The sequence below is a fragment of the Varanus komodoensis genome, unplaced genomic scaffold, assembly GCF_004798865.1.
Source record: "Varanus komodoensis strain SLA01 unplaced genomic scaffold, ASM479886v1 scaffold6_2, whole genome shotgun sequence".
Classification (NCBI taxonomy): Eukaryota; Metazoa; Chordata; class Lepidosauria; order Squamata; family Varanidae; genus Varanus; species Varanus komodoensis.
In genome coordinates, this window is record NW_025336346.1 from 13,923,789 (window position 1) to 14,500,504 (window position 576,716).

Here is a 576,716-nt window from a genome sequence, read left to right on the forward strand (position 1 = left end):
AAACTAACTAATACACAGTACACACTGTACAGAGTTACATTGCTTGCCTTCTTAGTAAAAAGCAAACTTTTAAACAGATTTAAATATCTGGTCTGAGATAGATTTTAGGCAGCTGGTCAACATCTTCTCAAGCACCCCATGGTGGGAATGATTAACCCTAAATAAGTCCCTAACTCCAATTCACAGAAAGATGTTTTTAAAATGCTTCAGAAGTAGCTTTCAGTTTCTCAGTACAACTCTGGGGGAAGTCATGTTTTGTGTAAGAACATTCTCACAGAAGCAGGAAAGGGCCATCTTATTCTGAGTTACAAATACGTTATTGTGAAACCTCTAGGTTTGAATAAAATTAGCCTGAACCAGTAGCATGGCGCTTTTGCTCGATTAGTAACCTAACAAGCCTGTGAGTAACAGGCAATGGGACAGCATATTTTGTACCAGGAGGAGGAGCTCAAACCAGATAGTCTCGTTTCTGGGAACACATGTGAGGAGTTGTTTCTGAAGATTGTCTGTTCTTTTGTGTTACTATTTCAGGGAAACGTTAATTTTGCTGTGGCTTTAACCCTGACCAGCCCTGGTGCCTTATCTAAAAACAAGAGGCCATTCTGAAAATCTGAGCACTGTGCTGGTAAGTATTTTGTCTTGAATTTCTCTAAATTCGAAGCCATTGTGAAGGGTTGAATCCTCCCTGTATCTAATCTGACCCAAGCTTTCTATTCTTTTTACTTTGGCTATCTTTCTCTTTGGTGGCCATTATATGGTGACTGGATTGATCAATGTTGTGTCCATTACGAAAAATGATTTTTCAGTGTTTGCTTAAGGAAAGTTTTGAAGCATTCTGTGTGGGTCTTTAGTGAAAGTAGCTGCAGCACAGTGGTGCTGTTGTTACACTGTATTAGTATGCTGCTCTTTTTCCTCTTGTGAGTAAAGATGGCTTACAAAAGCCCTACAAGGTAGATTGGGCCAAGAGTGCATGAGTGGCCCAAAGTCACCCGATGTATCTCACGGCTGAGTGAGGACTAGAACCTGGATCTCCCAGTCCAACTCTAACCACTACACCACACTGCCTCTTTTACACAGTAATTGTTTTGCTAGCATTTCATAAGCTTTTAAAGTGAGCAGTGATACCTGTGGCATGTCTCTGTGTTACAAATTTAACAAAAACTTCAAACTGTTTTAATGTTGGCTGTCTTCAGTCAACAGACCAAGGGACTTATAGTTCTAAGCAGAGAAAGAGCAGAGATCTTCCATGGCTCTCACAAAGTTAGAATTTCTGGGGGTTTATTATTTATATCCTACCTTTCTCTCATTGTGGAACTCAAGGTGGCTACATACAGTTCCCAGGTGGTCTCCCCTCCAAGCTCAGGCCAACCTCAGATCTGCTTAGCTTCAACATGGGAAATGCCTTACATGCATCAGACCAGAACTCCTCTGAAGTTTTAGGGGATATCCATGACACTTAAACCACCTTAAGACAGTTTTGTTTCCTTAGGTAGATGTACCCCAGATGTACAGTATCCTGTACATTTCAAGGGATGATATCTCTTCTGGGATCTCCTTCAACTGATACCATGCCCCTGATCCTACAACTCTTGGCATCCCCAGAGGACTGGTTTTTTAATCTCTTTTCCATCATTACTTTTATGTATTTGTCTGAACAATCATGTTGAACCATCCCTAGGAATGAAAGCCGAAGCAGATTAAAGCTAGACATGAAAGGGAGTACCAGGGATGGTAGATAATAGGAAAGAACAAAATCTGTGTGAATAGGTCAGACTCTAGTAGCTGCTGGCTCCTGGGGTAGGATCTGGTAGCTTTGGGATACTGGCTAGAAATCAAATATGGCAGGGTTTCACCTGTAATCCAGCCTGCAGCAGCAATTGCCATAGGCTGAGCATCCTGGCAGGGTTGGCTAGTGCCAGCCCTGAGTGCACCTGGTTTCTTGGCTACGGGCTTGTCTGGCAGCATGGTCTTAGAAGCCAGATGCCATTTTGAATTTTTCAGTAATGCCCCACTAAAGCACCTGAAGCAATGTCCCTACAGAGCATTTTGGGAAAATAAAATGGTCAGGACTGCCAAATGAACCACAGTCCTAGGAAGTAGCCAGGAGGAAGTGAACAAGTGGGTGGCTAAGATGATGGAGCTCTGGAGGTTCCCACCACAGGGTTTCCTTTAATCTTGAGCCAGTGCTGAGCAATAAAGGGAAACACTTGGGCCTGGGTTTCCAACCTTTTCCAGTCAGTGGGCATGTCCAGAATTCGGAGAGTTCTGAAAGTACGTCCAGAACTTTGTATGTCCGTCATGGAGAGAGTTGACCATTCACAGAATGACTGCTTGGTGAGCAGAGCCAATCTCAAACCATCTATTTCCTAGTAGGCAAACTGGAGGCTAAAGGAAAAATGACTTACTGAAGAACAAGGACAGGGCAAAAGTGGGATGTGGGCCCCAAACCACAGCAGCATTCCGTTCAACCTACCCAGTTCTTGTTTCTGTTCTGAGAAACAAGCCATGGGGTCAGGAATCCCACATGTGGCTCAAAGATCTTATTAGAAATAAAAACTGAACTAGGAGCCAGGCCTCTCTTTGTAACAATGCCAAGTCTCCACTCCAAAAAAGAAGACTTCTAGAAAAAATCTCTGTAAATTAAAATGGCAAAGGAGCACAAGGTTGTTTCTAACAATATTGCCTTCGTGGCTTCACAGCAAGCCTGTGAGGTGGATCAGCTAGAGAAAGGGTGACTGGTCCATGTACACAGGAATTCAGGGCTGAGTCTTTCCACACCTGTTCTTGTAGTTTAATCATCACACCTCACCCTTTTCTCTCCATGTCTGCTTTTCTTTATGATGGCATCAGTTTCTGTTACATTGCATGTTTTTAAAGAGCTTCTTGGTGGGGTTTTTTTAAGTTTCAATGATCAAGGGTGAGTTTCTGTCTCTTTCAAATTCATCACTTAGAAGCTAGTGACCAACCACATATGCTAGGGAAATAACATTGGCCTATTGGACTACTAGTGCTGCTTATAGGCTTAGAAACGAAGGTGAGGCAGGCTCAGGCAATTATCACAGGTGCAGCAGTTCATACATATATATGCAGATACTCATGCATGCCTCAGTATGAGCACACACAGCTGCCACCTCACCTTTATTCAGGCCTTTGCAGTTGTGTTCAGCTTGGGTATGAACATGTTCCTCTCATTCTTAGGACCATTTGGGAAGTGCATGCATAGGGCATACTGTGTAATGTCTGTGATAGTTACAAGGAAGCCTGTCCCAACCTGGAGCCAGCCAGATATTCTGGACTACTATTCCCATTGTTCCCAGACAGCGTAGCCAATGGGCAGCACTGGAGGGTTATGATGGTGGCTGTAGCCCAACATATCTGGAAGGCACCCAGTGGGAGATGGCTGTGGCAAAGATCATCTCAAGGGAATGTGCTGTGGAGGGAGGGTCTTAGTTTTAGGGGAGTCAAAGATCACCTCCAAAGGTCTCACTAAATGTCCAGCAGACACAGGATCTCATTTCCATAAAACAAGTGCTGCTCTTTCAGTTTTTGGTGCTCCATTCTGAATGGATCTTGAAGACTATGAGAACTATCAGCAGGTGATAGTATTTCCTCTTGGGCACGGTGTTTCCATGGGTGGTGTCTGTGGTGTATGTACATGATACTGATCAGTTGAATCCATTTCAGTCTAGCTTCTGACCTGGTTTTCCCAGTTAACCTGTCTTGACTGCTCTGTTCATGCTCATTTTAGGAGGACAGAGAGTATGTGTGCTTGTGTTGATTCTCCTGGAGCCCTCATCGGCTCCGCATACTGGCACCATGGAATCTTGGAGATTATCCAAGTAGCTGCATTCTGGCGGTATCTTTCTGGAAGAACCTTTCCCGAAGATGATATTGAGGAGCTGTTGGTTTTCCCCATGTGATATGTGTCTATGTGAAAGCAGTGAGTGAGGTCATCTGCATATTTGGCATCATAGGTCATAAGCATGCTGATGACACCCAGCTCTACTTCCTTTTTAACCTGGTGCTGATAGGTAGAAATGCTAGAAGAGAGCTGATGATCTGATAAGACTGAGTTGTCTGTATGTGCCTTGTGAGAAGGATCATAGTTCAGTAGTAGAGTACATGGAAAAGGTCCCAGGTTCAGTCCCTGGCACTTCTCATTGGGATGAAGGAGAAGGTGGAGTAGAAAGCAACCTAGAGAAGCAACCCAGAGAAAGCCACAGTGAGTCAGCAAAAAGTTTTGGGCTTGTTGAACAAATAGGCTCAATATAAAGCAGCCTTCTGACTAATATGGTAGTTTTTGTCCTGTTTCAGACTGTGGTGCACTTCCTCTTAAAGTTCAGACTTGCGATTAGGAAGACTGTTATGGAGGTGGTGGCTGTAGCCAGAGTACCACTCCTGATGCCAAAGCTACCAACACGACTGCCATATTTTAAATAGTGTAAACCAGGCCAGGGGTGGGCAAATATTTTGGCCTACAACCTCCATAATCCCTGCCAAAACAGTCAACAGTTAAGAGTCATGGCAGTTCCCAGTCAACTCATGTTGTGGGCTGCAAGTTGTTCACCCTTCATTTAAAGGAAGGGAAAAAGAGAACATCTGTCTAACCACTGAAGCAATTTCAGCCCCTCATTGAGGGCAAATCCTAGGAAGGAAGATAGCACTGGTTGCACATGGGGTTGTCTTTGAAAGCTTTTTGGACCGGCGCAGAACACAGCAACAGGAATACTGATGGATCTCACCAGCATTGAAACGGCTTCATTGACTTCCTATGTATATATGGGCACTACTCAAAAAACCTTTAAAGACAATTCGGCTTGTGACTGGAATACCTTTGGGAACCGCACTTAGGTGTTAAGCTCTGCTTCAGAAGCCCTTGTCTGAGTACCTCTCCTTTGCATGGATAGGCAGGTGGCAGATTGCTTACGGCCATTTCCGTGGACTTTGAGATACTCCATGCTGGCGTGGTGTCTACTTTGATTAGTTTCAGATGCCAGGCTAAGATTTCTTTTATTTGCCTAGCTTTCAATTAACCTTAGAGCTGTTGACAGGGGGGAAATCAATGTATTCAAGACATGATGCCGGAGGGAAGCTTCGCAAATATCCTGGACTGCCAAGATGACAGACAAGTGGGTCCTGGTTCAAATCAAGCCTGAGCTTTCCCTACAAGCAAAAATGACAAAACTGGGGTTGACATGCTTATGCAAGGCAAGACTCCCTGGAGAAGACCGCCATGCTAGGGAAAGCTGAAGGCAGAGGAAGAGTGCCAAATATGCGATGGATTGACTGCATGAAGGAAGCCACAGCCTTGAGGTTGGGAGAGCTGGATGGGGCTATTCTGGACAGCTTTTGTGGACATTTTGGAGGCTTTCGTTCATAGGGTCACCATAGTTTGAAGTCAACTGGATGGCACTTTACAAGAACAACAGCATTCATATTTTAATGCTTTCTCTTTGTTTACTTCTGGTTTGCTGCTGTTCTGTTTTGATTTCAAAATGGGACAATTGATTAATTGATCAAACTGGAAATGGCTCTCTCCTGCTTCACTAGCCCCATTACACTTTGCATTGGGGCAACACCTGTAATTTCTACACCTCTCAAGTTCCCCATTTGCTATGGAGGTGGTGCTAGACAAGCACTGTTGCAATATGAAGGGAGTGAAACTGGAACTCCCTTCTCTCCATGAGTGTGTTTATTTGATGGGGCATGTTGGCCCTGCATCTTCTGCTCCTGGCATGTGGACTCGCATGTGACCGCCAACTACTCATCCACTTCCACACGTGGCACTTGAGGACAAAACGGTTATGTAAGGTGTAGAATCGGGGCTGATGAACTTGTGATGATCAGCGCTCTGGACTGGGGAACTCTCTAGTCTTTCTTTTGCATGGTTAAAAGCAAGCTCGCCAGCGTGTGTGGAGGTGATGTTCCGTCTCCCATTCATTGATTGGAAGGTTAGGATGGTAAGGTTTGGCTGATATCTATATGTGATCTAATGTTTAATTACCTGGAGAACTGGGAATTAGGAAGGACCAATAATAAATGTGGAAAGTTACTCCCAATCACCAAAAGAAGCCCCGAGTTTTCTCCAATAGCCATGGTAGGCCAGTCCTGTCACAGGTGCAGGGGCTAAAGCCAGGTAGCACCTGGTTATTTTTCTTTACTTCTTTGCAGTTCTTTCCTCCATGTTTCAACCCATTGGATGGGTTTTTTTTGTGCACTGCAAGCCCCAAGAGACATGCAGTCTGATCTTTCAAAGGGAAATTGAATCAGAGGGTCTAACTTTAATGAATCCAATAAAGACCCCCTGGGACTTTGATTTTTGGAAACAAGAGACAATAGTACCGAAGAAAGAAAGTCCTTTCTTCCTTCAAAACTCTGCACACTGTTTTATGAATCAGCTGAGAAGTCCTAGGGGTTCTTCAGAGTCCTTGTCCTCTCGTGGTTTGTGTCCTGCCCTGCCCCTTCACTGCTGATGTGGAAAGAACCGTGGCGGCCACCCACTGTCCTGAGGCCATCAGACCTCCAAGCCTTGAAGGGGATAAAAGTGCTGTGCCAAGATAGGGGTGAAGAATTGGCTCCCCAGCTTCTTTTCCTCCTCCTCCCGGGTGCTTTCTGTTGATGGTTGGAAACCTAGGTGAAATGCAGGGTGCGAGGTGCACGGATGGCAGAAATCGCCACCGCGGTGCCTCACTCCTGCCACGGGTTGCTTGTAAGCCTCTGAACTTGGGCTTCTGTGACTCAGCTGGAGTAGCAGTTGGATTGCTCCCTTAGCTGGCTTCATAAAAATATAGCCCAGTGATGCATTTTGCCATTCTTCTCACAACACAACACAGCTGCTTTTGCTTTTTGTTTTACAGACACAGCAATGAAAAACTCAAATTCTTCCACTTCACTTTCTGCAACAGGAGAGAAAGGTAATGAAGTGAGTTAAGGGTGTGAAACAAACATGGATCAAACCACTGTTTCCCTGATTTAATTCCTATTCTCCACCAAGCATTATGTGCCTGGCTGTGCTAAGGTGACATTTTTAAGTAGTAGATGTCCATTTTGCGTGCATCTGTCCTGTCCTGTCCTGTCCTGTCCTGTCCTGTCCTGTCCTGTCCTGTCCTGCCTGCCTGCCTGCCTGCCTGCCTGCCTGCCTGCCTGCCTGCCTGCCTTTCTTTCTTTCTTTCTTTCTTTCTTTCTTTCTTTCTTTCTTTCTTGTATTCTGCTAATGATCTGCCTGGGAGATGAAAACTTAAAAATCACACCATGTCCATTCCTGGCTTGTCATCTCTTTTCTACAAGGACTTTCAGATATGAAGCAAGAATATCATATCCCACATGCCCATGTTAATTTTTGATGCAGCCTGATGGTCCCGGTTTCTCCACAATCACAGATGCAGTCCCTGAATCAGTGCTGGACCTTACCATACGCCTTCCCCTTCCTTTTCCATCCTTCATTCAGAGGTAGGCCTAGACCCAGGCTCAGTCTTCCTGGAGAGGAAGGGTCCTTGGAGCATGACTAAATCTGGACGTGAGGCTCTGTGTCCCAAATGCCCTGATTCTCTTCCTCCATTTCTCTATCCTGAAATAAACTTGAGACAGATATCGTTATGTCTGGAGCAAGAATGTTGAGAAGGATTGTGATATTGGTTCCAAAACAAGGGCAGGGCCCACAGGGTGAAGCATGGCATCTTGCCAGGTGAAATCTGTGCTGACCTGTTGGGAAAGTTGGTTACTACCAAGTACTTCAGGAATGCTTAGGAACATATCATCTAGCCTCATGGATGGAATTTAGTAGGTAGTCCAGATTATATTGTTTTCTGCTTGCAAGTCTCCCATGTTCTCCTGATGCTGGTTCCATCTTCTTTCTTCCTACAAAGAACCTGTTAGGGGAGAAGATGAGGTAGCTGCACTATATCTTGTGTTTCTCTACCCCTGGGAACTGGAGGTACCCCTCTGGCAAGGCCCAAGGATAACCCATTGGCTAAATTGATGTTTTCCAGTTTCAGAACATTCCTTAGATGAAGGAGTGCCTCTTACTTATTTCAAGTTTAATTTCTTGTAGTCCATGAAAAGGATGCTAACCATGTGCCTCCCCACCCAAGATGGCATATACCAGGCATACGGAAAGATGGTAAGCATTTAAGTCACTGCAAATGCAATCATAAAACCTGCTCAGTATGCTCCAGGGCTCAACCCCGGTTCCTGGCTTGGATCCAAATTAGGTTATCCTTGGAATGAACCCATCAACATTTAACTCCAGTCCTCCTGAGCTCAGAGGATCTGCCCTAAGTATGAATAAACCTGGCTCCAGCCCATCGGTTTGAAATGCCAAGGACCATTCCTAGACACTAATACTGCAGTCATACACAAGGGCATGAATAGAGTTCCTTTCCCCAACACTAGTTAAATTCCCCATCTTGAATGTCCAAATTTAAGCCATCAATAAATGTATTTGGCTCTACTTAACAGTTAATCTCTATGCTTATCATGCGGCATCTCGCCTGTCCTTGAAAGAAACATGGCATGCTCCAAATTTTGAATAATGGATGTGGCTAAGCATGCTGCTGACTCAGGTTCTTGACTACTCCGATCTAAAGGCGCATGATGATTTGTCAAGCGTGCATGTCTTATTTATGCTGAGTGCAGCCACTAAAGGTACTGACTGCTCTCTGAAGTATTCCCTGAATTATCTCTTGTGCAGACGCACTCCAAATCAGAATGTGTTTACTGGCATCAGAAAATGTAGAAATTCAACCTTTGAGTGTAATTCTGGGATATTTCTTTTCTTTCTCATTTCAGATGAATTCTTCCATTTTGTCATTCTTTGTTTTTCCATTGGAATCTTATTAGTTTCCTATTACAAATATAACAGTAAGTCAACACTGATGGATTGATTTCATTGGAGATAACATGTTACATAATATTACACAATTTAATATATAAATATGTATCTTTTTAGATTGGACTGTTTCCCTTGGTATTGGCTTGATGACCTTTGCTGCTTTAGAAACAACTGGAATATATTTTGGTTTAGGTAATCATTTTTTGTGTGTACCATATTAGAGAGCAAAATAAGCCACTTCACAGTTAAATCTAGGACCTCATATTTCTATAGTTCAATCCTATATATATATCTATTCCAAATTAAATTGCATTGGGGTTGTGAGTTTTACTCCCAGGAAAATGTATATATGAGTGATGTGTTAAAATATAAAGAAGCAGTAAGAATTTGATGACTACAGATTGAATGTACTTGGGAGATATGACCACACCTGCCCACCTCTTTCTTTCTTATATGGCTGTGTACATAACTATGTCTGTTGTTTTCTAATAGTGCGTCGTATTCAAAGGATCCTGGAAAGTTTTATTCCCATGCTTCAGAGAGCCAGAATACCTGGTAATACTTAACTCTTATTGTGTCTGTATAAGCCCTGCGAAATATTTGAACACAGATTCAATAGTTGTATATTTACAATTAACTTCAGAACAACTCTTTTAGCCTGAGCCCTAAAGAACAGGTGGGGCTGGTGGCATGTCTCAGATCTGCAGGTCATGGGGGCAAATTCAGGATCCCACCATAGCTGGTGTAAATGTGGTAGAGCAGGCTAAAGGGGCAGGACAAGCAGGCATGGCTGGGAAGAAATGGTCAGTGGAGGATTTCTCCAAGCCTGTTTTCCCAAATTAACTATAGTAGGAGTGTGTGTTACTACATTAAAAGGTTGCCGTGTCTGCAATGTCACTGTGGCAGATTGTTGGTAATTCTAGTCCACAGTTCCCAGAGATTTAGACTGCCTGCATGCCGCATCCAGATTCTGTAAGCCGTGTCTGATTGCTGTGATCCGAGGTTGCCTGCAGAATACGGGAACCCAGACTTATGGGTTGTGTAAGAGATAGGTGGTTGTTAATTCTAGGTTGTTTCACCCTTTCATGCATACAACCTCCAATGGTACCAATCAGAGGTTGTTCACAGAAAACAGAAGTACCTCGCTTCCGGTGCATGTCTCAGCAAATTGTGGATTAATTAGTTATCACTGTGTCCGTCTCTTTACTATCTCTCCCCATTTTAAAAGTGTTTTGAATTTTTGAAACCCCAGTTTCAAAATCAGTAGATTTTCTGAGTTAAGAAAGCAATTGTGAAGAAGTGGTGTAAAGCATGAAGGCTGGGATGGGGAACGCTGCATGGCGTAGGCTGCGCACCTGTAAAGTCCTGTAAATGAGGCGGGGCAACAGCCTCACCTGGAAGCACTTTTGCTGTAGTCTGGTACATGCACAAAGATACACAACCAGACCGCTGATGTGCCACAGGGGATTTTTAAGGATACCGAAGACTGGGCTTTCGACCCTACAGGTTCACAGTTTGTGCTGTTTTTAAATTCAAAATCGCACCCCTTCTACCTTGATCAGTGTTTCTAGCCTAAGGTGATGACAGGGAGTGAGTGCAGGAGGCCTCCTGACAGACGCACTAGAGGGCCACTACTCCCCGGCCTCCACTCACAGAAGTACAGAGACAACAGTGAAAGTGTGAGGTGAAGTGCTGTGCTGTGGACACCAGAAGCGTGTGGCAGAGACAGCAGGTGTGGAGTTGCGGTTCGCATCAGACCAGGGGGTGCAGGGAAGTCGAAGCCGACCTCTTCACTCGGCCATGAACCTCCCTGGTGACCTCAGGCTGGTCGCTGGCTGTCCCCTGTCCCCACATCAGTGTTGACTGGGAATGAACTGGGGAGCCCCTCTAAACGTTCTCTGGATCTCGCAGAAAAATTGGTAAATGTAGGAAAGGATTATACATAGCCATCATGATTGTGATTGCTAGATGAGCATGAAAGCCTTGCTGTATACTTTTTTTAAAAATTCCTGCAGCTGGACATCTAACTGCTCATTTCTGTTGTATTCCCATGAACACAGATTAACCTGCTTTAGCAGGTGTTTGAAAACCTTGCTGTCCTGAGCAGAGGTTCCTCCTTCAAACAAGAACCAACCGCAGACCATTTTCATTGCCACTTTCTTTATTGCTCCCAAGTAAAAATCACCCAGAATGGATCTCTGGGCATGGACAGAGTGGTTTGAAGAGCCCAGTTTAGTACTTCCAGGAACTCTGCTTGCGGGCAGGCCTGGGCCCCTTGGAGGGGCCTTCTGAAAGCGAGCACCCCTCCACTCTGCAGGCTGCCCATTGATGCCCTGCTCATGGGGTTGTACCAGTGGGGGCCTGGCCTGTGTCTGAGAATTCTTCATCCTCAGAGACTCTGCCACTGGCTGAGCCTGTTGCCCGTTCCCAGGAACTGCCGGGTTCTGCAGAGCACCTGGCCTTGAGATAATCACGTCCTCCGGCTGCATCTGAATCTTGACCTAGCTGCTCCTCCACAACCTCACTGAAATATGTTTCATCTTCCGGTTCTGAATCACCACCTGGAATGCAGCCAGATGCCCAAGACTGCCATCCTTCTTACTCCCAACACTTGCTAACAATTTCTCTCTCTCGTCTTCACTGTCCAGGTTTCAGAAAGGTTGAATAAACGGAGTTTTACACAAGACCTGAAAAAGTCCTGCTGGTGTACTGGAGTAATACTGAGCAGATGTTTCAAGGACTAGCACAGCTAACATAGAACAATTTTGTAAGAGAGTAAGGCTTCAGTCTGAAGATCTTGCTAGTGGAAATCCGCTAGCATAATGGTATAACCTCCCTCTTTCCCCTTGCAGCCCCGTGTGCTGCTGGAAAACTGGCTCCTGATGATTTCTCATCCCCCAGGAGCAGATTTTGAGTGTGCATGGGAGGTGGGGTGGGGAGAAGAAAATTCCATTGAAATTTCCATTGAGCACTGTACCTGTGGTCACCTGGGTCTGTACAGCAAAACCAACACCCTCTTTCTGTACAAGCCCAGTTAACTTTTTACACCATGCATTGCCTTCACAAACAGGGCATCAGATTTTAGTGTTTTTAATATTGCCTGCAGCTAGACTTTCCAAGCCCTTGGTTGCCTAGGGGAAAGTCTTGTCTTGGGCAGTGTGGCCACCAGATGGAGGCTGCTTTGAAGCATTCATGCGGCAGCTCTCGTTGCGCTAGTGGAGCAGTGCCTCCGTGGGGCTGGCCCACTTTCCCCAGGCCAGTGCCGTTCTCATTTGTGGCCAGTGCAACGCCTGAATTCCCAGCTAGCATGCAGGTAATGGCTTTTAACAGACCTGCTTTGCAGACTTGTCTGAATGTATATCTGTTTTAAACTGCATTAAGGCTATATTAATAAATGTGACTATGTGTACTATTTATGTTAATGTTGCAAATAGGGGTTGTATGTGTAGACCATGCATTTTCTGTTTCTAAGTGATCCCATCTCTTCAAGTATTTTATAATGTTTTCAAGAACCCAAAGCTTGGTTCAGAACAGAAGAGTGTAGGAGACACAGAATGTCATTTTATCCCGTTTGAATTTGTGTGAACCACTTTGCGCTTTTACTGGCCAATAAGCACCATTAAACACACTGAGTAAAATGGCTGCGTTGTGCTTTGCTGCAGGACATTTCATCTGTGTCAGAGAACAGAGTTGAGTTGTGTTGCATGGGGAAATGTTTTCTTGCTTGCTTTCTTAGGTTGGGAAACGGAAAGTTCTCTGGCTCTCCTTTCCGTCAGAAAAAAATTACTTTTAAAGCAGCGGCGGACAACTTGTTGCCCTCCGGCTTTTTATCCCTTCTGTTATCTCTCAGCTGAATGGGAGCTGTGGGCTAACACATCTGGAGGACCACATGCCACCCACAACTGTCAATAAAGAAATATCCAGTCACTCAAAAGAAAAAAAAACCAGACCCATGGTGGGGTGACCAATCGGCAGGCCTCCTGATCCAGTAACAGCAGGTATGGCTACTGGTGAAAACCACTGATTAATAATAGTAGCAGCATATGAGTTGTGCTTAGAAGCCTTCCCACTCCTGCATATGCTCAGACAAAACATGCTGAAGCTAAGTAGGTCTGGCCCTAGATAGGAGACCATCTGGAAACAATATGCAAGCTTCTCTGAGCCCTTGCGACACAGCGCAGGATAGAAATGCAATGAATAAATAATACTCACATCTTCCCTTCCACTCTCTCACCCACTGTACAATTTCTCTACACACTTGAGCTCACTCAGTCAACCTGCTCCCAGCATAAGTGGTGAAAAGGCTAATAATAGACCGTAACATTCAGAAAAGCTTAAGGTGCTCTGGATGTTGCAACTGGTCCCTTGAAATGGGGCAGGACCAGACAGGGGCAGCCCTTCATCCAGCACACAGGCCTGTTTGCTTCTTCCAGTGTTTACACCGAAAGTGGGTGTGGTCTAGCATTTAAGAGATGCTCAGGGTAACTGCAGGTGGGAAAAGAATGCTATGCCAGAAAATATGGGCTGAAACAGCTGTAGCACAGCTGGAGAGCCAAGCCATAGGAGAAATAAGAAACAGGAATGCTGGCCTGGGATTTGGGAGATCCAGGTTCAAGTCCCCACTCAGCCATGTTCTTCATTGGGTGTCTTTGGGCCAGTCAGAGACTGTCAGCCTAAGATACAGAGTAGCTGTTACTGTGACAGTAAAATGGAGAGGAAGAGAACCTTGCAAGCTGCCTTGGGTTCCTTGCAAATTGAAGAAAGTCAGGTTATATCACCCACCCACCTTCTTAGATGAAACTTCTTGGATAAATCAGTGTTATGCCTTCTGCTACTGGCATCAGAGCATGCAGCTTTCTATTTATCCTTTCCTGCCAATATGAAAATTTTGCTAGCAAAATGACCAAACATTACTTTTCTCCCAAAACTTTTATTAGAACTCTTCCATTAAAACTCTCTGCATATAGTTTTAAGCATGTGTTTGAAAGTTACCGTACTCCTTTAGAAAACAACAAGAAACCCAAACACTGCTCTCCAGCGTGGCACAGTAGGGATACAATGCCAGCTACTCTGCGTTTCTCGATTTGGACACCGCCATCTTCACAGCCTGGATTATGCCTTCCTTATCAATGCCAAACATCCTAAGCAGCTCAGCTGGCTTTCCGCTCCTTGGTATGTGGGACACAGCCAGGCGGGCAACTGTGATTCCCGGCTCTCCCACCACAGCAGCAGAGACAGCTTCTCCAATGCCACCTAAGAAGATAGAAAATGAAGGATAAGTCAAGAATAATGGGCTTTGTTTCTTGGCAAGCCGATTAATGCAGCTATTTAAAAAGAAAAACAATTGGACAGTTTAGAGGGATCGGGAAGGTTGAAGAGTCGCTTGTTCTGTGAGAGGCTTTCCACTAACAAGTTTTCTTTTTAAGACCAAGATTAATGCTTTGGAAATCCAATTTCCAGAGATGATCTCCAAGTCCATACAGCAGGACAACAGGACACGGAGGAGCTGAGCACAACGAGGCAACGTTCTGACTCCAGTGGGCAGAGAATTGCATTGCTCTCCAGCCCTTCCTATGCGGAGCCACGTGGATATTTATGAAATGGCACCACTTGTTCCAGACCTTGCAAGTGATTTACTTCCAGTAAAAATATGCTGATAGCCCTAAACAAGCTCAACACAGAAGTGCTCAAGCATTGCCAGAAGCACCCAACCAGCCCATGCTGTGATACTCATTGGAGGAGCCTCTCCCAAGCTGCCTGGGTGTTTTACAAGATGTATAGTGAGGTGAAGAGCAGGGACTGGAAAATGGTCAGCGGCAATGCATTTGTTTCCTTAATATGTGTCTGTTTCATATCATGATAGGTTGGAGTGCTGGGCTGAAAGCAACAGAATGATATTCAACAGGGACAAAGCTCTGTGCCTAGGAAAAGGGAACAAATGCAGAGTTACAAATCAGGAGATCCTTGGCTCAACAGTACTAAAAGTGAGAAGGATCTTGAAATTGCAGTAGATGACAAACTGAATATGTCAACAATTTGATACACCTGCAAACAAAGCAAAGACTACTTTGGGCTGCATTAATGGAAGCATAGCTTCCAAATCAGGTGAGGTAGTAGTTAGGCCCCACCATGAGCACTGCATCTAGGTCTGGCCACCACACTTCCAGAAGGAGGCAGACAAGCTGGAGGGGCTCAGAGGAGAGCGACAAGGATGACTGGGGTCTGGAAGCAAAGCCCTATGAGGAGAGCTTGACAGAACTGGGCATCTTGAGTCTGCGGAAGAGAAAACTGAGGGAAGAGCTGATAGCTCTCCACAAGTACTTGAAAGGCCATCACACAGAGGAGGGCCAGGATCTCTCCTAATCATGGCAGAACACTGGACATGGATTAATGGGCTCAAGTTAAAGGAAGCTAAATTCTGCTTAAGTTACCTTCATAATAATGGTCTTCCACAGTGATAATTCTGCCTTTGGTTGCTCTTGCATTTTCAAGTATAGTTTTCTTATCCAGAGGTTTGATAGTAAATGGATCTATCACTCTGATGGAAATTTTCTCTGCAAAAGAACAGCAGAAATGATGATGATATAGAACACACAATTCATTAAAGTGCAAGACTGAAGAAACACACATACACATAGCAGGGGATCTTACCCCCATGCAAGCTAAAGTCCATTCACATATATTGCTCTCTGCACATGTCCCAGGTCTGCTCTGGAGTATCCCCAAACCCTATCAAATAGGTTGCAGGGCTGTAAAGTCCATTCCACCAGCAATTCCCTCTACTGGGGGAACAGTGCAATTGCAGAAGCCTCGCTGATTAAAACATGCCCATGGGCTGCCTGGAAACTGCCAATACCTTGCTCCGAGAATGGGTAGAACTAGAGTTAATGCTACACCATCCATGCCTTCATCACTCCATACAGCAGCGATGAGAAATATACGGTCCTCCAGATGGCGTTGGATTGCAACTCCCATCAGTCCTAGGAGCATAGCTGATGGTTAGGGATGATGGGAGCCGAGCCTAGCACTATCTGAAGGACCGTGTTTCCCATCCTTGCCCTTGTTAAGTTTGCCTCAACTCCCATTTCCCTTTTACCAGCCCACATCACCACCACAATGCAAAATATTTTATTAACTCAGTTCAGCACTTAAAACTGAGAGGATTACATTATTAAGGGAATAATATGGTGCCCCTGCTGGTGCATCTACTTTTGCTACATTTCTCCCTTCATCAGCGCTTCTTGTTTGAGATTTTGGCAACTGCGTGCAAATTTGCCCAAGTGCAGTCTCGCCCTGTCCATTTCCACCGACGTCTCCTATTCCACCTTGCTGCTCCCTTTGACATCTGAAACATGCAAATAAATTGTCCCTCCAAGACGACCCAAAGCAGGCAGCATCCAGTGTGCTAGCGTGCACTTGGGAAAGACTGTAAAAATATTCTTAAAAAATTCTGCAGACATTTTGCACATTTCTGAGGCTGCAGGGAAAAAATAGTGACGAACAAGAAGGGGTAGTGGTCACAGCAGGGAGGGGGAGCAGGGTGGGTCTTCTGTGAAGGATGCTGGGATATCAGCTAGAGAATGAGTGGGAAGGAAACAGAAGATGCCATGACAAGCCCCATGATTATTCTACAAACCATCTGTGTAGGTTTCTTGCAGAATGGTTTAACATATGCAAATATGGCCACTGTGTTGTGGCTCTGGGTTGGGGAAACCTAGATTTATTTATTTCAAACCCAACAAGAGCAATAGATTCTGGGTTTTACATGCTTGCTGGGGTGGGGTAAGTGATGGGCTATTTTGACTCAACAGAGTTGTTAATTTGTAAAGGCCTGAAGTTTATCACAACCCATCAGAGCAGAAACAAAAGCACTGCCAACGTGGCCTATTTATGTAAGCCTCTGGCAATCCCGAGGGACCAAATGTTCAGCTGGATAAATTTTACCTTATTTTGCTTAGAATGGTGAGATGCTAGAGGAACGATTTCCCCCTATCAGAATGCATCTCAGTCTCACCACTGTTGTCCTATAATAATTTGAGGGCATGTGTGAAAGTGACCCATCCAGATCCAATGAAGAATTTAACCTTAAGAAGCTACGTAGCTTATGGAATATCTAAAGATCAGGATATCACAAGGTCATCACTAAGCTTCATCTTCTCAAAGCAGAGCTCTCCACTAAATTAGCCAATGCAATAATTGCATTACCTTCTTAGTACTACATTATGCAGTCTGCTCTAATTAGGATACTGCCTTGTGAGCTTTTCAATATGTGACTTCCTTATTCCATCCAAGGTAATTTTCCGCTCTGCTGGAAAATGTACGTGCATTTGGATGCAGACATGCTGAGGTTCATAGTGAAATAAGCACCAAAGCAGCAGCTAATGAGTTGTGATTATAAACTACTGCCAGATAAGTTTTATGTCACTGAAAGCAATGCATAGTTGATCCTATCCATATGTTTCATGAAGCCTAACATTCTGTCCTTCATGAGACAAATTATTATTATTTTCCTTATGCAGATGGTATACCAAAATTCATGCTGATTTGAACAAGGCTATTCAGCAGGGCTCTCTGCAGATGCAACATTTCAGATAACCCAACTATGGTTAGGACAGCCTTCCCAAACCCGGTGGCTTCCAGATCTTTTAAACTACAAGGATTCCTGACTATTGGGCACAGTGGCTGTGGATGATGGGAGTTGAAGCCTAAGACATCTAGAGGACAGCAGGCTGGGAAAGTCTGGGTCAGGATATCAGCAGTTTGCTTTGGAATCATTACCTGTCCCTTCCCCCTTTGGATATACTGTGTATATCATACATGAGCAGCGTTAAGATGGCACTGATGCTACTAAGCAACAGAGAGATGATGCTTGGTTTGCAAAGCCCACTGAAAAGGAAATCTAGTTAACACTAACAATTGTTAGTGCTGGAATACAAACATGAGATTATGCCAGTATCAAGGCAAATCATGAAAAAATGAGAGAAGTTCATGAGGAGGCAGGATAAAGAAGTCTGTATTATCCTCCCAGGCTATTACAGAGCAATCCTGTGGAAGATGGGGAAACATACTTTCCCAAAGCCCTGGAAGCTTTTGCTGGTAGGGTGGAAGATGAGGGTGGTAGCTTTTATTTGGTGGGATTTGGCTGTTTTCTTTCTCATTTTAGCATTGCCTCACACCTGATTCCAAGGGGAAAGAAACTAACTATGCAAGTTCTACTTCTGGGGTCGTGCTGGGGACATGGGAAGGCTTTGGAATCCTGTAGATCCACAGTATCTCTTGGCATGCCTGTCAAAGGCCTCTCTGATGTGGAATTTTGCCAAAGAAACCTCATCACCAGGTTGCAAGGCTGGGGGTTCCTCTCCAGGAGGACCTCCCTCTTCCTCTCCCTAAAGGAAATCCAAAAATCCTCCCAGGGACCAAACAATTGCAGGACACAAGCCTGAAAGTGTGACAGCACCACCAGGACTAAAATGCTAATGGGGGATCTTTCCCCAAGCAAACAGGACGAAGTGTACCACAGCTTTCTTCAACTTGCTGTCTTCGAGACTGCAACCCCCATAATTCCCACCCAACCAGAATAATGGTCCTCATGTTCTTCCCTTCGAGATGCCTGGAGGACGCGCCCCTAGGCAGCTCAGTACAGTCACCTTTCTTCAGTTGCTCAGCTGCAGCCAGCGCCTCGTGCAGGGTCACTCCTGCTCCAATAACTGTAACCTGGTCATCCTTGCTCTTGAACACCACCTGATAATGACATTAAACCAAATCAGAGCTAGCCCTGTGTAATACACACGTTAGAGCTGTTGAAAGCTGGCTGAAGTCACAATAGTTCCAAGTATTTTGGTTCCTTTCAAGGTGGTACTACTTACTTTGGCTTGTCCAACATGGAAGTCCTCATTGCTGCCATAAATCACTGTATTTTCTGGGCGGCTGGTCCTTATGAAACAGATGCCCTGTTTAAAAATGAGAAGGATAGGTTTAAGGCAATTTTAGCCCATAGACCTAAACTTAGAAAACAATCAGAACAAATGTTTCTAATCAAATTTCAAACACAAAAATAGTCTATGTGACCTGCTTCTTAACTGTAAAACTCAATTACTTTGATTCCTATCAATTACTTTGATAGGAATTCAGCAAAATGTCGTGATCTAGCCTTTAGGAGACTGTGCCATTTTACAATCCAGGTACTCCTCTGGCAGATTCCACTGTTCACAGTGAAGTTGCAGAAGTAAAGAACCGTCACTTCACACCAACTTCAAGCTATAGTTCAAGATCCTGGTTTGTCCCAAGCACAGTAAAGTGTAATTTCCACATTTGAATATAGCAGGAAACTACAGTTATTTGGAGGTCTCTGTGGGTAACTGCACCATACCAAAATGTGAGGAGAAAAAACAAGTTGGTCACATGACACATTTAAGAAGAGTTGCAGACCTTGGTATTTGCAGCCAATTCGACTGCCTTTTCGGTGGCTACAGCATCACTGGGGTAAAATACAGTTGCATTAGGAATGGCACGGAACATGCACAAATCTTCCAGACCCATCTGCGAAGGCCCATCTTCACCTAGAAATACATGGTTGGAGAACAATGTCAGTAAAAAATTGAATAGTGTGTCCTACACATACTTCTTTAAGCAAAAGTCATTGCAGGTAAATGTAAGGCACTCACAAAACATGGAAGACTACCTACCCTCTTCTCAAACTCGGAACCCTCTAATTAGCAAAGAAAGAAGATAGAAGGAAACTAAAAAGAAAGAAAACTAAGGTTATAAAGAAAAATCAGGGGCAATGTAGCGGCAAATAGTAACAAAAACAACACAGAAGCAAATGGAGGAGGCAAAGGAACTAGGAATACATGCACACATACATTCAGGACAAAAGAAAATAGGAACACAATTTTATGTGATGTAGCTAAAAGGAAAAGAAAAATGCAAAGGGTAACATTAGGGGTTCCCCATCATAAGCATAGCACAAAAGCATTCTGTATTTAACCATAATGCCTCCTTCTCAGCTATAGGGCACAGGGAACAGCAACCCAAGTGAAACACCGGTATAGTATTTATGCCCTACCTTGCAACCAAGATTGGCTTTCAAAGAAAGCTACAATTAAAATCCACAGAAAGTTGAAAAATAGTAAGGATATGTTGGTGTGTGGCATCGTCTAGCTTCCAGGACTCTCTTCTGGAAGCTGTTAGGAAGAGCTGCAGATGCACCTGTGTGCTGCTGGTGGGAATAAGCATAACTTGTGTTGACGTGTTTTTTTGGTTTTGTCATTTAGCTGCTTCCACCTACCGCATTTCTATATCACCCAGTAGATGAAGCTCTCTGCTTGAACAGAGTCAACTGCTTGAACATGGCTATGCTAGTGCGCTAGTGCACCCTGCTGCAGGTGGAACTGGCTAAATGCACTGTGGGTCCACAAGGCTGTTTTGCACATGACAGCAACAAATCATGGTTTAATCTGTCATTTCACAAATGCAACACTGGGCTGATTGGAGGTTGCTCTGCAGCATCCAAAGCTGGGCACTATAGGTTAGGCATAGATTGGACAACCCTTGCTTAACCTAACAATTGTTTAATTCACAATTAACCTATAGGGCCTGGGTTTGGACAACACAGGGCAACCTCCAAGTGGCCCAATCAGAAGTTGCATATGTGAAATGGCATTGCTGTACCCAGGATGTACCATAGCAAATCATGAGTTGATTAACCCACAAGTTGCCCCCATTAGCTGTGAACTGGGTCTCTGTGGTTTACTGTGATATGTAAACCAGGAAATCTGCCTTGTCTGAACAGAGACAAGCTAGCGTTTTATGGTTCATACCTCATGATAAACAAAGTGCGGACAGGAAGTCCATGGATTGTTTATCCTCTCTTGCTTAGCAAGCCGGAGAGACTGAGCATCTTGCACCAGCGTGCTGGTTTGCTCTGAAGAAGCATTCGTGGAACGAATGCAGCAAAACCTGATTCAGAAATGAAGCACAAGGAGCTCAAAAGGGGTTGACAAAATGCAGAACTGCTTCCTCTTCCACTGTATTTGCTAGAGAAGAGGTAAGGCAGGGGTGGGGAATGTGTGGCCTTCAGTTGTTGCTGGACTGCAGTTCTCATCATTCCTTACAGCTGATGGGAGTTGCAGTCCGACAGTATCTGGAGGACCACACATTGCCAACACCCATTGTAAACACTGCTGCAGAAAGGGTACAAAAGCAGAAGGGAATATCATCCTTCAAAGGTGTCAGACCTTAATTGACTATATTTCTAATCTCCCAGTGTTCTCTCAGCAGGTTACAAACAGTTAAGAGACTAAAGTGTCATAGCCTGAAGTTTAAAATATACATTACAAAACCAATATTTAAAAGAATAAGTTGCAATACAAGACAGCACAGGATTTGATAAAACAATTTAAAAATCTAAAACTAGGTCTCTAAAATGCCCAGTATCGAAAGATAACAACTAGGGGAACCTCTCTGGGGAGTTTACAACTAAGAAGACCCTCTCCCTTGTAGTCACCTGTCCTGCTTTCTTTGGTGGAAGCAGCCAAAGAAGGTCTTCTGAAGATGATCTAAGGGTCTGAGAAGGTCCATATGGAAGAAGCTGTTCCTGTAGACACTCTAGTCTTAGGTAGCTTAGGATTTCACATAGACTTTGTGCAGAGTCAGACTAATTGTCTATTTAATTGTGTCAAAAAACCCTATCGAGTTTTAAGAACAGGAAAGGTAGAAGTTTCTATGAGCCTGGGAACATCAATCCTGTCTTTTGAAAAACTGGACTGAAGCCTTTTGCATACAAACACCAGCAATAGGTAGTCTTCTGTCTTTATCATGATGACTACAAGATTTCTATTGAAAGGAACAATAGTTTATATTTAAAAAGTAGTGACAGAATGGGCTCCCCCTGTGCACATAAATATGCAGCACCTACGTTTAAAATAGGGCTTCACTGAAAGTTATTACAGTGGAAGCAGTGAGCGGAAATTATGCTTTTCTTTGAAGGAGAGCACAACTGGCAAGCAGCATTAGGAACGATCTACAGCTGATGACTAGAGCAAACAACACTGAAATACCACAGCAATGAAAGGCAAGCAAACAAAGCTCAAGATGAACATTTTTGACCGAGTGCCAGGCTGTCCAGGCTTCGCTGTCTACATTTCCAATTCAAACATGGTGTGCAGCAGAAAGTCAATAAGGAAACTCCCACTGAGCTCCACCAAGCCTCATGTCAAGAGGAGTTTTACAGTAAATAGCTTTCCATTAGAATCAATTCAATGTGATTTATGATTGTGCTACTACCTTCACCACCTATGAACTACACAGGATCAGTGTTGCCTCCAAAGATACAGAGATGGGGCAAGACTAATTTATGCAGACGTCTGCCAGAGAAAAGCCTATTGTTATCTGCACAGCCATACAAGCTTTTTTTAAAAGCCCAATTTGCTGTTTTGCTTTTGTTCGGTATAGCCAGAGTACCCTGCACATTAATACAATGGCAGTGTTAAGGTCATTTGAAACTAAAGGAGAATACACAGCAATTTCTAGTGCATGCTGGAACACACTCTGATGCATCTAAAATTCTCTTTATTTGTCTAATATATACATGAACTGCCTACGCTAGGCAGACCTACAAAGCTGTTGTTTGAAAAGTGCACTTCAGCCAGAAAACTAGCAAGACACCCATTTCCGTGAGCCTGGGACCTCAACACGGAGCAGCAGGGGCAGCTGCCGTGAGCACACCATCCCTGCTGCAGGCTGTGTGGGCAGCGAAGGAAGCCCTTAAGGACGGAAGGGGAATGCCAAGCGTGGGGGTTGACTTCAAGCTGCACAGGCCTCAGAGCAGCACACAACTGAATGCAGGGGAGGCTGAGACTCAGCGGCTTCCACTTCTGCCTTTCAAGGGCTGGCTGGCAGACGTTGTCAGCTTGAAGAGGAAGGCAGTGCCGTGGGTGGTGTTTCTCCAGTGCCCCCATTAATGGGCCACCAGTCTGTGCTTTTTTATGTTTCAAACTCATACTGTACTTCTTGCTCATCAATTGATAATTAAAGCAATTTCGATCCTGAATAACAGTTTCACACTTCTTCATTTCTCAAGTAAGTTTTTGATCCAAGTGACAGAACACTTTCCCTTGGCAACCATCCTGGTGCCTTGCCAGGAGAACGGCATAGGTTTTCAAGCTGAGAATTGATTGTGAAACGGCATGTTTCTTTTTTCCAATACAACAGTCAGTATTTTCAACTTGTTTACATCTCACAATTCTTAGCTATTTATCATTACGCCTTTTTGGTTGTTCAAACTTCATAAAAAGACATCTTGTTTCACTTTGAAGGAGGTAGGTTAGCTGTTTCTCCATAGCCATCCTGACAATTCAACCATTCTCAAAATCTGTAGCAACACTAATAAGTTGCAAGAGTTGGCCACCACACATTAATGGTGCACAAGAGTCCCACTTTACACATGTACGCGCGCGCACACACACACACACACAGAGTGGCTGGATTCATGCACACAATCCTATGATTTGTCATAGGGTTTGGTAGCCACCTGGGGTTACCAAATCATGCAAATCAGAATGACATCACAACCTCTGCGATAACCCAAACAGCTGCAGCACTGCTTGGTAAAAATGGAAAAAACCCGTTTCCGCTCTTGCCAAGAAGCTGTCTTGTCCTGGGGCAGTCGCACATGCCAGGGCAGCAGGGCTGATCGTAAGCATAGCCAGCTTGGTGACAAACAAGCCCGTGGCACTAGCAGTGGCGCCAGCTAACCTGAGCTCATGCAGGAACCAGCAGAGGGGGCTCATCTCCTCTGCTGGCCCTGGCAGCAGCCAGTCATGTTTCACTGTGCCACCTGCTGGCCCGTGCTTGTGCGGTGGTAGGAACACACCCGAGACACACTTTATACAGGGGTATGGACCAGCTTTTTATGTCCTTCCATGCCTATATTATGTCCACGAGAGGCAAATAACCAGAGCAACCTCCTATGCGGCAAAAGACAACCACTCTCACACCATACTCTCTTTAGCAGGTTACCTCTGCTCCCCACAGATGGAGCATTCTCAGTGCAGCTGGCACCATCTTGGTGCTTTGGCTTTGGGCTTTTCCTGCAGGTCCTTTCAAGGAAAGACTGGACAACCACATCTTGGGGATTATGGAGCGGAGCCGGCTGGAGCCAGGGGTCACGTTAGATGGCCCGGGAGGCCCATAGCTTTGTTGCTATGTTTCTATGTCTCCCAAAGCTGTCACAACTCCCTAATATCTAGTGTTTAATGACACCACAAAACTATATTGTCAGACTGCAGGAAAAATAGCCTCTAATACTATTTCAAGAAGGTATCTGGCCTTGGGGCAAAAAAAATCCCTGTAGGACAAGGCCATCAGTGGCTACTAATAGTGATGTCCAGTAGTATCAGAAGCAACAGACCTCCCAGTTAGTTACTGGGAGATACAAGAAAGGGGGTGCGGATGCACTCATGTCCAGCTTGTGGGATTTCTCCACAGACATCCGGTTGGCCATTGTGTGAACAGGATGTTGGGCTAATCCAGCTTGGATTTTAAGTTCGTGTATTTGGATTGTATTGCAAAATCTGTTTTGCAATAATCAATAACACATATTCCTGGATTTCTCTGCAGTGAAATAATACCAACATGTTTAACAATTATTAGCAATGAAAGAATACAGCAAATATTATTGTACCACACAATAAAAAGCCAAGGGAGTAAAATTTGTTTAAGGCCCTACATGAAAAATGAGGAAACCGAGGAGAGATTTGACAATTTGTCTTAAATTCATATAGAAACAAATATGAGTCATTCATCTTCATTGTGCAGATTGGAGGGATAGATACACTCATTTTTAACCTCTGGGAGAAGGCAAGCTGGTGAAAGAAATTATACTTACCAATGGATACACCACAGTGAGATCCACAGAGATTTATGTTGCTCTCAGAAATGGCCGCCATACGGATCTGATCATATGCCCTCGTGTAAAATGTGGCAAAGGTGCTAGCAAAGACAATGTTTCTGTCACGGGTGGCACAACCAACAGCAACACTCACCTGTGGTGAGAACAAGAGAAGGAGAAAGGAAATGAACTAATTCTAGCACTATGCATACCATATTCTAAGGTATGTACATGCTTTAAATAAATCAATAAAGTCATTTATATCCTGCCCCTCTCTCATGAACTGGTCCCTTCCCTCTTGTTCCAAGACTCAAGACAATCCTTTGAAGCGCAGTTCTTCACTGAAATCCAACAAAATAACAGAACAGTTTGAACTCTAAATAGCCTTCTACCAAAGCTGAGGGGAAATGTCTGCCTGAGCAATATAAGCTGGATCCTCTGTCCCTCCCTTTCAGAAAAGCTTCTGACTCTAGCCTCAAGGTGGCTCTCGCTGCTGGAGGGCAAGACTGTGAGGATGGCCAAGCCCTCCAACTGGGCCAATCGTTCCTCCCAGTGCCTCCTTTACTGGGTCACAGCTGGCATCTTGTGCATGCTCTACCTCCCTCCCCTCGAGAAATCTTTCACCCCTTCCAAAGTAGGCCGATTATCACGCTGTGCCAGAGAACCTTCACAAGGCGACCTCGAACCAGTGACTCCTGCTCTCCTCCTCACTCCTCCACCTCCTCCTCAGAATCAGACGGATCCATCTGAACAGCTTCCACATAGCCTGAAGTGCCAGATCCTGCCTAGTCTTAGAAGTGAAGCCGAGTCGGGCTGATCGGAATCTGGATGGGAGGCTTGAGTCCTGCACAGAGCAGGCGGTTGGACCCGATGGCCTTCTGGGCCCCTTCTATGAACAGCCTGCCCGGAGCGAGAGATTGGCCCACTCTCTATCCCCTCCTCCAAGAGGCTTCCCTAATTTGTCTTTGCAACCACCCTGTGAGGTATATTAGGCTGAGAGGATGATGGAATCCAAGGTCAGCCAAGCACAACAACTCACTCTGGGGCTGAACGGGGCTACAGGAATAGCTGTATCAATAAAACGAACAGCAGGGGTGGCCAAACCAAGGCTCATGAGCCACATGTGGCTCTTCAAGTTTACTTTGCAGCTCACAAAAGAACCTGATGCACCTTCTAATCTGAGCACCCAAGCCAGCGCATGAAAAGAGAGGCTGAAAAAGCCCGACATAACTTCTCTTCTGAGCAGCTGAGCCAGTGCGAGCAACCGAGGGGTCGGTCTCCTGCTGTGATTGTGGTGTTTCTGTCATGTGACTTCAATGCTGAGCCTCAAACAACAGTCCAGTCAACACCTAAGAGAGCTAATTCACACAGCCTTGTCGATGTATCAACTGGACTCACAGCCGAGACAGAGATTCACAAGACCTCTGCTACCAGCAGCTAACCCGATAACTGCAGCAATGACTCTTTGGTATGTATGTATGTATGTATGTATGCATGTACTGTATGTATAAACATATTCATTCATTCATTCATTCATTCATTCATTTTTCTTCATGTCATGTGGCTCTCAAACATTTGACATATCTGAGCAAGTTGAGCCACCCCTGATTTATGGCTTCACTGGAGTTGCCTTGCTGAACATGAGTTATCTCTGGCTTTGAACGAATTCATTAATCTGCCGGCTGTGGGTGCTTCACAACATTCTTTCTCCCTAAAATCCCTGTGCATGTGATCTCTGCTCAAAAGGATCCACACCATAAGAAACTGTAACACAACCTGAGCAAGCTGCCTTAACCAACTCTTGTACTGTGCAAGACGCTCAAGCAATCAATATTTTTCTTCCAATGAGCTGCTTCTCAGCACACCAGATACCTGACAATCCTCTCCTCTGTTAAGACATATCAGCTGATGAAAGGGTTCCTCGCAGAGGAAAATGCCATGATTGGTTTGCCTGGATCAGCAAATACGCTTCTTTTTGTACACACCACTTACCATGTTTTGTTCAGCAATGTAGCATTCGATGAAACGGCTGGGGTGCTCCTTCTTAAACAACTCAGAGAAAGTAGAATTTTTGGTATCGCCGTCCAAAGCCACCACACGGTCAGAGGCGTGGCCCAGTTTTGCGACAGCCAGACCGTATGCTTTGCGGGTAGCAAACTGTGAGGAGGAAAGCAATATGGCAGCATTTCATTACATTCAAATATTGCATAAATCTGTAATCTCTGGAATAAAACCTTCAAATAAATGTAACACAAAAATCCAAATGGGCAATATCACACTGAAAAAACTAAACAACTGTTTTACCCTTCTCCTTCTTTTAAAAAACATAGAAACAGCCATGTCTACTACAGTTTCTGCTACTGGGTGTTTAATGGTCAACAGTCAAACATATTGCACCCTGATCATAAACATTAGAATGGATAGCTCTGCCTGCAGCTTCCGTGAAACGTCCTTGTCATGCCATTTAACGCCTGCTGAAGCTGTGCTGGTACCATTGTCTGCCTGCCTGTAGTTGTCAGAGCAGAAAAACTTGGGAGCAGGCCATTGGGAAAACGCTGCCAGAAGAAACCAGATCCTCCTTATAAAGGCTCACTAAAGCCTTATGGTTAACTAGACATGGTTAACCATAAGAAGAAACACACACCACCTCCTTAGCGGAAGCCATCCATGCAGGAACTCTTGGCTTTATTCAGGTCAGACTCAATTTCCCTTGCCACGCTAGTTTTTAGATTCAGGCTGCTCAAGCTGGTGGTCAGAGACTACCTTTGTTCTCCGGTGCCTGGCAGCTGTAGCTTGCTCTGTGTCCTGTTGCTGTAGGTGAAGGAAACTGGACAGAAGCCATATGCCTGTGCAGGCACTCATTTGCAACACATGCAGTGCGAAACTGGGGGTGGGACATGGCTGGGCAGGCATGCTCTGCCCCCAGGGGTCCATTTGTCTCCGGCTATGTCACAGACCTCTGCACATTGCGCAAGCAGCTCTGTATAAGGGCTTGCAAGCGTGCTCTGCTCACCGAATGCACTTCACCCCCTATGGAGAAATCTTGCTCAACCTGCAAGTGTGGCTACGGGTGCTTCAGGGTGGGGCACATACTCACATACATCCCATTCCAGGTTTAGCCCTGTGCATATTGCAAGCAAGCAGCTGCATAAGGCTCTTATTACTTTACCTCCAGAGTGGGCAAAATAGGACAGGACGCTGCTCTCTGACTCTTTCTAAAAGGATTTTTAAAAAAATGTAAGTCTAGAAATGGCAAGTTAGTATACAGATGTTATTGGGACAAGCTCCACTTTTCACTGTAATCAGCCCATGAAAAAGTAATGTTCTTGGCATGACATTTTGTCTGTAATTCTCACCATCTTCCTCTGATCTTCAGGGATGATTTGGATGATCAAAGCTAATGTTCATGTCAGAAGCTCTTCAAATAATACCTGAAGATTTCACCTGTAGACACCCTAAGTTTGCATTGTGTGTGAGATCTACAGATCCCAATTTTGGTTGTTACCTTAGAAGTGTCTTGTTCTCCCTCCAGAATTCTAGCTCTGTCTTTTTAGACACAGTGCTAATTTGGAGGAGGAAAAGTTGCTTTCAGACTCATGTGTACAAAAACAAATTTTAGCCCCATGCTTTAGAATAGCATCTAGCTATTATTGTCTTCCCCAATCTGGTGCCCTCTGGGTGTGCTAGGCTACACACATCTGGAAATGATGGGAATTACAATCCCATACATCTGGAGGGTGCCAAGTTGGAAGTGGGGGGGGGGGGGCTCTTTGCAGGATCCTAGAGGGGAAATCATTCAGATTTATAAATTGGCTCCATAAAACACGATGTCTTCAGAAAGAAACTGCCCAGAGAGCTTCAGCTGTTGGGAAATACAGAAATTAAACAAGCAAGAGTTTTGGCTCTATTGTGTCCCCAGTATGGAACTGAATCAGTAATGTTTGAGCAAAGTATCACTGCTGGGAATCCCACAGTACCTTCTCTCCTATCTTGTAGCTTGGTGGAGACGGCATCTTAATATTTTTGATATTAACAGCTGGGGCGTCTTCTTGTGGAAGAGCTGGAGAAAGCTTTTTCTTGTTCTGGATTTTCTCATCAATCTCCTGAATTACTTGCTCAGCCATGTTTTTGGGAAGAGGCTTTCCATGCCAGCTTTCCTTGTCCTCAATACCTGTGGAATATTATGCACATAATTTAAAAAGTACAAGAGCAAACCACAACCCACTCTGCAAAATTGCTGAAAACAGCAACTTCTGAGTTAATGCAGTAACACAATTATCTTGCTTTATAAACACGTTGCTCTACCTATCAGCTTTAGGACAGCAGAGCCTCCATTCCCTGCCTCGTCCCTGTCATTCCATTCTTTGACTTGCTGGAAAACCACCCTGGGAATTCTACCTGAATCCTCCTACAGCCCAATTCCATTCGCCTCCCAGTTGGGCTCCAACTCCATTATCCAAAGCTGAGTCAGTGAGCGCCATCTTAGACTAGGACTAGGGGCACCATCCTCGCCCTCACTCAGCCATGAAGCTCACTGGCCGATCGTTCAGCCAGACCTAACCAACGGGGAAGCTGTAAGAATAACACTGGGAAGCAGGGCAGGGAGAACCCATGCCCAGAGCTCCTTGGAGGAAGGGCAAGATAAAAATGCAGCAAAATTAATTTTCTAAACAAAAATCAACCCATCAAAGCCTTGGTCTTGTTCTTTCTCCATCTTTTCACTACCTAATTTTTAGTGACATGTCTTGGTGCTTGCCCTGCTAGAACCCAATAAAATCACAATATGTGCACTCATCTGCGTCCATTCACTGCCAGTGATGTTCTCCCTCCTTGGCCTCTCGGTACTCTTTTATAGCAAGGGGCGGCAACACGTGGTCCCAGCAGCTCTTCAGTGCAGTTTACAGACTGTGAGCCTTTGCACCATGTGCTATCATATTTATTCAATACCACTACCAGCCTTGAACCCTTGGAACAGGGTGGGCTATGTGCCTAAATAGATGAATAAATCAAGCCAGCAAATCAATAACCTTGACTGTAATAATGACATGCTAGGTATTCTATAATTAAGCACCTGAATAAGCAGGCACTCTGTGCAAGCACGAAACGTCTCTCTGCTTCAGGAAAGAGCATCAGACAGACTGAGCTCTCACAGTAACAGGATCTAAATACGGGATTCTTTCCGCCATACAGAAGTCTCACAGAGTGGCAGCATTTGTTCCTGAAAAATGACAAATATCCTAAGTTTATTTAGCTATTTTTGAAAAGGCTTAAGCCAGCTGATGGATGCACAAGGTTTAAAATGTAACATAATGGGGAGACAAAAAAATATGTGGAAAATGCATGGCAGCACAAACCACGGAGATCTGACAATCATTGTGTTTTCTACTGTGCCTGTACCTGAGCAGAAAGGAACGCGTATCTTGGGGCACACGCCTGTCCTTTGCCGAATCCTTAGCAGGTACAAATTGCCAAGAAGGCAAGGCTAGTATAAAGATCTCTTTTGTGTGGCTAATCAAGCCTCCGATATGCCCAGCCTGCTGTGACAGTGCAGTTTGTAGTGGAGAGCAGAGAAGATGGGCTTTTCTCATCTACAATGTGCTGAAACATGGCAGGTTATGTAATGTGGGTCAGACAGAAAGAGCACAAATGATGTTTTGAAGGCTTACTCAACTTCACTTAATATATATATCTGACAGCATGAAATACACTCAGCAGTGAGCAAGCAATTCAAATTTAGTGGTGGCTGAACCTATTTTTAAAAATGTTTAAGTAATCTTTAGAGAGCAGCACATTCAAATAGGATTGTAATACTGCGCATCCCACTTTTCCTTACTAAGTTTGTAAGTGGATTGTAACCATTCCCTGGTGCACTGGAATGTTTACATGGGCACGCTTGTTTATGATAGCCCATTCTTTTTCCTGCTTTAGAATTTATTCTAAATTCTAACCTATTTTATTTAGCTTTGTAAACATTCACAGTAAAAATTCATTTCATTTTTGTAGCATGTTTTATTCTATACTAAAGCCTTTTTGTCCAATGAGCTTTACAACAAACCGTAAGTATGGGGCGGGGGGAGGTCTACTTCTGCTTAATATTCTATTTCTAAACTTGCTTGCACTTTACATTGTCTGCAGGGAAGGCTATCATTGAAGCACTGAGGCGCCTGTGTTAAGAATATAGCAGAGGCCCGTGCTATACATACAATGCGGGCTCACTGCAAAAGGACAAGGTGCAGCTTTCAGCCCCACTGCAAGGCATCAAGCGACCTGCAAGGTGCCAACCAACCTGCCATTACAGACAGCTGCTGCAATGCAGAATTGAAAACCTTCAGCATCAGTAAGAATATAGAACTAATACCAAAGAGATTATTAATTATGTTACTATTAAATGTTCATATTAAAGCCTTTTTAGGAGAAGAACCCAATTCCTACTAATGGAACTGCTTTAATGACTTCTTAATAGCTGGCATAGCATTAAATGAAATCCTATACCACATAAGCAAACTTCCACACTACAGAATTTTTCCCTTGTATCTTCCCTAAATCTGCTCCAGGGAGTTTCCTCAACCCATGAAAAGATTTTTGAGGATGCACAGGGGGGATTGCCCACCCCCTGTTCCAATTCTGGCAGAGGGATGGGCTATTTGGATATAATCTTAGGTGTTTAAAAGACAAAATATAGATAAGAAAATCCCTGCTTTAAATCTCACATTTATCTTGAAGTTATTTGATGGCCTTGGGCATACCACTGTCTCAGCCCCAGGCCCCGATCTGTATTAATCCTGATCTACCTCGCAGAGCTGTTATAAGGATGATAAGAAAACGTATGCAAAGTATCTTGAACACAAAAATAAAGTTGGTGGATTGCTTAATATTGCAATTATCTTCCAATTAAAGTAGCTAAAGCTTTGATTAACAAAAGCAGTGAGGAGTTTGTCATTTGGCATCACCTGTTATTCCTCTGCCTTTGAAAGTCTTGGCAATAATTGCGGTTGGCTGGTGTTTAGCCTGGCTGAAGGCTTTGCACAGTTCCTCCACGCTGTGCCCATCCACAATGATAGCATGCCAGCTGGAAAGGCAAACAAACAGATTACCTTTAACAGGATTTACAGTAGGAAGGCCTCCAGTCTGAATTCCTAGCAATATAAGCACTGGAGAAGAATGTATAGTATATTAAGTGCAGAGCAATAATTGGGCATAGTTTTTCTTTGTAAGTGCTTCATTCTTACTGTGAGATATTCAGAATGGCCAGGAATCAAACAGTGACTTTAGGGACATCAAAGGATGTGGGTGTTTTCAACTGGATGTTTCTTTTCAACGCCTTTTTCTCTGAACAGCAAACCCATAGGGCTATACCGCAATCTGCTTTCAAATGCCTCCTTCCTTTCAGAGGTGGCTTGCCATTTGACATGCAGAGCTGCTGAGCTGTGAAGCACCAGCTCCATATTCTAATCATAGAGCTGGTCCCATCCCAGCTACAAACAAGCAATCAGAAAATGATTTAGGCTGACTGAAAATAAATGCTGTGATTGAATTAATCTGTTCTAGGGAAACTTGCATCACAAAGAGACATAGCAACAGATTGTAGGTTTAGCATTAAGTAACACATGATGGACAGCAAAATCTGATTACTTATCTATTCAGTTGAACCTCTTCAAAAAGAATAACGAAAGAGCCAGCAGCTAACAACTAGACACGAATGTCCCACTGGCCAAAAGGCAAACTCGCTTTAATGCTCAGGGCCAATTCAGTAGAAAAGAAGCTTTCATGGAAAGAGCTCTAGGGGCGTGTGGGTCTGAGGATTAGATTTGGCAGAGCTAAAGCCAACAGGGTGGGGCCAAAAAACTAGCATATTTTAGCTCAAAGCGATGCCTGCCAGTGACAAAGCCTCAGGAAGGGCATTTCATCCTTTTAGAATGGGGAACAGCTGCACACAGCTCAGACATCAAATGACTGGTGAGGAAAATAAAATAAAATAAAATAAAATAAAATAAAATAAAATAAAATAAAAGGGGTACCGCCTGGGAAAGACAGCAGCCATTCAGGAAACTGCAGAGCAAAAATGCAGATTTGGCCTCTGGGGCAGATATTAATCTCCCATGTTCTTAAGTATTTCTGAGCACTATTTCTGAGCTTTCCAGCAATCCTATGCAAATTTAGAAATAAGAAAGGCCTATAATTCTCTGTATGTCCCAGCCAGCATACCTAGCTAGGTCATACTATCAATTGCATTATCATATTATATTTAGTTATATGATATATATGTGTGTGTGTGTGTTTATACACGTATTATCCTCTGAAACTCAAGGCATCTTACAACATTTGAACAATTACAACATGAATAGAAATACACAAAAATTAACAATTCATGTAAAACAACTACAATATTAAAATGTTATAATGGCCACAACTAAAACAGCAATAAAAGCTATATAAACAACAGAGCCAGTTCAACACAATCTTACAGTTGTAGGCCTTTGTTTTGTCAAGACTTGCATATGACTGCACACATAGCCACTTTCCTAAAATAAGCATCATATAAGGAATAAAATATTTATTGTCTAGGGACAATAACTTCCTTGAGTACTTGATAACAATAGATCCTTCCTGGAATCTAGTTATGCTAGTCTAGATGTCATATTTCAGTGCATGTAAATAAATTATCTTGAAGGTACACAAATACCATAAATTTCAAGAGTGAGAAAGTTACTATTCAACATATATTTTACAAATACTGTAAACATTCAGAAGGAGGAGAGGACTGCAAACAAGAAGACCATTAAAAACAAAATGGATAAAATCCTTTCCTGGCCATCCTGTGCTCTTTGAATATAGAACAAGATTGGCCTCTGGAAATGCTTTACCCCTAAAGGTGGTCTAAAAATCATAGTCATAGAATGGCAGAGTTGAAAGAGGCCAGTTGGGCCATCAGATCCAGCAGCCTGCGCATTGCAGGGCTCCACGTGAAAGCATTCTTAACAGATGGCTGTCCTCCTGCATCATGGATGCCTCCAGAGTGGGAGAGCCCACGACCTCCCTAGGCCACTGGTCCTGTTGCCATACTGCTCTATCAGTCAGGAACTTTTCCCCAATGTCCAGGTCATACCTGGCTTCCTGTGCCTTGTGCCAATTATTCCAAGTCTTGCACTGTATCTGGGATACCAAGAAGAGACCCTGGCCCTTGTCTGGGTGACAGCCTTCCAAATACTTGTGGAGTGCTATCATATCCGCCCTCAGACTTCTCTTGTCAAGGCTAAACAAGCCCACTTCTTTCAGTCTCTCCTCAAAGGGCTTTGTTTCCATTACCCTTATCTTTGTTGTCCTCCTCTGAACCTGTTCTAGTTTTGTCTGTATCTTTCTGTGGTGCCCAGAACTGGATACAGTACTCATCCAAGATTAGGCCTAACCAGTATTTTGTGTGATTTGAAAGTGATGCTTCTATTAATGCAGGTCAAATAGCATTTTCCCTTTTTGTCACATACAAGCATATTCAGCTTTTGGTCTACAGCAGTTTCAAGAACCTTCTTGCTTGTATCTTCCATCTTGTAAGTATATATTGTAAGTATACAATATGATAGTGGAACCAGCGGCCTAGAGAGGTGGTGAACTCTCCCGCACTAGAGGCATTCAAAAAGAAACTGGGCAGCCATCTGAGTGGGATGGTATAAATTGGTGTCCTGAAATAGCAGAGGGTTAGGCCCAATGGCCTTCTAGGTTCCTTCCAGCTCTGCTATACTATGATTCTGTGATTTGGTTTCCTTTTCCTGGATGCAGAACTTGGCATTTGTCCCTGTTAAATTTCATTTGGTTGCTTTCAGCATGGCAAGCTATTGTTCATTTGAGTCTTTCTTCCAGTGTATTAGCTGAACTTCTAAATTAATTAATCAGCTTAATAACCTGCATTAAGCTCTGCTTTGCTCTGTTCTATTCATTATAGAAACATAGAAACAGAGCAAGTCTGAAGGGGCCTCCCGGGCCATCTAGTCTGACCTCCGGCACTAGCCGGCTCCACTATACCTTTAAACTAATAATACTCAGCATTTACTGATCATCCAAACTCAATTCAAAAACCACACACAACACTAAGGTTACCTGGCATCAATGAGCACCCGGTGACAGTCACTCCAGGATGCCCCATGGGCACAGTGACCAAGCTGTCCCTGGAAGCAGCACAGGGCTCCATTGAGCTGTCTATCTTACAGTCATACATGGAGCAAAGAATGGCAGAGAAGACCAGTTCTGCTGTGCAGGACCCTGGCGTAACAGCTGGAGGACCGGGAAGGAGGGAGGGGAACAACCTATTCTGTTCCTCAGACAGCCCACACCTCGTATCTCATTCACAGGGTGGGCTGTTGGGTTGTGTGAGGTCACCCAGTATCTCATATAATCTCATACGTACCCAAAGGCTTCACAGCGTTTTTGGTAGATTTCAACATGATGTTGCAGAGGAGCAGGGTCACTTTGTCCCAGTCGGTTAATATCAAGGATGGCAACCAAATTATCCAGTCTGTAGAAACCAGCAAAGGACATGGCCTCCCAAACAGAGCCTTCGGAGAGTTCTCCATCCCCAAGGACACAATACACTCGGTAGCTGTACACCAAACAACAAAAAGATGGTGCTAAAAGATTAGCATCCTGTGTTACTGAAAGAGGAAAAATACCAGAACATGCGACAGAGGGCTTGTGCACAAAGGCTGCAAACGGCATTTTCCCACACAGGCCACCAATTCTTGCTTCTTCTCCAAGCCTCACATGTGCTTTATCTGCCCTAAGCAATCTTTAAAACACACCATGCGCCTTTTACCATTCATGCTGCACCTTTATCATACAGCCACACTAGATGCGATAGCAGCAACTCCACTTCTGTAAATACTGACCTGCCCCATCACGAATACGTCTGTTTAGTAACTTGTTCAGGAATGCCTGAATAGGAATGTTTCCACCATCACAACCACAATCTCTCTCTCTCTGTCTGTGCATGTGTGTGCACAAATATAATGTAGGCCTTGAAATATTTCAGATCATTTTTGTCTGCGTTCAGGCAGCACAGGTCCTTAAAAGTGAACACTAATCTTGATTTCAAAGAGGAACTCAGAAAACTGTTTTTGAGGGGCAAATATATCACGTCGTTCTATGCCATCAAGTCATCTTTAATCTATGGCAACGCTATGAATGAAAGCCCTCCAAAATATCCTGTCCATGACAGCCCCATCCAGCTCTTCTAAGTTCAACACTGTGGCCTCCTTTATGGATTCAACCCATCTCATCTTTGGTGTTTCTGCCTTTGACTCTGCCTATCATGATGGCCTTCTCCAGTGAGTCTTACCGTCTCATGATGTATCCAAAGAATGACAGCCTCTGTTTTAAAATTTAACAAAGAAAACAAAATTTCCAGAAACAAGAAAGTGTAAACAGTTTTCATCTCTTTCAAGTGGTGTGCAAGTGTACGAATGAAGGGTGTGGGTGCCTGTGTGAATGGAGTGAGCCCTGGCAAGTTCCCTAGATGGCAATCTGACCCTCAAGCAAAAAAGGATTTCTATAGCCCTGTTCAAACGTCAGGCCCACACTGCCAACTCAGGTGTCCTGGGCTATCTTTCCAAAACATCTTGGGAAAATTTCCTATAAGCAAGTCGTTCTTCAGATCGGACATGATGAATCTACAACATCCATTGCCATAAGATGTTGTAATAGCTATTAGCCTTTAAAAGGGTATTAGTCAAATTCAAGGAGAATAAAAACTATCAGTAACTATGAGTCATGATGCCATGTTATTACCTCCAGTATCAGAGGCCATGTGTCCATGAATACCAGCAGCTGGGAACGTAAGTGAGAGTGTGTTACTGCCTCATGGCCTGCTCGTAGGGTGTCTGTGGGCATCTGGTTCACCATTGTGGGAAAAGTAATGCTGGACTAGATATGGTTTTGGTTTGATCCAGAAGGACTCTCTGCTCTTCTTCTGCCACTGGAAATAGGGTTCTATCCAGCAAGTTCCACAGCACCATTGCAGAACTAGATGAAGGATTTTATGGGAATTCAGTCTGAATTAGTTTTGTATATAAATGTGTTATGATGGACATTTGCTGCTGAGCTTCACACAACTTGTGAAGTCTGCATGTCAACAGCCAAATATTACTCATCTCTTTTCTACAGACTATGAAGCACCAAATTCAAGCTCTCTTAGGGGAGTTCGCCAAGTCACCAGCTTTCCTCCCCAGATGCTGCCTAGGGTTGTTAAGAGGTCTCACACTGTGTGCCTATGAGCACTAGAAGGCATCTGAATAGCTCTTAGGAGCAGCAAGAATAACCAGAAATATATTTTTATTCCCTATTTAAAGTAACAACAACTTCTCACCTTTAAGCAAGTCAAATAGGGAGGATGTCAAATAATCAAGGAAAATCTATGACCTTGAGAAAGAAGGTGCTCTAACAATGAACCTTACTGTAAAGCTGAAATGAACATGCCTGTTTAAACACAGCTCACTGTGACTCAGCAAGATCATTGAGAAAGCTCCAGTCTTACTTAATCAGCGTTGCAAACTTCCTCATTTCAGCGCCACCCGTTGCTTCAGTATTTCCACATGTAAGCAGGACACGGTATTTTCATTTCAGAGAAATGACACATTTAATTTAATTCATTCATTCAGAGACAGGCCTTTCCACTATGAATATTGCGAGCCCAAGTATCTCGGGGCAATTACAAAATGGATGTGTCACACAAAATTCATGTGACAAGCCTTGAATTTTTTGTTTTGATTTTATTGTGATCAACTGCTCTGGGACAAGGTTAAATGTTAGGATAGGAAAGGTTCAAGGCAAGGTAACACCCCAGCTCCTGAACAGAAGCTCCCCCTGGTTCTATCTATCTATCTATCTATCTATCTATCTATCTATCTATTTATTTATTTAGGGAACTTCTATGCCGCCCCATTCACAGAAGCCTCGGGGCGGTGCACAATCAAAGCTTCCTTCTATTTCTCTTATGCAGTCTCCAAACCAGTATCTATTGCCCCATTGCTTTGCAGCAGCTACTATATGTAAAAATGGAAATTAGAATAAATATAACTTCAGGTGTGACATCTAGTTAGGCCATCAGTTGTGACCTATCGTAGTCAAAGAGATTCCAGTCAACCTTCCAAGACATTCAGTGTTCAACTGACTGGTTATCTTAACAGATGAAAAATGCTTTGAATGCCCATGGCTAATCATGCAATACAGGGTTTTTTTTTAAGTTGGCTTATTTTCTAATAAGCACTTAATTGCAGGTGGCAAGTAGCAAATGAGGCATTTCCATCCTTTTCTCCAAAAGAAAATAGGACATCACTTTTGCAACATGTGCAGGCATTGAAGTGTTGCTGGACTTATTGATTATTCCTATGCAAATGCACGTTGATATAAACTGATCAAAACCAATACAGTCGATCAGCAAACCTGTCTTTCACTGAGACAGCAGCCCTACTTTCTGCGAGGATGGTAAACTATTTCTCTAATGTTGATTTTCATATTTTAGGTTGCCTTCTAATGTAACAAATGGCTTTGTGTAGTGGAATGAGTCATCCAGAAGGTTCTGTTCCTATTAGAACCTGATATAACATGTTAGTTTTGTCTCTGTCTGTGGCACAAAGTGCTGGTTAGCATCAGGACTAACACGAGTAGCAGGACACTGACAGCCTCTGCAATCCAGTCAGAGTCCCCTGTTCTCTCTGAGCTTCAGAGCAATGCTCAGCTTCACTGCAAGGAAATGAATTTTCCCTGTAACAATATAATTGCCTGGTCTTGCAGTGAGCAATTAAAACTCATTATCTTTACAAAAGACCTGCTCTTGGTGAGGATAAATTGCTAGCACTGGTGCATTGATGTAGATCAACGCAGCTTCCTGAATGCTGGGGACTCTCCTTGGCAGATTGGCTATGGGAACACGAATGACAAGTGCCTAACACTTCAAAATGTATCATCCAACATGGTCTAGGATAGTGAAAGGTTGTCACTGCTAGTTTTGGTGAGCAGGGAAAAGAGCTGCCAGCTTTTCTGGCATACTCCTATGCCAGACAAGTTGAGGTTTATGGATGTAGCGTTGGAAAGAATCCCTAGCTGAGCTTTAGCCCAACACACTGCTGTTTCAGGTCCAGGAAGCTGATGAAATTTTAAAAAGCTGCCAACCTCGATGGAGTTTATTACCTTCTCTCAGTTTTAAGATTTTATGAATCCAAGCCAACTCCCAGTGGGTCCCCCTCCCCCACCTTATGTAGGTTTAACACATCACCTACTTTTCTCAAAACATTCATGGAGGGCTGCATTATTTCTGGGCAGATTTATTTGCCAAAACAGCATTATTGAATCATAGAACAGTAGAGTTGGAAGGTGCCATGAAGGCCAACCCCCTGCTGTTGCAGGACACCAATTACATAAATTATACACACTGATGGGCAAGAGAAACCCCTGAAGAGATACTGAACAGGTTATGCCATCATACTAATATTATTTGCATTACAGCACATATCTGCAATCTTTATTACTCACTTAGCAAAATAACAACGGCATAAAATCCTGGCTCCTCTGAAGCATTCCATGCAAAGAGCCAGTATGTCACAATGGCAGAGAGAGAGTTTTCTACAAATGCCACCTGCCAGGCTGCATTAATATCAGTTAGTCATTGCACACAGAAATGCTTTCAAGCAACTGAACTGCGCAATTTAAAATTATATTTACTCGGCAACTTGGATTTTCATGCACTAATACTGTCATGCAAAATGCATCAGCTTCCCCAACAGGACATCCCTTTGGATGTCGATTTTTCTCTCATACCACATGAAGATTTTCATGCCAGCTGCAACAGGACTGCCGTTTAGATGCTGGGTTTATGGCCATATACCATTCCCCCTTGAGCAACAACAAGATATTCCTGCATTATATTCTCCGCCACCCACTTTTCCTCTACAGTGCTATGTTGCCATAACAACCTTTGAACAAAAGCTGCCTAATGCAAACTAAAGGCAACAAACCGTTTGCGTGCGAGTCCACTTCCTCTGTCATTAATACTAATATCATTGCTACAGAAGAATGGAAGTGCATGCTTGCACACCGTGGGCGGGAAGCAGGGAGGAGTATTGGTGTGGAAGATCACATTAAGCTTAGTAAAGCTGACATATGTTTGAACGAGTTTGGGTATGTACACAGCTCTGCAGCTTGTCCCTTCATAGACGGAGTAAATGTAGCAGGGGGAAATTTTTTGTAATGAACTCTTTAATTATTATCGCCATTATGATTCCTGTTGCTGTTATCACATTGTGTTTATATCCCATGTTTTTCCTCTTGTGAGGACCCCAAGCCTGCTTCCATTTTAGCCTTACCACAAGGCTGCCAGCGAGTGGCTGGCCCAAAGCCACACCGTGAGCTGGCTGAGTGGGGGTTAGAACCAGGATCTCCAGAGTCCCCAGAATCCCCCAACTCTCGAACCACCACATCCCTCTGGCTCTCTGAAACTATGATTGACAGCTTCAAAACAAGCAAGGATAGGAAGCTGTCCTCAATTGTTTCAGGGTTGCTAGGCAGCGTTCTTTTCATGGTGTCTGTGCATCACACGCAAGGTCTCCATGCCTGTACAAAGCCTTGCTTGGGAAACTTCTATAGCTGAGGAATTCTTGGCAGGAACCCATCTCACTATCTTCGCATCCATGTGCCGCAGAGGCTCACACCTGTTCCCTCAGTGCCTTCTCACCTGCCACTGGGACTGCCTCATGGGGACTCCTCTCATCCATTTGCACTGTGTTTTTAATCAAAAGCCTATATATATATATATATATATATATATATATATATATATATATATATTTGCAAATATATATATTTGCTATTTCTTTCTTGCAGGTGTTTTTAGTTTTCCTGTATGACTGAAAGGAAATCTGCCTTCATCTGTTTGGGATAGTGTTACTTTGCAGATGTCGAGTGCATTGCCAAGTGTTCATCAAACAAGCTTGTCAGGACATGGGTGATTGTCTGAGGGTGGATTTGTTGGAGGAGATTCTTGTGGCAGTGGAGGCACCAAGACGGTTCATCGAGGACCATCCTTCTCCCTCAGGTTTTCCTGACTCTCTTATTGCACATTCCTCAAGGACTGCATAACTTGCTTCTTCTCATGATTACCTGATGGCCTCTTTCTGCTCTGCAAGCTGTGCAGAGAATTGTCACTAGGCTGGGTTATGGTAGGAAGTGGGAGTTTTTCTTGCTGTCTGCAGCTAAAACCAGGTTCAGCCCTGCGGTGTCCAATCCAGGAGATGTTTCAGTTCCAGCTCTCCCTTTCCAAGCATAATTATAGGCCCTCATCCCTTGGAGCATAACTGGCAGCAATCGCTGCTCTTCATCTCCCAGAGGAAGGCTTCTCCATTTCCTCTCTTCACCTTTTCTAAGGAGACAGAGTACTTCCAGAACAGCCTCTAAGCACCACAGTGGAGCTTGACGGTCACCTTGCACAAAGTGACACTGAAGCCAGCTGAGCACTGGCTACAGTTGGCCTCCACGTATTATCCTGGAAGGCAGCCCTTGTGGAAGTTACATCTGCTCATCACCCCCATGAACCTCAAATACTTTCTCTGCACAGGATGTTCCATAAAGACAAGGTGGTGTTTTGACCTTAACTCTCCTCCTTGAAATGATCTCTGACTTCCTTATCAACAAGAATCTCATCTTACCTACTTTCTTTTCATCTCTCCCACCTTTGCTAGAATGAACTTTGCATGCCCATGACTGAGATGGATGCTTGCATTTTACAAACCTTGAACCGAACCCCTCCATAGAGTGTCGAGGCTTCTCTTATGCAACAGAGGAAAGACTAAAGGACTTCCTGTTTCTTCCCAGTGCCTGGCAGCCTGCGTGGTTCTAACTATTTGCCTGGCATAGCCATGGCCAGGTGACAACTCTCAGAAGTGCCAAGAGTGTGCTTCATCTGCAAGGTCACAACTTCGATTGCATTTGAAGCAAGTGTGCAACTACCACAGTTACTTGATCAAGAATTTGTATTTTTATATTTAATGGTAATTTATTATGTACTATTGTATTTCAATGTATTTTATCATGTTGTAAGCCGCCCCGAGGTTTCAGCAAGGGGCGGCATAGAAATGTTGTAATAATAATAATAATAATAATAATAATAATAATAATAATAATAATAATAATTTATATGGCATTATAAGCTGGACCATTAAAAAGACCTGTAATTTCAGCAAAGTAGTGTTATCCTTGATAGTTCAGTGCTAAGTCAGCTTGCTAGCCACCCACACGTGATGTACAGAGACCATAAAAGTGGAGGACATTTTGCATAGCTGTACTAGTAGTTCTTAAGTGGTCATCAGCACATTCCCTTGACCCATCCACCATCCTGCTTTGGTGTTCTGGTTGACTTTGTTCTTATTCCTAGAAGCAGATGGCAGCATTAATTTTGCTCATTAAACTGCTGTTGATACTGAATTTTTTCTTGCTTCAATAGGTGGTCTCAAGAAAACTGGGGGAACAGGTGGAAACTGCTAAGGACACGTGTGCCAGAACAGGTGCAGAGCCCATGTCTGACTGCTTGTCGAACTGCAGTTACAGGTAAGTAAGCAGCCTGTCTTTTTCTGATTTGAATGAATCAGACAGCTATAATCAACAGAAGTCTATCTAGTCGATTAGTTCCCTTGTATGAAAGGAGAAGAAAAAAGGCTACACATACATTCAAAAGGCTTGTTCATACCTCAGCTTCTTGAGAACATTGCCCACTGTTTTCAATTTCCAAAGCAACATTTGAGAAGCTCATCATGCAAAGAAACAACATTCTTGATCAGGTGGCACTTAGGTTTTGCATCTTTATTGTCTTTTCTTAATGCTATTTAGGAGGATGTTCAGGAAAATTACCTTGCTCTGTCAAAGTACTTCCCAGTGTAGGCCATGCCACACGCAGCACCCAGTCCCTGACCAAGTGATCCAGTAGCTACATCTGTGAATGCTTGTTTCTAAAAACAAGAAGTAAACAATATGTAAAGTGGCGGAGGGACAAACAGACAGCGAATGACTATATCACAAACAGGAAAGCACCAATCCTTTGCACACCAGCCTGACCAAAATATGTACAGCTGTTGAATGGCACCTGTTACTTTGATCATTTTCTAGATTCCACTGAATTAAATGTATCTCTAAGTACTGTACAGTCATGATCTCCTGTAGATTGTAGGCACAATGTTTTGAGGTAACACAAAAATGGTTGCACCTGATGAACTTCAAAAGACAAAGCAGATCTAAGACTAGACCAGTCATCTTCAGCCTGGTGACCTCCAGATGTTTTGACCTTTGAAGCCCATCAGCCCCAGCCAGCCTGGACAGTGGTAAGATACTGGAAAATGTTGTCCAAAACATCTGGAGGGTTCCAGGGTTGAAGGCTGAACTAGGCAACTGTCTCTGTGTTTGTCCTCACCAAATTCCACTGCCACTTTCTATTTCTTTCTCACTCACTCCCAGAAATTCTGTGATTTTATGAAGAGAACGATAGTGAGTGTTCCTAGGGGTGAGTAATGCAACAAACCATCCATTTCCTGAACTACAGGAGACACATTGAAGCTCCAGAAAAGTAAGTCTGTTTTACTAAAATGGCATGCAACAAACTAAAGTGGAAGCAATCAACTGTGGCCCTCCAGAATTTGGCCTACAACTCCCATCAGCCCTAGCCAGCAAGAGTGAGAGATGATAAGAGCTGCAATCCAACACTTTTTGTGAGCTGTCCATTCCCCATCCTTCCCTTACATCTCCTCTAGCAAATGTACTCAAACAGGAAACAATTGTCTGTTTGCTGTTTCAGTACATTTGAGGTCCTTCTGCTTCATTTCTGCAGCAAACAGCTGCTGCATCTACACTGTGAATTCTTCCTTTGCAAAAGCCAGCAGGCTGGTGCACATTGCTCAGTCCCTCTTGCTTGGTTCCTCTTGCATGCAGGAGCAATCAAACAAACCACGGACCAAAATGTTCAGATGGCCACATACTGCTAAAGGAATGCCCAAGTCAACTAAAGGTGTGGAATCCCATTCTCAACCGGGCATATGTACACACGCTTCGTAGCTTATACAAAGAAACTCTGTTTGCTGAAACTCACTGGCACAGGGTGGCCTTCCAAAATAGAATCTATTTTTCTCAAGTTTAACAGTTCTGATTCATGGATAAAGCCCGCTTCAGCCCAGACTGCATACAAGATGGGTGCTGCGTGTCCCTAGAAAAAAGGAGAGAAGTGAAACATTTAGGACATCTTAAGAAAAGGAGCCACGTGACATGCAAAGGTATAAAAATGTGTTGTCACGTTACACTGAATAATTGAGAACAACCTGCTAGGATCAGTGTCCTCACACCTAGTGCCCCCAAGCAAGGCTGATTACAAAGCGTTCTAGGAGTTGCAGTCCAAGTACTGGAAGGATCCGGGACTGAGAAGGCTGCGCTCTACGTACTAAGCAGAAAAGAGACCAACCCTGCTGAGGGCTCATACTGGACGAAGAGGAGACAGGATGTACGAAGTTTGAATGAATATAGTCAACTAGCAGCCAAAGGAAGAGCAAGTGGCTTGACAGAAAATTGGACTAGCTGTTCCAAAGCAAGGAATAGCAGACATTTTAAAAACAGGACTAGAAAGTAACAAGAAGGAGGGCAAGAGCAGACCTTAGTAAAGGAATCAATATCCATAATTGCAAAATAAAAGTTCCTTGAGCTCAAAAGCAAGAGGCTCCATATTCTTTCTTCCTGCCCTTGTATTGCTCCACATACCATGAGAAGAAGCAAATCGTCAAAGCAAGACACCATGTATTTATACGAACACAGGATTTCATGGATCCTGCAAAATGCAGTGGGACCTACTAGCTCAGACATTCGCTCTCACTATGTGTAGAGATGGGAATGAGGAAAAAATAAACAGTTGATTGAAATTCATGGAACAATTAACTTGCATATTGACTGGAGCAGGAATGACTTTCCCTGCATTTGAGGCAAACTCTGAACCAGCCAAATATATTAACACTCACCTGATGATATTTTTTCGCTATTGCTAAGCTCCATAAGAGACCTAACTGACTATTAATCAGAACTAGCCTTTGAGAAATCACCTTGGAGACCTGCATGAAAAGATTTAGCTCTTACCTTGGAGAGAACAAAACGGTCGTTGTTGGGATTTCTGGGATCCTGTGGTTTGTACCTCATGGTATGAAAAAACAGCACAGACATGATTTCTGCAGCACTGCAACATGATGTCGGGTGGCTGCAAGTCAAAGCACATGGAATGTTACAATCATGGTCCCTTGTCAGGTCACATTCCTATCAGTGAAATACCAGCATGCCTCTCTTCCTGCTTTCTGCAGGAAAATGTGCCATTAGAAGCAAGCCTGAGAACCCCTAAAAACTACTATTATCCTGGTGCCAATTAGCTATATTCAGCTCAGAGCTCATGCTATTTCTGTCAAATGATATTAACCTGTAGGTTTTCATGACAGAACAATTTGAGCACCCTTTTGTGAAGGAACAACATCAGAATTGGCTGCTGTTGTACTAATGGAGCTGACTGAATGAGCAATTGAAGCTGTTTGCTATTCACTTATATTATTAGAGAAGAGCATCATCTCCTGCAGAGGACAGAGGCAGATTTCTTCACTTGATGAAAACACTTAGGTTATGCCCTTGAGGCTTTTAAGCTTCCAAACTCAGAGGTTTACAAGCACCCCATGGTGGATGTCTTCTCATCCACAAGCCAAAAGTGTTTGCTCCCTTCTCCTGTCATATGGACCAATGTGATCTTTAAGGTCCATTAAGAATACCCTTTTAGCGTGTGCATGTATACCAGGTACCTGGAGCAGAGGCTCACAAATATGCCAGTCAGGTTTTTGGTCGCTGGAGCAGGGCGGTTGCATTCTTCCCCTGCTACCATCTTTTACCTGGTGACATTTTCTATATCCTTTCCTTTGCTGCCAACCTTGAACTTCAACATGGAAAGCTAAAAAGGTAAATTCTCTTAGGATTCCATAGTATCTAACACTCCTATACAAATATTATGCACAGTTATCTACTTTGCACAAAGGGCAATGCTACTATCATCCTGCTCCTTAGAAAGGGAGAAAGCAGGCTCTGCACTCCAGTGTAATGTATGATGCTTCCAAAGACTGTATGAAAATACAGCCTGGATTGAAACATACAATTGCTCACAGACTGTGGGCTGGGTCAGTGTTTGTTCTACTGAGTGGATTTAAGAATAGTCCATTTCACTGAGCATATAGCATTGTGGTATCTTTCAACAAAACATCCTCAATGGGGTGACTCACTATTAAGTATGTTTAGAATTGTACTAGTAGAGTAACATTGTTCAAGCATGTTTCCTTAGATTGCAACACAAGATCATACACAGTTTCAAATAGTTACTGGTCAAAACCATCAATAACTCATTGTGATGCTACTTCAGAACAAATGCATTTCACCTGGGAATAGCAATCAACATACTATGGTATAGCTGATTTACCATGCTCAGAGAGTAAAATCCACTTCTTTGGAGATCACACAGCATTTTGCCATTTCCTACATTTTCCATGCATGTTAGCATCTTAGCACATTTAATTCAAAGATGGGATATAAATGTTGTGGGACACCGACAGAAGTTGAGTCTGCACCCTGTGTTTATGATCGTTTCAATTAAAAATGGCTCCCTATTACATATTTTCTTGGAAACAGCAGTTTTATTATCCATTTCTTAAACACATGCAAATAGTTTTAAAATGTGGAATGAAGGTTAGTGTCCATCCCTTGGTAAGTACTTTGCACACTAGAATTCAAACAATTAGCTTTAAGTCACAACTCAAGCATGTATTAGTAAATATTTACACATGACAGTTAATCAATAAACTTTACATGCTTGCTCAAGACGTTCATTCCTTAAATCTTAGAAACTTTATACTTAACCATTTCTCTAAAGAACTGGTGCTCTGGGGGAAAAGTTTTAATAAACCTATTGGTAAACATGTGGAAATAAAAATAAATTAAAGACAGAATAAGCTAACATTTTAAAAAGAAAACAGTTATTTAGGACATTTTACAGCACATGATCTCTCAGATTCAGCTTTGTGGCACCTTCAACACATTTGTAATAGCATAAGCTTTGGTGGACTAGACTCCACTTCATCAGGGCAACTAAAATGGCAATGCCCTCTGGACATCCTTAGACTGATATACAGAATGTTGTTTTGACCATGACAGAAGACTTCTCTGATTTTGCTAATGTTCCTCAAACACCACATGCTTGAACTGGATTAAAAACTGCATCGATGAACAAGAGAAAAATTAAAAATTACAGTGCTTACTTTAAATGTGCTTACACAGTCTTGTTACAACCAAGCAAGTCTCATTAAATTCAATGCAATGGGCTTCCATTAATTTTAATGAGACTTGTGCAAAAGCCCTAAGTAAGCATTTCAAAATGAACTGAGATATTGCAATAGCATGTCTTACCAGAGAACATCAATTACATGTTTGATGTCAACCATAACTGGAATCCAAGAAAAGCCATGCTCAAAAACGTCAAACTCAACACATTACCATTTTTTTCTTTTAAAACTGCAATATATATTTTCTTTTCTATAAATTTGCAAGAGGCATTTCTAATAACTAAAAAATCAAACTGAATAGTGATAATGCTTTATTTCTCTAAGGAATGCCAACATTATGAATTTTATTCAAACACAAATTATAAATCTGGAGCTTACTTCTAAACTCTAGATCTTCTTGCAGCTTACCTTACAAAAAAGTATTCCTCCAAAACTACAGTAGTCAGTTATTCTTTTCCCCCTTTGAAAAAATAAAATCTCTCTTCTACCAATGGTCAGATTCTATTACTTCTGGTCTAGTCAAACTGTTTGCATTAAACACAAAAGCTCTTTTTACTCACCCAAAACAAACAGAACTGCCGTACAAAAATGCTTGCTCAGCATGCACAGCTGACTAAGCAAAAATATACCAGGTGCAGGGGACTGTTATGCAAAGGCAAAAATGGCCAGAAGGAATGGGAAACTGCTCCCTGACAGTATACACTGCCTCTGTTTGCAAGGTCAGTCCATGGTGGACTGTATGACTGTGCAAACAGACCCACTGGTTATGTGCTATATGCCAGAAGCAATTTTGAATATTCAAGCCATGATCACAGCTTGTCATATGATCTGAACTCAGCAGGGGTGGGTTGTACAAGGGTTAAACAACCCACCCAACACACGGGCTGAGTTCACACATCGTAAGAAGCAACCTTGCATGTTTGCCATGGTGTGCATATTTTTACCTCCACGTGCCTGATTGGGGTTCAGGCTCAATGGGGGACCTGGGGGAATTAGTTCTATGACACAGCCCCCAGATGGCACCTCCTGCTCACGCACATGAGGGGCTTCTCTCAGGCACATGCAGGAGAGGAAGGGGAATCAGCTGAGCAGCACCGTCCTTCCCCAGCACCAGCCGGCTGATGCCCTGCTCCTGCTCCAGGCAAGATCTTCAGGGGAGGAGGCAAGCAAATTAGGGATGCGTCTGACAGCTGCCCTAAAGAGCAGCTCTTAGAAGTGCCCTCTGGCGCTGCAAAATGGGTATCTGGTCCTGGCCTTAGTACCAGGAGGTGCAGACAACACAACAAAGCACTGTGGTACTAAAAAACCATTGACAGACAATCATTTCTGTTTGCAGTTTCTAAAAACCAAGCATATTACACTGAAATACTATGATTGGGTTTGGGGGACACGGCAGAGCAATAATGGTAAAAAGCCACATTGATCATTGTGGTGTGTGAACTATTTTAGGGCAGACTTATGCAAGAATGGTGCAACCCTTGCACAATCCATCCTTTGGAGTTTGGATGAAATGACAAGCTGTAGTTGTGGCTTGATGTTTTGCATGATGCTTATGGGTCCTGCAGCTCATTCTTGTTTAAATAAGCCACTGTGATCTGCACAATCATTCGAACCAAATCAGTGCTTGTTGGTATATGAGCTACAGCACATACAAGCATCCATTGTGACTATTAAAGCTGCAACCACAGCTTGCTGTGTTTTCCAAACCCAGCTGGGGTGCCTTGTTCAAAGGTCAAATAACCCATGGCCAAGTGAGTATTAGTATTAAACCAAGGACTAACCTCTCTATCCCTACATGCGGAGATGGGGGGACCATGTGCGTAGGCAGGAGTGTGCGCACTTGTATGTGCATGCATGGGAGAGTAAGTAAGAGAGGCTGTGTACTACTTTGTGAGAGAGGATTGCGAATGTATAGAAGTATCAGCCCTGGCTATACCCATCTCTGGCCTGCAGCCTTAAGAGCAAAAATGAGCAGACCTTAGCATTCCCTATCATTGCTCCTTGTCATTGTTACAATATTGTCCAACAGTAATCCTGTACTTTGAGGTAGATCATGCATATATGGCATACTTGCATTGTCTCCACTTCTTAATTACACAGACAATCACTTCAAACCTTCGTCACTTCCTCCAGAAAGACTCCTACTTTAGCAAATAAAACGGGAACCACCCTGATGTTGTAAATGTTTCCCTATTGCAGTAATACTTTGAAATTATGAAAGGCAGCTTCCTTCAAAGGAATCAAAAGGTTTTCTTTGTGGTTAGGTGTTTTATGCTAATAATTTCCTCTTGTTTGCTCTTTTCTATCATTCCAAGTTTGGGTTGATAAATAAGAACTGCATTAAAGAGTTGAGGCAATATATAATGCAATCTCATTTAAATCAACACAAGACGTAAGAATATAGAAGAATTATGGCTAAAGCCAAGCCACACTGTTTTGCCTCAACCAGAGGCACACCTAAAGGACAACTGGACAGCCTGAATGACCTCTCCTCTCATTAACACCCCCTTCACCTTCAGTTCTTTGAAGGATGGGCTACATTCCTTGCATGGAAGACTAAACTTGGATCCAGATAAAACTGAGATTATGGCAAGAGGTTGGACTGCAGTTTCTAGAGAGGGGCATGGCTTTGAGAAAGCAAGTTTATAGTTTGGATGCACCCAACCTTGTATCCAGATATGCTGCTGGATTTTCAGTTGATAATGACAACCAGTTGTGCTTCGTATAATGCAACAAATACAAGTTCTCCTGTCTGGGAGGACTGGGTTGTGCTGCCGTCCCTCTCTGTCCTCATAAAGTCAAGGATCAACAACCATGACATCCTTCCAGATGTGCCCTGGAGTCCTCCAGATGTGCTGGACTGGGATTCTTATCATCCCCAGCAAGCACAAGGCATGCTCTTGAGGATTATGACAACAGTAATCGAACAAAATAGGCCTGACCTTGAATACCATTCTATTGGGCTTAAAAGCGAGATACTTGTTTTTTAAATTTTTGCTGCTTAGTTGTTTAGTACATCTGTTATAAAATTTAAATCCTTGTTAAAATTTACTATTATATCATGACCCACTAAGTAAGAGCTGATTCATGGGCAGGGACAATGGATCTAGTGTCAGCCAGCATTTTCATTTTGCTCTTGTGTCTTTGTGGTGTGCCAATCGAAGTGCAGATCACTGCAACTATGGTTTGTCCATGTAGACATTTCATCCAATAGCAGTTAACACAACCGAAGGGCGTAGTTCTTGCACAGCAGCAGGTCAATTGAACAAAACCAACCAACCCAACACAAAAGCCCGGCTTAGCATGAACACAGCAGTGCACAATGCCTGACCCTGCCCACTGCAAGCTGACTTTGCATTCCAGCTTGGCCTGTCTCTCTCCAGCCAGAGATATCCTGGTTTGCACATTACACCGTCTGTCCCTGGGTTGTTCAGCCATGCCCATTTGCGGGGAGGGTAACTGGGCAGTGTGCATTAGCACACTTTCTTGTTCTCAATAATCCATTTTAAAAAGAAACTCCAGATTTATGAGAACCAGGATATAGTGTGTAAACCCATTTTAAAGCATGGTTTCTGATTCTGATTTGCTGGTCCATCCCAAATCACGGCTTCTCAGTTTAGATATTACACCAAACCATGGTTTTCCTTAACCATGGTTCAGCATGACATGAGCTTAGTTGCATATTTGAGATGAGTAAAGGAATGCATACAGAATCATTCCTTTCCCTTCACTTCCTTTGTCAAACATAAATTGTGACCAAAGATCAGAGCAAGAGTGTACAGCATGTGGGCCCTACAGTTCCCATCAACCCTAAACAGTATAGCAAATGGTGATGGTTGTATATAAAACTTATGGATAGCCACAAGCTGACCATGTCCTGGTCAGGGTATTTGCAGCTGAGATACCTCAAAATAGCAAGTGTGACTGAGGGGCTTTAACATACCACAGAAAAGCTCTTCAATAACAAAGCAAAATATTCCTCTAATATGCTGACTTCAGTGACACCATTACAGTCAAAGAGTTTTGGAAGCTGTGGACAACATTCCAAAAGAAGCCTTTCGGGCAAAACTAGTTCTAAATGGATAGAGGACAAAAGTCAATGTTTATCAATGCAAGATTTATTTCAATTTAGTATGCAAACAAAGGTTTCCCTTTTTCATGAATATACTAAAAAGTGCTTTTCTTTAGTATAACTAAAACTAGGCTAATTCTGGCATAAACTTAGTCCAGAAAGCTGAACACAGTATCTATATGAGAAGACAGGCATTTGGCAAATAATACAGTTTTAGTTAGCCTGAAATTCTGCAGAGTTAGTTGTGACTGACAGGCACAAAATAAAAAAGAATTCTTTGTTCTAAAGCATGAATTCTTTCCCCTTTCTATTTGTACATCAACTTGGCAAGTCCAGCTTCTCTTCCTATCATATCATAATCTGCATAAAGAAGTTATATCAAATTTTGCTTGTTAAAATAAAGTGTCCATACAGTATGACCATGATTTCTGAATCTCTCTCATTACAGCTAACACCTAGATAAATGATGCAAAGTGTCATAAAACATTGCTGCCCATAATGTCAGAGCAACTCTTAAATCAAAGAACAGGAAGAGAACATCAGCATAAACAAGTATTTCCCTCCAATGCACACACACATACTCCAATATCTATTCTACCTGTGTTCTATAGATGGAACACAACGCCTGGATAACAGCACATCTGTTTACACCATGGTTTACTGAATATTTTAAGCCCACTGTTGAGACCCACTGCTCAGAAAAGAAGATTCCTTTCAAAATATCGCTGCTCATTGACAATGCATCTGGTCACCCAAGAGCTCTGATGTGCAACGAGATTGATGTGGTTTTCATGCCTGCTAACACAACATTCATTCTGCAGCCCATGGATGAAGGAGTAATTTCAACTTTCAAGTCTTATTATTTAAGACTTACATTTTGTAAGGCTATAACTGCCATAGATAGAGAGTCTTCTGATACATCTGGACAAAGTAAATTGAAAACCTTCTGGAAAGGATTCGCCATTCTAGATGCCATTAAGAACATTTGTGATTCATGGGGTCAAAATATCAACATTAACCAGAGTTTGGAAGGCATTAATTCCAACCCTCATGGATGTCTTTGAGGAGTTCAACACTTCAGTGGAGGAAGTAACTGCGGATGTGGTGGAAGCAGCACAGGAACTAGAATTATGAGCCTGAAGATGTGGCTGAATTGCTGCAATCTCATGATAAAACGTTAATGGATGAGCAAAGAAAGCGGTTTTTTGAGAAGAAATCTATTCCTGAAGACTGTTGAATCTGTTGACTGTTGAGAATATTACATAAATTTAGTTGATAAAGCAGCAGCAGGATTTAAGAGGATTGGCTGAAATTCTGAAAGAAGTTCTACTGTGGGTAAAATGCTATCAACAGCGTAGCATGCTACAGAGAACTCTTTAGTGAAAGGAGGAGTCAATCAATGCAGCAAACTTTGTTGTTGTCTTATTTTAAGAGATTCCCTGGCCACCCTGGCCTTCAGCAACCACCACCATGATCAACCAGCAGCCTTCAGACATTAAGACAAGGTCTTCCACCAGAAAAAAAAAAAGATTGCAACTCACTGGAAGGCTGATGATGATTGCATTTTTAGAGGTAGAATATTTTTAATTAGTTATACACATTTTGGACATAATTCTATTGCACACTTAATAGACTACAGTATAACTTTTAAGTGCACTGGGAAACTGAAATTCTCTGTTATGCCTGTACAGAAAAAAAGGTTTGTTCCCTTCTGTGGAAGCTTAACCATTCCTAGGTCACAAAAAAATGAACATAAATCTCTTATTCAATTTGCCTGTGCAAGCATCTCGGAGTAAAAGAATTACTGTGGGTTAAATACCATATCTGCACACTTACTCCACATGTAGCTTACTAAACTTAATTGTGAAGACTGCACCTTCTGTTTAAAGACAACAGTCCTCCGCTCAGTTGAACCAGCAGGCTCCTATTCACGCTGCAACCTGACACGAGCAGTTTCATCGGGACATTTCCAAACCTGGCCTGTACATTGCAGGTGTTATGAAACGTAATCCATATCTAGGGCTTGCTTCAAAGTAACACTTCAAAACCTAATCTAAGCCCTAAAGGCAGCCTTGCATCCATTTTGCAATTCAAAATCACCCTATTTCAGCTCTATTCTCCATTTTGCCTTTAAAACGCAGATGATGGTCGTGGTGGCAGATACGGCTAATTCGCAAAAGATCACCAGACCTCGCTAGAAAAGTTGTAACAGGTCTAAGCTGGAAAATCGGAGATTGCTCCTCGAGACACGCCCCGCTAAACTGGAATACAATGTGTCTAAGTAACAGCGCTGAGGCATTCAGCTAGAAAGCAGACGCATGGCTCAAAGATCAGACAGATTTGCTGCAGAAATTTCTAGCCGGCCCCACGACGGGCTTACACGCGGAGCTCCATCAGGGACATAGGAGCTCAGGAAGAAAAGGCAACGGGTGGGAAGGCCTCCCTCCTCCAGCCCAAGGAACGGAATACATCACCGCGCTGCCTCAGCGTGAAGTCCTTAGTGGAGGACTACCTGGGAGGTGTGAACAAACCGGGGGAGAAATGCAGACGAGGAACCCCCTCTGCTCATGAACACAGCAAGCGGGGGGCTGTTTTTGTAGCTTTGATCTGCGGGGGACAATGCCAGGCTCATAAAATGCCATGGATCCGGCTGAGGGAGATCCAAGCGCCCACGCGAGTGGCTGGATCTCTCTCGGGTGGGGTGGGGGGCACATCGGCGTCGGGCCCACCCAGTAATGGGTGGCCACCTGAAGGATGGTAAGGATGGTGTAGAGAGAAACGGAGGCTTGGGTGTGAGTATTCCCCCGCCATCCGTCCGTCCGTCCGTCCGTCCATCCATCCATCCTCAAATTAATGTGACCCACCGCTCCGCTCTGCAACATTTCTGCAAAGGCAAATAGCTACTCCAGAACGTGCGCCCGGGTGGGTGCGCGGGATAGGAAAATGCTTCCGAGCATGTGCAAAGTGCTTCCCCTTCCTCCCACGTGAAGGTAGTAAAAGCCCTCGTTTCTGGGATGCCAGGCCTTCCAGAGGAGAGGTGCAGCCCCGGCACCTCCCGGGTGGGGAATTCATCGCCAGCTGAACCGCCCTCCCTCGCCCACGGTTTGGCTCACCCGGAGCCGGCCGCAGTGGTGGCCCTGATGGAGCTGATGCGGAGCCGATTAGCCGTGTCCTTCAGGGCCTGCAGCGTCTGCTGGTCGGGCTTGTGATAATCCTCCATGGCGAAAGGGGAATGTGGCCGGCAGCAGCTTCAGGTTACAAGAGGCGGCGGGCGGTGAGGCGGCGGCGGCGGCAGCAACTGGCGCTGGGCAGGCCCGGGCTTGGCAAATGAGGAAGGAAAGGCGGGGCCGTGCGGCCAAGTTTCCCGGCCGAGGAGGGGCCAAACGCCGCGGCAGCCTCTGCAGGCGAGGGAGGCGAGGCGAGGGCGGCCGGGCCGGGCTGGGCTGCTCGGGCGGGAAGCTCCGGCCGCGCCCCAACCTCTGAACCTGGGCGCTGCCGGGAGGCGAAGTCTTCCCGACCCAGCGGCGACCACGGCCGGCTAGTTCACAACTCGCCTGGAAGCCGCATCCCTCTGCTCCCTCCGTCCCTCCCTAACCGGGGAGCGGAGCTGCGTTTCTCAAGCCAGGTGTGAACGAAAAGGCGCGAGCAAGCAAATGCATCAAAACCCATGATGAAGTGCATCAAAACTCCAGCGCAGCCGTCTCCTATCTGGCCCCCCCCGCAGATGTTTTGGACTTCAACTCCCATCAGCACCAGCCAGCACGGCTAGTGTTCGGGAATTATGGGAGTTGTAGTTCCGCTTCATATCGGGAAGCGATTTCCAGTGCCCCCAAGCTACCCATAAAAATCAGAGCAGAAAGGAAAGGACTGAATGTAGCTGAAATCAGGCACAGGTCCGCCCCAGACCAAAATGCAGAATGGAGCAACCCCCCCCCGCCCCCCACTCCAAGGAGGTCTGATCGTGTCCGCTTGGCATTGAACGCGGACTTTGCAGGGCCGGGAAGGAAGTGCGCGTGCGCGTGGGCTGGAACCCCAAAAAGAAACACCCTGTGCTACCATATCTTTATTGCCATTTTTATTTTCATAACGCTGGAATTTAAATATTTTAAAATATGATCAAAGGTAGATCTGCAAAGGAAAGAGCTGAATAAACTCCAGTAGTCGCCTTACGTTTCTCTTTCCAACTTTGGCCATTGTTATGTGCTGTGAAGGCATCTCTGAATTATCGCAACCGTATGAATGAAAGCCCTCCAAAAGGTCCCATCCATGGCAGCCCCGCTCAGCTCTTGCAAGTTCAAGCTTCATGGAAACAATCCAGCTCACAGTTGATCTTGTTCTTCCTTTCGCCTTCCCTAGAATTATGATCTCCCCCACCAGAAGATTATAAGTGGAGATGTGTGAACCCACAGCCTCTCCCCTTCACTCAAAACTGTCTTCACTGCCAGGAGAGAAATGGACAACATGCACAAACCTTGCTCCTGCTAAAGTGTGCAAATAAATCAGGAACATATAGTTCACAAAATAATTTTATCAACTCAGAAGCATGGGTGCATTAACAATAGAAAATCATTTTGACTACAGTTTTAATGCAGTCCTATTTTTCCTTGCATGCACTATAATGGATCACCTGCCATTTTTGCACCACTAGTTTTTATGTGCACCTTCATCTCCATTCACACAGGCTCAGATACAAGTAGTTGGCTGCTTGCTTGGCATGGAAACCTGAGAGATATGTTGCCCTAATACTTGGTCTAATTGGTGACGATTTTATGAAGTTTAGTGTGGCACCCCGTCTCCACCACGCATCTTCAACTGCTGGAAACAGATAAGGAGGGCAAAGGAATCATGCCACAAGGGCAGGAATTTCTAACCATGCTTCTGACCAAGATTTTGCAATCAGTCTCACTGGATTGAACAGCTCACAACTAGGTGCATTAATTGCTTAAGTGGTGATAAGCCTGATGGAGATTCTCATCTCTGGGTGCAGCTTTACAGGATGAGCCCTTTCATGGTGATTGGTCCTGAGCTGGATGAGAGAAAAATCTGCCCTTCCGGTTTGTCTGTGTATGCTCCTGGAGTTGGCTCTAGGTTTTTTGGAACCCCCCCCCCCAAAAAACAACAACAACAACCCCTGATACGTATGCTGCGGGTTTGTTTACAAGGAGAGTTCACTGAGCATTGTTAACTTACGGTGCTAACTTGTTCTCAGTAACAGCAGTCAATCAGCAAGGCACCCAACAGCTTGAAGAGACAAACAGTGAGGCCTGGTGGTCTTAAAAAGGGGTCTGAACAAGGGCCAGGCTAATTGCCCACTTTATATACCCTCTGTTGTTTACGGAAAAAACATACATTGTTTACACAGTGCCTAGCTCCGCGATTTGGCAGAATAGTCTGTCACAGCATTCTCTTCATACGCTAGTATTGGAAGTGCTAGCAACCGATCAAATGGTTGGCAAGGTTAACGAGCAAAGCTGTGCTGTGGCTGATGGGAGTTAAGAGTAGCCTGTGCCACAATCAAGTTAATTAGATGCAAGTTGGTTAGCAGGCCTGATAAACATGTGCCTGCTCATTATTTTCCACTTGATGCTATTTTATTTATTTATTTAAATTTTTTATATGCCGTTACATGCCTCGGCATCTCAGGGCGGCTTACAAATGTAGAATTAAAAACAATAAAAAATTCAATAAGATTATATAAAAACAACAAAGCGACTGTTAACAAGAAATTAATTTTTAAAATAGCTGTTAAATAAAAAGGTTATGTGTCCATCCATTGTCCATCTTCCTTCCCAAGACAACTGCCAGATTTGGCTAAGCAAGATGGAAGCCACTGAGGCATATAAGCCTTCTTTTCTGAAGGCTGACATTCAGCCTGGCCTAAATATTTGTCCTTCTGTAGCTTTCTTTAAAAATACTAAGAACCATAGACTTCAGGTCTTCATTACTCTGGTGACCCCCACTGTCTCCCTGCCTCTGAGACCCTCACGTAATTGTTGGAATCACATTCCTGGCCTTCCCTAAAACTCACAGCATCATAAGCTTCCGGTTCTCAGCAAGGCCCACTGCTGTCTGGCCTCCCAAAGGCTCAGTGGGAAACTGTCCACTCTGGATTTGCATAACGCTTCAAGTGTTTGGGAAATGCTAACCACGCACCCTGGTCCAGCCTCCCCTGTGCTTGACAGAGGAGCCTCTTCCTCTTTCCCCATTTTCCTGCAATATCATCACCAAACCATTCAGCACTGACAGCGATGGGACTTTAAAAAATGAAAGCAGGTTCACAAAGTGGCAGCAGGTCACAAAGCTGCAATTTGACTTGCACACTGCAGGCAGATGTCCAGGCCAAATGGCAGCTTTGTAGCCCACTACTTATTTCCCCAACATTTCTTTAAAGGGGGCAGTGTGGAAGCACTCTTTGCAGCAGAATCTGGCTGGGAGAGGCATTTGCATGGAAAAGTCCTCACTTTCCCAAGTAACACAAAGACACAAGCCCTTCTCCCAGTCCCTCAAGAACCTGCAAAAAGAGTGTTTTGGGCACACTTCCTCATCTTCTCCTTTCCGGTTAGGAACATGCAGTTTGGGGGGGGGGGGGGGAGTCAGGAGCCCCAGCAGGTCCCTCAGCTGTGCGACGTACCGTAAGCAGATAGCACCTCAGGAAGTGACAGAAAACCCAGTGGGGGGCACAGGTCCTGTGGTGAACACAAGGCTCTGAAGTGCCCCCCACTGCTCGCAGCAGAGAGGCACTGTTACACCCGGGGTGGCAGAGCAATCGCACAGAAACCAGGGCTGCATTACAAAAAGGCAGGTGGCACACCTGCAACCGTTGCTCTTGAGTGGTCATCTTTTAGCAATAGCAGCACAATGCCTTGCGCAGAGACCATTCAGAAGTGTTTGAGTGGGATAAAATGGTTTACTCCCCACAGGTCCAAAATGGGCCACTGACCAATATCTTTTTTCGGAATGGTGAAATAGTATGAATAGAAAACACGCTTAGCTACAGATTGGTGTACCGGCAAGATCAAACCCCTTGCTAGTAAATTGGCAACTTCCTCCATTAGGGTTGGAGAGCGAGGAGTAATGTAAACCATTCCGAAAGGAGGAAGGTTTCAAATTCAATTTTGTATCCATGCTGTAGTATGGAAAGAACCCAGCAGTCAGATGTGATGGATTCCCAGGTGGAAAGATGGTGACTTAGGCGGCCCCTGCATGGGTGTTGTGAGCTTGCTGCTCCCTCCCCAGCAAGACAGACACTCCAGCACTTATTGTAAGCATCTTTATTCTACACAGAAGTCTGTAAGCATACACAAGTCTCTGAGCATACACAAAGTGAAATGTTGAGCCCTCTCTGCCCCCCCCCCCTTTACCAATGCTTTGCTTATGAACCCTTCTGGGCCTGTCTCGGGAAGGGGGGGGCACTGTGGAAACAGGCGCACCTGCATTCTTCCCTCTGAGCCCCCAGTTAGGCCACCCTGTGGCTGCGATGACAGACCTTTGGGTCCATCTCCTCCAGAGGCTGGAGTTCTCCATCCAAGAGACTGCCCATCTCCAAATCTCCTCCTCAGAACATTGTTGCTGTTCTTCATTCCTGCAGGTGGTGGACTGGGCCCCATGACTGGCCTTGAAATAATCTCATCTTGAACAGGCACAGATGGGTACTGAGAAACTGGGACTGCAGATGAAGCAAATATTCCATTATCAGAGTTCGAGCGCTCAGCCCTGTCTAGGGCACCCAACTCCCCATCAGGCTCAGACTCGGAGCTATCAGTCCCACCAAAACGGCTGAGCATCTTCTTGCGTATGCCTGGGAATCTCACCAGAATGTGCGCACATGACTGTGGGGGTGGATGTTAGTTAAGGGGCTGGTTTGCGTCTTTTGTCTGAAATGGGCCATTTCCTGCCTTGTGGGGGTTGGGCACTGTCCCAACAGCATGGTCAGTTTGGGGGATCCACCTTCTGGTTGTCCCAAAACAGGATCAGGAAAGCCACCTTAACCAGAGTTTTTGCAAGCTTAACCCCCATCCCTGTCCAAAAATCAAGCCACAGCCAGTACTAATCAACTTGCTGCAGCAATGTCAGGAGACAAGGCAAGCCAATCTCAGCTGTCCCCATTTGGGAAGGAAGGTTACCGCCAGTCCCTTGACTTGAGCAGCAAGCCTTTCTCCTACTCTTGCCAAAGGACTGGTTGGTGCTTTGTCTTGGCCACGGTTTGTTTGTTGAATGGGTCTAGGCAACATAATAAAGAGCACTGGTGAGTTTATTGAACCTACTACAGGCCATAGACAGCACACCAAATTTACCATGGCTGATAAATCACACAGCACATCAACAACCCTCCCCTGGGAAATTTGACCCATGCATTGCAGGTAAAATTTCCTGCACCAGACAGACTGCTAGGCATAGCAAGGGCTGCGTCCCTCATCCCCACCCCACTGGTCCTCCTCCAGTATCCCAGGGGACAATGCTGAGGCACCAAGCACTGGGGGAAGCAAGATGACCGCCGCCACAAGTTGGGAGTTTTGACCACTGTCATCTGTGCAGCTCTCATGGGTTTCTCCCAGGCTCCTGCCAATGCTGGAGGAAGAGTGGGATTGTTCATGGGCAGGACCCAGCCACTTGGTCGCACTTCCTTGCAAGGAAGTGAGACTGACCGGTTGCTGCTTCTGCTGCGCACCTGTGCCCAGGGCTGTTCCCCACGGGTGCATGAGGGCAGGGTTGTTCAAGAACCATCCCACTCTCCCTCCATCAACAGGAACCTGGGGGAACAGGCAACCCGGCCCTTTGTCTGTTCCCATTGTCATCACACTGGCAATGAACTCTCTTAGTTTTTGGCTTGACCATAGCTTAGCATGTTTTCTAGGTTTGGACAACCTGTCAAGCCATGGTGGGTTAATTGAACCCACCAACAAGCCATGGCTAACTTGTTCAGACAACACATTAACCCTTAGAAGCCATGGAGGGTTCTTGTATCATGTGAACAAAGACTGTGGCTTCCTTGATATGTGACAAGCCCACTATCCTGTGTCCATTGGTTCCTGCGCCTCTGCTGACATTATTTAAAGTCATGGAATCTCATAGGCCGCCAAGCAGCCTCATCCATCCTTTTCTACAAAACATTTACCTGGTTGCTTAAGTCTCCAGTTTTCCTGATGTGGCTGCCTGCATGCAGCTTTTCTCAAGGTGCCTTCCCTCCGCTGTTTCTCTGCGCATGAGCGGTCTTCAGAACAACCCATCCTAATCCCAGGAAAGATACCTTACAGGATCTATCCTATCTTCTTGAGGGCTCTTATTTATAAACTGTATCCACCATTCTTGTCTGCTTTTCTCTGGTAAGATCTTTCTTTTTACCAGAATTTGGGAGGAAGCCCAGCCAATTAGCAGAATCACATCCTGATTATCCAGGCTCCTCTTCTGGGGTCCTCTTTGTTTCCTCTTCAAGCCTCTTGTGATTGTAGAATCCTTACAGGAGATTTGGGCAGCACACAAGGAATTCTGGAGTTTCATTCCAGTTGTGTGCAGCAAATACTTGGAGGAAGGAAAGACGAAGAAGCCAGAGTGGCCTCCTTGGCCATTTTGCACAAGGACTGGCTGCTCTGCTTTGCTGGCAACTGGAGACAAACTGCTGCAAATTTTGTCTCCCCTGCTCTGATGTCCTTTTCTGTGCCTCCTCCCTCTCCTCTCTCAAAAGGATTTGCTTAGTCTGTCTATGGCCTTGTTGTAGCCACTTTGTCGCTACTGTATAAAGTGTTCAGGTGGGTGTTGACTTCCACTAAACTACACTAGATAAATAACAATGTTTAGTTTCTTATTAAGTTCCAGTAAGTGCTACTGGAAGTATAGTCAAATAATAAAACCAGCACACATAAGATGCCTAGCTTGTCTCTCCTTCAACTTCCAACTCAGCCTTATCAACTCTGGGGACTGCAATGGTCAAAACTAGTCGCACAGCACCACTGACTAATCCAGCCGATCAAAGAAGTCCAATCAAATCAAATTCTACTAAAAATACAGTTCTTCCCAACAAGAAATTTAGTCTGCTGATCAATCAAAACAACTGCTCCGTATTTCACCTCAGTGCTCCCCTGGAACCAAAGTACAGGACTCACACCTTCTGTGTCTATTCACAGCCTTGCCTTCACATCCCCAGCATTTGAATCCTGGGTATGTCTCTGGTATTCATTTGCTGATTTAATTTCATCTGGAAGTTCATACAGTGTGTGATTCCAACAAGTTAAAAGTAACTGTTCCCTATATATTTGATTCCTTTGTATTTATTAAAACAACCTTCTTTTGGAACTGACTTGTCTGTGTGCTTACCTACATAGTTGTGCCACAATGAAGGTGGAAAGATCATTTAGATATGTGTAGTTCTGACACTAAATACCCTTACACAAGTGTTCAGCGTAGACACTCATTGACAAGGTTGACCATGTGAGGTGGCTGGTTAGAATAAACAGCCTAGAAAAATTAGTGTCGCTTCCACTATTGACAAGCCTATGAAGCCACTTATGTTCCCATGTGGGGCAGGGAACACCCCATAAACAGCAAGTGTTTCGAATTGCAATAAAATAACTCCTCTTCCTTTTTAAGATTAGAGCAGAGTTCACACCAAGTATTTTTGTTTTGGCTCTTACACTTCCCATGTATTGCACTCTCCAATATTCCACAGCTCCAAGAAGGAACACACTTATTTATATGTTACCAGTAGCTCTAGTGCGATTTTAGAGCTCCATACACCAGGACTGTTTCCAGACAGTTTTTATGGAATCACTATGATGCATTCACTATGGAGGTCTATACATCATCTCCCATTTGTAACCCTCCTGTGTTTTCCCAGTGTTGCCACTTTTTATCTTACTGAATAGTGTCCAAAGTTGGGGAAAACAGAACAGTAACTCAATCTCCACAGCTGTAGATGTCCCCGTTTTTTTAAGGTGTGGTATTGACATGGGCACTGGCCACAGAACCTGGCATCCTGCCATGCAGCATCCTCAATCCTTCCTGCAGAACACTTGGTCCAAATTGCCTGAGGGCATAATCCTACAGGGATGCTCATAACCCTTGGAATGTGGAGGATTCCAAGCAACCTCTCTAGGACAGCAGGCCAGAAGGATGGCTCATCCACTCACTCCTCCCACCCTGCACCTCACCTGGTCTCCTCTCCTATCTTTCTCTAGATTGCCTTCTAAAGTGTTTCTCTAGGGTTGCTCTTACAACTCCATAGAGAGCTCATGTGGTTCTTTCTGTGCTGACTCCAGGGAGGGTGTGGAATTTCATTTCCAAGCTCTGAGCTGCTTTCCAAACTCAGAGCTGATCTCCAAACAATCCTGTTCTTTTAGAGACCACCTAAGCCAGCAGTCCTCAAACTTTTTCAATAGGGGGGCAGTTGAAAGGCTGTGGTGACTGTTGCGGGCTGGTGAGGTGGGGTGCCTGGGGGCGCAGGCCGGTGAGATGCTGTCCGGCGTGTGCGAGGCGGCATCAGGCACACGCAAGGCATTGGGTGTGTGGGGCGGCGCCTCACTCGCTTGGAGATCTCCCAGCGAGTCCAAAACCATCTCTGAACAAGCCAGCCACCACCTCCCCGCCTTGTTGCGAGGCAGTGGCGAGCGCACGCGTACGGTTGGCAGGCAGTGGCGGTGACTTGGAGACCATCTCCGAGTGAGCAAGCCATCGCCTCCCTGCCTGTGCAGCAAGCATGCGCGTGGGCCGTAGTTTGAGGACCCATGACCTAAGCATTGCTGTGTACAAGTTCCAGTTGGATTATGCTCCTTATTAGCTTGGCCTTGAATATCAAGTATCTTTTGGAAGGCACAGAAGCACATTTAAGATGTCTGGGCTGATTAGGTAAATTTTTCACAAGGGGTCCAGTAATATTTCCTCTGTCTTCATATAGGATTTGGGGATCAGGCTAGATGGCCCAGGAGGCCCCTTCTGACCCACTCTGTTTCTATGATTCATATTCATAATGCATTTGTGAACATGATGGGTTACACTGAACACAAAGGACAGGGTTGTGTGTTAAAATGTTCTGTTCAGTTTCTGAACTGCAACATGAGTTTATCGAGCTATCTTTTAAATTTTCAACCTCTCTTCTAGCTAGGATCCCTTTCAGAGTATTGACTACCACCAAGAAAAGTAAGGCAAATATTTGTCTTTCAAGTTTTATTACAAAAATATATCTGCAAACATACAAAATTTTCAATGAAAAATGCTCATTCTTAAACATTTATGCAATAACTTAATATTTGCCAACATAATAAGATGGCACAAATTACATACCCATATTCTGAAATGTTAATGATGCTTTATGGTGACAGTTAAAATGTTGCTCAAAAACTACTGGGCATAATCCCATCCAACACAGGTGCGCATCAACTTAGTGAGGAATCCAACATGCAAAATACAGCCCTATCCCCAGCACTCCCACCTATACAGGGGCATTGGAGCACATATACCTTGCACTAGGCAGTTAAGGAGAACAGAAGAATGTGGGAGGCATGCATAAAAATCCAATTCCTCTCCTAATGGCCGCTTCAGCTTTCCATGTGCCAACAGAAATAGGAAAGCACATCTCTACCGAGCTTATGGAAAATTTTCAGGGTAGGTCCTGCACCTGTCAGACAGGATCATGTCCACAGTTTTCCCAAATGTTGCTACTTAAAATCCCAAAGATCTGAAGCACCTCAATTTCTCAATATGAATGTGAGTGCAAATTAAAACAGTAAACCCAAACATTTGAGTATAGTGTGCATTTTTAACAAAGAACCACCATGTGTCCACAATGTTAAACTGGTACAAAAACAAACCACAAGGGGAAGATTATTGCAATTTTTTCCCACATAAAGTGAAGATATTGCATCTTAACATTTTTGCAAAGATGTCAAAAACTGAGGTGAAATATATATTGCACACATTCCTCTTTTTAAGATATGCTTAAGCAACTCAAGTAGCCAACAAAAGGTGGCACTCTGTGTGTGTGTGTGTGTGTGTGTGCGCGCGTCAGTGAAAACTATTTAATTTATGTAAGGTGTGTTACAAATATATACTTTCAGGCACATCTTTAAAATAATAGCATTGTTAATGTAACAGTAACTATAACTTTTACCTATAAAACAGCAATCAATTCTTGAATAAGCTGTATGTCTTAAAGCCACTTTTGAATAGACAAATATTAAGCATTGTTTAAAAGCATCATACAGGAAACAAAAAAAATACATGCTTAGTGAATATTCATTTGAGAATACAATCTAAAACATGGTCTACTTTCAGGAAAGAGAGAACACCTTGCCAAAATAAATGCTCAAATTAATGGCTGCATTGGTCGGTTAGCTATGCATTTGTCACTGCTGCATGCAGGTAACAAGAAACAAATGTTATAAATCCAAACTTGGAATTTTAAAAAATGTTAAAGTATTCAGACTATAGCTGTCGACTGATTTTCACATTTTGTAAACATCTGTTATTTAATTTTGCAACATTTGTTTTTCAAAGCAATTCTTTAAAAGTTTTTCATTGTTTTTATCATCACATCACAACAAGTAATAAGAGCACTAGTGTGGTATATGCTGAATGTTGCAAACAGTGCTTAGTACTGTGTAGTAGAATCCCATTCTCCCAGCCTGAGCCTGCTACATACGCAAATGTAACGTTGATGTGTGTAAGAGTCAAGATTAATGCAAACCCACTGTCAAAAAGTAGAAAAAAAAACTTTCATTACAACTTCTAGCTAAAGACATTCGCCTTAGAAACAGAGAATTATTTTTGATGTTGAACATACTTCTAGCAATTGAGAATTTGAATCTGCCAGCTACCAACTGAGATTTCCAGAAAATTACAATGCAAAGTGGTAAATGGGAGTACAAAGTCTATTGTAATAAATCGTTCTTGAAAATGTCATTGTTGTTCAACACAATATTCCCTTCTTGTTAACACTTGAAGACACAGGATCTTAATGGTACATTCAAAATCAGGGAACCCTTTTTATTTGTTTTATTTCTTTGGATATGCTCACTTTAAAGGTTGTGATATAGTTCAGCTCATTATCACTATGCCTAACATGCATTATCAGCCCCACTCTCATGTTTATGGTTAACTTTCTTCTTTCCATGCACAGTAATTAATGACTGCTCTTCTTGGTTTTCTATAAACATAGCATTATATAAATTTGGTCTATGTAATATAGCCACTTAAAATAGAATTTAAGAGTACTACACTGGTTGGGTTTCTTTCCTCCCCAAAAAAATTTATCAGAAATCTATTTAGATAAGGAAGCTTTTTAGTACACATAGATGGATGTGCTATTAATGGTCCAGCACACAAGCAGAGCTCATATGTTTCTTACAAAAATCTAAAAAGCCTGAAAAGATGCATTCGAGTTCCACAATTAAAGCCAATACATTAGTCAAATGTGCATGTCACTACTCCCATATTTCCCTGAATTCTGCACACTTATCCAATATCAAATACAAGGTTTGTAACTAGAAACACTGAATTCAAAGGTTGAAAAGTTTCTCTTAGAAGGCAGAGTTTGCTAAACATAAAAAAAATCCAAAAAAAAAATTCACTCAAACCGAAGTATATAGTTGAATGATTAAAAAAAATCAACACACTGTTTATATCAAAAACACTGGTTAGTAATGAAGTCATAATAATGAAAGCTTGGTTGATGAATCCGAACTAGTACCTGGAACTTATGCTGTCATCATTCTCACATTAAATGTTAAAGAGTTAACAGGTACATTCTACTCCAGGTTCTTTTCCATTGCAAATCCTACTGAAAGAATGGGGCTTGTACAAGAGCCCAGCTGTGCTTTTTTTTTTTTTTTTTTACAAACTCTACCCATTTCCAAGGATTGCACAGGAAACTTATGGTAATATGCATTGCCAGCACAATGCTCTTCCTACATTACAATGATGCTTTGACAAATAGGCAGTGCATGTTGACTGGTTAAACTGACTACAAACCACTTTTCACAATATAAAACAATGGCATTGTATCTTAAAAAAACAAACCCCCTATCCTTTAGACATTACTATTGCTTAAATAAATTGAGATTTATGTTACACTAGAGTATTGCTAGCTACTATCACATGCCATAATGAAATAAATACAAGTCACAGAGAGATCACTAGCAGCCTATCAAACAAATAAGAGATCAGAGTCTGACTTCCTTTGGGAGTAAGTCTGATCTTCGTATATAATAAAATCTTAACCCATATATAAGATAGGCCCACAAAAACCTGCAAATTAAAAACAATATGGGGAGGTCTGTCTGCATTTATTACTGATGTGCCAAGACTGTAAATAAGGTTACACACACTTCTCTGGAAGCAGTCCATCCTTTTCCTGGGAAAATATCTTCCCAAATTTGCATTTAACCTGGACAGAACAATACAGTAGCCACAATGATATTCTATTCATCGTGTTTAAAAACAATTTGTTTAAAAATAATAGCTTTAACAAACCAACCAACAAAATACATTAAAGTTATTGTTAACTACATTTAAGATATTGTTAACTCCTGTTTACAAGGTATTTGATAACCAGGTTGGATTCCACCTTAGTAAAACCAAATACATAGATCAGCCCTGCACAATATTGGCTTCAATAGGTTGGTCAATGCTGTACTAAGGCCATCCAGCTGGAAGGCTAGCAGCATGTCTATCTATTTCCTTCCAAAACCCTAAAAATATCCTCTGGATATTCCATGTCTGCTTAAATTAGAGGCTGCTTTCAACATTCTTTTCGCTTTTATTCTGCTGCCAAACACACAGCTTAGACCACATCTGCCCCACTTATTAATGTACACATATGGGGGTGGGAGAGAATCAGGCCAAACTTTTTTGTATTATTCAAAACTGCTAAAAAAATAATGTGCTGTTTAACATGAAGACCATTTTCCCCATACAGAAGTAAAAGCCTGCTGGTGATTGGTCACAGTGAAACCTAGATCACTTCTGAGAGCAATGTCTCCTAGGAGGCTACAAATTAAGACTTCAAGAACTAAAACTATTTTTTAAAATACTACAGTTTTAAAGAAGAGGCATAATTGTTTCTGAAGCAGATAGGTGGTCAGTGGAATTGAATTCACTTCAGTTATAGTTTGATGCTGTCGGTATTCTTGGTCAGGACTTGTACATAAACTTCATGAAGAGTATTGAGAAATTTTGCATCATTCTGAAAGGGGAAAAAACATAATCAAACAAATGACACAAACCATCTTTACCTACTTTCCTACTTATTTTTCCTAACTAGACAATCAAGAAATAAGAAGCATAAGTTAAATGAAGAACCCAGTTTCCAAGAAATACTGACTTCAGGAGCATGTGCGGAAGTCAGGGGAAGAGGAAAATGAAGGAAAGGACAAAGAAGCAAAAATACCTGCCACGGTTGCTGTGGAACCATTAGGACGTTGGGAAAATGAGCAGGTCCCCACTAGGCAGAATGGCCTCCAAATGCAGCAGTGGTGCCTTACTACATTTTGAGGCAAATCTAGTTTGTCATGTTTTGTGGACCCAGCCATGCTAACAAACCATGATTCATTAACTACAAATAACCCAGAAAGAGAATGCATGGTTTGTTGCTGGGTTGTTAATCATTGTGTATTTACAGTGCCTTACAGATGCTCCTCTTTCACTTTTCCACATTTACAACCTGGAAGTGATATGCGTTAAACTGACATTGTTATCTCTTGATGTACACAAGATACTCAATACTGTGAATGTGCAAACTATTTTTATTACAGCACAATACTTTGAAGCACCTTTGGCAGAAATTACAGCTGAGAGTCTTCTTGAGGAAGTTTCTGTCAATTTTGTGCATCTGGATCCTGCAGGATATTTGTCCATTCTTCCTGGCAAAACTGCTCTAGCTCTGCCAGGCTGGATGAAGATCATCAGCGACCATTAACTTTCAAGTGCTGACACAGATTCTCAGTCAAATTGAGACCTCAGCTTTGACTGGCCAACTCACACTGTTTTTCAACAAGTCCAGTCTGTTTAGGCTGACTGTTCTGCCAGAGGTGAACCTCTGCCCCAGGTCCCCTGGGTTTGTTTCAGCAATGTCTTGCTTCTTTGCCACTCCTCAAAAAATATCAGCTCTGGGGAATATCCAGGTTATAGCTGTCCCATGGATGGTTTCTCCCATGTCAGCTGCAGATCTCTTCAACAATTTCAGAGTTACCATTGGCCTGCTGGCTGCTTTTCTCACGAATGCCATCTTATCAGATTACTGAGTTTCAGTGGATGGCCCTCTCTTGGCAAAGTCACAGACTAGCAATATTCTTTCCGTTTTGTAATAACAGATATAATAGCGATTTGAAGAATGTTCATAAGACAGCCAGTGTGGTATAGTGGTGAAGAGCATGGGACTGGGACTGAGATGACCTGGGTTCTAGTCCCCACTCAGCCATGGAGCCAACTGGGTGACTTTGGGCCAGTCACAGACTCTCAGCCCAACCTACCTCACAGGGTTGTTGTTGTGGGGATGAGATGGAGGAGAATGATGTAAGCTGCCTTGAGCCCTTTGTAGGAAAAAGGCAGGATATAAATCCAAAAATAAATAAATAAATAAATTTTGGATTCTGACTGCTGCTTCTGCATAACTTTACCCTGGACTGGCTTTGTGATGTTGGTTATTTAGATATGGTCCCCAACAAACTCTGGGGCCTTCCAGAAAGAGCTGTATTATATGGCACTGGAACTGCACACAGGTGGACTCCATGAAACTACATACAGTATGTGGCTTCTGGAGGCACTAAGTTGCACCAGAGCTTATTTAGGCACGATTTTGCAAAGGGGATATATTTAAGTGCCAGTTTCTTTTTGTTTAACCTTTGTGCCACAATAAGTTGTTGTGCAAATCAAGTAGTAATAATGTCAATTAGCTCCATTTTAATTCCTGGAAAATTTAATTCCACGTTTCTGGAAAAATCAAAGAGAAGCTGATGCAAAGATATGTACAAATGAATCCAGAAACGTGGTTGTTTGCTAGGCTGTAGAGGTGGCAGGCAAAAATGGTTTAAAAAAACCAGCTCTAACTGTCAGTGATACAAGACTACAAAGGCATATGGGATACAAGGAGTGAGCAAGTGAAGGAACAAAGAATCAAATAAGTCAGTGAAACAAGCCATAGTTTAATTGCCTGCTAGACAAACCTTGATTTGGGCAAAAAGAAGTGATGCAACAGAAAGCCAGCCCCTTCAAGACTCTGTATACATAGACAGATATGTGAAGCTTGGCTCATTTCACTGATCTATTCAGTCTCTGTGTTCTGACTTGTAATTTGCACTGGATTAGGCACAGCTTTTTCTCTAAACTCTGACCTATCCCACTGAGTTCCAACTCAGCTGAGTTGGTACCATATTTTCTCAAATTCTCCCCGTTTCTATCAGAGTAACTTTCAAGTTTCTGCCATATCTGATAAGTTGCACTACCTCTCAAATTAAACTTCTATAACATTCTCTATTAATGTTGCTGATTTTCCTTTAGAGCAAGATACTATTATGTTATAGGCACCTCATTTCTATACTAATATATTCATTGAAATTAAGCAATCAGAAAACAGGTGAAGAAGCTATTTTGACTGTTCATGGGCCTTGTGTGGGCAAATAGGCATTTTTTGCCAACAACCTTTACATTTTGGATCCCTATATCAGAGCATTCTTTTTGAAATTTGAGTTTTGATAGAAGACGATTTGGTATTGATCACATGCCAGATAGTACATAAGGGAACAGGATACAGGCTACAGATCAGAATGTGTTGGTTTAAGGTAATACCTATTGCATTCTCAAGACCATTGCTAAGAAGCTGAAAGTATGGTATAACTTCAATCACAAAGTAAAATTGCTGACAACTCAGTTCTGTTCAAGGGGTGAGATGGGGTGCTGTCCCTCCACAGTCAGCAAGTTTCTTTGTTCTACTTGTAGTTCTGGCAGGAAAAAGAAACAGCGAGTTGTACAGAAAAAAGCCAACAAAGAAACAAAACAGGCCACTTAGCTGACTATATGATCTAGCAGGGACCCATTTTAGTCCTAACAATTCTGCTACCAGGGAACTTATTTCTGTGGCCTGTTATTTTAAGATCTGTACTAGGTATCAGTATAGAAAGAAAGAGAGTGCACTGTTGTAGCACAAAGGTCTGTGACCCTGGCCTGGTGATGACAAAAAGGACAGAACAATCCTCTTAAAGCAAACCTGTCCTAGGTTTAAGATTCTCTTAGTGATTCATTAGTGTAATTGACACATGTGCAAAGCATGTTCTTAAGTTTTTTTAAATCAGTCAGCTTGCTTTCAATTGCCAAATATGAAAAAGTAACAAGATTGAGCTGTATTGCCAACTATTTCATAACAGAATAAACTTGAAATGAAAAGACATTTGAAACATTTTTGGAACATAGTGCTGAGGCAAAGTGTGATGTGGTAGTCTGAATGTTAGACTGAGAACCTGGGAGATCCAGGTTCTAGGCCCACTCAGTCATGAAGTTCATGGGTGACTTTGGGCCAGTTACCTCCTCTCAGCCTAAACTACCTCACAGGGTTGTTGTAAGGATAGAATGCAGCTATGTAAGCCACTCTGAGTACCTACAAGAGGAAAAAGGCAGAATATAAATAATATTTCTTATGAACTGCCACCCTGACTTTTCCTACCCTTAACATACATGTTAAATTCACTCTGAAGAGAGCAAGGCAGGCACAGAAATGCGGGGCAGCTCTTAAGAACCTGGACAGTATTTCATTCTTCTTCTGCATGTAAGTGGTTCAGAGCATACACAATCCAACACTTTCTAGATACTACAATCTCAGCACAGTAGGGCTGCTACAAGGTTTTCTGTCATGAGAGGTGGGGGAGAACGCACACACCTGCCACTGTTGTGTCCACCATGTCTCCATAACATTCATGCATTCATCTCCAGCCACCAGCCATTCATCATGCAGGCAATATCCAGGAAAACCCATCCAACAATGTGTGGCTCTGTGGAAAGACCCCTCCCCACTCCACCAAGCCAGGCCCTTCTCCCCAACCAGCCCTCTACAGAGCATGCGGGCCAGTGTTTTGGGCTGACACTCCTCTTCAGGAAGTCACCTGCCTACTGACTCACTGAGAGAATCTGCCAAGAAAGTCAGGCGGCAGATTGCTCAGATCAAGGCAGGTTGCTCGCTCGGAGCAAATCCATGGAGCAGAAGCAAAATCTCAAATTGAGCCAGAAGGCAGTGGGTGGCTGGCATTTGCTCACTGGGAGAGCAGGGCCAGTGGGCCTCTCCAGAAAGTGCACTGTAGTGTCATCAGGCGGAGAGCAGGTCTGGAGATCCCCAGTAGGTCTCTCCTGTGCTGGGAAGTGCCACAACAGGACACTGGCCAGTGTGGCTTTCTGTAGCACTCACCTGCTCGGAAGGATCTGTGTGAGCACCCTCCTGGGGGATGCATGAAGTGTACAATTTACTGCTCCTCCTACTCGGCTGCTTCAAGTGGGGATTCCTGCCTCATGGGGAGAACAGCCTTGCAACAGTGAGGTCTGAGACAGTGAGCTCTGTTGGCTTGGGCTAACATTCACAAGTTTGCCCAGCGGCTTTGGATATCAACTTTTCTATTTCAGGCAATATCATATAAGAAGTAGTCTAAGAACTCCTGAACTGTTTTGGAAATGCATACTTGTAGCATATATCCTAAATACTGGGCAACCTCACAAGATCAACTAAACGAGACCATCTGTTGTGTATCAGAACAGGCAACACATGAGCAGAATAACTCATCTGACAAAAATGCTCCCTCCAAGCTTAATACCAATGCTTCAGAGGACCTTTCCAAATGGCTGTATTTTCAGCCAGGAACGACTGTCATCAGTCAACTACCTATGAGACTGAATCATTATCAGATAATTTCTGTCACTGACTTTATTGTGAGATATTGGATCTCTATTACGGGATGGCTAAATCCCAAGTCAGGCTATTTGCAGTATAGTTCCTGATACAGGGTTAGGTGGCATTTCAGTTAGCACTTCTGTTGAGGCAAAAATGAATATATTCCTATTTAGGAACACTAAATGAGAATAAGGGTACTGTAAAGAAGTTTCATGAATTCTTTATACCTGTCTTTGTTGCATGAAATATAGAGCAGGTAAGAATCAGCAGGACTTCTGCAAAGGTATGTCCCGTCTCACTAACTTTTTAAATTTCTTGGAGAATGTCAGCAAGCATAGGGATATGGGGTGATTTATTAGGTACTGTATAGTTGGACTTTCAAACAGCTTTTGACAAGTCCCTCAGCCAAAGGCTCTGAACACACTTAGCAGTCTTGGAATAAGAAGGGATATTTCCTTATGGATTAGTAATTGGCTAAAGAACAGAAAGTCACAGACCAAGAATAAATGAAAACTTTTGCAATGCAGGGATGTAAACAGCATGGACTGCAAGCGGCCAGTGTCTTTTAACTTGTTCATAAATAATATGGAGTTGGGTGGCCAAGTTTGAAGATAACAGTAAATTGTTTAAGATAAGTAAAACAAAAAGGGATAGCAACAAACTCCAAAAGCATCTGCCCAAAAGAAATGGGAGAAATGGACATTAAACTTGAAAGTGTGTGTTAATGTAAATAGATGCAAAATGATGCAAAGTGAAGAAAACAATCCTAGCTACTCATGAGGTGATGGGATCTGAGCTAGGAGAGAATGACCAGGAAAGGAATATTGTGCATTGTGATGGATAACTGAATGGAATAAGGACCCAGTGTTTGATTGCTGTGGGAGTGTTTGGCCATTGGGAGGCAACCTCCACCTTGGAGAGTATAATCAAACAATCAAAAACAAAACTGCCAATATCACAGTGCCTCAATATAAATCTGTGGTCTGACCAAACAATGAATACTGTGTATTGATCAAAAAAGGATCTAGCAGAACTGGAAGAAAGTGAAAACAAAATTACATGGTAAAGGTGCATAAAATTATTCATGGTACAGAGAAAGAGGTTGGGACATTTTTCTCCCTCTCTCATAATACCAGAACTTGTGCCATTCAATGAAGTTGAATGGTGGGTGAGTCAAGGCAGAGAAGTGCTTCTCCACACAGTTCATTGTTAGAGAATAGAATTTAGTACCACAAAATGTCATGGATGGGTTTAAAAGGGGACTGGACCCATTCATGAAAGCTAAGACCACTCATAGCTATTCAGCTGGATGGCTATATGATGCCTCCAGTATTAGAGGCAGTAAACTTCTTGGGGAACATGAGTGGGAGGGTACAACAGTCCTCTGGTCCTGCTTGTAGGATCCCCATAAACATCTGGTTGGTCACAAAAGGAACAGAGATTTGGAGCTGATAGCCTCAGGCCTGGTCCAGCAGAGCACTTCTTATGCTCATTTGTTCATGCTATGAAAATATTACTGTTTAAAATATTAATATTTCTCCAGCTGATGCTTTTTTACCTCTAAAAGGTTTTGCTAGTAATATATGCATTAATCTCTCGTGCCTCATAATCAACCCTCTTCATGATACCTGATACTATTCATCAATGCTACAAGTAGCTTTTAATGTTCTATTCCAAACCAAGAGCCCATATCATAACTGTACCTTTATTAGATGTATTAAGGTTTCTTGAAGCTGAGATCTACTGAGAACTGTAGGAGGTAAAGTTTGCACTTCCACTGCTCCAAGTGTGAGAGGAGAAGATGAACCCACTTTGTTTTCCATTTCAGAGGATTTCATGGCTGACTGCTGGAACACACTAGGTGACAAAAGCACGGACGGTGTCATTGTGGTTGTCGCTGTCGCAAACTGTGGGGAAGCAACCTACAAAAAGAAAATCAACCATTTAGATAGTGACGGGGGGGGGGGGGCTAAAGCAATAGCAAGACAGAGTAGGGCTTCTGAAATTGCTTCAGCAGTGGAGACGCTTTCCTTCTGAAATTGCTTCAGCAGTGGAGACGCAATGCAGCACACAGCCTTTCCTTTTGGATGAATTAAGGTCACAAAGGAGGAACCAGTGGTATAGCGCCGTCTTACACCAGCTTTAACTGAGGGAATAGGGGACATACTATCACAGAAAAAAAGTTGTTTCACCAGCCCCTCTTACATGGGCAGCTGGTTTGCCACTGTGTGTATGAAGCGCTGGTCTAGATGGACTTTTGATCTGATAAAACATATAGCCTGCTACTTCTAATATTGATGGCAATTAGTGGTGCCTCCTAGACTTCCTCACCTATAAAAAAAGGTATGTGAACTTAGTCTTATAAAGAAATGAGAGGTTAATAAAATGTGCTCTGGAAAATAGGAAGTAAAAAGAATGTATTGGTAGGCATCAGTCAAATGCAGTACTATCTTACAGAGCTGCATCTCAAAGGATTGGCAACTGAACAATATTCTCACTTGAGCAAGACTTGGCAAACTTCAGAATCAGCACACCAGGAGAAGGGTATCACCATTCTAGCAACATAGATTATTATAAAAATATAACTTCCTGGGATCCATGTAACACTGATAAACCAAATTTTGCTTTGAATGGATTTAGTGAAGTTCACAAAGAAAGCCAAGCCCAAACACAATTCTTGTTCAGCAGATCAAGAGAGGGGAAAAGCTGTGGGCTACACTCCAGCTTTTAAGTGAATATAGTGGTAAAAGGACTTGGCTGGTGTGGGGATGAGAGTGCTGGACTGAGGACCTAGGCAATCTGGGTTCTAGTCCCCACATGGCCATGACACTCACTGAGTGACCTTGGGCCAGTCTCTTACTCTCAGCCTAACCTACCTCACAGGTTTGTTATTGTGAGAATGTTTTATTGTTAAGCTTCCCAGAGAGCCCCTAGGCTGTGAGGCAGCATATAAACGCAATTAATGAATTAATAATAATAATAATAGTAATAAAATTCAGTGGAGCTATGTAAGCCACCTTGGGTTCCTCACAAGAGGAAAACAAGGCAGGCTATAAATGCAATGCAATAATAATGCTTGTTTTTATGAACTTTTGTAAACCACCCAGACAGCTTTGCTATTAGGAGGCACAGAAATTAAAACTACTATGACTACTACGACTACTACTACTAATATCACCCTTGCCTTCGGCAATGCTTTGGAATTTGGAAATGTTTCAAGCTCCTTGCTTTGCTGTGTAACCTACAAAGGAAAAATAGAAATAAAGTGAGTAACAGAGGTCAACTCCTTAATCCCACATGGAGCATTGCTCTTTACATTTTTTTCTGCTAAATTTATATGGATGGTATGGGTTCATGCGCTAAGTAAGATACCTACAGTAACCTGCTATATACACTTCATCTGCTATATATAGTTTCCTAAGTAAAATCGTCAGTTAAGTGGTAAAGACTACTTTGGTTTCATCTGCACTACTTCCACTTGTCTAATATTTAGCTCTTTAAAAATCCTTTCTTTGGCCTTAAAATGATTTAAATATATAATCTTGGTGTATATTTATTAATATGAGTTGCTCTGGCTAGCCTATCTGCGTGATTAATGCTAGAAGTGGCAAAATCTTCTTATGGCTTACTAATTTGTTTCCCTTATATTGGTGGAAGCTGCTTTGAGCATGGTTTTACCATGGAAAAGTAGGAAACAAACTGATCTATTTCCCACCACTGGGTTATATAGCACAGCAAAGGCATGCTGTGCAAGTGCTTGCCTGCAAATTTGTGTGTGACCCTAAGACTAAGAAAACATCCATCTTAGACAAGTCACCAGAATAAAGGTAAGGCTAGGTCTCTCAGACTGAACTCTCTCTTTCCAATGGAACTACACTGGCTTTGTTACATTTTGTTATGGCCAATTATAAAATTTTATAACATGATGTACCATGTATTTCTGATTTTATTTTTATAAGCACTTCAAATGTCCTGCCACTTCTAGCTATAGAACTGCCAGTCCAGAATGGCATTATGATGACAAAAATGGAACTTATGGCTGCTTAGTATCCTCTGTGAGGCCAGCTTCCAAATTATCCATTTATCCAGTGTCAAAACAGAAATTGTCAAGTGCTAAGTGTGTTAGCACTTTAAGGCTCAGGGGAGATCTAATTGAGATAATACATCATTCTCTGCTTTTAGTAAAAACCTACAACAGCTTTCACAAGCAAACCATACAGTTTAAAGAGAGTTTTACATTTGTTAAAAAAACTGAAAAATAGAAACCTACAAATTACCTGAACAGGTGGAATCATTTTACCAGTTACTGTTGGCTGCTTGATATGGGATTCCTTGAAACAATCTGGTGTTGCCAGCTGGCTAATGGAAGGGGTAGAGTTTGGTGCTACTGGGGTCTTACTAAGTGGCTGCTGCATTTGGTCATGTTGTGGGGTCAACCTGAGTTTTTGAAAAAGATCCATATTTGGAAGTGGTGTGTTTGAAGCATCTCCTGTATTTGCTGCCGCCAAGGAAGTTAAGAACTGGTTTTGACCAGGAGTTATAGTTTGTGGACCATGGTTCATGTCAGTTGATGGCTGATTCACAAGTGGAGTTACTTGCTTGGCAGTTTGATGCATAACTTGCTTTATATTATTGTTTGTATTCAAACTCTGAAGCATTTGCACACAGGGAGCTTCTGTTGCCAAGGCTGAATTAAGTACAGGACTTAACGGCACAGTATAGTTTGAAACTTTATTTTGTTCAGGCTGTGAAACCAAAGGAGAAGCAATAAGTAAGGGTGGCACACAGTCCTGTGGCAGTAAGGTACCAGAATTACTTCTCAAGTTTGGAGTATCCAATTTTCCCAGAGACTGATGGATCACTGTTGATTGCTCTAATGAAAAGGGTAAGAGTAAACTGTGTTCTCTGCATGCAATATCAATTTTCTCTGTTGTCTCTGGGCTGGAATAGGGAACTGTAGTGTGTTCCTTTGGTACTGAAGTTCCAAATAATTCTTCCACTGTGAGATGTTTAGGTATGGATTGACATGGCTAAAAAAGAAAAGAAAAGACAGATGAGAAACTCTATTTAAAAAGTTAAATTCCCACAATTTTCTTGTATATCTTCTCTACAAACAAATGTTAAGAGCACAGCTAAAAAATAAAAAGCTTTGGCATCATCCAAAGAGTGCATACTGCAGCCAAGAAATTAAAAGTCACTTGCTCCTTGGGAGAAAAGCTATGGCAAATCTAAACAGCATACTAAAAAGCAGAGACATCACCCTGCTGACAAAAGTGCGTACAGTCAAGGCTATGGCTTTCCCAGTTGCAATGTATGGCTGTGAAAGTTGGACCATAAGGAAGGCTGAGCGCCGAAGAATTGAGGCCTTTGAATTGTGGTGCTGGAGGAGACTCCTGCGAGTCCCTTGGACTGCAAGGAAATCAAACAGTCAGTCTTAGAGGAGATCAACCCTGACTGCTCTTTAGAAGGCCAGATACTGAAGATGAAACTCAACTTTGGCCACCTAATGAGAAGGAAGGACTCCCTGGAGAAGAGCCTAATGCTGGGAACGATTGATGGCAAAAGAAGAAGGGGACAACAGAGGATGAGGTGAACAGATGGAGTCACTGAAGCAGTCGGTGTGAGCTTAAGTGGACTCTGGGGGATGGTGGAGGACAGGAAGGCCTACAGGAGTGTTGTCCATGGGGTCACGGAGGGTTGGACATGACTTCACAACTAGCAACAACAGAGTGCATTCTGTATAAAGGACTGTAGCATTTGCCTTTATTATTACTGTACTCATGCAGGGCACAGGTCTTATGCACCGTGATGTAAGTGTGCTAACAATCAGTTTTGAATTCCAGCCGTAACATATTGTATCTCTATTTCTGATGTTTAAAACTGCAAGCTATGCTTATGGGCAAATATGTTTAAGGTGAAGGGTTAAGAAAATGATTTGAGGCACTGGCCCACTTGTCTCAAATGGCCATTTATTTTTAGTCCTTATTTCATTTTATACCAATATTATCCTACCATGAGATAGTCCAAATGATTAAGTAAAATTTCAGGTTAGCATTGCAAAAAGATCTTGAACTACTTTCTATTTAATATAGCTTCCTGTATTCAAGTGTTTATCTGCTCTAGATGTCCACAACATTGCAACTAATGGCCTGGGCAACTGGATATGTTCACCATCCTGGGAGAGCATTACAGAAATTAATATACAGAAACGCCACAGGGCTCCAGATGTTACCTCTGATCTTGTTCCTCCACATATAGCAGTTCTGTACAACAATGGTTTGTTCTAGGGGTTGTTCAACTTCTAATGGGTGAATTTTACTGTGGGTTGCTGAGGACAGCTGTGAAGCCACTTTGCAAAAGTAGCAAACTCCCCTGTCACTCATTTTCATGACTGTGCCAGTTACTTCCCTTCTTCAGAAGGGCACTCAATCATTCCTGGACTATTTCTGACACCTCAAAAGAGTACAATTGAAGTCTCTTTTAAAAAATGGCCACTGAAAACTGCCACTTTATTTATGTATGTACTTATTTTGGTTAGCCCTTCACAGGTGTGTAAGGGCTACCCAATATAAGGCAGGACTGTGTATAACCTATTTTGCATGCAGTTGTCAAGAGCCAGGTGCTCAGCTTTCAGTGGAAAAGCACTGATAAGGGCAAATGAGAAGGGGGGGGTGCATCACTCCTTCAACAAAGTAGTTCTCTCGACTGTGCTGAACTGACAGATCTCAGTGCCCTCCACATTTTCAACATTTCCCCAAATGTCCAACTACTCCAAACACTTTCTGCAGGTGCACATATTTCCTATCCTTCCCAGCCCTTAAACTTCTTCAGTTTGCACCTTCACTTACTTCTCACTCATTAAAGTTCCATATATTTCTGCGAGGAGGAAAGGGTTAGAGCTCTTGGTTAACCACAGTAACTGCTCTGAAAAAGAACTGCATAAAAGAGTTATTATCTCCCTTTTCTAGATTATTTGGAGACTAGGGGAAGTGTTGAAAGGGTGATGATTCACCAATATGAATTGAGAGGATTTCACTGGGAAGTAGGTGATATTTCCACTTTCCCTGAATTTACTGATATTTTTCAACTGAGAACTAGGTAAATGACAGCTGGACAACTGCATACAAATTAGCCTATATACAGTCTTGCTTTTGACAACTGAAACAGACAAAAGAATTAACCATTCAAGACTGTACATAGTGGATAGCCAGAAGTACACCCCTATGTACTTGCAAAGGATCAAAAACAACAATTTTTTAAAGCAAGGCTGATTTTTTAATAACCCCAACTGTACTCTAGAAAAAATGATGGTAAATGAAAATAATGGCAAGTGGAGCATGCATGCAGAAAAGATGGTGGGTTCAGCTGGAGAAGTGAGGAGGAGGGAGGGCAACAAACCATGGTGATACCAAAAGTATTTTTGATGCACTGTGAGTTGCTCCATGCACCATGACTTATTTGCAGGGTGGCTTAGCATCACATGTGAACCACAGAGTCAATCTCCAGTTTATGACTAATGACTGGGACTGTGTTTCCCAATCCCCATTTGGAGCCTAGAAAACCAATCAGAAATTTTCTGATTAAAAGCTTAAATTTTAAAATTAAAGCATCCAACGCCCCCCTTGTCGAGCAGTTAGAAAAAATCAAGCGCTTCAGAAAGGTGAAATGACCCTAGTCACATTTCTAGGGGATTCTTTAAGATCAACATGTGCACCACTCTTTTTTTCCCACTAGGTGGTACCACTACCAGGCACAAGTTATCACAGTACTCAAGATCTACTAATCATTATTTCCTGCTCCCCACTTTTTAATTCACCATTTATTTCTTGAATCTCTGCCTCATTCCTTGGCCAAAGCCCAGCTTCATTAGCTAATAGACCATATAATGTTAATAGACCATATAATGTCTAGTGTATTTCTCAGTATTGTCCTTTACACAGTTTCACATAAAACCAGGTTCCAAGCCTTCAAGAACACTGCTGCCCAGGTGATGGCCCAAAGATGTGCCCAGGGCCCTACCATTACCAGAGGAGCAATGAGCAGCAGGGACAGAATCACCTGTGCTACACTGTTTGTGTTTAAACATACAGCAGAGCAATGGAAGCTGCATACTTGTCTCTCCCACTCATTTGCCCGGTTCTAATATACTCCTGAAGAGAAAGGTTCCAGGAGAGACCATTTCCAAATGGACTTAGTTTCTTTTTTCAGAGCACAAAGCAGCAGAGCAAACAGGCAAGCCTGTATCTGAGATAGCACAATCTCAACAGAGATATGAAATGCATGTATTGTGCAGGTGTAATCAGTTCATGGTATAATGCACAGCTGATCCACACATATGGAATGGAAACAGAAAAACAACATATCAAAACCATAGTGCTTCAGCTTTTATAGGACATACATGATCTTGCATTTGTAACACCGATGATCCATGCTCTGAAGTCTCTGCATTTTCAGTCTTTGTAGGATTTGCAGTTTGCGGTGTCCCACAGATTAAGTCACTCTTCTGATTCTAGAAAATAAAATGCATTACTGTAATCCCAATTCAGACTTGATGATTCATTTAACACTTTCTCAAACCATTAGAAGCTTCCCAGCAAGCTCTTTGCCTTGTTCTCATCACACCAAGGTTTTTTTTTCAGTGCCATCAATAAAAGTCATGCTATCACATTGTATAAGCATTTGATAATTCTGCTCATGTGATGAGATGTGAAAATACCAGGATGAAGGCCTAACTTGATGAAAAGCTGTATAAGGAACATGGCTAAGATCATTCTGCTTAAAGCTAAATATTTCTCCCAATAAACAGTATGTGACTCATGCCATTTGTGTTACCCTAATGAACGGATAGAACTTCTGTCCAGTGACATGCCAAGGTGTGCATAGCATTTATAAAAATAGTCTGTGCTTAGTGTGTTTCCAGGCATTAGGCAAATGTTAATACAGCACTAAAATAAAATGATGATTCAGCTTCATGGTTCAAGAGACCTGCCATTTTTAATCCATTGAGTGTGACATTTCTGATTCAATCATTAAACACAGCAGAATTTCATAAGATTTGCTACTGTTGGAAAAAATATCATTCTACATAGCTCCTTAAGTAAAGATATCCCAAATATGAGCATCAAAAACTCAAAATCAATGCAAGGAAACTGACCCAACTACAACAACTGTAGAATTCATCAGTAGATGGGAAGTTACCATATTGCTCATATTTTATGCATTTCCAAAATACATTCATTTGTTTTATTTTCAAGTATAGATTTAAAATGCATTGCATCTGGACAGCCACACACATTCACTCTTAAGTCCCCCCCTCCCCCACATGTTGTTTCCAGGGCTTCCAATGTAGTTAACTGCTGGCTTTAACAATTCTGTTATGTACAAATGTGTTCCTAAATTACCATGATTTTGTGTAATGCCAGGCTATCATAGTATTAATGTTTTTAAGGAAGGAAAAGCATTAGTTATTTAAAAAACCTCCTCCCACTATTAAGAAAAATATATCAAAATCCATTCATTTTCACATTATGAACTGGATACAGAGAGTCCTTTAAGAATTAAGCTGATTTATAATTTGAGTTTAAATTACTCAGGACTTTCCCAATCTTTTTTCTCATTCCCACTCTGTCCCTTCTTATGCTGACTCTGACAATCTCATCTTAGTTACAGAGCCAGATTATTTTATGATCCATCTGGAATATACAAGAAAAGGGTCTTATTTCTTAAATATTAAAATGCAAATCCACATACAATTAAATGAAGTGGCCCTGCATAATTTGCAGAGAAATTAATAAGAGAATCACCATGATGCAAAAGCAGGAAGCACCTACATAACACTATACAAGCACAGCAATCGAGATCAGAAACAGTTTATTTCTAAAACTTCCCTCTCAAACTCGCCCATTAGTTGATAAACATTACTTCCATTATCTTTCCAGTTCTATACATTTAGAAACTGAGTATCATCTCTGATGATCAAAGAGGATAGCTATGGTTTAGGGAACATTTTAAGAGCCAGAGGAGTTCTACAACGTATGGGAGACAATGTGGCGTCTGAGCCGCTGCCTCCCACATACTGCAGAGGCAGTATAAATGCAAGCCACCCTGAGCTTACAGAGTAATGTATACATTTTAATCAGTTGATTTAACTCAGCCTGTCCAGACTATTTATATTAGCCCCCTGACTGAAGAAACAAGAGGGCAGGCAGATTTAGACAGAAACCTGGCTTATGAGGACTTTACAAGACAGACAAGCAGGCATATTTTTCCAGAGTGGGTCATATTTTAAGGCTGTCAAATAATTCCCAGGCAACTCCTGTACCTTTAGCAAGCAGGCATGTTCCTATTATGGAGGGGCAGCAATAATGCACTTTTTACTCAACAGATCAAGAAATGCCATGAGCAGAGTGGTAGGTGGCAAAGGAGGTATGAGGGAAAATCATAAAAAATACCATGAATGGGAGCCTCTACTGGAACTATGACATTCCTAAGAATGGAAGAAGCCATGCCATTCAACTACCGTTTCCTCCACACCTCCCCACAACTTATTATTTCTCTTCATAAACAGTGCTTAATTACCAGTTTTACAGTATTAAACTGTAACAAAATTCATGCCAAAAGGAGCTTTTAAATGGGCAATTCCACATCATCTAAATGAAGAACTTTCTTTAAACCTCATACTGATGGAATAACAGTTTTGTAGTAGGGCTACTAGAGAATAAAATGTCCACAATATTAACTTGCATCAGACTGAAGAACTGTTCAATAACCAGGAATGCTATACGCCTCCTGTTTATGCAAAATGGAATACTACATTTCCCTATTCCATTCTTACGGAGTCAAGATATGTTGTCCTAAAATCTGTGTGAGAACTGCTGATACAAACAAAGCCAGTAGACCTAGCAAGCCAACAAAGTCTTCTAGGAGGTTTGGGAGCACAGATGCTGCACAAGCAGCTGCTCCAAAAATAGATGTGAGCAGATGTTTAAATTCCAGAAACTGACAATAGGACCTGTTTGCTTTGCCAAATTCTTCTTGCAGATTATGAAAACCTTTGAATTCACCTTCCCAAACCACAAGTTATTCAAAATTTGTAACCTGAAAAGCTGTCCAGAACTTCCACTTTCCACATATTCTCAAATATGAGTTCTCATATGCACATGGATCAACTCTGGTACTGATAATGAAGCCCTTCAAGGTTGACTTGGGAAGTCCTAATAATAAGCAGTTAAAAAACAGATTGCAGATAGATGTATCCTATTTACCACCTGTGGATTATGCTTCCAATCACATCTATTTTTGCCCTAGAAGTTTTAAGGGAAGGGAAGATCACCTACCTAAGCATGACTTAATACCATGCAGTCTATCACGGTTCATTTGCACCTTTGTTAGGAAGCTTTTTGGCACCATAATTCCTAGATAAGTCTCAGACATAGTTAAATGCTACTTACAAAACATTCCCCAGGGAGATTTAGGTTTGGGTTTGCTAGAATAATTTGATAAATGGTTAAGTTTTAAGCTCTATCAGGGCAGAAAGCATTTTGGTTAGATCCAAGATAAAAACATGCACACCATCCATGTATAAGCCCAATCTGGGATTCATCACATCAGAATGTAAGCATTTTAGTACATCAGAATTTTGAAACACACAAGTCAGGAGCTCCACAGATAGGGGGAAGCAGGCATCCTATTATGTACTTCTCTATAATGAGAAAGCACTATTTCTTTTGACTTCAAAGCTAGATGTGACCTAAAAGAATACATATCCAACTAATGAACATACGGGGAAGACCAAAAGCTTTGAGTGCAATCCCCACAAATATGTTGAATGCCTGTTCAGCAGCACATGAAAGGGCTGCTGGTTCCATCATTTCTTTGCAAAGAACAACTGCTTTAAAAGTCATACATTATCTGAGCCTTGGTACTTGTGGGGAAAAAACTGCTTGTATACCCAAGCAAATATGAATGGTTACAGCCATTAGGAAAGGTTACTATCAACATTTGGAATCCACATTTATCAAAGACTTGGGCATGACAGTACATGACAGTGGACCTTCCATGGCTTCATGGAGTACCAGAGTAGAAGCTGGTTGAAAAGCACCTGTTTCTAATGCCTCATTGTTCAGGGGCATGCAAATCAATATGTGACTGATACCAATCAGCTGGGAAAACATACAGTACCAACAAGTTGCCTTCCCCATGACTTTTACTGCCATTCTATTTCCTTAAATCCTCCTTATTTTTTAAAGGAGATTCTTCCTACCTCCTCAATACCACTAGTCCAGCCTTCCCTGACCTAATGCTCTCCAGACGTTTAGGATGATAATCACTAGCAATCCTGACCATTGGTTAAACTGGATGGAGTTCAAAGGGCACCAATTTGAGGAAAGTGGCTAGTTCCAACCTCAATCCAGCTGAATTAGTTTATTTAGGAAATCTACCTTTGGTGGGAAAAGGGAAACCAGATAGGCAGGATCAAGCAGGCAAAGGCTTGACTCCAGCATTGTCCACTTATGCAATGGGACTTCAAAGCAGATGTGGAGGCCATGTGGGAGCAGAGGCGATCTGTTCTGCCAGTGGCTTCCATTCCAAAGAATAACAACACTGGATCCACGTGAAGGACCCACGTTAGCAGTAGCCACATTTCTTAAGGATGGGGCATCCCACCATCATTAGCTTATGCTTTGGGTGGGGGAATGGGGAGGGGGCAGAACAGCTTGAACACTTAGGCTGTAACAGATTTTTTGCCATGTAGAATTTTAAAAGTTGCAGGAAAAATTTAGTAACTCGACAGACTAAGGAAGCAGGCAGGGGACAAAGGATGGCATTCAATGTGAATAAATGCAAGACCTTTCATTTGGGGCATAGGAATGGGTGTCATAAGTATAGGTTAGGGGACAAGTGGCTGAAGAACAGCACTTGTGAAAGGGATCTCAGAATACTGGTCGACTGCAAGCTAAACATGAGTCAGCAGTGTGATGTGGCAGTCAGGAGGGCGAACACCATCCTTGGATGCATAGCCGGAAGCATGGCTTCTAGATCGAGAGAGCTATTACTACCACTCTGGACAACGCTGGTGCACCCGCAACTGGAGTATTGTGTTCAGTTCTGGGCTCCACATTGCAGGAAGGATATAGCCAGTTTAGAATTGGTGCATCATAGGGCCAGAAGGATGGTGACCAGATTGCAGGGAAAGCCATATGAAGCGAGACTGAGGGAGATGGGTCTTTTCAGCCTGAAGAGGAGGAGACTCTGAGGGGATCTGTTGGCAACATATAGGGACATGAGGGGCAGCTCTTTTCCCCTGCAAAGGAGGGCAGGACATGTTCCAATGGAGCGAAGCTCAAGAAACCAAGGTTCAATTTGAATGCCAGGAAGTAATTCCTGACAGTTAGGACCTTGAGGGTATGGAATGGGATTTCGCATGAGGTGGTTGAAGCCCCTTCGGTGAGGGTGTTCAAGGATAAGCTGGACATGCACATGGTAGGCATGTCATGAGCAGAGCTGACTGAAGCCAGGGATCAGACTAGATGGCCTAGGAGACCCTTTCTGACTTGCTCTGTTTCTTCGTAACTTTACATTATATAGCCATATTATCAAAGAAGAAAAGATATTTAAAGTGAGGGCATTTAAACCATTCAAACATAAATACAAACTATGCCTCCATTTCACACAACAGCAAAGTGGCAATACTCACTATACCTATAGGGAGAAAAGTAAGATTGTCAGTCAATAGTATTAGAGCTAAAGCAGACTGCAGCCCATCTCAACATTTACAAGCCATGGAGCATTTTTTCTTTGTTTTAGTTGCAGCAAGTTATTCTGGGTTGGCTGAACATCAGTGCTTAAAATTGCTGTTCCAGGATAGTTGAAAGCCTTTTGCCTCATGATTCAACATCCCCTCAAGCATTTTAAGATTGCATGATGATGATTCACTGCTCATTCTATTTCGCTCAGTGAGTCTGAGTTAGCAGAAAGCAAACAGACTGCATTGTAGTGTAAGTTTGTAAAAAGGTTTCTAGAGAATGTGAAATTATGCTGTGGTGACTAGGGAATATGGAAATTTCAAGAATTTGAAAGTTGCCCACTTTTCCTGGGCTATGTGATCAAATTTATGAACAAGAGAAATAAACTTTGAGTAACAGTGTTATCACACATGAAATGTATCTAGTGACCTTATGGTACTTCAAGAATGATAGCACTTGATGTGAAAATTAATATGCCCCCCCAGCCTAGTTACACACAGTTGCACAGAACATTATACAGCTGGAAATCTGGGTATCATTTATTCACCGAGGAACAGGAAGAAAGCCTCATCTGGCAGTGCTTACTGTTAGAAAAGGAAGCCCATATGCTGACAAGAGAAGGAATGCATCAGACAAGAAATCATTGAGGCTAACCATGCAATACAGTTCTAAATAAACTAAACATTTGCAAGTCAGTTTGCTCCCATTAAAATACCTAGAAAAATATGCAGCGTCAGCCCAGTATTAGCTTTATAACATACATACCTTTCTTACCCGTTCATATTCAACTTTGGCCTTGCTAAGCATCTCCAGGATATCAGTGCAACCATTAATCTTGCTGATACTTCTTCTGTCCTGTAACTGGGATCTCTGTGTTTCTTCTTGTACCACTCTATTATAGAGCAGAAGGGGAAAAAACTGCAAGGTCAGAAAGTATTACCTGGTGCAACAAAATACAAGATCCAACATGAAAAATCTTGTGGCATCTTAAAGACTAACACTTTTTATTATGGCATATGATTTCATTAATTATACGACGTGGAACATTTTCTATTTCTTAAGTTCATTAGTGACAACGAATGGATGCCAAATACAAAGACAGTATGCAGCAGGCTTGGCAGTTTCACAAGTGTAATTAATATCTTTTAGGTGATTTATTCCTAACAGCTATATAAGAGGAGACACATATCATTGAAATAAGTCTAAGTTGCAGTACAAGAGAGAACTAATACATAGTGACAGGGCAACTGAGAGGGTCTAAATCAACTTTAGCACAGGAGAGCTGAACTTTGTTGAAATGCATGAGCAGTTGCCAGCATATCATGTACAATTCCTTGGGTTGCTCAAATCCCCAACACAATGCCCCCCAGATCTGTTGGTCCACAACACCCAGCATCTGCAGGCAGCATGGCTGGGAGCTGTAGTCTTATATATCTGAAGTGCAATAGAATGGGGAAGATAATTAGCATCCACTGTCAGCAGCCTTTTCCTCCTTACATTCAAATTTTAAGTGCTTCATCTGCTATTGTCTTTTACTTTTTATAAGTTTTGCAAGAAAAAATCTGTATAATGTAACACTTAAATCACATTAAGTATGCTTCAATGCTTTCATCAAATATTTCAGGTTAAATACTTGAGATGCACTGGGAGACAACATCAGCTTTTTAAGCTGTATTTACTAAACAAGAATAAAGTAAGCATACTAAATTAGATCACTCCCTAGGACATCATAAAAATTTCCAAAGCACAGTGTAAATCTGATGCAAATTACCCTTATTTGAATAAGAACATTTTCCAGAATAATTTCTTCTTATTCCAGGTTTTCCAGAAAATGGCTCAGTGGGCCATAGGCACACATCTCCTGGGGTCATGCCTAGGGATGCTAGCAACCATGGCTTCACTCAGACAAGATGGGCATAATATGTCAGAATATGTCCAAGTCTGCCATCTATGTAGCTTTATTACAAGGGTGCAACATCACAGGGGGTACCAGTGGCTACTCTTCACTCAAGACAGGGCAAGCAGAACATGTCCTACTCTGACTGCTAAAGTAACTTTACTTGAAGACCTCACTGTAAAACTAAAGACTATTCCAAACCATGTAAGGTCAGGTCTTTTCACTAATAGCCAAAATAATTTTAAAATCTCATTGCTTTAAAATGTCTATTTACTCCAAACAAGTTAGTTCAAAGCTACTTGAAATAACACATATTAACAGTCAATAATACAGATAAGCTTGGGATGCAGTCTGTTAAAGCAGAATTCTGCCTTAAGAACAGGAAATGTCATATCAGAAGCATCAAGCTATATAAGAGATAGCTGATGGGAAAGCCAAAAGGTGGTATCATACCAATCACACAAGATGTCAATCATTCTATAGCTTCACTTTATAAATAATGCCAGTATGAATTAGCTCCTAACAGAGCTTGTATTGCTAGCTACACAACTTCATTAATATTTTCTCAGTCTAGAATGAAAATCTCACAGAAACTAGAAGCCACAAAAAACATTAAATTCCACAGGATGGTGGTGAGGTGGGCCATTTTTAGAGGCACAGAAGTTTAGCTGATTCACCTGTTTAAGGCCAAACCTGAGTGTGTCTCATTCTCACAACTACACTAGACATAACAAGGGCTACAAAGCATACTCTGCAATAAAGGTGCCAAATTCTGTATCAAGAATTACAAACATGTTCAAGGACTTAATTTTCTTAAACTGAGTAACTCAGATGTTACTTCGATTCTGTGTCACTGAAACAGTGCAGGCATAATTGTCTTAAAATCTTAACTATGGTTAAGGGACTGGCAACCAGTCATGGGCTCATGTACTAGTTGTCACTAACTCATCCTCTCTCCAGCATACATACTAGGCGTGCCACCACTCTGTATATCAAAAGCTGTAAACATCAAAAGGAACACACTCTGCCACAGAATCACTGTGGTGACAACATCAACACCAAAAATAATGGAATACTAGGAACATTATTACACTATTATTATATTTATACCCTAATTTGTCACTAAGAAAATAGTAACCAAATTGCTCCATCCCAGTGAATGAAAGGCTTGGTGCAATCCTGAGATGGGAAAAAATAATGGAGGCGTCTAAAGAAAAAAATATTACAGGAATGGGTGGCTTCAGTTACCCCCACATGGACTGGATAAATGCATGTTTTGTCAAGACAAAGAGATAAGAAATAAACAATTCTGTTTCCAAGGTTGCTTTAGAACCATTAGCTCTTCATCACATTAGAAGCCCCATTAGCACAAGGGTAGGTTCAGATACAGTAGTGACCACAGAGCTATCAAATTTAATTCAAATGTAAGTGGAAATTTGTCAAGGAAGTCCCACAAGAAAAATGTTCTTCAGAAAATTGAAGTCCTTCCCAAACAAGAATAAAAAGTAATAAAATTTGCAAGTCTGTGAAAACTGTTCACATGGATACAAAAAACCATTTTGAGGAGCATATCTGTAATAATATTTATTTATTTATTTATTTATTTATTTATTAAAACATTTTTATGCCGCCCCATTCGCCGAAGCCTCGGGGCGGCTTACAACAATGTTGTATTATATTAATATCAATATAATATTAATATTAATATTATACATTAATGTTAATATATTAATATTATAATATAATATTAATATTATAATATTAATATTATGATATTAATATTAATAATATTAATATTAAGGCCCTTACATCTGAAGCCAGAAAAAACTTAGGGAAGAACTGCACTACATGATGATAAGAAAGTTAAGGAGAACTAAAGGAGAAAGATGAGACTGCAGAAAGCTTAATGAATTCTTTTCGTATGTCTTCATTGCAGAAGATGTAGGACAGATATCCATGGCCAAACTGGCATTTTTGGGAAGGGAGTTTGAGGAACTAAGGAAAAGAGTGGTGACAAGAGATGAAGTTTTAATCCATACTGGCAAATTGAAGTTAACTATCATCAAGTCCAGATAGGATGCATCTAAGAGTATCTAAAGAACTCCAATGTGAAGGTGCTGCTCTTTTAACAAAATATGTTACAGCTAGACAGATGTTTTTATCCTTGCCTCTTTGCACTAGAACTTCTTCACAGAGCACATACTTGGACCCAATATAGAATTTGCACCACAAGGATTACAATTTGCACCACAATGGCCACCAGCCTGCACAGCATTATAAGATTAAACAATTTCATGGCAAGAAAGGGATATCAAATCCCTAGTATTACTATTACATTTACAGCCCACCTAACTGATTGGGACTCTAGGTAGAGCACATTAAATTTAATGTAATTAAAACATTCAAACGTTTACAAAAGCTAAAATAATTAAATTTGATTGTATATTAGACTACTACCTAGACTAAAAACATCTCTAAAATAAGCAGTAAAACTAATGCAATGCAAACTCACAGGCCATTCCCTAATGCCCACTGGAATAAAAAGGCTTAAGCTTGCTTACAGGACCCTAACAGGGCAGGTACCAACTGGCACATGAGATCACATGTCAGTCCTTGTCAGCTGCACTGGCTGCCAGTCAAAGTCCCAATTCAAAGTGCTTGTTCTAACATTTAAAGCTATTAATGGCTTGAGGACAGGTTATCTGAAGGAACACCTTATCTCATATGTTCCTGCCTGGCCCTTAAGATTGTTTGTCGAGGTCCTTCTCATGGAACATCCCACCCCAAGAAGGGGGGGGTGGCAATCAGGAGAGGGGCCTTCTCAGTAGTGGCAGCCCATCTCTGGAACATGCTCCTCAGAAAGGTGCAACTGGCATATCCCTGACATTTTTTAGGTGCCAAGCAAAGCCCTTTTTGTTATTGAACCTTTTAAATACTATTTGTAATTTGCTGACTGTTGATTGTTATATTGTTGCTTTATAGTATTTTAGGTGCATATTGTTTGCACTATTTTTGAGTATTTTAAGAATTTAAAATTTGTAAACTGCCCAGAGAGCCCTGTGGACTATGGGGTGGTATATAAATGTTAAAAATGAATGAATGAGTGAATGAATGAATGAATGAATGTAGTTTCCCTAGGAAGGGTATCTCAAAGTCCTGGGGAAGCCACTCCTGCATCCCCATCAATCGTGCCTGTGACAGTGGTGGGACTAACAGAAGGGCCTCCCCAGAAGATCCTAGAGCCCATGCAGCCTTCATTTTAATCATGAGAGCTATATATTGCCTTCACTATCCGAGGCAGTATGCGTCTGCATACCAGTTACTCGTAATGCGGAACAGTAGGGTGCATGGGTATTCACATCCTTCTTGTGGGATATTCATAAACATCTATACATATCCAACTAAGAAGCAAGCTCTGTTGAGTTTAAAGAAACTTTCTTCCAGGCAATAGGGTACAGCCTGTACACTTTTGCCCCAAACACCAAGTTCAAAGGTCTGCTAAAAGAAATAGTGTTATCAAGTATTTTTCACAAGAAAGGTGTGTGAGAAAAGGCATGGTTTTGCCATGAGATTCTATAAAACCGAGTTACAAGAAACATAAACTTGTGATAGAACTGGTACTTACTTAGCCATGAGTTTTGCTATTCGCTGACAGTCATTCTTGTCATAGAACCAGATACTGTAAATTGACACTTGAAAATATTAAAAAAGGAACTGGTTAATACAAGACTGTATTACTGTCAACAATTGAATTGATTACCAATGGAAACCTCAGGGAACAGGGTACAGATATTATAGATTCACTACTTTAAGTCACTTCTGTAAGAATGAGTAATAGAACCAGGTAACAGTTAGCACTGATGCAGAAGGAGCAATAATAAAACAGATGTTGGGTTATGGAATTGTAGTTGCTAAGTCAACAGTTGAATATGTACAAACTATATTTAAAATAAATGTTCAAACAAAGCTTTAGTCTTAAACCACAAAAAGGTTGTTTGTTCAAAATTCCAAATCAAAGAGAATCATTTTAGGCAAAGCAGATAAATAGCACTTAAATTATGAGAGACACATGAAAGCAGTGCCAAAACATACACTTCATTCTAGTTATGCATCCATGATAACTATGAACCACTTTATTGCTTAGGAGTTAGTTAACCATTTATAAGATTATAGTGTTAAAATGATATCTCAGTGAGTGAACATTTAAAGTGTATACTTTTCAACCTGGAGGGGAAAAAAAGAGAAAGTCTAAAGAAACCGTAAGTTTGACAGGTTTTTCCTTCTGGAATCTACACTGTAGTCTCTTATTCTGACAACTAGAGTTGTTGCTTTGTCATCTTAACTATAAACATCTACTACTTGTCAGGTGCTAAAAAGACCTTGCATCAAGGAGATTAGGGAATCAGAGGAGAAATAAATTGGAGAAAGGGGGACAAAGAAGGCAGTGGGCTAAAATCAACTGACCAGAGGAAAGGATGAGTGAAGCAAGCAAAGGGGGTGACAGGACAAGGACAAAAGGATTAAGAAAAATACCACCAGGGATCAGCAGAAGCTGTCATGCTGCTGGTACAGGGACAAATTAAAGAGGCATAGTTGATCAAAAAGCTGAAAAGGAAAGGGCTTCGTATAGTATGCTGGCTGGACTAGGAATACCAAGGAATCTCACTCTATACTATAGTATATTATATTGTAAATGCCACAGAAGTGGACGTTGCCAGGTACTTTCTTTCTTGTTCCTAGGTTCAGACTTAGAAAACCCTCTGCTCCTGCAAGCACTACTGGCATTGTTCTACAGTTCATCCATGCTAGTATTAGCATTCAAAGCCTAAATGGCTTCCAACCAGGTGATCTGAAGGAATGCTTCATCCCATATATAATTACCTGGAACCTAAGGACATCTCTGGGGGTCCTTCTCCAGGAGCCCCCACCAAAGGACCTTTTCAGCTATGGCACCCCAGATATGGAATTAGCATCCCAAAGAACTGAGTCTGGTGCCTGCTCTGTAGTCTTTACAGAGCCAGGTAAAACTCTTTTTATTTTTCCAGTATTTTAACAGTTAACTTTTTAACTTTAGTTTTAATATTCCATTTTATTCCTTACCACTGCAATACCTCTGTGCTGACTTGGTTGTAATTCTGTGATTTTGTCTTATGTTTGTTTTTTTCTTGTTTGTGTGTTTAACTTTTGTTAACTGCCCAGAGAACCTTGGCTTTGGGCAGTATAAAATGAAATGAATGAATAAACAAATAAATAGGCTAGCGCAATGTAATTTACATTGGCAGCAGTTGAGAGAACATTGCCCTATGCTTTGTGAAATATTGCAGGTTACAGTGTGTTGCCACTATAATTACAAATATACATAAATATTAGCCTGTTAGAAAATGGGATACCCTCAAGCATTTCCTTGCCTAATTTAAAAAACCTGCAAGAACTAGAAATTGTTCTGCACCTAAATGTTAACTAAAATGGCCAATAGTGGCATACTATATAATGATCACTCCTGACAATTGAAGGCACTTTACCAAAGAGGAATGCTGGAGAAATGCGATACAAATAGTCATTATTCTACTGGATAGAAAAGTCTTCGTTTTATTCTGGTGTTGCTAGCTCAGTGAAAGAAAACTTTTGTCTAAAGCGCATATCAAAGCCAAGTACTAATGGATTTGTCCTAAGCAAAGCTGGCTATTGAAGGCAGAACAGAGATAACTACTTTGCTACAGAATACACAAGAAGTGGCTTCTGTTAACACATCATCTCCATGCACTACACTATACTACATGTTTGGCTGCCCTCAACTTAAACTCCATTATAAAACTCCTAAATGCAATTTTACCATTTCTCTCTACAGAAATAGCATCAAGCAGTCTCACATCTTATCTTGGTTGACAACACTGAGTTAAAGCAGTTACTAAAGATCCATTTCCCTTCCACAATCAAACACATGCCATTCTGACAAGACTGCTGATAGCCACAGGTGGCTTTTCTTCAATTTGCTGAACAAACTTTAATATTTTTGCTAAAGAAATGGGATGATTGCTTGACTACAAAGATGTTTATTTAGGATGTAATCTGCGGTTACAGCAAAGGTAACAACACTTCAGATACATCTTGCAGGACTCAACCTTTGTGGCATTTCAAGTGGGAAAATAAGCAAACAGACTCAAAAGAAAAAGAAGAAAAACCAGGAAAAGTGCAAGCATTTTCCCCATTTTAGAGTTCAGAGTTGTGAACCACATCCATCCTGCAACACCATGGAAATTAGTTCTCTACATCAAGACAGAGATATCAGGTATAAAGGGAAAGTTGTGAGTGAAACTGATTTAGAAGCATACCTCTTAAAGACCTTTAGAGGTAAGTTCTATACTATTTGATTTCTTTTAATGTGAATCTCAGATGTTGTTTAGATTACATTTGCATGTATAAATTTATTATAATAGCTTAACACAGAATCGAAATGCTTAGATTTTAAGTCCTTTATGGAGTGGGTAAGAATTGTACAGGACACTAGAAATATTTCTACCTGCAGTCATTCCTTTTTTATTGAGATGTCTTATATTGCTTCCCATTATGTAGTCTGGTAACTACAGAATTACCACCTTAATTAGTATAATTATCAAAGAAAACGTTCATTTTTTAAAAATTCGGGTAACAAAAACTTGCACTACATTCTGAATAAAAAGACAGGAATTACATACCAGCCTTTTCCTGCCCTTTTGAAGTTAAGTTAGGCTGCAATCATATACTCACCAACCTGAAAATAAGTCCCATTAACTCAATGGGGCATACTGTAATTGCTTTCTAACTACAGATTAAGAGGTACCTGGCTGACATACTAGGTTTGTGTTTTTTTTAAGATGTAAAGAATGATTGACTGTTGTTTTCAAGCAAAGCACCAATTTTGCTAAAACAAGTAAACTAACTAAAAATCAAACTGTCTTTCTCAGATAAAAATGCCAAGATAAGGGTCTGATCAAGCCTTTCATGCCTATGTTGGCAGAAACCCCAAATATATCTGCACTCATTCACAGGATCGCTGCATGTTTGAAATTAACTGCCAAGCATTTGCAAACATTACTTCTGAGGGTAAAAAAATTGTTGTTTGAATCTGGTCTTTCTTCAGTGTCACACTCAAGTTTTAAATGAAAGGAAACAGACCTGTGCTGATCCAACAGTGCAATCCTTTGTGATAGTAGGGTTATTGAAATTTGATCACATTGCATGTATCGTTCTATAATTTGCTATTATCCCTTCCCTAGCTTTAATATATTTTTACTGAAAGTCAGGATGCTGAAACAATTAAAGTAAAAACTAAATAAATCTTATTTATAGAGGTTTACTCAAAAGCAAATCCCACTGTGTTTATTACCTGGTAAGTATGCAGAAGATTGGAGCAAATGTTATGTGAGTTTTCTATAAATGTGAAGGTTTTGCTGAAGAATATTTCTTCTCATTTCTAGATATGACTAACTTAACCCTTGATGGCTATATTACATTATCTCTAAACTAAGAAGCTTCAGACTTTTATCCTGGAACTCTAGGTCAGCCTGCATTTTTTATTTTGTTAGATAATTAAAACAAAAACAAAACAAGGTAACAGCAACCAATTAAAAATGAAAGTCAGTTTTTAGAAGTACTTGTGCTAAAGAAGCAGGCCAATTCTTCAAACTCAATCAGCATCATGACTTCTTTGATATTTTGACAATTATTTTGACTGGCATGCCCTGGTCAATTATTTGTAAAAGATATAGAGCACACACTGCAGGCTCTCTCCTGACTGAATGCCTTCTCACCTCACTAGCATCTCATTCCAACACACCAGGTGAGAACCACTGTACCCTGTTTGTTAGTCAATCAACTAGGATTATGGAAACAAATGTTCAGAGCAGCAAAGATACCAGGAAGATGTTCAAGCAGAACAGCAACTAGACCATATTAGATGGAATCCACATTGTTTAACAGCATAAGCATGAACAGAACATAGCTTGAAGAATGGCATCTTCTGAACTGAAACTGATGGAGAGCAGAAGCTATGCCACACTTGCACTGCTTAAATAACCAGGTTCAAAAAGTTTTTTCTAAACAATATATTCAAGTGCAATACTTACAATTGGCATTTCGGTATAGTAGAAAGGGTTCATGCAGTTGAAATTCTAAGTCCTTGTTTACAGGCTCAACCAAGTTGTGCATGTTCAATCGATTCACAATTGTAAAGCCATAGTAAGGTGAGGCAGACCTATTGTTTCAAGGGAAAAACCAAGAGAACTAAGGACACCCATATTATGGATAACAATCTACCTTAAAGAAAAATCAATAGCAAACTCATAACAATCACATGCTACAGTTAGAATGTCATGCACTGCCTGAAATTCAAACATAACAGATTGGATCCAGAGGTGTGAAGTGGAAGAAAATCACATGGTAGTCTGTAAACTCTTGGTCAAGGGCTTGGGAAAGGGGCTTTGCAATGTTTTCCGCCAGCAATCATTTTCTAGATTTTGTGCAAATACTGTGCAACATCTTATACAAAGAGAAACACTTCTTTGGGTATGATTCTTATACAAGGATCATTTGCAAACTCAGAAAATTACCTTCTGCATGCAAGAAGCCTTCCACTTGCAGAAGGCACCTCTGATCCAACCCATGATATATCGTATTGTACCTCTGCATCTAAATACCAAAACACAGCAATTATTTGTCTATTTTTAAAAATGTACTACAGTTTAGTCACCCCTGATGAATGCCAGTATATTCAAAGAGTATGTTAGGAATGCAATGGACAAATCACTCAAGCTATAGTCCAATATGCTTTGAAGCATGCTATCCTATTAAGGTAACGTAAAGTTAGCAGAGCTTAAGTGACAACAGTACACTGCATCATGGGTCGAAAAAAATAAGAGGTCACTTCAATACATTGCTTCATCTTTTTGCATATGTTATAACAGATGGACTAACAGCCTGAGCTAGTATGTCAAAAATAATTAAAAATTCAACTTAAGTCATGATTAAAGCAGTAAATACTATGCATAGACAACCCAAAGGCACTGCAACAGTGTAAATAAGGAGAGAGAGATTTTGGTTTTTATTTTCTCTAGAAGTAAAAAATGGTTGTAAAAAAAGCTTATGGTTTATTGATACTTATTGCTGAAAAGATACTAGATGGTTTACAACAGCTGTGCATTTAAAATGCTGCTAACACTGAAGTGAAACTAAAAATGGACAGGTTATAGTTGACTCCAACAACTGTATAAATTTATGTAGTCCCATGGAACTCAGACTTAAAGAATATGCTTGGAAAGCTACACAAAATCAGAACAGACCATGATTCACCCATTTAGTTTTCTACTGACATTCCAGTGAATCAGAAAAGGGGTGTCACATGCTATACTTCCCAAGAAATAGCCACCTTGGAAAGATGATGGTCTTCAAAAGTGGCAAAGAAATTGATCAAATAAAGTATGCAAAGTATCCCAGAGTTCTCTATAGACATCTCACAAGTACATTAAGGGCACAGTCCTATTAATTGCACACATGATGCTTGCAAGCCCTTGAACTTGGAGATTTAGTACCATCCAGGGCACACTGAATGCAACAGATGTGATTGAGAGGGGGACAGAAGGAGGCTGGAGCACCAACAGCTGCTGCTACACTTGGTATTCTCCCCTTCTTGTTTACAGAACATCCCTTTTAAACTCTCTCCTGGGTTTATTTTCTGATGTTGGAGAGGTAGCTGGCATGGTTCTCTCTGCAGTAGCTGCAAGATGGAGAAAGATTGGAACAAAGATTCCCAGCTCCAAGGTTGGAACTCTGTCTCCAAGTTTAGACCTGGTACTCCAACTCATCCTAAAGTAGTATTTAAGGGCTTGTCCTCTAAAATACAAAGAGGTTCAGAACTGGAAAAAAGAACTGAAACTCTAAAAAATCAGGCTGAGTGATTAAAAAGCATGGTATTAAATGATAACCTTTCCCACTTTCTTTGCCAAGTGGGAAAGATTAGACCCAGCTATAAGAATTTAAACTAGAGATTTAACTTCTTCCATGATAGGACCATTTACTAACTACTTCTCCACATGTGATAACACCTCATGACTACAAATAAATCCACTATGTTACATAAAACTATAAATTTCAACTGCTTTATCAGCAATATGACAAATCCACCTCATAAACATTTCCCAGTAAGTTAAAGATGTTCTCCTAGAAGTCTTCTTTCAAGATTTAGTATCTCTATTATTTAACACCTGCATAATTTAAAATAGTCAATTTAATCTCAAATTCTAGTCTCTCTAAAGTATTCCATAAAAATATGGCAATTGAGTTCCAGGAGGCTCATCAGCAAGTAGTCTAGCTGCTTCTATCACAATATGCCTACTGAAAAGCACTGCCCTGGCTACTCTTTAGGGGGAAAGGGAGAGAAGATGGCAGGAAACATAACTGATTCCATTTCATCTGGCATGTAATATTTCAGATGGAGCACCTTAGGCCCAACTGCGGATGTGAACCATAAAGTGTCAACTCACAAAGACAGTAGCTGAACAATTTAAATCAAATTAAGAATCTTAAGAATTAATCTCCAAGATTACTACAACTTTGATTTTAAAATATGGTTGAAAGTGGGACTTTCTCTGTATCATCAGAAATGCATAATGATTCTGAAAACAGGATATATTTTGTCACCTTCTAAAGGATGGTTTTATTATTATCTGTAGCACAAAAATGGCATGTTATAGGAAATCTTAAGAGAGATTTGTCCTAAATCTAGACAATGGGGAAGACAAACAGTAGAAAGAGAAGGGAGAGGAAAGGACAATGAGAAAAGGGAATAATATAAGTAATTGCAATTACACATATGAAAGCTGTATTTAAGAAAGACCAAGGCCTTAAGGAAAAGGCTACAATGAAAACACTGGATCTGCAGGAATTTGTAGGAAGAAAGAACTCTAGGCATAGCTAAAATGTTTAGGCAGATGGAGGAGCAGAAGTCACAGGCAGGTATATGATGGACAATAAGAACAGAAAGAGCAGGGGTAGCACAGAGAGCCAAAGTTAAGGAGGATGAGGCAAGTTTAGTAAGAAGGATGTTTGGAAAACAATGAAGAAACATTTAGACTGTATGATACTAGGTGCCCCATCTCAAGAAGGATACTGTATTTTGAAAAAGGTGCAGAAGTCATTGAAGGACTGGAGCATCTTCCTTTTAAAGAAAGACTAAATATTTGGAGGATTGTTTAGTTTATCAAAAAGCGGGGATATGGCAACAAATTTAAAAATTCATTACATCCATGGTTGTTAGTACAAAACTAACTGTACCTAGAATTCAAAATTGCTATTAAGCCTTTTTCTGTAAAGTTTATCTCTCTCAAATGAAGCACCAAATTTGGTTTCTTAGAAACATGTAAGTAAAATTACTATATAGTACCATGGTTTAGAAAACAAAACATGCACCTTAAACTATGTTTTATTCATGCAGTGGATGAGCTGCCATGCTTAATAATATAGTACAAAGAATGCCCACAAATAAGGTTAATTCAAACTTACCTTTTATAGACAAATAAGGTACCTTCTACATCAGTCTTCTCCTATTCAGACAACAGGAAATTAAAGCAATAAATTAACTTATGCATTAGAGCTTTTGCAGAATTAAGTTTCACATTTTAAATTTATTTAAAGCAATTTTATGCCGCCCCCTTCTCAAAAAGCCTCGGGGCGGCTTACAAAGCGACAGATGTAAAAAAATCCTTAAAATCCGGATGAATGAAATTCTAGCTACAATACAGTTAATGAGTTCTATTTACTTGAATGGTAAAAGACAGAACTGCTCTGGCTTGGTCCAAAGACTCAAGTGTTGATAAGGAAGTGCTTGTGTTGAACATATTAGCATCTACACTAGAATGTCTACAGGCATAATATTAACCCAGTGGTCTAGAAAAATGCACAGATACTAATGTTCATAATTAGATATTCGAGAGCATGGATTTAGAAGTCACCTGCTCTGTAACAGTTACGTTGAAGCCAATATAACATTTTAGTGTCTTGCTAACATCTTCTTCAGATATATTGGGAAGAGATAGAGTGACTTTTTCTATATTAACTACATTCTGCAATTGGTAATTAGGATAAATACACAAAACCTGCTTTTTTCTAGGTCAAAATACTGCAAAGCTGCCAACTTTAATTTATTTTAAACCTGGTTACAGACTTCCCTACCAACAAGAATTTTGAATCCAAGCTGTGAACACACACAGAGGGATGGAGGGAGGGAGATAAGCAAGTGTATGCATCTGTTTTAAGAAAACAGTTGAGTGACCACAATGCATCTCCCAGATTCAAAAGAATTTAAAAAATGTAAACTACAGATCTGAAAGCCTATGAAAATGTTTGTAGACTGCCTTTTCTGCTTGCAATAAACGTCCAAAATAGCTTATACTAAGCATACAACCAAGCCAAACAAAATCAAATCATAATATATCACTGGAAAGAAATTAATACAAAACAGTTGAAGGAGCAAGGAGCAAGTAATATCCTACAGAGATTCCTTATAATAAAAAGGATTCCACTGTAAAGCAACAGTACAGAAGGGACACAGTTGGAGGCATCAAGGGGGAGAGAGTTCCAAAGCCTGGAAATGACAGCAGAAAAGGTCCTAACCCACACAGGTCCCTCCTAGTTTCTGACAACAAGGGCATTCAGAATAGAGCCTCCACTAATGATCTGAGAGTATGGATACATTTATAGGGAGAAGTAAGTTCTGCAAAAATCCTGGTTCCAGCAAGTCCACTTAGAAAGGGAACCATACCATATACTATCGCACTCAGTATGTTTACAATGCCACAGTCCTGAAACTTGCTGTGCAGGCCCTTAGCAAACACAATTGTATTATCCTTTGATACATTTCCTCTTGCATGCTAATTTTATTCCTGCATTAATGTAGCTTGTTGAGAGCAGCAGTATTGATAGTGGGGAGTGAGGGGGGAACAGCTGGAATTGGGTCTTCCTGCTGCAAATGTTTGTGCAAATACCTGCATGGGCAGATGGTGAGAACAGCAGCAGAATTATCTGCACAGTCATTTTGCCTATAACAGCAGTAGACAAGTTGGTGTCTTCCAGATGTTATGAAGAACAAAATTCATTATTACTGACCATTGGCCATGCTGTTTTGAGCTAATGAAGCAGGCACATTTACCTATTGAAATAGATGATGGATCAACAAATGATTTCATTTATTTTATTTCTATATCACATTTTCTCCCGCAAGGAAGCCAGGCAGCTTACACAATCCTTCTCTCCATCTTATCTCACAACAACTTTGTGAGGTAGGTTAGGCTGAGAGTCAATGACTTGCCCAAAGTCACCTAATAAGCTTCATGGCCAAGTGAAACTCAGGTCTCTCAAGTTCAAGTCTAATGTTTTAATTACCAAGCCACACTGGTTTAAGGCAGAACTTTCCCCAAATTGTATCCAAGAAACATGTTAATTTGGCTAAGCTGGAACCCAAGTTGCTTAGCAAACTTTATGGATAAGAAAAATCAAAATGTGGGTCTTCCTAATCCTACAAGAGCTGATGCATATGAATGCCCTTCTAATTACACAAGTTAAAGATCTGGTGGAAAACCATAAAGTTAGACCAGATTTATTAGAAGGATGAGTATTATGTACAAATCAGAAGACTATGGAATATGGAGCCTATTTGGTTCAGAAGAAGTTCACATCCACCTTTCATAATTCTGTCGATATAATTGTAAGCCTGATAGCTTGGGGGTGTGGCTCCACCAACACACTTGCCACTATCCTTTGATTCCATACTTGCAGCAACTAATGCAGATTTGAAATCCTGCCAAAAAAATTCATTTCTGATGGGGAAAAGAGGAGAATGGGGGCAAAGAAAGCAAGATTCATTAATGTGCAAAGCTCCCCTTCTAAGTTGCAAGAAAGATTAAAAGCAGTGTATTTTAAGCAAATTTACATGAAACAGAAACATGTCATAGTAACTTTAGCAATATTATCTGTGTATGTCACCATCTTTTTTTATTTTAAATGAAGTTTACTTTAGGCATGTGCCTATTTAAGCTATTTCAGTGTGTATAACCTGTGAACTGGCCAACTACAGCCACTTCTGGCTTTAGGGAGCAAAAAAATAAAAAAACACTAATGAAGGAGACAAATAAAAAGTTCATTATTAGTTACCAGCCAATTTTAGAATTACTGCTATTATGGCGAGTTTCAACATGCTACAGCTTAAAACTCAACTGCGCCGAATATAAGCCCATAATATCTTGGGAGAAACAGGGAGCACAAACAGGCTTCGAATAACTGCCTCTTGGAAAGCCAAGGAAGGTGGGCGTGTTTCTGAGCTGGGGAGCCAAATGGGCTGAAGCCACTCGCGTCTCCCCGAGGAGCTCTTCTGAGCAAGCGACCAAGCCTGTAAGCCTGGTGGGGGGTGGGGAAGAAAGGGATGAGTGCCCCATCCTGCCCCGGGTGGGTGGGCGGGCGGGCGGGAGGAGGCGCTCCGGGAGGGGTCCGTGGGGCGCCCCTTCCCCACGAGGCCGGAGGCACTGCGTGACTGACTCTGAGAGAAGTCCTCGGCCAGGGGGTGGGCGCGGGGACGGCAGTGCGAGGACGGGGAGAAGGCGGGGGGCACAGGATAGCGCCGAGAACGGCCCGCCTCCATACGGACAGGTCCCCGTCTCGCCGGCCACTTACCCACTCGTTGGCCTTTGGGTTGAAGCGGTACAGGGCCACTTGGCCGGTCACGTCGGCGATGCTGGTGATGTAGGGGTCGTGCTGCTTTAAGGCCGCCAGACTCATCTCCTGCCCCACTTTACTCAGAGACTCCATCTTGGATTTGGGATCTCGGCGGCAGCCGCGAAGGGAAGGAAGGAAAGAGGCAAACAGCACCAAGTCCGTTGTGCAACGTTCCCCCTCCACCGGCCGGAAACGCTACCTCACGTCCTTGGTTCCCACCTGGCTGCGCGGGATTTCGGGGGTCCGAAAGGTCGCTCGTGCCCGCCTGGTATCTTCTGAACGCTTGTTGCTTGCTCGCTTTGATCTTCTAGAGTCTTCGAGCCGAGCCGGTCTTCCCAAAGCTGAAGCTTTGGTGGAACCATTCTAGACCCCAGAGGCTTCTCCCCCAAGCTCGGCAACTGTCCCGCTTCGAAATAAGATAATGTGCTCGATCCTTTACGCTGCGGATTTCACCATTTCTTCTCTACAACTACGAGTGCAAAACCAAGTTTTATTTTTAAACAGCTTCACGGTTCTGTTTGCGTGTGTTTTAAGATAGCCACTTGCCTTTTTTACACTGGGCACTGTTTCCGTGTTTTGCCAACTATACTGGCATCGAAGCGAAGCTGGTGAAATCAAGAGAAAGGGCTACAAGCAACGAGGCACTGTAAAGAAGTAGGGGCTTTACGTGTCATTCAGTAGTTTACAACTACGCACAATTAAGAGTGGGTGTTATGCTGTAAGCATTGACACAGTATTTAAAAGCTGGTGATTAAACCTTCAATATGAAAATATTTCAGGAGTCCACAGGTGCATTATGTACATTGTACATAATGTACTTTGCAGCACCTGAAAAGTAAGAGTTTTCAGATATTTCCTCTGATTAGCATTTCTCCTGTCAATCAAGAGGCTCAAAGCTGCATTTGTTAGCTTTATAACAACTCTGTAAAGTAGGCTAGGCTGATAAGATTGCCAGCACTTGAAATCAAAGGCTGATTAGGCTGGGGAAAGGCTTCTGATTTCAGAGAGATAGCAAGAATAGGTGTAGAGTGGAGCACCTAACAAAATTTAAGGTGGTTCTAGAAAAGGCTTTTATGGCATCATCACCCTATCTTTTTTCAAACTTTTACCAGAATGGGGTCACCCAGGCAACATTGTCTTCAGCTTGTAACTCTCCCATGTTTTCCTACGGTTTCTGTCTTAATAGAAATCTGCATTTTTGCTGAAGAAAAGGGGCTGGATAACGTGTATCCTGGCCTCTTCAGTCTACTCTCCTCCTCACTCACTGGAATGCCACCTTTTCCTCCTCTCCACCATGCTGGCTGCTAGCAGGAGAGTGTCTGTAGCTCCCCTAAAATTGTGTCTTCCTCACCACTGGGAATGCTGGCTAGGGCTGGTGGGAGTTGTAGGGCAACTCAGGAGGTGCAGAAGTTGCCTAATCCTGGCCTATAGGATTGCAGCCTTAATGAGCTCTATAGCTAAGCAGAGATCTGAACTTGTGATTCACATCCAAACCTACCACTCCAGTCAGTATACAGAACCTGTTATCCCTTGTGGGTAAATCTTAACAAGTCCAAATAAATTTATGAGTTGTGAAATACAGAGCCATTGCTCTGAAAGGGTCTGAATAGTCACAGAATGCCACACCGCTTGTGCAGCACAGATGTGCAACTCTACACAACTGTGCAGTGGTTGTTCATCTATTTTCCATACCCTCCTCACATGGTGTAGCATGTGGGAGTAAGACTGGGTACATCCAGGTTCAAGTTCCCCCTCAACCATGAGGCTGATGAAGGATAAAGTCATCCGTGGGGAGTAGTAGGGATATGTGGAGTCTGAGCCCTGAGGGCTTGTGACCTCAGTGCTGGGACTCTAAAGGCTAAACCCTCAACTTGTCCCCTCACAGCCAGTATAGAAAGAACCATATCAGCTGCCTCTTGAAGCTCACAAATTGGCCTTAAAGAGAAGGCATGCTTGGCAGGGGGACAGGAAGTAAGGAGAGAAGAAGAGACGGTTGGGGCCAATGGTATATCCCCAACCACACCTTTCTCCTCTGCACTGCTTCATCCATATGGCTGAAAACAGCCATGGCAATGAAATGCACCACTGCCACACCTCATTTGTGCATTAGATGCATATAGGCTGAATTTGGAGTCTTGCGTGGAGGGTAAGGGTGCATTGCATTTCATCCTGTGTGACTTTGGGAACCATTCCCAAGACCTGAAGGAGGTCCATGTTGGATCAGCCCAGGGGTCCATCCTGCCTAGCATTCTGTTCACACCATGGCCAGCCAGCTGCCCACAGGATTCCTGAAGCAGAAAATGAGTGCAGAAGCTCCTTCCCCCAAAGCTCACCAGCAACTGCTGTACACAGGCATACCCGCTCTGATATCAGAGCTAGTCCATAGCCACTGATAGTCTTTTCCAATCTGCTTTTTAAGTCATCCAAGTTGGAGGTCATTGCTACATCTCATGGAAGTGAATTCCATAGTTTGCCAATGTGGTATCTGAAGAAGTACTTTTGTTTATCTTTCCTGCATTTCCCACCAATCAGCTTCATCAAATGAAGGTTCACAGCTCAATTTACCTCACAGGATTGTTGTGAGGACAGAAGGGAAAAGGAAGAGGGATGAGTGTGCTGCCTTGGGCCACTTGGGTATAAATGTAAGAATAAATAATCAAGTAAAAACAGGCACAACAGTGGGAAAGGCCAACCCCACTTATGGATACCATGGAAAGTAGATGCTGTGAGCTGACTTGCTTCAGTGGAAGCTCAGAATATCTATCTCTGAACAGAACTTGGACCTTTCAGAATAATAAGGGAAATATATATTGTGGCTTAAAGCATCAGGTGTAGTTATTTCAGTCTTCACTATTTTAAGACTGAGAAAATTAAAACTGTTCAATATTTCAAGAAGGAGAAATTGCCTTTCGAAGACTGCTGCACTCGGTAGTTTGGGTTGTCATCATGACTACACCAAAAGGGCAACTCAGCATTTGTTTATTGTCAGATCCAGAAAAGGTCTCTCTGAAGCAAATCATGTGCTTAGCAAATGCATGGAGGTTTCAGGGAAGGCAGCTTTCTGCAGCATCACATCTTCTCAAGGACATAAGTCCCTCTTGAACTGAAAGTGATTATAAATCTGCTTCATATATCAAGTGGCAGTCTCTTTTATTAGATTTTTTTCTTTCTTTGAATTCAAGAAGAGGGTTTGTTCTCATGTGTTCATATTTTTATATATGGTGACAAAAAATAAAGCAGCTAACTTTATATGTCAAAGGAGATCTTCTAACCCAGAGCCCCCAACTTGATGTCCTTCATACATCTTGGACTACAACTCCTAGCATTTCCTACTCAGCATGGGGGCAGTGTGCCTTCACCCAGCCTATGCAGGATCATGTCTCCAAGCTAGGAGAAAATAGCAGCAGAGCAAACTACAAAGAGCTTAGCAATGCCACTGGCCGCTTCCTCAGCATCCGACATCAAGTTCCACCAGTTGCAGAAAGACATGTTGACATCACCCTCACCCCAGCCAGCCAGCCATGGATGTTACACAGCAATATGGGCATACCCTGATACTGCTCTAGTCCAACACACACACATGCATACACACAGATAAGGTAAAGATACCACAATTGCTGAAGGCATGATAGCCTCTCTGGTGCAGGTAATAAGAGCACCCTGAGAACAGAATAAGAGCATTGATAAAACTGAACAGTTGCGGGGATCCCCGAGCAAATATTTCAGAAAAGAGTAAGGGGGCTAGAAAATACCCAAGCACAAATATCCCCAAGGGAGTGCAGCATCTAAACTGATCAGAGAGGATACTATTACACTTTCCCACATGAACCAGATAGTCACTTGTAGTGCCTAACTCATCCCATCCCATCCAGCCACACCATTTTCCATGCTTGCTTAGTAGATCCAGCTGATTCTTGTTCCTGCAAGTCTCCTTGGCTGTATCTCTACTCCAAACCATCCATCGTCTGATTGCACTGTTTGTCACACCAGCACTAACTGTGGGGCTGGCGAGCTGCTAAGAGCCTGGCCCCTGCCTTCAGTGGAGCTCAACTGGCCATAGGCAGGAGTGCTTGCAATTCCCAAGGCCTTCTACTACTCTGTGTAGTCTTCTGACTGTCACAGAACATGATGCTAAGCAACAAAGCACCCACAGGAAGAATGTACATGATGTACATGCAGTGCAAAATGCTGTGCAATGCAGCCTCTGGAAAAATTCTCACCGGCTCCTATGCTTGCATTCCAGCTGGAATACTGGAGCTGAGGTTTGGGTGGTGTGGGACACCCATGAACGTTCTGAGAAGACAACCACTAACCACCTGCTCTTCCTGTATTTGTTCTGCATCTAAATTGTTTGTGTAGAGTTTCTCCTCCTTGATCCAAGTAGTGTTCCAACTACTTATTCACCATAGTGAATGTTCACCATTGGCCAGGGCGACTTAATTTATACTGTTAATTTATATTATTTTAAGGAAGTTTATGTTTGTGAGCTGCCCCAAGGCTTTGGCAAATGGGGCAGCATAGAAATTTCCTAAATAAATAAAATAGTTCAGACTGATAAAGCCACACATGTGTTTTATGGTTCCTGTGGCAGGAGCCCAAGCACTGTTGGTGTGCCATTCTTGACTGCAGAGATGCTCTGTGCTGGCTGTGTGGACAGACCAGGTGGAGGGTGATATGGTTGACCTCAGTGGCCACTCAGACCGTACCAACTCCATCTTATCCAGGTGCAAGAGAAATGGGCCTCCCTCTTGTGATTTGCTGCAGGCCTCTGCTAAAGCCGAAACCCAGTTCATCTGGATGCTGGCATTGCAGTACAGATGCCCTGGCTGAGATTATCCCAGGCCCAAGCGCCTCCCCTTACCTACCTTTGGAATAGTAATTGACCAAGTGAATAAACAATGAGGAATGTTCTAGAATCCACTGCAGAGCTGAAGGTGAGTCATTACCAGGCAGTCAGCAGACATGAAACAAGAGACTCATGTGAATCCAGGCAAGGGAGGAGAGACTGAAGGAGATAAACTCCACTGGAAAGGAAGTGAAGGTCTTTCCCTCTCCTACTGGTACTAAGAGAAGAGAGCTTGATGCAGGCCACCTGGTTGTAGGTTTCCCCAAGCTGTATTAGCTAGACTGTATTTTCTATTTGGTTTCTCATTTGCCTCTGAACTACTGCTTCACATGGCATATTGCTTTGTGCTCTGAATCTGACCAACCCCTTTCCTATTCTGCATTTTTTCCTAAATCCCAAATAAATCTTTTACTATTTTGCACAAAAATGCAGGTGGCTTGCTTTGAGGGTAAAGCAGGGATGCTCACCAAGGAGAGAGCAACATTATTGGTCATGCTAATGCTAATTTAGCAACCAGTTTGCATGCAGCGTGCTGTGCAAAACCTGTAACATAGTTGTGCTCCTCTAAGGACTCAGGGAGGCTGCAAAGCAGCTCCACAGGGATCCTTGGCAAGTCGTACCCATCCATCACCTTGGAGGCTGAGGAGACAGGCTTTATTTCACTCCCAGTGGTGCTAATGAGGTCCATTTCTAGCATCTCTCCACCAGGCCTTGTGCCTACAGCAAGGATGCCCATGGGTGCCAGGTCACCACAGAGGGAGCAGTGAGTTTTGTGCTCATTGATTCTAATGCAAAATATGCCAACAATTTGGCTGGACTAACTTCATGCAATCTGTAGAGGCGGGACCAATGTCTAAGGCAGCTTAGCCAACCAACTTAAGTTCCACTGCTCCCTGAAATGTGTCCATTGCCAGCCGTTTTCAAGCAATCTGCTCACTGAGTTCCATCGCAGGTTGGTTATGCCAGCATAATGTGGTGTCAGCACATCCATGACAATGCACTAACTTTGGGACTCTTCCTTTCCTCATTTATCGCAAAAGCTTGTCTCCCACCTATTTCTCTCTGGCAGGGAATTCAAAGTTGTGAATAAAGTCAACAATATTTAGAAGAATCTTAAAACCCAAATAAACAGGCCTCAATAATACATTTAATAAAACAGCAGATTGACTGCAAGGCACCACAAGGCATCTTAAAGCTTTTACCCATATGTCTTCTTAGCCACATTTTTACATACTGCCTCAAACAGTCAGGACCTGACAAATTTCTGTTGGGAGAGCAATTCATAAGAGGTGAACAGGTAACATTTGCCTTGCTTCACTTTGGTTTTTGGTGAGGGGAAATGAGGTAAAAGTTTAATGTGACAAACAGGAAACAGTAGGGTAAGGAAGGGGCTTCTGAGAGCTGCTCTGGATGTGTGGTGAGAGCAGGACATGAGAGGGAAGGAGATGACAGAACAGAACCATCCAGGGTTTGTGATTGTCTGTCTGGACAAGCATCATAAGCTACTATTAATCATGCCAACCATCTGCAACATGTGAACTTGCCCATAGTGAAAAACATCTGGAAGGCACCAAATTTGGAAAGGCTGCTCTGGAATAACTAACTTATTTAAGTGTACTGTTTCAGGACCTAATATAAGCTGTCCTTTCCCCCCTACTCTACCTACAAGTTTTACACACATCCAGGCCTCCCAGGAAGAGACAAGTGTAGGGGGAACCCATGTGAATCAATACGCTATTTGTTCTTTCTTACAAAGTGGGTGAAATCCTTTAGGAAATTATGCAGAGTAGGAAGCATTAAAGGAACTATGAATAATTGAAACGGTGTAATTTAATAAAGTACAAGTATAGCAGCGTAAAAGAACCATTTCTTCTGGTGTGTTCCTCTACAGTTGTGGATTTAACTAACTCTCACCAGTTAAGGTTCAGCTAACAGATGTGAAATGGCCATGCAGAAAGGAAAAGACTCTAAATGATGGGGCTGATCCGCTAAGAACCAGCACCGAGGACAGCCAATTCCCCTTCTGTCACGAGACTGTTCCCACTATGGCCATAGGAAAGGTTGAAATAGGGCACAGGCAGCCCTCTCGACATGGCGCAAAAACATTAGAAGGATTAATAATGTATGGATTATCTCCTCGAAACAATGATCTGGTACAGACAGGTAATCCAATCTCCTGTATCCTTCTGACATGTATCCTTCTGACATGCCATTTCGTCAGGGGATTGTGCTAGGGTGGCAACTTTCTGGGAAGGCGGTGTCAGCCAGGCAGCAGGAGACGTACAAATTGCAGGAATTTGCTTCATGAATATGATCTCTTCTGCGTGAGGACGGTAAGTGGTTTACATAGCAGAGGTAAAGCGGGAGCTTTTGTCATCCATAAATAGGCTCTTCACCTGATGTAAGCATTTTTATTCTTTCTGAAGCTAGCACAATGAGATATTCCAACACTGATGCAAATTACCAAGCAGAGGTGCAATTTGCTTTTATGCTGTTTCTTTTTTTGCACAGATGTTGAGAAGACTACTAATTTCTCTAATAAGGGTTACGCACATCCATGCAAACCATTAAGGGATGAAAGTCACTTAACAATGCAATGGGAGCATTTTGTTCCTTCATAATATACAGCTTTTCTTTTCCTAGATGGTAAGACTGTGTGCAGTGTTCACTCACAGTGTTCAAATACTATAAGGTACCTTGGGAGTCATCCCACTGATATTAATAAGACTATTCTGATCCTATAGTAAGTGTCATAAGTGTGCCAGTGTGGTATAGTGGTTAAGAGCTGGGACTGGGATTCCGGCAATCTGGGTTCTAGTCCCTGCTCAGCCATGGAGCTCACTAGGAGACTTTGGGCCACTCTCAGCCCAACCTATCTCACAGGCTTGTTGTTATAAGGATAAGATTGAGAGAAAGGAGAGAATTATGCAAGCCTCCTTGAGTTTCTTCAAAGGAAAAAAGCAGGGTATAAATATGATAAAAGCAAGCAGTGCTACCAAGATAACATGAATGGCATACACAGCCAAAATCCTTAGTTTATTGAAGACACTGAGGTCAGACAAATCCAGAGCAAGGAAATACACATAAAACATTAGTTTTGTTGAGGACATTGATTCTTGAACATTTTCAGTGTCGGGATTTGCCCCTCAGGTTTCATAACCATTAGACCTATGCATTCTTATTGAAAAGCATGTTTCTTAGAAATCAGCATCAGACAAAATTGGAAACATCCAAACTCACATTAGTGAAAAGGAAAGACAAAGTCCCCAAGGTGACTAGAGGGCGAAAGGGAGTTCACAGGAGGTTAGTGGTGATGAGTCCCTTTCTCGGCTCCAAAAGTTTGGGGACGAGGAGTTTAACAGCAGCTGCGCACCAAGTGCCCTTGCCACAGCACCAGAGTGACATGAAGCTTGTAGTGCTACTTCCCCAACAAGTTGTTCAATGAGCTCCCAGCCTGCATGGTACAAGAAAGGAAGAGGTATATTTTACCCTTTATCTATGCCATATCTGAGTGTTCAGGATGTGACATGCCATAAACTGGCCAGCTAGCCCCAAACATGAACGACATGGAGCCAGATGTGAGCTGCGAGGTGTTTCTGGGCCCCTGTCTCAAGTCTCTCAGATGCACGGTATGGGAATGGTGGATGTCTGGGACACTGTCGCCCCCTGGTCCCACTTGTTAAGGGGAGTTCTCTTATTTCACTGTCAGGACTTCTTAACCATTAACATTCTGTTCCTATGGGATAGTTTTGCTCACACACAGCCTTCATCAGAGCAGTTCTCTTCCACAAGTTGCAATAGGGTATTCTTTTGTTCCATGTGCCCAGAGACCCCCCTAAGTATACAAAATTCACTACCCTGCCTATGCTTGGATCCATTTCTCTTCCATACTTGTCATGGGACAACAAATTTGCTAATACAAAAGAACACATCTCTATCCCAGACATGAAAGAATATTTAACCACTCTGAATTGGAATCATAAAAACTGTATACGTCTTATATTTGTGATCGATTTGAAAGTTGAACACAGTGTAGATCAGTGTCTGGATTGTGTGTGTGCAAACAGACATACACTATCATTTCACAGGAGGAAGTCTATCAATTTAAAATTGGAAAAATCATAGATAATTTAATAATGTAACATAGCTGGAGTTGTAGAAAAGACAGGGAAACTTTCAGTCATAGTGGAATAAACATCTTACTCTTAGACGTACATTGTAAACTTCTCAGAGCAGACAAAAATAACTCCTACCATATGGTCTTAATGCTTTGTTAGAATAAAACCAGTGAGATTATACAGGAACAACACACTGTGTTAGGTCACTGGCAACTGAACCAATAAGAATTTGCCCAACAGACTGTAATAATTAAAAATAATTATTTAAAGACTGAGTGCCAGTTCACAGGACAGACTGTGGACAAGTTTTTCAAAGCCCTTGTGATAGGATAGCCAGTACTTGCTTTTAGATTCATGAACATAATACGATCTCAGTTTAATTGTGTGATTTAGAATCTTGGAGAGGTAAGGCTGCCATAGGTGCAGTTCTTTGAGCATATATAAATAATATGCAAATGGAAGAAAAGCCTTAGGAAAAGTCTGGGCTGTCTGTCTGGCACAGTGCTTCACACAGCTGAAGGACTCCACAGCCTCACTGCTCTGCTGACAGCCCAGCAGCAACTCATCTGAGCTGAAAGTGGTCCACAGGCAGAAGTCTATCCCTCTAGAATCTGCCAAGTATTGCTTGTCTCAGCCTGCAACACTTAATGGACTTACCTCTCAGGTTTTGCAGGTCATGAACGGCAGTACTTGCCCTAAAAAGGCACTGGGGCAGATATATCTAGCGCTTAACAATACTTAGTGTTTGCATATTATATTCAAGTGTTTGTGGTGTTTATCTATCTGCAATCCTATGCAAAGGTAAGTTAGTGCTGTCAGTCCCCATACTGCAGATGGGGTGGGGACTAAGGCTGAGAAAGAATGAGAAAGAATGCATAAGGCCACTCCGGCTGGGCTCTTATGCAAATTTAGGCAGGAAAAAAATCTTACAATTCCCAGTATCCCCCAGTCTGTCTTAAAACGCATAGGACTACACCCTTAGTGAAGCATTTCACTACAGTATTCTTTTCCACTGCAAATCTAGTTCCTGTTTCCTCAGCCTGAACATGCATTTGGTTACGAGGAGCACTTTCAAGTAACTTTAAGGGCTTATCCCCATGAGACAGTAGAAGTTCATGCCTATTGTCATTTCAGTGGTATAGCTGATATGCACAATGAAGAATATAGTCTTAGTTAAAACAAACTGTGTTTGGAACAATTCGTTCAGCTGCTTTGTGCCAACATTCTTAACTACTGATGTGTTGCATTCAAGGGCTGAGAATTAACTGAGCACCATGTTCTTAAATAAGACCCATTTCCCCGACTTCATGTCTCCCCCTCAATCCTTGGCTCAGGCAAACATCAACTGTCTTCAGGGCCAGTCCGTCAGGAAATAATTTCAATGTACCCTCCTATCAGGTGCGGAGCCAAGTCTTTTTAAAGGATTCATGACCAGGCTGCAAAAGCAGGAAGGCTGGACTATGCAGTAATGAACTGCACACTCAAGAGGATCTGCCGATAATAGCCTGGGAATTCCTATGAACAAAGTCCTCTGTCATGGGTGCACATGGATTCAGACAAGGCTGACCCAAGGTATTTAGATGCCTGATGCAAACAGCAAACTGTGCCCTTCACATCAAGGCATGTAAGACCCAAGAATAGGCAGGTTATTTGGCACATGAGCCAGAAAAGCCACAAGCACCTCCCCTCTTGCCTGGCAGTAAAAATAAAATTGTGGCAAAGTAAATAATAACCATTTGCTGCCATTTCCTGATACCCCAAACCCAAACCCTTTAAAAACCATACAGATCAAAGTCTACTCACATCACCCTACCAAAGGTACATGTGTGGTGACAGCTGGTATCTCCACCAAAGAGCACCTAACAACTGGAGCAAGTGGAAACAAATAAGATCATATTTATGCTTACATATGATAAGAAAATGTGACTTGCTTTCATTTAGTTTTCAAGAAGAATAAAAATGACTGAAAGCACATAATCTGTCCATTTTGAGGAAAATCAACAGATGTCAAGGGGGATCTAAGAGACCTGTACATTTTTTCTGGACCACCGAAGATCAAACATTTTGTGGCCAGTGCATTTAACATATTGTGGACTTACAAGCCCTACCTATCAAAAGCAGAGGAGCATTACAACACAGTGTCATTTCATGCTACATCCCAGTAGACTAGGACATTTTTGAAAAACAATGTTGATATTTTCAAGAACAAGTCCAAGCATTAGTGACTGTTTTTTGTTTGTTTGTTTGTTTAATAGCCTGCCTTTCTGCCAAGAAATGGCATTCAAAGTGGCAGTTGGCCAAACTAGGTGAGAAGTTGGTTCTAATTAGTCTTTTGAAACATGCTGAGCTAAGATTCAGGACTATAAAATTTTAAAAGCATTTTCTTTATCATATGTTGGGACAAATAAATGTGGGTGGTATAAATAAATGGTTTAAAACAAAACATTATTAATGATCAGGACCTAGCTCTCTCTCTCTCTCTCTCTCAATATGTGTGTGTGTGTAATGTTTCTTCTGACAAAAGCCATTGTACTTAATATATAAAGTACAGTATATAAAGAGTTCTGAAGAATTTTAGCACTTTAGTTAATCTAAACCTCTCCTTGTAGCGGTTTAGTTAATCTTTCTATAGAAACAGAGTGAGTCAGAAGGGATCTCCCAGGCCATCTAGTCTGACCCCTAGCTCCAGCCCGCTCCGTTCACAACATGCCCACCATGTGCATGTCCAGCCTATCTTTGAACACCCTCACTGATGGGCCTCAACCACCTCCCGCGGAAGCCCATTCCACACCCTCGGGGTCCTAACTGTCAGGAAGTGCTTCCTGGCATCTAAATGGAACCTTGGAACCTATAGATCTTGCTCAGCCTTTTTTTTTACCCTCTCCTTGACAAACTGGCTACCTTTGTTTTTTAAACTATTCAGCAGCTTTTGCTTAATCACTGCACAAGTGCAGCATACCCTTCATGGATCCTTGGTTGTTTGCGAGCCAGGGAAAATTATGAAAGGGAAGTATTGTTATTTTTAATAATGAATCAAAGGCATGTTACTTAAAGCCCAGCATAAAAGAATGGGGGATTGCAGTCTATGTAACATTCAAAATTTTATCCCTGTGTTTACAGAACAATGGGCTACCTTGTGTACTGATGTCTTTACACTGTGAGACATAGCTCACACCGAAGGATGTGAGGATTTTTCTAGTATTGAGAAGGAATGCAAAGATGTTTTGCTCTACAGATGCTCTACAGATGTTTTGGCATGCAACTAGCCAGCATAGCTAATGCAAAGGATCTTGGGTTCTGTAGCTCAAAACATTTTGGGGACCACCAGGTGTGATCTCCTGTGTATAGCAAAGGAAGGAAGGAAGGAAGGAAAACAAATGAACAATGAGAATATTAGACAAGGGAAAAAAGAGTTCTACTAGGCCAGCATGCAGCAGACTAATGTTCTTTAGATGATTAATGTTCTTCAGTTTCCATCACCCCAGTCTATATGACCAATGTCAGGAATGTTGGAAGCTGTAGTCCAAATCCTTTAGTGGTACCAGTGGGCACCCATGTATGCATGACCTGGATATCATGAGTACTTGATACAGCACCAGCATTGACTCAAGGACCAGGAAGAGGGATGGCTGTGGTCTATAGAAATATGATCTCCTTCTCTAGGCTTCCTGTTCACTCAAGTGCATGCCTTGACTGCTTGGACCTTGTGTTGGGGGCTCAAGCCAGACTAGAGATTCTGCTGGTGTATCACCCATCCTGTTGCCCATGAGATTCCCTGTCTGAGCCAGTGGAGGTGGTCTCAGACCTGCTGTTGAGGACCAGGATGATGGTTCTGGGGGATCTTAACTTCTGTGCTGAGACTGCTTTATCCAGGGCAGCTCAGGGCTTCTTGGCTGCCATGACAACCATGGAGCTGTCTCAACATGTGATTGACTCAACACCTGTAAAAGGACATACTCTTGACTTGGTTTTCTTGACTGGGCAGAAAGCTGGTGATCTGGAAATGGCAGGGAGATTAACATCAACTCCCTTGTCAAGGTCAGATTCAATTGAGGTTTAGACTTTTGGTGCCCTTTCCCCTTTGCAAGAGTGGGGGGACCTTTTAAAATGGTCCACTCCGAGTACTTAATGTATCCTGATAGTCTCCACAGGCTCTGGGGGAGTTTCTGGCTGGTATGGCAGGCACTTCTGTCAAAGCACAGAATGCAGAGATGGAATGCAGAGATGGCTTGGGCATTGACACAAGTGCACTCGAGCGTCCTCTACCCTTCCTTGATACACATCTGTGTTGAGGGCAATGAAGCAATTGGGGAGCACAGGCGGAGGAAAACTCATGCTGAGTCTGACTGAAAATGGGTTGCAGCTCATTATTGAGCCGACTCTGTGGTGGTGAGGGTGGCAAAGAGGCAGTTCTTTCCCACCAGCATTGTGTCTTCTCAGTGTCATCCAGCAGAGCTTTTCTAAGTGGTTAGTGACCTACTATATTCTAGGCCAGAAAAAGAAGTTGCGGAGCCCTCGTTAGCTCGCTGTGATGAATTTTCATAGCAATTTGAAGATACAGTTGCTCAGATTCAACATGGACACCACAATTAATGCAGTTCTACCAATAGACAATGTGATGATAGTGGGCGGGTCTCAAATAAATGTAATAAATAAATGAATTCAGTAAATAAATAGATAAATAAATACAGATGCATCCAGAGCACTGTCTGGTCCAGTTTTATTGGATGAGCGTATTGAGTCCTGAGGATGTGGACAAGGTACTTGGTCAAGTCCAGCCCATCATCTGGGTGCTCAACCGTTGCCTATCATGGCTTATTACAAGAACTAAGGAAGGAATTTTTATTGGGTCCAGGAGGTTGTAAATGCCTCTTTGAGGGAGGGAGTGGTGCCAGCTTCTTTAAAAGAGGCTGTAATTATGCCACTCCTGAAAAAGCCTAACCTGGACCAGAAGATGTTAACAACTTTAGGTCAGTGGCCAACATCCCCTTCCTGGGGAAGGTGCTTGAGCAGAAAGTGGATGAACAGCTTGAGGCACTCTTGAATGAAACTCATTATCTAGAGCCATTCCAATCATGAACCATTCCAGCCTCATTTTTGGTCACCCTGTGGAATGACTTCTGCCTGCAGAATGTCAGGGAGAGTGTGACCTTGTTGATTCTTCTGGACCTCTCAATGGCTTTTGATACCATTGACCACGGTATCCTTCTGGATAGGCTGGCTGGGCTAGGAGTAGGAGATACTGCATTGTAGTTGTTGTTCTACTTGACTAGCCAATTCCAGAAGGTGGTGCTTGGAGATTATTGTTCTGCACTGTGGCAGTTATGCCATGCGGTACCACAGGACTCTATTTTATCCCTTGTGCTATTCAACATCTACATGAAATTGCTGGGGGATGTTATCCAGAGGAATGGGCTAGATGAGGGCCAAGAAAATGAGACTAAATCCAGACAAGATGGAGGGGCTGTTAGTGGGTGATTCATCTGTCCAGTTGGGAGATATTCAACCAGTTTTGGATGGGGTTGCCCTCCTTCTAAAGGGAAAGGCTCATAGTTTGGGGCTGCTTCCAGATCCAGAACTGTTACTTGAAGCAAAAGTGGACTCAGTGGCCTAGAGCACCTTTTATCAGCTTAAGCTGATCTACCAACTACGACCCTACCTGGACAGAGAGAGCCTAACTAGAGTAATACATGCTTGGGTAGCCTCTCATTTGAATTACTACAATGTGCTGTATGTTGGGCTGCCTTTTAAAATGGTCCAGAAACTTCAGCTGATCCAAAACAGGGCACCAAGATTGTTAACGGGGACTGCCTATGAGAAGAAATTACGCCAGTCCTCTTCCAGCTGCGCTGCCTGCCGGCTAAAATCAGCCCGATTCAAAGTGCTAGTATTGACATTCAAAGCTCTAAATGGTTTGGGGCCAGGATATCTGAAGGAATGCCTTGTCTCATATGTGCCTACCCTAAGCTCATATTTTGGGGTCCTTCTCTAGGAGCCCTCTCCAAAGGAAATAAGGAGGGTGACTACCAGGAGAAGTGTTTTTTCAGTGTGGCACCCAGGCTATGGAATGAGCTCCTCAAAAAGGTGTGCCTGGCACCCTCTCTGTATTCTTTTCAGTGCCAGGTGAAAACCTTTTGTATTTTCCCAGTATTTTAAGAGTTAACTTTTAATGTTTAGTTTTAATATCACATTTTATCCTGTACCACTGCTCTACCTCTGTGGTATTATTGTCTTATATTAACTTGTTGCTCTTTTGTTGTTTTTAACTTTGGTTAACTGCCCAGAGCCTCACCTATTGGGCGTTATAAAAATGAAATCAGTCAATAAATCCTAGAGTCAGGGAATGCCACCTGGCCTCTTTTGAGAAGATTTCCTCGGCTGGTGCCAGTGGGGCATTATGACAGACACACTGATTCCTACTTTCTTTCTTCCCTCACAGCACCCATGCAGGGCCTTGATGAAGGCCTAGTCCTGCAACACCTCCACCAGGCTGGTTGTGGCATGTATTTTATCCATGTGTCTGCCTGACTGCCATACCAGGAAGGGTGGTGGCAGCGGGAGGGTCTACTCTATGCACCACACATGGGCCAAGTAAAACCTACCCCCCAGCCAGCCATCCTTGGAGAAGGATAGATCTTTCCCTGGTGCACTTCTGGTGTTAGTGCTGGCTGGTTGTTGTAGGGCGACAGGGGTTGCTTAAGAGCAGTGGCAGGTGGAGGAGTTGGACTGGTTGGATGGGCTCCTCTTTGTGTAAAAGCGCTTTCCCCAACCTGGACTACAACTGAACCATCATAAGCCTGCTTGTGTTGGGTCCTTGAGTTATTTACTCTCTCTCCCTCTCACCCCACTCACCCACCCACACACACAGACACATACGTAAGCAACCCAGCATAAGATGTGTATGGTGTGGTGGATATTTTGAATAAGGAAAGCTTCGTTCTCCTGTCAGAAAGGCTGACGTCACTGGAACTGTGTGGGTGTAAGTGAGAAGGACTTGTAGTTATTATATAATTGTTTCTTTCTCAAATGTATTCAGTTTCTCATCCTGACAACAGTGCTGGGGATTACATCAAGATGGTAATGAGGCCTTCCTCCCAGGTTTTGTTCTCACAGCTTAACAGCATTAATAACATTTGCAGCATGTTTTGCAGGGGGACGTTGAACAGGAGCAGTGTATTTGGTCTAGGGCAGAAGGCTGCTGTGTATCTGTCATTTTCTAAAAATATTTTGGAGGCAAATCACCCAAACCCAGTCCCGTTCATCCTTCATTTTCTCCAGAGTACAGTTAATTGTTAATTTAAAAGGGGAGAGAACCACCTGGTTTAATAATTTTTTTGCCTCTTGAGGCTGAAAGAAACAGCTCTGTGCTCACTATTTCTACATTCAGCAGTTAAATTGCTCTAGCTGTGTGTGTAACTTTCGGTTCATTTTAAAGCATGTTTGTGTTTGGTCCCAGCACTGCATTTTTCAGTATATTAATTTCTTACTGATTCAACATCATTAGCAATGTGGCATGGTTAAAAGATGCATTGCCTTAATAAGCGCTGCACTGTAATTGCTTCGAGGTTTCCCTTGCAATGCATTTCAATATACTATGAGAAAGAATTCAGCTAGGCTTTCTTTGTCACTATAATTAGGAGCTAACAATTCTTGGGCAAGTTGGTATTGAATTAGATAATGGAAAAACTAAACTTTGTAGTCAAGCAGACATATACTCACACAGATACTATCAGAAAGAAGAGCATTCTTCAGTTTTCTGGAAAAATACTTTAAACTTACTTTTTATTTTAAATTTCAAATCTAAATCAAAGCCCAAACTACAACTGCAGAAGGGAAAAGTAAAATCAAATCTTGAAGGTTTATTATACAAGATTTAAGTAATTTATTACAATGAACACAGATGTACTATGGAGCCATATAAATTATTATATGATAATAATCATATTATGATTAAATGGTATTTTGATTATTATATCAGGCATTGGCACTGAGTTTTTAATTGTTGTAGTGTTTATTAAATTGTTTTTAAAATTGTTATGTAAAGCATCATGAGATTTTTAAATGAATGACAGTATAGAAAATTTTTAAATAAATAAATAAAAGATTAAAATCCACCTACTTAAAAATCAAAAATTTCATCAAGTCTCCTACCAAATTGCCTTATCACAGGTGGCCAATTATTCTTCCAATATTTTAGTATTAGATTTTCAACAGCTAAAAGGGCTTAAATCTATTTCTGAAAATTTCTGTTGACCTTGCATTGAGTTCCAAGAGGTTAAGAACAGAGGTATCCGTAAATATTTTTTTAAAAGTTTCCATCATAAAACTGTCTGAATAATTACCTCCTTCCAAAAAGAAGCAGCCATTGGACTTTGCCAAGATGTGAGTAAGAGAAGCGTTAGCTATATTGCACCTCCAATGGTTGGCCACTTTAATTAAGCCATTATTGAAAAGAGATTGTGGCATCCAATATACTCGAAGCATCAATTTTTGCTAAATTAAATGTATCTAGACCTGTTACCCCTTCTGAAATAGATGCCAACAAAGCACTCCACTGATTGGGCAAAATTGTGTATTGCAATTCATTGTTTTATTTTTGCTTATGATCCTGTGTATCATATTTGTTCCCTGACATTAGATAATGCTAAACATTAATTGTGGACCAGTGCAGTTGTTCAACTTCAGACCATATTGCCAATAACAAAGGGGATGTGAAAGCATCAGGACCCAAACTAAGTTTTTTTTAAAGTTTTGGTTTTAAAACATTTGCATGTCTTGCTATTTAACCATAGCTGACAAATCATATTTAGATGCAAAACACAGAATGGCAGGAAGTTATCTCTGGGACCTACAAACTGATCCAAAATAAAAATCAGCCTGTCCAAGTTTGCCTAAGAAAAATGGTTTTGTTTTGTTGCCCATTTTAAAGTTCAGATTTCCCCACACAGTTAATTTTACATGTGAAAATAAATTGAAGTGCAACTGACGTAAAACCCTAAACAATTCCAGTTATTGTAGTTATTCCGCATAGGGGAGTTGCTCCAACCCAGACTTCCCTTTTTCTGAAGGAAGCCTTCTTCCCTCTAATGATCTACTTGCTATGTTGGTTAACCATGCCAGTGACCTTTTGGACTTCATGTTTCCTAACATGTGGTATGAATACTATGTGACCTTCTACTATTGTGGTTTTGGATAATCTCTAAACATTTTGAAGGAATTTCACCTTCTTTACTCCCACTTACATGTTACTTTTTACCAGTTCCCATATTTTAAAGACATTTCCTCTTGTAAGTCAAAAGTGATTTAGTAATCTTTTACCTAAATATATATTCAGCCTGTTGGCACTATGACCACTGTTTTAGCTGGTTCAACAACGTCTACATCCTGTGCTGTGTCGTGGGCAATTTCAACTAGAATTAAATCCAGGATTGCCTCCCCTCTGCTTGGTTCTATGACCAACTTTCCAGGACACAGTAATTTAGGATCTCAAGAAATGTAACTTCTTTGTCAGAACTGAAATGTACATTTGTCTAGTCAACGTGGGAGTAGTTGAAGTTGCTTGAGGCCTCCCTGATTTCATTCTCTATTGCAAGATCACCCTGCACATTCTGGCCTGAGGGATGATAGCATATTTCAAGGATTAAATTAGTACTGGAGCCGGGCATAGTCACCCATGGTACTTCTGATGAGGAGTATGAACCTTTTAGACTATAATGTCTGTTGGAATCTATGCCCTCTTCAAAATACAGAGCAACACTTCTCCAGTACACCCCTCCCTGTCCATCTTCATCCCATGGGGATGATTAAGGCCAAATTGGATGCTTCCGAGCTCCTATTAGTTTTCCCCCATGGTGCAGTTTAAAAGCTGCTCTGCCAACTTTTTATGAATTATCAGCCTGGCTTCATTTTAATTTAAGGGTAGCCTGTCACTCCTGTACAGGGCCAGCTTTTCCCCAGATGTTCCAGTGTTAAACAAATCTGAACACTTCCTCACTATGCCACCGTCTCACCCACACATGTTGAGTCCTCAGCTGTGCCTGTCTAGCTGGCTCTGTGGGTCAAATGGGCAGCATTCCAAAGAAAGCCCTTGTGGTGGACCTGGATTTCATCCTTCTGTATAAGAACCTGAATTTGGCATCTAGGACTGCACAACTACATGTTGCCACCTCACTGGTACTAGCATGGCCACCCCCACTGACTCTATCCCAGCACAGTCTGCAAGACTATCTAGATGGCCTGTGATAAGGCACATCACATAATTGCCTTCCTGATAAGGCAATTTTCCACATGGTCTACATGCCAAACTCAATTAGTGATCCAGTTTCCCACTATCATAAGCTCCTGTCCTCTGGAAGCACATCTTTGGCTCAAGAGGACAATTGCTTGCCTTCCAAGGAATGAGTCCTTCCTAAGGGATCATTTCCCTCTTCCTTTCCTAAGGCCCCCTTCCCATGACAGCTGCCCCCCATGAATTGGGACCCTGCTATCTGGACCATTAGGGTCTCATCAGCCAACCTGTCTGCCTCTCTTTGCTTTTCCAGGCCAGCAGTCTCGGCTTCAAGGAAATGAACTCATTCTCTGAGAGCCAGGAATTCACTACACCGAGCACACAACCACAATTTCTGTCCAGCTGGCAGTCAGTTGTGTGTGTGCCATTCAGTGCAATAAATGGGATAGCCCCCTGCCTTACCTCCGCACACTCCTGCTGACTTTCTACCTTCATAGCACAGTTGAATTGGTATTATTGGGTTTGTTAACCTGAAAAATAGGGGAGTGCCATTGTCGTCATCTATTTACTGGGAGACATCATTATTTATTTATAATTTACATTTAACATAAGAAGGGAGCACAAACTTCTTGCACAGTTGTCAGTTAACCAGCGTGCTAGAGGGTATCGTGGCTCCAACTGACATCAGTTCAGACTTTGACCAGTCAATAGAATATTTATTTATTAAAAGATTTTGTATCCCGTCCTATTATACAAGATCTCAGGACGGCTTACAATATTTAAAAAACAATTAAAACAACAATTTCAATAAATAATAGAACAGAACAATAAATCACAAAACAAACAGAGCGACTGAACTTAGCTGTTAAATTTTAAAATACTGTTTAAATAAAAAGGTTTTATTTAAGAATAGCCAGACAGATATACAAAAGAATTAATCATCTGCATCAAAATTAGAACAGGTGATTAGAGGCCCGAGATAAGCAACAAAAGGTTATCGGCATAAATAATTTGAAATTCTATACAAATCTGTGAATATTAACATTAACCAAGACATTCAATACACGTGTGGAGTTGAAGAAGTCAGGATCACACCTGATTGTCTGGAAAGTGTGTGAGAGTGTGATTCAGCCCCCTTTATGGCACTTGTTTGCTACATTTCTGGAAAGGCCTGTGTGTTTGTCCTTCAAAGAGCAGAAGTAAAGACGAGGTGGCTAACAGTTCTTCACTATCAGTCCTCTTAGAATCTTTGTCCTATCTTCAGTTTCCAAAGGATTCAGCATGGTTTAGAGTGTCTACCTGGACTGAGAAAATCCAGCTTTGAAACCTGTTAGGTGACCTTGGCCAATCAATATATGTCAACACAACCTACCTCAGAGGATTATGGTAAGGATAAAATGTATGAGAATTATTATGAGGACACAATGGTTGCCTTAAGCTCCTCAAAGAAAACATAGGATAAAACTGTGATATCGAGATAGATTTATACCCAAGCTCTGTCATCTTCATGTTATCTTGATTACACCTAGGCCCTCCGGATGGCAGAAGCTTGTATCTCAGTGGCAGAAAATATGCTCCAGATTGCATTTCTGCAGTCACCATAGCAGGCAATGGCCCTAGAAAGCTAATACCAGTCAGTGCAGACAGACATTCCTGGGGTGGGTTAGTGGGGAGATTCTCAAATAACAAAACGTGTTGTCATCAAAGCCATGCTTATTTTTGGCCCTGAAGGGCTATTGATAAGTTAGTGGCTTCAGATAATAACTTGTATGGAAGTAGACAGTTTAGCAATCACAGATGAGGGGCAAATGGCAACACAGTATTCCCACTGCTGTAGAAATATCTGCTGTTATTCACAGTGACTTTAATTACAGAGCATGAATTTTAATCTGGTGGTCATTTATATAGAAGAGCCCACACAATGTAGAAGATAGAAAAAGCTATTTGTGCACATGAGTGCACCTGAACACAAGTTTTTGATAGTCACCTGGAGGACTGGCATGGAAAAGCAGGTAAAATCAGGCACAAATGCTCTTTGAGTACAGATTAAGCCAAAGAAAGAAACATGTGAACACTTTACTGGATTCCACAATATTATGAACTGAGATCTTTTTAATGTGAGAATCCTGTGGACAGGCAAAATGTTTGAAAGCCTTTTAAAATTGCATACTGAAATCTTCATGTGGCCAAAACCTGCATTGTTTATCTCTCTCCAGAGATCAAGCTGTAAACCAAGCCATTTTTCAAGTTAAAGAAGCTATTGTTACAGCTTGCTGGTTGGGGGGGCAGGGACGGGTCTTCTTTTTTGTTGTCTGTAAAGCAGAGCTCTGAAATTAGTATCTTAATAGAGAGAAACTGCTTATAGATAGGGTTTCTGCCATTCTGCTGTTGCTCTTGGCTATTGGTGTGGCCCACATTTGCTCTTGGAGCAGCTGCTGTAGCAATCTGTTTAAATAAGGATGCTCCCGGATTAGGCATTTATTGTGCAATTGCCCTGCCTTGTTCATGGAATGTTGTGGGGGGGGGGGGCAGACAATTACAGGTGCTTTGAGGCAAGGATTCTGTGGCATTATCATCCTGTCTCATTCACGAAGGTTAGGAGTAGCGGGAGGTGACTCTCTCGTCTTCCTTCTTTCTCCTGAATTCAGAAAATTTGCGAAGGTGAAAAAACGAAAGAGCTGCACAATCCCTTCTCATTGCTGCCACTAGGAGGCCTGCATCTGGAAGCCCCTGACCTCTTCAGCCGAAAACCTCTCTTGCATTTTCCAGCTGCTTCTTTCATATTTTTCCTTATGAGAAAAAGGAGGAAAAGATGGACTAGCTCCTTCCAGAGTGCTCCTGTGCCTCACAGCCACTGCCTAGAGAGCCATGGGCCTTTTGAAGCCCCGGCTCCAGTGCCAAAAAGTCCTCCTGTGCATTGGAGAGCCCTTCCCATCCTCCCAGCCAGCACAGAGCATCATGCCAAATACCTCTCTGAGACTGCAAGGACTTCAGAGAAGGGGGCTGGGGGAGGGGGCGGAGGGAGATCATTCTAGGGTTATAGGAAGGGAAGGAGAATGGTGCTGCTTTGATGTGAGGTATCCTGCTGGCACCTCCTCCTCCCCCCCTCTCCCAAAGGAGCATTGCAGTGAGACTGCTGAAATTGGCCATCTAGCTACTTGGCTGTAAGGGAGGGGCTCTGTGCTCCTCCCATGCTGATTAAGCTGTCCATAATCCTACAAGTTCAGAGGGTTGGGCAGCAGGCTGATTTACATCCTTCACATCTTTTAGTTGGTGGTGATACAGCCCTCCATCTGCAAACCCCACAATTCTGAGCAAACAAAGCAAGCATTTCTTTCTCTCCCCTTGGCTGGAATTCTTTTTCCTCTGAATTTGTTTTGGTTAACTTGATGCATGCTTTGATGTGTTTCAACAGAATAAATCAGACTTCTATATAAGTATTCCCCACCCTGCTCTCCGGAGCTGGTTTCCATGGTTTCCATGTGCTGGATGTCTTTGTCACTTGTCTCTACCTTTGTGGACCCCTTTCACTCATTTTGATTCCTGATGGTTTAAAGAACTCCTATAATCTGTGGATCTCCTCCAACATTTCGCAAATGAAAAAATAGGGACATTTGTATATTTGTAAAAGCCCACCACCTACGAGCTCTGTTGCAAATTGCTCTTCTCCATCTGCTGTTTGTTGTATTCATTTATTCTGAAATAGCTCATCTTACCTGGGTTTCTGAAGCAGTTATGTGTTGTTAGTTTTGCTTTGTTTTAATCTTAAAAAGAATGTTTTCCTCCAGAACATATATAGGTTAGGTTGACTAGTTGCCACCCAAACCCTTTTGGTGGCATTTATTGTCTGGATAGGAAGTGAGAGCTTCTTCTACATAAAAAGTTGTTATGCGCTTGCCATTCCCTTCATTGTTATTTACAAGTTCTTTAGACAATGTCACAATTCTCAGATCTTGAAATCAGTACTTTTGGTGAGATTGTTTAAAGCAGGTAAAATGGGGCATTTAATTATGAAGGTGAAAGAAATTGTGATTTACTCTTCAATATTTGTGCTAATCTGCTATATGTATCTGGTGAACCCTCAGTTCCTACACATATCACAATTTCTTGCTGGAAGTGAGTGTCTATCATGATATATAAAGTATGGCATGAATGTTTATTTGTTTCCTGGCAAACAGATCATCCGCCAGATGTTTCATCTGAATATCTATGGCAAGAAAAACACTGCATATGATAATTCATGATGTAGAAGTCTGCTCCTACCCTGTTAATATATAAGGCAATCTACATCTCTGCTCAACTGGGTTTCCCATTTCAGTTAATCTCTTTCTCTCCCAGCTCATTTTTTTCTGCACTACAGTCTAGTCTCACCTTTCAGATAGAAAAGAATCCAAAAATCATAAGGTATAGTAACAATTATTTTCATCTAGCTGTTGATGGTAATGCATATCTGAATACTACATAGCCTCTGTTCATCTTCTTCTCCTTCATCTCTTCTTCGGTGTTTTGCAACAATAACAACAGCTCTTACAAAAACAATGTCAGTGTGCTATGCTATTGTGAATGTGAACTCCTAAAAGCTCATATACTGACAGAGAGAGACAGAGCTGCTTATGGTTCTTTTTTCACTCATTATGCATCCATTTGCCATCTGTTTCATTAGCAACAACGGTGTACAAAATCACTGCATCTCTCAAGTATCAGAATGTTGCATGAAAGAAACAGGGTGACTATGCCTGGAAATTAATTGACCTGCACCTTTGGAAAACAAAATGTAACTTCCTGGAAGCTGGAATACAAGGGCAGAGGGTGATTTTATCTCATCAGAAGGTGCACTTAACCTTCAGTGGGCAGAATGAAATGCAACTCCATCCTCAGACGAGGCAGACAGACCCTCCCCGCCTCCCCAGCAATCTCAGAATTAACAAAGAACTGGAACTCTTCTGTTAGACAATGCCAGCCTTAAGCAGTGCTCTGCGGTGTGGGAGGTGTTACTCCAGCACTCCCTTCTCCAACCTGGTGCCCTCCAAATATTTTGCATTACAACTCCCATCAGCCCCAACTGGCATACACCATATTAAGGGATTATGGAAGTTGTAGTCTACAACAACCAGAAGGCACCTGGTTAGGCAAGTGGGCTCTAACATCCCAGCATTACAGTCCAGAAACCAGATCCGTTATTCCTTCCACACGCTGCAAAATATCTTCCTGGCTACCTCTTAGCAAAAAAGAATGCTTTGTTGCCAGCCACTTCTAGCATTCTCTAACACAGTGAACATGAATGCCAGGCTGCCATTGCTTTCTCAAGCCAAAATAAATAAATGAATATCTAAATTTTCAGCTCAAAGGACTGGCTATTGCAATCGGTAAGAGCAAGGGCCTGAAAGACTGCATGGGATCCATACAGGGATCATGCAGATTTACTCGTTCATTGCCCCAACAGTACTTCCCCAACAAACGCTGGGGAAATCGAAAAGCCACATCAAGCTTCTGGGAAACTGCCATTCCTCTTATAGGCTGAGCATCCAAAGGGTTGCCAGTGCTGCATGGAAGGTAAAGCTGCATTGCTCACTAGCAGGCAAGTTGTCTGTTTCCAGACTCATTTCCAGACCCAGCACTGATTCCTGTACTGGTGTAAGCCCTGTTGCATCCCATTTCTTTCCCCACGAGGCCTGGGTCTTAGCCTCCAGAGTCTCAGGTCTCAGGACCTTGAAGCTAGGGCTCCATGTAGCTCTGTGGTCACCCATGTAATGTTGGAAGGCCATCGGATTGTAGTCCAAACAGTGCTAGGGATTTGGTTGCTTTTCAATGCTCATAATAACATGATATTCCAAAGATGAACTCTCAAACTTGTAACTTTAGAATAGCAAGAAACTAAAAGCAGAGCACTTTATTTTATTTCTGCAATTCTAATATTCACACTAAAAAGAAGAATTTTACAAGTTTAATTTTAAGACATTAAGACATTCATGATATTCTCAGGCTGGTCTTCACACTAAAAAAGTGGGAGAGCTCCTTGAAGTTACTCTTGTACCCGAAAATGTAGAACAGGCTGGACTTGCACGTTACATTAAACCCCCTGGGCATTTTGATTGTACATGTGGTGAATATTTCCCTGTGTCTGACAGGCCAGCACGTACAACAAGAGTTTTGTGTTTCCCCCTTCCTTCTCTGCTCCTTCCTCCCAGGGGATACTGTAGAACAGAGTTGTCCCCTGAGCCAAGGCAGGGAACTGTCCACATCACATTGTAGTACATGGCTAACTATTTTTTCAGGATTTTTTTTTTTAAGATGGATGCATGTGGAAAGCACCATTGGGGGATGGTCATATAGTCCTGGGCTGACTTTCCTCTGTGTGGATAACACAGAGGCACTTATTTTAGAAATGGTCAAGCCATGGCCAGTGCTAAATGGCTCGCCATGGCTCAAAGGTATCCCTGTGCTCCTGTAATGTCCCTTGACATAAGCAAGAGGAGGAGGAAGAGGAGAACATGGAAGGCACACAAGCCTTGCTGTGCCCAGTCCTCTGCCAGGCACAGAGGAATTTGAACCAGAGCACATGCTTCAAATTCCCAACGAGGTTAAGGTGTTAAGCCATGATGTAAATAATGTAGCAGAGAGTTTCATCTCCTGCCTAGTCACTTCCAGGATATCTCAATGCTGTTCTTAAGTCTAAATGCTGTTTTTACTCATAGTAATATAGCACAGTAACACACCTCTATTGAAAAATTACTGCCCCATTATTTAAAAAGGTTCCCTTTTAAAATAATGCATTCTGACACCATTGAAAAATCAGCCAGTTCACTTTAAGCCAGATCCTCTTTCAGCTCAAGGACCAAAGTCATTTCTGGAAAAACTCTTGTCAGCTGTAATCCAGTGGAGGTGGTAGGGGGTCAAAGGTGAAGGGCATGGGGTCAAATTGCCAACATCCTTTACTTTAAAGCTCTTGCTGCCAGTGTCTAAGCCTTAGTAGAGTCATTTCAGCCATTTTGCATGGAAGGAAAACTGCACAAAAGCTGGGAAACAACTGAACAATGTTGGTTGGGGAAAGGGTGTGGGGCCAGAGAAATGTGTGGCCCCTGGAGACTCAAGGGAGGACAGATTTGGACCTGGGGCCTTTGGTTCTACACCCCTCGTTCTGTGCATTTTACTTGAGAAAGACCATGGAAATGAATGGCAGGAGATACACTGCACTCTCCTACTTCGTCATCTTATGGTTGCATGATAACTGCTAATAACATTCTGTGCATAAAGGTAAACTGGGACACTGGCAGCTTATCCTGAAACTTATTCTCAGAGACATATTCTTCTGAGGGAGCACATGGCAGCAGCACACCTGCGACCAGCAGTGGCAGAAGTGGTATCTTGTTATTCTAAGTCAGCTTTAATTAACAGAGTTAAAAGTAACCGCAGAGCCTTTGAGAGTGGGAACTACAGAGAAGCCTGTAACAGCTTTCCGTTTTTGCATTATGTTTGACATTTTTGAGATCAAGCTTTGTTTCAGATCACTGGGAAATGACAGGAGACTTTCTCAATGATGTTTCACTGGGATATAAAATATAGATGCAAAAGAGAACCTTTGGAATGATCAAAGGGGCATGATTATTCAGGTAGCTTTTATACAGCTGAGAATAAGAAGTCACATTTGCCACAAGCTACCTCTTAGACTCTTTTGACCACTGTGGTAGACCTCTGCCCTCTTTCCCCATGAGCTACAAGGGGGCAGGCCTGGGTTTTAGCCTCCAGAGTCCCAGCTCCAGGACCTTGAAGCTGGGCCTCTGTGTAGTCCTGTGGTCCCCCACAGGACTAGAGCTGGTAAACTGGTGCTGTGTGTGGATGTTTTAATCATGCAACCAAGTCCCAGACAATGTTAGTTATACCCCATTGTACACACACATACACACTTAGTGATTCCTTGAGTATAAGGCGCTTTTGCAAACCAAATGCATACAAGGAATTTGATAATTGCATACATTTCAAGTAAGACCTTCAAAAAAGATGTGAGTATCAGTCATTTATAATCCCAAATCCAAGGAAAGAAACATGCTTTTTGTACATGCAATGATGGGAATCTATGCCATCTCAGTTGTGAGTGTGGATTGTTATGGCCCCATCCATGCATAAGTGGGAGGGATCAGCTGTCCTGGGGGAGTCTCTATGTTTGCAGGACTACCCATTCCCACCCCCCCCCACAAAAAACCCCTCTAGAAAAAAAATCTAAGGAGGAAACCATCAAACATATTGCAGTCCCACGGGACAACTGATAATGCAATCACAGTTAGCCCACAGCACAATATGGAGTATGTGTTTCTGCACATACCATTCTGAGAATACTACGGGTAATGTTCCTGTTACATGCCACCAAGTTCTCTGTGACTTATGGCAACCCTATTAATGAACACCCTCCAAAATGTCCTGTCCTTGATTGCCTTGCTCAGCTCTTGGAAAATCAAGACTGTGGCTTCCTTTATGGAATCCATCCATATTTGGATGGGCTATTTGGAAGAATATTCCTAAATCCAGTAAATACACATATTTTTGCTAACATCATTTGTGGAGTTCATATGACCTGAGAATTGGTACGCAATTCAAAATTCATTAAGAATATGTAAAGGTTAGAGATGTCTTTCTAAAATGACATATAGAATGGAATGTGCTCCCCGGAGAGGTTAACCTGGTGCTGAGCTTATATTCTTTTTGGCGCCAGGTCAAAACCTTTTCATTTAATCATTATTTTAAAAATTAGTATTTTAATGTTTAACAGTCGCTTTTTATTTAATTAATTTTTATTGGTTATATGTTATTTATTATTATTGTTATAGATTTTTTTAATCAATAGTATTTTGATTTTAATGATTGTAAGCCGTCCTGAGATGCTATGCATAAGGGATGGCATATAAAAGCTTTAAATGAATAAATAAAGTTACAGCTAGAGGAACCTAGGAACAGAGTGTTTGGAAGTGTTCTTGCCATGGTATTGGACCTTAATATCATAATCCATGTCCTTTCACATAAAGAAACCACTATGTGTGTGATCTGCACTGGAGGTATGGAGAATTGACTCCTTTCTGTCCGGAATCAACCTCAGAGAATGAATTCTTTGCCATTTTTTCTTGCACATTTATTTATTTCCTTCTGTTCTTCCTTCCTACCTACCTATATCCCTTAGCAGCCAAAAATCCCGGGCAGTTATCTTCTGGTTAAAAGCTACAGGGAAACTGCAATTACTTGAAGTTCCCCATACCATGATCCCAGTCTTTAAGATGACTATAGGTGCTTTTTGCGAAAAGGAAACATATTGGTAATCTCAGTCATGGATGTTCTATGTCACATTTAGTTTGGCCTCAAAGCCAATTTACTTTTGAGAAATTAGTGAGTGACTTTCTAATGAAATATATTCAGGAGTGAGATGCTAATTGGTTTAGATCCAACTTCTTTGTTGTTGTTCATTCTTGAATCTATTCCCTAACCAAACCCAAAGACTTGGATAGATAACAATAGATTTTAAAAGAAAATACACATCTTCCAACAAATCAGTGGCATAAACTCTTAGCCATCTTCCACCATAATTCCAGCAGTATCTGCTAGCACAAATTAATTCATCTTATAAAACTTTCAAACTATGTTCAGATTTTGGATTTTGATGAGTCTCCAAGGGTAAAAATCTTCTCAGTTATGGAGTAGCCTCCAGGAATGTTTCTCTTGTGTTGTCTTGCTATCTGAAGTAGCAAGTATTTAAAAAGTAGTACACTTAAAAGGTAAGCTCTTTTGCTTGAAAATGTAAAATATTCTGTCCTACTGTGAGCTTTCAAAGTTTGGCAGTGAGATGGTGGTGAGATAAAGATTCTTCAAACAGATATTCAAGTTTAACTCAAGGACTGTATTTCATTTTCCCCATTGTCTTGATATTGCACTATTTGGAATAACATACAACACAATCCAATGCATGTTTGTTCATGTATAAGTCCCTCTATGCTCACTTGAGCTTCCTCTTAGTAAATATGTATAGGATTGGAGCCTTAATCTGTCACTGAAGTTAATTAGATTTTCTAAGGTTTGTCATCTGAAACTGTACAGGTGTGAGGTGGGAATGAGGTAGTAGAAGATACCTCATAATAGCTTCATTATAGTAGATTGAGACAGTACAAGAACCACTTCAGGCTGGATCAGGTCTTTGAACGCTCTGCTAAGAAAACCACCTCTGTGTAAGAAAATGAGTACAGCAGAAAGGGAAAGAAACAAAGAGAAAGCAGATTGGGTACTCCCTGATGTGCCTCCTTTCACGTGATGGTTTTCACCAGCATTCAGAAAGGCATCCCTTGCCTGTAATTTGAACTGGTGATGGCCATTCCATCTTCACAGGGTTCACTCATCTCGTTCTGATGCAGGGCTTAGCACAGATCATAATTATCCAGTTAAGAATTAATAGTATCTATCCAGGCTCTATTCTTGAGGCAGAAGACTGGCATCACATGTACTGGGAAGAACACGGCGTTCCTTTCTGTTTCATGATATTTCCTTCTGAATGTGCGCTTTGTTCCCACAAAGTAAAAGGGTAAAGTTTGTCAAGAAGATTTTTGTTAATTCCTTGCGCACACATTCACATATGTTCTTTCTAAAAATGTATCTTTTAATGATTTCATAAAGGTCTTCTTTTGCAATATGTCTTGCACAGTAGTTATGGTAGGGTTGCCCAGCCCAGGTCCTCCTTCAAGAACACCCAATGATGAATCCCTTCACCTCCATCCTCCTGCCCTTGCACCTTTGCCTTCTGCTTTCCTCCCTGCGCCATGGCTTCCTAGTCAGCCCTGCCCGTCCTGCGTGCTCTGCGACAAGCACGGAGCTCCACGGGAGTGAGTCTCCTTTCTGCGTGCCTCAGTGATTCGCTTCAGTGCTCCGGAGTCAGTCTTTGGCTTAAAGCCACCACATCAGGCACCACTGGTGCAACTGGCATGAACAAACCAAGAGGGGCTGATGGCATTAGGAAATGGTCAGAGCAATGATGCAAGGAAGAGCTCTCAGGATGGATCACCCCCACCCCCAATCAGGTTACTGCTCCATTCACATTCCTGAAAAGTAAGTGTCAGGGTTATCGTTCAGCATCCCGCTGAAGCACATGCTGGTGAGCCAGCTGCTGTGCTTCTGCCTGATTTTGCCAGTCGGGCTTCTTGGTATCACAAAACTGGATCCTACTGGCTGTCTGCAGCATTTTTTCACACCCAGTTCTTTGGCTACCCTTCTGGGGATGGGGTCAGTTGCTATTCAGAGGTTGAACACTGCAGTCAGGAAACATCTCTTCAAACCTCAAACCAGACAAGAAGCAAAGCAACCCCATGAACTGCCCAGTAAGTTTCAGCAACAGATACAGAAACATAATAAAGAAATCAAACTGATCAGAGCCAATAAAGAGCAGGCATGGCTGGTGCTGCGTAAGTGAAGAAGCTTTCTGCACCCTGTACCCTTTCCGATGTCTTTCTTTTTAGCATTATCACTGAAACAGGCCAAATTCCAGCACAGCATGCCAGTGAGTTAATATTCAGGTATGTGCTCTTACTGATCAGGTTCAAGGGACTTCACAAAGGAATACGAGCAAAGTGTAATCAGGTCCCATTATAGCACAAGTCATGCATTTGACATCTGTGCCAGGGATTTCTAAGATACTTACTTTGAATAAATAAGAGCAAGATTCTGCCCCTGCTTTCTTGGGAATAAGCATAGGACTGAGCAGCATGCGGGCTTCATGGGCCACTCAAACTGTTGTTTTTCATTAACCAAGGGCTGCTGGTTCACTGCAAAACTCTAAGCTGCTTCTTGCTGGCTTGCAGCAAGAAAACTCCTCTATGGTTGATGAGGAGGCTCTGTTCTTCTTTCTCCAGCAGTGAGAAACAGCAGTGAGATGTTAAGCCTATTGGTGAAGCACTTCTCCCATGGGTGACCCACAGTCAGCAGCACCCATTAAAGGGAATGGAATGGAAAAGGAATGACAGGGGGCACTGACTTTCTTCATTAGTTCCCTGCAATGTTGCCGTGCAGGTCAATTTGCTATACAGATCATTGCTGGCATAGTAAATCAGGAATAATAGCTGTTCTCGCCTGTACTTTTTAATTTTGGTCTGATCTTTCACTGTTGCACTCATCAGGCTGTTACCAGAAATACGAAGCTTGATCATAGCAATCATAGCTTGATTGGGGAGGTGTCAGCAAGGAATGCCTGGGTCCTGTCAGAGGGGCAACAGAGCCAGTAGAGTTACCAGCCGTCCTGTTTCCAGTCAGGATAACACTCATTTATCATCATCCCATCTTGGAAATAAACAAAAACACCATGTCTCAGGATTACTAAATTATAGAGAAGAATTAAAAAGTATACACTGACTCCTTAGAAATCTGTTCCCCAAATCATTCTTGGTTTCTTGGAACCTATTAGATTTAGGTTCCAAGACTATACTATTTAGACTGTACTATTTCCCCTACAGAAATAGTATAGTCTCCCCAAGCTGGTCTCTTCCAGATGTCTGGACTACCACTGGCCATGCTACCTGGGACAACTGTAGTCCTACGTATCTGGAAGACACCAGGTTGGGCAAGATTGTACAATTCTGTTCTGTGAAATAGCTGGCACACTGAGAAATAGCTGGTGGTTATTTTGTTGAGCTTTCAGTGAACAAAACTCTGACTCTTGCACTAAGCTTTTGCCTCACATTCCCTATACATGGTATATTTTTTGTTCATTTATTTTTACTTTGTGTTTTGAAATCAAAGCTAAAACTAAAAGAAAGAAAAAGAACTGTTGCATTTTTTCATATGAAACTTAAGTAGATCTACTTCAATGAATATAGATACTATATACCCCTATACGTGGTATAAGTAGCAAGGCATACTACTATGATGAGAGATAATTATGCATAAACTTCATGGTACCTTATTAGAAAGGAATGCTTGTCTCCAACAATCAGAAGTCTAGAGAGAAATACTGTATTGTGCCACAGGGAAGACAGAAATGAAATTTCAAGAGGAAAAACTGAGAGCTCAGGACAGAAACCACTGCATAGATGTTCAGTGAACTAAAATAACTAAGAAAAGTGATTACGTATTTCCAGGACCAAGAGCTACCCTGCCCCCAAAGCTGTAATAGTGACAGTAGGAAACATATCATCACAGTAATGACAAAAATTTCAGCAAAATGCACTTAAAATATAGATATAGGAATTATGTGCCTATATCTAAGTACATCATTATATGTTTCCCTATCTCAGTGGGAGTGTGATTCCTGAACCATTTTATTTCCTTCTTTATTATGGAATAATCCTGATGCTGTTTTGTAACCATTGTCCTCCATTTACTAAACATTCTCTTTACTAACAGTTAAGAAATAGATCCTTTCCTGAAAGAAGTCTGCGAAGGACAGTTTGCTGGACTACAACTCCCATCATCTCCAACAATCAGCCATACTAGCTGGGGTTGCTGGGGGATGTAGTCCAGGAATATTTTAATAGTCCTTGAAAGCCAAAACAGAACAGATGTTGATTGTACTTCTCAGACAGAATAGTGCCTCTCACAGTATCCAATTTACCTCTCCTAACTTGCCATCTCCATGCGGTCTGTTGCTGATACTCCCCTCCCAGTCCAACTTTTCAGTTATTTTATTATTCTTTGTATTGTCTGATTTTAGCTGCAAATCAAACATTGAGAACTGGTGTTAAGAATGCATTTCCTCAATTAATGAGAATAATATTTTTAAATCCTATGGTAAATTCTTCCTCATTCCACATCAATGAGAAAGATACACAAACTGTGTCTTCCTCATACTTGTCATTATGTCCCTCCTTGCTATTAGCCCATTTTTAACAGCAACTTCATTCAATTAATTATCCAATACAGATCTTTTTCATGCTGAAACTGATTTTTAAAACAGTACTTGACCATTTGACTAAGAATCCTTTTTGAAAAAATTTGCCTTTAGTGGATGAGAAGAAGCAACCCCATGACAAAAAAGGTGCAACATGCAGATTAAATTACCATCTATATCAATATCCAGGCTTTTCATTGCTAGCAGAGAGGCACTTCTAAATAATAAATTCACCACAGCAAACTGGAAGAGCCTCAAGTCATGGTCTGTTTCAGGCCAGTTTTACTCCACATTAATAATAAAGAAACTTACTATACTGCGTTGATAGACCTGCCAACATTTATTCATTAGGATATGCTACCTTGTTTAATTACTGGAAACTATAACCTTATACTGGAATGTACATTTCCTAGTCACTGAGAAATGATGTTATGTGCTTGATCCCAAACCATCATTCCATTGTATTGATTTGACACATCAATGAGATCAGTGATTTTGGAATAATGAAAAGTGGCTGTTGTGAGAGGATTTCCATTACGCTCAAGGGCAACTTGGAGGAATTCGGCATATAGCCAGTGATTTATTTATTTCAGAAATATTAATTTGATACAGGACTGGATATGTTTCAAGCATTTTATAATATCCCATCAGTCATTGCTTTGGGACACTAGAGATGTTCTCAGATAGAGAGGAGGTCATAATGAGCTTTCTTGATAAGCTTACTGAAAAGGAGTATATTGTTGTACTGGATCAGGGTACAGTTGCCAAATGCCTCAAATCTTCAATTACCTTTTGCATTCACCAATTCCATTGGGTTGCAGGACTGCAATTGTCTGTTCAACATTTTTGCTTTCCTTTCCTTGGCTATTGCAAATTTCAGGGCAGCTTGTAAATTCAGGGTCAGTTGATATCTTTTGGAAAAAGCGCTGGAAACAGCACATTTTCATAAGTGAGGATTAAATCAGCTCTATTTAAATCAGCTCCAGTGTCAACCAGGAATTGCCACCCCCCCCCCCATTCTGTCCTACATTCATCAGGAAAGTACAAGACAGTAGATGAAACAACCCTAGGGGTACACAATCCTTCATATTTCTACAGAATATAAGAAAAAACATGTTGCATCAGACCATCTGGTCAATCATTGCATTTACATAGTTACCAATTAGCTGCCCATGGAAAAACCTCGTACAAGCTGGACATGAATATAACAGCATTCTCCTGCCCATGTTCCCCAGCAACAGGTCCCTGATACTGGAGGTAGGTTAGAGCCCTCTGGACTAGTAGCCATTGATAGCCTTCTCCTCCATGAACCTTATTCTTCATCCTTTATTGTTCTAACCTGCTCCCCGCATCCTAATGCTCTTGGTTGTAACCATTTCTGTTCATACAAGTTTCTTCCTAAGAACTAGATGGACAGGTTCGAGCACTAAAAATCAGAAGACATTGTGCAAATATTATTTTATTGTTTAGTAGATTTTTCATGGTAGGTCACATGATGGACAAAGTGGTGGGAAGACACAGGATGGTTATGAATGAAAGACAGTAACGTCTGGCCAACAACCCCACCCCTAGTAAAATGGAGGGGAACAAGGCTGAGCAAAACTGTGGTACAAATAATGTCTGGAAGCATCTTTAATGTGTGTGTGTGTGTGTGTGTGTGTGTGTGTATATATATATATATATATATATATATATATATATATATCAGGTCAATTTGATTTCTTAAAGAAAGTATGCCCATGTACAATGGTTCACCCTACTTTGCTGGGATTTATCATGTTTATCTTTGCATGTGGAATATAGCAGTAGCCGGGCTTATGTGAGATTTGGAACACACCTCATCCAGATGAATTAGGTTTCATTGATGAGGATTAACAAATGGGGTCATCAAATCTTTGATAATACAGGAGGGGTTGTGAGAAATTACCCAGGTGAAGGAATCCTGTTCTATACATTAAAACTTTTTTGGGGGGGGGCAAAATTTAAACCATAGTTTATTATCAATTTACCATAAAGAGCTATACCCTGAGACCAGGCTATCTGAGAAAACACCTTAGAATCAGATAATTGTAGCATTGGAAGGGACTAGAGCAGGGGTGTCCAAACTTTTTGCAAGGAGGGCCAGATTTGGTGAGGTGAAAATGTGTGGGGGCCAACCATTCAGCCTGACATTCTTTGAACCATTAACATTAAATGCAAATGAACTATTTTATGAATGACTAAACAAATAACTTAACTGCACTAACTTGAAGGGTGATACTGAGATCTCGATTGCATTATATAGGCCAGGTCTGGCTCAAAAACAGTGGTTTTGATGCGCAAGATGTCACGCAGGTGAAAGTCACTTAGTCTCGTCCTCATGAGGTTCTTGCTAATGTTCATAACCGAGAATGTCTTCTCACACAAGTATGTCGAACCAAACAAGCTCAGCATTTTCTTAGCAAATGTTCGAATCTCTTGGAACCTGTCTTTATCCAGCTAGCGGTAAAAGTTGACAAGAGGGAGCTGTTGGTGCTGACTGCGACACTTGGCGTCACACTGCAGCTCAATGAGCTCCAGCTGCAGGTGGTCTGGAGTGTCATCAGGGTCCACAGAGAAAGGAGATGAAAAAAGTGTGATCTCCTTTTCAATAGCTGCAAAATCCCGAAAGCGCTGTTGAAACTCCTCAGCCAGAGATGAGATGCCTGCTTCATACCTCCTTATTTGCGCACTCATATTGTTCTGTGGAAAACTGGTCATTATTTCCTGCAGCGATGGGAAATGTGTGGTGTTGGGCTACGTTTGTGACAGGTGCCTTTGGAAAAGTAGCAGCTTGGTCCCAAAGGCTTTGATATGTGAGTACAGTTGGCTTACCACTGCATTTTGCCCCTGAAGGCTCGTGTTCAGCACGTTCAGATGTCGTGTTATGTCAACTAAAAATCCAAAATCAGCCAGCCAAACAGGATCAGATAGCTCTGGCATCGGTTGTCCCCTTTTTTTTGCCAAGAATTGTCCGATTTCCTCCCTAAGAGAGTAGAAGTGCTGCAGTGCAGACCCCGGACTGAGCCATCTTACCTCTTTGTGATACACAACATCTCCATATTCAGCCTGGATGTTGAGTAGAAACTGTTGAAACTGGCGGTGGCACAGGGCTTTGGAGCAAATATAATTAATAGCCTTCATCACCGGTTTCATAACATGATCATATTTCAGATGTTTGGCACAGAGAACTTGTTGGTGAATAATACAGTGGAGTTTTTAGCTTTGCCTCCTTTTTTGCTGACTTTGTTACAGACTAGGGTTGATAATCCACTTCACTCACCAGCCATGGCAGGTGCGCCATCTGTAATAATCCCAGTGACTTTATTCCATGGTAGTTTCATGTCATCTATGGTGGAACAAACAGAAACAAATAAATCTGTTCCTCTTGTTTGATCCTTAAGGCTCTGGAGGTCAAGTAGCTCTTCACTCACGTTCATGTCATTGTCCACTCCTCTCAAAAAAATCAATAACTGAGCAGTGTCAGATGCATCTGTGCTTTCATCGCAAGCTAACGAAAAAAAGTCAAACTCCACTCCTTTTGCCTCTAACTGTCTCTTAATATCAGATGAAACGTCTTCAATTCTCCGTACCACAGTGTTACGAGCCAGGCAAACATTGGCAAACTCTTGCTTCTTCTCAGGACAAATTTTCTCCACCATTTTCATCACGCAGTCTTTAATAAATTCACCCTCAGTAAAAGGTTTGCAGTGCTTGGCAATCAGCGTTGCCACCTCATAGCTCGCCTTTGTGGCATTTTCATTTGACTCACGGGCTCTTGTGAAAAAGCACTACTGTGCCGTTAAAGCAGCTTCCAGTTCCTTCCATTTTTCGCCGCGTTCGTTCCCAGTTAGCTTGTTGCAGTTAGCATGTTTTGTCTGGTAGTGCCTCTGGATATTGAATTCCTTGAAAACAGCCACAGTCTCTTGGCAAATTAGGCAGACACAGTTGTTTCGTATTTCAGTGAAAAAATACTCCAATTTCCACTTGTCCTGGAAGCGGCAGCCCTCGCTGTCAACTTTCCTTTTTTTAGTTACAGTCGCCATTTTAGAAATGGGCACACAAGCCTTGTGTCACAAGGGTCACGTGGCGAGAGTGCTGACTCAGGTCTACTGCCATCTTCTGGTGAAATATAACCACCAGCCCTGAAGGAGCAGGAGGCAGCAGGGGACAGCTGCGGGAACCGCTGTGCGGTGAAGGGAAAAACGCCGGCCGGCGAGGATGAGTGACAGGCTGAGCTGGCGGGGAGAAGAGACTGTGGGCCGCTCGAAATTTGAAAACGGGCCGCAATTGGCCCCTGGGCCGGACTTTGGACATGCCTGGACTAGAGGGTCATTGGGTCCAACCCTCTGCTCCATGCAGGCCTTATCTCAGATTGCTGTCCATTTGCATCTTGAATGCCTCTAGCGTGGGAGAGCCCACAACCTCCATAGGTAGTTGCTTCCATTGTAATACTACTCTAACAGTCAGGAAATTTGTCCCGATATCTGGCCAGAGTCTGGTTTTCTGTAGCTTGAGCCCAATATTCCATGTCCTACGCTCTAGGATGATTGAGAAAAGAGCCTGTCCTTCCTCTTTGCAGCAGCCTTTCCAGTTCTTGTAGAATCCTATCATATCTCCATCAATCTTCTCTTCTCCAGGCTAAACACGCACAGTTCTTTCATTCTCTCCTCATAGAACTTTGTTTCCAGTCCTGGATCATCCATGTTGCCCTCTTCTGAACCCTTGCCAACTTATCTGCATCTTTCTTTGAATGTGATGCTCAGAAATGGACTCAGTACTCTAAATCAGCTAGAGAAAACCTCAGCTGGAGACCAGCAAAAACAGGAAAACCATCTCAGGGAACTTTGAGGCAGAAACAAAAAGTATCATACACGCAATACAGTATTATGTGTATTAGTTTCCAAACACAATACCAAAAAATGAAAATTCTCCAAAACAACCAGAAACTAAGCAACAAAAAATGCCCACAAAAGAGCACAATACCAAAATTGGCACAACATGGCTCCAAGCCAGCTCCCACCAAGCCTTCCCTTCCCTGCTCGCCTCCCAGCAGCACTGGTGTACCCCTGCAAACACAATGCCAAATGAGGAAGAGGTGGTGGAGCACAGTCAGCCCCCCGTGCCAGTCTATGGCGAGTAGGATGCAGCCCCCCATGGACCAGCAGGAAATCTGTGGAAACCATTGCCCTAGATGAGGCCTAACCAGCACTTATTAAGGGGAAATAGTACTTCACATAATTTGAATGTGATACTTCCAAAGAGAATAGACAGTGGTTCTGATACTTCTTCTACCAGTTCCTTTATGACTCCAGGGCCCTGGAGATTTGAACTCATTCAACCCAATTAGATTATCCTTGACTATTTGCCTATTAATCTTGAGCTTCCATCCTGTTCCTTCAGCCTGTACTTGCCTTCATCGGGAAGGTCATAGATCTTCTTTTGGAGAAGACTGAGAAGACCAGGAATTGAGCACTTCTGCTTTTTCTTAGTCATCTCGTATCATTTTGCAATCCACATTGGGTAGTTGAACCCCACTCCCATGTCTTTCCTCTGTCTTTTACTTTGGACATATCTGAAGAAAGCCTTTTTTGTTGCTTTTAGCATCCCTCAATAGCCTCAGTTCATTCCTAGCTTTCCTAAAATACAGGGTACATGTTTGGCTACATTTGGCTTTTGCTTCTTTTAGAATCAAGAATTCAAGTAAGGCATGGTCACTTTCCTCATTTTTATTCTGATATTGTTGTTCTTTTTAAATTGTGGTGTTTAATGTATTTGTTTTATTCTTGTTTCAAGTAAGTTTTATCTATTTTTAAAATACCTGTGATTGTTAGGTGCCATTTCCTTGGTGGAAAAGCAGGGTTCCAATCGAATAAATAAATATATGTGGAGTGGCAGGGAGGACAACCTTGCCCTTTGCCTCTTGGGCCTGGCCTGCCTAAAAATGTAGCAAACTGGACATCCTAAACACCTATATTATATTATAAACTATATTATATAATCAACTATACTCAAGGAGAATTTGACATATTGAACCTGTCTGAAACAGATATGGATTTAATAAATTATAGGACAAGATCTGGGCATAACATTTTTATTGAATTTTGGGGAAACATTGCTGCTGATGCATCATTAATTAATCATTAATCTCTCAGTTGTTCAGTGGATTTAAGTAAGGATTTCACCACTGCTAACATTTTGCACTTGTATGAATTTGAAAGAATTAGATAGAAGCCTATCTTCTACAACAGCTGCTGTTGCTGTAACTAATTGGAACCTGTGATGAGAAAATAACAGATACCTGAAGGAGACCTGAAAATAACAGATACCTGAAGGTACATGACAAGAAATGAAGGTTTTATCTATGACTTGTAAAGAATATGTTATTAATGGAGTAATTGGTAAAGGAATTGACTTCTTTCCTCAAATGGAATGGATGATGTTTTCCATCAGTATGGTAATTTGAAAGGTCAATGCAACTTGATCTAACATTGATAAAAATCAGTGAATTGTTTCCCATTTAATACTTTTCAGAGATTTAAAATGTTTATAAATCTGGTAGTTCTTATAAATATATGACTCAATTTTTTAAATGAAGCAGCTAATCTATAATATTGAAGTGTTTGTCTTCCAGTCTGGATACACACTGTCATCTTTGCAGACTATTGTTTTTATTATTTAGTCATCTTTGAGACTATTGTTTTTATTATTTAGTCATCTTTGAGACTATTGTTTTTATTATTTAGTCATCTTTGCAGACTGTTGTTTAGTTATGCTGATATAATTACCACTTTGGTTAGGATTATCTTCAACATTTCAAAGACAAGAGAAAGATAATGAAAAGCAAACTGCCTTTCTTTCAACTACAACAATTAAATATATGAACTATATAATATATACACTGGAAGATATATATCGCTCAAATCAGCCTTAAGCCTTATGTATATATTTTTGTTCCTCTAAATCAGCCTTGTTCCAATAGTATAATACTTTGACTTCAGAAAAAGGAATTGTTGTGAGGTGTTTTTGTTGCGTTTTGGTTCCAGGTTTAAAACATGCAGTTCCTGCTTAGTTTCCAGTGAATCTGCTGTCACTGCGTAGCTTGTGCGTCTGATATTCTGTTATGAACTGTTGAATAGTCTGGTCTTCCCCACATTCAGCTTGCTACAGGGCCAACTTCTAGCACAGTGCTGCAGCTGTATCTTGAGCTCAGATGTGAGAATTCTCACAAGGTGCAAATTCTCATTAATGAAGCTCACTGGACAGCCCTGGGTGCATCACTAATGTCGGCCTAACCTACTTCACAGGATGGTGGGGAGGCTAAAACACTAGTCTTACTTCCTTGGTGCAAAAGCAGAACAGAAAAATAAAGGTACTGAATGTGCAGGGGTTAGGGTTAACAGCTATGTTCGTTCTTTCCAGTGGGGACAGTTTCTTTGAGCTTTGTTACAGTCAATCAGACCTAAAGAAAGCAAGGCCACCAAACCAAATTGAGACCCACCAACCCAAACATAGCCTACTAATGCCCATGCTGGCTGCGAAGGATGGGAGTTGTGGTCCAGCACATCCAAAGAGCACCAGGTGGCGGCAGCTAATGTACAGCTGCACAAAACTTTAGTATGACCCCCATTTTTGGTGCCTGCTTGAGCATATAAAAACTGAGAGTGTCCCATAAAGTACCGGAAAGACCAGAGTATATGACAGCATTCCAATGAGTCTCAAAAAAAGCAGCAGCCACAAGTCACGGCCACAAAGGATTATCAGGTTGCTGCTAGTCATAGAGCTGAAGAGGCGGTTTGCAATGCAAAACCACTGTGCACTTGTGTGGCCACAGAGAATTTCAGTTGGGGGCGTGGGGCGGGGAGATGGAAGTGCTGCAGGCAACACGTACCATGTACCCCGGCAGAGTTGCTGAGTGGAGAGCTGCCTCTGCTGAAGGTAGCAGCCTGTGCCCCCAGCTGCAATTCTCATTCACTGTCAGGCTGCCCACACTGAACTCTTGGGGGGGGGGGGTCCCCACACACAGAAAGCTAGATGGTAGTGCAGTCCACAAAAAGTTGCATTTGCTGTGAACTTGCTTGCAACTTTACAAATGAGCAGAGGCATTTGTAAAGGTGCATGCAAGTTCACGGCAAATACAGCTGTGCTTCCAGCCTACTCTGGACAGTCAGAGCAGCAACCTCGTGCAAGCTCTTTTTCCCCGCAGGCAACACAACCTCCTGACCCCTTGCCCTTCACTGCATGATGCTCCTCAGCTGTCCTGTCCTGTTGTCCTCCACCCCTTCCCTTTAGTGCGCCTCTTTGCCTCATGTGGCATCACACCCCTTCCCACATCATGCCCCCACCCCTTCCTGTGGCAAACGCTCCCTTTTCCTTGCCACAGTGCCGTGTCCTGCATTTCTTTCCCCTTACTGCTGCTGTGCCATGCCTCTTATGTATGTATGTATGTATGTATGTATGTATGTATGTATGTATTTATTTAAAACTTTTCTAGACCATCCCTTATTGAGGTCTCAGGACGGTTTAACAATAAATCAATGTAAAATAAAACACGGTGTCCTAAAATTCCAACCGACAATAAAACCCCAATTAAAACAATCAGACCTTAAAACATTGGGAAAATAAAAATGGTTTTAGCCTGGTACTAAAAAGAATAAAGTGATGGTGCCAGGCAAACCTCTCTGCAGAGTAAATTCCACAATTGGGGTCCCACTGCAGAGAAGGCCCTTCTCCGGGTAGTCACCCTCCTAATCTCCTTCAGGGAGGGTACCCGGAGAAGGGCCTCTGCCCCAGATCTTAAGGGGCATGCAGGCACATATGGAAGGAGATGCACCCAGGCATCCAGGCCCTTCCCACTGGCACTACAGCCCTCACCCCTTTTCTTACACTTATCAATGAGCTGTACAATCAGATAGCCAGTGTGGCTCTTTGGAGATCACCTGGACAGGTGTAGTCCTTCAGAGCGTAGCTACTCCCGAGTACTCCATTACCCATGCAATGGTTTACTACATGAGGCAGTTTCCCACTGATTCAGCAGCTTCTGAGAACTTTGGGGCAGGAGAAGGAGATACAGTGGTACCTTGGCTCATGAACTTAATCCGTTCCAGGACTCTGGTTGTGACCCAAATTGGTTGTTAGCCAAGTTAAATTTCCCCATAAGGTTCAATGTAAATAAGGTCAATCCATTCTGTAACCATTTTTTAAATCAGAAAAATGTGAAGCAAAGTGACAACAACAAAGATCAAGGCCATCTCCCCCCCCCCCCGCCACACACACACCCCGAGCACACCCTGAGCAGAAGCCTGACAGTGACACACGTGCTGGTAACTTCCCGATTAGATTTCTGTAACACGCTCTACGTGGAGCTACCCTTGAAGACGGTCCGGATACTTCAATTGGTGCAGAATAGAGCTGCCAGGCTGCTGACTGGGACTGGGCGATGTTCTCATATAACCCCAGTTCTCCGTCAGCTCCACTGGCTCCCAATTGAAGTCCGGGCCCAATTCAAGGTGTTGGTTATGACCTATAAAGCCCTAAACGGCTTGGGACCTGGATATCTAAAGAAACGCTTGCGCCCATATATGCCCTCCTGCCCCTTGAGATCAGCAACAGATGCCCTTCTCCGGGAACCCTCTGAGAATGAGATTAGGAGGGTGAGTACCCGGAGGAGGGCTTTCTCTGCGGTGGCGCCCCATCTATGGAATGCGCTCCCCAGAGAGTTCCACCTGGCGCCGTCGTTATTTGTTTTTCGGTGCCAGGCTAAGACCTTTTTATTTAAAACTTATTTTAATTGCTAAATTATTGAATTAATTAGGATTTTAAAATTTTTAGCCGAGAATGCACCGGGGGTTTTTAAACGATTTTTTAAATTGTTATATTATCATTATTTATGTATGTATTTATGTATTCTTTGAGAGCCGTCCTGAGGCTTTGTTGCGATGGGGGCAGCATAGAAATGCTTTAAATAAATAAATAAATAAATAAATAAATAAATAAGTGTGGCCATCTCCCCGCTCCCCCAGCACGATCAAGATTGTGCCTGTTATCCCTGCACTCGCCTGTCATCCCTGCAGCCACCTGTCATCCCAGTGTGCTGGTGGGTGGGGGGGGGGGAGAGACGGGCGTGATCGCGGGCGCACTGGGGGAAGAAAAGACAGGTGCAAATGGCGCGCTGGGGGAGGGAGAGATGGGTGCTATCTTGGCCACCTCTCCCCTACCTTCAGCATGATCATGGCCATCTCCCCACTAGGGGGTGGGGTGGGGAGATGGCCGCGATCGTGCTGGTTGGGGTGGATGGCCAAGATTGCGTCTGTCTTTCCTGCAGGAGCGCACCTCTGATCACGCACGCCTTCCCTGCATGAAAGCAACTGCGATTGTGGCCACCTCTCCACTCGGGGGTGCGGGGGAGATGGCTGAGATCTTGGTCGCCACCCAATGCAGAGTTTGTGACCCACATCAAAATTTTTCAGAAATTTTTGTTCGTGACCCGATTTGTTCGTGAACCAAGGAATTCGTGAGCCGAGCTACCACTGTACTGGATGGAGACAGACAACTCCAAACCCCCAGCTCTTTTCACATCAGTGCCTGGGACCTCAGAGGGACTTCTTCCCGGAGGAAATGATATATGCAGGGTCATTTTCTCACTAGGGATTCTGGGACTGGTAGTTCCAGACCCAGATGAGAAAAGATGCCCTGGATGCCCATCATCCACTTTCTATTTCATGCTCCCAAAATAAGTTGTTGGGAATCGGAGAAGGGGAAGGTGGCAGCAGAGAAGGGAGCAGATGTGAGCACTTTGTAAGTGCCTTGGAGACTTTTGTCAGTATGTAAACTGCATGCTTGCAAGAACCCCACTGCTTTTGCACTGAGCCGTGGGATGCTCACGCATCCCTGCCCTGGATGCTCTGCTAAACCTAATTATCATTTACATTACTGAAGAAGGAGGAAGATTTGTGTGGGGGAGGGACTGATTAGCAGATATGCTATTTACCTGCCATTTAACTAATATCCAAGTGGGAACAGGAACAAATTGTTTAATATGATGTGATGCTACATATATATTATAGCAGACTAGTATGCTCATTTTCTTCCATTGTAAGCTATATCATTCTTCCCAAAATCTCATTATCCACTACATTTGCCAGTAAATATAAACAAGTATCAATCTGGCATTGTGTGTATAATAGAAAATAAATTACTTAGCATTGTATTCCATTAAGGTAATAAAAGTAAAACAATTTTAGCAAAATAATTGGATGCCACAGTCTGCTAAAGCAGATGAAAGTTTTCTTTTTTGTAGGATGAATGACTATTAATTAATGTACAGTATATTTGCCAAGATAATTTAATTAAAGGGTTTCATATGTAGTTTTAACATGATGAATTAAGCTACTAAATTATGACTGAAAATATTTAAAATAATTAAACAATATCAAACAAACAAAAATAGATTGTGTTCCATTCCTGGTTATATTTACCAAACTATATATTTTTGAGCTGCAAAAAGAAAATGTAATCAGTGTTCTAACGAAGCCTTAGAAACATTGGCTTGAATTCTAATTTTTCTTTTATGGATGAAAAGTCCTTCCCTCTTGCAGACCCCCATCTGCTCCTGCTGTTGCCAGGGAGTACTCATGGGAATGGTGTAGGTTATCCTGCAGGACAAGTAAAGAGGATAATTGGTAGAAATCACCCCTCCCAATACATGAGCAGTAGAAGAACTTAGAATCTAAACTATTGTGATTCATTATTATTTGTTAGGTATATTCGTCTAGATAAAACTGGCATTCTACCTTAAATATAGAAAGGAAGAAAGGGTTCATGGTTTAGTAATAGAAACAGAGTGAGCCAGAGGGGGCCTCCCAGGCCATCTAGTTTAACCCCCGGCTCTGGCCGGCTCCACTCACAACATGCCCACCATGTGGACGTCCAGCCTATCCTTGAACACCCTCACTGATGGGGCCTCAACCACCTCCCGGGGAAGCCCATTCCACACCCTCGGGGTGCTGACTGTCAGGTAGTGCTTCCTGGCGTCTAAAGGGACCTTGGTTGCCTGAGCTTTGCTCCGTTGGAACGCATCCTGCTCTCCTTTGCAGGGGAAAATAGGTCTCCACTCACATCTATGTGACACCCCCTCATATACCTATATGTCACCAACTGATCCCCTTGGAGCCTCCTCTTTTCCAGGCTGAAAAGACCCAGCTCCCTCATATGGCTTTCCCTGCAATCTGGCCACCATCCTTGTGGCCCTACACTGCACAAGTTGCAACCTGATAATGGCTAGTGGCTTGGAACTAATATAGGATTAAAGCAGGATGTAGGTGGTAGTGTAGACATGGTTCTGATTACACACAGCTTGGAAAGTGATGGATGAAAGGTCCATATAAGCTTTCATTAGCTTATGTCATTTTCATTGGCAGTTCTAAGCTACTGAACATGTAATTAATACATATAGAAGAGGCTATAGAAACAGAAACCACTTTAATGACTTTTTCTGTGTTTTGCACATAGAGACGCATTGCCTTCAAATTGATGTCAAGGGAAAGAAAAGGCCCTGCCCTCTCCCAGTTGTTGTTCATCAGCAGTGCCGCTAAGGCCATTCTAGAATATGCAAGAGAAATGGTTTCAGATCTGCTTTCCAAAGTGGCAGTGAAAAACTAGCCACAGCAGCAACAAGGTCTAGCAAACCCCTACAAGATACATTGCATGGACCTGGGGTGGACAGAAGGTAGCTCTCCGGATGTTTTGGATTTCAACTCCCAGAAGCTTCTGCAGGCATGGGCAATGTTCATGAAAGCTAGAAGTCCACAACACCTGCAGACCTATTTTCTGCTCACCCCTGGTCTAGCCCAAGGGTGGGCAACTTGGGACCATTCAGGTGTAGCTGATCTGTAGCTTCTCTCATTCTTCCTCATTGGCTATGCTAGCACAGGCTGAGGGAAGTTGTCTGGAGGGCAACCTATTGGAGACTCAAGCATCCCTATGAACAGGAACACTGGTCTCACTACCAGCCTATCCAGCCAAGAGTGGGCGATAGAGGAAGGAGGAGAAGCCAGAAAGCAGTGAAAAAGAGCAGTGCAGGAAAAGGGAGGAGGAAGGATATGGAGCCTTCCTACTCACCCACCTACTCCCCACCCTTGTCAAATTCCCTGCCTGTCAAACTGATGGGCTCTTAGCTAGTGTAATAACAAAGAATATGTGCAATACTAATGAGCAGCCATAGCAAGCTTCCCCCACAGTACTTTATTTTTAAAGTTAGAGGCACCAGGGGAGGTGGGGTTGTTTAATTGTGCCAATAAATTCATAAACTCTGACCATGGATGTGCTGTGATTCCAGATGTAGAGAGCTGGATTGGTGCCATGTGCTGGTGGAGAAGGAAAAGCATTCTGCCCATTATCTGTGTCTCCCAGCCTCCCAAGGAATATTCCTCTTGGTTCCTGGCTGAAGCAGTTTGACACATGGCTTCAGATGACCTAATACAAATGTAAAAGCATCTTCCATGAGCTTGTATGTTCGACTGCTTTTCTGCATTCCAGCCCACATGATGTGAGTGCAAATTGTACACAAGACACTCTAAGCAGGGTTTCCCCCTTACTATGTGTTTGCGTGTTAAAATAGTCTGTAAAAAAAGGGCCATCACATATAAGGCCAAACGAGTCTTTTGCTTTAGTGTTATACAGCAGCTGTAGCTGCAGCCAATATTGTTACATTTATATCCTGCTTAGAATCATAGAATAGTAGAATTGGAAGGGGCCAAGAAAACCACCAGATTCAGTCTCTGTTGAACACAGAACTCCCAGTTAAACCATCCCTTGCAGATGGCTGTCCAGTTCCATCATGGGAGACCTCTGGTGATTGGTTCCATTGTTGTACTGCTCTAACAGGCAAGAAGTTTTTCCTGATGTCCATCAGGAATGGCCTTCCTGTTACTTGAGCCTGTTATTCTGTGTCCTGCACTCAGGGATGATGGAGAATTGCTCCTGACCCTCCTTTGTGTGAAAGACTTTTAAGTCCTTGAAAAGCATTATCTCCTGCCCAATTTTCTCCAGGATATCCAATGCCCAGTTCTTTCAATCTCTCTTCATAAGGTTTTGTTGCTAGTCCCTGATCATGCTTGCCACTCCCCTCTGAATCCCCTCCAGCTTATTTACATCCTGGCCAGTGTGGTGCCTAGAACTGAACACAATACTAGAGATGGGAAACAATAATGCAGAAGGGAAGGGAACCTGTACCTCATATGATTTGGAAACTACACTTCTATTAATGCAGCCACATCACATTGTTGGTTATTTACTATCAGCATGTAATCTACAATTCCAAGCCACTTTTTTTCCATTCACAAAGGGAAATCTAAAGGGTGCTTCCAAGGTTTTCCTCTCCATTTTATCCCTCCAACGCCCCTGTGAAGTAAGTAAACTAAGAGTTTATGACTGGTCCACCCAGGGAACTTCATGCGTGAGTGGGGACTAGAACCTGGTTCTCCCAAGTGGTAGTCCAGCACTCTAACCACCACACAGCACTACTACTGTAAGTTCACAACTGGGGCGAAAGGAACCTAACAGCTCCTCCGTTGTTTATTCCAAGCCTTCGGCAGGCAAGGTAGACTGTCCCTAAACTAGAAGATTCGTTTAGCTGCCGTTGCGAGCGCCCCCCGCCCCCCCCCCCGCGAAGGAAAGGCTCCGGGGCGCCTCTTGCCCCCGGGGGTCCGGGGAGAGTTGCGCGCGCTCCTTTCGAGCACTAAATACGGTAGAGACGTCGGAGGGCGGGGCGTCCAGGCGGACTTGGAAACTGCTGGAGACGTCCAAGTGCAAGGACGGGAGGAAGGGGAAGGGGTTAAGGACTCGGCGCGCTTTCTTCTATTTGTGGAAGCTGGTCTGGAGCTCGCTCTAGGCTGCTTATTGCACGGCTCAGCCGCTCTCCTTCGCTTCGCCCGCCTGGCCGGGGAGCCTCCTCCGCCTCCTCCTCCTCCGCCCTGAGCAGCAGGTGGCGGCGGCGGCGGCAGGCGCGAGAGAGTTAACCCGTGGCGGGCGACGGCTGCGAGGGAGGCAGCCAGGCGGCGGCGGCGGCGGCGCGGCAGCAGCAGCAGCAACGAGGGGAAAGAGGGTGCAGCCGCGGCGATGGCAGCGGGTGGTGGGTTGCTAGGGATGGAGAGCGCCTGTGTCACCCGGATGTGAGTGTCATGTTGGCCCAAACTCGAAGGGATTTGCAAAAGGCGGCGGCGGCGGCGGCGGCAGAGAAGCACCGGCGGCGGCGGCGGCGGTGGTAGTCACAGCGACCCCAAGCCCTTCGCTCTCGCTAGTCAGCACGAGCGCCATGGGGGCAGCCGGATAGCGGGCAGCGCAGGGCAGGGGCGAAGGCAAGGGCCGGGGCGAGAGGGGGCACCGTCGCACACCTGGCTTGGACTGGCGGAGGAAGGCGCGCCTCGGGCCCCTCGCGGAGAGTGACCATGATGCCCCAGCAGCAGCTCCCTGATGGTAAGCGCCCCGGGGCCGGACCGAGCGCTCCCTGCCTCCCCCCACCCCGCCGCCTGCCTCGCATCCATCCCCCGAAGCAGCCACAAGGGCAGCGAGAGCCGCGGGAGGAGGATGCTTGGGATTAAGCAGAGAGGGATTTTGGGGATGTTGGAGGGAGATTAGAGGAAGGGGCCGCGGGCGGGATTAAGGGCTGGGAAGAGGGAGGCCGAGGGATGGAGGGACGGGGTCAACGGGTTACGGCAGGCTCCGCGTCTCGCCCGGGCTGCGCAGCTTCCCCGGCTCCTCCCGCCCCCTTCCCGTGGAAGCGCGTTGCATTGATTTCGCACGTCTGCCTCCTGCCTCGGGGCCGGGCTGAGGCCGGGTGGGAGAGGGGGACGTGGCCGCGGGTGGTCCTGGGGCTGTGGCGGCGCAGGGCAGCGCTGTGCGGCTGGGCACGCGGGCTGAGCGGGGGAGCCGCGGCGAGGTGCGCCCAGGCGAAGGGCTCCTGCGAGGCGATCGCTGCTCGCATCCCGCCGCTGCCAGAGGCAGCCTCCCCGCCTGCCTGCCTGCCTGCCTGCCTCTCCGCGCCACCCCCTTCCCCAAGCGTCGAGGGAGAGACGACACATGGGGCCGCGTGTGTTAATCGCCTTTGCAAACAGGCTCAGGCAGGCGCTGCTGCCGCCGCCGCCCTCCCCCAGCCTCTCTGCCTCGCTCCTTGAGCTGCGCGGAAAAGAGTCATCTCTCCGAAACTGACAGGGGCTTTGATGCTGCGAGTGTGTCAGAGGGCACGAGAAGCCCACGTCGCTTCGCTTTCAGAGGAGCCTTGCGGAGGAGAAGGAAGGAGGAAGAGCATCCCATAAATAGAAAGGAGGAAAGTCGGGGGCGGACGCGGGTGGGAGAGGAAAGGAGAGGAGAGGAAAGAAATGCCGGGCAGTTTGTGGGAATGAGCACTGATGGACGGTTCGTGGAGAATCTCGCTGTGTTTGCCTCTGTATCAGATGGCTACGTGGGGCAGGCGCACTTCTCCTTGGGTAACCTAGCAATGGACCCAGCTGTGGAGGTGTCAAGTGCAATCTGATGGCCACCCACTCATCACTTTGACACCCTCCCGGTTTCCTGAGATTACTGTGCAAGACTCAGTTGTTCCGGACTGCACCTCGGCAACCTCTTCCCAGCTGCAGGCTGAAGGAGCCATCTTAAGCATCTCCCCCCCCCCCCCACACACACATCCCACTCCACCCCATCCATTGCTGTTTTGCACATCTAAATGTATGTACACACTTACACGCATCACTGGAGAAGAAGTAGGAAGAAAGCAGCATCACAAGCAATAAACCAGTTTCTTCCCAGTGTGTTATGCAAAAGTGAATAGGACATGGCAAGCCCCCTTCCCACCCCCGTCATTTGACTGCATCAGTCAAAGGCAAAATGACATTTGTTACAGGAACCTGACTACATCTGTGCTGTGTTAGATCAGATGATAGTATCATCTCCTGCCTGGGCAAAGCTTCCTCTCATTTACTCTGATTTCCTGTGTCCCCCATTTTTTCCACACAGGTCCTTAACTTTAGAGTAGAGCCAGAAGGAGATCTTTTCCGCAGGTGCCTCGGAACCTTCTAATGCAAGGTAGCCCCTACACGGCACTATTGCATCTTTTCCCTTAATATTTTGCTCACCCCAAACAATATGATCAGACTGTAAGCTTTAGGGGACTTTACATGACTTCAGTGTCATTTTTACCATAATTATCATTATATTGTGCTTATTTTTCCTCTTGTGAGGAATCCAAGGCAGCTTACCTAGCCCCATTTTATCCTCACAGCAACAACAGCCCTGTGAAGTAGGTTAGGCTGAGAGTGAGTGGTTAGCCCTGCGTCACTCAGGGAGGTTCATGGCTGAATGGGGTCTAGCGCCCTGATCTCTCTGGTCCCCGGCTCTCAAGTAGTGATACTGTGCTGCATTCTAGGATCAAAAAGCCTCTGTGCACTGAAAAGCATGAGAATTATAAGTGGAAGTATTGCCTTAACACCCATGCCCCAGAAGCAGTCAACACATCGTCTCCTGGTACCCATGCTTTCCACTGGCGTTTTAGCACCAAACAACTTTCTTTTTGTGTTAGAGGAATGCTAATATTCAGTATGCCATATGAACTGAAACTGCCTCTCTGCACAGTTATCTCATGCTATTCTTGTGCAATTTCATTTGGATTACAAACAGTGGCATGCATTAGGAGTGACAGCCTATACATGGGCAGGGTGCAGAGGAGAATGTAAGACTCATCAGGACAAGTGTCTCTTTTATAATGAGGCAATGTACAAGTTAACAATAGAAAGGAAATGAGTGCCGCATTTATGAATATGCTTATATTGGCCTGGGCTCTGCAACAGGTTAGCTTTTTTTGCAATGAATGAATGAATGAAATCTTCAGAATGTACAAGCAGAACAAAGTCTGGCATTCCGCTTCTATTTTTGGTTAAATATGCACAGATTGTACTCTCCAGCATATTATATTAGCTTTGGAGCGGTTAGAATTAAGAATTTGGCATCCCAAAATATATGACTTATTAAGGTCAAGCTTCGCTGACCCCAGATCTAGTGTTACTCCCTTAATTTGTAGAGGAAAAAGGCCGGGGATGTAAGATCTCAGAAGAGCATGGGTGCTTAGAGGCTGAGGAAAGGGAGCATCGTATAGGAGGAGGATGTGTGTATTCACTGAAATTAAACCTTCACTTACATTATTCATTTGGTACACAAGTAAATTTGTAAGCATGTAGGGTGCACTGCTCTATAGATTTAGACGGGAAAAAATCCTTCTGACTGAACATGCATTGGATTGTGCCTTTAAACTGCTTTCTTAAACTGAAGGGTTATTGATTCTAGAATGTCCCTCTTTTGGAAAGAAGATTCACCGAATTACATCTTTTTCACTTTGCTGTAGCTTTACAATAGCTAACATTTCTCCTGCACATTAAGGTGTTGGAAACATCAGCTACATTCATATTTGTAATCTTTACACGGACCCTGTAGGATAGGTCATTTGGATTATTATCCTTATGTTAACCCAGGTTAATGTTTGCATTGTATTGACCTTCACTGTTTCTCCAATGGTTTAAGAAAAAGTGTAGGTATAATCTACTGTTGATGTTCCCATATTGCCCTGAAGGGATGGGATTCAATCTTAGAAGCTAAGAGTGGTTTGCGACATGTCTGGAATGCAGTCTGTTACTCTTATTGCAGACTACAAATGAAGTAAACACACCAGGGAACTCAGGAAAGAGAAAATCGAGGAAGCTATCCACAAATCACAACCAAAGTCATAATATGGATGATATATTGGAAGAATTAATCATATAGAAAATATTTACAAGTTTAGTACATAGGATATATAGAGATAATGGCCTATTTGCTTTCTTTTTCTTTCATGCATGTACAAATGAAACAACAGTGCTTACACCCACAGTAGCACTTCACACACATGAAACATGCAGCAGCAGCACAACTGTGTGTTTTTACACCTCCCCAACATTGCTCCCCCCACCTTAGCCATCTACTATCTTTGGGTGCAACTAGTTTGTTCAGTTTTGTTCTGGTCATTTGGGAGGTGGGGAAGAGGTTCCACCAAGGGAATCCTCAGGTTATCAGACCAAGTCTCTCAATTTGTCCTTAGTTAAATGGCTGATTAAAATGGGAGCTTTAAATCCTCATAAATTTAGGAGCAGCACTGGATCAATGAAGGGCACACCCCAGAGAAAACTGAATTTCAAACATCCAAACCAGCACAGGGAGGTAATTGTATCTGTTTTATATGGGCATGGAAATGGTCCAAGCAGTAGCAGCCCTGTAGTTCAGGTTTTACATTGTTCTAACATTGCTATATTTCACCTGATTATTTTGACATTTGGCAAAATCAGAAACCCTCAAAGTTGATTCTCTGTGCTAAATGCTCTCTGTGAAAGGATACAGTGATTTAATTCTTATTAATTAAATTTAATGACTACATCCTGAGACATTTTAAACACAGAACTCTAGTCATTTCATAGCTTTATGGAATGCACAGTAAGAAATGGAGATCAAGCCTGCTTACCTTTCACCTAACCCTTGCCCATGAACACAAGTGTAAAACAGAATTTCTAATTGTGTAGAACAGCCTTTTTCACACATACTTACACAAGTGTAGAGGTTTTTGCACAGTTTGTTTAAAAATCTGAAATGGTGGGGATCTTGAGCAGAACCAGAGGATATGTCCTATTCCTCTGTGTGTTTAGTATACACACAAATGGGGAAATGAGGTAAAAGGGTGGCTGAGGAAGGAAACTGTAGGAGTCAGTCTACCATTTGTCACAGAGCCAATATGGTGCAGTGGTTTGAGGATGGACTCAGGAGATCCAGATTCTAGTCCTTAAATAATACATACATTAAGTCGGCTTCCAGTGTGACCAATAAATTGCAGAATGGGTTACTCAGAGTAGAGGATGGCTTTAATCTTAAACAAGGAGTCGTCATGGTGGAGGTGCAGGTTTTATTCCTAAATCAGTGTCGACGTTGATTACAACCTGTAGCTTTCTGCCATTTCTGTCATTCCAATGAGGGAAAAACAACAAATAGCCATATTTCAGAAACCATTACAGTGAGGACAAAATAATAATCCATTTCAGGTTAGGTTGGATCCAGACTTAAGACGCAATCCTGTCTGTCTGTTTAAACAGATATGCTGCCAGAAAATACAGAGTGGAAGGACTAAGTCTGAATATTAGTTTACTTATTACATTTTTATACCGCCCAGGAGGGGAATTTGCAACAATTTATATATATAAAACCCACTATCTTTTGGGAAATTGCTTTTAATGATCTTATAAAGAACATTTCCATCAGCCAACGCATATTCATGTTGAAATAAAAATTTTGTCTGCAGAGATATATTCCAGCTTCTATAGTGATTGAAATAATTTTGAATATTAGATATTTCGTAGAATACCTAATTTGGAGCAAGGGAAGACAATGCATTCCTCACTCATCCCCGAAGTGAACTTAAACTACATCATTCCAGATTAGGATAGACACAAGGAAAAGCTTCCTCTGTCAGAGCAATTTGACTGTGGAACCGGTTGCCAAGAGAGCTTGTGGGTTCTCCCACACTAGAGACATTCGTGGCAAAACTGGGCAATAACTGAGTGGGATGGTGTGACTTGGCATCCTGTACTAGCAGGGGTTGGACCTGATGGCCTCCTGGGCCACTTCCTTGACCCCTTACTATTCTCTGAATCTCTGGATACTGAACTGTCAAAGGAAAAAAGTTTCATTAACAAGAAACTAGACTGCTTTGTTATTTCTAAAATTGTTGAGGAACAGCTTGTTTAATATTTCTTTTAAACTGGGGATTCAAAATGCCTTTTTCACAGTGTGTCAGGATGAATGCTGGTGTTCGTAATGCTGATTCCTGAAACTTTTAATCATAGAAGAAAGGAACTGCTGACTTTAAGAAAAGGAAAGGCTTCGAAATAGAACAGAAAGCAGTACCTTGTAAGTAGTTTAAAAGAACGGGATTATTGAAAACTGGTATAAATGCATCTTCTCTGTTTCTCCCCACAGAAGCAAGCTATGCAAATAGCACCAGAATTCCTCTCCCTGCTGACGGACCAGCTCTCCAAGCAAACAGCTCAGCACCATCCAAGCAAACTGTGCTATCTTGGCAAGCTGCCATCGATGCTGCTAGACAAGCCAAGGCTGCCCAAAGCATGAGCACCACCCCAGCCCAGCCTGTAGGATCTCTGTCCCAAAGAAAGCGCCAGCAATATGCCAAGAGCAAAAAGCAGGGTAATACATCCAACAGTCGGCCAGCCCGTGCCCTTTTCTGTTTATCCCTCAATAACCCAATCCGAAGAGCCTGCATTAGTATAGTAGAATGGAAGTATCCTTTGGATGGAAGTTTTCACCATCAGTTCTCTGAATATCCAAAAGTATGTCAAAGATATACATTTAGGCTTCAACTACATGGTATACATAGTTATGTGTTGTTGTTTTCCTCTCCATGTGTGTGTGTGTTTGTGTGTGTGTGTGTGTGAATTAAAGCAAAATCAGACTGGTTAATCTGGGAGTTGTATTGGAGAAACTCTGTCCAGAGTACAACTGCTCAGTCCTAATCTCTTTTGGTCATTTTCCAGGTCAGCAGCAGCCTTTTCAAGCAATTTTATCATTTTTGGGTAGCTTTGGGAAGATACTGGTTATATATCTTCCCCATATATTTCCTGCTTTAGAAAAAAATAGTTTGAGGGGCATGGTTGTGAACTTTGAAATTCCTGAGTTTCAGCATGTACATGCCAGTTTGGGGTTCAGAAACGCAGAGGAAAATGTGCAGAGCTTTCTGTAATGCCTGTTTGAGCAATAGAACAAGACTGGCTTGTGGAAGCACTCTTGTGTCCTGAAATGCTAATATAAGAGATGTTCTTTAATATATGCTGTAGTGCTTTTGTTTTAAGGATTTATTTTACACTTACGTAGCTACTGCTGGCTATAGACACAATTGTTGACAGGTTTTATGCATGTATAGGAACATAAATTTTAAATGTTCAAGCAGATAGTAGATTCCTAATGCACTAAGATGAGCCTGTGTATCTTCACTGTGTCATCACTAATTAAAGTGCCATTCTTATTGTTTGAATTATTATACAGATGACATTTTGGGATTAAAAAGGCTTATAAGAATAAATTATGTCTGCTACTAACATGGTGTGTACAGTTTCATTGGTACTATTAGGGTCTTAGAGTCTAGTGGCCATAGGAGAAGTCTGTGCTCCAATCCACCCTCAAAATGGGATGCACAGTCAGTGGGGATTCCAGCATGGGAGAACCTTGCAGCTGGTGCAAACCACTGCTCCAGTGGCAGCTCTGAGGCTGGAAGAGTGACCTTGGAGCTGGACGTCTGTGGATAGTTCAGGGGATGTGGCCATAGCCTTTCCTCTTCATTAGGTTGCTGAGAGCAGATGTCTAAATCTTTTCTGGGGCGCAAGGAGTACTGTGGTGACCTTTGGCGCCTTCTTCCTTCCTTCTACCCTTCACTGGATGCCCGTAATCCTCCAGAGGGTTATTGACAGCTGTTTTGGAATGCTCTGTTGGTAGATTACTTGTGCTGCTAATTTCTGTGCACTGTGCTAATTACTTGTGCTACGTAATGATGACAAACATTATTCCAATTTGCTAAAGGATTTCTGAGAAATCTGTGCATGAATTTTTCAGTATGTGCAAAATTGATGTACCAACATTGGTTATCTCCAAAGTGTCCCATCATTTGATGGAAGGAGTCCTCCTACATTTGAAGGATAATTTTATTTGGAGGAACAGTCCTCCATAAGACCAGGAATGGGCAACTTGGAGCTTGGCAGATGTGGCTTACAACCCTTATTAGCGTCATAAGAGTTTTAGGCCAAAGCATGTGGAAGGCCAGAAGTTGTTCATGCGTGCACTAGGTGAAGGGAACTGGCATATTAATAAATTTTAGCTTATATTTTACTGTAATAGTGGACAACATTTTTTCTGTTGGGGATTGCATTCTTCAGGAGATTCTATCAGAGGCTGTTGCTGGCAGTGGATGTGGCTCAAACGGGGGGTGGGGCTAGAGTCACAGTGGGCAGGTCTACCTGCTTTTCTCTTCCTGTCTCCCCAGCAGTTGCTGCATTTGATGAAACTGTACTTTCAGACTTTGATATCGTGTGTTTTAAAAATATACACAGTTTTTGATATCTCCAGTGAAAGAATTTCCATAACAAATTTATCTCACCCTCACCCGCTGGAGTACTACTTGGGAAAATCCTTAGTTCTCACAGTTGGCAGTGAAAGGTCTACCAAACCATAATTTATTCCTTTAAAAATGTGGTGATCCTGCCTTTATATAATTTTAAGGCCAAGCTGGATAAGGTTTGAAGCTTTACAAATGCAAATAGCATTAGGTGGAGGACGATAATTATTAGTTGCTCCTAGTATGGAGTAGAATTTAACTCTTTTCCTCCCTTGCTCTAGTGAGTCAGGATTTTCTTCCAAAGATTTTCTTTATGATTCTATCAGTGCAAGAAAAGTTAAAATACTACCCCAAAGCTTTTGTGGTCAATCTTCTCCCATACTGATGATGCTATTTTCATTTTTAAAAGCCATTTTGACAGAAGAAAAGATTTATATTATGTTAAAGTTACTAAATCTCAGCCTTTCACAGAAAAAAAGCTTGTAGATTCTTGTTCTATAGAAGGTAATAAAATATCAGGTTATGGTTTATTATTACAGTGATTTGTACGCATGCAAGAAGTTACATTAGCACTACAGAGGGAACTGATCTTTGAGCATTTCATAAAGGTTGAGATAGTGATTCAGTATTATGCAATTAGATTTATTTTTAAAAAACTTAATGTAAAGCACAGTTTGTGTGACAAAATGTAATGTGTGGATTATTACCAAAAAGAGGACACTGAAGGATGATGGTGCTGGAAAATAATTTGAAGGGGGGATATCATGGATGCTTGCAGTAAATGAGTTGTTAATTCTGTCAGTCAAAAGAATGGCAAGATCATGTCAGTTTTCTCTAATATTAAAATTAGCAGTGAATTAGACTAGGCTTTATATGTATATATTCCAACACTGGATGTTCCTTAACAAGATATTTCAGACCATTTGACATATTTATATTACTGGCTATTTTTGCCAATTGTGTGGCCTTAGCTGTTTATATCCCATTCCCAGAAGATGATTCTAACTCAACAAATCATAATTTGGTAAGTATTTTTTATTTTCATCCTGTACTATTGTTGTTTTTTACAAAAATTGTACATGAAGTCTTAAAAAATCATAGAATGAATTATATGTAGTCTCAGGGAAAAATGGAAGAAATCTTTTAAAAATGTATTTTACTGCTTTGGTTTCCTGTGCAAGTAGTGATCCTCTGATTTCTGATATAATGAGATAGTTTATGATAATGATTAATTTGGGGGGCAATGCCAATGCAGTATAAGGAAGTTAGTAGTTACATTTATATGTTGCTGTTATTAATTGTACTTGCTGTTTGTTGTCATAGTGTTCTTTAATCTTTTGTAGTTAGCTTCACATGAATTGTTATTTCTCTGTTGAGTTCATTTCAATTATTCTAATGCTTTAAAAAGAAAAATTGTATGGTTTATAGCCATAGAGATATACCAGGGAATACTTTATTCTGGGACAAGAATTTACTGGAAAATAATATACGTCATTACCTCACTAATTAGATCATTGAACTTAGGAGGAAGAACATTGTAAAGCTTGGCACTTACGTTTTAAATGGAGTTTACATATTTTTAAGCCACACAGTATAAGGAGAATACTGTTGTTTTAAGGGAGAATTTTTAGGAGTTGGTTCATTGCCACGCTGGTGTGTACTGCAGTACATATATATTTAAAGTTGTGGGCTTGGATCCAGAGCTGTTCTTCTGTTAGAGGACAGTCTATTCTGCACATGGAAGACTGTTTCTGTTCTAGCAGAAGAGGCTGGCATGAAAAAACTGATCCCACAAATCCAGATAAGTTCTTCTGTTGTGCAAGCGCTGTCTGACGATCTTTTAATGATCCAGTAGAGTTTATTTGCTGCAGCCTATAACTTTAGCTGGGAATAATCCCCACTGAACATGTTTGAAAAGCCCTTTAAAAATTGTTCTTTTAGAATGTGGTTTCTGTATTTTTTGGTCAGTTTTATGTTTTTCATTGGTTGAAACTATGATATTAAATAGCTTCTTATGACAAGAACTCTGGCAAAAGACAGAATAATTCAGGTCAGTTTGAAGAACAATCCATGCAGTAGCGTGTCTGAGCCAATGAACAGTCTGGTTCTGCTCTCAGAATTTAGGGCACAAATCTCTGCGTTGCTGTCAATCCACCAGGAGGTCTGTGCTAATAACTAATATTACAAAGCATTACTTGAAGTGGGTAAAGCATCTGTCTGCGTCAGCAGCTGGTAATTTTATAGAATTTTAGCTTGTTTTTATATAGGGTTTTTAAACATCTTTTCGCTCTAATCCAAGGCTGAGTTAAACTATTTAATTATAAAGTATTTAATAACCTTCATTATAAAAACCCCTCAAGTTTTCTTTGAGCAAAAATAAACTATATTTGTCACATATTTATACTGACTCTTCGGATTTGGTAATAGAGCTCTGTTATTCCTCTGCATGTACATTATTCACATATGTAGGCACAGTCATATTTCACACTGTATTCTGGCTCCACATATGTCCACAATGACTGCTTTAAGGGTTACATTTATTTTAAAGGTATTCTGTTGACAAAATTATTCATATGAATGAAGTGCAATTTAAAAACTGAACCAAATGAAGCAGTGTAGATAGCACATATATCATGAAGACCTATTTGCATGCCATCTTGTGGTATTGTGCCATCCATGGGCTATTGCATTTTGTCGTGTTGTGATGTGTGGCATAGTCATGAACCCATTGTTAGTCATGAACAACCCAGCAAAAGGACCCATGGTTTGTTTAAACCATGGATGGTTGCTATGCAAGATGATGATTCTAAACTGTCTTGAGTGCCATTTTTCTTGGTAGAAAGATGGGTTTCAAACCACGTTAAATATCAAACACACAAATGTAGCTCATTCTTGCGTTGTTTCACTCAATTAAAAGAGGCAATGGGTAAGAGTGGTAATCATCCCCTTGCCAGTTTTATAGTGCCACAAAGGCATTTGGAATACAGGATGGGAATGGGTGAAAGAGGAGGGAAGGAACTGAGAAAGTACATCACACTGAGTTCAGTTGTTTGCTGGACAAAATCTGGGTTAATGTTATGTGTGAACCAGATTGTGTATTTTTATTTAATAATTAATGATTACGTGATAAACTTGGGCAGTTTGCCTTTCATGAATGGCCTCTTGCTGCAGGTATCCTATGCTAAAACTGTCAGGACTTTGTAGGCTACAATCCGTTGAACAAGAATTAGTTGAATATTCCTGTACAGCTGTTAAAAAGCAGCAGAATTTTGTGTTAGGTGATTATTCCAGATCATGATTCCATCTTCCAGATCATGGGGTGTGCACTGTAATCACTACTTGCACTGACTGTTAACTTGCATGTGTTTAAGATTGTCAGATTTCATTCAAACACTGTGGTTCTACTTTTAAATCTTCTGAGACCTGAAGGGAGGATTAAGTCACTGCAGTGCTTAGAGCAGCGTTCCCCAGCCCGGTACCCTGAACATGTGTTGGGCTATGTGGCTGGGGCATTATGGCACTCCTAGCCCAGGATATTTGGAAGGCACCAGGTTGGCCAAGGCGGTCCTAAACCATTCGCCTCTCATGCTTCTTCTGTCACTTTGTCTGTCCTTTCTTGCCTTTTATAGCAAGCACAGCACTGATTTTGCTTGTGTGTTTAAAGTAAGGTGAGGGCATGTTCTGGTAAAGGAGGTGTAACAGAATGAAAGGACTGCTGCACTTTGTGTCACTGAATTGTGCTTCCTGAGAGAACCAGAAAATAGTTTAGGGTAACACCCACAGCTTCTGCCCTGAGTGTTCACAGCCGAACAGGGCACTGCTCCCTTCCCCTTCTAAGCTGCTGAACAGAGCCGTTCTCGGGTGCTTTGGACAACATGTGGCGTAGAGAGAACTGGCTGGCTGCTTTGTTGTAGCATAACAGCAACATCAGAGGACTGGTTTAGGGAGCATGCCAGGGCGAGCAGGGAGACCAGGACCACCAGGATGGTGCTGCCCCAACCTCTGTTTCTCTTCCTCTGAAGTGCTTCAGTTAGACAGCTGAAATCTAGCTGCTTTGCAGAGGGGGATGTGGATGGGAATGAAGATCATTTCTGTGTTCCTTCTGCTTCTCATAATCCTTCTGAGTCTGGTGAGTTATGGATATCTCCAGTGAATAGTGCTCTTAGTTAATTTTAAGATATAAGCACAGCTCCTGGATAAAGCTGGGGAGTCCTACATGTACTTAACTTTTAAAGTTTTTTAAAGTGTTCTGAACTCTAGAAGAAGAGGATATATATGTACTATTCATTTATGAGCACCATGTTGTTTGGGAAGAGTATCTTCCATTGTGTTGCCTTGAATTCATTTGATGGGTTGCTACTGGGGTTCTATCGGTCCCAATCACTGCAAGCTTCTATGAAGGCCCTGAAGACTTGTTTTCTTTGGAGTTTTTCTCCTGAGTATGTGTAAGAGGTCTGTTCTGGGCTATAAGATGCTCTTGTGTTTTGGATTTTATTGTCCCCCAGACTAGATGATCTACTGCTGGTGTTGACTGATTTTATTAAATCTGTCTATTTTATCATTTTCGTAGGTTTTTATTATATATAATTTTATTCTCTAAATTGCACTGGGAAGGTGTTTGTCCCTCAAGGAGGCTTGGAAATATATTAGTTAAATAATAATTGATATCTTTAGTTTGCTGTGGTGATTTTTGTTGCCCTCCACTGGACCCAATCTAATTTACTTGCATCTTTCTTGAATCTTGGTGCCCAAAACTGGACACCATATTCCAGGTGAGGTCTGACTAGTGGGGAGTATAGAGGAACTACTGCGTCTCGTGATTTGGAAGTAATACTTCTGTTAATGCATCCCAAAATAGATTTTGCCTGTCTTTGAGGTTGCTTTTGCACCCTTGGAGACACAGCTGGTGGCAGTTCTGTCCATGCTGGCTGTGAGGTGGAGGAGAGTGCACCTACCAGAGTTCCCATTCTGATGTTGGAGCCATTTTCTGACAGTTTTCAGTTGGGACACTGAAAAGTCCCATAGCCATCAAGATGCTGTCTGGTGGGCTTGCTAAACAACTGAACAGAAGATTTTCTCTTTTAAATAGGGGTCTAGGCCCATTGTGCCCTGAACTGAAGGACAAAATGCATCTCCATCCCACTGCATCTACAAAAGCTAACTGGACTGATAATTGAATCTACTTCCATACTGGCAATAGGTGGTATCCCCTAACTCACCTGAGAGCTTTAGGCTAACTTGTGGGGTACAGGGAAGACTACATAGGATATGCAGCTCTCTCCTCCAACAGAGGATCAGTCAGGGGCTGTCCCCTCTATAACACACACTGACTGCCACCTGGGGGACAGCTTTGCTCTGGCTACTGGTACTGAGCTTGATTAGTCTATTGGACTGGAACAAGTTGGTTCAGAATGCATAAAACTTATAAAAAACTACTCTGTTAATGATAACCAAGAAGAATGGCTGGGCAGGACATGTTTGTTCATCTTGTTCCCAGTAAGTGGGAGCATACTTTGAGAATTGGGACAAGTGTCTTCTTGCCTGTACTCCATTGTTTTGTCTTTACCTCTTTACTTCAGATTGGGGTGGAATCAGATGCTGTGAAAATACTCTGGGAAGATAGCGTGAGCATGTTATGACATTGTCATGTCATCATGCATTTTGTATGCTTGATCTTTGGTGGATAATGGTGAAACACACTGACATGGGTTATATCTACACTGTAAATTCACAATTAGCTTTACAGTGTACTCCCGTGCAGTTGTGGTTCAGCGTTCACGACCTCAGTCTTTCGTGGAATTTTTCCTGTGGTGGCTTGCTCATAAGGAGATCATTTTCTCCGAACGAGTCCAAACCGATCTCCTTGTGAACAGCCTTGCTCTCAAGGAGATTGGTTTGGACTCGCTCGGAGAAAACGATCTCTGTGCTTGCCCGCCCCTGCTCGTGCCTTGCCACACGCACTCACCCCCCTGGCCCAGCCCAGCCTGCGCCTCCCACCCACACCACCTTGGCGACTGGCGCCCATCACCGGCACCAAATTTGCGTTTTTTCACAATTCACGGGTGCTCTAGGAATGCATCCCCCACGAATTTCGGGGGACTACTGTATACCATTTTAACTGTCATGCACACACAAAAGTTAAGTGATAATGCCAATAATTAAGGCAGAGCTGTCTGCGCATTATGACTGAAGTAGAAACCATGTTCAGTGCAAACAAAGGTTATGAATGAAACCTGTTTAGATGATCCCTCTGAATTGATTTTTGGAACACAGTAGAATAAAACGTCTCTGTTACTTCACTTTTCTTTGAGCTGCCTGATGAGCAGACCCACTGAAGTAATTCATTATATTCATTAACTTATCTTGATGGCCTGTACTGTTTTAATTTGGTCTTGCTGTTAGTAGAGCTGTTTACTGCTTGAGTAAATGCTATATTCATTAGTATCTTGGTTTTGATTAGATTCTCCTGACACTAAATTCAGAACATTTATATTGGATCCCGTACAGAAGTTTTCTTTTTCTGTTTGTACATCATGTTGTATTCTGGAACAGAGAGTGTGATCTCACCACTTACATGCAGGATTCCTCCTTGCACCCATTCGCTGTGGAGTCCATGTCAGAATCTGATCTTATCTAGATACCGGCTTATCAGTGCAGTTGATGTCTCTTTTGCTTTTGTTTCCCTTGGCTGTCTTCCCAGGTTCTCTTTAGCAGTATTGTTTTAATACATCTCTTCTTATATGTCCATGTTTTTCTCACTCTTGATTAGATGTTATTTCTTTTAGCCTTATCATTCATTGTTGCTGTTGTACTCTGTGGTCTTAGGTTTACTTATTCCCTCTTAAGAGGATAGGTGGCCTGAATTCTGGCTATTGAACAAGGAATTATTATTACTATTATTTTTCATTATATAACCCAGTAATGGCTGGCTACAATAAAAAGGGGTAACATTTTCCAAGGCGGAATTTTCCCTTTTCACACAGACATAAGGATCTGAGCCAGTTTGCATGATCAGCATGGATTAAACAAAGTGCCATGTGCTTAAATATCTGCATGGACTTGACTTGCTGTGTTGTCTGAACCCACCGAGCACAGCTTGCTGGAAAGCGCTCAAATACAATGCTAGAGTTTTGAGTTTGGGCATGGGAAACTGAAGTTCAAATCCCTAGGCATTGATGAAAGTCACAAGGCCTCTCAGTCAAACCTCAATTAAGCTGCTTTGGGAGGTTTTGGGGAGGATAAATTGTTGCTCAGAAAAGTGGTCTAAACAAATCAGGTAGCAGAAGTATCATGAGATTTTTTTCTTCTCTAATTTGGGGTTCTGATGATTCAAAGAAAAACTGATAGTTTTCATAGCTTTAAAAATAAGAGCATAATAGTAAAGGATACATTATAAGATATGGGGCAATCCTTACTGTGCAGTCAGCTTAGGGTATTGTGATAATAATATTTATTTCTCATTACATTTATTGCATTCATTAAAGTGGGTATAGCCTACCCTTTCCTTTAAGATCCCCAGCTGACTGACAAGGTCTCCCTCCTCTCCATTTCTATCTTCACAACAACTCTGTGAGTTAGGGTAGGTGGCGAGTCAGTGACTGGCCCAAAGTCCTCCAGTCTGCTTCATGGATGAGTGAGGTTCAGACAATGGACCTCCAAGTCCCAGTCCAACCACAACACCACGCTAGCACTGCAACCTGTACATTTCAGTTCAGAAGGAAGCCCAGTTCACTTTAATGGTGCCTGTTCCCTGGTAAATGTGTGCAGAATTACAGCCTAAGCTACCAGTCCTTTAATTTACATGCTTAGTTTTGGTGTCACATGATAAACAGTAACTTCTATTTAGAAATATTGGATGTAAGTAATTATTGTTGTAATAATGACTAGCAGTGAAAACTACTTAAACAAGGCATTGTCTTTATTTGGCAAAAGTGAAAGTGAAAGGCAGTATCCAACAGGGCAGCTGTGTTCCTGTTGATTTTATTTTGTAAGTGGAACTACCACTTATGTATCTGACATGCTTAGCATGTTATATAACCAGCCCCAGAGAAACAGCAGTAGATCCATAGATTCATTGAAAAGTAGAGTCATAAAGGGCCAAGGAGGCCAATGGGTCCAGCTCCCTGCTGGTGCAGCATCGCACATTATGCCATGCCACACAGATGACTGTCTTGCTTCACCTTGAACGTTTCTAGTGTGGGAAAGCGCACGACCTCTCTTGGCAACTGTCGCACTGCTCTGACAGTTAGGAGGTTTTTCTTGGTGTCTCACCTGACTCTGTGCTGTAGTTTGAGTGTGTTGTTCCCTGTCCTACATTCAGGGATGAGTGAAAAGAGATCTTTTCCTTCCTCTTTGTGACAGCCTTTGAGGTACTTGTAGAGAGCTATCATATCTCCTCTAAGTTTTCTCTCAATCTCTCCTCATAGGGCTTAGTTTCCAGACCCTGGATCATCTTTGTTGCCCTCCTCTTAACCCTTTCCAGCTTGTCTGCATCTTTCTTAAACTGTGGTGCCCAGAAATGGACACAGTACTCCAGATGAGGCCTAACCAGTGCTGAGTAAAGGGAAACTAATACTTCATGGAGTTTAGAAGCTTTTATAATGGAATTATACTTCCATTAATGCAGCCTAAAATGGCTTTTGTCCTTTTTGTAGCCACATTGCATTGTTGGCTCATATTCAGCTTGTTGTCTACAACAACTCCAAAGTCTTTTTCTCCTTCAGTGCTATTGAGCCAAGTATTCTCCATGTTGTATCAATACTTTTTTCCCCTCTAGGTGGAGAACTCAACATTTGTCGCTGTTGAATTTCATTCTGTTGCCTTCCACCCAGTGTTCTAGCTTGTCTAGGTCACCCTGGATCTTCTTCCAGGATGTTAGCTGTTCCACCCAGTTTAGTGTTGTCTGCAAATTTAATTATTCTTTGTTTCCACATTAGGACAGGTTGGTGCAGCTCCATTATGCAAACTCCAATTTATATCACATTTCCTTAACTGCCAGGATTTTCCAGATTATCTCAGTATTCATCACAACAACTTAGTATGTTAGTCCCTGGGTTACAAATGTTTGGGTTACGAACAACCTGTACTTACAAATGAGCAAACCTGGAAATCTGTCTCATCCTTGCCCTTGAGCAGCAAGTGGGTGGTGAGCGGGAAACGATGAGCGGTGAGGAAAGGAAGCGGAAAGGAGAGCGAAAAAGTGGTGCTGGCAAGCAGCAAAGTCAGAACTAGAAAGCGACTCCAGTGGTAAACCCCCTCTCCAGCAGCATAATTAAACCCGGACTCTCTAGCACCAGCCCCTTCTCCTTCATCATCCAGTTAATTTTAGCCTTAATGCTAGTTCAAGGAGAGTTATTCTTTAAGAATATTTTTACTATTTTTTTCTCTTTCCATTTAAATGGTTTTAAGAACTGTACTGTATACCTACACACATACATTCTCTCTCTCTCTCTCTCTCTCTCTCTCCAGTACTTGTTAACATTATTAAAATGCTGCATTATGTTTAATATGTTTTAGCGTACAGTGCTACCTTGGCTCATGAACGCCTCAGTTCACGACCAAATTGGGTTGCAAACAAAAATTTCATTAAAAAATTGACTCAGGTCACGAACTCTGCATTGGGTGATGACCATGATTGTGGCCATCTCCCCCCCCCCCCACAAGTGGGGAGTTGGCTGCGATCGTGCTGGGGGCGGGGGGGGGGTGGCCAAGATCACGCCCGTCTTTCCTGCAGGAGCGCAACCGCAATCTTGGCCATCTCCCCCCCCCAGCACAATCGCGCCCATCTCCCCCCCCAGCACACCCACTTTCGCACCTGTCTCTCCTTCCCAGCGCACCCGCGTTCCTGCCTGTCTCTTCCCCCCAGTGCACCCATGATCACGCCCATCTCTTCGCCTCCCCAGCGTGCCGGGATGACTGGAGCTTGCAGGGATGACAGGTGATCACGGTCGTGCTGGGGGGGCAGGGAGATGACTGCAGTCGTGCTCGGGGTGGGGGGGATTTGGCCGCGATCTTTGTTGTTGTCACTTTGCTTCACATTTTTCTGATTAAAAAAAAATAGTTACAGAAAGGATTAACCTAATTTACATTGAACCTTATGGGGAATTTAACATGGCTCACGACCAATTTGGGTCACGACCAGAGTCCTGGAACAGATTAAGTATTTGAGCCAAGGTATCACTGTATATGGAAGTGTTTCCTAAGTGTTTTACATATATGATCTGACTTGCATACAAATTCAATTTAAGGACATTCTCAGGAATGGAACTTGTCTGTAACCTGGGGACTACTAGTATTACTATTCCTATATTGAGGGAAAGAGCCCTGAGTGCAAGAGAACAGCTTGCTTAGGACCAATCTATTCCTGTCTGGGCTGAGATTTGAGTTGGGCATGTTGAGCGATTTGCTTTCGCTCATAACTTCTTTGCTGTATCAGAACCTGGCACAATTAGAGTATGACTCGACCAGTTCATTTTGCTAATAGATTTTTGCCAATAGAACCTGGCAGGAACACTTGTTTTCTGTCTTATTTTTTGGTGAATAATTTTTAAAATATACCTACATTTTTCCTGCATTAGAAAATGTAGAGCCTTCATTAATTTGCTTTCCTTTTTAATGATGTTGTATTTGAGTTTCTGTACACATGCCACTCAGATTTAGCTGCCTGTTGTAAATATTGTTGTTTTAGTGGTATGCATCTCACAGAAATGTTAAAGCCAAATCTAAAGCCAACCATCTAATCATTGTGCAGAAGGAACAACATTTTGGCAACAATGTCACTCAAAACAGGGAGAAATCCTATTTTTTCAACCAATTTATAGAACTGTGTTATATCTAAACCTGTTTCAAGAGTAAATCAAGAAGAATAAAGTACTTGAAAAACCAATAATTTGGGGAAGATATCAAGAGATGGATTTTTTTCTTTCAAAATAAGCTTCATGGATTTTTTTCTACAAGTCTCTGTAATTTTCCATATTCACCTAGATTTGACATTCTAGTTCTTGCAATGGCGGTAAACCTGTGCCTCAGCTGTACCATTTAGCTTACAGAAATGAGTTTTCATGATAGAAAGTTTTGCCATCCAAAATAATCCTTCCACTTAGAAAGCTAGCTTTAATGGCCTTTTCCTGACATACTAGTTTTTAATGTTTAACATTCTTTTTGTTTGGTTTTGCGGGGGAGAATTTAGTCATGCAAACCACTCCTGTGGAATAATATGGTGCAGTACATTCAAAGGTTTATCACTTCAGTGAAAACAAGACCATATATGCTTATTTTGCTTTCTGTTTTGTGGCAAGTTTGTTCATCTGGCTTATGTCTTTTCCCCTACAAAGCACACAGCAGCTGTTTGATAAGATCTGCTTGATTAATTTTTTAAAAGCAATGCTTAAAAAGCCATTTAACCCTTATAATTTTATTTATTTGTTTGGCGAATCTGTAAATCACCCTTTCATTTATCCATGAACCCAAGATGATATGCAGAACATACACACAAACATGCATGCGTGCACACACTAAATCCAATTAAAAATTGCAATATTAAAAACAGACATCACTGTCAGGAAGAGAGTTACTGACAAGCACTTATAAAGATAGAAGGCCTTTTGTTAAGCTATAAATCAGGAGGTTGTAATAAGAGTAAAACTATGCTCCTGGTTTAGATTGGATTTTCAGAGACTGCAAATAAAAGATCTTTACTCTTCGCAGCATGGTTACGTATCTACACTGTCTTCTGTAGGAAAACCTACAAAATGCTGTCTAAGGCTATCAGAAGGTGCAATGCTGTGTTAGACACAACTGAAGTGTAGACACTTTCCTCAGACACCACCTGCCCTCTGAGCAACCTTTAATAACGGTTGCAGCATTTAGACACATCCTTTAGGTATTTGTATCAGGCAGTTCTACGATCTTGCAGGGAGGACAGATGAAAGTTGCCGTTATTTAGTTGATGCCCTACATACCATCAACACTAAGGTTAAGTAGTATACAAAAAACAGAACAAAATGTGCAGACATACTCTAAAAACTACAGATGGAACAGCAACACTAGCCACACTTCTGCGGCGTTATTACTCATGCCTACCAATCCCAGTGCAGTGGCTTTTTGTTTTCCATGGAGTTCAGTGACTGGTTTTAAACATAGGGCATTGCTGGAGTTGGTGTAGAGCTATGCCAGTTCCAGAGAAGGAATTTTGATCTGAAGAAGTGTAGGGTTTATCATCAGTCCACTTTTACATTCTTTGGTTGCACACCCATTTTGCTGGGTCTCCCTGTTGGCAAAGTTGCGCCAGAAGGGCTGATACATGGAGTTGCATTGGCATATGCTTGGTGATGCATGGATCACTGGCTGGCTCTCCATTGAATAACCTGAGATACACAAGAAAAGCTTTTGCTATAACCTAAGATTCTCCTCCCCTCAGCTGGCATATCTTACGTGGAGAATTGCACCCTTAGATTAGTAACTGAGTTTGTGAAAAATGCTTCTTGCAGAGATTTTAAACAAAGGCATATTCAGTTCTTGAGTTTCTGTGGGGGAAGAAGAGCAAGTAAGTGAGAGAACTGCATGGGTTAAGCAGGAAGCTTAGATGATTTTCTAGAAGTGTGCATGTGTAGCAAAGAAAGTTTTAGAAGATTCCCCATATCAGGTATTACTTCCTGAGATAAGAGGGCAGGAAGGATATATGAGAAGTTTCTGTTAGATTATAATATGTAGCGACACCTTTGCATGTATTAGGATCAAATATCTATGTTTGCAATTGGTTAAAGTGAACTCATGCTTATGATGTTAATAGAAGCATAAATTCTTGGTTCAAGGCTTTGTTCTGAGAATCTGCTCTTTCTCTTAGCCAATTACTCAGTCTGCAGAATGATATAAATCTTGCTGCATACCACAAACAGTTAATCGCTTTATTGACCTCAAAGTCAATGAACCAGAGAATTATATGTAAAATCTCTCACCTGCTTTTGAAGTAAGAAGGAGACTTTTACAATTTCTCCAACAGTTTCCAAGGCTAAAGTTGTAACTTGGGTGAAGGTTCTTTCACAGGTTGTAAAAACCTACACAAAACGATAGACAGGAACACAGGTCAATAATGGCTTAAGTAGGGCATTGGACTCAATGGCCTTATCAGCCCCTTCCAACTCACTGTTCTGTTCTATAGCTAGTTATATACTTAAATAGATGGTAAGCAAAGGTTTTTGATTATGCTCATCCAAGAGTCACCTACAAAGATAATTGCACTGTTTTCTCTTTGTTCAAAAGGTAATGGGATTTATAGAAAGACATGCAATAGAAAGCTTAGGTGATTCTGTAGATCAAATAAGACTTTTAGCTGGTATTTCCAGAATGGCATGTAAGGAAACAGATATCTTTGTTGTTATTTAAAGTTTTAAGTTTCCCCAAGAACACATAGAACCATGGGAAGAATCAGGCAGTAAACCACAGTTTATGGTTATGGAATCCCACTTTGCATGAACACGTAAAAGCAATACAACTTGACCGATATAGCTGTCAGTTGAAGTAGATGAATGCTAACCTGGTATTAGTGCCAGTTTTGCAAGCTTTAGTTCCCAATAGTTCAGAAACTGCAATTGCTGAATATGAAACTAATGTTTTAGAAAAAAAACAGACTTGAAATTACTTTCATGTGCGGTTGCTCTTCTAGGTGCCTTGGAAACCCCAGCCCACCATGTTTTGCACCTTGTTTGATGAAAGGGTGCTTGCTAAAAGCATGCTGTATCACACATGTACACAGTGATTGCACTGGCCTTGCAGTTTGTTTCTAGGTGCAGCTTAAAGGATTGGATAAAATAGAAGAAGTTAACTTGCTTTGAGATATGGTTCCTGCAGCGAGTGCCTTACTGTGTGTGATGCTGAAACAATTGAGGTCCGTAGATGGTAGCTGAATGTTCATATGCCAAGCTGAGTGTGTGTATAGGTGGCTTGATTGTAATAGAAACTAATTATTTTTAAAACAGCTTTCTTTAAAGCTATTGAAGGAATAACTTTAAAGTATTGAAGGAAAACTTATTTTCTCCTAAATGTTGCAATCTACCTTTCTATAGACTCGCTTTAATATTAAGTGTAAGATGCTGGTGGTTCCTCTCAGCCTGTATGGAAATTGTTTGTTCAGATATCCTGTATTTCTGGGAAATCGCTGTGTCTAGAGTGCCAGCGGACCAGGCGTGGGGCCTGGGGGCATGAGGAGAAGGTCTGGCTTGTGTTTTAATAGCAGCTTAATGGTCAGATGGAATCAGTAGGTCAACCTTTTTACAAAATGGAGAAGAAACATTGTCATCTGCTCAATAAGCTGTTGCTTAAAGGTACAGCAGCAGACTCCAGGTTGAAAATTGAGCAGCCTTATCTGTCGCCTTTTACAAGGTTTCTAGCCCCCTTCTTGCCACTCCTATGCCAACACTTTCCGTTATGAGGGAGGAGATACATCATTATATAGTCCTAGCAAAGATCTACATTGCAAACATCATGGATAAGAGGAGACTCAGAGGGGATATGTATGTTGATATATTCGACATAAAGGTATGCAAGGGGTTGTCACACGGAGATGGGTAGAGACCTGTTCTCCCCTGCAGAGGAAGGTAGGACGCGCTCCAACGGAGCAAAGCTCTGGGAGCCAAGGTCCCTTTAGACGCCAAGAAGCACTTCCTGACAGTTAGGGCCCCGAGGGTGTGGAATGGGCTTCCACGAGAGGTCGTTGAGGCCCCATCGGTGCGGGTATTCAAGGATAGGCTGGACGTTCACATGGTGGGCATGTCGTGAGCGGAGCCGGCTGGTGCCGGGGGTCAGACTAGATGGCCTGGGAGACCCCTTCTGACTTGCTCTGTTTCTATGTTTCTAATGTGCTCTATTTGAATTTTTCACTCATGTTGCCATTCCAGTTCTAAATGTAGGGATGCAATTGAATTATGAGGATGATATCTTCCATCAGACAAAAGCATTTCATGATGGTTTGCTGTGATATGTCAGGTGTATTTGAGGCTACACTAGTGTGCCTGGCTCTGCAATAGCTGAAAGACCTATGTAGTGGCTTGCGATAAGAAAGTGTGTGATACCTTGCACATGGGTGGGATATTTTCCCTAACTTTTAGCAATACATAGGCCATTGTATTACATAAAAAGCAAATAGCCAGCTGTGTTTTTGAAAATTGCTTTTATTAATGTGGTTTGGTTGCTTGATAATTATTCTACTTTGACTGAAACCCTGGAAAATTTGGTGTGACAGAAGGTTAGGCTGCCCTTCTCCAATAGTGGAATTCCCTCAAGCAAGATGGCATCTTTTGCCACTTGGCCACTCAGAAAATATAGTCCTTTTACAAAGCTCAGTAGCAAGTTCCCTAGAGCTGCATTATGCTTATTAGGCACCGTGTAGCTGCATCTTGTTCTCTTCCATATTTATGAGGGTGCTTTAAAAATGCAAATTTGTAGGTAATTTCAATTATATTGTGTATTGTTAACTCTCATAGCCATTTAACTGAAGTGTATATAACACAGATCAGAATGGAACTCAAGTTCCAAGTTAGATTACTTTGGTATTGGGAAGCCGCATTATTTAGGAGTTTTATTCACTGATTAATATACTATACTGAATGATTGCAGTTAATTCAGCCTGGCCCCGTGAAGAAATGCATCCCTTCTGAAGAGTATTACCTTTCCACAATGATTTGGAGTTTGGTTTATAGAACATGATTATCTCCAGCTGCAGAAAGCAGCTGGCATTGTAGAAGCTGTGCTTGTGTGCTCCGCACCTCCTCACTGTAGACAAGACACAGACCCAGTTCACACTAAAACACAGTGGACTGCCACCGTGGGTGGTTGCAGGGTGGCTTAGTATGATCTTTCAACCTGGTGTGGTTTTTCTGATTTTTTTTTTCTTTTGCAAAGAAGCCACCTTGGCAATCCATGTTTTGTGGTAGTTATTTAGGGCTTCTTGTTCTCAGGGTGGTAGAGTTGCTTTAGCATGGTTGCTGAAATGGTGAGAGAGCCACCTGGCAAGAATAGGAAAAAAATCTACTGGCCACTTCTTACATAAGATATGTCCTTTTTATTACATCTCCAAATCACAGTATTAAGTTCACTATTTCACTTTATTGCCTCCCTAGGAAATGATGCATTATCCCCACCTTTGGAGAGATTTGTACAAACTTAACTTTTTAAAAAACTTTCAGGGAGTTTGCAGAAAATCGTGCATAAATATTCAGCTTTAGCACAGTAAGTAAAGGAAAAAAATCAGTTTTTTTTTCACTTTTTAGTTTTCTCTGCTGGAGGGACAGTGGTAAGCATTTCAGTATGAAAAAAGAGAGGGGGGAATGTAACCTCCTCCTTCCTGGATCACTGTGGTCCCAAAGTGGGGCAGCCTGACCTTATCCAGAGGTAAATTAATTATACACATGCATAGCATTGCTAGGAAGAGGAATGTCTTAACTGACAGGGGGAAATAAACAGTCACTCTCAAAAGAAGTGAGAGTAAACTGAACTGGCAGTGATAGAGGCAGAGAGCTCTGACAAAGGAGGAGGAGGAGGAGAAGGGCTATAGCAGAACATGCATTCGCTAAGCACACTTTGGCAAGGGAGATCCTGAGAAGTGTTGCGGTTTTTTACCACTTTTGCCAGGCAACAGAAGCACTTTTGAACAAATCACATTAAAGCTGCCCTTCCAGGTTTGAATATCACAACAGGGCACCCTGAAAAACCCAATAAGCCATGGCTTCTTGGGGTCACTTATGTATGGCTAACAAATCAAACCATTGCTCCCACATTCAACAAGACTTTCTGAAACAAATGGAGAGGTGCTTATGTCATGCAAGCCTAATCTGGTTCAAACCTAATGAGAAGTCACCAGGGGTGAATTCCCTGCAGGGTTTCTTGTTGGGGTGGCAGCTGCCATTTTGAATGTAGGGAGTGCATAATATGCAAAGCTGGTGAGGGTAGCTTGTTGGGATGATTGACAAGCCAACCAGAACCCATGGGCTGTGTTAGGGGTTGTGGGTGGTTGTCAGTTGTCCCAATCTCACAGGGTTCACATGTAACTATGGCATGGTTGCTACCTTGAATATTAAAATGGGGGCGTGATGGGGACAGTGATGAAAAACTCATGGGGAAATCCATCTTTGACCGCTTCTCATTATGTACAAATCAGGACAGAGTAATGAGACTGGAGGAAATATAGCAATGGCTACTATAGTGTCTGTATTTTGGGGTTGGTTGCATGAAAACTGCTAGGTTGTTGGGGATAAGTGGGGGAGAGGAGATGCTACGTAAAAGTGGGTGCATTGCCTGCAGCACATCTACTTCCACTTTTACTCAGCAATCTATGACCTTCATAGATTGCTGAGCATGACATCTGGACCCAAACTGTTTGTTTAGGGGCTAAACAAACCAGTGGTTAACCCATGGTTTTTGTTTTGTTTTGTTTTGTTTTGTTTTGTTTGGAGTTCAGACATGAGAGTTGAATGTGGCCTGTTGCGCAAAATTGTAGGAAGCAAGTGCTCTCTCATACTCACGCATAGCAACTCATTAGATTTCTAAGCTGATGGACGTGTGGAGCAGTTCATTCACTCCACAAGCAATATGCTGTTTGATAGCACTTGTAGGTGTGCTGCTGCTTGTGACTTCCCGTAAGCATCTGACTGGCCCTTGTGTGAACAGAAGAACCCTGCTTAGGAGAGCAATCTCCCCAGGCAATCAGAGTATACATGTGGCACTAATGGACTGTGGAGACAGACTAGGGAATGGCAGTGGTCAACTTAACTGATTGTGCCTTAGTTCCTGTTAAGGATGCTGTTCACTCCCTGGGGAGGTCCATTCTTCACTGACTCTAGAGACGCTACAGTTATGGAACCAAGGCACAACAAGCTTAGAAAATCCAGATATATAGCTGCTTCCATTTAAATGTCCAGCTGACTATACTGGGAGCCAAGGATGGGGAGCTCCTTCTGCTGGCAGTGTTGTGACAATCTTGTAGCAGAGCTTTCTCTGTCCCTTCTTCACTTTTAGATGTCATTTAATTCCCTTTAATTACAAGCAGGATTGAGATTCTGTTTCGTCAGTGGAAGTGGATTTGGAATCCGAGTGACCCACGTGCCTATGTTTATCCATTTGGTTTGTTCCTCCAGTAGTTCTAAATATGTTTCGCAGGAAGGACAGATTTATCAAGTTCTTAAGATGTTATGTTAAATTACAAGTTGTAGCTGCAAATGAATCTGAATTTTGGATGCCTAGTATTAGCAGCCAACAGAGGAAAAAAAGCAATTTCTGGATGCTTAAAATATACTCTTGTAAATTTTACATTCAGTATAAAACATTCCACATCTAAATAGATTATGGAGCACTGAACAATAAAAAAATAAAAGAAACGAAAGCGCAATAACAGCACAGTCCTTCACATGTTCACTCATACAAGTTCCTTTAATTCTAGTCAGTCTGAAAGTGCAATTCCATGCAAGTTTAGATGGATAACAGGCCTGCAACTTCCAGCATGTAGGCCTCTTTCTGTCTAAACGTGCGTAAGATTGTGCTCTTATTTTCTAGTAAGTATCTACTAAGTAACTGTAGTGTTAGACAGGAAATGTTCATATTTGCTTCAAGCAGACAAAATTGGCAATCCCTCACTCATAAAAACCATTTTACAGAGTTTTAATAATTGTGTGATTATTCCTGCATAAATGCACATGCAATTAGCAGACATACCTACAAAAAAGGTATACTTTTCCACAATAAGTCACAAAATAGAAATTGCTGTAGTATAAAGGGGGGGAGGTTGAGCTAGATATTTTGGATAGGTTGCTTAAGCACTGGCTTTCCGCTGGTAGAGAGAAGAAAAAACTGTGGAATGCTAATTTATGTGGCCTACTTGTGCACAAATGTAATTCTATTCTTACAACCTTAATATATTTACTTAAATGCTTCATTTTTCTAAATAAATGCTAACAGGAATGATATATAATAAATAATGATACTCCAAAACACTAAAAGGGGACAAAAAGGACAAATTAATGTTGATCATATCTCTTGCATATCAGTACAAGGTGGAGACTTGTTGGAAATGAAAGAAGCTGTTATTCTTGGCACACTTGCCAGGGTCAGGGTTACACCGACTCTTCTAATGAGGTCTGTGATGGCTTGGAAATGAGGAGTGTGGGGATTGAGATGGCAGAGAGGGAGAGGCTATCTCAAGGCCGCTGCCTCCAGGTGCTCAGGCATACCATGGAAACATACAAAATGGAAGTGAAGGGAGGAGTCAAGGGAGGAGGAGGAGGAGGAGCCTGATTCAGTCCCTGGCCCCAGAACACAGTGGCAGGCTATTGGAGGGCCTGCATAGATCTGGGAGGTTGGCCCTTCTCCAGAGAGGCCCATCCAAAGGGGTGGACAACAGGGTTAGTGAAGTTTTCACAAGTAGTTTCTCATTTGGGTCCAACTGTTCACTTTGTTCATGCACAGAGACTTGCCTTATTACATCCCTAGTTTGTTAGCTATGAATTGTAAATAAAGAGCTGTTTTGCAAAGAGACTGTCAGTTGTTTGAAACGAAGAAAGGGAGATCCAGCTTTCAATAGGGCATGACTTCTATTCTCTACATTTTAACAAATTTGTCCCTATTCAGTTTTGTTCTTCCTATCTAAAGAATTACCCATTATTAGTTCTTTATTACACTTTTCAAGAATTAAATAGAGTGCTTCGGATCATCTATCCTAGGCTTTTTATTCTTCCAATATTTTGCAGATATTCCCAGATCGTGCACTAGTACGAATATGATTGCCACCTGCAGGTACAGTTATCATTAGGCAAAGGACAGCATTGTAGTTCATACAGACAGAGTCCCATTTTGATGTACCCTCATAATCATTTCTTTGAATTCAAAAAATTCTGTGGCTTCCAAGAAATAATGCAGCATCTGTTCTCAAGCCAGGTTGGGTTATCTACTTCCTTCCTTCCTAATCAAGAGGCTTAGATGGTGTCTCTTGTTCTCATAATATGAAACAATGGACCAGCTTCTTGTAGGCACAGAAGCTCTTGTGGCTAGGAAAAGCCATTACCCAACCCTGAAATCCTGTGCAGCCAGACTCTTCTACAAGTGGGGGACCGGTCTCGAGGCAAAACTCAGGAGAAAAGGAGACAAACTCTAGAAGCAGTGAAATCCGGAAAAGTTAATAAATGCACAACTTGAATGAAAATACCTGTCAGTACAGATAGATTAAAGTTAAATGGTATCTGTTAGATGCAATATATTTATATACCTGTTGTAACCAACATATTCAAGAAAACTATAAAGTTGAAACTGAAAATATTTGGGAGAAGCTGTGGCTAAGCCATGAGGAGCTGCAAATACTAGTGAACAGTTGTGAAAAAAAAGAGATTATCACTGGAGAGGGTTGAGGCAGAATGATCCTCTCTGAAACACTCCAGCAGAAAAAAAATTGCAGGAGAACTTCTCTAGCCCCTTCAAAACCCTGAAGCTAAAAATGTTTGCTAGGGAGCTACTTAAAATCTCTTTTCTAACCTTTATGCAGCTGTCAAGAAACACAGCTATTAATGTGGTAATAGATAGCCTGTGGGCAGATTAGTCAATAGGAGCAAGTTATGGAATTGATAGATGTCTGATTGGTCTCAGAGAATATGTCGGAGGATGTGAGAGATGCAGAGATTTAAAGCGGGCTGTTGTGGAAGCATTTGTAGAGTTTCTGTTGTAATGCAAGACAAGTGGCAGTTCCTGTAGGTCTCCCTTGAAGTGTACAGCAACAGATTCCATAAGATGTATGCAAATATATGCTTGGAATTAACCCATGTCTTATTTTGCCAATGTGACCTGTGCTTGGCAGAAATCTCTGTGTTTTTGATTGTAACTTCAGGCAAGGAAGTGATGCTGAAGAATTTATCAGCGTCCCTAGCAAGAATCTCAACTCTGATTCAGAACGCCCTCACTTTACCTCTGCCCCAGCAGGAGACAGAGTATTTCTCACACTTCTCTGTATTAATTACGAAAACAACTGTAATACAAGAGGCTTTTTATTTTGGCTAAAAAGATAAACATTCTGCAACAGACAAGGTTGTGGATTTATTATTCTGAACTTTCAGTCTAGCTGCTAGACTCTAGCAGGTGACATAGATTGCTTTTTCATAATTCACAATTGTAAAGGATATATACATTTGCTTGCTTTTTTTTTTTTAATAAAAAGCTCTTTTTTCTCCCTTTCATTTATGGAAGGAAAAGAAGCATACTTAAGTTAACTTAGGATAAAATATGGAAAATGTGGAGAATAAAATAGATTTGAAATGAAATAATGTCCTCCTGCTAATGTAAAACAAAAATGGTGACATAAATGTGTTCATCATGCAAAGCTGAGGAATGCTCAATTTAAAATAAATGTATTTATTAAATTTATATGCTGTCCAACTGGCAAATGCCCTTTGGTAGTTTGCATATATCTATTATCTGTGTTTCTATTAATTTTTTAGCTATTCCTTTTCAGTGTAGGTGGCCCCATTGTTGAGATGTGTAGAAGCTGAGAGGAATTTTTTTCTTCTGTAACTCCTTTTTCGCCAAGTGATTTGTTCCTTATTCAGAAGTTTTGAGAACCTTTAAAAAATAAAATTATCTATTACAGTAGCACAATGTTAAGGAACAAAAAGTGACAACTCACTTTAGTCCCTTTGGTCCCAGGGTATGGGCTGATGGCAGATAAACAAACAAACAGGTTTGGATCTAGGGAATATCTGCATGGGAAACAACATGGAAAATCTTTGCTTGCTAGCTTAAGAACTTGGAAGAAAGTGGAATATATATTTTTGTAATAATGTATAATTCAGAATCAACCCTACATAATGTATTGGAAACAGGAGTTGGTGTGGTCATTATCTATGGTCAATCTTCCCTGTGAGAAAATGTTCAGGGAGTTTTCTTACTAGAATAGGACAACTAGATGCTCCTAGAGATGGTGAGTGGCCCACGGCTTCAGGGGTTCTAAAATATATCCTGCAGGGTAGGTAGAGGAGAATATATGCTCTTTGAGTGTGTCCAGATGACCTTTTGAAAGTTCTTCTGGTTTATATGGTATTTACTTTGCTGGTGAGATCTGAGTGTCCTCCTGCTGTGGAACTGAGGCACTGTGCCAGATCTTGCCTCTGTCATCTTCAAGGACCAAGACAGAAGTTGGTTTTCTGGGAAGGAAGAAGCATGCTCTGGTTTCATATCTGCCTTGAGGAGAATTTCCTCCTCACTGAACAGTTAGTACTCAATGGGCTATATACAATTCCAGATGGGTTCTGCAGTAAGGAGAATGCAGAGGCAGAACTTGCAATTATATGACTTAAAAATATAAGGCAAACAAGAATATTATTTCAGATACACTGCATTTCCTTATTTTTCCTTATATTGCATGTACTTCCACCATCTCTTTGTTTGCAATCTGTAAAGGATAATTCAGGGCAGTACATAGAGCTCTAAAGCTAGTCTTAGAATGGAGGTGATTATAAAAGCCTGACTTCTTAGTTTTGGTCTCCCTTGATAGAGTCAAACTAAAGCTGTTGTGAGCTAGAGTTCCTCCCTTCACACATTCAAAGCCACAGACCTTTCTTTCAAAATCCTTTTTATTGATCAAAGTGTTTTCCAGAAGCACAAATGCCCAGAAGGAATTTCTAAGCATGCACAGAGCAGTTTGTTGAACGTAATCCAGTATTTGCTTCTAGGAACTCTCCTTATAAGTATGTTTGGGCTTCATCCTTTCAGGAGGGGCCTTTTGAAAATGAGCATGTCTCCTCTCTGCTTGTTGATCATCTAACTGGGCCACCTTCCTTGGCTAACAGGCCACGGGGTCTAGAGGTGTACCTGCCTCATCTGTCTTTGCAAGACTCCCCTGTTCCAAGCCCACTCCTGATACCTGTATCTTGGTTATTCTTAGAGCCTACCTGCCCACCTCTGCTTCTCTCATCTCAACATCTGGAATCAGCCCACATTCTGAGCCCTCCTGCTCCTCTTTCTCTCCTCCTCTGGTCTGCCCAGCAGGCTCCCAGTGTAGCTCTTTTTCTTGCTCCCAACAAATTTGATTGTGTTCAGTTCTAAGTTTATGTTAAAAATCAGTTGAAAGTTTATGTTGAAAATTACTTGGAAAATTTTTTATTCCAAGGGAAAAGTAAGCATTGCATGGATGTTCCTTGACTTAAGTGAGTGATGCAGAAGCCGTAAAATCACTTTAAATCATTTTGAAAGGTGTTCTTATTTGAAGAAGTGGAGGCTTTCAACGTGGAAATGCACAGCAAATGAAGCTACTTGTGCCTGAAGAGGCTTTCAGCAATTTAGCAACCTGCCAGCTGAGCAGCAAATTTAAATAGTTAGTGCTTGACAAGAAATTGGTTTTGCAGTCCGATCTGCTCAGGCATGAGAGAGAATTCTGTAAAGGGTGTAAAGAAGAAATGTATTGTCCCTTAAATAGACACTTGAACTGAAGATTGTTTCTGCAGTGAAAACAATAACACCCTAACGATTACTGTTGTGCTTGTGTAGTGTTTTTTGTGCAAAGCTCTCATCTAGTTCCTAAATAGATAATCAGTACTAATTTTGCTGTTATAGTGGACTGCAAATTCATAATGAGTTACATGACAAAACTCTTTAAAATATGGAGCTGAATATTTTAAAAAGTTGACTTAGAAAATACACTGTAAAGAAAATTCTGTTGCTAAGTTAAGGCAGTCACACTGACTTTAAATGTTATTCTGGTCATTGCTTCAAAATATGTAGTGGGACTTCCTAAATGGAACATCAGAACATAACCTATGCATTCCAATGTTCTTATTATTCCATATGGGTCTCTGTGGGTCAGAACCACTGATAATATGAGGCCTGTTCATCCCAGTTGCTCTTACTGTTGCATGAACATGATGGGGAAGTAGAAGTAGGGACCTATCATGCTTGTGGGAATGATCACCGTAGGGCTGCTTCTCCTCCAGCTGTCCCCTCATACTCCAGTTTTCAGGATAGCCTCTGATTCTCTCAGGAGGGTGGCTTTTGAGGATGCAAGCAGCTGCCGAACTGGGGTGTGACTGGAAACCTTCCTGCTGTGGATCTTCCTTCTTTACATATCTTTGGATCCAAGTCAATTACTTTTCAATATACTTTTGAATACAGTAATATTTATTTATCTGAATGGCAGGATAGTATATTTTCCCAGCCAGCGATCTTCCTCCACTCAATTCACATCACTCATATATTGGAGTAGATGTAACATGCCCAGGTGTGAGGGAAGACAGGACAGGAAAAAAAAATATATAGGGACAGGTCTTCCATTTGGCCTACCAGCACTCACACTTACCAGCATACTCAAGGAAGGGCAGGAAAGGTCTCAGTTGGGCCTTCTGCTGTCTAACTATGGCCACTGGACCACAGTGTACAAGATTGTGCCTGAAATCCATGACAACACGATCCATATTTGAGCTCTAAAGTAAAGTCCTGTGCTAAAGCTAGACTGCAATTTTACATGGGACTAAGACTCACCAAACTCCCCTTTTGCTTCTCAGCTGCTCTATCCTTGCTACAAAATGATCAGGATTGACAGTCTGAGTCAGATATTAGAGGAAGTGCTTAGGGAAACATGGCTACTATGCAAGTCCAGGGAAATTCAATAAATTTGTATTGTGGCAGTTCATGATCAATTGCACTTGGGTGGACTTTTCTAACCTTTATAACAACCTTTGCAACCTGGTTTTGGATTCTTCACTAGCTCTGGCATTTTTGGAACCCAGATTTTATACACCCAGATGTATAAAAAGATGAGCTAGAACTTGAAATACTAAGTAAATCAATGTAATAAAATATTAAATAAAATTTTAAGAGAGGTAGTTTAATTTTACTGAGTCTGTGATACCACACTTCTGAACATAACTGTTTGGCAATGAACTACCTAATATTTGTGAAGTCTCTTCCACTTCTGTTCTCTACTTCCAGTATTCAATATCTATTCCCTTGATAATTTTCCTTGGTGATTTCAGTGGAACTCCATTTGATATGTGTGTGCTTTGAATTGCACCCCTGACAGTGAAGTTGCAGACTCTTCATTGGAATCGATATTGGGCATGATAAAGGACTTGATGTAGGGGAAACAGGACTGGATTTCCCAGTGTTTGGGTGGCTTTTAGCTTTGCTTTTAAAGCAGCTGTGGAAGCTCCAAGTTTGATTGGAACGTGGATGCTGATGAAACCTGATTGTGACACTTAATGTGCTTCCACTAAGATTTTTGATACCTTAGTAGGGGAGGCCCCAGTCATTCTAGCAGAAGAGACTTAGAGATCAGCAAATATACTTTTTCAGCATTCTTTATTAAGTAAGGAGTGTGTGTGCATGCACATGCACATTTTGTTTTACACACACACACACACACAGGGAGGGAGGGAGAGAGGGAGGGAGAGAGAGAGAGAGAGAGATGCTTGGACCAATACAACCAGAATGACATTTATGAAACAAAAGTGGGACATCTGTTTTGCTATATTTCCTGACAGTTGCATCCCATTATATAAGAAGCTGAATTTTGTAGGATAGAGTTGAACTGATGTGTCTTGATCTCTGATGTGGAAGCCTTTAGATTTGGGCCTATGAATTCTGCTCAGTCCTGCTTTTCCTGTGCCGCCCTGCCAATCCTAACAAGCTCTTTCTGCCTAATTCTATCTTTCTTAATCAATGTTTATGTCTATACCATTATGGATTGGCTTGTGTTACTGGTGTAATGGCATGTTGCTTTTTTCATAAACTGGAGTGCCTGAAAACAATCTTTTTTTGTTTCAACCTACACTAATATTCAAAATCGCACAGATAGCTTATAATGTCAATAGGAGTGATGATATCAAGTGATAATAATCAAGTTTTATGAGAGCTTGATATTTGCAGCTGCTGCAAGATCCAATGAAAGTTGTGATGGCTTGCAAAGTAGATCAGAGAAATGAATGACGGTCTACCAAGAGCTGTTAGCCATGATTATGTGTTCAGAGGCAATGCACTCTGAATATTAGATGCTGGAAACCTACAATGGGAAAAGGAATATTGCCTTCATACCCTACTTGTGGTTTTCTGAGAGGAATCTGGCCGGCTACCATTGCAGACAATACTGTTTATAACCAAAGCTCTGCCAGATTAGACCAAATGTCCATTTAATCCTGGGGCTGACAGCTTGTAGCCCTCCAGGGGCTTTAGTTTCAAAGTTTCAGCTCACCTGCATAGCCTACAATGTAGGTCAAAACATCGGGAGGGCCAGAAATTCCTCATCATCCTATTTCTTAATTTTCATTGGGAAAAAAGAGGAACACTCAGTATTTCTAATTTTACTGTGAATCTGTATTTCTGTTCTAAAATGCATACACTGTACTAAAGAAGTGGGGAACCTTTCCAATCCAAGGGCCAGATTCCATTTCAGAGAAGCTCTTGGGGGCAGTGCTTCAGTGGTAGGTGGAGACAAAGGCAAAGGAGAAATGGCCAAAGGCAAAAGGGATACAGCCAAAAATATAACTCCTTCCCAACACATTTTAGCTTCAAACTCCTAACAGCCAGTAACTGAGCCTTAGGAGAGGCATTTTAAGCCTTTAGAACATGGGTCCTCAAACTACGGCCTGCCATGCCCATTCAACCGTCCTGCCCCAGAGGTTTTGCACTCGCTGCGCACGCGGGTATGCGGCTTGCTCGCGCGGAGGTTGGTTTGGATTCGCTCGGAGAAACTATCTCCTTGCGAGCAAGCCAGTGCCTCGCCGTGTGGGCGCCCAGCAGCGGCTTGCTTGAGGAGAGATAGGTTTGGACTTGCTCAGAGAAAACGCTCTCTGCTTGAGCAAGCGGCTGCCTTGCCCCATGCTCCCCCCTGCCCCCACCTCACCTCACACCCCCCGCCCCTGCCTTGCCACGTGCATGCGCCCCGGCCCACGCCCACCCCCCGCTGGCACCGCCTTGGCAGCCCGCTCCCACTGCAGGCCCCTTTCAACTGGCCCCCTATTGGAAAAGTTTGGGACCCCTGCTGTAGAACATGGGGGAAAACTGCAAAGGACAGGTAGCTGCCAAATGATCGTGACCACCACAGGGGGCAAGGCCACCTGGTAATCCCAGAGAACTAGACTGGGGACCCAGGAGGCCTGGATTTGGTGTCCAGGTCTGAGGTGCACCACCCTTGGTGTAATACCTTTATGAGGTCAACTAAAATATCATAAAAATGTGGACACTTTCAAGACCTGCAAATCTCTATTAGGCAATGTGTTACAAGAAGTGTGTTGGTGGTCAGGTGGATGGGAAGAAGTTTGAATAGATGCTGTAGCATATTCTTACGTTTATATGGCAAAAGGTATAGCGGAACCTGCCTTGTTCACTCTGAATGAAGACAGTCCTTTGTTTTATATTTTATATTTTTTAACATGAAAGATCTATGGTTGTCTGAAACTTTTTCTAGTCAGTGGTCCTAGGGCACTGAAAACTAAACCAATCACATTGCCTAGCACAGCCCAATTTGAGTGTTTGCAACCAGTCCAACTGGGTGGGAAAGAGTATTTAAACAATGGTCCTAATAGGTAAATGAAGACCCTCTTACTTGTTATGTAACTAAGATTACCACCAGCTAAGAATTGCAAGGTAACTGGTAGGTGGTAAAGTAGTGTATAACAATTTCTTGATCTTATTTCTGCTGCAGAGAGAAATATTTCCTTCTTTAGCTGAGGGTACTCATTATACAAGCTCTTGGAAACATGTTAGGCCTCTTATTAGCAAGCAACCTCCGTACTAGAAAATGGATGTATTTGCATTTTGCTAATGTGTGCGTGCTCTTGTTTCAGTTATTTTCAATTACATGTTCATCATTTTCTTTATGGGCATTTGCAAAATAATGTTGGGCTGAAAAGAAGTCTGCTGAGTCCTCATGTTTCGCCAAGTGCTGATCAAGTCGGAAGAAGCGTTAGGTAAGGGTTCACAGGCTTTTGTTGCCTCCAGCTTTATGCCAGCGCTGTCACGCCAGAGCAAACATTTACTTTCCTTTGACAGCTTGAAAAGGTCGTAGCGTTCTTATTTATACATTCTAAAAACTGAAGTTTCGGTATTGCAAGAAAAAAATAGAAATACTTGTAGATTGACCTTAAAGTGCTGAACCCTTCCTTACCATGGATATATAAGCCTACTGCTCTTCAGTTATGGTTTCTTTTAGGACAAAGAGCTAATCTATGAGACCTTTTGTTCACTGGACTTCAGGGTAAAAGTATCTCAGGCAGCTATGGCAGCCAGAAAAGGATTTAAATAAGATATTACGAGAACATGGGCCAGTCTACAGATGCTGAATTGACAACTGACTATGTGAATTGACTGTACTGAAGAGCATCACCTTTTGGTGGCATGGAAAATAATCAGTGGTTTATTCATCTACACATGCAAAAAGTGAGGGGAAGTACAGATGAATTACCTCTTAGTAAAGCAGTAAAGTAAGTTCAAAATGTGGATGATTGGTGGTATCTGGGTTCATTCATCTGGTCATATTAACTAATTATGCACAGGCAAAATCAATATAGTGCTATGACATGCAATGGGAACAGGATGTGACATCCATGTAAGCATGGTTGGGATACAGGGAGAACCTTAGAGTGAAAGAACCAAGGGGCAGCTTGTAGTAGGAATGCAGCAAGATATTACTGGCCCTTTCCCTCTCAGTTCCTCCTGTCTGAATGGACTGACTTGCATATTATAATGTAGTGAATTCAAAAAGAATTAAGAAATGCCTTGCCTGCTTATATCCCATTGCAAATGATCTCTTTCAGTATTGCTTTATAGGAATGAAGAGAGCTGGTTATCTTAGATGCTTCTCTATGTGAGACCCACTTGTGAGTCTAAAGGGTTAAACAAAAATTAAAGCAATTATAAGGCAATGCTGACTCACTGAACACTCTAGGTCTAACTTCTGAGTAAACTTGTATAGGATTACATCATTAGACTACAAAAGTAATTCTCAATTTTTGAAGTTAATGTTCCTTAGCCGTGAACAGTGACACTGTATCCCTCTCATCCACGAACTCTGATTCTTAAGAGTATCCTACTCTTCTACTACTTCTTAATGTAAGGGCGATATTTATTTCAGCTTAGCACTATTTCTGAGTTTCACAAATGATTACTTTTGATGAGAAATTATCAGCATGATTTCTATTTTGTTTTTGGATGTAGGTGATAGCTGTGTGAACAGTTAGGGATTGCTCGCATCACTGATGCTTACCACAGTAATTAAGCAGGATGCTCCTCCATGAAGCTGAAAAATGTGCCTTCTTAGGCTTCATTATATAGCCTTTTAAAGACAAGGAAGAAGTTTGTGTGCTGCCTTAATTTGCATTACTGTATGACTTTTCCATTTGCCTTCATTCATTTATTTTGCATTCAGTGATATTTAGGTGACATCTAGAGTTTGTAAACAGATATATTCAGTTTCTTTTAATAAATATGTCCTTTTCATTGTTTAAGATTACAAAAAGTAAGGCCTCACTTCTTGCCAGACACTTTGGCTTTAATTAATGTTACAAGTCATTTAGGAAAAAGATATCACAACTAATATTATTTTGTTGGGTATGGGTACTATAGTTGCAAATTATACTTCTGGACAAAGTATTTTCAGAGTGTCACTTTTTACAGATCACAGGAATGGTCCTGAAGTGTTTCCCATATAGTATTTAAACATGTCAGATTTCTACAGACAGATGTATGTTCTGCAGTACCAGTCTATTCTATGCAAAATTATGCAAAATATTGTTTAAATATAATGTTTATATTTATTTTGACCTGCTTTGGGGTCATTTACTCATAGTAGTTATTTTTGACAATAATTGTAATTTCAATTTAAGTCTTCCTAATTTTTCTTATTTTTTGTAGTTTTCTTTTTGGTATTTGTAATTCTTAATGTAAAAAACTTGGAGGTAGCAGTATTACCTTTTAATCTGGTAATTCCAATTCAATATATTCACATTGTGCTGAATATAAACAGCATATACTGTAAACCAGGCATCTAAGGTAGATGCCCCCTTTGAAAACACGTTTTTTTGAAGCAAAAAACGAGTAATTCTTTGATAGGAATAGGAATCATATCAAAGGTATTCAAATACCTCTGAAACTGAATCTTTGCAAGGATTAAGATGGGTGTGTAATTTCAAAACAGTATAAGAGGCTGTTGTGTAATACTCTTAGAGCAGGGTGACGACTTACACTACTCAGACACCAGTCCCTTGGTGGTTTCTCAGCTCATAAGCAATTTCCCCTCCTTCCAGGTTGAAACACCTCTTCTAAGGCTTAGCTACTGGAAGTAAGGGCTCAAAGCTAAACTATGTTGGCATCTCTGTGCTTTGTTACGTCTTGTTTTGCAGTGCTCCCTTTTGCCTTTGGCCCCATGCATCTTTGGCATGCAGTTCCTGAGAGCTTCTCTGAAATGGAATTCATCAAATGTGTTTTCATTTTGTAAACTACCCAGAGAGCTGGTTAGTGGGTGGTATAGAAATGTAATAAACAAAATGAAACTAGCACTAAGAGGTTTTGTCCAGCCTTAGGACATTTGTATGTGCCTCAGTTTAGGAATATAAAAATGGGGCCCAGCAGCTTATGGGAAAATAGCCTTAATTCACTTTGTACATGGTATAGACAGTTCTCTGGGGCATTTCCCCTTCATTAATTTTCTTTCCTTTTCCAGTCTTCTAACAAAATTAACATTGAATCAGAAAGTTGCAAGAAATGAGTATGAAATACTTGAACAAACAAAAAATGAGGCAGTCAATCAAATAATAATGCAAATGGTGATACGAGTTTAACAAGAGCCATGCTGGGTCCAACTAGTCCACTATTCTGTTCCTCCAGTGGACAACAAGCTGCCTGTGGAAAACCTACAAGTAGGCCATGAGTGATCCTGAGCAATACATGGGGCAACAGCCCACGCGTTAGACACAATGTGAGCTGCCCATAACACACGGGAGAGAGCAGGCACATTGCCACATCTGCTTTTAATCAACAACCTATTGCTGGCTCCTTCACAGGTTGCTGAACCTCATGTCCGAACCTGGAATCTCTAACCCCCGCCCCCCTCCATGGTCAATCCCAAAACAACCCATTGGTGTACAACATCATACTAAAAAACCCACAAAAGAGCCAATTGAGGGTCATTAAGTAAAAACATTAGAGGTTCAGGCAGGGAGGCAGTGTGTTCTCTCTTGCTTGGCTACACCCATCCACGGGTTGTTGGTAGGGATGAACCACGTCATATTGTTTCCGCTGCTGTAGGTGACATATAACCATTGATAGAGTTATTCTTCAGTGGAATAATAATTCACTGACAAAAACTTCTCTTTTTGGCCTTTCCTGCTGCTGAACTTTGATGTTCTTTCATAATGGTTGCAGTGATGACAAATGAGGAGCTAGAAGCATGGAGGTAATTAATTAGCCTTCAGGTCCATCCAATACAGTATGTATCCTAATGCAGTGAGACTGATTTTGAAGTGCCACATAGGAAATTCAAAATAAAAGATGATGCTGCACTTCAGTTAGTGTACATCCAGCAGTCAGAAATGCACTGATAGCACTTATGCACAACTTAGATCACACCACCAACCTATCAGCACTTAATTTGCAGTAATCCTTGCTAGCATCTGCGATGGGAAGAAGAGGAGATGCTTAAACACTAAGGATGTGCAAGACAGCTTCTGCTGAATCTGACTGTGTATGGCTTGATAGTCTAGACAGATGATGGGTGCATACAATTGCTATAAACCACTATGCATCTCATGGCAAATACTGTAATATTATTATAAATATTGATGTTATTAAACATAATAGTTTTCATAATCCTGTATTCTATTTACATTTTCATTACTTTAAAAATGATAATGTTTCTGGAACATTATCACATTATACTGAATGTCTAATTTATAAAACTGATGCAGTGAATTGATTGCTTTGTTTGTTTTACTTGTGAATTTTTAAATTCATTTAAATGCACTTGATCATCTTGAGAGTCCTTGGGGTGAGATCGAAACATTGTAATAAAGAAATGAAAAAAATTGTGAAAGGCATTGACTGCAATCTTTGTTTGTGTCCATGTGCTAAGCACTGGTTTCATTTTAGGTTGCTTTTTAATTCTGTTTGCAGTTTCCTTCACCAACAGAGATGGTTACATTTTATTGGTTTCATTTTTGCCTTAAAGGGTAATTGATAAAATGTTATTTTCTTAGAAATACATTGTGGAATGGAGGTGTTAGAGACATAAAAGATTAACAAAATGTTCTTTTATTTTCTTCTGAATAGCTTACCTGAATTTTATGTCCCAATGCCAGATTTTAATAGACCATTAACTTTGCAAACCATATTAAACCTTATTGCAACTACCGTTGTAAAACGACTGAATTGTCTCTAGAAAGTAAAAAACATTCTGGAACATAAAGGCAATACATTAATGATAGATGTGTACCCTGCAATTTTAAATGTCTCAGAAGACTTTATGTATTGGAAATCCAGCATGTTGCAAAGAAAGTCAGTTTCTTTGAGAAAATTAAAACACTGTTCTCACCATGTATGCCAGGTGATGTCTCGCCTGAAGCTAATATCTTAGAAATGCCATAATATCTAATTGGCTGGAATGATTATTAGGAGACAAAGCTGACAGTGACTTGGAGTTTTCATATATATTATCCTGATGGTATTTTTTGCTTTTTTCTGTTTTAATGAAATATTTGAGTCTGATTGAAGACATTCTCCTAATGTTTTGTAACCCATCTTGAATCTTTAAGAAGTAAGACTTATTTAAGAACTCTTTTTGAATGTGGCTTCAAAGGAAGAACTTCTGCAAAATACTGTACCAAAATAAATAGTACTATATGCCAGTTAGACTGGAACCTATGTACCCCAATTTATCAAGTTTATGTTGGAGATAGAGAAGAGGAAGTGGAATACCTGTACATATGCAGTAGTAACAGCCTTGAGTTGAAATTATTGGTATAGTATTGTACAAGGAATTAGAGAAACAACAGGTTATGTTGTCCTATTGCCCATTCCATTTATTTGATTAAAGACAGATAAGGGAAAAAAAACACTGAGGTGGTTAGATGCGTGGTAACTGATGCATGTATAGTATTGGCAAAAGGCTGGGTGTCTGCCCTTCTACCATTTCTCAGTGAATGGAGATGAAAATACGGAATGATGTGATGACTGATAAAAATGCTGTTTATAAACACTGGTAGAAGGAGTGATGCAGCCGAGAGGTTTGGGTTTTATTGATTTAATTCTGAAAAATGCATAGGCCTTTTGGCTTAGCATCAATAAACCTTTTGACAACATTGCCTTAAGAATTGCTGTTTTACTTTGAAGTTCTGGTTTGTAAACTGGAATATATAAATGCTGATGCAGCTGGTGTATCACTGGGGAAAATAAGGCATAAAGAAGTGGTGGGTTTTGTGAAGATACAGATGATATATAGATATGGTAATATTGTGAAATTTATCTAGGGAATCAAGCATTTGTTAGTTGAAAAATGCTCATTTTATTGTGAGAGTCTGCTCAGATCAGAAGGATTTGACTACAAATAATAAGCAAATATGTATTTTGTTATTAAGCTAATGCTTCATGTTACTTTTCTTATGGCCTTATAAGGGGGAAAGTGAGATGAATGTATAAATTCAAATACAGAAGTGAACAAATTACCAAATATACATTCATGCTGGTGGAGCTGGACCGGGGCTTTCATACAGGGCTTCTATGCTACAATTGTCCTGCCTTGTTCACAAAATTTTAAAGGAGTTCTTGATAATGACATCTACTTATCATCCTCCTATGTTCTTTCACCACTACTTCTGTGTCCTTTGACTGGTAGCACCGGAAGCCATCCATAGTAAGGCATTATGCAAGTACCTTAACATTCTATATGTTAATGGCAAGCTACGATCCTGCATGCAGAAGATCATAGTTCCAATCCACAGCATTTCTAGGTAGGGCTAGGAGAGAAATCTTGGGTAAACATCTGAGTGCCTGAAACATTGAAAATGTTCTGATGGACTATAAGCAAATTTCCTATGTTCTACCCAGCCCAAATACAGGAGTTTTCAAAAGCTATGCAGCCCTGCTTCCTCTTGCCATTTTGCATATTTCCAAATTAGGTGCTACACAGTAATCCTATTGATTTGTCTTCCCTAGGAAGGTTATTGGAAGCTATTGTAATTGCTCCTAATACTCATAGTTTTAGCTGGATCTTGAAAACGTACCATTGTATACAAATGTGAACTCCATCCCCCTATATCTAACATGTGCAAAATAAACAAAAGCTGGAGGAAGAAACTGGAGATTTGCTATAGAGCAGCTCACAGGCATACAGTCATATTCTTTTCTTTGAATGACATGCAAATCATAACATGAAACTCCTTCAGTTTGCAAAACAGGTTGTCTTGAGATTACTCTTTGAGCAAAACTGATCTATAGCCCGATTGGATTGGTGGAACTATTTGCTGATTTTTTAAAATTTTTGGCTATAATTGTATCAGGAAATTTCCCTTGAGATTCGCAAAACAAGTAGAAAACTATGAAACTGTTTCCTTTGTATTACTTTTATGCAAAGGCCAACACTTTGGATTGGATTGGTTTACACAGATGGTTCACTGGGCAAGACTCTTCTCTGAGATCCTTCAGAGCCAAAGCCTGTCAGTGTCGACAGGACTGAAACGGAGGGACTAATGGGACTAATGGACCTTTTCAGGCTTACTGTGAATGGATGCTTCAGGTGCCCTGATTGAAAGGGTCTGGCTTGATTAGTCATGATGTAGTTATTCAAATCCTGCATTAGTACAGGGACTTTTGCCAGCAAGGGCTGTGCACATCTGCTCTTTTGTTGACTAAGAAGGTATATCTGGCCATTAAGGTTATTCTGCTCATGGTTAAATGGAGAGCAGAACAAGCTTTTCAGTGCTGAATGGCTGAAGCAAAAGGTAATGAAGCCTTTCATAAGAGGCTACTGCTTGGCTAATGCAGCAGAAGAGGATGGAGTTGTTCTTGGGAAAGTGCAAACCTTTTTTATTCTTGAGAGCTGAAGTCAGTTTTTTTCTTTGAAAGGTAGGGGAAACGTCTGTTGGTGCCAGTGTGGCCTCATGTAAAACAGGAAGGAGCGCCCTTGTATAGAGAGAATATGATATATAGGGAGGGAAATTCAATAGGTGTAGCTCGACTACAAGAAACACCCACTAAAATTCCCTTTTCATACAAAATTCAGTACCTTGGATTCCAAGATGCATTTAATTCAGTGAGTGGTTTGGTCTTACCCCTTCAGAAAGTGCTGTATCCTGAGAAGCACAGGGGATCAAAGATCTTTGGACAATTAAGTCAGCCTTTTTCTAGGAGCCACTTTGAAGGGAGAGATCAAATATACACCAAATCTATTTTTCCTCAGTGATTCTAATTTTCCCTGCCCCACATCTTCCACATATGCTTGCCTAATACCACTTACCTTCTGGGGCTGAGCCATAGCTTCAAACTCTTGGAACCTGTGCCTCGGGAGGCCCTGTCTCAAATTCAGCATGGAAGCAGAGACCCATGGAATAACATGCAGTCCCACATGCAGGGAAAGGAGACCAGTTTGCTGTTTTCTTCAGCAGACTGGGAGCCAGTCACCAGGCCCAATATTTGAACCCTGGATAAAATTAAATACCATTTTGATTACTTTCTGGGATTGAAGAAACTTGCATTCTGTTCTATCCATCTAAATATGGATTGTATCAATCTTAATTTATATATTAAGACCATATAAATTAAGATTGTTACAATCCATATTTAGATGGATAGGACTATCAACCTTAATTGATTGATGGACAGAATTATCAACCTTAATTTAAATTATTGTCATTATCATAATTAATTAATGCTGTCCAAGCACCTTGTCAAAGTCCTCAAGCTGTACTAGCTGAAACTCATCTGACAAACTGAAGAAGACTGTTCTGTGGAGACTTCACCAAAATCACCTGCTATAAGACTGGAAAATAAGTCCCAGCATATTTATTTATTTATACATGCATATGTCACACACTAATCCAGCTGGATTCTCTAATGGCTTATAGTAAAATACTAAACACAACAATAAAACTAATGAAAATCACAATAAAATAATTAAAAATAAATATCACAATTATACCAAATAAGCAGAACAACAGCTGACAAAAATAAATAGCAATATAAGACTGTCTTTTGAAGTATTCAGAGAAAAGAAAGTTCTTCACCTGGCACTGAAATGAAAACAAGGTTGGCACCAGGCAAATTTCTTCGGGGCAGAAACTTTCTATAGTTGAGAAGCAGCCACCAAGAAAGCCTTTTTTCTATTCACCATCCCCTTTATCTCCTTAAGGGACCTCTCTTTTAGAAGAAACTCCTGCCCAGATCTTGATGGGTAGGTAGGTATATATAGAAGTAGAAAGTCCTTTAGTTAGCCAGATCCTAAGCCTTTTAGGGTTTTATATGTCAAAACAAGTATTTTAAACTTAACCCGAGCTACAGCTGGCAGCCAGTACAACTTATACAAACCCATGTTAAATGGGCCCACATGTTAACCCCTGCCACCAACCACTCAGCCTGATTTTGGACCAGTTGAATTCGCTGGACCATCTTCAAAGAATGCCTCATCTAAAACATATTACAGTAATCTAATCTGGATGTTATGAAGAGACTTTATATTGGCAGCGCCTTGTAAACACATTACAATGAATTTCTGATGGAGCCATGGCATCTTTAAAACCAGCATGAAGTAAGCCTCAGATAATCTTGAAAAGAGCCACAGTGCTCTGTAGAGGATTCTGTACATGCAGAAAGACTGTGTTCTTGTTTTGCTGCTTCATTGGCCCTGAATATACCCGAACTTAGGTCTTCACTGATGTTTGATTCTATCCACTAGGAGTTTTTCTCCCTCTGAGTTCAGTATCCTATTTTACTTCAGAACTCTCATGTCTGGGGTATTATAGAGAAGGCTGCTTAGGATTAATTGGGCCAACTGCCTGGCTCATTTCAGCATTCAATGTATTTTAGAGAAGCACCAGCCATAGCAGTTAGAAATCTCCCTAGAGTTCTCTGTAAACCATGCAAACCCATTAGCCTCAGGGTGTAGACAATAGATCCTCCACCCTTAGGAGGTAGAAAACAGTCTACCCTCAGCAGAAGGTGATTTGACCATGACAAAGGGACTGCTCCAGAACTCTCCAGGATCACTGTCTTGTGACTGACTATAAAAGTCAGCTCTGTTGTGCACTCTGCCACATTTGTCATGAGTCCATGAAATCCTGACCAACATTCTCGTTACCCTGCTAGCTCTCCTCGCAATGCTGTTATCTCCTTCTTCTTGTCACTTACACTGATTGTACCCTCAGGTTCCTGTGCTTGGCTCCATATCCTCTTTCCCAGGCATGTGGGTCTTAAGAAGGTGACCAATCAGCTGTTGAAATCTTTAAGCTACCAATTGGCCAAGGTATTAGAAGGGTGGCCTCCCAAAGTGGCTCAACTCCCCACCTCAAGTCTTTCCCTGCAACCAAGCCCGGTAGGATCACATTATCACAGGAGAGGATTTCTCCTTTTGCCGGCTGTATGATAGCAGGAGCAACAGGTCACGTTACAGGACAAGGTCATGTAGAAGGTAAGAGTTCGCTCATGAACTCTGCAAAGTGTCCCAGTTTTCTTGTCTATAGCTTCATAGACCCATTGAATAGTAGAGTTAAAAGGGGCCAGAGGACCATTGGGTCCAAACCCTTGCTCAGTGCAGGACTCCCAATTAAACCAGCCCTCTCAGATGGCTGTCCAGTTGAATCTTGAATGTCTCTAGAGTGGGAGAAACCAAAATCTCCCAGGTAATTAGTTTCATTGTCATGTTGTTCTAATAGTCAAGAAATGTTTCCTGATATCTAGCTGGATCGTGGGTTCCTGCAACTTGAGCCTGTTCTTCCATGTCCTGCACTCTGGGAGGACCAAGAAGAGATCCTGTCCTTCCTCTTTGTGACAGCCTTTCAAGTACTTGTAGAGTGCTATCATATCTTTCCTAGCCTTCTCTTCTTGAGGCTAACATGTGCAGTTCTTTCAATTTCTCCTCACAGAGCTTTGTTTCCAGTCCATGGATCATCCTTGTTGCCTTCCTCTCAACCTATTCCAGCTTGCCTGCATTTTTCTTGAAATGTGGTGCCCAGAACTGAACACAGTACTCCAGATGAGGCCTAACTAATGTTGAGTAAAGTGGAACTATGACTTCATGGAATTTGGAAGTTATACTTCTATTAATGCAGCCTAAAATGGCATTTGCTCTTTTTTTGCAGCCACATCACATTGTTGGCTCATATTTAGCTTGTGATCAATTCCAAGACCCCTCTTACTTGCAGTACCTTTGGGCCAAATATTTTCCATCTTGTAACAATATCTGGTTTCTTTATCCTAGGTGCAGAACTTGACATTTGTCCTTATTGAATATCATTCTGTTATTTTCAGGCCAGAGCTTCAGCCTATCAAGATCACTTTGGCTATTCCACCCCAGTTTTGTGTCATCTACAGATTTGATAATTGTTCTCTGCACTTCCTTATCCAAGTCATTAATAAAAATGTTGAAGAGCTCTGGGCCTAGGACTGAAACCTGCCGCACCCCGCTAGTTACCTTTCTCCAGTTTGAGACAGTGCCACCAATGAGCACTCTTTGTGTCTGATTTAAACAGCCAATTTTGGATCCACTGTCTAGTCCTCTGTTTGCTAGTTTGCTTATCAGGATTTTGTGGGGCACTATGTCAGAAGCTTTGCTAAAGTTTAGGTAGATTATGTCTTTCTGCTGTCCATTTGGGAGGTTACCCAGTCAAAATTATATTAAATTAGTCTGACAAGATTAATTCTTGATAAATCCATGTTGGCTTTTATTAATCACTGCATTTACTTTGAGGTGCTTGCAGTCTCATTTTTAAATAATTTTCTCCAGAATTTTTCTAGGGATTGGTGTCAGACTAACTGGTCTGTAGTTCCCAGGTTCATTTTTCTCCCTTTTTTTGAAGATGAGGACAACATTAGCCCATCTCCAGTTGTCCAGCACTTCTCCTGTTTTCCATGATTTATGAAGATAGTTGTTCTGAAAGTTTCTCTGCTATCTCTTTTATGACTCTGGGATGGAGTTCACTGGGCCCTGGATATATGAATGTGTTTACTCCATTTAGGTACTCCTTGACCATTTCTTTGTTGATCTTGGGCTACCATCCCTCACTCTCAACTTACATTTCCTCTTTCTTCATCTAGTGGGAGAAGACTGAGGCAAAGTGGGACTTGAGCACCCCTACCTTTTCCTTGTTGTCTGTTATCACTTTGCCATTCACTTTAAGTACTTGGACACTTTCTCTTTCATTTTGACAATACTTGTTTTGGACATATCTGAAGAATATTCATTCAACCCAGTTAGATGAACCTCAACCATTTGCCTATCACTCTTAAGCTCCCATCCTTCCCCTTCAGCTTGTACTTCCCCATCAGAAAGCTTGTAGATATTCCTCTGGGAGAAGACTGAGCCAAAATCTATCATTCTGAATTATAGAACTTCCCTATGGTAAAATTATAGTCAATGTCTCCTTTCTTTACCAAGCATTCCAACATTTGAATAACTCTGCTTTAAATATTAATTATTAAAGCATAATAATTATGTAAGTCCCAAAGGGGCTAGTATTAGCAAGTGGTTTCTGATGAAATACATTTGTGTGCGTGAAGGGAAAGAAAAGTAATCTCCCTTTTAAAATAGCAATTTACATAATTTATAGCTACTGGTAACTTGGCATCTCTAATTATTTCTGTAATATTTCTATTTTCATTCCTTATTTCTGTATTACAAAGTAACATCATGTGAATCCCTTAGGCTCAGTTTTTTTAAAAATTCACAGTAGTTAAAGTAATATGCCCTGCATATGAGTCACAAGAAGATGACACAGTTGTAAACTACCGGTGGTACCAAAAAAGTATACACATTTTAAGAAATCTTATCTATTTATTACTTTTTGAAGTTGAATTGAATTATAGTAGCAATGTGTAGTATGACACTTGCTCAAAAGATGGTGGTACTTTGGGAAGAAATTGAAAGAGCATGCTCAGCGATACAAGTGGACATGTTGGTCAGTGTTGCTCAAGCAGTAATTTGTCATAATCTGAAGAGTCTGGACACTGATGGTAACCACTTGGAGCAATTCTTGTAATTGCAGAAGTCAAATGTGACTTGTGTTCATCTTTTGTTATCGGTATATATTGAGTATTACAATTTTAATACAGTTTTTTCCTTTCTTAAAATGTGTATATATTTCTTGGCACCCTCTGTATAATGATAGTTATAGCTGTTAATATTCAGTGTGTTTTACAGAATATTTCTGCCCTTTTATCATTACAGAAATTCTGTAAAGTAATGAGGTTTTGAAAATGGGAGATCAAAGCTGAGAAACAAGTGAACTTAGCCCAACTGGGCCTACATTTGAGTCTGTCAGATCCAAGACCAGCACTCTCCCTTTTGGACTAAATTTCCCTCTATTTGTGACCAACTAATTGAGTATGAATTTTCCCACGTAATGTTTTCTTTTCATACACACAGTTGATTTGATTCAGGAATTGTAAGTGTTGAAAGAACACTGATGAGTACTCAGACTGTAAGCGTGTAGGTGGGGAGTTGCCTTATTTTAATCTTTGTATTCTGACATGTTTCACTCCTCTGATGCATTTGCACATTTTGGGAGGATTACGGAAGGCTTGAACAGATTCATCCCGGCTTTGGAGTATTTATTATATTTACAAATCAACAAGCAGACCATGCTAGAAACAAATAGGCACTCAAGTAGCAACAAACAAATCCTGCATCAAATTTTTATTCATTCTGCAAACCATGTGTACTTTAAACAAACTCAGGTTTTTTGTGTCTTGTTTATACCCCCACCCCAACCCTACCAGAAGGGTGCAACATTCCAAAACACAGGGAAAAGAGACTTGCTTGCCTTTAAGAAATATCTTTTTTATGCTAATAATAATGATAGCAGCTACTTTTAACAGGCTTATCAACATGGGAAGGTAAGGCTAAAATACATGAAAGGTCCAGGGTATAGTAGTGTCAGCCCCTAGCTGTGTTTTAGTTTGGTAGACAATGAACAGAAGAATACTGATAATCTTAAGTGTAAGAAGAAGGCAAAACGTATCCATCTCATTCCCCCAAGTCTCCTTTGCAGGATAAGTTTAAAAAATGAGAATGTTCATCCAGAATTTTTAGTAATGGCCCAGATTTTTTAACTCTCACACTGCCATCTGATGTTAGCATTTTTCCAAGCTTAAAATAATATGTTTATTGGCTCTGCCTGAACAACTCTATTCAATTGGAGTTAAAAACAAAGCAGGTAAATAGCTTTCTTCCTTTGAAAAACATTCTAATGTTATCTAGATAGCTGAGGGCAAACTGATAGGGTGGTGACCAGAACAATGGGATGCAAGGAGGGCAGGAGCCTGGCACAACCATTGATTGTCTGGGTTGTGCTCCTCTCGCCTGGCTAGCCCTGCTCCCCATGCCACCTCTCTCTCTGCTCAGCACTACACTGTTGAGGCCCCTACAGATCCTCCCACTTGGTTCCACATCTTCCCTCCAAAGCACATACCCCTGGGAAGCAAAGCAGGGCTCTGAAGTACCAAAAATAGCAGTATGATGTTGGGGGAGCCCTTGCACTCCCCCAAAGGGGCCTCCCATTTGGGGTCACCACTGCTGGGGCATCACGCTTGGACTGGCAAATAAGGACTTCACAGAGAGCCATGGCTGGTTCAGGTTTCCTATGATTGTGGAAACAGCTTCCCTGCTGGCTATGACAGCAGCTCAGCTGAGTTAGAAGGTGCCAGTCCTGCAAAGATGACTGGAAGAAGAAGTCATTGACTAGCAGGTGGAAAGAGTCCAGCTTCCTTCCCTCCCTGGAAGGTCTCATGATTGCTGGCAAGTTCGTGGAAGTCTTAGCTGGACTCAGTATCAAATATGGTGGTCCTTTGTAGGTGTACAAACCAGATCATTTATCCCTCTAGAAGAGACAATGGGGAATTGGGGAAAGAAGCTTCTTTGATCGAAAAGCAAGATAAAAGGGAAGAATTCAGGCCAAGCTGCAGAGTGTGCGATTTCCAGATACTTCTCTGACATTGAACAAATATGTAATGTGGATATTAGTGTGATTCAAGGCAGTGGGAACCAGAATGAGCTGATTTGTAAGATGTTATTTTGTGTATAATTCTCTTTGAATTTGGCTCTACAAACAGCCATTTCATCACAGGTTTTGCCAAGGATCTGTGAAGTAAAGGAGAGTTAATCATCCAAAGTTAGTTTGGTCATCTGTATGGACTCAATGTGAAAGTGTGGCTCTAAATATATTTCTGTTCTTTTTGTATTGGTTTATTTTTCATTTATTTACTTGGCATTCACTATTTCCATCTGATGTAATCTAAGGCTTGCAGAGGAAGGGTGCAAACAACTCTTCCTTACCACACATTAAAAGAACAACAGTGCAATTAAAAACCCCTCAAAAAAGAAATTTAGGGCCCTTTTTAATGGATTTTCAGTATCTCTTCTATTTATTTGAATGGTATAATAGATAGCAGCTGTTCCACTACAGTTCCACAAAGTAAAATGGGTATGCTATTTTTATTAGCATATTTTGTAGATAGTGTTTCAAGTCAATTAACTGAGGCCCAATTATATAATCATGATTTAATCATAGGCTCGTGTAAATTGAAACATTGTAAAAAATGTCAAAGGGATCCAGCTAAGTGACATTGAAAGGCATAGTTTTGTGTCTGCTCCTTGGGCCTCTCCCAATCGCAGCTGTATAATCTGTGGAAAAGCAGTCAGGTGATATATTAAATACTACATGTCAATATAGTAAATTGGTGGGCGGTTCAGGTTTTTGGGTAAGTGATTTGACCTTGTCCTGGACGGGGTAGCACTCCCTCTAAAGGACAGGTTCCGTAACTAGGGAGTACTCCTTGATCTGGAGCTGTCACTGGAAATCCAGGTGGCAACGGTGGCAAGGAGTGCTTTCCTACAGCTTCGGCTGATCCATCAGCTGCATCCTTACCTGGACGAGCACTGCCTTGCAACAGTGATTCATGCTCTGGTAACACCTCAGAATAGTGTAAGATACAGTACTCACAAATTCGTGTGGAAACTTGTGTATGTATAGCATTTTACAGCAATAACCTTGCTAAAATGCCCAAGTTCTTGTGAGTGTGTGGAATTTAAAGCCTTGCTCATTTTGGATTTGATGCTTCCAGTGTTGGTGAAGCAGCTCCTTGGTCTTATTACTGTTCAATTCATTTGTTTCAGCCAGCTCCATCTGATCTTGCCAAACGGATTCCTTACTCTGCATCCACTGCTGGCACAGTGCACCTTGTTGCCTGCTTGAAGCATGCTACGTTGGATGATTTAGGCTGATGAAATAATAGACGTTCAAGCCTAGCAGATCCTTGAGATGACACTCAGAATCCTTCCACACAGATCCTGCTCATGTACAGCAGGAAGTGGGCTGAATTAAGTTGCACTCATAGCAATGAAGACCCCATGCTGCCTTTCTCAGTGGTGCAGTATGCAATGTTCAACTTATTTAGGAAACAAAACAGTCAGTGACAAGATGTTCAGAGTCTAGGTTCCGTTAGAGCAGCAGGGAAAGCTGTAGATTCATCGGGGATTAAACTTTTGTCCCAGCTAGTGCAAAAATAGGTTCAGCGTGATGGACAGTTCCTTTAAAGTTCAGACTGAAACCTGGAGTGGATACATCTCTCCACTAATATTGGAACCACCAGTCGCTGATGATCCTGGCACTACAAAAGAAAACTTTTTGCAGGGCACAGCTAGATAGGAGTAAGAGAGAACCTGAAGCAACAGCACAGAGTAGGCAGTGGAGTAAAATGTAGCAGCATCTGGGAAAGGCAGGTCAAAAAAATAAAAGTCTGAGGAAAAGTCTCAGGACTGCTAGTTAAGAAGCGAAAGCAGCACTGAGCTATAGGTCCTGGCTCCAGGAGGACTTCTCTACCCTCTTATGCCAAAAGTGTTATAGAAGGGGGAATTCTCGAGCCATATTTTCTGCATTAGTACAGCATTGTGACCTGGTAAACCGAAAGCAGTGGTGAGGATCAGAAGGCAGTGGAATGGGAAGAAATGCTGAAATTCACTTAGTAATTTGAATAAACTGTCCAGTTCTTTGGCAGTAAGCTTCTAGCTGGTGGCTGAGCTTACACATAAGGGCAGAGCCAAAGGGAAGTAATTTGACAGAACTATGTATGATCTGGAGAGCACAATTTCATTGGCATTACCCTCCGTCTTCAAAAGCTGCTAAGACTAAGTATATTTTAGTTAGGTAGTTTCCTTAGGAGTAAACTAAAGAAGTTCAGTTAATGGAGTTGAAGAGCCTTTACTTCAAGTAGATAATCCTAGTATGTAAGCATTTGACAAGTATATATAAATATGCTGCTGTTTTCAAGTCTTTCTTTTCCTCCTCCTATTTATTAAAATCTTGACATTTCAATCTCCCACAAGCTGAAGATCAGGGGAAATTCAGCAGCTTTTTATCATATCCTGTTTGCAAAAATAAAAACAGTTCTTGACAGCTTGCAAAGTTTGGTACAAAATGATCAAAAAGCCTTTGTAGTTGAGATACTATCATAAACAAGAGTTATTTATTCTTCTTCAAAACCTGGTTTCATTTTTTATTTATTGACATCTTTTATTTATTTACTATCTTTGATTTTTTTGTTAGTGAAGCAATAAGAAATTAATTTATTATTAAATTTATTGTGAATTTCAACAATACAAAATCACAAGGGAAAAGAAACAAATTCTCTCAAAAATGGAAATTAATCACTTAAAATAGGCGCATATGAAAATATATAAATATGATTTTATGAAATTACAACAATTATGCAGTTGCTTCAAGAAAGCAGAGCAAATATACATATATTTGTTTATTTGCATTTTGTATCTAAACATCATTCTGAAGGTGTCATTTAAATACTCAATTCATTGTGTGGAGGTGGATGCTCATCTTTCCAATGTTGTAATATCAGTCTTTCAACTGTCTAGACAAAAGGTAAATAATTTAAAAGAATATGTGCAACTGTAAATAGTAATTACCATAATTAAGCTTGCAAAAATAAAAACAGTTCTTGACCGTTTGCAGAGTTTGGTAAAAAATGATGAAAATGTTTTTGTAGTTTGGATGTTATCACAAACCAATTTCATTTACTCTTTTTCAAGATACGATTTTTTAAAAATAGTCTCTATTGGCATTTTAGGGTACAATCCTAAGTTATCTTCCATGTAATTGGAACTGTGTTATTGTGTGTGAGCATGGTGGACTTGGTTTTTAGAAACCATGATAAGAAACAATGGTCTATAGTTTCCTCACTTTACCATAGTTTGCATTTCCCTGGCATGCAGTTACCATGGAGTCTCTTGGTCCCGCTATTCAGAATAGGGTAAAAATTTCATGCATGGTGGCTGATGGGATATATGTCAACAGCAGTAGAACTGAGCAAGGTGGGTGGAAACCATGCTAGCATGGAAACCATCCATCAGGCACATTCAGACCAAAATAATAATATAATAATAATACAAAAAGTTCACTGTGGAAACTATGTAGGGCTGCTTGTTGTGATGTGTGAACCCTGCCAGTGTTTAGATGCAGACAGGGGTACCTTAAAGTTCCAGCTCTGACTTCAGAAACTTCCTCCAAGGCTGCAGCTAAGACGCTAAACACGGAGTGCCCTCCCTCTGCCCTTGCAGCTGATGCAGACAGAACTGCTGTGGCTGCAGCTCTGAAGTTACCAGAGTGACCTCAGAGATACGGTTTTGTGGACAGGGGAGTGCTGGGAATGAGAAAGACAGTTGCACTTGGCACACATTCTCAAGGCCTGCCGATTGTCATTCAGAGAAGAATGGGGGCCTGGGAAGGTGGGCCAATTGCACACACTGAGATGAGAGGAGCAGAGGTGCTTGTCTCAAGGCCAGACTCCCCAGGTGCTCAGGCAGCCTCTGGGAATGACCAAGGTGTTCAGTTATCAGGAGGGGGCTTGGAACAGGGGACTCCACCGTCCTTCAGGTGGACCTCTGTTTGTCCTCTGCCCATCATCTACAGTCCAATGGCCATTCTGAATGGACGAATGCTACCCTGGAACCATATCTTTGCTGTCTCAGCCCAACTACCAGGAGAATGATTGGAATGACTGAAATGGTTTTCTTGTTACCACTGTGGAAATTGCGTATCACAACGTTCGTAATTCTTCTATCCACCAGAACCCTTTCTTTGCCAGTTTTGGCCATCACTCCAAAGCCCTTCCCCACCATGCTGCCCTCCTAGGTTGTGCTGCCCGCAGCAGACTTACTTCAAGAATTGTACTCTGTACGTGCCCTGCGAAAGGAGCAGCTGGAGCAGGCTAAGGATGCATACAAAGGGGTTGCTGCCGCATGCTGCCGCACGGGCATAAATCTGCATGTGGAAGGCTGCATCTGACTGTGGGCAAAGTATTTCCCTTGCCCCCTCTGTCCAGGAAATTGGCAGTATGCCACACTGGTCTGCTTCAAATTGGGGTGCAAATCATCCCAGTGGCATGCAAACTGTACTTGCCCCCTTTGCTGAAAATACACCCAGTATTTCACCACTGCCTCTTGTCCCCACTCCTGGATGGTACCCTCTTTGCTCCGGGGAGGCACCCTACCTCCTATTCTGGTGGTCGGGAGGAGCAGTTTGAAGTGCAAAGCATTCTGAACTGCTGCTTTCATCATGGGATGCTGCAGTATTTAGTAGACTGGAAGGGATATGGCCTGGAAGACAGGTCATTGGAACCCATGCAAAATCTCCATGCTGCTGCTTTGATTAGCTGTTTCCATTCTTGGTTCCCTTGGAAGCCAGGGAGAAAGCAGCCTTTGGCCTGGGGGAGCACTTGTGGGAAGGGGTGTGACGCTAGGAGTGAGAGCAACAGTTGCTCTTGGTGCACATTCCCAAATCCTGCTGATTGGATGGAATTCAGGGGAGGAAGAGGAAGAGGAGGGAGAAGAGCAGGGTGGGCCAATTCTAGACATTGAGATGAGAGAAGCAGAGATGAGCAGACAGCCTCTGAGAATAACCAAGATGTATGGTTTTTGGGAAGGGACTTGGAACAGGGCAGTTTCTCAGAGACAGACAAGGCAGGTATGGCTTTTGACCCCATGATGTGGAATCGGCAAAGGACAGTGGCCCAATTCGAGGACTGATGGGCAGAACGGAGGTGTGCTCATTTCCAAAAGGCCTCTCCCAAAAGGATGGGCCCAAACACACTCGTAAGGAGACTTCTTAGAACTGAATACTAGATTAGGTTCAACAAACTGCTCTTTGCATGCTCAGAGACTCCTTCTGGGAGTTTGTGCTTCTGGAACCTGCTTTGGTCAATAAAGAACATTTTTCAGGAAAGGTCTGTGGTTTTGAATGTGCAAAGGGAGGAAACCTTGCTCATGACAGGGCGGGAAAGAGAGGCACCACCAGCATACACAGTGTCCTAGCAGGTAGCTTGTTTAATAGGTTGTTCTGATATCACTGTACTATTCCTTCTGTCCTCCTATCCACCACTGGTGGGCAATCTAAGTCCCAGTTGCCCTAAGAGATTTTAAGACACTGCAAGTCAGTAGTTTCCAGTGCAAGGTTTAAACTACAGAAGTTCTTATTTTGATAACAATTTCATGTACTTGCCAATTCATGTACTCGTGAATTGGCAGGTACTAATCTGGGTGATTGAACTCTGCATAGATTACATGGATGACTAGATGGTTCTTGGCAAGTAAACTGGACTTGAAAATATAGGTGTGAAGTCATGGTTGTTAATTAGTTTTTATGAATCAATTAAATGCATAAGTATATAAGAGACTTTGCTATAATTACAGTATAAGGAAGACATACTAAAATAGCAAGCCAGGGACATAGATTTTAATTACAGTGGTACCTTGGCTCACGAATTTAATCCGTTCCAGGACTCTGGTTGTGACCCAAATTGGTCATGAGCCAAGTCAGATTTCCTCATAAGGGTCAATGTAAATAAGGTTAATCTGTTCTGCAACTATATTTTTATTCACAAAAATGTGAAGCAAAGTGACAAAGAACAACAAAGATTGCGGCCATCTCCCCCCCCCCCCACACACACACACAACCGCGATCGTGCCCTTGCATGGAAGTGGGTGCACTCACGATCGTCATCTGATGTACAGTTCATGACCTGCAGCAATATTTTTATGAAATTTCTGTTTGCGACCCGATTTGGTTGTTAACTGAGGCGTTCATAAGCCAAGGTACTACTGTATTTGATATCAAATCAAGGGACCATTAGGGAAACCTTAATGCTATTACAGGGCATTTGCCAATAGGGTTCCTTTTTATGTGTAACTTGTTAACAATAACACAACTACTGTGGTTTTCAGCTGCTGTTGTGGACTGATGCCAGTCTTCAATGTGCATTCTACTGGCCCATGACACAGGACTGTGTTCAACTTCCTAATGTTTGCACAATCATCTGGAAGTGCAGAGAGTCTATCCTCTTGGTGCTAACAGGTGTGAACAGATTGTGTTTGGGTTTAAATTCTGGGAAGGAAGGACACTGCAAGTACAACAGACTGTAAATTTGAAAAAGAAATATATATCTCCAGGATGGGGCCAAACTGGTCTACGTGATGCACATTCAAATCTACATGTTTTCTGTCTTGAAATAATGTCAACCCTACAATTTTCCATTTTAAGATGTTGAAAAAAGGTTTTTCTCAGCATAAAACTACCATTGCTACATTTTCCTGTACATGAACATCAACCAGTGACATGCATTTTCAAGAGGAAATGTGCAGCTATTCCTCATTAATTCATAACTGCATTTTCATGTTTCCTGAATTAATTATCATTTATCCAAGTACTGAACAATGCCTGTTCAGGGCACTTGAGGTTGTTTATGAAAGTGCCCAGATATTTATCTTTTTATCAAGAATAATATGAGCTTGCTTAGCGTGATTTGGAAGTGACACTAAATTCTTGCATAACATTACATTCAGGGGCCTGAGGCTCCTCTGCTCTCCCTGTTAGTATCATCACAAGAACAGGATTAGAAATGTATGCTTCCATTTCTGATGGAGGCAGAATTTGTTATTGTTCTGAACCCAAAACATGGTTAATGTCTAATTGTAGTTTATTGAAATAAAGCCAACTTCAGAAATCAGAGTTTAAAGTCATCTCACTTCACCATATTTAGTGACTATACCACAGCTACTGGCCTGGGCAACTTCTTCTTCCTTCTCTTTCTCCTCCTATATTTTTATTTTATACTGATAATTTTAATTTTGTATTTGTAAATCAATGTATTTTTTTGTATTTTTATATTTAATGGTAATTTATTATGTACTATTGTATTTCAATGTATTTTATCATGTTGTAAGCCGCCCCGAGGTTTCGGCAAGGGGCGGCATAGAAATGTTATAATAATAATAATAATAATAACAACAACAACAACAACAACAACAACAACAACAACCACACTTGTCTGGGTTCAGATGTAACACTGGACTGCAGTGTGGTTAGACCACACTCAGCTTAGAAAGGTGAGGGCAAGGAAATCAATGGTAGATGAAACCAGAGCCTGTGGTAGGTGGAACCAACTGAGTCTCTTCCTCTAGCACCATTCCTTGCAAAGACCCCAAGGCTGCGATACTATGTACACTCAGCTGAGAATAAGCCCCACTGATCTTAATGAGGCAATAGTTAAGCATAGGATTGTTCTGCGTGCCGCAATCCTTTGCTTGCTTACCTGAGAGTAGGACCCACTCAACATAATGGGATTACCTATTATCTGAGAGCAGGCATGCAGGGTGAGAGAACTTAAGCAATGCAGTACAATTCCATAATATCTACATGAACAAAAGAATTGTCTTTTACCTTGGTTCCACAGGCTTGCATGTTGCCATACTTAATTCTCCTCTGAGAAAAAGATGTGCTCTCCACTCCCACTTTCAGCTGTCCTGTCCTTAATTTAAGATCGTATTCCCAGGCAAGACGGCTTAGGGACTCTGCGCCCACAGCTGCATGGCTCCTACTCCTCTTACTCAGAACACAGGAAGATGGAAGCATCCATAGTCATCCTCTAGAGTTGCTACCTGCTGACTTCTCAGTCTTTGGGAATGCAGACTGGGAGCTTTTCCTCCTGGTTTTATTCTTTTTCTTGCTTGCCACCTGCAGGAAGGTGAATTTAGCTTGAAGTTATTGGTGACTTACAAATAGTTCTGGCCTTAACAAACCAAAACTAAATTGCTACACAGGCTGAGTAAACAGAACGACAGGAGCATCCAGGAAAACAAATGCAGAAACTCAGCTACACGGAACAAACTAGCAAAGTTCACTCCTCCTCCTCCCCATCTCCTTGCAGGCAGAAATTGCAGCAGGGCTCTTGACTTAGCAAAAAGGAGCTCTCTTTGTACAGGAAGCAAAGATGACAGCAAAAGCAGCAGCAGCAGCCCAGATGGCCACCATGCTCAGCCAGCCAGCCAGCCAGCCAGCCCAGGTCCCACAGTATGCACAGTCGATGGCCAAAGGCTGAAAGGGTCCTGATCGATCAGTGGATTCCATAATAATCCATTAAGTCTGCCAATCTTTCCTTTTCTTCCCTTGAAAGATTCTACCAGTACCTTCCTTTTTTTGTTTGAAGGGAGGCATTTCCTTTACCTTTCATTTAAAAGAAAGAGAAAAGGGGAGGAGCTGTGACTGTATAGGGATAAATTTGTTTGCTGAGTTCTACAAAGACAAGAGTGACCTTGACTAAGGAGGGGACTGCCACCCTCTGAACTGGTGCTGTGGTACAGCTAAGTAATTTTAGCTGGTATGTTAGAACATAGCAACAAAAGTGTGTTTGCCAATTCTAATTAAAAATATACTCGGACCTACAAGAACAGGGATTCAATATCTCTTGGTGGTATAAGGTGCAGATGCAATCAAGATATGCTAAAGATTGTAAAATATGGGGGGTTTATAAAGACCCAACAGCCTTTGATGCTAAAAACAGATGAGAAAATGATCAAAAGAATTTATGAGTTCTTACTTGACAGGAAGATGGAAGGGGAACAGGTTAAGGAAACTATGATAACATGGGCACAAAATTTTGGATATAATATTGAATTAGAAAAGTGACAAAAGCTATGGGAAAGAAACATTAAAGTAACTTTAGCAACTTCGTATAAAGAAAATTTATATAAAATGTTTTATAGATGGTATTTGTCGCCAAGTCGATTAGCTAAGATGTTTCCAAATATGTCAAACGGATGTTGGAAGTGTAAACATGATGTGGGTACTTTTTACCATATGTGGTGGACCTGTGAATGTGTGAAAAAGTATTGGATTAAAATACATAAATGGATTGAGGAAATGCTACAAAAACACTTAGCTTTTAAACCTGAAATTTTCTTGTTAAGCATTATACCGGAAAATATTAGCAAAGAAGAAATGTGTTTGATGCTACATTTAACCACAGTGACGAGGATTGCGCTTGCTCAATACTGGAAGAGTGAGGAACTACCCACTGAGGAACTGATTTTAAAAAAGATTCTGGACTGTGCAGAAATGAACAGATTGACTCTATTACTGAAGGAGAAAGAAGATACTGACTTCTATCAAACTTGGGACGTTTTTTACGATTGGCTGGAGAAACGGGACTTGGCTTAGATTTAAAGATGTTCTTAAATTTTTATAAATTGATCTGAACTTGATTATAGAATGTTAAAAAGATATGTTATAGGGGGCTGACCCGGTATGTCCGATGTATTTGATGATTAATGTTTTCAGTTTTTTTAGTTTAAAAAAATTAATAAAAATCTTTATAAAATATATATATATACTCAGACCAAGAACACTTTTGCAATTTAAATGTGCATCATCATAAGTACAGGAATTCCATGTCCCCATCATCTTTGGCAGTCTGGGTGGTAATTTGAGGAAGAAGGAAGATGGAGTGGGAGGCTGAGGAATTAATGTTAAACCACAATTTCATGTAGTGTTAAACCACAATTTCAAGTTAGATGCAAACACAGCAATTCTCATTCCACACAGATGTGGCTTTGAAGAGATGCAGATAGTCTTTAATGTATGGTGGTACTACATCGGTCTAAGGTTCTAAAATCAGAGACAACCAGGGATGTCTGAAGCATTTGATTAAGGCAACCAGATGTGAATGTCCCTAGCTGAAAGCTTGCTAGCAGGATGGGAACCTTAGTTCTGAAGGCCCTTGTCCTGATACTGCAAGACTCCCATATCACGGTGCTCCCCGTTAACTTGTCTTTTAACCGAGAGAAGGCAAAAGCAAAAGTAGCAGTGGAATTTCAGACTGGTGCTCAGGTCGAGGATAGTCTACAAGTCTCAGCATCAATGACAGGAATGCTGTTCTCAGTGAGAAAATTGGTCCTATACCCTTCAAAGGAATTCAAAGCCTGGACCTAGTTGAGCTTTACTAGCCACAGTGTTAAACGTTTCACCAATGTAAGTTTTCACTGGTAAGGTATTACTGAATTTATCTTGATTATATTGGAGAAAATTATATAGGGCAAATATACTTAATATCTGTTTCTGTAAATCTGCAGTATAGTAGTGCTTCAATTTCAAATTGAAGTACTTCTGGTTAGAAATAGTTTTAATCTCTGTGGCCAAATTACACCCTATCTTATGGTACATTTATGAAATTAGGGGAGTAATATGATTAGAACTTGGTAGAAAAGTCCATTTTTAAATTAATTTCATTTTTACAAATCACTTATGATCAGCTGTTTTGTATCAGATAATGTTTTGGTGAATGAATGTTCTTAGTAAGCATAAGATGCCCACAGATTTTGAGAGGCATCAGTGCTGTGTGCCTGCTAAAAAATTTTTATTATGATAATTATGTATCTTCCTGGGGAAACTGAAGCAGTGATAGGTAGGTACTCAGCTGAACATTTTGCAGAGCAGTTACTTTTGCATGATAGTGTGTGATGCTTGTGACAATGGCACTACACTTAAGATTACATTGGGTGCTCCAGTTTATTAAAATTCTCATCCATTTATGTTCTGCATCAATAGGCATTCAGAGGGAATGCAAGCTTTCCTGTTTTTGGAAAAGATTTTTTAAAAGCATCCTGTTAAAACTAGTTTTTAAAAGCACTGGAGCATTTTGGAGAAAGTCTGATTATATCACACATTCTAAGAAATTTGTTTTGGTTAAATCTTTTAAAGTTCTCTGTTTATTTATAGTGTCAGCTCAGAAAGTACATTCCATGCAAGCCTTCCCCCACTTGTTTATCTGCAGAGCATAATCCACCAAGCATATCTGTCAAAACTTGCTCTTGTGTGAATCCCATTTATATCTATAGGGATTGTTCTTATGTTCTGTGCCAACAGTTGCAAAATATAACAAAGAAACTGGTGGCCCCTTAAAGACCATTTCTTGCAATTTTAATGAACTAGAACTAGAGCTGACTTCATCAGATGCAAGGATGAAGATGCCACAAGAAGGGTATGCTTAGATGGAAAAAGTCCTACAACTCCCAGCATCTCCCAGGCAGCCAAATACAGCCTTTTCATCTTCAACGGGCTGTCTTATCCCCAAATGCTCCCCAGTACCTAACAAATCTGAATTTGTCCTCCCTTTTCTCCATTTCATTCATGCATTGAGACTCCTCAGCTTCACCAGTCTAGCTGTCCTTGCCCACTGAACTGGTAGCATTCCAGGGAATGCCACCTCAGTGGTCCCAGATTTCGGCCTTCTACCTAGCAACCTGCTGCGATCCATTTTCTCACATCTTGCCACTAGAAGGGACCACTATCACTGACTCCATCCCATGACATTGACGCTTCCCTTTCCTTGCTTACCCAGTAGAATAGTTGATTTCAACTTATTAATCATTATTAATTATTGTATTATTAATGCTTTATAAATTATAGTTCATTGCTGTTGTTGGGTTTAATATTATATATTGTCAATGCAATTTTCAAGAGGGGTAATAATTCTACTGAAATATATGTATGCCTAAGGACATAACGATATAAAAAGCCATGCTGTATCAGACAAGATCCATCTGGTCCAGCATTCCATAGACACAGTTGCAAACCAGCTGCCCACAAGATCCCTCAAGACCTCCTCCTGCCCAAGCTCCTCAGCAAATGGTGTATGCAGTCAGGCCACCTCTGGGAAAGGAGGTAGCACACAGCCAACAAGGTTAGTAGTCACTGATAGTCCGCTCCCTTGTTATTCTGTCCAATCCCCTCTTAAAGCCATCCAGATTGGCGATCATCCCTACTTCCCTGAAAGTGAATTCAGTTTCCCTACATGTTGAATGAAGGACTTCCTTTTATCTGCCCTAAACTTCTCACCAATCAGCTGCATGGGATGATCCTGGATTTGATATTATGGGAGAAGGAGAAAAATGTCTCCCTCTCCACTTTCTCTGCACCATGCATTGTTAAGCTCCTCCATCATGTCTCCCTTTACTCGCTTCTCTTGTATTCTAACTAGTTCCAGTTGTAGCTCCTCATATGGGAGTTTTTCTAGCACCCTGAAAACGTTTGCCTTTCTCTGTACCTTTTCCAAATCAATAATGATTTTTTTTTTCAGGTAAGGCAACCAGAACTGAACACAATATTCACAATATTCCATACAATAAACATTTGTATAAGGGGAGTAAGATTTTGGAGGTTCTATTTTCTATTCTGTTCCTAATTGTGCCTAGCATGGAGCTTGCGTTTTTCACTGCAGCTGTGCACTGGGTCAACATTTTCATCGAGCTGTTCACTAGTACCCCAAGATATCCCAGATTATACTTGAAGTTGGGATGTTTTTTGCCCCAGCATGCATTACTTCAAAACTTGCTTACATTGAGCTGCGTTTGTCATTTTGATGCCCATTCTCCCAGCTTGGAAAGAACCCTTTGGAGCTCCTTACAATCCCGTTTGGTTTTAACCATCCTAAATAGTTTAGTGTCATCGGCAAACCTGGCCACTTTGCTGCTTACTCCTAGTTCCAGATCACTTATGAAGAGGTTGAAATGCATTGGTCCCACGAGAGAACCCTGTTACATCTCTCCATTGGGAGAAATTGTCATTTATTCCCACCCTCATTCTTCTGTTCTTTACTTACTTACTGTTCTGTAAGAGGACCGCTCTTTTATTCCATGACTGTTTAGATTGTTTAGAAGCATTTGGTGAAGGACTTTGCCATTTGGAAGTCCAATGTCTACTCAATAGTCCTTTTCTATTACTTATTGACATTCTCAAAGAAATGCCAATGGATTAGTGAGACAGATTTCTCCTTGTGGAAACCATGCTGGGCTTTTTTTCGAGCAAGGCATGTCTCTCTCTGTTCTTACTGATTCTATTTTTAATAATGCATTTATGCAGTTTTCCCAGAACAGATGTTAAGATAACTAGATTGTAATTTCCCAGATCTTCTCTGGATCCCTTTTTAAAAATTGCTGTTACATTGGCCATTCTCCGATCCTCTGGTATGAGGGCTGATTTAGGGATATTTTAAACGTTTTGGTAATAAGCTCAGCAGTTTCATGCATGACTTCTTTGACAACTCTAGGATGGCTATGACATGGACTGGGTAATTTACTGACTTTCAGTTTGTCAGTAAGGATGAGAATTTCATCTTTTGTTTCTGCTATCTGCTTTAATTCCTCATACTCCAGGAACAGGTATATGCTCCACAGACTCTGCTGTGCAGACTGATGAAAACCATTCATTCAGCTTCTCTGAAATCTTCTCATCTCCCCTTAGTATTCCTTAATTCCGTTATTGTCCAATGGTCAAACTGCTTCTTCATCTACTTTCTTTTGACAAATTTAAAGAATTCTTTATTGTTGGCCTTGATGTTGTTAGCAATGCACTCCTCAGACTGTTTCCTTGCTGCTTTGATTGTCTGGTAGCATCTCCTTTGTGCAAGCTTGTGGTCCCTTCTGGTTTTGTTTTGTATTTTTTTTTTCATTTGGGTAACACTTCCATTTTTTTGTTTGAAGGAAACTGTCTTCCTAATGGCTTCCTTGACTCTATATGTTAACCATGTTGGTGATTTCCTGGACTTTGTGCTGTCGTTTCTCACTTGTGGTATGCTTACTATCTCTGCCACTATTAAAGTGTTTTTGTGTAATCTCCAGGGATTTTGAAGTGATTTAAACTTCTTGATTCCCATCTTCAGCTTCTTCTTTACCAGTTTGCTCATTTTTAGAAGTTTCCTCTTTTGAAGTCAAATGCAACTGTGTTCAACTGTGTTCAGCAGTCTCCCACCTAATGATATATTAAATCTGATACTGTCATGTTCACTATTTCCTAATGGCTCAACAACATTTGCATTCGGTACTATGTCATACACAACTCCACCTAGGACCAAATCTAGGATTATCTCCCCTCGGGTTGGTTCCATGACCAACTACTCAAGGCAAAACCATTTATGTTTAGCTAAAATGTAAAAGTCTCAAAGACCATCTTGTATGTGTTAGTATTGAAAGGTGTCCCTTTGGAAACCTTATCAGGCAAACTATTCCTTCATCACTGGCCTGCAAAAACAATAACAAACCAATCTGCTTTGTTGAGCAGGTTTCCCTCTGCGGTGCTGTACCTCTTCTCTCATATGAGTGCTAAATGTAAGCATCATTTAGCTACTCGTGTCACTTCATGACACTCCCTTTAATCACTGCCTTTGATCAACAACAACAACAAAAATACTCTGAAATACAATCTCTATTTTGGAACAAGTCTTGGCTACATTTTTCACTCAGATTCCTGAAATAAAAAGCTGTTGGCAATGTGAAGTGTGGAAAAGCATAAAGTTTTTATGTTGAGAACTTTGTATTGAAGTGGGAAAGTAGGATAAAAATCTTAACAGAAGATAAAAATACAGCCGGTGCCTTCTACATTTCTATGTGGGCTGGAAAGAAAAATTATATTATGAAGAGCTGCAGTGCTGATGGTTGGCCCCTGATAATTTGGTGTGATGTCCTACCGCTGCAGTATTTTCATACCCGTTCTTCAGTGAAATAATTCCAGATGTTGGCTAGACAAAGCTTCCTCCTCCTCTTCCACCACCCCCACCACCATAATCATCAATTATTAGCATCATTATATTTACTATTGGCTAGTCCCTTATCTTTTATTTTCAAATGGACTCAGCAATGCCTGCTGTTACCCCCAGGCAAGGTCCTGCCATGGTGCTTTCCTACATCCTATATCACCCTGAAGGAGAGGGGTCTGTCCCTCAGCAGTGGGGAAGAGGCAGCAAAACCTTTGAATTTACCTAGCCTGTGATTGCTGCAGGTGGAGCCATCACCCTGTCCCTGGGAAGGGCAGGAAGGGGTTATCTGTGCTCTTAGTTGGCTACATCAAAGACTTCTTGACATGAAAGGATGACTTCCCTCTACAGAATGCTTTCTCTAGCCCTGAAGCATAATTACTAGCAGAGGTCAGAACTGGATAATCTGAGTGAAGCTAGGCTCCTGGCATCCCTGGGCATGGTTCCTGCTATGGTACACCTCTGTTGTCCTGTAAGGGAAGAAGGGCCTTCCACTCCTGTGAGCTGCCCCACAGCAGGTGGTAAGAGCAAGCCTATAACTGCCCTCCACCCCTGCCTACTAGCATCACATGGCTGCTTCAGACTGTGCTGAGTACAAACCTATGGAGTGGTTATGGAAGTCTACCATCAGTGACTGAAGAAGTTACTGCAAGCTTCAACCATGTGGTCCTGTTTAAATGAAGCATTTAAAAAACAAAATAACCAGAGATACATACCTCTAGAGCAGTGGTCTTCAAGCTTTTTCAATAGGGGGCCAGTTGAAAGGCTGCGGTGACCTTTGGGGGCCGGTGAGGTGGGGGTGCCTGGGGGTGCGAGCTGGTGAGGTGCCGTCAGGTGTGCGCGAGGTGGCATTGAGCACGTGTGGTGGTGGCTCTCTCACTTGGAGATTTCCCAGCGAGTCCAAAACCATTTCTGAGTGAGCAAGCCACCACCTCCCTGCCGGCGCAGCAAGCGCACGCGTGGGCAGTGAACAGCGATGCGGCCAGGATGGATGGCCAGGATGGATGGCCAGGACGGCCGGATCCATCCGGTGGACTGTCGTTTGAGGACCCGTGCTCTAGGGTCTCTGAGCAGGCATCATGGTCTTAGCACTGAAACACCAGACAGCTTCTGCTGTTGGGTAGTATAAAAATAAAATAAATGAACTGATAAATATGCATCTTCCTTTATTATAATATTAATTTTTGCAACTCTTTCACCTTGAAAGTAATATCTATTTAACACTTAAAAGCGTAAAAGTATATGCAAAGTGCATTTGTTTTCTTTTGGTTTTTTTAAAGGGAAGTCACTGTGACAGATCTCACAATCTGAAGATGATTTACTACATTTTGGTGGCCTTTTTGATTTCTGGAATCTTCTTGTCATCTTTAAAACAGTTTGATGTCTGTACATTTCACACCTAGACGTCTTCATCAGGTGTTGACCTCGGACTCTCAAAGCTGCTTTTCTCCAGCACTACTTGCCTTCAATTGTGTTGCATTTCCTTAAACAGAGGAAAAAGAAATACTGTGTGCATTCAGAAGCTTCATCTTATGAAGGCCTAGTTCTCCCTGTAAGAACAACCATATCATACAATCAGATCTGCTATATGCAGATCTTTAAATGAAATGCCTATGCACAGCACGTTACTTGATATGTACTCTCTCCATCTGTCTCTGTCTCTGTCTCTCTGTGTGAAGGAAACAGATATATTGGTATTGCTTTTCTAGTCAGGTGATCATACTCTGTATAACAAAGTAAACACATGAAGAGAAGCCTGCTAGACCTGCCCTGTCTATATCTATGCTGGTTCTTTATATGATTTTGAACCTGGATTTTCCCTTCAGAAAGTCACCCTCCATACATACAGGGAAATGAAAGCAGTGATGGGGGGCGGGCTAGAGAAACTGCAGGGGAACATGAGAAAGGTTTGTCAAATAGCCTCAATTAGGTGGATAAAGAGAAGCTTTTTGTCCCCTTTTATGTCATACTAGAACGCTCAATCATTTCAAAAATAGTGATGATAGATTCATGCAAAAAAAGATACTGCTTCACAGAAAGTAAAAGTAATTTATGGAATTGTGGCTGAAAGATATTGTAACAGTCTCAAGTTCTGATGGTTTAAAAAGGGTTAAGATGATGGTGTCTAAATAATCGTGGCTGTATTAGACCAAGCTTAAAGGCAGTAAATACCATGCTTTGGGGAACAGGCCTTGGCAATATCTTCCCATCCTGGTTGTTGGCTTCCCAAGAAACCTGGTTGCTAGGGGAACAGGCTGTTGGCCTCAGTGGGTGACTTGGGCTAGGAACTGATTCTCAGCCTAACCTACCTCACAGAGTTGATGGGAGAATAAAATGGAGAGGAAGAGAATTATCTAAGCTGCCATGGTTCCTTGCGGGAGAAAAGGCAGGCTATGAATATAAATAAATAGATATTGTATATCCCGCTTTTTAACCAGCATCCTCAAAGTGGCTCACCGTATTCATCAAATGCAATAGATAGTGCAAGACACATGTGGTAAGAAATTCTGTGATTGAACAAGACTATTAGCTCCACTGGAGCAGCAGCCAGCACAAATCTGCCTTCCCACAGGGCAACGGAGAGCAGGGATCCTCTCCGCGGTGTTGTTGAACTGGAGGGAGCCCAGTGTTCCCCTTGCCTTATCCTGTCTCGCTTGTTCCTTGCCTTAGGGCAAGTCTGGCTCACCCATTCAGTAGGGCTTACTCTCAGGTAAGTGCATGTACTCAGTTACTAAGGAGTGAGCTGCATTGGACCAGCAGGACGTTTTTCCAAATGAGTGTGTCTAAATCGTGCTGCATGCGTCTTCAGCAAGACACCAACATATGGAAAGCTTTATGTGGCTAGTCAGTTCATTAAATGTCTGAATCTCCTTCATTTCAGAGCACTTTATTTATTAGTGTCTTCTCGTGGTTTTCCTTTACTCTATTTCCTATAAATTATCAGAAAAGGTAAAAAAAAAAAAAAAAACCCAGAAACCTCATTCAAGAACGAGATGTTCTCTTTTCTTCCCCTTGCCTTGTTATATTTGCAATGTTATTTTTAACCAAGGAAGGCTTAAAAGCAATAGAGCAGGATACAGGTAAATAATAGCCCTACTTAATTATGCCTCCTCTTTGCCCCACAAAAGGATAGACATAATTAGCAAATGCAGAAAAGAGTATTCAGCCAGCATCCGGTTTTTATGGAAGCACTCTCATAGCAAAGGGTGTGATTTGTAAGTACTGTATGTGAGCACAAAAGTAACAGATACTCCTTTTCTATATTATGTCAATATTTGCGTAGGGGGAAAAGCATGTAGGAAGCTGCCTGCATTCAGGCTGGGAAAGTGTGTTAATTTGTTTTATTGCTCTGCTTTCAGGTGAAGACCTGTTTCCATTAAGAGTGCTAGGAAAGATCTACCATGAATTGTAGCTTTCATGCAAGCACGTTTGACGTGACCAAAAGAGACCCAGCTTCCTTTTTGTTGGATTTAACTATCCTCTGTATGCATGGGTCATGTTTGTTTGCTTGCTTGTTTTACGTTCCTACCAGCATCCATCCCATTTTAATGAGTGGTTGGAAATGATGAAACCTGATTTGTGGAACAGTTTCCTAGCTTGAAATGCAGTTAGAGAGAAAAACGGGGAAATCCTTGGCCAGAAAGTTCTGAAGGAGCTCAAGTACAGAACAGAACTCATGTAATTAGAGCAAAAGTTGGTCCTGGACTAGATGCACTACTTAATCCAGGTTTAAAGAGATGTGTATGATTGAACCTGTAGGTCACCCTGCTGAGCTCTTTTAAAGTTATACCAGATGCATTACATGGCCAATTTCCAGCCCTCCTGAGGTTCGTATATCTTACTGAGGCTGCAGTCCAGCACTCTTACCTCAGCTAGCACCCAGCTCCTCCTTTTGTCCTCAAGACAACCATTAATATTTGCTGAATGGAAGTCTTTTGGTCAGCTGTCTCCTCCTAAGCTTCTCTTTCTCAGCAGCAATCTGGGCTTCTTATGCTGAGTAGATCAGCTGATTCCCTCATAGGCCATGGCTGACCCTAATCGGCTTTGAGTTTAGCTGGCTGGGTTTTTTTCCTACCTAATCAATTACATTCATATAGAAGCAGAAGAAATACATCTCAAAGTCTGCTCGGTCATTTTCTTTAGTTGGATTAAACAATTTATTTCTTTGCAATGGTCATCAGGGACTAGAAGGCATGACTAAGGCCTTCTGAGATCATTCTCTTTTGACTATCCAATAGATCTAACATGGAAGAAATGTAACATGGCTGGAATGATTGGGAAACTAATTCTTGAGTATTTCTTATAAATTTGATATATCCTACCTACCTACCTACCATACCAGATAAGATATTTTATCTAGCACTGGTTTGTCGTTGCTATATGCCATCAGTCATGTCCAGCTTAGGCAACTCTGTAATTAAGTGCCCTCCAAATGTCCTGTTCTTGACACCCTGCTCCGTTTGCACAAATTTGAGGCTACGGCTACTTTTATGGAATCAGTTCATCTCATACTTGGTCTTCCTCCTTTGCTTCAGCCTTTGATTTTCTGTAGCATGATTGTCTTCTCCAATGAGTCTTTGCCTTCTCATGATGTACCTGAAATATGACAGCCTCAGTTTTGTCATTTTTGCTTCCAGGGAAAGTTCTGGCTTGAAGAATAACTTGTTTTGTTTGATCAGCTAGCCTGTGTTCTGGACAAACTGGATTCATATGCACATAATTTCAGGGAGTGGTGCATGTTGGATTTTACATGCTGCAAATCACAACATAGCAACATCAGAAGCTTACCTTGTACTGAATTGTAGTCTTGGTCACCTAGCTCAGTATCGTCAGTGTCACCAGCAGTAGCTCTCCTGCATGAAGATAACATGCAAAGCTACCATGTGTTTTGCCACTGAGCTTCCCTCCTTCTTCTTCCCTCCTTTGCCCTAATTTTACTTAAGAAGAAGGAGCAAAATGCAGTTCTCTTTTATTGTCTGTAATGTCTGTCTCTAATATTATTTGCTTCCATAATGAAAGGCTATTGAGGAGTGCTGCTGATAAAATCAGTGTGAGGCTTCCCTGTAGAGCACCAGTGTGGCTACAGACACCTTCCTTGGCCCTCCCGAGTCTTTTTCCTCCAAAGAGTGGGTGTTAATTATTATGGTTTAATGGGGAGGCCAGCATGCTGCAAAGCAAAGCACCATTCTTCAGTGCCATCTTTCTTTCCAGCAATTCCAGCAGCCTGGAAATGAGGCCTAGTTGCACCTTAACAACAAAAATGGTGCATTGCTGCCGCCCAGTGCCTTGTTCTATGGCATACCAAGGCATCCGGGGGAAAAAAGAAAACCATAGTCTGAGGTTGTGGAGATCCCCTGGGTGGTGGGGGTAGGAGGAAGGCCTTGAGATGAGGAGGCCTTGAGATGAGGAAGCAAGAGTGTGTTTTACTGTGCTATCCATGTATGTGTGCATGTGGATTGTGCATATTTTGCCTGGGTGTTGTGAGAAGGGTGAGGGAGCATTTTTCCTGCATGTGTAGTGTCACCTACTCAAAGCAGCTTTGTCTTCTGTAGAAAGAGCCATTTGTTGTGTTTTTTGAGGGCAAATATGTAATATGGCATTGAGGAGTCAAATCTCACTTGTAACTTGGCCAAAACAATGAGTAATTTATAAAGCTTATAAATTTGCCTTCTGTGGAATGGGCATTAGACCAGAAAACTGTGTGTTTGAAATTGTGGTTTTGTGGTTTAGAACTCAGATTCCACCCCACTTCTTCTTGCATTTAGTTCCTGGGTAAGTGACTTTTCTTTTAGCCTCATTAGTTTGCCTCTTGGAAAATAAGTGGTTTGTGGTTACTCACATCCACCATTCCTGCCATGTTGTAAGTGGGCAAGCTTTCTTCATGGCAAACATTGGGAACAACCAAAACATGCTCTAAAAATTCCAAATATGCCAACTAGACTGAAAAGCTTAGGAAGCCCTGTGATCAGAAGGGTTTCTTCCACTGAAATTTTCTCTGGATTTCTGGTCTCCTTGCTAATCTACTTGCCAAGCTGGTTTTCAGACTTATCCATATCTAATCAGTTACATAGTCATTAATCAAATCACTTTCTCCAATGTATCTTTATTTTACAGATGGTTATTGAATTAATAATTCACTTGTTATGACAAATATATATGTAGACACAAACTGAATGATATAGGACAGGCACACAGATAATGAAACACACCAAAAACTTCACTAAACTGTACCTTTCTTTGATTTGTTGTTGGGTTTTTTATACAAGTTATTAGACGAAGTTCATAGTCTACAGTCTTCAGTGAAGAGTATCCCTGTGAGTTCTTCTTTTATGGGTGACTGGAAATACCACATTGATGACATGGCAACTAGATTAGTAAAGAGACCATAAATCTATTAAACATTTTGAGGGTAATAATAATATCTTTGTTTGCCTATTGTACAGGCAAGTGTGCCTTGGCTATATTGCACATATCACACATGCAATTAGAAATACCTAATATTTTTGTGGTGAAACAAATATAGAAAATAATGGCTAAAGAAATAAACCAGGATACTGTTATCTGTTTCAGTTTTATAAGTGGCTTACCAGTGAGAACTCTACCTGGGAAAGGTGAACCTAGCCATGGAGAACAATCCGATGCACCTGGATAGCTTCATGGCTGGGGGATAGACTAATTAATACAGAAGAGTTGCAAGATGGTAGTATATTTTCAAAAATGTGCCATCAGCCACTGCATGTTTCTTTATCGTGACAGTTCTACGGGCAGTCTTTGGTGCAACTTGAAAGCTGCAAAGCAGCTAATTGAATTGCCTGCTACAACCTCCAACATTCTAATGATTGTGACTAAGTGCAGACTCCATAGCTGCAACACCAGCCAACCTTCTTCTCTCATCTCCTCTTTGTTTAACATCTAACTTGATTAAAAATTCTGGAACAGTCGAAGTTTGTTCATCATAACATTTAGGTTGGCTCAGTACAGTTATTGACCTGCTGTAGTTTTTGGAATCATTTTCTGGTTATTTTATCCTGCTTTTCTATTAGCATGTTCAAGGAGGATCACAAAATGACCATTGCACAGAACTATTGCAACAATTGTAAGAATCGTCATATATAAAAGCATTCTGGATGGAAACTTGGAGAGCTGAATTTGGCCTTAACTTGGCTGCTCTCATTTAAAGGTCTTTGAAGGACTAGGTCTTTTCATTGTTTGGGGTGTGAGACGTGAGGTGAGTAGGTTGTATATGTGAAGATTTCTCGGTGAATATTCTTCTGCAAGAGCTAATTCTAATGTGTAGTTCTTTACTGTGTGCATGTAAAGTGTGAATTTATTTATTTATTTGTCTAAGATATTTGTATGCCATCCTTTGTGAGAGCCTCAGGACAGCTTACACAAATAAATTCCAAAATACATAACAGTATAATATAAATAAATTGACTACCCACTCTGGCTGCAATTAAAATACAGTAATAAAATTCAATAATAAAACTTATTAAAATATTGATTAAATAAAAAGGTCTTAACCTGGTGTCGAAAAACATATGACGACGGCACCAGGCGGACTTCTCTGGGGAGTGCATTCCATAGATGGGGCACCACCGCAGAGAAGGCCTTTCTCTGGGTACTCTGTCTCCTAATATCTTTCCTGGAGGAGGGCTTCTGCTGCCAATCTCAGGGAGCGGGAGGGCAATAGGGAAGAAGGTGTTCCTTTAGGTATCCTGGTTCCACGCGTTTTAGGGCTTTATAGGTAATAACCAGCACCTTGAATTGAGCCTGGACTTGGATGGTAAGCCAATGGAGCTGATAGAGGACTGGGGTTATATGAGAATAGTGCCCAGTCCCCGATAGCATCCTGGCAGCTCTGTTTTGAACCATCTGAAGTATCCGGATTGTCTTCAAGGGCAGCCCCATGTAAAGTGTGTTACAGAAATCCAACCGGGAAGTAACCAATGTGTGTGTTACTGTTGCTAAGCAATCTTCCTCCAGGTAGGGACACAGCTGATGGATTAGCCAAAGCTGAAGGAAAGCGCTCCTCGCCACCACTGTCACTTGAGCTTCCAAGGACAGCTTCGGGTCGAGGAGCATTCCCAAGCTGCGAGCCCTGTCCTTTAGAGGGAGTGCAACCCCATCCAGGGCAGGGCCCAAGTCACCTACCCCGGAACTCGATCCACCCACTAACAGAACCTCCGTCTTATCTGGATTGAGTTTCAGTTGATTGGCCCTCATCCAGTCCATTACCTCGGCCAGGCACCAACCGGTTCAGCACCGTGAATGACAGACAGACCTCCTTAATCTCTTAGAGTCACCCAATGCAGTTCCCAACACATTTCCATTGGGGACTTATGGAGGGGTTGGCATCAAGGGTAGGTTTAGTTGACCCCACCATAGCAGAAGCCCACCAAAAGAGTTCTTGCTACCCCTTTTTACTATTGCAATCCATTTGTTCACTTGCTGCTCACTTTGGCCCAAACTATGGTGGTGGTGGGGTGATAGAGCAGTAAATGCCACTGCCTACTTCTCCACTTGCTCTTTGCCTTGTAAGCCAGCAAGAGCTAACAAAGATGAGAAAGAGGATACAAAGCAATAGAGAATGTAGACCTACTGAGGGAGAAGGCACATTGAGGGTATGTTGTACTGCAACAATCCTAGGACACTGGACACTGATATTTAAACACTTCTGTATCCTAGATTCACTGAAACTGAAACTTTAACAAATACCATGATTCTTCCCTTCGGTTTTTCCCAGCTTCTTTTCATCTCTGCAACAACTCCAAACATGGAATTCATCTCTACTACAATATCACTTATCCCCTTAATTTAAAGCTATAAATAATGGTTTTACCCACCTTACCAAGTAATACATATTAAGTGCATTGTCCTATCTTCTCAAGGACCTTAAAAGCTAAAATTAATCTTAAATTTACTTTCCAAAAGATTCTTAGTTACTTCACCAGTGTGAATAAACCACATTGTGTTCATGGCTTTTTGGTTCCATAATGGTGATTTGTATACCTCTTATATTGTCATTTTTTCTGTAGAGAACCACTTGGCTTAAGCATTTGTCATTCAGCAACACTAAATTCTGTGTGCATTTCCTTCTCATGTAATAACTCAGTCAATGACTTTGGTGTTGTGGCATGCCTGGTGGCTCTATAAACTTTTAAAATTGTGCTGAAGGGTTTCCATGCCCTACTTTCTAAGTCAGCTAGTTGTAGCCTTTCCTTTAATGTTTTGTTAAAATGCTCTATCTCCCCATTTAATTGTGGATAATAGCCTGATGAACATCTAGGTTTGAAACTCCTTTTGGACAGAAAAGTTTCAAACTATACAGAAGTGATTTGGTTGCCATTACTGGAGAACCATTTCATAAGACTTCTTTCTCTACTGAAAACTCAACAGGAGCAGAAGTTGCATTTGACACGAATGCCACTTTGGACCATTAGTAAAATAGCCCATAAAGGGTAATGGCATAACGGCAATCAGCAGGCCACTTGTCAAATGGATCCATGTGTCAGTGACCAGCTTCTTCTAGTTTGAATCAGGCAATGGGACAGACTATAATGCTGGCACATGTGTAGTTGCCATCTTATCACGAAACTGGCAAGTCATAGAAGCAGTCTCATTCAGATTACCTGTTCCAGACTATCAGTATAAAACACACCATCATTTGGTTCCTACTATCCCTTTGTGTATCTTATGTGTATCATGGGCTCATTGTATCAATTAGTTTCTAATTCTAATGGGACAATGAGATGTGAGTACCCGAGATTACTAAATCAACCTATAAATACAGTTCCTCAGAAAACGTAAAGAAAGGCAATGGGGCCAGTTTCCCAACAGTCGTGTGGCTACTTCTCCATGAGGTAATCTTGTAGTTTGTGTTGTACTGGACAGGAGAAGCAAGCAGCTTTAAATTGTTCCTTGAAAACAGCTGTCAAAGTAGAAGTGATGGAAGCAATCCCTGCTGTATCCTCAATTTATTCACTTTCTGAGAATGGCAAACTTAGAATAAACACTCTGCAGTAGTATTCTGAGTGTCAAGTCTGTACTCCCATTTTGTATGTAAAAGCCAGCTGTTCAGCAGACTGCCTGCTAATCCTCATTCTTTCTTTCCCTAAAAATTTAGTTGTAAACTAGGTTGTCAATAGATTGCAATCAGTACACAATGTGAATGCATGACCCTGCAGTCGTAATCCACACACATGCCAGAGTTCCCCTTTCAGCCAAAGAGTATAATCTTTCCGGCCCTTATGATCTCCTGGAAACAAAACAACTGTCTTTTCAATTTTGTCTCCTTGGGATTCAATTTAGATGCTGTAAGTGGCGAGCTAACCAAATATTATATATAAATAGATTTGGGCTGTATGTACTCTGTACCAACAGCTTGGTGTCCTGGGAATCCCTTAATGCAGGTACAGACAAGTTCTTCCTCCTTAAAACTATAACTTCTGATGCAGCAACTTCACTTAAAGATTGTTGAGACTAGATACTCTGCCACACTGTTCTTAGAGAGTGCAACAATGGGACCAATTAGCTAGAGAGGTTGTGGGCTGTCCCATACTAGAGGCATTGAAGATGCAACTGGACAGCTATCTGCGAGGGATGGTTTAACTTGAGAGTCCTGCAAGTCCTGAGCAGGGGCTTGGACCTGATGGCCCTCTGGCCCCTTCCAAGTCTATGATTCTCTGATTCTATAGGTTAGCACAATCTTGTTTGCTTTTGAACTGTCTATATTGAGCCCGCCTTGTAGGGCAGTCAGCATGATGTGCTATATGTTGTTGTTGAGTCACAAAACTGACATGCCATCTATGCGCTGTCTATACATTTTGAGGACCATAAGCACGTCTTTGCACCGTCTTTAAACTTTTACAAAGACCTTGGGACTGTTTGGAAAACTGCATGGACTGCATTGTCTTTTTTTTTCTTTGGGTCCATTAGGTGTGCCTCTGCAGTTTCTGTCTGGCTTTCTGTAAGGATAAATCAGCGCAAGAGGTGTTCCTTGATATAAGATATTATTTCCTTCGCTACCAAATGATCACAAATCATTTCTTCTGTCCTATTCCCAAAATTATAAACAACAACGATTTCCCCTCAAAGCATCAATAGACTGATCTGTAGTTTCTGCTTTTCTCTGTCCCTGCTGACAAAATGTATAGCGATCTGCCACATTTTTTTAACTTTAGGCACAAAAAAAGTTTCTTAAAGCAGGCAAAAGCTGTCTCATATTTATCATTCATAACAGATACATTACAGAAGAATTTCTTACTTTCTGCCTCCAACCAGTGGATGAGTAATACATTGTTCCTTGCCTCAGGAAGTTCCTCATATGAATAACCTGCACATAGGAATTAGACACTCTAGACCAAGAAGTAAATGGAATCACAAGTTCACCTGGGGTTTGGTGAAATGTGTTTTTGGTAGAGTCAAAATCAGAAGACACATCCCATCTTTGTTGCTAAATTGTTGTAAGAATCTCAAGACACCAAATACAGCTATTTACAAGCTTCTCTATTCTATATCATTGCTAAAATGTAAACTCAAACTGCAGGCACACTGATTCTTCCTATCTCTTCCTCCCCCTACCATTTCCTTTTCATACATCTGTTAGAACTCCCAGCCTACATTTTACCTACCACAGAGTGTCTTCTTGTAGGATACTCAGTAATCTGGATCCTGCACTGTGATTTCTGAAATCATGTTTGTGTCCTTTATGAATTTACTATGGAATGCTCATGTATGTGCAGCAAACATGATTGTTACCTAAGTAACAAATACACACACACACACACACACATATATGCATGGAGAAGCATTGCAGGGAAGCTTGGGTGTATCAAACTGTGTAAAAACTGCTGACTAGAGCAAACACACCTGCCTTTGTTGTCTCCTATAAGAAGATCTGAAGCTGACTTTCACAGTGGTACAAAGGATGACAGATTTCAGTAAATAAATTCATCTCCACAATAAATATTTTACCAATTCAGATGAATTTTAGACCTTACCTTTTGGTTTCCTATCCTACCTTACACATGCTAGCAATTGGGATTAACTTGTCTGTCTGATGTATGCCACAGGTAAGGAAATTCATTTAGGCATCTCTTCTTTGAGCCCCGATCTGCCACTTAGGAGGAGCTTATCTTGTTGTACGACTGATCCCCTTTCTTTTCTTTCAATAGAAAAGACTTTTCCTGCAGCACTTTTGCAAAACTGAAAAGAAAGTGGAAGATAGTAGATTTCATATCAAGACTAAAAGAGTTCAGTGTCATTAACAACCTTCAACCCAAGAATAACAGTTGATTGATTAATGAACTATGCTTAATTGATAGGAAGTGCTTTTTTAAGAAGTAAGGATAACAAGGCATGATGTTAAAAGACTAACTTTTTAAAAATGACTTGAAGCTTTTCTGTAGTAATTTTGGAACAAGAAAAGAAAAAAAAGGGTGGGGGGGAGAACAGTGTAGTGCTTCAGATTTTGAACCAACTTCCCATAGAGAGCTATGAGACATGTCCTTACTAGCTTTTGGAAACAAAGTGAACAACTTTGTATTTGTGACCTTCTGTTTATACTGTCCTTCTACTTTTATCTGATTTTGAGTTACTTAATTTTTACTTATTGCAAATTGTCTTGAGTAGTTTTATCTTACCACTGTAAAGTAAATACAATTGGTTTGTTAATTATCTAATTTCTCAAGTTTCACCTTGCTCCCAAAAACACTCACACTGAGATTTTGGTAATAACAGTATTGTAAGTTTTCATTAAAACCTGGTACAAGCAACTATGAATATCGTAGTGCACGACACAGTGACTCATCATGGATAACTAACCTTAGTGGGATGCCATTCATGCAAGCCAGGACCACTTCCCTCAGAGTTGTTTGTTTGTAGGCAGCAAGCCACCCTGAGAACCCCTGCAGATTGTGAACTTAATCTTTGTCTGGCAAAAACAAATGCAGAGAATTGTTAGGGGGTTTCAAAAAGAAAATACTTTTTCAGCAGTTACCAAAGCAAGTGTCTGCAAAAAGGGGTGGGGCCTGATGATTTTTACTTTCCAAATAAAAGGAGGCTTAGGAAAGCAAATGCCTTCCCCAGCATCAGGATTGGAGGACTACCGCTCCAAGTCAGAATCTGCACCATCAGTGGCACCATTGACCTCCTCATCCAATGCTGCTGTTGTCTTGCAGGACCCAGTGTCCCTCTCAGAGGAGATGCTTTTCCAAACAAGTCTTTGTCAGGATCTGAACAATCTGCAGCAGTGAATACAGGACTAGGGCCTTGCTTCACTGGAACTCTCTGGCTCTAACACATACGAGTACCAGCTAGGAGACCTGGGGGAAGAGCTATTCAGGCATACCTAGTTTTATTGTGCTTTGCAGATGTTGTGTTTTTGTTACAAAATGAAGGTTTGTGGTAACCCTGCATCACGCAAGTCTCATGGCAGCATTTTTCCAACAGCAGTTGTTCACTTCATGTCTCTGTGTCACATTTTGGTAATTCTCGTAATATTTCAAACTTTTTCCTCAATAATATATTTGTTATGGAGATCTGTGATCTTTGATGTTACTATCATAATTGTTTTGGGGCACTATGAACTGCACCCATGTAAGAAGGTGAACTAAATTGATAAATGTTGTGTATGCTCTGACTATTCCACCAACTGGCAGTTCCTCTCCCCCGCTTTGGGCGTCCCGATTCCCTGAGATGCAATAATATTGAAATAAGGCCAACTGATAACCCTACAATGGCTTCTAAGTGTTCAAGTGAAAGGAAAAGTCATGTGTCTCTCACTTTAAATCAAAAGCTAGAAATTATTAAGCTTAGTGAGGAAGGTATGTCAAAAGTCAAGATAGGCTGAAAGCTAGCCCTCTTGCACCAAACAGTTAGCCAACTTGTGAATGTGAAGGAAAAGTTCTTGAAGGAAATTAAAAGTGCTAGTCCAATGAATACACAAGTGATAAGAAAGCAAAAAAGCTTTAGTGCTGATATGGAGAAAGTTTGATCTGAATAGAAGATCAAACGGGCCACAGCATTCCCTTAAGCCAAAACCTAATCCAGAGCAAGGCCCTAACTATCTTCAATTCTACAAAGGCTGAGAGAGGGAAGGAAGCTGCAGAAGATAAATTTGAAGCTAGCAGAAGTTCATGAGGCCATCACCATAACATGAAAGTGCAAGGGGAAGCAGCAAGTGCTGATGTCGAAGCTGCAGTCAGTCATCCAGAAGATCTGGATGACTGACTGCAGTCATTGATGGTGGCTACACTAAACAACAGATTTTGAATGTAGCCAAAGCAGATTTATATTGAAAGAAGATGCCATCTAGGACTTACATAGCTAGAGATGAAGAGCCAATGCCTGGCTTCACAGCTTCAAAGGACAGGCTAAGTCTCTTATTAGGTACTAATGCAGCTGGTGACTGTAAGCCAGGGGTCCTCAAACTTTTTCAACAGGGGGCCAGTTGAAAGGTGGCAGCGATGGGTGTAGGCTGGTAAGGAGGGGGTGCCCGCGAGCGAGTCCAAAACCATCTCCAAGTGAGTAAGCTGCTGCCTCACCACCCGTGCGGTGAGGCATGCAGAGGGAGGCACAGGCATGGGGAGTCCAAAACCTCTGAGGCGGGCCAGATAAATGGGGATGGTGGGCTGGATCTGGCCCACAGGCCTTAGTTTGAGGATCCATGCTTTAAGCTGAAGCCATTTACCATTCCAAAAATCCTACGTCCTTTAAGAATTATGCCAAATCTACTCTTCCTGTGCTCTTAAATGGCACAACCAAGCCTGGATGACAGCACATTTGTTTACCACATGGTTTACTGAATATTTTAAGCCCATTATGGGGAGCAGTAATATTCAATTAGTGGGTCCTATCCGTCATGGAAAAAGGCTGCCAGATCAAATTCAACACCCTCCCACTTCTCAGTACCATAAGAAGCATACCCCATCCCTGGCACTGGTGTCAGAGTTTGATATGCTGCTCTCTAAAGGGGCAATAGAGTGAAATCACCATTCCAACCTCACATAAAGTTTCTACTCTCAATATTTCATGGTCCCAAAGTGGGATGGCAGGCCTAGATGGATCCTGGTTCTCAAAGGCATCAATCAGTTTATCATACCAAGGAAGTTTCAGATGGTCATCCCATAGACCATCGTTGAGCTCCCACAAGAAGGGAACTGGTTCACTTTGATCAACCTACTTCCACATCACCACAGACCACAACTATAAGCACCTTTCACACTTCCAAATCAGGGACAAGTTCTTCCAATTCTCAGTTTTCCCATTCAGCCTCTCAACCACCACAGGGCTGACTCCTTAGGAGATACATTCCTCTGCCAATGGTGGGTGTCAAGCCCTGTTTCCTCCCTTGAACAATCAGAAGCCTGGAGCTGTTTCTTATCAAAACTCTCTTTACTGTTTCTACATGTAAATTATCCAGTCAAGTTTCTGAGTATTCACAAAGTAGTTTGTTGAACCTAATCTAGTGATCTCTTCCCAAAACTCTTTTTATGAGCATGGTTGTGTCCCAGTACTCCGGGCACTGTGGAAGTAAGAGCATCTTTTTTCCACATGTTTCTCATACATTTGGGCTTCTCGCCTCTGTTGCCACCTGGCCATGGGAGCTAGTTCTGAGGAGAGGGGCTGATCTCCATCTGAAGATTGCTCAGTCTCAATGGCTCCTTCCTCTTCCTGAATTACCATTCTGTTCTGAAGATCTGTTGGGTTGCCTCCACTTCTGCCCTTGAGCTAATTGCCTCCACTGCCCCCTTCAGTTGTGTCCCATCCTGCAGATTCTCAATCCCACTGTGATATTCACCTTTGGAATCTGAGTTACCAGAAGTGGTGTGGCTGTTTTCCTGCCACACCACTTTTGGTATGAATGAAAAAGGAAGTTAATCTCTGTCTAGAGCACTTGATAAATGAAAAGTAACTTTGAAGCTCTTGAAATACCTTTTCCTTTACAATGAGTGTTTTAATCTACTATTGTTACTTCAGCTGCTGTAGCTCAAGCTTCTCCCTCTCAAATACAAGCTAAATTGCCAGTAGCTTTCCAGCGGATTGGAACCAATATCTACTCATTGATTCAGAAAGACATTTCTGAGGAGCTTTGACAGGCTACCATATAAAATTGTCTGTCACATTCTGGTAATTGTTTGCGGTAGATTCCTTGAGAGCAGCCATAATCTTACAAATCCTGGGGAGTGTATGTACTTTCCATATAAGGAGGCAGTGGTTCATGAGCTTCTCCACATGATCCCAAGTTCCCAAATCTGCCCACAGCCCCACCTAGACAAGCACATGTGTTTGTGTGGGGAGCTGTGGCAGCATACACAACCCCTTTACATCATTATTTATGGAGGCAATTGTAAATATACAATACAGTGATGACGATGACGATGATATAGGCAGAGAATGTAGTTGGAAACTATAGATAATGTATTGCTGTTTTTAGTTTCTCTTATATTCTTGCAGCTGGTTGAAGAGAATATAAAATAAACTGTAGTATGACTAAATATTCCTGTAGGAGGAAATAGGTGTCAGTTACGATTAATGTGAGCAGCATTTATAGCCGTAGAGATGTGACCTCTTGTTACAGTAGATGTGACAGCATGAATTATTTTCAATTACGATGAAGTTAATTCTGTTGCATTAGTTACGACACACCCCACTGGAAGCTTGCTGGTTTTATACAGCAACAATTGTAGGTTTAAAAGAATCAGAACTTGGAATTCAAAAGTCTAGGCCACAAGCAACCTGACTGGATTTCCAGAGGCACACTGAATGGGCAGAACATGTTGTCTGCACAACATGCCAGCCCATCATGGGCTAATTTACCTGCAAGAACCCGTGATGCATTCCAGCTGCCACTGCATATACAAGTCCTGGCAGTGAGCTGCCATGGTTTGTCCTGTTATCCTATCCGTGGCAGCAGGGATTATTTGAGGGCTAAACAAAGGTTGCATAATCCAGAAACTGACTATGGGCTATGGGTTATGGGTTATGCAAGGGTTGTTTAACCCCCAAATAAACCCCATCACTCAGGTTTAGGTTACATATCAAGCCATAACAGCTCCTGGCTAGGTGTTACATATTCATATTGGCCGATCATGCATGCCAAGGATTAATTGATCCACAGTGGGCTGCAGCTTCATGGCTTCTCTTCTCAGACTCTCTTCCAGCACTATGTCTAAAGCAAGATTATGAGCATCTCCTCTTGCACATGCTGTGCGGCTAGAACAAAACAAGTAGATGCAGTGAAGCAACTGCTTTTTACCTGGATGGAGGACTATTCTTTTCAACAATCCCCAGGCATTATTGCATTGCAGTTAAGAGAATGATTGACAGTACTGTAAATTCGTTGATCAAGTTGGCCCTAGAAGAATCTCAGCATGCTAGACTGTTCTTTCTGTTTAACAGCATTTTGGAAGTAACTAACATATTAAAGAGTTTCCCTACATTTACCAGATAGCCTTTTAGAGTTGACTTACATTGCTTCATGAAGAACAAGACTTTACAATTTTATAAATTCAGAAGCTGTATGAACTAGACAGTTTTTGTGCACCGTCTGAATCTTTATAACTGCTATACCCTGACTGCATTTCCATTTTGTTCTATTAGAAAGCCGAGTAAACAAGTGCTTATATAAGGCTGAGCTGTTCTTTTGCAACCTGCCTTTATACTCATGCAGTGATTTATTTGGCATGCAGTGCAACTCTTAAGAAGATCTGTATGTGGATCTTTCCTGTTGTCACAGCTATAGCTATTACAGACTTCTGAATAAAGAAAAATTAAAGACTTGCTTCAGAATCTGTGTTCTCCAGGTTATTCTGAAAATAGGGTTTTTGCTAAGTTTACAGATTCAACAAAGAACATAGATTGGTTGGCATGCATATATTTCATGAGCAGATTATTTTGTATAAACTTGCTTGCGTTCTTTTCATGTATGGCCTAGATTATTCACACATGATCTTAAATTCTGAGGTGCAGAGCAATTCTTAGTGTTTGCAGTCTTCTCCTAGCTTAGCAATTGCCATTCCTCATTTGTTCAGGCCAAACTTAATATAGTTTAATGTTGTACATACTTTTTGAATACTGCAAATATCAGGCTTGGGGAATGTAGTGAGTGAGAAGGGGAAGCTTAGTTGTTCCACAGCCATGAACATGGCAAAAAATGCTCCTCTAAAGCCATTTGATTCAGAACAGCCGTTCCCACATGCAAATAATAGTGTTGTGGGATTTTATTGGGATTATTACATGGGGAGGGGGTGGTGAAGTTCCTCACTAAAACAGCGTTAGTCCTGTTTGCCAGGTTTTAAAAAGATATACATGTCTTTACACTGGACATGCTGTGTCATGTGAAGTTTGATCCTTAGGTGCAGGGATTCCTTCCCAGAGTTATATACCTAATAGCCTAATCCTGTGTATATTTGTGTTATCATATATTGTGTTTTTACCAGTCTACGTTCAACAAGCTATACTAAGAGAGACATATCTCCCAAGAAGCCTGACCTAATGTTTCTTCCTTTTTCTTCTATGTTGTCTTCACATAGTTTTGCATTTATGATACAAATTCAGCTGAGAATCTTCCAAGCTTTGGATAGTTTAGGGTTATGGTGATAAAGTGGTTGTTGTTGCTGCCGCCGCCACTTTAATACTGCTTCAATTTAAATTGCAGGCATACTTTGCTCTTAGGACTGAGAAGATTTATGCAGAGACTTGGCTTGGATGCAAGGAAAACTAGGGATCCAAGCAATCTTGGTTTGTTGTTTATGAGCAATGTGCTTGTCCGTACTGCATGATTACTCTCATTGCTTGAGAGCAGTTAAACAAGTCACAGACCTTCTGTCTGTGTGTGTATATCATTACATGAGAATTAGGAAATCTGGCTTTCCCTTGACTGACAAGCCAGAGTCATAATCCTTAATTTGCTGTTGGCTTACAACCGTGACCTTCTTGATGGAGAAAGGTGCCAGAGTTTCTGATTTGTACATGATGATGAACAAATGATCGACGGAAGGTTCGTGATTTACTTGGCTGCTACAGCTCACCGCAGCAGGAGCGATTACCCTGTCAACATGTATGAAAAAGGCCACAAGCTGCACAAGAGCATGAATTATCCCAGAAGTTCCCACTTCATATGCTACTCTGTAAGGTTGTCCCTCTCGAGGAGATGCTGATTAGAAGAAGGAAAAACTCAATGAGGCATTCTGGAAGGGTCCAAGACAGAGTACTTTATTACTGTATTATTATCATTATTGCAATGCTGTATTTGTGTCTAAGATACTTTAGTGAATATGGAAGTGTTTCTCAAGTGTTTTATATGCATAGAAAGATAAGATATATACATATACTAAAGACAAACATTTGGCTTACTCATGTAATCCGACTTACATACAAATTTAACTTAAGGACATTCTGAGGACCAGAACTCATCCGTAACCCAGGGACGACCTGTGTGGGGGAAGACTTCAGCTCTTTTTGGTGCATGTTGCTCTCCTTGGCAGGAAGTGCAACACTGCTTCTCCTGCCTACTGCCTCTGCTCTGTTCCCACACATTTCCAGGGAGAATACCAGCGCCAGGCTGTTTTTCATTTCAAGAAAATTGCTTTTCTAAATTGCAATCTTGTTAAATTTGAATAACAGCACAGCTTTGTTTAAATTAATCATGGTTGAAGTAAAGGTCTTCAATGCATCACTGGGAAAAGTGCAGATGGGAACATCAGGGTGGTTTACAAGTCTGCCACCCCCACACACACACACATACCACCACCTCCCTTTTTACAGATAAACTTGGCTCTTGAGACCTGAAAAGAGACTTGAAACTTGACTTGAAAATTTCCTGCGGTGACTCGAGACTTGGAGTAAAGAACTTGAACACATCACTGAAAATTAGGCTTACTACCAATGGCTTAGCTGTGTCTTTGGAAGCCTTAAGTATTAGGTTGCTATAAGCTGAACACTCTTTCAGACGAACATACACAGTGAACGTTTTTCTCAGCATTTTCTATTTTCCACATTCACAACGACAGGTTAGACTACTCGTAACACACATACATTCAGTGTATTTTATGCACCAAATGTTACTATACCCTGCTTACTAAGAAGGAGTCAACCATCAATAATGTCCTGTCTTTCAAAGATATCTCTGTCAGTGGCAGTGATACTACTGGCATAGCTCAGAGCATTTCTGAAGATCTCTCCTCAAGGAGGGTAGACCATTTCATTGTGGAGTACTTCCTGTTGCATCATTCAGTGCAAAATAGCTTTTTCCCTAATTTGCCTATTAATTACATAGCCATTTAATTCTAAATAGCTTTTATCACAACATTTACCATTTGGAGGAAGCAGTCCTTAGAATGTCACTACTTTTCACTGCAGGTCCAATTGTTATGCTTCAGTTTCTAGCTTGCAGCCTTCAGTGGAGAATAAAAGATGCCCAAAGCAGAAGCAAACCTTTCACTTTTGCTACAAAAGAGATGCCATCTATTTCTTGCTGTGCTAAGTATTCCATTGGAAAGCAAGAAAAACACAACCTTCTGTATATCTTAATTTTTAAAAAAAGAAGAAAAAAGGGAAAAGCAGGAAGCAAAAAGTAGCTTTAATTAAGACATTTCTTATTCTTTAAATAAGTAAATCCCAGAAAGCACTCAGAGTTATCTGTTAACCGTCTGTGCTGTAGGGAGACACTCTGTACCTCACAGATTGAGCCTTGAAGGTATTTCTCAAAATAAGATTTGTAGTGAGCAAAAACAGAAAGGAAAGCTTCATTTAAAAAAGAACACAGAACCAACACTGACTATAGTCTGAGTTCACTTTAGGTAAATTTTTATTTAATGCTTTTGGCACATGCTTAGAACAATGGTGTGCAGTGAGCAGTCTATATACAATATAAATAATATTATATTTGTTTAAAGTTTAAACATACCTAGCTTGTATGTTAAGATATTAGTATTGCTGAGGGTTGCATTCTAAAATTGCAATTGTTGTAACATTCTTCTGTTGTGATTTTCTAATGCCTTGTTTGTACAAGATGTTCTGTTCTTATAGTCACCAAGAATGCCACTCATGGAACACAGTATCTTACATGGATACATTATAAACATAAATGGTTCCATCTTTCTCTCAAATCTATTAGACCCATGAACTAAGAATTCCTTGTGTTAAATTTTTCATGTACACAGAAAAAAAGGAACACGATGACACACTAGGGTACCGATTGCACAGTGCAATCACTTTTCGAGAATATCAGTTTTCACTTTGATTTGTTTAAAGACCCCTCTGTTTTTCCATTTCCCCACTTGAGAACAGACTCTTGGCAGTTTGTAGCCATTAAGCATGCTCTGATTTCATTTGGCTGCTTCGGGTTTTTCTACTGTAGTCTTTTTTTCCCTAAGAAGTTTCACACACTTGCAAAGTATGGGATTCTCATAGCATACTGATATCCCCCCCCCCCAACACACACACACATTTTGGCAACAGTTGTATTGGATTAGCAGGAGTGCTACTTGTGTGCACACAAATGTATGTATCTACATCTACACACACTGTGGACGAAAAGCAAGAGGTTCAGCCTATGACATTTCTGTAAAAATCTCAACTATGTATAAGATCAGTGTCTATTTGCAATTGTGGTATTTACTGATTATAAGATTTTCCCAGCTTTGCTATGCTAATTAACACCTGCAATGATTTGAAACTGGAATGGACTTAAAAAAATGTGATTGAAGTTATTTTTTGGTGAAACAAACAGTAATAACTGGGCAAGTGAGGTACCAATTATTGACATGATAAATATTGTAATGTATTTCACATTGCACAATTAATTAATGAAAGTAATATTTTAAAAAGGATTCCAAGTGACTGTGTTTGAGATAAATGCTAATAAATCTGTTCTTGAGAAATAATCTGAAAATAAACATGTCACTAGTGTTAATGCTGTCTCTTTCCACTGTCTGCTAAAGCTTGATATTGTATTCTGATGCCAAATCCTATTATTGGAAGTTATAAACTCCTGGGATCTTTAAAAATAGCTTTTGTTAAGCTACCAGCACCTTGCAGAATGGAAACAGTTTTCCATTCCCTTTGCTTTCATATAGGAGTATATTAGACCAAAAGGCAGAGTCATCAAAGCTAATAGCAAAAAAGTGATTTAATATAATGTGTTTTTCTTACCTTAGACTTTCAGAAATGAAAACTAAATACATCATCGACATGGTCTGAGTGTCTTTTTAGTTTTGAAAGTTGCATTATAATGCATGTTGTATTTGAGAAAGGCAGGAAATGTAAAGTTGTTCATGGGTTTCATTTGGAAGCCTGTAGTTCCCTACAGGAAAAGTAGAGCAGGTTAACAAAAAACTGATTAAAAGCACAAAACCTGGTATATATGAAGTTCAGTTTAAAATACGGAGACACTCCTAAAATCCACAAGATTCAAAATGGCAGCTTGTTTAGAAACCACTTGTGATTTTTGCTGTAGATGTGTGCTTTTTTTTAAATGAAAATTCTTCTGAAGTATTTAAGCTTTTAAACTGTTTAGCAGTTTGTGTAGGAAATAGTCTCAGGCTTGATATAGTATAGGGGTGACCAGAACAGAAGAGCCACATATTGTAAATGTCAGCTGTTTGAAAGCTGCAAGCAGGTGCCTGCAGGCAGCGAGTGGCAAGTAGGCGCCTGCAGGTGGCGATGGTGGGCAGTGGCAAGTGGGCTCCTGCAGCAGCAGGTGGCAAGATACAGAATAAAGAACCACATGCAGCTTCTGAGCCTTGGTTTGGCCACCCTGATATATCATACATTTCCCTGAGTATTTTGTCAAGCTAAATGTACTCAGGGTTCTGTCATTTTAAAATGCAGCCTGAATTCAGCATTTACTTTTAACAGCTTTTAAATGTTTGGATTAATTGCAGATAAACATAACAGAACCTCTGATTGAATCTGCTGGACTCTATGTATAACATTAAGATAGGGAAATGAGACAGAATCATCCTGTAGGAGCCTGAAATTGTTCTAGAACAATAGCTCTTATGAACTTCAGTTGGTTAACACATTTCTAGCTCTAAACATAAGTTGATGCATGGTGAGTGAGGTTAGTGACAAAGCACTTTTCAAATCAAAACTCTTGACTTCCCCCTCCCAATGAAACAGAGATGGAGGGCACACCTAGGGAAACACAAAGACCTATGAATAGCTCTAAAAGGGATATGCCCATAATGCCTCACTTTTGAAGAAAGCATCATTGACTTTTTGAAATTAAGATTCTGCTTTAATCTTTATTTTATTAGTGTTATAGACATACGGACTTCCACTTTTGGTAGAAAGATGGGTTAAATGTTAATAAATAATCAAGAAATAAATAAGAACATGCAATGAGTGCTTGAATAGGAAAACAAAAGTAACACGCAAGAACTACCTTAGAGTGGAATTTTTGGGCTTCTTGAAATGAGGGGTTTACTGAGGTTTCACTGCTTTACTGAGATTTTTTCTTCTGTTTTCATTGGAGAAGGAAAAATGCATCCTTTACACAGATTTTTTTCCCAGATGTTTCTCTGCTTTACTTTGAAGGAGTAAGGCTTATTCATTCACAGAGTTTATGACTTGATGGCATGTAACAACAACCTATATATTCTCATAGTAAATCACAGTGCCAGTCTCATATAGCTGTACTTTAGCAGATTTTGCAAATTCTTACATACTTTGTTTAGGTTTGTTGTGATTTAAAGTTTAATACCAGTCCATTCCAATTCTAAAATAAACCCACTGAAAAGACTGGGAAGCACAAGAGCAGCTCTGGAAGAGGATGATGTCATGAAAAGGCCCCACAAACTTCTATGTGCGAGGCACAATAAATGCCTTGTGTAGAAAAACCCTTTAGTGCCAACCAGGTATGATGAAGACTTAACACTGAACCCTGTCATTTTTCATGGCTACACTGGAATTCCTTGGCATGGTTTAGATGCCAAGCAGCTTTTGAATCTTTCAAGCATAGCTTGATTTTATTCACAGTGCCTTTACAAATCTGTAGGCAAATAAAAACTGCAGGACATCCATGGATACCTGCTTGCCCAGCCAATTCTCTAACCTGCAGGGCTTCCCATTCAATCAGCTGAGAGCTCTTTATGCACCAGGCAAAGGTATAAAACGAAAGTACCTTGCTTGTGCGCCCACCAGTGAGAGTTGCTCTCCCAATGCCCAAGCAGCACTTTGGAGTGACTTTTATTGGCCTATTGCCCTTTTAAAAGATTAGTGCAGCAGAAATTGTCATTTTGTTCTTTACCTATCCTCCACATCTTTCACATACTTTTGCATACTTGTACCTGCCCAAAATGTGTAACCACGACTGGCCAATGGCCTCGCCAGTACCTGCTGTCAGAGTGCAGAAGGTAAGATCTACAGACATTGACAGAGGCTGCAAATTGGTTAATTTTTCAAGCACCCAACAGAGCTGCCCATGAGTTATCAATTGAAAAGTGAAGCGGCGAAAAGTGTTTTGCTCTGAAAGGGGGTTGTTAGTATGACTTCTCCCTAGGAGTTTGATCTTCCAGTTTTTAAGTATTGCCCTGACAGTTTTCACTGCTTTCCTTTTTTTTTTTTTCTTTTTCTTTTTTTTTTTTTGCACTTTCCCAAACATTTAGTTTTTCCAGGAAGGGCAGATCTACATTCCACACTCCCCCTCCCCCCTTTCATGAACACTTACTTATGAGTGGTGCCCAATTTTATTTTTTTAAGATTCTTTTATCTTACAAATTTGAGCATTTTTATAAAGGGAAAAACCTGTCCCAAGACCCTGCCCAGATTCACATTTGATAGTGAACATTGCCAGTGGTACCAGTTTCAGCCATGTATTTTACAATATTCCATCCAGATCTTCCCTACAAACAAAAATGAAAACTGAGGTTGTCATATTTTGGACACATCATGGAAAGGTAAAATTCAGTGGAGAAGATAATCGTGCTAGGGAATGAAGGCAGAAGAGAAGAAAGACAAAATATGAGATGGATTGACTCCATAAAAAAGACACAGCCTTGAACTCAGAAGAGCTGCCATGGATAGGACATTTCATAGCGCTTTCATTTGTAGGATCACATTAAATCAGAAACAACTTGACAGCATATAATAACAACATTATGACATAAATAATGGACCCCTTGGTACATTCTAGCAAAGTCACTAAGATTGGGCAGCTTGGAGTTAAACATACTATTCCTCAATAGTGCTTATTTCATCCTTGACATAATTATAATATCTAAAAAAGGGATTTGGAACGTTGCTACCCCTTAAACTTCCCAGAAAATTCATATAAGACTGATGGTTTTGGAAATGGCATGATTCTTGTAAAAAGAAAAAAAAGCATCGTTATCATTTTGTTACATAATGATGGAAGTATTTCACATGGGCTGTTGCCATATAATCATAGTAGGATGGTAGTCATTTATTTATTTGGGGTTCTTGTATGCCGCCCCATTCACATAAGCCTTGTTGTTATTCCAACAACAACAAATAAATAACAATACAATACATAAAAATTAGAGGAGTTGAAACATTTCTGCATACTGTACTGCATACTATAATGCTGTTGCTTCAGAAGATGCTTTGTAAAATTTATACATTCTTATTGCGGCTTAGCTTACAGCCAAAAATCAAAGTGATTAGAATACAAAGTAACAATACACAGTAGCAAACCTATTCACTCTTGTAGCATATGTTTATGAGTATTTTGTAAGACAAAACTAAACATTAGCTCAAATTCAATATACATTGGGGACCTGTACACTCAGTGAAGTATCCGTTGAATTATTTCTCTTGGAAGAGAGTCCAGCATTGTCAGATATTGCTCAGATGCTTGCAGCTAACTGTTTTGATTTTTAAAACAGAGTATTTTTTATTAAACTTAGAAATGCAACCAATCACAGGGATATTTATTTTCTTCTCTGTTTTTTTTTCCCACCAGTTGGCATAAGACAGTTTAAAAGGTGAACTTCTTTCCTTATGTGAATTATTCATCTCATGGAGTTTCCATCTTTGATTCTATGGAGTTGGTTGAACATTTTTTCCCCTGAAGTGGCAATTTAATCCAGGTCTAATATGTTCATGCAGCACAAAAAATTAGAAGGACAGGGTTGTTTTTTAAAAATAGATACAATATACTAATTTAAAGAGTTTTGCAAGTGAGCTGTAATTTATTTCAAAACTACTTTTTTGGTGAAACTTCTTAACACACTTTCAGTGTGTATTTCCTGTAGCAATGGCTTTATATATTTTCTTTGAAGATCCTGAAAATACAAAGATAAATGATGACTAATGTGCACCATCTGCCTGGGGAAATAAAGATTTCTTACCAAGAACTTGCTTTCTGCTAAGCTGATTTGCTTGTAAGAAGGAAGCACCTCTGCTATGAAAATGAGGCGTTAATATCTTCTGGCAATTTTTAAAACTACACTGTAGACAGTGGGGTAAGAACATTTAATCTATAGACTTAGTTCAATAGCATTTCTTCTCTTGGCTTGATACAAAAACTTGGGGGTTTTGTGAGACTCACTTAGCACCTGGGCATGTGCTCTTGATGTGCATACTCCTCATTCATGATGCATACTGACTTTCTGGAACTTTCCAGCTGTCAGTATGCATTGGTTGGTGTAACAATTTTGATGGCACTGGCACTTGATGGCATTTTAACGCTTTTAACAGTCGCTTTTGATTTAATTTGTTTATTTTTATTGGTTACTGTTTTATTTTATTGCATTTGATTGTTTTAGTGTATTCTGATTTTAATATTGTAAGCTGTCCTGAGATGTCTTACATATAGGATGGCATATAAAGTTTTAAATAAATAAATACTGAAGTACGGGGTGTTTGAAGATGTCTTATGATAGGAGTGATTTCACAGAAGTTACCAGCAGTTAGCAAGCTTGCTCAGGATACTGATTCCCTCCCACCCCACACTTTTTATCCCTATGAAAGAATAGGATTAGTTGAAGAATAGGGCTGGAAAGTGGAGAAGGAGGCAAAGATAACAGCTCCTACATAGATAATCATTCGTAATATAGGAGGGTTGCTTTTTGGAAGATTGCTTCCTTTCAGTGTGTCATGCTGATGCTTACTCTAAATTAATCCTTAAGCCTTGGCCCACAGTGGGGCCTGTTGCAGCTTCTCATTACATGAGCACTCAGTGAGGGTGGTTGGTCAGGGTGGTTGACAAATTACCCATAGCCCTTGCCTGTTTTAGGATTGTGGATGGCTTGTCAACCACCTCAACCAACCACCATCACCAGGTTTACAAATAATGGGAAGTTACTGTGTACCCCTGTTATACCCTAAATATTGAGAATGGTGCCCAGCTTCCCCCATTAGGACATTTTCTCATAGTGGCTTCTTGTTATGTGTAAACCAGGGGTAGGGGTGGTTGGTCAGGGTGGTTGACAAATTACCCATAGCCCTTGCCTGTTTTAGGATTGTGGATGGCTTGTCAACCACCTCAACCAACCACCATCACCAGGTTTACAAATAATGGGAAGTTACTGTGTACCCCTGTTATACCCTAAATATTGAGAATGGTGCCCAGCTTCCCCCATTAGGACATTTTCTCATAGTGGCTTCTTGTTATGTGTAAACCAGGGGTAGGGGTGTGTGTGTGTGTGTGTGTGTGTGTGTGTGTGTGTGTTTGCACAGTTTTCTGTTGTAGGTCAAACTTGACATAATGTGGGAGATTCACTATAGCTTGATTTAGAAAGCAACTGGGAGATATCTAGGGTCAGGAACACTGTGATGAATGAATAGCCCATTGCACTCTTCCTCCATTGGGCATTGGTCCTCCCAAGGTGTTGTTTGCCCAGAAGGCAACAAAACATGCTTGCATGTACCCATGTTGCACCTGTATGGTTTCATTCCAGAAATCAGTATGGGGGGGAAAGTGTTTTCTCTCTGTCCCCACCAGCACCATGTCCCTGTCCCAATCAAGGCTTGTCTGCAGTGATCATTTATATGCATTGTTTATTTATTCCCAATCACTACAAATTAAGCACACTCATCTGAGCTTTAGATGCTGGGAGAAAACATACCTTCCCAACAAGCATACAAGAAAGTAATCTTGTACTTTATATGAAGACTTGCACTTTTCACTGTGTGTGCTGTCCATTACCTAGAAAGTTATTTTATGTAAATAACTCATAAATATAATTAAAATGAATACATAACAATGTAATATTCATTGACCACTTACATCATGTTTCACCTAGCTCCTAATATGCCTCTTTAACCCAAAGGCACTGTTGTGAATTTCTCCAAAAGCTGCCCTGGACAGCTACTGAGGTTCTGCAGATTCCATTATTAAGGCTGTAGACAGAGCTACAACCTTGCAGGGAGAGATCTGTCTCTAGGCCTCTCACTCACTAAGCTTCTTCCATCTCCAAGCTGCTTAGAAAACTCCTCAGTAGTTTCCGCTGGTGAGGTTGGCACACTGACCTTGGTAAGGGGAAGAAGAGGAGGGATGAAGATGTAAGCAGGGGAGGGGCGAAACCATGCATCCACTGGATCCCACAGCCTGTGGGCTCCTGTACCCACCCGCAGCAAGCAGAGATGGTCTCAGCAACCAGTCTAAAAATGTAATTCCAGGAGGCATAAAAGTAAAAACAGCTTCTGTTGTTCCTTCTGCCCTGGGAACAACAGCCTGATAGATACTTGGAGAACTGTAGCATCAGTGGTCTTGTCCTCTGGGCATCTTTCTGTAAGGCTGTGCCTTGAGCAGAAAAGGAAGATAATCGTAATGATGTCTGTTTATTGGAAAGAGAAAAATAAAGGGGAAAGATAACACTCTGTCAAGTAAAGAAAAACTTTTCCTACTGGTGAAATTCTTCTTTCCAAGGTTTCCTCAGAAAAGAATGTCTGGCGGGCTTCCATCACAGGCAAAACCCTGTCTGAACCCTCCAGCCTGTTTAGCTGAGGAATCTTCCGTCAAAGGTTAACCTTCAGCCCAGCTCTAGGATCCTTTTCAAGAGCACTTTTTATTTCCTTCCCAAAGCTAAGTCATTTCCAGGCTTGTGGACATGCCATAGAACCCAGGTTTGCCTAAACCTAACTTGCAGCTTAAACTCAAACAGCAAGCACAGAGGCAGCATTCAGGGAGTTCTTGTTGATCACTCACTCTTTTTGTCCATTCAAGGCTATTTCAGGCTGGTTATGCACAGGACCCAGGTTTTCCTAACTATAAACCTACCCTAAATCCCAAATGAAAGTATATTTCCTATACATTCCATCAATATGGATAAAGGCAACATGCAGGGTACTTTGCCCAGTCTATCCTATTTCCATTGCACAGGGATCCAGAACCCCAACACTAACTTGAAGCTTGACCTTATTCCTAACACCTGGGGATAACTCACACATTCAAGGATGCACTGCACAAAGGCAACACCCAGGATGTGCTTGTTGACTGCTCATTATGCTTGCCCAAATGAACACAGCTCCAGGGTTCTCGACAGACCAAGGTTTTCCTTCCTGTCACCATATCCTGAGCCCTAAAACGCCTACATTCATTCAGAAGACATGCACCAAGGCAGCACTCTGACTGTTCTTGTTGATCAGGGTTAAAACTAATTTAATGCACCACCATTTTCTTGGCAAGTTTAAGCCGGCTCCATTCCTGCAAAGAAAACAAGACTTCCCGCCCAATGTACTTTTTCAACCAGATAAAAGCCGTCACAGTCTGGTGATCCCTGATTAGGAGCTGCCAGGGCAGTTTATTTACACAAAAACAAAGAGATACATCTACTAATCCTGATTGACAGCTTGTTAAGAAAAGGTTTTAATGTAGTTGTTGCATTTCCTCTGCCTGGTGCTTTGCTGTAAGAAAGAAACTATTGTAACCTAACCAATTTTCTGTGTGGTGCTGAGTTTATAAATAGATAAATATAGAAATATCAGAATCTGTATGGACAGAGATCATCTTTCCTCATTGTGCAAGTTCCTAGTGCATTCTTTATCTAAACCCTCTCTATTCTTTTCTTTTTCATTTTTATGGGATAAGCCTTTTGGGAGCACATGATCTTCCCAACCCTTCTCCAGCTCTGTACTGACTGCAACTTTATCAAAGCCCTCCCCCTGTATCCCACATTCTTGTAGTCAGACTTTCTCTGGCTACGTCACAGGCAAGTAATTGTTCTGAAGTCTGAATAAACTGTAGCTGTTTGTGCACCTCCAGCATGCCTGTGCTCTCTGTGATTTTACTTGTCACCACTCACTTCATTAGCCCAGTCTAAGTTATTTCTAGGCCCATGAACATACACAAGGGCCCATACTTTCTAAGCAAACCTGAATTGTATATTAACCCTAAAACTAAAATATAATCTTCATACATGCAGAAAATGCAAAGGTAGCACTCAGGGTGTTCACTCTTTTTGCATAATCAAGAGTATTTCCAGGTCCTGGACATGCACTGGAACCCAGGTTATCCCAGCCTTAACTTACCTGAAGCTTAACCCCAGCCCCCAAATCCAGGTTTAATCACTACACATTCAGTTAACATGCATAAAGGAAGCCCTTAGCGTGTTCTTTTGGGTGCTGTATTTCTTTGCTCAGACTAGGCTATTTCCAGGGCAACCTGTCTTTATTCAGGTTTTGTTGCCCTGGTCCCAGTGCTTCTCTCCTGTACAGGTTGTTCTTGTTGACTGGTCACTCTTTCTGCCCAGTTGAGCCCCTTGTCCAGGACCTCAGTTACCTAGGATTTCCCAGTGCTAATCCTAACCTGAATCTCAACCCCAATGCATATGCTGGGATTCAGTTTGCTGTTGTGGAAGCTGAGCCTGCTCATTGACCTTGTGTGTAGGATGGACCTCAGTCTCCGCTTTTCCTTTTTCTTTTAAGGTAGTAATGAAATTTATGCAAATTGGAACAAGTCACAATTTGTGGAAATTACTGTGGTATGCAGATCAGCCAATTCTGCACAAATCATGCCAGTGCCACAAAGTTTTGTGAGTTTAGTTGTGTGAATCCTGATCCAACTGATAAATAAAGTTCTGCACACTCAGGCCGCTGACTTTGTCCATGTTGTATTATTCTATCAGAAGAGGGAATAAAGTGCTTTAATTTAATTGAGTTGGATGTCTCTGTTTCATTACATTTACATAAATGCAACAGTTATGCCAATAATTTTTGAGTTCAGTTAGTAAAAAAGGAAGTGTTTTGAGGGAGGGAAACAGACTAGGAGAATGGTTATTATGGTACTGTACCTTCTGAATCAGCAAGTTCAAAAGTGTAGGCCTACAAATACAAGTCCATACTGCACCAGGTTTATCACAGGGAGTAAAATGATGTCCTCAGGGGAAAAAAATCCTACAGTGAAAAACTAGAATTTCAGGAGAGGAGAAACCAAAATGAGGCATAACTTCTCTCAGTTTTGATCATTTGCTCTTTGTAACATGGCTTGCAGAATGGGACATGTAACTGTATGAAGAACTAATCAGATGAGCAAACTAAACTCTTCCTTTGATTCTCACCACTGCTACAATATATTCTTTTGTATTAGTTCTTGGCTGTTTCCAGTGAAATACTCTGTTTATCTCTATGCTTACTGACCCAAGAACCATGTCTGGCTCAGAATTCTGTGTATGCCTATGTGGACTCATGTACTGCTTCTTCCTCAATTCATTTCAGACTGGTGTGCATAAAAATTTGAGTCCTTTCCTGCTGAAATGCACCTGTAAGCCCTATGGCTGGGAGACGTCTGTGTTTGAACCAGAGTGCTGGAACAGGCAGTTAATTCGTCTTGAGAAAAAGGAATCTTACAGGGGGGCTATAATATTTGTGCTGTTATATCTCTTCACACTTTGTCATGATAGTGCTACAGCACTGATGCGGTGTCATGTTTTGTGACATTATACCCGTAGTGCTGCTCTTAGGCTCATCTTGCCCTTGTATGAAAGAAAAGCAGGTTTTAATCCTGAGCAGTGCCTTTACTATCTGGAGACTGGTGAGCTGGGCAAAGATAAATGCAATTGCAATGTAAAGCACAGGCTCTTTCTTCTGCAGTGTTTAGGATCATGCAGTAATACAGTTGGTATTTACTTATATATCTGTAATTTAGATAAAAAGTTGCTTGTGCTAACAGTGTTATAATGCTACTAAAACGCATATGTTATTTTACCACCTTTCAACTGATTAACTGTTTACTTAATGTATATATGTTGGTGTTGCTGAATCCAGAATAGTGGTTCTCTGGATAATCAGTAATGATCTAAACTTAAATGGATATTTTAAGTGTCTTATTATTGATTGATAGGTACTTTAAGTTGAAGAGACAATCCACAAATGTTTTGAATAAATGCAATATCTGGATCGATTAATGACAGCTTCTTGATTTCTTGTGTGTTTCAGGAAAAAGTAGAATATGCCTTCCTGATCATTTTTACAATTGAAACATTTTTGAAGATTATAGCATATGGATTATTATTACATCCCAATGCATATGTTAGAAATGGATGGAATTTACTGGATTTTGTAATAGTAATTGTAGGGTAAGTTTGATATTAATTTTCCAAGAAATGAACATACTAAACATGTTTCTTTGTCTTATGCGCTTATTACTAAACTAGTGAATCAATGAATTACCAGTTTCAGTGTTGTTAAATACTTGAGTGCTTTCCTCATAGGCAGATCCCCCCATACACACTGTCTGAAAATGTTATTGATACAGTGATCAGATATAGATGATACACTGCAGCTCATTGTGTATTACTTAGCCAGTGATAAACTGCAGTTCCCATGGATTCAACATTAAATATACAATCCCTGCTTGGGTGCTGTTGTGTCATGTGAACCTGGCAAGTGTGAGTTATGAAAGGGTTGTCAACTCTGATATACCCCACACGTCAGGTTGTTTAACTCTTGCCTCACCTACATTTGCTGGCTTCACATGAAATGAGAACCTCTAAATGGTAGTTTCGTATGCAAAAAGGCATTCACACTATGAATGCCTCACCATGCACATATGAACTGCAGCCTCACCATTGGTAACCTACAGTGAATTGTTAAATTGTCCTAATAGCCCCAGTGAATATTTTGCCATTGTTTCCCCACTAGGGCATCAGCTAGAAACATTTATATGAATGTTTTTTAGAGATTTTTTCATGCAGAAAATGGGGTGTATGTAAATTCTCAGGTGCAAACTGCAGCATATTTCTTTATTATATCTTGCCTTTTTTCCTCTCAAAGAACTCAATGTAATTCTCGTATTCTCAATCTTATCTTCAAAACAACAACCTTGTGGGGTAGGTTGGGCTGAGAGTCTGTGACAGACCAAAGTCACCCAGTGAGTTCCATGGCTGACCAGGGGCTGGAACTTGAATCACCTGAGTCCAAGTCCAGTCCTCTTAACCACTGTATCACCCTGGCACTGAGGTTTCTTTCCCCAGAGAAAGGCAAGGGGAACCCCTCATGTGTTAATTTGGGGGGAAATGTGCAAAGTAAAAAGGATGAAATGAGGTGGAAGACCACCATGTAAGCCACCTTGGGTTCTTGTTAAAGGAAAAAGGAAGAATATCAATGTAATAAATATAATCTTGATAGGAAAAAGAAAACAAGCATCCTCAGCATTTTTGGAGACTGTTCAGTTCAACAAGAAATGTAAAGGTGTATATTAGGGATCGAGGATAAACAGCCAATGATTACTGTTGGGAGGGAGTTAGTGTAGAAAGGGTCTCGTAATATTCTACTGCAAATTGATCAGTGGTCCAATGTTTACTAGCAAGGAACTTTTTAAAAAGCAAGTTCAAACATGTGTGATTCTTTTCAATTAACATTTTGCAAAGATTTTAAATTAGGAATATTGTATTGAATTCTGACTTAACAAGCCATATTGTGCTGACTTCTGATTTGAGTCAATATGATTTACTTTTTGTGTTTGGGAACTATCAGGCCATTGGCAACAGGTGAGTAGCAGTCATATATCTTTGTGAATTTCACTGTGGTATAACTCCATGTACGTGGTTCTAGTATTAAGTAACGTACTGGGAGATGGTGATTCCTCTGCATTTGGTATTAGTGTAAAATCTGATGCCTTCTGGTGATAAATTTTACAGTATTATCAGAATGAACAGTGTGAACAACTTTAAACACTCCTTGAAACAGATGAAAGGTTTTTTGCCATTGTATTATTTCCCTTTTATAATGTGATACATAAATACATGTTTCAGATTAACAATTGATGGGGTTTTCTGACTTTAATCTTAAGTGAGGATTTTTTAAAGTTAATTATTTCTTGCCAAAATGGATGATGGAATCTCTTATTTCTTGTTTATCAGATTGTTTAGTGTAATTTTGGAACAATTAACCAAAGAAGCAGAAGGTGGTAGCCATTCGGGTGGTAAACCAGGTGGTTTTGATGTAAAAGCCCTAAGAGCCTTTCGTGTGTTGCGACCTCTCCGGCTTGTATCAGGAGTGCCCAGTAAGTTAATTTCTAATTATTTTATGCAGGGGGAGCAAGTGACAAGTCTGAATGGTGGGTGGAATGCAGGTTAGAAGGTTATGAGAGGCAGAACCAAAGGGTCACAAGAAGCGCACTGGTCTTTGAATCCCAGCAGTCAGCAAACCATACCCCAGAAAGAGAAAACTGAGCCCCAAAACATGCCAAGAAGGTTTGGTAGGGAAGTCCCTCAGCCTCACAAAGTTCCCCTTTGGACCCACAATTTCCTTTTCTAGCAACAGCTCCTATTCCACAGAGAGTCAAGTGACTCTAAAATGATGAGTAGGAGGAGAGAAACTAGACAGCTGTAATAACAATGATAAGGATAATAATCAGCATAAGATGTAATATTCTCAGAGCCACACAGGAAAACCAACTTTGAAACACAGGAACACGTTCTAAGTGCATCCAAAACTTCATGCCTTTATAAAGCTATCACAAAGAATCCAGCAGAACATGCCCATTCAGAAGCAGCACTTTACAAAATTCTAGATTATGCCTGTCTCACAAGAAGACTGGATTGCTTAGTGTAAAGTGTGGGATTCCGTTTGCCTGTGAAAAGGATGATGATTATGTCCCTTGAGAAGCCAGCAGGAACTTTGAAAAGCATATAAGCTGTCCATCACACATACACACAGCCATGCCCTTCAGTCACATCCTGAAGCCCCCACGCACACACCCTAGAGCATACACACTCATGCATAAAGACACACAAACCCCAAAACATAAGCACACCCCAGAGCATGGACACACAGGAAGAAAAGCACCAGTGTGAACAAATGCAAACCTAGAGCATGCACACAGCTCCAGAGCATATACATGTATGCGCACATACAGCCCCCTTCAAAGGTTCGACAGGAACGTTCTAGTAACAGAGCTGGAGCTGCTGGACTTGAGTTCCTGCTCTGTCCTTGTGAAGGCAGACTGCTGCACACACACTGCCTGCAGAACACCTCCCCCCCACCCAGAATGACACTCTCTCTTGCAGATCAAAGAATTCCTTCTGATTGCCAAGCTCAACCTAGCAGTCTGAGCTGAGCCCTTTTTCCTTAAGGCATATTGAGGGGTACTAGCACTGCCTGGTGCTGGGTGCCAGGCAAACTCCAAAGCCTTTCTTCTCCATGGCTTTCTCATCAATACAATGATTAGAGGCTTAATCCAATACATCTGGAAGGTGTCAGGGTAGGGAAAGCCGCCCTAATCTATGAATTAGGTGTCACATGGCATGATACTTTAACAAGGCAGTTGCTTCCGAAAACGTCTTTTGCATGCATAGTCCTGTCTTTACTGTTTAGTAAAACCTCTCAGTTCTGACATCAGAGTATTCTATGCTTTCTTTGCTGTTTGCTCCACATCGTTGGCTGCTACTGCTGGATTGTGTGGAAACATGGATAAGTTGCTCTAGAACCTGGAAAAGGGACAGACAGAGCTAAACACATGGTTGCTGGTTTTGGTGACAGTCATGCACTTAATATGATTTTCTATGGCTCTGTGGTGTCAGTGGAATTATTCCATCAGGAAATCAAATAAGTGAAATATGATCACATCGATCTATGGGTCACTTTAGAGCTGTCCTTATTACTCCCATTAACTTTGATAACAGTTTAGCACAGAGCAGATAATATGGCACTTGTGGATAAAGGGTGCCGTAGAATATCTTTCTGGGTTCCTATATAACTGCCTTACCCTTCCTGCTTTTAATACCCATTCTTTAACAAATAACAAAGTCTCCCTGGATACTTGAATCACTGCAAAGTGAGGGCCTATAGCTAGCTGATCATAAGAGTGCCTTGGGAAAAGCAGAAAAGGAAGGGGGTTGCAGGTTGATACTTTTCTCTGCAGCGTATATGTTTTGTGGTAGTGCCTGGGACAGTCTCTCAAATTCCTGGTTGTAGCCACAGGGCCCAGAAGGTTTCTTACCCCTGATGTTGTGTCACACTTCTGTACCAGTTGCTTTCAAACTTTCTAGCTTCTGGGAACTATATCTATCAATATCTATCTGCCGGGGCCCTGTGCATCTTCCACAACTATTGGCAACATAGCAGATTCCAAGGTGCAAGGGAGGAAATGTGCTTAGTAATCAGGTGATGACGATTGATCCTGATGGCTGGTACAGGCATCCATATTCGTGAAGTGAGGTTGCACCACAGAAGTCACCAAATACTGCCTTGCTTTGTCTCTGTCATGCAAGGAAAGATTGGTATTAGTGGACATTTTGTTGATCATTTGTGCTTTCTGCAAACAAGATATCCAAGCCTCATAAGCTTCTAAGGAGCCCACAGGAATCCTGGGGAAATAGTGTGCAAACCATTGCTCTAAAGAAGGAAAGATGGACTGCTAAAACTGGGAAGGCTAGTAAAGCAAGCAGTTCAGGAAAATGACAAGTGGATTTGCATATAATCCTTTCTGTATCATTGCCATTCATCACTGCCTTTTTTGGATGATGCTTTGGATTGAATGAAGCCTCTCTCCCGCTCATCTCTTGCATTTAACATTTGATCCAGAAGCAAGGTCATAATGCTGTGTTTATTAGACCATAATCTGTTGCCATGGAAATGATGGTAATTGGTACAGATTTAGCAAAATTACTTGAATGGAGGATCAAGCAATTGCTGGAAATAAGCCACGAGTTGGGAGAAAGCCTTTTGGTCAGATGCAAAACTCTCACTGCTGGCAGACAGATACCTCTAATTTTGTGTGTGCACTTCTCTCAAGCCAACCAAGAGCTGGCTGCTTATCTTAAAGATATATTACATGATAACATAATGTTTTAAAAGAGCAGCTTGTTGTATCATTGTGCTCACAAGCACTGTACCTAATGCTCATTCAAACAGTTTTGTATAATGCCAGGGACAAGAACCTCACCAGCATTCAAGTAGTCTAGGGGTGGCAGGCTGAGCGCATGTGTGTGGAGTTCCAAATTTTGCAGGATTGTAATTCCTTCCGGTTATCTAAAATTATATATAAATGCCAGGTGCCAGTCTTCCGCGAATCATTTCTTTTAACTTGGATAGCTGTGTGTGTATTAGTTTTGGGGTCTCTGAAAAAAGGCTTATGTGGTTTCTACATACTCGGGGGCTCTCTAGATACTCAGAAGTATACAAGGTTTCTGACAAGGAAAAGGTAATGGGCATTTCTGCCACTACAAATTATGTAGATGCTCAGTTTGTGTGTAATGACAACCTATGGGTTGTTGGGGCTCTGCAGGAATGCATGTACATTCTTTTCTGTTCACTCACCACTTTGCATCTGGTTTAGAAAACACCTCAAGAAACTTTGCTGTTGAACATATGAACCTGGAACTCTGGATTGTTGAGGGAGGAACAAGCCAGTGTTTTGATCCATGGCTTGCTGCTAGTTCTTAGGGTGTTTCCCCCTCAACAAGCTAGAGTTCCAGGTCACATGCTATGCTGAACAGTCTAGGAACTGGGCACTCCTGGCTTTTATTCTGAACCTAGACATCAAGCAGAGCTAGTGAGTGGGCAGTGCACTTGCTCCTTCCAGCTTGGCCCAGACAGATATTAAAGACACAGTCCTATGCAAGTTTAGACAGAAAACTTTTCTGTTTACACATACATAGAATGTGTCCTAAATTAATTAACCATTAATTACTCATTGTGTGCTAACCAAGCCAAGGACTACTGAAAATATATCTTTGCTAATAAGTCCTCTGAATTATGACTTATTTTATATCACTTAGAAATGCTTTTACTATAAAAAATCTGTAAATAGTGTTATTTATAACATGGTTATAACAGCATTTCTAAATCCCACAAAATGGCTTGCTAATATCCTGTGAGCTTTGGGATGTATGAACTGCTGAGGTGTCAGTTAAGAGAGGGAAAAATACAAGCTTGATGTAGGGAAATGGATGAAATTAACCTGCTCAAGCTTACAAAAACAAGCATTCTGGACAGGTGGTTGCATGTGGGAAGTTGGGGGGAAGGTGTGCCATTAGGTTGAATTTCCTTTCTGCAGTAGTATACAGGAATGTTTCAGAAAAAGAAAGAAGAAAAGATTTGCTATTTCTTATCCTTCAAACACTCACTGTATAGTTATAAAATATTCAGGTCCTGGGCTACCAGATGAGAGTAGTCTTGTGATGCATTCTTAAAGCCTCAGAAACTTCTTAATACCTAGTCTGGTATTGTCTAGTCTGGCAAACCATGATTTTCCAGGGTATTATCTGGATCCTGCATAATAATGGTGCAATATCTGATCCTTTTAACACAGCAAGGAAGGGCTTCAGGGGATTAGGAAACAAAAAGAACTGTCCCTTTTCTTTCCCTCTCTTCAACCCTCACCTGGTCCCACAGCTCTGAACAGGAGTACAAGGTACTATTTCAGGCTGGACCATTGCTCCTGGATACTGAACAAGGCCATTCCTCTTAAGAACTGAGGATACATCTCAGCATTTGCAGGACCACTTGTTAATTTCTTACATAAGAGCAAGCATATTTGGATGGAGTTCTGAATCAGAGCTCTGCATTTTAAGAGCACTAAGCTTTAAGGACTTTCTGAAACAGCTCTTCCCTTTGACAATATTTCCAAAAATGTGTGAGCTGAGACAACCAAGGTTAGATTTTTGCTTTTCCCCCAAGATAATGACCTTCTGTTTGCCCTCATGTATTATCTATTTCTAATTACATGGCTCTAAAATGAAATATATCAGTTTTTCTCTGTGTACATTTTGTTTGTTACAGGTTTACAGGTTGTCCTGAACTCCATTATAAAAGCCATGGTACCCTTGCTCCATATTGCCCTTTTGGTATTGTTTGTAATCATAATCTATGCCATTATAGGATTGGAACTTTTTATTGGAAAAATGCACAAATCATGTTTCTTTGAAGATTCAGGTAAGTGAAGAAACTGTTACTATATAACTGGAACAGAATTGTTGCATCTTAAATCAAGGCTTGAAAAAAAATGGCCATCCCCCTTCCATGCATCAATCCTATTAAAGATCTTGGAAATCTTAGTTAATATTGACTTCTTTTTAAGAATTCAGAATTAATCCAAGGCATTCTTAGTTCTTCAGGATTTAAATGTGTTATTGTATTTTTTAGATGTTTACATTGCGACTGGCTTTAAGTATGGATTTATATAGTAGTTGTAAACTTAAAATAGAAGCATAATATAAAACTTAATATTAACTTTACGAACAGCTCAGACAGCTTCTGCTATTGGGTTGTATAGAAATCTATGAAAATTACATAAAATGAAACAAAAAGTAGTCAAAACTGGATTGCAGATTATACAGAAGGAGAAAAAAATGGTACTCTTGAGTTTTGGTGTAAGATGCAAAATGGAACGTATATGTATCACCATTCATAAGATCTAAGAATTCAAGGGTACCTACTTCATGCTAGGAAGGTAGAAATATGCATCAGTTTCACTGCCACCTTTCTTGTTTCATTTCAGTTATGAACTCAGCCTGATTTCCAATATTACAGGGAAGTTACAACTTTCTTATGCTGACCGCATGTTAATACCCTGATAATTGTTTTACAAAATTGTAGCTAATTAGTCAGGATTTAATCATAGCATAGGCTTTCTACAACTTCCTGTTGCCAAGCATAGGTGGCAATAAACAGATAATTTATAGAAACACGGGTGAACTAGAAATGTTGTAGGGCATCCCAAATCTAAACACTAGTGTGACTCAGCAGATCTAGGCAGCAACTACAGTAAACTAAATTTACACTAACTAGGAAGCTGATAATTTCAAACCTATTCAAAATTCATTCATATTATTCACGTTTCACAGAACAGCTCTTTGAATCATTCTCGTAGGTTCAATAGAAAAGTGAAATCTACTGCCTTAGATGTTGGGTGTCACTAATACATAGTACTGTGATATTGTATAAGAAGATGTGCAATATATTAAACTGTGTTGTATGAGAAGTCTAAGCCGATGCCAGTTGCATGTTAATGGAAAGAGTATTGCACAAACAGGATACCATGCCATGGTACCCTGCGCAGGGTCTTTTCCCAGCTGTTGTATTCTGACTAGAAGGCCCGTTGAGATGAGCCTCCTTTGCAAATACACCATGATAGCTGGAGCTGTTTAGGCAGGAGGAAATGTATAAGCTTGGCAAATTCAAGTCAAAGGAATGAAACCATTTATACACTGGGCACTGTTCTTCATTGAGAGATGCTGGTCAACTTATATTCATTTTGTTAGATTGGACAGGGGCATATTTTATGACCCTTTATCGCACAATGTATTATGATTGTTTATATAATGTTGTTCCATTTCACACTAAGGTTGTGGTACTGTACCAGTTCTGTGTATTGCTTGAATTGGCCCTAAAACTGCTGTTTAAATTGTTCCTATAATTCAATAGATGTTGAACTGTGCATCTACCAGGTTTAGACCCAATAAACAGATACATGTTCAGCAAAGTTGGCAATAATTTCTGGATTTTGCCGAGCTGATACAATTACAGAAATTACAGTAATTGACTGCATTCATGTACAGTTGAGCTAACATTAACATTTGCCCAGGACTGAGGACCCCTTACAAGGCTGATGAAATGTCATGGCTGCTCAAATGCAGGGAAAACAGCCTGTGTGAACTTGTCCTCAAAGTCTTTCTGGGTCAAGCTTTAATGTTCAGTTATTGCACATATATGAGCATTCTGGAAGGTTGTGATCACTAGGATGTCTTTCTTAAAGTGAGTTGTTGAAGATGTCTCACTCTGATATGTCTTCGATCCATTTTTAGAGATCTTAGCGGAAGATGATCCTGCACCTTGTGCATTCTCAGGGAGTGGACGTCAGTGTTTCATGAATGGCACTGAATGTAAGGGTGGTTGGCCTGGACCAAATGGAGGCATAACCAACTTTGATAATTTTGGCTATGCAATGTTAACTGTGTTCCAGTGTATAACCATGGAAGGCTGGACTGATGTGCTCTATTGGGTAAGTAACTAGAAACCCTTTTCATGTATTTGGAAACAGTAAACCATGTGTAAAGGAAAGCTGCTCTGTCTCGATGTATTCTGCCATTCACATAAGCCTCTGTGACTGCTCCACTGAATTGAACACACTTGAGTTGTTTTTCCAGGTACAGGATTTTCCCGGATTCCTCCAATTAACAGGTCACACTGAAATGTGTTCTGTTGTTTATGTTAAAGCAAATTTCACGTGAACAATTTGAATCTTGTGTTTATATGCTTTCAAATAACATGTTGTGCATATATTTCCAGTATTGTGATTTTTATAAAGCCACATTTAGCATTTTTACATTATTCTTTTTATTTGCAGTTCCATATCAGCATGCTGTCAGATGGAGTTCGTTCTTTAGAGTTTGGCAGACATGGAACTTATGAAGTATAATGAAAATACTTATTTCTGGGAAACAAGCCACTCTGCAACCCATGGCTTGTTTTATGGACGTTGTACCTACAAAGCATTGTCTTGTTGTCAAAAACAAGTCACCCAACCCTATCTTAGATACAGGGAAGTGGTGAACAAGTCCCTCAGCATGAAGAGCAAAAACTTCTTGCCAACCTTACCAAACTTGTCACTTTAACCGTGACCTTGTTTATGGTCTTGTGGCATGTTTTCTATTTTACCCCTTTTTATTTTGGAGGTTGTTTTGCACCATCTCTGAAGTGACAGCCACTGATAGTCTTTCAGAGAGCCCAAGTGGCACATTGGAATGACTGCCATTGGTTTGCCATAATTTTTGTGTATATGTCCAAGATTTCTTTAAATGTTTGGGGGATTTTAAAAATTATTTTGGTTAGATTTTCAGAGTTGCAGAGATATACAACTCCAGCTCTCCCAAATGTGTAGACTTGTCTCATTAGTACTCTGGGTGGTGTCAGCGCAAGAACATGCCATTAATGGTTATTGACAGAGCAAGGCTACAGATACCTAATTTGTTGCTGCATTTCTCATTTGATAGTTGAAAGCTGTCAAGTGAGAAATGAAGTTGCAAGAGGAGCTTTGCTGGCAAAAAGCGATTGCATGTGGACCATTCACTTTCCAGTAAGATCCTCTAGGTTGTTTTCTTTGGATCAGACTGTTCCCACTGTCCCCAAGCTTTTCCAACTGTTCTCGAGACTCTGGGCACTAGGGAAAGTGGAAAGGTGCAAGCCACTGAATTTAAGGAAGCACAAAATTTTGACCGCTGTTAAAATTGAGGTCTCTTTTTCAAATGAGGTTTTTTAATAGTGCCATCAGGGGTTTTGACAGGAACATATGCAGATTTGGAGAGGGCTATCACTCTCTAAAGTGATATTCTAAAGATTACAAAAAGTGGAAAGAAATGGTGAAAGGGATAAAAATCTGCAGCATCTTCAAAGGAGGTCATAGCAGATAGAGGAGACATGATGGGTCTTGTCATGGAATCTCTTGGGATCTTTCAAGAGGACAAAGGAAGTGGGTGGCCAACCCACTGTGGATCTAATCATCTATTGGGCACATTGTGAGTTGCTATCTGTACAACCCACACTTCATAGTTTATTCACAGGATGGTTCATGCAAACACAACCATTATAAAGACGTGATAGTTAGCAGTGCAAATTTAAATTATGTCTCCAGTTTTTTTTAATAAAAAAGTTTTAAACCTTAATTTATTTCTACTGCTGAGTTCATACTAAGCATATGAATTTCTAGTGCACATTCATTGCTATTAAAGCACACATTCCTAAGGACATAATCTGTTGAGCAAGTTCCATTGAAAACATTGAGATTAATAAATATGCTTACAGTCAATTGGTACCTTGAAAAGCAGTTTGTGTCTTAATCAAAGTTATGGGGACTAATGATATTATCAGCTCCATTTTGCATCACAATATGTTAGGCTTACAGAACAGATGGGGGAACATATTGCCATGTAAATGTTGGGCTATATGTCCTAAATACTGACCATATTGAGTGTGCCTGATGAGAACTGTAGTCCAGCAACATCTGGAGGACCTCATATTTCCCACACTAATCTTAAGCTAATTTTATTATATAGCCAAGTAATAGGAACTCTGCCAGAGTTTTATGCAGAACATCAATGATATAATTGTATGCATATGTAGAAAGACATAGGTCCCACTGTGTGCAGAGTAACTCTAGGAAACTGGTTGTTCAATTCCTGTATAAAGCATGCATCTGATCCAAAGTTGGACAACTATTATGATAGACAGTGAAGATCCAAAAAGTACCATAGAGTTACCTTTTGTCATTGTGTTAGAGCAGGCACCTATGCCAGTTCAATTACATTGGGTGACAAAGGCAATGTGGGCGAATGCTGTCCTCAAGAAATTAACTTCAGGGCCATTTTAAAAGCCACTGATCACTGCACAACATGGCCTAGGCTGCTTTCAGGGAAACGGTCACAGCACTGAAAACAATGGGCTGATTTATGGAAGCTATATCCATAATGGAGGTAAGGGATTAGGCTGCCAAACATAGTAGCAGTAGCATGGAATTCCACCTTTTGATGGATGACTTGCCAGAGTGACACAGATACAGGAAATTATGGCAGAGCTGTGGATTCAAACTTCAAGTGCTATCTTAGCCATTCTGTACATTCTGTACTATTATATGTAGTAAAGTATAGTGCAGATAGCAAACTCATTCTTTTAATTTGATGCAATGCACATTCAAAAGAGATCCATATTCACCAAATTATTACTTTAATAGGCATCGAGGGGATCTAGAACCCCTTCAGTTTATCTGAGACTGCTGTAATGGTACTGATGCAAAATATATTTACTGCTGTTGGGCACATGCTAATGAATGCACTGCAGTTTTCACTGTGTGGAAAACACACAAATTAAATTGTGGGAAAAACAGTAGTTGAAAAAAGGATGTGTGTGTAGAGGGGTAGGGAATGCCCCTTTAAAAAGGGGCATTTCTCATTCATTTCTTATGGGCAAGTGTGAAGGAAAGTGGAAATTTTTAAAGGGCAGGGGAAATCAACATTTTCTTTTGCTTCTTCACAGAAAATCATGGAGAAGGAGATGGGGAAGGGAACAGAACAGGAGGAGGCTAGGGTGTTGTTTGGAACATTTCCACTGCTGAATTAATCAAACAGAACAATAACTAAAGTAGCTATTTTACTAGTTTTGTTAATATTTTCATTATTAGGTCTCCCATGTATAGACTGACTTCACCATCTGTTCGACTATCTCTGCAAAACATTGCATCTGAGAAGGCAGGCATCATTCTCAGTAGCTCACACTGAGTTACAGGAAACAGTGCAAATGGGCTACAATCTGGGTCACAGAGGAAAGCATACAGAATCCTTAGTTCAGTTTAGAGCTCACCCCATTTACTTGTTGCAATGTATACATATTTAGACTCTTCGGTGGTTTACAAGCAGAGCCAGGAAACAGTTATATGAATTGCTGCACATGTTTTCAAGAGCAGTGGCAACCAGCAACTTTAAAGGTAGACACTTCTGGGGTTTGTGAAGGATAGATTTTCCAGATAGTTATTATGCTACTGGAGGTAGTAGAACAACAATAACAATGCTAAACATTTATGCAGCCCCCCATATGACATTCGCTATCAGCCACGTAAATGGAAATGATACTATTGGTTTTCATATTCAGCCAAAAAACCCCAATAATAATTAATTTCATTTTTGTCCATCCAAAATCCTAAATATGGAAGAAATGTTCAGCCATCCCTTGAGGAGCTACAGAGGACGGTTGGGGGAAGAGGCACAGAGAGGGAGAGCATTGTAGGTACTTTACACTTTGTCTTCAGATATACAGATAGCAATATCAGAGGAAATATAAATATTAAGCCCACAGCTTAGAAGAGAACATTGACACATGCTGATTAAACGTCAGCATTTCTAATGAACAGTGTATAATGCTGAACTCCCCTGGGGAGACATGATTTTAAACTGCTTTACAAGAAAAACTGACCGTAACAGAATAGAACCTAATCTACTCTGACATGAATCCTGGTAACTTAGGTTATCATGCACCTAATAGAGAATGTCAGAGGAGCACGGAACTCTTCTCTTGTAAGAAATCACTATCTCCCTTCTTAAACACAGAAAAAGATACCTTGCTTCTGATGCCTTTTTCCTACAACAAAGAGGCTTTGTACAGTCTGTATTGACTGCATGCCACCTACGTGAACACTGCTTATTTGAAAGAGTCCAGGTATTTTGTGGCCACTCTGCTTTTGACAGGCTTAAACATTTGATTGCTAAAACTTCAGTGGCTGCAGAACCCATTACAGAGACTCTTCGTACACAAGGCCCTGTGGCACAGTGACGGTTGGATGGGCAAGCGACCTAGTATAACCTCCATCAGAGTGGACTGTGTTTCTCAGCTTCTTCCTTACTAATCTCATTCTCACTGTACTTTGATGACAATCAAAAGTGAGGCCTTGTGATGTGAAAAGTGAGAGCTCTGGGTGACTTATCACTGAGCACAGGTTAATGAACATTTCCTATTAATTTCATTGGCCTGTAATAGGTATGCAAGAAAGAGAATATGAAGCAATCTACCAAAGAGGCAGAAAGACTAGTATATTATGGGGTGTTAGGGGAGAGCAAAAGTGAACCGTTAAGTAGAGTTACCATATAGTGCTATGACTGGCATGCTGATCCTTCAGTAGCTTCCAAGAAATGCACTAAGGCTTATTGTGGACCATTATGAATCTTTGTTTATTCAAGCCACTGCAGCTGTTTGCACTTTGAACAAGGCCTGTGTCTCATGCCGAGAGCTCTCAATATAGTTTAATCAATGGTTAGCTGACTCTAATAAATTGCAGGCTCCCAAAGTTCAATAGGTAACTGGGTAATCTGATCGGTGTGTTTGTCTATAATAGTTTGTCACTATGCCTTTATGATATATTTAGAAACAAATCTCACACTTAATTGCTTAAGGCTTTTTATGAATGATTTATAGACCTTAATGTAATAAATGGGTGACAATTAAAATAGTGCCTAAGTACAGCAGATGTCATCACAATACTGGGATAGCATAATTGATTAGGAATATTACAAAAGTCAATCTGATTTCTGGATTCAAAATCTAGCTGGCTGCATGATACTTGATGGAAGACCGTCAGTGTATGATAAGCTCATTATGCTTGCCAGGTGATTAATGGTTTCTGCTTTTACTCTGCAGAATTGCAAGTTTCTATAGACTTGTGCTTCTTCAGATTTGGACTGTAGGGTATATCAGGGAAGTGGTAATTAGATGGCACAGAAAGCTGCCAATTCTCCACCCTTTCCTGGAAATACGTGATGTGACATCACTGAATTGTGGGCTGATCTCCATTACAATGTTGAAGCAATGTTTAAGGGTTAAAAAACCTTTGCCATGTGTCATGGCCCCTATCTTATGTTAAGAACATAGGGCCAGGGCAAGTGTCTGTCTAGTCCAGCATTCTGTTCAGGCAGTGCCCTACCTGTTGCCCACAGGAAACTCACAAGCATGACAGGAGTGCGAGAGCACCTTCCTACCCATGTTCCTCCAGAACTGATACACACAGCCATACTATTGCCTCCAATACTGGGGTTGGCATAAAGCCATCTTGACTAGATACCTCCTCCTGATACCTGAATTTCTCCAGTCCCCTTTTAAATTGGTGCCGTCAGTGCATCTTGTGGGATTCCATAGTACTATGCAAAGAAGGCCTCCTTTTTATCTTTCCTGAATATCTCACCATTCCACTTTATGGAATGACCTTGGGCTGTGGTATTACAAGAGAGGGAGAAAAATGTCTAACTATTCATTTTCTCCACGTTGTGCATATTTTGGTGCACTTTTGTTGTGTTTTCCCTTCCTCACCTTTTTTTCTGTATCAAACAATCCAAGATGTTGCAATGTTTCCTCACAGGGAAGTTATTCCTTCCCTAGCAGCTCTTTTTTGCACGTTTTCCAACATCTGCAATATTCTTTTTAGGTGTGGTGGTAAGAACTGTACATAATATTCTAAGTGTGATCACACCATAGATTTGCCTAAGCGCAACATGAACCTGGATGCTGTATTCTCAATTCCATTCCTAATTATTCCTAGCATGAAATTTTCCTTACTTAAAGAAGCTGAACATTGGGTCAGCAATTTCTTTGAGCCGCTCAGCATATCCTCAAGTTCCCTTTCTTGATCAGTCATTGCTATCTCAAGAGCCATCTTCCTACACTTGAAGCTTGATGTTTTGCCCCAACTTGCCTCTGAACCACATTTGCTATTTTGTCTGTTCATGCATATAGAAAGATGTCTTTAAAGTTACTAAGAATCCCTTTTTTAAAAACCTCTTCTATTTTGGATCCTCCCTACAAGTGCTATTGAAAGAGAGAATGTACAAGTACACATTTCCAAACTGCATGTTTAATTGTAACAGTCCTTTTGCTCTTATATTATCAGCTGCTGGAGTTGTGTGTGAGAGAAACATACACATAATGTGATAGAAGGAGAAACTAGGATGCCAGTAAATCCTGTTTAATGGTGAATAAACTGCGTACTGGAACATACAATCCATTTGTTCCTGCTTTGTTTTTTCCTGCTACAATGGCCACTGCTCCATTTCTGGGCTTACAGAATTTCTCCTCTTACAAGCCAGCATTCTAAGTTTGGAATCCTGGCTCGTAAGTGGAGTGACAAGCCAGGAGCCCTAGTGCAGACAACATACTAAACAAATTATTCCCAGTTTATTAGTTATACTAGGGCTTAGTAGGCAACTTTGAGAGGTCTGGGGACCATTTCCATTACCGGGTCCCTTCAGGATGTACTTTAGAGCCCACTTTCTTCCTCTTGAAGGAACTGAAGCTTGCAAGTTCCTCTTTCCATTTTATCCTCACAACAACTACCCTGTGAGGTAGGTTAGTTTGGGAGCCTGTTACCGATTCAAAGTCACCCAGTGAACTTCATGGCTGAGGTGAGACTAGAACCCAGTTCACCTAATTAAGCACTCTAAACCATTATGCCACAATGGCTGTTCAGTTAGGGGGCAGAAGGAGCTGTGGTGGGCAGCAGTTGGGGCTGCACTTTGCCCACCCCTCACTAAGGAGAGGAGGACAACACAAGTGAACTGCATGCAGGCTTCGAATTCTTTGTTAAAATAGTCATTACTACCTGTCGTCATAAAGAGGAGAGAAAGAGACATAAAATGTGTCAATGCCGTAATTCTTGTATTATCTATTTCCTTCCTCATAGCACTTAATATTGGGTATAGATGGGAAAGCACTCAGTCTGCTTGAATTCTGAAACCCGAAAGGAAGAAGGAAGAAGTTAGGACAGTTCTGCCTAGCTGATTCACTGTTGTTAAGCTATTGGATTCAAAAAGCATTCTCTTTAAAAACAGCTTGATATCTGATCTCTGAAAGGCTGGAGCAAGGCCTTTGAAATCAGCAAGGTTTCAAGAAACTGGCTGTCATCCTCAGGAGAGGGAGAAGAGCTGGTCAGCACACTTTGAAGTCTCCGTTGTAGAGTTAGTTGATCTACTGTGTGGACATCAAAGCCTGCTGAAACAGCTCATGCTGTTTCAGAAAACTGATTTCCAAAACTAGTCTAGATGTCAGTGAAAGTGCCAATGATTCAAATGTCAGTTAAAATATTATGTATGAAAGGTATGTCATTTTCTTCCAATGAAGGGTCATTAAATTAGAATATGATGGAGAAATACCACAATCCTATAGATGTCAAATATAAATGGGGAGAAATGAAATGAAATGAAAATGGGAGAAATGAATGGTCAAGTCTAAAACAAAGCCCCCAAATCAAACTAGTGCATATGGAGCAACTGTGGAAAACACAAATAGATAATGACAAATGCTTGAGAAACTGAAGATGAGATCCTTCCAGAGCAGGGACTATAAATGGAATGAAGTGACAAATAAAGTAATTATATCTGCAATCCTGCAATATTTTAAAAGGGGGAAATTCTTTAATAGTCGCACTACTTTAAATAAATGCTAGAGCTGCATATATAGTAGGAATCCTTCACTGTAGTTTGATAACCTTAATGACCAGTATTGATAACCATAATGACCTAATAGAGGCACAGCAGGGTTCTATACTGTGGAATAAAATAGCTGTAATATGTAGTAAAAGATGATGCTGAGCTTTAAAAATAGACAAAATTGTGTTGCCACCAAGAAAGAGAAGTGTGTAAACTGTGATGTTACAAACATTATCCAGTAGGTGCCCATGTCTGGTTCAGACATGTGTTCCACATCAAGTCCAAATATATTGCCTTCTATCTGGTAAAAGATCAACTATTTCCTGAAACAAAATACTATAGCTTAGCTATTGTGAAAATATCACAGAATTACTCTTAAGAAATGACATATAATATCCTGCTATAAATAACAATTACAAATTTATTGGACAACAAAACTATAATCTGAAAGTCTTGTGGTACACTCAACATTAAACATATTTGTTTCATTTCAGTGTCTTTTATCTTGCTTCATGTGCATGTTTTAGTAGTATATAGTGATACACAGAAAATAGGGCAGCTTAAATAAGCTGTGGACACTTCAGATTTAAATAACAACATTCTGTTAAATATTTTTTTCACCTTGTTGTGTTCTTCCTCCTTTGCAAGAGCTACAGCAGGAAATGTAAGAAAGGCTTAAACTAACATGGAGTTTCTTTCTTGACTCTTGAGTCTTTTAAATTGCACTTGAACATTTTTATATATGAGAAATGTTCACAGAATCCATATACTGTGCTCTAATGCTTTTTTGTGTGTTCAATTGGAGTGCAAATGAAATGTGGCCAGTGCTGAATTCCACTTTCTCTCTCTCTATCTGATCATTACTATGGAGAATGTGGTGAGGGAGACATTTTAATTCCCCTCCCATAATGCTAGCACCCAAAGGGGTCATCCCTTGAAGAAGATTAGTGAGAGATTCAGGACAGCTAAAAGGAAGTACTTCTTCATGTACCACATAGTTAGAGTAGTTGGAATTCACTTACATGCATACATGCAGAAAAATTAGAAAGGGTCCAGAGGAGGGCAACAAAAATGAATCAGGTATGGAAACACTGCCCTATGAGAGACTGAGAGAACTTGGTACATTCAGCCTTGAGAAGAGATGATGCAGTGGAGGTGGGGGTGGGGTTGATATCATTCTATAAGTACCAGACTGTAGGACATGGAATAATCAACAACCCAGATTCAGGCTAGATATCAGGATGTTTCTTCACTGTCAGAGCAATACGACAGTGGAACCAGTTGCCCAGAGAAGTCATGGGCTCTCCCACACTGGAGACATTCTGAGTGGGATGGTGTAAATTCATGTCCTGCAACAGCAGAGGGTTGAAACTGGTGGCGTTCTTGGCCCCTTCCAACTCTACTATTCTGTGATTCTGTGAGATGTAGTGATGGCCAAACCAACTCTAAAAGGGAACTGGACAAACTCATGATGGAGAAGGCTGTAAGTCTGTACTTGGTTTGATGGACGTTCACTAACTCTTGCATGAGAAGCTGTGTGCCTGGGTATAGATGTTGCTGCAGGACATAGGCAGAAGAATACTATTGTACTTGTGTCTTGCTAGAAGGTTTCCCATGGGCAGCTGGTTAACCACTGTGTGCACAGAATGCTGGACTGGATGGACACTTTTTAATGTTCTTATCACTTGCATTACTCTCATTTGTGTGCATTGTTCATGCACCAACTGTTCACATTACAAATGAAAGTAAACTGATTCTATAAGATCATCTTATTTCTTACAGATGAATGATGCTATGGGATTTGAATTGCCATGGGTGTATTTTGTCAGTCTCGTCATCTTTGGGTCATTTTTCGTTCTAAATCTTGTTCTTGGTGTATTGAGCGGGTAAGCATACACCTTTTTCATCCTAGAAGCAGGGTCCAATATTCAGTTGGCATGAACACATAGGTATATTATACAGTGGATATGAAAAGTCTTAGGAATTTTTTTAAGTGAAATGTTGAAACTTATGGAAAACTTCTCTCTCCTAATGTCAGCCTCAGTGTACTATAGCCAAGCTAATTCTCCAAAAAAAAAAAAAAAAACCACCCTTTAATGCATTTTAATATGTAAATGGCATTTAATCAGTGCCTTAAATGCCAGGTCAAAATAAAAAAAAATCTTCTCCCATATGTATGCAGTTCAGAAACAATGTATAGATAAATCAAATCTACATTTTTTAGGAAAACAAATAACATACTAGACCATTTCTTCTTTCGAAAAGTAGCAATTACTTGTTTCATAACACTGCAGTGTTGGTAAGCGTGGTGAACTACAGTATAGGTAAGTTCAGGAACTCTGAAATATTTAAAGCTAGGGATGCTACTGGTACACTGAATACCTATGTGATCTGTCAACTGCAAAAGGACTCTGCTATGTAGTGAATAGTTGATTCATAACGTATTTCCTTACATTTTACAGGTAAATGATGCAATAGGATGTGAATGGCCATGGATCTATTTTGTTAGTCTTATCATTCTTGGCTCATTTTTCGTACTTAACCTGGTTCTTGGTGTACTTAGTGGGTAAGCAGTTAGATTAACCTTGCATATTCTACTGCAGCGTGTAAAATGGCCTATGCGTTTGCTCAAGCTTCACAGTAATGGCTTTTCTGCATGTGCCTTGGATTGGTATGTCGTTTTACTGGTGTTGCTCCTCTGATTGTCTGAACTTTGTGCTTGTATCTGTCTGTAAAATCCTGTGTTTACAGTGCTTGCCAACCCTCAACCTAAATGATTCAATAAAAGAAGTACTTACTTCTTAAAATAACTTCCAGCAAGTAGATAACATCATTTTGCACACAATGAGTGATTGATGACACCTGTGTAAACATAATATATTTTTAAATATTAGTCCAGCCTTTTGTCCATTTTAGAAAGTCTAGCTTTAGCATTGAAAAGCTGACGTAAATGCATCTTTTGTGAAACTTAACAGTAATATATGCCTGTGAGCAGGTGCTTTATGTTTTCCATTTCTATTTACACACATTGTAAATTTCTACAAAACATTTGATGGTTCCTGTATATATAAGTGGAGGCACCCTACCCAAAGACATAGAACATAAACTGTCTGCGTGCAGCTAAAGAATGAAAGCAGCAAGAATTTGTAAGTTCAGGTACTGTACAGCTGCCAAAGAGAAAGCTTGTGAGCCCATCACCATGTATTTCTGAAGCCTTGTTGCCTTTTGTAAGGGTTAGGGTGTCAGGATGGTGTCTCCATAATTACATAAAGGAGGATAATTTTATCTGGACACCGTATGATCAAGTTACTCTTGCATGACTCTCATCTTTTACTTCAAACAAAGCTACCGTGGGCAACAACACAGGGAGAAGAAAGGACCAATCAAACTGCCTAGAAATGATTAATTGGAAAACAAATAGCTGCAGGCAAACATTTGGCTTGAACTGAGTTTGATCACTACTCATATTGCCAATAGCAACATGTGGCCCTACAGATAATGGTGGACTTCATGAGACTCCCTTTGGCTATCCTGAATAGGGCTGTTGAGATTTGCAAAAGCTTGTGGTGTCACTTCCTACCTCCATTGTGTGCGTGGATGGTTTTTGTCTGAATTGTAATGTTACAGCAGAAATGTTTTTAAGAAGAGCTTGGAAAATGTCTCCCTTTAAATACTTTTAAAAAGTCTAAACTGTGGGTTTTTTGAGTTTAACAGTTTTGAATATAGACAGAATATCCCTAGAAATAAATCATTAAAGCAGAAAGGATTTTTCACAAAGCAGATGGTTTATACTAAGACAAGGAATTTATGAGTTCAAATCCAGGCTTCTTCCTGCAAAGACCAGCATGTCACCCATTACAGTACAACAATCTGTCCCCTGCCAGATGTTGATCTCCTGTATCTATCATCCGAACCACAGGCCATGCTAGCTGAAGCAGTTGGAAGTTGGAGACCGACAAAATCTGGGGGGTGATTTTTCCCATCCCTTAGCTAATGACTCTCTCTTTCACAGGGCTACTCACAGAGCACAACCAGAGACCAGAGATAAACTCTGCACTTTATTATTAATTCTGGTGAACTGTATGTGCTAATCATGTAGAAGTCTTTGCATGTCCTAATTCACCTAGGTAAAGCATAGAGGGTTTAACTAGATATTATAAAAATGGTTACAAACAGTATGAAATAAAATAAGCGGTTCCTCTGTGATTCTTGTTATAGTCCTGCTCTGACTGCGGTTTTCAGATATTTTTCTTCTTCTTAAATTGATGTATGCTATTTATTAATTTTGTAATGCAAGCATATTTTACATATTAGGGGAAATAATATTTAGAATAATTAAAGGAGAAAGAGAACAACTTACTGGAAACATTTTGTGAGCAAGACCTACTTAAATTAATAAATGCTGGTCTATCTGCATAGTTTGGGCTCTGCTTGGTCTTGCTAAAAAGCAGCTCTGATTAGTTCTTCCTGAAGTTGGTACTGCTTTGTTTTAGCTTGGAATAACATTAAAATATTTAATAATGATAATTGCTTAGGATGTAGGACAGCCAGTCAAAATGATGCATTTTATTAACACTAAGCGAACATTCACCCTGCACATATCAGGGCTGAAAATACATGCTGGCTCTCACAGTCTGTTGAGTAGCAGGGTCCTGAAGGTCACTTTTACTTGAATGTAAACAAAGCCCTCCACAGGATCAGGAATTCTGTTTTGACAGAGTTCCTAATCCACAGAGGCTTCTGTTCCCATTCAGGCAAAGGGAATGAGTAGAAAGCCCTCTATATTTTGCTGATCAACACAGGCTGAGGAGGATGGGCACTGAAACTTGCCTGAGGCTCTTGCCCCACCACTCTCTTACTGCTCATAGATACCTGGGGTTCTTGTTTTGCCAGTATTTGAAAAGAGTGTATAGAATGGGAATAGTTTCAGTGGAAGGGAATCATTACCATTATACCGTTGGAACTGTCCCACAAACTTTTGGGCTGAATATATTAAAAACCAGAATATGGTATGTTAGGTTACTTTTGGGAAGACTGTAATCGTACGTTCTCTCTCAACTGTAATCATACATACTCTCTCAACTTCATATAGGAAAAGAAATCTCAATCTGCTGGCATAGATGTAGCAACAAACAATGTAGTAATTGTCCAGGCCTGGAGCAATAAGCACAGTTATCTCTGATAAATTAATACAATAGACTTTAAATAGTTTTTGTATCTCTCTATTATTATCATTTATTTCATTTTTATACCACCCAAGGCTTTCTGGGTAGTGAACAAAAGTTTAAAACACACAAAGAAGAAAAAAAAAGACAATAACTGCAACCAAATCAGCACTGAGATATAGCATTGGTACAGGATAAAATGCAATATTTAAACTAAAGTTTAAAAGTTAGCTGTTAAAATACCAGGTGAATTAAAATGTTTCATCTGGCACTGGAAAGAATACAGAGTAGGTGGCAGGTGCATTTCTGTGGGAACCTCATTCCATAGCCAGGGTGCCACAAGTGAAAAGGCCCTTCTCCTGGTAACCACTCCCGGAGAAGGGCACCCTAGGTTGACCTCAGGGTATGGATAGGTACATTTGGGAGAAGTTCCTTTAGATTACCTGGCCCTAAGCCATTTAGGGCTTTGAATGTTAATACTACTACTTTGAATTTGGCCCAGACTTCAACAGGAAGCCAGTGCTGTTGGAAGAGGACTGGCATAATTTCTTCTCATAGGCAGTCCCCATTAACAATCTTGGTGGCCCGTTTTGGATCAGCTGAAGTTCCCGGACCATTTTAAAAGGCAGCCCAATATATAGCACATTGCAGTATTTCAAATAAGAGGTTACCAGAGCATGGATTACTATAGTTAGCTCTCTCTGTCCAGGTACGGTCGTAGTTGGTAGATCAGCTTAAGCTGATATAAGGTGCTGCGTGCCACTGAGTCTACTTGTGCCTCAAGTGACAGCCCTGGATCCAGAAGCAGCCCCAAACTGTGAACTTGGCCCTTTAGGGGGAGGGCAACCCCATCCAGAAAGGATCAAATACCACCCATTTGGGCAGACAAACCCCCCACAAACAACGACTCCATCTTGTCTGGATTGTGTCTGTTGGCCCTCATCCAATCTATTACCATGCTCAGGCTCTGTGTTGTAAAATATGCCTCCCACATGCAAATTTCTTTACATTTAATTGTAAAAATGTTGATATTACCCATTTCTTGGAGGTCCAGAAGACTTTCTTTTTAACTGTAAATTGCTTTAAGAGAGAAAAAGCAGGCTGTTAGGCTGCACTCTTCTGGAAGTTCCTCCTCCCACATTTCCTTGGGATATATGTGTAGGCAGGAGTGCACAGCAACATCTATTTTTAGTGTTGCATATAATACGGTTTCTACTCTCACATGTAATGCCATCCAGGCTGCAGTCACACAGACTCTTACCTGGGTATTGTTCCATTAAAGTCTATGGGGCTGAACTGGAAAAACATACACTGCTATACAGTTTTATAAGCCAGACTCCCACAACGTAATTTTTAAAGCTGTCCAAAATATTTCCTGTGACTTAAAAACATGGCTGTATTTAGTTCTCTGGATTTTAGGAACTAAAATCTGGAATCTGTGCTACAGTTGTTCCTAAAAGACTATTTCCTGTAATGTAGATCTTTGCTCAGTGTGTTTAAATGTGTTTACTGTTCTGATTTCGATACTGCTGTGTTGCCTTTCTCTCATGTGAACTGCATGGCTGACTGAGTAGTTAGAATGATGTACATGGAGATAAGATCTAACTTGGAAGACTTTTTGTTTTACATCTAGCCATTTCTGAAGGTGAGTATGTGGGAATGGAATGTTGAAAACCAAAACAGTATAAGAGGCTATTATTATTATTAGCGATTTTTGAAGAACATGGGGGACCAAGAAAGGGCATATCTTTAGATAGTACTTCAAATTAAGGTGTCTGTTAATATGGCAGATAACACTCCAAGTTTCTGAAGGGCTAAAATGTTAGATGGCTGTTATCTATTTAATTCATTTTGTCAACAGTCATGATTTTCATTCGCCACTATACAAGTGGTTCTTAGTTTTTCAATTTTAATGTGAAAAACTCTAGTTCTGGGTTAGATTTCTATTTGCAGAACTGCAAGTGCTTGGAGATATCCTAATACATAACTTTACGCTGCCCAGAAAACATTTTACTTTTGTTGAAGATGTTTCCCCACATCACATTCCAGATGAAAATCCTGGTGATTCAACTTTTCTCTTTTTTTGAGGGGGTGGGGGCAGTTCCTTCTGTAGCATGCTTGACTTCTATACTGAATTTAATTTAAGGCTGCAGTCTGGAAGTATAGTTCCCCAAGTAAAATTGCATAGGTCAATTGCATAAATAAGAATTGCACAGATAAAAATTTTATGCCTGTAAACCTTATTTTAAGGCATATGTTCCAGTCACAATAATCTGAATAATCTAACTGTGTAGCATACCATTACGTAAAACATGTAATATTACTTGAACATTTTTCTGAATTAGTAATTTGCATAAAATTGCAGACAACTTTGCAGGATAATTTAAATCCTAATCTCATTCACACTTGAAATTAAATTATGTGGCACTATTCTAAGCATAAGGCCATCCAGTGAGTGTACTACAGCTAGGGAGGGATGTGACTTTAGCCATTCCAGCTCAACATCTAGTGAACTGAGCACAGCGCACAGTTACAGCTTGGGAAGGAAAGGGAAAATTTCTCCTCTAGTGGGCTGGGCCTTGCTGAGCACATAAGGAATGCATGAAACAAGCACAGAGCTTTGCAGTATGTACGTTAATTCAATTGGTTATTTAATAATTATTTCTGGTTACAAAGCAAAGTACTAATTGAACAAAATCTTTTATTAGCTGACAAATTTATTTTACCTTTCTAATAAATATCATTCATGTAACTTTTAACTGTAAAAGTGTAAAGAGAATTTTAGTTAAGGGATTCTAAATGAAAGGCAGTTTCAGACCTTGAGTGTCAATATTCGAGCACTCTCCATGGTGTGGAGACAGGTTTTTTCTTTTCACCTATGATAACTTAATTCAATTATTTTACAACAATGGTTTTTAGCTCAAATAACTTCAGAAAGAAAATAGGCATTTTCGTGGCAATTAGTCAGGCAAGCCAAAGATCTCAACTCGGTGTTAAGAATAGTATGCCCCGTCTTAGACAGGGGCAGACTATTTTTTCCTGCTCTGTTCAGCAAGACAATACTTGTACCCCTACATTGACTAAAATTATATCCAGTAACTGTATCCAGTTACATTGACTAAAATTATCCAAATGATTAAGAAGCTTAAAGGTTCTTGAACCAACCCATGCATGAAGTGGACATTTTGTGAAGAAAAGCAAAATACTGAACATATTTTCAGTGCAAACGGTGTGCTTAGAATAATGCAGCAGCAACTGATTCCTAACATTAACACAGAAAACCTGAAGTTGTAACAATAATTTCTTATTTACAAGTGGAACAGCTTTTAATGAGGCATGATAATCTGTTCCTTAAGAATAATCCTAACTACTAGAGGATGTTTTCTTCCCAAGACAGATTTGGCTGAAGGCATTCCTATTTCTTTGGGTATCCATGGGAACAAATAAGATCTTTTCAAACACACTTTAACCAATCTCTGTAAGTTGCATTTACTTTATTGCTTAAGGACAAGATGGGTGTATACATTAACGTGTCCCTACATGCATTCTACTACAGACAAGTGTTGCAGGTTAGAGTAGTATTTTTACTAATTTAGCATATATTTTTCTGATACTTCCTTCAGTCTAGCACAGCAGCCAAGATTCTGTTATGATGGATGCCCATGAAATACTTCCAATTATTATATATGCTTATAAACACATATACCTAAGAACACTTGTCTACATGGCACATGAAGTAGTAATAGGAAAAGGCATTTAAATAATGATGTGCAAAATAGAAGATGGCAATGAACTGTCAGCTGCAGTTTTCCAGCAAAGAAAAATAACATGTCTTGACACTATTCTTTTCTCAGCAGAGTTGAGGATTAATAGGAAGAAAGTGAAATGAGAGGATAAAAGTTTCCCTTTCTCAGATGAAGCAAGAATCAAAAATAAAAGTAACAGCATTCTTTAAAATGAAGAATACTGTTAAATAACCCTGGATGTGGGGATGATCAGACATTTCCAGAAAGTATGTTTTCTCACTGTAACCCAGTGTACTCCTTGATGAGGCGTGTATTCCCTTAATAAAGCAAAATATTTGTTATCTCAACTTGGCCAAGCTATAAGAAAACTATGTTTAGAATTTGTGAAATAATAAATGTAACACATAATTTGTGAGATACGTGGCTGCATAATGGATCAGATTCAAACTGGAATCACAATTCAGTTTATGGCATGATCCAATGTGGCTGCTCATAATGCTCCAATCTCAGAGGATTATGGACATCCTCTCAAGAACTGGAGTGCAGTGGTGAAGACAATCTCTGTGCTTCTCCATCCCTGTAAAACATTTGGAGGGCTTATTTTGGCCTTCTGAGATACACCATATTTAGATAGAGCCTCATTATTTCTTTGCCATCCCCAGGATTGGTTGGTCTTCTGTCCTTGAAGCCACAGTGACCACAGAAAGAACTGTGACACTTTGAGATTAGAAATAGAATTCTGATTTTTCCTTTGGCTATCTAGGTAGCATCTAGTAGATTGTAGCATGCAACTTCCATCTATTAAAGTGTTTTGGATTCTCTTTCCAAAAATGTAACATTCTCTTAGATTGGAAAAGTATTTCAAGGTTTAATAAATATAGGACATATTACAGATTCCCCCATTAGAACCAATTGTAATAATATAAGGATTTAGCAATATATGTCTATACTTTTGATCTTTGTAATAAATCCCTAACTTGGGAAGAAAAATTAATTCAGATAAGGTATCAATTCAATTTATGCCTAATGTGAGAGAAATCCAAAATATGCAATGGAAGATAGGTTCCACCATCATTAAGGCTGTATATTGCTCAGGCCTTTTATTCCAAGCTAAAAGCTTTTAGCTTTTCTCCGAGGAGAAAATTGGAACATTTTTACAGTTTGAATATGACACTGGCCTAAGTTTTCCAGAGATGGAGGGAGCAAGTCGAAACATTTCTTTACTAATACCATGAAGGCATTCTTTCAGAAGCATCCAGGTAAAAGCAAGCTCATACACACTCTGAGTCCTCAGAAAAGTAAAATAACTATCAAATATAATATTTTCAATGTATGGTGCTATAAATCCTGTTAGTTTTAAAAAAATTATTAATTCCATGCGTACCCTGCTCTTCAGCCAGCAAACTGTCAGAGTGTCTTACAGCTAAATAAAAATATTACAGTTCCTGCCCTGAGGCATATAGCCAATTCTTAAGAGTTCTAAGCACATTTTGTCTTTCTGATGATTTCATACAATGGACATATAAAGTATCATAAATAAATGTTTGTTTAAATTTATTCACTGGGTGATCCAGCTGCAAATCTGAGTCAAGATTAGAGCCTGTGCTATCATGAGGCAGAATGACACAGCTGACTCGGGTGGTAAAGGCCAGGGGTGGCAGCAAGCCCTGACCATTTCTCATGCAACCCCTGCGTATATCTGCTTTGAGCTCTCTTATCTGCCCTCAGGTTCAGTGGAGGATATTGTTTCACCACCAGTGTTGAAGTAGTACTCATCTGACAGAGTGGCCGTGAGGAATCATCTTCAGAAAGCAAAATGTACTGGGCCAGCCCTAGCCACAGTCCGGCTCGGAGTTAGGCATAATCAAACCTATGTCTGCACTGGGATTGTAGCCCTTATGTTTTTATGTAAACCCTTATCATATAGCTCAGCTTTGAAATGGGAAAATATATACTCCTTTAAATAAAGACAATAAAACACCCATTGTGTAAACTGGCTTCAAATCTAACAGATCTCAGTACAGTTGAACCTTTTAAGGCTGATAGGGAGATAAAGCATAATGCCAACATAGTTCTGGCAATTGCATCATTACAAGTTATTCTTAAAGGTGCAACACATCAAGAACAAAGCATAATGTGTTAATTGCATCACTGTTGTGGTATGTGCAGACTGTTCACATTTCTGTAAAGTTTCTTTTTATTGTGTCAAGAAGAATACTGGGGCCTAAATTATTTCCTCAGAAAGGCATGCAGCTTCATAAATCAATATTTCTGCTGTGTTTTATCTGAACCCAATAGGGAATTTTCCAAGGAAAGAGAAAAAGCCAAGGCTAGAGGAGATTTTCAGAAGCTGCGTGAAAAACAGCAGCTTGAAGAAGATCTCAAAGGTTATTTGGACTGGATTACACAAGCAGAAGATATTGACCCTGAGAATGAAGAGGAAGGTGATGGCGAAGGCAAACAGAACAGTATGTCAAGTCTTCTTAATTCATTTCTACTGAAAAGAATATAGTGTTCAAGTAGTTTATACTATTGCAGTAACTCTTGCTTACATAATATTAGAATGGATTTAGCTCATTTTATACACCACTTTTCAATGGATTAGAATTCCCAGAATAGGCTACAGATTAAAATACATATGGCTGCAATAACAATTCATTTAACAACATGAAAAAACAAGCTGAAAGCACCTAAATTTCATCTAGATTTGCATGCATAAAACATGCATTACTGTATGTCTAGCATGGTTGGCATAATGAGAGTTTTATAAATATGAATAATATCTATAGGGATGAAAGCAAGCACATTATCTGATAAATTATAATCCAGAATTTCTTCAGTAAAATGAAGTAATATGGATAATTTAACTGTTACTAATGATGTTGTTACTGATTGTCATTTAATTGTCATTCTTGGAGAAAGGTAGGATATAAATTTAATAAATTAAATATTCACTGAATATTAATATTTTTTTAAAAAGCACCTGTTGCTTTCTAGGTGATTGCTTATAGAGGTCACACTCAGTTTTATGTACGTACGCATTTCACTTCTATACTGCCCCACAGTGCCCCCTGGGTGATTTACAACAGTCCATAAATCAGATATTACAATACATACATGTATACAATACAAATATTAAAATACAATAAAATATGTAAAATAGAAATACATTAAAAGTTTTAAACTGTTAAAACCATACAATATATGTGTGTGTGTGTAAGAGAGAGAGAGACAGAGAGAGAGAGAGAAAGAAACTTGGTAGAAAAGATGGGATGGGCAATCTCCTAGGTATTAATCCCCTGCATACCCAGATATGACTTTAAAAACATCAGCATGGAGGGCTTCTTAATCTGGCACCAAAAAGATGACAAATTTGGTACCAGTTGCACCACAGTGGGAAGGGTATTCCATAAGGGGCGGGGGGAGTCACCATAGAAAAAGCCCTCCCTCAAAGTTGGCACTTGGAGGAATGCCCAGAGGTTAAGCATAGTTTCTTGCATAGATTGTGCTTGGGAGAGGTGCTCTGACAGATACTGTGGTCCTAAGCCATGTAAGCCTTTATAGATGAAAACCAGCAGCCTGAATTGGGACCAGCAGCATACAGGCAGCCAATACAAGTGGGCCAGAACTAGTCTGATGTGTTCAGACCTGCTGGTCCCAGTTTATAATCTGGCTGCTGCATTCTGCACCAGCTGTAGCTTCTGAATCATCTTGTTCTAGTGCTTTGTTAGAACAAGTTTTCCTATTATATTAAACACTATTAAATCAGTTTGTTTTAAGAGTTAATATAAATGTAACAATTTCTTTGTAACTTTTTCTGTTCTAAACTACTGTTTCTATCAAGTTTCAGTATTGCATGCTGGATTGGATTGGAGTAAACCCATTAAAATCAATGTGACTGATAGTAGTCATGATTTCAGTGGATCTAGTCGAACTATGCCCAAGTCTCACCCATTATTACAATTTCTTTCCATAAGATCAAGAATTGAAAATCACCTTGAAAAAATTTTTATTGTCGCACTATCCCCTATGTTGTCACTGATTCTGCATTTTAATTTTTGTCGAATAATTTTTAATAGATAGACTTTAAGTCTTTCAGAAATAGTACATTTTAAAAACAGAGGTTGATAAAGTGTTTTTTTTTTACTTTGCCCTCCTAATGGATAAATTTTTAAAACGCAACAATGTTTTAGATAACTATGAAGAATCCTGCACTGAGATTTAATAGTCCAATTCAACAAAACCTATGAAGTTAAATATGAAATACCCACTCCTTAAGAACATACTATACATGATTCAGAGACAAGACAGAAAGTATTTTGAAAATGTTTATAGCAGCTGCTGTGTGTTTGTGTGTGTGTGTGTGTGTGTGTGTGTGTATGAAAGACAAAGAGGGCACCAAAAGGAGACTGGGATTGGAACCATAACGTTATGGGAGGGGAAGATTACCCCTTTCCTCCTGCACTGTTCTTTTTTCTTGATTAAAATTACTACATCTACAGCTGATAATTGTCCCAAAGGTATTAAAAACCAGACTTGTATATGATACCTATGGATCCTTTATTATTGTTCTTTGTGGTCTCTGTGCATCACATATGGGTTGATTTACCGAATAATTCCTCCATATGGCCACATCATTGGGAATCGAGACCCAACAAACTACCGAACCAGAACACAACATGGTGTATGATGTAATCTGTATGGAGGACTCAGTACTGGTGACAATTCCCCTGATCCCAACACTGCAAGACATGATGAAAGAGCCATGGGAGCCACCCAACCAGCCACATCCTACTTTGTGACATCTGGAGGAAATGCATCGGGGCCAAGAACAAGACATTCCGTTCCTGCTGCATCAACCCAACTTCGTAGTGGTTGAAGGAACGCAAAGCCTCCAACAAAGAACGTTCTGCTCCTGTGGATTGCAAAGGACATCGTCTCAACATGATAGCTCACCATTTTTATTCTGCAATGGGACTTGGCCTCTGCATCTCTAATTACAATGCAATGATAGGGAGCTATCAAGTTTTCCGTTGGCAGAAAATGGAATCTCTAACCACCTTTCTTCCTGACCAACAGAGAGAATTGGCTAGAGTTTTCATTAGCAAAGCAATGCAGCTACTGAAACAACAGATAGCAATGGTGAGACATCATGTTGATTGCAACTCCACAGTACTCATAGATGCAGTAGCAGTGTGTAGACACACATGGCTGAGAACAGTGAATCTACCACAGGAGACCCGATCATGCATAGAAAACATGCAGTTCAATGGAACAGGCCTGTTCCACTCGAGGACTGCAAATGGTTAGATGTACTACATAAAACCAGACTGATGGCCCGATGAAAGGGACTGGGATCCAACCAACAGAGACCATGTAAGTGACCATGGAGCTATACCCTACAATACCACCCCTTCCAACCTGGGCAACAGACTTACCTCCCCGGATGCCAGCAATACATACACCATCCTCCAACTTGATCCTGCCTTACCAGTGCTACTCGTTTTCAACAAAATAAGAGAAGGCTAGATGCTAAGAAAAGACAACAATGACAGATGGTGCAAGGATGGGACTGGCTCGCCCTATCATTCCCATTTGATGACTGACTTAGAGACCATCTCCCTATTTGGGAATCCATCACATCTGATTAGTGGATACTGTCCATAATAGAACATGGATATAAAATTGAGTTTGAGAACCTGCCTCTTTTCAGAACAGTCTGCAAAACACCTACTTCCCTGATTCTCAACAGAGGAAGTCCAAGCCTTGTTAGAAAATGGTACAATCCAACCAGTTGGCTGATCAGAGAGACAGCATGGTTTCTACTCTAGATACTTCACTGTTCTGAAAAAGAATGGAGGTCAGTCCCCCATTCTAGACCAATGTGCAGTGGTTCTCTACATTAAAACAACAACAACAACAACAACAACAACAACAACAAAAATTGAATGGTTGCTCTACAAGCCATTTTGCCTCCACTGCAAAAAGTGGACTGGTTTGAGTCTTTGGATTTGAAAGATGCTTATTTCCATAGAAGCATTCATTCGGATTGCAGACACTTCCTCCGATTCAAGACCAGTATCCAACTGTATGAATTTAAGGTACTGCCATTTGGTCTCTTTACGGCACCAAGGGCTTTCACTAAGTGTATGGCATGCACCCACCTAAGACTACAAGGAGTACAAGTCTACTCATACTTAGATGATTGGTTATTAGTCTCCCCATCCAAACAACAACTGCTAAAATCCATTTCAATAACATGCAGTCTATTAGAACAACTTAGACAGTGCATTAACAATGAAAAATCTACACTTATTCCTTCGTAGTCAATCACCTACATCAGGGCATGAATAGACACACTACCAGCTCTCGCTTATCTGTCCACAGAACGTATGCAGAAACTGCTATCATTGGCTTGGTACCTACGGACCAAACTGACAACTACAATATGGAAGATACAACAAATGCTTGGACGTATGGCATCAACTGTGGTTGTAATGCAGTACGCAAGGCTATATATGAGGCCCCTCCAAGTATGGTTTGGGAGCATGCACCATCTTGATTGCGACTCCCTGAGGAAACTCGTGACTCTGTCCTGCTCTGTATGAGAAAGCTTCACCAGGTGGATGAACAATACCAATCCTGACCCAAGGAATGCCGTTCATGCTGCCAGAACCAATGGTGACAACTACAGATGAATCCCCATCTGGTTGGGGAGCTCACTGTGGAGACTGCCAAATACAAGGAACTTGGAACAGATCAGAACACAGGAGACACATAAATTACTTGGAATTCCTTGTGGTGTATGAAGCCCTGCAATTACTTCAGAACCTGCTAACTGGAAAGCACATCCAAGTGGCTACAGACAATACAACAACCATAATTTACATAAACAGGGAGGAATGAGATCTGTTCCACTGGTTCATCTAATAAATCACATTTGGAATTGGTGCATCCGCAAACGCATCTACCTATAAAGTCATACATGTAGCTGGAACCAGCAACACTATAGCAGACACAGCTGAAATTCCCTTTCAATGTAGAAGTGGGAACTGAATGCAAGGGTATGACAAGAGATATTTCTACAGTGGGGCATTGTCAGTGTCCGGGGCGTGGGTGGATGGGTATCAGGTTGGGGCACCAGGACCCAGACAACTGGTACAATATACAGGTCCACTCCAAATTGTAGTCAGGCAGTCCAGAGATCAAGGTCGGTAACAGAAGTGCAAGGTAGGCCAATCTGAATAGAGCAGAGCAGTCAATGCCAGTCAGGAGTTGAAAGCCAGAGAGACAAGCCAAGGAGAAGTAGATGCCTGGGACTGGAGTGGAAGCTGCAGCAGTGGAAGCTGGGGCATGGTCCAGAGGCAGGAGCAAGGCACCAGGCAGAGGTTCCAGAAGACACAGGACGCTCCAGCAACATCAAGACCCCTTGTTGCTGAGGCCATATCTGAAGGGAAGAGCCAGTTCTTATACAGCTCTTCCCTCAGGGCTCCCAGATGGTGCTCGTAACATCCCAGCTGGCTGCAATTGACTGTGGACCCAGTCCTGCAACCACCAGGGCTGCTATTCTGATCTCTGGCCAAAAGAGGGAGGCCTGGGGCTGCCTCAGAACCTCACAGGCATGCCAACTGTCAGCTTCTCAACAGAGCACAACACAGCTTGCAACCACTGGCTTCAGGGCTGGCATGAGACACAACTCCCTCGGGGACATTCTCCTGATCCAGTGGAAAGGAACCCTGTTCTGTACCTTCCCACCATTCCTGCTCATAACAAAGACAATAACAAAAATGAGGGAGGAGAGAATGCCGTGCATCCTGATAACTACCTGGTAGCTGAGGCAACCATGGTTTGCATCCACCCTACAACTGTTGAAGGGGACCCTCGTACACCTACCAGAGATCCAGGATCTGATTTCCCAAGAATGTGGGAAAGTCCTGTATCTGGATGTCTGAACGCTATGACTGACAGACTGGCTGATCTGTTGACAGCCAAAGCGGCCAATTTAGAGCCATAATTACAACTCATCAGGCAAGCAATGTTTTGCCCAAACACTAGACATTTGTATGCTGCCACATGGAATAAATTCAAAAACTATGAAAATGACCATGCCTTTGAAACACTACCCCAATATTCAAAATCTTGGAGTTTCTTCATTCCTTACATCGGAATGGACTGAGACCAAGTTCTAGAAGTTTACCTACTGGCAATATCTCACTACAAAGGACAAATTGAGGGATCCTCAGTGTTTTCTCACCTACTTGCATGAAAGTTCATGAAAGGACTACATAATCTAAACCCTCCAGTCTGATCCTTGGTTCCCACATGGAACCACATCAGTGGTGCTACAAGCTCTAACAAAGTGACCCTTTGAACTGCTCACATCCATGGAAGACATTTTCAGTGGCCATCACATCAGCAAGAAGAACGAGTGAGCTATGTGTACTCAGGATAGATCCACCTTACCTGAACTTCCACAAAGAAAAAGCAGTCCTCTGTCTGCCGCAAGTATCATCTGCCTTCCATTTAAATCAGGATATAATACTTTCGGCCTTTTCCCCATTGTCCTCAACACCAACTGAGAGATCACTACACACTCTAGATGTACGAAGAGCACTCACCTTCTATTGTTCCCACACGGAAGCTATCTGACAAACCAAAAAACTTTTTGTCAAGCACACAGACAATACCAAGGGTGAACCTGTTGGACCACAGCACCTGTCCCACTGAATAGTGGTGACTATCAAGCTAGCACATCAACTGGCTAATCTTAACTTACCCGACCATCCAAAAGCCCTCTCCACCTGAGCAGTCTCCACATCAACAGCCTTACATGCAGGCCTGCAACTACAAGAACTCTGCAAAGCAGCCATGTGGTTGACACCATCCACATTCGTGCACCACTGCAGGCTCTATGTCAAGGCTAGATAAGACTGTTCCCTTGGCCAAGGTGTCCTCTCCACCATCCTCCAACAACATCACCTCCCTGACTCAACAAGCTTGCTAGTCACCACTATGTGTGATGCACAGAGACCACTAAGAAGAAAGTCAGGTTGCTTACCTATAACTGTCATTCTTCAAGTTGGTCATCTGTTCATCAGCCTTGTGTCGGTGTCAGTGGTTTCAGACCAGCTCTTACATGAAAACAAACACCAGCATCCCCACCTTCAACTGAGCTGGACAGCAAAATGTCAATCTCCAGCTGGAGACAAAGGGCAAGAGGCCCACCTATTTATTCTAGGAGGGAGGGGGTGGGGCTCCCACCAAAAACTAGTAGAATCTTCCCAAAAATCATTGCTGTGCAGGCACAGCACCCATATGTAGTCATGGTGTAGCCAATTTATTTATTTTAGGATTGGTGGGGTTTTACTGTTTGTAAACCACCTAGAGAGCCCTCTGGGCTATTGGGATGGTATATAAATGCAATCCATCCATCAGTGTGAATGTACAGATGACCACTCAAACAACAGTTACTGGTAAGTAATCTGACTTTTTTCTGCAAACCTGCTGCCATTTGCTGTATTACTGACAGGTTTGCATGTGTTTAACACAAAGGAGTTGTGCTGGTTAATTTATTAGAGATCAGGAAGAAAAGCATACTTACTGGTTGCTGTGGGTCCAGGTAAGACAGTGAATGTTTTCTGGTTTACTGTGGGATGTTTCAGCCTTAGTCATGAATTCTGAGTGCTGTTGCTTAAATAAATAGAATATAAATAATTAGAAGACCATGCTGAAAGTTATTGACCTGACAGCTAGTTTTGCCTCAGTTAAAAAAATTCTTAACATTGTCATATTGCTTTTTTTTTAAACCGGGGGTGCGGGGGGGAGCTCTTCACTGATTCTTTTTAGCTGCTTGGCAAGTTCTCTGCCTTTCAGTTTTATTCCCAGAGCCAAATCCTAGCTAGAAAACAACCCCCAAAATAACCCATCAGCATTTTGTGGATAATGAACAAAACTGGTCCATCTGGAGAGCTAACCTATAGTATTTATAAAAGGAACACAGCAATTTTAGGCACTTAGCTAATTTTAGAGTCAAGGAAGTCTGGCTCCAAAAGTGTCTGTGGTATTATCATATTCTTTACCCGATCCAAGGTTCCAGTGTCGGTATAGCTTAATGGCTTGTTTAAGCAGCCATTTGTTCCATAACAAGTAACAACCTGCAATAGAAACCCTGGAGTTGAATTTCAGAGTTACGGTGATATTTCTGAGTAGTTTAAAATTTAGTTATTGACAGAAAAGTAACTAAAGCCCATTTATTGGCCTCCATTAAAAAAATAAAGCTTCATTTCTCAAATACAACCTAGAGTGTCTTGTGAAATTGTACAGATACCTCTTTTTTAACATTCTAATGTAGATCCTGCTACTTAAAATGCCACCATGATAGCTACAGATAAGTTACCAAAAAGCAAGCACTTGTAATCTTATGTGTGAAGGACATGCACTTTGTCAACTGATTTCTTCAATGAGTGTAATCGGAGTGACTTTGGAGAGTGCTACAGCAAAGCTTTTTATTGGTGCTGATTGCTATGTTGTTGTTGTTAGTCATGAAGTCGTATCCAACCCATTCCGACCCCATGGACAACATTCTTCCAGGCCTTCCTGTCCTCCACCATCCCCCGGAGTCCACTCAAGCTCACGCCGACTGCTTCAGTGACTCCATCTAGCCACCTCATCCTCTGCCATCCCCTTCTTCTTTTGCCATCTATTGTTCTCAGCATTAGGCTCTTCTCCAGGGAGTCCTTCCTTCTCATTAGGTGGCCAAAGTATTTGAGCTTCATCTTCAGGATCTGACCTTCTAAAGAGCAGTCAGGGTTGATCTCCTCTAAGACTGACAGGTTTGATCTCCTTGCAGTCCAAGGGACTCGCAGGAGTCTCCTCCAGCACCACAATTCGAAGGCCTCAATCCTTTGGCGCTCAGTCTTCCTTACGATCCAACTTTCACAGCCATGCATTGTAACTGGGAAAACGATAGCCTTGACTATACGCACTTTTGTCGGCAGGGTGATGTCTCTGCTTTTTAGTATGCTATGTTGGGTTATTGCCAAATTTAATATAAAAGCTCCTGAAGTTAACTTTGTATTACATGCCAACTTGATAGTCTTCTCAGTATTTGCAACAGACCTACAAAGCCATTGTTAATTCCTAGGGTTCTTGTTCTGGTTTTAGAACTGAAATTGGAAGAGCTAGATATGATCAGGGTCTTTAAGGCCATGGGTTGAGAATCTATGGGTTAACTGGTGCCTGAACGTGAAGGCCAATCTGAGCAAGTGCCAGTTCAGGGAAGCTTACTCTCAGATTTGTGTGTATAGAATTTTAGTTTTAATCTTTCAGCTCAAAGACTGTCCCTATATCCTTTAGAACAGACAACACTGATTTATAGAACTACAAGTAGGGCTGGATTTACAGTAGGTTGCATCCATTGCTGGCTGTTTTCCCATTAAACAGAAACTACTGGAAGCATCAGTTTATACCCCAATGCAGAAGTGTAGGGAGAATGAGAAAAGTCCCATGGTGGATTTAACTCGTATGTGCCAGATGTTTGCCAGCCTGGATAAAACAGGTGCATCGTTGACTAGTTGTCATAAAACACAGATCTCTGATATGTGCATGTGTCATGAGTTGTGTGCTAATATCAGCTTAAAATTTACGTTTGTGGGAGTTGGCACATTCAACCCAGGCAGGCAAAACAGCTGAAGTTGAAAGACAGTCCCAATTTGTGATTCTGTGAATCAGCCCTTCATTTTAACTCCATGTGATACCCTTGTAAAGCTATCTGGATGCTAATTGCTAATCATTGAATAGAAAGCACTGAGTGATCTGTGTAACTGTTACAAATGACTCACCTCAGTTCTCTCAATATCTGTGGTAAATCCTCCCCCAGCTTGGCCAAGAATGCCAAATTACTGTAAGGAATAAATTAATTTAGACAAGACTGTATTTGCTCTGTACTTAAAAAAACAAAAATAAAAACAAAAGAAAAAGCACTGAAGAAAACTAATTTTAAGAATGTAGGAAGCTGCCTTATCAGATCATTGGCACATCTGGTTCAGTATTTTCTACACTGATTGGCAGATGCTCTTCAGGGTTTCACCTAGAAATGCTGGGCCCTGAGCATGCAGCCTTCTACATGTCAAGCCTGTAACTAGCCAGTAGGCAATAGCCCTGCAGGCTGTATTGGTTGCAGAGCTATATATATGTGTGTGTGTGTGTGTTTGTGCATATATGTGCCTTTTTTATATAATGCTGCTTCTGATACACTGGAGAGCCAGTGTGGTGTAGTGGTTAAGAGCTGGGACTGGGACTCAGGATCTGGGTTCTAGTCCCCGCTCAGCCGTGGAGCCAACTGGGTGACTTTGGGCCAGTCACAGACTCTCAGCCCAACCTACCTCACAGGGTTGTTGTGTGGGGATAAGATGAAGGAGGAGAAATGATGTAAGCTGCCTTGAGCCCTTTGTAGGAAAAAAGCAGGATATAAATCGCAATATATAAATAAAAATACTTGTAGGGAGGTAGGAAGCTATGCAGGACACTGGCGGTTCATCCCAAACCCCTGGAAATCCTATTCAACATACATTCCTTTCCCTCACTCTTCCCTCATGTGTACACCATTTAACTTCAGTACTCATATTATGAGTGAAGACATATGGAGCTGTTAAAGGAACCTGCAGGCCCCACCTCTGATCATCCTGCCACCCCAATTTAAAGTAATCAATTTAGGTTGATAAGAAAGCAATTAGAGACGTTCTATAACTTTCTTAACTTTCTTGCACTGAATGTGGATCCTTTATTATTTTTCCGCACTGCTGCTGCTGCCACCTATTGTGTAATTGATGGGTTGCATGTGTTTAACACGAAGGGGTTACGCTGGCTGATTTATTAGAGGACAAGAAGAAAAGCAGATTTAGCTGTTGCCGTGGGTCCAACAAACATGGTAAATGTGTCCTGTTTTGCAGTGGGCTGTTTCAGTCTAAGCCATGAGTTCCGAGTGCTTTTGCTTAATATATACAAATGCATACAAAACTGGTAATAAACATATTCCCTAAAGTGCATGATGGTGATTTGCATGGAAGTGATTTGCGGTTTGAATGCATGCTTCAAAGAGATTGTTGATGCGGTGTTTTAATTCGCTATAATTTCATTTATACAAATGTCCATACGATAGCTTTCAATCAGATTAAAGCATATCATCTAAAAAGGGAAGAAAGCCAGATAGGAGTACTTCACATTGCAACATGATGCAAGCCATAAAGCATTTCGGAAATGCTCATAAAGTAATGGAACATAGGTTGAGAATGGCTTTTTGCAGAATGGTATTTTAGTTCACAATACCATATGATTAAAATGTTCAGATGTAATTATTTTCATTTAACATTCAAAAGGACTGTTTTTATAACATGTGAGAGAGAATATTTTATCCCACCATGTCCATTCTGCATATTTAAGTAATGGGAAACCTGGGCAACACACCAGGGTGATGACAGCTACATCTAATTGAGTGTTCTGTTCCATGCAATTACCAGGCTCTTCCTATCCCCAGTGAAACAAACTATAAAGAGCTTGGCAACAGCTAACAAAATCATTTAATGAAGCAAATGCTGATAAGCCACACAGAGCTGTATATATGGGAGGGGGACGTAGTTCAGCAAAGAGCATAACAAGGAGAGAGAGAGGGACAGAGGGAGAGAGAAGCATGAGGCATGTTCCAGCCTCCTATTACATCCCTTCAGCTCATGCTGTGCTTCCAGGGTTCCCTCCCATAGAAGTGTGTGTGGACAATTAGGAGGGCTGAGTACATCTGCTTGTTCCCATCAAATTTGTTCTTCCAGAAAATAAATGTGTGCCTTTAAATCACAGGATCCTTCACCTAAGTTCTTATGAGCATATGTATTTGGGGTTTTTTGTTTCATATTCCTTTTCATTCCTGAACAGTTTAAGGGCAAAATTCTGTCCTACAGCTCCCAGGGTTCGCCAGCCAGCCAGCAGGACTTTTTTTCTGTCTCTAAATGTACATAGGGTTATACTTTAAACTCTTTTGCTTTTGGCCTGTATGATTTGGACTAGAAAAATTCAAGTCAAGTTTGCTGATATATAATGCTTTCTTTTATAATCTCATATTGGTTTTTATTTTATTTTTTACCAGTTTGAGCTGCTAGCCTTGCCTTTGGGAGGCTGCAAGAAAGGCAGACTTGGTTTTGTAGAAGAAGCCATGTATAGTAGGCTAGGACTGAAAATAAGTTCACCAATGTTTCTGGGAACATAAATGTGGCCCAGAAAGCCATGTACAGTGCAAAGGAGGCAGACTTTCCCTTGACTGTATATTCTACCAGCCAGTGTGCAATTGCTTCCCCAGTTTCAAAATGAGAAGTACTTCTGGTCTCTGAGGCACATCCGTGGAAAAAAACCCCATAGCTGGTGGGGGAGTAGGTTCTGTGGGAATAATGCCAGAATCTAAACAGATAGCCTGATGTATTTCAAGTGACTTAATTCTATTACGTACTCATAAAATACAATTCTGTTTTCCCACATTTTAAAATACCACTTATCAGTTATCTCAGAGCCTTTGCACTTGGTGTTCAGAATGCTGCAAGTTTTCCTTTATTTCTTTTTGGGTCAATATTTTGGAATAGAAATTGCAGGCATCTCCCCAAAACACACAGACACACACACACTTACTCCAAACTGGGCACATAGGGGAGAGGGCTCTAGATCATGCCTCCTACACTTACTGTAGAATAAAAATGAAAGAAACAGGCCTCCTTTGTGGCCCTTACCAGTCAGTTGGAGAAAATCTTGCCAGCAGACTGTCCCCTTGTTTTCTGCAAATAATAGAACTGAAGATACTTGCTACTTGTTTAAGATACAAGCTGAACATTCATGGAAGAGGACCCCAAGACAGGTTTGTGGCTATGACCCTGGAGTCCTACAACTACTTCAGAATAAAGGCAACAACATGAATTAGGAGACTTTTATTAGAACAGTCTTTCTATAAAATGAAGTGACATCTAGTGGTTCTGCCAGTCACCAAAATGTGTGTGTGAAGCATTGACAGTATGAGTTTCCTTGCAAGGACTGTAAGGGCTTTTCTGGATGGGACTCACCCCTGCCCTTAGTAGTACCCTTCAGTAAGACCCAGCCATTGTTGGTAACATACTATCTGGTTCACATGTAATGGATGTGAGGGTCCAATTCTGGCTTTCCTGTTCCGTTTGTTTTAAGAAACAGAGACATGTTCAGATTTATCCAAGGAGAACATGCTTCAGTTCTAGAGAGGGAGATCACACAGCACCTAAAAAATAGCCAAGGGCCAAAAAAAATAGCCTTTCAAGTATTCACTAGCTTTTTAAAGGGCTAGATGGATGCTTATATGGTTAGCTGTTATAAGGGAGAAATGCTCCATCTCTACTGAATCCTTTTTAAAAAAATTAAAAGATGTCTCTACTCATAATACATATTGATGTCTCAGGCATTATGTAGTAGGTGTTTGGTGACACTTTCATGTCACATTTCGCAGAGTACTTAGGATAAGAATAATAAGCTAATTTCCTTGTCAGGAGAAAGGTCATCTTTTGCAGCATCAAAATATTAATGTTTAAGATCATTTGGAAAATTTGATACCCCAACAGCAGAAGTACTATCTTGAAGAAAGAGGACTGAATCCTGTGAAGTAGATGGCTAACATCACAATCCTGCACAAGTTGATTTAGAAATAAGCTCATTGGAGTACAACTGAAAACATAAGGAGATTGCTTGGAAAGGCCTTTAAGTTCATGTGCAACTGATATCACATAAAGATTGAACTGGCCTGCCTGGGATTGATGATTTGGATATGAACTCCTGAAACTATTTCCAGAGCTGGTTTCACAGCTTTCCGAGTCATCTCCCGGTAACTGCCATGTCCCTGAGGCTCCTCAGCCTTCATTCTGCTGCTAGTTGCTATGCACTGATTCTTTTTCAAAAGTAATGCATATATGGGCCTTGCCTTTTCTCAAACAGCAGCAGGAACATGATAAAGGCCACTGGAGCAGCAAGAGCATACAAACGTCTGAACACAGAGCTGGTGCTTGGGCCACACAGAGCATTGAGTTCCACCTCTAAAACTCATTACCTCGGTATAACCTTGTATGACACTCCCACTGATATAATCCTAGCATTGTGTGAGATCCAGACCTGTATAATGCTGTTCATTCCTTCATAAATTATGACACACAGAGACATACCTGTTCAGAATGCTGCCTATTTGCTAACCTCCAGTTCTTGCTTCTGGCCTAGGGCCGAAAAGAAGAAAAGTTCCTTATACCTGCCAAAACGTAATATATGGCTGGTAGATGGCATTTGGCTTGGTTTTGCACAAGCTCTGGGGGCTGAGCTAGGCCGAAAATGTTCAACACTGCTGCTTTTCAAAACATTCACAAGGACAGTGTTTTAGGAAAAAAGACCACAGAGGGAATCACTTAATTCAGTACAATACCAATATAATGAAAGGTGTCAGAATTGTCACCAGTAAAACTTGGTAAGGTATCCAAAGCAGAAATATAACTGGCACTTAGTCCCAGTAATGTAAAAACCAATCTGTTGTTTGTTTGTTGTACTTTAAATGACAGCTAATCTGTGTAGGCTAGTAAGCAAGTACCTTTACATTCTTTGTTCTGTGGCAATCCTTTCACCTTAACTAATATGTAAAGCCATAGAAATGATCCGTTAGCTTCTAACAGCTGTATTTGTTCAATCACCATCAATAGAAATAGTCTTGCTCTTCTAGCCCTGTACAGGCATTCTGTGGATCAGGATTACTTCCACTGACCCCAACCTCCATACACCAGTTGGGCCTGGTTGCCAAAGAAGCCGTATGTGTATAGGTGTATAATCCTTACAACAACTGAGTAAGGGTAATAGTATTATTGTCACCACTGTCAACTGACAAGACCTACTTTATGTTTTCCTATTAGAGACATGCCAGTTGTTCTCATTTGGCTTCAAAATGCCTTAATGGTGCTAGTTGGTAGCTGTTTCATCTTGGTTTGTTGAAAGCCATTTCAGTCAACAGGGGTTTTGGGGGGAGGGGCAGTTTTTCAAAGATAGGTTGCAGTCCTGAACAGAAGAAATTCATTAGAAACAAAGGTTTCTTCTTTGTTAAGCAAAATGCAAATTGTCTTTGTCCATCTATAAATCTACTTATTTCATCTATTCCATAATAGCAAGTATGCAAGCAAGTGAAACTGAATCTGTGAATACTGAAAATGTTGGTGGAGATGGGGAAAGCCCAGCATGCTGTGGAACTTTGTGGTGAGTACATATGAGCATGGTAAGAATGTCAAACCATTTTTCTTCCAGCAATGAATAAGCAAAGGAGCAATTTTCCTGAACTATATGTTTTTGTATGTATATATGTATACCATTTTGCTATTGATATTAATCATGAACGTGTTTTTAGTTGCAAATCGGACCAAGATTTTCTTGGGAAAAAAACCTTGAGTCCTGTGAAATAGGGGTGTTTTTAAAATGTGTGGATTTATTTTACTAAATAGATTTTTGAACCTTATTTAAGCTAGTATTTCTTTCCTGCTTATGTTATAAATGAGATTCTCTAGTCAGTCTTCTGTTTGCAGATATTTTACAGAATAAGTATTTTATCAGCATGAATTGTCATCTCTTGATTTGAACATACTGGTGTTCAGATCTTTGTATGTAATTAAGTATATTAGAACTATGTTCGCTGCACAGTGTTTTGTGAGTACTCACCCCCAGCCTACCTTATTTTATTGTTCTGATGAAAAATTCTTCTGCAAGTACCTTAGAGGAATGGCGGGATACAAATGTTATCTTCTTTTTCTCATTAAATTATGACTAAAATCCGTTTCTGAACTTCTTTGGCATGACTTGTAATATATAGTCAGGTCATCAAATAGCTATAATTTCCTTAGCATGTAAAATATGTATGCTTATACTGATCCAGCCAAAACAGCAAAAATGTGAGATAATTCTGCAGTTTACAATACTGCAGTATCAACATATCAAGCAGGCATTTGAGTTTTAAATCATTTTAAAGCTTTTAATTTCCAATATAGGTGTCAAGTGAGGAGGAGCTGTATAATTGTTATTATTTATTTATCTATTATACTAGTATGCCGCTCCATAGCCCAAGGGCTCTCTGGGTGGCTCACAAAACAAATTTCTGCATTATCTTTTAAAAAATGTGTTTTCCTTTTCTTTTAGTCAAGTTATCTCAAAATCCAAGTTCAGGTCAGTATTCTTTTCTTTCTCTCTCTCTCCTTCTCTCTCTCTCTCCTTCTCTCTCCACAGTACCCCATCCCTTTGCCTCCTAATTTCATGGCTCTATGTTCATCCTGTGGCTGAATATGACTGAATTTTAAAATTGTGTTAGTAAATATACAAGATACATATGCATCATATTCTACTCTTTGCAGTTCAAAACAATTATCCCCCAGTACTTTGTTTTACTTACATAGCTACAAGTATGTGATCAGGTAGCTTTTTAATCTCAAATTTGTTTTTATAAGGGGAAAAATTGTGAGAGCTAAATTACATGGTAGAAATGAACATGTACAAAAGTAACCCAATGTGCCCTGTTTTCCCCCTTGAAAATCATTTTGAGAAGGAGCAATGAGATCTGGAAAAATGACAGGGGATGCGGTTAACCCATTACTTTGCCAGTTCCCAAATAGTCCAAATCCCTAGGAATTAAAAGCTGGATCAGAAGTCAGTATTTAAAGGTCAAGGTTTATATTTGGTCCATCCATTCAGGCTATCCATCAGTTTCTAGACAGTTTGTTATCTGAAGTTCAAGACATTCCCTCCCCACATGGTGAGAATATTAATTTATTGTCAGGGATTCTGGCAGCACCACTTCTTTATAGAATTGTTGGAAAAAGCAGTGACAGATTCAAATATGTTTGAATTTCTAAGAATCTAGGATAAGGATTCTGCAGCCTCCCCACATTTCTCAGGTTGCACAGATTCCACAGACTTGTTTTGGCCAGGTTTTTTCCTTACTCATTCTTCCCTTCCAAATTTTATGAAAGTTTATTCAAAGTTATGTAACAAATATAATTTTAACCCCCAACCAATGGTGTGTGTATTCTCCATAGGCTAAAGCATGAAAATATGCATGGAGGATTTGTGTATGTTGAAAGGATTTTTACAGCATTTTTTCACACTATATATCATGTTGACACTGTTAAATCATACTTGGAACCTACAATTTCCATGCCCAAATTATCACAGATATAAAAGGACTACTTTTAAATAGTTGCTGTTTCTTCCAACTACATAACTCCTTCAAATACACTACAATGACTAAAATGCACAAATATAGGCCTGCTTCAGGTGTAACTGTAACACTAAACTAAATTTTAGTATTGCATGCATGAAATTAGAGCTTATATATGACCCTTCTGGCATGACTATTTCCATTTTTAATTAAGCATTGCTTCTTATTATAATCAAAACTGAAACTGTTTTAATCTTACTATGGTTTAGTAAAAATAACCTGCCATGAGTCTTCTTCCACTCCTTCCAAGAAGATTGGGGCAAAACACTTTCTAACTAAAGTATCTACTATGTTACAGCTGACCAGGTAGGCTGGCTTTGTGATATAAAAGAAGAGCATTGCAGAAATCGTCAACAAAGGGAACAAGCCAAGTTAGAATACTGGCCATTAGGGAAATGAGGCTTAATTATACAAAACTGATTCCAAACTGAATAGCCCTCCTGCCTTCCAAAACAAAACTAGCTGACTCCACCATTATGCTTATGGGCCATTTTTTTTAAACAATCTGATGCTTCTCGGTCAGTCTACCCTCTTAACCTGACATCATATAATTGAACTAAAGATGTTAAGTCCACCCCACATGTGTCAACACAGTGCCCCCATCCCCATGGGTTATTCAATCCATGATTAAGCTGCCATGCTTGCAGGGGTTGTGGCTGCTATTTTGAATATGCAACCTCTAGCCAGGGCTTGTCACCTCATGTGAACCTGGTAAACATGCATCATGCAGATGGTTAAGCAACCGTGGTTATGCAGGGGTTGTTTACTCCTTGATAGGTTGGTGCTTAATAGGTTGCAGTTAATAGGTGGTGCTTAATGCAACACTTAATAGTTGCATCAACTTAATAGGTTGATGCAACACCCCAAGTGGCTCTGTACAATGCAACTCACTGATGATAAATTACAGCATATCATCCAAACTCAGGTTAAGACATAATGATAAACAACAGTTAGTTAAAGACAGAAATTAATGCTTCTGATATTCCAGTGGCTGTAGTGGAAGGGGTTAGGGAAAAGTCTGAGCCTGACTTATATATTGTAAAGCTATAGATTTGTAATATGTTTTCTCAACTTGTATTGGTTTTCATTGCTGAAGTAATATGAGAATTCTTTATGTTGTATGTAGTTAAATTCTACATTGGGTTGATAACTATCATCAGTGAAAAAAGCATTTTATATGACATTCAAATATATTGTTTGGAATAATGTGTCAAAATCACCAAACAACTGTTTTTATGTCTTTTGAAGTATTCCCAGGCAAAATGTTATGATTTATTAATGCCTTCAATAATGTTCATTCTTCCTTTTCCTGAGCCAAAACTTTACAAACACAATAACAAAATCAGCCATATTCCCAATATATCTTGCCTTGTTTCTTGTCTGTGTTCATACTAAATGTTTCTTTTCCAATGTTTCGTATATTTTGGTAAAACTTTCCAAAATATTTCTGTGGGGTTTTTAATCTGCTTCTAATCGATCCATTAGTCTGTACAACCTTTACACTTTTAAACTTCACCTAAATCTCTTAAACTATTGATGCTACTCTCATTGAGCTTTGGATTTGTCCTAGTAGAACTGTAGAAGTATTATTTACAAGACTCAGGATCAAAGACAATGGGTGCTTCTAGACAGAGGATTTCTACCTCTAACCACCAAGAGGCATTGTGCAGCTATGCCATCTTTTATTCCTTAATGTATTGTCTTTGCTGTGAAGAAAAAAACAGGGAAGTAGTGGTGGAAAACACAGAAGAGCTACAAATTGAAACTGATGGCATCTGGACTCACCAATAACATTCCATGAATGAGGCAGTATGATTGCACAATAAAAGCATATTTAGAAGCACCCAGTGACAGTAGAAATGGAGCCAACTGTGGCTAGATATACATAGATGATTAAATATATTGAAAGATCTACAACTAGAGGTTTCAAAAGGCTTAAGAGGAATTCAGTTTTCTTAATATAAAGGAAAACAGGTCCATGTGGGCTTATAGCCTCCATGGTTTTTGCTATACTTTTGAGATCCTCAGTGTCAAACTATTTGATGCCTTTGATAGTCCTGAATTTTTCTAAGTTGTTGTTCTTAAATGTTTATTTCACTCAAATTTCACATTTACATAGTCGATGTGTCTTAATCTTGTGCAAAGAGCTATTCTCACACACAAAATAGATATTTTATGTATGGATAACAACAAAAGTGAACTGGAAAGTTTTCATAATTTTAATGGTAATTTCATATGATAAGGTTGCAGAACATAGTGTTCAGATACTAAGATAATAAATGTTGTGTACATGTGTCCAATAATCTTTGCAATGGGCTTGGAACCATGAAACTAAATTCTGCTATCGTCCTAGAAAAAGAACAGGTACCCCTGACCCTCATTCATTTAATCCTGCTGCCTAACCACTATATTCTGACAGCTCTGGGGTCCCAGCTTGTATCTACTTAGGCTCTAATATTTCATGTGGTTAATTTGTTTCCAGACCTGATCAAAGTCCTGCATTAGGTTACTTGTGTGGGCTGTGTAATGTGTGAAATAAGGACATGCAGAAGATTGCAGTGGCCATTTTATTAGAAAAATAAACATTTTTTCTAGCCATAGAAATAATCCTTCCTTGCTATGCAGAGAAAACACCTAAGAAGCTTTGCGATTCACTGACCTGTTCCTTAGCATGTGGATCCAGTAGGTGCCACTTATATAGTCCATTTCATACAAGGAGCTACGAGTATTCTGGATGGGGGAAGAAAGGCCAGGTGGGCTGTGTTGTTGAGGTTATCCTCATTTATTTCCTACTGCTAGGAGTTGTAGCTGGCCAAAGAAATGGCAGAATAGTATGTTCTGCACCTGTCCTTCTGGGGAAGTTTAAGATGCAAGTATATGTTGGTGAAGACTAAATGTAACAGAACTAAAGCTTAGCACCTTCTCAGCGGCAGAGCTCAAACTGCTGTTCAAGATACAGCTACAGGGATTGGTTCTAGGTCCAAAATAGTTACAGTACATACCTGGCCTACTTGGGTGCACATATACTACATTTCTATACCACCTGTACTATTACAGGTAACTGTAATATTGGTAGTTGGATAATGGATGTCCAGTTTGATTCTCCTTTATCATTCCTCCCCACACATACATTTCAAGGTGAATTTTCCCCGGGTAGTACATTCCTGTCGAGATCCTCAATTCAGGAACAGAAGCATTCTGTTCCTGAAAGTGTCTCTGCCCAATTTGGGGGAGCGGGGTCACTCCACATACTGACTCATCCTGTGCTACTCTCTGTGTAGCATTTTCAAAGGGCTGGATAGGCTGCTGTGGGAAGGGGAAAGTGCTCTTTCCCCAGTCAGGCTGCATGTACCTTAATCAGGATTCAACCTGGGCTGCAGTGGAGAGAATGGCTGTTCCCAGTGCCTAACTCTAACCCTTGCAGGTGAAGTACGTGTTGTATAGTCCCAAATTAATGTATGCATTAGAAGCCTTATGGAGCATATTTTTCTAATACTCTGATCAAGATAGTTACAGGAATAGATAAAACATGTAAGGCCATAATATGAGAAGTTTAGATCCTCATATCACTTCATTTCACCTTTCCTTCCTTCTACAAACCAAGCATAATGCCTCATATGCTTAATCGATGATAGAGATTTCAGCTAAAACTAATTTAAAACTAACCCTGCAGTGCATAATTTAACTTGAGCATACACAGATAGAGAAAGATCTGTTAAATTTTAGCACCTATCTAAAGATCTTTTTGCAGCAGCAAAATGGACACTCACTGAATAATGTGGGAATCTTAAATGTGCAATTGGTGATATTTGTTGTTGGGGAAGGTGCATGAAATCCTCCAAAACTATGATTGGCACTGTAATAATGGATGGGGTCAGCCATTATTTCTTTCGGTGATGTAAAATCCACCCTGGCCACGTGGATTATTGTAAAGTACTCTGTCTTTGAAAATAGCGCATAAACTCCAGTTCATCCAGAACGTACATGCAAGGCTACTTCCTATATCTGAGAGTTCTGAACAAGCCATTCCAATGCTGTATCACCTGCACTGCCTGCCAAATAATTTCTGTGCTCAGAAATTATTTCAGAGTGCTGTTTCTTACTTTCAAGGCCCTAAACAACTTGGGACCAGAGTGTCTTAAGAGCTGCTTGTACCCATACAAATGTGTGTGAGCCTTGGTTCATTAACTTAAACCTTGCTTTATTTTTCCACCATCTGAGTCACGGTGAGTAAACATGAGGGTGGGACATTTTCTGAGGTGGCACCAAGGCAGCGAATTGAATTATTTTTACCATGCAGACATGTCTTCAACATTAATTTTTACAATGTGCTTTTTAAATTTTTAGTCGACGTTGGAGACGGTGGAACCGATTCAATCGAAGAAGATGTAGAGCTGCTGTGAAATCTGTTTCATTTTATTGGTTAGTCATAGTGCTGGTCTTCTTGAACACATTAACTATCTCATCGGAGCATTACAATCAGCCTGATTGGTTGACACAAATACAAGGTAAAATGAAATACTGTTTCTTTTTTCATGCAGCAACCGCTGGAAAACTGTTCATACTGAGCCTTTTCTCTTAATTTTCTACATTTTGTAATAATTCGGTGTTGTGCAAGATATTTATATCATTTGACCAAAAGAAGAAAAAAGCAGCAAAAAAGGAGGAATAGTCAAATTTTAATTCTTCAAATTAGGCTACAGCCAGGGAATAGCCCAGTTAAACAGATTGTAATCTACAGTAGACTTATTCTATGCTGATTTTAAGTGAATGTTACATCCTATTGTAGTGGGTTGTGCGGGCTGTAATTTTACAGTGCATTCCCACATCTTCAGCATGTGTCACCAAGAAGTTTCCAAAATCTGAACTTAGCCAGCAAGTTTGTGAGCTCTGTTCATTTTGTTTTAAATGTTGCACATACAAGCAGCTTGCCAAATACCTCTGCCCTGTTCATGGGCCTGACTCTAATTCACAGTTGACTTTCGGAGCTCTCCACACAGGAACTGTTCTCTTTACTTCCATGGTCAAGGCAAATGTTTCCTCATTCATCTCTAACTTAGGGAATTGACAAGCAGGCTGTGTTCATTTCCAGTTGGGTGCATACATCAAATTTAGCTTTGAATCATGTCCATATTAAAGGTAAATATAGTATGAAATGGAAATGAAAATTCAGTTTGAATTATCTGAATTTCTTCATTTCTGAACTATGTTTCTGTAGGTATAGATTATCGTAATCTTAACTTGGGAAGAATGTAAGGCTTAGAACTAAGTTTGGCCCAGGAGGACAAAATAGAACAAAACTGTCACTTGCTTTCTGCACCATGTATGCAACTATGTCAGAGGCATAAAATCAGTATAATTTTCTGAATATTTTTTCCAGATATTGCAAACAAAGTTCTTCTGGCTTTATTCACCTGTGAAATGTTAGTAAAAATGTACAGTCTGGGCCTGCAGTCTTACTTTGTGTCCCTTTTTAATCGTTTTGACTGCTTCGTGGTCTGTGGCGGCATTGTTGAAACCATCTTGGTGGAGTTGGAAATTATGTCACCCCTTGGAATTTCAGTGTTCCGCTGCGTCCGTCTTCTCCGCATTTTTAAAGTGACCAGGTAAGATGAACTCAAAGATAATGGCTTTTCCTTTTTACTTGCTGCCAAGTTTTACTGACACTTGTATGATCCGCAGCTCTTTTGTAATATTTCATCACGCACTGTTCTTTTACGGTTTTTTTTTTGTTAACACACGCATTTTAATTTATAGGCACTGGACATCCCTGAGCAACTTGGTAGCATCCTTGTTAAACTCAATGAAGTCCATTGCTTCACTGTTGCTTCTGCTTTTCCTCTTCATCATAATCTTCTCATTGCTTGGAATGCAGCTGTTTGGAGGCAAATTTAATTTTGATGAAACTCAAACAAAACGGAGCACCTTCGATAATTTCCCACAAGCTCTTTTAACTGTATTCCAGGTAACTTTCTTTCACCCACTATAAAACATTTTATCTTTGAACAACAAAACTGTCTAAATAATCCTGTCTCCTACAAAAAATAAAAAGAAATCACTATCACAACTACTATTAATTCTGTTTGTGTTAAATAGCATTCTGCTCATTAAAGTCAATATTCTGGTAATTTCTGCATCATTTTGTACCATTTGTTCATATCATGTATTCAATCTATCTATGCAGCATAGCTTTTATGTTAATGCCATTTAATATTAAGTTGTCTTTGTTCATCCAAAATATAGCTTAAAAACATGGAAAGTCATTAAATGTAAAAAATCTTCCTTTACGTTTAACTGTTTTGTACAACTGTTTATACTTCAAGCACTTAAAGCTGTATCTTGGAAAAGTACCTTGATCTTCCACTTTAATCCAAAGGTACAAATTTACATATGCAGCAGGGCTTCCTTTCTCCCTTCTTCCTTTTGTTTGGGCAAAAAGTTGTTGTACCCATTTGCCAACAGAACAGCATCTGTAACCAGATGTTCTCTTCTCTCTGCACTCCAGAAAATCTGCTGTAGAGGGTTGGGGGTGTATGGCAAATTGGGTTAGAGCAGAGTGGGATAAGAAGTGACATTTCCATCATGCAAGAAGAAATCTGCTTGTGGGATGTTGGATCTTGCCTCTTGTTTTGTTTCATCTCTGTAAATGGGATTGTGAATAGTGCTTCATGGCAATCCTTGTAATTCACAAGCAGCATGTGGTATGTTGCAGGAAGAAAGAGGAAGAGACCGCTTGTTTTTCAGGGAAAAGATGAAGGGAGGCCCACTTATTTGTATGAGCTCTTATGTGCAAGTAATTACTGCTAGGGGTGTGAGAGGAATCCTATGAAAGAATAAACAGCCAGTGGATTTTCATGATTCAGCCCCCAGATTCTGGTTTGTTAGCCTTGTAGTGGTGCTGACTTGCTGTACTGTGAGTCATTCTTCTTCAGACTTTTGTGGATCATGATGGTGCATTTTAATAACTAATGAAAATTGCACAAATAAGTATCTGAAAACCGTGGTTCTGCAATGTAGTGTGCATAATTGGCCCATTTGTGCAAATTTCATTAGCGGTTTTAAAAAATGGACAAATCACAGTCTATGTTAGAGAAGCAGATCCATGAAAATCCCTTTGGCTGAGCCTAGTTCCCAGTGCTGGAGCTCAAATAAACAGTCAGTACTTACTGCATCATTACTGTTAGGGGCAGGTTATTGTGATTAAAAGAAAACCTTACAACTTGACACTGTTTGTTCTTAGCTAGTTCTTCAGCTAACCTAAAACTACCAACTACCCCTGCACTGCCTCATGGAGGCTTGGGGCATTACACAACAATCATATAATTTGCACTGCAATTTATCTCTTGCTTGTGCAGCCCATTTATATGCATGTTTACTTAAAAGTAAGATTGAATTCATGGGTCTTGCTTTTAAATTCATGTGAATAGGATTATAGCCCTACATTTCAGCCTAGTATATGCTTACTGAGTCCCACTGAATTCAAGCAGGTGTATTCCCAAATAAACATAAATAGAATTTCAGCCTTAGTTGGAGATGCTACAGAAAGGTATTTTTGTAATGTCTGGTATTAAGCATGAATCTTAACTATAGATACATAAAAGAAGAGACAGATGGCATATAGCTTATCTTTGAATCTGAAATGTGAAAGAAAAACAGCCCCCACCACAGTGCACCAAATTGTTTTATTGGTCAGACATAAATAATATGATTTCCACAATAGAGATTAATTTCCACATTAGAAAAAATAATGTAGGAAATGGCCTTTGGTTTGGGGCTATATATTTGTTGTCTGTTTGCAATTCTTCTTGCACATCCATATGCATTTTTGCAATGCTGAGATCCATTAGAAGTGATTGTGCCATTAGAGTATGGATTCACTTTGGCTTCAGTTCATATCTTATGTCAAAATTCTGCAGTAACAGTTACTGAAAAAACAAATACAGTTGTTCACATTAAATTTCATCCAAACATATTTGCATTTATACTAAACTTCTTTAATATGCTTGAAGCCAAATAAAACCTGTGTTCTAGAACTCAGGTTCTTGAATTCATACTTGTAGGTCACAGTACGTGGCCTGATTTTTGAAATACTGCACTACAATACAGCATTTAATACACAATCACTGTCTTCCAAATTTAAAAGGAAAATTTCAAGCTTACTTGCCAACCAACCCAGTGGCTACACTGGGACATAATCATAAACTATTGTTTCTTGCTATATGAATAAAGCTTGGGCTCATGAGCCCCACTCTACTTCCCTTCACTGAGATGACTGCATGGAAGAAATCTGAAGCTGTAGCTTCCATGTTTAATTAACCACAGTAAAACATTATATCTGATCTGGTCAAACTGTGGTTAGTCTTCATGCCTCAGTTTATAAAGCTGGTTTGTTTCAATAAACCATAGTTAATCAGACATAATATCAAACAAAAGTTAATCAGACATATTACCAAAAGGTGAAGTCACTCATCACTTCCTTGCAGCTGCTCCAGAGGAACAGGATTTCAGTATTATGTTTAGAGTGAAATCTTATTGTGATGTCTGTAAGAGCCTAAACTTAGAGGCTTACAAGGCATCCTGTGCAGAGCAAGATGAGCACAGGGGCTATTAGTGTCTTTCTGTCTTCCCACTATGGATTTTCATTGGATGGGCTTTTTTGCCCACCTAACTAGGGCATCTGGACTGGCTATGTTGTGCTGGGAACTGTAGAACTTTTTCCTGTCTAAACATGCATAAGATTGCATGCCCTAAATTGCTATGTTAGGCTCTATTTATTTGTTAATTAGAGTTATATCCCACTTTTTTTCTTTTTTAAAGAAAAAGTGGCTTACAGCATTCTTCTTCTGCTCTCAATCTTATCCCCACAACAACCCTATTATGTAGCTCGGATTGAGAGAACCTATGGCCCAAAGTCACCCAGTTGGCTCCTGGTTATCCCAGGAGCGGGGGCTAGAACCCAAATCACCTGAGTCCCAGTTCCGCACTCATAACTACTAAATCACGCTGATGCCTTTGGTTGTTCCAAAGAAACTGCGAGACTGGGTGCACAGTTGTTCATGCCTTCAGTTGTATCGATTTGTCACATTCAAAGCAAGGATTAACTTACGTGTTCATTTAAGTAATCCTAAACATTGACAAGTAGATACTAGTATAAATAAAGTATGAACTAAGGAACCATGTTTTTGCTGGCAGCAACATTGGCAGTCACAGAAATGTTTTCCCCCCAGTGACTGCTGATACAGTATTATGGCTGAGAGTGCAAGTTCAGAGCCAGAAAGTCCCTGTTAAAATCATTTCACAACCATATACTTACTTAGTAGCCTTAGGTAATCCATTACTTTAACTTCTATGGCTGATGTAAGGATTATTGAGGTAATGCTCATAAAGATCGTTACAACCTTAAATTGCACTATAAATGTTCATATTAATATGAGATCCCTGAATCACATTTCTACACATTTGCCAGCACAGGGATTGCTGGGACGTGTGTGGCAGATAACATGGAATTTTAGAAAGAGTCCTAATGTGCACATAGGTGACAGAAGTTGTCCAAAATGTTTCTAAGAGTGCAATCCTTTGCATGCTGAGACAGAATAAGGTTGCCAGTTCCCAGCGTGCCCCAGCCACCATTGTAGCAAAAGGTATCCTTATCTCATAAAACCACTCATGCGTTAGAGAATCAAATGAAATAGAATAGGCTGATTTTGTATGAACCAATTGCAGCTACAAAATGGCATTTTAAAGGACTCTTTCCCATGATGTTGTGAACTAACAGATTCTTTTTTAATAGTGTGTGTTTATTCATTCATAAGGGTTCTCTTTTTTTAGATTCTAACAGGTGAAGACTGGAATGCTGTTATGTATGATGGCATTATGGCATATGGTGGCCCGTCTTCATCTGGAATGGTAGTCTGTATATATTTCATTATTCTCTTCATCTGTGGTAACTGTATCCTTTCATTTTAAAGAGTGCACCTATTCTTTAGATCATAAAATTGAGATGTAACTATATGAATATCAAATAGTTAGGTTGGAGCTTCCTATATTCTGATGTTAGGTACCTCTCCCTGCCTTGCATTTTCAGAAAAGGATTCAGAAAGAATTTGGTTGTCTTCCTAGTAATTTCTGATTTGTTGATTCTGTTCTTGGTTAAGAACTCAACATCTATGAAAATAGAGCTGAGAATGAGGGGTAGGGAATGCAAGTGTAACCTGCAACAAGATGTTGCAGTTTGAAGTCCTGTTCTTCATTCCAGCCATTCCATTTCCCATTTCATTCTCCCTCTAGCAATGCTTACTTAGCTTTCTGTAGCTACTGAGCATGTTCAGACTTCATTAGGCTGAGAAATTGGTGGTGTTTGCCCTTGCATGTTTTTCCCCATGGAAGTTTTTCCTCTGCAAACTAAGGCTGCCTCTTGTGAGGCTGAGGGGCTCCTTCCCACGAAGCCAACAAATCAAACAGTTGAAGCTAAAGTCCTTTATTCTATGAAACACTGCAGATACATTAAAGGAAATGATGATGATGATGGCAAAGTTGTCCTCTCTTTCTGAGAGGGATCAGATTACGAAATGCTTTTGACTTGCCTGGGCCACCCCTCCTTGAGCGGACCCAACAAACTTCTCTCCCTCCTTCTTTCTAACTCCCTTTTCTCCAATTGCCCTAGTCTGCGCGTGCATCTGCAAGAGCATGCATCTTCCAAACCCGCTCCTGCGATAACCAATTTCTGTGTTCTCATGACCGTTATCTCCAGGCTACTCAACCGTTTCCTCGGCAACCACCCAGCTGCCCTCCGACCGCAGTTCACTATCAGCTCCTGCTTGAATCCTGCTCCCCCCGTGTCTTTTTCTCTTTGAAAAACTCAGGGAGTGGGGGGCATTTGTACAACTGGCACCAGATACACATCTTCCTGCACTGAATCCTGGTTCCCAAGGGAAGCCTCCTTCTCCCCTACATGCGCCAAAGTCTCCTCTGAGTCGGCGCGCACGACACTACCATTACTCAGCACCTAAGTTCACTATACAATACCATAGTTGTTGATCATAAACAATATCTTGTTAGCAATATGATTTATAATCCTGCTTTTTAGCTAGTGCTGTTAAACCTGATGAAACATCTCCTTTTTTAATCCTTTGCTCAATGAGGAAATGAATGTTGCATTGTCCTTTACCAGCAGTGCTTTGGACTTTTTGCTGGCAAAGATGGAAGGTTATTCACACACTTTTAGATCCCAAAGTTTAGGATACCATAAGGAAGATGAGGATTTTTTGCAAAGTCTAGGATAAACAGCACATCCCTCTGTTTTTATTTCTTACCTCTCTTCTAACTGGGCTGGACATAGAAGACTATGCATTTGGCCCCCTTTATTTCAACAGTTCCTAGACAAAACATATGCTCACTATGTTGCTTAATAGAAAGTGATGGTACTTGTTTCCTGGGAGATGATAAAATCCAGTTGCTGCAAAGTGAGAATCAGGATTAAAGATTTGTTCTAGCAGTAGATCAAAATCCATCAAATAGATCTCACAAAAATTTATAGCACTGTTCCTTCTTCCACTGTAGGAAAAAAGAATGGTGGGAACAATGGTGGGAATTGTTAGAATTCTCTGTAAAATTGCAAAATTGAAAATCTTCTCCAAACTTGATAGACCTGCAGGTGATCAATGGAAATGAATTCCATTCCCAATTACTCGAAATTGTTGGTTGTCAAAAACTTGGGCACTGTAATAAGAAAGACATCCATTATGAAATTGTGTGTATGTCTGCAATTATATTGTTAGCCTACATGATTTTAAATAAAAAGAACATACAAACAGTACCACAAGAGTGACGAGGTGGCCCCTAATTGTGAGAAATTTGTTCTTGTTCGAGTAATTGCATCATTACATGGAGATAGCTACTGATATGGACTAAAATCAGTAATTAATTCTGATTTGAGGGGAATTTTGACATATTGTTAGAGCCTGTTTAAACCTATATTTCTCTCATGTTTTAAATTAAGAACAAAGAGAAGACTCATTTCAGTTGAATATGTTAGAAAGAACTTCCTGGTGGATTGTTGCCCACTGAATATGTATACTTAGCCAACTCATAGGCATTCGAGAACTTGACATGGAGTGTAGTAACTGTAGAACATAAGAACACAAAGAGCCCCCCTTGGGCTGGACCAAATGCCTTCCTAGTTTAGCATTCCCTTTCTGCAGTGCCCAATCAGATGTCTGTGGGACACCTAGAAGCAAGGGATGTGGCAAACATTTCAAAATAACTAAGTAATATAGAAATTTTCTTGCTATTTCATTTGCTGTGATAGAATTATAAATCAACCTGTTTATACCAGATGAGATCTTTGATTTAATTTATCTCAATAGAAAGTGGGTGTGTGTTTTTAAAGCATGCTGTATCAGCTCGTTAACATTCTGAATTGAATTTAAGAGAATGGAATGCATGTGTTTCCCAGCTGGAAAGGAAAAAGGTTGCAATACCTGTGTAATATCCTTAAAAAGATTTGAATTAGATATCTTGTTAAATGTCTTCTTGGCCATTGCGGTTGATAACTTGGCAGATGCTGAAAGTCTGAACACTGCTCAGAAAGAAGAGGCTGAAGAAAAGGAGAGAAAAAAGAGTGCCAGGTACCAAGGAAATGGCAGAATGCCTGCCAGTCTTTGCACCTGTCTTGATTTTTTCTTAAGACTCATTTGAAAAGAAGCTTAAAAATCAGGGACACTATACTCAATGTGGAAAGTTGGTGTGAACTGACAAAGTCTAGTCACTATTACTACAACATTATAAGTTGTAGACATGAGTGAAGATATACTCTAAGTGCTGAAAATTTTTGCTAGGCAGTGTTCAAATCAAAGTCCACATATGAATTTACCATCAAGATTTAGCTTGAGTTATATGAGAGCTTATGCTGTTATTTGAAAGCCTGAGGCTCAAACCGTATATGGAGATGGTCAGACTGTGGGTTTATTCTTTTTGCCCTTGTTGTGTAAGGCAGGGAGCCGTGGATTAGTTTTAAGAACTAAATGTGTGAGGTGTTTAGGACCTGCCTAGTGATTGCTGCCCAGCAGCCACTCAATTTGAATAGGGGAGGGAAAGAGGATTTTGGAGGAGAAACTGTATGATGATAAACTTTGGTTGGTAGTAGGGGAAGTTCATCACTTCCTTCCACCTAAGCACTACTTGTGTTCTACAAACTGGGTGAAAGATCTATCTTCTCTGTACATGACTAGGGGCGGGCTCAGTCAAGTGTATAATTTGAGCCTTAAGGCAGCTTAACCTGTTTTAATGTTCCTTCATGGAAGTTAGTGGGAAAACGTACTCCTTTGTGTGTATAGATAATGTATGTGTCTTTTTTCCTCACCTGTTTTGGTATTATTGACAGCATGATCCTTACCATGTGCATATGCAATAAAACAGGCATGTAATCACATATTATATTGTTTACTTTAGGGTGTGTTGTTTTGTTTTACTACACCACATTCACCACTACGGAAAATATTAAAGCAGTCCTAAGCTTTGCAGTGTTATTTGAAGTAATGCAAAGTTAAAAATAGCTTCATGCAGCCATGTCACTGACATATCATTCTGTGTATTATTAGTATTCCAAGTCTATGTTGCTTTGGTTGTATTTCCAATTGTGATTGGTGGTTGAGTTGTTTTTTCCCCATTTTTTCTTTCTTTTTCTTTTTCGTTTTGGTTTTGGTTTTATTTTGTTTTTGCCTTTGTAGAAAAGAGAGTTTGGATAATAAAAAGGGGGACAAACCAGAAGGGGAACAAAAGAAAGCCAAGGATGCTAAGGTATCATCTTTGCATACTATATGTACTGTAGTTCAGGAATGCACAGACTACCTGTGTCATAATCTGCACTGGTTATTTTCTATAGTTTCTTCCTTGTATAGGAGTCATGTGACTGGACCGAGTCTCTTTACAAGCTGGATGCTTCTGGGATCTTTATTTCAATATTCAGGGCCATGGATCCCCCAAGCAAGGGTAGTTCCTTGCTGAATATGAATATTCTGTGTGTGTGTTTATATGCAGATTAGAGTAACATTCTTAAGCTGGTTAGAAGTTTATGATCTCCTAGATTTTCCTAGGACCTTCCAGATTAAAAGAGTGGACAGTTTCAGGAGTTCTATTTTCTGAAATAATGTATCTGTAAAAAACAATTTGATTAATAGGTATGGGTATCAGAATGATGCTTCTGACATATTTGAATAGCTGAATAGGTGCTATGAGACATTCTAGATCTAGCCATTATATTCTTAGAGTTGTTCAGCCAGAAGTCTTGAATAAAAATGGTGATGTTGAGCATTGACAAGAGTAGGAACAAGGGCTGGATAAAGTACAGGAGCTTGGTTCTTCATTACCAAATTACTTTCCTTCTGATGTGTTCCCTTTACCATTACTATAGGTAACAATTAATGAATATAGAGAAGGGGAAGATGAAGACAAAGATCCCTATCCACCTTGTGATGTCCCAGGTAATAGTTGTGTAGACTAAAAAATACTAGTTCAAACGTACTACAGGTAGAGGTTACTCTGATTTTATTAATGTGAATAAATAGAAACTGTAGATTTTTAGCTTCGGTTTTCATAAAACACATTAGGTAGTGCAATTATTTATTTTATTCATTAAAAGCTTTTCTATCCAGTCCCCTACTGAACGTCTTGGGATGGCTTACAATAAATAGAACAGCCCCACAGCATCCGACTATAAAATGCTAACACCCCAATTAAAATCAATTAAACTTTAAAATAACGGAAAAATAAAAACCTCTCTGGTGACCGTATTCCATAGTTGGGGCTCCTCCACAGAGAAGGCCCTCCTCCAGGTATTCTCCTTCCTAATTTCCTTCAAGGAGGGCTCCTGGAATAGGGCCTATTACAGTAATGGAATCAAATGGCTATTTTAGATTTTTAAAATGCTTTAAATATCTTCAATGACTTTTGAAAGGTGCCTCCAGCTGTTTAGGGGAAATTTGCCCCTGAAACTGTAGCTCTCTGCATCACAGGCCATTTTGTACAGGAGGAACCCCTCTTTTTACTGCCTATTCTGCAGAGAACCTTTTTAGGGACAGGAAGGGGGGCAGGAAGGGGCAGAAAATGTGTGGTGCGTGTATGGTGCATTTATGGCACACCTTCAGTGAGCTGTACTTCAAAATAAGGACTATAGTTGTAGTAGCATTTCTGATACAGTAGTATCTAGAAAAGAATTTACCAGGGAAAGATAAAGTCATTTATTTGCATCCTGTCTGAATTTACCATTGAGAGAAGACACTATTTATTCACATTATGGTTGTGGAGAAACAAACAACTTCCCTTTGGCTGTGTTCACAAGGGAAGATCTGGCCCACAAGACGGTAGGAGGTTTATAGATGAATAGATGAAAGATGAGCAGTTATGCAGAAAAAATGGAGGGAACTGGCAGCCTAGAAAACTTGTTCTTGGCCAGAAGCTGTTGATAAAACTTTACAGTTGATTTCTTGCCTATCCATATAATAATTGAATATTGGTTAACAAGCCGTACTCATAGAAATGCTTACATATTAAGTAGAATTTGTTTTAAATAACTGGGTGTCTATACAGATTTAGATTTGTATGAGATTTCATAAGGTTACTAAACATATTTATTTTCTTCTATAATAAACTAAGTCTCAATTTAAAGTAGGTGAAGAGGAGGAGGAGGAGGAGGAAGAGCCAGAAGTACCTGCTGGCCCTCGACCCCGAAGAATATCTGAACTTAACATGAAGGAGAAGATGACTCCAATTCCTGAAGGAAGTTCCTTCTTTATTTTCAGCAATACAAACCCGTAAATAATATTTTAATGTTTATCACTTCAACTGATTGCGTTAAACAAATAGTAATGCCACTCCAAGGTTTTGCTGTAAATAGTCCTCCTGACTTCAGCTAATGCAAAATTGGACAAAAAATATAAAGTTGCTTTTTTCAACATGCCACTTCTTTGCTCAATGAAGTCCTAGTAGGTTGATAAAACATTTGTGTTGGAGGCCTGCCAGTTCAGATGATACAATGCCTCCATAACATAGCTAAATAGAGACTGTAGTCAAATGTTCTTTAATATTACTCAAGTTATAATAATTGGTTGCTTTTTATAGGATATGTGTATATCATGTCTTGCACAATACATGTAGACTTACATTTTCTTAAGTTACGTATCAGCATATCTAACAAGGCAATCTTGAGGCCACTAGACAGGATTTAGGGGACCATGAGATTTTTTTTCTGGAGTCACACATAGCCCTGAGACTCCTCTCAAACTTCGTGGCTGGGTGCCTGCACTTGGAGCACCTTCCCTTTGCATGCAGTGGGCACTGAAAGACTCATGCCAGCTGCATGTCTGATGTCACAAGAGCAACCTTGGAGTGTAGGTTTAGGGCACAGGGAGGGTAGCTGACCAGCAAGGCCAAGAAGGGAAGTACCTGGCAGCACCTCAGCCTCTTTCCTGCTCTGAAGTGCCTTGGCTAGATGGTTGAAATGCATGTTTGCCTCCTGAGTTCAGAGATTTACAGGCATCCTGGCTGGATTTCACCCTTACATGCTTTCCAGCTAAGCAATTTTTAAAACTTACAATGTTACACATTACGTTGCTTAGCTTATACTTCTGGAGCAATTAACTTGCCAGTTCTAAGCGTGGTGTTCCAATTTTCTCCTTCTGTTCTTCAGGATTCGAGTGGGATGTCATAGGTTAATCAACCACCATATTTTTACCAACCTCATTCTCGTCTTCATCATGCTTAGCAGTGCTTCCCTCGCAGCTGAAGACCCTATTCGCAGCCATTCTTTTCGAAATAATGTAAGGAAAATAGATTTTGCAAATGAATGTGCATGTTAGATCAGCTTCAAATGTGCCCTTCAAAATACATTTTTGATACAGTGAAAGATTTGTACATGAGCATGGTGGACAGAATCCAGTGGAACTGCTGGGTGGCAGAGGCTCATGGCTGATCAGGTGGGCTGCAGGTAAAGTACCATGAGTTGCCGGTTTCTGCCATAAGAGGTAGACCTTCCCGTTCAGTTCTTTTCTGAACACCATGCTATCAGAAACGACAGAGAATCCTGAAGCAACTGGGTTCTGTAGCTCTAGTTAGTCCTTTCATTTTATTCAAGTGGCTTCTCTCTCTCTTTCTGTAATGTTCCCTTTTTCCCCTCCTTGTTTGGTATCATTTGACCTTAACATTTGAAAAACATGTCTTTGTCAGGCAAATGGTACAGCAACCTTCTTTCAGGAAATCCTGGGCTTTTGAGAAACTCTCTACCACAAATTACTATGGTCATTGCCTTTTCTGCTTGAGAAACTCTTGTAAAATAGATTTCTGCCCTCCTTATGAGTAGTTTATGATGCACACGAGGTAAAAATCAACACATTTGGGTCCAGGCGTCTCTCTGGAAATGTGCTGTGGCAGCTTCAGCCTCTGGATCACTGGATACCCCTCCTCAAAGTAAGCTTGGGGTCCACCTGGCCGGCACTGGCAAAGTGCATTGTCATTTCTCACTAATGCCTGATTGAGACTCTATTGTTTGTGTTCTCTGTGTGTCATAACTATGGACTCTTTGCCTATATGGAGCCTCAGTTGGGAACCTTCTCTAGCTGAAGAATTCTTTTGGTAGGAACCCCCCCCCCCATTCCAGTGCACATGTCCATAGAAGCTTCCCCAGTCCCTCATTTCCAACTGCCATTATGCTAGTCTTGTAAAGAAACTTCTCTGTTGATTCACTGAGAGAAGTTAGAACTTCACAATCTCACAGTCCCTCCAAGTGACACTTACTCTGTCTTTTCTGTTCAAATGGACAAAGCAAGTGAGGCACAACTAAGTAATGAGACAATGCTGTGCTCTGTGCACTCCTTGGAGGCAGAGGGGCCTGTGAACATAACCTGCCAAAATGTTTTGAAGGACCTCCCCACACACACTTTGAGGCATCAGGGATCCTGGACCGCTTGCCCCTGTTGCAACCAGACTACATTTTTAATGCCAATTCTGCAACAGCATGTCAGTTTCTTAACCAGGTAGTGAGCAAAATACATCTAGAGAACATGCAAATCTGACTTGAAATGGTGGCAATTGAAAAAATATAATTTTCTTCTATGACTGAGTATGTGTCTGTTGATGCTGCAAGACCTTTCGGTGGCTTGCAGTATTAACCATGGTATTCTTCTGAGATGGGAGACACCATTATATGGTGGATCCAGTCCTTAAAAGGGATAATGCTGGGAGGTTCTTGTTTGACACTCTGGTCACTGGCCTCTGGATTCCATCGTATCCCTCATGCTACTTAACACATATATGTTCCCACTGGGAGACATTGTCCATAGTGACTCCAGTAAACTAAAGATAGCCATTGTTATTTCTCCTTTTCATCTAAATTCAAAGAAGGTGTTCTGGTTCTAAATCAATGCCTGGTGTTGGTAATGGCCTGGATGACAATGCACAAGTTGAAGTTTAGTCCAGACAAGACAGAGTGCCTTTTGGTCAGTCAAATGGCAGATCAGGATATATGGATTTAACTTGCAGTAGATTTGCACCTGTAGACAGCTGCAGTTAGAGTGTATTGTTGAACTTGGCCTAAATATGGATACTCAGGTCTCAACAGTGGCCAGAAAAGTATTTGCATAGCTGAGACTAGGGCCAGCTGTGAACATTCCTAGAGATGTCTGATCTGGCCACAATCTTGCATGCTTTACTGTAATACACTGTATTTGAAACTGCCTTCTGTCTTCAAATGCTGTTTAGAAATGTCTAGTGGCCCAGTATGCTGTGGCCAATTTTGATAGGACCAGTTATAGAGAACACACAACTCCCTTGTTACAGGAGCTTTATTAGTTACTAGTCTGTTTCTGGGCAGAATTCAAAATGCTGGTTATTATCTATAAAGTCTATCTATAAAGACTGCCTTATTCAAGGAGTCCTTTGGCCTATAAATTGATCTTTTGGGTTGGATACTGGGTTTTTAATTTTTTCTTCATATTTTATTTTTATTCTATGATTTTAATGGTTTTGAATAGCATTTTTGTTAGGAAGGATACAAATCACATAAATGAAAATTTAAAAATTGGCACCCAGGAAGAGATTTCTTGTCACATTGACTGCCAGAATTTCTGGCAAATCACCTTTCTCTCTCTATTGAGTGGCCAAATGATTTGGGTGCCCACTGATAGCATGACCACCAAATGTGATTATGCAGGGACACATGATGGCTTACCATCCTTATTAAAGTGACTTTTGGAAAAACAAAATGGTGGCTACCAGCTGATGGGAAGATTTTTGGGCATTGGTGTGAGTTGTGCTTCTCTGCACACACATTGTTGGGATTAGGCTCTCATTTCACCTCTTTTGCCTCCAGTTCAAGCCAAGCTTGAAGCCAGCAGAGTATCTACAGTCAACCTGTATTATCCATTGGCTGTCACTATGGACTTACTCCAGGGGAAACATGGAATCATCCTCAGGAACAGTTGTGAGGCAAGGTGGTTGGGTTAGAGAAGTGGCTTAAACAACCTATTTGGTTGACCTCCTAGACTTTCTTGTACATGATGCTGTTGATTTGTGCTCCAGAGCTAATTCCTTGTTTGGAAGTTCAGATTTTTAGAATCGGCTTGGTTAAGGACACAGCAACCAGCTCCAGGCATGTTTGCTCATCTCCTACTGATATGACTGCGCAGAGACCACAAAGAAGACCACAGATTGCATGCTTGTTCTTTGGGTGGCCATCTATACAGTCTTTCTTGCTGCTGGTGTCTTTCCAGTATTTTATTGGTGATTGTTCAAAGGAAATGATTGGGAAGGCACTCACTCTGCCTTATAGGGCATGGATATTTATGTACCTCACCGTTTTAGAAAGGTGAAACAAAAAGAGCTAAAACTAAGCTTCTTGAATCTGGCTTTGTACAGGTGCAGATCCTAGACATGTGACTGCACAAGGGACATTGAGAAATGTCTGTAACTCTGTGGTAGAACACCTGATTTCCATTCAGAAAGTCCTAGGTTGTAGTCCCTGCATTTCCAGTTACAAGCATCAGGTAGCTGGTGGTATGAAAGACCCAGGAAAGCCACTGCCAGTCGGAGTAGACAGAAGTGGTTTAAATGGATGAATAGGAGGTCAAGTCCTCTTTTCATAGCATCAGCAACTGAAAATTAATTCTTTTTCTTAGGACTTTCTAAGAATTGTGTGTGCACATGTATGTGCGCACTGCAAAGCTGTGGCTTCTCTTTGTGCATGCATCATGGTACAGAGCATAATATGTGGTTATCCCAGAGTGTCTGGGATAAGAAGATTGACAAGCAGAAGGAAATTAGTGACCACAACACTATCAGTGTTTCTCTGCAGGAAGACAGATATGGATTTTTTCTAATATTCAAAGTAAGAAGATTGTACGGCCTTCATGGGAATGGTGACATGAAAGCACATCCCTGCTTGAGTCTAAAGCTTATGAAAAGAGCACATGTTGGTGAATTGGACCTGAACCATAGCTAACAAATATTTCAGCAACAAGGAGCATCTAAATAACTTATTGTATTTATATTCTAACTTAGCAATATTTTCCCTTTCCTTTTATCCTACACATTAACAGGAGAGGAGAAGGAATTGGCTTCTAATCTGGAACTTTTAAAAGTTTTTTCCAATGTAGCAGTCATAATGTCAGAAAATGAAGTGGCCTGAAAAGCAAAAGCTGGCCCAAAACTGGCAGTCCTGAGCCAGATCTGTTCGTCAGAAAGGATGGGATATAAATGTTTTGGATGGATGGATGGATGGATGGATGGATGGATGGATGGATGGACAGACAGAGGTTTGCAATAGGAAACCTAGCATGAAAGTGTTTATCTTAGTGTTTATCTTAGGTCTTTCCTGCTTTAAATGACAGTATGACATAATTAATACAGTGGTCATGTATAAACACTACTGCAACTGTTGTCTTAAATGTTGCATTTTTTTGTGTTCTAATGGGCACTGTTCCTCTTTTTACTTGTATTTACATTCTATAAAAGGTCTAGATTCCATTTATTTTAGGACTACTCATATTTTATTTTCATTATTGTTCCAATTTTATGTTTATGTGTCTGCATATAGATATGGATGCAGGTGCAGGAAGGGATGCAGGTGGCGCAGTGGTTTAAACTGCTGTGCTGCTGAGCTGGTTGATTGAAAGGTCGCCAGTTAGAATCTGCACAACAGGCTCCGTCCCAGCTCCCGCCAACCTTGCAGTTCAAAAGCATGCAAATGCAAGTAGGTGGAAAGGTACCACTTCAGTGGGCAGGTAACAGCACTCCATGCACTTCGGTGTTTAGTCACACCGGCCACATGACCACGGAGACTGTCTGCAGACAAACGCTGGCTCCCTCGGCTAGGAAACAGAGATGAGCACCGCCCCCTAGAGTCAGGCATGACTGGACATAACATCAAGGGGAAACCTTTACCTTTACCTTAACCTTTAACCTTATATTGATATGGAGGCAAACAACTTACACATTAAAAGTTCCTGTTTTGTATTTATAATAGGAATTGTTAACTGATTTCTTGGTAATTCTGCTGTTTGTTTAGTAATTGCACTGAATATAGAGATTCACCTTCACTTTAACAATGCAAACAAATGAGGAAAACCCAGACCTTTTAGGTGCTGCTGTTCTTTACTCTAGGCCTATGCCTGAACTGCCAGTCACCCTAATCAAACATACTTGAAAGAATTGTTCCTATTACACATGCCATGCTTGATCGGTTTACATGCTCAGAAGAATACTACAGAAGTTTCCAAGACAAAGTCAGGAATTGCACATGAGGTGCTGAATAGATGATTGGTTCTCTCTCTTTTGACAGTGTTGATCAGCTGTTTTGGGTAAAAACCTGAATCCCTTCCTTCTCCTCTTATGGGAGGGAGGGGGATCTGAATGCAGGTTACTGATGTTTCAAGGAAGTGAGTTGCACATTTAAAGACCTCATCTTTATGTCTCCTCTAAATCGAGGCCAGTTATAGTAGAATTGTTATTTAACTGTCAAAGAAACATGCTTATCCCAAATAGCTTCTAATAGCTGAAATGAGTCATCTTGATTTTATAACTGTGTCTGGGATATAGATGTCATGGTGTGATTGAGTAATAAGAATGTCTCACATTGCATATCTCAAATGACGTAAACTCCTGTTACTGCAGATTAGGAAATTGCTTGAATGTTTTATCCATCTTACTTGCAATTCTGAGGAAGAGACTTTTAAAGATATAGCATGCTGCCTTCGTGTAGCCTGGTTGAAAGAGTTACCACATCTCCTCATGCACACAAACATAAGCACAGGGTTAAACATAAGGGTTATCTCTAAAGCGTCACTTTGAGATCTAAAGGATCTGATCATGGAGCCAGGTTGACTTAGCAAGGAATTGTCCATAATATAGAGTCAAGTTGCTGTGTATATTTACACTTATTAACAGAACTCCATTGTATCAGGAATACTTGATTTATGGAAGGCAATTGATTTAAAACCTTGCACCCCTTCCATATTTGTGGGAAGGGGAAGGCCAAGAATTGAATGATGGCTTTAGAGCAAGGATAGGACAAAGTTGTGAGTTAGAGTACTTGTGACAGACTTTTCAGTGAAGCAATACTTGCTGTGCAGGCATGGATAGGTTTACTTGTTTTTATACTAGGCATTTCTGTGTATATGAACAAAGTTGTAAATTCTGATACAGCATTTGCAAATGAATGTCTTACTGTGGCACATATTATGCCTTGCAGATACTTGGTTACTTTGACTATGCTTTCACAGCCATCTTTACTGTTGAAATCCTGTTAAAGGTAATTAACTGTTAATTGATCCTTGTTAATTCAAACACAGCTTTAGCAATAATGTTTGTAACTTTTTGTTTACCTTCCAGATCCTAGGGTATGCAGATTATGTCTTCACTAGTATGTTTACATTTGAGATCATTTTGAAGGTAACAGGTTTATAAAGAAGTTTACTTAAAAGGATTTTTTCTGTGTGTCAAGAAAAGGCACTTGAAGTGTTCTCCGCCTTTTCACTCAGCAATCAAATCTAAGCATTTTTGAACCCAAAGGACACTTTTTCATGTTTTTACTCGTTGTTTTTGACCTTTGGCTGCATGTAGAAACTACTTTTTATCATCACATAAGTCTGACAACTGATTTACTCTTTTTTTCTACTTCCGGTTTGTCAGAAGAAGGAAAAGTATTTCACTGCGCATGAACTTTCCTCCTCCCTTTTCTGGCATTTCAAAAAAGAAAGATCTTAAATCTTTTAAAGGAGGAGCATGTAATTTTCCATTCTCTTTCTGAAAATATGTTCATAGAGCTAAAATAGTAGACCACTATTTTCTTGCAAAAGGAATTGCAAGATACCTTGCCCTTTTTAAAACATACTAAGATAATTTATCTTGGGTACACGTTTAAATACATAAAGAGGCATAAACATGCTTGCTTAAATGTATTGCCATGCATGAGTTCAGAACTGGTATTTCAATGTATAGTCTGTGTACTGATTACAAGAGACATCCACCAGGGTGCTCAGAATTCTACTAAATAATTTAGTCTGGTATTCCAGTAGCGTAACTCTTGAGATGCTATTGATGCTGATGTTGGACCAATGAATCACTGGAAAAGAAGCAGGGGCATAGAAACATGTGGACATACATTTTGCTGCCTTCAAGATTGGAAACATCTCATGCAGCCACATCAGTCTCAAGTCAAGTCACTTATTGAGTAGCCCTGAATATAACACTGGACCTTCTGCTATTATAAGAAATCAGTACATAAACTTTGCATTTCCAACTAAGGATAAAGTAGAACAATGAACCTATTTCCTGAGTTATTATGTATTTTTACAGTACATTTTAATAACATTATATAATACTGATTTGGGCTGTTTACAAGATACTCTTGGTTTAATACTGTTTTTGTGTTCTGATGTTACTTATTGCCATTTTTTCAGTAATCACAGTATGCAAATATAATAGATGGATTCAGTTAAATGAACTCTAAAACAGTATGAATTTGAAGAACTTTCCACTTTCTCTGGACATGATACATTTCTAGTTATACCAATGTGGCATTTTTGAACATGCTCACTATTTCAAGAAAAGCTTTATCTCTTGATCCCAATTCTTTTGCTAGTATGTTTCCCCAGGAAAGTGAGGGTCCATTTAGCATGATACTGGGAGGAATTGTGAAATAATGGAATAGACTGAAGTATGAAGCATGTTTGGGGTAACACAACTCTTCCTCAGGTCTGTGTGTTCTACATTGTGCAATGGCCACTTCAGATGGATTGTGGCTTGAAACTAGAACACACGGCAACAGCCAGAACCTGGCTTTTAGCACTTTGTAATCAAGGAAGCACCTGATACAGAACCATGGCTGTGCTTGAGAAGAGTGCCTTCCATTTCTCTTGCTGGTTTTAAGAAACCCAATTTTATTTATTTATATTTACCGATTTACCAATATCTGAAGACCTTAATGCGAGTTAGTGTTGCACCAATCATTTTTTAATTTCTTTTTAATACTGGGGGTCTTTTTTGTGCTTTGATTGCTCTAACAAGATTAACTCACTGTAAACATCTTGTAAGCAGCCTATATACGAAACAAATGGAGGAGAAACAAAAAGTAAATCGAGACACTTCTGTTTTTAGCTGACAGTGTTTGGAGCATTTCTTCATAAAGGGTCTTTCTGCCGGAATTACTTCAACTTGCTGGACTTGTTGGTAGTGGGTGTTTCTCTTGTCTCATTTGGCATTCAGTAAGTACTGTCATACACCTGTAGTTTTTCTTCCTTTTTTCTTCTTTGTGGCAATGCTGATATTTGGAGGCAGTGCTTTATTATGCTTATCTCTCTTGTATACACAAGCAGTGCTCATTTTCCCATTCATTGGGAGACAGACAGAGAATAGCCATAGCTTGTCAGCTTAATGTGCTTTATAACTATAATGGCTCAACAAGTTCTTTCTGTGAGGAAAGAAGAAAGAGAAACTTGCCTTTTTTGGTGCTTAAGAAACTCCAGTGCTTAGGATGACTAGGAAATACTGCTAAAAGGAGTCTTTATATAGTGCAACACCCTCTGGAGAGGTACAACATCCCAGGCCGCCCAGTATCAGACTGTGGACAAGCTTTTTCCTTGCACTTCAGAGTTGTCCTCAAGGGTAGCAATTCACTTTTCCATGCAACAATAAATGACAGCTGGTGACTATTATAAGAGGGCACAGTAAGGGGCATCAAGGGCATGTAGGCTGAATCGTGTTACCTTGCCATAATGACTCCAACCACTGAGAATCAATCTTCCCCAATAGAATCATTGCTCTCTACACTGGCAGTGGAGCTGTACCTTCCCCTCCAGTACTTTAAGGATGGGACAAGGCCAGCCTTTAGGTGATCTCTGCTGTCATCCTGTGCATGCATGGGATATGGTACTGGGTGAAAAAATCAGCAGTTAGAGAACTTTTGGGCTGGCCCAGAGGACATAAAGTTGCTGGGTCACACTTCCCTTAGAGAATGCAAACTTTGAACCTGATTTGCTGCTGCTTTCAAGGTCATTTGTTTTTTATTTAATCTCAGGAGAAGAAAAAAGGGAAAGTTTCACAAAGGGCTAGTAAGAAGGTTATAGGTTACACATGGATTGGTGTGTGTGGTACTTCACAGCCTTAGTTAAGGGAGGAAAGTACTGATTGGAGACTGCCTACTTTCTACTTTTCCACCCCCTGCCATAGGGCATGAGAAGCCCAAAGATCAGTGGAAAGAGAAGCAGGCTACCTTTGAACCTTAGTTTTTAAATGTGGAGTATATTCAGGACTGCCTGGAATAGAAAATAAATCAACATTGTTCACATCACAAGTTGTTCTGCCATCCCTCCAGATAAAAACCGTCATTTTGATTATGCTTCCTTGGTTGCATTGAATTTTCCCTTTTTTGTTCTAATGAATAGTTCTTTGTTACTAGTTTGTTTTTAGGTTAATATTTTAACTATATTTTATTTTAAATAGAAATGATATAAGCTGTAGAAAGAAAAAAAGACAAAGGCATATGTACAGTTCTCACTTGGCTTCAACAAAATTATTTAGCAAGGGATTTTTTAAAAATGCTTTAGGATGCAATCCAGTGGCTGCTTGACAGAGTCCAGCTGGCCAAAGACTGATCAGAAACCCAGCTCCAAGCTTGCACTTTGTACTTGCACTCTGAGGTCAGAGCTGGGACTTCAGGCTTGAAGTACCTTCCCACTGGCTGTGCCTCTGAGGTCAGAAGTGCAGCCTCTGAACTTCAGTTTTGTGGGAAGAGGGAGGAGTATGTGGAGAGGAAAGGCTCTGCCATGATACACTTTATTGTGGTGGTGTCTCGCCCATTCTTCCATGTATGCCAAGCTAAAAGACCGAGACAGCTGAAATCAGCCATCTACACCTTTTGTGAGCCAGGAGAAGCACATGGGTGAGCTTCCCCTCAGCATTCCCCCTGCCTCCATTGGATTCTGTGATCTTCCAAGATCATGGGGATATGAAGAGCCGCATTGGATTGTGCCACTATTTAAAAACAAAACAACAAAACCCTGCTTGGGACATGTTTTTCACTGCAGATATTTAAAACACACCAGAGTTTACTTAGATGTGCTTCAGCTCAAAAATGGCTTCAGTTCAATGCCATTTTTATTTAAAAAAAAGTCTTAATATTTCTCCCTGGCTAAAGTTCTATCCATCTTGACAGTCCTGTTGAATAAGAGCAGGAGAAAAGAAAAAAAACAATTCTGGAAGTAACTTATACCCCAATATTTGTTTAATTCTAGGTGTAAATGTAATTACAGTGGTACCTTGGCTCACAAACTGAATCCGTTCCAGGACTCTGGTCGTGACCCAAATTGGTCATGAGCTAAGTCCAATTTCCCCATAAAGTTCAATGTAAATAAGGTTAATCCGTTCTGTAACTATTTTTTTTTAATCACAAGAATTTGAAGCAAAGTGAAAAAGAACAGCAAAGATCGTGACCATCTCCCCCCCACCCCTAAGCACGAGTGCTGCCCCCCCAGCATGATCACAGCCATCACCCCCTCCACGACCACGATCGCGCCCGTGTTCCCTGCACAAGCGCAACTGTGATCACACCCGTCCAAGGTTGCGATTGCAGTTGCGCTCAGGCAGAGAACACGGGTGCAATTGCGGCCATCTCCCCCCCACCGAGCATGATCGCAGCCATCTCTCCCCGAGTGCGATCATGCCCATCCCCCCCAAGGGCCCAGCCATTCCCCCCCCCCCCGAGCACATTTGTGGCCATCTCCACCCACAAGCACGATCATGGCCATGCCCCTCCCCCAGCACGAGCCCAACCATGATCATGCCTGTGTTCCCTGCAGGAGCACAACTGCCATCGTGGCCATAGATGGACGTGATGGTGGTCGTGCTCAGGCAGGGAACATGGGCGCAATCACGGCCATCTCCCCCCACAAGCACAATCGTGGTTGCACTCATGCAGGGAAGACGGGTGCGATCATCACCTGATGCGGATTTCGCAACCTGAGGCAAAATTTTTCTGAAATTTCTGTTCGAGACCTGATTTGGTAATGAACTGAAGCGTTTGTGAGCTGAGGTACTACTGTATTTTAAAATGGATGAGATATTGTACACAAATGCTATCCAAGCTTACTGTAATAGATAAGTAACACTTAAGAAAGTTATAACCATCTAATTCTTTATTTTTATGATTATTTTCCTTCTAGATCAAGTGCTATATCAGTTGTGAAGATTCTGAGAGTTTTGAGAGTCTTAAGGCCATTAAGGGCTATTAACAGAGCAAAAGGACTTAAGGTTTTTATCTTGATTTTCCTTGCAAATTGTATGTTCTGCTTACAAGAAAGAGTTAAAAGTGAGACTCGAAATGCCCTGTAGAAAAATGAGCAAAATAATCCTATTTATTAGAAAACTGTTCAGCCTTATTTTGAGGTTCATCTCACTTCTAGTAGTTGCTTTTGGTACTTTCTTCCTCTTTTGCCTGGCAGCCATTATACTTCATGAAGATTTCTGAATTCCCTAACCCCTAGGTTTCTTCCTGATTCATACTTCTGAGTCCCAGTGGTGTGCTGCTTAGAGGAACACCTCTCCCCTGGTCTTGGATCTGTCCACTTCCTGTCCCAGCACTTCCTTTTGAACTATCAGGACTTCTATTTTAATTTGTCCCTGCTGCTGCAATGCAATCGAGATGTTCTCTGTTAGCATAGGGAAGAATAATTCTGTCCCATTTGCTCTTGCAGCAGTCCTATACCTATTCTGGGGGATGGGGGGGGGGACAAGCCCACAGAATTCAGTGAGACTCACCTTTGAGTAGACATGTATAGAACAGTAATGTGGGACCAATCCTTCCACCAGCAGTATTATCATTCTGTGTTGCATGTTTCCTATTGTTTACAAAGTTGAACTTTGAAATTAATAAGCAACATTTCATTGCCAAATAAGACCGCTGATGGGTACAATTTTAAAAAACCCCCATAAACTGCAATTAAATGGCTGTTGATTAAGCATGACAATCGAACAGCCATCTTTTAAAATATAAAACTATTTTCAAATAACTAACTTGTCTCTTCTCTTTCCTTCCCTTCCTCCCAGCATGTTGTTCAGTGTGTGTTTGTTGCTATTCGAACTATCGGTAATATCATGATTGTGACAACTCTGCTCCAGTTCATGTTTGCGTGTATTGGTGTCCAACTCTTTAAGGTAAGAAGAAAAAGAACATTTTTTTCCAGATCATAGTAACATCCCAGTCCTGCACAGTGAACTGCATTGGTAAATCATGATTTATGAACTTTCTTTGAGCTCCTACAGACATTCTTGAAAAATTAAGACATATGAATAGTAAATAGTTATGTACCCTAAACTCCAACTGTATGTTCTATTTGATGCATAGGGAAAATTCTATCGATGCACAGATGAAGCAAAACAAAACCCTGTAGAATGTCGGTAAGCATGTTTTCTTTTTCATAGTGCAATAAAAAGAGAGAAAAAAATCTTCATAAGATATTAGACAACTGCCACAGTAAACATTTGCTTTTCCTTCTGTAGGGGAATATTTATTGTCTATAAAGATGGAGATGTGGATAGTCCAATGGTGAGAGAGAGAATATGGCAGAACAGTGATTTCAACTTTGATAATGTACTTACTGCCATGATGGCCCTTTTTACAGTTTCCACGTTTGAAGGCTGGCCTGCGTAAGTAAAGTTGTTTTGGTGATAATTTTGGAGAATAAGCAGGTGTTTTTTCAAAGTATTGAGACTGTACAAAGTATACTGAGATCCTTGAATCTCATCCAGCCTAATGAGGATAAATAACATTTTATGGGCATGCAAAATTCCTCATTTTGGTCTCTGTGCATCGCACAAACGGGATCTGCAAATATGATGTAAATCCTTCACATTTCCAGTGGCTAACACTGCTGACATTGTCATCACACACCATTAAGTTCTGTATTGCCAACAGAACTGATTCTCACATTTACGTAGATAGTTAACTGTTGTTAACTGAGAATTCCTTGGTCTGCATGTAACCGAGAAAGCTTGTTTAATGCACGCTAGAATTTTTGCATCAAAACTGGCCTACATCAGGAAGAATGATGAGGAACAATTGCCTGGACTTCAATTCTATTCTCAACTTTTTTTTTTGAAGCCTTAGATGATTGTCTGAACAACCCCATCCTATCACACTAATAATTTTAACATAGCTACATAGTATTGTTTGTGGTTTCTATAGTTACCCTGGTTCTTTCAGTGTCATCAGAGGGTAGGAAAAAGAATGGGGCAGGGGTTTGGTGTCTTATTAGCTTTCATATACAGGCAGATTGCAAGGAGCCTTTTGAGGATATATGAACCATGTACATTTCACTTGTGGTTTCTGTTCATAAACTACACCATGGGTCCTCAAACTGTGGCCCAGGGGCCAGATCCGGCCTGCCATGCCCATTTATCCAGCCCGCCAGAGGTTTTAGACTCGCCATGCACCTGCACGGCACAGTGCTGGCTTGCTCGCAAGGAGATAGTTTTGGACTCGCTCAGAGAAAACGATCTCTGTGCACGCTTGCCCCTGCTTCACCGCACGTGCGCGCATGTGGCCCCCGCCCACACCGCCTTGGCGGCCCACACCTATCACCAGCACCTTTCAACTGGCCCCCTGTTCAAAAAGTTTGAGGACCCCTGACCTACACTGTTAACAATTACACTGCTGCTTCTTTGAGTGCAATCCTGTGCATGCTCAGTCAGAAAAGTGCTGCAATTCCTCGCATTCTGCAGGCTCCCCTGCTAGCTGCGGAATGTTGGAACTCGTAGGACTTTTTTCGGTGTAAATGTATAAGAGGTTCCAGCCTCACTTCAGTCCTATATCCACTTACATGTGATTATGCTTCATAAAACTCAGTGGGACTTGCTTCTAAGTAGACATGTATAGAATTGTGGTGTTGGAAATGTTTTAGGTAGTGCAACATTCTTTTTTTAAAAATGAAGAAATAAAATCAAACAAGTACATGAAATACATCTTTATATCACTTCACATAGTTTGAACCTAGGATATGGGATTGTGCATAAAATTACCAAGTATACAGGCTTCTTTTCTTCTGAAATGAGGTTTTTTTTTAATATAAAACCTGTGAATGCCCTCTAAATTATTTCTCTAGACACTGGGATCTTCTTTTAAAAATACTTTTAAAGTGAAGTTTTCCTAGAGAGCTAAGTTAAATTTTCCAGTGTTTTTCCAAATTATTAAATCATATTCTTGAAATACAATACACTTCTATAATTTTAGTATACTTACTTTAAAATTGTGTGTCTGTGTGCGCACGCTAGCAAATATGTGAATGCAGGAGTCTTCCTTCTGCCCTATTGCAATTAGAAATACAATTTGCAATTTTCCATACTTTAAAAATCTTCTTTCTTTTAAAATATGCAGACTTCTTTATAAAGCTATAGACTCAAATGGAGAGAACATTGGTCCGATCTACAATTACAGAGTGGAGATCTCTATTTTCTTCATCATCTATATCATCATTATTGCTTTCTTCATGATGAACATATTTGTTGGCTTCGTAATTGTTACATTTCAAGAACAGGGTGAACAGGAATACAAGAACTGTGAGCTTGACAAAAATCAGGTAATAAATATCTCTGTTTTATACAGTAATTTCATAAAACTGAACTATATTGTTTCAGAAGAGGTCACTCTTCCATTGCTGTATTAAGCAAGCTTACTGAAGATGCCACTGCAGAACAATGGTGTGTGTGTACTGGGAAATCTGAATATAAACCTTTAGTTCAGAATGTTCGGCAAGTTCATGTTCATTGTCTTAGTAGACATTTGGTGCAGACAAGAAGTGACTATCTTGATGCTTGGATGTGTTGATTTCCTCCCAGATGGGCAGCTGTTTAAAATAACAAATAAAACTTTTATTAGGAAAAGGAACATGCACACTCACCTTTCAAACTTAATACAGAACTTAAATAAATAAATAAATAAATTTAACAATACATTTGTCAACAAGGAACCTGTTCCTTCTCACCTCCCAAAAAAAGTTCTTCGAAAGGTGAATCTTTGCTTTATAAGTCCTATACCAGCTATAAGTCCAATACCAAAATTAGTAATCAATATGCTATAAGTTTACCTATTGATTGTTATAAAGTGGTCTAGCTTCATTTAACCCCCTTACTCAGATTGAAAGTGAATGAAAATGTGTCTGCCTCTTAGAAAAATCATTACTGATATCTTTGATAATTCCAGAGAAACTCAAAATCCTCAGGTTCTCTAAAAGCACCCTGTCTCTGTATCCTGGCTACCTATCTTAAAAGTATTCGTTAACCTCAAGCTTTTCCCTAAAAACATCTCTTTCAAAGTAAAAACTTACTCCGCTCTCAAAACAAGCACTTCCCAAAATTCGCTCTGGCAGAAACTAATAAACCAATATTTTATCAAGCTAATCTTTGATTCTTTTAGATATCCCATCCTATACTGCTCTTATATTACTTGTGCTGCTTCTGCAGGTATACAAAATCTTATGGAAGGTTCATATAGCTATTTGCCTTAAAATAGTCTCAGTACAATGCCACATAAGCATCAAGCACATGTGTTGCATGAGAGTCATAGCAAAAAAAGAATCTGTAAGTAACCACTTACACAAAGAACACAACAAAGAACACAATCAAAGAACACTTGCAGTAGAGGAAAGTAAGCAGTGGGCACTTTCTCAAGAATCTGTAGTGGGGCCTACCCATGTTATTTAGCAATCATAAATGATCTGTGGGCTGGGGTAAAATCAAAGTGGGAAAGTTTGTGCATCACACCCAATTATTCAATATGGAGGACATTCAAGTTGGCTCGGACGAGCTGCAGACACATCTTTCGAAACTGGATTAATGAGCTGCAAAGTATCCAATGAGGTGCAATATACGCAAGAGTAAAGGATGCAGACTGGAGGGGGACAGACAGTAAAAATTGCTCAGTAGGGCAGGCGTTCTTGGTCAGATCATTAGATGTCCTGCCTTAATAAATGAATTATGGCATTTGACTTCTCTCAAAACACGTTCCCATCCCAAACTGGGGGAAGGGACTGTAGGGATTGCTGAAGTACATGAAAATGTGGCCTAATATTGATTAGGGATCAAACGAAGGGATCAAATGGCACCTCCTTGGCATTTGTTCCCATGTTTTTCTTTTGTGTTTTCAGTGGCTTTAGAATTATTTAACAAATGAAAGTGCTTTTTTTTCTCCATCATGATCACCTTGATTAGACGTGTCCAGAGCTGCCACATCACACTGTTTTTTCTTCCTTTTTTCAATGGTGAATGTTCTGCTTAATCCCCTGCTGGATTACTGTGACTCGTTTTAGCTGGGGCTTCCCTTGAAAATGGTTTAGAAGTTGCAACTGATGCAGAACAGAGGTGCTTGAAGGTTGTCTGAAACTGCAAGACAGGATTATATTTCAGTAAACTGAAAGCTCTGTCTTGAGGACCAGTGGGCTACCAGGCTCAGTTAAAGGTGTTGGTACTCATTTATAAAGCCCCAACTGATTCAGCACCCAAATGCTTGATGGACCACTTACCCTATATCAAAGTATGAGTGTCTAACATATGCAGCAAGGCCTTGAATGTGGTAGCTTCCTATTATGGATCTCCTTGCATCTAGAAAGTTGTTTAGCTCCACATTGTTTGCAATTGACTATTGATTAAGATGTGCTTATTTTTGCAAGCTTTATGAACACTATGGCGTCTGTTAGTTATTTAATGCTGCAGGTTACTGTTGTATTAGTTGTTGAATTGATCTGCTGATTTTTGGGGTTGGTTTTAATATTCAGGTTTGTTTTTTTGTTTTAGTTAAGATTGTTAGCCACTCTGGGCTCCTCCAAAAGGAGTGGTAAAAGCGAGAATGACTACTACATGCATATAAGAATTTGGGGTCAATAAGTTGATGTACATGTTGATATATTAAATATATGCAATTGATAAATATATACTGGTGCTGTCAGTCTGTGAATTATTGAAATGCAAAGCTTGCTTTGAATAAACTGTGGCTCTCACTGCTATGTTTGCTTCTACTTTTCACAGCGCCAGTGTGTGGAATATGCTTTGAAAGCACGACCTTTGCGCAGATACATTCCAAAAAATCCTTACCAGTACAAATTCTGGTATATGGTGAACTCTACTGTCTTTGAATACATCATGTTTGTCCTCATCATGCTAAACACACTTTGCCTGGCTATGCAGGTAGGAATGGAACCAGTTGCCACTTCCTCATGAACAGGATCCGTAAGCAAAGTTAGGGATCTGATGTTAGAGCACTTACTTACTTTATTTATTTATTTAAAACTTTTGTATGCCATCACAACATGCCTTGGCATCTCAGGACGGCTCACAATGCATACAATTAAAAACAATAAAATGATCTTTATAATAACAAATTCAGTAAAGATTACAGAAGGACAAAAAACCAAAAACAAAAAGAGCAACTGTTCAACAATAAAACATTAGTTTTTAAAGTAGCAATTAAATAAAAAGGTTTTAACCTGGCGCTAAAAAGAATATAAAGTCTCCAGGGAGAATGTGCTATAATCTTCATAGATGAAGATGTTTCTTGGGATTTCAGCTTGTCTTGAAGTGAACCTTTATCTGTTTTGAGTTAGGGTTCTATGATATGTGGATATCAAATTAACTTGTCACACTGATGGAACTGCTTCCATTCCATCAGTGGACAGGAAATGGGGAGACTCCCTCTTCCTTTATTGACTCACCTGCATCATCAAAATATGCTCCAGAGTTGAGATGACTCTTTGGAGCCAATGTGGGGGAGAGGTCAGTGGGGCTGCAGGGAGGAAGAGAAGAGCAAATGGAAGTTTCTCATGCCATATTGAATTTTATCCTGGGTTTTTTAATAGTTAATTTGCAAATTAAGGCGAATATCTAGCCCATCTGGAAAGGGAATTATGCATTTCCAAATTGGAAAAAATAACTTTGTATAATTCCTTATAGTTTGTGTGAAGCAATGTGCATGACACTGGGAGAAATGATTTACTGCCCTCTGAACCTTAAATGTGGAAATTTCCCAATTTGCTTTGTTTTCTATTATGTCATCCAGAATGCAGGAAAAAACCCCCGCAGCAAATAGCAATTTAAATAAATCAAGATAACTGTGTGTCAAAGGAAAACTCATGGATTCATGTTTTGGGAAGCAACTGAGGGAATTTTTGTGCTGCCCACAAATACTCTGATATTTTTTTCATCTCTTTCATTTGCAGCACTATGGGCAGTCTAAACTTTTTAATGATGCAATGGATATTCTGAATATGGTTTTTACTGCAGTGTTTACTGTTGAAATGGTTCTGAAGCTCATTGCATTTAAGCCCAAGGTAAGAAATACTGCATGGTTTAGTTAAGGTCAACTTCAGGTCAGTTCGTTTGAAACAATTAATATTTCTGATTAAACGCAGTATGCACCAAACAAAAGTTGGCATGCTTTTCTTGGTAAAGTATTAGAAAAATCTTCACAGGAATGTTAAATCTGATAACGCCATGCATGCCACTTCAGGAAATCAGATGTAGAAGCGTTTTCTAAATTCTTGTTGCTAATTAATAGATGAGGTCAGGAATATATAAAATTTCATGGACTTTTCCCTTCTTAAGTCATCCTTATACCAGAGAACAGCATTTTCTTCTAATGTGTCTGGATAGCACCCTGAACAGTACCAGAAGTATTACCTGATCTCCTTGACACAATTCTAAGCCTAGTTCTAAGCAGCAGATAACACTGTGGTAGCAGTAGCGACCCGTCATGGCCGTGCTTCTTCGGAGGTGTGTTGGAGAAGCATGCCGGGCATGCTGCCATACAAGTGGTTATCATTCGGGCTGGCTGAGCATACAGGTATTTGCAGATGCTCCCTTATGCTTTCCTCAGTGTCATAGCAGGGGAATCATTAGTAGCTGTTTCAAAGAAGCAAACGGGCTCAAACAATAGAGAACATTTTAACTAAATCTAATCTCTTAAGGCAATGCAAGTTTATTTTTAATACAATCCTGTTTTAATTTCAACAGGCTTTGGATGTAAGCAGGTTAACAGCATCATCTCTATCTATCTATCTATTTATCTATCTATCTATCTATCTAGTCACACACACTACTTGCAGCCCTTGTCTTATATGTCTGGCCTTTAGTTGTATTATCCTTTGAACTAATAATAATAACAACAATAATAATAATTCAATTTTGTTGAGAATAATGATGTGCTATACACAACTGCTTTCCCAGCAGAAAAGGCCCACTTAGGATCAGGCTAAATGTGACAGAGGAGTTCAATATCTTTTTCAGAAAAAGCACCCATGGGGGATGCATGATATGGCTTTGGGCTGTGCTGTGTGCGCATGCATGCAAACCCTTTGCTCCTACACAGATTCCCAGGAACTCCCTCTTCTCCACCACGCTGCTGAGCTGCTGTTAATTGACAAGGAGAAAGTGTGTGGTGTCAGTTCTTAGGCCTGGACGTTTTCCCTTTGGAGAGGGGACAGGCTTAAACTGGGTGGGGGTACAAGACTAACAGCTTGGTTGCTTCTGAGTGTGGCCATGAGTCCTGCTTGGGCTACTGTGGCTGCTTTTTTCCCCAAAATGAAATTATGTCAGGGGCTGAGTGAGACAGCTGTAAATGAGGGAACCAAAAGGTAGCAGTGAGGTGCGTGAAGTCAGAGCTGTGTGTGCTACACAGCCTGTCCATGTGCCCTTTATCTAGTCCACAGGATGCTGTCTCAGAGCGAGTGTGCACATAACTTCAACTATCTCAAGTGTGCCATGTTGTCCTTCACTTTGGACATTATAATATCTGGGAATCACCCAGACCAGGAATGCCAACCACCTAAGTCTCATGTCATGTATAATTTGACACTTAGATCCATTCATATTGGTTGTGAAATTTCAGAATGAATCAAACTCAAGTTTTTAAAAATAGCATGCAGCATTACAAAATGAGTTCTTTGGATAGCAGGTACTCAGAGACAGATATATACACTTTTGACAAGATACTCTCCAGGATTCATATAACTATATCTGTGTATATAGATATTTGTATAGTAATATTTACATAATATTCCCTGTTCATATATTATACATATATTGCGCACTCATGGTTTGAAGCAGGAGTGGTTCCATGCAACATGTGTGCATTGAGCATGATCATCTGCAAAAGAACCATTATGTATGAGCATCTTCATTCACATGGAGAAGCCTTTTAGTCAGGATTCCCATGTGCCTGGGCAGCCATATAGGTTGGAACTGCCTTTGCTCAGGAGTTTGCTTGCACAGGAGTGTGAGCATGAGCACTGAAGAGCAGGGTAAGCCTGAGGACATGGGGCGATACCCGGTGCTGCCCATGTGCCGGTGGGATGCATTGCTGGCATGGTGAGAAACTACTGCTTCCTATGCAAATAGGGGAAGCAGAAGTGACTGCCACTGACCTGCCTTTTCCCCAAAACAAGTGTTTTGGCCTGTTCCCAGGATTTCCAAGGAAGCACTGCCTGCCTGTTCTTCCTGCAGTGGGACCTGCTGGTACAACTTACTCAGCAGAGCTGCAACAGCGACACCGTGTACTTCTAATGATAGTGGGACAGGGCCAGAAATCGTTCTTGCTTCAAACCATTTATGCTTTACATGCAAGGAACCGATGAATAGGACTAATATTAGCCAATATCTGCTTTAACAATGCAAACATTTAATCCCATCTAAAACTACTATTCAAACTTCCTAAGTACAATTTCATGAAAGCCAACCACTACATAATTAAATGTGAAATTATTTCCCCCTTGCCATTTTGTATCAGATTTGTGTGCCAAAAAAGAAAAGATATCTAGTAAGTAGCTGGAGTTTGGGTTGTTGCAGTGATGAATTCTGTGAGATGTGTGATGCAAGTTTACCTGCTGTGACTTGTCCATATATTGCATTTCCCTGTTTCCAGAATCATGTTTATTTCTTTTTCTTAGTGTTTTATTTCTGTTTGCTTGCTTTGGCTTTATACATTGCTCAGAACAATATTTGTCCATACTGATAGGAAAGGTTTGTCTCAAGGAATGAATATGTGACATGTCGTTTTAATATTCCAGAAGTCCCATAGTATCTCATAAGAACATGCCCTTCACAAGTGCAATGGTTTCACCTCCAAGTTAGGCACACTCAAGCAGGATCCCATAAGTCCACGTTGTCCAGTGGCACCTGTTCTTCAAGCCTTCTTTGGGAATGTCTGTTTTTTGTCAAAAATTGATTAAAATAATATTGGCAAGAGTAATTTTTCCAATTCCTTTGGGAAAATGTCAGAAAAAGGGAAATGGAAAAAATGAACAAAAACATGTTTCCTAGAATGTTTCTCTTGCTGTGATAAGGTTCAAAATAAAATAGTATACTTTGGAACTTCTGACAAACAGTGGAAGTTCCATAAGTGATATTTGACGCCTTGAAGGGAGAAAAAAAAAAGAACATATCCATGTGAATAGTGGTGGGTAGTGCAATCCAGTGTGGCTGCCCACAACCATCCAAACTCAGAGGATTACAGGCACCTATTGGCAGACAGGAGGTCTGCAGAAGTGAAGGCTGCCTCTGAGCTTCTTCTGATCTTCAAAAGATTAGACAGCCAGTTTCGGCCATCTACATCCTATGCCTGAGTGCATAAGGAGGAAAGGCTGAGGTTCCACCAAGATAGATTGGATTCTGGTGGAGACTTATTCCTGCCCCCTGTGTGCTTACAAACCTCTTGCTCCAAGGTTGGTTTTCCAGACTGGAGTTGCAGGTGTTGCAGAAAGAACCATGCCTGCTACAAGGAAGAATTAATGTGTTCCCACAGCTGGGACTTGCCCTATAAGCATCTGGATTGTGTCTAAGGCTATAGGATTGCACCCTTAGGACATTTTTCAGCACTGTCTGTAAGATGAGAGCAGTTCAAAATAGCTGCAGTATGGCTCATGGGAACTGACTCCAATCCAAGTGAGCCTGAGCCCTGCTGACTTTTTTCCTCCTAGGCTGTGGGTACTGAGATCATGCTTTTTGCCTGGTCATTAGGAACAAAACATCCAAAGCATATTGATGAGAACATCTAACTATAAAAGCCAGACAGACAGTCTCTCTACTTTTTCATCCTTATTTTGGGCTAGGTAATAAAATTATGCCATATCAAAGGTGCTGTAAATCTATTACATGCTATTAACATAATTTGTAAGTTACACTGATGTGCTGGATCTGACGCTGTGGCTCATGGATGCATAGCAGTTTCTACCATGAGCATGTAAGTAAATTATTAGGAAGCAGAATTTTGTAACAAAGGTGCCTAGGAGGAAAGCTGGATACTAGCCAACTGGTGTTAGAAGTGGAGGCAATTCTACACAGTAAATTACAAATGTGCCCTGTGTTTCATCAAGCTGTTACTTGAATTCTCCCACTTATGTGTGTTAAATCCTTGCTGGATTGCACTCAAGTACGCTTAAGTGCTTCCTGATGGCTGTTCCATCACTGATGTTCCATCACTTCCTAAACAGGAGGCAGAAGATCATTTTGTCCAAAGGTACATGGATTTGGTGCTAACATTGCTTTTTGCACCACTGTTGCTGAGCCATCCAGGCTGGTCCTGTTAGTCTCAGTGGACTGGCAGGAATCAGTATGGAGGATTGGTAGGAGGTGATGAAGACCTATTTGGAAGCACCAGTTAGAGTGCTTTTTCCCCCTTTTCCTTCCTGTTTCCAAGACATAAAGGCACACTAATATGACAGAACAGGCAGGGACAGGGGGGCAAAAGACCTGCTGCAAAGCTATTTCTAAAAATATCTCTCAGCAAGCATGCGCAAGCTTGCTTAAAACCGCCACAGGGCCTGAATGTTGCCCATTTGTGTTATGTTTTCTTCGCTGCCTTTCACTATATCTGTTGCAATGTTCTGTTCTGGGCACCATCTATTCTTGTTTCAAATAGTATAAATCAAATTCACTTGCTTCATTTTCAAATATTTCTTGATGAATCTTAATCATAAAATGATGTATCGGAATGGCGCCATCCCAGAGTGACGGCCTGCTGTATTATTTGCATATACTTCAAGACAGCTCTGCTGACTTTGGAGGTTTCAGCATGTTAGTTTGCCAGCTCATAGGAACCAACATTTGCACCTAAATTTTAGGATGCTCCTGAATCTTCTGAATGCAGTCCAAGTCTGCAGGTTTTCACGCAGACCAATAATCCTTCCACAAATGAGAGTGGGGTAGTCATCAGAGTACTGAAGGACATCCGGCACAGAACCCTGGTGGCACTGTAACCTGCGTTCAGTTTGTATTGCAGGACTTTAGGGCAGCCTACCCCAACTCAGTGCCCTCTGTGTGTGTTAAACTGCAACTCTCATCATTTCCAGGCATGGCGAACATTGGTAGTGCTGATGGGATGATGAGGTCTAGTCAAATGCTGTGGAGAGTGGCAGGTTGGCACAGGCTGCCTTAGGGCTTATAATGGCCAGTGCGATAGGTAATGTGGTTTCCAGTGTTTCCCCACTGCAGCAAGGTTGGAATGGAAACACAGTCTAGACAAACTGGTTCACCTCTGTCAGTGCCCCATACCTGTATCCACCTGCTTTGGAGTCCTTTTGACATGTGGTCAAATGATGTCACATAAAAGCCTTTCCTTCAGGAGACAATATTGTTTGGTTTTCCTCATTGCACACAGCTTTTTGTTTGACGTAATTTCTGTTTATGAAAAAACTAAACAGAAGTATGCAAATATTTTTGACATTTCATTTGTAATCACAAACATTTGCACCCTACCTGCTCTGTTCAGGGCTATTTTAGTGATGCCTGGAACTCGTTTGACTCCCTCGTCGTTCTTGGCAGCATAGTAGACATCGTTCTCAGTGAAGCTGATGTGAGTATACCCCAGCCAAACTCCCTCAGACCCACTTTTCTCTTTCTGTCTCCCCACTTATTTCTGTTATCTGGACAAGTCACAGAATTTGGATATGTTTCTAAACTCTGAATGCAGGATGGTCATAGTTCAGTTATATTGATGTGGGGAAACAACTAGTTGATTTTTGATTCCCACTTTCTCAACTTGAGGTGGAAAGATGCAGTGCTGGTGCACCGCAGAAACTTAGAGACTTAGTGTTTCTGTGTTATAACATTGTCCTTTTTCTTCTCTTTCTTTTCTGTTTCTGTTTTCTCGTGCTACTGAATGCTTGTCCTAACAGCACTATTTCACTGATGCATGGAACACTTTTGATGCCTTAATTGTTGTTGGTAGCGTCGTTGATATTGCTATAACAGAAGTTAATGTAAGTAACCATTGTTCCCCCCACTACAAAGTAATTGCTGTCCACCTAGCATCCGTGCAGAAGAGTAGAATAGAATTAAGGAATCATAAATCCCTCTCCAGTTTTACCTTCTGGAAAAATGAATGGTTTTTATACTGTGTTAGAGGTGTGGTTCTGGCATTCATATATTAATATCTGCAGGCGGATTCAGAAAAAATCAAAACAGATAGAATTAATTCAGATAAGGCTATCCTGTTAAAAAGCTGTGTTAAGGAAATGGGACACCATACACAGAGGATTATTTAATTTTCTCTTGCTCAATTTGCGGCTCCTCAAGGGTCCCACCATTGACTTGCATCTGGTGTGGGGCTCAGTATATTTCTTGCTTTTGTTTCCTGCCTACAAGTAAAAATAGATGGCTGATGGGCAGAGAATCACAGGTTTCACAGAACTAGTTGAGTTTAAACTGCTTTCTGTGGGAAATTTCCCTCATGCTCAAGAGTTGACCTTATTGGAGAAACCCAAGGAAATCAGATTCAACAACAGATAATCAGCTCTCCTGTTGGGATATGTAATGTAAAGGAAGTGAAAAACAAGACAAAAGCCAAATTTCATTAATGCTGTACAGATTCATGTCTGCATATTTTTACTGCAGAAAGAAACAACTTTTAAGGAAATAAATATTAAATTCTTCATGTATGACAAAGAACAAAATGTGTTTCACCTTTAGGTAGCCTTCCTCAGTTGTCTAATCATGTCACAAAGGTCCCATATAGCATATAAAAAAATCTGAGTTGGAGCTAAGTTCACTAAATAACATTGTTAAGAATGGATTGAAATCAGCGTTAAGGAGGATTGAGAATTGGGAATAATGTGGAAATGAAAATTGAATCATATATTGCTGATAAGCTCCATTTGGCTTTATGGGACACAGGTTGCACAGGCCTGGCTTAGTTTAAGCAGCAGTATTGGGAGACAGCCATCTCCTTTGCAGAGTTGGCCACATCTTTATTGTAGTTATGGTTTCATGCTGCCATCTTGGCATCCCGTGAGAGTGTGTCCTAGGGACCACAGAATGGTGTAGCTCTGCCTCTCCATCTGTGAAGAGAGATATCAGTGGGTAGAAGTGGAAGCGCCACCATTGCAAGACTTTTGCTTGGGGCCATGAAAACCTCTGCTGCCCTGGACAGTTGCCATTGGCGCTTTGAAGAGGTAAAAGCAAAAAGAGGGCATTCCAATGGCAGAAATGAGAAGCCCTTGGATTCTCCCAACACACACATGTGCATATCAGAACAGGGGGTGACATATGGCAGCTTTGCAGGTGGGATACCTATTTTCTGCTCATCCATTCCCACCTTTTGTTGTGCTGGGTTTGGATTCACCATAATTTCCTCTGTCCTGCCACCTAAGTTTCCTGTATCCCTAATTGCTATGGCCCACCCAGAGTGTTTCAGCTATGCTGGGGTTGATGTGCAGGGCAGGGGGAAGGTTAGAAATGAAAATCCTAACAACAGGAGCAGGTATTACTTTGCTGGGGTTGTCCATCAGCCCTTAGGGTGCTATTTGCTCCCATATATTGAAATACCTTCTTGCTATCTCAGAAGAACTACCGTCCCTATTTCAATAAAAAGTTACATTGATCCCATTGCCTGAAAGTTCCAAGACTGATATTATTCAAGCCTTATAAAATCCAGTCACTTTCCAAACTAGTTTTTTTTTCATAAATCTGGTCATATTCAGAGCATCCTTCCATCTTTCCTGAGGACAGTGCTCAAGTGATTTGTTTAAGTCTCACATGCTACCAATTTTAACATCAAATTGATGTCACACTGTGCAGAATTTGGGTGTACCAATCCCAAAAGTATGTGGTTTAATAGATCCAGAGTGATGCTTGTTTTCATTTTCTTTGCCCTTGCTGGTGATGTTACAAGGACACAGAAGTGGGCATTGTTCAGCAGATATGCAAGAAAATAAGAACTCAAAATACCTTCAGAGGTGAATCATGCATGATGTTTTGCTATGAAACAGTAGATCTCAATGTTGATTCTTACCTCTTGGCATCATGTATGACACACCAGTTCTCTAGAAAACCTGTCTTCTGACTTTCTGAACTGCACTGTTCCCATGAAGGCAAGTGGTTAATATGCTGTATTTTCATAAAGCAAAGAAAAGGAAACATTACAACAAAGGGGTGGAAAGTTCTTGTGTCTGCCCTTATATGTGCATATACTCCCAGGGACTCAAGGATTTTTGGAAGACAAAGCACCAAGAAAGATGGTTGTGTTCTTCTGATTCCCTTTCTATTTGCACAGCTCACACTTAGAAGACAGGATACCCCATCTTCAAAACTCAGACCTTGAACTACAGAAAAATTTGATGTTTATGATTTTTGCATGCCCATTGTTTTTGCTTAGAGATTAAGTTACCTTATAATGCTTTTGCCAAGTCACAGTAATTAACTCTAGCAGATACTTGATTGAGTTTTTAAGCACTTTGTGGTCAATGCTGTGTAGAAAACATTTGTCTGACAGCAATGCCTGTAACAACAGCTTTCTGTTAAACAGAGCTGATAGCTTAACATTTCTGGTAATTTCTTGGCTTGCAATAAATGGATTTTTCAATTGTGAACTAATATCTTGTATAATAACCTGTTTTCAATGTGAATGTCTTTTTAGTTTAAAGATAATGGTGTCTGTTTGTTTATAATCTGAGAAGAATACTGTTCCTGGGGGAAGTTCTTTCAAATTAGAATGTAATATTTACAACCCTTTTGCTACCGCTAAGTTTTTTCCCCTTTCATTTTCTTCCGTAAGCAGTATGTGTGGGTTTACATGTCATAAGAACCAGTCCTTGCAGTAAGCAAACAACTCAGGGAGCAACTGCCAAATGATCAGTCTCATGGTGGATTGTTTTCCCTTTCCTTCATCCTTGGTTCCTGTTGTGGCAGGGAGCAAGTCATTTGCCCCTCCTCACTTAATCAAAAGCCATTTTTGGCTTGTTGTTGCTTCTTTTCCACTTTTTTTCCTTTTGGAAGAACACAAAAGCCTGCTTCTGCCAAGAATCCATGGAATACCTTGCCAAAACCCTTTTTAAAAGGAGCCACAGTTTGACAGCTAGTTGTCAAAACCCTGGTTCCTTTGAAAATGGGATGGCTCACACTTTTCCATGTTCCTGAGTCCCTAGACTCTTGAGAACAAACAGAAAAGTTAGAGCACCCAAATGACAGTGTAATAATAATAGTTAAAAGCTCATGGGGGTTTTGCCATAAATGGAGTGTAAATATATCAGCCCCTTTTCATGAGTAAAGATCACTTGCCATTTGGTTTATCTCAATAGCTGCCCAAGGTTGGTGGAAGAGTATTGGAGCAATGTCAAGGGTGGGTACCTGCCACACTTTGCTAGGAGGTACCTTCCTAGACGTTGCTCAAGCAACGCTGCCCATTTTGCAAAATTAGTTTGCAACCGTAAACAGCCCCTCCAAGGTTCTGGTTGGCTACTCTGAAGGAGCTGTCAGTGGCTGTCGACTGGCTTTTGTATTTATGGAATTTGCAAACTGGATTTTGTCTTCCCTGAAAAAAGTTTAAAAGCATAAAAGAGGTATTTTACAATTAAGCGACAGAGCCAGCCTCCCAAAAGTGCTTGGGTGGCTAGCAGTGGTGATCGTCAGTGAGATGCTGGCAAGAGTGCCTTGCTTGCATTGAAGCCACCCAGCTTTGGGCAACACATTGACTCACTCGCAAGTAAAATAAATCTTAAATAATCACAAGAGCAATCCACCATGAATTCAGATGACTGGGTGTGCACAACAACCAACTATTATCTGCTGTTGCTTGGTTTTCACACCATAGGAACCTACTCTGGGCTTCAACAGTAGCTTTTGTTTCTGGTTGTAAGGACCAACAATTTATTGTAAGGTTTGTAAACTCATGGCGGGTTCTTATGTTATCTGTATTCATCATGGGTCAACTGAGTCCCACAGCATAAACCTGTTTGCGCATGGGGGTCCTGTGACAGCCACAGCGAGATGGAATCATGGCTGTCAGAGATAGGGACCTAATTCCTCCCTGCAGTGTCCCCTGGAGTGTTACTTGGAGGAATGAGGGGAAAGGGGTTGAGATGGAACAAAGCATCCATAGTGAGCCCAATCATCTGTTGGGCTTGGCACTTAACAGCAACCCATCCTGGTGACATAGTATATGCAAAACTGCTCAACAATTAACCATGGCTCACTGGCTATGGGGGTTGTCATGTTGTGCTAACCAGCCCATTTGCACCTTAAATGAAAATACGTGGGGAGCCCAAATTTGGGTTTTGTCTATGCTGGGATTTCAGCCTTTTGGTCCTAGTATAGATACTATTTTCAACAATCATTTTAGTTGCTCATTTGTCATTCCCAAGTATCTTCTCTAGTGAAGGCCTGAAACCCTTGCAGAGTATGCAGTCCTTATGGGAATGGACTTGTACAGATGAACAAACTGGAGTATTGATCAGACCCAGGTCATTTAGTGAATTTAAATTGATCTTTATAACTTATACTCTGTTTCAGACAAGGCACCTGGTCAAACATTGTGGGGTGGGGAGATAAAGCAAACATTCTTTCAAGTGGTTCAGAGTAAAATAAATGGTCTGCCTTTTGCCATTTTTCCCTTGTTCTGAGATATGGTGACTAGCCCAAGGTTGGCCGATAATCTTTACTGCAAGAGAGCAATTTGAATCCAGGGGTTTAGCTTAAAGAGCTGCACTGAATAAGGCTATTTCAACTGTGCCTTTGGTATTTTATTCCTACAAGATATTCAATGCCTTCAACTGCCCTGAAATGTAACAGGAATTGAAATCAGTCCAGTTCTGTTCACACACACTCAAACATGCCTGTGCCTCCACTTGGATTCTCTCAGTTCCCATCCCAGCTGCAACTTAACGTGACTTCTATGGAAGAGCACTGACTTCCGCGCAAAACTTGAGAGATGAATGAGACGCCTGCAAATGTCAGACAGTGTGTGGAAATTTCCGTCTCTGTGCCAAACCCCTACTTCAGGATGATATATTAATTGCTATGTTCATATTAAAGGTCTAAGAGAGATGATTTAATGTCACAGCAACACTTTCAAGCTGAAAGATGGCAACTTGCCCCAGACCACACAGTGAATTTCATTGCTAACAAGAAATTGGACTCTGGGTTTCTCACATATAAGCCCAGTGCTTTTAGGCAGTGTTCCACACAGGACGAAAGCTTAGAGCGTTTGAGAGGTTTTATACTACAAACATTGCATTATGTTAAAGCAGCATGTATATCTGTAACTGGCAACTGCCTATTTTATTTAAATAGCAAGATTTAGTGCTGAATATCATGCATTTCTTTGTCTTAACTGCCTTTCATGTTCATTTTATTTATAGAAATTTTTAAAGGCAAGTGAATATATACGGTATAAGAATTTACAAATTAAAAGGTCTGTTAAAGGCCATAACATATTTTCGCTCACATTTTCTTTAAAGGATATGTCACATCACACACAAAATCCCTGGCTCTAGTCATCTAAAAGGTTTCATCTGATTTTTTTGTTGCAAATGTGAGAGTTATTTGCGAACATTCTGAAGATCAGATGTATAATAACCAATTAGGAGACATATTTCATACTACTTTCCAATTTCTTTTTGATGATATTCTTTGGTGGCATTATATCTATTGTTAGTAATTACAAAATCTTCACTTAATTGGAAAAAAATAGTCAAAGATTTCTGAAATCCCATAACAGAACATGCACTCACCTCAGGCATATAGGAATTAATTATAAGGTTCAGCATTCCACTGCTGAGAAACAGTTTGGATGGCTATTGCAGGTTTTTTCAAGAGCATGCTCACTTTGTGCTTACACTGCTTGACTTTTAAAAAGGCATTAAAGCCATGGTGTTGTGGAAGAGAGAGCAGGTTTTTTTAAAACCTGCTTGGTGGATTGCTAATATTTAAAAAAGAATTGGAAATGTTCAACTATCAAACTTCATCAAACTCTGTTGTCAAGCTTGGGGCAGGATGAAGACTACCCATAGCTTGCAAGAGCAAACAGTTGTTCAGGCAAGCATATATGACCTGAAAGGCTTGATAGGAGTCAGCAATTACCACCCAACCTGTTCTAACCCCTAGCTATAGAGAGACTTCCTGCCCATGTGGCTTATTTCCCTTGTGTTTCTTCATTGGTCAGGACTGGATGATGACATGCAAATCACATTGCTGTCTGCTGTTACTCAAGTCCTCCCAGCTGCCTGCTTTATTTCTAGAAGACGTAAGAACTGTTTGCTTATCAGGAAACACATCTTCAGTGAAGCAGGGCTTCAAGTAAATGAATGTATTTTCCCTAAGAAAATCCATTCATCTTATTCTGACCAGCAAATTTGCAAAACTTTGTGGACAGTCCTCAAAATCTGCTTTTCTGTTTCTAAGAGCGTTCACTCCCTCCTTTCTTCCCTCCCTCTTGTACTCCCCACCTCTGGTTGGTGTGTCTTTGGAGACAGTCAGAAGTGCATCCAATATCCCTCTAACCCTTATGGGCTGCGCATTACAGTGATTTAATTTTAGTTATACTATTTCATATTTCTATACCAATTCTCTGATGCCAAAAATGGTGAACTAGAACAGTTCCTTTTCTTGGCCCAAGCATTTAGAGTGCTTTACAGGCAGGACTAAATCTCATGGGCATTGTTTAGAGGAGGGTGAATTTCGCAGAACAGTAGGAGACACTGTGACATAAGGGGTGTGGGCTTCACTGCAAGGCTTCAAACAAAGACTGGACAGCCCACTATACAGTGTTGCTCTAGCTCCGGATTTCCACTATAAAGTAGGGAAGTTGGTTGAGACCCTACAAGACTCCTCCAACTCTTCTCTTCTATAATTGTACTACAGAATGTACCCTCTGCAATCTGGATGGGAAGGTATTGCCTTGGGCCCAGGGGAAAAACTGGCTTTTTTCCCTACACCTTCAATTTTAAACTAAAGACCTAACCAGCTACATTAGCAATAGGAATTGTTTAAAATGTCCAGTGGCAGCTGCAACAGGTCTGATGAAATGCAACTTATTTAAAACCTTCCCTGGCACAAGTGCAGCTTGACTGGCATGTTTAGGTGTGAGATTAATTGGCATGCATAACCCATGGATACTAAGAACAAAGCAGTTGCTGTGTCAGGATTTTACATTGTTTATGAATCCTATTCACATTCACTTTATCTTTTCATTGCTACAACTGTTCAGAATCCCTTTATTTATATTTGTTACTGTTTTATTATTTTATTACCATTTTTATGTTGTGCTTCTTATTTCTTGCATTTAACCCTGTTGCAGTGCTGTATGTTCAGTGGAAGGATGGGATCTCAGTTCTCTAAAATGAATACATATGTACTAGTATCAATATGTACTAGTCAATTCTTTCTTGTATAATTACCAAGCCTGCACTGATTGGACAGTCTTACTCTTTTCTGATGTGAGATATTAGGGATGACCTACTATTGGGTGAAATTAGATTGAATAGGCAGATTAGTGTGATTCAGTAGGGCTAAGGTGCGATCCAGTGGGCTGCTCATAACCATCCAGACCTGGAGCATCACAGACATCCTATGCAAAGCAGGAGAAACATGGATGCAAATGTTGCATCACCTTAAATGGGAACGGGGCAGTAGGAAACCAAGGAGCTGCCAAGATACATTATTTCTTGGTAGTACTCATCGCCTTTCCTCCTGGCTCCTTACCCCCTAAATCCCTTCTCTGAGATCACTGTTGCGACCTTGGAGATGCAGCCGGGCTGTTCTTTCCATACCAGCTGTGAATGGGGAAGGGAGTTCTGCGTGTGGATCCTCAAGCTGTTTCTTGACTGGGAATCCAAGAAAACCTGTGAGCTTCTAGATGATACACAGGGGGCACAGGACCACTCTGTGAATGCCTTACTCTTGCAAAATTACAGTGCAGATGGTATTTTCCTCATCAAGGAGCCCCATTGTGGAAGAATTGCCTTTTTCATTGCTCAGGTTATATCAGTTCAGTTGCGTTGAACATGTGATTCTTCCCTTGGGCTCCAAGTTGTGCTTCAAGATAGACCATCTATAAATTGGTGTAATCATTCCCTGTAATAGCAAACACAGATATCCATGTATTTATCAGTTTGGAAGGCAACCCTGGACCACTCTGAAGTGGTAGTGGTTCCCACATACACAGCTGACTCGTTGGGACTCTTTGGGACTCAGAAGTATATCGATTTGCAAATTAAAGGGAAAAGACATATTAACAATCCTATAATTATCTGGTAGAAGCCAGGACATTTGCATATCTTACAGAACGATAGCATCAGTTCACGACAGCTGAACCCGTTGAATAGCTTATTCCTGCTGTGTGGCCATAAAAGTTCCACAATCACACTAAATACCAAATGCAGGAACTGTCTTTTCGGGGGGAGGAGACATGTTGCTGCCAATCACAGATGTGCTAAACTCCTGGATTTCTCCCTTGTGTTCTCAGGGCAGCTCTCACCTCAACCCCAAAGGACAAGGAAGCAGGGTAGTAAGGGAACCAGAATTCAGGCAGTGTGTTTGCCAGAAAGTCTGTTTGAAATCAGTTGGCACAGAACCTCAAGCGTTCCCCTTGAACACAGGTGGACTGGAAGGCAATGGTGACAAGAAAATTAGAGCTCCTGACTTTATATAGCGAGTCCACAAGAGGAAAGAATTATGTCAATGCATGCCATGAGATTTTTTAAAAGGCTATTCCTGAAAGACTGTTTCAAGATGCAGGAAAGAAAAATATCTCTTTTCTCTTTCCCACACTCCAGATCTATCACCCCTACTAGATAGCTACAAAATGTCCAGGTTTGCACTTGTGTGCTCTCTCTCTCTCTTTCTCTCTCTCTCTCTCTCTCTCTCTCTCTCACACACACACACACAGGCTTGACAATACAACAAGGCCCCCTCTTCCAAGCTGGATGGGGCCTCTACAGAAAAATCCCTCTTAGAGAATGCTGATACACTACAGTCCTTTTTCTAGCTGAAGTAAAACGCAGACATCACCTTTTAATCTCAGCAAAAGATAATCAAAACTATACCAGTCCTTTATGCCTTTGGCAGTGTGATGCTCTCCTCTGCCTCCACTGGTGGTATAATGTTATAATATGTTATTTGAAATGCATATGCCATTCGAAATCTTTTTGAACAAGTTCCTCCATGTTCTGAAATGTATTTGACCTTTTAGAGGTGCACACCTCTACCCTACTACAGCAGGAAACTCAAGGACACAGCAACATCAGATCAAAGGCCCATCTAGTCCAATGTCCTTTTTCCCACAGTGGCCATCTGGATGCTTCTTAGAAGCGCACAAGCTGGGCATGAGGGCAATAGTCTTCTCCCTCATGTTCTGCCAGCAACTTGTACCCCAAAGCATGTTTGTTCTGATCCTTGAGATACCATCATTACTAGTAGCCATCGGTAGAATATCTTGGAGATGCTTTTTCCTCCACTAGGGCACACATTTCCACCTCTTTCCTGGATCAGGCATCCAGGCTTCCATTCCCTATCCTTCACTGCCTAGAGAATAATCAGCTCTACAGATTCTCAAACCAGGTACTGGAGGTTTTGATGGCATCTCACAAACCTTCCACTTGAGCTTCTTAAGCTGTCAAGCGGAGAAAAAAACAAGCATTTGTAGTACCAGTCCAGCAGGACCCAAAATCATGTAGTGTTCCAACTATACTGGTGTTGCTCTTGCTGTTGAAAAAAAAAGGGGGGGGGGGTTAGTCCTCCCTGCCATTGAAATGCACCTAGCAATAGGCACTTCAATTTTCTCACATCTTGCATAAAACATTTCTCAAAGGTCTTACCAATTTCTATCTGCTGATGGTTCCTCCAATTCCTTCTTGGATCCTGTCTGTAGTGCTGACTCATTTCTTTCTTTTAAACCAAGACGTAGTATTGCTAATCTTCCTTCTTTGTCCCAGTTCCCCATCTACAGGGCACTAACGTTCTGCATTAGTAGGATGTCCTTCTTCAGAAAATCTTCCCATCTCTTTGCCTGTAACTGCTATTCTCTCACAGTCTTGTCATCCTACCGCTTGGCATGTTTCCCCTTAAGGCAAAGAGCCATGCAGCCAGAGCCATAGGATCTTCTGCTATATTACTCATGTGGGTCTCTTTCCCACAGCTCTGTAATGCAGCCCCCTGGGCTCAGTTACCTACATTTATCAGGCATTATTGCATTGACATCAGAGCTCACACTGATACAGCCTTTGCAGGGCACTTGTTTCTTGGATCCTGGCATGACATTTCCCTGCTTACCACATGCACGAGTTGCCTAGAGAAAACTAAGTTGCCGACCTGTGGCTGCGGTTCTTCCATCTGTGGACTCATACAACCTTTTCTGTTACACAATGTCTGGGGGGCACTGTGGTATAGTGGCATAATGTAATTACAGAATCAGTGTTTTATTTTGTGCTTATAGATAATATCACATTTTCCCTGCTCTTAACAGTTGCTGAAAGCGCTGTTAAAAACAAATATGAAACTGTGGAGTCATGACATCATTTAAAAGCCCATAACTCTAAGTAGGAGATAAAGAACACACAATAAATACACCATTTAGAAAACCTCCTAGTCCATCACAGCTGCAGCATCTGCATGTGAACATTTCCACAGTCTCAGTAGGCTTTTGTTTCCCTTTTCTTCCAGTGTAGATTAACCAATTAGGGGGGAATGAAAGGGCTGTGTATGCCCTGCATGTGGACACGCAGCTCTTCTCCTCAGCTCTGTGCAAGTTACTGTAGAGCACAAGTCACTTGCACTGAGAAAGAAGGCTGGACATGCATCTCCCTTCCACCGCTATGATCAGTTGGATTACATTGCAGATAAGAAGTCTTCAGTTTAATGTAATATGAACAAATAGATCATTCAAAGGGAAGAAACTGAAAACACACATGCCTGCCTGCTTTTATAGTAAATGAAAGTACTGCCTCATCACATAATTAAAGCTCTCCAATTTAACTGAAATCCATACCATTGTGTAATGCATTCCTCACTTACTGAACAGTGAACAGTTTCCTCTATAGCCTGTGTGTTTCTCATTTACTGCCATTAGAGAGGCTTGCTTTAGGGATATGTCAGCTATGGGGGTTTGAACTGACCCATAAAAAGGATAAACAATATATAAAAATTTTATTTTTTTCTCACCTTCACTTCAGGTATAGCTCATACACTTGAAAGAGATGGATTTGCACCTTCTTGAGTGTTGACTCTTGCAAATATTATACCCATATCTCCCTCATTTCTTGGAGTTGTTTATCTAGATTCTCAGTTTTCTCATACTTGGCATGGCCTAGACAGACAAAGCCTCTTCATCCTTAAGTAAGGACTGCAACACTCTACCCGTCAACCACTTTTGTGCATTGTGTATTTTTCTGCACCAATTTGCCAAGCGCCACACTCCCATGGCAAACAATTTTGTGGTGATGCCCATGACATGTTACCAAAATTCTAAACATAGCCATAAACACACCAAGATTGCTTACCTCTGCCCTGCAATGCAAGCCTGCCAGTTGTACACCCACTTTGGGTTCTCCAGTGCTTGGACCCAGCCTGGCTTTGACCACCTATATCATCATATTGAGATGCAGCCTATGTCTTTTAAACTTCCAGCTACTGTTTCTCACACACAATCTGCCAAGTAGCCCTCTTGTACTCTGCCTCTCTCTTACTGTGCCCCGTCCTGGGACCATTTATAGCCATTGAATCAGTTCGCACAATCACTGCAACTGGCTTATGGACTTGCTTAAAACTTGGTTGGTTTAACCCTCGTTCACTCTTAGTTTCAGATAACATGCCAATCTGCAGCTGAAATATTCATAATGTCCGCCCTTATTTGCCAACTATACACTGCAGCCCACTATGGCTTAATTGTACTGATTGTACAAACTTGTCCAGTAAGTAACTTTTGCATTTTTTCATCAAATCCTGGGCTGTAATCAGGGTTTAAGTAAAATCATAGTAGACATTCATGGCAATCAGATATTCAGTGTACAAAAGTTGGTTTAGAGCACTGTCCTTTCACCTTCCACATGACCCATTTATGCCCAAATTGTAATATGGGACCCTCTTCTAATGAGTATGTTATATATTATTTTTCCACCTTATATTTACATATATTTGTTTTATTCTGTTTGTCTTTCCCTTTCCTCTCTTTTCTGTTCCTCTTTGTCCAAAAGATAATTTTAGTGGTGCTTATGTTACCAACCATAAATCATGTTGAGACTCAGTTACGGTCACATCCACCAGTTGAAGACTAATGGTTGAATCAGAAGCCTAACACGGTTCTTTGGTTTTAGAACACTTCATATCAATCAGCTCTAATGAATATTCTCTAACTTATTATTGTAGGCATGCAATTTCTTCGGCACAGTTCAACCAAAATCATAAATTGCAATAGTTAAATGTTAAGCAGAAACTTTTGTGTGTTCTCATACCTCCAGTCAGCAGCAAATTGTCAAATGTAGATTCTCCTTATTCCCTCTTTATTGTCAGGTTGCAGTGTTTTTAAAGAACTTTGATTTTAATTTATTATATAATGTTCTTATTTTTTAAGCCACAGTCATCCTTGCTCCTTCTTTATAGTCACTGAATTATTTTTCAAGGTCTTTAATTTGATTTTAATATATAATGTTCTTAATTTTTTAAAGCCAAAGCCAACTGAAACTGTCACAACTGATGAGTCTGGGGTAAGATTAGTAAACTGACCCCAGTGATTGTACCTCTACTTGAGTTTATTCTTTTTACCATGTCTCTTTTCTCCACTGGTTTTTCTGTATTTTTCATAATTGTCCTACTAGAATGATGTATGCAGTGATTTGGTTTTGTTGTCAATGTGCCTATCAAACTCTACTACAGACAAACCCAACATGATCCTATTAACAAACTAGAAAACTTGGAAATGCATGTGATGTGTGAAGCATTTCTACAGGTCCCGTGTGCTAGCATGTAATTTTTCCTGTCATATCATGCTTATGAAAGTGAAAAGGCCCCAGAAATACATTTTTCAAATCTTACCTCTTTCACCTTTGCATTTGTTGTTGTTTTTCTTTTCCTGAAATGTTGCATGTTCTTCGTTGTATTGATCCAATTTCTCCATGGTGTCCTTTTAGAACAATGAGGACAGCGCTAGGATCTCCATCACCTTTTTCCGTCTTTTCCGAGTGATGCGATTGGTGAAGCTCCTCAGCCGGGGTGAAGGGATAAGAACTTTGTTGTGGACATTCATTAAGTCATTTCAGGTAAGCATAATAGTGAACATCCTACATTCTCTTCAGGGTGAAAATGCAATCCAGGATGAATTGTGCCAGCTACAGTAATGAGTAACTAGTTATTTGTGACAGTGTATATCCAGGTGTGTCATCCTGCTTGCACAACTAGGCTATCAACTATGCACCAGGTAGAATTTAGTTAGAGTCCAACTAAAGTTCCACTTGCTCAAATACTAGGATATGAGGTTGGACAATTGGAGTCAAGGGTGGGAGAGGTGCTCTCCTAGCACAGTGCACAAGTGTTTGTGCAACTGAAAAATTAGTGGCATTCCACCAGCATTATTTGAGTTTTCAGATATGTATCTCCATTTGCATCAAATGGTCAGCCATTGGACAGGAATGTACATGTAGAAGCTGCTTATGGATGCAATACTGGTCAGTGTGGCACTTAAACTGTGTGCATTTTCTGCAGTCCTTAATGATTTTCACAACTATCAAGGAGGTCAGACACCTTGGCTCCCATTAGTACAAATGGGAGCTGAGCCTCACTTAGGAGATAGTGGCCAGACTTATGAAATCTTATTCCCAGGGCAAATAATTATGGCTCCCATTCCAACAAGTTAATTCTCCATTCAGATTGTCTACCTTAAAGTATTACTGAGCAGGATGGATGAGAACTTTAAAATTAACAATTTTTAAATGATAGTAGGAGCATTTCAGCCTCTACCATAATAGTCTTAGAAGTATTTATTAGCCTAATTCTGTGTATGTTTACTTTCTCCCAAGTAGGTGTTCAAAAGATTGAAGCCTATGATAATGTATCATCTTCAATTCTAGCTATTTCACTCAAGTTTTTCCATGGTTATGGCTCTGAGGGCCAGACTGCTCATTATACTGCTAATGGCTGCATTGTCCTTTTAGTGCCAGTGTGGTGTAGTGGTTAAGAGCCTGGGACTGGGACTCAGACGATCTGGGTTCGAGTCCCTGCTCAGCCATGGAGCCAACTGGGTGACTTTGGGCCAGTCACAGACTCTCAGCCCAACTATCTCACAGGGTTGTTGTTGTGGGAATAAGATGGAGGAGGGGAATGATGTAAGCTGCCCTGAGCCCTTTGAGGAAAAAGGCAGGATATAAATCGAAAAACAAATAAATATTTTTTTAAATTAATTACATGTGAACAGGGAGGGTCTCTATAACAGAAGTGCAGCACATGGGAAGAGAAGCCAATTTTTTTCCTTTCCAGCATGACTGGAACTAAAATTGTTTGGTGTGACATGTAGTTTTGTTTCTAGTTTATGTCCCCACTTTGTATTCACTGCGACTTCTTGCGACACAGGGAAATTTTAATCTGATGTAACAAGTTGTACACTGCTTCTGGTTCAGCTATCTTTGCTCACTTGATGCTGAAAGGGATAAAGTGGAGACATGCATTGTGATTGCGATCTGGCAGTTCTTATATGAATATGGCCCTAAAGGTTCCCCCTGTGCTGATGCAATCTCAAGTGGTTTTTTCACTGGGGCACCACAGCTCGAAGCTTTTAATAGCTGAAGAAAGTGCTTGATGATTTCTTATTTGCTATTTCCTTCAAGATACAGAATTGAAACTAGTTTGTGCATATGCATTCTTTGCTATATAAGTTCTGAAATATTTAAGAGAGGAAAGCTCAATACTAGCTTGACAGATGCAAGAGATGGCAGTGCTCCAGCATCTTTCATAGTTGCATATAAGTGGGAATCGCCTACCAATTGTTTCTTGTTGTGCTATCTGTCTAGCCAACCTAAATGGTAGCATATTTGACTGCAGATTAAGTCATTCAGATCAGCATGGCTGCTCAAGGGCTGCTAATTACCTTCTTTGTTGTTCAGCAGACTCGTTGGCTGTTAACTGATAGGATAGGTAATGGAAGTATGCCTGACCTTGCTTCTTGCTAAATTGGAAAGGCAGTGGATTGGTTTAAACTATCATGTTCTGCATGCTTGGATTCGAATCCCATCCTTCTCATGCCTCTGAGGTGAAGGATTTATAGCCTAGCAGTCAAGTTCATGCAGAATATCCCAAATTCAGTTCCCAGCATTTACAGGTAACAGCAGCACTGGAGAGACCTGCCCATGAGCCCCTAAAGTAGAGGTGTACAAACTGTGGTCCCTAAGGACTTCATTTTAGCTGGCCAAGGGTGCCTGCCCCCCTTCTACTACTGAACACTCCCCTCCCCAGCAGAAAGCTCTTCACTCCCTCCTCCAGATCCCTGCCAGCTAGGAAAGAGTGATGGATCTCAGGATTGCTCTTGGTGGTTGTGGGGGAGGGCTGTGTGTACAAGTGTGTGTGCAACCACAAGTCAGCATCTCATGTGTGGTGTAGTGGTTAAAAGCACAGGACAGGGACTCAGGAGAGCTGGGTTCTAGTCCCTGCTCTGCCATGGCGCCAGCTGCCTTTAGACCAGTTATAGGCTCTCAGCTCAACCTACCTCACAAGGTTGTTGTTGTGGGGATAATATTGAGAGGAGGAGGAGGAGAAAAGTATAAGCCAATTTGAGTTCCTTGAAAGGAAAAAAGGCTGTATATAAATACAAAATATATAAATAAATAAGATCATGCACACCTGCTCTGCAGCCGCCAGACATCAGAGCAGACAGCACTGGGCTAAAGAGACAGATGGGCTAATTTAGTATAGCACAACTTCTTGTGTTCATAGCATTTAAAATGTCCAGATGCCCACTGCATACCAGTCCAGTCAGTTTCACAGTAGTTTGAAAACTGCAAACAAAATGTATTGGTAAAATGCATGCAGACGTATTTCAAAAAGAGAAATAAGTTATTTAAAATCATTTCCCCTCCTTTTTAGGCTCTGCCATATGTCGCTCTTTTGATAGCAATGCTGTTTTTCATCTATGCGGTTATTGGCATGCAGGTAATTCATAATAATATTTACTTTAAATTAAAGGGATGACCATTGATGATTTTATAATGTATGGCAATAGCCTATCTAAACATGCTATTCAAAGCTTAACTGTCTATATTGTGAACTGTTTTCTATCCTGGTGCCATAAGGGGGCAGGAGAAGCATACAGAGAAGAAGATGGTTGAATCATTGTCCTGCATGCTGCCCATGTATGACTTACCATGATTATTTGAAAATATTATAAATATCTTGTTGATATTCCAGCAGACTGGCAGTAGTGTAGATTATAACTCCAGGGTTTTTTCTTTCAAGCTGGAATAAATTGATGGGTGTTAAAAACAAACAGGTCTGTAAAAAAATGGTAAATGATCAGTAGCTTTAACCATTCATACTTTTACTGTTAGTATACTTGCCCTCATACATCCCTTTGGAACAGAGTATTATTTACCACATTTTACAAATGGAAGGAATCAAGGATCCAAAGAAGAAACATGAATTTTACATATTTGTCTCTTGGGCAGGAATAACTTGTTTTGTGCTGCCAAGTCATCTCTGACTTATGGCAACCCCATGAATGAAAGCTCTCCCAAATGTCTTTTCCTTGACAGCCCCACTCAGCTCTTCTAAGTTCAAGGCTGTGGAAAATTTTATTTTTGTCCAAAAAGAAAGAAAGATAGCTCTTCAGCTGTTCAAACATGTTGGTATTGCACACATGTATGGACATCCCCGTTTGGAATCCCAATGTGGAATCTTAGCCTAACAGGTAGTGACTGCTCCAAAGCTGCCCAGTGAGTCCATGGTGAAGTTGGGCTCTGAATCCAGACCTTCCAGACTTGAGCCCTTTTCTAATGACTGAACCATATTGTCCCTGTCTTGGCTTATCATGGACCTTGAAGTTCTGGGTTAAATCCCACTAAAATTATTTGGAGCTGTTCAAGATCACAGTAGTCTGCATCAAAGGTCAACATGCCTCCATCAAAGATCTTCAGTGAATATGACTATGCCTTAAATCAGGGGTGGGCAACTTCTAAATTTCATAATCAGTAAGTTTTTGGCTAACCATTATTGGGCTTAACCAGCAAGACTCTTCTTATATTCTTCTTATCAGTATTGCTGGAAGGAAAAAACAAAATAATACTGAATAAATATTTCTCCCCTTTGCAGGTATTTGGCAAAGTTGCTCTGAGGGATGGTACTCAAATTAACAGGAATAACAACTTTCAGACTTTTCCCCAAGCAGTGCTGCTCCTCTTCCGGTATTTGTTCTCTTGTTGATACTTGTTATAAAAGACAATAAAGTATAAAACTTGTGGAGGGTTTTCTTTTTTTCCACCCCATTAGTTGATCCTAGAGAAGTTCTACTATCCTACCTTAAATTTTACACTTAGCATGATATAACAAAACTCTATTCCTTCCCGTGTGTAGAGCTGCCTGCAAAAGGGAGGCCCATTCTCCATGACAGAGTCAGGAAGGGAAGGGAGAGAGAAGAAACAGATAGGCCAGGGTACACCACACACTAGCTTCTAGCTGGAGTGTTAGTTGCCAAAGGTGATTGTGCAAGTGAGTTACTGATGCAACAAATACAGCAGATGGAGGTAGAAGAACTGGATGGGTTGACTTACTCATCTCTCCATGCGTCATCTCTCACAACTCACAAACCACTTGGGGGTAAAATGAGTTATGAGTAGACGATGCATTGAATAGCCAGTGTTTATACCACGTAGACCTGACTTTTTATAGTGCAAGTAGTGTGAGCTGGATGATGAGCAGGTGTCGGCTGGATTACCTGATGTATCATGAGTAAGAGCTATCGTGTTCTGGTCTATTCCTAGTGTTTTGTGTAACCCCTACTGGACCTTGTGAGCTAGAATGCCCTGGCATATCTGCACTGTATGTACGCATGACAGGAGTTGTGTGGTTGCTGTCAGTGTATGTTTAATCCCTGTTACACTTGTAGATGAAGGGAACCTGTGTATTTTGCACACACATGACATTGCCTGGAGCCACTGTGACCAAACAGTGCTAACATCAGAAATTGAACTGAAATGATGCTGTCTGGCTTATTTTCTCTTGTTCTGTTCCATGTTAAAGATGTGCAACGGGAGAGGCTTGGCAGGAGATCATGTTGGCTTGTATGCCTGGGAAACGATGTGATCCAGAATCTGATTATAATCCAGGAGAAGAATTCACATGTGGAAGCAATTTTGCCATCATTTATTTCATCAGTTTTTATATGCTGTGTGCGTTTTTGGTGAGTCCAGTAACTGGAACATCTTAAAACATTTTGACTGGACAATATTTAATGGGAGATTACCCTGTGGAATAATTTGATGAGTCCATAAGACAAAGTGTCACTTTGTTAGATACTCTTGTTTTCTGGCATAGAGTTCCACTGAGCAAATTTACAGGAGATTTTTGCTGAAAAATTGCATTGAAAGTTCATATTGTAATTTTATCTGCCATGTGTTGAGACAGTGATAGGCTTGTTTGTGCAATCAAGCAGCCTACTGTGAAGCTACTCCTATGGCTTGTCATGTCATCTGAATCCAGCAAAAGCGGATTGTTGGGTTGCTGGGTGTGATTAACAATCCACCAGAATGTATGGGCTGTTTTAGGGTGCAGGATGATTTGTTAGCTATAACCCATCCTTGACACAACAACAAGAAGCTTGGTTGCAGTTTCAGTATTTAAAATTTGCCTAGCACCTGCCAGCACCTGCCACAACCCACTAAAGCTTAAATAAGCCGCATTGGACTGGGGTGATCCTGTGAAATTGGTCAATATAGAGTTCAGTCTAGCAGAAAAGCTTCTGCATTGGAGTCTCACCTCCTCCTTTCTTTTATCCAAAGGTTTTCTTCATGTAATACTGTGACTAATATTGCAAACATTGTACACTTTGTCTTTCTGCATATTCTTTTTGGAAAGTGGAGTAGAAAAGCTGAACATTAAGAAATTAGACCATTTATTCATTGAACTCAGCCTTCTATGCTTTGTCTGGCAGTTTCTCCCTTGAACCAGCTGGCTGGAGATGGTGGGACTTGTATTCCATCATATCTGCTGAAAACCAGACTGGAGAAGGCTGCCTTATTCAGGGGTGTTTCCTGGTCCAGCCACTTAACATCCTTTAACTGGAAATGGTGGGGCCTGGACCTGAGAACTTCAACATACTTTAGTGTGGAACCCTCCTGTGGTGAGATCAGGAGTGTGCTGCAAGCTCATATATATCTTTACCCTTGTGTTTTCCCTGTCATGTATATATTTCACTCTCTGTGCCCAATTTTTGGAATTAAATATGGTTCTGTCTATTTTGATGTCAACACAAACCATGATTAGCTTTCACCATTTGTAATTGGAGTTTTGAGATAGTTTACAAACTCCAATTAAATTCCAACTTAGGTTAGCATTATCATCAGTTCAGATGCAACACTTCACTACTGTGAGCTCCAAAAAGAGAAGAAAATGTGGCATTTGTATGTGGAAGGAGAGAGAATGTGAATCTGTGGCACACTTCTGATCTCCTAACCTGTAGGGGAAAAGAACAAGCAAGCAAGTGGACAAATGATGATCATTTTGGATAGTAATGATAGGGGTGACATCAGAACCTTAATGCTTATGTCCCTGTCACAGGATGGCCCTGCTGTGCAGCACAGTGAAGGCATCTTCAGGCAGTACCCCATGGGGTAGGCAGGGGTGTAACTGGATAGATGAAGCCAGGAACAGATGTCTGTCTGGTACCATAGGACTCTGTGTAAAGTGTTGGACCTACCCATGATTGTGAGCGACTGGATCAATGTGCCCTTTACTTTAGAGAGCAATATGTCTTGGATTAACACTGATTATGTAGTTTGTGAATCTTCCAGAGATTACAGTTTGATGTATATATTAAAAAAACTTCTCTCACACTCACACATCTATGTATGAATATCCAGAATGTTGTCAATTGTTTGTATTTTGCCTGTTCATATAAGTTATTAAATGATTCCTTCAATTGTTTTGAAGATTATCAACCTTTTTGTGGCTGTCATCATGGACAATTTTGATTATCTAACACGCGATTGGTCTATTCTTGGTCCGCATCATCTGGATGAATTTAAAAGAATATGGTCAGAATACGATCCTGAAGCAAAGTAAGTTAACCTGTCATTGTGCTATAGTCTGCAGTTACCAAAGAAACAAAAGAACAAAAAATAATAACTTAAAGTCAAACAAGACTATACAATGAATGCGAATTCTGTTGTAATTTTCTGTAGGGGCAGAATAAAACACCTGGATGTTGTTACTTTGTTGCGACGCATACAGCCTCCTCTTGGTTTTGGTAAATTATGTCCTCACAGAGTTGCGTGCAAGGTAGGTTTTTCTGCCTTTTGGAGCAGTCAGTATTGTGGCAAAACTTCTGTCTAATATAATTTGCTAGTGAAGTGATTCTTGTGAATTCAAGAAGCCTGATAAACCAATATTACAAGGATTTTCCTTAGAAATAAACATAGAAACAAAATGTCCAGCTTCTGTTATAGATCTCACTTACCAATTTAGAACAATTTTAGAAGAAAGGACAGGTATTTCAAAATAAAGGCATCAAGAGTCAACTATAAACTCTCTAGTCTCAAATATATTTGTTTTGGCAATTTGCTTATCAGTGGGTCTATTTCATTCCCATTTACAGGCCACTGATCTAATGAGAAAAATATGTATGTGAGCCCAACATTTTATTAACACATTTAGAGAAATAGGACTTAAAGTACTTAACTTAGTGTCAAATATTTATCCCCACCCCAAAGAATGCTTAAAATATATAAAGTATCCAAAGCCCGGCAACTATTTTAAGGTGCTAGATTTCTGCAGAGTACAAATCAAATATTGCCTACAGTGCATTTTGATCTAGGCAGAAGATCTCTCTTCTTGAGAAGTAGTCATAGGATGAACTTCTACAGACATAGCCATAGGATAAATTATGGCCAGCTGACGAATAATTTTTCCCATATGTGTTTTATCTGATTCTCTTAATGTATGTGGTCTTGCATTTGTGTCCTTTCATGTGTGTGTTTCCCAAAAGTCTGACAAACATAAACTGAGGTTTCTTTATATCTGTTTATTTCTTAAACATCTGCAGAGGTTGGTAGCGATGAACATGCCTCTAAACAGTGATGGTACAGTTATGTTTAACGCTACCTTATTTGCTTTGGTAAGAACAGCCCTGAAGATTAAAACAGAAGGTAAGAGAATACAATGCATATTTCTTGAGCACTTTCAAGTTCCCTTGTCAAATTGCTACTCTGTATTGAGGATTTGATGTACTTAGGAGTGAAGGCTGTAGACTTTCCAACTATGGAAGTTTGCACACACAGTAAAAATGTTCTGAGTATTCCCAGCTGAGTTAATTGGCCCACATCCCAGACTTATGGGAAAATCATTACTGACAAAAGCATTATAAGTTAAAATGTCTTGAACAATCAAACAAGGTATACAAAATTGTCTTGTTGACTCTTCTCAGATGTAGAAAGACTACATTAGCCCCAAGCCATCCAATAATGCTGGCTGGAGTCATTTGTCATCCATCTTGTCTCAGTCCTGGCCTGCACATTTTCTGTGAAAATAGACACTTTTTTAAAAGGAGTTAGCTCTCTGTCTGTCTTAAACTTTAAGCACAATTCCTTCAATAACTCAGAAACAATGTCTGAAATCTTACCCAAACTATATAATCTCTTGCAGTTGCTACTCAATTATGACCTGATAGCACTATGCATATGAAAATCCCATAAAGTTATGTCCATTCAAAGAGATTACCATGGATATGCCTCATCTCATCTCCCAGCTTAGGCCCACCCCACCATCCAAGTACATTTGATTCGTGTTGTCTGTTGAGTAACCAGGGGTCTTTATTAGCAAATGTCAAGTATTCCCGCAGAAGAATCCAGCCAGTAATTGAATCTGTTTTTCTGGGAGCGAACACAAGAACTATAAAGCCAAACCCTACAGCACAAATGATTATGTTTTTGTCATCAGAGGCTCTCATGGCTTACTATGTGGTTGCCGTGAGGCTTCTTCATATATTCACATTGTTATAAGTTGGGCCCCTCAGCTTTCTGGGAGTGTTTGGATATATGAACATGTTGCTGCAGTGTGTGATTTTCTTGCAATATACATATACACTCTATTTAGGCACAGTCTTGTTTTCAGGCTGGCATGCATGCAAAGAACCATGAGCAAAATCGCACTGACATTATAATAGGCTACTGCCCCCCGCTCCAATTCTGTATCTCCTTGCAGCTGCCAAGACCCTGCCTCTGCATGGTATGCAGTGTAGAAGAGGGCTGCAGCTGGATGACTTTTCCTTCCTCCACCTTTCTTTTCGTATGCAGAGTTGCCTTCTACTCACCCAACTTGTTCAAATGGCACAGTGACCATTTCTGAGTTATTTAATCCAAGAATGGCTCCAAAAGAAGAATTCCCAGGTTGTTCCTTGATGTGCAAACCTGGAAATCCATGCTTTTATGGGTTAAATATCTTGGAATTAATCCAACAACTAGCCATGAGAAGTTGTTGGGGTAATTCTGGTTTGTTCACCTATAAACAATTGGAGTTTCCAGGAATGGATGTCATAAAACCAACTATAGATGAGGCATTACTGGATTGTTCATTCAATTGGAAATAAGAAGTGTGTGGAACATGAGTTATTTATTTTATCATAAATAAATAACCTCGGAATTGCTTCTAAGGTGGACAATGAGTAGCAATGCATGCTTGACATCCAGGGCAATGCATGCTTCTGTACTTATTATATCCTTAAAGCATATTATTGTTAGTGAAATCACATGTATATTCAGAAAACAGTTTTACATTCAACACAAATATTAAATCTGTTTCAACATGCAATATTTCAGCCATATATGGGCCCATCTTATTAGTGGACCACCCCTCACTTGGGATTTTTTTGGGCAGTTGCTTCACCACATACAGGGAAAATGAATGCTGGAAGTTGCACGTAGTGAGATACTGCCAGTTGCATGGTGTGGGGGCTCATTTTCAGAACCTACCTTCTACCTTTCCTGACAAATTGTTCATCATCATGGCTGAACAAAATTTCCACCCCCATAGCATTTGCAAGGAAAAGATCTGAGATTTTTGTTTTGTTTTTGTTTGTTTGTTTGTTTTTGTTTTTTTTTTTGAAAGGGAGGGAATTTCATAAAAGCCCACCCTTGCTTAACTTTCTTGCATACCCTTCCCTTTTTGTTCACAGTTCTCTCTTTTACTTACTTGTAGCTTTGAAACCATCCTTTAAAAACAAAGCAAACCTAGCCATTCAGGGATGATTGAACCGTCAATTTATTGACAACCAACCAGATGTTTGTATGTGACAGCATCACACAGCCAAATAGGGGTGAAGGTACTGGGCAATATCCCATGCTGGCTGCACACAAACTGGGCCCACTAAACAGAGACGTGATGGTTGTTCACGCAACCCAAAATAAGCAGAAATGCTCATTTCTGGGATCAGACAGATCAGCTGAGCTTGCAGGAGATAAATCTGTTGAACTGTCCTGATCTGCTGCTTTTTAGGATTCATTTACACAGTGCTGACTTTCATTTCACTAGTGGTGAGTCCCATTGGTGCAACAGAATTCATGGGAGTGCAGAAAATAATAAAGTTGCCAATGATGTCATGGGGCCAGTCAGATCTGTCTATTTGATACTATCAGGGAGGAAGGGCAGTGCTTCCCTTTCTCCAGTGGGCAAATATTTATATTTTATGTGATTTTTATAAGTAGGGATGTATTCACAGAATTTCTCCCTCAGCTCCAGTAATTATAACAATATGAAAAGGAATGGCCATGTTAACTTCTGTTCTGTTGTTTTCTTGAACTAAACTAAAATCTTACAAATTTATCCCACCCTTCTCCCTCCCTCCTTCTCTACAGGAAACCTAGAGCAAGCCAATGAAGAACTCAGGGCAGTAATAAAGAAAATCTGGAAGAAAACTAGCATGAAGCTCCTTGACCAAGTTGTTCCTCCTGCTGGCGGTTAGTGAGACGATTTTATAAGGTTTATCTATTTTCAGTGTTTATATATTGGTAAGGGTTTGAAATCACTATTAAATATAAAAAGTTTTGGGGAGGCAACAGTCTGAAAAAACATAAACATCATGCCTGTAAAATGTTAATATGTCTGCAGACATTGAACTTTACAGTCTTTACTTTCAATACCAAAATAATAGTTTGCTATACTACTAGGTTTTGATTTTGATTTTACTGTTGTCGATCCTTATAGATACCACTGTCTGCTGGTAATGAAGTTAATCCAAATTGGAGCTTGGTGTTAAATCCATTTGTGTATGTGTGTGTGTTTGTATTTGTATTTTCATATACTGTTTTCCAATATACACACTAAACATAGAAAGATAGCCCAAGCAGAACGTGGTTAATCTAAGACAATCAATTTAGTTAAGGGATTAGTCTACTGTTCTTGGTGCATTAGCTAGAACTACTGAACATGTAAGTTATGACATGTATGAGGACACTTTTTATCTTTTATAGTAAGATCTATGAAACTGTATATATTTAACATATGGACCCACACATGTTTGTCTTCAGGATAAACCAATGATAAACTGTTGATTGTAAGTGATGTTCTGATGTGCTTTGCATGTTTTAAAAGTGCAGGATCTTTTGCATAGTGCAATCCATCTAAGTCCCATCCCAGACATCCAAAAGACCAGTCCACTTCTGTTCATTACCTAGCACCGGTTGTACTTCGCTGTACTTTTATAGTGTAATCACAGCTTTCCGCATGGCCCTGGCTTGGGTTTGGAAGTTAGCGACAAGATCCCATTCCAGATGGTGGAGAAGCCTCTTTCTCCAGAGATGACCTTCTCAGTCTCGGGGGTGTGGTGGCGGGGAGCATCCTGGCCTCCTGAATCTTCAGCATGGCCCAAGAAGAAGCACTGCCTTTGTTGCTGGAAGAGCCACCTGCAACTGGCGGCTCCACTGGGGGATGGGATGCTGCCAAACGTGATTGGGAAAATCCAGCCATCAAGAGAGGCCTGATGCTGCACATTTAAAACTACATCTCTGTGTTCTGTTCTCTTTTTCAGCCTTACACCTGAGTGCTTGCATGGCCTAGATGAATTGCTGTGTTATTGTTGTAACTATGTGCTTGAGCTTTTTCTGCAGCCTTTATTCCTTTCAACTATCAGTCTTTTCAGAATATTCTGAAGCAATTCTGTTTTAGGGTGGTGGCATGGAATTAGGGTTGCCTCTGGCCAACTTGATTCCCCTTGTTCTTATTGAAATACAGACACATGCTTCAGAATAGCAAGCCATGCCTGCCTAAATCAAGCACATGGAAAGCCTTTGCTGAGTATACATTTAGAATTAAATTATAATACTGGTCCTCTTCGGAGTGCAATTTAAAGTTCAGTTTCATTTCATTGCAGCTTACAAAGTAAATATAGATTTTCAGTTGTACTCATCTCCATTTATATAGATATATTTTGACAACAAAGTTCAGTGAACCTCTTCACTGGAAGGAAGGAAAATTCCATTAGAAGCAGAAAAGGGAGCATTTCTGCATGATTCATTTATTGTACAATGCAGAGAATCTTTAGCAAGTGTAGGCAAATTCTTGCAGATTATAGACTAAACTGAAAATGGAATGGTTCATTTCTGAACATAGAGGTCAATATACAGAAAAGCATATCTGCTGATTCCTATGGAAATGTAGTTTCTGTTAAAAACATAAGATATGAAAGCTTTAGTTTAGCAACATCATACTAAAGAAGTCATTGCAGATTGGATTGTTTAATTTTTAATAAAAAACAAAGGTCCAGAATTAGAATAAAAGGCAATATATATAAAGTCCTTGAATTAGCCAAAGTGCAGGTTTTCTACAAGCATTATGTGAAAAAATAGATCAGTCTCCTTAAGTATGTATCAGATCTCTCAAACAGGATTTGACCTAATTTAATTTTATGGCTAAGAAAAAGCCTCACCTATTTCCTAAATTAAGAAATAATGAATGCTAACATGCAAACATAATAAATTATTAGTGTCTGTATATCTATGTCCATAATGCACTAACAATTGGAAAGAACTTTCTGATTTAAAATGGAAATTAAATTTGCAAAAAGTAAAGTGCAATTTAACATGGATTAATGCTGCTAATATTTGATGGCAAGAGGACACAATGGCCACTGCGATTCCCTTTTTTATTCCAAGGTTTGCTCAAAATTTCCCATCCTTAACTGAGTAGAACACACCAAGGCCCATCTGATGCCCTTTGTCTTTTTCCAAACTTGTTTTCCTGAAATTCCTTCCGTTAAATCTCCCTTTAATGTTGATTTCAACTTTGTTTAACTTGTGCTCACTTCTGCGTAGCTGCTTTCTTTCCTTCATATATCTAGTTGTGCCTAAAGTGAGAATATTTTTTTAAATGGGCTGTGCTTGACTGCGAAATACGTTGTGGGCATGCCCCATTTCTCACACAGCTATTTAACTACAGCCAGGAATTTGCAAGCAAAGGTAGCTGGTTTGCAGATGTGGACACTTACTTTTGCACATACATTTCTAGTACCCCCAGAAAACCTTGTACAAGTATGTGATGAGAGGGAAGTTTAAGGCATGCTGTATGTTTGTCTGTTAGTATGGTAGAAAGTGTTTTGTCCAAGTTTGTTTGTTTGTTTGTTTGCCCAAAAACATTTGATATATTATTTCCTTATTACTGATGTTCATATATTTCAGAGGAAATAATAGCAAGGATGGGAAGAGCCTTTGGAAAGGAGCTTGATAATGAGAATCTTACAACAATTTTCTTAATAAAACATGTACTCTTCATCTAAAAACTTCGCCTATTCCCTCCAAGTCTGCATATGTCAGATCTGCATGCACAGAAAATGCTCTTCTTTAAGTTTTGCTGGAGCAAAGTTAAAGCACTGACCATCTTTTCAGAAGCAGGATATGTGGAAGTACTCAGTGTACTGGGTGCATGCAGAGTTGTCACCTTAGACATGACTATGACATGCATACATGTTCCATTGATTGGACTGGAGTTGCACAGACTTTTAGCCTTGTCAGCCACTCCTAGGCATACAAGGATTTCCCTGTAGCTCCACACATGCATCTTTTTGTATGAATGATTTTTCTCTGACACTAGTTCAGAAGAATCCTGTTAACCATTACATAATCGAGCATATACATAAGCTTTCAGCTTAACTGTTGGAGATAAATTCATTCCAATATATTCTCAAGGAAATGAAGAATTAGCTAAGAGAACAATTTCCAAGAAAATAACACATTCGGTGTTTAAAAAGAAAGACAGAAAAAAAGAAAGCTTTGCTTCCAAGGATGTAGTTCAGTGACTATGGCAGTAATAAAACAAAAAAGTGTTTCTGCTTCACAGACTTGATCCTGAGGTGCTGGACCCCTAAGCTTGCATTGTACTCAATGAAGGTTTATGGATCTCAGTACCTTGATAAGGTTTTTGCAACTGGGTGAGAGCAGGCTATATGATGCTATTTAAGAGACAGCATGGAACAGACTGGGCTCCCAACCAAGCTACGTTAAATCTATTCTGTTTATTTTTATTGTTTTGTTTTATGACTTATCCATTCACTTCACTGTTGGTGAGTAAAATAAAATACCAAGTCAAATACAGTCCTTTCTATCTGCACTGTTAAGATTCTAGTTAGGAGTGTGACCCATCTCAGGGTTTATTGTTCCCAACAGTTATTACTTAATGAATTTTTGGAACAGCAGATAAAGTAAAAGGACACAGAAACCTCTCTTACATAAAATACCTCATTGATTATTACAGGTGATTGAAACTGACGTTTTTAAAAGTTATTCCAGCAAGTTATTTATTTATCCCAACTCCTGAAACAAGATCAAACCATGTAAAAGAAATATACTGTTCTGTTGTGTGGCAATATTAACAGAAGAGAACTACTTTGATAAATTGCCAGTAATGATAAACACAGTCCAGGAATCAACTGTGTCCTATCATTTTACTTTTCATGCTCCTAAAGAAACCCAACAGTCTTGATTTGTCAGATAAAGGAGGAAGTAAACATTTGTGAAAAACGTATTTTGCACAATATGCATTTAGTCTTGAAATGATCACTTCTTCAATTGTATGTGCACAATGCATGCTTAATGCCTGGGAACCAGTTACTGGCAAAGCAGCGTATTAAATCCTGACCTATACAACTGTGCCATACCACAAAGGTCTCTTCATGCTGGACCTCAGCTGAAAGGAAACCCATGTAGCTTTTGCCTCAAAGACCTGATTTTTCATGTCTGACATATTATTTAACATACATATAACCTGCTGGATATTTAAGCAGTTTAATAGGTCAGATAGAAATAATTATTTGATATATTTGAATCTGTTGGGTGATATGCTATTTCAAAAGGACCAAATTCAATAAGACAGGAGGTGCTCCTGTTGCAATTCTTATTGTAACAATCCGGCTCAAACAAATCAAAATTGATACTTCAGTTCCATGGACATGCTGACAGTCTAAAAGATAATCTTACCTCTGATAATCTTACCTCTTTGAATGTCTATAAAATAAGGCCTTTCCTTTCTGCTTCTACTGATTAGACTAGCTTGCCTGCTAAAAATTGCTTTATGCTAAGTATAGGTTAGCTTGTTATGAGCAAGAACCCTAGTGCCAATAGCACCCATCACTTTTTTCCTAAACTGGATAAGAGTATATTTTGGCTATTAATGAAATGTGCTGACTTGGGAGAGATCTGTCTGGTCTGTTCATTTAGATGATGAGGTAACCGTGGGGAAGTTCTATGCCACCTTCCTGATACAGGACTACTTTAGGAAATTCAAGAAACGGAAAGAACAAGGACTGGTGGGGAAATATCCTGCAAAGAACACCACAATTGCACTACAGGTGACTTTGTTTTCTAAACTTTAACTAACCATGTTGCAAGTTTGTTGATATGAACAGGAATGACTATGGGTGAAATAAGCAGTGCCGTGAGGACTGTGTTTTGTTGAGAATTTGGGGGTCTTCCAACATTAAAAGGAGGAACCGTATTGTTCTGTATATTACAAGGTAAGTCCAAAAAATGCCTTTCTTGTGAAGCCTTGCTAAGTGATAACAAAATCTGTACAGTTTTCATGTAGAAACTGTTGAGTTTTAAAAGCCACTGGTATTAAAACTCCATGAGCCATCACAACAGCATTCTGAGACTTAAGTCCCCATGCAGGTTCAAATGACATGTGACTTTTGGTTGGTTTAGTTCACAGTAGTGACTCCTCCATATGATCCCTCTCTTCTCCATATACATAAGGATCTCTCAAGCAGGGGGGGTAGATGGATATATTGGAAATGAAATGAAAATGGTTTGAACACACATTCTGTATCCTCAAACATGCCTCTAGATACAATCTCCTGATTCACATATAATGCCAATTCATGGTTTAGGCATCCCATGAACCAGAGGGGCAGCGCATGAGTGAGCAAGTGCAATACCAGGCCTCCCATGCACTCCCAAATTCTGCTTGGATCTGCTTTCTGAATCAACCCAGGAATGGATCCTCTTCCAGGTTCTTTGTTTTAATGTCTGAGCTTGGCATTCTGGGTTGTTGAGGATTAAACAACATAGAAATTTAACCCAACAGCAAACAACAGGTTCAAATTTTGTACTGTTAAATCCTCAAGAACCCAGTATACTTTGGACATCATGACTAACAGTTTAGGAATGAGACATTCCCCCCTTGTTTTAGAAAGCAGATGCAAAATGGAAGTGTGTTCCCACATGGTCTTGAGGTGCACTGGATAACTTTGTGCTAGTTGCTAACTCTCAGCCTAACATACTTCACAAGTTTGCTGTGATAACATGGAAAGGAGCGGCCAGATTAAGTAAGCTGCTTTGGGTTCCTTGCAGAAAAACAGTGAGGGCTGTGTGTGCAAACATTAACCTTGTTAAAGAGCTATGCCTGAATAAGAAGTACCAGTTCCCTGTACAGGGCGTGGGATTGTGCATGTTTCCCTATCACCGGTGCCTCTACACATTTCAATTCTACTGTCGTTGTTTTTCAACCTCCCTGCATTCTCCTGAACATGAGCCAAACCTTCCTTTTGATCAAGAACCCTGATAAAGCTGGATTCCTAAATGGGTAGAGGGTTCTATTCATGTTCAAGTGAGTGAGAGTAGAAGCCCTTCTCAGACCTTCTGGGCAATGCAAGAAGGCTGAGAACAGTGAGAACAGGAATGAAAGTGTGCAGGGCAGAGATGACATGGTAACCCTTCATGATATTTCCTGTTTCGTCATAATGTCTGCACAGGCCAGTTTTTCTTGCTACAAAATATTTCTCAGCTTTTGTCTATCCCTTTTGTGATGCCCCTATTGCTCACGCTCAAAGCAATGTGCTTGGATGGGGTACCAGCTGAACCTTTCCCCACACCCTGTCACTTCTTTTGGAAATCCTTTGCTGAAGGTCCTTAAAACATGTTCAGTGGTCTTAAACCTGGGGATCTTGAAACATAACTCCTTTTTCTAGCTGTGTCCAAGTGGGGACCAACATTATATTGTCAGCTGAACAGTTTGTTTTCTCATATGTCTATGCTATATTATAAATAAATATTTTATAATAGCACCTTGATTTAAGGGCATTCACTATGACAAGGTTTCAGAACTGCTATTTAGTTCAAGCAAGCTTGCATCTTTTCTCCCCCCACCCCACCCTAAGTCCTGCATATTATGACAGAGTTCTTATTAGAATTGCAGGCCAGTGTGGCTGTTACACAGCCATTTTAATGTAAATATCTTGGGTAATATCGATTCATGTGAACATGTGCTAAATTGATTAATTCAGCATTCATCTTGGGATGAACACTGACTGGCTGAATTTTATAATTATGATGTCACACACCCCCCCCCCCAGCTTTATGGCAGATTGCCAAACCATGAACCTTAACCTGGGACTTTTCCAGTAATGGTTTGTATAACAGACAAAGATCTCTGCTGGGTATGTGATTGTTTTCCTCCTCTGTGTGAATGTGCATAACTAATCACTACAATTATAACTGTTGCGATACATTGAAGAGTATTTCTGTGGCAAATTCTACTCAAACAAGGATTGTAGCAAGGGAATGACATTGGTTCCAAGTATTTTGCACAGTACGCAGAGCTTAATTGGCTTTGTTAGGATTAATTCCCATGCCTTCAATTTCCTTAAACTCATTTTTGGAAGAGAAAGTAGCTGCCGTTCTACAAGCAGTCAAGAAATATAGCACATAGTCTCTTTGAACCAGTGATACTTGATCATGAGTATAGACCCAAATGTGTGCCTGGCTTTAGGCTTCTGGAAGCCCTTGTCACTTTACAAATTCAACTACTCAATTACTGCAAGCCACTGCTTTTACAACCTACACTCAACCAGACTCTGCTCTGAATATCTTATTTGATTCAGCTGCTCTAATGTTGGAATTTAAGTCATGGCGGATGCAAGGAATTTTATCCTGGAGGTGCCTAGCAAACATACTAGAGCAGGCCTAAGGTGAGGCCGATGTATAAGAGGCCCTGAACAACCTGAAAGAGCTCTGCTGGATGGCAAGTAGAGGACTGGAGAGAGGCAGTGAGAGGTTGTTCTGTAGCCACCCCTACTGCCTCCAAATATACCTGATTATAGACACTATCAAGGGCTAGATTGCATCTACTAGGAGTTTTCCTCCATTTGTGTGCAAGCCACCTCTCCTGAACTGTTGCATCAATTTCAGCCCCAGCATGTACTACAGAGCTGCACAAGTGCTGCTTCAGAGATGGCACTCAGGAATGAGTGTGCCAGCCATCCGGGCGGGCCTTCCTCTCACGTGAGCAGCAGGATGAGAAGCAGCTGAGTGGCAGCAGTGCCCAGTTGGGGATCTGTGCTGCAGTGGATGCCCCCCGCACTGCACCTCCCTCCCACTCTGGCTTGCCAGAGGGGTGTCCGCAACCCATCTGGGTAGAAGCAAGGGGGAAAGCAGCACTTCCCCCCTTTCTTGCTTGGGGTTGCCAGAGAGGCCTCCCCATCCCAGTGTCCATGAAAAGACACTGCCCACAGCTGGGAGGGGCTTTGCTGCCCACAGCTGGGAGGGGCGTCACTCAGGTGCTCATGGAAGGGGCCACAGCTCCTTGCTGTGTGGATCCCCACTGATTCCCGTTATTCCTGATTGTGGATCAGGTACTGCCCTCCTGCTTGAGTGTCCCATCTGGAGCAGAAGGGGAGAGTGCCTGACCAGCGGCTTGTTTTCTGCTGCACATCAGGACACGAGCCCTGTTTGAGCAGCAGAGACTGCTTGACTGACACAGTGGTCCAGACCTGGTTCGTGATCGCAGCTCTCAAAGTGAGGGGCATCATTCTACCCTGCGGTGTCCCATAGGATAGCGCCTAGAGGACTGAAAGGAAGAAAACAGAGGATAGGAGGCAGGTTACCAGGATGCGCCTGATATTCTTTCAGGCTCATCCATGTGCAAAAACAAAAAACAAAACAAAAGCACAAGGTAGAAATGTGCAGGATTGCTTGTTGTGACGTGTGAATCTGTTGAATATTTAGGTGTCATAGGATTGCACCCCTAAACTGTTAGACCTGCTTTTCCATAGGATGGTGTTAGCGTTAAATGCTCCAACTTTGGGGGAATGTGGGCTAATTGTGTATCTTTCCTGTAGAATTAGCATGTCTCACATGAGCAAGATGCTGTTTGGCTTTGAACAATCATTTGAACATGACCCTGACAGCACAAGAGTTGCTCATGATGGAATGGCTCCATTACTTGGGTCCTAAGATAAATGGATGGATGGATCCTAGAATCTCCTAGAATCTTTGGGTATCTAGTGGTACTGGTACCTACAGAACATGGTCGTGAATTTCAGATTGCACTGAACCACAAATTCTGTTTTACCGTCACAAGTAATTAAGAGGAGCTTGGAGGAAACATTTGTAGAGCCCATAGTCATAGCCAGAGACACAAGGGGCTTTGGTACAAATATTATTGCTATCATATATTAGGCAGATAACTGGCTGAAGTACAGGTTATTCTTGCTCCACATGGTCATTTCTGTTTCTCTTTCCATAAAATTTAAAGCAGGTGCCTTGTTCATTATTTTAGTTTAGGGCTATTTAAAAAACTTCATGTCTCATTATGAACATGTCTTGTTGTTACAGCATTGACAATAGAAGCCTTTTTGTTGGACAGGTGAGAAGAGGCTTTTTCCTGGGCCGTTTTTCTAGAACGTGCTCCCTCAAGAACTAGGATAGCCTGCATTCATTTGTAAAGATGCATCTTTTTATCTGGCTTTTACAGTTATGTAGCTCTTAATTTTGTGCTGGTTTTATTTGTTCAGACAAGCCACTGACACCTCTTATGAGCCTGAGCAAGTACTGGTGGACATGGGCATAATCTCACTTCAGATTAAGAGGAGCATCCTGAGATAAGGGGAAGGGAAGTAGAGGAAACTCTGTGAAAGGGATGACAGATGCTGAAGAACTAGAAGACACTCTACAGTTCTCTGTGGTCTCTGTGCATTCACATGTATGGGCTCTGCACCTGGGCAGGGCCTGTTTGTCAGGAAGATGTTCAAGCTGCTCGTTCTGGCAGGAGCACCTCCCCTCCCTCCCCCTGGTATATCTAGGAAGAACTCCCACCATTTCTCCCAGTTCTCCTCCAGGGTGTCTTGGGGCTTTCCTCTCTCCAGTAACTCTCCACATTGCCTTTTGTTTCCCACTTGGTCTTTACTGCATTCTGCTCCTTAGTTCATTCTCTAGCTCTGTTCTCTTAGTTTTCCTTTAAAAAACCCTCATTCTTTATAAAAATTTTCTTTAACAAAAACCCTCCTGTCATCATTTTTTCGGACTATCCTTTCTCTTACACTGTGTTTTTCTACTTTTCTAATGGCATTCAAGGCGCACCTTTGGGAAGTGCATGTGCTATGAGAGTTGTTTGCCTCGCATGGATGGACTGTCTCTCTGGCTCCTCTGCCTTGGCAGAGAGCACCTTGAAGAAGCCTGCCTGCACTGCCAGGCTTTCACTTGGCAGGCACAGTAAAACTGAGCAAGAAGGCTTCAGGCCGAACTGTGGAGCCGTGGCCTTTTGGCTGTGGACTTGGCCGCACCGGCACTGCCAGAGCACCCATCTACCTTGTGGGCCATTACATCTTCCCACCCTCTGCGGGCTCCATCAACTGCTCCATCCATGCCTTCCACACCTGGGCACCTGGACAAGGCCTGCCAGATGTGGAAGCGGGTAAAAGATGGTGAGGCACAAAAGGCCAAACACCAGAAATGGCCCAGGTGCCATTCTCCCCGGGTGTCATCTGTGTCTATGCCGGCAGCAGTCCCACCTTGGTCCATCCTGGCAATGGAACGGTCAGAGACGCAAGAGGAGATCTGGGACTTGCTGCTCTGCACTCTGGCCCTCCCGTTGTTGGGTCTCTCCATTGCAGCTCCTTGTGCCAGGACCAGCCTGCTCTGATGCGTCCACTGTGGCCAGCCGCTGACCCTTCATCACCCCAGACTGCTGGCTATTTGCCCACTTCCAGCCCTCACCCAAGAGAGCAGTCCAGATCCCCACTGCCAGTCTGGACCAGGAGGCCTACTGGATGCTGCCACCACCACCATTCTACTGTCAATATGAAGAGGAGAGAGGCCCAGCTGACCCCAGGGTCCATCACTGGGAGGACCCAAGTTACCACCCTGAGGAATATAGGATGCCAGTTGCATTGTCCCATTTGCACTCACAATGACAGTCAGAAGAGAACTGGGGAAAATGACGGGAGGTCCTTCTACATATACTAGGGGAGGGAGAAGAGGGGCTTCTGCCAGAATAAGTCTAGCTTGGAAATCTTCCCAAAACTGGTGCAGAGCCCATATATGTGCATGCACTCAAAGCACAGTAGTTGCAGGTAAGCAACTTTACTTTGTGGAAGCAGTGAAACTGAAACTGCTTTCAGGCAGCTGAGGATATGAGTGGAGGGCAACCCATAGAGCAAGAACTACAGGGCACCCAGTTCAACAACAGCCAAGAGGCTGAAGGTCAGTCAAGCAGAGGCAGTGAAACCAAGTCCTACAACGACAAGAGAAGGGTGATAGTTGTGGGAGAGTCTCTCCTGCATCAAATGGAAGTCCATGGATGTCATGAAGATCTATGGAGTTGCAGGGCATGCTGTCTCCTCGACGTACAGATTAGAGATGTGACTGAGGGGCTGGCAGTGCTGAGAAAGCCCACCGATACCTATCCCTTCTCGTCCATGTGGGAACAAACAGTACTTCCAAGTGGCGCTTCGAAGAATTCACATCAGTCTCTGAAGCTTCGCGAAGAAAACTCAAGATCTTTGGACCCAGATAGGCGTTTTCCCCTCCTCTGTCCTTCCAATATTCAGAATAGGAATAGAAGTAGGGAGAAAACTGCAGGTGAATGCCTGGCTACAAAGGTGGTGCCAGCATGAGAGAGTTGGACTCTGGGGCCAAAAGTTACTTGCAAGGGATGGATTGCATCTCACAAGGACAGGCTACAAAGGAAGAGTACAGAGAGGTAGCACGGAATGGTGGGAATGGTGGCAGGAAGGCCAAAGGTGAGACTGAGTTTGGTGAGGTGTGCTAAAGGGAACAAAAAGTGAGAGCCAGTGTGGTGCAGTGGTTCAGAGCCTGGGACTGGGACTCAGATGACCTGGGTTCGAGTCCCCGCTCAGCCATGGAGCCAGCTGGGTGACTTGGGCCAGTCACAGACTCTCAGCCCAGTCTACCTCACAGGGTTGTTCTTGTGGGGATAAGATGGAGGAGGAGAATGATGTAAGCTGTCTTGAGCCCTTTGTAAGAAAAAGGCAGGATATAAATCGAAAATAATTTTTTTAAAAAAAGCTTTCTTCAGATTATATGCGTAGTAAAAGATAGAGGAAAGAGTGGTTCAGCTATTCTGAGGGGATGGCAAAATGACAAGGCAGAACTGCTCAGTTGTTAGATTGGCTCAGCCTTCTCCAAAAGACAGTCTATGAACTCCCTGAAAAAAGTGCCATCCAAGCTGAAGTGGATGGCAATAAAGATAGAGGCACATTGATTCAGTCAACAGGACCCAAAGCAAGGCAGGGTCTAAACACAGTCCGAAGTCCAATAGTGAAATAAGCAAGTCATACTCATGGGAGAGGCCAAGGTCAGGAACCAGGAGTATGCAGTGGAGCAAGGGAAGGATGTGGCCCCAAACAAGCCAGAGCCTAATGGATGGTAACACAGCAGAACGGGTACTTTGGGGCAGGATTCAGGAGCAGCAAGTCACAGCATGGCAGGGAACGGAAGGCAGTAAGATGGCAAGGCAAAGCTGGACCTGCAACACGGAGCAGCACTCAGAAGACCAATGCTACTGTGGCAGCATCTGGAGGGAAGAACTTGCTGTTGCACCGCTCCTTCCCCATAACTCCCAGCTGGTGCTCATTGAGGGAACTGGGACCAACCCTGCAACTACCAGGGTGCTTGTTCTTATTATTGATCACCAGATGGAGCCCTGGAGCTGCCGATATCCTGGCAAGGACAAGGATAATGGGCTAAAGTTACAGGAAGCCACATTCCAGCTGAACATCAGGAAAAACTAGCTGCCTATTAGAGCAATATGCCAATGGAACTATTTACCTAGAAAGCTCTCTTGCACTAGAAGCATTCAAAATGCAGCTGGAGAGCCATGTGTTAGAGATGCTTTATTGGCCCTCTCCAACTTCACTATTCAGTGATTTGTGCTTTGCTAGTAAGCAAATCTATATATTATTAATAACATTTGTATACCACCTAATTCACTGAAAAGCCACTGAGGCAGTATGCAACAATTTTAAACAAAACCTTACCAAATTGGGTGGTTTTCCCATGGTCAAATCAAGCCTTCCATGGCTTAAACTACCCATGTTAGCTTGTTATGAGCCACAGCATGTTTCTGGCAACATTCGCCTAATTACCTGCATAGAGATAGCTCACTATGTCATATGAACCTAGTCAGAATGGTTAGTTGGAGGGTTAAACAATCCTCAAATAACCCTTCAATAGCCCATGAGTTATGTTTAAACTACAGTGGCTTGTTCTGATTGTGTGGTCCTTTCCACTGTGCTATGGCTTTATTGCTTTGTTGTACACCACCTTGATGGCTTTTTGGCAAATTAGGTTGTGTGTATGTGTTAATAATAGCCATCATCATCATCATCATCATCATCATCATCATCATCTATAATATAAATTTATTTACAAGTAGAACACATTCTAAAGTAAGAGATTTCACTTTAGTCTTCTCAGAGGATTTTGTCCAAATGTTCCCTTCTGTGAAAGAGGAAGCATTCTCTGACAGATCTTTTCCATCTGTGGAAGGGGAAAATTTGTTACAATACCATTTGAAAGTTTTGCTTAATCCCCTTGTATAATTGCCCCTACTTACATTCAGTGGTATCTGTGCAATTTCTATGATTTTGTGTGTGGGATTTTCTTCTGAATAATTTTGCAGCATTTGCATAAGTTGGATATGTTGGGCTGTGCGCAGATTTGTTTCAGTATTACACTGATTGCTTCAGTCTGATACTGCGAGTGGCACACCCTTTATCATTACTATGAATCAGCAGTTGCCTATGGCGCTAGGCAAATCAAGTTTTGAGTGGGTCCAGTTGTCTGGTGCTCTTAATGCTACAGGAAGACTCAGCATGGGAAACTCAGTGGAAATCCCCAGAACCATGAGCTTATCTGGCCACTGTGAACCAGGGGACATTTCAAAGGCCTTAGAGAAACACAGGGCACAGCATTCTCAGAAAACCCACAGAATGGTAGAATGAGATAGCCTGGGAGGAAGTGGATTTTCTCAGCCAAGCAGATAGAGAAATTTTGCAAGAGCAAAACTATGGTGGTTTGTGGAGGAGATGAGCTTTTAAATCCCTTTTCCATTCTCTTAACTATAAACACAAGACTTGTAATAAATCTCTCGCGAAAATAGATTCCTTTCAACATGAAGATGATGGCTTGAATCCAGTGGTGGCTTTCTGCCAGGGGAGCAGATTTCCTTTCCCCTTGTAGTCCCTGCACCCCCAAAACTTGAACTGAAGGAACTGAGTAAGTCTCAGTTGTAGAAGGGAGACATTATTCTGTTTGGGAAATGCATAAATATAGTTCTGCAAGAAAGTTATCCCATTACTCTTAGCTAACTAATAGAACAAAGTTTCCTAATCCACAAGAATGACAAGTCTGACTTTGTATATATTAGATGATTTCAATACTTCAATACTTTAATACCTGATTCAAATGTAGTATTTAAACCTTGTTGTGTTCTCACAGATATATCTTTTAAAATTTCTGAAATAATATTTTCTGTTGTTGTAACTTAAGAAAGAAAAACTATGAAGACTATGAATACCAGCAGAAAATCACTTGCATGTTTTTGTTTGTAGTCATAATGCTGAACTCATAACTTTGTTTGCAGTCATAAAACCGAACATTTTCCCCTAAATCTTTCATTGGAATTAAAACGTGATTGTGAAGCCAGGCTTTGAAGTGCATTTGGCACATGCTTAAACCATCTTAATTTGTTATATCTGCATCGAACCAACTATGGCTCAGACAGTCACCTGCCCTTCTGTCAGGTTGCAAGGTGAGAAACAGCACTCATGGTTTATCAGTCTAGTGCCTGGGTGGAGCCATGGATTCACTGCCTGTCTGAGGACTTAACCAGGGTGAGGGAAATAAACCCATAGCTACTCTGAACTATGGAAAAGTATTATGTCTGCACTAAGCCTTTAACAGCATCAAAACTGAAATGGGACTTTGAACATCTGTCTTTTGCAATTTTAAGATAAGGGTTCAAATTGAGATAGGAGAGATAATTAGATAAGATTAGGTAATGTCGCTCCAAAGTACAATAATTTTCATAGTTTTCAGTACTTTATGGTTGATAATATAAAACAATCTAAAATATTTTAGATTTTCCTCCAAATTCTTTTACAACGTTTCTTAAGAATTTGCTACAAAAATATGGTGTAGTGCCAAATCACACCTTAAGACTTCTGTTACGTAAAGGAACAACTTTAGATAAAGCCTTAGTTATTGTTTACCCTAATCAAACATTTAATGGTGACCTTCTCCTTATTATCAACTACTTAATTATAGAATCACAGAATCTTATTTAGAAAGCAACAGCATAATAAAGATTTAGTACTGTGGTAAGAGGGGAGTGGTTAATTCTTTGTCAGTAGTTATGGAAACTTAAATTCATGCCCAGTACTCATAAGGCTATTTGCAAAGTAAATGTGTAGCAGAGCCTAAATGCCTTTAATTATTAATGTCCAATGCGTCGTATAGAGCTTTGCCTGTTCGTTACATTTCCCTTGGAGAAAATACATACGGATTCTCTATACCTGTATGGATATAATGTGTAACGCAATGAGAAAGGGAGAGACTACTGCTTGTAATTTCAAAAGCAAGGCCGTCCTATTCTTTATGAAATGCCCCGAACCCTCAATTAGCAATCATAACCATAATAAACATGCTGTGATGGAAAATTAGAAGAGCTTTTCAGTGGTCACTGGATGCAGATGGGCTCAGTACGTCACTCTGCTTCAACTTCATTGGCCTGCCATGTTCTTCCTGGGCTCACACTGAAGCTCAGCTGGATTTGACAATAGGACACAGAGTCCTCTATACAGAGAGAATGAAGGAAACACGAGCATCCGGGAGTTGCAGTAGGATGGGTTCTATGAAGACAAGTCGTTCCAAGGAGTCCAGACTTGACTACTACGTTTCTTATGTTCACTGCTACAGTGTAGGTGTCCTGCTGTTTTAATTTGTGTTATTGCATGATTTAGTTGTGTGGGTGTCCTTCTAATATTTAGTGTCTTATTTTATTAGATACTGATTAATTGCATAGTTATCAGAATAAATTTGCACTTCATTTCTTTCCTATATATCAGTGCAGATAAGAGATACAAGAAAGGTAGCAACAGTTCACACTTTTATTTATTCATTTTCTCTCATGGTCTGCAGGGTTTTGACATTTTGGGCTGCTTATCTGGGCTTATACTTCTGGGCTGCTTTGTTTCATAAAAACTAGCTTTTTTAAAAAAAAGCTAACCTTGCAGCATTTTTCTAAATATTTATTAACACAAGTATTGTCTGCTTCAAGTGAATACTAACACTTTTGATGGTTTATGAATTTCATGAAACTAGCACTGTCTTTGATTTTAAGATGAGCAGTACTTTCATAAGAGTTCAAATATAAAATCTTCCAGCACAAAAAAGGGGGATTTGGAATTTTTACTCTTTATTTATAGATCAGGGTTCCTTGTAGTAGTTAAAACCAATTTCACTGAAGGCAGCGCAAAAGAACAAATACAGAGTTGTAGGGAAAACTCTTCAATTTATATTTGACTATAAAGTATACAAAAGTGTTTGTATAATGGTTTATACTGCAAGTAAGGAGTGCTTTCTTAAATCTAAATGCTTGTCTCTGAAATGGAGGAGGAAATGTGATAATATTACTTTAACCTAATTCCAAAGTGAGTACGTCTTTTATACATTTATTATTGATTATAATAATATTTGTCTTATTTTTAAAAAATCATTGTCAAGCATATGTGAATACTTAATCAGTGACCTGTCATGTGGTATATTTTACCTATTGAGGTATTCTCAGATTTTTAAAGTAACAGACGTGTGTATCCATTTCTCGCTTTTCTTTTTCAAAGAGAACATTGTTATTTGTGATTTCAAAAGCTGTGTGCATTTGTGGGTATGGATAGATTCATGTGGGTGTATTAATCATTAATTGTACTGTGAAAAATTGTAGGAACCTCGTGCCTCCCAAAGCACAGCTGCCTTGAATTGCCATGTCAGTTAGAAGTTGTAATCTTGTGTGTTAAGGAACAACTTACTGAAGAGACAGCCCTGTTTTGATTAAGTAATAATGACTGCCTAGTTAAGATGAAGTCCTTGAAAGTCAAAGTGCCTCAGTTTTAGGATTATTTGGGTCCAACATCTTACATCTGAATAAAAATGTGTAGGTCTGTATTGTGAGCATGTTAAACTTCCTTGTATATATGCAATGTAACATTTAAGCCCAGGTGGCCCACACCCATTTCCAGTGCAGACATTTATGAGACAGAATACAAAAAGTTTGTCACAAAATGGAAATAAATGATGTTCCAGAGTCAGTTACCTGGTAAGTCTCCATGTAGATAATGGGCTGGATCTAGAATCAAGCTTCTGCCATTGGAAGGACATGCTTGTGGAAGAGGGCTTCTGCATCCTTTCCCCCTGCACAGACCCCCTCACACACCCTTGGAAAGATTTGGTGTGGAGAAGGAAAGGGCACAAGTCCCATTTTTGGCAGGGGTATTCTTTCAATGGCAGAAGGTAGACGCTGGATCCATCCTCAGATATATTGCAAAGTGAATCAAATGTTCCATTAATTATTTATTCTATTCACAAGACAAAATAATTTCCTTCATTTTTCTAAAAGTAAAATCTAAAATGCTAAGTGTATCCTTATTTTGTGTCAAAATATGCTAACATGTTGTGTTAATATGTTATTAATTAGCATGGGAAAACTTACTCATTTGTATTATTTTGGGGTTATTTTCAATGCCACTTCAGTCTTCAAGCTTGTAGTTTTACCTGATGTGAGTTAGATCTGCTCAGCTATTCAGTGGGTGGGTTCCCATGGCATGTCAAGCCTCCGCCCTGCCCCGTGAATAAGCTGATTCACACAGGCAAGAGACAGTACAAGTGAGGTGGCAAAAAGGCCACGGGTGGAGGGGGAGGAGACCACCAAGCGCGGTGGGAGGGCACAGGCTGCTGCAGTGCAGCACAATGCCAGCCAGTCCAAAGGAACCGAGTTCCCTTGCCAGGAGAAGGGCAGGGTTTCGGCCATCCGTGCCCAAAGCCGTAGCAGTGTTTTTAACACCCGTGATGAAATGGTTCTGCCAGGTTCACTGTGTGCGTTTCCAAAAAATAAGCCACCTGAGGGAAGCAGTCTGGCCTTGGACAAGGCACCATCGCTAATTAACCAGGATGTGACACCAGGTTATGCCAGCTCAGTAAGTGTGATGCAGAGCGAACAGACACCCCAAAGGATTCGCACTGGAAACAGTGCAGTCCGGTGGTTCTCCACCCGTGCTGAGTGCTCGGGTCAGTGACTTCGAGTCAGTCCTCACCACATGTGTTTTTAGAGTGCAGTATTCATTTGAGGAGTACAGAATGGCAGAGTCACACATCACAACAGGCAATACTGCACAGTTTCCACTGTGTGAGGGTTTTCACATGAATGTGCCAGAAAGACGATCAGGCTTAGCATGGTAGCTCCCCTCCCATCTGCCATATTCTTGTTGGCTGCGTGCCACAGTGGATTTCCCCACTGTTCCCCTTTCTTACTTTGGCTTGTCAGAGAGGCATTCTCAAGCCAGCACCTGCTTTGCATGTCCAGAAACTAGAGCCTGCCCAGAAATATTATTTTCTGGGTGGCTTACAACAAAAAATGATAAAATACCATCAAAACACAGTACCCCAGAATGACAAATTGCAGCATAAATATATTCAGCAGAGAAGATAATAAAAGCAGATAACCAACAGACACGCAGCACCTAGTTCTGTACCTCTCCTCCTTGCTCTACCTCCAGCTTCACTGGAGTTGGGTTTGACAAGGACTGAATTAGAAAAACAACAACTGTTAAACAGTTTTTAAAAATTAAAAACAATGCAAATCTTTAAAAACATTTTTAAAGTATATATCCTTCCTTTTGCTAGAAATAACATCACTTAAAAATAGTAAAAACAATAAAATCTAATTTGAAAATCAGTATCAAACAGCAATCTTTCTGGATGGCAATTTGCACAAGAGCTTTGAGGCAATGTCCACAGCACTTCAAGCATCAATTACTAATTTGATCCTCATGGGAGGAATTTCTTTTAGGACTGTCAGTTTTGATAGAATTGACTGCCTGCAAGCAGAAGGATCAATTGAGAGTGCTGGTGGAGCTGTGTGTGTGTGTGTGTGTGTGTGTGTATCCATCATGGCTATGAAAAACCATGTGAGCTGGGGCCAAATCTAGGCTCATAAATAGGCTTTTGTTACCCTGAGATTCATTGGGCTCATCCTGTTTCTGCTCAGAGGCGTGTTCTTCATGTAATCTCCATGAACAGAGTGAACATGCAGAAAGGAGTGGGACTGTGCTTATGTGCTCTGGATCCAAAACTGAACATATTGGCCTGATTGTAAGAACAGGTTCTACGTGCATCCAGCTTCAACACCCTTTGCATCTTTGTTTTCCTCTGCAGTTTCTCAAGAAGGTGGCTTCAGTCAGCTTTTGAAAGACATAAGTTTTGGATGTCATTGTTGGATAGGTTTCCCCACAATTACTCTCTGAAATGAGACAGGATGCAAATTTAACTTTTACCCTAACAATCATATGCATCTTTCTGTATTTTTTCTAATATGTGCATGTTTGTGTACAAGCCCATGCACATAATTGCAAGCCATTTTCCTAATGTATTGCATCTTTAACATTGTTTTCAGTTGTATATGAATGTTTGTGTGCATGTCTCTCTAATATGCCCATTTTTGTATATTTTTTACTAGACAACTTCATTGCAAAATTTGGAGAAATTCAATTTTCAAAGCATAACCAAATGCTTATTTATGTATTAGATTGAAAATACAAAGTCAGAGAAGTGTGCCTTAAAATGCAAACCAGACAAATTTCTTCCCCATCCGTGTGTAAGGGCTTTTGAAAGAGCAGAAGATATTGTTAAGTTTTAGAGTAACCAAGAAAAAATGGGTGTGGATCATAGAAGACCTCAAATGACTTAGTAGATAAATATACCTCTGGGCACAATCCTTTGCATGTGAAGATTTAAAAAAAGGGGGGGATTTCCCCCCTAAACGTAGACAAGTTGTTGTTGCTAGTTATGAAGTCGTGTCCAACCCATCGCGATCCCATGGACAACATTCCTCCAGGCCTTCCTGTCCTCCACCATCCCCCGGAGTCCACCTAAGCTCACACCAACTGCTTCAGTGACTCCATCTAGCCATCTCATTCTCTGCCATCCCCTTTTTCTTTTTCCATCTATTGTTCCCAGCGTTAGGCTCTTCTCCAGGGAGTCCTTCCTTCTCATTAGGTGGCCAAAGTATTTGAGCTTCATCTTCAGGATCTGGTCTTCTAAAGAGCAGTCAGGGTTGATCTCCTCTAGGACTGACTGATTTGATCGCCTTGCAGTCCAAGGGACTCGTGAGAGTCTCCTCCAGCACCACAATTCAAAGGCCTCAATCCTTCGGCGCTCAGCCTTCCTTATGGTCCAATTTTCACAGGCATACATTGAAACTGGGAAAACCATAGCCTTGACTATATGCACTTTTGTTGGCAGGATGATGTCTCTGCTTTTTAGTATGCTGTCTAGATTTGCCATAGCTTTCCTCCCAAGGAGCAAGAGTGCACCCTTAATTGATTTAGTGAAGATGTGCTTTCATATTTTGAGTTGGCCATTTGTTAGAAATACCTCAGATTTAGCTTTATCTTCTGGTACAAGAAGATTTGAACTTACTGTTCATGTGAATATAGACTGACTTAGTGACACCTCTGAGGCCATAGGGCATATTAATCCCCTGTGTCTCTAGTTAGGTTTCCCTCCTTGAAATAAAGTGAGCGAGGTCTCCCTGCCATTTCACATGATTTACACAGCATGCCATAGAGAAGTGTTCACTCCTGGTGGCAATGTGAATTGGACATCTGAGAGCCGAATGAACTGCAGTGCGCCAGAGAATGCTGCTCTCTGTGGACAGAAAACAGTTTAGAAACAAATATAGCAGTCAGTTTAGGAAGCTCTTACTACCTGGCCTTAGTTCCCAGAAATATTGTTGTTACATCAGGACATGGCAATGTGCTAATGTCTCCACATGCTAGAATAGTGAGATATTATCAAGTAGAGGCCAGCACTCATATTCAAACTTGGCAAACCTTTCAGCCTTCAACTTTGTTTAATTTTACCATCATATTTGACATGTGGATTCCTATATAGTTAAACCCTTGCATAACGTTCTTGCATTTTCAACCAACTAGAAATCCTGCAGCACTTAACAATAACCTCTGTTTATCTGCTGATCTAATTTCCTTATTGATTTGCTTTGTTACTTCAGGGCTGTATGTTTGTCCTATTGACTTAACTCTGTGTACTGTTAAGCCATTCTGAAGTCCATGTTTGAAATAATTAATCACATATGCCACAGTGAAAACCCAATGGAGATACGTGAGCTCAAGCTAATTGGATTGCACGGCTGAGTTGTAGCTTAAGTTACTAAGGACAGGCTTCACTACTTGTATTTAAACAGCGGTCATATGCGAGGTTGGGTTTTTGTTTGTTTTGTTTATCATCATCCTAAACCATGTAGTTCAGTGACACACAGTCTGCAGAGTAGATTATCTCTGGGTGTGCTGCATCACATTTGAAGCAGCCCTTCAGAAGCAGACCCAGGTCGAATCCTGTCCTTGCCATTGACATGCTGATGTAGTGGGAAGTTGGTGGAGATTACTGTGAGCTGCAACAATGGCAAAAAAACCCTTTCCATTGGGAATGTTTGTTACTTCACTTTCAGATTAAGTTCTAACTATTTCTGTATCAGCTGTGTCTTTATGCTGAACTTACTTCATCAATGTGGTGGTACTGAGAGGTCACACATGAGGGGAAAGCTGCCCACCCTCACTACCCCACCTGAAAGTAATTCTGGCATTGGGAGCTGTCTGTCAGCTAATGAGCCCAGGCCAAAGAGGGAAGTGACAAACTGCCTGGGGCCAGAGAGAAGCAGTGGGGAGGAAAAGGTGTGGAGTCTGATGTGTGAAGCCATACATCAAACAGGCAGGTTTTGTTCTGGTAAGACTGCTGGAGGAGAGGACCAAGTCATGAGAAAAGTGGTGGTCTCTGTGATGAGCTTCCTACCTTTCATTTAATGTCAAGCTGGAAAAATGTGTAGCTCTCCCACACAGCTAACAGCTAGATGATCTCTGAGGGGCATCATCTTAAAGAAAATTTTGTTGCTGCTATTTGCCAGTTAGTATCAGAGATTACATGGAATAAAAAAGATTAAGAAAATTGCCTATTATTGTAGCCACAAGTATGCAGCAGCTCATGACACAGACTACTTAGCAGGTTTCAACTCAAACGATTTAGCGTTTATGTTGAAGGTTCAGAAGAAACTACGTTGAAATATGTTTGAAATACGTTGGTGTTGGTGCTGGCCTGCAGTGATATATTTCACCCTAGCAGAGGTTGTTCCTGCGGTTTTGGTATCCACTGTGCAACGGGGGGCGGGGGGAGCCAACTGCTTCCAGGTTTGCCGTGTGTGCAGATCAGCTGTGTTTTTGCCACATTAGTTCTTGAAGTAAATCCTTTTTAGATGCGCTTTCCTGGTGCATTTGTGAAGAAGTAGAATGGGTAAAGGCTTGTTGAGCAGATTTTGAAGAGATAGGGACCCTCCAGCCTACAGACTGGTTCTGGCCCATAGCACTTCCTCTGCTGGCCTGCCATGTTCGTCTTGAGGCACCTTCTGTTCTTCTTCCAGCTTTTTGCAGGAAGCTTCTCTTTCTTAAATCAGCATGGCTACTGTATGCTAAACTAATCTGCAGACACAAGTCCTACAATAATAAAATGAATCTTTCATTTTGCATTCAACTTGCATACGGACTGGTTTGAAATGTTAAGCAAAGAGGTGCTTAACTTGAGGATTTTCAAAATCCATCATACCCAGTATTTCAAGCATACCTACTAAATAAATAGGATTGGGGAACCAGCTATATTTGTATATCTTGCATAGGGAATGGATTATAGACATTAACATAAAACTGAAGGTGAACTACAGATCAACCACGTACACAAACCTCTTTAGTTTAAATCTAACTAGCACAGAGGTAGGCTACTAGAATGGGTTGGGGGCTGGATGAGCAGATCGTGAGGGTGCAGTCATAGGAGATGCTACAGAACTACTTCTATTATCAGAATTCATAGTATTGAAGTGAACCCTTCCCCCACTGAAAATAATGTAATTACTCAGGGAAAATAAATGAATGTTCAGCCCATAGTCAGATTTTTAGATTTTTAAAAATCAGTTTAGCTCTACAAATCATAAATCTTCAGAATATAAAGGTCTGATTAGGAAGACTCTGTTCTGTGCATATTGGAATGTTGCTAAACCTTTCTTTTTGGTAAAGACAAAAATGAAAACAATGTGTAGGACTATGTAACAGCCTGGCTATCTTGGTACTGTTGTGGTGTCATGGTATGATTGCTCCATATTTAGATCTCCTTTTATTGTGTGACAAGCAGATTCAGCCATCCTCATAAGCTTATTCTAGAGATTTCGTCACACACCTGTAGTACTAACGGAAAGCTCAAATGATTCATTCAGAGATGCAAAAGCTGCAGAAGATTCTGAGGTATCTGTCCAATCACTCACATAAATGATAGTATGAATTTCTAGGTGCTCGTTTTGCAGAGGCTGTGAACCAACTCACATGACAACTAACACAAAGCTGCTATGTTAGAGCAATGAAAGGTTTTCGAGACTGGTACTTGAATTAGGCATAGGGACATATACCTTTGGGATAAAAAGCAAATTGGGTATTTTGTGTAGGAAGTGATATTGTGCAATTAAAAATCTCCTGAGATACCTGTACATTCAAAATCTTTCAAGATTGACCTGATTGGGGCTGCAGTATTCATCACTCCCGATTTTACTACCATTGCTACAGCCTCCGTGGTTGCCCACGTGACAGTCTAGATATAATTAATGATTCCTGGCTATGCCACCTGGCTTTCTGGTGCATTTGCAAACTTTGCAAGCAATTCTCATTCCTTGGGGAGGCTCATCACCAACATTAGGTATAACTTCATCTGGAAGCAGAGCCACATGGGTGGAAATCTTTACAAATACCTGGACCGGCATGGAAACGAGATCAGAGAGCCGCAGCCACACCAGCAAAGGTGCATGTCAACAAATGCAAGCAGGGTGCTGTTGTGAGAACTTCACTCAAACAATGTAGGGAATGTTGGTTCTTAACACCAGTTCCTTAACTGCCAGGAATCTGAAAGAGAGAAGCGATTTCTAATATGTTCTGATTATGTCTTACCTGTTTAGGCTGGACTAAGGACACTTCATGATATTGGACCTGAAATTCGGCGAGCAATATCCTGTGATTTGCAAGAAGATGAACCTGAGCAAAATCATCATGAGGAAGAGGAAGTATATAAAGTAAATGTCCATATGACAGATTGGAAGGCTCCATCTTATGAAGTTTGCAAAATTCACTTAATAAACACTAATCCAGTAAACAAACTAGGTTTAGTTTCAATATTCAGGAAGTTTAGTGAATTTAATTTATTCTGTCAGCTTACTGTAGATTGTGTTTTAAAGGTGAACCAAAAAGTAGGGAAATTATGATTTACCAGAAATGTGAGTTCTTCAAAGTTCTGAGTGTGGCAGTCTTCAACATGTGAGATGCGAGCCACTCTGGTAACCAAGTACAGCCATTGGCAGAAATTATGCTACCAGGGAAAGGACTTCCCTTCACCCCTCAGACCAAGTTGAAAGTCTACAAGCTGAAATCCCACCTTCTCTGATCTGGTGCCCTCCAGATTTGTTAGGCTGCAACTTTTGGCCAGGGGTTTCTAGGAACTGTCATGCAAGACCAGGCACCAGGTTGGGAAAGTCTTCAGTAAGTCCTGTACTAGTGAATAACAACATAACCACTAACGTTGTGAGATTATGTAACAATAAATTAAGAAAAGGACCATCACATGCAATTTAGCAAGTCTTAAGGTCTACTCTAAGGAGAAGAGTATCCCACAGGGCTTGAAGTGGCTGTTTTCTGAACTATGAACAGTTCCAGTTCCTTCCTCATAAAACTCCCAGTAGACTGCTGTACCATGCAGCCTCCAAGTCTAAATTGTCCCTTTTCCTGGAGGTTCCAAAATGTTGCAGTCTTCTGCTGTTGGGATGATTACTGTGGGATGTCCATCCCGCAGTATTCATCAGGAATGCCCCACATGCTGAAGCAATCCCCATCTGGAAGACAATCTCAAGGGAAAATCTCCCAGGGTGTTTGTTGGCCTGAAAGGAGGCTTAGTGGCAGCCAATAGTGCCACATTTATGTCTCATTGGGGCGATTTACGGACAATGAGGGATGAAGGTTGGCCATAATCCCCTGAAGACATCATGAAAGGAGGCCATCTATCCTGAACCCCAGAATGCTTGATTATGCTCAGCCCCAAATTCCAGCTGCAGGGAGGAACCAGCAGCCCAGCTCTTTTCAACTGAATTCCTCCACCTTTACCTGCAGAGGAGGTAGGAAGACCAGATGTGCATGGCTGTATGCCATGTCAACATAACCCCTGGTTCGGAGGCTTCAGCTCTTTGCCAGAGCATGGGAAATACCAGCCAATGGTTGTTAGATGTTAAACACAGCATTGCAGAGGTTTGTTCTGAAAGCAGAGAGATTCCTAGGAGCCTGAGTCATGGTCTCCCCACAACTAAAAACAGACAGTGGGCAAGTCACATGTATTTTCTGAACTGTCCAGAGAGTTTTGGCCTTTGGACAGCATAGAAATTAAATAACTAAACAGGAGATATAGTACCTGTTTCAGCAGGACAGCTTCAATCCATATTTTTATTGTGTCCAAGAAGAACAGTAATGTGCAAGAAAGACCTAGACTAAATTGCCGAATCGAATAGGAGCCATCAAGTAGGGCCACTTTTTGACTTTGATGGATCTTTTCGAGGCAGTTTCACATATACCCAGCCCTTTGGCAGTTCCTATGCTTTATACATATGGGATTCAGCACAGGGTTAGGCCATATGTCTCTGCCGCAGCTTGACTATTTACCAAGCTACTGGTCACTCTGGAAGCCCCTGTCCAGGACATCAGGTGCCACCTGCCTGCATGCTCTCCCCCTTGTACATATTAACACAGAAAGATGTACAGACACCATTTACAATTCACAGAGTACTCAAACACACACATTGGCTGAATTGGGAGTTCATTTACATCCCTCTTGTGATGTGCTAGGCAAGTGGGGTTTGAACCTTCCTGCTCAACCATGATGGGAAAAAGCCTGGGACCTCCCCACTGTTCAGATGAGTTGTGGAGATTCCTCTGTAGCGGTGCACCAAGGCTGAAGACTGAGACCTTTCCAGGACTTAGCTGAACTCTGGATAGGTCTGGATCTTGATCCCTATTGTGGCACCATCAAAGGTAGGGGGGTAGGCTGGAGGTCCCAAAGGGATGAAACTGTCAGGAGATCGCTTCTTGGACCTCATTTCCCTCTGGGCAAAGTGTGTCTCATTCTCTGACTAGGGTGTGGGAGCAGAAGGAATTCTAAAGAGTTCCATTTCATTATTCATGCTGAAAAGCTCAGAGATGAGTTTTTCCACAGGCCTGCTCTCTGCTAACCTGGCAGTCCTAGTCTGGAAGGGAAGGCAGAGCTGGTAACCAGTCAGGGCTGGAAAGGAAGTCCCTCCTCTGCTACTGTCATTTCCTGCTGATGACCCAGCCATTTCAGCAGTGGAAGTCTTTCCACAAAGTAGAAGACTGCCCCTCCCAGGAACCTGCAGAGAGGAAACAATTCATGCTTTTGCACAAGGCCCAATTAAGCAAGCTTCCTCTCCATGTAATGTCTTACATTATCCACGTCTTACCCTGCAGAAAATTAAGCAGCACTTCCAAGGGGGTGTGTACATCATAGCACTATGTGTCAGGGGAAATAATACTTCATAAAGGCAGTGCAGTAAGATTTAAGATGTACATATGCAGACATAGGAATATACAGATTTCATAGGTATACTCTGCATCCAAACGACCCTGTCTAGCCCTTCCTAAATCCCTGGTTCTTTTTTAAGTCTTTTTCTGACAGCTCTTAAAGGCAAGTGTCAGTGACAATGGGATGGACAATACACTTTTCTTCCTTCTCATAAAGAATATCAGAAATGAGTGAGAAAGTTGGGGACACTGGGATCTGTAGCGAAAGGCATTCAAACCCCCAAGGATCTCACGGCAAAGGAGGAAAAAGGTCCCTCCCCCTTCCACAAACAAAGATTGCTCGAGGAAGTAGGCAGCTCCACACCTGCACAAAACTGACTAGAATTTTTTAATTATGAAAAAATGCCATATTTGGAGTATAAACTTTTTTAAAAGGTGACCAGCCAGTGACAGACCCTTCCGTGTGCTTCTTGGGCACTTTGGAGGGGCTGTCATTGGTCATGGCAGAAGTGAGATCACTGAGAGTTATGGGGATGGGGGAGTTGAAGCTTTTTTGAAGTGCCTCACTGTTTTCCTTTGCACACTAGAATCAGTCACTTGAATATGGATAGCATGACAACCCATTGTGGGTAAAATAACCCTTAGAATAGCCCATGGGTTTTAGGGTGGCTCCTTGAAGAAGAACAAGCCACCTTGCAGGAAGTGGTCTGGTTTAGAATGACATGACAACCCGCTTTGGCTAATTGCCACAATGTTGTACAAACCAGGCCGAAGTCGATTAAAAGACTGGGAAAAGCTGTTCAGCTCAGCTCACATCTTTCACCACAGAATGTAAAGCAGATACTTTAGGACACAACTGAATAGTAATAATGGGGGAAGTTGGACTTTGGTGGCAGAACCTTCCCCAGAGATTTCCTTCTGCCATTTGTCATTGCTTCTTTCTTCTTTAGATTGAGCTCCAAGAGATACTGCTCCTATCTCCATCTTAGTCCTGGCTAGACTACAGCATCTGGGTTAGGTGTTAAAGGATCCTAGAGCTGCATGCCATTCACTCTTTTAGTAAGACACCTGGAGCACTTCACTGCCATTCATATAGGCTGAACTGCATGGATGGTCAGCTAAGGCTACACAGTCGGTGGATGCAGTGGAGCACAACTAGCTTGCTTTTGTGATAACAAAATCACATATCTCCAATAAGATCTGCAACAACATCATAGTCATGGCATGGCTTTAAGTCATAGATGTAACAAGTGGATATTATATATGTTTTGCTGCCCACTGTACAGTTCATGAATGTCATAGATACATTTTGGGGTGATTTTAGTTACTATCAATGGCAGGCACAATAGTCTGGGTATCTATGGCACAATGCTTGTTAATAAGTTAATAAAATCATCACTTTTTGGCATAGCTAGCAAGCTATCAAATTGTCACTATGGTATATATAGCTGCCATCACATTGGGCACTCCCCATATCACTACAAAAGACCCTTTAAAAATAGGGCATTATGACTGCTAACAGTCTGACCGAGGACTTTGGATACACCATGTTGAATAGGCACATGTACTGATATAAGTTTGCTTTCAGCAATGCATTGTCTTTCATTGATTGATTATTAACTTCTATGTTTCAGAGAAATGGTGCCCTATTTGGAAACCATGTAAATCATGTTAGCAGTGATACAAGGGATTCATTTCAGCAGATCAATACCACACACCGTCCCCTGCATGTCCAAAGGCCTTCAATTCCATCTGTGGGTGAGACTACTGAGAAAAATATGCATCCTCCAACGGGGAACTCTTTATTCCATAACCATCATAGCCATCATAACTATCATAACCACAACTCAGTAGGGAAGCAAGTTCCAAACTCAACAAATGCTAACCTCAATAATGCTAATATGTCCAAAGTGGCTAATGGAAAGCACACAAGCACCGGAAGTCATGAGCGTATATCTGAAAGTGGGCACCGTTCACATTCCAGGAGTGATCATCATGAGAAACACAGAAGATCTGCCAATAGAAGGTAAATCAAATGCATATTGAGTTCAGTTCATTTTACATGCAGATCAGATTGTAGTTAATGCCAAAGCCTTGTGAATACTTGGCATCTTACTGGGGATATGACAGTTAATGTTTTCAGGCCTTTTACTAATTGGTGACTTCAATTGTGGTTCCTTTGACCTCTCATCTGTGCTTATCTCACTTGCATTGCCTCATTTTCTAGGTGTATTTCAGCATAGCAACATTTGATTGGATCACTTGATCCATCTGGAAGTTTTATTTCAGTGTATGATTTGAATTGGGCATGTCATTCAGCTGTTTATTCTGATTAACTTGCCCATCAGAAAAAGACTATGAGAACCACACAATAAAAGACTGTAAATGTCAAATAAGTTTTGATGAACATACTATATTCAATAGGATTAGATAGATTTAACAGATATAAGCACAGGTAGTGCTTTGTGTTTTCCAGTATTTATGCCAAGAAATAAAAGCAAATCAATGTTTCCTTTTCATTAAATTGACTTATCATTTAGTACTTTTTATAGATAATTTCATTGCACAAGTGCAATAAATAACTTTAATGTTAGTTTATGAATCATAATTACACTTTTCCCCCCTCCACCTTCTTTCCTTCTGCAATAGATCTCGCTATTATGAAACTTACATTAGGTGAGTACCTATTGTTTTAAGTACATATATGGATGTTTTGGAAAATAGCATTAACATATCCAGAGAAAGCTGAGTATTCTTTTAACTCAGGTTAGAAATAAAATAACATAGGCTTGTATTCAGAAGTAGCCACATTGGGAAAAAATTGTATTTATGAATAATAGGAATTTCGGGACAAGAGAGGAGCAGAGGGGAGGGTGGAAAATATGAGCCTTTCGGGACAATTGTTCTAATGGTAATGCCAACGCACAGCCTATGTGCCTCTCGTGTGTAAAGTAGCCTTCACATGAGTTGCCCGCTTGCTCCCAGAGTGGCACAAACACGCAGCCATTTCAAAGCACTGTCCCAGTAAAGTTCAGTGACCAGACTAGAGCACCAAGCAAGGCTGTGTCCAAGGTCACTGCTGCTGAAGGGGGCACACAAAGATGCCCCGCTGCAGCCGAGATTCCAGAGCTGTTGCTGAGCACTGGGAAGGCAGCATGTGGACAGAGAAAAGGAAGGGACATGAAGCAGTCGATCAGAGTGCAGCAGGCTCCGACACAAGAGCTGCCAGGCGGACCAGGATAGCAGGCTGGAGTGTCTGCTGTAGCAGCAGCTGCTCTTGCCACAAAACTTAATGGAAACCATTCAGAAACATGGCAACTTAGTTCAGAGAGGCAAACAAGCCGTGGTGAAGCATGGAAGCTTTACAGTGAGTCATTGTTTCTCTGCGTGGTTCCATAGAGACCATCCATACCACACTTCACCATGAATGCTGCGTTCAGATGTAATGGCAAGTCATACCCCCGCAACTTCCACTGTGGCTTGTTGTTGCATGAGAACCTGCCAAGTGTCGGTTTGCATGATGACAAGCCAGGGTGGTTTCTTGCACAGGATGGTCTTTTGTGTCATCTGAATGCTGTCATGGTATGGTACATTTGGTTTTAGGAAAACTGTGATAAGAAATGTTTCTGTGGTTTCCACACTTACCATGGTTTCCCTGATCATCCAAACCTAGGATCTTGGTTTCCGTAGTCTTACCACACAATTCCCCAGAAAGAGCGACAGCTGCTGCAGTTGCTGCTCCAGGCATCCAAATTAAAATTTCAAGCATGGTGGATTTAGGGATACATGACAAAGGCAGGAGGACTGAGCAAGTTGGGTGGAAGTTATGGTAGTGTGGAAACCACTTGATTGCCTGTCAGGCACACCCAAGTAAAAAACCACACAGGGTTGCTTATAGTAAAGTGGGAATGCAGCCACAGTTGTATTTGTTCTGTGTTTAGAATAGTTTGCTTCCAGTTAAAGGCACGTATAAAGCCACGCTTTTTAAAAGTAGCAGTAGAGACAAACCTGAAGGGAGAGTTCATTATGATAGATATGGTCAAGAATACATGCATGGGTGTAGTGACAAGATCGCAGTGCATAAATATGGAAGTTTAAGAATGTTAATTCTTAATGTTATTATGCACTTGTGGGCAACTTCAAAAATTTGTATCTGTGTTGCTCCTTCAAGAAATGGGATTAAAATATTAACAGCATATAGTAGCATCCTCAAATATCTGTGTCCTGGCTGTAGGTCAGAATCAGGTGAGAGACACCTGCCAACAATATGCCGAGAAGATCATGAAATTCGAGACTATTATAATGATGATTGCTATTTGGATGATCAGGAGTATTTTAGTGGTGATGAGTATTATGAAGAAGACAGTATGCTCTCTGGAAGCAGGTAAGATTACTAGCCTTGTCTCAGGAAACAATTTAGTATGTCTTAGATGTCTGTGCAGTTATTCTCTATGTGTATGTTCAGATCTGGGTTCATGAGCATGGGATTGCATCCGAAATGTGTGATGAAGGGGATTTACTGCACTAAAATGGGAGGGAGGGAGGGAAGAGGAGATGCACATTCAACATAGAGGACTAGATAGAAAAGGTAAATTCAGTTCACTGTTTTGTCACATACCCTTAATCAAGTAGATACAAGATGGACAATACTTGGCTCAACAGCACTCCAAGAAAAAGACCTTGGAGTTGTTGTGGACAACAAGCTAAATATGAGACGGTAATGCAGTGCAGCCACAAAAAGGGCAAACACTATTTTGGGATGCATAAATAGAAGCATCACTTCCAGGACAAGAGAGGTACTCGTTCCCCTTTATTCAGCACTTTTCTGACCTCACCTCGAATACTGTGTTCAGTTCTGGGTACCCAGGTTTTAAAAAGATACAGAAAGACTAGAAAAGGTTTAGAGGAGAGCAGCAAAGATGATCCAGGGTCTGGAAACTAAGCCCTATAATGAGAAGCTGAGATAGCTGGACATGTTTAACCTCGAGAAGAGAAGACTACAAGGGGACATGATCATACTTTAGAAGCACCTCAGAGGTTGTCCCAGAGAGGAAGGAAGAGGCCTCTTCTCACTCATCCCTGAGTGTAGGACATGGAACAGCAAACTTGAACTGCAGCAGACCAGATTCAGGATAGGCACCAGGAAAAACTTCCTCACTGTCAGAGCAACATGACAGTGGAACCAAGTCGTGGGCTCTCCCACCCTAGAGACATTCAAGGTGAAACTGGACGGTCGTCTGTATGGTATGGTGTAAATTGGCATCCTGCACCAGGAGGAGGTCAGACCAATGGCTTCCTTGGCCCCTTCCAGCTACTAGTCCATGAATCTATGGATCTGTAAGTTATCACAAGGTCTGAATGCGCAAGGAAAAAACTTGATTGTTCACGTTACCCCAAAGTGCAATGAAATTTCTTATGTACATTTCCATGGCCATTCTACACAACTGGAAATATTTTCATTCAGATGCAGCTATTTGCTATTAAATGTCCTAAGTGATAATGAGCATGCCAATGCACTGTTTAAAAAAATGAACATTGCATATGACAGATTTAGTGGCCAACTATTTAAATTGCATCCATGTAGATATTACTTAATGCTTTAGGGAAATAGGATATTTAGGACCAAATGAATTTTGCAGTGGACAGCAGTGGTGAAGGCCAGAGGATTATAGAGACAGTGCAAGAGAGAATTTGTGTCAGTGCAGTTCTAATGTTTGCATGTTTTTCAGCATACCCCTGTGACATACTTTTATCTATGTTAATGAGAAAATCATTAACCTAATTAATGTTTAAAACTAGGCATTAAATACAATGCCTAATAAGTGCTGGGTAAGGATTTTGTTGATATCAGCATATCTGTATTACCTAGTCTGTGATTAATAGTGTGTCTTGTGTTATTCTAAATATTGGATTGGCCTGCATGAAGTTGTAGTAATCAGCGAGGAAGCCGTCTGATTAGACCTTGGGAGCCACTCAAGACAAGTTAATGAAAGGTTTGCTAGGGCAGTTTGACTTCATTAACTATCTGTTTCTTTACCTCAGGCATACACACGATTATCACAGCAGATATTACTGTAATGATTTAGATTTTGAACGACCAAAGGGTTATCATCACCCACATGGCTTTTTTGAAGAAGATGAGTCACAGATGTATTATGATTCCAAAAGATCTCCTCGGAGACGGCTGCTACCTCCAACACCTACATGTGAGTACACTAGGAAAGTCTGCTTTATCGAATGGCCACACTTGCTTTTTTATGGAACCCATGGGTGTTCCTTGGCCCATGGGTAGCATCCAACAGTGTCATTCTGCAAACTCAAGTGGAACTAGCGGAGCTCAGCCAAATCATTCTGTTGTGTGAGTAGTTGTACAATTAGTCGCACAAATGCAACTTCAGTTGGATTTTCTCTTGCACATAGTTCAGAGCCTACATTCTGCTGGCACAAGGTCAGTTATGCAATAGAAAGACATGGTTGGATACTGCCAGTGGTACCAGCTTTATTTTGTACACCGTACCCACAAGCAGGTGGTGCGGGGTGCTGTGGTTCTTGCGTCCTGCTGGCCAGCTTGGGAGCAGACCAAGTAAGAAAAGCCTTGGGGGTGCTCCAGCAGGAGCCTTCTTACTTTCTTATGAACTGAACTCCTACACAGAATAACACAAGTGTGATCATGAACAACTAAAGCGATACTGAGCTAACTCCATAATGGGATTTCTTAGCTCCAGATATATTGAAAATGAAGTCTGAAATGCCACTGTTAACTAGTGCATTGCTCCCAGACTTATTTATGGAAGTCTGGAAAATAGAACTTAACTTTTTGACAATATGTAGAAAATTTCCACTCATGGTAAAACCCTTCAAATTTCAAAAGTGATTAAATTAATGATTCAAAGTAAATTTATTACATTTCATGTCTCTCTGGTAATAAATTGTTCATTTTCATTGACTTAAAGTAGCTCAATCTAAGTAGTGGAAATATATCTAAGCAAAATCCTTTGTTTGCTGTTTCACAGTTAACAATAGCAAATAAAAATGAACATTGGATGGGTGGGAAAGCAGCTGGTCAGCACACTTTGGCCAAACCCATGAATGCATGCAGAGCTGTCCAGCAAGACAGGAAATGAAAGGAAACAAGCACCTTATCAGAGAGAACAAGCTTCCCAGCATCAGTAAAGAATTCTGTGCCTGCTCACAGAAGAACAACAACATGCCTTTTGCAGCTGAAACCAACTGCAATGTTTCTGCAGGCATGTAGACTAATCCTACATCTCTGTTTTTAACCTGGATGCCTCATCCATGTGCTAACTGAGCTTAGTTTCTGTGTTCAGTGAATTCCCGTCGCTTATGCACTGCAGGTGAACATTGCCAGTTGGATCTACTTATGAGATAGAGAACAGCAGCATTTTCAGGTCAAAACTAAGTGGATGGTGTTAATTTCAAAAGAAATATTTTTGTCATGCACACAGGCTTTTTCAGTTTGATATTAACTACATTAACAAACAAGTCTATCGTCCAGCAACTCACTTAATTTGTGCCATTCTTGACCCTTTCATCACAGACACACTAACTGCTCGCATGCTTAGTACTTTAGACTAAGTACTAAGCATGTGGTGGTTATCTGTCAAAAGGAAACCAAAATACCTCCCCACTTTTCCCATTTCTCAGGAAATGAAAGTCAAGTGTCAAATGCTTCATGAAAGATTTTGATTTTTATCATTAAAGCCCAGATTGTTTTATAAGCACAAGAGAGTGAGGAATACTTCAGTATAGTTAGGGTGCTGGATTTCTTAGTGTGGATACTAGAAAAGGGTGAGCCATTTAGTGTGCTGGAGGAATCAGTGGTAAAGAGCAAGTAGAGTTTTCCTGTTGTTCCATATCTAGCATTACACATGAGTCAGTTTTATATTGGTTATGTCACCTGTGTTAGGAGGGTGTGAAAGACATTTGCCTGCACTTTTGAGACATAGTTGTACTTTCAGTATATTATTTGCAAAGTGTCTGGAAAAGAGGAGGAAGTTGTCACTATTAATTTAAATGTGTATTATCTCAGGATCCTTGTTTAAGTGAAACAGCCACCAGAACTGTAATCTTTGTCCAGTATTGATTTATCCACTCAGATACTTCAGAGACAGGCCTGTACAGTGCTGCTTTCTAATGGCCCAAATGGCCATTCAGCATTTCTAATGGCCATTCAGCATCCATTTTTTTCTGCCTGGAATATATCCTGTCTCTCACCCTTCCATAAGAATCCCACTGCTAAATCTGTGGGCTCCCTGCCATGGCAGGGCTGCCATCTTGTTCCCTTATCTGCCACTTCACCACTTGCCACTTCAGTATAACTGTTACTGAACAAACCAGTTCTTTAAAAGTTTTGTAAACATGACATGGAATTCATCATAACCCGAACCCTTCATTATCCCTGAGCAAGAAATGCCAAAGAAATGCATTTTTTCCAGCTGTAAACATGTTTGGAATGAAATATTTCTGAGTTAAATATTTAATTGTTCCAGAGAAGTACCTTGTTCTTTAACACTGTGGATCACAATAATGAAGCATGGTAGACTGATTTTATATATTATATATAATACAAGAGAGACAGAGTTTACAACGTGAAATTAAAAGATGTAATATTGCATCCTGATAGCACCCAGACAATTAACAAGCCCAAGGCTTACCAACAGTTCTCACCTAGATAAATGTTGCAATAATGTCATGCTGACATGAAACTATTTGTCATCTTTTCTATAACAGATCAGCAAAACTCTATCTCTAGAAAATATTAACCACAAGCTTTTTATGTTTCAGCAAATCGCCGCTCTTCCTTTAATTTTGAATGCCTCCGCAGACAGAGCAGTCAAGATGAAATACCACTTTCTCCAACCTTTCACCATCACACTGCTTTACCCTTGCACTTAATGCAGCAGCAGGTGAGTGAAACATCACAGACCTCTAGCTTGAGATGCAAGATTTCATACTTCATGTGTAATCCTTTATCACTGCCTCAGAACATGCAAGTATTTAAAAGTCTCAGATGGCTAAAAGATACTGTGAGGCCACCAGCCCATGTTAGATTCTTGAGTTGTCAACCTTCTGGATCCTACCCTAAATTTTGTACTGGAAAATGTAATTGTAGTCTAAGTTTTGAGTTTTCAAAGTGTTGCCATGACACTACAGACGATCACCAGCATGGTGCTCTTGTGTCCCTGGACTGTCAACAAGCACTCCCTCTAATAGCAAACAGGTGATGAGTGGTGACAAATGGAAAGAAGAGGTCGGCCTCGCCATGCTTAGCAAATGCTGAAATTTGCAGAAATATCCCCCCCCCCAAAAAAAAACCCAGCCAGGGGAACAGGCCTGGCTGGAAATTGGCCCAGTTTGGACTAAGTGTGCTGAGCAGTGATGGGGCATTGAGTGCCAGCATAGGTGGCAGGTAGGGAAAGTTCGAAGGGAGACGGGGTGCTGTGCTTCAGCCCCTTAGAGCTTATCCTATCCCGGAAGATGGCATGGCTGGTTGGAACACTGAACAGGAGCAATTTATTAAAGGAGCAATTCTGTCTGTGTTTTGTGGCTTGGCAGGCATTTTTTGTTAATCCTCTGTTTGTTGAAGAAATTAAGTTTTTTTAGGGGCATAGGAGAATTTAGTTGCACTTCTGCAGGTGCATATTAGCATTAATGCCCATCAGCACAACTGAATTTTTACAGATGCCCACTAAAGATTTTTTTTAAATGGCCCACAGGTCTGCAGAATTCAAGTCAGTCTGCTGCAGAACCCACAAGTCAGATTCCTAGACATCCAAGCTCATTTGAATCCGTTGCAATTGTCTCCAACATCCTTAGTCAACTGTAATTAAAATTGTAGGCCTGGATGGGCCTAAATCCTCTGGCTGCATTCAGATGTAATGCCAGCTCTGGGTTTGGTGTTAGAGGAATGAGTGGCAACGCTCCCTCTTCCCCATGCTCTCTTGTGTGCTGGCATCAAGTTCTCAGAAATCTACGATTGATCCTTATATGAGAATATTGTAACCTATATTCTTTCAAACTATAATGTGCCCATGAACACAGATCAAATGTGGGTTTATGATCCTAGCTTGTAAGCAAGCTATGGTTTACTGTGATCATATGTGCTGATAAACTGTAGCTTGCTAAGAAACTGGAAGTCCTTGAGGAAATTGCAGTGTCTGTATTGGTGAGGAGGAGGACATACAAATTAAGGCTCCCTGCTGCTGCTTCATATATTAAGTGAATGCTGCATTATACATGATGCATTCCTGTGATGCAGGCAAGCATGTTGGTTTCTCTTGTAGTTAAGGCATCTGGTCTATGTAGCTAAGCAAACAGAAGTAACTGCTGTAACCCATTACATTTAAACATATAAGAAGAGCCCTGCGGGGTCACACCAAGGGTCCATCTAGTCCAGCATTCTGGTCGCCCAGTGGCCAGCCAGCTGCTTTTGGGAAACCCTCAAAGAAAACCTAAGTGTGACAGCACCCTCCGGGCCATGTTCCCCAGCAACTGGTAGACCTAGCTAGTCCTTCTGCCTTTAGTACTGGAAACCGCATAAAACTATCAGGACTAGTACACTTTGATAGCCCGCTTGATTCTGGACTAATGCTGAACTGTGACCAGTGGCTTAACTCCAAAATTCCCAGAAGCTTTGCAGCTCTCCAGGCAACTCCCAAATATAAAGAGTTTTAAGCCAAAGCATCGTACAGGACACAGAAAAGAAAAGTAAGAAATCAGAGTTCCATCTGGGAATAAATCAAGCAGTGGGGAGCTTTTAATTAGTTTCTCTTCCTCCTTTCCTCTTCTTTAAATGTTAGCCTGATCATCTTACTCAGCTTGAAGGCCAAGTGAACTCGGCTACTTCTCAAGCTGCCTGCATATCAGCTTTTCCTCTCTCCCGCAGATCATGGCTGTTGCAGGTCTGGATGCCACTAAAGCCCACAGGCATTCCCCCAGCCGTTCCACACGTTCCTGGGCCACTCCACCAGCTACCCCACCCAACCGGGATCGTACCCCCTATTATACACCTCTAATCCAGGTAGACCGAGCAGACTCCACGGAGCACATGAATGGCAGCCTGCCTTCTTTGCACAGGAGCTCCTGGTACACCGACGACCCTGACATTGCCTATCGGACATTTACACCAGCTAATTTGACTGTACCAAGTGACTTTAGGCACAAGCATAGCGACAAGCAGAGGAGCGCAGACAGCTTGGTAGAAGCGGTAAGTGTTCTGAGCTTTTGCTTGAGCTCTGTGATGTTAGTGGCATAAATGGGATATGTAAATTAGATCACTTTGGTGGCAGTAATGGAGAACAGGAATGTATCTTGTTTGCCTTCAGCCCCATCTACTAACCTACTTCCTAGCTTAGTCAAAAGATCCTACATACTGGACTGGGAGAAAGAGGTATCTTGGCTGCAAACACAACAGTACAGATCTCCTTAGGACTGGCCATTTTATATGCTAAAAATCATAGTTGCAGAACAATTGAATCTTTAGACAAAAGACTGATGAGCAGCAAAAACAATCTGAAGATCCAAGGTTTTGCAACCTGTAGAAGGAAGGAAAGTATGGATGCTTGGCCACAGCTTGCTTTCCCCTTCTGTTTCTAAATGTCCGATTAATTGTTGTGCAATTCCTCTTTCAGGTACTTATATCTGAAGGATTAGGACGGTATGCAAAGGACCCCAAGTTTGTCTCTGCTACAAAACATGAGATTGCAGATGCCTGTGATATGACTATTGATGAGATGGAAAGTGCTGCAAGTAATCTTCTCAATGGGAACATTAGCAACGGAGCCAATGGTGATATGTTCCCCATTCTGAACAGGCAAGATTATGAACTCCAAGACTTTGGCCCTGGCTATAGTGATGAAGAGCCAGAGACTAGTAAATATGAAGAAGACTTAGCCGATGAAATGATATGCATTACAACCTTATAGTATTTAGTAAGAACACATGTTTGATCTTAAATAAACAAAAGTGCCTCATAGGTCCAAGATGCTAGGCACTCGCTGGAATTAACGAGGAACGAAGCATTGCACGCGCGATGAAGTCACATTGCAAGGAAGCCGTACTTTTCTTTATTATAAGCTCTCTGGTGTGGTGAGTCAGGATCCGAGCGGCAGAAAGTCGATGAGGCCCTTGCTGCAGAATTGTGGGCTCACCCCTGAGTGGAGGTTGCTCTTTAGATTCTAACCAGATTCTAACCAGCCGATTTTCAGACAGCGAAGAAAACCTTGGAAGAGAAGCTGCCTTTGGTGCTGCACTGCTGCCCTTTGGAGCGTAAGGGGTTCTCAGAGGAATATGGTCTGGCACTAAAAACAAGGTCTCCAGGAGAAAAAGAGGGCGATGGCAATCAGAAGGGCCGTCCCCTCCGATCACACAGCGTATCAAATGTTCCCTGCATTCAGCATATCCGGTCAGATATTTGTTTTCAAATTTGCCTCTCTTTTTTGAGCATTTGCCTAATACAGTTTGTCAAACTCTAGCTGCAAGAGATTGTTTTATTGGAATGATGGTGAAAAAACATTTCTCTCATATGTAACACCAGTTTACATAGCAAAATATCATTAAAGATAGTCCGTTTTATGACTATCACATTAAGGGCAAACTAAACTGGAATAAATGCATTTTTACCAATGCACTCGCAACCAGGTTAAAGTAGAGTTAGATAAGATAGTTTATTAAAAATTATATAGCAGAGTTTATTGTAAATAAATTGTAATCTACAATCATTTGTATTTGTAAAGAGATGTTCTATATTTTGTAATTATTGTACCGTAATTGAACTGCAGCAATATTTATGGAGCCTAATTATTGTAATTCTCTACAGAATTCTAGTTAGAAGTATTTTTACTTGGACTGTATAGAGCTATAGGATTAAATATTTAAATAGATCCACCTTTTAATTCTTCATTGTAAAATGCTTTTGAGGTAAAGATTTACGAAATGATGCTACAGAGATTTTATAAGATATTTTGAATCAGTCGGAATCTCACTTTACAACCTAAAACATGGAAGATGACTATTTGCAGTCTTATATTTGGAAAGTTAAGAGATTTGGAATTATCTGTGAGCTTTTTGATTGAAAACAAGCTGTGCATTTATTTTTACTAGAACTCCTGCAATAACAGGTAAATAGAAATAAATAAATAAATAAATCAGGCTGGACCCCTTCCCACCAGGTTTTCCTTTGCCCTTGGGGTTTGTTAACCTCAAATGAAGGGCCCAGTCTTGGCACCCCTGCCCAGGATGCATGGAAGCCTCCCCACTCATCCCATGCCCTTTATCGAAATGGCTGTTTGGGGACACCTAGATTAAGTCCTGAGGAAAAGGTTGGGGCACCATCTGGCTATGGCATAAGCCATTGGCCCTCGCGTCCTGCCCTCCTCACCTTGGCATGCCCCTTTCCCCCTGCCTGAGGTATCTGTGTGTGCCCAAGGTGGCACGGCAGCGGCTCGGCCTTTGGGGGCCCAGTGCCAAGGGCACAGAATGCCGTGCTGGGTCCAACTGGCCCCCAGATGACGGCATGAGGCCCTGGGATTGCACCCTCAGGCTCCCATCCCATGCACATTTCCCCAGGAGTAAGCCCCACTGAATGCAGTGGGATTTAATTCTGTATCCACCTGCAGGTAACTGAGCTGCAACTGAACAGGCATTTTTCTTGGTAGAGGCAGCTCGCAAAGGAGCAGCGTAGCAGCTGAATGGAAACTGTTTCTCAGCTTGGTGGGATGTGTGAAGAAGAAGCAGTCATTTGCAGACCCAGACCGTTCCTAATGTGAGGCGCATGGCATGGTTGCCTCCCATTTGTTGTTCTCTGTGTATTGTTTCCAGGATTTGTTTTTATACAAACAAGGGAGGGCTCAGATACTGTTTGTGATGCAGTAAAATCCTGGGGTTTGATCCAGCACCAGTGTTCCCCAGTGGAATGGGACTTCCATGTTCTCTCCTTCCTTCTGCAGCCTCCATGCATCCTCCAAAACTGCTCTAGAGGAATGAAGATGCTGGAACAAAGGAACGGCTGTGCTGGATCCAAGCCCTGATATTGAGGCTAATGCAATTCTTGAGAGTGACACATGTCAAAAGTCTATTTTATTAACACTGGATAAATTGACTTGCTCTGTCAAGTTACTTTATCAAGGTTTATCTGTATTAACAAAATAGGTAGCACTTCGAGTCACATTTCTAAAACTGTGACACATACAAACTATGTTAATATTACCATTTTGTACACAGTGGCAATTTGCTATGGATACCTTACAGACCTCTTCTTGAATCATTCTTCTTTCACATGCCAGGAGAGAATTTAAGGGTTTGTAAATTATTTCTTGACCTACATCATTTTGTATGAAATGAAATGCAAAATGTTCTTCAGAATAAAAAGGTGTAATTTATTATACTTGGGACTCTTTGTACTAACAGCTTCTAAATCCTAAAGATTGTTTCTTCTTGTATATGGTAAAATACAAAGAAATGTGGATTTGTGCTTTGGAACATTTCCCCTTGACCACCATGGGCATTATCCATGCGGAGGTTCTCTTGCACAAATGCCGTTGAAATCTGCGGGAACCATGTGGTTCGCTTCAGTGGAATTACTTGCCATGTGCTATAGCACAGTCTTCCCTAGCCAGGTGACCTCCATTCCCTTTATACTGGCTGAGAATGAGCAGAGCTGCGGTCCAAGACCTGAGGGCAGCAGGCTGGGAATGGCAGTGCTGCAGGATAAAGAAATAAATGCTTGTTGCTTCTACTTTCACAAATGTAGGCATCCTCTCCTGGGTTGGTTTTCCTTGAAGTTGAGGCCTTTGGCATCGTACAGTGTCACTGTGAAGAATCTAGTGGGTTTGTTGCTGACTGCTCACCAAGGACTCCTCATTAATGACTATTCAATGACTCCTCACCAACCAGAAGAGAAGGAACAACTGGGGTTCCACAGGATTCTGTCCTGGACCCAGTGTTGATCAATATCTTAATATAATGTTTATGCACAAGATGCTCCAAATTGCAGGGGGCGTGGGGGGAACAAACTGGGATGGGTAACTAACACTTGAAGAAATTAAAAGGATTCCAGATGACCTTGACATGATAGAGAACTCAGCCAACACTAAGATGAATTTCAACAGAGAAGTGTAAAGTTTCATCGAGGTAGGAAAAAGTGAGATGCACCGAATATGCGACTTGGCCATGACAAATATGAAAAGGATCTAGAGGTTTTCATCAAGCGCAAGCTAAGCACAAATCAGCTAGGAGGTACAAAGAGCTAAAGGGACTGATGCAGTTGTAGGCCACAATAAACATTGTCCAGATCACAAGATGTAATTCTGCCACTGTATTCTGCTTTGGTTAAAATTTAGTTGATGTATTGTGACCACTCCTGGGCAGTGCACTTTAAGAAGGATGTTGACAAACTCAAATATATACAGAGGGGCCTGAATAGCAAATCCTATGAGAAATGCTTGAAAGAGCTGCGTATGTTTAGCCTATTGAAGAGATGATTAAGAAATTAAATGAAAACTGCTTCAACTATTTGAAGGGCTGTCGCATGGATGACAGAGCAAATCCATTCTCTTTTGCTTCAAATCATATCAAATTGTGGTATCTTCAAATAGTGTTCAACTAAACATGAGAAAGTACTGCTGAACAAGTGTTCCCTGTTGAACTCTGCTTATAGCATCAGGAAGTCTTTTCTAACAAAATTGAGTGGAGACCTCATGTGTCTTCAGCTTCCAGGCTCTGCTCAAGATGGTGAAAGGCATGTAAGGCCAAGGACTGCTCTAGTTCCCCGCACACACGCACGCATGTGTGCACGTGTGTGTGTAGAGTCTACCTATTGAGAATGCTAGTGGAACTCTGATGTCTAGTATCTGCAATATGACTAATTAGCCATATATGCCTGGAAGGTTCTTTGCTGCTCACCCAACTTGCATTGTACCTCAAGAATGTACCTTTATTGGGAGTTTAGATTTTTAAAATACTTTTCTTCTCTGTTTTGAAAAGAAATTAACAGTATAATATACATGCTTAAATGCTGGTGTCATGTACAGGGTTTTTAAGGCACTTTGTAAATAAATTAAAAATGGTATTTCATAAATATGATGATGGTACAACACAGCTATTTTTGCTTGACCTACTACCATCTCTGTTCCCAATTTTTGCATGTTTTGGAGCGCTTGAAAAGTACACCAGTTTCACTACAGACAACAGTGGTACAAAAATATGGACTTATAGTTCATCCTTCCCCTCTCTTCAACACTTCCAACATTTCCTGTGTGGATCTTTGCCTGCGTGGCTAAAGTAAGGAGAGGGTTAGGGTTTTGGTGAGGTTGTGAAATGGGGAATATGGCTAAGGGGTTTTATCAAGGTGCCTGATCACAGGAGCTGGGCAAGTGTGTTTCACTGAATGTGTTACAGCACCTTTTAGATGGCTGTGCTGAGCATGCAAAGATTTAAGACAAGCCCCTCCCATGGAAGGCAGCAGGGCCCTTCCCATGGCCCCACTACCCCTCCTGCTGCCGGTACCACTGAGATTTGGCAGTAAAGCAGGAGGAGAGGAAAAAATCAGCCTGAAATTAGCATGTCATCTATAGGTTGATTTTAAGCAGAATGTGACACTTTTGAGCATCCGTTTTGTAGCTGTTAAGTCTTTTTCTTTTCTCCTGCAGTTGATATGGGAGCAGGAGTGCAACACACAAGAACTAGAGGTTCTCCCCCAGACTTGCTGAAGTCGTTTGCAATCTACGACCTAGCCAGGGATTCTTGGGGTCAGCACATGCAAGCTTGCCCCATCCCTTTAGCACTCCATCCCTCTGGCTTAAGCTTCCAGCAGACTGTTTCGTATGTTCTGTAATTACATCAGCATGCTGCAAATAGGACATTGGTGAAGGATATCAAATGTTGAGATCATTTCAGGTGATTAATAATTGCTCCCAGGCATTGTTAGGCATTCAGGCAAATGAGTGGATTAGAACAGAGAAAACAGTATTTGCCATGACAGTAAAAGCAATCCTAAACGAAACATGGGGGGAATATATCATCCAAGGTTATGCCACTCAGTGCTGTTGGGTTCATAATAATCGATGGATCTGTTACATACTAGAGAATAACGCAGTGAGAATCACCTACAATCATGGAAATGACTCCTGCTTTCTGGTAAGCATGGCATGCAGTAGCATTGATCTTCACACACAGCAGCTTTGAGTCAGATGCTGTATTTTAAAATGGGGCTCCCATCAGTCACATCACAGTGGGACAATAAATCTAACATGATTCTGACAATCTCTGCCACTTAAAAGCCCTAAAGGTAATAATGTGCTACATTGCTGGCCAGGATTCCCTGAACGTGCTACGTGCACACAAAAACTGCCATTCTACAAGCTGAAAGTCTGCATTTTTAAAGAATATACACCTCACATTGATGGATATGAGCTTTTACATTTTATAATGCTGAGTAAATTATGTTATTCTCTATTTCAAGAAAGAACATCTATCACAGAAACGAGTTACCTGATTCCTTAAGGGACAGGGCTCATGCAGTCACATTTTCTCTTCAGTAGCATCCTTATTCCAACCTGCCCTTCTTTTCCCTGATGAGTTCCAACGCGCCACAATTTTACTGCTTTGCAGCAGCACCAGGTAGCAGGACCTGCTCGGGAGCATATGCAGTTGTCCCTCCAGCTAGGATCCCTTCTTTTTTTTCTAGTCAGAATTTTTTTTTATTTGTCCATTTTTCTGGGCTAAGCAGTTTTGCTTTAACAGTTCCAGAAGACTTTTCATGAAATGCTTTATTTACTGAGGTGGCATGTTGAATTGACTGAAAAGTAATTCCTTGTTTTAATATGCAACTAATTCATTAACATGATCTGATAGTAGCATTAGCATGTCACCCTTGGACTGCAAACCAGGCTGCTGGCTCCACTCAGCCCATGTCCTGCTTCAAGCTATTTGCTGTATTGACCATTATCAGGGTGCTATGTAATGACAGAGCAATTCCATTCTTTGCCTTTATGTATCTAGTACCAAAGTTAAGAGGGAGCATTGTTTGGCTCTGGGGATGATTCATATGCACAAACAAGCTTCCAGACCAATTATCTGCATGTTTACTCAGGAGGGCAGATTCAGCCCTCCCTTGAAAGTGTGCACATGAGGGTGTGAACAGGTATGAACAGGCCAACAGATGAGAGGGTCAGACACATTTTCACATCACGTCAGTTCAAAAGCAAACACTTTCCAACAGGGCCAGCTCCACAAAAGCAACTGCAACATCAAGCACTCAGTTCTGCTGAGTGCCTTTAAGTGCCTCCTAAGAACCTAAGAAGAGCCATGCTGGCTGAGACCCAAAGCTTGTCCACTACAGCAGCAGTCCCCAACTTGGGCTCATCCAGAGGGTTTGACCTTCAACCTTCCTCATTCCCAGACAACATGGCCTATGGTCAGGACTACCGCAAACTGTAGTCAAGAAACTTCTTGTGAGTTGTGAAGTCCAGTGTCCAGCAAGTTTCTCCCCCAGGTCTCTGCTGTGGAGGAAGAGGGATGCAGGGATGCTCCATTAGCTCTGCAGAGTCTGGTTCCATAAACTGTTTTCATCACAGCTGGTCATTAAATTCCATAAAAGTAGGAGCGTGTGCTGGAGTTTTTGTCTTGCCTTGCAGCACCTCTTCCTTTTACATTGTGCCTTTCAGAACATGAGCCTGAGCCCAGGGACTGTCTCCTCTTGCTTTTTTACGTCCCTCACCTGGGGAAACTTTTTGGCAGAGGAACAGGATGAAATGGCTTCAAAGAAATAATGAAGACAAGTACAGATACCACATGCATGCATGTATGAACAGGCCATATTTCAGCTGAGTTCAGTAGTCATTCTGAATGCATGCAGAACTGCACTCTGCTGCAGGCAAGACCTCTCCTGGATATGGTATGGTGGAGAATTAAGCAAAACCAAACCAAAGCCACCTCACATATACATGAAGTGGTGAGAGTTTTGCTAGCAGACACTGTGCATGAGCCACAGCTGGTATGCTCAGCTATGTTAATAAGGGCAACCAGTTTCCGGGGGGGGGGGGGGGGGGGGGCAAAGCTCACTCTTGCTTTACATTGACAGGTGTGCGCAACCTGCTGCTGTGTGTACAAACAGGTGAACTGGGTCCCATGTTATGTCTTGGGTTTAGGATTGCATTTTAATAGCGCGCTGTGTCTTTATGCCCCTGGTGAGGCATGGCAGCCGCACTGATTGCCTGCACCTTGCTTCATGCACTGAGTGCTTCCAAGCCCCAGAGGCTCATGTGCTTCTGGAGTGCAGGACACTGGACTGCACCCTAATTTATAAAAATGATCAAGCAGTGATGACAGCAGGCTGCTATTAGAAAGTATCTTAAACTGAAAGCCAGGTAATAAAATGACAAAATGGAATATTTAGTGATGAACAATTAAAACCTTTTAATGGCAACCTTTGTTACAATTAGCAACAAATATGGTTCAGAGATTAAATTTCATTTCATTTCATATACATTTCTTGCAAGATATAACCATTAAAATTCTAGTTGTATGCTAGTTGTCTTCATCAGAGGTTTGGGTTATTCTCGAAAAGGCACAGTTCAGATTTATTGCCACAATGTGAATACTCCATTCCTGCAACAGCCAAGATTCCCGTCCTATAGGAAATCTAGCACTCACTTTTGCCCCCTCCAGTCTTAGCAACAGATGGAATGGGAGTGGACACAGAGGGCAAACATGCCCCGTGGGCGCTAATGAGAATCTCTTGCATTCCTCGCAGACAGGAAATGGGAGTTTTTGCATGAAATAACAGTGAGGCTATCCTTCCAAGCTTGACTAAAATACTGTTCAGGCATGGTGATAACCACTATCAGGAAAGAGTCTGTGATTATCCCTAGCTGTCTCTTCCTTGCCTTTAACTGATTACGCTCCTGAACTGACTTTATTGCCTAGTAAAATTTATCTCAAAGCAGGTTAAGGGCATAGTTTCCCATCATAAATGACCGAGTTACTAAACCTTGTGCGACCTGTTGCACACAGCAATGTACAAACGGACCTGCTAATAGTAGCCTGATTGCAGGATTCAACCAACCCTCAGCTTGTCAGTCATGGCCATGCCCTCCACAGCCTCTGCCAGTTGATCTTCTTCACATCAGGCGGCCATCATGTAACCTGCTATTCCTATTAATCACTCCTCTACTTAAAATCATTTGGTTTGTATGCTACTTTTGTGCATTTTTAAAGATATATTAGCTACTTTCAAGTGCAGAATCATGACATCAAAAAATGTTCAGCTATATTTAGAATTAAAAATATCTGAGATCACTTGCCTAAAATCAGCTGTTTTGTGCATGGGCCAGTGTAAAGACTATTCTCTAATAGCAAGAAAACCATTTTGGTCAATGCCCACACATTTGGTAAATCCAACACATTTAATTGGGACTAAAAACTACAGTAGAGCTTGAGAGAGAATGAATTCTCTTATTCCATGAACTTCAATGGAATTTTGTTTTTCTGGAGTGCACTTTACTATTGGTATTGAACCAATGACCACTATTTACATTTTCTGCACTATACTTGATGTAGATCTGAAGAAACCTCATACAAAATTGCACTTGTGGTAATGTAAGGTCAAAGCATATCAACTACACCTTGACTTGTTTGCATTTGTTTTGCCAGCTATGTAAAGGCCTACTCAAGATTTGAGGTCAAGTCCATCTTAAGATCCTGCTATACACACTAATAAATATCTAGCTGAATCAGCCATGTTGTTACTCGATCATTTCTGGGATAACAGGTTTTCCCTCTTATTACTAGAGGATTCAGCCAACACCTTTTGAACAACTTCCATTACACACCGAATCCTATTTGACAGAAAGTGGATTATAAAGCAATTTCAAGAGATAAACTGAAAGATGTTGCATTTGATACTCATTCTCATGGCAAAGGTAAAGGCAAGATGCTCAGGGCCCTGGCCTGCGGCTGGCAGATACTGTCTAGCTGGCCATAAGCAAAGACAGAGGCTCACTGTGACCTCAGAAAACTCTTCCAAGGTCACAGTGGCAACTCTGCCATTGAAGGGCCTCCCTCAACCCTCTCAGCCAGTCTGGTGGAGGCCCCAGAAATAGAAGACTGTCTTTAGGACAGGTGCTGGGGGCATTCCAGCAGGTGGGGCAAGGTGGCACTCCACCAGCTTCTGTCCAATCCAGCCCCTCTTCCTTAAGAGAAGGGGCAACATGCTTTCGAGGGTGAGGGGAGCATGGAGGCAACCCTGGTCTGCCTGCTTCTCCTGCACTCCACAGGATGACTGTGACCTTCTGAGTAGAGAAGGTGATGGGCATCCACATAGGACTGTACTGCTAGACTTCTATATGCCAGAGAGAAAATTGCAGCTCCCTAGCGCTGTGTTTCCAAAGTTTTCGGTTTATACACAGGGACATTTTTCTCTTGAAGTGATGGCAGCCCCTTGATGATATCAGCAGCCTTCTCTGCAATCATGATGGTTGGGGCATTTAAATTCCCACTGACAATGCTAGGCATGACTGAAGCATCAACAACTCTGAGGTTTTCTGTGCCTATAACTCTTGTCTGGGGATCAACCACAGCATTAGGATCCGAACTCTGCCCCATTTTACAAGTGCACGAAGGATGGTAGGCACTATCAGCCTTCTGTCTCACGAAAGCATCTATTTCTCCATCAGTCTGAACATGTCTTCCTGGCTGAATTTCAGGTCCACGGAATTTATCAAAGGCTTCCTGGGCAAATATCTCTCTAGCTAGCTTCACACACTGACGGAACTCCCACATATCTCTTTCTGTAAACAAAGAAAAGAAAGGAAAAGAAAGGAAAAGAAAGGGCAACAGTTCTCAGCGTAATATCCAAAATTTCTGTTTCTGCAGTTAAGACAAATAAACCAAACTAACCTAGAGTACTAGAGGTTGCGATGGAAAGCAGTATTATCCAGAAAAAGCTATCAACCACTTATTTAAGAATGTGGATTTTGCTCAGAACAACAACACTGGACAATTTTCCAGGAAAAGGAAAAAAGCCCCCACCATCCACCTGCTCTGCTGGGTCAAAGTGGAAGGGCTCTTGGTGGGTCGTCAGTCAAATAATTCCCCTCCCTGGCGCAGGCGAGATGGCTCCATTGGCGTTTCATTCCAATGACTAGATTTATTTTGTGATCGAGTCAGACAACTGAATGTTTTCAAGCTTAACAACAGCCCTGACTTCATGCCATGAAGGCATGAGAGCTTGGTGTGCATATCAGAGATTCTGGACTGGCATAGGCAAGTTTTGCAAGCACCAGTTCAGGAAACTCCAGTTGGCCCAGAAGGCTCTGCAAAGACAGTATTTGCAAAGGACTCGTTAAAGCAACACTTCTGGGCACAGACTGTGACCATTTTGTAATCACTGTGCCTTGGATCTCTTTAGATAAAGGGCAAGCAAGGGAAAGCTGACAGGTTAAATGAGGCCTGCAGGAGTTCCTCCTCTAGTCCATCAGCTTCCATCCACAGGCTTTGATCCTCTTCTAGCATAAAAAGCTCAACCAGCTGAGCACCGGGAAAGGGCCCCTTCATGTATCGCCCAACTTCTCCCTCCTGAGAAGGGGCAGCACCTGGAGAAAAAAACTGCTGAATTAATCTTCCCCACTCACCCCAAAGCTTCTTCTGCAGATGTTTGCCCTGCTTATGTCTGAGGAGGCGGGGGGGGGGGAGGGTCTACCTCTGAGCAGGTCTACCTGAGCATGGTCTACGTCTTTGCATGGTCTACCTCTGAGCAGGGTTCCAGTCAGTAACACCACCACTCCGGTGCTTCCCCCCTTTGCCTTTGGCCTCCACTCAGATGGGATCCAGCCAAGGAGAACTTTCCCAAATGGGAATTTAGCCTTTGAGTGAAAAGGATACTCCCTGCCTGCTTTAGATAACTTGGCTCTACTGGAGTTCCATCCACTTAGTAATGAGAACATTTAATAATTACTGTGAACATTTGTTACACGTTTGATGGAAGTAAGTAGCAAACTCTGCCATAACCTACACCGTTTTGGATGGGTGAATGGAACAGGAACAGGAACAGGTAAGCAACACTGTCCACAGGTAAGTGCAAGAGCATTTAGTTACATATAATGGACTTTATGAAACGGACAAAGAACAAAGCACAGATGGCTTGACAATTACCTGCTGACAAATAGTTGGGCTCGAGGATGGGATGCTCTCTGGGGTCTGTGCTTTTCAGCTTCAGCCAGCCAATGCTGGTGCTTCGCATGGGCCCAATATGCACCTGAAAAACCAAATGTGCTGAAACATGCCATCTCTGTGCTCTTTTTGAACTAACAGAAAGTCTGAATTTGGATTGTCTTGTAAGCTGTTTACACCGTATGGGCTGCTTTGGATAATCACAAAGATCTTCATTTATCTTAAGCCAGACTTCTCCGTTACATGCAAACCAGGGAACTCTCACTTAATGCTGGTCAACAAGCCAGGAAAATAAGGTAGGAGCACCAATGGATTCACAAATAAGTAAAATTTCTTTTACTATAAAATGCAAGGACCCTGATTTAGCAGTGACAGAAGGCTTTTAGCATGGATTACATCATGCATTAATAAGACACAAGAAGAGTCCTGCTGGATCAAACCCGGGGTCCATCTAGTCCAGCATTCTGTTCACACAGTGGCCAACCAGCTGCCCAGGAAATCCACGAAGGACACGGCCACAGCAGCATCCTCCAGCCCATGTTCCCCAGCATACTGCCTCCAGTACTGTAGGGAGCATGATGCAGACAGTAGCACTGATAATCTCCTCCAATAATGCATCTTATTCCCTCTCAAAGCCATCCAAATTGGGAATCACCACCGTATCATTTGACAGTGAATTCCACAGTTTATGCGCTACGTGTGGAGAGCTTCCTTTTCTCTCTCATGAACATCCCACTTTTCAATTTCATGGGATGAGCCTGGGTTCTAGTATTCTGCAAGGGAGAAAAATGTCCTCTTTTCCACTTGCTGGCAAATTTGTACCCCTGCATTTTCCCTTGCTCCCCTTTTCTCTAACTGTAGGAACTTTTTTCTGTTTGTGGAGTTGCTCCCACACTTTGATCGTTTTAGGTCCCAATCCAGGGGCGCTGCTGCAGACGCATTCATCCAACACATGGCGTGAGGCACGGCTTTGCTGCAGCCAGCCTCAAAGGGTGTGTGTTTGCTAGACGGCCATGCTCAACTATCTCGAATAAGCATCGGGGAGAGGGGCCTGGGGCACGGAAAGGAATCAGTGCAGGCCATCAGCCCCCTCCCTCCCCGCCGGCATGTCCTTCTCCTGCTTCTCCAAAGCCCAGCTGCATTCATGGAGAGGCAGCTGACCCAGTTCTTTCGGTGCCGGCTGCAGAGATGGGATGGCAGAGCAGGGGTGTGGCCTTCAGAAGCAGCCCCGAGATCATAGGAGCGAGGAGCTGGGCTCTGAAAAATCCTAACAACCCACCCTCCCAATATTAGTGCGCCTCCTTACTGGGAAGTGTGGTGGCACTATCGCTGTTTACAAAGCCATAATGCAAGAGAAACAGCAGCATCTGATTGAAGCCTCTATGCAATGGTGGTGCTGATGAGATTCAAAGGAGCTTCCAAGGACAGAATCTAATTTTAAATTTCCTTTACATGTAAAGCAGCCTTGCTCCAGCACAGTCTGTGATAGTTTTGCTCGGTGGGCAGGTAAGCTCTGCTGCACATTGACCGGAGTTCTTGTGCCACTTACCTGATACGCTTCACGTTGAGAAGGAACCCGCCCATGGTCAATCACCTGAGAAGGGAGGAAATGGAACTGGATATCTGGGTGGGAAACTCCTGGTTGACTTCTAATGAATCCACCAGTTTCTAGGTGAGCAGTGGCGCCACTACCTGAATAAATTCAGAAAGCATGCCGGAGGAAAGAGCTGGGATCAGAAAAAGCAAATTTCATCACAGGATGCTACCCCATGCTCTGCAAAATAGACTGGCCACCGTTTCGCAAAAGTCAGCTTCTCCTCTGTCTTCTTGCATTCAGCTTTGCACTTGAGGTCCAAAGGGCATAACTTTGCTGGACCACACCAAGTCCGCTTCACTCATCACTATCTGATTTTAAAACTGAGAAAAACTACTGGTGCATCCCCCTTACGGTAAAGTGCTGACACTTAAGGCATTCCATGAGACAAAAATAAAACCAGATATTTGAACAGAGGCAGATATTTTAAGACCAAATGACATGTTCTGTGATTCCTCGGAAAGGAGTGGGCGGCAGCAAACTTCTTGAAGGAAGGTTTCACTGAAAAACAAAGCATGCGCTATTTGCCAGTCATAGATGAAAGCCTTCCTACAAGGTGCGATTCCTTATCTGCTTCAGTGCAAAACCAGCCTGCTCAGGTGCAAGGCTGGCCTACCCTTTGCCTTGTGATGTGGTCCTGACACATCTTTGAACTTCCCTTCCAAGTATTTTGTGCTGTGAATCAAGTTGCAGGGTTCTAAAAAATTTCCATTGCTATTACTTCCTGTTTGGTGCAAGGAGGTTAGCATGAATAAACCGCTCCAGGCTGCTGAGGGAAAGCTCAGGTATCTTTCCAGGTATCTTTTTCCTTGCATGGAAAGGTGCTGTTGTTGGGGGAGAACGTGTGGAAGAGCTGAAGTACGCTGATGCTTACATGTCAGAGAATCAAATCTGGATGGGAGGGATAGAGAGCTGCTGACTGAATGCAACATGTCTGTAAGCAGCTATAACAAGATGCATGCAGAATCAGGGAGAAGTCTTCTGGATACAGTGAAATAAAGCAGGACTCATGTAGATTCTGGATGCACAATGAAATCCTCCCCAAAAAGGTCAGTAAGTCCTTTTGTGTATGATGTACTGCAACAATATGCCTTTTCAGTCTTTGCTATAGTTTATCTTTCCAAGGTATGGAGGAGTGCAGACTTCTAAAAATTCATGGCACATTTCACATTGCCTGGATGCAGTTCCCAGTGTGCACATCACATACTGCGCATTTCCCCAGCATAATAAGAGTGCATGGAAGGTCAGTAAGACTGTGTCAGTTTTCATGCAATGCTTCTGCCTTATGTTTACGATCCCCCTTCCCATCCACCCACTGCATCACAGCCCACCCCATCCAGCAGAGGCATCTAACCCTCTGTGCAGCATCTTCCACAGGATGAAGCAGCTGCAGAAGTCTGTTTCCACCAGCCCTGTTCCTTCCACACTTCAAAACCCGTGTCTGGATCAAATCCATCGGAGGTACCTTAATTCCTGCCAAGATGGGCTTTTTATTTGAAAAGTTGGTATGGTTCCCTGTCAGAAAGAAAGCACAACTAGGCGTGTTTAAATTGTACCTGTAAATTTCCAGAGCCATTCAAGACCAATCTTGATCATCTGAAGGGGCTTTTGTGAGTTGTACAATGTGACAGGCTGAGTGCACTCCTGTTGCACGTACAGTTCTAAGTGATCTTGGAGATTCTGTCCAACTCCTAGGAGAAACGATAAAAAGCCCACCTACTTGTAAGCAAGCAAGCAAGCATGCCCTCATCAGTGCAAGCAGATCTTTATTCGATCCAATCATTGCAAAGCTGAATTACAACTCTGTGTATCATTAGGAGATACGTATTATTCCATACGAACCTGGAAGATGGCAGACAACAGGGATTCCTAATTTTTTGAGATCATCTGAATTTCCAACTCCAGACAACATAAGTAGCTGTGGGGAATTTATGGCACCTCCACTTAAAATAACTTCTTTACTAGCAAAAACCTGAAATAAAAGAAAACTGATTATAAATCCACTTGATTTTAACCAAACGAAAAACAAAAGGACGCTTTCAGGAAAGAGCTGTGCCCTATTTGTGGCAATTTCTGTACTGATTACCTGAGGCTCAGCATTTCTGGATTCTAGACTGCCGGTCTGAGATGACTGCTTAACATCTGCCAGGTCATTAGTCAAAGAGAAATGGGTGACAGCTGTGCAGCTGTGTCCTAAAGACCAGGGTTGATCGGATTTCCTAAAGTTTTCTGCGTCATCCGCATGAACTGATTCAGTCTTGAGCCAAAGGCTTCTATTGGTTCTAAACCACACAGTTCCCAAGAGTATCGATTCTTCTCTACCCACAAGGGGGCTCTTCTCTCCATAAAAGGGTATTCCTCTTGCAAGCAGTCAGTGGTTGTGCGTAGCAAGTTTTTGATTGGTATAGTCCCCGTGAAGGCAAAGAAGAGGTTGTGCTCTCTAGAAGTAACACAGTAACAAAATGGGACAGACCCATGCCCAGGATGGCTAGAAGGGTTGCCCACAGTTTCTGTCGGTTGCTCCACAGCCTCCATTGCCCATTTTCCAAAGAAGAGTTGGCTCCGTCAGGCTCATTCATTGAAAGACTGGCAAAGTGTGCCGAGTTCTACCTATGCCTCTCTTCAAGGCAAAAAAGACACAAAGAATGTCCACCAGCCTAAGTGAACATAAATAATCAAGAAATAATAACAAGAAGAGATTAAAGAACAAGAGAAAGGAAAAAGAAAATGCTTTCACATTGCCTGGATGCAGAAAAGTTCCCTAACGAGGGCACCGCAATGGAGGTCCAAAGAGGACCAAGGGAACCTGTGGGGACACGTGCACTGAGACTGGAGGGGAGGGCTCCGGGCCAAGTTACTCAGCTACAGAAGTCCCTGAAATGAGACTCCAAGTGGGCACAGAGCCTGCACACGTGATGAGCAGAGAGCACAAAGATGACTCTTCAGCCATAAACGATCACTACGCTAAGGAAGAGAATATATATTTAAATCTCAGGTCAGATCCACTTCTGCTGTGTTAATCAGGTAATCTACAAGCATATAAACATAAATTTATATAAAATGTTCTGACTGTACAATAATGGAACTGATTCCCTAGGGAGGTTGTGGGTTTTTCCACACTAGAGGCATTCAAGATGTAGCTGGACAGCTATCTGAGAGATAGTTTAACTTGGAGCACTGTTGGTTGGACCCAATGGCCCTCTGGCCGCATTCAACTCTAGTATTCTAGAATTCTATGTTGTGATGGTAACTACCCTGTTTTAGGTGCCCATTTTAAGGCCTATCGGTTTCTTTCTGTGTGTGTGTGTGTGTGTGTGTGTGTGTGCACGCGCGTGCACGTGCGTAGGTGTATGTACTTGTGTAAATTCATTCCATGGCTGCCTTTTCTTGGAAATTAACTAAAATCCAAGCTCAGAACCTCACCAAAATCCAAGCATAGAAAAATTTTGGAAAAATCAAATGTCTTTTTGGACTTTTGTTTAGGGCCTAGCATTAAATTACCAAGCAACAGTGTTTTAATGCAGTTTATTTTTAGAATGATATTTTTCTAAGTGTTGATGTTTTATATAGCTTTTCCCCTTAATTTATTCTTCCTTTGGGCTGAGGAAGGCTATAAATGTGAACGAGCAAATGAACAGTTTCTGAAGAGGTGTCCTTGTGTAGCTGTCTTTACCGAGTAAGCAGTGCATGATTTTACTTGCTTGGTTTCTAGATAATAAGAATTTCTGAGTACAACTTTTACTGAAACGAATGGGAAGTACTAGGACAGACTTTTCAAAGGCAAATGTTACAACAAGATCATGGCAGCCAAGTCAGTGGGATTATTCTGAGGCAAGTAATCTAAGGAGAGACAAATCAGCTTTGAAGACAGGAAAAATGAGAAGCCTGCAGATCATCAGGATGGCCGAATTAATTGAGTACCTCACCAATACAGCAGCCATGCCTTAAACCTCATTCACATCAACTTCTGCCCAGCATCATTAATGGAAAGACCCTTTTATGTGGCAAGAATACACATTTTGCAGATCAATGGGAGATTATTTGGTTCCATCTTCTGATGACCAACAGCAGCCATTTGGTGATACAAATCTTGTCCATGACAAATGGCATCTTTCAGGTCCCTGACATGAGATACTGCAGCACCATGCTGCATTTCTTTTAGGGCACTGCATGCTGGAGGACGCTCCAAACAACTATCAAGGGGGATAGCACAAAGCTAGACAAAATATTAAAAAGTTAACAGAATGATGGTTATTCATCATTAGTGGGTTTTTTTGTGCTATTAGTGGTTTTTTTAGTGCTATTAATATTTCTTTCCTCCTAAGGAAGAACTGAAGAGCTTTGAGAGATAATTGTGATTTTTATCTCAATCATCATATTAAAATTCAAGGTCTCCCTAAAAAAGTACACAGTTTTTCCCCAAAACATATTCCATTTATAGAACTCATGCTATAAGACATGACAATGGCTTTAAGCATAATTAAGATGGATTAGACAAATTTATGGAAGAAATATCAAGAAACAATAGGATGAATGAAACCATCTTCAGAAGTAAGCAAACTGATTCTGGGAACAAAGAGGAGATGATGGTAATCACCATAAAGCCAGTTTATTTCTAACTTTTTAAATTGCTCAAAGCCTTGCTATCTGAGAGCAAGCAATCTCAGCAAAACATTACAGAACAAAATGGAAAAACACAACATACTGCAATTAAGGGAACAGATTTCCAGCATAAAAAAATCCAGAGAGAATAAAAATAGGTAACTTAAAAACATGCAGCACACAAAGAATATGAAAATGCAGATTATTAAAAGATCTGAGAGAAAGGAGCCAGGCAGGACAATCTGAACAGTCAATGAAATCCTGTTTCTGACTTTACACCATCCATATGAGCAGTTGTCTAAAGGACTGTCACCCAATTATAGCAATTATAACTGATTAATCCTGTAAGTGACAGTACAGACAGTTTCAACTGGTAAAGCAAATTTTTATGAAGAAAAATACTTTTTATCTAATGGAAAACAGAAGTGCAAAACACAGACTGCAGCAGGCATTATTTTAAAGACTATCTCCTCAAGTGAGAAAACAAACAAAATTTAGGAAACAAAGTGTATTTACTCAGAAAAAGCCGTTTTTGTCTAGACTTGTATAGGATTTGTCCCCTAACAAATGCAACATTTATTTCAAAATTAAATAAACCAACCAGCCAACCAACTTTCATTAACTGTGGGTAGCTAGCTGCTATGTCTACATAGACTTTCATGATGGGGGGGGGGGCGGTGTAAGTCTCAAACATGCAAGTCAGGCCCCGTTTTGATTAGGTTCTTGTGCAAAGGGCCCAGTGAATATCGGGCACTATCAGCAGGCGGAGCGCCTCGCACTCCTTCTCCCTGGCAGAACACAGCAGTGCATCTGGATGAACGTATCCCAGGGTTTCCGTATCCATTTCACTTCTCCAAATGCATCTGCTACTAGCAGAACAGCAGCCTGAGATAACTCTGATGTAATAACAATTTATGTTAATGTCAACTGAGTACCTATTTCATTTTCGGGTATTTTTACTCCCTCTGCAGAGTCAATTAAAAGAATCTTACCTTTTTCTTTTCTCCGTTTTTAACATATTCAACACCCACGGCTTTGGTACCTTCAAACAAAACTTTTGTTACAAGTGTACCATCTTCTGCTGACAGGTTTGGACGGGACAATGCCGGGTGAAGGTAGGCACTAGCTGTGCTCCACCTCTGACCTTCAAGATACAAGTTTTCAATTAACAGCAGCAATAATCCAAATGATTATTGGCAGATATCCTGACAGTGCTATATCAAGAACTTTTGATTATGTATTGCTATTATATATTGTCTCTGCATATCTTATATGTCCTATTGCTGTTATATATGCTTCTTAGCAATTATCACCCCAGTAGACAAACTGATAATCTATTGACCTAGACATAGGAACAGTTCTACGCAGTCATACAGATATACTTTCTGCACAATGTATGCAAAACGTTACTGGAGGTGCACGCACAACCTGGTCTTATCACTTCCTCCAGTTCTGCATGCATGTCATAATACCACAATGACAAAGTGTAGGGCTCCCGTTGGCCAGGCCCTCTGTTCCAGGCCAGGCCAGGCCAGGCCAGGCCAGGCCAGGCCAGGCCAGGCCCTCTGTTCCACTCTGACAGCTGTCAGAAAGCAGGCATTGCTGGCCACATATAAAGAAATTCTTTTACTGCAGCTGTAGTTGCAGTCCCATGAACTGTGTGCATAAAGCTTTGTCAAAGAAAAGAAGCACTTGTATTTAAGGATTAAAATGAAGAATTAAGCATAAATTAAAAACCTTAAGCGCTATCAAAGTTTGCTTGTTCGAAACGAAAGTAACTGTCCATCAGCTAGAATTCTCTCTGCCAAAAGGAATGAGTCCAATGAATTGAGGACTAATAATAATAATAATAATAATAATAATAAAAATTACCATCATTGCCATACCACCCATAGGCAAAGTTCTCTGGTGCTTTACAACAATAATCATAGATTTATTCACTCAGGTCACTCAACCAGATTCTAACCATGCCTGATCCTGCTTAGCTTCCAAGATTAGGCAGAATCAGGCACTTCAGGCTATACAGAATGAACTCTGTGAAAAGAATGTTTTTAAAAGAATCCCATGTTGTTTACACAACTTCCCTAGCAACTTCCATCAAAATACCCAAGCACTTAAAATAAAAAAGGAAAAATAAGAAAAAAATCAGTGTTTTAAACTGATTTAAATGTTAATAAAACTGTGGCTGGCTCGTCATCAAAGACTTGTTTACATAAAAATGCCTGCAGCGTGCTGAAAATGAAACCATGTTGATGCCTGTCTGACATCAACAGGCTGGGAGTTCCACAGAAAGGGGGACCTCAGTACACTCAAGGTTCTGCTGTGAGTTGACTCCAAATAGACTGAAGGTCCATGCACAAACAGCATGTCTGCTTCATCTGATGACACCAGAGATGGGGGCAGGTTAGTATGGGAGACACCGCACTCACAAATAACAGCCAGCATAGCTCTGTTAATAGAGGTGCTACATGCTCCTGACAACAGCTGAGCTGCAATCATCTGCAGCCTCCCAACCAGCCTTATAGGCAGCCCCATGTAGAGCGTATGACAACAATCCAATCCTCAGTTCTTGAGGTTACTAAGACCTGTACAATGGTAGCCAAACTATTGCTGTCTAGGAGGCGCAATAGGTGGCACGCCAGTCAAAGCTGACTGAAGACATTCCGAGCTGCCATGGCCACTTGGGCCTCCAGGCGGAAAGAATGGCCCCGGAATAACTCTAGGCTATGCGCTTGATCTCTCAACGGCAGTGCACCCCATCCAAAACAGGAAGTGCTATCCCATGCAGAACAGTCAATGGACTGGACAACCCCTCACGCAGCGCCTCCATGTCGCTGGGATTCAGCCTCAGTTTGTACAGCCTAAGGCACTGATCCAGGAGGTGCACAGCTTCATCTCAATTCAGATGTCACAGGAAAATAGCGTTGTGTGTCATCAATATACTGAGCACAGCTGGGGCTCCAAACTGCCTAACAGATGCTCTGAATAGACATTGAGTAACATTAGAGACAAGGTGGTAAACTGCTGAACCCTGTAGATCATCAAAAAGCCTTTCAACTGGCCCCCTATTCAAAAAGTTTGAGGACCCCTACTGTAGATCCATTGCCAAGCAGACAAGGAAAAGCTGGCCAGTGCTACACTCTGAAATCAACCCTGTAAGAAAGACCAATGCCCAATTAACAGGTTTACACTTGCTCTGATCCTGTTTTGATAGGTTCAGAGCAAACAATGCTAGTTTAGTTCTGCAACAAGGTAAAGGGCATATAGTAATAGATCTAGACAATCAGGGTGCTTCAAGGATGCTTACAACTGCCCTACCATAACTTTTTCAAGTATCTTCTATAAGAAAAGAATATGCACAACTGGGCAGCAGAAGATTCAGAGTGAGTTTCTTTTGGAGTGGTCTTAACCTTTTCCAAAAAAGGAACCACCCCTTGTTAATTACTTCCTGGACACACACAGAAATACCCCACCAGCAACTTCATATTAACCAGAGAGAGATCATGGTGAATGAAAACGAGTGCGTCTTTGTGTCTTCTGGTGGTGGTGGGGAGCATGTGTGTGTGTGCAAGCGGGTGGAGGAGCATGTACTTTCAGTACATCACTGAGATAAATGTATGGCATGCGCAATTGTGTGGCTTCCCCACCCACCATTTTGCATTCCTGAGCATAGAATTTCCTTCTCCGTGCAACGTGGGTTGCTGTTGGAACAGAATGAAACTCTAAAGGAGTGCTTTTGTGCAGCTGATTCAGTAGTTCATTACTATATGCAAAAGGATGGGTTTTGGTATTCACCCTGCTTGTGGGCCATGCCTACCCCTGAGTAATTAAGTCTTTCTTACTTCTGAGTAGACATGTGTAAGCTGGATTTTGCAGCACACTAGTTCAGAGGCTATACTTAGAAAGAAATGCATTCTGATGCTCTCAGCATTTGCTGGTGGGTTCTAAGATTCCTGCTCAAAGGGTATTACCTTCACCATCATCCTTTTGCTGTCTCTGGTGAGCCTTTGGCTCAGTAGATACCACACTTAGTAGGTATCAGCTGCCACTGCTGAGTTGCCTTTTTCAACCAGCATTCCGTAAGTACCCTCAGGTCTCAGAAATTTTACATCTTCCTACTTTGGGATGCTCTTTTCCCTTTTTATGTCAGCCTGTCATGTCTCACTTGGAGAATAAGAAAATCCACAAGTAACGCGCAGCTTGCTTTAATTTCGTGACACCTCTTGAAAGTTTTGTTTAATTCAATTTGTTTGGGTTTGTATATCAGGGAAATATGATTGCATTTGGGCTCTCAAAAGGAAGGGCTAACTCTAATATTAACAATAATTATTCTCTCTGTTCAAGCACCACAATGTGTGCGTATCAACACTCAGAACAAGAATTAAAGAAATATGCCAAAGTCACCGAGTTGAAGTTTCACATTAAAAAAAAAGAGCTCTCATTAGTTCATTTATAAAGGCTAAATTTTCCAGTTGTCCAATCATCTTTAAAAATATTCCAAATTACAATCATTAGTACAAATGTTTTCTTTGATTTTTTTAATTGTTAAACAAATTATTTAGTATTATTAGTATGAAGGAACTGAAAATAAAACTGCCAAGGTCGTACTCCTCTTATACAAATTTTTCATGCGATTGCAGTTAGAATATTGTGCACAATTTTGGCCACTGCACCTAAAAAGGACATTAATGAGTTGGCAAAAGTGCAGAGAAGGACGGGGGGGGGGGACTTCGAGCAACTCCCCTATAAGGAATGGTTACAAGATTTAGAGTTGTTGTGCTTAGAAAAAAAGAAAGTAAGAGGAGACATGACAGAGGTGTTTAAAATTATGCATGGTGTGGAGGAAGTGGAGAGGATGATATTTTTCTTCCTATTCCACGGGACAATGGGTCATCCCATGAAGTCGATTGGTGGTAGATTTAGGAGAGATAAAGTACTTCTTCACAGTGAACTATGAAATTCACTGCGACAGGAAGTAGTGATAGCCACCAATTTCGACAGCTTTAAAGGTGGACTGGACAAATTCAGGGAGGTGAAAGCTATCAATGGCTACCAGCCTTGTTGGCTATGTTCTGCCTCCATTAACAGAGGCAGCATGCCTGTGAACATCAGTTGCTGAGCTTGTACCCATCATGCTTGAGGAATCCTGTGGGCATTTGGTTTGGCATCTTGTGAACAGAGTGCTGGACTGGACGGACCACTTGCTTGGTCCTGCATGACTTTCCTTATGTTCTTATGACTTTTTCCTATGTTGTTTACTTTGGTGGGCAAAGGCATGTGGTTGTGAGATCCATAAGATATCATGACATTTTACTGAGGTTCCTAAATGAAAATGATGTGAAAACCCCTTAACAAGCATTTAACAAGTATTGTCATTATTACCTGCTTCATGGTTAGGAAAAAAAACAGGCTAGGCTTTTTGTACATATACATTTTAGCAATATTATTATGATTTCTGACCTATCACACAGTATCACTTTGGCTTCAGACTTCCAGCAACCAGTCCAAAGTCTATCAGGACCCCCATACCAGCTTGGTACTTTAATACAATGCTGAGCTTGACCCCTGGATGGTTGTCTTCTATGACATGCTTTTTGGGAGAGAGAGTGCTGGAACCTGCAGGCAGAAGCTGCATTCCCCATCTCCCAGAGCTTGCACTAATTTACCCAGTCTTACATGTTCCCATCTGACGGTGTCCCATCTTTTCCCAGAAAGTGCATTAAAGCAAATACAGTAGCCTTCAATAACCTGGAATCCACCAGTTATGTTAGGCTGCGACTCCAGATGGGCTGACCTACAATTGCCCATGCTAGCTGGGGACTGTGGGAGTTGTAGGCTGACATATCTGGAAGGGACCAGATTGGGGAAGAGAGACATACAGTCTGTAAAGCTGCCCACTTATAATACTATTTCTACAGTCATAAATTTGTTGACATAAATATCACACTCAAACATCCTGTTAATAAAGCATTCCCTTCTCTCAAATGAGAAGCACTGCACATTGTCAAAGGCCAAGAGCCTCCAGCATTTCTTTACTTGGGAACACTTTCCACATCATCTTGTCTCTTACACAACTCCAGAGAGCTGTAATAAACGCCAGGGCAGCCAGTATGGTACGTATTCAGTCCACACAGAGCACGCAGGCTAGTCTTGCTGTGGCCCACTATGAGCTGTCTTGAATGACAGCACAGACAACTCTGAAGCATAGACTCTTAGAGCTGCAAAGAACCCTGGGGGCCATCTAGTCCAACTCCCTTCTCAGTATGGGGGGATACAACATAAAATCATAAAAGACTAGAAGAATTAGGCAGATAGTCTTTTGAGTGCTTGTCTATCCTTACCGATCTTGTCTTTTGTCTTTCTGCATGCATAGACAAGAAAGTCCTGCCATTTTCAGCATTCCCCAGCCTGCACGGCTGGCTTGTAGGACTTTCTTCTGTATAAACATGTTCAGGATTGCATCCTTACTAAGAAGTTATTCATAAACTCCAAAGGAATTACAGGATTTCCCAGAATTCTGTTTCAAAATCATTGTGAGACTCTATACAGAATAACAGTTTGGTGATTTACGTATATTCCAAATAAAGTACTTTAAAGCTAACCTTTGTATATGGTCATATCCATCCAGCCAAAGCCTTCTTGTTGAAAACCATTCATATCGTCTGTGAAAGCATACCCAGCTTGCTGAGCTGCATCCAAGAATGCATAATGCAGAGGGTTTTTTGTTTTTCCCCTTGACACGTGAAGTGGGCCGTTTCCACCGCGATACAGGTCAGCACCCAGCTCGTGAGTTTGGGCTTTTTTAAAGTAAGGCAAACAGAATTCATAGCCCCATCCAACAGCCCCTTCTTTACTCCACCTGTTATAATCTTCTGCATGGCCCCGAATGTACACCATGGCATTGAGGGATGAAGAGCCCCCCCCATACTCTACCCCTGGGCCAGTACATGATTCGATTATCCATGTGCTTTTGAGGAGTTGTATGGTAATACCAGTTATACTTCTCATCACACAGGTTGTAAGTTAATGCAGCAGGCATATGAATCTTCCACAGTAATCGTTTGCTGTTTAGAAGAGTATCTTTGGGCCCTGCTTCCAGCAGTTTAACAGTGCTGTGAGCCTCTTCAGTCAGTCGGTTGGCTAACACGCATCCTGCAGATCCAGCTCCAACAATGACGTAACTGAAAGTGTCCATGTGTTTTGAACTAGCTTGAGAAAATGGCTTGGATGTTCCCATGATTCGTCCAGTGAAAGGGTCTGAACCTTTCAGTATACATTTTTTAATTAATACTCCTGTTCTGTGCACTTGATTGGCAAAACCACATTTCTGAACTCCTTTGATTAAATAAGACATATTTTTGTATGTTTGTTTTCTGTTGTAAACAATATAGGATAAAATATTTTGATCTAAAGAAAGGGGAAAAAGTAATCTTTATTAAAATGCATTTTAAGTCTAATGGATGGAGTTAAAGAAATGTATAAAGAAATAATAATTGTAAGCCTTCACTGGGTTGTACTGAAAACATTTTTTTTTTCAAAGCTAACCCACTGAGAAAATTAGCCTTAATTTTCTTGTACCTGCATATTCACACAGGTATTTTAAGTTATGCACACTTAATGTGCAAAAGCAATAGGCAGTGAAGAAGCAGATGAAAGCAAAACACTGTAGTATCAGGAAAAGAGTAACCATATGAACTAGCTCACTGAATGAGCTGTGATTGTCTAGGTTCACCTTGCAACTAATCCAAGAAGCATTGCCTTCACATTTGATAGACTTTCTGATGGCAGCACCTAGCCAAATCTGATTGGTGAAAGAAAAACAAATAAAAGGGAAAGGGGGTGACTGGTTGCATAATAAAGAACGCAGAATCTGAGTTTCTGTTAGAGGGAACCAGCTGTCTAAAACTATCCTTCTACAACTGGATTGCCATCATTTCTTCTTCAAGCAAATCAAGATATTGCAGTACTTTGAGAAGACTTAAGGATTTCAAACTGAAAACTCTCAACACTTTCACAAATATGTAACTCTCTGGTTTCTTAAATAGCTAAACAAAATATTTTTGATTTACAGTTCCTAACTGTAAAGGTCAGAGAGGCCTTCACCTTTGGTACGCCAAGCATTCTATCCCTGCTACCTTGCATCTCTTAGCCAAACCATTTTCAACACTACTTTCTATTCAGAGCTCAAAGTGGAGTGGTGGGATGCAATTCCACTTCATTTCAGGCAGATATTATATACTTACAGATGGAAGATTCTTAGCACTAACAACTGGAAGACACTGCAGCAATTCTATCTTTAATTTGATGGATTTTCTATGGTATGGAAAAAGACAAAAGTGTAAAAACACAGGAAAACTATAACTGGAATGTATATTAAGGATTTAACTGCTAATTTAAAATTGCATTTATTCAAGTGACCTTAATGACAACTGCCTGTGGGAGTAGGTAAATTCAGAGGGTTGCAATATGCCAAAGGTAAAAATAAGAAGGCTGAAAAGCCGCTAAATGACAGGCACCCTTCAAAATGAAGAAAGGTTGAGGCAACATTTATTTTTCATTTTTATACCGCCCAACAGCCAAGGCTCTCTGGGCAGTTTATTAGAATCATAGAAGCATACAGTTGAGTCCAACTGCCTGCTCAATGCAGGACTCATGTCTATCATCCAGATCCCAACCGGGCCTGACGCTGCTTAGCTTTCAAGATGAGGCAGGATCAGGCACTTCAGGCTAAAAGAGTTAAGGGCGCTAATGAAGGACTGCCCTACTGTATAATTTGTGGATTTATCCTATAGTTCAGTAGGGTTGTCCATGCCTTTTTTAAACAAATGAGCAGGATACCTTCCACAGAGCGCAGGAAAGGAGGAGGGGCGAGAAACCAGCCTCCTGCTAGGCACGCTTCCCATGCCAAGAGCGTGGCCTGCTGTGGCCCGCGGTGCCCCGAGACCGCCCGACTGGACTGGCGGAGATTTGCGGGGGGAGGTGGGCTTTCGATGCCCCCTTGCCAGGCAGGCGCCACATTTGCGATGAGCGCTGCCTGCTCCCGCGCAGAACCGCGGCTGGGGCGACGCCAGAGGAACTTTGGCACTGCCCGCTCCCCGCCGCGTCCCCTTGGCTCCGCTCGCTCCGCTCTGCCCCCCCCCCCGCGCTGCCCTTTCGAACCGCGCCTTGCCAACGCTCCCCTGTCTCGCCCACCCCGTCCTGCCTAAATTCGGCTCGTCAGCGCAGGGCACGTCTGCGACCGACGCACCTCCCTCCGCGTGCCTCCTTTCCCCGTCACAAGGCGCACACCCTCTGGATCGCGGGGGCAGCAGCGCTTGCCCGTTCCTCGCCAAAGAAGCCGCCGGCCTTCGGGGCTGTCTCTTTTCGCCTCCGCACCCCCCGCCCACACGCACTTCTCGTCGCGCAGCCGTGGCCCAGCAGCAACTTCCCCGACGGACACCTGCACAGTCCAAAGAGAAGGCGGCCAGGAACTGAAAAGAGGCGGGACCCGAGGGGGCTGGGCTACTCTTAGAACCCTTGTACCCGAAAATGCTTGGACAACATTCCTCCTTCCGCTCTTCCCTCCGGTTTCTGGTTGGGCGTGCGATGTGCGGCGGGTTGAACTAGATGGCCTCTCGGTTCCCTGCCCTCTGTTACGATTGTTTACAGTGCCTCCTGGAATCGTTCTCATCCCCTGGTCTGGGAGGCTTCGTCTTTCTAGACGAAGGAAAGAAGGACACTTTGGGCCGAATGTAAGACATTCTTGTGACCCTGGTGCTCTTAGACCGCACGATTTTCCTGCAGAGCTCATGGCTTTCAGCTATTTTCCTTCTTCCCTCTTCCTCTCCTCCCCATCACGTCCAAACTATCACATACGTAAGTAATTCAATTGCCAGTTCTTAGGAAAGGTTTATTTGATTTAGTAACTATATAAACAAAGCATGATTGAATTGTGACTACTCCCTGGTTGTTTAAAAAGTGTATCAAGCTCTCTCTTTCGTCAGCTGCACATGTTGTGTTTCCTGAAAACTAAACAATAGAATAGTAGTCAAGTTGGAAGGGGTCTATAAAGCCATGGAGTCCAACCCCCTGCTTCATTTCCACATATGGTCACCTACCAGGCTTCAGCCCTGCACCTTTCCAGTTTAGCAAATGTGACTCATCATGATAGCACAGTTCCACCATAAAGATTACTTCGAGCTATTAGGGCCCCGGGCCTTTTCTTTTGTCATGGTAATGCAGCTGCTGTGGACTGTATACAGTTTGCACGGAGGACAGGTAGCAGAGGCAGATGTTTGTCTAACGTTTACATTTTGCCAGGACATAGAGAACCATGGTAACAGCACAGAAAAAAATGAAGGAAAAGAAAACTAGTTAAGTAATACACACCTACAACAGGATGGAAAAGTGTGGCCCTCCAGGCATTAGTTAGACTAAAACTCCCATAATTCCTTGAGCAGTGGCTGTGCTGGCTGGGGCTGGTGGGACTTGCAGGCCAACAGCACTGAAGAGCTGCACATCAGCCCCTGCTGCCCTACAAACAGTGGAAGACATTTGATTCCCCTCTGCTACGGGGTCTTTTTTTAATTTGCAAAAGAAAATACAGCCCTGTGACCTGCTTGACCTGGAGCCATCAAAGGCAGCTTTGCCTGATTAAGCTCATAGGTAAAATGCACAACTCCAAACCTCATAATTTGCATATGAACATGTGTAGAGGAATGGAAAACCTGATACACAACAAAACAATGAATCCCTCAAATTAGGAAGGAAATGCTTTGTAATGGAATGTGAAAACATATACCTCTCATTTCTTGCATTAGTCACTAAGGGGTAGTATACACTATCAAATCTTAGTGTTTTAGGAAATTTTACATATAGCTTCACTCTAGCCTAAGTGCTTACTTTTCACTGAAATCAAAATGACTTAAGTTGTCATGACAAATTTTCACTGCAATTTCAATGGGATTTAGCTTCAACTAATAGACAGTGCTTCTGGCTGAACAACCTCTAGCAGTTACCAATCAAGACATTGGCTGGATTTACACGTTTTGATACTGTGCCACTGTGGTTTTGTATTTTTTTTACTTTGACTTACTGATTAGATGATCAGGTTGAATCTTTCCACCTCTCTCTTCCTCCAGGCCCTCTCTTTGACAGCCGCAATCTTGCCACGGCTGTGAACCACTCCTGCAGTGCAGAGAGGGCTCCTGCCAAAGTGCACCTGAGAGGAGCAGAGAGCTGATGAGGCAGCCTCAGCTCACCTCTTGCTCCAGAGGGGACCACTGGAGCAGGAGGGAGGGTGCCAGATCCATGATTGGGCAAAAGGGAGGAAACCAGCTAAGGAGCATTGAAGAAAGGAGCAGTGCTTTTCAGCTGATTCCCCTGCTCCTGCCTGAGAGAAGCAAGTGTGAGGGGGGAGAATCAGCTGGGCAGGGCTGATCAGCTGATTTCCTTGCTTACCCCTCACACATGTGTCTGACAGAAGCCCCTTACACGTATGGGAGGTGAGCAGCATGGCCCAGCACCTGGTCAGAGAAGATCTTTAGGGCAGGAAGTGAGAGGAATGCAGATGCATCTGAGAGCCATGCAAAATGGCAGCTGTCAGTAGTGCTCTCTGACTAGCTGCTTGGCAGGAGTGGCAATGGCTGCTCTTGCCAGGCAGCTCTCTGGTTCAACCACAGCGAGTTGTGTTTTCTGGGTTGGAGTGTCTCACCAAGCCATCGTGGCTTGGCAAGACCACTGAACAGACCATTGTTTCTTTTCTTGGTTTCTAAAGAGCAGACATTCCATGCTGAAACACCACAGCAGGAATTGGGTGAAATAACAGAACAAACGTAATTAAAAAAACACAGTGGCTTGTTGTGTCATGCAAACCCAGTCACTCTGTAACTAGTCCATCTTTTCCTTTTTTCTGGGAGGCGGTGGGGGTTGGAAATTAACAATAAAAGAAGTGATGGGAAAACATGGGAAGGTTACAAGTGAATAAATTATCACGTGAATCCTTGATAGAATTCTCTGAATGGTGATAACATGGTAAAAGCTAAATCCTTGATGGGCTTTTATCATGCTATCATCTCACTTTATATAAATTTACAGGGGATCCAGATATTGTTGTGTTCCACTCACAGCCCTCCCATGGTTTTTTAAACCACTTCTTCCAGTTGAGAGATGGAAAATCCATTAAGAAAAGATGAAGTAACTAAACAGCGGATATTGGAGAATTGGAAAAAGTGCAGAAAAGGAAACTAAAATGATTAAAGGGCTGGAGCAACTCTTCTATGATGGTTATAATATCTGGGTTTAGCTTAGAAAAAGGAATGTAAGGACAGGACATTTTGGAGGGTCACCATAAGTTAGCTAGAACTTGACAGCACATAACAACAAATGGGAAATGTGATAGAGATGTACAAAATTATGCATGGTGTGGGGAAAATGAACTTGGAGACATTTTTCTCATAACATGGGCTTCTGGACTTCTCCCATGAATTGATTGGTATTCAGGGCATATAAAAGGAAATACCTTTTCACAGTATTCCTATGGAATTCACTTCTATGGGATGGAATGAAGGCCACCAGTATGGATTAGTTCAAAGGGGGATTAGACACATTTATGGGGAGAAGGCTACTAGTCCTAATGGTTCTACACTGTCCTAGTACCAGGAGCAATATGTCCACGTACACCAAGTGCTGGGCATATGGGCTGCCACTACACTCATATCCTATTTGGAGGCTCTCCACAGACAGCTGGTTGGCTGCTGTGTGAACAGAATACTGCACTAGATGTATTCCTGGGCTGACCCTGCACAGTTTTCCTTACATTCTTATTTTTTGATCGTTTCTGATAACACGCATTAGGTACCCTCCATCTGATAGTCCTCCCAAGGTATGAATCCAGTCTAAGTCATACCACAAGTTGGAGTGATGGCCATCTACCAGGGGAGCTTTTCTTTCATTGCAAATAGCTACTGTGGGATCATGACCATGGGGGGCACAAAGGGGCTAAAACCCCGATCCTTCTCATATGCCCCCCCCCAATGTTATAGTCCCAGTTTCACTCATCCCAGCCTTGGTTACTCGTTTTAAATTATCAGGAATGCATGGAGAAAAGGTAGGAACATCAGGTTGAGTCTGGCTCTGATTTTCACAAGGTACACAATTTAATATCTAACACTTATGACATGAAGTAGGGTTAGTGCTGCTTTTCCATAAGCAAAGTCCCACTGACTTTTAATTTCCCAAGTATATTATGCATTAAGTAATAACAGATAAAACTAATTGCATTTGTGATCATGATGTCTATCATTCAGCACATTACTGACTTTATCCTCTAACTAATATAAGACCTGTTATCATTCAGGTATTTGTTCTTTTAACTGAGAGGTTTTCCCATAGGTTAACTGGGATTCCCATTCATGTCAGGCTTAAGCTAACAAAGTTTTCCTGGATTTTATCGACTGGCTCTTGTTCAAACATCATGACATCCAGTTCAATCTTCAGCTAATAATTATAAGGGCAACAAGAATGTATTTACTTAGCAACATAAATTTGATAATATTCTGTTAATCATCAACTCTCTCACTAGTTTTAAAGAACATGTCATCTTTCTATGGAAGGAGGAAAATATTACATTTGAGTTACAAAAATAACTTGTCTGCATGCAAATTTGTGTTGACCTTATTACTGAACAATGTTTCAGGCAATGCAATCCTGAGACTGCTAGATGCTCTGTAAATCACCATAGCATCTACAGCTGCACAGTTGGAAAAAGCACTCCAGCCTTATAGCTGGGTTTAGCTCAGCGTGCCCACCCCCTCCCTTGCAGTCAGCACAGAAACAAGGGCAACCTCAGAGATGGGGTTTAGGGCATGTTTCGGGGGGCAGGGGGGGTGAAGACAGGTGCTGCTAATACATGAAGTATCCTGGCAGTCCCTTGGCCTTCTTTCCTCCCTCTTCAAAGGGTGACACATGACTGGAACTGGCCATTTAAACATTTTGCAGACTGGGAGGAGTATGGAAGCAATCTTTGCCCCTCCCACCCTGCATAGGATGCCTAATAAACTAAAAGTTTGGAAGGTTATGAGCTTCCAGACTGGATTGCGCTGTAAGGCTGGTAGGCTTTGAACACAGACCTGAGGCATTGGTATGAAGAGAGAACATGCTCCCTTAATCTTAAAGCAAGTGCAGGGTCAGGGGCAGCCTCTTCTGAGGAGTCTGCAGCATGTAAATAAATTTCCCCAGCAATACTATATTGTTCTCTGTTGCAATGAAATGCCTTTTGCAGTTGCTTGGACTTCAGTTAGCAATTAAGATCTATTAGATTTACAACAGCCTTGTTCTTGTCTGAAATGAAGCTATTTAGAACTGGTTGGTTGATATGGATCAACAGAGCTGCCTGTATTTTTGGTCTCTCTTTTGGGATGTGACTGTAGTGACTGTCATGAGGAGTATGTTGAATTTCACCCCTAGACAAAATATCTGTAAGCATGGTCCCCAATTATATTCCAAAACTGTTATACCATCAAGTGTACCATCAAGTCTACACATCTACTATTCAGAAATGAAGCCTGGACATATTGTATATTATACAATATGGCACATGAGAAATGAAGGGTTTTTAAAAAAATGAAATGGGCATTTTACAAAAAGAAGTTCTCAACCTGTGGTGAACTTTTTGTATAGTACTAGTACATTTATAAAATAGGCAGAGGAAATAATGCTGTAGCACTTGCAGTTGCACAATGTTTAAGGAATGATATATTTCAGCAAAATTGCGCTGTTGGTCTAATTGCAACAGAAATGACTAAGAAAGCATCTGGTGGAACTGTGACAATAAATCATTTTAGAACAAATTTTGTGTATTGAACATACCTCATCAGCTGCATTGTGCCATTTCATTGCTGCAATATGTACATTTTTATATTTCTCCCAGCCTTCCTTCAGGAAGTGCCATGTTCCATACACAATCCCCTGCTTTATTTTCACAGCAACCATATAAGGTAGATTAGGCTGGGAGAAAGCAGATATTCCAGTTTTGAGATGAGATTTTAATTCATATCATCTCCATCTATAGTTAACATGCTTTCCACTGCAGAAAACTGGCATTATAATAAGCATTTAGTGGTAAGTCTTTAAAGAAATTTTTAAATATGCTTTGAGAGCATTGTAAATAAGGTAAATGTGGCTGCCTGTTGATCACAGGCAGCAGTTTTACTCATTATTATGTCAACTCCCCCTTCCTCAGTGGTATAGACAGATGTTAGACCATGAACTTAAATGTGGTACCCATTTGTGGTATTACCCCAGTTGTGACGCACACAGTTTTTATCTCCACTCTCCACCACTGCTTGTGCATTCCTGATATGTTCAAATAACAAAGCAACTGTGAACCTTGAAAATAGGATGCTCTTAAGAAGCACCTGTGGTATTTTGCTTTAGACTCACATGAATCAGCACCATCAAGAGCAGCGAGATAACTAAAATTGAGTTTCCTTCTCCTGCATTCACCTGCTGCTGCTGTCTGGTGGGACAATTAAGAGACGGCCGTGGACTTTGGTTCCAAAGGCCAGGCCTTCCTGGGACACTGCTCTCCCTCACCTAGAGACCCTGCAATAAAAACCTTTTACATAGGAAAATACTTTTTTGTAATGACCTTCATGACTTTTGAGAACTGCATGAAACTGGGGAGAATGATCAGGCAGCTTCAGATGCTTCCATTGCCGCAGAACGAGGTGACCTCAAGCCACAGAATGGAGATTACAGTGTTCACAGCCTGTTCCAAAATGGCAGTTTTGTCCAAATGCTCTGTGTCCTGGTGTGTGTATGCCCAAAATTCACAACAGAGGAAGATTTTCTTTCACAAGATTTATTCTCTCGAATAACTGGCTGCCAACAAATCTTTCCGGATGGTTCACCCAAGCAGTCCTCAGTTGGCCCTTTTATACATTGATCATTAAAGGGTTACAGGTCACACAGTTAACACTTTCTAATAGGTTACAGAAGTGGAAATTTACAATGGCACGATCTTTCCTGCCAGTGTATCAAAGCAGGAAGATGCTCCAAAGGAGGGGAGGAGAATGGGGAGTTTTTCCAGGAAAGAGAAGGAGGATGGGGTGGGTTGCCCTTTGTTCAAGCTTCTGTTACCTGTCAAAGGTCAGCCAGCTGTCTCTGGAATGGCACCTGGCAAGTGTCAGCTACATTTCGAGGAAGCACACATGCTGACTTCTAGAGAAAAAGGTGCTTTCTCGGATCCAGCGATATGTTAATATTCCCATGATTATCCCCATAATATCCCCAATAATATTCTCTGTGCAGGTTATTTCTATTGAATTGTCCATCAACTTGGCGAGGGGACCCTTGCTTATATCTTTGGGCCCCGGCTCAGCTAAGCCAGCCTAAAAGTTCCTCCGGGCTCGCGGGGACAGCTGCCGAAAGCGAGCGACTGGCGGGGGAGGCTGGCCGCGGGCCACGCGGTGTGGGCGGGGAGAGGCATAAATCGGCGGGGAGGATTTCGCGGGAAATCAAAGGGGAGAAAGGAGCGGCAGCGTTGGCGGCGCCCCGACGAGCGACAGGGGATGAAGGCGGTGACTTGGCTGCTGCTGGCGGCCTCCCTGCGCTGGTGCAGCTCCAGAGAAGACCAGTCGGTAAACCTTCGGCTTTCTTCAGCCTTTCTCCGGCACACTTCGCGCTGCCCCTTCAACAGCGCTCCCTTCCCGCGGCAGGCAGAAATTCAAGCGGCTCTGGAGAAGAGCACCGTTTCGTAGTTCTTCCTTTTCTCACGGGAATGACAGCGAGTTGACATAAGGCACTCGTCCCCATTTGATGTTTTATTTTGTATTTTTTTAATGTTACGTTTCTGCACCAGCTCCTAGTCCAGGCTTTCCGCGCGGTTCACAGAAGGGACGGTGCGAAGGGAAGCCTATGCCGTCCTGGGTTCTAGCGCAAAGTGCAGCGGTGTTAGACAGCGGCCCAGTAAGTCTGGAGCTCCGCATGGCTGGGGGGGCGCCCACCTGCCCCACCCCCCTACTGGCCGGCGACATTGGCTGAAATAAGGGTGCGGTGGCTCTGTCGGCCTTGTCTGCCTCTCTGTGCCTCTGGCTTTTTGCATGCACGCGCTTCAGCTCCGGCTGCCTCCCCCTCCAATGTTTGGCGGGGCTTCTTGCTGAAATCAGAAGCGCTGCTTCCCCTGCCCATGCATCCCTTGTGGCAAATGGAGGTGTCCAAAGAGAGAGTCTTCTTTAGAGGCACACGATGCTGCTGCTGCTGGTCATGGTGATGGTGACACTTTAGAGCATACATAAAGTACATATGCAAATTTGTGGAGGGTTTGCCCTGGGGGTCTTAGCCTCAGATCCTTTTTGGTAAGTAGCATCTGCTTCTAGCAAGATAGCATGGGTTAACATAGAAAGCTGCTTCACATCAAGACTGACCACTTATCCATTTAGTATGGTGATGGCAGCCTGTGGGTCTCCTGGAGTTTCAGACAACAGTTTTTCCCAGTTCTGCTTGTGAACTGCACTTGAATCCTGGCCCAATGGCACAGCACCTGCCTTGTTATACAGGAGGTCCCTTGCTCAAAGCACGTGCCTCCAGGCAGGTCTATGAAACCCTGAGCAGTTGCCACTCATCACTATTGGGATAGATGGATTTTGGGTTTGGACAGCACCATATCCAACACTTAGTGATTCAGTATAAGTTGAGTGTTGGCTGTCACTGAACTGTGGGTAATTGAAATGTGAGTTATTGTGTCTTCTAAACCCAGCAGAGGTAAGAAACCTTGGTGAACAACTTACAGTTCACAACCCAGCAACTAAGCATGGGCTCTCTTCTTGGGTTGTTTATAGTAAACAAGCCATGGCTTATTAGAGCATCTGGGTTCACAAAACACAATAACCAACATTCAAACAACTTACAATTCAAAGACACCCTGTACTCTATCACTACTCAATTCTTGCAAATTATGTTATCTCAGCCCACATCTCAGTCAGTAGAAGGCAGCTTCCGCTGTAGCCTTTTGTGTGCAAAGCAGGAGTGGCACTAAGATGCACTATAATGTTCTGATCTAGGAATTCTGTGATTCTTTTTCAGGTGTCCTAAGTGTAGGCACTTACTTAATACTTATTACTTAAATACATGTATTACTTGCTTAAAGATAACAAAAAGTAAGTGTCATCTTTACAAAGCAAAAAGCCCTATAATTCCCAATACTTTGAGGTGCTGCAAGATCTTATAAAATGGCTTATAGTCTGTAGGTTCACCCACTCCCCACATAACTCCCCCCTTTCTGAACTAGACATTAGCTGAGAGGAGCTGCATATCTAATTTCTTTTTAACTTTTTTATTCTACTGTGATTTAATTGATGTAGTTATGTTTGAATTATGTTAGATGTTGTCTGTATTTTATTATTGGTACCCACTTTAAATCACAGTTCTAAACTGTTTTTCTGTGGAAAGGCAGCATATAGCTTAATTAAATATATGTGTATATGACTGATTAGAAGGCAGTACAATCCTATGGCCCCTAGGCAGACCGGACAACTTACTCTGAGTTTGGAGCTGGGATTCCAACTCAGAGTGTCCTCCCCACACTCTTGCAGTGGACAGAGAATGAGCAACTCAGATATGGATTTTGGGAGATGTGGGGAGGCTGTCTAAGTACTTTGCATGGCAGGAGAAGCGACTCTATGCTTCTGCTAGCACACACAGAATCATAGAATAGTAAAGTTGGAAGGGGCCAGAGGCCATCAGGTCCAACCCCTGCTCAGTGTGGGGTTTCTTTCAGCTGAATCTTGAATGGCTCTAGTGTGGGCGAGCCAACAACCTCCCGAGGTCATTGGTTCCATGGTTGTACTGCTCTAACAGTCAGGAAGTGCTTCCTGATGTTCAGCTGGACCATGGCTTCCTGTAACTTGAGGCCATTATTCTGTGTCCTGCACCCTGTGATGAGTGGAAGAAATCCTGTCCTTCCTTTGTGACAGCCTTTCAAATACTTGTAAAGTGCTATCATATTTCCCATCAGTCTTCTCAAGGCTAAACATGCCCAGTTCTTTCCATTTCTTCTTCATAGGGCTTGGTTTCCAGTCAATCACCCTTGTTGCCTTCCTCTTAACCCTGTCCAGCTTGTCTGCATCTTTCTTCAACTGTGGTGCCTGGAACTGGACACAATACTCCAGATGAGACCTAACCAGTGCTGAGTAAAGGGAAACTAGTACTTCATGAAGTTTAGAAGTGATACTTCTATTAATGCAGCCTAAAATGGCTTTTGCCCTTTTATAACTACATCACATTATTCAGCTTGTGATTTACAACAATGCCAAGATCCTTCTCATTTGCAGTATCACTGAGCCAAATATTGCCCATCTTGCGACCTCCCAGCCATTTGGTTTCTTTTTTCTAGGTCAGAACTTGGCATATGTGCTTACTGGATCTCATTCTGTTGTTTTCAGCCGAGTGCTCCAACCTATCAAGTTCCTCTTGAATCTTGCTTCTGTCTTCCAGGGTATTAGCTACCCCACCCAGTTTTGCATCATCTGCACATCTGATAATCACTCCCTGCACTTCCTCGTCCAAATCATTAAAACGTTGAAGAGCACTGGGCTCAGGACTGAATCCTTTGGAATACAATTTGTTACCTCTCCCAGTTTGAGAGGGTGCCACTGATTAGCAATTTTTGATCATTCCATTGATTAGAGTGTCCTTCATGTGAGCTTTCTTTTTTTCTGGAGGTTTTCCTCACTGCCTCCTTGTATGTTCCATTCCATGAGACGAAGTGGTGATGTGGTGTATAGCAGAATTGTGAAAATACACTTTCTAATGGTACCATCAAGGAAAATAGCTTTCTTTGCTCTAAAAAGAAGTGCTGAAAATGGCTGAAAAATTCAGGAGAGGCCCTGGAATATGACAGCATTGTGTAAAGTCCCCACTTTACACAAACAAACCCCACAGACCTCTGTGATCAAAAGTGTACAATAAATGCTTTGCCCTATAAATGAACCCAACTGAGCAGAAAAAAGAGAAAACTGGATTCAGGGGAGTGTATTTGCATGGGAAGAATTCAGGAGACATGAAGCACCTCTCCATACTGCCTGCTAATATCCTCTTACAGGTTTCCCAGCCCCAACCAAGAAAACTCTGTTCTCCATTATCACTGTACATGAAATGTTGTGACTGTAACTTTGTTTAGAATGCTTATGTCTGCCCAGTGAATTGCTTTTCTGACACAATGGTGATGGCATAAATTAATGTGAAGTTTCTCTACAATGTTTGCCATTTATTAAGTTTCATCAATATGAGGTGTATATACTGAAATCCTTTCATTTAGTGTACTATATATTACTTCTTACTTTCAGAATTTTTGTAATCCACTTCAGCGGTGATGTTTTTTCACTCAAATGAGTACTGGTATATATAATTTTGCTTTTGTAAATAGGAAGAAAAATATTCTGCATGCTTCTCAATATATTCCTTAAACACTGAGATGCACTGTGGTTCCAGTAAGTACCTGGACAGCCAAACATGAGGAGGGAGCTGTGCCAATAATGTGGCTTTCTAAAATTGATGTGTATGGACAAAATGTGTATTTTACTGCCAAAAATTCTTTTTTAGAACTTAATGTTGGTTTTCTTTTTCATTACAGTTTACTTGTCGTGAGGAAAATGGTATGTACAAATAGCATGTGTTAGAAGACCAGTATATTCCCATTATGTGTTTTTAATGTTTATTCATGTCATTCTGCTGTTGATCTTTTATAGGTGTAGCAAGATTTAATCAATATATTAACTGGTTATAGCCACTTTTGATCAAAGGTTGCCAAGGTCAAAGCATATTTCTTTTATTTTTAAGAAGTTGTTGACGGTGTTTCTGCAATAAGGATCAAAAAGTAAAATATTTAAAATGGACATTCTCTTTAATATCAAGTGCTTGCTTTGGGTTATTAAATTATGGCCTAAATCGAATACACTGGACCAGTCTCCATGATCAAAATAAAGCCATCCTTTTTAAAAATTGTGGCATGTGCCTGAAACGTGTGGGTGCATTTCCATAATGAATGCCTGGGTCCAGTTTACCATGCTGTCTGAATCAGGTGACTTGTTGGAGGGAGAAACAACCCTCCAGTAACCTAGAGGTTGATGCAGAATGATTCATTAACTAAGAATTCATTCATTATTTGACCCTAATCTTGTTTCATGTGCTCATTAGGGGAGAAAATCGATGGCTATATTGGCTGGTGATGGTGGGATTTGTAATCTAATACTTCTGGAGGACCCTAGGTTGAAGAAGACTATTCTAATTAAAATCTAAGCATATGACCTCTGTATACTATCTGAACTAAAATAGGCTGGTTGGGATTGCAGGAGAATGTAGGATATTTTTCTTTTGAAATATGCATAGGATTGTACCCTTAAAAGCTTTAGTGAATAAAAATCTTTTTATTTCACATTGGGCCCAAAAGGCTTTCTCTCTGCTGGTTAGCCTTTATTTGGTGGGGGCACTTGGAGTGAGGCTTTTAAAGAAAATCTTAAGGTTGGCAGATGCATGTGGAAGAAGCCGATGTTTCATGTAAGCTGGTCCCAAGCTGTTTGAGACTTCCAAGTTAAAATGTGGCACTTTCATTTTTCAGAAGTCCTATGAATGACCACGTGTATAAGCTATTAGCGTGAAGTCCATTCAGACACTTTGATTTAACCCACAAACAACCCAGTCCCTGGTTCTGGATTTCATGCTAGTAACCTAGAAGTATTCATAGGTTGCTTCTGAAAACTGAAAGTGACTTGGACATCTTGTGCATGTGCCCCTACAATTTCTGCTGTATGCTGCTCTGACATGTGACTAGCCTCAGCGTGTGTAGAATTACAGCCTTACTGAGGAATCAATGGCAGAACAATCAAAATAAAATACTCTTTTTTAAGCAGATTGCTTTGAAATCTCTCTAACCTTTGAAAAAGAATAATGCTTGTATAGGCTGGAATTATGCATATTATTAGGCAATAGAAGACACTATTTCAAACCGATAATCCTTCAGAGTGTTTTAACTTGTGATTTTCCTTCTTTGTGAGGGCCTTCTCCTGAGCTGATGATGAGACACAATTTCACACCGTCAGATCTTTTTGAACTCAATTTCAAGATTGTGGAAGTGCAAGGAGAGTGCAAATTTAATATAAGTTGGATCATTAATGCAGATAGTAAGTATCATAACCAGGGTAGTGGACCCATTATGAAACTTGCATTAAATGTCTGAAGTGCAACAGATGTTCCACTCTGTTCCTCTGTGGACCTTTCTGTTCTAAGGGCTCTGTTTCCATTTTGGGGGAAGAGGGATGTTTGAAGCAAGCATAAATGTCTTCACTATAATGAACTTGCAACAAAAGAGCAGAAACCTTTGTATGCTGAGCATGTGCTCTGGGTAATTTCTTTTTATACGTATTCATATAGGATGTAGAAGAGCACATTTATGCTTTTTCATTTATACCCATGTTCATCTAATTATGCATGTGATTCAGTATGTAGACCTCAGAAAATTATTTCTTAGGAACACCTCATCTGAACAATTTTCACATGTAATCTGAAACAAGACAAAGCAGGATGGACTCACTCTTTTTATGTTTGAATAATATTAATCTAGTATTATTTTAGGTTAATTCCACAGTTTTTAAAATATTCTTACACTCTTCCGAAGTGATGAAAAGTTCAGAGACAATGTCACATATATTCAGTTTCCTTTGGATAATATTTGGATATCTGCACTGGAGACTTAAGGTATCTTTATAATACTTGTTTTATGTACCAATGTGCAAGCAGATCAGCAGTGGAAGCAAATATACTTCCACTATTACATATTTCCAGGCATGAGAACCGTTGCAGGACCAAGAGCTAGTGCACTGGGACTTACGGCTGGACAGGGAGTCTTGATAACATTTTGTAGGAATTAAGCTGTGCTTGGTGAGCAAATGTCCAAACTTTTAAGAATCACACCTGACCTTAATCCTGCTCTGTGGCCTTAAACTCACCAACTGCTGGAATATGCCCCTTGAAAACCTTACCAAATTGGAATTCAGCCCACAGGATAAAAATGGCTTGTTACCTTTGCTATAAGTATACGATCCCCACAAATCTGGTTGGGTCTGTTCCAATGCTCCATCTCTGATTTTAGGTAGCTCCAACTGCAAAATATTGACTGGCTGGCATTCTCTGCCCATTCCAACAGCAATCTCTTGTTTTTCATATACATCTTAGATGATGCTCCTGCTGGACACCATTCACAGCCAGCTTTAAACTTTAATATTTCTTGTAGATTTGTCTTTGTTATAATTCAGTGCCTTCGAACAAATGCTCTTGGAACAAATGATTGAGCAAGAATATTTGTTTCTGGTTTTTGGAGCTCTAATAGTGATTTATATTGAAGAAATAATTTGCAGCATGGTTCTGTCTTGTAGTATCCAGTGCTGCCTTTCTACTTATATATAAATGGCCTCTCACACAATGCCATGCTGCCTTGACAGGCTTTTTAGGTACAGTACGAAGCAGGCACAGTTTACAAGGGTTACCTGTTGCTAGGGGAGTGCAAAAGCCTACATAAGTCTTGTACCTGCATCCATCTTTAGTGTCTGTACTGACCAAGCCCAGTCAAAGACCACAGACCTGCTTACCTGACTTACAGGTCTGTTGGAACAGTTGCTTATGTCAAATATGGCACTAGAAGTATCTTTGATTTTATTTATTATTATTATTATTATTGCAATGCATGGATGAGCCCAAAGCTGCTTAAAATGTGAAAGTATCAGGTATGTGAAATCAATGTTCATTTTAATATTCAAATGACAGAAATGGGGAGTGCAGTGCAGGTGAATAGTCCTTTCATTTTCTGATGTACTATTTTTCTTCTGAGAAGCCCTATATTCAAGGGAGGGAAAAGATATCAGGCTACCTTTTTGCTTTGCTCTTTATTTGGACACACAAAAATACGTGTATTTATGTGTGAAAACACAACATTCATGCAGCTGTTCGTGTTTACTACCACTAGTAACATGCAGATATGTGTCAGGGAACAGAAATTGAGATGAAATTGTTGAGGGAAAAAAGAGATCCCTTTTGTTCATTGTCTGACTGTGAAAGAGACAGGCAACTCCAAGTAATTCTCCAAGTGATTTTTATATTAAAAAGCTTCTTTATTGTAGGTGCACACTAACAATAGAGAGCCCATCTCCCATCGAAACCAGCTGCCACAGCCATCATGCACAGTTCTTTTATGTTTCGCCTTTTGCAATCATTAGATGTAGAAAAACACCATAGAAGAAAAAATTCCATTACTTTTGAACATCATTCTCTTAACTTACACTTCTGGTGTCAAAACAAGTGGCTCCAGGCTTATCTTTGACGTGTTCTGAGGTTCTTAGGAGAGGTTTATTTTATATTTTTGACTCTTGTGTCTCTCTGATAAAACCCTAAATAACTGTGCCTTGTTGTTTGGTCATCAGGAATGAAAAATGTATCTGCTACTGTGCATATGAAGCAGACTTGTTGAAGTTGGAGAAGCACAATTTGCTTGAGTAACTTTTCTAAAGCAATGTTATCTCCTCATTTCCAGGCAGCATCAGATACCTGACTGCCACCAAGATATGTGTGTCTGCTCAAAATACGGCATGTGTGAGATGCGATTATACAGAAAAGTTTCAAAGCCAAACCACACTTGGTGGTCAGAGAGTAAGCATATTTAAAAAGTTATTGTGCTGCTGAGAGATACTGGAAGCAATTTACAAAATCTGAGTAGTTATACAATAGTAAATGCCCAGAAAGTTGGCAAGAGTATCCAGTTGGAATGGTAATGGAACTAATAAGAAATCAAACACTGCAAACTTCTACAGAATTGCATAACTGGAAGAAGACTGAAAGCTAATATAGTATAACTTGGTGGCTAGGATCAGGATCCTTCTATATTTTAACAAATCACCCCATATCACTCAGGATACTACAATCAGAAAGCACCATTCAAGTATATTTGTTTGACATGGAATAGCATTAAGCAGAAATGCTTTTATAGTTGACAGTCCCGTGGCTCTTATTTTACTTGGGGGTTGCCCAGCTTTGCACACTCTTGGATTTATGGCTGTAAGGGAATGTCAGCATCCATCACAAGGGTATCTTGTCAGGGTTTTCTCAGAACCTGGGGTATTTATTTATTTATTTATTCAATTTATATAGTGCCCCACTATCCATAGTCGGTCTGGACAGCTTACATCATGATAAAATCCATAAACAACATAAAAACAATACAATATGTAACACAACAACTCACAATTACAAAAGACCAATAAGAATAAAATCCATAAGTAGACTACCAAAACTGAATAAAACAAAATAGGAATAGCAAAACAATAAATAATATATATATATAATACCTAAAAATAAAACATGAACCAATTAAAATAGTTTATATCAATATCTAGCATTTAAAACATATTGGCAGCAGCATATAGCATACAATTAAAAATATTTTTACAAATAAAAATATTGCCTGTTAAAATAATTATGGAACAGACATATCTTATGTTGGTGCCAAAAGAATAGGTGCCAACTGTGGAGTCAAACTCTACTTGAAAAAGAATTAGGTTTTTAGCAGCTTCTTCCCTTTACAGGAGTGGGGGATCGTTTGGAATGGTCTGCCCTTAGAGACTGCTTGAACCCAAGCTCTTAAGAATGCTTTGGTGGCTCTGATGTGGTGGGCCAGAAATGGGCATCATGAAAGGTGACAAAATCTTGTTCTGTTTTCTGAAAAGTGTATTGATTCTGTTTTCACATGACGGCCAGTTCTGAGTAGTTACTTGGAATGTTAATGATGTCATCAATTTGGCTAAAGCCTTTTTACTTCAAGCATCTTGTCTGAAATTTGGTATTTTACGCCCAAATGGGCATGACATGTGCACATGCTCAGCTTTCTCCCCTGCTTGCTACCAATGCCAATCTTCAGACAGATAAGGCAAATAATCCTGCTTTTAGAGGCAATTTGAGAAGTTGCATACTCTATAGGCCACTGCTAGGCCAAAGAAGGTAGATATGTGTGTGAATCACAATGGATTGGCAAGGATTTTTGATTCCTCATTGTAGCAACAAGAATATGGCTTTTTTTTTTTGCTACTGAAATGAAGAACGTTTGGGTTAACCAGGAGTGGACTTTTGGGTAAAAGGACAATAAAAGCTTAGTTCAGATTGATACTGAAAATAAGATCTTAGGTAGTAAATAACTCAGAGATAACTCACATCGTATATCAGCCAGACATGCTATTTAAGCATGAACAGGATTGCACCCTAATTATTTTCATTTCAAATAATTTATGAAATTAAAGAATATGTATTTTCTCTGTAAAAAATCCAAAAGTGGTTTACTGTGTATTCCCATGATAAAATACACTAAAATCAATAAAGCAGTAGGATAGGCCCCAGCTCTGAAATGCGCTCCCTAGAGAGGTCCGCCTGGCGCCGTCATTACCGTATTTTCGCTCTGTAAGACGCACCTGACCATAAGACGCACCTAGTTTTTAGAGGAGGAAAACAAGAAAAAAATATTCTGAATCAAATGGTTTTCTAAACTATTTAATAAACTATAACAGAATACAGTAATACCGTATTTCAACCTTGTAAAGTGAACAGCAGTCAACAGTGGCATTAAGAACCATCATCACTGTCTTTAACAAAAGAGAGACTTTAAAGTTCGAGTACTCTTCTAGTTTTCGTTGAACCCATAGAACTCATCATCACTAGAGTCAGAATTTATGAAGCTCTGTTGCTCACAATCACTGACATCACTTTCTTAGTCAGTAGTGGAATTATTGAAGGAATCCACAATCTACACCATTTATACAAGAGCTGCTGCAGACAATTCAATAACAAATCTAAAAAAGCCAGTAATGTCCACGCTGCCCTACTAGTAAATAATAGAAAAAAACGTTTGACAAAAAATGAGATATTGTATAGTAAATCAAACATACAGCGGACTAAGTAGCCTTTGAAGAATAAACTTCATACATGAAGGTAATGCTGTTCAAATATCCACTGATCCTAAAAAAAAATGTGTCTGATCAACTAACAGATAACTGATCCATGGAAAGCTTCCTGATAACCACAGGCACATTCCCTATCACTTCCCCATGGGCTTCATTAAAAGACTGGTCGCCATTTGAAAACACACACCGACCTGTGATTAACAGCTCTCACCTGCGCTGGAGGAGGGGGGCGGAGCAGGGCGCGCCGAGCACGTGCCGGCCAGGTGGTGCCACGTGGGGCCGGCAGCATTCCAGAGGTGGTCTTCCAGGCGGTGCAGCAGCGGCGGCAGGTCTTCCCGGGCGGTGGGGGTGAACAGTCCGTCTCTCCGGGCGGCCGGCGGGTTAAAGCCCGTGGCTCCTCCTCTTCCGCACCTCTCCCCGAGTGGCACAGCTCTCACCTGTGCCGGGGGGGGGGCAGAGCAGGGCATGCCGAGCGCGTGTCAGCCAGGTGGTACCATGTGGGGCCGGCAGTGTGCTGGCGGTGGTCTTCCGGGCGGTGCGGCGGCGGCAGGTCTTCCCAGGCGGTGGGGGTGAGCGGTCTGTCTCTCCGTGCGGCTGGCGGGTTAAAGCCCACGGCTCCTCCTCCTCCGCATCTCTCCCCCTGAGCGGCACAGCTCTCACCTGCGCCGGAGGGGGGGGCGGAGCAGGGTGCGCTGAGCGCATGTCAGCCAGGTGGGGCCACGTGGTGCAGGTGGGCTGGCAGCATCCAGGGCGTCGGGTACACACACATTCGCTGTATAAGACACACAGACATTTCCCCTTATTGTCATCTTATAGAGCGAAAAATACGGTATATACTTTTCAGTGCCAGGTGAAGACCTTTTTAATTGACCAATATTTTAAAGCTAATTTTAATTGTATATTTATTTATTTTACTTAATTTAACCACGTCATTTTTATACTCAGTTGTGGTATAGCCAATTTATTTTGTTTAGGATTTATAATATACTGTAAGCTGTTCAGAGACAACAGTGATGGACGGCCTATAAATCTCCTAAATAAATGAAATAAAAATAAATAATATTTAATTGAAAAATCCAGGGGTGGCTGTTAATGCAGGCAGTCAGGAAAAACAAAAGTGCCTTCAGTTGTTGGCAAAAACAGTCCACACTGGAAACCCGCTTGATCTGACCATTCAGTTTAGTGATAAATAAATAAGGTGACATCCCAAACTAAGCTTTCAGTCATCCCAAGTCATAGGCTAACACTGACATTCAGATGACTATCAGGTACCACAACATCATGTCCATTTTAACTCTTCAAGTTTTGACTCATCCTCAGCCTTACTCCTACTGTGCCAATAATCTTACATTCAGAATTCCCAGTACAGGATTTCTGGCACTGTGTCCAGCTCAGAATGTTATTTTGGTATAAGACTCAGTCAGTGGTGGATAACTGAAAAATAAAGTTGTGGGTGCTTTAGTTTTGTTTGTGTTCTGGCATCTTAGTTCTGTGTTTTCACAATAATAGAGAGAAGAGGAATGGGTTTGCACCAGTCCAAGAGGACAATATAACATTCAAAGCTGTTTTAAATTTCAGTGGCAGTTCCACTATGATGATTTCCCTGTACAAGATGACGATACTTACTTCATTGAGGCGTATAACTTGCCACCAGCAAATATAGGGGCCGATCATCCAAAAATATACCAAAAACATACTTCTCCAGGTAATTGAACAGTGTCAGCTTAAGATGTTCACCTGAAAAATGTGTGTGAATTTAGGTTTTGTCCATAAACCAGAAGAACTGATGTGCTTTTTTGTTTACTTGCAAATTAATTAACATCTCACAATGGGAAAATTGCAATGGTAAAAGAGGCCACTTTTTGATTGATTGATTGATTAAAAAATCAAAATACATTTATTTATGTATGAATCTTAAGAAGCAGTGGGTTGGATCCAACAAATATTGGAAGCTCCTCTAAAACAAACCCAGTGTGTGATTCCATCGAGCACAGCTGTATGAATACTGTACAAGTAGACTTTTCAGCAACATGGGACTAGTGCGCTGAAACATTCTGCAGCGCGTACATTTATTTATTTATTAAAACATTTTTATGCCGCCCCATTCGCCGAAGCCTCGGGGCGGCTTACAGCATTAAGTTAAAAAATAATTATAACGTTAAATTAACAATACAAACATAAGTTAAAATGCAAAAATTAACAATATAAAATTAACATCTGGTGAAAAACCCAGGTTTGCAGTTGTGTAATGCTGAAACCTGTAGTGGTTCTCCCACCCAGCACAGGATGATCTAAAGCTTTATAGTTCAGGGGTTCTGATTACTGAGGGCACAATCCATAGGACTTTGCCCTCCAAGTACGTATGTAATAATTAAGTCATATAGGCATTATGTTTCTATCAAAACTCATAGATTTACACTGGAGCTACAAAGTGAGCAGGAGATCCTGTAAGACGCTAACAGATTCTGCAGTAATGAAGTGAAAGAAGCCAAAGATGGGGTTATCGCATATCTGTTTTACAGCTAAACCCATAGTTTTAGGAGCTGACACTTGCATCTGACATTATGAAATATTTGTAAAAACAATACCCTGTACTTAGAATATTCAAATGGTAGAGTTAGAAAGGACCTTGGAATTAATCTAGTCAAGCACCTGTCAAAAAGGAAGAAATCCATTATAACACCACTCCTGATGGGTAGCCACCCAGCATCTACTTAAAAACTCTAATGAAAGAGTCCAGCACCTTCTGAGGCAGTCTGTTCCATTGTCAAACAGCTCTTTACCACGGGAAAGTACTTCTTAAATGCTTCCTAAAACTCTGAATACCCTTTCTTGTAATTTGAGCCCATTGATTCAAGTCTTTAATGTAATATATTGATGAAAAAACAATTTTAAATATAAAATATTTCAATTCAGACTGTGAAGACAATTTACTGAAACATTGCAAAACATGCATAGAAAAAGGTAAGTACACATGATTTTTCATTCTATAGCTTTAGTGATACAGAAGTCCTTCTAACTTAAAAAGTATTTTGGAGTGCTAACATAACGATAACTAGTCATAGAGTGTACCACAGAACACAACATGACAGTGAATCTAAGCGTTGAAGGCAATTAACATCCAAGTCCACTTACCATATTTTTCTGTCTATAAGACTTCCCCATCTATAGGATGCCCCCACTTTTCCTTCCAATCTCCGAGTGAGCAAGCTGCTGCCGTGTACGCATGCACTGCCTTGCCCCCCCCCCTGCGCATGCGCACGATTGCACCAGTTTCCCCCCCCAACACACCTGCAGTTCTCCTCTTGGCCCCCTGTGCATAAGACGCCCCTCCATTTTTAGCTAAACGTTTTTAAGAAAAAGTACTGTCTTATACACGGGAAAAATACGGTATCTCTGTGGATTCCTACATATTCCTCTGTGGATTCCTACATATCTCTGTGGATTCCTACATGATAGGTTTGCCTATCATGTTAAGGTACTCTGCAAATAGCCAAGGGTGGGTGCATTGTTCTCAGAACAAACTGTAATGCATCTGACAGAGGATTAGGCTCACTGTGACTTGCCTGGAGGAGCCCAGTTCCCTCATCCCTCTAGCAGATACCCAGAGGACTTGGCAGCTAAAGCCGCCTGGACTCCTATCACCGCTCTACGTGTGAGCCCTTTTTTATTCACCATGGCTGTTCCCCTGCAGATCACCTTTCTGATCTCTGCAGTGATAGTCAGTGACAGGCCTTCCAAAGTACCCAAGTGGCACATCGGAAGGGCTGTCACTGATTCATAATTTTTGCACAAGAAATTTGCACATGTTTTCATTGTTATGTATTTATTTAGTTGGACTTGTACCAGTGCAAGGGACGCATTTGTGGGGGTTGACCATGGGAAAGGTTGCCTGGGGAAAGCCCCGGGAGGTATCTGCTGTCAAAGCGTAGCAGACAGTAAATCATGGACATTGACCCAGGGAAGCTACATGTTTTATTTCCTTTCTCTTCCTCCTTTGTATTGGCTTTTCTTCCCTTTTTGCATTTAAAAAAAATCACTCCTGGTTTTCTTTCCACTTTCCACCCTCATACCACATTCTGAAATGCTGGGACTGCAGAAGTAAGCTCCCTTGTGCGGATGGGCATTACTGTTACCATTTTTTTAGTCTTGATAGTGGACACATAGTGATTTCTTGCCCCCGTTGTCATTTTTTCCCCAAAAAGATGCCAAAACAGATCAAATCGCCTAAATGTCTTGAGCATTCTACTCAGTCTTGGCACTACCAGCCACATTACTCTTCCGTAAAGTAGCTTCAGGTACCAAGGTAGCTTTCTCTGGCCACACTTTTACTAGTGACATCTGACCTGGATGCCAAATAACTTTTTGGGGACAACCAGCCACAATGACAGCTCCTGGCTTGTCCTATAGGTTGTTGAGCCCATGAGGGATTCTTGTCTCATCCAAAGCTGGAAGACTGATTCCATCATGGATTGAAGGAAGTGGTTAGTAAGCTGCTCATCAAGAGTAAGAAAATGCCATAATCATGCTTACCACGGCCACTGTCAGTGACAGCCATTCCATCAGCGCCCAAGCAGCAAGATCCTTTGCAGGTGTACACCTAAAGCCAAAATGTGAGCCTTACTTGGCCAACCAACTAGAGGTTTTAACCTGGAATTGCTTTATATGTTACAGGAAGCTTGTGGGACCCAAATATAACTGTATGCTACAAGAAGTCAGAAGTAGAAGTCAGCTTTACACCTAGTAATTTTAGTACCACATATACAATCCTCCTTTGTGAATCTGATGAATGCAGTGATCATATTGTGGATACCAGCAAGGTATGTTTTTAATTTAGATGCAAGATGAACAGTGAGTGACAAGCAATATTGGATTAGTGAAAATACCAATTTTTAATAGAGCTATATTCCATTTTTTCACAGATAAGAATATAAATATACATTAATTTTTAAAAGCTGTAAATAATAATGATATAATACATATTCTGGTGCTTTCCTTTAAAATAGAGGAACGATACTAGAGTTTCTGAACGAATACAGCTGACTGGTCAGACCAGAAAGATCTTTAGACAGGTAAGATTTAATCTGACTAAAATGGAAAGATAAATGAATAAACCCTATAGAGTTTTAATAAATATTCAAAATATGCTTCTCCTGGTATCAGTACTTAACAGTGAAGTTGCAAATATGGCTCTCTGGAAATAAGTCTTAATTGAATTCAGTAGTGCTTACTAAAATAAGTGCTTCCTTCATCTAATAAGAGGCCTGTCATATTGGTTTGTGCAAACATCTGCATATTTGTTTGTTTATTCTGGGTGAGACAAAAATATGTTGCTTTGGGAGAAATTTAAACGTCTAATCCTCTTCAATCACTAATTTCTCCAATCCAAATCACCTGCAACTACTCTCTGCCACAAGGAGCTAAAAACCATGATGCTGGAGTTGGTTGCTAGTTCTCAGTCACAAATAAATGTACAATATGAACCCTGCTGGGGCTGCAGGGAAGTATACAGACGGCCCAATTCAAGGTGCTGGTTTTTACTTATAAAGCCTTAACACACCTGATGGAGTACCTTTTCCATTATATTGCTGTCCACATACCAGGTGCTTTCCAAAAAAGGTTGGGAAAATGGTAAGAAGGGAAGGGACCTTTTTGCCATCCAAATGTAGTATGCTTTCCCCTAGAAAAATCTTCCTAGGATTAACATTTCCATCTTCTCAGTGTAATTTGTCATCTTTTCCACTTGACAGTGAATAATAAGGGTTTAACTAGTCCTGACATTTTTATTGCTGATTATTTTGAATTGGTTTTGTGTGTAAATGTTTTTAAAGTTTTAATCTTTTCAAAACTAGCCAGAGAACTTTGGCTGTTGCATAATATGAGAGATTTTTAAAAAGTTTCTGCACTTTTAAAAACTCTATTTATTAAGAATTTCAAAAACAAATTATATCACTTTTCTACATAGCCACCTTCTAGATGCATTTTCCCCCAGTGTCTTCCCATCTTTTTAATGCCATCAGCAAAAAAAATATTATAAAATATAAAAACACAGAAACTTTTTGAAGACCCCTTGTATATACTTATTATCATAATGCTATATTGTTTACAGTGGAGAAATGGTAATAGTGGGGGTGGGGTTTAGCACATACTGACCTTGTTTTAGTCACATTAAATTAAGGTTATTGTTGTGGGTGGTTTCAGGGTGGCATTCAAATGCAGAGTGTTTCCTGTAAGCTGCCTGTTTTTCACAAACAAGCAATGTTTTGTACTAGGGTTGCTTAGGGCAGCCTTTTCTCAGGGCGGTTCATTATGACTTCAAAACCAAGCAGTGTGATTTTATTGTGAGTTGCTGAAAATAGCTAGGGAGTCACCTGCCAAGAGTAGTGGAAAAATCTTCGCTGCTGTTTTGTTAGTGCTACTGTAGCTGTTATCACACCTTAGTGCCTTCCACCTGAGGATGTTTAACTTCTCCCCTTCCAATCCTCTGCAGATGTACAAAAGTGAATGTCTATTACTAGGAATTTTGCACAATTTTACATTTTACTGCTTTATCAAGAAATTTGCATTTTTTAACAATCTACCTCACTTGCCAGTGTTGAAATTTGCCTATGTTTACCAATCTGCCTAATTTGTCAGTCCTGAAATTTGTGTATCTCTACACACTTAGCCCCTGTTCTGCCTTTAAATTTGCATATGTTTAGCATTCCTGCCTACTGATGTTTAACCCGTATTTATATCTGGTATCTAACAACAAAAGACAAGCAAGAAGTGTGGTGGGGAGGCATTCACATATATCAATTGTGGAATGCGCTCTCCAGAGAGGTTCACCTGGCGCTGAAGTTCTCTTTCTGGCACCAGGTCAAAACCATTTTATTTAACTGTTATTTTAAAGATTAGTATTTTAATGCAACCGTCATGGTTTTTTGGCTATATGTTATTTATAGTTTAGATTGTTTTTAATGTATTTGATTTTACTGATTGTGAGCCGTCCCAAGATGCCACACATAAGAGATGGCATATAAAAGTTTTAAATAAATGAATAAATAAATTGTGGAAAACACCGTGGCATGGCTTGCCGTTATGTGTGAACCCAACAAGAAGGGTGAAGCATGGTAAGGATAGTCTGTCTGGAACCATGGCTTGGTTCTATGGTTTCCATGCTTCACTGTGGTTTGTTTGCACATCTGGAACCAGTTTCCATATTTCTGTGCTGTGTTTCCATTAGCACGTCTTGTGGGAAGAGCAGCAACTGCTGCAGCAGATGCTCCAGCCTGCACTCTCCGCTATCCCAGTCTGCTCAGCCTCCTGCAGATGCTTCTTGCCTACCCTAAGGACATGTGCATGATTCCACCTTTGAGCAATTCAAGCTTCTTTTTAAAAAAAAGGCTTTTAAAATGCATCTTTAAAATGCTTGGGGAGCCAGTGTGGCTGTTTGAGTGTTGCAAGCTCTGCATTCCAGTTCCAGTCCCCACTTGGCCATGAAGCTCAGTGGGTGACTTTGGGCCAGCCACCCTCTCTCAGCCTGACTTACCTCACAGGGTTGTTGTTGTGAGGAGGACAAAGGAATGGAGAACTATGGAAACCACCTTGGGTTAGGTGAAAAAAGGCAGGATATAAATGCCATGTAATCATATAATAGTTCTTACTGTTGCCAAAAGTGTCTCAGGAATCAGTGCTATGGACTCCCGAACTGGGAGTTCCCACAGCAAGGTCCTGCAACCTCTGTGCTGGAACTTGGCTGGCCAAACCCTGCTTTAAATTCATACATGGGAAAAGTAATGCTTTTAGAAAAAGTGGGTTGTATCCAAAGATTTCCTTTCTCCATTAATGGACCCAACCCATTGCATTCAGTGGGAGTTATTCCCAGGACTGCACGTAAGAAACTGGGGGAGGAAATAAATGATATAAAGTTCATAGAATAAGAAAGATATTTCTGCAAATAATATTTTTAATGGCATCACATATATTTTATTGTATTCCAGTTAATTCCGTTTTTCCCAAAATGCCAGAATGACTGCCGCAGGTACTCAAGTTTTCAGCTACTGTGTCCTGAAGAGGCTACCAATGGTTAGTTGATACCTTGCTTACTTATGATCCAATACGAGCAAGAGCACGGCATGGAAGCCAGTGGAGTAGAACACTTAGTGTGTGAAACTAGAACTGGGGAAGACCCAAGCTTAAATTCCCACTGAGCTGTGAAGCTCAATGGATGAACTTGGGCAGTCAGGGTCTCTCAATACAAGCTACCCCAACAGGGTTGTTCTGAAAGTAAAAGAAACAGCCTGTGTGGCCATCACATGCATTGCTCTTGCTCCTTGGAAAAGTAGGGAATAAATAAAAACAGGAACGACCCTGGTGCATTAGGCTGAAGATCTGTTTGGTTCAACATTCTGTATTTAGCAGTATATAGTCGCCCTTAGAATGTTCCTAAGTGAGATACAAGCAAGTTCTCTTGTCTCTCTTCAGCATCTGGTAATCAGAGAAATACTGCCACTGAACGAGCAACCTTTATAACCATGCTCCAAACTCCCTTTCATTGTATATCTTCGCAGCAGCCTCTGCTGGCCTGGAGTCCTCTTCTTCCCCACCCTGATGCTTTGGACTAGAACTCCCAGCATTCCTGATTATTTATTTATTTATTTAAAACATTTCTATGCCGCCCCCATCACAACAAAGCCTCGGGGCGGCTCACAAATATTATTGGCTAAGTTGGCTGGGGCTGATAAAAGCTGAAGTCCAAAACATCTGGAGGAGCACCAGGTTGGGGAAGATTGTTGTAGACTCCCTTTCATCCCATATACCTTGTGATTAATGATTCATCTAGGACCTGTTTGTGTTCTACCATCCCTTCATTCATAATAGAAGTCCACCTTCTCAAAGAGTTTGAATAGTTAATTCTCAATCTTTCGTGCATAAAGAAAGGAATGTTTAGCTTTTTTTTTAAATCGTTTTTATAAATGTTTCCTTAGGAAACTGACAATTCCATCTCTTTTTTCAGGGAAAATCACAACAGATCCAGTGGACAGATATGTTTACATATTTGCTGCTTTACTTTGTGTACTATGTGTGATTGCTGCTGTACTGCTTTCCAAAGGGAGGCACGGTAAGAGGAGACCTGGTAACACGCTCTCATTCTGCCAGGAAAGCTGTAAGACTCTTGTAGAACCTCTTCTCTTTGGCCAAGCCACTTCAACACAACTTTCTGTTCCCAACTCTGAAATAATCCCATGCTCAGAGAAAACGCTTATGAAATCACTTGTGGAAAAGAGTGTTGGCTACACAAGTTTGGAAGTTGAGGTACACCTTTAAACAGATCATAGGAGAGACTAATCTGAGTGCACGAGAAAGGTGGAATTTCCTAATTTTGTGGAGTTCTATCATCGTTGCTCCAAAGGGTAGAGCAAAAGCAGATTAAACAGTATGTGTTGGTGTCATCTTCCCTGCCATCACGCCTGTTTAAAATGGCAGAGGGGACTGGAGCTATGGGGAAAGGCAGCTTAGCTTCCCATCTTCTGGTAAATGTTCCACCAGTAAAACTGATAGTACACAATACTCTTCATCCATGATAATCACCATACAGCACTGTGTGTGTATTTGAGTATCTGCTTCAGAATGTATTACCATTAGGAATGTACAACCACTGATGCACATACTGTTAAAACTACAGGATGGGTCAAAAGTACATATACAATACTGAATGGGTCATGTTTAGTCTCTTAGGTGCTCGAAATGTTCTCCGTCAACATTGCAACCTTCCTGGAACGTGTTCCCGATACCGTGACACAAATTCTGGTTAATAGATGGACACAAATGTCAATAAATGCTTACGAGATGAACTCCTTCAGTGCATTCACTGTGTGAGGTTCCCCATTGTGCACAGAGTCAGTACTTACTTTTGGCCCACCCTGTATGTAGGCAGCAGACCAGTAGATTTGTTGAGGTTCAGCAGACAGGTTCAGGTTACAAGTCCTCATTTACAAGTTCTGGGCAGTTCCACAAATGGGTTATATGCAAGTCCAGGCCAAACTGTCAAACCTGTTGCAGACTACAAGCATTAGCGGGCACCCAGTTTGGTAAGGCTGTTTTAGTTCTTAGAAGTACAGAATGTTCCTTCTCCTCTCTGACTGATACTTTGTGTGCCAGTCAGTTCATTTGGATGGTCAGGTGAGTGCTTCCTTTACTCATTCCTTCTTGTCTTTTCTTTTGGCCGGTATTGAGTGGGAAGTCTGAGCTATTCTCTTCTAGATGGAGTGTTGAAAGTGATATAAATTGTGATTTTTCTTAAAAATATTTTCTTCTTCACAGGTACAGCCATCAACTGGTCTATCTTTCATCAAACGGTGCAACACATACCTGTTACAGTCCTTGTTGTATACTCCCACAAAGTGTGTTTTCAGCACACTGTCCTTGTATTTGCTGCATTTCTACACGAATGCTGCCAAAGCAATGTCATAATAGATGCATGGCAGAAACGAAGAATTGCCGAATTAGGCCCGGTACAGTGGCTTGCAAGTCAGAAAGAAATTGCTGATAAAGTAGTTTTTCTCAGCCCAAACCACACAAGTCCTACCTGTGATTCAGCTTGTAAAAGGACTATAGAAAGCAACAAGAACTCTGAATGCTTGTTCACTCTTGCATTTAACCTCTTCTGCAGTGACTGGAAAAATCAGTCTTCTCTCCACAAATACATGGTTGTCTCTTTCAATGAAACAAATCCATTTAAGAGTCTCCCAACTCCCTTGAACATCTGTCCAAAGTATTTTCTAATGAAGGATATTGACTACTTTTGTAGAGATCTCTGTCTTTCACCAAATGCCAGTTGTAGTGAAGTAACAAGGTCAAAGTGTGGCTGGAGATTTAAAATGAAACAAAAATCACAAGTATAGAACTATATATTAGGATAGCAAAAATAGTCAAGCCTAAAATTCAGTCTTTCTTACTAAAGTGAATTTATTCTGCACACTGACAACTTTCAAACACCCCATGCTTAAGGATGACTTACTGCAACTGCTCCATGTATGGACACCTACTTCTACACACGTGTGTGCTGCTTGTGGAGTACATAGAACTGAAAAGAGAGTTCCCTAGTGTGGCACAGGGCCACAGTTTATGTTCTTGCACTGTTTCTCGGATGTGAGGCCTGTACTAATGCAGCAACTTGAGCTGGTTATTAATGCCAACAAAAGAAAAGCATGTTAACCGTCAAACAAAGCAAAATAGCTTTCAGTTGCTTGCAGTTAGATCAGAATCATATGGCAACGTTGGTGGAGCGGCAGGTGGGGAGGAGATGGCAGCTGTATTATATGTGAAAGATCAGGATTTCACTTATTTTCAAGCCTGGCTTTAAGATTTAACTCCAAGACCTGGTACAGAGGTAGTTGAAGCCTAATCCGGAACAGACAAGTGCTCTTATTTGGCAAAGGGTTCCAGGAATACTGGCTGGGCCTATTCTGGATGGGGTAGCAGTCATTTTGAAAAAGGAGGTTCATGGTCTAGTAGTCTGCTTGGGCCTGGTTTGCTCCTCAAATGAATGGGTAGGCATAGGCAGAGTATCTTGCCCGGTGTGTTCTTGCCTGCAATTGCCACCATTCACAAAGAAAGTCTTAACCTGACTTGAAAAAAGGTGTAAATCATGAATATTAGTATCCTATCAACACATTAGACAAACTTCACCTTTTTATTTATTTGTTAGGAAACTAGTCTGCACTTACAGCAGGTACATCCCTCCCTTTCATCAACTCAGACCTCTTGTTATGAACGTGCATGCATGTGTCCTGAGCCAACTAAGGCGCAGAAACCAGCTAGTTGGGCTGCTGTGAGTATTAGTGAGCCACTATTGCTTCTACTGACTGCGCCCTCTGTCTGGGAAGCCAGCAGGTTCTGCCGGGTGAGAAGAGAGAGCTGTTATTGCCCAATTATAGGATAGAACTTTGGTGCGGGTGTTTAGTGGGAATGAAGCTATTCAGTGTCTTTCCCATTAGAAAATAAAAGCATGTTTGGGTAATATGTAGAGGCATAAATATCTCAAATATGTCCATGATGCTTGAACATTGTAATCTCTTCACAATCCCTACAAATTAGTATTCTTTTCGACATTTGCAGTAAAAGCAACTGCCAAAGGAACACGTAATGGATGACTTGATGCTGAGAATTTCTTAATTCAACCCAACAAACTGATCTCAAAGAAGCTCAGATGTCTCAGCAAAGGATTCTGTAAAAAGCTAATTTTGTTTTGCTAATAAACTATATTAATGATTTGTTTTCATGGAAAAATAAGCTTTGCCACATTTTCTTATTTTTCTTGTGACAAGTGCCATCCCATCTTACACTATCCCATCCTGCAAACTTGTCAAGTTTGGATGGTACAGCAATCCCTGCAAGTCGGTTCTGGGGTGTGGGTTTTTCATGGAGCCCACAGTGTGCTTGATCGAGATTACAACAAGTTCTTTGTCCCCCCTTCCCCTCTGTCCCCTATCAGATATCGGGGTTGTGTGCTAAAGAAGACATCTTGCCTCCCTGTCCCTGCTCTGACTGCAACTCCTTTTTGTCCAGTTTCCCTGGACGAGGTGGGAATGCAGAGCCCTACGTTGCTGCGAATGACAGTTCTCCACTGATGCCTAAGTGGCACTTTCCAGTGACTGTCAACGCCTTTGTACCCTTTTTGGAAAAAAAAGAATTTGTGAAGCAGAAGAAATGGTAATCATAATTTTTTTAAAACCCTTTGGTTTTTCACAGGTGTGCACTGCTTGCTGAAATGTGGAGTCTTCCCACATCAATGTCATGTTAACTTTCTGCTCTCAAAGTGCAGTAGGCAACTTCTATGGATAGACTTGATGAACCAAAGCTACATATAGGTCACCTTGTGTACATGTGTCAAATGTCAATTGAAAACAAAGCAGTAAAGGGGAGGCTTTGGCCTGGAATCCAGTGGTGAGTTTATGGCCCCATTTTTGGTGTGGTAAATATTGTCCTGATATTCTCAGTCCCCTCCACTGTATCCATATTTGGCGTACATATTTATTTGTATTTTGCATACATTCTCTAGAAGGGCAGATCTACAGCCTATCTCCTTTCTGCAAACACTTGGTAATGCTCAAAAAGGAAGGTTCCTTTAAAATAAAAAAAACCTATCTGGCAAATTTGAGCATTCTGGGGGCACAGGAAAATGCAACAATGTTTAGGTCTATCTTCACCTGCCCCCCTAAAAATGCTCAAAGGTTTTTTCACTCTTGCTGAGCACCTTGCTCATTGCTTTCCACAGCCCATGATGAGCTCTGTTTCCTGGGTCTCAATGGAAGAGCAACTCAAGAGCAACCTAGAACAAACCAATGTGAACCACTCTGCAAGTAGTGGTCTGAGTCAGCACGGCAACCCTCCATGTCTAATTGCTCATGGTGGGCTGCCATGTCATGTAAGCCCAGTTATTTAACATACGCTCAACAATCACTGGGCTTATTCACAGCTAAGGTTGGCCAGATCAGATCTCTGGTCTCATTTAGGCCACTCCGAAGTATAAAATTGGAGGAAATATTTTAGGAAAATACTAATGCCCTGTTTTTTAAACACTGCAAAAAGAACTATTTTTGTTTATGTTTTATTAAAACACAAAAATTAGGACTTTGAGCTTCTTGTGGATAATCAAGGGAGAGTTATGTTCAGAATTCCATCATACCTAAAATTTCATGTGATCACCACACAAAAGCAGCTCTTTCGCGTAACATACGGACGCCAAAGCGCTGCCATTCCCGCTGATATATCCAGAGCTCCTGTGTTGTATCTAGGCAGGCGAGAACAGCACCACCTTTCCAAGCTATCAAACGAGGATCCATGTCCTAAAACAGGGATTAAAAGAAGAGACAAGACACCTAATGAAATCTGAACATCACAATTCCACTTATTTTTTATATAATTTCTACTTTAAAAATAAGACCAAATTACTGCAAAATATTGTATATGCTTCAAAATACAATAGTATTTTGTATATAGATCCCAAACATCAAAAAAGGGTAAGTATACTGCTATTGTGGTAATCCAATATCTTTTTTCAGAAAGGAAGATACAGCAGGACCCACATATAGGCATGGATTTGTTCCAAGCCCCTCAGTGGATGCCTGAAACCATGGATAATGTGAACACTATATTATATATACTATATACAGTACATTTTTTCAGAATTTCATTTGTTCTTACCTCAGCATGTGATTCTTCTCTTTCCTTATTAAAGCAAGAATTTTCACTTACAGGAAGCACTTTACAACTTCTTTCTTAGCTAAAGTCAAGCACAGTTAACTGCAAATGCAGTAACTGAGCCAGCAGATAAGGGGGGTCCTGCTGTATTCGGTATTAGTTAAAACTCCTTCTCAAAATTTCCAATTCATTCACTTTGCCATGAACTAGAGCAGCATACAAAAAGCCATTTATACTGGCCCAAGTATTTAATTAATTTAGGCACAATCCTGTGGGTGCTTGACACAGTCCAGGCAGCAACAGAAGTCAGAGCCTCAGCTCTAACCAAGGAAACACGCTTGGAGGCAGGAGCTGGGACGCCGAACTCAGAGTGCCTTCTCTCTACCCTTGCAGCCAACATGGAAAGAAGCAGGCCAGCTGCTGCTCAGAAGACCAGTCTTGAAGCTGGACCTCTGCGGGCATTCCGGGAGGAGATGATACATAGTATTCTAACAGTGCCTCTGCCCATCCTCATACTTTGGGCAAAAACCTTGGCTGGCCAAAATTAGATAACTAAGTCTTTTGCAGTGCAGGAGAAGCCCCGAGGCAATCTTCAGCACCTCATTTTTCCCACCCTAGCCAGGAGCCCTGCCATCTTCTGAGGTTGGAGGGTTATAAGTAGCCACTTTAACATATACATATTAATTTTAATATCCAATTATCTCTAGAAACTGGACCTGTCTCTATTGCAGGATTTAGTGCTTTGTGTTTAATGAATGTTACATTTAGCCATTCTGCTATGACCTGAAAGCATATAAAAGTACCTTCGGTCGTGTAATGACTTCCACATTTTCCACAACTCTTCGGAAAGAAGGAGGCATTTTGTTGAGAATTCTGTGCTGAAGAAATTCTTGGGCTTTATGAAACATCAGACCTCCTCCCACAACTAGGATAGAACTATACATTTTCTTTTTGGTATCATCCGATGCTGGAAAAATGCAAAGACAATGTACATAAAATTGTGAAGATCGAATTTAAAAAGTCATATAGAGTTAGTCAATTTAAATTAGTGAATTAAAAAAACCCCATGCCTTAAAACAGCTCACCATTGAATCTTTCATCTTTCAGGAACTCTACTGACGGTGCCATAGTGGAAAGCTATGTTTATGCAGCATCAAAGATAGCACACACTGCTGATGCTGCACACACGTTGGTTCCACAGGTGTCAGTATCAATATCGCTAGTGGCAGTGCACTGCGGATCTATCCCACTGCACCATGAAACTAATAGGAGACGGATCAGAGTCACACGGAGACACCTATTTTATGCAAGCGGAACCTCCTTGCACTAGCCTAAATTTTCACCAAAGCATTAGTATCAATAATTGGATAAGGAACTATAGTTTCCTTACCACAGCAGTCAATGCTATGCAGAATGGCTTTGTCAAGGCCTAAAGCTTTCCCTTCAAATTGAGAGACGGCGGTTTTTCTGGACATGTGAGCTGTGAGTGGCTCTTCAGACTCATTGCCACCGATGATGCAGTCGCCGTGGGAGGTGCCTAACTCCACTTCAGGGGGATAGAGATTTTCAGCAACACTTGCAGACTGGCCACGCAGATCTCCCTCAAATCCACCAGGCTTGGACATGGACTTCCGATCAGCTGTTGCTTTTGCAGACTTCAGAAAGAAAATCACAGTGAATTATCTTTTAAGGAGATACAATTCTATCAAATGCAAAATGTTGTGTAGAACACCTTAAAAAAACAGGATTGAGTGGGCATGCAGCCAAGGTATAGCCACACTCCCCATCTGTAACTACAGGGCTGAACATCACATAGAGCTATAATGCTATTTCTGGCCCTCATTTCCTCTCTTTTTTAAAATAAGTTTTATTATTATTATTTTCTACAAACTAAAAAAAAAAAAAAACTAAAAACATCCCTCTTCAAAGACATCAAACCTACAGGGTCGGCTCCCCATATATATTTTTTATAACAATCCATAGACATATTCGAAATTACACATAGTCCCATTTCTCTAGCCAATAATAAAAAGAGTTCCAAGTTTGATAGAAATATGTATCCTCTTTCTCCTTCAGAGACAAAGTCAGCCTGTCTTTTCCTCTGTTTTCATGTGCTCCAGGCCTGGTCCTTAAGGCAAGAGGGTCAAGGAACAGCACGTTACTCTGATCCCGAGCTTCTCATTTCAGTGACTCAAGCTGCATAGTGGAAACGACATCCCAGACGTAGGGTGCCATTGCAGCCACTGTGTGTGTCCTTCTGACCACATGCATGTGAAGGATCAGGGTGGGAACTGAAAAAACATCAACACTACTTCAGTTGTTTTATTCGGTAATACTTTTATACACTACAGTATTTTTTCACATACAAGCCAACAATAAAAAACAGAATGAAATGAGCATGAAGAAAAAAAGTATTTAAATACTTCTATCGAGCCTCAAGTATACTCAGAATTTGCCTAAAAGACTGTCACAAACAGGAAGGACAAGATCTCTTCTTGTCCATTTCAGAGTGCAGGATGCAGAATAATGAATTAAGTTAAAAGAAACCAGATTTAACCTAGTCACCAGGAAGAATTTCCTCACTGTCAGAGCAGTATGACAACGGAAACTATTACCTGAGGAAGCTGGGGGCTCTCCCTAGCTGGAGACATTCAAAAAGTGCCTGGACAGTCATCTGAGTCCAGTCCTGAGTCTAGTGGTGTAATTAGTGTCCTGCAGTAGCAGGGGATTGGACCCTATGGCCTTCAGGCCCTTTCAAACTCTACTATTCCATGATTCTATACATCCACCCAATCTGATAACCAAAATAAAGCAAGCCATGGACCACACACATGCTCAGGCACTGTCTAGGTGTAATGCTAAGTCAGGGCTTAACAGAATGAGAATGCGCTTCAGAGCGCTGTGAGCTCACATACTACCCTCCTCCTCTCTATTGCAGCTGTGAGGCGATGGGAACCATCTGCTGCCATTTCACGCTATCAGCCGTGTAGAATACTCCAATGTCCTCCACTCTGCTTGCAGGTAAACCTGGGGGCTTAGTAGCATCCAGTGCAGAGCACAAGAGTGGCAACTGTAATCTTTGCTACCGTGGTGCTCTGCACTTCGTATTTCATCCAAGTGACTGTTTTCAGCTGTCTAGATGAAGCTCCAGGAACAGAAGGTGAGGAGGGAGGGGAGCTGCCTGGAAAGAGAACAGGCTGTTGGCCCCAGCCTCCTCCTCTCCCCACTGCTGGCCCCTTCTCCTGCTCTCTGAGGCCAGTTTGCAACCTCGGAGAGGCAGCTTGTGTGGTTCTCCACTGTCTGCAAGGGAAACAGGACAAGAACCCCTCATTTGGAGTCTCAGCTCTGTTACCTGGGAAACTGGAAATTGGAGTTGGGGCACCAAAAATCCTGTGGCTATCTGGACAGTATCAAGAGACCACAGGATTGCATTCTTAGTGCAGTGTCCAAAATTGTAACTAACATTGCAGTTCATTGAAATAAGCCATTTTCATAAACTAGGGCTTGAAATTAGCGTCACGTACAGTTTCTCAGTTCAAATGTAACAACAGCTGGTGGTAGATCAAAAATGGAAGTTAAAACTTCTAAACTAATCACTTCTGCACTGGGGGAGTGTAAAGACCCTAAACTCATTGCATATCTTTTAAACTACGGATTTTCTTTCTTGTTGCAGTGATTCTTCTACCTCTTCTCTGAAAAGAAAGCTTTAATTATATATGATTAAACCTATGCAGAGAAATGGGTCTCATAGGAAAAGAAAAAAGCCACACACACCTGCTCCTGCTTACTTTGTGTTGCTAAGAGATATTGTTCATCATGTGGATCCTCAGGATCTCCTTGTGATCTTTGTTGCAAACATGTCATTTTCTGCCCTACAATTCCAAATGTTGCTGGATAAAACAATGCCATTGGAGCCTAATCAGAAGAGACGGGAAGAGCTTCAAAATATTGCAAATGTCTTTTAACAGTTCCACCCTGCCTGTCTGCACTTGTTTTATAGTGGAACAACCAGTTTAAATAACTGTTATTCTTGTCGGTTTAAAGAATAAATTAAAGAAGTGTTTAGTTTCATGTTTGAGTATTTAAAACGTAATGCCTAGTACACATCACTGCACGTCTTTGGAAGATTAAAACCATAATTGATTAGAAGAGGATAATGTAGACAAGACTGTTGAAAATGAACACCCCACCCTTTGTCACTGAATCTCAGCAGTGTAATTAAGCCTCTATCTAGGTGTATCACCTAGGTATTCCAGGTGATACATGCCTCAAGTGCTCACCTGTAACTTCTCATCTCCTAAGCGCAACTGGTATAACAAAGCTGGAGCATCTGGATGACGGACTTGGAACTCGTGATCTTTCAGTCCAGACAAATCCTAACAGAACACAGACAAAACAGAAGTGCTCTGCACAGCACGGCCTACGCACGTCTGCCTGCTGAGACACGAGGCCCACTTGCAGCCTAAAGAGCCTTTCAAATTTCTCAAAACCAAACTTAGCCATATTCAATGACTTTCCTTTTCTCCAAATACATCTTCACAAAGTTTCGTTCCAAGCAGTAACATAACCTTGAAACCTTTGGTATAGGTGGAGTATAAATGTTTTATTTTATTTATTTTTATATATATATATATATATATATAAATAGCTCATTTGATCTATTTGGCAGCTTATAAATATAACTATAAATCAATCAATCAATAACAGATACAGTTCCCATTACAGACAGCAATGTAACACATGCACTGAGCAACATCCATCACCCTGATCAACAAGGTCTGTGAAAGCGTCATCTGAACCGATCTCATTCAAACTGAGAACAATTTGAATGTATTACACACAACAAATACTTTTTTCTTATTTTATGCCTCCTCTCTGAAGATGATTTTATAAGCCTCTATGATCATTCCTCCTGAGTGGTGTTGTTCAGTCGCAAAGTCATGCCGACTATTCGCGACCCCACGGACATTACTCTAGGTTTTCCTGTCCTCCACCATCACCTGGAGTACAGTAGTCCCCCGAAATTAACGGGGGATGCATTCCTAGAGCACCTGTGAATTGTGAAAAACCGCGAATTTTGAATGTGGTAAAGGTTCATTGCCAGAAGCCTTAGAACAGGGCTCCTCAAACTTTTTGAAAAGGGGGTCAGTTGAAAGGTGCCGGCGATGGGCGCGGGTCACCAAGGCAGAGCGGGTGGAGGGTGCCAAGGTGGTGTGGGCAGGGGGCGTAGGCCAGGTCAGGCTGGAGGGTGGGCACGCACACACGACGAGGCAGGGACAGACGCGTGCAGAGATAGCTATCTCTGAGCGAGTCCAAACCGATCTCCTTGCTCGCAAGTCCAAACCGACTCCTTGGACTCACTTGGAGAAAACGATCTCCTTGCTTGCTCACAAGGAGATCATTTTGAACTCTCTCCCAAAATTGTGGGGGTTTCCGTGAACAATTTTAGCTCGGTTGCAAGGAAAATTCTGTGAAAGACTGAGGCAGTGAATGCTGAACCGGGACTTCACGGGGGTATACTGTACACCCAAGCCCACACCCACCTCTCCAGCGACCCCATCCAGCCACCTCAACCTCTGCCATCCCCTTCTCCTTTTGCCTCCTCCTAAGTACCTCCTGATTATAATGCAAGGTCATCAAGAGAGGGGCCTGGAGCTGTGTAAGGCAGAGTGTTGGATTTGCTACCTGGTTCATAGCTCTTACCTGGTCTAAATGGCAAAATGTTTCTTTTAAGTGGTGGAGGAGAAGACAGTCTGTCCTTTTAGCTAGCTGGCAGTCTCTGTAAGGAAAGCCAGCTCGCTGCATAAGCCAGTAAAAACATCTTGACACATCAGAGCCTCCATATGCAAGGCACAGCCTAAAACAAACATAAAGAAGTAGTGAGGGGGCTGGCATCTGCTCTTGCATCTAGAGATGGAAAATGTAAACAATTCTGATACCATGGTATCCATGATTGCAACTCCAGGCATGCCTTTGGTTCAATACTAAGCCTTGCTATATCAGCATGCATTTTCTCCCATATCATGACTGTTACCTGGTATTCCGATGTGAAACACCATCTTCAACACAGCAGACACTGGTCTTCTGATCCCCCACGTCCACAACACAGGCACTAGCCAAACCACTTCCAAAAGTTGCACAGACAGACTCCTGATGCACCACTATGCCTAGAAACAAACAGGAGAAAGTCTCTCAGGCACGCAACTACACTGCAAGCCATTCTGGCCAAATTTGTCATGCATGCACGACTACTAAATACTTCCCACAACAAACCCTCCTCTATAAAAACAAAGCAAAACAAACACGCCCCCTGAAGATGCATTTCTTAGGGCATCCAAGGCGATGGAGAAAGAAGACGTGCTTATTGCTACCCATTCCTCTTACAGATGATGACAGGATGGTGAAGCCATCACTCTCCATTTAAGACTCTACCTCTGTTTCATGCCTATTCATCTCCCAGCAAAAAGTGGTCACTTGTATAAATAAGCCAACAAATAAGCAGCAAGTTGTACAGTGTTCAATGGGGCTCACTCAAAAGTATGACAGGACAGTGACCTAAAGACCTGTTGCTAGTTCTCACTTTTCCTCTCATAGACAAGGCATACTGGTGCCAGCTTTGTCTGAAAAAGACCACTGCCCCCTGGAGATGCTCAGTGGATCAGTGGGCAGGGCCCACTGCAACAGTCCCACCCACACGGTTGTGGCAGTCATGGCCAGGTAGGCCAGCACCGTGGGGCAGTGTTTCCCATAGCCTGGGTGATCATGAAGGAACCCTGAAATTGTAATACTTATTATTATTATTATTATTATTATTATTATTATTATTATTACATTTCTATGCCGCCCCCTTGCCGAAACCTCGGGGCAGCTGACAACACGATAAAATACATTGAAATACAATAGCACATAATAAATTACCATTAAATACAAAAATACAAAAAATGCATTGATTTACAAATATAAGATTAAAATTATCAGTATAAATTAAGTAAATAAAAATATAGGAGGAGAAAGAGAAGGAAGAAGAAGTTGCCCTGGCCAGATCATACTTCCCACTGTATGGTGCAATTACACTGCGCCCCCCCCCCCCCCCCAAAAAAAATGTCCCTGTGCAAGCAGCCATTGCTCAACAGGCGCTGGCTGGCAGGTACGTGCACAGGAGAGGTCACGGGTCCCTTCAAGGAGCCCCCTACGTCTGTTGTTAGGAGGCCTTCTGAGAATTCACAAAATGTCAACGTTTGACAAATGAAAAGATGCCTATCTCTCACCCCGCGAATGCAGGGGTGGATGTAAGCAAGGGCAAAAAAAGTTCAGGAAAGTTATGCAAATAAAACTCAGAAAGAAAACCATCACATGAAAACCTGTCCCAGCTGACTATAAATGTGGCTGCTGTTTTACCTGAGAAGCCCATCTTCAGTAGGATCATATTTACTATTTCTTTCACATGCTGCTTATTATAGATGTCTGGGATTAGTAAAATGCATCTGTAATACTGAAAAAGAGAAGAAAAATAATCAAGGTTCTTCTTCATGGGGCAGGGTGAGCTATTTAAAGCATTTAGACAACTGGAAGAAACAGAAATATTGCCTAAGAGTTAGCACCAATTTCAACTTTAATGTCTTTTACATTTGGGATGCCACATTTCTCCTGGGTGTTTCACCAATTTCTTCAATGAACACAGCAAGGACAGCTCTCTTATTTTTCCCACCCAAGCCACCTTTCTGCCCATGTTTCTGTATCTACTGATTTTATTATATCCCCTCCAAATCTCATGCCTGTGAATTCATGTTTCTTCCACTTAATGTCCTATAATATGACAACTCCTACTGTCTCGTTTCAGCACTTCCAATTCTATAATATTTTCCTTTCTTTGGACCTCATGCTAAAACCTTCATCCATCTTCTGCCCATTTCTCACTTAGCCAGCTATAATACTAGCCTTCCCACTTGCTCTAGTTTCTTTTAGACCCAGGCAACAGCTTTGACAGGTTGGCCAAACCAGGTAGAGGGTAGCCATTGGGTCAAGACCTTCGGTGAGACAGGGATTTGTCTGTCCCGAGCATGTGAAGACAGACTCCTGCAGATTGAGCGGATGAGACCTACTAGAATAGGACCAATGGGCATGAAGGTGGTTTCTGCAAGCGTTGTGGTACACTAAGAGCACGGCAAGACATGAAGACGCCCTGGTCAACCACTGCACCCAGTCCATCTCTAACCGTCTCGACTCTTGTTCTGCCACTGGAGTAAGATGGATTCTGGGAAGAGAGAGTGAGGCTGACTATGCACACCTCTCCCTCATTTTAATCCAATCCACACGCAAGTCTTGACATCCTCACTCAGCCTCAAAGTCCTGTGGCGATGGGTGAGCGACAAAGCAGCAAGTGTGGATACACTGGGAGCTGTAGCCGCGGACCTGCACACAGGCGGCTCAGGTCTAATGGTCGACCTCTTGCTGACCGAAGCAACAGCTGGATTCGGCGTCTACCTGAGTGATGGAGCAGCCCTCTTTAGGACCACACTGCTCACCTCCGTAGCAAGAGGAAGGGGCTAGAAAAGGTGCCCTAAACATTGTTGCTTCACAGAACCTTGGCCAGCTTACGGCGGCTGGAGGGGATTCCATCTTATGCGGTCGAACAATAAAACTGCAAACAAAACGAAAACGCAAGGTAACACCACTGACTACTGGCACGTGGAATGTACACACGCTTCAAGACAACCCCTCAACAGATCGACCAGAAAGAAGAACAGCCCTGGTCACCAGAGAGCTCGCAAGATTTAACATCGATATAGTGGCCCTGTGTCAAACTCGCCTAGCCAACGAAGGTCAGCTCACAGAAACAGGAGGCGGTTACACATTCTTCTGGTGTGGACGTAGCAGTGAAGAATGTCATGACTCTGGAGTTGGCTTTGCGGTTAAGAATCATCTTGTCCCCATACTTGCCAGTCTTCCCAAGGGTGTGAACGACCGACTCATGACAATGCATCTCCCACTACCAAGAGGAAAGCAAGCCACACTGAACAGCGCCTACACACCCACAATGACGAATCCGAATGAAGTAAAGGACAAGTTTTATAAAGATCTCGATGCCCCACTCTCATCCATGAAGCGCACTGACAGGCTGATTCTACTTGGCGATTTCAATGCAAGGGTAGGATCCGATCACTCTGCCTGGGAGGGCGTCATTGGAAAAAATGGAATTGGCAAATGTAACAGCAATGGGCTACTACTACTGAAGACATGTGCGGCTCATGATCTGATCATCACTAATACCATCTTCCGCCTGCCCACTCGCAAAAAGACGTCCTGGATGCACCCACGCTCCAAGCACTGGCATCTCATTGATTATGTCATTGTGCGGAGGAAAGACAGACAGGATGTAAGGGCTACCAAGGCCATGCCGAATGCTGACTGTTGGACTGAACACAGACTCATCTCCACATCAAGCCTAAGAGATGTCCGCAGGGAAACAAAACTGTGATGAAAAAGATCAATGTCAGTAAATTGAGGAACCCCAACACAACAGCTTCACTAGCAGAAGATCTTGACAACCAACTCTCAGAGATGCAATTAGAGAAAAATGCCGAGAAGGACTGGAAACGCTTCCGGGATATTGTGCACTCTTCTGCACTAAAGGTTCTTGGACCCTCACACAGGAAACAGCAAGACTGGTTTGATGAAAATGATGAAGAGATCAAGGCCTTACTTGCCGAAAAGCACCGCCTTCACCGTGCTCATCAGAACGACCCATTGTCAACAGCAAAGAAAAACGCCTTCAACAACACTCGCAGGACTGTACAGAGCAAGCTTCGCAAGATGCAGGACTCCTGGTTGAGTGCCAAAGCAGATGAAATCCAGAAGTTTGCTGAGAGAAACAATGCCAAACGGTTCTACGAAGCCCTCAGATCCTTTTACGGACCTCAGCCTTCAAGGAGCTCCCCTCTACTGGACTCAGATGGTGCAACTCTCATTACTGAGAAGATTCTGATTCTACAGCGTTGGGCTGAGCACTTCCAATCTGCACTGAACCGCCCATCCTCCATCAATAACGAGGCGATTGACAGAATGCCCCAGGCGGGTATCAACCACAGCCTGGATGCCCCACCATCAAAGCCTGAAACCCTACAGGTCATCAGCCAGCTGTCCAGTGGCAAGGCCCCAGCATCTGACGCGATCCCAGCGGAAGTCTATAAGGAAGGTGGTGCAGCACTTGTCAACAAACTCACTCAGCTGTTCCAGTCCTTCTGGAATCAAGGATCCATTCCTCAGGAACTGAAAGACACGTCCATCGTACACCTCTACAAGAGGAAAGGAAATCGACAAGTCTGTGATAATCATAGAGGAATATCACTGCTCTCCATCGCAGGCAAGATCCTTGCACGTGTGTTGCTGAATCGCCTAACTGACCACCTGGAACAGGGTCTACTACCCGAGACACAGTGCGGCTTCCTCAAAGAGCGTGGCACTGTGGACATGATCTTCGCAGCCCGACAGCTCCAAGAGAAATGTCAAGAGCAGAATCGTGAACTGTACACCATCTTTGTGGACCTCACCAAGCTTTTGACACTGTGAGTCATGAAGGTGTGTGGCGCATCATGTCGAAGTTTGGGTGCCCTGACAGATTCATCCTGATGGTACGTCAGTTCCACGACGGCATGACAGCTTGTGTTTTGGACAACGGAGAAGCTTCAGAGGCCTTTCCCATCACAAATGGCGTCAAGCAAGGGTGCGTGCTGGCACCGACCCTGTTCAGCATAATGTTTTCAGCCATGCTGACAGACGCCTTTCAGAACAATTCCTTGGGAGTCAGTCTGAAATACAGGACCGATGGGAAACTGTTCAACCTGTGAAGACTCCAGACTGTCACCAAGATAAAGGAGACTGTGCTACGAGACCTCCTTTTTGCTGACGACTGTGCCCTGAATGCTGGATCAGAGCAGGAAATGCAAGCCCTCATGGACAAATTTGCAGTAGCATGCAACAACTTCGGCCTCCTCATCAACACAGAGAAAACCAAAGTGATGCATCAGCCAGCTCCGAAAGCCCAATACCAAGAGCCCACCATCACAGTGAAGGGACAAAAGCTGCAAGCAGTGGACCAATTTACATACCTTGGCAGCACCCTTTCCCGCGCAGTGACAATTGACATCGAGGTCAACTGCAGAATCGCCAAGGCAAGCTCTGCATTTGGCAGACTGCAGACCAAAGTGTGGGACCGCCATGGAATAAGCCTTGTTACAAAGCTTAAAGTCTACCAAGCAGTAGTGCTAACTACTCTGATGTATGCCAGTGAGACTTGGACAGTATACAGGAGACATGCTAGGCAACTGAACCACTTCCACATGACTTGCCTCCACAGACTTTTGAGGATCTGGTGGCAGGAAAAGGTGCCAGACACAGAGGTCCTCTCCAGAGCAGGCCTGCCATCAGTTCACACCCTGCTGATGAAAGCCCAGACACACTGGGCAGGCCATCTTGCAAGGATGCCAGACCACCACATCCCCAAACAGCTCTTCTATGGTGAGTTGTTTCAAGGAAAGCGATTGCACGGGGGACAAAAGAAGTGATACAAAGACACGCTGAAAGCCTCTCTCAAGTCCCTGGTTATCAACACCACCTCCTGGGAGACCCTGGCACAAGATCGATCGACATGGCGCACACTGATCCACCAAGGCTGCCAAACTTCTGAAGCCAGGAGGACCACCACAGCACAAGAGAAGCGAGCACTCCGTAAAGCCAGGGTTGCAAACTTTGCAACAGTGGTGCCCACACATGTCTGCCTGACATGTGGCAGAACACTCCATGCCCGTATTGGCCTTATCAGCCACCTGCGGACACACCGTGGACAGTTCACAACCCGTTAGATGTCAAGGTCCTCATAGAAAACGATGGATGAACATCATCATCAGTTTCTTTTAGAAAAAAACTATTAGAGAACATCTCTGCTGAATTCATTTTTTCTCACATTAACTCCTTCCTTTCAATGGCTGTGCTCCCTTCATCACTTGGTGTTAAGAATTTCCACCCTGAAGTCCCTTGATTATAATCATTCTACAGAGTACATGGCACCAATCTCAGGTGTACCACAAAGTGTACACTAGACTGGGAATTCTAGCCATGCTGGAGCAACCTATTTTTGTACACCCAGGACATGCACATTTCATATTTCCACATTATATTTTAAGTGTACAGCTGGAAAACATAGGCCTCCGGAGCTCCCATAGAGGAACTTCAGATCAGAGGACTCCATGCTGGAGGAAGGGAGCCAATTTCACCAGTTCCTCTTTCTCCTGTAGCCCCTTGAAAAGCTGCTGTGGAAAGCTGAGAACCCTCTGGAATAATGTGAGAGGCAGAACAGGAGAGGGGGCTGCAGGGAGAACCTGTGTGCAAGAAATTCTTTGCCTTCGCTCCAGCAGAAGCCCCTCCTGTATCTCAACCCTATCCATCAATCCTTTCCACAAATCACTTTTGTCAGCAGAAAAGCATCTCTGGGTGCAACCCAAAATGCACAAAGTGCCCTTCTCTGTGCCCCAGTTCCTTCTTCATACCCCCTTTTGCACATGCTCATCTGCTCCTTCCATGTGGCTCACTGTGCTGGCTCAGACTTTTCTATTTGTCCGAGTACAACTAAATTTGTTCTCAAAACTCATGGCTTTGGATATGCCTTTTCTGAACCAACTCTTACGGCTTCCATCGTTTTGTAGCACCCTTCTCAGTCGGGTGCAGACCATCTAGCCCAGGGCCATGCCACAGCTGTGCTTTGCATTGTGCTTCACATTCTAAGGCTGCCATCCTGATCACACTCACTAACCAAAAGAGACCTTCAACAGGTGCTCAGAATCATCCACAAAAGCCACACAGAGCAACCTTGGCTGGGAGAGAAGCCTGCAGCTATAGAGGCTCTGCTGTACACTGACTCTGTATTCCTTTAAAGCATGTAAAAAGGAACAGGACGTTAGACAATCACAGGAGATGTAATTGGGAGCCAGATGGCAAGCTGCTTTAACGGTCAAACTCTTTGGTAGAAACAGGGATGGGAAGTTAGTTGTCACTCTCAGCTGCTGCTGGTATCAGTCGTGGCTCACCTTCAAATCTTTCAGAGGTATTTCTAAATACTTCTGTATTGCGTATGACCATATAACTTCAAGATCAGCCAGGACTGCAGTAAGGGAGCCACCGGGCCCCGCATGGAGGTTCAACTGTCCTCGTCGCATAGGCCAATGGACATTGTAACAGTCCAAAGGATTAACATATAATGCCTGAAACAAACAAACAAACAAACAAAATCGACATCTTATTCGCACATGCAGATTTTTTGCTGCCAGATGGTTTTATTCTGCATTACATTACTTTTACCCCACACTGCTGGTTTTATCCTGATCTTATTATGTATTATTTCATTATAATTATTTTATTGTCTTTTATATTTTAATTACCTATACGTCGCCCAGAGAAGGTTGATCTTTGGAAAATGTCAAAAGGCCATGAACGGATGGTGGGCAGGGAGCCTGGTTTGCAGCACCGCACAGCTCCCTTGTTATCCCATCCCTCCTCCGCAGTCTCTTTTCTTGTGCCACCCTGCATGGATATACGCCAAGGGCAACACGCAGCCCCGAAGCCAAACTTTCCCCACTTCAGCCATAAAGCACCACTACAAAAATGTAAGTATGGCTTTTATTTGGAGTCAGAAGGGAAGCTGAAACGTAAAGATCTTAAACGAACAACAACCTGTCCAGTGACTTAGGGTGCCATCCCATGTATGTTTACGTGGAACAAATTCCTACTGCTTCCAGCATTCCCAGATAGCATGGCTGGCTGAGGAATTCTGGGAGTTACTAGAGTTTTCCCTGTACTTCAGAGGACTGTACTGACAATGTACCACATGGGAATTCGTAAAACTAAGAAATATCCAGAAAGTTAACTGAAAGCCAGCAGTGGCTGTACTGTGTTACGATTGCCCTATTAGTTGGGAGAATAGCTGCAAAATGATTAGCACAGTTTTAAAAGCCAAGTTAAACGTACAATACAGTTAGGCTTTTAGCATTTACGGGAACAATACAATGCTCGTGATTTTAAAAAAGGCTGTCAAAGACTGCTGCCCTGACTGTTTCTACCGGGGAAGCCACATGGCAGCAGCGCTGAATGGACAAGGCAGATGACCTCTGGCTCAGTTTTTTACACTCCTGCCACTGGATAAGCAGTATGAGAACTGGAGGAGGGGGAAACTTGACAGTCCGAGCTCTTACCAAAGTAACACTCCTTTAAAAAATAGTGAAATGAGAACTGATCATTTGAGAACTGATTGTAGAAGAGCATAAAGGTCAATATTTGGTAGGTCACATATGAAAAACCATTTATGTATTTATTCAATTGGTACCCACCTTGCCTCCAAACAAAATGGTGCTCAAGGCAGCTAAAAATGATTGTTTTATGACTGAAATAAAACCATCATAAAATCAATCGTGTTAAGAACACAATAAAAACACAACAACAAGAGAAAGGAAAATGGCACCCAGTCCAACAGAAATCCCTTCACTAACAATTTACATGCCAGAGGCCTACTTGAATGAAAACATATTTGTGTGCTGGTGAAAGGTCACTAGACAGGGAACTGACCTAGCCTTCTTCCACAGGGAGTTTTTACAGCCTGGAAGCAGCCACAGAGAAGACCCTGTAGCTGCAACTGAGGATTTCCCTTCCCTCATCTGCATTCATCCCTACTGGATTCCTTCAGCTCAGGCTTTCAATAGCTACTTCCTGGTGAGCTGTAACCTCCTCTGGGTGAGCAGGCAGGGCATCCTTTATAAACTGCAGGAAGGTTGCTCCTTTCTTTCTTTAACCTTCAGGTCAACCATGTGCCACAGGCAACTCATCCACCCACACATGAGCTCCTAAGAAACCTTCCTGTTGAGTTCATTTGTCTGACTGCTTTATACAAAACTACTGCATACAGGCCAACCCCCCTTTTAAAAATGCCTGCCCTTGTGCAGTCCATAAGTCCAAGTGAATGCTGGAAGGAAAATAGTACTTTAGTGACATGAGAAGGGAGTTCCTACCTCTTCTCCAATGACATATTCTGGGTGATGGGAAGTGTTTGTCCATTTTATCCCAGAGCTGTGATCTAAAATAGCAGGTCGCATCTGTCTATTGTAAGACCGGGCCTGAAATGTAAATTCAGAACATGAAACAGAAAAAATATTCTCCTGCTTAAGCTAATCTTCAAAGTCCATTTTAAAAATGCACATTTTTTCTTCACATACAGTTTCGAGAAATGTGTGTTGCTAAATGTTCAAATTTTATCCTAAAGAATAATAATGCTAATTTGAACTACTGTAGGAAGGAATAAAAATTCCAGATGTACGTTAGTTGTTGCATCAGAATTAACAGAAGGTGGTAGCATATTAAAAGATTCATATCAATGGTCCACTTCCAAATCTTTCAGTATTATATCCTGTCATATGCCCTCCTGCCATTTACTTAAGCCAAAATAACATACATGCAAGAGAATGAATAGCCACACACATGCTTAGTAAGGACACACTCCGATGGACTACACCTTCACTGTTCAGAAGGCCTCTCCACACAGAGGCTTCCGAGATTCTCATGCTCCAAGGGGCTAAAGCTGGCAGGGTAGGAAGAGCAGCAGCGGCAATCTTTTCTCCCTACCTCCTCCTCACTGAGCTTTCCGTTAGACCAGCTTTTTATCCCAACTGGCAATGGCATTTTGGAGGGGAGCAAAAGTGGCTGGGGGAGGACCAGGAAAAATTGCATCCTGGACTCTCCAGTCTCCTCCCTGCCCCATCCACTGGAATACTCACCCTCCTTCCACCTCTCCAAGGTTGATTTTCTGACCTTGAAGAGGCAGCCACCACGGGTCTCTTCATTATTTATTTATTTTATTTATATTGCGATTTATATCCTGCCTTTTTCCTACAAAGGGCTCAAGGCAGCTTACATCATCTGTCCTCCTCCATCTTATCCCCACAACAACAACCCTGTGAGGTAGGTTGGGCTGAGAGTCTGTGACTGGCCCAAAGTCACCCAGTTGGCCCCATGGCTGAGCGAGGACTAGAACCCAGGTCGTCTGAGTCCCAGTCCCAGGCTCTTAACCACTACACCATGTGAGGGAATGATTTCCAATTCTCCTTTCTGAGGGTGGAGTGCTGCCACTGACCCTGAAAAAGGTTTTCCGGCCAATCGTATGGTCTCTGGGACAGTCATCTTGGTTCCATAGGATCGTTTTTCCAAAAAAGGAACATTCAAACATCATCAGTGAAGCCCTTCATTCTCCCTGAAACATTCTTAACAGACTTGAAAGTTGTAATACTTCAAAGGTTTCAAAAGGAAGCTCCAAAGTGAAATCGCTATGCTGAAATTCATGTACAACTTGGCAGCAGCATCTTCCGCTCACAAGAGGCTGGGAGCAGCCTCAGTATAGGAAATAAGTAAGTCAGTAAATGGGCACACCATTCTTCTGCATTGCTGGCCCTTCTAGCCTCACTTCATAACAGTCTTCCTTAGCTTGGCTCCTTCCGGGAGTGTTGGCCACCCTGACTGAGAACGATGGCAGTTGTAGTCCAACCCATCAAAGAGTGCCAAATTAGGAAAACTTGCTTTAAAACATGCCCCACACTTTTATTCTTACCCGTCTCTGTGTGTGCACATATCTGTCAGTTGAGGAAAGTGCCATGCATTTAATTAATAGCCCATGAAGACTTACGCCACAGTATTTAACGAAACTAGGGAAGCTGCATCGACAGCAGACCATCTGTCATCTAGCTAAGTACTGTCTGTTTAGACAGGTAGCAGCTCACCAGGGACTCAGGCAGAGTTCCTTCCCATCACCTGCTGACTTGACCCTTTCCCTGGAGATAGCATGGATCGCGCTTGTGATTTTTAAAAGCCAAATAATGCTCTACAAAACGAGCTACTGTCCCTCTCTCTCTGTTCAGCCCATGGTCAAGTAAAAGGTGGTGTGTTTAGAGCCGCTCCAGGTAAAACTTGGTTCTAGATCTGGAGCCCCCTAATTCTTCTGAGATGCCCCCGCAAGGGGCAATAATGTACACCAGCTCTTGAGCTGCCACCCTTTCTTTCCCTTCCACTGATTTCAATGTGAGGGGATATGAAAAGAAGGAATACTCCCTCACCACCTCTGTCCTGCCTGGCAAAAACATGGCATGGCTCCTTCCCCGTGGACTCCACCAACCTCCCCATAAGATTACTTTGCCCACTTATGGGTCTTTAATAAAACAGCCCCCAAAACATAGTTTCTATTACCTGATCAGGTGACACTGGTATACGTCTGGCACCATTTGACATCTTTTTGGACCATATGGCTTGGTCAACCATTTTAAGACCATTTTGTCTTTGTTCAGTACTTTCAGGTTTCTAAATAAAAGCAAGCAATGGATTAGCTTTCTTCTAAAAACCATCACAGTTCTTTTAAATTGATATTACTGAAGCCAGGTGCATACACACAAATGCAGTACTTACATTTACTCTGCAAAAAGCAACACTACATAAGGATCGGAAAATATTCACAAACTATCACCTTGCAAGAGTGACCTTTCTTTAATTACCCCTGCTGTTTCTGAACAAGGAGGTAAATTTGAGTCTGGGCTGCAACACTGTCAATAGGTAAGATTTAATGTTTCTCTAGACAAAACAAATACATCCCTACCCACAAAGTAAGAGATGACAAAAGATTATGTGTTCTTCTCCCTGACATGCTAACTTTCCATGTGAGGGGTTTTTATTTTAACACAATTCAGCTAACACACTTCACTACCTGAATACCATTCTATATATGTGAAAAAACAAGCATGTACATGTGTAGGAAACCCATTATTTTCATGGCTAAACAGAAAGTTTGGCATGTATCCTATAAGTTCCTGACCAATCACGAAGATCCGCAGTTGGCGGCTACCAGGGAAAGAGTCTTCTCTGTAGCAGCCCCGCTTTTATGGAATATCCTTCCCAAGGAGATCTGCTTGGCATCTTCACTGTATACATTTAGATGGCAAGTTAAAATTTTTCACTTTAAGCAGGCATTTAATCTTGATTATGTTCTTTGATTATTACTTTTACTGCTGGGTCCTCACAATTTTTAATTATTTTAATGTTTAGCACTGCATTATTTTCATATTGTTATTGTATTCTACTTCTTCTTGTTCTATTGTTGCTGTTAATTTTTAAACTGCTCCAAGGCATTTGCCAGTTGGATGGTATATAAATCTAACAAGTGTATACAGAAAATTTGCACAGTACATGAAGTTTTCTGGCACAGAAGTAACATCTATATAGAAAAATAGCCTTGTGTAATATGATCCTCCGAGACAAGCGCAAAATATATCTCTTCAGGGCACTTTTATTAATGCACTTCACAAAGTCTAGTGCACTTGTGTTAATGCCACAGCTTGTGTCAATCCCCTCTGTAGCTGCTTCAGATGATGCAAGATAAGTGCATGTTACCGTGAAGCTTGATGTTATTGTACAATCCACGCACACCCTAGGAGACGCATAAAGCACAGCGCATTTTTCATGCACCCAAACAAGCATGAAAAAATGCACTTTAAACAGGCAACTACTGAATTAATTGAATACAATACTCAATGTGCAAGACTTACATTGAGTCCTTCTCGCAGAAGCCAATTGTCTTTGTAGGTGGGTTGTCCTTGCTGCTTGTGTCTTCTTGCAATGATATGAGGAATGCTAATAGGCAGTGTGTCTGTAGCTCTTCCAATCCTTAAGGTCATAGAACCTGGATGGATCACCACAATGAAGTTGCTCTGTATTTGCTAAAAGTAGTAAAAAATAACAATACTTACACCAAAATTTGAGTTCTAAAAGAGCAGTCTATACCATGTTTGAAAACCTATTTCCCTTTATAGCATTATGTAATAATACCATTATCTAAGATATAGAGTTTTACTTGTCCATTCCCCATGGGGTTGTGCCACCTTTCCTACCTTTTCTGTTCCCATTGGATAGAGGGCTATGCATCTGTACTATCTGATTTTCGGACATCAAATATTTGAATAAGTGCATCAGAGCATCTCATGTTCTCTCAAGTTTCCCCTCAAAAAGGCTACAGCCCTGAAACAGCACTCTCCAGATCAGATCCTGAACTTTGTTAAGATATACCAATGAAACCACAGGCTAGGAGCTTAGATCCTGACTAAAGTGCCAAAAATGTCAATCTGCCATTTTGAACTGATCTGTAAAACAGAATTTGAGATGGAGGAAAAGCAGCTTATGTATGGATTTGAGGAAGGCTGCTTATCACTGCCACTTCTCTTTTGAAGGAAAAACACACACACCAATAGGTCTGGCTCATGGGACCGAATCCCCACCACTGTGCTACTCAGGGGAAAGGTGCAAATGAGCAAGCGAGAGGCAGTGGTGGCGGCACCTGGCATGACCAACACCCAGTGAAAGAGAGGAGTTGAGTGAACAGGCAGAGGGGGCCACCGGGCACACTCCCTCTTCCTCTGCACAGCACCATGAGCCCGATCCAGCCTGCCAGTGCCCAGAGACAGTGAGCAACAGAGAGGGAGGAGAAGCCACTGGGAACCCTCGTCTCCGTGCTTCCCCACTCGATCCAGAAGCCTGTCGCCCAGGGATGAAAAGGTGAGGATGAGGAAGCAACAACTGCTCTTGCAGCTCACCTGCCCCCAGCTCCGCCTGCTTGCACATCCAGTCTCTTTGGGTAATGCCTTGGGAAGGATTGGGCTTTGCAGCAGGCCAGCCCCACTATTAGGCAGACTGATGGTCACCTCAGGTGGGAAATGTTAGGAGTGGGAGCAAAGGCAAGGTGTTGGAGGACAGAACTACATACCCTGCCCTTTGCCCCTGTGCTGCGGGACCCTGCTGTGTTTGTACTGCTGAACTAAGATTCCCAAGTCTACACAACCTGTATCCTTGGAATGGACAAAGGGATCCCATCTTGTCCTTTGCCTTGGGCAACAAGATGTCTCAGGGCCTCAGCTCACATTATACTCTTTGTCTACTCAGCTACCATTTCTCTGTGATGTGGAGGGTTGGGCTAACTGACCTCAACTGGTACCACCATGCCACTCAGAAGTGGCGCTCAATTATCCATTAGAACCAACAGGCACAGCAAAACTCCCAAGGGCCTACAGAAAAAGATTTGGGGCCTACAGAAAGATTCCTTTCAAAGAAAGCAAATTATTTTCTGATTTAGTAGTTAGCACATTCAGATGTGTTATGTCCTAAGCAAATGTAGGAGCAACTGCTCAAGAGGGCAGAATATGCTTATGTGCAGAGATATAAACATGGGGGAGTACCAGGGAACTCGGGACTATTGTTATGGGGTTCCTTGTGGGTATTTTGGAAGCCAGAATCTTCCCAGGGCTATGACCCAGTAGCTAAACACAACACATATTTCCAAATTATAGCTCTGTAATTATGGGCCTTATACAATGCAAGTGTTGATGTATATATTTGCCTTGGGAGTCCACAATTCTGTAGGAATGCCTAGGGTCTCCTACGATTTTATTGTGGCCCTGCTGACAAGGAGGATATGTGGAAGCAGGCAAGGGGACTGGTCTTTCAATGATCAACCCTGAATGCTGCATAGTCCAGAAAGAGGGCAGGCGAGTGGAATCGCAGAGACACTTGTCTGTGCTTCTTCTCTCAGCAATGTCATGTGCCCAAAAATCCTTCCTGAGATGCCCGAGGAGGCTAGCAAGGGAAAAGAGGAGGAACTAGCAGGTGCTACCTGCTGTTGCTTACACACTTCCTTTCTTGACTCCAGAAGTGGCAAAACTCAGAGAAGGGGTGTGTGCAAGTGACTTGGGGGATATTTTTCTAAGAAATCCACCCCTGCTGTTTTTTTCCAGCCCCTGCAGAAGGGCAAAGGGAATCAGAAGAAATTATTATTTACTGTTTGCTCCCCTCCCTTCTCCTCAGCAATCCACTGCCTATTCTTCAAAATATACCTGGCAGGTTAAACACCACTTTTCAAAGATACGCTTTAAACTGCATGCACCCAGGGTCCACTGGCCTTAATGAACTTTGCATGTAGCCAAAAGTTACAAGGATTGGAAAAGGCCACAGGATTGGAAAAGGTCAGTTTACATTCCGATCCCAAAGAAGGGCAATGCCAAAGAATGTTCAAACTACCGCACCATTGCACTCATTTCACATGCTAGCAAAGTTATGCTCAAAATCCTACAAGCTAAGCTCCAGCAGTATGTGGACCGAGAACTACCAGAAGTACAGGCAGGATTTCGAAGAGGGAGAGGAACTAGAGATCAAATTGCCAACATACACTGGATCATGAAGAAAGCTAGGGAGTTCCAGAAAAACGTCTATTTCTGCTTCATTGACTATGCTAAAGCCTTTGATTGTGTGGATCACAACAAATTGTGGCAAGTTCTTAAAGAGATGGGAATACTAGACCATCTTATTTGTCTCTTGAGAAACCTATATGCATGTCAAGAAGCAACAGTGAGAACCGGATATGGAACCACTGATTGGTTCAAAATTGAGAAAGGAGTTTGGCAAGGCTGCATAAGGTCCATCATGCCTATTTAACTTATATGCAGAGCACATCATGAGAAAGGTGGGCTGGATGAATCATCAGTTGGAATTAAGATTGCTGGGAGAAATATCAACAACCTCAGATATGCAGATGATACCACTCTAATGGCAGAAAGTTGAAGAGGAACTAAAGAGCCTCTTGATGCGGGTGAAGGAGGAGAGCACAAAAGTTGGCTTGAAACTCAACTTTAAGAAAACTAACATCATGGCATCTGGTCCTCTCACTTCCTGACAAATAGATGGGGAAGAAATGGTGGTAGTGACAGATTTTATTTTCCTGGGCTCCAAGATCACCGCAGACAGGGGCTGCAGCCAAGAAATTAAACAACACTTGCTTCTGGGGAGGAAAGCTATGGCAAATCTAGGCAGCATACTAAAAAGCAGAGACATCACCCTGCCGACAAAAGTGCGTATAGTCAAGGCTATGGTTTTCCCAGTTGCAATGTACGGCTGTGAAAGTTGGACCATAAGGAAGGCTGAACGCCGAAGAATTGAGGCCTTTGAATTGTGGTGCTGGAGGAGACTCCTGCGAGTTCCTTGGACTGCAAGGCGATCAAACCGGTCAGTCCTAGAGGAGATCAACCCTGACTGCTCTTTAGAAGGCCGGATACTGAAGATGAAACTCAAATACTTTGGCCACCTAATGAGAAGGAAGGACTCCCTGGAGAAGAGCCTAATGCTGGGAACAATAGAGGGCAAAAGAAGAAGGGGATGGCAGAGGATGAGGTGGCTAGATGGAGTCATGGAAGCAGTTGGCATGAGCTTAAGTGGACTGCGGGGGATGGTGGAGGGCAGGAAGGCCTGGAGGAATGTTGTGCATGGGGTCGCAATGTGTTGGACACGACTTAGTGACTAACAACAACAATAAAAGTTACAATCTTCTGCTTACTGATCTAAGAGTAAGATCCATTTAGCATCAGGTGGAATCCATGGGTTTCTCAACCCTGAGCTAATTCCGGAAGAGACTTGGGGGGTGCAGAAAGGATTGATAACTTCTCCCTCCAACGCATCAATCCTTCCTTATAAGCGTCCTCCATCTCACATTCTCACAGTACCCGTGAGATTGGCACGCAGCCTTCCCAGAAAGAGGTGTGTAAACCCCCAGCACTTCCGTCTGGATAACGATCACCCCGGGTCTCTGTTCACTTCCTAGTAAATAAACCAGCACACACAAGATCCGGCTATATAACACGACCCACAATCCACGGAGTCTGCTGATGCACTTCTCAACGGATTGTATCACTTCAAGCTATACGCAGGGCACTTGCACGTCTGAAAGCATGCCCCAAAATGAAACATTCCCTGCAATGAACCTTCCGCCACGCTCACATGCGCAGTGCTTTCTCTGCACTCAGCTTCTTAAAAAGACGAGGCGGCGGGCGGAGAAATCGCAGCCTGACGCAGCAGCCTCGCCGTCGTATCAGAGCGACCCGAAAGGGCCCCGGGGCGGGCACAGACCCGAGCCCCGGCATGGGCGCCCTGCCGGAGGAGGCTCCCCGTCTGGGCCGGCGCTCCCTCACCTCCTGCAGCGACTCGGGCACCGCGGCGGGGACGATGGGCCTCTTGGCGCCGCGCTGCTCCTTCTCCTTGTCGCGCTCTTTGTCCTTCCCATTCTCCGCCGCCGCCGCCGCGGCCTCCCCCTTCTCCGCTTGAGTCATCCCCGCTTGTCTCCTGCCGCCGCCGAGTTCTCTCCGCTGCGGAAAGGCGGAGCCGCTCCTCCTCCCCGGGGAGGTCGTGGCAGAAGCCGGTACCGCCCCTTTTCTCGGCCGTCTCTGCCGCTCTCTCGCCCACAATGACTACTCCCTCCGCCTCCGCTCCTTGCCGAGCCGGCATCGAGGCGGCCTTACCAGACGAAGCGGCCGCTTCCTCCCCTTTAAGACGCGGCTTTGGTTGAATGCATACGGCGGAGGAGGTGATAGCAACCTCCTTTGATCCGGCCACGCCAGTTTTTGTATGCAGGTACACATAAATGGAGAAGCGCAAAAGTAGACAACGTGTGGCCCTCCGGAGTTTTTTGACCCACCACTCTCATGATACCTATCGACTAGGGCTGATGGGACTTGTAGGGCACCAACATCTGGAGGGTCACACATTTCCCACCCCTGGACACCAGGATCATCAGATGTCTTATACCGACTTGGACCAGCTGTTTCCCTGCTTCAGTATTTTCTGTGTGAACAAGCTGCAGCTCTCCAGCCTCTCAAACAAGTCATGCATAGCCCTAGCTGCAGATGGTTACATATGAAGCCTGGTGCTTGCTACACCCAAAGCACATGCTTGGCTATTGAACTATGGCCCCTTCCACTTGGGATCCCATCACCCAGAGGCTGGATACTTCTGACAGGGCAATTTCTTTAACTAGGATATCACTGAATTGGTCAAAGGGGCTAATCACAATTTCTCTTACAAAAATATGAGAAGGCCATGAACCAGTGCTACGCTTTCTCCCTACAAAAATGGGCCCTTATGTTTGAGAACCAGGAGAGCTTCAGAAAAAGAAAAGCTAGAGTCATGCTATTAGTTATGCACTAAAGTTGCTTCTCTGACCCTCCTCTCCTTTGTTTCAGCATGTGCAGCTTCCATTCCACACACAGGATGGGAGGATAAACAAAGGGACTGGTGGAGGAACAGCAGCTGTTATCACACAAAAAGCCTTGTGTCCTGCACAGGACAATTTCTAGGCAAAATAATATGTAGACAGCATCACAAAGGACAACAACATTTCAACCTCCCCCGATGCATTGCCCTTAAGATTGATATACTTGAAAAAAGTACTTCAGAGGAAGAGCAGCATGAAACTGCTGAATTATGATTTATTAGGAAATAATATACTAGGGGTAGCTTGAATTAAGAGTTGTTGGGGGTTTTTTAAATCTCAGTACAGGTGAGAATTCTCTCACCAACCCTGAGACATCATCATGACTTTCTGAATGGTCACTGAATTATGTTTACATTTGAGATTTAATATAAGAATCAGTATTTATTTCTTGCATTTCAGTTCCCTATCTGCATCCATGTATATGCTTTCCAATTCAGGGTAACATTCCATGCACCTGTCACAGGGAAGTTTGGTCCATGAAAGCATATACCGTAATACATTCATTCATCTTTAAGGTGTCACAAAACTTGATGGTGGGACTTGCAACAAAACTCTCCCTCTGGAATCGATTACTTGGAACAATAGTAAAAAAATCCTTATGATTCTGATACTACAATAACATCACCATGAACTCTTATTAATTTCAAAGCAGCTAAAACCAGTGTGACACTAGGAATGGGTCAAATCATGACTAATCTAGGAGCTGCACAACTCAGAACATCCCTTACTGGCACATGAAAGAAATTTCACAGAAAATGCAGTTATTGAATATGTACAGTGACTGATACATGTATTTCAAGGTTACCCTTTTAAAACAATTTTTCATGTACATGTTTGAACCTTTAAAACAGTTTTTAAAAAATCACTGTTGCTATTTTGCAAAGCCATATATATTTCTTATAAGCTATACAAAAAGGCTTAAAACAGACAGGGAACAGGTGCCTTTAATTTAATAGATCTGCATGTCAGTTACACTGGACCCTAGAAACAGATTTCCCAGCATAACGTCATTGTTCTGCTAATTCACAGAGCAGTGAATAATTTAGACAACACATTTACAACCATCAGACCGATCTGGTTCATCCACAGCAGGCTCTTTCAGTCTTGTAAATATGTATGTCTGGTTGCCTGCCTCCTAAAGGAGGCGTTTACCTAAACAGAAAAGTGAGACTGTTAGTGTTTTTTGAGCTTTGTTAGTATTGTATACATTGGCTATGGTCCAAGGAACAAACTAATTCTAGGTGCTGGTGAGGTCTTTTGACATGTTTTCTTTGGACAGCAGTGCATATCCTTCATTCCATCTAATTGCCTTTGAAACAAGAATTTTAAATGTCATTTGTGATACAGCATGGAAGTGTCAACTGGCAAAGGCAGATACTAAAAGCCCCATGGGGCTTGCATAAATCTAAGTAGCTCTCAAGAATTATGGTCACTGAAAAGAAATACTAGCACTGATATATTGCTCTTAAGGTAACAGTAATGTACAAACCAAACAGCAAAAAAGCTATACATCAAGCTAATATGCCAAGTTGCCTTTGCTAAGCTGAAATGGCATGGACCTGTACCTGGAGGGGTGACATGTGGACTCAGAGAAGTGGGTTGGACTTGATGACCTTACAGGCCCTTTGAACTCTACTATTATCATTCATGTTACTATAATGTAAAGTAGAAGCGGGCAACATGTATCCACCTATCATGGTCCCATCACTCCCTGAAGTTTGCAGAATCCAAATAAAAGATTTTTGCCAAACAAAACAAGAGTGACAATGGAGCACCAAAAGGGTCAAATCAGCTTGTTTGCAAACTAATTTTGATGATTTTGGTGTTTCATAACCACTCAAGACAGCTTTTTATTTTGTTATTCCCCTCCCCCATTTTGGCATCTATATATACAACCCATGAGGGAGAGGGATCTAAGAGTTGAAAATGGTCCCAGATCTCTTAAAGCTGCCCAGCCACAATGTAATAAAAATACAGAATTTATATCTTCTTTATATATAATGTGGCTCCTCATCTGTCACCTTATTTGACTGTAACTTTGTGATACCTTATGATACTACAGATCTGAAGAACACAAAGCTAACTAGTAAAACATGAAAATGCTTGCTTTCCATTCATAAATCTTTCCACTAATCTGTAATTGTATTATATATAGTGTACACATTCTTCTTTTTGAAAAAGAAAATGCATATATTAAGTAAAAGCATCATACCTGACCTGTATCTACTTAAAATTGTGGAAGGTTTATTTTTATTGCTACCAGTACTATGAATCTACCTCTCACCTTGAGACTGCAAAAAGAATAATCATTTATCTTGAGCTAAAGTAAAGGAATCCTGACGGCACATGTAAGGAGTATGAGATGATAGCTTACCTTCCTCATCCACCTCCAGCCATTGGAGGGGGACTTGGGCCTCCAAAGTGGTTTATTCGACCCATTCTACGGCGAGGAAATCCTGGAGGCCTAAAAGGAACAGAGGATACATCTAATAAAGCTAGCTAGAATCTGCTGGAAACCACAGTTTGTTCTGTAAAACTTTCCAAACCATCCAGTGAACCTTTTTTTGGCTGATGGTTGTTAGAAATGAAATATATAATAATAATAATAATAATAATAATAATAATAATAATAACTTGCTTAATGAACAAAAGAATGACAGATTAGCCTCAAATGAATTATTTTAAAGTCTGAAAGAATTGTTCCTTTGTATAAGCAATTGCAAACTGTAGATGTCTAATAATTTCTTCAAATACATCACCCAAGGTGTAGAATTCTAGTTTCCTGTTGACTTCCATACAATATCTATTCTCAAGTGAATTCTGAAATTCTGCTATTAGCGAAACTGACTTCTTTTAAGATTTTAAAAATCTTAGAAACCGTTTTATACAGCAAACCATACTCTGTTTCCTTGGAGAAAGGCCCACTGAACTCAGCAGGGTGTACAGGTACACGTGTCTAGGATTACACTGTCTGGCTCCAGAAAATTTGCAGAGGTCCCCTTTAATACAATGAGTATACATATCTGGAAAGCAAAAGAATCACTTTGCAATGTGATGCATCTTAAAAAGAGTGGGAAGATTATGGCTAGCTAGTTTTGAAATAAAGCACTCATTGAACTAATTTGGAAGATGCCAATACCTCAGAAAGTAGGGTTTGGTTTACACATCTGGATTATGCATCTGGTACACTGGAGTTAGTATTGGGTTTTCTGAGCTATCCAAATCACAAACAAAATTTCTGCCTGTGGTTTTTACTCTGCTTACTGTGAAAAGGGCTGATGGAGAAGAAGAGATGCAGTTAGGGCATTTTTCATGCATAGGCCCCAACTCACATTGAAGGTTCTACAGGAGAACCCAGCTCCATTTGCTCACCATGTGTAAAACAGGGTTTTACATGGCATGTTATCCAGACCTACGGGTCTTCCATTCCATCTGATGTAACACAAAGCATTTATCTATATGTACATGTTCCAGCAAAACACACACTGCACAGTCTGGCTGTTATCTGAAGCAGATTCACTCAACCCGATGCCTTCCATATGTTCTGGAAAACTCCCAGCACTCCTGGCCATTGCTCATTCCGAATGGAGTTGATGCAAGTTGAACTCCAAAATATTTAGAAAAGATCATTTGGGATGGCTGAAACTAAGACAATAGCATTTCACACAATGTGCAGTATCCAATTTAAAGTGAAAAAAATACCCTCTTCCATCGTCATATCTTGAAGAGGAGGAAGATGTGTAGCCTCTCCTTGTTAAGTCTGGGTGAATAATGCTCTGGAAACTAGAATAAAAAAAGACAATGTTTGTTTAATGCTATCCCCATCCTGTAAAATCCAGTGGTTCAGCATGGCTAGAATTTTGCACAAAATTCATGCATTTGTGCCAGCTTATTAACTGAGGCTCAAGCACAGTTAGAATAATACATTTGAGGAATAAGCAACTTCTGGGGGCCTGCAAGTACATTTAACATTCTGAAAAATTATACTGAGAATCATCACAAAACATTATTTGAAATATTTCTCCTCTTCTAGATTCCTTTTCTTTTCTTTTTGCCACCAGGTTCATGGTGGTGGTAAGGCCTCGCATGCATTTTTCAGCAGAGGATCATTTTCCACTCCTCTATTAAATTAAGTCAATGAAACAATCTTGCTCCATTAACTTTAACAGAGGCAAGGAAAAGTATGCTGAATGTGAGCACACTTGGGGTTATTGATGGATACTAGTGTGTCCACCATGTTGCTCAGTTCTAGTATACTCTCAAATAAATTAAAATAGCGTTTCTCTAAAACCTTTGCTATATATTCACTTGTCTGTTTTTAAGGGTACAACTTTTTCTGAATGGAAGTTGAGAAAATCCACTAACATTTAAAATAAACCTGATTTTAATTAGTATGTAATCCTTCACAAAACCTTTAATTATTTTCAGACTGTACCCTGAAGACACAAATGCCTAGCTGCTCAGATATGCTCTTCATTCATTTGCAGAATGGAGGAGTAAACAACATATCTACAAGACTATGTACAATTTTTACAAGGTACATTTTACTGAATATTGATACATTACAGAACACATGTTTTCCCTTCAGGAGCATTTTCAGCACATGACAGAGATCAGAGAAGACCTAAGCATATTTCTTCAAATACACATGCACGTGGTTGAGTGGGGACAAGAACACAGATTTTGCAGGTCCCCAGTCCAACACTAACCAGTGCTCCACACTGGTTGTGGTTGCATCCTTTTATATGTACTTGTGCTTACACCTTGGAATAAGGCTAGACAGGCCTCAGTTGTTCCTAAGGGCAAGCTATACACTTCAATATTTTAATCAAGGAAACAGCTCTACTTACAACATAGCTACAAAGTCTACTATTCCCCAGAAGAAGTCAGTTATAGATGACAAACTCCATGGAGCCCGACTCCGGCTATCCAACACTTGACCTGTAAGACACCAGAATATTCCCAAATGCCTTCTCAGAACAATAATATACAATATGAGAAATTATAAATGTAAAGTATAAGAAAGTATTTTCCAAAATCTATATTTTTCAAGTTAAAGCCCAATTTGTACCCTTTCCCTTTAATATACAATATACAAAACAGCAAGGCTAAACCATACTTTCAGAAAGTGAGACAGCAAATTAGAAATTTATAGTCCTAAACTGTGTTTAAAACAAGAGGTCAGGATCCAAAGACTTACTTTAGGCACAGTCAAGAACGTAGCCCTATCTAAGTTTTGTTTGTGCTCAGAACAGCAGAAGTCCCACAAACTGTATCTCCACCAGATTTTGAAAGATCCAGGGTGAGAGGTGGAACCTCATGGAATATGGCAAACTGCTGCTTGTAAAAGTTGACATCCAAAGCCCTCTTGGGTGCATATAACTAGAGCTATGATCCCCAACATCTAGGCCATAAAAATATATTTCCCTGATAGCACTTACTGGAAATAGCATTTCCCTGACATTACAATATTTACCCAGGTAGTTCTAAGCTGGGGACTTACCAAAAGATCCAAGTGTAACAATCCAGGTTTGTTCAAGTCTAGAAATTGTCTTCAAGTCATGGTGTCAATGCACAAGTATGCATAAGCATCGAAAACAATTTTATCCCCACCTAATATTGCTGGGTTTGCAACAGAGTTATTAGGCTTCCTGTGCTGAGCCCAATAGTCTTTTTGGAGGAAGAGTAATCAGACCTACAGCCATTTCTATTATACCCATATGGATTCTGATCTTCATATCCTGCTGATTCAGTGTACCCAATACTTGTACACCCAGTGCTGTAGTGGTAAATTTTAAAGTGCAGACACTCATTATTACATCCCCCATTGCCATGCCCCCAAGGAGGGTCCAAAGATGCAGGCACTTATGTTGACCCATGCAAGCAAACCAGTTCTGGCTGCTTTGTTCTCAGGAGGAGGTCTCTTATAAAGCCATTGAGTCTGCTCCATTCAGAACCAGGTCCACCCCAAAAATTTGCATTACAATAGAGATTGCTCACAATTATGTCTCTAAGCTTGAAATCATCAAATATAATAACCTAGTTTAACCTTTGTTCATACTATAAATTCCAAATAGAATAAAAGCAAAACAATAACCAAGAAAAAAGCAAGCAGTGATACAAAAGTCTAAAGACACACTAGTAAGTTCTTTTAAAGGTAAAGAACAAAAGAACCTAAGAAAATAAAAAGCTCTTCACCTGGCAATGAAAAGATCACAGAGTAGACAACCTGAATCTCTCCAGTAAGAAAATTTACAACCAGGGTACCACCACTAGAGAGACCTTCTCCTTAGTAGTCATCAACTTTACTTCATTTGGCATGCGCACCTGTAGGAGGGACTTTAAGGCTGATCTTAAGATCTGGGCAAGTACATATGAAAGGAAGATATTCCTTCATAACTACATACAGTTGTAGAAAAAATTCACATACCCCACCACCACCATGGAGATCTCATTTTAGCTCAGGGGGAACAGAAAAATAAATCTCAGCGGGTGGTAAACGCTGTCAGCATTGCTTCTAATCAAATACTGCTAGTGCATCCCATTTTTTGCTGATGCCAACTGTTACAGTTACTTAAAAAGAATCAGTCAGAAGTGCTTACAACAGACAAGATGCACAAAGCCACCAACATAATCCATCTGCAACTAGAAATAGATTTCTCAGCCTTCTAGTCCTAAAGTTAATACCTCCATAAAATCCTCATCATAAAGGATGTTTTAGGTAGATTAGTGACAAAAATAGCCTGCTCCATCTACCACAAAGCCATCGTAATGAAAGCAATCCCTTCTAGAAACAGAACTAAGGCTGCAAATCAATGAATACTTAGATCAAGTGTCCTATTTAAAATGTATAGAAGGAAGATAGACTTGTACTGAGTGACATAATCAGAGGCCAGAGAACTGACACACATTAGACAGTAGATGAACACAGTCATTAAGAGTTCTGAAATAATGTGTGCAACTTCATGCTAGAAAATTTTCCTTAATATTTGGAGCTCACTCCCAAAGCAGCATCCCCAGGATTACAGCTCTCAACTAGGATGGTTCAGAAGAAGCAAGAGCTGGTTGGTGCAAGTCTTCTGAGGGCTAAGAATTCACACCACAAAGAACTGTGACATGAAAGGTCAAAGTGAAAGGCAGGAAAATGTGAGAACTGACTGCATCGACTACTTGTCACAACTTGGTAAAGTCTGCATTAGCTCAGCGGGCGCTTTCCATTTTAAGCGTACTTTTCTCATATTGAGGGGGTTTAAAAGTGACACATGACAAGCAACAGATGTCCTTAGCGACTCTCGCGCAAACTGGTACAACCTGCACGTCTGAATCGCAGCCAACGAATCGTTCTCCCCACAACGGTCACCCCCGTTTCCCCTCCGCGCCAAAGGGAAGCGTCTTCATTCCCTTCAACGTGATTCTCCCCAGACCCGAAGATACGAGTGGCCTTTTGACCCGCTTTAGCCGTGGCGCACGACCAACAGGCTTCTCTCCGTGGCTTTTAAGGACATGTCTCCGGGCGCAGCGGAGGCCGCAGCCGACGAAGTAGCCACGACGACGGGCTACGCTGCTCGCCATTCTTCCCGACAGATCAGGGCGCAAGCGTGCGCGCCAGCCTTACGGCATCTCTCCCCACCAGCCCCCTTGAGCGTGGGGAAAGAGCCGACCTGGGGGGCTCTCCTACTCCCCCCTCAGTTCTCCTGATCCCCCCCGTGCAAAGGGTTCCTCCCCGCACCGGACTCGCTGCCTCTCACCGTTCGAAATGTAAACCATCGCTGCGCCACCTCCGCCCAGCGAGCACTGCACTGCCCACCCCTGCCGTATGCTTCCAGCCCCGCCCCTTCAGCCGGGAAGTCGGAGCTGGGCAGTCCCCATTGGCTCAGCGCTCCTAGGCCGGCCCGTACATCACCCACTTCCCCTTCGATGAAGGGCCAGGCCGCCCTAGCCCCGCCCTCTCCGGCTTTCCAACCACTTGGAAGGCCCGTTGGCCTCAGCGTTATAGGGACAGGATAGGCCCGCACCGACCCGTCGTTCGGAGGAAGGAACTTCCCGGTTCGTTTTTAGGGGCCTTATTTTGTCGGCTTCCTTGTGACGGAAGTATGAGTTACCCATAGAAACGAATGACGGAAGCGGAAGTTGAGCCCAGTTACCCGTCTCTGAGCTCTTCGAGGGCCCCTCTCGCTGTGTGCGTGTGTTTTCGGGACTGGGGTTTCTCTTTTCCTCCCCGTTCCGTGTTTCGCAACGGTTTCTACATTTCTCACGTTAGAGTAAAGAGATCCCCCCCCCCCCAAAAAAAACCTGTTGGTAAAGCTAAAAATACTCTGAGCACATGCAGTTTTCCTCTTTTTAAGGCACTTTATTCATGGCTCAAGCAGGACTATAAGAATCGAATGGTTTGTTTGTGCTGGCCCGAGGAATAAGCATTTTGTGGTAAAAAGCAATAATACAAACTTTAAAGTAAACATCATAAAAGTAGTATTTGTGATACCTAGTTGACTGTACCCCAACTGTACCATGCTTTTAAATACATGAACAGAAGCTGAGGCAAATAGCCTTGCCTTGTGGGCCTCTTTGTGCTTGTTTTGGCTCAGGAGCCAACACAGTCCTTCTGATACTGGTCCAATCCTGTATGTCCTTGTTTAGGCAAAACATGGAGGGATCCCTAAGGCTTTTCAACTTTCATCAATGATCTGGGATTAGGAGTGTGCAGTGAAGTGGCCAAATTTGTTGATGACACCAAACTATTTAAAGTAGTTTAAAAGGCCTTGCGAAGCATTTCAAAAGGATCTCTCCAGGGAGAATGGGTATCAAAATGGCAAATAAGGGTCAGTAAGCAAATGCTAAGTGATGCATGTGGGGCAAAAAAAATCCCAGCTTCACTAGATCTGTCCTATCAGTGACTGATCAAGAAAGAAACCTTAGGTTTCAATGGAAATAGGAAAGGAATTGAAGCGCTCTAAGCTAATAATAGTAATAGTGTATATAGTATCCCCTTATCCTCCCATGGCCAATGGGAAGTATATGTGTGGGGGAACATTTAGTGTGGTTATATAGTAAACACTTGCTCTCTGCTACTGCCTAACTGTTCCAAGGCTAAAATTCACACCTGTAGATAAGCAATGTGTACCCAGAACTGAAATCATTCCTACCTGGGATGAACCAATGATACTTAGCAGTGCTGTACTTCCTACAGAATTGTTATTCTGAGCAGTTCAGAGAGGACCACAATGACAAGGCCCTTGATGTCACCTGGAAATGGCAATACTATGAGCGGTACACATAATACCTCATCTGAAATGATGTACTCTGACCATGGGATCAATATCATACTCGCCTTACACAAATCTATAGTGTGATCACAGTCAGAATACTTTGTACAGTTTTAGTTGTAGCACCTAAAATGGAATATTGTACAGTTAGAAAAAGTGGAAAAAAGGAGCATCTAAAATAAACAAGTGACTGGAGCAACCCCCTGATGAGGAAAGGTTGCAACATCTGGGGTTGTTCAGCTTAGAAAAAAAGGTAAGCTAGGAGATATATGAGAGACATGTGCAGTATTATGCACAGTGTCAAGAAAGTGGATAGGGAGATAGTTTTCTCCCTCACATAGAAAACTGTGACACAAGATGAAGTTAAACAGTGGCAAATTCAGGAGAGGTAAAAGAAAATCCTTCACACAGTGCATAAACTGTGATTTATTTCCACCATTGATGGCCACCAATTTGGACAACTTTAAAAGGAGATAAGACAAATGCATGCAGGATAATGGCTACTAGTCCTGATGTCTCTTGTGCTATATCCACAGTCAGAGGCAGTGTGACTATGTGCAGAAGTTGCTGGAGAAGGAGGTGCTGTTGCAATTGTCCTTGTGGGTTTCCCATGGGCAGATAGTGGGCCACTGTGTGAACAGAAGACTGTCCTAGATGGACTCTTGGTCTGATCCAAAAAAGCTCTTTTGATGTTCTAATATGAGCTGAATGAAAACATGCTAACTATGGGAGCTGTAGTCAAACCCTTCTAGAGGATGCCAGGTTTAGGAAGGCTATGCTGAAACAATTTGGCTGGCTGTCTTTTTGATGACAGAAAGACCATTAGGATTTTACCAAACAATTTAGCATTTTTAAGCATACATATGGATAAACATACAATCTAAAACACATGAAGAACTACAATGGAGATGGCGAAAGTATCTTGCAAGAATTTATTCCAGAAGAAAGGAACTAAAGGCACAACCCTGTCACCTTCAGACACTGTCTAGAGGCTATAGGCTAGGTTGGAAAAGCACTCTAAGGGCAAGGCTGAGGCTCTGAGCATACAGTGCCTTCCTTCTACTCCCACTGTTGGCATGGTTACGAATATGCCAGCTGTGGTTCCAACATCACAAGTGCACAAGCACTGTGGGGGCAATCTTGAGCAGGAGTGAAAGGCATGGATGGCTGAAATTTATTTTGCAGGGTGGGAGAAGCACAGTGACAATCCTTGCCTCTTCAGGCCTCCCATGTTCCATTAGATGCCCATAATCCTCTGAGTTTGGAGGGTTATGGGTAGCCATTTTAGACGGTGCACTTAGGTACTAACAGTCATTGACTGATTTATGTCAGCCAGAAAATATTCCAAATGCCATTTCAAATGAAAATATTCCAAATGACCTTCTGAAGTATTTGCTCATAAGAGGAGTAAGCAATCTATTACATTCTTCACTGTGAAGGTTACATTAAAGCAAACAACCAAACATCCCAAAGGTGTGCTTACTTTATCTCCATAGGGACAAAGCCAATGTTCATGACAGACACATTCATAAATGCATCTAAAAGAGACCAGTATCTTAGTTTTGCTAAACTTGCAGTTGATTATCTCTACAACAACTCAGGAATACACATATTAAATGTTTGAGACCTATAGACATAAGATGTAAGAGTGCCATCATTTGCACAGGGCAATAATGGAACTTTAGTCCATGCCAGTTTTGGTGCATGAAATTCTGCTGCTAAACAGTTCACAACAGATCCAGGTTTTGGGAGATCTTTGGGCAAGACACCCTCAAGGTGTCCTCTTTCCTCCCCAAAGGGATCTTTTCAGTCCCTTTGTCACCAGCTACTATTATGCCTCATCCTCTTGCTCGTTACTACCACCACTTGCTTGCTTGACAGGCAGTGAGACAGTGAGCAAATGAGCAATGGCATCTACTTCTTACCACCTCTCTTGTCTGGATGAGTTGCAGTAGGAAAAAAAAGAAGTGACTCCAGAGGACTGTTGTCAACAGACTGCTGATAAGGTGTGAACCCTCAACACATGCTCGGCCATGCTGGCCCTAGACACTGGCCCTGCTCTTACGATGACCTCCAAAGGCCTCTTAAATAATAATCTCCAATCATATCTTCTGAGTTCACCAGTTCCTGCAGATTGGAGAAATAGCTCTTTGCAGGCTAAGAGCTACAATGGTAGACATGGAGATAGTATGTTATTATTGCTTAAGACTACTATTAAAGGCCCAGCAACCAGGGCCCTTTGAAATGGTCTCCACTTTTCTACTTCCAGTCTGATTTCATGTAGTCAGAGGAACCTAAGGCCATAGTTTTCAACTGAATTTGCTATACATTGCAGCCACATACTGGAGAGTTGGCCAGCCCTAAGCCCTTTGAAAATCGTGATCTTGGGCATACTTCAGTCTGTGTAAAAGTAAATTCCTCTTGCTCCAGCCTCTGAATGCAAAGATCCTGGGATGATTAACAAAGTCTTTGGCAGCTGGCATTCTTATTCTCAAGATATTTGCAGTCTACTGCTCTGTAGAGCTAGGTGGGCCTAAACCCATTTAATTCTATGGGCTTAGTTATTTCTCTAGGATCAGGCTACAAGACTACAACCCTAAACACATTTGCTTGGCCTTCCCATAGGACTGTGCTTAATGTATCATTGCCTAGTGTCGGCATGGCAACAGTTATGAAATCTTCTCTTTGCTTGCTCAGCCAATCATCTTTCCTCAACTGTAACTTTTTTTGTATGAGGATGAGAACAGGAAGTCCTAAAGGGTGTCTGGGGCTGGAAAGCAGGAAAGAACAAACAGTATACCTGGAAGGCAAACAGTACAATGCCTTACATCTCAAATGGTGAGCTGCAGATGGTGCCATAGAAGGGTTAGGTGATGAAATCATTGTCAAAGCAGAATTAATCGGCCTGGAAGTTACCCCATTGAGAAAGGTATTAGAAAAAGTCTAGAGTAGGGAGACTACTAGAAATTTCACCAAAGTAGCATTCCCCCACTTATTTGTCTTACAGACATAATATAGGAGGGGAGAACTTCTGGCCCTGCAGATGTTGTTGACTCATACATCCCATCATCTTTAACCACTGGCCACACTAGCTGGGAAATGAAGGGAAATGGGAAATGAAGTCTAACCACTGCTGGATGACCACAGGTTCCTCAACTCAGATGTAACAGGTGAGCTAAAAGAATTCAATGAATGATAAACAAAATGGAAAAAAAGAATAAAGAGGAATGGGATTAAAGTGTAGAAACTAGGCAGTTCTCTGAACAAAAATAATTTTTGCTATTTTCAGAAATAATTCCAGAAAAGTGGTGACATTTCCCAGGTCTTTTTCTAACTGTTTAATTTAAAAAGTGTGCCATACAATTATAGGTATTATTTTCTGTTCATCCCCCTGCTCATAAATTCAGCAGTGGCACTCTTTCACTCTAGCTATATAGATGTCTATAAAAAGCTGCTACCACATCAAAAATCTATTATTTATAGTGGCTAGATATTGGGCTGGAGGTTTTATATGGAGAGATGGGCCTGGAATGAGTACTGTGCTACATATGTGGTCTATGCACATTTGATGCAAATGCTAGTAGGCTTGTTGTCCCCAGCTTGTGGGGTACACATAACAGTTTAAATCTGTACATGGAGGATCCTAGGCATATACAATGTTACATATACAGATACAGGGACATAACAAGTATGTCAAGCTGTTGAACCAGATAATTACATTTTTGGTAATGTTTATTACATTTGTTCTGTTTTTATGGGAGATTGATCACACAATAAAGATTGATTGATTTGGCAATGCACAGATTACATTCCATATCCTGTGACCAGCTGAAGTAAAGGCATCAGATCAGTGGTAGGTTAGGCCTTCTGAGTAAGTGGCAGCCAAAGCCTGGCCTGTTTCTCTCTGTGGTTCTTCCTCTCTCATCCCCACAGCTACTGCATTAACTTTATTCTGTTGGGCTTTTTAGTAATTAATTGTAATCTTTAATGCTTATGGGCTCTTATTCCTTGCATTTGACCTGATCCCTTCCTCCCTTCATGTTGGGCTCTATCTACATTTGATTTCTATCTGTTCTTGACAGTTACTTTTGGCTTTTTGTTTCCTTGTTTTGTAATCCTGGTACCTTACAAACTGAAAGGTGGGAAAATAATAGTTCCAGCAATATCAGACACAATAATTATTTCCAGGATGTTCTGTACACTATAAAACACCATCTTCCAGAAAGAACAGTAGCAATGTAAGCACTCAGCGAAGAAAGCTAATAGGACACCAGATTTTACAAAAGTCAACAAATGGAGCACTTTAAACACATTTAACTAGGCAATAAGCTTCACTAAACACAGTGGAACTGATTTCTGAGTAAACATGAGTAGCATCATGGTGTAAACCATTCAAAACACTATTGAATGGTGTTCTACATAGGAGAAACTTTGCCACGTTTGGAAGAGGAAGGGGGAACAACTGTAGAAACTTCTAGATCGTCTTCCTCTGCTTGCTCAGAAGCACATGGATTTCTTCCACACAGAAGACACCTAATAAGACAATTGCGGAACTGGAAAGAAAAGGTATAAATTTTTACATTTGGCTTATGCCAAATTCAAGTATATGTTAAAGTTTTATTTATCTTTCCCCCATGTGTTTATTACATTTATTATTGCTGCAAGATATTGTGTATGTTTGGTATACTTAACCATTTGAAAACAAATTACTGACTCTCTTCCAATGGATTCCTATCCTACATGTAAATAAAACTTTTCCTACCACTTTCTCTTCATTCAAGGAAAGGCCTTTGCCTGCTTAATTTGTGTCAGTTTGTTGTTAAAAGGATATGAACAAACCTAGTGAAAGAGTTGGCCACAATCTACTTAAGTACCTTTCCCTACACTTCACCTTAACATTGTCATAAAAATCTGGCAACTGTTTCATATGGCACTAAAGCCAAAGTGTTGGAACCCATAATGAAAGCAGTTTGTAGAATTGTTTTGTTGCACTGTTTTAGAGGTGAAGTTACAATACTAGTGTCTAGATCGTGTTGTACTTACATAGAGTGAAGCTTCTAATGCTACCTACTCCTGGAAAGCTCATGGACAGAGAGGCTAATGGGGAAAGGTTCTGAGCAGCAGTGGACAGAAAACAAGGAACCTGAAGCAAAAGTTGATGGAGAATGAGGCCTAGAGGGCAAAAGGCCAGGAAACTGCCCCTCCTCTGGAAATAAGACAGGATGGGTCTAATGCCAGCCTTCCCCAGCCTTGTGCCTTCCAGACACATTTGGACTGCAACACCCAGAATTCCTGCGCTATGCCTGTGCTGGATGGCAATTCTTGAAGTTGCGGTTCAAATGCCTCTGAAGGCCACCAAGTCAGGGAAGGCTGGTCTAATCAAATGCCTCAGGTCAGGAGCGGGTATATTTTATAGACAAGGGGATGCCAAGGCAGCTAGTAAAGGGGCAGTTTGGCTAAAATCAGTTTCTCACTCTCTTATAATACTAGAACAGAGCAGGAATCATTCATCCAATGAAGCTGGGAAATTTCAGAGAAAAGCAAATATTTCTTAAATGATGGAATTTACTCGAAGATGTAGCATTGGCTGCCTAGATGGCTTAGATGGCTTTAAAATGGGATGAGGCACATTCATGAACAATTATCAATGACTACTCAACATGTTGGATGGCTAGTGTGTGAACAGCATGCTAGACTGGATGGGCTTTCAGTCTGACCCTCCATGGCTTTTCGTATGGTCTTTTATCTAGACTCTTATATCTAGGCAGGAGAAGTTGTCATGGCAGCTTTGGGACCTCTTTTGTAACTTTTTATTGTCACTTAGGACAATGCTACCAAAAAGCCTAAGTTTAATTGAATTTCACGTGCTGAGTGAAACAGACAGTTATTTGTCTCTAGGCTTCTTGTTAATTTATTTGTATGTGTTTACTAGTGAAGATAATTCTTTGACAATATGTTTCTAAGCAATGAATATTACCTCCTTTGAGTCAGAACTAATGCCAAGTTGTAGAGCAATATAAATTATTTTAGACATGGATGAAAGTAATTTCAAAAATATTTTTGTATGACAGTGGATTAAAATTGAGTGTTAATATAATTTCTGTTGAAATGAATACCTAATATGCAAGGGATCTATGCCTCATTTATTATTTTTGTTATTTAGTATCATTATAATATAGTCACAAGGTGGCAGCACAGCAAAGAATTTTTCACATAGCAAGCAGCATTAAAATAACCCTCTAACAAACCAGCAAAAGAGCATTGTACCTGATATTTTGTATTTTTGTATTCCTTGATTTGCTGCCTGACTAGTAAAGGGAGAGCAAGGCATAATTGCTCTTTGTCATGCAGTCAAAAAAGCACATCAAGGCACATACAAAATTCTTGGTAAGAGAATGGTTTCATTCTTGTAATGAGTTGCATGATCCCTGTAAGCCTGTTACAAATATGTTTGTGCATGGCTACATGTTTAAGCAAGGCAAAAAATTCCATGTGCTTACCAAAGACCAGACCTACAGATAGGTGCCATGTGCTGTGTACACCAGCATTCCCCAGCCTGGTGCTCTCTAGATGTTTTGGACTACAGTTCTCATCAGGCACTGCCCACATAGCAAATGACTAGAGGTGATGGGAATTACAGTCCAGGTCAGCTATAAACAGGGAAATGCTGCCACTCACATAACAGAGAAGAAATATTCAGAGCAACTTATTTTGCAGTTTTTTTCAGAGGAGAGAGAGCAAGAGAGACATTTTGAAGGGCAGAAGTGGGGTAGAGATGGTGTGTGTTGCTTGATCATTTTTTAAGATTCTCAGAGGATACTAAGCAATATATAAATGTTTTATTCCCATGTTTTACAGATCATACTGAGTTTAAACTCACCTGCTTGTTCATAAAAATGTAGATGATTGGATTATAGAAAGTGCTGGTTTTTGCCATGTACATGGGAACAGTGGCTATAATAGGATTAATATAGATCTCAGGATTACCCACAACCACCAAGGCAAAAGTTGCGTAAGGAAGCCAGCAGATCAGAAAAGCCATAACCATTACTATTACCATCCATGCCACTTGAGTTTCCGCTTTTGTTGTTGAACCTCGTTGTGCTACTCCAACTTTAGCAACCTGGTTAAAAATAGCACATTAGATAGCTGTCAAAAATATAACACACATCAACGTGATTATATTTCATTCTGTGTAAAATAATGGTATGACAACTTATGTAGAAGTGCTCAAGGATGTATTGTTTCATATGCTGCTCCTCCCCTGAACAGTGAAGAGTTCAGGTCAGCCTGATGCTGTTGCAGTAATCTGTTAATTTACAAATATGCAGACTGAACAGGTATTAAAGGAGGCAGAAGCAAGGATCTCATAGGAGATCCCTGCAATCCGCGAGTGTGGAGAGGGGCCTGGTGGAGGTAGGGATGCACCTAACACCAGCTGGTTGAGCTGAATGTCTCTGAATGTTGTGAGCATTCCAAATGCTGAGTGAAGGTGTCTGCCTTTAAAAAAAATCACAACAGTTTGAGTTCGTTTGAAGGTATTTTGGCTGAAAAAGCCTTGTGATATATGAGAATTTGACTCATCCAAGCTTCTAAAACATAAACCACAGTATATGATGGGGACATGCACACACTGGGTGATATTCTCTCTTCCAAAAAATTAACAAAGACATAGAGTCTGCACTTGTACTTACAAGCAGTGACATGAGGAAAGCTGTTAAGGCACAGGATAACCTCAGTCACTTTCCTGATGCAAGTTGCTTGAGCAACAGATACATTCCTCTTGCACCTCTTGTTTTTGTTTTTCTGTCTGTGTTTTCAGTCCAAACAGACCCTAGCAGTAATTCAAAGTTGTAGACAGAATATGTATCTGATAAATGTGAGTGAATGAGCTGCTTTGCATAGGTCAGAGCACAATCTGAGGCCCTTCAGGTGTGTTGGAGTACCACTTCTCCATCCTTAGAAAGGGTGGGAAGCATAATCGAATACATAGGGAAGGCAGAAGATTGGGGGGGGGGGGCGGGGAGCTGAATGTTAAAGAGAAGCAAAGAGTTAACAGTTTTCCAATTATGGAAATTGCTAATTGTCCTTGGCTATTTGGTGGTATGCAAATGAAATAAAATAATAAGCACATAATTTATTCTGCTGTTCTGGTTTTGAAACAGTAGATGTCCCTTGCAAATAAAATGCAGGACTTCTTTCCAGAGCCAGTTCCCATGTAACGTGTGGCTTTTCTCAGCTTGCAGGACTCATTTACTGCCTGGGTAATGTGAGTACTTTAAAACAGAACTAGGGTCTCGTTCTTAAACGACCTGCCTCTTTAGATGGGGTAGCCACATCTCTAGCTGTCCTTTGCCTTCCTGCTAGACAATCAAGGGAAAACTTTGTAACTGAATACTATATAAAGGACTAAGTGATGGGAAAGCAAGTGTAGAAAGCAGTATGTTTTTCTTCTTTTTTACCGGTTGCTATTGATTTTTCAGTCCAGAAATCCCCAAAATGCCTCATGCTGAGGTATACGCATGGGGAAAATCAGAAATTAGGCCTGCATTGCAGCCTAGCTGGCCAGCCAGCCAGCCAGACAGCTGTAGTGTGCACAGCAGTGCTTCTATTCCTTTAGGGCTATTTTAATCCTTTGTCATCAAGTATTCAAGAAAAAATAGCTACTACACTTGTGAGTATATTGAGTGCTTTAAAGAGTAACTTGGGGAAGAATTTTTTTCGGATCACTCTAAGTTAGCTCTTTAGCAAACCCTTTAGCAAAAAGCACCCAGTTCAATACAACTCATCATAATACTGGCAATGTAAACTCTTCTTACTGCAGGCAATCGAGCCTCCTCCTTTAGTGTTGGTTGGGTATATAACACAACCAAAACTGAAAAGCAGAGTAAGGCATGGAGTCCAAATCTGGCTCCTAAGATTAAGCTCTAATATTTAACTGCTCAACCGTCAGGTTTTTATTATTTATTTATTTATTTATTAAAACATTTTTATGCCGCCCCATTCGCCGAAGCCTCGGGGCGGCTTACAACATTTTTGCTTTCTTTTTCAGGATCACTTAAGTAATGATAAGGCAATTGTGATAATGAAAAATCCACCCTTGTGGGGTGGGAAGTGTACAAGAAAAGATGCTTTTCTTGTACACCTGCGCAGCCTTCACTGAAATTTTCAGAGGGTCCCAGACTTAAATTGCTCTGGTTAAAACAAGCAGTCGTTTTTTAAATGGAGGTAGTAATTGTCTGCCATGTCACAAATTAAAAGACAATTTTCAGGAAAAAAAAATCCTAGGGAGAGGGAACCACAACTCTGGGGGAGGGCAGTGCACCCATTTGTTCCACCCTGGTTAGAGGGCTGACTAGGTCCCCCAGAGATCTATCTCAGTCACAGAAACTTTCACAGTGTTTAACATATGGAGCCAGGGGTGGCGACTGGATAACTTTTTCCTCTTTTGCTGCAACTATTATCAATAAGCTGCCAGTTCACAATTATGTCATTATTTATTTATTTATTTAGAGTATTTGTATGCCGTCCCATCACTTATACATACATGTGTATGTATAGTTACATACACATGATTCTTCTGCATGGAAAAAGCAGCCCCCTTTCTAAGGTTAAGTTACAGATACATAATTAAGAGTGCAGACCTCTATATGGTTAGGCAGAAAAGGCCCTATAATTCCTGGTATTCACCATTTAGCCATGCTGGCTGCAGAATGCTGGAAGCTGTAGAACTTCCTTCTGTCTAAGCATGTTGGTCTGCACCAGCTTTGCCAAACTTCAGGTTATGGTCTCATGTTTCTTGGATGATCATGAAATCCAACGTAAACTACCTCTATGTTTACACAAAATGGTTTACAAGACTGTATATTGAACAAATTATCACATTTTAACTGACCTCTTACCAGATTCTCTGGTTTCTGTTTAAAATTGTTGTGCTACAATACTTCAACCAGTTAAGCAAAACTATGGAAAGCAGCTCTACCTGGCGCAGAGTCCAAAGCAGATATCCATAGGAAACCAAAATCATAACAAATGGAATTGTAAAGCAGAACAGAAAGTAGCAGACAATGTAGGAAACATTAATAGGGTCACTGTTGTACCAATCCGGAGCACAGGAGGTCATGACGCCTTCCATCTGGTATCCTCCCCAACCAAAAAGAGGAGGCGTATTCCAGACAAGAGACCAGATCCAGGAAGCCGCAACACCAATCATGGCTTTCCTGGTGGTAAAGGTAAGTGTTCCCATTGGCTTGCCAACCACAATTGCACGATCAACAGCTATCACTGCTATGGTGCACAAAGCCACGATGCCTGCAATTGCAGAAAAAGACGAGGTTATTCGTTGCTTGTAATATTTTCTTAATATTGAAAAAAGGGTAAATGCCACTGCACTGCCCCTGTTTGAATTTCTTCTTAATTCAGATTTATTTAAATCTCTATTTTTCCAGAGGGCCAGCATAAGGAATTTGCACTGCCCTACAATAGCTTTGAATTACCTTCCCTCATCTGCAGGGGATACTGATAGTGGGAGGAAAACAGCACCACCTAATTGCGCCAATATCTTTGCCTGTGGGACATGCCAGTTCATTGTGAGGCTTGTCCTGAAACTGAGTAGAGGGGAGATGACCCGTGAACTACCCAGAGTGGTCAGTGGGATGCAGGTGTTATCAGAAATGGGCCTCAGTGTGAATGTCCAATACACCTGGCCCCAGGTTAAGAATTAGTTCCATTCCTGATATTATCTTTAAATTGAATTTGTGTAGAAGTCAGATCACGTATATAAAAAGCATATAAAACACTTAAGAAACACCTCCATATACACTAAATATCTTAAACGTAATACAGCATTTAAATAATGATAATAATATAGTAATAATAAAGCAACTACTGGTACTGAAGAGAGAGTGAAGCAATCTGTATGTATGTAGGTATTCAGCACAGTTCTTAAAACAGTTTAGATAGAAAGATAGAAAAAATAATAAAAAAATGATTAAAGGTCAACACTTCTTGAGGTAACATAAAAACTAACATGAAGTGGATGATGACAGAGATGGAACTGCTGTTGGAGGCATGGTTACAAACCAAATACAGTACAAAATCACAGAAGGCAGCACTGACTCCATGTGATCCAAAACACCCTGGCTTGGGTATGGTAGTTTTTCATGAGTTTTTCACTGCCTGCTTGCTACTTAAGGATGAGGCAGGACTTCCAGGTATGCTCATTCATAAGTAGGGGTTGTTCTTAACTCAGACTTTTCTAACTGATTCTATACAGTAGTCCCCCGAAATTTGCAGGGGTTACGTTCCTAGAGCACCTGTGAATTTTGAAAAACCACGAATTTGGTACCAGTGATGGGTGCCGGCCGCCAAGGCGGTGCAGGCAGGGGGCGTGGGCTGGGCTGGGCTGGGCTGGGCCGGGGGGGGGGTGGGCGCACGTGTGTGAGGGGCAGGGGCGAGCGTGCGCAGAGATTGTTTTCTCTGAGTCCAAACCAATCTCCTTGCGAGCAAGGCTTACTCGCAAGGAGATCAGCTTGGACTCGCTCAGAGAAACCGATGTCCTTGTGAGCATGCTGCCGCACGGAAAATTCCATGAAATTCCATGAGGCCGCGAACGCTGAACCGCAACTTCATGGGGGTATACTGTATGTTCAAATTAGAAGTTGTCCAACATGGTCAAATGTAATTTTAAGGAGATTTTTTTTTCATAAATGGGGGGATTAATGAGGAACAGAAAGTTAGAAAAGAGAACCAGGGAAATACAGCTTCTTCAGAAGGCCTGTAGGCTATTTAAACATCATCATTATAGAAGCGTAAACAAAATATATATCACAGCTTAAATAATGCTAAGTCCAAGGGAATGCCAGCATAATTAACAGGGAGAGTCAAAGAGGCTGTATCAGGCAAAAAGCCTACCTTTAAAAGAGCAGAAGTCTTAGCCAAATGAGTAAAACAAAAAGGAGCAACATTCTTTGATTAAACAAATGTAAGTTGACCTTAAGGCAACAAAAACAAATTAGGAAAGGGATTGAAAATTAAAGAACTTAATTTGTTGAATGGTTCTTTAACCTTTAATGGCAAGGTTCAGACGGTATGCTGCAATCCCACTCGTATATTCAACTTGGGTCCTGCCGTGCCTTATGTCTCATCCTTGGTTAAATAACCAATGGGTAACCTGGCACGTCATGCATACTGGCGCACTATGACTGAACATTAGTTCTGGAGGTAGGTGGGGAAATGTTGCATTTGTGCCCTGCTATTGACTTCCTGGAAAAATTGAACTGGCAACAGCTAGAAATAGGATGGACCCAGGATTCTGATGTTCTTCTCAAATGGATGACTGAGCAGAACATCCACAGAGATTTGCAATAGAACTTCATTTGGAATCAAGCAAACTCTTCTGTAAAAAATAGATACATGTTTTTGTTTCTCTCCTTAATTTTAATTACAAATACCAGCTTAATTTCTTTCTTGTATATAAAATTATGCATTTGGAGCACATAAGCTAGCAAAGTGCCATTTCTTATTCTGCATCACAATTTTACTGTCATCTCCTAACGTATCCAAAAGAAAAAAAGGACTGTAAATGTGCTGAAAACTGCAATTTTCACTCACAAGTAAGCGGTATAAGAATGAGGATCCTTTAAGGACAACCCATATAAACCAGAACAATGGAACGCAAGTAATATAAATGAGGTTATAAAATTTCTTGTTAAGCTTCTGCATGAATATTGAACTACATTCTAATTATTACATCATAAAAAGATGGTGTTAGCAGGCAATAAGGATTCATGGCAATAAGAACTGATTTTTAAGAAAGGGAGCAGGTGGAAGATAAAAGAGAAAATATGCATTGTAGAGATAAAGTATTTGGTTGAAATGTATATTGGATGCTATAGTTTTCAGAGGAGTAGCCATGTTAGTCTTTTGCAAAAAAGCCATGCCTTCTGGCACCTAAAATTTATCATGTCAGAGGGTTAGGTTGTTGGTGTGATGTGGTATATTTTGAAGTGCAGGTACTCATCCAAAACAGCAGGGAACTGTGTTGACCCATAACAACAAACTGATTTGGGGCATTTCCATCAGCTACCAGTAGTCTTTTATAAATCTAACGGGCCTTAGAGCAACCCATTCAAGAGCAACTCATTCAAAAGCAACCCATCCCAAAATACAGAGAACAATGAATCATTACTGGGAAATGTTATTCCCTCAGCTATTGTGAGGTCTCAGGCAAGCTCGGAGGGAATTGTGAGGAGACTGTGGCACGGGTTGGCAGCATCCATATAAATCTTTTAAATAGAGATGGCCAAAGTTTAATCTTTTGTGGTACTTTATTAATCATGCTTGTTTACTGTCCTCCCTCCCTCCTTCCCTTTACATAGCCCCATGTTATTCTTGCAAGAATCCTATGAAGTAAGCTAGGCTGCAAGGAAGAAGCCTTGTTCTCATTGTATGTAGTAGAACACTGAAGGTGCATCTGGGCCATATTACTTCAGACTACATGAGAGTGCAGAGGGAGAGACTGAATGATTTATTATTAGTCAGTGGGGTGGGGGTGTAGAGAGGTTTTATTCTACCTTTTCTCTGGACAGACCAGTTTTCTATGTGTGTTGAAAGGCAACAGGGCTAAGATCAGGAACCCTCAGTCACCTATGCTGAAGAGACCTCAACTGGCAGCCATTGCATTGATGCCCAACTGGCAGAGTGGAGTAACTGTCACTTGCAAAAGGCAGTAGCCAGTGAATCACTACCTTTGTAGCAAGATCCTCTGATTCTGTCTGTGTTTATTTCTTTTTTTTGTTGGACCTGATTCCTCTCAATGTCCTGGTGGTGCTAATGAAGTAGAGAAGTGGAAACTCTCTATGGACAGAACTGGGCAAGGCTGATGAGGGGTTTTTTTGGCAAATATATACGTATATACATATGCATATGTCTTTCTCAAAAGAAAAAAAGTCCAGGATAGCCCTGTCATTTCTCCTGTTAATAAAAAGGAAGGCTGTGCCTTGACAGCTTCCGTAGAAAAGTGTCTTGCACATTTCCACCCTGAGCACTAAGAATCTTGGAAAAGAGTAGGAAAGATGCAGGGTACTGTGAAGAACTGTTCTTCAAAGCCTGTTTAATGGCCTACAATCATGGTACCATATCTATTTCATTTAGAATAGAGTGCAAACAATCTGGGCCAGTTTAGTGAAGGTTCTGTCTTTTATGCCTGCCAGCCTAATTTGTCCTCACTGTTGGTCGTGTCAGCAGGGCTACTGAGGCATCTCTTAGAGGGTGGGTAGATGCATAGGTGTAGAGGCAGTCATCCAAATAACATGGCCTCAAACCATTTAGGACTTCAAAGGCCAATCCCCACACTTTGTGGGCTGGAAATGCATGAGTGGCAACCACTAAAAGTAGCACAGTGCTAGTGTTATACAAGCATATCATTTTATGCCTTATACTAAAAAAGACCTGCTATACTGTAGATACTGACTGGCAGTGGCTTCCCACAGTTTTTGTGGCGCCCAGAACTTGAAGGAATACTCAAGATGAGGCCTAACTAGTGCTGGTGGAAACATGCTAGTATTTCACATGATTCGGAAGTGAGACTTCTCTTAATGAAGCCAAAAGAGCATTTGCCTTTTTTGCAGCCATATCCCATTGTTAACTCCAATTCTGCTTGTGATCTACAACAATTCCATGATCTTTCTTGCCTGTAGTATTTTGAGTCAAGAATTCCCTATCTTGTAATTATGCATTTGGTTTCTTTTTCCTATGACTTGGTATTTGTTCCTACTGAATGTCATTCTCTTGTTTTCAGCTGAGTGCTCCAACCTATCAAGATCCTCTTGAATCTTGTTTCTGTCTTCCAGACTATTAGCTATCCCACCCAGTTTTGCATCATCTGGAAATCTGATAATCACTCCCTGCACTTCCTCATCCAAATCATTAATGAAAATGTTGAAGAGCACTGGGGCCAGGACTGAATCCTGTGGTATCCTACTTGCTACTGCTTCCCAGTTTGAGATGCTGTTGATAAGCACTATTTGTCACATTCTGTAGCCAACTGTGAATCTACCTGATAGTTGTTCCAAACTTTTAGCTAGTTTGTTAATCAGAATATCATGAGACACTCTGTCAAAAGTTTTGTTATGGTCAAGATATATTATGTGTACAGCATTCCTACGGTCTACCAGGTGGCTTATTGGCCACTTAGTTTGAACTTCTAGTTTCTGGGAATCTTGCCTCCATTTTCATGGTAGCTTGCAAAGCTAACTTCATCTCACAGTCTACACTGAAGAAATTACTCTTCAGAAATGCTTCTCAAAGCAACTGTTTTCAGCTTGGGGTCACTTCCATCTAAGGGAGTTTCATCTAGTGCTTTTCACATGTCAAGTATCTTTCATATTTCAAACATCACTATGGGAAAAAACCTTTACATTTCTTTTCTGAAACATACTATAGCTGCTATTTTTGATTTTTTTGCCTGAAGCTGGGTTTCTGTCACAATTGTTCTCAAGAAATGCTCCATTATTGTAAAAACATCTTTTGTACACAGAGAAATCCCTGGTTTTCTTTTTAAGCGATAGCCCTTGGTGTTGCAACAGCTAACTGAATATATGCTTTCTAGTTTGGCAATTATTTCAGCTGAGTTCTCTGATGAGAAGCATAGAATTATTGACAATGTAGCAGATGCCATTTCATCTCAAAAAGTCACAAAATGTTTGAGAAGAAATGCAGCATTTGAAAAACATGAACACATCTTGCTCAGTATAGGATAGGCATAGAAACATGTTCACTTGAAGATGGAATATTCTTTAAACACCTAGTCTGGATCCATGTGTAATGATGCTTAAAAACATTGAAACCAACAGGATGTTGCTTAGATTCAGTTGGTTTCAGTGACTCTACTCTACACATGAGTAACTCTGGACCCATAGAATTAGTTTGCATTAAACAGTAAATTCTGGGTTGATTTGTTACTAGGTTAACACTGAGTTGTTTAACCTCTTAACAACTGAAAGGGTCCATGTTCAGATGTCAAGCTATGGCTGGGAGGAATTTGGGTTATAAAATGAAAGTAGGAGAGAGCAGCATGTCAGAGATAACATGCACACTTGCTCCTACGTGGTAAATCATGGGTTAATTAACTCACAATTTGCCATTACCTGTGGACTGAGTCATTGTGTTGTCTTGTTGATTGAAACCTATGTTTATTATTATTGATCTATTATATTTATACTCTGCCTTGTATTCCTCTCCCAAGGAACTCAAAATGACTTACATATCCTCTTCCACCCTATTTTATCCTCACAGCAACAACCCTGTGAGGTAGGTTAGGCTGAGAGTAAGTGACTGACTCAAAATCACTCAGTGAACTTCATGGACAAGTGGGGACTAGAACCCAGTTCTTGTAAGTCCCAGCCCAATGCTCTAACCACTGTGCCACATTGGCTCTTGATCTCTTTGTTTTGGCAGTCTTAAGAACATGTAATATGAGCCATGATTTCACTGAGAGGCCTCTAGTATTACAGGCTTTTAAAAATGACATTTTAATAAAATGTGAGAGGAATTAATTCCATAATTAATACATCACTTTTAATGATATCTTTGCTACATTTGCTGAAAGATGGCATTTGAAGTGCTTTGAGCCTTCAGGAAAAATGCTATGGGTTGGATCCAGGCCTTGTCATACTGAGTGAACATCTGCTGAAATCAGTGTGACTTAAGTTTCTCAATACTAAAAACCCATTGATTTTAATGGCTGTACCATAAATATGACTGATTCTGGATCCCAGCCTATGTAATCTTAAAATATTACTATTTTACAAAGATGGTGGAGAGATTGGCTTTGGTAGAGGATGAGTAAGGTTATAATAGAGGAGGATTGGTTAAAATTAGCCTATTTAACAGAATTTTGGTGCACTGGTTTTGCTTTGTTTTGTTTGAAAAATGGAGAAAAACTAATATGACTAAATGCTCTAGCATGTTTTGTTTCGGCAGGCTAGCATTCAATCTGCTACACTTTTATGTTGTAAAAAATAATACAAAGTGGACTGCAAAGGAAACTGTGATATTCAGGAAACTGCCAATTTGTCATGGGAACAAACACCTGTCCCAACATCTTTTTAAGGTATCCCATTACATAGCCAATTATAGACTATTGTGTACTTCTCCCTATTTATTTATTTATTTATTTACTTATTTACTTATTTAAAGCTTTTATAGACTGTCCATCTACTGGCGTCTTGGGATGGCTATACGCCCTTATAATTATTATGTATATATAATTTCATGTATAGTTACTATCTGGATCAGCAGCATAAATGGATGGACATGCAGTGGGTTAACCTGACTTAAGTTCCATTGATTTCAGTGGGTCTGTTCTAAATAGAACTACATTTGAATCCAAATCAGTAGCTTTTGATGCTTGTATTTACATGCATATACCCAAAACCAAGATGGATCTATCCCTTCTCCCATTCAGAGAAAAGCCCGGAGGAGGGAAATAAATTCTGAACAGTCCAGTTGTATATTGTGCACCCTCATGTACTGTAAAGAAAAAAAATGGGAACAGTGGTTTAACAAAGATAGGAACCAGAAAATCAGGACTCCTTGCAAACAGACAGTGTGCTATGAAAAACTGTGAGAATACTCCAATAATATTCTAGAATAAATGGTCTGTTAAACAACTGCCACATATGAAGGTACATAAAGACAACATTATTCCTGTTTCTTCGATAATGCAAAACAAAGCAAAGGGGAAACTTGCTTTTTAGGGTGAAACACCAACAGATGCAGTAGCAAAGTCTGCAAAAGTCTTCCATTGACATGCTTTTGTGGACTTCACTGTTTTGCAAAGCCAAGGCAGCTGTAATGTTCTTTTTAATCATCATTCCATCTATTAAAAAAGATGACATTTGTGCAAGACCTAAACACATACATAAATATAAGTATAGCCCTTACTATAGAGACATGTAAAGAATCGAGCAGCATTGATTGCTGAATTCTAGCACTGCTAGAATTCTGCTGAAATCTCAGACTCTTTCTACTGCACAATGAGGAACTTCTTGCTCAAGAGCAATTCAGTGGCTCTTTTCTAATTCTCTAATGCAACAAAGCAACTTTGCATGTGTACTCACCAAAGAATGCCATAGCAAAACCTTCAGTGACGCAGCCAGCTCTACCCAGGTTGTAATAACCAACAGCATTTGTTTCTACATTCAGGCTTCCTCCCAGCAAGGCCGCTCCAAGGTCTGCTATAGCTAGATTGACCAGGGAATAGTTGATGGGCTGACGAAGCTGTTTGTACTTGATAGTTACTACAATAACAGTGGTATTCAAAATGACTGATAAAGTACAAGATGTTGCCATGATAATTGCTATTATAGTATAACCAATACGGGGCATCAATACCACTCGTCCTGTGCTAACATTCACTGACAAAGTGGTGTCGTCCGGCAAATCCATTTGTTGTTAGGATAGCAAACTGAAATAAAGGCTTCTTGTATGTCTGTACTGCTCCGACTCTTTGCTTTGTGCTACCTGTCAGTCTCCAGTCATTCTTTTCTTTGGATGCCTGTGAAACGCTCCTTCTCATTCAATGTTTCCAGGGGCACAAGATGTGATATTCCATGGATTAAGCAACATTTAAAGCAAATCCTTAGATCCGGATTTCTTTGATCATAATTCTCTGCTCCTCATTCATTCTCTAATTAATCTAACACTACACTCATCATAATTACTGCGGCAAAGAAATATGTCTTGCATAGAACTTTGTATTTTTCCTACGGCTGTAAAGTGAATAATTCATTGTAAGAATGAACCTGGGCAATCTAAATGCATTTGGCAAAAGCAGTTTCCTTAATAAGAATAATCAATTATGTTTTTTTTCCTCTCCTCCCTGATACGGCAAGTGAAGTTTTCCACCTGGGTTCTTCACATCAGCTGGAAAGACAGAATGAAAGGGGACAGAATAGATATCACAAGCCTTTCTATTTCATTCCCTAAACTTTGTCTTCACTCTCTCTGCAGATGGTGCCCTTGACAATGTAACTGTCTATAAATTGGCTCAGCATTCATTTACCATCAGATACTCAATATACAAGTGAAATCTTTGACAAGCAAACAAATGTGGAAATAGCACGGCTGGTCCTGTAATCATTGTGTGTCGTCTGCTCCAGCTCATACTTTGAGCAGCTTCTGTTGTAGGACTGCCATGGCTCACACACCAAACCTTTAATGTGTTTGTGGTGCTTTGCTACAAAGCATACAAGCTCAGGTCTCGTATGTGCATTTTTGTGGTGTCATCCTTTAATACAAAATTAAAGTAGCCATCCAATCCTTCTGCTGCCGTTTGCATGACCAATGAAATGGGGACAGATTATTGTTACTGTCATGCAAGGGAAGCACAGGCATTGGAGCTCCTCATCCATTGCTGCTTTTATATTGATCTTTACAAGACCTTTTACAATGCTACTGAACAGCACCCCCAAAATAGGTTCTCCACCTTGGAACTCCTATAAAGCTCAGAATGATAAGGGACTCCACTGATACAGGGGTCATCAGACAAGCCACCCTAAGAACCAACAGCTTATATCAGGGCTGTTGGGGATTGCTCCCCAAGTGTCTTGCCATGACATTGGAACCCAGTAGTGTAGCTTTTACCAGGCAACTACACAGCTATTCAGCCAGCGTGGCAAAAGAAAATGAAAAAAAGCCTGTGCCACTGTTCACAGTCTTGCAAATGGTACCTCCATTCTTGCTTGCGAGGATCTGTTGCTCCACCAGTGTCCAAACAGCACTTTGGAGGGACCATCATTCATTCTTCACCTTTTTTAAAAAATGGGAAAGTGTTGAAACCAGCAAGTAAACTGATGTGTCACTTGAAGGCTTAATAGGGTGGCTAAGTGGGAAGTTCTGTCCCATCCCTTTTGGTGCTCTTTTTCAGAGCACTTCATTAGCATTTTCTTTTAGGGTTTTTTGTTTGTTTGTTTGTTTTTTGCTGCTTCTTTCTGAATTCTGAAAATGGATCCTACCTTCTTTTACTATGATTGCCCCCGTACTGTCCAACTGTGTTCAAATAAGTTTATATACAGCTTCATCTTGTCATTTTTTTGGTTGGTTACCTAATTTCACTTCCAAGCTCACTTTAGGAGCTGTAACATGCAGGGGAATTCACAAGGTGAGATCACACGTATCAGACAGCCAAATCTATGCTCTTGTGCATTTGCAAAGGACTGAGCGGAAAGTGATTCCATGTATATACTCTAGGAGCACTGAAAAATTATTTCAAAACTGGTGATCAAAGTAAGTGCTCCCAAATGGGCAGAGAGTGAAGTGGAAAGAGAGCAAAGATGAAAAGATGAGGAGACTAGATGGTTTGCTACACAGATGCCATTCAGATACATGCAGGGAGCAAGTTGGAAGATTTAGAGGAACCAAAGGGAAATGAAGACACACTGAGCTGCCATTTACTTAGTCACCTGTTGGGAGTAATGTGGGTTGGCAAGAGAACAGCCGGTGTGCCCTGTGTGTAAGCTGCATCAGAGGAACTAAAGGAGAAACAATCCATGGCAAGCTGTGGATTAGGTGATTGTCTACCAGGAACAACAGAGAAGGCACCTACCCACCATGGCTTATCCTTAGATTGGCTTAGTTTGACATGCAAATTCTAGCAGAGTATCTGGGAATCCATGGTGCTTGTTGGGTTCTTTGTGGCCAGTCACTTTCAGCTAGCCTGCCTGACAGAGCTGTTGAAGGATAAATGGGAGGAGTAATCTATATTGTCCTCAGAGATAAAATCAGATTAACATATGTTATGAGATGAACCAAGCAGAAGTACAGTGGTACCTTGGCTCACAAACTTAATCTGTTCCAGGACTCTGGTCGTGACCCAAATTGGTCATGAGCCAAGTCAAATTTCCCCATAAGGTTCAATGTAAATAAGGTTAATCTGTTCTGTAAATATTTTTTTTTCCAATCAGAAAAACATGAAGCAAAGTGACAAAGAACAACAAAGATTGCAGCCATCTCCCCCCCTTAGCACAACTGCGATCATGCCCATCATCCCTGCAAGTGCCTGTCACCCCCACGTGCTGGGGGGGGGGAGAGACAGGAGCAAACGCGGGCATGCTGGGGGGCGATGGGTGCGATCATGCTGGGGGGGTGAAGATGGCCGAGATCGCAGTTGCGCTGGTGCAGGAAAGACGGGCGCCATCTTGGCCATCCCCCTCCCACCCCCAGCATGATCGCGGCCGCCACCCAGTGCAGAGTTCACAACCTGAGTCAAAATATTTATGAAATTTTTGTTCGGGACCCAATTTGGTCATGAACTGAGGTGTTCGTGAGCCGAGGTACCACTGTAGAAGCTTCTGAACCATTTTCGAGGGTCTCCCCATGGATAACTCATTAAGGCCCTGACGTGCTGCCTAGATGGCCATAGGAAAGCTCAGAGTTGCAGCTCAGACCTCAGAAATACATTCCAAGGTCAGAGCTGAAACGCCAACCTTGGAGTGTCCTGCCTCTGCTTTTGCAGGTGGTGCAGTTCTTTGCACGCTGGCTGTGGCTTCAAGTGCATAAGACCAACCTCAGAGCTGGCATGGCAGGAGGATGTTCTTCAGGGCAGGGAGGGGAGGACTGTGGCTCTGCCTGCATATAATATATCCCAACAGCGCCTGGTCCTCTCTTCATGAGCAGGCACAAAACCCTTGGATGGGTGAAACTGGCAGTCTAAGTGTTCCGGAGGGTGGGAGGTACAGTGAGGCAATCCTTGTTTCTGCACTCCTTCTGCACGCTAGTCAGTGCCCACAATTCTCCACACTTGGAGGGTTGCAGGCAGCAACATTGGGATCACACTGAAACATAATATGAGAGCTGCCGCAATCTTGCTCTCTTATTTATATCTAGATGTAGGGTATGCAGTACAGCAAAAATATGTCTGTGCACCAGTTTGTACAAGTCTGCCCTCTGCATTATATATAAGAGTCCTGTGTTTCAAGTGGTGAAGAGGCTTGGAGGTTTAGGAAGGACTTTTGAACTACTGGAACAAACAATGAAACTGCTAAGTAAAGCACATGCTCATCTAGTAAATCAGCAGATAAAAAACAGAAACAGCACATCAGGGTTGTAACCGTAAACATACTGACAGTGGGACGCCTTCTATCAAAGTTATTGTATCTCACATGCAGGCTCAGCGAAGGGATGCTGGGAGTTGTACTCTGTGGAAGTCTTAACTTTCACAGAAAACGTTAACTGCCTTGGAAGTTTTAGCAAAACTGTAGTTAAAATTCCTCTGTGCTGGGCAGATGATCCTCCCTTTTCTCCCTTCCTCTCCCCACAGCCTTCCTGAGGTATTCCAGGGAACAATGCAGGAGCACAGAGGTGCCTGCTGAGCAATCCATTTAGTTCAGGCCATGACTTGACTTTCTAAAAAAGTGTTTGTGTGTTATCCACGCTTATTTATTTATTAGATTTATATCCCCCTGCTCTTTTCTTGTGAATAACTCAAAGTGGCTTACATCATTCTCTTCCTTCTGCACTTAATTTTATCCCCTCAATAACAACAGCAACAACCCTGTGAGGTAGGCTGGGCTGAGAGCCTGTGGCAGGCCCAAAGTCACCCACTTGGCTCCAAGGCTGAGTGCAGACTAGAACCCAGATTGCCTGAGGATCAGAAGACCCTAAGGGTTCTGGCACAAAACATGTTTTCTGCCTTAAAAAAGGAAAAAGAAAAATGGAAAAAACATAATTAGCAGTGGATTACAAAGGTTCCAGGCGGCATGGATACTTGTGTGGATTAAAACAGTGTACATGCCACGTTCCCACTTTGTACCCTTTCCAACTTTCTCCCCTCCACACACACTTCTGAGCAGGGTTTTTTTTTTTTTTTTTTTTTTGGAGCGGGAGCTAAGAAACTGTAACTTTCCCCTCTGTTTTTCTGTAACCCTGAACGGCACCTTAGGAAGCACCAGTAGGAAGGAGTACAAATCTTGTGATTTAAATAATAAGTATGCTGGGCATTTTCTCCTTCATGGATTTTAGGCCTTTTTTCTGTCTAAACATGCATAGGGTTGAACCTTTAGACAATCTTGACATGAGTAGTGATTTTGATATCTGGCAGGGTAGGAGCATTAATGTTCAAATGTAAGACAAGGAAATAGGTTCATGCAGTTAATGAGAAACTGGGCCTTAGGTGGCTTTTCCTTTCACATAGCCATTTTAAAAATTATTTTTATAGACTCTTCATCTATAATATCCTACTTCCAAGCCCCAAAAAGTGCTCCAAAAAGAAGGAAAAGCCCATTGTAAGAATGAGCTGAAAAGATTACTTGACCTATTTACTTAAGCTGGAGAAGTAACAGAGAGACGTGACCTGGGATGATGCCACCGTTTGTCATGACCGTCTGTCCTTCGGCAAATATGCACAGACTGCACAGATGTTAGCTGGAAAGTTGGAAAGTAGAGCAGGGCAGGCTCTGCTGTTAGGTAGAGGCAAACAGCTCTCTTCAGGGCCTGATATCCGTGGGGGGCAACAAGCTGTCAGAGGGCAGAACTAGACAGGCCGTGTGCTGCCCTCAGGAGAATGCTATGCCTTCGGGACTGCCAAAATACGATCCGGCCACCAGTTTCCTTGCATGGAAGTTGGCTTGGGGGGGGGGGGGGGCTCTTTGCCTCAGACAACGAAAGGTCTTGCTCTGGCCTTGAGCAGGCTCTAAGGTAAAATCTGACTTTCATTTCTACTGCATGTCACCCAGGTGTCCATAGTATGGCTTCCTGCAGAACCCTGCTTACAAATCTTCCCACAGTATTCATAGCATGGACCAAGTTGAGGAGAGCTCAAAGCTAAGCCAGACCAAACCATAATGACTCAAACAGTAGCGCACTCCTGTGCTTCTCCCCTAAGTTTAAAAGTTTTTAGTTACTTGAAAGCCATAGCTGTCACTGCACCCTTAATGTTATGGGTAAATTGCTGCTTCAGGGTTTTCAGGGACAGTGAACTGATTGTTCTTTAGCCTGCCTAATATTGCAATTAATATCATTATGTTGCTATCAAATAGCAATGCACCAGGTCATTAATTGTAGCACCATCAGCATGTTCTTACTAATGCATTTACCTTGGTTAAATGTTAATGTTTAGCAGTGCATTTGCATATGTTATGCCTGTTAAGTGGAACAACTCCTGGTGTGGGGGTGGGGAGTGTTGTCAAAGGCAAGAACAGAGGCAAAATAGTTTTGAATGTAACCAGGGACTGCTCGGTGAACCATCTGGTCCTGAAAGGGGAGAGCCTATCACTGACCATCAGGTTATGCATTATGTTTTGTAGCTGACAGCAAGTGAAGCAGTTTGTTTTGGAAGAATGTGAGTGGAGAGATGTTCATGAAGCAACATGGTTGCATCAGGATCTGGTAGGCCCATGGGCCCATTGCTTGAAACCTTGAGAGGAAGGCTAGATGAAGAGCAACATGGCTTGTCTAATGAAGTTCTCATTTAATACTTCCCGTGAATTGTTTGTAATGGACAAGCTGACTCCCAGAACGTGATGCTGTGATGCTGCCACTTGGGCCTGTACAGCCCATGCAGACGTTAATATCAGCATTTGTTGCTTCTCATTCCTGATTTGGTCATTTCCCTTTGCCTTTTCTAACTTTGAAATTTATCTTAATGGTTGTTTGAATGTATGTTGTATCTTGTGCTGTGATTTGAAAATGAGGGAGTGTGTGTGTGCATGTATATCAAACTACTTAAGGAACAGTTCTTAGGTCAGTTAGACAGAGTCAAACCAGCCATAGAAGTTGGACTCTTAGCCCCAGCCTCAGAAATGCACTCCAAGGTCAGAGACGGGACTCTGGAGCAGCCTCCCTCTCTGCTGGAATAGTTCTCTCTGCACCATTTGCTACTCCAAGGTTGGAAGACCAAGCTCAGAACTCAAGATTTGTGGGCATTCCAGGGGATGGAGAGGAGGAGTGAGGCTCCACTATGATTCACCCATCCTGGCAGCACCTCAGCTTTCCTCCTCACTTACTGGACCACTTACTGGGCCGAGATGGCCAAAGCAGTCTTTCTGCACTACTTCCGCCCTCCATCAGATGCCCACAGTTCTCCAAATTTTGCTGTTCAGATATGAAAATGAAAATAATGCTGAAGGAGCTAATGGCCTATTGCAGGCTTCTTCATTACTGGCTGGGGATCTTGGGAGTCGTATTACCACATATTCAGAGGGTGTCAGGTTGAGGACTGTCCACTATCTCACAATGAAACAACAACAGTCATTTAGCTTGCTGTTTTGGCTTCCCAAACACAGTTATTTAGTCCTCCTCACTCTCAGCATTCTCATCGTCCCCTCTCTTGTCTGTCCACAGTGAAACACTCCAGACAGAGTTTTGAATAATAAAGTGAACAGACAGATTCAGGGGTGACATGCAGAGATGTCTGGGACATGGTTGGTTGACAATGATACAGTTGTGGAAACATTCAATGTTTTAATCAATTCTGATTAAGAACATGGAACTGAAGCAGAAGTTTTTGTTCTGGCTATCCACTTTATTATTTAATAAAAAGTTGCTGGGCACTGCGTTCCGGCTTGCAGCAGGTCATGGAGCTAGATCTAAGCCCAGTGGTGGGACGGCTGCCTCCCTTCCCTCTGATGGCCTCATCAGTGATGGCTGGTCAGCAGACGCTTTAGGGCCCTCGGCTAGAACTGTATGTAGGTAGGATGGAGGGTGCCCGACTGCTCTTGTTCTCCTTAGTTGGCAGCAGTTGTGGGAAGCACAGGAAGTGGGTAGCAGTTCTGTGTGAAATACAGCAGGTTTTATGAAAAGGGTCATGCATCTGATTGGAAACCTGAGGCAACTCGATTTGGGTCTGCCTTGAAGCCATTACACAGAGCTTTAATGAGCATTTATAATGTTCTTGGGGAAACGTCCTTCCACTTCTGTTGCTCTAACACTGACATTTGGGAACTGCCATCAAGCTTGCCTAATGATGGCCATTCTTCATTGTTAATGAACATCAAAGGTTGCAAGGAAAAAGAGACTTGGGGAGCATCCAGACTGATGCTCTGTCATCATCAGTCACTGTACAAATCCCCAACGCCTTTTCAGTGTTTCCTGAGGATTTCTGTGCACACCTTCTGTGGCAAACTCCCATTCTTAATGTTGCCATAACAGACAAGCCTAATACTTGTTTTCTCTAATAAGGCAAAACAAAAACAGCTTTTTACAGATGTGAGGCATTGTATTTCCTTCCTTCCTTGCTTCCTTCCTGCTTCCTTCCTTCCCCACTTTCTAGTCACCCATTTTCTTTTAGAATGTGGAAATAATACCACGTAAATATATTTCTGTTTTTGAAATTCAAGAGCCAGAAAGGTGTAGTGGTTCAGTTGGACCCTCTCAGATCAGGGAGACTTGGGTTTGGATCTCTGATCTTGTCAGTGGAACTTGCTGGTTGACCCTGGGCTAGTCAAACATCCTCAGTCTGTAACCTATTCAAAGAATTTCAATAAGGAAAACAATTGGGAATATACCTTATTCTATCCTGAGTTCCCTAGACAAAGAATCTGGGGAATGATAGTCAGAATTTTGCTTTGGGTTTCTGCATAGGAGACTGGCTAAAACGGCTGTCTAGGGAGTACCGTGAAAGATGAAGCACGGGGAGGAGAAGGGCATCTCCACTGCTTCTTGTGCCTCGCTGGCTTTAGCCCACAAGGGCATCTTGGACACCTCCAAGTGTTCAATCAGTGAGTCACTTTGCTTTGGCTACTCCAAGATCATATGGGGCAGACCAGTTGCCCACCCATTTTAGCAGTCCATTCTCGCAATGGCAAGCCAGCTGCCCACAGGATCGCCCAAGCAGGACGGGTGCAAGAGTTTTATCTGCACAGGCTCCTCAGCTACTGGTGTGCACAGGCACGTGTTGGAGCATCCTTGAATAGTAGAGGCAGCACATGGCCAGCAAAGCTAGTAGCCCCTGGTAGCCTTCCAAACTTTATTTATTTATTTATTTAATTAGAAGCTTTTCTAACCCATCCACCTCTAGCGTCTTGGGACAGCTTACAATAAAACAGTTGTTAAGCGGTGCAATGCTCACATGCCCTGTATTGAGTCAGCTTGTGACTGGAAAGATAGAATGGCAACATTTGCCTCAAAAGAGAAAGAGAGAAAAAGTCTGTCTTGCCAAAGTCTGCTCTCCAGGCTCGGGTGCAAGTAGCAATCGGCATACACAGATGTTGCCAGTTTCTTTCCCTGCCCATCCAGCACACCCCTTTTCTCTCTCTCCAAGGTCCATTTATGTTCTCAGAGAGGGAACCGGTATAGCTCTTTCTGCAAGTGAGAGAAACTCACTGCCGGTAGGCCAAAGAATCCCATGCTGCTCCCCCAGGTGATGATTATGATGGTGCTGTTGCATTTATATCCTGCCTTCCTTCCTCTTTCAAGGAACCCACTTTAGCTCCATTTTATCACAACAACAACCTTATTTATTTAAAACATTTGTATGTTGTCCAGTTGTGCCACAGCACCTCTGGGTGGCTCACAGTTACAAGATAAAAACACAATAAAAACCAATCACTCATTAAAAATAAAGTAACAATAAAATACAAACAGAAATACAAAACAAAGGTCTTATGGCATTAGTTATTAAAATATTTTTTTTAAAAAAAGGAAGGCCTTTGCCTGGTGCTGAAAAGAAAGTAAAGAAGGCAGCAGGTGAATCTCCTTGGGGAGAGCATTCCAAACATGGGGAGCAGCTGCAGAAAAGGCCTTCCTCCCAACCTTGTGAGGTAGGTTGGGCTGAAAGTCTGTGACTGGCCCAAAGTCACCTAGTGAGCTCCATGGCTGAGTGGGGACTAGAACCCAGAGCTCCTGGTCCCCAGCCCAACACTCCAACCACCACACCACACTGGCTCCACACTCCAGCTTATGTCTGGAGGCCATAAGTGTACACCTCTGGGATTGTTGCCCAGTAGACCAAAGCCTCTGACTGAGACATTTCTGAAAATCCTATCAGCCACACTAACATCAGCAAGGCAGGAGAAGTACTGAGACTTTTTCTGCTCTGGTTTCTCTTAACCCCCTCTCCCCACAAATTGAAGTAACTAGCAGGGCTTCTGAGCCCAACTAGATCACTTACCAATGATGGGTGGGGACAGGAGATGGAGAGACTGTGGGATCCTGTAAGGCCCAGCCTCTCTTCTCTCTTCATGCTCACTAGAATGTTCCCTTTTATACCTCTACAAGGTCATTGGAAAGCAACCGGCATGGGGTGGGGGTGTAAGGATAGAGATCCAATGACAGTTTCATTCTCCTGAAATTGTAGGAGTGTCTGCAGCTTCAGGAGGGCAGATTCAAAATATCCCATATCCCTGGAATGCTCTCTAAGGACCGGAGGATATCTCCGTAAGAGGCCTTGGACAAATGGATATTTTCTCACCTTCAGCCTCTGCTGTGTTCAGAATATTCTGTCCTTGCTCTTCTAGAATGGCTGCTTTTTGATTCACATCAAAGAAGATGCAGAAGGCAGAAGCCAAAATGTTTTGCTTTAAGACTTCGACACGTCTTTTGTGTTTGTCACGACACATGAGACTATACAATATAATAACTGTGACCTGTATTATCTAGCATTCCTATTTTTGTGTTATATTATAATTATATATTTGTGTGTGATAATACATGCCTATCATATCAGGTGGTTATAATTCAATAATTCAAGAATACTTAATGTAAGCCCCATTGATTTCAGTGGGTCTACGGTCAGCATGACTAAGTTGGGATCAAACCCAATATATATTTGCATTAGTGTCTGTACAGTTTCTCCACACTCTCAGTTTCTAGCTATCTGAACTGCATGCTTGCCACTCCTTGATTTGTGCCTGCTAACGAAAATGAATTCTGTGATGTGACACCGTCAGCTAGTTCTGTGCTTTCATGTATTTGCTCAAAAGAGAGTATACTTTTTGATGTTGTTCTACTTATGCCTCATCAAAGGTTTCATGGCAGCTGCATTTCATGGTTCTCTGCAAAAGCCAAGAAAAAGAAAAAAGAAGAAAAAAACACAACCCCACCTGCAAATCATCCGTCATCTGAAAGTGATATTCTTCAGAGTGCCTCACAGACTCCAATCTGCAGGTCGCTGAATGCCACTAAATTGAAAACGGCCTTATTTGAAAGGAAATAGAAGCCGTCAATCCTTTAAGAATATCAAAAGCTACAGTACAACAGAGCTCATGAAATATAATGGATTTCGAGAGAACCAGCTGGAAAGCGCTGGTGCCGGTGTAATTTGTTGAATTCTTGTCCTGCACAATGAGGACCTCCCGTTCCTGTAGGAATGTTCTGACTCAGAGTGTTTGCCTTGCTGTTATTTTCGACACATGGCCACAACAGCAAAGCTCAGGCAGCGGGAAGCAGTTGCCGGGAACGCTTCTGCCAACGGCAAGCAAGGGGCTCCTGCATCTGGAGCAAGGCCCTAGCAAGAACCCTGGGCCCTCTCTGGGGATCAGGAGGAGTGCTTTCAAAGACTGTGGTGGAGGAGCAATAGCAAGACCCCTTAAAGGAGAGAGGTTCTACTGCCTTCGTTAAAAAGGCTGCCAGCGTGTGGAAAGCCACATCACACAAGCAGCATCCCATGGGGAATAAAGGCTCTGTGATTCCGCTGCATGGCAGCTCCTCGCCAGCCGCAGAATGCAGCCTATGGACGGGCTCCTTAGGTCTCAGAGGATGGTGCCAACAAGCCAGAGTCCCTCAGAAGACAAGTACTACGTCAGTGGGGCCACGTGATTACCAATAGCACATTCTCAAAGGGTCAGGTTCAGGTCCCTGTGGGGTGAGAATTCAAGAAGCAGAGGTTCCAGCTAGCTGGGATGCCAGGCAAGCACTGAATCTTACACACCTTCCAGGCCCTGATGGGCCCTCAGCAGAACTTTGACTTTCTGGTCTCCAGATGGAAACATTCTGTCCTAACATGCGAACCAAGACTTTGCCAATGAAGTCCAGCTGACGTGGCCCTCCAGGTCTCCAGTTCTTCCGACTTGCCTCGTTTGTCATGGTCCATGCAGCAGTGGCCCCTGCAACACCCAACCACAGTGGACCAGAGAGGTGGTGCTAGCGGGTGAGCAATCGAGGCGAGCTCCTCTAAGCTTGCATTCAGAGCTCCAAGCTTCAGTAGGCCATCTGCCCACCACCCTGCTGCTGTCCTGCTGCTGTATTTGCTGAATCAAGGTGCTGAAATAAAGCTATCTGCTGAGATAAAGCCCACATGTGCTCCACCTCCTATGCTCTCATCAAAGAATCTTTCTCCCTGAGGCTTTTATCCTTCTGATGTCAAATGCCCTGTCCATACATCCCCCTTTACAAATAGAGTCTCCTTAAGCAACAGGATCCTTCAAACACACACTCACTTTAGAACATAGATAAATTAGGGGGTTGTCCCCTGGGCCAGAGCCCTGAATCTTTTTGGTACCTCGTGTCAGCACGGCTTGCCCAGTACAAGTCGTGCAACACCACACTTGCATGGAGCCCTCTAGCAGATGCAAATTCATGATGAAGGGCCATGCCGGGTGCTGAGATTTAAAATGAGGCATTTGTACAGACTGTATATACATTAAGCTACCTTTCCGTGAAGATCATTGGAAAAAGTAGTCCTTGAAATATAAGCACTGGTTTTCTGCTATTAAAATACACAATTTCTCACTCGGTGATGGTTTTCTTCTCTCTCCACAGTGTACTGCATGATAGACTGGAGACAGAATTGGAGTAGAAACAGTTTGACCCTTCATACTGGCAGCTGCGACATATTATTACACATTTTCACAGATAAAATAGGATGCTGTTAAGTTAGTTTTCACTGACTTTAATACTGCAGTTTTGCCCTTTTGCATCTGCAAAGTATGAGTGAAATAAAAGATATAGAATTACATTTGAGATTTAGACAAATAAAATTGCATGCCCTTATCAAGAAAGACTATTTTTATGAGACACTCCAAAAACACTTCAAAAACACAAAATTAATTTGGCATCCTTTAAAAGTGTAGGGCAAGGGACAGGAATGTATTTGGCAATATTCCTTGGACTGGGTAGTAAACACTCACGTAGCCATTATAATTTATTGGTTTACTATGAAAGTTCTGTTCTCGTGCTGCTGCGGAATTTCCACTAGGTGTCGCCCTACTACGTGACAAATGAGATAAATCCACTTCCAAGACAATGTGGAACACTAATCTTGAGAACTGACTGAAATATGTGAATATTAATGTACATTTTGCTTAATACTCTTTGGCTGTAAATTATGCATAATGGAGTCACTTAATAAACCTTGGCTTAAAGAGCTTAAGAATGCTTCCTGGAGCCTCTTTCTCTCTCTCTGTCAGAAATAAAGTTATTTGTCACAACTTTTGGGTGACTTGAAACATTTTCCCATTTCACAGCTGGTTCAAGAAGTTGTCAGACAGACTGTGAAACTGCTAACCTACCAAAGTCTTTTTCTCTTGGTGCTCCAACCTGGCCCAACTCAGAGCCAGTTTGGTAAACAATGCCAAGATCTCTTTTTCCTTTTCTTTTGTCATCCCAAGCTGATCTGGCATTACATTATAGAGAAAGCTTGTCCTTCTTCCCAGCATACCTTTTCTCCCAAAGGCCCAGAGTTCAGACCCCATTTCACATCCTGACCCATATGATCATGGCTTCAGGGGAGAGAGAAGCTAACCCCTCAAGGCACAGTCCTATTGCCCTGCCTAAAGCACTGAACTCAGAAGCTTGTCTGCATCCCAGGGCTGAGTGAGGCACAGCAGCTGTAATGATCACCACTGCTGTGACTTTCCCCAGGCATCTGATCTAGAGGGCTGGTTTTGGCTGTCTGCATAAAGTGCCAGGGAGAGGAAAGGAGGCCATAGGAACTCTCATAGGAGACACCCCCAGCTGCCTCCTGTCACCAACCCCAAAGCATGCCCCTGCATTCTCTACCCAAGGCCAGTGCTTTCCATGCTGGCTGCAAGGTGTGGGAAGCAGAATCTGCCCTGAGACTGCAGGACCTTGGAGTTGGGGCTTCCAATAACCTATGGCCTCCCAGACAATGTTGCAGGATTGCACCCTCTCTCTCTCTCTCTCTCTCTCTCTCTCTCTGTTGCACACACCACATCCAGGCTCCCAATAGTCTTACCCCCATATATGCAAGAGTAAAAATAATCCCATCAGTGAAACAATCAGTGCCAACCTTAGTCATTTTGATACCTGAGACAAATTGTGGCACTTAGCTCTTGTAAGGACAAACAAGAAAAAAGGATTTTGAAGTGCTTTGCACCTTTTAAGTGCTATGAGGCAATCATTCCTTTTGCTCTGGCAGATATTTTTTGTTTTGCTTTTGTTTTCAGCATGTTTGCTGTTTCTCTGGCACAGAGAGAGAGAGAGCGTGCATGAGCACATTATGGCATATTCATTTAGCACACTGAAAAGAGGCAGGAAAGAAAGTCTGGATTTCGTGCGCAATTGGTGGCACCATTAGGGTGCAAGGGAGGGGTGCTGTAATGATTGGAGCACCAAACATTTCTCTACATGCTCTGAATTGACATGAGCGCTCTTAATTGTTAGTTCTTAGTCAGAGCTGCACCTGTGCCCTTTATCTGCACGAGAATGAAATTAAGGCTGGGGTATGTAATTGCTGTATAGATGAATACACACTGGGCTGAATCCTGCAGAATGCATCATTTAGCGCAAGAGCCAGTTTCTGCGTTTTCTTTGAACAGATGGCTTTACATTTTGTAAAGTCCTGCAACTTTCTAGAGGTCTTGCTCATCATTCTAGATGTATTTCTATATACTTTATGGGTAAGATTCATGAGCAAGATGCATGGTAGCAAAGTTGTCACATTTTCTAATTAACTAGTGGGTTGGAACTTGTTTGTAACGCTCACTTTTGTAGCAAGCGCAGATCACTGCCTTATGAATCTGCTATTCATTTCTCAATAGATTTCAAGCTTTGGAGCAGGTACATTTTGCAGCTTAACTGTAGCATTTCTGTGCATGTTCTGTGTTGGTTGGTTTATGGCATGATCCTATGCATGTTGGCACTGCTGGCTCCAGAATGCTGGGAGTTTTGTAGGGCTTTTTTTACCTTCTAAGCTTGCATAGCATTGTAGTTTAACCTTTTATTTCAAGAAGAAGTGTGATGAGGTTTCTTCAACCCTTCAGGGAAAGATTAGCATTTGTTGTTGCCTCACAAACCAAAAAGGTTTGAGGGAACAGACGGTTTAGCCCTCCATATATATATTGATCCACACCTGTCTCCTCCATACACTGATCAGTAAACATTACACAGAAAGGACACATGGAATCCACCAATCAGGAGGAAGTACATGAATTCATTACGTGGTTCCAAAGCATGTTAGCTCCCAAGAAGCAGTTTGATCCTGAGAATGGGAATCAGATCTTGATTAAATGAGATTGCGATTAAAGGCAAATTCACCCAAGATTGCATGGATGATTTTGTCACTTTCAGAGGAAATAATGAATTCATTTGGGGTAAATTCACCATTGCTAATGCATGGTAGAGACAAAGGACCTTTTTCAGATATGGCTTTCACATATGAAGTGGTCAGTCAGTGTAATTAAGTATAAAACCTAGATTAACTGAAACTCTCATTTGCATTACAAATGTCTCTCTTCTGCCTGAACAGAAGCAAGATAGTCGCATGAATAATGGGAGAGATTAGCATTGGCAATCCATTTAAATTTCACCTATGTGCTCTGTTTCAGGGAGAGGAAAAGCACAGGTTTCTATTGCTCTGTTCCCTGCCCCCTTGTTCCACTCAGGATAGCAGGAATAGCCCTACCTGAGGGGTGCTGCTTCCCCCACAATTATAAAAAATTGCATCTGGGGCACCAAAGAAGTGCAACAAAAGGGAGTCATTCAGAGAGTACCCAGAAAAACAGCTATCTGGATCCATGCAATAAGCAAGTGGTAGCTGGACAATTATGGTGTCACAAAGACCTTGATGGGGAGGGACCACCGGTCAGGGCTACACACATGCTCTGCATACAGAAGGTCCCCATTTCAACGCCTGCCTGGCATCTTCAGATTAAAGGATTAGGGAGCAAGTGATGTGAAGGGCCTGTTTTTCCATCTCTGGGGAGCTTGAATTGATTCTGCTGGGCTGGACTGACAAGCTGTTTGGCCTAATAAAAGCAGCTACCTATGACCCTAAATTAAATGCAGCTCTTTTGAGCCCTCATTTTAGGAATGTTTTGAAGATGGACAGGGTAGGTCTAGGAAGTCCAAGTGTTCTGTATCAAAAGACTGGGAAGAATATGGTTAGTTGATTCTTTTTTGTGTTTACCTTCTAGAAAACCATTGTGAGTGGGCTATATATTCAAGCCCCATATTCATTCTGTCTTGGCCCCTTAGTGGAGCCATCATCTGTACCTCTGAAAATGACATTTGAGAATTTGTTTGTGTGCTGCATACTTTCTGTGTTCTTGTTAAGTGTCACCATGTTCCTACAATCATTTTTAAAGGCTGTTGTGCCAAGGTGGGTTGTCATATCATTTGAACCCAGACGATCTCCCTCAGAGTAAATTTCTCAGGGACAACAAACCACCGTGACAAACCATGGCTTGTTTAAAGGTTGTTGGGCTTACAGCCAGTTGTCATATTGCTAGTATGGCTAGTGAGCCATTTGACAAAAGGAAAAGGGTGAAATCCCTTGAAAGAACTGTCACTAGTTTGCCACTTCTTTTACATTAATTTATTTTTGCACCCTAAATGTACGCCAACACTTTTATTTTATTTTATTTTTGTAGTGAGGTATGTGCAAGTGCACTCTTGGTTGTCTTGCCTGAGCAATGTCCTGAGGGCTGCTCACTGTCAAAGTACAGAGAACCCTAACCATGAATATTGACCCAGAGAGGTGGCAAAGAGGTTTATTTTTCACTTTGCTTTCCCCTGACAGATGTCAAAAGGTGAGTTGGCAAGAGAAAATCAAACTCATGAGCAAACCCATTGCTTACAAATGGGGATAGCTGGTAGGTTGCATCATGATCCCTTTGCATTGAAAATCTGCTGCTACTGGATCTGACTCTCCTCAATATTCTGTATTTTTAACTCTCTACAGGCTCAGTAATCCACTCGTTTTGCAGGAGCATGGAATTTTGACAGCTGTTAAAGTTCAGGTTTCCTTTTAAGGACAGGACTAATCGGATTTTTGAGAGGGGGATATGCAGATATACTGTGTTGTTATTGTTGTTTTAAACCATTTCTTTCAACATAGTGAACTTGTCACTTGCCATAAACAAAACTGTGAGTTTTCATTTATGACCTCCATTTCCCCCTTCCTAAATATTTCATCCTTATCAGCTTGTAACATGTAACTTCAGAGAGAGTTTGGATTGCAAGAACAGCAAGTTCCTGTACAGCTGTGACTGGTTAGTCAGCATTTTACACATGGTTGTCATTATTCGGCAGCAAAATGCTGCACTGTATCTTACATATTTAATAATGGCAAAAACAACCATCACAAAACAAATCCCAGAAAGAACACAGATACTTTAAGATAAAGCATGGAAAGTATTTTAATACTGTTACTTTTATTTTGTACATTTGCTTCTTTCATAAGAATCACCTTATCTACAATTTGCAAGAAATACAGAAGAGAAAGCAGAATTTCCTTATGAAAATACACATGTGCTTGTCTTTTTACCATTCTATTATGGTAAGGGCAGGGGGAGGGGTTCCTTTTTTATTATACTGAACAACAATGAATGTTTAGACTTTTTGCACTTTCTAATTCCATCCATTAGTATATGCTATGGCATTATGACTGACACAGTATCCAGTATTGATGGTTCCTCTCACTGTGCCAGCAACTCAGAGATGACATCTGAGGTTCAGGGTACAAAGACCATTAGCCTTCGTCATTCATATAGCTTTGCCAACGGCTATAACATTTAAACCACGGCATAATCCAAAGTAATTTTAATCTGGAGACTTTTCTAATTATTGCTGAAGGACATGCTCTTGAATGTGCGCCTCCACCATCTGAAGTACAGCGCATTGTCATGCCACAGAGCAGGTCCTTCTCTGTGGTGGCACCAAAGCTGTGTCTGCTTCATCCTTTCTTAATGGTTTTTTCCCCTTAATGATTTTTCTTAATGATTCTGTTTGTTTGTTTGTTTCTATCAAAGCTGGCCTTCTTTTGGAATGCTTCTGAACTGCCTTCATCAGTTCTTTACTTGTTCCAGCTGCTCTGATTAATGGTGCTGCTGATTAGTGCTGAAGGTCATCATCCGATGTGGCTGCCAGGAACCCTTTGAATTCAGAGCAGTTTGAGCTTTAAACGGAAATATGGAAGGAGCAGAGAAGAAAGAATTGCCTCCACCCTTTTCCCACCTTGCAGAAGACATAGATAGCTGATTTCAGCTGCAAGGAATTGATGTTGAGCATGGCTTGCTTCTGAGCAAAGCCTTATTTTTTTTCCTTCCCCTTACCCCAGAATATCTCCACCAGAGCCAGTTCTGAAGTTGCACTTGCAACTTTAGAGCCACAGCTGGAGTGGAAAGAACCACATTGTCTGCAAGGCCAGAGTCCCTGCTCTAGTCTCAGAAGGCAGTTCTAAATCAGAGCTGGGATACGGATCTATCCCATGACCAGCTAGTCAGCATCTAGCAGCTGCATTTATGTTGTGCCCTAAATGGTGTTTTAGAAGTTTGCTTAAAACAAACACAGAGAGATATTTTAAAGTTGGAAGTCCAGCAGCAAACATTATAATGTATGAATAAAATAAAATAATGAAATGAACAGAACAGAACAGAACAGAACAGAACAAACAGATATTCTTTGGTGGGTCAGCAGTGCCCCTTCCAGCACAAGGAGAGTCTAGCCACAATGATCTGTCCACTGATAGCCTCATAACGAGAACTGTTTCAGAAGCTCTGGCTGGGGAAGCACTTGGGCTGGTTCCGAAGCTGCAGCCTTTTCTGAACGCGGCTGCTCTGGTGCTCACTGGCACCCCCAGCTATGCTCACGTCCAACCTGTGTCAAAGGAACCGCCATGGCTGCCTGTTAGCTACTGATCCATGTTCAAGGTTCGGTTGTTGACGATGAAATCCCTAAACAGCCAGGGCCACCATATCTAGCTGGCCATTTCCCCCTATAGCCACTCAGTGGATCTTCAGAAGAGGCCTTATAGGATGTGTCATGAGCAACTGCAGGTGCTTGGATAGTACAGTGTCCATCCTGTGTAACATTTCCCCTGCATGGTGTTGAGAGTAGGAAACTGGCAAGCATCAAACTCCTCTTGAAAACATGTTTGTGAGCCCAGACTTATCCTGTAACCGAGGATAGGTGCTGCCTCACTCTTTTTCTGTGTTGTTATTTTCATTTTGATGGATCTGTTTGTATGTATGTATGGACGGATCTTTTGTTTTCAATTGCTACTTCAGCATTGGTTTTTGTCCCAACCAGCATTTTGTGTCCCATTTTTGGCAGAAAGGTTGGTTAATAAAATAATGAGAGGAAATGTTCAAAGAATAATAAAATAAAAGCTATGCCAATAGAGAGAGCCCAGGTGTGGGGTAATGTGCTGGCATATAAATTGAAATAATAAATAAAAGTTGGGCTCAGTTGGGTTGAACTTTGCATTCAATTGCAATTGCAGTTACATTTCCAGTATCTGGTCTACTCTTGGTGTTAGTCTGGCAGAGTGATCAGGGTTCACATAATTCTTGAGCCCCTGATGGATTGCCTGAATGCAATCTGAATAAGAATGACAAAACCAGAAACTTCAGGGAGTTGGATTCATGAGAGAACCTGGGACTGGGGAGATGGAATGCAGACACTGTCCACTTTTAGGGGGAACCAAATGCTTTGAGTTTCTCAATGGAAGAAAGTTTTTTGGACTAGAATTTGATCCTATTTAGGGTACTTCCAAGTCCATTCTCATGATTTAAGAGACAAAAACCAAAAATATTTTCATGTATTTTAAACTATGTACAGGAATTATTCACTGAAGTGAAGGAACTATTCAAGATACATTTTGTTATTCATGTATACATTTAAACTCAGCTGTGATTTTCCAGACTTGAAAACATATGTGGTTGTTTTTTTACACATATCAAGAAATAGCTGCTTTTCAGATTTTAATGATTAATCTACTGCAGTGCAAGATGGTGAAGGACTCAGACAATCTTTAAGGAAAGCAAAATCCGGGTGCCCTTTGCAGTGAGCCGGATTTAATGCAATGTGCGACTTCCACCAGTAGAAGAAGGCCCAGCAGGGCATCTCCGGCTCCTTCAGACCAGCCCCAGAGCGGAGTTTCACGAGGTGCAAGGCCATGAGGTGCCTGCTGGGTAGCCACTTGGGAACTGCCAAAAAAGAGAGGACATGTCTCACTCCAGAAAGAGGATGCTTGCCTGTGCTAAGGTATAAGTGCAATATCTGAAAATATTACTATAACTTAAATAAAAATACAGTCTGTCTCACTGAGATGTGAAGGCTGGGACCGTGTGAGCTGTGCACATTTCTCCGTCTGCCATCCTGGTGCTTCCAGGTGGTGGATGGAGGTTCAGGGTCCCTGCCATCCTTTCTGAGGGCGCACCCTGGTGGACTTCACCTGGGCAGCTTCCCAGTAAATCCCAGTAAACCTTCCCAGCAAGGAGGCCTGCTTCAATGCACACAGCGAGACCGGGCAATGTGGGTTGCTGAAGTGGCGTTGAATCCCTTTTCAGTCCATTGCCAGCAAAGCGCTGGGAGCCTAAAGAAAGACTGGAGTGCAAATTCTCCAGTTACGTCCTCTCCAAAGTAGCTCATTCAAAGCCTTTCACTTATTGAGGGAAGGCAGGAAGGGCTTCTTGGGCTAGGAACATTGCGAGCTGCCTTATGCTAGCCTAGCATTGTTGATCTTGGCTGGGGGCAGCTGCCTGGGGTTTCGGGCAGGATTCCTCCTGTCCTACCTGGAAATGCCAGGCTCTGAACCCGGGGCCTTCAGCGTGCAAAGTGCTGGCATGGCCCCCAAGGTGGCTCAGTGGTAGTTGTGCTGTGCTGGCCCACCGGCTGTGTGTTGGGTGATATGAGATGTGGTCTTGTGAGTGTACTGAGAGAACCTCTGGGTGGCAGGTGAGAAACTCCAACTGGGCCAGGATGTCCCCTGCGTGGAGGCGCTCCGACGCAGGCAGGGTTCCTCCTCACAGTCCCCAGTTGTTCTGCACATGGAAGGAACAGCTGGAGCATCCACTGGGGGGGGCAGTGCCCTCCATAGCCATGTGGCCTCATGTTTAAAATGCATTTGATGTCCATGCTTTCTCAACATGTGGACCAACCTTAAATCGGGTCTTCATTTTAAGAACATATGAGAAACTATGGGTCACATCCCAACGATCTTCCTACTTAAAAATGGAGTGCCAGCACGGCACAGTGGTTACAGTGCTGGACTGCGAGATCTTGGTTCTAGTGGTGGCTTTGGGCCAGTCTCTAACTCTCAGCCCAACCTACCTCACAGGGTTGTTGTGAAAATGAGAGAAGCTGAGGTAGATTATGGAAGCTGCTTTGGGTTCTTTGCCAGAAAAAGGTGATACATAAAGTGCAATAAACACATAATAAATGACTTGGGGTGGCATCCAATGTGGCTGCTCAGAGGCCTCCATACTCAGAGGACCGCAAGCATCAAATCAAGTCCAGGAGGGGATGAGGCTCACTAGAACTCACCACGCCCTCTCCTGAGCCAGCAGCATCCTCCCCTCCCTGCACTGGCCACGGGGGCAGAGGAGTGGCTCTCCAGCCTTGGGTTCCCAGCTCCACCCCCACCACCTCTTCCAGCTCAGAGCTGGGACTCCAGCCTCTCTTATGGCTGTCCAGGCAGCATCAAGTGGCCATTGGATTGTGCTCATACGTTCTAGCCATTACAAAGAATAGGTAGGATGCGCTTTGTGTTCCTAGAGTCACTTTTAACTCATAAAGTAACATTTTCCCCTCCTGATTTAACATAGAATAGCATATAGCATAAGCTAAGCGTATTGTGCTAGGCTGCAGTCCTTATGTGCACTTACTTGGAGGTAAGTCTCAGTGGACACGGTAGGACTTGCTTCTGTGTCAACCACCATATGATTAATAAAATAAATAAATAAATAAATAAAATTGTGCTGCCTATTAGCTTCTTAAGTTTTCTTCCTGGTTTTCTTTTCACTGATGTTTTGCAGTTTGTGTTTTTCAGGCTGCTAATATTTCTTTTGCAGATTATCTCATCCACTTTGCTTTACTTTATGATAAGATAGTGTTTGCTTTCCCAATAAATTTGATTCTTCAGAGCCTGCCAACAACTAATAACATGTTTCAAAAAAGACATCACCCGGAACTGAGTCCCCTCGGTTTCCATGGAGCCTAACTGCATGTAATACGGTTTGGATGGTGGTGCAATTCTCCCGTGGAATCCTGAAACATACAGTGCAACATCGTGGTACTACTCTTAATGGTCAATGAATGGTAGTTATTGTTTTCAGTGCTGCAGTTCTTCTATGAGCTGGTTTGTGTAATCATTCCATTACAACTGAGAAACACACATAACTTTGCACAATAATTTCATTAGTTTTTCTTGTGTGTTCTACCTGAGCAGCATCTTTGTCCCAAGTGAGCATGAAAAGACCTGTCTAGAAAATGCAGCCCAGTTCTACGACATGCTCAGAGGAAATATGGAAAAATGCAGAACAGCTTTTATAGAACCAGCCTGGTTTTTGCAGGGATGGAGTCAGAACGGGCAGTACCCCAGTGCCCCCATGTGCTGCCCATTCACAAGAGGACACCAGTGGAGAACTTCTTCCCAAAGGCAACTTGCTGGGGTCTCCTCAGATCTGAGGCTGGGCCTGCTGTCCTCATCCCCCTCGCTGAGTTGCAGACAATGCCCTGCGACCTCGCAGAATCCCATCTGCCACAGAAGACGGTGAGGACCACTGTGAACGTGGTACTCCAAACCACAAGTGGTAGCTCTGAAAGATGTGGGGTGGGCCAAATCAGAGCAACTTTATTTTGGGTGGATTTCCTTCCTTGTTGCGAATTGCCCCCCTCCCCGACTACCAGGACTCTGTGTGTTTTTAGGCACTTTGGTCAGGAAGACAAGGATGAACAAAAGGAAAGCTGGAAAAGCCGGCTGGCAGCCAAGGCATCTTTTTCCAAGCCTTGCCATGCCAAGAAAGCGGAGAGGTGTTGTGCTTTGTTCGGTTCTGCTTTTCCTTTTATGATTTTTTTTTTACTGTGTATCTTTCCTATTCCCATTCCTTTGCTCCCAGTGGGAAGGAACGAAACACAGGGCTAGTGCACTTTTCTCACTGCCCATTCTGGGGATATGTCAGGGAAATGTGAGGGCTTGGGATCTTCCATTTTAAATGACTAACCGATAATCTGCTCATGCTATTGAAATTACCCCCCCTTAAAAAGGGAGAGTGAAGACTTAGTTGCTCATCAGTAGTTCCTTACCTAAATAATTAATTTTTCATTCATTATTCATAACATTAATAACGTGATTATTATTCAATAATTGCATTATTAAATGTTTAATTAGGGTTGTATAAGGCTTTGCTTCTTGTCTGGGAAAAGTAGTCAGAGTAGCCTATAAGAATAAAGAGACTAAAGACAAAATCTTATGCATGCTTAGACAGAAAAGAGTCCTACAACCCACAGCATGTCTTAAGCGTGAATGGGACAGCATTCTCAGAGATGTGGACTTGCTTGGAATTTATTTACTTCTGTTAGTTCATCCCACGCTTCAGTCTTGCTTCCCAGTCTGGAGAAGCTAAGCAGTAAGTCAGTGAATATATTGGTATACAAGCAGAAAAAGAATAAAAGGTCATTGCAGCAAGTTTGATTAGCATCTTTTTTTAAAAGAAAGATGACAACATACAAATAGATTTTGCCCTTTAATCTCAAATGCTAATTGTGGCTTTTTACTGTTGCAGGAAGGGAATCAAGCAAAGCTGAAAACTGCATCGTACCATTTCACTGTAGGGGATTCTGCTTTGTTTCACACATGCAAGGGGGAAAATCAGATATAGATATATGTTAGCTGAGGCCTGTCTGGCGCCTACAATACAGCCTGGCAGTGTCTCAGTGGCAGCAGATAAAACGCCTCCGATCTTATTTTGCAACATGCCTGAATTGCCACACTTCCAGGTCATCGATGGTACAATCTACGCCCACTTGAATGTCGTACACTGAAGCCACTGGGCAACACGATGATTCCTCTTATTACATTTATGGCTTTGAGGCCAAGCAAACAAAATGTCCCCCTTTCCCAAATTACTGCAATCTACCCAATGCTCTCCATGCCACACATTTTCCCGGGGAGTGTCAGCAATCCCCATCGAGTCCCAATGGCCAGGTTTTATATTGGGTTCTTTGCTTTGGATGAATAATGTTCAAAGGTTCATGGGGTGTGAAATGGCCTATATGCACAAAAGGAAGTTCAGTGGCATAAATGAATTTTCGTCCTCAAGGGCAGTTCAATTTATGCTCACTAAACATGGTCTCCAATGTTGCAGCCTTTGGCTGGTAACATATGACTGGGCTTTTTGTTAAAAACCTAATTTACTGCTTTGCTACACCTCCTTTTGAGAAATCCTCATCAAAATGCAATGGGCTTACAGAGGCAGAACTGGCCAAGTACCTCCACTCATTATTCAAGGGAGCAAACGATGGTCTGCAGCACATTCTGAACCATTTGGAGATAAGCAGTCAAGATTAAAAGACACGGTTTGGCTGCAAGCAAAAGGAAACGGGTGCTTAATGGTTTGCCGCACCGAGCGCAGGCCTTGCCCTTGTTTGGGCATGTTTGATCCATCCTGCCAAGGGCGAGGATGAGGGAAAGAGGACTATACCTCTGGCAGCAGGTACTCTTGGGGCCCTGAATGCTAATTTGGGATCAATAAAGGGTCTTTGCAAAATTGGCCCTACGTCACAGACCCAGGTCTACCAGGAGCTTCTCCCCAAGTCTGCTTCTATCACTATAGCATCCTGCTCATCTGCTGCATTCTGCTTTTGATTGGGCTGCTGTGGATGATGTCTTTGTTCTGATTGCTTTCCATTGGTTGGCCCTTTTACTGCGTTGATTGTGTGATTTCACTTTTCTAAGATGCTTTGCAAGGGTTTTTTTAAACATTAAAGTGGGCTAGAAATAACCATAATCATGAATGCTTGCACGCCAGCCTTTTAAAGGAAGGTAGGCCTTTTAATCTCAGAATGAGTTGTGACTACAGAAGACCTGGGTTTTTAAATCCATGGATGCCTCAAATATATATGCAATGGGGTAGAGTCTGTTTCTTAGAACAAAAATGTGTGCAGATGATGGTAGGGGCAAAAGCTGCAGCTCTCTGCCATCCATGCAGACCCCCCCCCCCATCTGCCTCCAAGTTCTCATACGGAAAGAAATCTTGCCTTGGAGAATGTAATTTGGGGAAGAGAAGTTATAGGGAAGGAAGCAGAAATGCCATAGTATCCTACAGTCCCCTTACCCACAAATTGCTTTTGCTGTAAGTATTGGAACCCAGCGAGGTTGCTTCTCCTCACCAGGCCTTTGACACTGCTACAGGGAGATCTGAAATTTTAATTTTTCTTTTCGTCTAACTGTGGTTACTTAAGATATTTAGATCGGGGAGGCATCTTAAACAGAGCACTACTTTAATTCTTCTCATTTCTCAGTTGCAAATTTACCAGAAATATTGAATCGTGTGCTAGCTGGAGAACAAACCAGGAGATATTTACATTTAGATATAAATACAGCAATTTAAAACTGCATTGCTGAAATGGAAATTGTAGGTGATAAATACCTAATCTATTTTAATAAACTTCAAAATCCAGCTGATGGACCCTTTACTGAGGTACACATTGCCTTGTTAGATTTACATTTTGCTTCTGCAGACATTAATTCAGGATTGCTCTATATTTAAATTTATCTTTGTTCCAATTCAAGATTGATGGTATCTACAGTATGTATGTGCTGCTATCCTTCTGGAGAGTGAGAGATGGCTTTCTGCTTAAAGGGCAGAATTAAGCCAAAGTACTTTATTTATTTATTTTTTTTACCATATGGTGGTCCTAATTTGAATCCATTGCTTCTCCCATAGTTCAGGTGGTGTTTTTCCATCCATTACCACTACTGCACCAACCAGAAGGAAGGTCTTCTAGGTTACCAGCCATACAGTAGGACTGTACATCTTGATGATGTTAACTGAGACCATGGGAGCTAAACATTGAGGCAGGTGAATGCAAATGCAGCACAAGAATTTACTGAAAATTTTAAAGGAACTGCCTGGGTAGATGGGGAGAGATAGAAAAATTGATCATTCATTTTATACCGTCTTTCAACAAAAAGTTCTCAAAGAGAGAAGTAGCTTTACCTCATCTCAGCAAATAGTATCAATATTCATAGCCCTAGGACCTTTGTTTTCACAGTCCCAAAGAGAAAACAACAGACCGCCTCTTTATTCTGAAGGAAAGATATAAAGCATGAGCATTGCACTCACATGTAAAGCGAGGAACTCAGGACCAGAATTAACTACTGCTAGGTGTCAAATGGAAATACTGAAACTTGCACTATAATTTTTCTTCACGTGGCCATAATCTGCAGGAAGAGTCCTACTCTTGTTTAACATGTAAACATTTAAAAACACAAAATATGAAAGACAAAAATCTTTACAAGTTTATATCATCAGATTCAAGTTTAGATGTTTTTAGCATTTCCTAGAGATCCGTGTGACAGCAGCTGGAGGAATATTATTTTCCAAATGGCCTCAGCCTGCGGAACCATAATTTCCTAAACTTGAGGTCTGTGAAATTCCAGGAATTGTTTTTAAAGCAAGGAATGTCAGACCTGAGTTTATCCAGTGGTTGATATGTTCCAAAAATCCAGAACTGAGGGAGCTGTATAGTCATAGGCAACTCTGCCACAAGCTCCCCAGGTCCACAAAGACACATGCATGTGGAAATGAAGAGTCTCACTGTGGTGCTGCTAAGGAATCTGATAATGCGCAAGCCCAGTTAGACAAAGTTCACATACTGGGGAAGACTGACTGGGCCAGCCCACCATGTCTCGGTATTCAGGCACAAAGTAATCTGAATAGCTGCCAAAGAATGATGTGTGTGGCACAAGCATTCCTCAGTGCCGATGTCTCTGGCAAAGAGCTGCATACACAGCCTGCGTGCCAAACAGCACACTAGACAAGGCTGCATGTTTCCCAGGAGAGAGAGTCCAGAAAAAGAAAGCCGAATGAAAGGTGACTTTTGTGTGGTGGATAATAGTAACGAGGGTGCATTTGTCTGTGTATTCCAAATGTTACCTCTCCTGAGCCCCAGGTGTTCTCATATATTTATGGATATTGAAATCACATTGCTCATTTTGGGGTGGGCAAAGACATTATGCTGAGCAGGAGAGATCTCTGTGGAGTTTTTCACCACAAGGTATCTGGGAGGTGAGCAGGAAGGCCGTCATGGCTGAGGGAGGCTTTATAGACTGTTAAGCGTAACAATTCTCTATATGCAGAGAAATCTGAGTAGCCATCCTGATGAAAGGGTGGGCCTTCAGATCCACAAATAAAAAACCAAGGATCCAGCCAAGGCACTCTGAACTTGGTCGTAATCCAGTATGGGAAGCCTGCAATAGGAGGGTGCGGAGCCGTCAGGGGTTGGTTACACTGGCATCGCTCCGGTGTCCCTGGTTGCCCAGCGGGAGCGGCTAACCACGGTTAGAGTTGGCTAACAAGCAAAGGGGTTCAGGCCAGGGCTCTTTTCATGGCTCAGAGGGAGGAGGCAGGGCAAGGACACAGCAGCAAGCGCAATGAAGCTGTCGGCAAAAACAAACCTCTGGGAGCCTTGAAGGGACTGTAGACCTCACGCTGCCCCACTCAGGCTGACATGCTTCATGTGACCAGCAGTGAGCACCGACTGAGCATTCCCCCACAACGCCGTGAATGGGAGCGAGCCTGACTCACGTGGTGCCCTGTCTAAGGGGCAAAGCAGTTGGCAGTGCCATTCTGTGCAGGTTTCTACAGAAGCAAGTCCTCTATCTATCTATCTATCTATCTATCTATCTATCTAAAGCTTTTTTATCCCATCCCCTACAAACATCTTGGGACGGCTTACAATAAATAAGTAGAATAAAACAAACCCCACAACATCCAACTATTAATATACTAAAACCCCAGTTGAAATCTATTAGACATTAAAATAGCGGGAAAATAAAAAGGGTTAGGCCCTCACTCTCTGGTAGTGTGCATAAGATGACACTGACTGAAGAGAGGCTGGTAATAACTGGTGTGAACAAGCTTGCGTTCCAGCTCCTTCAGTGTTGGCACATTAGCCCTTGGACTGGCAGAGCGAAACAAGGTGGGTGTCCTTTCAATGGGTACCCGTTCTACACAGAAATGTCTGAGGACACAATCCTAGGCCTGTTAGGCAGAGGGTCCCAAACTCCCAGCACAGCTGAGGGATGCTGGGAGTCATTAGAAATTATCTGTCTCCACATGCCTAGGACTGCACTCTTTAGTAAAGTAAAAACAAGCTAAAAAGAGAACAGAGTACCACTGGTTGTCTCAGGTAACCACATGAAAATATCTGGTTGTATTAATCCACCGCGAGAATATAAAATTCCACATCTAAACTTTCCTTTTGCCTTTTCAACCTAGTCAAATTATACAAGCGTGAGCTTTACATGTCTAATGAAGTACAGCTCAAGAGATTAGGAACAAAGCTTTTCTGTAGAACGAACATGCACTTCAACGATGCGAGTGCAGGGACTGTTGCTTATCCACAAATAGGTTCTGTCAGTTTCAGCTTTTTTATCTTGGATGTTCCTGAAGGAATCTGGATTAGCATAATGAGGATGTTCATGAGCCATCTCATTATAACTTTAGAATTTCTGCAGTGCTGAAATAATATACTGTTTTCCAGTTTCAGTACTTACACGTTTAAACTTTTGGAAATATTTTTGTTGCAAATGGAACTTGGAGTAATTCTCTCATGTGTCTGTTTATATACTACTACAGTCTGAGGAGGGCGGGGGGAAGATACTACAATTATGACAACCCGAGCATTGCTATAATGTTATTCAAAGCAGCAGACAGCTGAATCTGCCTTTATCAGCTCTAATGGGCTTTTTTTCCTCCTCCTCTAATTGGACACGTCTGAAGGGGATGAATATTGCACAGCGCTGCATTCCAGGTAATTGCAAATAATTCCAGATTAACCCAGGCTAGCTCAAGCAATAGGCTGCTGGGTTTCATAATGTAGCCAACTGGTTATGAGGCGCAATCAGTACATTCTCTCCCCCACCATAACCACAAAGTGTGACTGAGACCTCAGTCATGATCGTTTTTGCATGCATGCAATTTTTAATGGTCTCACCCTAAAACCTTTTCTGATAAGTCCAGTATACATTTTGTTCCAGGAGAGGCTGCATGAGCAAAGGACCCCTGAGAGCAAGAGCAAAGGATCCTTGGGAAGAATAATATGTGTATTAAATTAAAGCTGATGACTGATATATTTCCTCACTGTAAGTTAAGCAGAGAAGTTTCCCTCTTGCAATACGCCAAGCTTGGCAACTCTGGGTAAATGCAAAAAAGTTCCTGCCCCAAGGAATCCACTTCTTCCACATAAGCTGCCTGGCCTTTATGCTCTGAAGGGGAGAGCTTGCCAACCATACTGTGGACCACTGAGCTCATCTGGCCTATGTGTGGAGAAGGGCCTTCTTAGCTGTGGTGCTCACCTTGTGGAATGACCTTTCCAGTGAGATCAGATACGCATCTAGTGTGCAGTGTGTCTGCTGACAATGAGGACACAATTGTTTGTGCAGGCATTTCTCTGACTGCTAGCATTGTCAGAGATCCCTAGACATCCTAACTGAAATGATACTGTTTTTCTGCCTTTCTTTTAATTTTTGGCATTATTTTATACAGATTTAAAACTGTAAAACATTTTTGGATTTCATTTTGATCTAAAAAAAATAAAAGAAAATGGGCGCATGTATGTATATACACACACACAGGAGGAATATATCCACAAATGTGGATATCCACATATCCACAGGAAATAGGTTCCAAGTCCCCCAGAGGATGCATGAAACAATACAGATACTGTTCATACACATATCTTTTTTCCTGATACCAGCCGGACAGATTGTTCTGGTGCGTTTTTGGCTCAAGGTATAAAACCTGTGGATGCTGCTGCCCAGCATGTTTTCCGATTGTAGGACTCAGTATGGACAGCTCCAACATCTTTCTGTGGTCTGAGGGAATTAGTGCACTATGTGTCCAAAGGCTGGTACAGACCAGGAAAACTTATGCTGCAGAGGGCTTCTAATTTATCTGGCATCAATTATTTCCTCCTCTTTCTCCAGAAATCATATTAAACCTCTTTGTTCTGATCCTTGTGTGATTAATTCTTTGGCCATTGATCCTTAAAGTTCTCTTGGCATTGCACCAACGCCTGCCGCCTGCAGGGACAATTTGCATCGCGGACAATGGGCATCCCTCCCACAGGCCTTGCGGGGTAGGCTGGCTGAAGCTTACAGACAGATGCCCAACTTAAAGCAGCTATTCCTTATCAGAAAACACAGCATTAAAGATGTGCAGAAACAGGAGCTTGACCATATAGCAGGTCCATATGCCAGCTCTGTCCCCATATCTGGCAATACGATTACAGGAGCTAATCATGCTGCTTGCAACTCCAGAGCCTCATGCGCCTGCTCATCTTCCAAAGCAGCATGCCATAATTGGCCAGCAATGCTTCAGTACATTCTGCAGAGGACGGAGATGCCAGTCTCTGTACAGAAGAATGCATGAGCACAGTTCTGATATCAGCAATGGCAAGGTTCAAAAACCTGCGCGTGAAAATGTCAGCCTCCAGAGACACACTGGCGAAAACAGCAGGCTATTTCGATTTCAATATGGAACAGCAGAAATATAATTAATCAAGAGATTCTACTATGGCTTGGAGAAGGAAGACGGATGGTTCTTTTGGTAATCAGCTCAAGGATGACTGTATTATCCCCCAAGAACAGTTTTGTGAAGGGCCAAGGTTGATAAGACAATGATCACTTGCTAAACTTGCTACATTTCATTCCCCTCTGACTGCACTGTTCACATGCGCCCTGCCTTCTTGTTCCTGTAACTCAACATAAAATTTCATATATCTCATGAAGCGCATTATACTCCGTGAAAACATGTGCTATAATACATTTGTTGATGGTTAACGTACCACAAGACAATTGTTTCTCTTTAAGTAAATGGAAGTGGTGGGCTGAATTGTGCCCTAGTGTATTTCATAAGATCCTAGTAAATTCTGAGGTTGGTCCTATCATATTTAGTACCATCCTTCTAAATTCTGGAAGTGAACAAGAGTCATATTCTTACTTCAGGCCCTGTAAACAGTAATAATAACACCATGTTAACATGTTCAGTAGGTCACCCTATTGACAGAGCCAATGGCAGGGAAAACACATTCACACATGCACACATACGGACCAACACATGATGTGAGAGACAGTATTTACACCTCCCCATTCCCAAGTTAATTTATAGCATTATTTTTTCTGCTTCTCCCACCATGCAATTGTGGAATATATCGTGCCTGCATTATTTAAGTAAGCGCTTGCAAAGTTCTAATTAAATTCTCTTTGAAATTCAACTGGATAAGAGTGTTTACTTGAACTATCTCCAGTGATGGCCACAATATCTACAGCAGCAATAGTCCCATTGAACCCTCATCTGCAACATTTCCCTCCATGCCATTCAATCCTTGCCCAAAAAATGCTGCACTGAATTCATGCATTAAGCCATAACTGTTCAAGAAAAATTAGAATAAATATTCTAATATGAGAACTTAATTTTCTGTATTGTATTTGGTTCTACAGAAGAGGTAGGCAACTTGCTCCCTTCATATATTTTGAACTACAGCTCCCATAAGCCCCAGTTAGTAGGACCAATGGTTATGAAGTTATCTTCCAAAAATCTGGAGGACACTAGGTTTCTAGAAAAGTGCTCTACAAAAATAGGTGTCACATCTGTATACTGGAGACACTGAAAAAAACTACTGAAAAGAGCTTAGGTTTGAATGTATTTTCTAGAAGGAAATTTCATGGGGTTAAATTATTTTTGATGCCATGTATAGACAGCTGTAAAATTAATAACTAAGAAAAGGGTATTTTCTCTCACAGAAGCCCAGTTATGGAGTTAACGTCCCAGAAAGACTCACCTGGCACCTACAGTGTGCTGTTTCCAGCACCAGCTGAATGCCTTATTTTCCCAGGAATATTAGTCTTCCTGTCACTGTTGTTTTAAATCCCTACAGTATTTTAAATCCTTGTACTGTTGTTGGGCTTTACTGGGGCTTTTACTACTATTTTATACTGTAGTCTTGTGCATTTAATATTGTATTTTATGGTTTTAATTGTAGTGAACCACTCAGAGAGCTTTGGATATTGGGTGGTAATAAATAAATAACTAAATAATATTAGGGATGAATGGATCTGTCAATTTCTGTTAGAATTTATACATATTTTCATGCAGATTTCTCCTAAAATATGCAGTTTAGCCTAATATACGTGCTTTCTGAGTGAGCGACTACATTGCAAAACTTGGAGACATGTGAATAACAGATAAGTGTGTTTTAGTTCACATATTAGCCTGGAAGTGCAAATTAGGTAGGCTTGTGTTAAAATGCAAACTGAACACATTTTCTCCATCCTTAAATACGATACAAAGTATGCAACATAAAGAAAGTTACTGGTTTTCTCATAGGTTACATAGTGTCCGGACTCTTAATTATCCCACATCAGGCCAATGATCCATCTAGTTCAGTATTGTCCACACTGCTTTGTAACCCTTCTCCTGGGGTATTCATTCATTCAGTCAGTCAATCAATGATCATTCAGCTTATATGATCCTCTTACTTTGCATTTTATCCTCACAATAACTTTGCAAGGTAGGTTAGGATGGGAATGTGACTGGCCTAATGTCCCTCAGTGAATTTCATGGCCAAGTGAGGATTAAAACTCAGGTCTTCCAAATGGCATTTGAGAACTCTAACCACTATGCCACACTGACTCTGCCATGGCCAAAGCACCGTACTGGCCCAGGCAGGGTTTTTTTCTGTCTTATCTAGGGATGCCAGTGATTAAACCTACTCCTTTTACATGAAAAGCCTTTGCTATAGCCTTACTCATTTGTTACAGCTGAAAGTCTACAAGTGTGATCTAGTCTACGGTGAAGAACTAAAATGGGACAGATTTCAGTGGAATGGTTAAAAATGGGGTTTAGTATTTCTCACTGAAGTCAGTGAAAATTAAAGGTATGAAACACTGGTAGAATTGTGTCCTTTCTCCTTTTTAAGTAGTATCCCATTCATTCTTGTGCACCTCACTAGGTAGCAGCAGATCTGTTTATTGCAATTCAGAACAAAGCATATACAGTGAAATCCTTGCAGGCAGCCATAAGAGTTGTTTAGAAAATGGGGATCTATTATGTAAGTAATATATTTTGATGAATATATAATGAATTGTAATTATATAAAAGGCACTTTCCCTCTTGTTGGGCATTAATATTCTTCTGTGACCATACAATAAGGGAAGACAATTTTCTTCGCTTTTTTTTTGCAAAGCTTTTCTATTATTTGTAGAAATCATTAATCTTTCTGCCTTTTTGTGTAAAAGATAATTGATGTTAAAATGGCTGAATTAAAATAATCAGGTTATGTTAAATTAGGCATCTGTGATACAGCCTGATGGGACTCAATGCAAATTCAAAAAAAGCAGGATTTTCCTGCTTCAAAGCCAGAATGATGGGCCAAACCATGAGCAACAACGTGTGCCCCACTCGTGGGTGGTGAGCTGTAGCCCTTAATCCGGGACCTTCCGATCGCTTGAGCTGCGACCATAAAAGGTCAGGAACAAAGGCTTGTGCTGGTGCATCATTTTCCCTGCTGGTATTGGAGCCCAGCAGAGTTTATGTTTGATCGCTTTGCCTACCAATATCCCACCGTGCTCTGGTCGAACTGAGAAAAGCTCCATTCCTGCGTTCCAAGGGAGCACCCTTGCCCCACCTGCCCTGCCCTCACTTTTGTCACCTTCTACTTTTATGGCATGACTTTTTTTTTTTTTAATGAAGAGGAGGGCCTCCTGTATCTATAGGAACTGGGATGCTGGAAAATTGGCATTAAGAATGGGTGTATATGTAATGGTAGGCCGAATGGAGATGGCAAGGTGTGTGTCATATTGGCTAAGCTAGGGAGCAGGTTTACTTTCAGTCTGAGGTGTGCTCCCCTGTTCCACAGGAAGAGAAAGGGTGCTGCTTTTTCTGGCAAATGTACAGTCTGTGCCCCCCCCCTCCCCCGGGCAACTGCCATGAAGCCCTGAGTGCAAAGTATTTTCCTCATCAGAGAGGAAATACAGCCCCCAGGAATCTATTCAGTTTACAAATCTTTCTCTCTCACACATGCACACGTCAATGCAAGGCATTTTGTTAATTACTACACTAAAATTAATGGCCCTCAGATTATCAAACATTCCCTAGTGAAAACATCAGTGCAATAAAGTTGTAGTTCACCACATCTTAATTTTCCCTAGTGAGTAATTAAAATATTAAAGTTGGTTTAAGATGTGCTAAATTGTCATTTCAGTACATTAGCAAGGCTTGTTTTGATGAATCCTGCATTTTTAATATAGAAAAATGTTATAAACAGTGTGTACATTAACTTTATAATGCACAAAGTTTTTAAAGGGCTGTACACAGTATATATAAACATGAAAACACGTAACACTAAGTTATGCCATGGTTTATTGAAAACTGGCAATTAGAACTCATGGTTTATTCTCAGCTTACAAAGCCTGGCTTGTTTAAATCATGGCTTGTCATGATATCTGAACCCAGAAGTGAAGCTTATGCCTTGCTTGTTTGTCCTGTTATCTGTCCTGAAAGAGAGGCACCTACCAAAAGTATTCTGAAAATGAAACCATTCTGAAGGCTGGTTGGACAGAAAAAACTAGAAATAGGCATAACAAGCCGTTGTTTGCTTGTGTGGAACATATTTCATGGTGAAAATAAGAATTATGTCTAAATCATGTTATGATATTTATGGCATGTTCCCTCTGCTGTACGAAGAACATCTCTGGAAATGCCCTAGGAGGCCAGTGTGCCTAGGCTTACAACCTCGGTGTGCACCTTCAGGGGCCAGCTGTTGCCACCTGTGCCAGGGCTGTCTTCAAGCATGGCCAGCCAGCAGGGGCCAGCGCGGTGCAGAGTTGCTGCTCCCTCCTTCCGCCTGCCTTGACCCACCAAAAGCGATGGTGACGCGGAGAGCCGCCTTGCTGGCCAGCCAGCTTGCCCAGCAATCACACCAAGTGCTGCTGTGCTGCATGGACCAGAAAGGGGCTCCTGGGCCGGTTGCATCCTTTTCCACACTTGAACATTCACGACTGCACTTGTGTGCCTAGGGAAAATAACGGTTTCCCAGAAATGACTTGTCTTTTTTTAAAAGAGAGATTGAGAGAGCAAGAGAGAGGTGCATGCAGGGCTTGTGCCCCAGGGCAGCCAACGTGGGCTGAAGGGCACTAGAGGTGGTGCCCAACTGGCATAGTTTCCTTTGGCTGGCAGGACCAACTAGCCTGGCCACCAGTCAGTGGCCCACCAGAGGGCTTGTGGGCAGAGCCCCTGCCTGCAAAGGACCACTCACCTCTCATGTCAGCACTGCAAAGAGAAGCAGGCTTTCCTCCATCTTAGATGCCTGGAGAGAGAAATTATTTTCAGAATCATGTCCTCCTCCTCCTCCTCCTCCTCCATCATCATCACCATCTTTGGTGCTTAGGCCTCAGTTTCCCCTTTTGCTGGCTGGTGGGGTTTCAGAAGATTGCTCCGGCTCTGATGAGCCACCTTCTGCCCCACCAGTCAAATTGGGCACCAGCTCCCTCTGAGTATCTTGGAGAACCAAGAGCACTTCTGAAAGTTGATTAGAGGCTCATGAAAAACAACAGGGCTAGCTTGATTAAAACAGACAGCTGAAATTAAATACCTTGTTTTAAATTACCCACATACTGTCAAGACCTATGGCTGTGAAGCTATTCTTTTCCTCAAGGAGATAAACTACCTGGTAAACTGTAAGAGAAATATTTCCTACAACAGATGAAATGTCATCTTTGAGGACAATTTGGCAATCACTTAGAACAAAAGTGATGTTCGGTCCAGTTCTAAATACCTCTCCATGGAAGTATATCCTATTGACTTCAATGTTTATTTAAAAATACATTGGTGCTCTTTAATTGAAGCCCATCCCCTAACAGTGTAGGACTACTGCAAAGGAAAGCTGCTGGGACCAAGGACGACTGGAAACTAATTTCATGCTTGGAAAGTGCACAATTTCATGTTAGGACAGGAGGCTAAGGGTGAAACCTCAGCATATTAAGTAACCTTTAGTAACTAGTTTATCAGGATAATGACCTAGGAGGTCTTTGGAGTAAGAAATACTCCATTCCAGATCTTTGATCTATACCTCCATATACAATGACACCTTTCAGAGTGTAAGGACTGCCCTGAGAGCAATCTTTCTGAAAGAGCAATGCTTTTATCACATCCCAGTAAAAGAACATAAGAGCAAAAGTTAGAAACAATTAGATGCAGCGACAGATTTCCCCCTCCCTCAGTAGCTATGCTCTATTTTCTATCCATTAAGAAGAAACATTACAGGAAGTAGCAGTAGTAAATAGCAACATTTGAATGGTAGGAAGATAGCTGATATTAGGAGAAATGTACTTTCTGCTTCTGCCTTGTAAGTAATTTCCATGCAGAGCAAGGAAAAGGAGTGTTGGGGGCGGGGGGGGGGAATACTGAGAAGAACAACTGCAAAAACAAAGTCAGAGTGAAATAAAAACACAGGTTAAAATATACACTGATTCACAATTTATAGTTTTTACTGAGAGTACATCAGTCCTCTCTCTCTCTCCCTCCCTCCCTCCCTCCCTCCCTCTCTCTCTCTCTCTCTCTCTCTCTCTCTCTCTCTCTCACACACACACACACACACACACACACACAATTTTACCTGTAGAACCTTATTTTTGCTGAACAAAAATTGGAGCCAAATACAATAAGAAAATGAAAGACCCAAGATGATAATTCTAATTTTGATTGTAGATGCATCTTAGCAATAAACTGTTTGATTTTTTTAAAAAAAATCCTTCTCACAGACAAAACCAATTGCTAATCAAGCTTCTCAAAACTAGGAAATGGTAAGTTATGGTACTGATGTTGCAAGATGCCACACACCCTGCTTGCTTACAGCTTAGCCACCGTGCACCCATGCCTTTCATAACTCTTTCGCCCTAACTCCAAATGGGGATGATTGAGTACCTGGCACCAGCAAAGGTAATCCTTTTTTTTTAAAGTAAATTGTATTAACTACTTAATAATACAATGCAAAAATACAGCAACAACAACAAAAAGAAAAAAGACTTACAATACAAATAAATTGAATTATATAAATCAATTTGTTTAAATAATCACAATAAAAAAAAAAACTGGGAGACTAGAATGCTGCAAAGCAAAGGGACAGTTTCCAGTGCCATCTTTATTTCCAAGAAGCACCCTGGACCTACAACTCTGAGCCCCTAAAATCTGAGTACATAGGTACATAGGTACAAAATTTATATACATAGGGTAAGGTGATTTACAAATCTGCCTGAACCCTAGAACAAGCCATGAGTTTTCAAGCTGGTTTGTAAACCAGCCCAGTCTCCCATCCTCATTAGTTTCAGACACCACAACCACCTGCATCAGATGAGGGTAATTATGCTAATTAGGTGGCTCACAACTTACACACGTGATTGTGCAAACTTGTTTTTCACTTTCTGCAAAATGAGTGGTTGAGCAGAATAAACTGTGTTCAAAAGAATGATTCTGTGTGATGGATCACCAGCCCCACATCTACTTTATACTTAAGAGTTTATTGTGCCAATTATTTTTCTTTCTGTCCCATGAATTTGCCTTCTGGGAAAGGGGTGTTTTGACCAGTCACGCCCACCAGGTCAGCCATTTTGTGAGCCCCATTTTCTCCAGTTTCCAAATGTGCATCTGGACCCAAAAAGTTTGGGGAACCCTGGCACAGAGTGACATAGGCTTACTTTTGAAGGGACACTTTTGAGTGAAGATCGTACTATTAGAGATACATGCTTGATTTGAATGGTACACCTGAGTGTTGTTAGCTGAGCTGCAACATAAGCGTCCTTTGTCTCAAAGCAGTTACTGATTTCCTGTTCTTGTTTCAACATTATGTTTCTAGGTGGCTTTTGGATTTGCTATACCATCCCCTCCCCCCAGAATTGGAAGCACACATGTGCAGGGCATGTTAAAGTTTAAGCCACATAGCTTTCTTCATTAACCACTAGACAAGACAGGTGCTTGCCTTGCTGTACCTTATTTTAATATTTGATTAAGAAATCATACAGGAATAAATGAATATCCCATGCATGTATTGACATTTGCTACAAGTGGTTTGTATCTCTGCAGTCTCGGGAATAGTTGCTATAGTTACAAGGCAGTTTTCTATGAATTTTCTAAAGAATAAGTGAATATGTCCAATAGGAACTAAGTAAAAAATGAATATCAGTTTGATACTCTTTTTCCTATCCTGGTGGTGTGAGATTTAGAATGACAGACAGCTTATAAGAGGCTGTCTTCTGCGGAGACAGTCCTTTGGGTCCATCTAGAGGTTCTGCTGATGCTGGGAACCCTGATGCTGGGAACGAATAAAGGGAAAAGGAGAAGGGGCGGAGGGCTTGAGGTGGCTGGATGGAGTTACTGGAGAGGTGGGTGTGGGGTTGGGTGGATTCTAGGTGATGGTGGAGGACTGGGGAACTTGGAGGAATGTTGTCCATGGGGTCATGAAGAGTTGGGCAAAACTTTTGCGACTGAACAACAAGAGGTTCTGCTCTTTCTGGAAGTAGCTCTCCAAATATCGCAGGATGGTGTCCCCTCCCCAGTTCCATTGTGTGACATCCTGTAAGTGGGATGCCAGGGCTGAACAACAGCTTTTTGCATACAACAGGTGTTGCATATACCAGACTATACCAGTGACTATACCGGAGAGGGGGAATGAGTGGTCCTCTCCATGTTGGACTACAACTCCCATGAACCTTAGCCTGATAGCCCATGGTGAGACATAATGGGAATTACATAATATCTGGGGGGCCACATATTTGCCATCATGGGACTGTATCCTTCCAGGTGAGTTAAGAAAGATTGTCCATCTATCTGCATTGACAGAACCTGATTTCATAGATACACACTCGTTCACTCACTCACAAACACTTCTACTCCTCTAGGATAGAATGAGGCACTGTAGTCAAGGCTTCTTTATTTTCTTGTTCTATAAAATGTGTGTTTTTCCGGTTAATTTATGTGCTTTTCTGAGAATTTGTATCGAGTGTTCTCAGTTCCACGGTAACATGTGTTAAAAAGTAGTATAATTACGCTGCTTTGTGATGTATGTTGCATGTGCTAGAACTGGAGAAGCGGCTGGGGCACAGAAAGTGAATGGAAGAGCTTTCTGTACTCTTCAGGTGATCTCTGTTTCCTTTAAGAGCTTTTCTGCATGAGGCATTTATATTGTGCTCCTGATTCTCACTCTCAGATGTTTACAGGCTCTTTAGATGCTGTCATGCTTGTTCAGCTTTGTTTCATTTTTTTCAGAGCACTTTCCCATGTTTCTTTAGACTAGGGAAATGGGGGTATTGTGTTAGAACAGGAAAACCTGTGTTGTTTGTCCTTGTCTAGGTGAGCTGTTTCCTTATAGAACAGCCACACCAGTTATGTAACGGAAAAGCGGGAATGGGAGAGCTGTTTGTGGAAAGCTTGGGGCTCCAAGTTGTGCCAAAAGTAGATGCAGTGATAGGCCTATTGTAGAAAAGCCTTCAGTCAGAGGTGGGGAATCTGAAGCCCAGGGCCCAAATCCAGTGACTGTGTTTGTGGCAAGACTTGTGTTACTCTCAGGATCTCAGGACTTTTCAGGATCCCTTGCAGACCAGTGGATCTAATTGGAAAGATCTTCTTCCAACTCTGTAAGCCTCAAAATATTTATAAAATAAATAAATATTTTTATTTATTTTATATTATTAATTTTAATTTTATATTATTATTTTTGCATTGCATTGTATTTTATTGTGTTGTAAGCCGCCCCGAGGCTTCGGCAAGGGGCGGCATAGAAATGTTCTAATAATAATAATAATAATAATAATAATAATAATAATAAAACTAAGATTTCTGTAAGTAGAGATACTGTGGAGAAGGGCCTCTGCTACCCTTGAGATCGGCGGCAGAGGCCCTTCTCTGGGAGCCCTCCATGAAAGATATTAGGAAGGTGAGTACCCGGAGGAGGGCTTTCTCTGCAGTGGTGCCCAACTTATGGAACGCGCTCCCCAGAGAGGTCCACCTGGCGCCGTCATTATTTGTTTTTTGGCCAGGCCAAGACCTTTTTATTTAAACGTTATTTTAACTGTTGATTTTACTGATTGATTTTAAATCTGCTGCCAGGATGTCTCCAGTATTTTATGTATTTTCTATAGAAATATATTATGTATTGGAAGCCGCCCCGAGGCTTATGCGAATAGGGCGGCGTACAAGTTGTCCAAATAAATAAATAAATAAATCTTTTGAGTCCTAGCAAGGGACAGCAAGGAGCTGGTAACTTTCTGCCAATGTGTCTCAGTGGGACTGAGTGGGACTCAGGACTGCCCAAGCAGGCATAAGTGATGAGAGGAATTAATTCTTTCCTCCTTGCATTAGGCAAGGGAAAGGGGTGAAAGAGGTCTGTGCGTACAGCTGAAAGTCTTCCTGTGCTGGAATTGGGGCTAAAAGGGGAGCCGATTCCCCTAGAATGTTGATGAGGAAGAGGCATCTGTTGGTCTGTGAATCCTCATTTTATGCTTGGACTGTGTAAGTGCAGATAAACTTTATACCACTGAAACGCCCCGTCTCCAGTGTTCTTTTAAGGAGGCTGAACCATCATACCACATATTGGACTCGCAGCTTAGTAATGCAGAGATCTGAAGGAGACCTGCTGCTGGAAAAGCTTGCAAACTTGCCCACTAGGGACATTCCCACTCATGCAGCATTGTCTTCTCAAATGCCACCAAGCGCTGAATATTGTTAGCAAATCTCAGCTATTTCTAGTGAAATGCAGCAAGGTCAGTTTGAATCAGTAGCATCAGTATTCTACAAAATTGAGAGGCTTGGGAGAGAAAAGATGAAGAGACAAAGATTGGCTTCAGGTTCTGGCAAACCTTCAGATACCTGTTTTTCAGAGGCAGTTCAATAACTCTGCAAGTCTAAATTTAGATGTATCTGCAATACTGAGAAATTAGTAGTAAGGAAAGCATGCCTTTCTCCCTCTGTCATACCTAACAATACTACAGCACAGAGATTTTCCAAGGTCAAGTGTCTAATTTTAAAGTTCTTTCTCTTGAAACACTTGTAGGATTCTGTTTGCCAAAGTGGTGTTATTTATGTATAGGAAGGGAATGGTGTAAGGCCTTTTCTCATATGTTCATGATTCTGTTAAAAGAATAAAAGACCACTGAGGGCAAGCAGAAGGCCTGAAATTGCAGTCTATGCCATACTTTTACATGGCCCTTCTGCTCAGTGGTGGGCAGAGCTCAATCAATCTGCTTTGTTTTTACTAGATCCTCAAGAGCCACCATTCAGACCAAGTGTCATAGACTACGTCTGATCACAGGAACTGGGTTTGAGTTCCAGAAGTCATCAGAACTCACACACCTTGCACCACACACAAATCTGCTCCTAGTAACTTGACTTATTTTTTCAGGAGCATAATTTATGGTGGGAGGGAAGTCATTTATTAGCAGTGCTTGTTAAACAATCAGGAGTCAGAGCCCTTGCAAATCTGTTGTAGTGCGGTGTAGTAGTTGGCATGCTGGACCGGGACTCGGGAAATCTAGGTTCAGGTTTTGGCTTGGCTATGAAGCCCGTTGGCTGACTTTGGGTCAGACAGCGATTCTCAGCCCAGCCTTTTCAGGTTATTTTGAGGATAATATGGAGAGGAGGAGGAAGGTTGTGTGCACCACCTTGAGCTTCTTGGAGGAAAGACAGGACAGAAGTGTAACAAATAAATAAATAATATCAATAAATAAATCACACGGAAATCCACTACTAGACTGAGAGCTACGTCCTTCCGACTCGTACTCAGGACTATGATGAAAATGAAGGATGACATTCCTGACAGCCCTTTCTAGAGCAAACAGTGGCAAATGCCAAAACAAAAATGCTGTAGGGAGATGGCATCCATCTGTGAGAGTCTTTTCTTTTTGCCTCAAGGAAAATTGCAACATGTGCACAACGGCACCCACTGTTAGTAAATATTTTGGAGTTATATTTATTTTACTTGCATCATAAAATAATCTTTTTGGCTGCCGTTCAATGTCTAGCACAGGTGTTTGGAATAAAAAACGAATGAGTGTGTTGTGAATGGGGGAGGGGGAATTGCAATGTGGCTGAACTAACATCTAAAAGCCCCTCCTCATTCTTCTCCCCACTTTAATAAATGTAAAAAACCCTTGTCGCTAACTGCAGCCATATGGGTTCATGTTCCTGAGTTCATAACACTAAATTATAATGAGACTTACCGTGTCAATAACACCTTCCTTTAAGACTCTCAAATCACCAAGCGAACATTAGTTAAATTAGTCTCATAGTCGCCTGCAGTGCAGACTGATGCAGAAGTTAAGTTGTGAAGTCCAAACATCAAAATGCTCCACTAAGAAAAATGCAGCCAAACCATCCTGTGGGAGAAGCTATAAAACTGCATGACTGGGAGAAAAGGCTTAAGATGGGATGCTAAATATGCCCACACCTTTCTATTACTGCATGGAAGTATTTGTAGCTGACACATTCACTGGGTGTATTGAAATGAAATGGCAAATTATATTTTCTAAGGGGTGTTCCCTGCATTGCTTTTTTGGTTTCAGCCAGAGTGAGTCTGCGTTTCCCAGACCCACCCAGTAGTAGTGCTCTGAGAGACATGGACTCTGCATGCTCAAGAGCAGCAGCTTCCGTGCTCACAATCTGCCTCATCCCAGTCAAATGAGTGTTGCCATGATTGGTGAAAAGGAAGTGGCAGTGGTCACCATTTCACCACTCCTTGGCTGCAACGGTACGAGGACTGGTGCTTTCCTCAAGTTTTGGCCTTTGATACCCATCAGCAGAAGGAGGACCAATATTGACCACTCACACAAGTGGCAGCCATGATTCCTGTGGGTGCCCTCATGGAGCGAGGGACCAACCCGTTATCCCAGGTGTATGCTCCCGTATCCAGTCATTATGTACCTGTAATCTCACAGGCAGCATCCAACTACCTGAATGCTACAACGTGTTTATAGAATCATAGTAGAGTTGGAAGGGGCCATGAAGGCCATTGAGTCCAACCCCCTGCTGTTGCAGGACACCAAGTTATACCATCCAGGCTATTAATATGTATGACTCTACCAATAAGGCAACAAAGACCATTTCTTCTTATGGAGATTCACAGTTTTCTCCATTCTCATTTGTCTTTCAATGCACAATCTTGTGCACTGCTGGACAAGAAAATCCCACCTGTTGGCTCAGGAATACTGAGAGCTGTGGGACTTCTTTCTCTCCAAACATACACATGAGCATCCCTACACAGATGGCTGTAGGATCATCTGGAGACCCAACTCTGGCCCTGGAAACATGACCTGAGTGTGGAGCTGAGGCCGCAGACAGGGAGCGCCCGGCCTCCATCCTTGCATCTAGCACAGAAGAACCATGCTGGCTGCAATTCCAAGGTCACAAGCATGAACTCTAGGCTGGAGTTTTGTGGGCATTCAGGGTGTGGGGAATGGAGGAGACAGGTGCTGCTGGCAGATATGGTGTCTTGGCAGCACCTCCCCAAACCTAGAGGCTTCTGAACTTCCAGTGGCAGAAGCAAGGCGCAATGACAGTAGCGTTCACCACCACTGTGCATCATACCCTTCATGTTAGAGCTATTTTTGGCCACCTAGATTTAGCTCTGGGGAGGGGGAAGAAAAGAGGCTGGTTCACTGACTGGAACTAATAAGCTAGTGCCCAGCCTCACCCCTGTCCTGTCCCCTGGCATGCCCACTTTTCTTGCTTCAAGGCCCAACTGCAGTTTTCCTTCATATACTGAATGCAGTATTTTATTCCACATTGGCACATGGGTTAGTTTTCGGCTGCTGACTTTACTGTGGAAGTGTAATCATCATTATCCTTATGTTTTAAATTGTAAAATGCATTTATTTGAAGAGATGTTCAATAAATGTAATAAAAATAGTAAGGAAAAAAATGAAATTTCTGGTCTCTTCCAACAGCTAAGGATGGGCCACAAATTCATTGAGTCTGAATTCTAGGCAAATTTGCCTGATAGGTACTTTCTAGATATATTCAAGGTTGCCTGTGTGTTGCCCTTTACATCTTCTATTCTCTTTTTTAGCAAGCTTGGATAGTTGTTAGGAAATGTAGCTGCAAGTTTGCATGCCAAAGGAGGAGCCATGAATGCTCTTGCATTGTAACAGGACGACTTGAGGTGCCAGGGCATTGCACAGAAAAAGGAGGATATTCTCACAGGTCTGTTAGGACTGACCCCTTGTACAATACTCTGCCCCTCTGCCCTCCCTATCAGTTTTATTCCCACTCTTCACGCCCTGGGGAAAAGGCCTAAAGAAGACAGCCTGTTCTTCATGCATGGGCTCCTCCCATGATGTGGAACCGTGTGCAATTTGGGAGCGGCGATGTGATGGAACGGGCGGAACCAGCCTGTGCGACTCCACAACCCCCATCACACCTGAGCCATGGAGCTTCATTTGCAAAGCACTGTGCTTCAGCTGATCAAGCCACTCATTTAGTTGATGGACTAGCCAGTTGAAATACATATATGCTCAGAAAATAAATGCATTTCAAATGGGAAATTTAAAATCCATAATTTAAATTGGATTTATTTCTTAATGATTGAGCCATTAGCCGTGATTAGGTGTCAGACTAAGAAGAAGAAGACCCAGCTTCAAATCCTTATTTGACATGAGCTTCCAAGGGTGCCGTCCAATGTGGCTGCTCATAATTCTTTGATTACAGCATCCAGTCAAACATGGGAAGAACACTGAAGCAAGGATTGCCTCCACAATTCTTCCATCCTGCAAAACACATAGGTGAGGCGATGTCACACGGAGGTGGGTAGAGACCTGTTCTCCCCTGCAGAGGAAGGCAGGACACGCTCCAATGGAGCAAAGCTCAGGGAGCCAAGGTTCCATTAGATGCCAGAAGCACTTCCTGACCGTCAGGACCCTGAGGGTTGGAATGGGCTTCCACGAGAGGTCGTTGAGGCCCCATCGGTGAGGGTGTTCAAGGATAGGCTGGACGTCCACATGGTCAGCATGTCGTGAGCGGAGCCGGCTGGTGCCGGAGGTCAGACTAGATGGCCCAGGAGACCCCTTCGGACTCGCTCTGTTTCTATGTTTCTATGGCTGATTTCAATCATTTACTTCTTTTGCCCTGCTAGTGATGACCAGGGTGAAGACTCTACCAGGATTTCCTTTATTCTGGAACAGCTGCATTCCTCCCCTCCCTGCTCCCTTCCACAGCCCCCAACTTGGCTTTGACGTTGCTCCTCAGACTTTGCAGCTGGCATGAAATAGCACACTACTGTGAGGGCAGAGGAGGGTGCTCTGAGTTCAGCATCCCCATTCCTACTTGGAACACACCTCCAAGGTGGGAGCCGGAACTCCTGCCTATCCAAAGGCCTTCTAAACAGCACTTAGGGATTGGGATGGGATCACACCAGAATGCAATCTCATCCTAACCTTCCCTGAGGTTTTGTAGTCTGATGATAAAAGCGAGGGGGAGCCATGAGCTCACTGGGGGAAAGGGCTATAAATATAAGCAATGAGCAAATAAATATTCCTCTCCATTCATGTATGTTTTCCTTACGGCATGAATTCCTAGAGTGCCGCTCTTGTAGATTAATACATAGGCAGGCCACACAAACAACCCAGCTAAATGCTTTTTGTGGGCTAATTTGTGGTTTAAAAGTTTAGAACTCATCATACAAAATGAATTTTCTTAGGCAAGATGCTGCACATATAGAGCGAACCATGATTGCTAAAGAAAAAGTCACTTCTGATTTGGGTATTGGCCATGGTGGGCCCTTAGATTTATTGGATTTGAAACGGCTTTAATCAAAACACATCAGTGTGTCCTGGTGTCAGGCTTACTTCTTGGATGTGAGGACTTTGGAGAAATGCCAGTTTCTTTGTCATTGGTAATGCCATGATATGTGCCCTGGTGAATCACTCCGTCTAGACTCCGTGCTGTAGTTCTGGGAATAAACAAATGAATTGTGTCCTTTTAAAATGTCAGTCCACATAGAAGACACTGTGTGTCCTCAGATTTATGTCCACTGGCTACAGTCCAGCACAGAGCTAAGTGTGTTTAAAGGCCATTGGTTTTAATAGATCTTTGCACAATGAACTTGAATTGCAGAACAGTAGAGTTGGAAGGGACCAAAAGACCATTGGGTCAATCCCCTGCTCAATTCAGGACTCCAAATTAAAGCATTCCTAACAGATGCCTGTCCAGCTTCATCCGCTGAGCCCTGTTCTCCAACCTAACAAGACCACTCCAAATTTGTTTTTGTCATCCAGGGCAGTAGCTATCGCACCTAATTTTGTGTCATTGGCAAATCTGATAAGCACCATTTATTTTAATTAATAAAAATGTTGAAGGGCCCTGGGCCCAGGGCTGAATCCTGCAGTACCCACTTGTTACCTCTCCTCAGTTGGTAAAGTAGCCACTGATGAGCACTCTGATTTCGGATCTGTCGCCCACAGATAGCTGTTCCATCTAGCTCACTTTGAGCTAGCTTGCTAATCACGATATCATGGGCCACTTTGTCAAAGCTTTGCTGAAGTCAAGATACATTATGTCCACAGCATTCCCACAGTCCACCAGGGAGCTTACCTTATCAAAACATGAGATTAAAGTAGTCTGGTAGGATTTGCTCTTGACAAATCCATGTTAGTTTCAAGTTGTTTTCCAGGTGCTTGAATATTAAATGTTTTTGGCCTGCTCCAGAATTTTGCTTGGGATTGATATCAAATTGACTTAGTATGTGGTTCCCTTCCCAGGGTCCTCTTTTCCCCCTCTTTGAAGATAGGGACAACATTAGCCCTTCCCTAGCCATTTTGCCCTTCAGGCTCCTCCATGATTTCTCAGAAATATGAGGCAGTGGTTCTGAGAGTTGCTTTATTACTCTAGGAAGCAGTTGATCAGGCCCAGTGGATGTTCCCAGTGGAACATGTTTAAAGGAATGAGGAATTCCTCAACCATTTGCCTATCAATCTCAAGCTGCAGGCCTGCCCCTTCAGCTTGGACTTCAGCTTGGACTTCACCTTCAGTGAGGTCATAGACCCTCTTGGAGCTGAAAAGATTTGCACATATGCAGCCATGGAATCTGTATATACCCCTGTCAAAAAATGAAAACAAAAACCCCTGTAAAAGAAATGCTTATTTTTCTTAGCTGTCAAAAAAAGTACTCCCAACATGCATAAGGAAATATACTTTCTTTCCCCATGTACCTAGGGGCTTCCAAGTGGTGGAGAAAACTGTTTGTGCTGTTGGAATAATGGAAAGCCAGCAGGGATTCCCCATTCCCCTGTCCACCTGGGCAAAATCCCACCTGGAAAGTCCCTGGTCTCAGAGTCCCAGACCAGCCACTGGATTCAGCACACAACAAATCCAAGCTTGGGGAACAGAACAAGTTGATTAAAAGGATAAAATATAGAGGAGGAGACTAAAAGAGTAAAATCAGGTAAAGGGGGCAAGGGAGGGATGAAGGGGAAGTTGGACCGCAGCAACAATACCATTTACAGTCAACCAACTCCCAGGGCCTTATTGGCCCACTCTGACAGAAAAATAAGAAACTAATCCTAGTCTAAGCTATACACAACTCCACTATACCTTCTACAGGCACAAGGTCTGCAGGACGTCGCAGCACTCTTCAGCATGGAGAAAAGGCAGCATGTGGAACCTCCCAAGAGAGGAACAAAAAGCTGCTCTGTTCCTTGGGCATTATCCCTCTCCCCATCCTAGGTCAGCTGAACTGTGGGGTGATGGCCCATATCCCTGTCCTTGGAGCCAACCATTTACTCCAGGTGGTGGTCATTAACCAGTCATTGCCATTATCTCCAGTGTCCTTGAGGTCATAATTGTGGATAGTTCTCATCCCACATCACAAAGGGCAGATGATGGACTTTGGGTGCCAGATTCCAGCTAGACTGGGCACCTGGTTTTTCTAGCATTTTGTCAGTTCCCAGTATTAACCCTTCCCCTACCCTCTGGATGCTCAAAAGCCAGTTCATGTTACAGTTGGATCCACAAGTAAAACATAGAGGATCTTACTGTGAAGTGGAGGAGGTGGCTGCCAACCCTCCTTTGCAAACAAAAATCTACTCATGGCTTTGTTTTCACTTGACTATTCTCCATTTGTGTGAAAGCAAAGTTTATTTATTTATTTATTTATTAAAACATTTTTATGTTTAGGATGCTTGGCTTTGTCAGTGTCCATAGATGTGTCTGCTTTCACAGCAAGCACTTAGCAGAACATCGACCAAGCAAGACTTCAAATTCTGGGCATACTTACATTACTCTAAAGTGCCACCAACAAAAAAATAGTATTAATAAAAATTAACAAGGACAATTGTGCACATTTTGGTGCAAGCAAGCAATCAAAAAAACCTAACCCGATGGTGAACTAGTGAGAGGCCTTCCCATGTGCCACTTGGGCATGGTGGAAGGGTGTCACTGGGTCCCACTGGCCTCCCTTTGGAAATCACAAACAGTGAACTCTGAAAAAAGCGAGAAATGGGTGGGGGAAGGCCATGTGAGTGCAAAAGAGTTCACAAGCACAGAGCAAGAGAGTGAGCAGTCCTTCCAAAGGGCCACTTGGGTACTTGGTGGAGCAGCTGTCCCTGGCATGTGAAGCAAGGAGTCTCTGCCACTCTTGTCAAGCAGCTCGCCCTCTGCTTCACTGTGCCTTTAGCCCCTTTTCACTCCCCCAACCATGCCAATGTTCCTATCCAAAGTATGGTTCCCTCCTATTCCAGCTGTTCATAGAGACGTCCCACAAAATCATTGTAGCCTTCATTCATAAACCATCCCTCAAATCCCTTGTCAGATCAAAGATAACAAAACTCAGAAAATATGATGCCAAACCAGACATAGCTCAATAACTCAGAGCTTCCCCAAATATCCTTTTTTACCTAGTATTTGTAGTTGGACTGCATTACACTAATAAGACAAACTACATTTTTGATATCTTTCTTGAGCCAGGTGCTGGCTCTCTTTAGCATAAGGAAAAGCACTAATATTTCTTTTGAAGTCCCTCCTTTAATCTCCTTGGCTCCTCAGAGAGGTGATCTATTTTCTTTTATGTCCAACAATGCAGGTTCATGTGTGTGCCTGGGTGTGTATGTGTGTGTGGATTTAAATGGATCTGGCCAGTTTTAGGCTGCCTATTTGGGATGATTGCTGCTCACATTTGGATTTTACATCTGTATTGTTGTATGCATTTCATACTATCATTTCAGTTTTAATTAAAGGATTATGATAATAAGTCTTATTTGGAGTGGCAGTTCTGATCACCCGCTTTTCCCCTTTCCAAATTTATTTTCCCTAGAGACACTTTATTTTTCTTAGTTACACACCTAAATTCTATTTAGCATTTCTATTAGTTTTTTTTAAATCACATGGAGTTTTTTTCCAGAAGCCATGTGCAAAATGCGATGCATTTTGGCTCTGTCATTATCACACATAACAGAAATTCCCCAAGTCCCTCTGGCCTATTCATTAGATTTGTCAGAGCACTCATCACGCAGCCCTCTCTAGTAAGCATAAATAATGCTAATGCACAATGGCCTAGCAAGAAGCCATTTGTACTATTCTGCTCTCTGAAAACACACCAACAGCAACAACTTTCCTGGGATTCGGTCCCATTGAATTCAATGGGCCTTGCTTTTGAGTGGAGATGCAAAGCTAGAACAGGGCAACCTTGTGCTGCCTGTTCAGAAACAAGCCCCACTGAGCGCAATGGGGTTTACCGTGCACAGGATCTATTTATTTATTTATTTATTTATTTATTTAAAATGTTTGTATGCTGTCCAATTGTGCCACAGCACCTCTGGGTGGCTCACAACACAAGATTAAAAACACAGTAAAACATAATAAAAACCATAACATTATATATTAAAACAACAGTAAGATACAGTAAAACATACAAAAGTCTTATGGCAATTAGTTATTAAAACATTTTTTAAAAAGGAAGGTCTTCTCCTGGCACTGAAACGAAAGTAAGGAACGTGCCAGGCGAATCTACTTGGGAAAAGCATTCCAAATATGGGGAGCAGCTGCAGAAAAGACCTTCCTCCTAGCAGCCATTCCTCTCAGCTCCTTACGGGATGGATCACACAGGAGGGCTCCCTGGGCAGTTCTCAAGGCTGGGTAGGCACTTACGGGTACAGGCACTCCCTAAGCTAACTGGGGCCTAAGCAGACTTCAGGCACAATCTGAGCTGGAGGCCTTTAGTCATCTGAGCTTGGATTGTTATGGGCATTCTGTGCATGGTGGAAGAAAGGGGAAGGTCCTCTCCAGGCACCTCCTGCTCTGAAAAACACTTAGGTGGCCAGTGGGGTGCCTTGGCGCAAAACGGAAGGAAGCCCAATCTCTCCCCCCACCCCACCTCCCAAAGAGCCTACTCAGCTCCTTCTTGGAGGTTACATTTGAGACATCAGAGAAGCAGCCTTTCTGCAGCAGCTGAGCGGTGGGGAGGAGCACACTCCCAACCCAGACATCAGATTGAGCCTGCAAGGCAGGAGCTGGGACCTCAAATAATACTGTGGCCACTTTACCACTGTCCGGAGATCATATGATTGTGCTGTTAGGTTTCCATTCTAGACACCCATACCTCCCAGTTGGCCCAATTCAACTTCCTTTTGAGTAGGGTGGCCACTTATGCACCGTCTAAATGTCAGAAATGCATCATCAGAAAAGAGAAGAAAAGAGGACACCATTTCATCTGCCATAATGTTGACAGCAATTCCATAGTGAGGAAGACTGGGAAGGACCCTGCGGCCCTTCTTATGGGCATCTTTACATTGGACTTGGTCCAGACAGCCCTTCAGGCAGAGGACGCGTTTAGGCAGAGGGCAGTTCTGGATGGCTCTTTAAACAGAGCACTGTCTGTACTGAGAATTTGTTTAACTTTACCTAATATCGTATTAATAAAAGAAATAGTACTCTTTCTTTATTTAGTCCCATACCGTTGAAGCCAAATGATTTTGTAAGTCACAATTCTAAGTAGCTCCTTGTCAAATTAAAACTGTGTAAAATTACAAATTTGGCCACTAAGGCTGCAGTCCTGTGGTTTGCGGGAGGACCCTCTGTGTAAATGAAGAAGACGATCTTCAGGGAGAGACATCCAAAGTTTCTGCAGCACTTCCGTCTGCATTGTCAGGCTTCTGGAGAAGCAGAACGATAACAGTTCAGGGGCCTGGTCTAGGTAGTTCATTCAGGTCCCCAAGTACACACACACACACACACACACACACATGTATATTTGTGTATATTTATGCTAGCTAGGACTTGGCACAAACTATTTCGTCCCCACTGCTTGTAAAAGAAAGAAAATAGTTAAGCAGGGCGGAGAGGGCAGGTGGGGAAGAGAAAGCAACCTCAGAACAGGATGGATGGAAGAACGGCGCTGCTTCTTGCTCTGTTGTGCTGGTCTAACAGGAGCCCAGCAGGGCTTCAAACATAGTGCTTTTTCTGTGTTGGGAGCTGCTATCCATGCACCACTGGATTGCTCTGCCCTGCTGCAATTTTACTTAGAAATAAGTCAATTGAACTCAATCATACTCTTGAGTACATATGTATAGGATTTCATTAGAAAAATGTGTTTAGATTGTGTTGTGGATTTTTAATTTTTTAAATTTTATATTAATCTTTTGTTGCTCCAGCTCCTTCTAATCCTCTATTATATTTTCCAGTGTCTATTTTTGGTCAGAACTTCCTTTGGGAGGGTTATAATTTCCTTTTCCTGGTTATAACATCCTTTCCCTTTTTCCTTCCTAGAATGCTAACAGAGCAGTGCTTCTACCCCATTTAATTCCCTTGTCCCAGCCATGACCAATGATTTGAACAACCCACAGTTTGTAATTCAACCCATAACTCAATTCACATTTAATGTTTGCAGATCATGGACTAATTGTTAAAAATTGGTCAATTGTAGGCTAATTTCATCTACAACTAAGTTGCTTAATCTATGATTGACCTATAGTGCCTGGATTCAGATATCACATAGCAACCTCCAGTCAGCTGAATTGGATGCAGAATATCTAAAAAGGTTGAGGAACATACCTAGCACATGCTGTGGCAATCATAACTTAATTAACCCATGATTTGACAGCTTTAGCTGTGAACCATGTGATGGATTATTGTTGGATTTTTAGTGGTGGCTGTTTAAATCATGGATTGTTGTTACATGCAAACCTAGAATTGTGGGTAGTTTATGAGTTATTTTACCAGGCCACAGAGACAGTGGCCAGGAGCAACAAAAAAGCCCCACTCACTTTACATGCCAATACTGTGATGCCACAAAGGCATTTGGGATTCTAGGAGTTAGTGGGTGAAAAAAGAGAAGAACAACCTAGGGACTAAGGAAACAAACCATGGTTTATTTGATCAACTGCCAGATAAGCATTTGAATTATTATCACATTATTTATATCTTGCCTTTTTTTCCTTTAGCAAGGAACCCAAAGTGACTTACAAGATTTTCCTCCTGTTCATTTTAGCCTCACAACAGCCTATGAGGTAAGTTAGGCTGAGAGTCTGATCCAAAGTCATCCAGTGAGCTCATGGACAAGTAGGGACTAAAATCCAGATCTCCAGAGTCCCAGTCCAACACTGCTACACCAAACAGGTAGGGAGACAAAACATGCTTTAAATCAGGGGTCTCAAACTCAACTTACCTGGGGGCCGCTGGAAGTAGAGTCTGGGTGAGGCTGGGCCGCATCAAGTATTCCACCACCGCGGTGGTGGTGGGCCGCTCATCCCGCATTGCTCCTGGAGGCCGGCCCGGGCGCTGCTGGCGCTTTGAAGGCCGCAGGGCCCCTCCCTCATGCCCCACCCGTCCCGGCGCGCAGCTTAGAGGGAACATTGCGCCCAGGGTAACGACTCACGCAGGTGCGTGTGAGAAAAATGCGTGGGCCGCACTATCACTAAGCTTTGATATCAAGTGGGGGCCACAAAATATTGTCCCATGGGCCACAATTGGCCCGCAGGCCGCGAGTTTGAGACCCCTGCTTTAAATAGAACATGGGCTAAGGTTACATTCTAGTCAGGCTTCATTCAGAGATAAGTGGTTTGGTTTTTCATTTCACAGTGATTTCTGCTCCTGGTATCACTCTACAGTGGTCTTTTCTGAGACGGCAGGGTACCAAAGGAGCCAACAAGCATTTTACCCTATTAGCAACTGGTGACTGGGAGGAACAGCATGGCAGTGAAGTTAGGTAAAGCATCCTTAGAACGGGAAGTTCCTAGTTTTCTTTTCAGACAGTGTTTGATGAGGTTACAGGCCAATAAAACCCACATTTCCATGTGAATTTCTTATGCAGTCCTGGAGCAGTGGGGGAGGGGGACTCGATATGCAGAGCAAATCATTTAAATGTATCTTATATGATTTTCATGACATCTGCCAGCGAGGCCTACATAAGGCTAAAGATATCAAGTTCTGGACATTCAAATGGTCTTTACCCCTTGATGCTTATGAATGTTAAGCTGGCTGTCTGCCAGACCAGTGATAATCTGTTCTTCGTATACAGTTTTTGAAACCTTCTTTGGGTTAACATCCTTCATACTGATTTTTTCTTTTCTTCCAGAAAAAATAATTCCAAATGAGTAGTGGTCTATAAAATCATAAAGATGGAAGGGGCTAAAATACCATCCAGTTTATTCTTTCACTGCCTGGATATACCATATTTTCCTCAATTAAGCAAACAACAGAAACATGAAAATGGTTGCAAAGAATGGGAAGGGGACCCTGGAGGAGGAAGAGATTGAGCAAAGCACTGAGGGAAGGATCACAAGCACACAACAAATGCCTGGTGTAGAAAGGCCCTTGGTCTCATTTATTTTAGTGAGTCTACTCTTAAGTACAACTGGGTAGGTTCTACCCCCTTGTCTTCAGTGGGGCTTCTCCCAGGGAAGCATGTTTAGGGCTCTGCTATCAGTTAGATATAGGCTTTTGGTACAGATCCTGCCTGGATCCCAGGCTACGGGTCTTGAGCAGAATTTCCCCATACCCTGAGGAATTCCACAGACCCACCCAGAGAAGCAGGGGGCAGGATATTAAGCTAACAAACAAATCAATCAATTTGGAGGAGTTGTTGGTTTGTATTCTCATAGGAGTGGTAAGTCTGTGGTTCTAGTTTTTGTGCTCAAATGCATGTGATAGCTTTATTGCCTGCAATTTTGATTTGTGTAAAAAGGTAAAGGTAAAGGTTTCCCCTTGACATAAAGTCCAGTCATGCTTGACTCTAGGGGGCGGTGCTCATCTCCGTTTCCTAGCCGAGGGAGCCAGCGTTTGTCCGCAGACAGTCTCCGTGGTCATATGGCCGGCATGACTAAACACCGAAGTGCACATAACACTGTTAGCTTCCCACCGAAGGGGTACCTTTTTATCTACTTGGATTTGCATGCTTTCGAACTGCAAGGTTGGCAGGAACTGGGACGGAGCAACGGGAACTCACCCTGTTGTGCAGATTCGAACCGGCGACCTTTCAATCTACCAGCCCAGCAGCACAGTGGTTCAAACCACTGCGCCACCTGCAGTCCCTTGATTTGTGTAGATTTGTGTAGATTTATTTTAATTTTATTTATTGATCCCATCCTTCAGGAGGCCATGTACAGTTTCCCCAAAGCATAACAGCCTGAGAAGCCAAGGTATTTGTTTTTCGGCGCCAGGCGAAGACCTTTTTATTTATGCAGCATTTTAAATGTTAATATTATTGAATTTTTATTCGGCCAGGGCGGCTTATTTTATTTTACTGTATATATTTTAATTGTCATTGTTTTAATGTATTTTGTATTCGATGTTGTAAGCCGCCCCGAGGCCTTGGCAAGGGGCGGCATAGAAATGTTTTAATAAATAAATAAATAAAAAAAATGAGAAGCCATGATGAAATCTTACTGTCGTGGGTCTGATATGTTGTTCAGACTCAGTTCTTGAATTCCTGCATGGTAGGATTGGTTTAAAGAAACCATGGAAAGTGTTAACAGTCTGTTCTAAGGATTCTACATTTTATCATGGCTTCTCTGATACCCAGTTCTACTGAAGTAGTCTGAGTGTGTCTCTGTTGGAGAGATGATCTCTTCTTGTCAGAAGTAACCCAGTGCTTACCTGCCTTGTGCCAAAACAATGAAGGGTGACTCTCCTAAAGTCATCATTGTCAGTAATTTTACTGATCTCTCCATGCATATATCTGTAAATCTACACATGTTGGTTCTTCTATTGACTGACAGAACTGCTCAAATTATGCTCATGTAGTCTTTCATATATATATATATATATATGGGAAGCACACAAACTGCTCGCTGCCGTGAATGGGAAATACGTCAAGTTCTGTGCTTTGGTGGTGACTGACAATTTAGTTCCAAGGACATATGCTAGGCAGTTGAGTATTATATTTTTATGCTGAAGTCAATGAGGACTTAGTGTGCCCTAGACTTCACCCAAAACTATTTACTTCTTTGACTCAAATATTACAACAGTAGTAGAATGTTCAGTACAGTTAGTAGGACATTCGATAATTTTTCTAGAGGATGGTTGCTTTCTTTCTCTGCACAAAGAGTGCCTTCTTCTTCTTCTTCTTCTTCTTCTTCTTCTTCTTCTTCTTCTTCTATCAAAACATTTTAAGTTGACTTCTGAATTATTTTTAGTCACCTTAAAAAAACAGCATTTCTCAATTCCCATGAGAGAACAGAACCATAGTAACAAGCTTTTAGCTTCTCAGTGCTGCTGGAAACATCATTAATGGATCAGTTATTCTGATCTATTTCTTTCCATCTGGGCAGAATTACATTTATAACATGAATAGTGTCAGGCATCATAAGGATGTCTAAAAGACAAACCAATATCTAAATGCCCTTGACCCTTCTACCAGTTGCACAACTGTTCAGAAACTGTAGGTAGTTCAAAATTAAGTTCCTTGGCTGCTGATTGGAACCTGGTGCTGTGAGAACATCTTTTTAGTGCTTAAACAGCTGCACTGATTACTGTTAGAACCTGAGAAGCTTTGCTATAAGGCTTGAGACCAGAGTAGCTGAAGGATTATTGCCAGTATATCAGCTTGTCGATAAGTCCTCTGGGTGTCCCTGTCTTCTAAAGTGAGGCTGCCAGAGACATGAAAAAGCGCCTACTCATTGGTGGCACCCAAGATGTGGAAAGAGGTTTCTCTACCCCCTCTGTTGTCATCTTTCTGGGATCAAGCAAACAGCTTTTTATTTACCCATGCAGCAAGATAGCTCTAGTCTTCCTGAGAGCACTCAAGTGTTCCAGTCCAAGCCCTGGGACACATCCCAAAAGCTCTGGAACTGAGCCAGGGCTTAGTCTTGATACACATTAAATACTTCTGAGATATCTTAAATAGGAAGTACTAGTGTCTTTTCAGAATTTCTGACTGCAATGGAATCCTTATTTCAATATCCATATACTATGTGGAGTTGAACTAGATTTGGATTCATACCCATGCATCCAAACCCCTATGGAGCATATCAAACATTTTTGGTCCGGGACTCAGTTTCACTTTGGAAAGGTTCTCAGGAGGGGCAGGGCCACATTGGGATACAGGACCCGCCACTTGGAACATTTTACCATAAAAAATACACAATACTGCTCAGTTCTAAGCCCAGCTACTCAGAAAACATAGTAACAGATCTCATGCCAGCAAAATACACTGTGTGATATTCCTCAGGGCAGATGCAGCTAGAAGTATAGCAGTTCAGTGCCCTCCCACAAATTATCATCATTATTTTAATTAATTTCTATACCACCTAATAGCCAGAGCTATTGCAACACATAAAACTACTATACAAAAATGCAAACATTAAAAACATCTTAGAAAGGTTATCATACAAAACACAAAACCAGATTAAACAGACATTAAACATTGCAGTGGCTATATGAATTGATCGAGCAAACTGTGTAGGCAACTAACAAAGCAACTAATTAAATGCCCTGTGACAGAGGACAGTCTTAACTGGGCACTGAAAGGATACTAAGACTGGCATCAGGCGGGCTTCGGAGGGGCAGTAACTAAATAGAAGTTAAAGGAACTGTATTTTGGCATGCACTTTATTGTTCCTGGCAACACTGTAGGTGGCGGCTTCTTTGTGCTGTAGCTGGGCTCAGGTTGCCACTCAGGGAAGAACTCCTGGTCCAGTAGCATCAGTTTGCAAATCAGGCGTGTGTGCATGCACAGGAAGGGTGGGGGGCTGCAAAGGAGAAGAGATTTCTTCCAGGAGGGCACACTCCTCCAACTTAGGGTTGTTATGTAATAACAATCATCTATTCATTATTAATTATTATATTAAAATAACCTCAATTTATTTATTTAGGAAGTTTCTGTGCTGCCCCATTCGCCGAAGCCTCGGGGCGGCTCACAACAATAAATAAATTATCACAATATAAAAACAATATAATTTGAGTCCACCTGGCCAAAGAATAAAACAAACAAATAGTATTAACAATTAAAATGACGTTTAAATAAAAAGGTCTTCACCTGGTGCCGAAAAACAAATAACGATGGTGCCAGGCGGACCTCTCTGGGGAGCGCATTCCATAGATTGGGTGCCACTGCAGAGAAAGCCCTCCTTCGAGTACTTATTTTGTGTTAATAATTAAAAATTGATAAAGATGATGATGATGGAATGGCTGCAGTATTTGCAAGTGCGGCAGCCAACTGGATCCAACCCTGTTCTTTCTCAAAGGAGTGGGCTGGAAGGGTAATGTTGAGGAGATGCAGCGGTGCTGCTTCTCCGTTCTGCCCATGTCTCCTTGCAGCAATCCCGTCTGTTCTCTCCTCAGAAGGGAGAGAAGGCCTCAGCAAAACCAGGCTGGCTGGAGGAAAAGGCCCTATTTTGCACTGAAGCCACAGAGCCGCTGAGGCTTCAGGAATGCTGCTTGGGTTATTTTAACTCTTAAATAGTGTGGGGTGAGCGTGTGTGCCTTACTCTCTTTTCTGGGTTGGGGTGGAGGAGTTCGGTGTCTTTTCGTTCCTGTTATGATTGCTTTGAGCCACCTCCTCGGCCCTGCTTGGGAAGTTTTCCTTTCCATTTTCAAAAAAGCCTGTTTCTCCTTGCTCATAGGGTGGGTGGACTTTTTTCACCAAAAGGGAGGGGAAAGGTGATCAAAAGGACAGCATTTGGCACCAACGCAGAACAAGCCCTTTTGCTTGGATTTTAAGTGTGGTGCAGCTTGCCTGCATTTTGTCCCTACCCCACCCCCCTGGCCACCTCTCTCTCTCTCTGGCGAAGTTGTTTTAAATTCTTGTATAAAAACTCTTAAAGCCCTTCCTTTCTTGGTTATCTTCTTGTAAGAGTGCTTAAAGAAAATGGGAGGGAAATAATGCCTGCGCCCTCCCATGTTAGACCCAGCATTGTTCTAATTTGCTCTGTGGCGACCAGGAAAAGAACCAAGTGGGCCGTGCTCCCCTTTTGTGGAATCCCCTTGCGTGGAAGTGTGGCTGCTACTGCCCTCTTGATCCTTCGGACACACGCTCAAAGCACTTTTGATTGCTCAGGCAGGTATATTAAGTTGGGCAGTATATGTTTTGCATTGCTGGGGCTCAAGCAAAGCGACTTGCTCCCAAGCCCGACTTGAGTTGCGTACGTCACTCGACTCAGAGGTTGCGATTTTGGGGGAAGGCTTCAGCTCTTTTTGGTGCAGGTTTTCCTGCCTGCTGCCACTGCTCTGTTCCCATGCATTTCAAGGAGGAGCGAACAAGTCACTGGTGATGGTGGTGTGCCTCCAAAAGTGAGGCTATACTTTATACCCTGCTAAGCCATTGCATCATCTACAATCATCCAGAGTTTGCTGCTTTCAACATATGTGCAGTTCACATAGCTTTTTTTCCTGCTAAAGGCCGTGATGGAAAGAAGAGCCTGAGCTTGGGCTGAAAAACCTGCATTTTGGGGTTATATTATCAGGCATTGTTCAGGACAGACTCCAGAACACTGGGATCAAATTCGAATAGCAGCACAGCTCTGCTTAAATCAATCATGGTTGAAGTGAAGGACTTCAGTGTATCACTCGGAGAAGTGCAGATGGGAACACTGGGGGGAGGATATAACTCCCCCATCCCACATGCACACACCTCACCACCTCCTCCCTTTGTTCTGTTAAAGTTGGCTCTTGAGCCTTGACTCAAAAATTTCTTGCAACTTGGACTTTGTCAGAATCCTGGAATCTCAATTCGAGAAGAGGGAATAAAACTCGGGTTCGTGGGAAAGACCAAGCGTCCAGACCATCTGAGGCTTTATTGTTTTACCCCAAGGTTCCCGCGGTACTCACGATAATGCATGCACTACCGGGCAGGCAGAGATGAACTCTGCTGCAAAGCTTCAATACCATTACAGGGCATTTATAGGTACAAAGATACAGGGCAATTGATGACAGAATGCAGAGATTGCAATAAGATTCTGAGGTCATCACATACAGAACAGATAAAGAAATGTCAGTCATTCACACAGTAACAATGAGATTACAATATTTCTAATTGTCTGTACTGACACTTTAGTTGAGTAACTTGAACCCATCTCCAGGTCTGCTCAGACATGCAATTTCAAGCTACTAGAAACTATTCATGATACTCTAAACATTCTGCAAGATCAGGGCACATGAAGCCCTGTGGGCTATCAAAAGATTATTGTAAACTGAATTCCAACAATGACTATTTACAATGTAAATTTGGACTAAATGGCCTGTCTACTGTAGCCCACAGCTAAAGGTGAGAGAAAGGAGCTGGGAATGCCTTTTTAAACAGTGACAGCTTGGTTTTGAGAAGGAAGACAGGATTTGATTCCACAATGCAAAGGCACACAGGAGTAATGCTTTTCAGACAGGATTTATCCAAATTTTCCCAACAACTTGAAAGTAAAGACTTGAGATCTGACTCAAGACTTGAAAGACCACTGTTTTTTGGCTTTTTTCTGACTTCTTTTCTGATCATACTTTTAAAATAATTATCTTTAAATGATAGCCTTTTAAAATAATTACCTTTTTAGTGTAATACCACAAATAAATAAATTTGTTTAATGATACATTGAGCTGATTTTGAGCGGTGTGAAGATATACTGAAGGTCCTATGAATGTGTAGACAGAATCTGGCTGGTGCATGCTGGGAGTTGTTGGACTTTTTGTTGTCTAAGAGTACATAGGATTGTATGTGGGCATGCTTGACAAGGACTAGATGGCCATAAGATTCTTGGAATTCCCAGCTATGAGGCCAGAAAACCACTCTGACTTCATAGGGGGAGATTCACCCTCAAATTCCACCATGTTAGCTGCTTCTTTGGAGAAGGACTTTGGAGTCATTCTGTGGGACATAGAGGGGAGGAGACGGGGGTCCTGGAGGTGCCTCAGCCTTCTTCCCTCTCGCACCAAAGTGCTGCATAAAGTAATTTGTGGGATGTAAGGGTGGCGGAGGCAGCCTCTGGCAGTTTGCTCCTCCCACGCTCTGTAGGAGGCCGTAACCCTGAGGAGTGTTAAGACATCTCAGCTGACTTGCACCCTACGCTGTTTGTGTTTTCCTCACCTCCTCAACTCAGTTTATGCTACTGCTGTCTGATGAGTCTTGTATGATGTGTTTCTTCGCTATTTTTTGTTAAAATAGAAAACAGGAGGAAAGCAGCTGTGAACACATAAGGCAGCCAGTCTGGTCCATGGGGGTAACATAAGGGAGTGAACGTCTATATTTACACCTCCATGCAGACTCTCATCCATTTCCTTTGGATCTGCTGTTGTATTACTTCCTATATTTGACCAACCCACCTGGCATGACCTCAAAGACCGTGCCCCTCTCACATGGTGGGTGTCCTTTGTGAGGTGGTGTTTGCAGAAACACCTGTGGGTGTGTGGGCAAGACCATTTCATGTATGCAAAGGCACTTTTAAATTATTTTAATTAGGCAATATGTTCCCTAGAGTTCAGACTCTTAATCTGACAGGCCCATTTCAGCAAACCCATCATAGTATGTTTATTAGCCATTTAAAATAATTGTTTCCCAAGAACTTCAGCTGTCATCCAGCTCATAGAAATGCCACCCAATTCATCCTTCAGAGAAGCAGAAATGTACACTATGAGGAATAAAGCCTAGCTGATGTACACTCTTATGTTTATGTGTAATTAGCAAATGCAAAGCAAGAGTGGCTTAGCAGGAGAACAAATTGCTGCAGTAGAACTGTAGTCACCCACGGGGCATTCGGGAGCAGGTGAGTAATCTTTCAAAAATATTTTCAATGTGTTTTGTAAGCACAAATGCTGGCAAGGAGAGAGAAAGAGAGATTGAGACCCCCCCACCAACTTTTTATGATAGTATTTCATTATTTGTACTTGACAACAGGGGTCAGAAATAATTATGTGTATGGTTTTTGTTGAAATGGGGCACAGGAGAATGAAAATACCCCTTCATTTGTCGCTCAGAATGTAGTTCTTAATTGCAGTGCTATAATGTGCCATTAGCAACACTTCATGCGACGATAATGAAGCACTGGGCTCACCAAAAAAAGCTGGTGGACTAAAGGAGAGACTGCTTAAAACCATGCCGAAATCCTCACAATGGGAAGTGTAACAGTTCTGTATATTGTGCTTTTAGAAAAGGAAATTGGTCTTAATCAGGATTAAATTTTGTGCTAGCACAAAAGAAGTGATATGTAATTATATACTGTACAGAAAAACCTGTGTACTTTATGGATTTTTTAACGTCTGCAGTATGTTGTCTGTTGCTGACTTCGGATGCTCCTTACCAAATTTCAGCACTGCCATGCTCCAATATTTTCACTGGAAGCAGTCTTCCTGGTGACAGGACGGCATGGGGAGAATGAGAGAGAGAGAAGCTTGTTTTGTCCCAAGGATAGATAAGCCATGTTTAAAGTTTCCTGTGCTTAATAATCTGTTACATGAAGCAAACAGACCCTAATTAGGTCATTGTGTTTGTGTATGCAGATGTGAATCTTTCGAGAGGGACACACTTGACAACAGCCAGATTCACGGGTCATGATAATCCAGCTTGGCAATAAGCCACAGTGGGTGGGTTGTTTCATGAGCAATCCACAGTGCACCTGACAGATGACTGAATGTACCGTGCATTCTTCACTCCATTCTTCCCCTCTGGTCCTCTAGCGCATCTCAGCATATACTGTAGCAGGACTGACTTCCCCCCCCCCCCCCATGATCACCAGCCCCCGCCATGATCATCAGCTTGGCTCATCCCAGCTTTTTTCACTTTTACCTCTTTTTTGTTTTCTTTCGACAGCCTCTTCCTAAGTGGCATTTCAAGGGGCTGTCACTAGTTGGCCAATTTAAGAGAAAAAATGGCTGCTATAAATGGACACAGCTTTTATTATTCCTTTCTTTAAAAAGAAAAAAAATATTATTTGACTATTTATATGAAAATATTATTTGGAAAATTATTTGACCTTTTGGAAGGGGGCATATCCCCTTCTATGGATTCCAAGTAGGAAGTGCAGCCTTGCTTGGGGTGCTGTCAAAGTCAACAGGTACCAACTCTGGATGTTGATCCAAAGAGGCTCCAAATGGGGTGATACTTTCTTTTGCTTTCACCTGATAGCTGTCAAAAAAGTTGGATGTGAAGGGAAAATAATGAACCAAGTGATCTTTGCTCTGAAAAAGGGTTGGTGAGATTTAAACCTACTTTGCAGAAAGATCCTCATCCTTTTTCTTTGTTTATTTGCACTCACAGTCCTCAGATTAATGAACTTAATTTTGTACTTTTCCCTAAGATTCTAAGTGCTCAGCAAAGTGTAAAAGGAAAAACAAAAGCATATCTGTATCCCACTTCCTTTTTCGGGGGAAAAGGACTTTTGACAGCTAGCTCTCAACCACCCACACACACACTTTTAAATGATGCCCATGTTGAGTACACAGAAAACACAAAGGAAAAGGGGGCAGCCAACCATAGACAGCACCTCCAATGTACCCCTTGGACACTTCAGGAAGGCTGTTACCGAAGGCAGCACTTGCAAGATTGCCAAGAGTAGCAAGTTTTCTTTTGTTTTTGCTACTCCTGCCTCATGCCTCACTCACAGCTTCGCTTTAGCCATGGTGGGATCAATTGCCCAGGTTTGGACCACACAACAACTTACAGTGGTAAAACAAATAGGCCAAGGGTCCTCAGGATGGCTTATCTAGAAAAACAAACGAAATCAAGTACTGTGGATGAAGTGGTCTGGTTTCAGATGCCATGACAACCCACAATGGGTTGTCATGACATCCAGGTTGTCTGGTTCAGATGAACATTCCAGGCATAGTGCTAACCATGATGTATGAAAATGAATGTCAGGTTTGCATGGTACCTTTTTGCTTCTCTAGCCTCCCCTTGAGTGCTGGTTTTGGCATGTCATTCCTTAATTTGGATTAAACCAGAGCTTTCAATTATGTCTGAACTGGTGAATTGGTCTTTAATGTCAGTTAACTAACCAAGATAATCCTCCAGGCTTAGATCCAGAGGCAGTCTTTGTAGAAAGATCCCATGATCAAGTTGTGTCAAAAACTGCTGAGAGGTCCAGGAGAATCCCTGCACCCCATTCCTGCCCCCATTTCTCTTCAAATTCTGTGAATGGGGAAGTGCAATTGCACAATAAAAGCTTTGTCTGGAAGCCCCCTTTCTGGTGAAATGGAGAAAATCAGCATCAGCCCGTGATTGCTGTTGGCTGCCAGTGGCCTAGTTGACAGTGAAATGAGAAAAAAATAAACTGTGGAGTGGATTGGGCAAAGACGAAAGACCCAACTGCAGGATCACTGGGGATGGAGAACCTTTTTCAGCCTGAGAGCCAGATTCCGTTTCAGAGAATTTGTTGGGAACTGCACTTCAGTAGTTGACAGGGTGAAGGCAAAAGGGGTGGCACAAATAATACCGGCATATTGTGTCGTGACAGTGCAGTCCAGTGTAGCATAGAATTGTAGGCCTTCTTCCTATCTAAAAATGCATAGGATTGTACCCTAAAGGCCTTATTGTCAGTACCTAAGCATTAGGGAGGAATTTTAGAAAGAGAGGAAACAACTGCACAAAAGCTGAAAAAACACCAAACAGTTGGTGGTTGGGGGAAACAGCTGTGCAGGTGATTCAGGGAATCCTGGAGTGCCGACCTAGGCCCTCAGGCAAGCTGGATGTGGCCCTGAGCATTGGATCTCACACCTGTGTGTTAAGTGTGCACTTTCATGGGCAAAAGGGCACTGTGAATATGATTTTGGGGAGGAAGTGGCATAAGACCCACTTGGGATCACAGGTACAATCTACTTCAGGGCTTTTCATGGCTACTTTTCCTTCCAAATGAAAATAGCCAGTTGAAACCAGCTTTTTAAAGTTGGGTACTGGGACCCCAAGTTTATAGCTCTATTTTCATGTTGCAGTTTTCTGTCCGGTATTATTTGCATGTAAATACAGTGCTGTGATGGTGAGATAGACCTAGGTCAGCACAGCCAGACTACCTCTGCAGACAACTGCTTTCAGATTACTAGAGGTCACAAAATAAAGGTTCGTGCCAGCCACTCACCTTTTAATATTAAACTTTACACTTGATTAGTTACAAGGCCACAAGGGGGCAAACATAAATAAAACACGTCCTTTCCACACAGGGCAAAGCTATAATTTGCAACGTGCATTGTAATTATTTCTGGTTAATTATCTCAGTGGTAGATTTCAAGAGTCGGAGGTAGGCCACTTTATAGCCATGATTGGAGAAAAATAAGGCTAATTCCTTAGATGATCCTAATTTCCAAACTGAGATGCTGACATGTATAAACCTAGTAGTTTTCCACTTCCTAAAAAGGATGACTAAAAGCAGCTACTGCTGTCATACAGGTTAATAATCTATCTCTAGTTGTACAAAAAGGGCATCATTCACACACACACACACACACACACACCCTCCCTCCCATATACTTCATAGATGGTGTAGATTTTTGGTTTCCTGTATGTTAATTTTTTGGTGAGTATCTATGTCCTCTTGAGGCCTTTGGACCTAATTAAGCTCTAGAACAAACATACTGTGCAATTAAAATGGATTAATATGCTCTTGCATAATGAAACTCAAGAATTCAGCTTTTATATCATTGTGAAAATGAAGGACATGGGAAAGAAAATCTTTTGGGGTTTTGGATGCAGATAACGCTCCCTGTTGTGTCATGAACTAAACTTACAAAATGACTCTGGTTATAAACATACACTGGCTGTGCCTACATGTAACACTGATCTGTGGTTTTGGATTATGTTTTTATTATATTTATATTCCACGCTTTTTCCTTTCAAGGAACTCAAGGCAACTTACATAATTTTCCTCCCCCTATCAATCTTTTCCTCGCTACAACCCTGTGAGGTTGGTTAGGTTGAAACTCTGTGAGTGGCCCAAAGTCATCCAATGAGCTTCATGGCTTGCAAAGGCTCCAGGGAAGGGCTGTGGCCTTCTGGGAACTCATGGGGCTGAGTAGGAACCCCTGGAGAGTCCGATCTGGCATCCTACCCTGAGATTCTACCCACCTATGTGAAACCATGGGTTAGCAACATGTGTGAATGCAAGCAATGGGTTTTCCTTAGATCATATATGTATTCCAATATGATTAGTTTCTTTAGTGTCTTTTAGAGTGTCTAAACAACATTTTCCATTTATAAATTTACTTAAGTATAGTTTTCTAAAACAGTAGGAAATTTCTCATAACTTTTATTGTAAGCCATTCCAAGATGTCAGTGGTGGACAGGGTAGAAAAGTTATAAATAAATACATATATAGCTCTTCTGCGGAAACATACTTTGTCATTTCTATCCCTTTCTTCTAGATTTGTTGGACTTATCAGGATGAAGGAAAACAAGGAGTTTCTTCAACCCTTCAATTCATGCTTTCAATTTTGAGGGAGCTACCACTTCAGCAATTGTGAGATAGAGAAGCAGGGTTGATTGTTTGTGGCACAAGGTGCTACTGTGCTGATGCTGATGATTATTTTTTTAAAAAAACAACCCCCCCCAGCAAACCCACAGCCCCGCCTTCCCATTCCACAGTTGTTCACTCTTCTTTTGCGTGTGTGGGAGGTATACGTGATGAATATGCGTCTTGCATTCAGAACTGCATTTTATTGAAATTCTCTTACAGCTTATTAACTACCAGGAGTATTAACTATAAGAGTGAGTCTCTGGCTGCCACCTTCTTCAGGCTGTTACTGTGGGCTCCTCATTATGAGGGAACAATAGCAGTAACATGGGGCACTGGAAACACACAAAGCAGCCTTTAATCAGCCCTTTGAAGAGCAGATTGTGCTCCAGGAATGACTCCAAGGTGTGGCACAGGGCTGTAGGTATGCTCCAACCATTCTCTGCTTCACATTTCTACTTTCAGACAAGGTACACCGGGGGTGCCCACCCTGTTTTAAAGATGCTTCCAGAAAATCATGTTCCTGGAAAACCTGGAAGAAGATGATTTGTCATTAAAACCAGGCGCACGATAACCACACCTTTTTTTGGAGGGGAAATATATCTTTTTGTCACTGCCATGCAAATTTCAGCAGCATGGCAGCAATAGTGCTTTTGCAGCTGGGGTTGCAAAAATGGCCAGAGACCTCATCTGGCCAATGGTCCATGTGTTGCCCACCCTTAATTTAAACTATCCAAACAAGAAGAGGCATATAAAGCGCAGTCAGCTAAATCACAGGACAGCAACTGTAAAAGAATGATGAGTTCTGTATCCTCTGAATAGTTAATACAGTGATTTATTAAAAACACGGGACAGGCAGTAAAGAAACCTGACAATTTTGTATTATGAAGTTGAAGAAATCAAAAGGGAGCAGAACTAGTTATTTTTTCCCAAATAAATAAATAACACTAATTCAAATTACCAATTCAAAATTGCAAAGATAGCTTGTTAAGGGAAGATACGTCTGTTGGGAACAGGAAGTGAAATACTTTAGTGACACGAGTTACCCACTGAATTGACATGAAGAAGAAACCATGCCGTCTGGGGATGATGGACATTGAAATCCAACACATTCTTGAAGCCATGCAACTGAAATTCTCAATTGGATTGAGGCCTTGGCTTTGACTGAGCCATTCTGAAACATCCATCTTGCCCTCACTCCTGTCCAGTTTCTCTGCCCCTGCCAAGGAACGGCACCCCGCCCCAACATGCTACTGTCACCCCCCATGCTTCATTGTGGGAATTATGTTCTCAGGGCAGTGAGAGATGGTGATTTGACGCCATCCATAGCATTTTGCAGCAAGACACCAAAGTTTGGTATTGGTCTTATCAGGCCTGAGAATTTTTTCAGAAATGTTTGCGGTGTCTCCTTTTTGCACACTCCAAACAGGCTTTGATACAGATTCATTTCAGCGATGGCTTTCTTCTTTACCACTCTTTCATAAGGCCCAGCTTTGTGCAGTATTCAGCTTTGTGACAGCCGTCCCATGGACAGTTCATCTGTGTCTTTTTCCTTCTGTAATAATGCATGTAAAAGTGCTCTGAGGAGTGTTTATACCCAAGGAGTTGTCGTAGTATCCAATCATGATTGGTGCTTCTGCAAACCCAAAGTTATTCTGATAGCAGCTTAGTCTTCGTGAAGTACTTCACTTGGAAATGCTTTCCACCAAATTCTGGGGCCTTCCAGAAACAGATGTAGTTGATCTGAGGTCTGGTGGCACAGGAATTGTACCCAGGCGGACTCCATTCAGCTCCTTACAGTACACTATGTGACTCCTGGAAACAGTGGGTTGCACCAGAGCTTTTTCAGGCACAATGCAGCAAAAGGGGTGAATACTTATGCAACCAACAACTGCCAGTTTGTTTTTGCGTACTTAACTTTTGTGCCACAATTTAAAAAAAAATAGTTAACAGCCTGAGTATTTTGTGTAAATCAAGTGGTAATCATGCCAATGTGATTGTTCCAATTCCTGCCAGTAACACAACAGAATGTGGACAAGTCAAAGTGTGTGTGTGTGTGTGTGTGTGTGTGTGTGTGTGTGACTATTTCATACTTCTGCAAGACACTGTGCATACACACACTTAGAAGTGCTCCTTAGCGAACTGACTTGACAGTGGAAATATGGCTTTCCCTCTCTCCCCACCCGCTTTAGAGAGGAGGTTTACTAGACTACTCCTTAGAGAGGAAGATTTGATTCACCACCCACAGGCATACAATCATTATTTTTTTGCCACTTTACAATTTAATTAAAACAAGTCAGCACTCTTTTAAAACTAGCCTAAGGCTCCAGTGAAGGGGGAAAACACATGCTAAATATGCTCTACAGATGCAGCCTTCTGATTCTGATTCTCCCTCTCTGTCTGCTATTCAATTTCGGGCTATGTCATTCAGTCCTTTACCCACAGAGATTAAAAAATAGCTGTATGTACCTCCCTTCTCTTTTAATGAGTAAATATAGGCACTGTGGATCCATACAGAAATTGCCTATAGTTTTTTTTTTTTAACTACACTAGCTGGATGGTGCGATCCTGTGCGTAAGGTCTCCCGTCTTGAGGGAACTATAGGAATTGGTGGAAGCCTTGTTATACCAGCAGAACAAAATATTTGATGTGCCAGTGGATGCACCACAAAGCCAGTGGACGAGTGTGAAATTGTGGATGGAGGAACACCTGTGTGCTGCATTTTAGATCCCTCTGATCCACAGCCACATCTGCATGGATGCCCTAACATTACAACAACCTTCTGTCATGCAACTCCAATCATCTGAGTTAGGGTCTTCTGTAGGGATTTATATTATGTGCTGTGATTGGATGTCACCTTACACAATACCATAGGCTGTGTTGTGGTGCTACTAACATTTTCCTGCCAGCAGAAGCTAGTATGTTGAGTCACCTTTGCTAAGCTGGAAAGGTGTGGGCCCAAAGCTGGATGGGTGACCACATATGGAACCATAGCAGACGTTGTATGTTATGGTCTTAGAGGCCCCTTCCAACTCTACTACTATTCTATTCAATTTTGATGCCCCCCCTTTGGTTGTCTTCAACATCTAGTGATGATCCAGGTTCAGAAAATGTGTGCTACAGTTACTGGCTATCCCTTGACTCGCCATGTTCTTCACAGGCAGCTTTCTCAGCAGCACAGGGTTCAGCTCACATCCTGTTTCCTGCTGACCATGAGCAAAGACAGGATACTGCTGGCTGTTCTATTGTGGGCTGTACATGTAGCTCTCCCAAACAAGGCCTTGTATTCTCCCAAGTTCCATGACAGACAGTAATGCAACAGGTGAATCTGTGCTGGTACTGCAAGGTGTACAGAAGGCAAACATTCAGATGCTTTGGGCTTCAATTTCCAGAAGCCCTTGCCAGTATGGCCAATGGTCAGAAATGCTGGGAGCAGAAATCCAGAACACATGGAAATCTACTTTCTGCTGGCTCCGCTGTAAGGGACCTGCTCTTGCTGCCTTGCTGTCTGTCAGGCCATTGAGCAGGCCACAGGCCCTGCTGGAGTGACTGGCTGGCAGCTCTGTGCATGTGCCACAAAGACAGCGTCCACAATGTCAAGTGGTTCCTCTTGCTGGAGTAACTACACACATTCTCCAGGGATTAGATTGGCTCCCTGTTCA

The 576,716-nt window shown here is 41.6% G+C and overlaps 9 protein-coding genes and 2 long non-coding RNA genes across 14 annotated transcripts; 3 read left to right on the plus strand and 8 right to left on the minus strand.

The window, feature by feature from the left end:
• Positions 1-519: 519 nt before the first annotated feature.
• TMEM40 (transmembrane protein 40) lies at positions 520-12,841 on the plus strand. The gene is made up of 7 exons (XM_044451631.1): positions 520-625; positions 6,858-6,914; positions 8,051-8,119; positions 8,788-8,859; positions 8,948-9,022; positions 9,323-9,385; positions 11,479-12,841. Exons 2-7 carry the CDS (start codon positions 6,866-6,868, stop codon positions 11,496-11,498), a joined length of 348 nt encoding a protein of 115 aa, XP_044307566.1. The 5' UTR covers positions 520-625; positions 6,858-6,865; the 3' UTR covers positions 11,499-12,841.
• Positions 12,842-13,749: 908 nt separating this feature from the next.
• Positions 13,750-54,457, minus strand: TKT (transketolase). Its single transcript, XM_044451425.1, has 14 exons — positions 54,269-54,457; positions 44,859-44,976; positions 43,831-43,944; positions 42,603-42,700; positions 35,119-35,310; positions 31,670-31,788; positions 28,697-28,890; positions 26,712-26,876; positions 24,717-24,873; positions 19,259-19,389; positions 18,697-18,780; positions 18,478-18,571; positions 15,262-15,384; positions 13,750-14,083 (listed from the first exon to the last, which is right to left on the minus strand). The coding sequence occupies exons 1-14, from the start codon at positions 54,373-54,375 to the stop codon at positions 13,896-13,898; spliced, it is 1,884 nt and encodes a 627-aa protein (XP_044307360.1). The 5' UTR covers positions 54,376-54,457; the 3' UTR covers positions 13,750-13,895.
• Positions 54,458-63,296: 8,839 nt separating this feature from the next.
• Positions 63,297-102,495, minus strand: DCP1A (decapping mRNA 1A). 3 transcript variants are annotated; one of them, XM_044451269.1, is made up of 11 exons: positions 102,349-102,382; positions 99,187-99,227; positions 96,240-96,318; positions 95,757-95,884; positions 91,277-91,343; positions 86,520-86,646; positions 80,408-80,518; positions 76,287-77,039; positions 75,194-75,250; positions 73,713-73,931; positions 63,297-67,326 (listed from the first exon to the last, which is right to left on the minus strand). In XM_044451269.1, the coding sequence occupies exons 4-11, from the start codon at positions 95,836-95,838 to the stop codon at positions 67,246-67,248; spliced, it is 1,497 nt and encodes a 498-aa protein (XP_044307204.1). In that variant the 5' UTR covers positions 95,839-95,884; positions 96,240-96,318; positions 99,187-99,227; positions 102,349-102,382; the 3' UTR covers positions 63,297-67,245. The 3 variants fall into 3 exon arrangements, with proteins under 3 accessions (XP_044307204.1, XP_044307203.1, XP_044307202.1); XM_044451268.1 differs by lacking the exon at positions 96,240-96,318 and having other exon boundaries at positions 86,529-86,646; positions 102,349-102,495; XM_044451267.1 differs by lacking the exon at positions 96,240-96,318 and having other exon boundaries at positions 102,349-102,495.
• A 44,848-nt stretch (positions 102,496-147,343) lies between these two features.
• LOC123034211 lies at positions 147,344-163,402 on the minus strand. The gene is made up of 3 exons (XR_006416713.1): positions 163,392-163,402; positions 162,632-162,639; positions 147,344-147,508 (listed from the first exon to the last, which is right to left on the minus strand). It is a non-coding gene; the product is annotated as an uncharacterized LOC123034211 (long non-coding RNA).
• Positions 156,620-396,805, plus strand: CACNA1D (calcium voltage-gated channel subunit alpha1 D). The gene is made up of 47 exons (XM_044451181.1): positions 156,620-156,807; positions 159,550-159,655; positions 248,056-248,195; positions 249,981-250,123; positions 254,845-254,997; positions 256,869-257,065; positions 267,482-267,585; positions 276,229-276,398; positions 291,123-291,210; positions 292,141-292,167; positions 297,563-297,723; positions 298,596-298,821; positions 298,973-299,180; positions 303,044-303,164; positions 305,727-305,841; positions 306,943-307,012; positions 307,626-307,695; positions 308,883-309,024; positions 309,900-310,029; positions 315,951-316,010; positions 317,858-317,964; positions 320,920-321,007; positions 321,803-321,910; positions 322,101-322,153; positions 322,256-322,402; positions 324,129-324,330; positions 326,774-326,932; positions 327,961-328,071; positions 333,504-333,587; positions 333,910-333,993; positions 347,128-347,256; positions 350,069-350,134; positions 351,290-351,381; positions 352,217-352,376; positions 354,125-354,252; positions 354,376-354,472; positions 355,236-355,338; positions 358,042-358,143; positions 362,893-363,023; positions 382,244-382,357; positions 386,495-386,886; positions 387,510-387,536; positions 389,095-389,244; positions 390,903-391,066; positions 393,666-393,787; positions 395,767-396,087; positions 396,512-396,805. Exons 1-47 carry the CDS (start codon positions 156,635-156,637, stop codon positions 396,803-396,805), a joined length of 6,339 nt encoding a protein of 2,112 aa, XP_044307116.1. The 5' UTR covers positions 156,620-156,634.
• A 7,501-nt stretch (positions 396,806-404,306) lies between these two features.
• Positions 404,307-423,701, minus strand: CHDH (choline dehydrogenase). Its single transcript, XM_044451343.1, is given in 10 exon segments — positions 404,307-406,666; positions 408,030-408,132; positions 409,597-409,739; positions 411,198-411,332; positions 411,484-411,613; positions 415,236-415,387; positions 420,846-421,164; positions 421,166-421,650; positions 422,487-422,556; positions 423,636-423,701. Coding segments are annotated over 8 exon segments (1,833 nt in total). The 5' UTR covers positions 421,598-421,650; positions 422,487-422,556; positions 423,636-423,701; the 3' UTR covers positions 404,307-406,247.
• A 7,087-nt stretch (positions 423,702-430,788) lies between these two features.
• On the plus strand, positions 430,789-452,310 carry IL17RB (interleukin 17 receptor B). Its single transcript, XM_044451312.1, is given in 11 exon segments — positions 430,789-430,862; positions 434,855-434,876; positions 436,275-436,400; positions 438,803-438,918; positions 442,794-442,920; positions 444,132-444,179; positions 445,890-446,035; positions 446,222-446,287; positions 449,198-449,286; positions 450,242-450,318; positions 451,521-452,310. Coding segments are annotated over 11 exon segments (1,467 nt in total). The 5' UTR covers positions 430,789-430,793; the 3' UTR covers positions 452,102-452,310.
• Positions 441,882-451,645, minus strand: LOC123034155. Its single transcript, XR_006416701.1, has 3 exons — positions 451,109-451,645; positions 442,842-442,952; positions 441,882-441,987 (listed from the first exon to the last, which is right to left on the minus strand). It is a non-coding gene; the product is annotated as an uncharacterized LOC123034155 (long non-coding RNA).
• On the minus strand, positions 451,933-478,942 carry ACTR8 (actin related protein 8). Its single transcript, XM_044451311.1, has 14 exons — positions 478,484-478,942; positions 474,026-474,196; positions 472,677-472,787; positions 470,456-470,560; positions 468,485-468,658; positions 462,801-462,894; positions 461,437-461,569; positions 461,106-461,259; positions 459,683-459,778; positions 459,177-459,317; positions 456,793-457,057; positions 456,206-456,369; positions 454,888-455,047; positions 451,933-452,064 (listed from the first exon to the last, which is right to left on the minus strand). Exons 1-13 carry the CDS (start codon positions 478,619-478,621, stop codon positions 454,904-454,906), a joined length of 1,890 nt encoding a protein of 629 aa, XP_044307246.1. The 5' UTR covers positions 478,622-478,942; the 3' UTR covers positions 451,933-452,064; positions 454,888-454,903.
• A 2,990-nt stretch (positions 478,943-481,932) lies between these two features.
• Positions 481,933-487,361, minus strand: SELENOK (selenoprotein K). Of its 2 annotated transcripts, none has more exons than XM_044451459.1 (4): positions 487,311-487,361; positions 484,413-484,503; positions 483,265-483,345; positions 481,933-482,026 (listed from the first exon to the last, which is right to left on the minus strand). In XM_044451459.1, exons 1-4 carry the CDS (start codon positions 487,327-487,329, stop codon positions 481,933-481,935), a joined length of 285 nt encoding a protein of 94 aa, XP_044307394.1. In that variant the 5' UTR covers positions 487,330-487,361. The 2 variants fall into 2 exon arrangements, with proteins under 2 accessions (XP_044307394.1, XP_044307395.1); XM_044451460.1 differs by having other exon boundaries at positions 481,942-482,026.
• Positions 487,362-493,240: 5,879 nt separating this feature from the next.
• On the minus strand, positions 493,241-507,275 carry LOC123034232 (parapinopsin-like). Its single transcript, XM_044451457.1, has 4 exons — positions 506,948-507,275; positions 498,808-499,136; positions 495,706-495,948; positions 493,241-493,378 (listed from the first exon to the last, which is right to left on the minus strand). Exons 1-4 carry the CDS (start codon positions 507,273-507,275, stop codon positions 493,241-493,243), a joined length of 1,038 nt encoding a protein of 345 aa, XP_044307392.1.
• Between the last annotated feature and the right edge of the window lie 69,441 nt (positions 507,276-576,716).

Excerpts from the sequence above, each read along its gene's own strand:
- TMEM40 (XM_044451631.1), top strand. The coding sequence starts at position 6,866 with ATGAAAAACTCAAATTCTTCCACTTCACTTTCTGCAACAGGAGAGAAA. Across the intron at positions 8,860-8,947 it reads TTCCTATTACAAATATAACA|ATTGGACTGTTTCCCTTGGT; the intron begins GTAAGTCAACAC and ends GTATCTTTTTAG. Across the intron at positions 9,386-11,478 it reads TCAGAGAGCCAGAATACCTG|GTTTCAGAAAGGTTGAATAA; the intron begins GTAATACTTAAC and ends TTCACTGTCCAG.
- TKT (XM_044451425.1), bottom strand. The coding sequence starts at position 54,375 with ATGGAGGATTATCACAAGCCCGACCAGCAGACGCTGCAGGCCCTGAAG. Across the intron at positions 31,789-35,118 it reads AAACGCTGTGAAGCCTTTGG|CTGGCATGCTATCATTGTGG; the intron begins GTACGTATGAGA and ends TTGCCTTTCCAG. Across the intron at positions 26,877-28,696 it reads GCTACAAGATAGGAGAGAAG|TTTGCTACCCGCAAAGCATA; the intron begins GTACTGTGGGAT and ends TCCTCCTCACAG.
- DCP1A (XM_044451267.1), bottom strand. The coding sequence starts at position 102,483 with ATGGAGTCTCTGAGTAAAGTGGGGCAGGAGATGAGTCTGGCGGCCTTA. Across the intron at positions 95,885-99,186 it reads ACCTTATTTGTCTATAAAAG|GTCTGCCTCACCTTACTATG; the intron begins GTAAGTTTGAAT and ends TTGAAACAATAG. Across the intron at positions 73,932-75,193 it reads ATTCCAAAGCATTGCCGAAG|GTTGCTTCCCCACAGTTTGC; the intron begins GCAAGGGTGATA and ends TTCTTTTTGTAG.
- CACNA1D (XM_044451181.1), top strand. The coding sequence starts at position 156,635 with ATGAGCACCACCCCAGCCCAGCCTGTAGGATCTCTGTCCCAAAGAAAG. Across the intron at positions 355,339-358,041 it reads CCTGAAGATTAAAACAGAAG|GAAACCTAGAGCAAGCCAAT; the intron begins GTAAGAGAATAC and ends CCTTCTCTACAG. Across the intron at positions 393,788-395,766 it reads TGCACTTAATGCAGCAGCAG|ATCATGGCTGTTGCAGGTCT; the intron begins GTGAGTGAAACA and ends TCTCTCCCGCAG.
- ACTR8 (XM_044451311.1), bottom strand. The coding sequence starts at position 478,621 with ATGACTCAAGCGGAGAAGGGGGAGGCCGCGGCGGCGGCGGCGGAGAAT. Across the intron at positions 462,895-468,484 it reads TACCTCTGAAAGATTTGAAG|TATTACAGATGCATTTTACT; the intron begins GTGAGCCACGAC and ends TCTCTTTTTCAG. Across the intron at positions 461,260-461,436 it reads GTTTCACATCGGAATACCAG|GCTGTGCCTTGCATATGGAG; the intron begins GTAACAGTCATG and ends TGTTTGTTTTAG.
- SELENOK (XM_044451460.1), bottom strand. Across the intron at positions 483,346-484,412 it reads GTAGACTTTGTAGCTATGTT|TTTCCAGAGCATTATTCACC; the intron begins GTAAGTAGAGCT and ends TTTTTATTCTAG. Across the intron at positions 482,027-483,264 it reads AGATATGACGATGGAAGAGG|GCCTCCAGGATTTCCTCGCC; the intron begins GTATTTTTTTCA and ends TGTTCCTTTTAG.
- LOC123034232 (XM_044451457.1), bottom strand. The coding sequence starts at position 507,275 with ATGGATTTGCCGGACGACACCACTTTGTCAGTGAATGTTAGCACAGGA. Across the intron at positions 499,137-506,947 it reads TTTTGCTATGGCATTCTTTG|GCATCGTGGCTTTGTGCACC; the intron begins GTGAGTACACAT and ends CTGCAATTGCAG. Across the intron at positions 493,379-495,705 it reads ACATTTTTATGAACAAGCAG|TTCCGCAATTGTCTTATTAG; the intron begins GTGAGTTTAAAC and ends TTTTCTTTCCAG.